The sequence below is a fragment of the Antechinus flavipes genome, chromosome 2 (genome assembly GCF_016432865.1).
Source record: "Antechinus flavipes isolate AdamAnt ecotype Samford, QLD, Australia chromosome 2, AdamAnt_v2, whole genome shotgun sequence".
NCBI classification, from domain to species: domain Eukaryota; kingdom Metazoa; phylum Chordata; class Mammalia; order Dasyuromorphia; family Dasyuridae; genus Antechinus; species Antechinus flavipes.
This window is the reverse complement of record NC_067399.1, coordinates 216782946-217359661: the sequence shown is the minus strand read 5'-3', so window position 1 is coordinate 217359661 and position 576716 is coordinate 216782946. Positions and strand designations below refer to the sequence as shown.

General features: G+C 33.8%; 1 protein-coding gene and 1 non-coding gene across 2 annotated transcripts; one reads left to right on the top strand and one right to left on the bottom strand.

The window, feature by feature from the left end:
- Window positions 1–261533: 261533 nt before the first annotated feature.
- On the bottom strand, window positions 261534–575976 carry LOC127548678 (cadherin-13-like). Its single transcript, XM_051976186.1, has 8 exons — window positions 575721–575976; window positions 415424–415564; window positions 369208–369390; window positions 364123–364376; window positions 302747–302889; window positions 280091–280324; window positions 273879–274097; window positions 261534–263278 (listed from the first exon to the last, which is right to left on the bottom strand). Exons 1-8 carry the CDS (start codon window positions 575952–575954, stop codon window positions 263271–263273), a joined length of 1416 nt encoding a protein of 471 aa, XP_051832146.1. The 5' UTR covers window positions 575955–575976; the 3' UTR covers window positions 261534–263270.
- LOC127552627 (U6 spliceosomal RNA) lies at window positions 562266–562373 on the top strand. Its single transcript, XR_007951485.1, has one exon. It is a non-coding gene; the product is annotated as a U6 spliceosomal RNA (small nuclear RNA).
- Window positions 575977–576716: the final 740 nt, after the last annotated feature.

Genomic DNA, 576716 nt, shown 5'->3' with positions numbered 1-576716 from the left:
GAACAGAATGAAAAGATATCTTAATTTATACTACCATGATTTGCATTCAAATCTTATTTCATGGTGTTAAATTCACTCTGAAGTTGACTCTAGCCTCTTGATTATGCCAGAAGAATTCACACTCTGGAAAGGTTTGAAACAAATAGAGGGAGAGGGAGGAGAGAGGGAGAAGAGAGGGAAGGAGGGAGGGAGAGAAGGAGGAAGACAGACAGACAATACCAGCAGTCTGTGTATCTAGTTAATCTAGATGAAAAATTGTGGCAAATGCAAAGGTAGGAAAATATCACAATGGAGAAATAAAGTACCAAGGCTTCTCTCCACAAATAGAGGTTTATAGAATGTTTTTGATCACCACCAGGAAAGGAGTAAGAAGCCTATTTAGCCAGTTGATGTCTTTTTATATTCTCTCATCCAATTCTAGCTAAACAGCCAAAAATTCATAAAGAACCTTCTTGCTACATGACAAGTGAACAGGAAAGAGGCTTACAATATGTGCTCATGTTCTGAAGTCTAAGTGGGGGAATTCATCAGAAAGAGTCCAGACTGAATGCTCATAAGAATTAGACTTTCATAGGCAATTTCCCTGTTACAGCATTATTTGGGATTTCTTGGAAAATTTAAGAAGAAAAAGAAACCTTGTTTAACATGCTTTTAAATAGTAAACATCAGATAAACTTTAAAACAGAGATATATGTTTCACAAATATATTTACCTATGATGGTGGGGATCTAGTAGAGTCTAGGTTGAAGAAGATTTTTCTATGTGATAAGGTCCCCCAGATGTCCCCATTTGTAAAAAGCATTGCAGTCCTAAGACTGAAGAGCACTGTGAAAGTGATTCTCATTCAAAGAGTTTTAACTGTCCATTCACACAGGAAATCAAGTGGATGAAGAATGGCTTACTCTTTAGATCTTGTCCATTGATATAGATAATTGCAAGGGACAGTACAAAAGGACAATGAGTTGAGTATTCATTGGATAAGAAGGAAAAGAAGGAGCTGAATTCTTTACAGGGATTTGGAAATTACTTTTACTTATCCCAAACTTTCCCCAATGTCAAAAGCTATCTTTTTAATAAACATAGTTTACTGGTCTTGCTCTACAATAGGAAGATCTACAATATCACTTGCTTTGAAGAATTAAAGATGAGCATGTAGAATTAAAGATGAGGTAGTAAAAAAAAAAATATATTGTAGGAAGTCAACAATAAAGGAGAGCATTAGCAAATTGCATGACCAAGAGAAAAGATGATCTAGTTCATGTGATAAGAGGGGGAAAAAATGGCAAGACGTATGTAGGAATATGTCCAAAATGCTCCACTGATACCTTCAATTTGAAGTGAGAAATGGAATTTCTCTAACTCATGATTATGAGTAGCACAGGATGAACTGGTATCGGTGACCTATATCATTAAAAGAAACTATTAATTCAATGCAATCATAGATTTATTTGAAAATGAAATTTAAGGGGGCCATAGCCAAGATGGTGGAGAGTATACATGTTTCTTTCTAAGCACTCTTACTACCCCCACACTAATTATGACATTCAGTCCCTGAAATAGTGTTTGACTGGCAGAATCCCCAAATATTAGGAGTGCAGCAAAATGCCAGCAGAAGATAGTTTTGAAGAATGCCAGAAAAGGTTGCATCAGACATGGGAGGAGGCCAACATAGGCAGGGAGGCAGAGCATGGAAGCCAAGATTGGAGACTAGTGCACCCTGAGCAGACCTGGACTGGATGCAGTCTCTACATGCAGAGAATCTGTAGTGACGACTCTACCACTGTGTTGACTACTCTGTCCTAGTTGCAAGCCACTAGAGTAGCTGGGAAATTATAAAACATCCAACACAAACGTAAAAGGTAAATCGTGAACCCTGAGGAGCTGAGATATCACAGGACCTGGCCACACCCACCCAGCACCAGGACTGAGTCAGCACTGACCCAGCACAGCAGCTGCTGCTTCCTGGTGTCTGTAGAAGAGGTTTGGAGCTTCTTTGACCTAAAAGCAGAGCCCAACTTTAAAAAAAAAAATGAGTAAAGAAGCAAAGCGAATTATAGACAGCTTCTATAATGAAAGAAAACAGATTTCAAACCCTGAGGAAACTAAAAGCAGATTGTCTCCAGATGAAGCCCCAAAGGGTGATATAACCTGGTGCACACCACACAAGGCTCTCCTAGAGGAAATTTAAAAAGGATCCTAAAAGGGAGCTAGAAGAAAAATAATAATAATAAAAAAAGAAAACTCTGCAAGAGAATTTGGAAAAGACATATAACTCATTAAAAGACAGATTGGACAAAGAAAAAACTCCCTAAAAAACAGAATATGTAAAATAAAAAAGGTAATGAAATCCCAGGAAAACAGAATTTGTGAATTGGAAAAGCTAAAATACTCCCAGGAAAACAGTATTTGTGAAGTGGAAAAAGAAAATAACTACTTAAAAATTTTGTGAAATGGAAAAATTTCCATAACAACTCATTTAAAAACTCAATTGGACAAATACAAAAAGAAGCAAAAAAAAAAAAAAAAGAAGAAGAAAGAAAGAAAATGAAGTAAATAATTCATTAAAAATCAGAACTGAACAAATGGAAATGAGTGACTTTATGAGACATCAAGAATCAGTCAATCAAAGCCAAAAAATGAAAAAAAAATAGAAAAAAATTTAAATATCTACTGGAGAAAACAACTGACCTGGAAATTGGGTCTAAGAGAGAGCTCTAAGGAGAGATCTAGGAGAGAAAAATCTAAGGATTATTGGACTCCCTGAAAACCATGATGTAAAAAAGAACCTAGACACTATTTTCCAAGAAACTATCAAAGAGAACTGTCCAGATGTCATAGAATTGGAAAGTAAAATAACCATTGAAAGAATTCACCAAACACCTCCTGAAAGAGACACCAAAATTAAAACTTCAAGGAATATTGTGGCTAAATTTCAGAACTATCAACCCAAGGAAAAAAAAATATTATAAGCAGCCAGAAAAAAAAATAATTCAAATACCAAAGGGTCACAATAAGGATCACTCAGAATCTAGCAGCTTATACATTAAGGAATGAAGGGCCTGCAATCTGATATTCTGAAAGGTAAAGGAACTTGGAATGAAGCCAAGAATAAACTACCCTGCTAAACTGAGCATTTTCTTCCATGGAAGAAGATGGACATTCAATGAAATAGGTGAATTCCATTTATTTCTGATGAAAAAACCAGAGTTAAACAAAAAAAATTCACCTCCAAATCAACTCCCTAAGAAAAAATCTTCAGGAACAGATGGATTAATATGTGAATTCTACCAAACATTTAAAGAACAATTAACTCCAATACTATATAAACTATTTCAAAAAATAGGGAATGAAGGACTCCTATCAAATTCCTCTTATGACACAGTCATGGTATTGATACCTAAACCAGGTAGGATGAAAACAGAGAAAGAAAATTATAGACCAATCTCTTTAATGAATATTGATGCAAAAATCATAAATAAAATCTTAGCAAATAGATTACAGAAAACCATCCCTCTGGATAATACACCATGACCAAGTAGGATTTATACCAGGAATGCAGAGCTGGTTCAATATTAGGAAAACTATTAGCATAATTGACTATATCAGTAACCAAATTAACAAAAACCTTATGATCATCTCAATAAATGCAGAAAAAGAATTTGATAAAATCCAACATCCATTCCTATTAAAACACTAGACAGTATAAGAATAAGTGGATTCTTCATTAAAATAGTCAGTAGCATCTATTTAAAACCATCAGTAAGCATCATATGTAATAGGGATAAACTGACACCATTCCCTATAAGATCAGGAGTGAAACAAGGTTGTCCAGTATCACCATTACTATTCAATATTGAATTAGAAATGCTAGATTTGCCAAAAGAAATGAAAAAGAGATTAAAGGAATTAGAGTAGTTAATGAGGAAACCAAATTATCACTCTTTGCAGATGATATGATAGTATACTTAACCCCAGAGAATCAACTAAAAAGCTATTAGAAATAATCCACAACTTTAGCAAAGTTGCAGGATACAAAATAAATCCACATACATCATTGGCATTTTTTGCATCACTAACAAAATCCAACAGCAAGAGATACAAAGAAAACTTCCATTTAAAATAATTGTTGATAGTATAAAATATTTGGGAATCTATCTACCAAAGGAAAGTCAGGATCCATATGAGCAAAACTTCAAATACTTTCCACACAAATAAAGTCAGATCTAAATAATCGGGAAAATATTAAGTGCTCTTGGATAAGTCAAGCGAATATAATAAAGATCATAATACTATCTAAACTAATCTATTTATTTAGTGCTATACCAATCAAACTCCCAAGAAACTATTTTACTGACCTAGAAAAAGTAACAAAAAAATTCATCCGGAAGAACAAAAAGTCAAGAATTTCAAGGGAACTAATGAAAAAAAAATTGTGAAATGTGAAATGTGAAACTAATGAAAAAAAAAATCAAATGAATGTGGCCTACTTGTACCAGATCTAAAACTATATTATTAAACAGTGGTCATCAAGATCATTTGATACTGGCTAAGAAGTAGACTAATTGATCAGTAGAATAGGTTAGGTTCACAGGACAAAATAGTCAATAACTGTAGCAATCTAGTGTTTGACAAACCCAAAGACTCCAGCTTTGGGGATAAGAATTCACTATTTAACAAAAACTGCTAGGAAAATGGCAGAAATTAGTCATTGACTCATACTTAACACTGTACACCAAGATATCAAAATGGGTTCATGACCTAGGCATAAAGAATGAGATTATAAATAAATTAAAAGAACATAGGATAGTTTGCCTTTCAGATCTGAATTCCTTCAGGAGGAAGGAATTTATGACCAAAGAAGAACTAGAGATCATTATTGATCACAAAATAATTTTGATTATATTAAGTTAAAATTTCTCGTACAAATAAAACTAATTCAGGCAAGATTAGAAGGGAAGCAATAAGCTGGGAAAACATTTTTACATTCAAAAGTTCTGATAAAGGCCTCATTTCCAAAATATATAGAGAATCGACTTAAATTTATAAGAAATCAAGCCATTCTCCAATTGATAAATGGTCAAAGAATATGTACAGACAATTTTCAGATGAAGAAATTGAAACTATTTCTAGTCATATGAAAAGGTGTTCTAAATCACTACCGTGTTTCCCTGATAATAAGACACTGTCTTATTTTTTTGGACAGAAAAACACCAGAGGGCTTATTTTCAGGGGAGGGCTTATTTTAATGAACATTGACAGCAATTTTAATAAACAGGTAAATGTGAACAAAAAAAGTACCTTTATTCAATAATGATCATGTCATCTTCTTCAACAACATCGTCATAAGTGTCCATACCCCGAATTCTGTCCTGGATGTCTTGTGCCTCTATTTCCTTCAGAAGAAGTGGACCCAATCTGTCATGTCCAGCAATATAGCTCTCTTTAAATGAACATGTCTTGTCCAGGTAACCTGCTCGTAGTGCCTCGGCGACACAGCTGTTAGTAATTTTATCCCATGACTTCTTCACCCAAGTCACGACTTCTTGCAGACAGGGCTTCACAAAGTTTCCACACTGATTTCTTTCCATTCTATTTTCAATGTAGTCATTGACTTCCATGCGCAAATGGTCCTTGAATGGCTTGTTTATTGCAATATCAAGGGTGTGGAGATAGGCAGTCATTCCTGCAGGAATCATTACTTGACTCTATTCTTCTCTCTGTAAGGAAGTTCTTCATTTCTTTAGCGTGGTGAGTGCTGTCTGAGTTCTTCTTTTATCTCCATCATGCCCCCTAAGTTCTTCTTTTATCCTCCATCATGCCCCTTTTATCCTCCATCATGCCCCCTCACTCCTGCTTACATACCGGGTTTTTATGTTGTCCTACCTCAGCTCTCCTCTGAGGCACTGCTCTCAATGGCACCTGCAAGCAAATCACTGGGGAAGAACAGGATGACGCGCTTACTGCTGCAGCTCTGATTGGATGCAGCTCGGAGCGCGGCATGCGTTTCACCTGGGGTGGGGAGGAGAGACGGTGCATACAGAGGGTACCGTAATGTAGCATGTAGCACAGGGGATCACCTTCACTATAGTAGCTATCTCAATAGGGCTTATTTTCGGGGGAGGGCTTATTTTAAAGGAATCTTACACAGTAAGGGGAGGGCTTATTTTCGGGATAGGTCTTATTATCGGGGAAACACGGTATTGATCAGAGAAATGCAAATTAAGACAACTCTGAGATATCACTATACACCTGTCAGATTGGTTAAAATGATAGGAAAAGAAAATGAAAAATGTTGCAGGGAATGTGGGAAAATTGGGGCACTAATACATTGTTGGTGGAATTGTGAATGGATCCAACCATTCTGGAGAGCAATTTGGAACTATTCTCAGCAAGTTATCAAACTGTGCATACCCTTTTATCCAGCAGTGCTACTACTGGTCTTGTATCCCAGAGGAATATTAAAGAAGGGAAAGGGACCATATGTATAAAAATGTTTGTGGCAGCCCTGTTTGTAGAGACTAGAAACTGGAAAATGAATGGATGCCCATCAATTGGAGAATGGCTGAGTAAATTGTGGTATATGAATGTTATGGGATATTATTGTTCTGTAAGAAATGACCAGCAGGATGAATACAGAGGCTTGGAGAGACTTACATGAACTGATGCTAAGTGAAATGAGCAGGACTAGATCATTATACACAGCAACAACAAAACTATATGATGATCAATTCTGATGGGCGTGGCTCTTTTCAACAATGAAATGATTCAAATTTGTTCCATTTGTTCAGTAATGAAGAGAATCAGCTACACCCAGAGTGAGAACTATGGGAACTGAGTGTGGACCACAACATAGCATTTCCACTCTTTTTGTTATTGTTTGATTGCATTTTTGTTTTCTTTCTCAGATTATTTTCTTTCTTTGTAGAACCAATTTTTCTTGTGAAGGAAGAGAACTGTATAAATATGTATACATATATTGGATTTAACACATATTTTTAACATATTTAACATGTATTGGACTACCTGCCATCCAGGGGAGGAGGGAGAGGAAAGGAGTGGAAAATTTGGAACAGAATGTTTTGCAAGGGTCAATGTTGAAAAATTACCCATGCATATGTTTTGTAAATAAAAAGCTATAAAAATAATAAGAAGAAAGAAAAGGGAATTTAAATTCCATATTTCTACTGGATCTATTACCTTATTGATGTGAACATTCTGTGGAATAAAACACATTCAGAATGATCCATGAATAATTTATAACTTGTAATAAATTTACAAAAAGTACACTTTTATTTCAAAGAAGGTATCATTGAAAATCATAGGATTGGGGCATCTAGGTGGTGCAGTAGAGTACCAGCCCTGAATCCTGAGTTCAAATCTGGCCTCAGACACTTAACTCTTCATAGTTGTGTGACCCTGGGGAAGTCACTTAACCCCAATTGCCTCAGCAAAAAAAGAAAAAAAATCTTGGGATTATTGATTCAGAGTTAGAAATAAATTTATTGGCCATCTAGTCCAAATCTTCCCAGGGAGATAAGAAATTTGCCTAAGATCACATAGATAGTAAACAGTACAGGCAAGATTTGATCCCAGTTCTTTTGACTGTAAAGCTTACTTTTTCTTCTTTAGCTTGTATAGGAGCAATGGGGCATAGTGAATGAAGTTGTGCAGAATATGACAACAAGAATTGATGGGAGTTATTTCCTTGAGGGAGAAAAGGGGAGAAAGAAAGAGAATATGAGTAGAGGATATATACATACACACATGTATACCTGCATGTATGTATGTATGTGTATATGTATGTGTATATATATATATTCTTCCCATGTATGTGGAGGCATGTATCCATGCATGTATATGTACAAACGCATACATACATAATGCACACATGTGTTATATGTGTATGTAAATGTTTGTGTTTAAAATGTGTTTGCATGTACAAATACCAGAAGTAGCAGTATTCTTAAGGATAATTTATTCATGGCTATCCAGTTCATGAATTCCGTCAGGTTATAAATCTGCAGTCAGTGTGATTGGTCAATATTGTCCCAGCTCATTCTGGAACACATTTACATAACCCCGCAAGTTCCATGGGTGGTAGAGGAAATTGGTTTCAGTGAATTTACATTTCATGGCTAAAGAGGTCTGTTACTGCCTTTTCCCTTGCCTGGTTTTATCTCCTTATCTCCTACCAACCTGCTAATTTAAAATGTTATATTGAATCCATTTTTTATAGTTCCCAAATCCTTAAGGTTTCTCCTAAGTTTAAAGGGCTTCTCTGTCAGGTTTGATATTTGATCTCTGGATGATTAAACCTGATACTTCAGTGAAAAGAGATTAGTACACTGCTGTCAAGTCTGAGGGGACACAGCATGGGAGAATGGGCGATTTTATTCCTTATGAAGTTTCCATATAATAAAAATCCCAAAAAGCTTAAGAGAAATAGTGAGATAGACATAAAAGCAGATAATATAAATTATAAACAGTGTACTTTCTGCACATGGAAAGGTACAATGGCATGGATGATAAAAATATAATAAGAAACTCTAGGTAACAAACACACACATCCTGACTCACTCACAGACACAAACTGAGATGAAGTCTCACTTCTCTGTCACCCACGTAGAAAAGCAGCATGTATTTAATGAGAAGCTAGAGTGCCAAACAAGATAGCAGCTGGGACAAGACTATACCTTCATTTCTAAGGAAAAGCTTCATAATCTCTTCTACAGCCCCTGACAGATGACCATTCAATCTCTACTTGAATACTTTCAAGGCCTGGAATTTCATTACCTCAAAAGGAAGCCCACTCTATTTTAGTATAACTTTAGTTGTTGCAAAGTTCCCTATATGGAGTCCAAATCTATCTCCTTCTAACTTTCTACCACTGATCCTGGTTCTGCCCTTTAAATTCATTGGACCCTTTTACAGCTGAAAAAACTGAGGTCTAAGAGATTTGCTAAAGGTCTCATGGGTAGTAAGAGATGTAACTGGATTTAAATACTGGTCTACTTGCCCCAAATTAAAGATAATTCTACTACATTACATTTCATCAAAATTATTATAAGTTCTTCCACATAATAGCCCTTCAAATATTTGAACAAAAGCTATCATAGTCTTCTCTTCCTCAAGTTTTATTCTCCAAGATATATTTAATTCCCTCAACCCTTTTCTCTCGTGATATTGTTTGAAGTCTTTCTGCCATCTTCATACTCCTTCTCTAGGAATAATTCATATGAACAATAGTTGTTGTTGTTCAGTCATTTCAAAATTGTCTAACTCTTCATGATTCCAATTTTGGGTTTTCCAGGCAAAGATACTCTTCTTTATCTTAATTTAAATCTAACAGGTTTAAATGACCTTACCAGGGCCCAAAGCAAGTAAGTGTTTGAGGTCAGATTTGAACTCACAAAGACAGGTCCTTCTATTTCAGGTATGGCTCTCTATCCACACTGTCATCTACCTGCTCATATAGTCAATAAACCCCTTTTAATGTGTGAACTAGGGACTAAGTCCATAACTTCACACTGTATGTTGAATAATCACAACCTAAGAAGTTATAATGTACCTCATTCACAGGAACACTTTCAGTCACTAATTTTTTTTTCTCTCCATTGAGAATCCATGATCTACTAACCATCCATTCCCCACATTTTCCCCTAAATCTTTTCTCATCCTCATTTAATTATTAAGTGCCTGCCATCCTAACTTTGTTTCATTTATATTTCTCTTGTCTGTATTCAAATTATTAATAAAATGCTGACCAGGGTAGAACCAAGTATTAGCCTAATACTATGCTGTAATAAAAAGGCTTCCTTGCAATTACCCACAATTTAATAATCAGTACTCTAATACAATTGCTAATCATTATTGTTCACAAATATATTCCAAGAGACATCCAATGCCTTACTCAAATAAATACAAACCACAATGAAGGCATTTTCTTCATCAGTCATTCTAGTTACCCCAGCAACAAAGGAAATGAGATCAGTTTTGCATGATTTGTTCTTTGTGAACCTGTGCTGGCTTTTACTGATCAGCACTTTCTTTTCTAATCACTCACAAATCATTGATGAACAATCCATTCTGGAACTTTGCTATGAATCAATAGTAAGTTCATCAAATTGAGAAGCCCAGAAATTACTTTTTTGTTCCCTCCAATAATCAGGAAAACTTCTATTTGTTTTCAAGTTTCTGTTTCCTCTCTCAATGTATGTGTTTCCTCAGAAATTACTAACAATGCATCACATCTGACCTTTTTGTTTTTAGTAAGAAACCATGTGATTATTTGAAACAATCCCACTTCAACTCATTGAAAACTCAATCAAAATGATAGGATTACTCTCTTACGTACCTGGGTACACATTTTCAAATTCAAAAACAATGATCATGATTTACAAAGATATGATGGTATTGTTTTTTCTTTTTTTATCAGTCCCTTGTCCTGTTTCCCTGAAGAAGATAGTGAATGCCTGCTTCCTTTTGTCACTCTACCTCATATCCTTAAAATCATGTTTATTGTCCCTGTTATTTTTTAATAAGTCCCAGCTCATTCTGACATTTTCTCATCCTGATAACATTCTTATAGATTTGGATCTATTTTGTCTTGGTAGTATGTTCATGTCTACATTTATGATATAAATTCATTGAGGAGATATGCATCCATTGTACATTCATTTTATGGTTTATTTAGATAATTTTCTTTTCTTTATTGGAATTATTTTTTTAGTGTTTTGTTAGAATTTCACTTACAGGAATATTGAACTATATGAAATGAGAAAATAGATTGGAAAAATTGCATGAATTGATGGAAAATAAAGTAAGCATAATAGAAGAGCAATGTATACTATAACATCAATATTAAAAAAGAATGCTTTTTAAGCATTTTATAAATTGACAAAAAAAGAAATGAGCAGAAAAATTATGTGAAAGAAACTGTAACTTCAATACTTTAAAGAAAACTTTGAAAACTATAAGAATCATTGTGATAGATATTATATCTATCAGGAAGGGATATATTCAGGGTACAGAATGAGATAAATTTTCAAACATACTCAAGGAGGGAATTTATTTTTCTTGACTAAGAATATTTATTTTATAGAATATGTTTTTATTATTCTTTTACCAATGGAATGCAAAAGTGAGTGGGAGGGAAAGAAAATAATTTCCACAAATTCTTTAAAAAAGTCTTTGGATTGGAATGTGTACGTATACACATACATGCATACATGTATATGAAATATATGCAAGGGATATATTTATGTAGAATACATATGTAACATATATATGCACACACATACACACACATACACACACACACACACACACATATAAAATCAATTGGAGAGTATTCAAGGAGGATAGTCAAGTATTCAAGGAGGAATGACTCTCATCCTTTTAGCACTAATTAAGGAACAAAGAATGTTTATTCCAGATTAAAAATACTGGAATGGGATTGAAAGTATAAATGATGACTGTTATCAAACAATTGAAGGGCTATTTTGTGTGAAGGGAATTACTTGACTTTTTGAATAAAAATGGAGGGTAGAGTGGAATCAATGTGTGTGTGTGGGGGGAAGTTTCAGAGAGGTAAATGTAGCCTTGGTACTAGGAAACTCTTGTGGTCAGAACTATTCAAAAATGAAATGAGTTGCCTCAGGAGTATTATATTGCAACAGTAGTAAAAACAAAGATTGAATGGACATTTATTATGATATAGACATATTTGGGGAGGATATGGGTTAGCCCAGAGAGTTGCTGAGATCTTTCCAACTTTAACATTCTGTAGTTCTTGTCTCAAACTGTTTCATGCAGCTGGATATGTTCTGTTTAAGGACTTTATTATCCTCCAAAATTTATTACTTATCCATTTTTAGCATTTTTTTGTTTTTAAATTCTGAATTCCAACTTCCCTCCCTCCCTTTCTTCCACCCTCCACAATGGAAACAAGCAAAATAGTATTAGTTATACATACAAAACCATGGAAAACACATTTTCATATTAGTCATATTATTTTAGTCAAACAAAATTATATTTCAATTTATACTCCGAGTAAATCAGCTATCTTTCTGGAGATAGATAGTATTTTTTCATCATGATTCCTTTGGAATTTTCTTGGATCATTGTACTGATAAGAGGAACCAAATCTTTTACAATTGATCATTACCACAAGATTGCTATTACTGTGCATAGTGAATTCCCAATTCTTTTCACTTCACTTTGCAACAGTTCATATAGTTCTTCTTGGGCTTTTCTGAAGCTATACTCCTTATCATTTCTTATAGCACAATAGTACTCCATTACAATCATATGTCACAACTTATTCAGCTTTTCCTCAATTTTTGAGCATCCCCCTTGATTTTTAATTTTTTATCACCACAGAAAGAAATGATATAAATATTTTGAAGGTATTTTTTATAAATATAGGTCTTTTTCCTTTAATCTTTTTGGGTTACAGACCTAATAGTGGTATTCTTGAGGAAAGGGGTATTCCCAGTTTTATGTCCTTATGGGTGTAATTCCAAGTTATTCTTCAAAATAGCTGGGCTACTCCACCAAGAGTTTATTAGTTTACTCATTTTCCTTCACTACTTTCATCCTTTGTTATTTCTTATAGGTATAAGGTAGTACTTCAGAGTTGTTTTAATTTAAATTCCAGTAATTAATAATGATTTAGAATTGCCTTCTTTTTTGTATATGACTTTTTTTGTATATGTATATGTATAAATAACTTTGATTTTTTTTCTGAAAACTGGCTTTTCATAACTTTTGACCATTTATCAATTGGAGAATGGCTCTTTAAAAAAACAAAACTCAATTCTCTATATATTTGAGAAATGAAGACTATCAGAGACAAATGCTCTCATTTAAAAATATATATATTTCACTATCTATGTAACAGCAAAATAGTTTTCTTTATTATCTCTTTTAGTTAGATCTATTTTTATTTTTAATTGTCTGAGGTCATGATGTTTATCCCTGCCCTTTTTATTTCCACTGAATCATAACAGATTCTGCTCCAGCACTTTCTTTTAAGTCTGGGTGCTTTCTGTTTCAAGTGTGTCTCTTGTAAACAGAAGATTTTTGGATTGTGGATTCTAATTTATTCTGCTTTTGCTTTATGGATGAACTCATCCTATTCACATTCACAGTTGTGATTACTATGAATTGCCTTCCATCCTATTTTCTTCCGTTTATCCTTCTTTCTCCCTTTTTAATTCTATCCCTCTTCAAAGAACTGTGTGTAGGTGATGGTGGTGTGGGGATGAAAGTGGTATTTTTTTCTCTTCTTTTGAACCAATTCTGATGAGAGTCAGATTCAATCATTGGCTGCCAACACCATCCCAATTTCTGTCTTCATCATAAAAGTTTTACTTTGCGTGACTCTTTTATGTGAGAAAAAACAATTCCCATTCTACATATATCTTCTCCCGTTTTCTAGTACATCCCTCTTTCTTATTCCTTCATTTTTTTTTTTTTTTGGAGATTGTCATCACTTCACACTTATGACCACACTTCATACTTATAAACTTCTTCTAATTGCCCTGCTAATGATAATTTTTTTTAGGAGTTACATGTATTTTCCCAATAGGAGAATGTAAGCAGTTTAACTTTATTGAGTTCCTTATGTTTACCTTTCTATATTTCTCTTGAATCTTGTGTTTTGATATCAAATTTTCTATTTAGTTATAGTCTTTTTATCAGCAATATTTGAATGTCTTCTATTTTCTTAAATGGCTTTTTTGCTGAAAATTATATTTAATTTTGCTGGTTAGATTATTTTTCATTGTAATCCTAACTCCTTTGCCTTTAGGAATATCATATTCCAAGACTTCTAATCCTTAAATGTGGAAAGAGATAAATATTGAATGATTTTGACTATGGTTCTATATTTGAATTGGGGTTTTTTAAAATTGATTTTGCTTACAATATTTTCTTTTTGACCTGAAAACTCTGTAATACTTTTTGGAAATTTTCATTTTGAAATCTCTAAGGAAGTGATCAGTAGATTCTTTCAAATTTTATTTTATCCTTTACATATGAGATATTTGTGTAGTTTCCCTACATAATTTCTTTATAATATCTAAACTTTTTTTTTGATCATGGCTTTTAAAGAGTTCAATATTATTTTTTGAGGTAGTTGAGTTTAAGTAACTTGCCCAGGGTCGCATAGCTAGGAAGTAATAAGTGTGTGAAGCTGGATTTGAACTCTGGTCTTCCTGACTCCAGGGCCAGTGCTCTAATCACTTGCCACCTACCTGTTCCTAATTAACTCTTAAATTGTCTTTCCTTGACATATATGTTTTCAGTCCAGTTGTTCTCCCAATTAGATATTTCCCGTTTTCATTCTATTTTTAAAAATCTTTTTGACTTTATTTTATTGTTTCATGGAGTCAATTCCAATGTTCAATTCCAATTTTTAAGATAATATTTCCTTTTTAATCCTTTTCTACCTCTTTTGATTTGGCCAATTCTGCTTTTTAAGGAGCTTTTTTTTTTCAATGAATTTTTGTGCCTATTTTTATCATTTGGCCAATTTTCTTATTTTAAAGTGTTATTTTCCCAGTAATTCTGTGTCTCTTTAGCCAAACGGTTAATTTTCTTCTCAATATTTTCTTTCATGACTTAATTTTTTTCAATTATTCCTTTGCCACTCATCCCTAAAATAAACAAACAAACAAACAAACAACATCTATTTCAGGAATTCAAGAAAGAGCCCAAACAACATTTTTCTTTGAAGCTTTCTTTGTAGCTGCTTTTCCATTGTTGCTTTCTTTTGAGTTTGTCTTGGTTTTCCTTGACACATATTAGTTTTTTAGGGTGAAATTCTTTTTTGTTGTTTGCTCAGACTCTGGTTATCCGGGGGTTCAAGTACTAATATTCCTTTCTATCTTGGAACTTCAACCAATATCCTTGTTCTTTTTTGACTGACCACAAGAGCTCTTCCCACCCTGTAACTTATGATCAAGAATTGTGTATGGACAATAAAAGTGCCAAACATTGCCTGTTGCAAGCAGTTTCAGCAAAGGGTCATCAGTAAATTTTTCTGACCAGTTGTCTAACCATTTTACTGTCATTTCTTGGCTGAGAGTTCTTGAATAGCTCTGCTATTCCTACTGCCCAGCCACTTCCAAGGCTCACAGTTGGTGCTGGTACTGTCTGCAAACCTGTGCATTGTATTTGCCCTTCAGTGTTACAGACCTCTTGTACTAAACTCCTAAGTTTTCTTAGGCTGGAGACATATCTCACTCTGACCTTTGGTCGACTCTAGCATCCCAAAAATTTACTTGAGGAATTATTTTGAAGTTATTTGGAGGAGGATGTTATAAGAGTTCAGCTGGGTAGCTGCCTGTATTACAATATCTTGATTCCTGTCTTTCTGTTTGTCTGATGAGCTAATCCTGACCGCCCCCCCCTTTTTAAGTGAATTAAAATACTACCACCTGTAATAAACACTCCCTATTCTTCTTTTTGCGATATCTTATTTTCCTTTCAGAACAGAATTTCTTTGTATGTCTTTGTTCCTTTTATCAGATAGGATGCATTACAGTTATTTGTTTTAATTTCTTAGTCTGCTATTAGAACACAGCACTGTGTGCTTTTAAGAATAATGACCATGTCTTATTTAACTTTGTATCTTCTCCAGGACCTAACATTATCCTCTGCGTGCAGCAAGCATTTTATAAATGTTTGTTGTTGTTGCAGGCATTTAATAAGTGTTCAAGGAATTGAGTCATCATCATAATCCACAATAAACATATGGCATCCCCAACTGAACATAGGGCTCCCTGGGCAGGTGGGAGATTAGATAAAGGCAGATTTTCTATCACACATCAGGTTTTTTGTTCTGGGCGGGGGGAAGTGATGATTATTTGATTGTAAGCTATAACTTATTCTCTTGTCTATGAAATAATATAAGATCTTTGTTTTTTCCTCAAAAAATTAACAAAAGAAAGTGATTTTAATTATATGAAAAACATGGAGAACATGAATATTTTTATATATGGGATATGCATGTGCAGAATTCTATAATCTTGTACAGATGGTTTGAGGATAGAAAAAATAGAATTGCACTCATCGCGGCCTCCAGAATTGAGATGCAACAAAGTATGGATTGATTCTCTGCTGCTTGTGCTAATTTTGGCCTAACAATTAACACCAAGAAAACACAGACACTTCATCAGTCAACATCACATCATCAAAATGTGCAGCCATCATTTACTGCAAATGGAAAAGCTTTGAATGCTGTGCATAACTTCACTTATCTTGGCAGTTTACTTTCCAAAGATGTCCACATTAATTGAGGTTGAAACATACATTGTTGGAGCAAGCTCAGTGTTTAAGAGGTCCAAAGGAAAGTGTGAAAGAGGAGACGAAACTGAAGATCAATGGAGGCATTGAACTAACATCATTATTCTATGCTTGTGAAACCTGGACAGTGCACAGGTGCCATGCTAGGAAATTGACTCATTTCCATTTGAATTGTCCAAAATGCTGAAGATCATCTGACAAGATAAGATACTAAACATTAAGGTCCCTTTTTGAACTAAATTGCCAAGTATTCCAACTCTACTGCAGAGAACACAAGTCCATTAAGCCGGCCACATTGTTCAAATGCCAAATGTACACTTGCCAAAAAAGATTATTTTATGGAGAATTCACACAGGGCAAGTGCTCAGTTGTGTTCAAAAAAAGCTATACAAGGACACTCTCAAGGTGTGCTCCTTAAGAGCTTTAGAATTGATTGCATGATATGGGAGACACTGGCATAGGACCACCTAGCACTGAATGCCCTTATCAAAGAATGGACTGTGCTTTATGAGCAAAACGAAATTGAAGTAACTCAGAAGAAACATGAGATGTACAAATCTAGAGAATCCATCCCAAATGACTATGTGTCCAACCTATGGCAGAACATTTTGAGCTCATAATGGTCTGATCAACCATAGTTAGACACACTGCAACTTGACTCTAACATAATGATGTCATTTTTGACCTCTTCAAGAACAAAGGACAACTCACTGGTCATTCTAAATGCATCTATTGGCAAAAAAAATCCTACATTTGTATTTTATGGCTCAAGTCACCACTTCTCCTGTGTGAAATCACTATGGTAAGTAATGAGAACATAAAGATAAAATATGGCATGGGTCCTGTCCTCAAATAACATAATCTAGGATAAGAAATGTTCTAAATGAAGATAAATATAATACAAATTGCAATAGAGAAATGTCAATGAAAAGTCCAAATCAAAGTGTTTAAGACATTTGAGGAGAGAGAATGCACAACTGGAATGATTAAGAAATGATTCAGTCAAGTATTTATTAAACACTTTCAATGTGCCAGTCATTATGATGTTCTAATACAAGAAAGACAAAAACATGGTTCTTCTCTCAGGGGGATTAAATTTGAAAAGGGAAGACAGGAAGAAAGAAAAGGAAATTTGAAAATGAAAACAGCTAAATACATACAATTAAATGGAAATGAATCTTTAAGAAAAAGGCATTAATAATGAGGGTACAGGAAAACATTTCAGAAATTATATATTTTGGACTATGAAGAACAGGAAATAGTCATTGCAACTGGCTCATAGAATTAAGAGAATAGAGTAAAATTCAGAAAATGAGAAAGATGGAGAATATCTAATCTCTACCCAGCTAGGTTGTAAAATATTTTAAATGTTAAATAGATGATTCTATATATAATCCTGGAAATAATAGGGATGAGAGATAACAGATGATGCTTTGAAGGAGGGGAAAATTATTAAGAGCAAACCACTCCAGATGTGTAGAATAGCATTATTCAAATCACAAAGATGAAAGAGGGGAGAATAATATCAGAGAATAGTAAATATTCTAGTTTACCTGAGAATAATGTAAAGGGTAGGGATGTATGTGTAATGCTGCAATATGAGGAGAAAAGCAGCTTTACTCAGGATTGTGAAGGGTGTTACATATAGTACTTTGTGTTTGTTGATTTAGAGTGTGGACTCCCTTCAATGTCTGGTAAAAGAATTGTTATTTTGTCATGAAAAAAAGAAATCAGTGAAGGTTTTGATTACAAGAATGATATTGTCAGAAATGTGCTTTGATCTTTTATAAAAAGTCAGAAGGATGAATTTAGATAAATCTTCCAAAGAATTTGGAAAGAGTTCTCTACTGTACTGTCTAGAAACCTTGAGAGTCCTTCTTAGATTTTTTTAACTAGATGAAAGAAGCCATTCTCTGCCTTTTTTCTTTCCTAACTTTAGTCACTGATTAGGTATTGCCTCAGTCAACTAGTCAATTCAGTAACTGAGACCAAGGTCTCCCAATTGCATCTAGGGCTATCTCTAGTCATCCTAATCAATATCTTGCCTCTGGATCCAGATGACTCCAGAGGAGAAAGTGAGGCTGCTGAATTTGCACAGTTATCCCTCACTTAAATTCAATTAATTTACTTAGAGTGACATCACCTCTCTGATGTCATGGTGCTCTTTGAGAATAAAGAACCAATTACAACATTCTCTCTATTCAAAGGGAAGGTGGGCCTTTAAGGGCAAGGGGTTCTGAGGATGTGTAAGTTTCAGAAAGCTGTGATCTTTAAGGAAGATGAGATTCTGAAGTCCATCAAGTCTCCCATCACATATCACCTCCTACAAACACTTTTCTTGATTTCCCTAATTGTACTTTCATCCTCTTCACATAAGCATATAGATTACTTGTTTGATTGTTGTATTCCTCTAGCAGGAAAGAAACTCCTTGAAGACAGAGGCTCTTTTCTTTTTGCCTACATATTCAGTGTTGGATATAGTGTCACAAACATAGAAGATCTTCTATAAATTATTTTTAGATTGTGTTAGATTACATAAAGGAGGGGGGTTCTTTTTTTTTCTATTTGTTTTTTTTTTTAATAGCTTTTTATTTACAAGTTATATGCATGGGTAATTTTACAGCATTGACAATTGCCAAACCTTTTGTTCCAATTTTTCCCTTTCTTCCCCCCCACCCCCTCCCCTAGATGGCAGGATAACCAATACATATTAAATATATTAAAGTATAAATTAAATACAAAATAAGTATATATGTCCAAACCATTATTTTGCTGTACAAAAAGAATCGGACTCTGAGATATTGTACAATTAGCCTGTGAAGGAAATTTTAAAAAATGCAGGCAGATAAAAATATAGGGATTGGGAATTAAATGTAATGGTTCTTAGTCATCTCCCAGAGTTCTTTCGCTGGGGGTAGCTGGTTCAGTTCATTACTGCTCTATTGGAACTGATTTGGTTCATCTCATTGCTGAAGATGGCCAGGTCCATCAGAGTTGATCATCATATAGTATTGTTGTTGAAGTATATAATGATCTCCTGGTCCTGCTCATTTCACTCAGCATGAGTTCGTGTAAGTCTCTAAAGGAGGAGATTCTTAAGAGCAGTGAAAAAAATCAATATATTCCAGAAATAGAGAATGGCTAACAGAGAATGTACTGAGCCAGGAGATAGTACGTAATGTTTGAGAACAACTAGTAGAACAAGTTTTCAGGAAAAAAAAACAATTTGATATTTTGAAGGACTCCCATGGACAGCATTCTTTCAAAGTTCTATACCATGATTACCATTCATACATTTACTATTACCAGCCAACCAATGAACACACACACGGATATGCAATTTAAATAGCACAGCAGGACAAGTGTAAAGAGAGTTTCATGCTTCCCTAAGTATGCACAATCCTTCCCAAAGATATAGTATTTTGTCCTCCATATTCTTCAACCAATGAGAAAAAAAAAACATGTATATGTATAAAATGAATATGAGAATACAGAGAATATAAATGGAGGGTACACATTTAAGTAGGTGTTCTGCAATTTGGCCAGGGCATATATATGAAGATAATACATATAAGTATATGAGTGGCCAGGGCAATTCCCATGGCAATGTTAAAGGATGGTTAATATTCTTTTGTGATACTATTGTGTTATTCTCTGTTACTGTCTGTAAGTTGATACATTAAATGATGTCTCTCTACTCTCTTCTGGGTATCATCTTAACTCAACTATTTATACGAGACACCGTAGGTTGGATTTCAGTTATTTAGTCTTTTCAGGTATATCATTAATTATTACCATATGCTGGGGACAGCTACATGTCACAGTGGATAGAGCAATGGACTTAGAAGAAGATTCATCTTCTTGAATTCAAATCTGGCTTTAAATATTTACTAGGTTTGTGACCCTAGGCAACTCACTTAATCTTGTTTCTTTCAGTTTCCTCACATGTAAAATGAACTAGAGAAGAAAATGGCAAAACACTCCAATATCTTTCCTTAAAAAATCCCAAATGGGTCATGAAGAATTAAACATGATTGAAAATTATTGAACAATAATAATAACATGTTGGGAAGGAGTGATTAGTAAACTCCCAGGAAAGTGAGTTCTAAAGTAACTTTTAGTACACATATTATAATCTAGAACTATACAGCACTAAACACATCCAGGCAGATTAAAAATGTTGTTCCAAACCACAGGTTTATTTCTTTTGAATCCCTCTGCCCCATTTCCTGGTTTTATCTTAAAGTCCCTGATGTTAAATAAGTAATAGAGTTGTGGTAAGGAGAATTTTTGATTGCCAGTCTATGTTCATAAAACCCACTTCCAAGATAATCATACAAAAATTCTTTAAAAAAGGATTTTGTTTAATATTTTTCTGCATCAATTGATATGATCATGATTTCTGTTAGTGTAGTTATTTATAAGATCAATGGTGCTGATAGTTTTCCTAATATATTCCTGATATTAATCCCTTTGGTCACAGTGTATTATCCAAGTGATAAATTATTATAATCTCTATGCTAAAGTTTTATTGAAGATTTTTGCATAATATTAATTTCTTTCTGTTTTGGCTCTTCCTGGTTTAGGTATCAGTACTGTATGTATATCATAAAAGGAATTTGATAGGTCTCCTTCCCCTATTTTTCCAAATAATTTATATTGAATTGTAATGAAGTTTTGTTTGACTGTTTGGCAGAATTCTCTTGGCCAGAATTCTGGCCCTGGAAATTTTTTTCTTAGGGAGTTCATTAATGACTTGTTCAATTTTTTTTTCTAAAATGGGATTGTTTAAGTTTTTTATTTTTTAATCTGTTCATCTGGGCAATCTATATTTTTAAGCATTCATCCATTTCATTTATATTCTCAGATTTATTGGCATATAATTAGGCAAGATAGCTCATAACTATCATTATAGTTTATTCTTCGGTGGTAATAAATTCACTCTTCACTTTTGATACTGATAATTTGATTTTCTTCTTTCCTTTTTCTAATCAAATTAATTAAAGATTTTTCTATTTTGTTGATTTTTTTCATAAAACCAACTCTTGGTTTTGTTTATTAGTTCAATAATTTTCTTATTTTCAATTTTATTATTATTATCCCCCTTAATTTTTAAAATTTCTAATTCAATATTTAATTGGAGGTTTTTAATTTGTTCTTTTTGTAGCATTTTTAGTTGCATGCCCAATTCATTGATCTTTTCTTTCTTTATTTTATTTATGCAAGCATTATTTATGCTCCATCCAGACTTACATGAACTTATGCAAGGTGAAATGAGTAGAACCAAGAGAACATTGTATCCAGTAACAGCAATATTATATGATGATATAATAACTTAGCTGTTTTCAGCAATTCAATGCTCTAAGACCACTCTGAAAGTTTTATAGTGAAAAATGTTATACTTCCTGAGAGAAAAACCTGATGTACTCTGAATACAGATAAAAGCATACATTTTCCCCATTTTATTTTCTTGTTTTTTGGGGGTAGTGATTTTTATTTTTATTTTTTTTAACAACATGATGTAAAAGTTTTGTATGACTACACATGTTAACCTATATCCAATTACTTGCCTTCTCAATGAGGGATGGGAGAATTTGGAATATATTATTTAAAAACAAATGTTAAAAATTGTTTTTACATGTTACAGAAAAATAAAATACTAATAAATAACTTAAAATTTTAAAAAGAGCAGCCCTCAGGTTTAATAATTTAAGTAAGATGTAAGAGTAATTTCTACAGATTATTGTTGATAAAAGTCACATTACAAGAGACTGAGAAATGAATAAATCATAAGGGAATGGATATAATGAATATATCTAATACTTTCTTGGAGATTAGCAGTGAAAGGGAAGAGAGAGATAGGGTCAAAGTTATTTTATTTCCCCCCAGTTCTTTTCTTAAGCATTTTTCTCCCTCAACAAAAGATCCCAAATTTATTCAACTTATATGTTTTGGATTTTCAGAATCTTCACTATTCTAGTCACTTGTTAATCCTCTTAACTCTCTCCTTCAGTTTTCAATCATTCATAATCATTTCAATCTCAAAATACAAGTGATTGTCAAATTTTTATTTTCAACCTTGTAATCTCACTGTAATATAATGTCAAACCTGGTGGACATTATTAATTTAATTATGCATTGGTATAAGACAGATATGTCTTTTCCTCCCTCCCCAAATATAGTTATACCTATTTTTTTCCAATTTTTTGGAGATTCCAGCATCCTTCTCATCATTGTAGATCAAATATTTGAATTTTCCTTTGGCTTTTTCTTCTTTATATCCATTCATTACTACATGCTGCTAATTCTCTCTCTGATATCTCAACAATCTATCCCCTTTCTCTGCTCACATAACTTCCACTGAAGCCTAGATACTTGGTTCCTTTTTTCTGAACCATTCTAATTGCTTTCATCTCTTCTTATTTCACATCTCTCTCCTATCCAATCCATTCTTCACACATCTGCCAAAGCAACTTCTTTAAATGTATAGGTCTTATGCCCCATTACTTGACTGCTCAAAAATCTCCAGAAGTTTCTTGTTAAACATAGAATAAAATACAAACTTCTTTGCCTTGTAATTAACCCCTTCCTCCATCTAGTCTCACTTTATTTTCTAGGCTTTTCTCCCCCCAAAATAGTAATTAACTTCATAAGATCTACATACCATTCAAAGTGGACTTCTAGTTGTTCTATAGATGTTTAACATGCCTTAGTGAAAATATAAATGGGGGAAATATTCTAAAATTAAATATTTTGTTATATAAGACCAGGAAGTATACTTCAAGATTAAGTGGCAATTTTAATGTTTGTTTTCAATCTTATACCTCTCCTATCTTTCACAACCAAACATCTACAAAAAAGAAATGTGTCCCTTTCTCCTCTCTCCACATTCCTTCCCTTGGTAACCTTACCAGCTTCCATGGGAACAAGTGTTTGATCTATTCTCACTAATTTATTGATTGACAGATGACACCAGAATTATTATATCTAGTCTTTGTGTCTCATCTGAGTGACAGTCTTGCATCAACAATGGACTATTGTATGTTTCTCACTGGATGTGTTGTAAATATTTCCAACTCAACAGAGTAAAATGAAAACTGATTATTTATTCCCTCCCCCATCCTCAACCCACCTCTTTCTAATCTTTTCTACTTTTTTTTAAAAGAATACCACTTTCTAGTCATTCAGGGTCACAACTTTGAACTTGACCTCAATTCCTCATTCTCCCTCTTCACCCCAGTTGTTGAGTCTCTCTCCATAAAACCTCTTCAATCTATTTCTATTCCCTGTATATGACAATCCATTTCCTATCTCTATGTTGTTGTTGTCCTTTCTTACTTAACACCTTTTAGAATCCCTCACTCCCTTCAGACCTCAGCTCTATTATCAGATCCTGGATGAAGCTATTCCTAATGCCATGCAACAAAATGGTACAGTGGGTAGAATATGAATTTGAAGTCAGGAAATCCTAAATTTGAATTCTGCCTTATTCAGTATCTAGGATTTAAGCAATCTTTTTACCTTTTTCAGCATAAATTTCCTTTGTGGGAAAATGGAAATAGTAAGAACACCTATTGGACAGGATTGTTGGGAGGATCAAATAAAATAGCAGATACAATATGCTTTTGAATCTTTAAGTTCTATGTAAAAATGCACTATTATTATTAATGATGTGAAAATATGGGTGAACTTCTGAACTCAGATAATATGGAGAAGACAGGTGGCCTGGTGACACAAAGAAGTATAGTGTGTATGTATGTATGTATAGATATTGTGCTTACCTAGGCGATCTTCTTAGAAATCAAAGGGTATCACCAAAAACCAGTTTTGTTCATTTGTTAAAATGAAACTTCCTCTATGGAATCTTTAAAAGGAAAAGCAAATCCTTTTAAGAGGGTGCTGAGAGACCAGTAATGTAAAGTTATTATTTTTTGTTTGTTTGTTTTTTTCCCCCCAAGATGCCAAGCCAGGCTTAGACCCAAGGTCGAACTGTGGGTCACAAGTTTCCACTGTGCTAGTGAGCTACAACCTTGGTCTCATTTGCATTTTGCTTTAAACACCTGGGCTAATTCGGTAAATACATGTAGTTTGAGGTTGCAAGCTGACAGATCTGCTATCCTGATTACACTGCTGCCAATTACTCTAAATTCTCCTTGGAAAAGAGGGAATATTAAGTGTTACCAGATAAGGAGACTAAACTATTTAACTTGTCAGATTGGCCTATTAAATCTTCTCTATGCTCTATCAGTAATTTTGATATGCTAATTATCATATATTTAGTAAAGAGAGTGATAAGGTTTACAGAAGAGAAATGTGATAAGCAATTTGGGGAAAGGAGGGGCATGGTGAGAGCCTTCTTTAAAGCTCCTCTGATTACCAAATGGAGAGTCCTGATAAGGCGTCTAACCAATCAACTGTGAACTTTGCTATTTCTCAACTGCAAATACCAACATGCAGCCCTAACTAGAGAAAATGGGTCTCACATAAATTCATTGGACCTAATTCCCAAGAACCACATTGCCCTGAAAGGCCTAGGGGTCTGTCTGCCTTTTCAAGAGGGAGTGGAGAGGTAAGGCCTGTACTGAAGTCTTCTATTTCTCCCCACATTTAAGGGGTCCATGTTAATGCATTATTATTATTATTTTTTAACCCTTTTTATCAGGTAGATTGTTCTAGTGATATTGTAGCCAGGACTCCCAAATGAACCTCGCAGCAGTTCTCTCTCCTATTTCCCTTTCTCACATGCTCCTTTTCTTTTGGAAAAACACAAGAGAATAAATCATTAGGTACAGAGAGATAAAAGAAGATGCAAAATATTCTTCCCTCTTCATTCCACACCTTTCTGACATTAAAGAAGGATGCATGTTTCATTAACTCTTCTAACATTTATAACTTTGGACTTGACCTCAATTCCTCATTCTCATGAGGAATTTTATTTTGAACATAACAATCATCCAAACCCACAAACATTTCAATATTCAAAGAAGAGCAAAGGAAGGTTCAATCTCTTATGAAATTACTTAAGTAAAAAAGACACTTCTTTCTCCATTCACACATACATACTTATACATATATGCATATATATAATCTTATATATATAGACATACATATGTGGGACAGCTAGGGAGCACATTCTTAGAGCACCAGACCTGAACTCATGAAGACCTGAGTGCAGTTTGCCTTTAGACCATTACTATGTGACCTGGACAAATTAACTCTGATAACTTCAGTTTCCTCATTTACAAAAATTATTTGGAGAAGGAAATGGCAAAGTACTCCATTATCTACTAAAAAAAAACCCCTTAAGGTTCATGAAAAATCATACATGACTGAAAATGAATGAATAAAAAAGTATATGTGCACATACCCTATGTATTATGTATATATATATATATATTATTTGCATCAAACGTGAATATACATAGATCCCTGTAGACCTTTTATTGACTTAAAGAATTACAAATTAACACTGTATTTTATTTTATTATTATTTATTTTTTAAACATTTTCTAATTATATTTCAACTGGTTCTGGTAGTAGAATATTTTTTAGGCTGTAAGCCTGTAAACTAGTGGCTCCAAGTACTTTTGACTTAGAAATATTATATATTGTATACACATACATGGCAAAAAAAATGTGGTGAATTCAAAAAACAAGAGAAAATATTAGACCCATCAGTATTCCTGGGTAAGGAAGTGGCTATTTTGCAGGGAATGAGGGGATGGTGTAATACTGAGAGATGTTTAGAGAGGATTAAATTACAGACACCTGATTTTATCTCATCCTTTTAGGTAAGTAGCACACAGATCAAATGAGATAATGTGTAAAAAGCTCTTTGTAAACTTAAAAAATTTGTTATCTTATCAGCTCTGATGATGGTGATGGTGATTTTGATATAGGATGAGAGAGAGAAAAATGTGTTTTCTATATTTCTGTTCATTTTCCATCAACGTGTTAAAAGTGTGATGGGAAACCTTTAGAAAAGTGATTCAATTTGTGAGAAAGAAGGTAAAGAAGAGAGGGTGAGATTATGAGTGGGCTCAGACCTCTGAAGATCCCAGGAGTGTTAGGGTAAGCTCTTGGAATGGACAGATAAAAGCACTGTTGTTTTTTATAAAGAACTTAACTGAGAAATAACCTCAAACTTCCTGCTATTAGTGAAAAGTGAGAAAGGATGATAATTCATTTTCAAAGGGAAAAAAAAAAGATTTTACTCAATGTTCAAATGAATTTATTTGAACAAGTCAGCTAAAGTCAGTTTATACACACCCCATATGAAAAGAAGCCTTAGTCAACCACAGCAGTTTCTGTCTGTCTTTTTTGTTTGTTTTATTGTTGCCTTTTGGTTTTTACTCCATAGCTCCAGTCATTTCAAGTTCTATACACTTTCTATGTACTCTACTCCCATTTGAACTAAAAAGAGAGAAGACAGTTATTCTAAACCTACAAAATAAGCATGTCTGAGAATATCTAAAGCATTCTATATATGATATAAATTATTAGGTTGGGGAAGGGAGAAAAAACACTTATCAAGTTATCTATCATGGTCATGGCATTTTGCCATTATTATTATTTTTGTTCAGTTATTTCAATCATATCCAACCTTCATGACCCCATTGATGGTATTCTTGGCAAAGATACTATAGTGATTTATAATTTTTTCCCCCTCTGGCTCATTTTATAGATGAGGAAACTGAGACAGAGAGAGCTAAGTGACTTGCTCAGGGATCACAGTTACTAAGTGACAGAGGCCATATTTGAATATAGGAAGATGATCATAGGACTGAAACTTTATATTTTATCCAAGGCTTCTTAACCCTTTTTCACTTGCAATCCCTTTTTGTCTGGAAAAAAAAATTTTGTGACTCCATCTATATAGATTTATGAAACAGATATACACATCAAAATCCACTGATAATAAATCATAATTTCATAACCTCCCACATTCAGTTACAAGACCCTAGTTGGGACCCATAGTTTAAGAAACTGGAATCTACATTACCTAGCTACCTTGACATTGGGAAAAAGGTTAGTAGTATTGAGAAAGATAGGGGAAGACTTGCAAAATATAAGATTTTAGCCAAGATTTGAAGGAAGACAGGAGATAGAGATGAGACTTAGCACACTAGGCATGGGAGACAGCTAGTGAAAATGTGTAGAACTGGGGCAGCTAGGTGGCGCAGTGGATAGAGCACCAGCCCTGAAGTCAAGAGGACCTGAGTTCAAATCTGGTCTCAGACACTGTCTAGCTGTGTGACCCTGGGCAAGTCACTTAACCCCAATTGCCTAAAAAAAAAAGAAAAAGAAAAAGAAAATGTGTAGAACTGGGAGCTGGAGAGTCTTTTTTTAAAAAGCTTTTTATTTTCAAAACACATGCATGGATAAATTTTCAACATTAACCCTTGCAAATCCTTGTGTTCAAAATTCCCCCATTCCCCCACTCCCTCCCCTAGATGGCAAGTAATCCAATATATGTTAAGCATGGTAGAAATATATGTTAAATCCAATATATGCATACATATTTATACAATTATTTTGCTGCACAAGAAAAATCAAATCAAACAGGGAAAAAAATGAGCAAAAAAAACAACAACAAAAAAGCAAGCAAACAGCCATTACAGAAGTGAAAATGCTGTGTTGTGATCCACATTCAGTTCCCACAGTCCTCTCTCTGGGTGTAGATGGTTCTTTTCATCACAAGATCTTTGGAACTCTTCTGAATCATCTCATTGTTGATAAGAGCCATGTCCATCAGAAATGATCATCATATAATCTTCTTGTTGCTGTGTATAATGATCTAGTTCTGTTCATTTCACTCAGCATGAGTTCGTGTAAGTCTCTCCAGGCCTCTCTGAAATCATCCTGCTGGTCATTATTACAGAACAATAATATTCCATAATATTCATATGCCACAATTTATTCAGCCATTCTCCAATTGATGGGCATCCACTCAGTTTCCAGCTTCTAGCCACTACAAACAGGGCTGCCACAAACATTTTGGCACATACAGGTCCCTTTCCCTTCTTTATTATCTCTTTGGGATATAGGCCCAGTCAGAAACACTACTGGAGCAAAGGGTATGTACAGTTTGATAATTCTGTGGACATGGTTCCAAATGAGCTGGAGTGTCTTATGTGAGAATGGCAATGAAGCCTGGGTCACTGGATGGTAAAATTCTTGGAAGAGAGTAATGTATAAGAAAATTGAAAAAATGTTGAAAAAATGTAGTAGAAGATACTAGGCTCTGAAAAGCCTTAAAATCAAACAGGGGATTTTGAATTTGATCTTGGGGAGAAATAAGGGTTCACAAGTGTTTATTGAATGGGGGGAGGGTGACTAAGTCAGACTTGTACCTTAGGAAAATCTATTTAAACGCTGAGTGGATGAGGGTTTAGAGTGAGGAGAAGTTTAGGAGTGAGGGAGATCAACTGGAAAACTGGTGCACTTTACAAATATATCTCATTTGATTCTTATAATAATTTTGGGAGAGGTAATTGCTATTATTATCCTTATTTTACAGTTGAAGCAACTGAGGCAGACAGAGAAAAAATGACTAGTATCTCAAGCTGTATTTGAACTCCTATCTTCCTGATTCCAGATATAACACTTTATCCACTCTACTACATAGCTGCTGTTAGATGAAAGATAGATGCATAGATAGATAGGGAATAGGTTACATAGTGTTTTCAGTATTCTGGAAAATTATTTGGAATTATATAAGAAAAGTCACTAAATTGTTCATCTTTAAAAACAAAACAAAAGGAAACAACCTGAATCTAAACACCAACAAGCACTTTCACACACACACACACACACACACACACACACACAGGATTGTGCATGAATCTGGATCTCTTGATCCATAATAAAGCTTTCCTTAACTATTGATATGGCAGGTAATTTCTTACATGTTCCACTAATTTATTTATGATAACACCCTCTGTATCTAAGTCAGATATCTATTTCCAGCTTACCTCCTTATGTGACATGAAATGTGAAGGTCCCAGCACATCAAATTTATATCATTCATTTCCTATTTTCCCAATAATTTTGTCAATAATGATTTGTTGCCCCCAAACCTGGGACTTAACTTTACATCTTTTTTTCCTGGTTTCTTTGAAATTCCTGGTCTTTTGTTTCTCCAAATCCTTTTATTTTTGTTGTAGTAATTTAATTGTGATGACATTGAATAAACAGATTAGTTAGATAAATTTGTTATTTAAAAATTACATTGACTTTACTCATGAACAATAAATATTGCTTCAATTATTTGGACTTGAGTTTGTATAAAAAGTGTTTTGTGTTTATGTTCATATAATTCCTGTGTCTGTTTTGGCAAATATATATTGATCTATTTATACTATTTGTAAATAGTCTAAAACAAAAGTGAATAATATTGCTAACATATAGTACAATTTCTGTACGTTATTGCTCCAGTTATTTAGATCTAGCTTTATTTGTTTGAAAAGTGTTTTGGAATATGATTGATTTTGTACTGTGGGGAGAAGATCCTGAGAAGATGGCAGAGAAAAACTTTTGATTATCTAAATTTCCTTTAAAACAAAAACAAAAACAAAAAAACAAAAAAACAAAAAAAAAACCCCAAACCACAGCAAAACATTGCCTCAAAGCCTCAGAAATAATCAAGGATTAAGCTGTCATTCTCCTAAAACAAACTGAGAAGATCCCTGGGAAGACCCTACCTTCTAGGGCAGCAGTTAGGCTTGAGTGATGTACAAATACCTCCAGGTTAACTCTGTGGAATTCAACAAACCACAAGCCCTGGGGGCACCTGGATTTTGTGAGTCAGCCTGGCCTTAGAAACTTTCATTTTCCATACAGTGTGGGGGTATGATGTCTTGCATAAAAATTGAAGAAGTGTCCTTTGTTTAAAAAAATAATAATAAAGTAAAAAATTCATGGCAGAGAGCAAAAGAAAACCAATAAGGAAGCAAAGAAAAAGCTGGATAGTTTTGAAAACAATACATAGTATTTATTATGTAGGATTTCTTGAATTGGAAATTTGTTTTATATTGAATCCTCTCTTCTGGTCTGTTGTGTACTTGGCAATGTTGTTGCTGTCGATTTGTATTTAAGTTTAAAGCAAAAATATTTTTTTTAAATTAAAATTTTTGTGTTTGTATTACTATGTGTATATTCGGAAACAGACTCCCAACAAAGTCTAAAAGCAGAAAAAATTTTGCTTTTAAATAGAATTTTTATATCTATCTCTTTCTGCTGTGTGTTTCTTTTGATATAGTAATGATGATAAAGAATATAAAAGTACTTATAATTTGTGTGTGTATTTTATATCCTGCAAATTTCATGAACATTTCATGAAATGTTCATTTCATGATTTGTTTTAACTAGTTCCCACTCTAGGGTTCTTTATGTAAACCAACACATTATCTTCCTTGGTTGTGAATTCACTATTTTTTATACTTGTATTTTAGTTTTGTTTTTTAAAAAATCAAAATAATTAATGGTATATTTACTTTATTGTTTTTTCGTAAAATTAACTGAATGTATTGGCTAATTTAATTTTTACTGTCAAATTTATTGATATCTCCTTTAGTTTTCAATTTTTCTATTTTGGTGTTTAATTGCCATATAGGTTTGATTGCTCTTCCAATTTTTTTAGTTGCATGATTAATTCATTTTTCTTTTTTTTAAACCTCTTTTATTAATACAAGCCTTTAGAGATAAGAGATTTATTCCTAAATACTACTTTTACTTCATTCTAGAAATGTTATATATTGTCAACATATTTAATGAAATTATTGATTTTCTCCATGATTTGTTCTGTGACTCATTCATTAGTTTTATTTTAAATTTTCAATTGATTCTAAACAGTGCTTCAAAGGCTATTAGTTGAATGTATTTTTATTGTATTATGATCATCAGTTATGATCACAAATAATGCATTTTCTTCTTCCTAGTCTATTTTATTTATCTTTTTTCTTTTTACCTTGTGCCTTCTTCAAGAGTACATTTCGTGCACTCTTGCAACTTTAATTTTCCCTCTCTTCCCCCTCCTCATTCTCCTTACTCTGTTCTCTTTTTATTTTTGTGATGGGCAAGATTAATCTATGTGCCCAATTTTATGCATCTATATTCTTCCTTTCTTGAACTAGTTCAAATATCTTTCCATAAAGAAATGTAAACCATTTACCCTTTATTAATCCCTTGATTTTTCACTCATGTTTACCATTTTATGTTTACTTTGAGTCCTCTGTTTGAATGTCACATTTTCTATTCAGTTTTGGCCTTTTTTTCAGGGGCACTTAAAAGTCTTCTATTTCAGGAAATGTATTTTTTTTCTCCTAGCTCTTTTGCCTTTAGGTACATCATATTCTAAACCTCTTCTTTAATTGTAATAGCTGCTAAATCATCTGTGATCCTAGCTATAGGATATTTCTTTTTTCTTTGATTTCTTTGAAATACAGAGTTAGTAAGGATATTTCTAGGTCAGAGAATATGCAGGTTTATATCTATTTAGACACAGTTCCAAATTGCTTTTCAGAATGGTTGGATCAGTTCACAATTCTACCAAAAGTACATGAGTCCTATTTTTTCACTTCCTTTTTAATACTTGTCATTCTTTTCTTTCATGTTAGCCAATCTGATAGGAATGAGGGATTATCTCAGAGTAGTTTCAGTTTGGATTTCTCTAATCAATAATGACTTAGATTATTTTTATGTGACTCCAATTACTGATTTATTTTTTCTGACTGCCTATTTCTGCCCTTTGAACATTAATTGTGGAATGGCTGTTATTCTTATAAAGACAACTTAGTTTCCTCTATATATTTGAGAAATGGGATCTTTTACCACAGAAATCTGATGTAAAATGTTCTTTAGTTTCCCACTTTCTTTCTAATTTTGACTCCACTATTGCATTTGATCTCAAATAATGCATTTAATATTTCTCCTTATCTGAATTTGGTTGTGTAGTTTTTATGCCCTAATATATGATCGATTATTGTATAGTTGCCATGAATTACTGAGAAGAAAGCATATTCCTTCCTATTCCTCTTCTTTTTTTTCTCCAAAGATCCAGCATATCTAAGTTTTCTAAAATTCTTTTCATCTCCTTAACTTCTTTTTTTTAATGTATAGATTTGTGTAGTTCTTATTAAGGAAAACCAAAGTCCCCCCACTAGTATAGCTTTATTGAGTATTTCCCCATAAGCCATTTAACTTTTCCTTTAAGAATTTGGATGATATGCCATTTGGCCTATATATGTTTACTAAGTGACATCATTTTATTGTCTATGTTCCTTTTAACAAGATACAGTTTTCTGGCTATTGTCTCCCCCCCACCTCCCCTCCCCCAATATGAGGCAATTGGGATTAAGTGATTTGCCCAGAGTCACACAGTTATTGCTAAATGCCTGAGGCCTATTGGATTTGAACTCTGTCCTCTTGACTTTAGCGCCTGTGTTGTATCCACTGAGACATCTAGCTAATCCTGCTAATCTCTGTTATAATTAGGTGCATTTTTACTTTTGTTTTGAACATGGTTGTTTTCTCTATTTTTAAATTTCAGTTGAAGCATAATGGTTTCTGCTCTAGTTCCTTATTTTACCTCTGTATGTTTCTCTTTCAAGTATGTTTCTGGTAAACAACATGCTATTGGATTCTAATTTCTTTGCATTTTGCATTCTGCTTCCACTTACTCACAACTGGTATTGTTGTCATACAGGCCCATTCCAGTGATACTGAGCTCTCCTTCCAATCTCTTAAGATTTCTTGACCTGGAAAAAATGTCTCATCTTGACTTGTTGTTGACTCTGCAATTCTAAAATTTGATCTTAAATCTTATTTTAAAGTGACTTGGAGGGGAAAATTGGGAGAGGTTGGCTATTTCCTTTATTTTTCCATTTTAGCTTTCTGCCTTTCTTAAAATCCAAATAAATTATACCCACAGAATTATTTCCCCCTATTAGTATAATCTCTCAAAGAAGAAAATTAGCTTAGACTAACACAGTCTGCTCCTGATATTCCCATATTATTTCTTTGCAATTGTAGCTTTCTCTTCTAGATATTTACTATTTCTTTTTTTTCTAAAACTTTTTTTCCTTCCAGAAATCCCAAGTAACTATCCATTATTCATCAGTAGTTTAGGTTGGTTTCAACTCCATGGAATAACATGCATTCCTGACGATATCCCTCAAGATCATCTGAAATCATCACACAGATTGATTCACTTTTTGATACTTCACATCTTCTCAGTGCCTCCTAACTCTAGAACTGGTGCTCTTATCACTGAGCCACTTAAATGAACTCCTTTAATTGATTTTTTCCCTTTGATTTGGAGCCTGGAGGGAGTAGCAATAAACTCCCTAATTGTTCCTAGCTCTGAACTTTCATAACATTCCAAGTAACTTCATTAATAGCTCAGTTGGGTTTCGACTCTAGGGAATACCATACCTTAATGTTCCACTTTTCAGCTACCTTTCTTAGGTTCCCTCCTACCCCAAACTCCCACTCTCCATCCCCATAAGATAGCACCTTCAAGAGAGAGACTGTTTTTCTCTTTTTAATTTTTTTCAATACTTATCACAGAACTGGTAACCTGGCACATAATAAGCACTTAACAAATATGTATTGAATTGATTTGAAAATCCCATTAGCTTATAGATTACAACCTCTATTGTGTTTCCTTTTTTGAAGACTGGGACAAATTTTTTTTTTTTTTTTTACAATCCTATAGTACCTCTCTGGTTTTCCTTGCTCTTCCAAATGTCATTGATAGTAAATTAATATCATATTTGTCTTTTCATTGATTTATTTACTTATCTCCCTATATATTTAAATATTTATTTTAAGATCCAATGTTGTTCACTAGAAACACATAACTTGAAATTTTCAATGGAAGATATTTACTTCTGCATATTTATTATGGATATTAGTTCTTTGTTTTCATTTTCATGCTATTATTTCCAATATAAAGTTTGAAATGATGAACATAAAATTCTAATCCATAGAAGGGAAACTTAATTTATCATATAGTTTCTTGGAACAAGATGGATTATTGCAATTAAATTGAGTTTGGCTGCCTTTCAAAGTTGTCACTTTTCATGTACTATATGCTTGTCTTTGCTTATGTTACTATGCATTTCTTCACAAAATTTTATATTTGTTATATTTTGTGGCAAAATAATATTCATTAAAATCATACATCAAAATTAATTCACCTCTTCCTTACTTGATTGGCACTTATTTTGTTCATATATTTTTGCTACCATAAAAAAAAGAAAAAAAAACGCTTCTGTGGATATTTTAATGTTTATAGGACCCTTCTTTCTGAACCATCTTGAATGAATTTGAATTTGTTTGCTCTAATCTGAAACAATTTGAAGTGTCTGGATGACGTTGAGCCAGTTTTAATAAGCTTCAATTTTTTTTAACCATTTTGGAAAAACCTTTTCCTGGTTTGCATTTGTCTAACATAGTGTGAACTTGTTTGAAATTGTCTAAGATAGCTATAGATTTTTTTGAAGGACCTATTTTGAACTGGCTTGAATCACTGTGAACTGATTTGTATTCGTATGAACTATTTGAAGTTGTAGACACTGTTTTAAACTTATGTGATGTGGTATGACCATATTCAAACTATTTATTGTTTTTGATTTGACCTCTTTTAAATTGTTTCTTAATTAGTTTAATCCAGTTTGATTTACTTTGTACTTGTTGATCTCATTTAGAATGATCAAGATAATTATATGATACAGAGCGGTTTCCTAAATTTATTGGAAGACTAAACTAAATAATCTTTTAAGACATTTCCAATTCTCAGATTCTAAATTTCTCATTTCTCCCCAACTAAGTCTGAGAATCTGAGATTAGGATCTATGAAAACAGACATTAGGAACATGATGTCCTCTGAGAAAAGTTAATTTTTTATTTAATATGGAAAAAAGGACAAGGAAAGGTTTGAGGAGAAAAGAAAGTTTGCCCCCTCCATAGAATAGAAGTTATGCATTTAACTTAATATCATTGTGGTATTAAGAATTTGAATTTCATTCCAAACTTAAAAAGGATTGTCAGTGTATGGACAGCTTTTCTTTCTTTCTTTTTTAAATTCTGCCTCCCAATTTAAATACTCTTGGTCACATCAAACAACTTAAGATCACATTACCTAATTAGTCCTAAATTAGATATTATGATATATCTTATCTTTATTCCCCCAAATTGTACTAATATTATTAGTAATAGCTGCTATTGATATAGTTCTATAAATTCTGTAAAATATTTTATGTGTATTATCTGGTTTGTTATAACTGGAATATTTAGAAATCCATGAGACAAATGGTCCTTCAAACAAGTAATTTTGTTTCTTCAAACTGATAAATAAACCTTGTAGAAACAAGCTTATTCTCCTTACAAAGCTGAAAGCAGTCATGTCTATTCTTCAAAATGACAAGACTAGCTGAGTTATACTTTACTATTGGAAAGAAAAAAAGGCCAGGGGATCTTTCAGTAGTTAATTTGTGTCTGTGCTGGTCTTAGATGAGATTTTCTTTGAAGATATTTCCACTTGAGCCATCTCAAAGATGGTGTCATTTGACTTTCATGCTTTCTGGAACAGGTCTGGGAATATTTTCTTTAATGTGTCCCAGGGCTTTATAAATGGCAAGGTCATATCTTCATAAGATTTCTGACTAAGATGAAAGGCACCTCAGAGTCTCTTTCCTAGAACTAAATCCAACATAAACTTTAGGTTTAAAACAAACAAACAAACAAACAAAACCAAACAAACAAAAAAATCTTCCAAGTTGAATGATGTGGAATCTAAGAAAGATTTCGTCCCCTACCCCATTCATCAAAAAAACATTTACTAAGTGCTTACTGTGTACAAGTCCCTGTGCTGGAATGCTGTCAGAAATACAGCAATAAATAAGACATAGTGTTTGCTCTCATGTAGCTTATAGGAGACAATGTTAGGCAAAAAGTGGTAAATGTTATATGAGAGATATATAGTCTATGGGAATGATAGGAAGAAGAAATCCAATCTGATTGCCAAATGGGGACAGGGGAATCAGGAAAGACTTGAAGAAATGACATACCTTGAGGTATAAATGGAATTTTGAGAAGTGGAGAAAAAAGAGAAAATATTTCAGATATAGCATTTGTTCTTTTCAATTTTCACATATTAATTCTAGTTTTTCCTTCTGACACCAAGTAATCCAACTATAACTCATCTGCCATGGAACATCTTTTCAAATAGTTGAATGTAGCTATCATAATATCATGTCCCCTCTAAGTCTTCTCTTCTATTTTCTAAACAATCACAGTTTTTAAAGTTAATTCTTACATAGCATAATTAAGACTTACTCACTATCTTGATTATAACTCTGGGGATACTCTGCAGTTTATTAATGACCTTCTAAAATATGATTCTCATAAATGACAATAATTGTACTGCTAAAATATGACTAATCAATAATACATTAGGTAAAACATTACCTTAGTTGTGTATACCACTATTTCTCTTAATGTATACCCCCAAAATATATTAATGTTTTCTGGACCATATAATAGTGATGACCCAAAATAAGTTTTTTTTCTTTTTTTATTAGGTAATTAAAAAAAAAATTATAATAACTTTTTATTGACAGAACCCATGCCAGGGTAATTTTTTACAACATTATCCCTTGCACTCATTTCTGTTCTGATTTTTCCCCTACCTCCCTCCACCCCCTCCTCTAGATGGCAAGCAGTCCTATATATGTTAAATATGTTGCAGTATATCCTAGATACAATATGTTTGCAGAACCCAACAGTTCTCTTGTTACACAGGGAGAATTAGACTCAGAAGGTAAAAATAACCTGGGAAGAAAAACAGAAATGCAAATAGTTTACATTCATTTCCCAGTGTTCTTTCTTTGGGTGTAGCTGCTTCTGTCCATCATTAATCAATTGAAACTGAGTTAGGTCTCTTTGTTAAAGAAATCCACTTCCATCAGAATACATCCTCATACAGTATCGCAAAATAAGTTTTAAGAATTAAAACTTCCAGGTTCTTTTCTATGCCACTCTAATCTTGTGAATTCAAATCCAACTTTTTTTTTTCAAATGTAAACTTAAGACTTTGAATTTATCCTTCTTAACTTTAATTATTTATATGAACCAACCATATAGAACCTTTTTGAAATCAAATTTTATCATCCAGTATATAAATTATACCACCCAGTTTTGTGTCACATGAAATTTGAATAAGCTTTTCATTTTTTATTTAGGTCATGTTAATGTTATGAAAATGTTAAATGGCACAAACCCAAGTGTACATGTCTGGAGACCTATTCCAAGCTAACCAATGTTGGCTATTGATTATACTAGAGTTTGAATTTATTAAATCATTTCTAATTTTACCCAACTATCATCATCTATTCCACATATCTCTATCTTTTAAAAGAATAACATTCTCTTTTCTTTTCTTGTTTTGTCTTTTCTTCTTTCTTCTCTCCCCTTTTATTTCTGTCTTTCTCTCTGTGAGTTCCTCTGTCTCTATTTTCTCTCTTTCTATCGTCTGTCTGTCTCTCTGTGAATATATGTGTCTCTATTCTCTCTGTGTTTCTGTGTCTGTCTTTCCAAAATCAGAAAACTGACTTTTTTAATTACTATGGCAGCTCTTCATTCTCCAAGATCTATCAATAATCATTGACAGTGACTCATTAATCACAGATGCCAATTCTTTGGTATTCTAGCTTGCCATTCGCCCAGGGTTTGGTGACTTGAGATCATACAGGTCACCTAGTTCTGTAACTTTCTCCCAATTTCATCTTGTTTATTAAATCTCTGTTAATCATCTCTGTAATTTCATATTATCAAGATTTTTCTCCCTGACAGGAGAGAGATAAAGACAAAGATGGAGAGACAGAGAAACAGAGACCAACAGGCAAACAGAGGGAAAAGGAGAGGGAAATGGAGGGAGGAAGAGAAAGAATGAGAAACTGCTTTCTTTCCATCATCAATTGTCATCCCATCCATCTTTTGAGGAATGATTCCTACTTCTTTAAAACTCTCATTTAACTCTTCTTCACTATTATTAGTGGTAAAGTAAACAAGTCCCTTGTTCTTCAAAATATCCTTAATTTCAATTTAAACATAGTCTTTTTCTTTGTTGATGGTAATCAGTTCCAGAGTCACTTCTTTAAAAACATTTTTATTTAAAGTGTTAATTTCCAAATTCTAGCTTCCCTTCTTTCCTCTTCTTCCCTCCTCCCTGAGACATTAAGCAATTAGATATGGGTTATACGTGTGCAATTATGTAAAACTTTCTACATTAGTCATTTTGTATAAGAATTTTCAAATAAAAGGAAAAAAGTATAGAAAATAAAATGAAAATAGCATGCTTCTGTTTGTATTGTTCAAAATCAGTTCTTTCTCTGAGGGGATAGTGTGCTTCATCTTTAGTCCTTTGGGAGTATCTTGGATCATTGTATTGCTGAGAATAGTTGTGATTCACAGGATTTTTTGTTTGTTTTTTGTTTGTTTGATTTTGTGTGTGAGAGGCAACGGGGGATAAACGACTTGTCTAGGGTCACACAGATAGTGCTAAGTGTCTGAAGCCACACTTGGATTGAGGTCCTCCAGACTCCAGGGCCTATTATCTGTACCATCTAGGTTCCCTTCATTTACAATTCTTCATCAAACAATATTGCTATTAAGATGTACAGGGATTTCCTGGTTCTATTTACTTCATGATGTATCAGTTAATATAATTATTTTTCAAATTTTTAAAATTCATTCATTTTTAAAATCAATTTAAAATCATTCATTAAAATCATTAAAATCATTTTAAAATCATTAAAATCATAAAATCCATCATTGACATTTATTATAGCACAATAATATCTCATTACAATCATTTGCCATAGTTTGTTTAGCCTTTCTCTGTTTGATAGGCATGTGCTTGATTTCCAATACTTAGCCACCACAGATTGATTCCTTTAAATTTTTAAGGCATTACAATCTAGGCAAGCTGCAGAATTATTTGATTCTTTGCTTTGTTTAATAAGATTGCAATATATGTCCAGATATCTGACGACCCCTGCTACTACATGGTGCCTCTATGATAGATTTCTTTTTTCTTTTTCTTTTTTGTTAATGCTTTTTATTTACAAAACATATGCATGGTTAATTTTTCAAAATTAATCTTTGCAAAACTTTCTGTTCCAAATTTTTCCCTCTTTCCTCCCACCCCTCCCAGATGGCAGATAGTCCAATACATGTTAAATATATTGGATTTAACATATATTTTAACATGTATACATGTTTATATAATTATCTTGCTGCACAAGAAAAATCAGATCCAGAAAAAAAAAAAAACTAATAAGGAAAAAAAAAATACAAGCAAACATCAACAGAAAGTGTGAAAATGCTGTTTTGGTCCATATTCAGTTGCCACAGCCTCTCTCTGGGTACATATGGCTTTCTTCATCAGTGAACAATTGGAACTGGTTTGAATCATCTCATTGTTGAAGAAAGCTATGTCCATCAGAATTGATCATTGTGTAGTCTTGTTGCTGTGTATAATGATCTCCTGATTTTGCTCATTTCACTTAGCATCACTTAGCATTAATATATTAATATAATAATATATTAAATATATATTATATACCATAATTTATTCAACCATTCTCCAATTGATGGACATCTATTCAGTTTCTAGTTTTTAGCTACTACAAAAAAAATAGTTGCCACAAACATTTTTGCACATGTGGGTCCCTTTCCCTCTTTTAAAACTCTTTGGGATATAAGCCCAGTAGAAACACTGCTGGGTCAAAGAGTATGCACAATTTAATAACTTTTTGAGTATAGTTCCAAATTGCTATCCAGAATAATTGGTTCAGTTCACAATTCCATCAATAATGTATCGGTGTTCCAGTTTTTCCACATCCTCTCCAACATTCCTCATTATCTTTTCCTGTCTTCTTAGACAATCTGAAAGAGGTGAAGTGATATCTCAGAGTTATTTTAATTTGCATTTCTCGGATCAATAGTGATTTGGAGCACTTTTTCACATGACTACAAATAATTTTAATTTCTTCAGCTGAAAATTGTTCATAACCTTTATCAATTGGATAATAGATTGAATTGTTTTAAATTTGAGTTAATTTTCAATATATTTTAGAAATGAGACCTTTATCAGAACTTTTGAAAGTAAAATGTTTTCCCAGTTTATTGCTTTCCTTCTAATTTTGTCTGCATTAGTTTTGTTTGTATAAAACTTTTTAACTAAATATAGTCAAAATTGTCAATTTTGTAATCAATAATGATATCTAGTTGTTTTCTGGTTACAAATTCCTTCCTCCACAGATCTGAGAGTCAAACTATTCTAAATTCTTCTAATTTGTTTATGTCATTCTTTATGTCTACATCATGAACCCGTTTTGACCTTATTTTGGTATATCGTGGTAGCTGTGGGTCAGTGTCTAGTTTCTGCCATACTAGTTTTCAATTTTCTCAGCAGTTTTTATCAAATAGTGAATTCTTATCCCCAAAGCTGGGGTCTTTGGTTTTGTCAAACACTAGATTACTATGATCATTGACTATTTTGTCCTGTGAACCTAACCAATTCCACTGATCAACTACTCTGTTTCTTAGCCAGTACCAAATGGTTTTGATGACCACTGTTTTAATTTTAGATCTGGTACAGTTAGGCCATCTTCATTTGCTTTTTTTTAAAATTATTAATTTTTTCATTAATTCCCTTGACTTTTTGCTCTTCCAGATGAATTTTGTTGTTATTTTTTCTAGGTCAGTAAAATAGTTTCTTGGGAGTTTGATTGGTATAGCACTAAATAAATAGATTAGTTTAGGTAATATTGTCATCTTTATTATATTTACTCAACCTATTCAAGAGCACTTGATATTTTTTCAGTCATTTACATCTGAATTTATTTGTGTGGAAAGTGTTTTGAAATTTTGCTCATATAGTTCCTGACATTCCCTTGGCAGATAGATTCCCAAATATTTTATACTCTGAGTTATTTAAATGGAATTTCTCTTTGTATCTCTTGCTGTTGGATTTTGTTTGTGATATATAAAAATGCTGATGATTTATGTGAATTTATTTTATATCCTGCAACTTTGCTAAAGTTGTACATAATTTCTAATAGCTTTTTAGTAAATTCTCTGGGGTTCTCTAAGAATATCATCTGTAAAGAGTGATAATTTGATTTCCTCATTAATTCCCTTAATCTCTTTTTCATCTCTTATTGCCAAAGCTAACATTTCTAATACAATATTGAATAATAATGGTGATAATGGGCAACTTTGTTTCACCCCTGGTCTTATTGTGAATGGTTCCAGTTTATCACCATTAAATATGATGCTAGCTGATGGTTTTGAATAGATGATACTATTTTGAGGAAAAGTTTGTTCATTCCTATATTCTCTAATGTTTTTAATAGGAATGAATGTCAGATTTTATCAAATGCTTTTTCTGCATCTATTGATATAATCATATGGTTCTTGTTAATTTAGTTATTTGTATAGTCAATTATGCTAATAGTTTTCCTAATATTGAACCATCCCTGCATTCCTGGTATAAATCCTACTTTGTCATGATATGTTATGCTGGGGATGATTTTCTGTAATCTCTTTGCTAATATTTTATTGAAGATTTTTGCATTAATATTCATTAGGGAGATTGGCCTATAATTTTCTTTCTCTCTTTTCATCCTACCTGGTTTAGGTATCAGTACCATATCTGTGTCATAAAAGAAATTTGGTAGGAGTCCTTCATTCCCTATTTTTTCAAATAATTCAGTTAATTATTCTTTAAATGTTTGGTAAATTCACATGTAAATCCATTTGTTCCTGGGGATTTTTTTCTTAGGGTGTTGATTAATTGCTTGTTCTATTTCTTTTATTAAAATGAGACTATTTAAGTAATTTATTTCCTCCTGTTAATTTGGGCAATCTATATTTTTGTAGATATTTCTCCATTTCACTTAGGTTGTCATATTTATTGGTATAAAGTTGGGCACAGTAATTCCTAATTATTGCCCTAATTTCCTTTTCGTTGGTGGAAAGTTTTCCCTTTTTATTTTTTAGACTAACAATTTGATTCTCCTTTTTACTTTTTCTAATCAAATTAAGTAATGGTATATCTATTTTTTTTTTTTTTTTATAAAACAAACTTTTAGTTTTATTTATTATTTCAAATTTTTTACTTTCAATTTTTATTACTCTTCTTATATTTTTAGAATTCCAAGTTTGATATTTGGGGTTTTTTAATTTGTTCTTTTGTTAATTTGTTCTTTTTCTAGTTCTTTTAGTTGCAAGTCCAACTTCTTGCCCTGGTCTCCCTATGCTGTGGTCTGGGCTCGGCAGACTGTCCCCCTGCCCAATTGAAACAGACCTGTTCTGAAGTTCTTCCAAGGTATTGTCTTCTAGAAATGTGATGAACTCCAAATATTTGTGGGATTCTTTGACTTCAAAACCAGTTTAGAGGCTTAATCTGCTGTTGGTTTGAGAAAACGTTAGACGAGGTTACAGAGTCTTGTCTGCACTCTGCCATCTTGGCTCTGCCTCCGGAAATTGACAGATTTCTTTTGCTCTACTTTCTTAATTTTTTAATCTATATCATCTTTTTGTCCAGATGATCTGAAATATATTCTGATAACAATGTCATTTCTGTTTTTTTCTTTCTTGATTCTAATCTAAGTAGTGCTTTTCCATCATGTTTCTTCCCTTAAGGCTTTGGATTTCCATACATATATGGATAGATAGATTGATAAACAGATATATAGATATAGATACATACATATATAGATATATGCATTTACACAGACACACACACACAGACACACACACACACACACACACACACACATATATATATGATTTCATTTTGGGCATTTTTAATCTTCAACTAAAATTATATAATATGTTCATTAATATGTTTAATAGTAACATGGAAGTTAGTGGAGAGCAGGGACATAGGAGAAAAGAAAGTAAGTTTGAGTTTGGACATACTGAGTTCAAGAAGTCTGTTGTATATATAGTTCAAAATAACTGAAAGACAGAATTGTGAGATTGGAAGTTAAAAGGAAGATTAAGACAGAATAGGTTAAAAGCAGAAGCTGATTCTATAATAAGAATTAAGTATTTGACAAAAATTTCTGGGAAAATTGGAAAATAATGTCAGAAACTTGGCACAGACCTACATCTCACACCCCATACCAAAATAAGGTCAAAATATATACATCATTTGGACATAAGGGATGATATAAACAAAAAAATGAAAATTAAAAATGACTAAATACCCATCAATTGGGGAATGGCTAAATAAGCTATGGTATGTGAAGGTAAGGGGATTTAATGTTTTTTTTTTTTTTAAATAATGAGCAAGCTGATTTTTAGAAAGGCCTAGAAGGATTTACACAAACTGATATTGAGCAAAACAGGCAGAACCAAGAAGACATTGTACACAATAAATTAAGAATGTATAATAATCAACTGTGAAATATTCGTTCTTCTCAGTAGTTCAGTGATCCAAAGCAATCCCAATAAAACTTGATCAGAAAATGCTATCTGCATCCAGAAAAAAATCTATGAAAATTAAATGTAAATCAATACATGCTATGTTCACTTCTTTTTTTCTCTTCCATGTTTTTTTTTTTTTTTTTTTGGCTTTTGTTCTGATTTTTCTCTCCCAACATGATTCATAAAGCAATGTACATTAAAAATAAATTACTTAATTTTTAAAAAATAAAGGTCTTCACACACTGAAAAAAACAAACAACAAACAAACAAAACCTCAGAAGCTAATAATAGTTGTTAGGTCTAATAAGTTTGGGAAGTTCTTTGCCCTGTGCTCATATTGGTATCCAGGGAAAATTGAAGATCTTTCTATTGTTAATGTCAGTTCAATAAATCCACAATTCAGTATCCCTCATTTGGATTACTTTTCTTTTTTCTGGTCCTATTGATCTATGTGATCATTTTTTGGAGGATAAGCTTCTGTTTCATCTTCAGAAGATATCTCTTCTGTTTTTGAGCTAGAAGAAAGAATTAAGGTTGGTCAGCCCAGAGAATCTAATGAAGAGAAATAAAAAGATACGTTTCATTTTTAAAGGTATTTAATTTAACTTTCAATTAGGCATTTACTTTTCCTTTCTCATCTCCTCCCTCAATGATTTTTTAAAAGAAAAAAAGTAAAATTTTTTTTAGTAAATATAGTCAAAACCAATTCCCATGTTATTTATATCCAAAAATGTACGTCTCACTTTGCTTCTTGAATCTATGCTATGAATTCTCTATCAGGAGAAGGATAGCAAACTTCATCAAAGCTTTTCTGGAATTGTAGTTGATATTTTCATTGTTCAGAATTCTCATCTTTTTCTGAGGTATTTCCTTTATACTATTTTTACTGTATACATTATTCCAAAAATGTTCCTTTCAGTCTAAATCAGTTCATACAAATCTTCTCAACTTTCTCTGAAACTGTCATTTCCTATGTAGTATTCCATTATATTCATTACACATAATGTTCAACTGTTTCTCAATAAATAGACAGCACCTTATTTTCCAATTCTTTCCCACCATAAACAGAGCTGCTATAAATATTTTTGCATGTGTTGGTATTTTTCCTATTTTTTTATATTTTTAGCTTATCATCTTAATAGTGATATTTTGTGTTCAAAACTATACAGTTTGGGAATTTTTCAGGCATATGTTCAAACTATTTTCCTGAATGGTTTGACTAAGCCATAATTCCTCAAGTATCTTAAACTTTCTGTAAATTTCATCCTAATATATAAATGGAGTGAATTATTCTAAGCATATATGCTGGTTTTCTTTCTTTTTTGATCTCTGTCACATTCTTTTGTCCCTGTAATCCTTTGTTTTAAAAGCAAAAAGACTTCAATAATTTTGTTTCTTAAATAACCTTCATTCTTTATGAAGCCTGAGGAATATAGAAGTATTTTGTAATCTTCTTTCCCTTTTCTTCTAGTGGACAGATATACCTACACTTTAAGCATATGTAATATCTACTTGACCATTACAGAAACATTATATATTCTATGTAGGTCACTACAAAATTATTCTTTTCTTCCATACTTGCTAGAAATGATAACCTTTATCGTCCTTGCTAATAGCTGTCCAATGATGTGCTTTGGCAAACTAAGAAGCTTTTCAATTCCCTTGCAGCTCTGAATACTTTGAAATCCTCCAAATAATATAGTTTTTTCCCAGCATAAGTCCCCCACTCAAAAAGCTTCTTATTCCTCTTATTTATACTCAACTGTATAATTTCACAATTTGTATACAATTCTTTACAGAGTGTGAATGAATAAGAAATAAGTTGGGTAGGAAAAATTTATCACTAATGTTCACTAAAAGTAGATTTCAGTGATGATTTGCAATGGGTAGCTTCTGGCTTTAAAAGTTCCATTATAGATATGCTTAGGTCCCACTATATAGAAAGTACAGTCATCCTGTCGGAATGGTCATGAGATGTTCTTGAGTTCAATCCCTATCTGTGTTTGGCACTGAGTGGTAAATAAACTACTGTCTTGGTCTCAAGGAATGTAAAGTTTAACAGGGTTGTTCTAGGGAGGGTAAGAAAGTGATTTTTCAGTCATGTCCAATTCTTCATGATCTCATTTAGGGTTTTCTTGACAAGGATACTGGAATGCTTTTTCATTTCCTTCTCCAGCTCATTTATAAATAAAGAAACTGAGGTAAATGGGATCAAATGATTTGTTCAGGGTCACACAACTAGTAAATGCATGAGGCCAGATTTACAATGAGGAAGATGAATCTTGTTGACTCTAGGCCTAGAATTTTATCCACTGTGTCACCTGGCTCCGTGTGTGTGTGTGTGTGTGTGTGTGTGTGTGTGTGTGTATGCATGTGTGCGTGTGTATTTGTGTGTGTGTGTGATATGAAGTTAAAAATAATTACAGTCAAAATCAGCACATGAAAGGAAAGGAAAGTGGAACAAATCAAGTGTTAAAGGAGTTTAGAATGGGAGGGAAGAATTTAAATCTTGTCAATATGAAAACCACTATTCTGGAAACTGCAATATGTTTTGGAAAGCAAATATGCTGGCAGGCTAAATTCTTTTCTTATATGATACTAGAGTATGATATTTGAAAGGAAAGTCAAAGAGAATTTAGTCCAAATGTACTTGAACAGAAATCACAGTTGAAATGCCACTTGGCAAATGGATATCCAACTTTTGTCATAGGATCTTCTTCCTGAGTCATTCTCCTCTACTTCAATTATCTTTAATTGGAAGATTTTCCTTACAGAAATCTGAAATCTATTTCTCTGCCCTCTTTAATAGCCTCAATAGGATTATTAGTCTCAACTTCAATAAGCATTCCCCATAGATAGGAGAAGTTCCAGTAAGAGGGCAAAAATTGACCCAGAAATGGAGAAATAGGGTACATTAGCACATTTTTATATTACTTTTTAGTTATAATAAACAAACTAGAAAACAGCAAATAAGAATAATAATAATACTCACTCAATTTTTTATATCACTTCAAATTGCTTTTCTCACGTCAGTAGTAACCATGTTATTTTCTTTCTTTCATAAGATAAAGATACTGAAACTTGAAATGTTCCATTGCCTTGCCTAATATCATACAGCTATAGTTCAATGTCAGAGCTGGAATTTGAAATCCTGTCTCTCCTAACTTTAATTATCATATTTTATAAACTGTACCACACTGCTTTTTCAAACAAGTAAGTAAATAAATGTTGCTCAGTTTGCTGCTAGCCACATACATTATATCCATTTCATCTTTCCCTCTCTCTCTCTTTCTCCCTCTTCCTCTCCCTCTCTCTCTGTTTCTCTTTCTCAAATACTTACTTAATTTACATAAATCACGAATGGCTTTGAATGCCAAAGAGAAGAATTTGTATTTGATCCTGGAGTTAATCAGGAGCACAAGAATTTACTGAATTGTTTCTGTTGTTGTCATTCAGTCATTTCAGTCATATCCAATGCTTTATAAACCCTTTTGAGGTTTTATTGGTGAAGATACTGGAGGGATTTGCCAGTTCCTTCTCCAAATCATTTTTTCTGATGAGAAAAATGAGACAAATAGGGCTGTGCCTTGTCCAGGGTTACATAGCTAGTCTTAAACTAAATTTGAACTCAGGAAGAAGAGCCTTCTGGACTCCAGTCCAGCACTCTGTGCCTTCTAGATTTTATTGAATATGGAGAATAATATTTTCAGACATGTATTTAGAAAGATCAATCTTACAGATTAGTTGGATATACAATAGTAAGAGCCATGAGGCAGGATGTTATAACCTCAGACCTTTTCGATAGTGAAGGAATGAAGTGATGAGGGTCTTCATCAGGATGGCATCAAGTATCAGTGCCAGAGGAGGGAAGGGGACATGTAGAGAAAATTATATAAAGATAGAAAAGACAGGACTTAGCAATTGAATGGATAGGGTGAAGGGGAGAGACAGGCTGAAAAATGATAGGAGTCAAGGATAAAATCTAGGTTGCAATCTAAGGATATATTTATTAAAAATTGTATATTATAGGGGAGAAGGCACAGCAGGAAGCACATAATGACATTGTCAGAAAACATTAATTGCCCTGCATTATTAAAATCATAACTTGTCATGCCCCATGTGTAATCTAGCCATATATAGACCCTTCGTGTGTACTTCCTATGTTTAAGGCATGCATGTGTATTTTTCCTATGTCTGCACTCCTCACATGTGCTTTGAGTGCCTTCCATCAACATGCTCCTTATATGCACTCTCCATATGTGTCTTCAGGTGTGTCTATTTCAAATCTGTGATATCTTTAACCTACATGTAAGGAGAATCTGTCAAGGGAGAGGGGAGGAGGGAAAGGGAGACAGAGAGACAGAGGGAAAATTATCAAATTATCATCTGGGGAATGATCCAGGCATTTGGGTAGTTGGTCTGTTAATGATGTAATCCATTGAGTGTGATAATTCAATTCAATTCTTTTATTTCAAGAAACATTATTAAATGGCTACTATAATCAAAGTGATCTGTGCAGTGTAGTGGACAGAGTGCTGGCCCTAAAGTCGGGAGGATGAATTCAAATCTGCCCTGAGACATTTACTGGTTGTGACAAGTCACTTCACCCTTTTGCCTCAGGTTCCTCATCTGTAAAATGAGCTGGAGAAGGAAATTGAAAACCACTCCAATATCTTTGCCAAGGAAATCGCAAATGGAGTCATGAAAATTCAGTTATGACAGATATTGACCCAATATATGCCTCTCTTTCTTCAGACCATATCACAAGGGCCAATTGATATGAGACCTTTCCTGATCTTTCCCAGTCATTTTTAGTGTATATTATTTTGTATACATTTATATATACTTTTAGTATATTTATTTATTTATTATTTAGTTATTTATAGTTATTTTAGTTATTTTGATATTTATTTAGTTATTATTATACATGCTGTAACTGACCAAGAAAGCATAAGCTCCTACTGGGAGGTAACACTTTATTTTTCTCTTGTCATTTTTAGAAAAACAAGGCAACATGATATAATGGATAGAAAGCTGGTTTCAGAACCTAGAATACTTGGGGTCATGTCCCTTTCCTGAGAAATAGTGGGCAGTGTGATCTTGAGAAAGTCACTTAGATTCAATGCCCTAGGAAACCTTAAGAATTCGGCAAGAAATATGCTGACCTATATTAGTAGAAGGAATTTTCTTATCCAGAAATTCCCTGTATCAATGAAATCATTAATCTAGCACATAGCCCAATAGTTATTGCTAAGGAAGCATTTTCTTAAATCACTCTACATGCATAGAAAACTACGTACAGATACTCAGGGCCACTTTAGTTCTATTTGGAAGGTAGCAGTGCAGTGAAGCAGACAGACCCCTCACTCTGGAATCAGAGGATTTAACTTCAAAGGCAACCTCTGATACTACTTGTGCAAATGTCCAAATGCTTTGGACAAACTGTTTTCCTTGCCAGGGCCTCAGTTTCCTTTTCTGCAAAATGAGGGGATCTCTAAGATCACACAATTAAACCCTGATGTGCAAATACTATTGTAGTTTTCATGAAGCAGAAATGAAATGTTTCACTCAACATGTGCAATCTAAGTGCTTGAAGGGAGTCAGCCCTGAAAATATGGCAACCTCCTGATCACTGCTAATCTGGAAAAGATGAAATTGTTTCCTCCACAGGGTTGCCATTGAAACACAGTCCTATGATCCTTTCTACCATTCACAGTAAGGTACTTAGAAAAATCTACATCGAAATCTGTTTTCTGATGCCAAAACAAGGAATCTTTCCTTGATGCTAAAGTATTTCCATTGATTTATTCAATAGCTTCATGTACTGTCACAATAATTGTAGGATTCACACCTTACTATAAATATCACTTAATTGTACTTAAAATTCATCTTAAATACACATGATATAGTAATTTTATTCTGAGAATATCATTGTCCCTTTAAATATTTGATGTTGTAGTAGCAAAGATGCTTTGGTTCACACTCCCAGAGTCTTTTTTTCTCTACTGTCATCAATTTAAGCCCCACCAGTTGTAGTTTCCCATAGGTGGGTCCAGTTATCAGAATCACAGTTGCATCACCATTCAACATCAATTAACTTTTCCCAAAATAATATTTATTTTGATAATAGTAAGAATAAAGTATAAATATTTTTGATTAATGTCCCAGGTCACTTTCCCCTATATCTCTGTCTTTGGAGAATGGTTCAAAATTCAATTAATTTCTTTCTTTGTATTAATACCACAATGTTCATAAGCAAATATATAATGAATATTAAATAATCCCTCATTGTCACTTCAACTAGCCTCAGTCCAAAAAGTTAAATATATATAATTATATGGTATTCAGGAAAATTTAGCATCTCTGGGATGAGAACTTCTCAAGCTTTGCTCAGGGCTGCTCATCCACCTGACTTAGCACTGGTTCCAAGAAGTAGTAACATGTGCACTGCTCACACCTATGTCAGACAGGTTAATCTAAGTTGATGTTATTATCACCATTTTACAGTTAGGGAAATTGAAAGCAAACAGACATTTTCCAGGGTCACAGAACTAGAAAGTGATTGAGGGCAGATTCGAAATCAAATCTTCTTGACTCTTCCTGACTATATCCATTTCATTAGGAAAAATAATGCCTTATAAGAATTAAGAACTCACTATCACTTGAGGGAGAAGATCCCAAAGTTTTTCTTTTTATAATATTGTCAATCATCAAGGTTATACCATTAGAGTTATAGCTGAATATCATGATTTTGTAGAGAGAATGCCAGAGGCTACTTGTGGCCTTTTGAATGTCTTTTGAAAAATTATGAAAAAGCCTCTCCTTCACCACTTAGCAGACTAGAGCCAGCTAATGAATGAGAGTATTTCCAAGAGAGTTATTTCCCTCACACACTATCCTGGAATTTATTTCCTCCCCTTCTTCACTTGGGGAATTCATATCAAGCAAGCAAAGTAACATACTCTGCACATGTGCTAGACTCCCATGACCCACTCTCTCTATGTTATACTGTAGAAAGACCATTTGTAGATACATAGATATATAAAGTCCTGTAAATACCATCCAAATCAAAACCATAAATTCATAGATTTAGTGCTTCCAGAGGCAATAGAGTGTATCTAGACCAACATCACATTTTACAGTGAAGGAGCCTATCATCCATGATCTCCTTTGTCCATGATCTTCTAATTAATTAGCTACAAAAGCTGTATCTGCAGCTGAGCCTTTTGACTCCAGATAGTGTTGGTTCTATTCCATCTCCTTGACCTCTCAAATGAGGAGTGCAAGTCTGCCAGAGAGATGAACGAGCAGGCTTAGAGCCACTTACTTGGTTGGTCAAAGAAAGATTAGAACATAGATTTTCTGCCTCTTCCCATTTTGCAGCATTGCATCCATAGCTATGGCCTGTGGAGTCTAAAGCTCAGAAGAAAAAGGATTCCTATTTTGAATGCATTTTGTTTAGCCATTTGCATCATATCCTACTCTTCTTAAGCTACTTAGGGCTTTTCTTGGAAAAGATATTGGAGTGATTTGTCATTTCCTTCTCTAGCTGATTTTACAGATAAGGAAACTGAGACAAACAGGGATAAGTATCTAGTAATATCTGAGCTTAGATTAGAACTCAGCAAGTTTTCCTTATTTCAGACCTGGTGCTCTAGGCACTATGGCACTACTAGCAGTGATGCTATTCTCAAGAACTTGAGAAGTTAAAGAATTTTTCTTGTGGAAACTACTTCTATACATGGAGTGGTGATTATTGGATAAGGATGAATGGATACTTTGAACCAAAGTAGTTTCTCCTGTAGAAATTCACCCAAATTACAGATAACTAATCTTAGAGAACTTTCTTTAAAAAAATACTTCATCTGGACTTAAATTTTATCTCCATAAGCAAGGTGAACAGTGAAATAGAAATAATTATAATATCTATATATTTCAGGCTCCACACTTCTCCCACTGTCCTAGTTGATAGCTGAGGGTTACCTGTGGTGAGCCTGGGGTGAGATTCTGAGTGTAGAGGAAAATTTTTAAAGTTTTATCTTTTTTCCTGCCTTGAGCATGTCTCCTCAGTAATATTTTTCTCCTGCCACGAGGTGGGGATATGAGCTTACCCTGCCCACCCTTCAATGAAGAGATCCCCTGGGGAGCTGTGCTTTAACATAGCAAAAAAAAAAAAAAAAAATTCTGTTTTCCTCACATGATAAAAACTTTAATATTAAATAAAACTAAATAAAAAGTATTAAATAAGAATATACTATAATATAAGAATAGACAACAGAAAGTGAAAACCTACCAAAAGCTCTAGTTGAGCCAAGAATTTTTTTTCCCCTTCTCTTTTTAAGGTTTGTGATTTTTTTCCCATACTCATTCTAGGTAGAAGTCATGTCCTCTTTATTTCTGAGGGTACTTTTTAAATCTATGAAACACATAAGAATTTACTCATCCATTTAAGTGATATTAATGCAGCATCTATACTTCAAGGAAGGGCAAGAGTTGCTCCTTCTTTGAAGGGAGATTATAGACAATGTATTCTGATCCTATCCATTAATAACTTATTCTACATATGTTAACTCTTCATAAATGCTATACATTCAATTTGAGTTTAATTCAACAAAAGTTTCTTGAGTATAAAGCCTATAGTATACAAGTCCCTATTCTATATCCTACAAAACTCCAAAATATCTGAGATATCATCATTGCTTGTCCATCTTTAGGTAATGAAGTCCTGAGCAAGAGGTAGGGACAGGAGGATGAAAGAAATATTAGGGAGATAGAATTGATAGGATTTGGAGTGTGATGAAGAGCAAAGAGATAAAGGGAATTTCTAAGTTTTCAACTATTCAAGATTGTATAGATGCTGTTATTATTAATAGAAACAGAAAAAGTAGAAAGGAGAGATGGTTCCTGTAAATGAAAGTAAGCAATTTTGAGGGACAGGTTGATGCATGGAGAATATCCTATTTCATTTGTGTGTGTGTGTGTGTGTGTGTGTGTATACATATATATATATATATATATAAATTTGTAGCTAAAAATATGGATTTGGAGCTGAAGAGTTATAGTTATAAAACTGCCAACTAATAGCATAGCTAGTTGATGACTGCAAGTTTGGGAGTGGATGAAATCATCAAAGGGGAGAATATAGATAGAGCTAAAGGAGGAGAGGAGAAGAAGAAAGGGAAGAAGAAGAAAGTTAAGAAAGGAATCTCAAGAAATCAGATATAAAGGAGGAAGTGTTAATGAAGACTAAAGATTTTAAAATAGAGAATAAACCAGCAAAATTAAAGGCGGATGAGGACAAAAAAAAGGAGGGGGTTGGACTAGATTTTTAAAGTCCTTAAGTTCCTCCCAACTCATAACTGTCTATGAGTCTTTTATAACCTTGATATTTTAAACTTCCCATTTCTCTAAAACCTTGAGTTTGATTCATTATCTATTTTGACCCTCCCCCAATCATAAATCCACTATCATTTGTCCAGTCAATTTTTTTGTGTAGTCATTCTTCATTTTTTTCAGCCCAGCTTAGCATGCACATTTTTTATGTCTAAAATCCTGTTCACATTATGATTGTTCCTGCCAGACAGAGCCATACATAAATGCATACAAGTCTATACATATTTGGAGAGGAAACTATGAATTCTATCAGATGCCCTTTTCTTTCTCCCACCTCCTAAAAGAAAACACATGTACAAATCCCAACTTAGTTTCTATAAATGGAGAAAAAATTTTGGATCAGATTATCAATATTATTTTATTGACCCTCCCTCCCAAAATAAATATCACCACATTTTTTCTTAGTCTCACTTTTTTTTGCCTACAAAATGGGAATGATGATACTAGTTTACATGTCTTTTTACTACATAGCAGTGCTATGAAGTGAGTCTGGAAGTTTTATAGAGCTGGTATAAATAAATATGCGGTGTTATTAGAGCCGTTATTAATAGTCACAAGATAATTGCCATTCTTAGAATTTCCATTATGTGATAACATCTTTGCAGACTTGCAGACAATTTTGAATTGTCAGCATAAATTATACATTTTAATAATTCATTTACATCATGACACAGAAATCCCCTTCTCTCCTCCCAGCATTTTTTCCCCTAGTCCTTCTGTTTGACAGAGCTTGGAAACCATATTCCATTGTTAAGGCAAAATGCAACTGCTAAGAGACATATGCCAATCTTATTTTGGGTGTATTGATACTTATGTGACAACACTTCCCCTCTCTCTATCCCCTACCCCAATTAGAGGATTCTGTTCAGAGATGAGTTTAGGAAGGCTATCACCAATTCAAAGCCAACTTCTCTACAGATGAGTTTAATGAGTTTATTCTTAAAACAACTTGAATCTTGTTCTGTTTAAATCTACATATTTCAGCTGATAAAATGTAAGCTCTTTGAAGTCAGGTACTTTTTCCCTTTTGTATTTCTATCCCCAGCACTTAAGTATAGCTTGAAAAGTGTTTAATAATTACTTTTTGATTGTCTGTCTGAAAAAGTGAGTGACTTAAATGGGGTTTATAGAGAGCCTCCCCACAGAACCTCCTGACTTCTCATAGTAACTAAGTAGTATAGTGGATAGAGTATTGGGCCTACAGTAAAGAAGACCTCCTGAGTTCAAATCCAACTTTGAACTATCATTAGTTGTGGGACTATTAATTAGTAAATTAATCTTTCCTGTTTCATTTTTCACAACTCTAAAATGGAAAAAAATAATAGTACTTACCTTACAAGCTTGTTGTGAGATTCAAATGAGATAATATTTTTAAGTGATTAGCATAATGTACAACCTATATCAAATCGGCTATCATTTTAGGAAAAGGAGAGGAGGGAGAGGGAGAGAAAAAATCTGGAAGGCAAAATCTTGTAAAAATAAATGCCAAACATTGTCTTAACATGTAATTAGGGGAAAATACTATAAAAATTATAAAACTTAAAGTGCTTAGCAAAATGCCCAGCCCATATTGATGCTTAATAAATATTAGTTCTGCTTTCTTCTAGATCCAGAATGCAGGCTTTTAGTGCTCATCATGAAAAGCCTTTTGTATATGCGAAAACCTATCCTAAACTACTTTGCGGGAAGACAAAGGAAATATTTTTAAAAATCCATACCTTCTAGGTGACTTATTTACATTGGAATTTCATTGATATATAGGGAAGGGATCTCAGAGGGCTCATGGTTCAATTTTCTCATTTTATTTTTTTCTCTTTTTACTGTCTTTCAATTAATAGAAATCTAATATTTCTCCCTTCCTGTTAAGACCAGGAATTTAAATGACTTAGCCAAGATCATACAAGTACTAAGTATGGTACCATTAATAACCAACATTCTGTGAAGAATTCATAAAGAAGTTGCTAATGTGCATTGCACTTGATAATAAGAATATGCTAAGATGGGGAATGAAGTCCCTAGTGGGGAAATTCTTGTTGGGAGGAAGGAGCCCCAAAATATAGGATTTACTGCTTCCTGATGAGACAGATCATTATTTGACATTATATTTAAAATGATAATTTTATCCTTTCAAAGCAGTACACAATACCTGTACAGATTTTAACATGCCATTTCTCTCTCCCCCTCCTTTTTTTTTTTTTTAACCCCATGCAGGAGTCCAATTCCTCTTTGGGGCTAACGCAAACTCAGTTGTAGGGCTAGACAAAGATCTTCCTGTGCAAGTGTTTAAATTACAATGATCCAAATCAAAGAAGGATAAAACAAGACTTGGATATTGTTGTCTACAGGAGGACAAACTATCCACATGAAAAGTGTAGATAAAGGATCATGATATTTTGAAGATCTATGAGATTGATCTCTTTCCTGGTGATGGGTGTCTTTTAGAGACTGCCAGAACACAGTCTCTTAAGTATGTGAGGAAATAATAGACAGCTGATTTCCCTCTCTATAGAAGAAAGAAGACTAGTCACTGAGCTTAATCTAGGGATTGTGAGTGAAAGAGAGAAAAGAATTTCCAGATAATAAGAGACTATCTCTAAAAGAAAAATAATGTGTCAATCAATCAATATCATTTGTTAAGTGCCTTCTATGTGCCAGGTACATAATAATATAAGTTTTTCATCTCTGGAGATCTTTAAATAACTTATCAATTATTCATTGAGCATTGGTAATATATATATAGGACTATATGCTAAGTCTTATTCAGGAGGCTAAAAGGTAGAAGGCATGATTCCTGTCCTTGGGAAACTTAAAACATATCCAGAAATATAAAATTCATACATCTGTTTTTGCATTAAATATATTAATCCTTTGTGATATTAAATGTTAAGATTAAGTAATCAGCCTTAGTAAAGTTACAAAAACACCAAATATAGAGCCAGATCAATTCTGATTCTAAAGCAAATTTCAAGTTCTATGTGACCTTTGGCAAGCCATTGTCACTATCTGGACCTCAGAATGTAAATAAAATGAATGTCAATAGAAAAATAAACATTATATAATTATAATGATCCATATTGGTTTTGACAAAAACATGAAGATCTGAATTTCCTTCCTTTTCTAAGACAAGGGCTACTCTTGGCATAGAATGTTGCATATACTGACAGATACAATTGTTAAGGCAAGTTTGCTTAGTTTCCCTCTTCAATACAAGGCAAAGTTTAATGGGCAGGGGAAGAGGAGTGAGCATATCTATAAATAACTGTGATGTAAAACTTTTTTAAAAATTTGTTCTTAGTCTTGGCTCTTTCTTTGCTGCTTGGTATTCGAAATTGTGCGTAAGCTACTGTCTCCAAGAGGAAGATAGTTTTTGAGACTTCTCTTAGCTAGAATCAGCATGAATCCGATTATATGGCCCTGCTATTGCAAATGTCTGAGTTATGTCCCTTGTTTCCTGCTTTTGTCCAGAAACTAGAATTTGTTGTTTTTGTTGAGTTGTTTCAGTCATATCTGATTCAAAATATATCCCAGGATTTATCTGAAATCAGAAATTAAAGTAAAACATCTCCAGTGACCTGCTTTAGGAGGCTATCAGTAGTGGAGATGTGAATCATACATCTATCATCTTCCCTGAATTTGATATTGAACTTGATGGAATGAGTGCTCTATAGGAATTGCAATAAGTCTGATCCCACTTTCCCCAAGGACCAAGTTGGTATAGGAACTCAGCTCTTTGGGGATTGTGATTGTGACTTCTGTTTTTTGCCTTATCTTTTCAGTGTCCCTCAGGAAAACTATTATTACTTTTATCTATTTTGTTTACTCATTTATTTTTTCATTTATCTTTTTTACTTTTTCATTCATTTATTTATTGGCTAGCTAGCTATTCATTCATTATTTATTTGTTTGTTTATCTGTTTATTTTATTGAGGGAGAAGGATTTGTTAATCCTTTAGTCTATTCCCCCTGTAACTTCTATGCTGTTTTTTAAGAGTCCCTTTTTCTCTAACATTTGAAGATTATATCCAACAGCTCAATGCCCTTTGGCAAACAAAATTTAAGTACATGAATTTCTGATTAAATACAAGTTGAGAAAGTTTATTACATTTCTCAGCAAATGCATTCCCATTTAGGTATCCAATCACCTCAGCACTGACACCTGTCTGTCTGCCTGTCTGCACCACAGGCTTACTAGGCCATTTCTTTCTTTTAAAATAGTCCTCTGAAATGTGACAGGTGCAGTGAAATATGGGGAAGTAAATAAGATACACTGGCTTCCCAAGTCAACAGCTGTGACAGAAAATGTATCAAAATGTTTTGAGTGTGTGTATGTGTGTGTGTGTGTGTGTGTATGTGTGTGAAAAGCCCATCATTTTCTGTAAAGATTCCTATTTTTCTCAATTCAGACATAGAGAAAACAGTTTATGGTGAACTTGGAAGATAGAGAACTTTCTTTAGTAAAACAAGAATTATAGTTTTGAATTGTCCTGAACAAGGGGCTGCCATTAATTCAACAGGTCAAGATTTTATGCTCAGGAATGAGTTCCCTAGTGTAGACTTGGGGCAGCATATTGAGCTACGAGGTGAGAGTATTTCCAGAGGATTAGAAATGAGACAAAGAAAATTTTTGTTTTATTTCTCATGAGTGTTGACTGTGTTGGTGGGACCCACCTAAATAGGGAATGTCTAACCAAAGTCAATCTCAACCTCTTCTCTTGACTCCTAAAGGTAGCAATGTCTTAGAGACTGACATTTGTATGAGTTGTTCTTTGCTTCCTGGTAAAGGATAAATAAATAGGAATGAGTATTCATATATATATATGAAATATATATGTGTGTATATGGAGAGATAATATAATATAATATGTATGGGTGTAGATGGGAGAGAGAGAGAGGATGAAGAGAGTTTCCTTTTAGGGAGATGGAAAATGGAGGCATCCTGGAATACAACCACATAATCAGGAAGATTTCAATCAACTTCTGTATGAACACTGGATCTCCTGCATTGCAAATCTCTACTAGGTTTGAATCAGCACTAGGGATTATGTTGATTCTATTGTTGTCTGCCTGTGAAACCTCGACAGTCTGTCAGAGCCATGCCATAAAATTAAACTATTTCCATTTCACTCATCTTAGGAAGAGTCTGAAGATCGCTTGATAGGATAAGCAGACACTAAGGTTCTTCCTCAAACTGAACTGCCAAGCATTCCAAGTCTATTGCAGAGAGCACGATTCCAATGGGCTGGCCATGTTGTTTAAATATCAAATGTATGTTTACAGACAAATCATACAAGACTAGTAATCACAGAAGTCAGAAGAAGCAGTACAAGTTCACTCTAGGTCTTTCTGACAAACTCTGGAATTGGTTATGAGACATGCTGACACAGGACCATCCAGCATAGCATGTTTGCTTCAGAGAAGACACTATGTTCTACGAACAATGCAGAATTGCAACAGAACAAAGGAAGTGTGAGATGCACAAACCCAGAGACATCTCCATCCCAAATGTTCAGATGGATTATTTGTAACCAATCTGTGGTAGAATCTTCTGAATTCATATTGGTCTGATCAGTCACATTTGAATACAATGTACCTTGACCCCAACATGTTGATATCATTGGTCCTCTTCAAGTATGAAAGCTGAATAACAGAATTTGTGGCATTCTCTTCTTTTTTTATAAAATATAATGGTTCTCTCTGGGAGCAGGTTTCTTGGGGAGGTTTCTGGAGACAGCCTTAGTTTTGGTTCAAAGTAATAATCACTTCAAATGCAGTCAGGAGTTAAAATCTAGTCCTTTATTGTGTCCTTCAAAGTCTTGAGTTTCAGCCCCTAGCTCCCTCCAAATGTCTCTAGCCAGCACAAAGGTGGAATATGGAACGAATCTGTCTCTGCCTCTGAGAGTGGGCTTCTGTTCCTGGCCCTGAGTGCTTCTTCCTTATATGCTGTACACTGGGTACACACCAATCATTATATCACTGGGAAACCATTATTTGTTGTAGGATTAAATCAATTCTAAACTAGATTTAAACATTGTCTCCTCAATTGCACTTAGTACCTTGTTTCAAGTTCTAGCCCATAACATCTTGTAGGATCAGATCAATCATACTGAACCATGCTAAATTAGATAACTATTGTCTCTATCAATTCTAATGACTTAACACTTTATAAGGATTCCAACAAGAATAAATATGTATAATGTTTTTTTAGGTGTTGGTTGAACAGCTTAGGTTTGTTTCCTATGTTTCAAAAAGTCAAAGATGAGGAGTTAAGCCAAAAAATTAGGGAAAAAAAGCACAGATTTCCAGGAAGGTAGGTGTGTGTGTGTGTGTGTGTGTGTGTGTGTGTGTATAGATGTAAGTGAGGGACAGGGAAAAAGAGAATATAAAATGAGTCTACAGATGTTAATTGTTGTAGAGTAGTGTCTTGAGAAAATCTGAACCAAAAATATGATCTTGTATCATTAGAGGGCATTTGATAGGCTTTTCAATTAGAATATTTTTATATTATATGGTTATTATTATTATTTTATATTTATAGGTTTCTTAAGCATGCTGTGAATCTGGGAACAATGAAGAATCTCACAAAGTATACAGTCTCTGCTGATATAGTGGTAAAAAAATTTCTCGTTTCTTTTAATGCTGTGTGTACCCAGACTGAAGGAAGCTATGCAGTACAACCATGTACATGACAAATTCAGAGGAATTGTCACAGGGCTGATTGTATATGCAAAGAGAAAGAAATATAGGAATTATAGACACCAGTCTCTCAACCCCCCAGGGGGTGGATACTGCCTTTGGTTTCATTAATATCATCCGGTCTATCTAGAAAGGATGTAATTTCTGCCTGTGGTGGTAAAAGTGCAACTGGACTTTTTGAGCTTTTGGCAGCAATACTGGTGAGCACCACATGGTGGCAATGCTATAAAAGTAGATGACCCTTTGATTACAAAGCCAGCTGTGGAGCTCCCCATTGTATAAGCAGAACGCTAAGGTTTTGCTGTAGTTAGGATGACTAAAGAGGATATTTCAAGAACATCTTTGTTCCCAAAATTTATATTAGAATTAAAATGTTTTTTTTAACAAGTTCTGCAACGTTTACCTATTTTTAAAGTTTAGTGGATTGTGTGTTTTTCCCTCTTAAAAATAAGTAGGATCTTTACCACTTATGGCCTTAGTAAATGCTGATATTGCATCTTCATGTATCAACTTTTGAGTTTTCATCATCACAAGGTGAACTTCCAGAAAGTTAAATGATCTTATTATTGTTGTTTCAAACCCATGATTTTATTGGTAAAGATAATTCCCAATTAAAAAAAAATCTCCTATTTATATGTATTTGTGACTGTTCTATGGCCAGTGGTCACAGAGAATTTCCTAGAGAAAGGACTTTCATAAGGAGTCATAAAATCAATAAGTGACTTATTCCACACTTGAACCCAGGTCTTTCAAATTCTGAGGAAAGTTTTCTATACATTGTCATACAATATCTACAAGCTAAATGATAAAGTATTTTGGGTAAAAGTTGCTGTACTTAAGATTATGATATATTTGTATAAATAGATAGATAAATGAACTATTAAACTAGCTGAAAGCAACTTTGCATTGTAAAAGTACTCAGATTGGTTTATGAAAATTGGTCAGATTATAGAATAAAATAAAAAGTTGTTTCTAATGGATAAAGGCTCAGAGTTGAACTAGTTTATGGCCATTAGGGAAAAGGAGAGATGTTTATGTAAAGAAATTACTTGGGAGGTGATAAAGGAGGGTAAAAAGAAAGCATCTCATTTTCTTCTCTCTTCCTCCATTGGTTAGAAGTAGGTCTTACTTTGGAGGAGTTCCTATATTCCAGTTGGGATCTTGGCAATATCCTTGGAACAGCTGAAGGAAGTGGTTGAATTGGAAGCTAAGGACAGACTGGGTACATATTCACAGCTCTACAAAGGGCCCCAGAAATAGTTCTACTATAACAAATGAGAATATCTTAAATACTCCACCAAAAGAATTTTGAGGAGCTGTGAGTTATATTATTTCTACATATGCTTTCTAAGATTGAGCCCACTTTTCTTCCATATTTTAAATATATTGGTGGGAAAATGTGTCAAAAACAGTAGGAAGGATATTTTGCCCCAACTGTTGTTACTATACTACACTAGTAAAATATGCCTATCTATAGGCACATTAATTTTGACTAATTGATAACCAACTTATAACTGTGGTATGGCTTGAGAGAGTTATATAATATTAGGAAGATAATCCTCAGTATCTCAGGGTTAAACCCAAGAATATTCCTTATCCTGGTTATCTGACTCATCTGTACAATCTGTAGTTAGGATAGTAACTTAGAAAATAAAAAAGTGACTAAATATAAGAGAAATGACAGTGTATTTACATCTATTTGAAACAGACAATTGGATTTGGTAGAATTTGAGATATTATTTGATACGGGGCAGCTAAGTGATGCAGTGGTTAAAGCACCAGCCCTGAAGTCAGGAGGATCTATGTTCAAATCTGACCTTAGACACTTACTTCCTAGCTGGTGACCTTGAATAAGTCAGTTAACCCCAATTGCCTCAGCAAAAAAAAAAAAAATAGATTTGATTATGATGCATGGTGTGGAAATAGTGACCTGCTCTTAGAATAGAAAGACTTGCAATCAAGAAAGAATTATCAAGTTGAATAAAAACTCTACATACGAAGTTGGTAGAGTTAGAAAGACGTGGATTAAAGAACTGTTTTCAAAACATACTGGCTTTATGACTCATTGCAAGTCACTTAACCTCTTAGAGTTCTGTGCTATAAGGAGTTCTTTAAAACTACAAAGAAAGTGCCAAGCTGCATTGGTAGAGTGATTGCCTCATCTCAGAGTTCCTTATATCAGAAAAAAAAAAACTGATTATACATTCAAGCTGGAACAGGAGGAGATGAGGAGGATACTCATGCAAAACAACTGGTGAAAAAAATGGCTGGATAAAGTATGGTTCTATGTTTCTCAGAGTGGTACATGTAAAGAAAATACCAAAAAGATAATGGGTAAACCAGAATGCTGGAATTGAAAATATTAAGTCTTCCTGTGCACACTCTCTGGTCTGAAATTAAAAAAAAAAACTGGCAATAAGATGGTTGAAGAAGAAAAAGAAAAAGAAAAATTATTCCCTCCCCACTCCATTCCCCAATAAACCATTACAATAGCAGTAAATAGTTGGATATTGGCTAAGAAATAGAGTGGTAATTCATTGGAATATATTAGGAACACAATACATAGTAATACATGACCACAGTGATCTAGTATTTGATAAACTTTGAAAACTTTTGAAACAAGAACTCATCACTTGACAAAACCTGCTGGGAAAACTGGAAAATAGTTAAGGCGAAACAAGGTATAGACCACCAACATCTAATACCATATAAAAGAAAAGGTCCATAAAGCTACGTGATTTAGACATAAAAAAGTGATATAACCAAATTAGGAGAGTTTGGAAAATTTTATCTGTTAGAATTATGTATAAAAGAACAGTTTGTCAAATAAAAAAATAGAGAAAATAATGGAAAGTAATATTTTAATTATATTAAATTAAAAAGATTTTGTAGGAACAAAAACAATGCTGCCAAAATTATAAGAAAAGCAGGAAATGGAAATGTGTGTATGTGTACAGAATGATAAAAACAGCATATAGTGAGACTATATCTCACATTTTGAATGTCAGACTTTTCTATATGCAGCTTAAAATGGTGTTTGGTACTGTATATATCCTTTGATCCAATAGTACTTCTACTTAACCTGTATCCCAAAGAGATCATAAAAAGAGAAAAGAACCCATATGTGCAAAAATATTGTAGCAGTCATTTTTATAGTGGCAAAGAACTTAATGGATGCCCATTGTTTGGGGAGTGGCTGAATAAATTATGGTATATGAAAGTAACACAATATTATTGTTCTATAAGAAATTATCAGCAGGATGATTTCAAAAAAGGCCTGAAGAAACTTACATGAATTGATGTTAAGTGAAGTGAGTAGAAGCAGGAGAACATTGTACATGGCAACAATAGAATTATGTAATGATCAATTCTGATGGACCTAGCTCTTTTCAACAATGAGATGATTCAGGCCATTTCTAATGGTCTTGTGATGGAGAGAGCCTCTGCCCCCAGAGAGCTGACTGAGTGTGGATCACAACATAGTATCTTCACTATTTTTGGTGTTGTTTGCTTGTGTTTTGTTTTTTTTCTCATTTTTTTTCTCTTTTTGATCTGATTTTTCTTATGCAGCATATGTGGAAATGTATATAGAAGAATTGTACATGTTTAACATATTAGGATTACTTGCTGTCTTGGGGAGGGGTAAGGGAAGGGAGGGAGAAAAATTTAAAACACAAGGTTTTGCAAAGATGAATATTAAAAAATATCTTTGCATATATTTTGAAAATTTAAAAAATATTATTTGAAAACATAAGAAAAAGATACTATTTGATTTCTTGCCATCCATGTCATTCTATACATTCATGCTAAGTGTGAACATCTTTCAGACAGGAATTTCTGCTTCCCCTTTCCCCCTTCCACTGACTTACTATCATTATGAACTGATTTTTGGACACAGATGAAAGACTTTACATGAACATTATGAAATTTTACCTTACTATATTTAACTAACTATAAGATAATTATGAATAAAGTACTTGATATAGAATGTGTTAGCTATTACTTCTAATTTTTATCATCTGAAAGTTTGATGAATGATATTTTGATGAGTTTCATAAACTGATAAAGTTTTATAAATGATATTTTGATAAATAAACCCATGTCTTTATAGAAGTTATTGGCAAAAATGTTGAATGACATGGATCCAAGCACAAATTTCAGGTCATTCATTATAATCCAATTCAAAAAATATTTATTAAGTGCCTATTATATGACAAGCACTGTACTTAGCCATTAATAATATAGAAAGCCATGCCTGGCCTTCAGGAAGCATACAGTCTAATGAGAAGAGAGATCATACCAAAAAAAAAAAAAAAAAAAGCAGAAAATCCAAGGGAGGATAGTTCAGGGAGGGATCAGACTGTGGGTAGAATAGGAGATGCAGAGTGTAGCACAGTTAAAACTCCAGTTTCTGTCCTCTATAAAGAAAAACATTGGAAAGAGTTTGATATTTCATCCTCTAGCCTTCTAAACAGAGAGGAAAGGAAGCTCAAAGGGGGTTATCAGTCAAAACAGGTAATAAGTTTAACTTGAAAGTTTAACTCATGAAATTGCAACTTCCTTTAACCTTGACATTTACCTATCAATGGCTGTCTACTCATTGAATCAAGTCATTTAACTGTTCAAAATCTAACTGCTTAGTCTTTAAGCTTACATAGTTGTATTACATTCAGAAAGCTATCATTTGTGAATTTGTCTTTCCTCTCACCTAAGTATCAGAGGACACAAAGTTGTGTTTTTTCCCCTTTTCAGCTAATTTTGTAGGAGTCTATAAGATTTAAGAGAGTTCAGAAGAGTCAAGAGCTTACATAATTGTGAAAAAGAAAGGCTTGAAATTATTGATCTTGGGCAACCTCAGAATAGAGAGTAAGATTTGAGAGTGCTAGTGCTGTTCCTTACTTTCTTTACAACAGGACAAGTGCCAAATACTAAGTTTTAACTGGCCAATGAAAAGAGGATTCCCAACTGAAAAAAGTCAGTCTTAGGTGAGTGCATAATAATCATTGAAAAGTGAATAATTCTTTTCTCTAACTTAAATATTAAATTTTCTATTAAAAAAAATTCAAAAGAATGGCTTTCAAACAGGGCCCCATAATCAGATTTCTGTGATGGACTATGTCTTGTTCCTACTGTGCACCTGACATCTGTTTGACAGTGCTGCTCACAGTCCCTTGCAGGGAGCAAGCACTTAATAAATATTTGCTGAACTGAATTAAGTTTTCCGTATTTGAAAAGGCACTTGCAATAGCACTCTAAGTTATTAGGTTGCTAAACTAAATTGTTCTGTTTTACAGTCTTATTCATCATGTTTAATTTAATTGGAGTCTGAGGATGGCTAATTGGGTATGTGTGCAAGCCTTGTGCAGAAATACCCCTAAGGTAAATTAAACCTAATCAATGGTCGAGCAAAAAGGACGCTCAGGGAGTTAACATTTCAATTAATACTCATGGTGGATACATTCATGTAAAAGAAGTTGTTCATTAAATTTTATACTTTCTGGGTAGGGGGGAAGGCAAATATGTTTGTTCCCATAAATACTCTAGAATGAATTTGATTTCAAAACTAATAAAATGTCTTAATGAAAATGTAAATGAACTTTCTAGGATTTTCTATGTGAAAATGAATGAAGTTGACCTCTCCTCTAACAGTTTTCCTCTTCATACCTCTATTCTGGGCCCAGGGTCATATTTCCCTGTGATTTATAGGCAAGGACTCCTATAAATTACTCTCTTGGAGTTGATGCCCTAGAGGCATGTGTAGAAATGATTTCTTCACTATCTCCCTGACTAGTCACTGACTACTCCTGGGACTTCTCAATGAAGAGTGTATCAATCACTACCTTGAATTATACCCTAGTGAAAGCACTAAGCCAACCAGACAGAGAAAACAGAGCTGTTGGTGCCCCAAGGTTATGTTTGGCAGGCTGCAACAGAATCAAATGTGATTGGATGGCATGGCCAAAGCAATTTATCAAGGTGGAGCTGGTTAGTGGAGTTTTCAATTTGTCATCAAAACTTATAATTTCTAATCTTCACAATTTTTTACCTTCTAATTTTAACCTTCTAATTGGTCTCCCTGACTTATATCTCTAAGTACTACAATGTATGGTTGTTGTTCAGTTATTTTACTTTTGTCCAATTCTTTTTGATCCCATTTGGGGTTTTCTTAGGAAAGATACTGAAGTGGTTTGTTATTTCCTTTTCCAGATCATTTTACAGATGAGGAAACTGAGGCAAACAGGGTTGAGTGACTTGCCCAGGCTCATACAGTAAGTATATGAGATCATATATGAAATTAGGAGAAGAGTCTTCCTGACTTTAGTACTGGTTCTGTAATTCCATTCCAATCCATACTCCAGTCATGTATCCCAAAATATATGACAAATCCAAAGCAATCCCAATAGACTTTAAACAAAAAATGTCATTTGCAACCAGAAAAAGAACTATGAAGATTAAATGTAAATCAACACATCCCATGTTTGCTTTTTTTTTTCCTAAAGCAATTGGAGTTAAGTGACTTGCCCAGGGAAATATAACTAGGAAGTGTTAAATGTCTGAGTCACATTTGAACTCGGGTCCTCCTGACTTCAGGGCTATTGATCTATCTACTACACAACCTAGTTGCCCCTCAATTCATTTTTTGTTTCCCCCCCATGGTTTTTCCCTTCTGCTCTGATTTTTTTCTCCTAACATGATTCATAAAGCAATGTGTATTAAAAATAAATAAATAAAACAAAGTATATGGCATGCACTAAGTGTAAGTTTAAGTATTTAAGGATACATGGCATCCCCCTGCTAAATGTACTCTAATGATTCCTTATTACTGCCAGGATAAAAAAAATCCTTTATTTGACATTTAATGTCATGGCCCTTCCATCCCTCCAAGTCTTTTTTAATTCTTTATTGCCCTCTACATACTCTATAATTCAACTCCACTAGTTAACATGGGATACTTTTACACATAGCTTTCCATCTTCTCATTTCTTTTTATTAATTGTCTCTCATTCTTGGAATACCTTCTTTCCTCTTCTACATCTTTTTTACTGTTTTACTTCAAGATTTCAAGAAATCTCATTTTGTGGGAGTCCTTTTCCAAACCTCATCCCTTCAAGTCCCTTCCCTCTCTTTCCTTACAGTTGTTCTAATTCTGTATGTGCGTATGTATGTATATACATTATATTTATTCACAATATACATATATACATATTGTACATTCAGCTGTATCTACAACTTCATCATCTTGTATATACATAGTTAAGCTCTTTGACAGAAGGGAATTGATTTCTCCTTCTCCTTGAATAACAGAGCTTGATGAGCAGGTACCAGGATGTTTGACTCATCCAATTACCCAGGAGACTGGAGGTCTTCTACTTCTGCAAAGTCAGTAACATGTATTCCTTTAGAGAAATCTGGGGCATTAATAGATAGATAATAGGTAATTGATTCTTGTTGTCTAGCTGCATGTTGTAGAAAAGCCTCTTTGATTGAATTTATGCTTGGAACTAGAGGCATTCAAAGTTCCTCATCCACCAGAATTGATTATTATGTGGTCTGATTTCTTCAATACTTTTTATTTCTTTGAAGAAATATGGAACACTAATAGATAGATAATAAATAATTGATTCCAAATGAGTGACTATGGGCTTTACTCCTTCCAATTCTGAAGCCAAAATATGACCTAGAAATATGGGTCTCTGCTCTTTGACTCTTAACAATTATTTTTCTTGTTTTAGTGAAAGGAATAAGGAAGCTACAATCTCATGGCTTTGAAAAGTGTCAGGAGAGCAATCTACCAGAAGGTCTGGTAATTTTCTTCATCCAGAGTTCTTCTGTATTCAGTCAGTGCCAAAGAGCCAGGAACAACCTTGAAGTCCATCCCAATAATAACTATGATTAGGATTGACTGGACAAGAGTGTCACATTTGGAATTGAATTAGGTTGTTCCAATACTAGAAACTGGTAGGTATGAGTCTACTTTCTAAGAGACGAAGGTAGAATAGGGAGAGAAGATGCCCTCATTGAAGCAGAAAAATGTTGGTATTTTTTCTTACTTTAGCTATGGTTCAGGTTGGAACATGTCGTGAAATAAATATCCTTCTCTAAAAACTTATCAACAGTAATTGGCTAAATGGAACTAAGATAATAGGGCCTGATGGCTAACTGAATTAGAGAGTATACAAGAATGTGTACTTGAATTAATAGTTTTAGAGACAGATACTCCTTCACCTTCAGGAAAATAGCAAGGTGATGTAATGGAAAGAGTTTTGGACGTGGAGTCAGACTCATTTTCCAGAATTCAAATCTGGCCTCAGACACTAATTGTGTGACTTTGGGCAAGTCATTTAATCCTGTTTGCATCAGTTTCTTCATCTATGAAATGAGCTGGAGAGCTAATGATGAACTATACTACCTGCCTCCAAAGAAAATTTTGTACAAAATTACTTAGAAGAAAACATCTTACATAATTGCACATGTACAACCTCTCTGCCTGATTGCTGACTATCTCATTGAAGAAGGAAGGGGGGAGGGAGTAAGAAGTAGAATTTGAACGCAAAACCTGAAATGAAAACGTTAATTTTTTTAATGAGTTGGAGAAGGAAATAGCTAACAAGTCCAGCATCTTTTTCAAGAAAACCCCAAATGGGATTACAAAGCATCAGACATAATTGAATAACAACTACCTTTAGAACCTAAGATAGAGACATATTTGGTCTCAATCGGAATCATCAGTGATTATTATGGTGTCTAGAATTTAATAAATGTTTTTTGATTGACTAATTGATTACCCCTGGCTTACTTACACTGTGACTTTATCCAATTATTCAATCTTCCAAAGCTTCATTTTCTCTATCTGAAATATAAGAAAGATAAAGTCTCCCATGCCTCATTCAAAGGTTGTTATGAGGATCAAGTGAGATCATGATTGTAAAAGTTCTCTAAAAAGGAATAAGTGATATGTTGATAGGAAAGAATTTTGTTATTTCAGTGACCTCAGTAATATTATTACCCTGCTGTTCTTTGAGTCTGGGATTTTAGCAGAACAAGATACATATCGGTGGATCTGTAACTAGTATGTATTTTCTTCCTGTAAACACTCATTATTTTTAAATATCAACAGCTGGCACTGTTTTCAAAATAGTTCAGCACATTTGGAGTCTTAATTACTTACTTTGTTGCCTTTTATATAGCAAATAACTTTTTAAAAAATCTTCAATTGTATTTGAATTGGATTTAAAGAATATTTTAGTATAAGTTTACAGTTATATCTTTAAAACATCAATTAAGTTGACAATATATGATCAAACAAAGGTAAAGACAGATATTTTCAAGAAGATTGTTTTCAATCAAACTGATAAATTTTAAAGAGAACAATAACCATGAACTAACTGTGAGCAAGCATACTTACCTCAATAACTGTCCCACTTCAGTGATCATATGTAGTCCAGTGAAGCTCCAATAGTTTTTCTTTCTTTCTTCAAATATAAGTTGTCACGATACCACAATTTTGAGATTTTTGAAAAAAGAATTATAAATTCTTTATGAATTATGAAAAGGCTTAGAGTCATTTAATCCTTGTTATTACTCTATACAAGCATTCCTTCAACTATTCCCTTAGCAATTTAACTTTTGTTTGGGCAACTTCAGTAATAAAGAACTTGCCAATCCACAAGACAATTTTATTTGATTTAATTATTAAAAACTTTTAAAACTGTCTTTTTAGAGAATAGTTCTAAGCACTGGAGCTAAAAAAAAAGACAAAAAAAGAACAAAAAGTCCCTGCCCTAAAGAAGTTTCCAGTCTATTGAGTAGCTAATTGTATTGCTGATGAGTTCCAATTCCTCCTAAATTATTCTGTTTATAGTAGGCATGTAGGAAGCTATAAGAAGATCATTGTATTAGCTCCTCTCTTTCTGGCTATATAATTGAAAGGAGGAGCTGATTTTTTTCAAAATGATCTATTTTCTCATAATGTTATGGTTAAAGGTATATGCATGAAGCAAAAAGGAAATCATTTAATATGCATTTAAGTTTCTACTCTATATAGGCACAGGGAATTTCAGGACTTCTAGAAGTGACATATAATTTCTGAAGAAGAGAAGAAAGAAGAAAACATGGTTTCTAAGAGATGATGGAAATAACTAGATTACTCAAATAATTGTAGGCTTCAGTTTGAGGATAAGAAATTAGATTTGTCTGAAGCCAAAAGATCTAAACTAGAAAGCTGTAGTCTGCTCTGTGAGTGTCAAAATTGAAGATGGGACTGGGAACCAAAGAAAGGCTTAGGAGCAATATTTGATACTGGATAGAAAGCAGTGAGTAGAATAATGGGATTTAGAACCTCTCCATGCCATGACATTCATCCAGCAATGTGCCTACATCATTGATACTTTTTCTCTTGGTCTATTGGTGCTATAACCAAAGTTTATCTGTTTGATTATTTTCCACAATGGACAAAGACTGAAATTGAGAAAAAAGAGTAAGGGACAACCCTTACTAAAATTGGAGTACGTAAATATGCTCTTGATAAAGTTGCTGAGATATTGCATAGTAGCTCTTTCTTCATCTGTTCTGAATAAATTATTCTAAGCTTAAACTATAACTAGAGTTTTTGACTGATAGAAAGAACGGGAATACCCTTAGAAAAGAGCAAACAATGAAATTAATCTAATGTTCCCAAAGGAAAATAATTAGGGGTAAAATTTTTAAGAGATTTCCAAAGTAGACATTTTATTTCATGTGAGTCCAGAACTATTTTAGACTGGAAGAGTTCCTCAGAATTTGGTTTTGGTTGTTGTTGTTCTGAAATGTCTTATCTACATTAGTATCCTCACAACAGTAGGCTGCTGTACTACAGCTTTTACATGGGTAATATCCACAATACGCTGGCATTTCCCCAGATACTTAAAGAGATAACTGCAATAGTGGATACTCAGGTATTTTTTGTTCCACTTTCTGTTTTTTTGGTCTGGATTTGCTTCAAAAGTTGAGGTTCCTGGCAGAAAAAGGTTGATGAACAATTAGAAAGTTAAGTGCTCTTCTCTTCTTTAGAAAGTGACCCAAGTGCAACAAAAGTATGAATTTAGGATATTTTTACAATTACATCCACAAAGAACTAAAATTGTAGTGGATAGAGCACAATCTCTGCTCTTTTACCTTCCTCCCACTTTGTATTTTTCAGGCTTCTTTATATTTGTCCCACATAAGCTCTGAATAATCCTTATTCCTACATGGAATGGGAAGAAATAAGTTCACAAAGCTCAAATAGTTACATCTCCCCTTGAAAGTTCTAAGATGCTCATAAGGGGCAATGATTCTATTATGCCATTGACACATGCTCCCACTGTTTAGTTGTTTGCCTGCTAGGGTTGTTACTGGAGACTCACTTATTCAACAGGTCTTAAATAGGCTTTTTATTGATTAAATTTGTACAGTATATACAATTAGAACAAAACATCTACTTCTAAATTTGTACACATGTAAGATCTCATGGAAAGTAGGTTTACATTTAATGATGACACATGACAAGGTGGAGTAACTTCCTATTCCTTATCATTTGAGGTTCCTTTCTCTCCTTTGTGGAATGTTCAAGAAGTTCCCTTTTCCCATGATAAATCTAATTATTTAGCTTTGAGTTCCTAATGTAGTTGATTCAATATAACATTTAGAATGCCAGTGGGATGTGGAAAATCCAACCTCTTTTGGCTGTTTCAAAGTTGAAAGATCTATCTTCAGTCAAATAGGGGAAAGGAAACTAAGACTAGCTGAGGCTTCTTTTAACTAATGTTGTTCCTCCTCATGGATGTGTTTAAAAGCCACAGGCTTCAATTTCTAGAATCCTTCTCTTTTCTCAGTGTTATTTATAATCCTGGAGGTATGGCTAAATTTCTCAGCTTAATAGAACATATTTCCTGTATGGTGTCAAGTCACTCCATCTAAGGGCTCCTAAAGACTTTTCACACTTACTCTAAGGTGTTTTTGTTGGTTGACATTGTCTTCATCTAGTTAAGGTTTTAGAGTTAAAATGGATTGGATTGGTTTCAAACTCCCCTTTGATAGGGTAGGCCTAGGGGCAGGTAACATCGTCAGAAAAATGTGTTGGGCTTTGTTGAGGTTGTTGTTATTATAATTAAATTTTCTTTTTTAAATGATCGGGTTTTTTCCTCTCCCCCTCTAAACCTTCTTCCTAAACTTGGAAAAAGAAAGGAAACAACTGGTAATTGAAATGATAAAAATACTTAAGCTTTTCAAAACTGTTTTTTTAACTAAACAAATTTGAATGTTGATATAAGACAATTTTATTATGACATAAAAATAATAGTGACACTTTATAAGAAATCTGAGAAAACTTGTTTGAAGTGATTGAGGCTGAAGTGAGCAGAATCAGGAAAAGCATTTGTATAATAGTACCAACCTTGTAAAATTAATAAATCAGATCAATTCAATGACCAATTGTAATTTCAAGGGCTATTGATGCTACTTACCTCCTGCCAGAATAGTGGAATCTCTGAGTAGAAGTGTATATAAGCTTAGTATGTTTTTTTGTTGGTTTTGTTTTTTTGGTATACAATTAGATCCTGATTAGTGCAGATTATTAACATGATGAAATGGTAGTGTAATTCAAATATCCAAATCTTCTCTGCAAACTTCCATAGGACTTGAACTAATCACCATGCCTGTACATAATTTCCACTTCAAATTGTGCGAATGTAAATGCATGAGATCACTTCAAAGTATTTATTACTTAAACTACTCAAAACCTAGCAACAATTCCAAATAACTTTTCAGAATGGCTGAATCAATTCACATCTCCATCAACAGCATATAAAAGTGCCACTAGAAATATTTTCCCAAGTACAAACTGCTTTAAAAGGATTTCCTTTAATTCCTGATGGGGAATCTTTATGGTTTTTATTCTTTTATTTTATATTTTAAGTTTCAATTATTAAAGTACTTTTAATTGGATTTTTTTGTGTTCATGACTGCCTATTGCATTTTAAATAAGTAAAGAAGGAAAATCTTTGAACCTTGTGGACCAAGCCAAATTTAAACTTAGTTAAGTATGTATGGAAGATTACTGATTATGTCAAGGGTGTATTCCCATATGCCTGAACAGGGAAGATTTGGGTCTTATTCATAATGTGCTATAGTTATAATGCAGGAGTAGCCAGGCAGGGATGCAAAGCAATTCTGAAAAATATGGGGGAGTGTGTCTTTTGATTTTGAATGAACAGTAAAAATGGAACATTCAGGAATACCAGTGCTTAAATGCTTTCAGGTGCTAAATAGTCAATTTTGTGGCACTGAGAGAACAAGATTCTTCTTGGAAATTTGAAACTTACTCCTCCAAACTGGAGGTTTCCTGATTTGTGCTACATTTGCAGAGAATATTACAAAAAAGGGTGATCATAGAAACAAAGTAAAGGATATTATCAATGAAATATCTATATCGATATAATTAATATATATTACATATATGTTATATATAATGAAATATATATGTAATAAAATGCAGATTGGCTTGCTATATGATGAAGACAAGTGATAATAACTTATAGGAAATTTCTAAACGTAAGTAAAAGCCTAGAGATGTCAAGAGAACTCAAGAAAAGACTCCCAACATGTTTTTTGCTTTCCCTTACTGTGAGGACTGATAAATTGTTTTTGGATATAATGATTCTGAGGTCATTAGTGACTTTTGAGAAAGCACTTTCAATAGGATAATGGAAAGTAGTTTATTAAGAGCTAAAAAGAGAATGGGCAATTGAGTAAATGGAGGCATCAAATGTATAGAACATTTTCCCCCCAAGTAATTTAGTAAGGAAGGGGAAGGTAGAGATTGAAAGGTTCAGTGCATCTTTGCCATTTCCACCTGAGAAAAATCTTAAACCAAAAGAGATTTTACTTGCCAACGCTGCTTTATAATTTTTTAGAAAAAGGTTTTAATAAACAATGGAAAAATGTCAAGAATGTTATAACATTCTGTACTTTTTATGTTTTCATTCCAGTTCTGGGATATCTATGTTTTACATTCTGAAATATTTTGCTTCATAACCAGCATTGTAATTTGATAACAGTATGAGGGTCATATGGATTTTAATTCCCAAGGGTGGACCAAAATGGAGTGAGTCTTCCTCTTCTTCTTTACTTACTAGCAGCTCTTTTTAGGATTTCCATATCGAGTAGGCTCAATGCTGCTTTTTGTTATCCATTTCTTTCAATATATGCAAGGCTCATTAAACCCTTTACTATATTGAAGTTGGAAAGCAAACCAAACAAACCTCCTTTCTTATGTATGCTCCTTGCTGAATTGCCTACTTGGTATAATTTCTGAAGAGGTAACCTGTATATTATTTTTATATGCATTTCAACTTTTGAATTTCTTGATCCATGGAATCTTTTAGAAATATTTCTCTTCCTTTTATTCCCTTTCTTATTTTTTCTTCATCCCTCACCTAGTGCTTTTTTCTTACAACTAATATAATGGTGGTTACTATGGACATCCTACCCTCCTCTGCCTCAAGTAATCCCAGAACTGATAGGGGATTGCTGGGTGAAGGAAGACAGACCCACCTCTACTGCTTCACTCTACTCTCTATGCCTATTCCTTCCTGTTTTAACATAATCTAGGTCTCCCAGATCCCATTTAGAACTTCAGAAAGTAAGATAGCAGGAAGACTTATCAGTGCTATGTAGCATTCTAACTTTTTCCTTTCCCCTTTAGCCAAGGTTTTTTAATTTCTTATAGAGATTGGAGTCAACAACTCTATTCCTTTCCGTCAAGCCTTACTACCTGCTTTATGTATTGCTGTTATCTTTCTTGCTTTATCATCAGACTTATCTCTATGCCTTGCATAACCCAAAATTATCATTGGATCAATTTATTTTTTTTAATTTTTATTTAATAATTACTTTATATTGACACTTGTTTCTGTTCCGATTTTTTTTCCCTCCCTCCCTCCACCCCCTCCCCTAGATGGCAAGCAGTCCTTTATATGTTGGATATGTTGCAGTATATCCTAGATACAATATATGTTTGCAGAACCGAATAGTTCTCTTGTTGCATAGGGAGAATTGGATTCAGAAGGTATAAATAACCCGGGAAGAAAAACAAAAATGCAGATAGTTCACATTCATTTCCCAGTGTTCTTTCTTTGGGTGTAGCTGCTTTTGTCTGTCATTTATCAATTGAAACTCAGGTCTCTTTGTCAAAGAAATCCACTTCCATCAAAATATGTCCTCATACAATATCGTTGTCGAAGTGTATAATGATCTCCTGGTTCTGCTCATTTCACTTAGCATCAGTTCATGTAAGTCTCGCCAGTCCTCTCTGTATTCATCCTGCTGGTCATTTCTTACAGAACAATAATATTCCATAACATTCATATACCACAATTTACCCAGCCATTCTCCAATTGATGGGCATCCATTCATTTTCCAGTTTCTAGCCACTACAAATAGGGCTGCTACAAACATTTTGGCACATACAGGTCCCTTTCCCTTCTTTAGTATTTCTTTGGGATATAAGCCCAATAGAAACACTGCTGGATCAAAGGGTATGCACAATTTGATAATTTTTTGGGCATAATCATTGGATCAATTTAAATAACTTAATGGGAATTGTGCATCTTTTCCATTGCTTCACTTAGAACTTCTGAAGCCTTCCCATCCTCATTTAAGCTAAATCTCCTCTTAGAAACTGTCTCCTGTAATTAGAGTGTGTGCTTTTTGAGATCAGAAACTGTCTTGAGTTTTGTGTTTGTAGTCCTACTACTTAGTCTAGAGCTTGGTACTTAATATACATTTATGACATATTCGTTCATTCATGTTAACCAGTGTCATTATTAGACAAATGCAGAATGTTTGTGGCTATTAATCTTAATTTGTGATTTTTTCCAGTCACTCTTTACTTGAATAGTATTTTATTTTCCCCAAACATATGCAAAAATAGTTTCCAACATTCAACATTTGCAAAACCTTGTGTTCCAAAAATTTTCCCCCTCCTCCCTTTCCTCTTCCCCAAATAACAAGCAATTCCATTTAGGTTAAACATGTGCAATTCTTGTAAACATATTTTCATATTTATCATGCTATGCAAAAAAAAAATCAGATCAAAAGGGGAAAAACCCAAGAAAGGAAAAAAAAGCAACCAATCAATAACAACAACATCCAGAAGATGAAATTATTATGCTTTGATTAATATTTAGTCTCCATTGTTCTCTCTTTGGATGTGGATGGCCCTTTCCATCACAAATTAGAATTGCCTTTAATCACCTCATTATTGTCTATTGTCTATCACAACTGATCATCATATAATCTTGTTATTGTGTACAATGTTCTCTTGCTTCTTCTCACTTTATTTAACATCAGTTCATGTAAGTCTTTCCAGACCTTTCTGAAACCAGCCTGTTCATCATTTCTCATAGAAACATCATTTTGTTTGCCTATCTATAGATATAGGCAGCTATTTGTGCCATAGCTGTGAATGGCACAGTGAATAGAATGCTGAGTCTAAAGTAAAGAGTACTTAGCTGCTTGGATTCGAATCTGGCCTTAGACATTTACTAACTGTGTACTCTTGGGTAAATCACTTTGCCCTATTTACCTCATCTGTTAAATGAGGTGGAAAAGGATATGACAAACTATTCCAGTATCTTTGCCAAAACCTCAAATGGGGTCATAAGAAGTCATACAAAATTAAAGTAGCAGAAAACAACTTATCGATTATCTATCTATCCATCTGTAAATCTATCTATACATATTATCTAGCTGGATTGTAAACTCTTGAAAGTCAGAAACAGTTTCACTTTTTTTCTTAACACTTGTTTTTGGCAATTGGCACTTAACACAATTCTTGGCACATGGAGGTAATTAATAATAGTTTACTGATTGGTTAATTGGCTTTTTCATCATTTAAAGTATTACACATTTTGAACTCTGGTCATTCAAAGTCCTTTGATGACTAATTTTTCCATCATTCAATAAGCATTTAAATACCTACCATGTGCTCTCTATGAGATGCTGAGGAAAATCTGAGAGAGATTAATTATATCAGAAGAAACAACACATACACATATGAAGAGAAACAAAATATATTTAAATCAAATATAATAAATGGATGAATACATGAATACAAAATTCAACACTTTAATGCAGATATGGGGACAAGTAAAGGAAGTTTCAGCTATTAATCATCTTTGTGATCTTTCCTGTGCAGGGACAGTGATGATAATTCCTTTCTTCGCCTCCTTCTTCTTTCTTCTTTGTCTTTTTCTACTCCTCTATTTCATTTTCTTTTGTTCTTTTGTTATGCCACAGTTCTCTTTAACTGTCCTGACTCAGTTTCCTTGTACTAAGTTTCCCTTGTCTCAGTCTCCCTAATTACTTCCCTAAGCTGTAAATCTCCCTCTGGTCCATGAAGGCTGAGGACCAATTACTCTAAGGTTATAAATTGTTAGCCCAAGCAAGATAAACAAGAGAGTATACCTCCTGATTATCTTCTGTCCTCAAGAATTTACAACATCCCTCTAAAATATTCCAAGATATCTCTGGGTATTCAGACATCCTGTCTCTGGGTTTTTTGGTTTATGACCTTGATAGGGGCTTTCCCACTCTTTCCCTCTTCTTTGTCTCCAAAGGTATTTAAGAAGTTGGGGTTCCTCCATTCATTTGCTGGAGAATGGTGGCTGGCTGTATGCTGGATGCTGGATTCTTTGAGAAGAAAGTCTCCTCCATACCTGGGACCAACATGGATTCCTTGGTCCTAGTATATCTTTATCTCTATCTGACTGGATAATTTGAGACGAGAGTCCTGTCCAGTCAATCTTACTCTCCCATTAATATAATATTAAAAACTCTCTAATCTCTCTCCTGCCTCAGTTTTTCCGGCATTATACTTTTTAAATTTATTTAGCATTTTCCCCTATTTACATTTAATTAAAACAAATTTTAACATGTTTTTAAAACTTTGAGTTCCAAACTCTCTCCCTTCCTTCCTCCCTGACCCTCTTCATTGAGAAGGCAAGCAGTTAGATAAAGATTATACATGTGTCATACATTGCAAAACTTCAATAGTCTTTTGGTGAAAGTAAACATAGACTGCTTCCTCTTAAAAAGCTCTGAAGAAAAATAAAGTGAAAAGATATGCTTCAATCTGTATTCAGTTTCTTTCTCTGGGAACAAATAGCATTTTTCATCATAAGTCTTTCAGAGCTGTCTTGGATCATTGTATTAATGAGAATAAGTCATTCACAGCTAATCATCAAACAATATTCCTGTTACTTTGTACAAAGTAAATTTCCATTTTTAGCAACTTATGAAAGTAGTTCCAGTTGTTGTTGTTTTTCTGAGAGCACACAGCTCATCATTTCTTGTAACTCAATAGTATTCTATCACAATCACAAAAAACAAGCCATTCCTCAATTGATGGGCATTCCAATTTTTTGCCACCAGAAAAGAGTTGATATAAATATTTTTGTATATATAGGTTTTTTTGTTCTATATCATTTGGAATGTGGAACTAATAGCATTATTGCTAAGTCAAAAAAGTATGAATAGCTTTATAGCCCTTTGGGCATAGTTCCAAATTGCTCTGAAGAATGGTGTAATCAGTTCACACTCTACCAACAGTGCATTAATATCTCATTTCCCCCACATCCTTTCTACCATTTGTTATTTTCCTTTTCTGTCCTATTAGCCAATATAATAGGCATGAGGTAGTACCTCAGAATTATTTTAATTTGCATTTCTCCAATCAATAGTAAATAAAAGCAATTTTTATATGGCTATAAATGGCTTTAATTAGTTCATCTAAAAATTGTTCCTATCTTTTGATCATTTATCAATTGGAGAATGACTCTCATTTTTTAAAAAATTTGACTCACTTCTGTATATGTTTGAGAAATGAGGTCTATATCAGATAAACTTGCTTCAAATTTTTTTCCCACAATTACTATTGTTAACTGTATCCCTGGCTCCCCATTTATTCTATTTTCTCTCTCCTTTCACCCTGTCCCTCCTCAAAAGTATTTTGCTTCTCACTACCCCATCCTCCAAACTGCCCTCCCTTCTGTCATTTCCCTTCTTTTAATTTTCTTTCTCCCTCCTTTTTTAGGATAAAATAGCTTTTTATACCCAAATGAATGTGAATATCATTCCCTTTTTGAGCCAGTTCTGTTGAGAGTAAAGTTCACTCATCCCCTCTCACTTTCCCTTTTTCCCTTCTATTGAAAAAGCTTTTGTTTTCCTCTTTTATGTGAAATACTTTACTCCATTCTATCTCTTTTTTTCTTTTCTCCAGTATATTCCTCTCTCACCCCTTAATTTTTTAAAAGATATTATCCTTTAATAGTCAACTCACAGCTTTGTTCTTTGTCTATGTATACCCTCTTTCTAATTGCTCTTAAAATGAGAAAGTTCTTAAGAATTCCAAGTATTATCTTCTCCATGTAGGATTGTCAATTGTTTAATCTTAAGTCCCTTATAATTTCCTTTTTCTATTTAGCTTTTCATTTTATGTCTTGTATTTGAAAGTCAAATTTTCTATTCAGTTCTTCTCTTTTCATCAAAAGTGTGTGCAAGACCTGTCAGATTAGCTAGAATGACAGGGAAAGATAGTATGGAATGTTGGAGGGGATGTGGGAAAACAAGGACACTAATACATTGCTGGTGGAATTGTGAACACATCCATCCATTCGGGAGAGCTATTTGAAACTATGCTCAAAAAGTTATCAAACTGTGCATACCCTTTGATCCAGCAGTGTTTCTACTGAGCTTATAAAGAAGATCTTAAAGAAGATCTTAAAGAGATCTTAAAGAAGGGAAGGGGACCGTATGTGCATGAATGTTTGGCAGGTCTCTGTAGTGGCCAGAAACTGGAAACTGAATGGATGCCCATGAATTGGAGAATGGCTGAATAAATTGTGGTATATGAATATTATGGAAAATTATTATTCAGTAAGAAATGACCAGCAGGAAGATTTCAGAAAGGCCTGGAGAGATTTACATGAACTGATGCTGAGTGAAATGAGCAGGACCAGGAGATCATTATATACTTCAACAATACTATATGATGATCAATTCTGATGGACCTGGCCATCTCCAGCAATAAGATGAACCAAATCAGTTCCAATGGAGCAGTAATGAACTAAACCAGCTACGCCCAGTGAAAGAACTCTGGGAGATGACTATGAACCACTACATAGAATTCCCAATCCTTATATTTTTGTCTGCCTGCATTTTGATTTCCTTCATAGGCTAATAGTATACTATTTCAAACTCCGATTGTTTTTGTACAGCAAAATAACTGTTAGGACATATATGCTTTAACATACTTAACATGTATTGGTCAACCTGCCATCTAGGGGAGGGGATGGGGGAAAGGAGGAGAAAAATTGGAACAAAAGGTCTGGCAATTGTCAATGTTGTAAAATTACCTATGCATATAACTTGTAAATAAAAAACTATAATAAAAAAATTTTAAAAAGTGTGTGTAAGTCAGTCCTTTATTCATTGAATACTACTTTTTACCCTGGAGGATTACACTCACTTTTGTTGGTATAGTGATTCTTGAGTGTTATTTTGTTCATTATTTTTTGGGGGGTCTTCTTTTCCAAGTTATTGATTCATTTTTCATTGCATCATTCTCATTTGAATTCCTAATTTTTCCTCTGCCTTTCTTACTTGACTTTGGAAACTTTTGGAATTCTTTTATGGCCTGAAGCAATTCATATTTTTCTTGGAAGGTTTTGATTTTTCTGAGTGTGTGTGTTTTGAGCTTCTTTATCACCATGGTAGCTTTCTACTATAAAATTTTTTTCTGTTGTTTGCTTATTTTCCCAGCCTATTACTAGCCTTCTAACTGTTAAAGTAGATCTATGCTTCTAGAATGGAGGATGTACTCTCCCAAGCTTCAGGAGTTTGGGCAGCAAAACATGCAATATTTTTAAGTGATTTGTAAGTTTTGATCTAAGGAAATATATATTACTTCTTTTCTGGCCTGTGATCTGATCTGTGAATGACCACAAGCCCTGGAACTATGAAGATGATTCTCACTCCACTGTGGCTACAAGCTCTGATATGCTATACTCCTCCTTATCCTGGGACTGACACTTAGGGCTGTGACCTAAATACAAGTATGAATAAAGCAACAGTCTTGCCTCAGTGCTAACAAAAGATCCCTGTCTTTCTGATCAGTTTTTTTGACACTGTTACTATCTGGGCTGAGCACTCTGGAAATAGCTGCTGCCACTATTGAATCATTCACTCCCAGTATCTGCTCAGTTTTCTGGAGATTGGCACTTTGCTGGCCAGACCTGTGCTTTAATGTGCTTTATTCTCACATAGGTGTGAGTAAAGTTTTTGCTAACCTTCTAAATTGTTAATTAAGTCTGGAAATGGATACTGCTGCTACTGATACAGTTGCCCCAATGCATGTTTTTTTTTTTTTTCCTCGAGTCTGGTTTGCACCAGTGTGACCTGAACTGGATTGTATTCCTCTCTCACCATTGTGTGCCATATGTTCCCTGACAACCTTCTAAATTGTCTTAGGTTGGAAAATTGCTTTTTTTTGTCTTGTTATGGGTTTTGCTGCTCTAGAATTTGCTTAGAATCATTATTTCAAAGTATTTCTAGGGTTTTGGGGAGAGCTCAGGGGAGTCCCTCCCTTTACCCTGCCATCTAGACTATGACTTTATAATGCATCTTCTTTGATTTCAATGAACAAAATAAAATCTGTGGAACCATTCAATAATTTCAAGGGCTTTGGTGGTTAGAATGTGATGTCTAAATTTTCAATTAAACTGACTGTGGGATGGTAGAGACTGTAGCAGTAAAGGCAATTGCCCAGTCACATCTCCACAAGAGTTACTTTCCTAGATGATGGCTACAAGAGGGACAGATTGGGCACAAGGTCTACTATGTAAAGAGTTTTGCTTTTTCCAGGTCTCTTCAAAGTCATTTGTTGGTAGTTCATGTTGATGGTATCTGGAATGGTAATTTACTAGATAATTTCAGGTACTGGGGAGACAAGTAACAGTCTGAAGAAATCCACAATCTCCTACAGGGGATGATGCTTTCTTGTGTTGGAGATGCTCACTAACACCAACTAAAGTCATCTAACCATATCCAGCTTTATTAACGATGGAAAACAGAGTTGCCCCATGTCCTGCACTTATTTCAATGTAATAAGTTTCTAATATCGTAAATGCAATCTAACTGTGCTTTAAAAATATATTCATGAACAATTTTTTTTAAATTCATAAGAATTCCCCCCCCACCATGTGTATATCTAAGAATCATGTTGTTACATTATCTTCAAATGAAGATGGAAATGGAGATATCTTTTCCAGGTGAACATTTGGCTTCTGTATGTCTAGTGAAGGATGTTAAAACATTAAATTACTAACACCCATCTGATTTCTAGCATTAGATGACATCTCAAGAATTATCACTAGCTCTACATCTCTGAAATGATGATTTGGCAATGAATTTTCCCCCCATAGATGAGACTTCACAAATAGAAAAGTGAATTATATACTATAACTTCTCAATTAGTGAAAATCAGCTTCCTGTTAAGCCTGAGTATTTTATTTCCACCTATCCCTGGGAAGAAGGAGGAGTGAGAGAAGGGAGGAAAGTGGAAAAGAAAAGCAGCATTAATGTACTGGAGTTATTTGGTATGACAGAGCTAGAGCATAATGTTGAGGGGCATGTATGTAAGGTTTTATACAATTAAACATTTCTCATGTGAGATCATCTTTTTGGCATCATACTTGGGCATTTGAGCTATAATGTAGACTTACTATCAAACCAGATTTTGATTTGGAATTATATTCATAATTCTTTAAAAAAGTAACCAGTGGGGGAGTTATGTAAATACCATACAATATTAGCTTTTCAACAATTTCAAATATACTCAATTGAGGTCAGGCAATTGGTATTTGTTTCATTCTTGTAAGTTGTTGCTAGCAGTGCATCATCTCAGTGAGGTAATCTGTTTTCATATAGCATTTGCAGGGCTCAGCCCAAGTCAAAGCTTTCTGAGACTTTTTAATTTAATTTGAAGATCAAAGGTGGCAAATGATGATATTGGAGATAATAGGAAGACTAAAGCTTACTCTGTGGCAATAGAGATGCCTTCATCTTTGTATATGTAGGAAAAAAAAAACACAATTCCAGAATTAAATTATTGTGTTGATCATTTTGAAAAATCAGATGAGATTTGGACAGCCCTCTCACCTCCTACCGGATCCTGGAATACTTTTTCATAAGATTGTGAGATAGAAGGTTCCTTACTGATCAACTAGTTCTTCTTCAACTCAATTTTACAGATTGGTAAACTGAATCTCAAAGAGATTGTGAGACACTCAAAGTCAAATGAATAGAAACTAACAGAGCTAGAATTTCAACCCGGGTCCTCTGACTTCAAATATAATCTTTCATTTTTCATGCACTTTCTTGTCTTGGGCAACCTAAGTTTTGTTTGCTTGTTTGCTTTTATTTTTTAAGGAAATATTCATACCTCTTGAAAAGAGTAAGAAATGGTAGTTACCACATATATTGTGATTATTGATTAGCAGTCAGCATAATTTAATAGACAGGACTTGGGAATAGCTAACAGAGCTTCCCTCTTTCTGGTGGCTTGTTAGTAGTCCAGTAGCCAGCAGCTCAGCATTATAGGACACTATGCTCATTAACAAATATAATAGTGGGGATGCACTGAAACAATTATGCAATCCCTCAATTACATCACTTTACTTAAAGTAACTAATAAGAGGCTAAATACTTTAAGCAGATGAGAACATTTAGTGAAAAAATTTAAACTAAGTTAAAATGCTTTTTCAACTTAGAAGTCTTTCAAAATGAATAAAAAGGAGTGATGTGCAAGTAGTATTTTAAATAAGGGTTAGGGTTTCATGTTGAACTTGGTATAAAACCAGCAAGCTCATTTGGAATTTAATATTCCAATATATGGCAATAGAGAAGAGAAAACTGTTTCATCAAAACTCCTAAGATTGAGTAGTTTTAGATGGAGGAAGACAAGAGAGATAGTCTCCTTTCCTCAATCTATTAACTAGAAAATTTTGTGAACCTAAAAGGGTCAGCGAATTTTTAATTTTTCAATGAAGTCTTTGACACATTCCTAGAATAGTAGTGGTATTATGGTATTATATTCACTATTTGCAGTAGGAGTTGACACCAAACTAATGAGGAAAGGCAGCTTCAAGATTCTAGAAGGAAATTAATACAAAAACTACTCTATACCTAAGGAAAATTGGATGAGAATCCTAAGAGGAAGAGTAAAGGACTTCCAACAAGGAGTGCCTCCTGTGAGTGTCTTCCCCTCTGCCCCAATCATGAGATGACTTCCCCCAAACTCTGTATGGATGTGAGAGTATGTCACAAATTTCTTGTGGAGATTGTAAATAATTCCTGTCAAGAAGCTAAATAAGTGTGGATGACTAATTGTAATCAACTTATAATTTTGGAGATAATTACACCAGCAAGGTCTCATTAGGTTGCTATTGTTTAGTCATTCAGTTTTGTCCAATTCTGTGCGATCCCATGGTCTTTTTCCATTGGATTTTCTTAGCAAATATACTAGAGTGCTTTGCCATTTCCCTCAGAAATGGCCTCTATTTTACAGATGAAGGACTGAAACAAATAGGTGTTAAGTGATGTGACCAGGATCACATACTTACTAAGTGGGTGAAACCAAATTTGAACTCAGATCTGCCTGACTCTAGTCCCAGTGCTCTATCCACTACATTACGTAACTGCCTATTAAATGTACCAGTAAAACAAACAGATAAACAAATAACCACCCTCAGCACCTCAGAACTGCCTTTAGAGTCCCAAGAGGAAAAGACATAGCTGATCTCTGTGGACTTGTCCTTCTAAAGCAAGTGGGGAGTTGGGAGAGTAGCTCCAGAGCTCCATAAATGATATGTTAGTCTCTGAACAGGAAGAAAAAGAGAACTGGGTCCTGTCTAGAAATTCTAGTACATAATGCAAGTTTAGGGGATGGAAGCACAGGGAGAAATTCAGACGAGGCCCCAAGGTCATTGCTGGGATGGAACAGGACTGGCACACCAGACCATCTTTGATGTTTATCATCCCATGAGCAACTTTCTTATGAGCTACGTATATTTATGACCAATCTATTATTTCAAACAACCTGAATCTAGGTAGTATAGCCTCTGTTCCTCATTCCTAAAGGAACCAAGTAAATGAGGGAGTAAATTTAGGGAGTATTTAGTGGATGAAAATTTCCAGAAGATTGTTTCCTTATACTGGGATCAGTTAGATGGTGGGCTGATAGGTACAAGGAGATGGAGATTCCATTTTTAGAGGTGATATCCCAATGCTGAAGGAACAGAGGAAAAAAGAGCATATTGTGAATATAGATACAATGGTGCAGAGATGAAGAGACCAAAGACTGCTACAGAAAGAAAAATCTTTTTTAATTGCAGCACCCAAGAGCAAAGTATCCATTTCCCTCCCTCAGTACAACTTCAATTATTCATCTATGCCTTCCTTGGTTGGATCATTACTCAGATTAGTACTTAATAAATATTTCTTGTTTTTAATTGTTAATTGGTACTTATTAGAGGCTTTGTTGTAGAGTGAAATGTGCTAAATCAAAGGTTGGTAAATAGTTCTCTGAGTTTTATTGCAAATACCATTGAAATGAAGAACATTTTGCTGATGTATGTAGGCTCAGTCATTCTTAACTTCTCATTCTGATTCATCCAGAATATCACCCAATTGTTAAATTTTGTTATTTCTAGCTGGGATGACAAAACGTACCATTGCTTCTAGAGCCCCCACACTGAGGTGATTAAAATATACCTTCTTAGTGGAGAAGTGATGACACGACTCCTGAGGATGATGGAAAAATGGAGTCCATTTATTACGAGATCTTTTCCTCTTTTATACCCTCATACTTTTAAGTAACAAAAACATTGGGCATACACAAGTACATGTGGAGCCACATAAACAATTTGCTATTGTATGTAGTTTGCCACCTGGTTTCACTGTTTCACCTGATATCACTCTGCTTCAATTACAACACAGATTGCCACTACCCCCTGACTTCGTAGAAAGGCTGAAAGCCCTTAGCGGAGATGGGGAGCTGAACTCGACATTGTTAGCAGGTTCCCTCTGGGCTGAAGGGTCTTTTACCTCGCCTACATTTTCCCCACTGTCTGTGATCCTCTATACCTAGTTCCTGTACCCTTTTGTCAGTCTAATGAAATTAATGGACATATTCTCCTCTTCCTGACTGCAAATCCATCTCTCTAACCCCCAGAAACCTACTAGTTGCTGTAGGCTTCCTGGTCTGAAGATTTTCTACAGTTAGGCGGAAAGGTCTATCCTGATCCTGGTAGGGTTAGTTCCTTTATCATTAAAGGAGGAATTGTTAGAGCTAATGATTATATCAACTGTTTGCTGGTTAGAGAAGAATGATGAATCTGTTCTCTGTCTCTCTCTGTGTCTCTCTCTTTTTCTTTCTCTGTCTCCTTCCCTCCTTCCCTTTCCCTTTGTCTCTCTCTCTCCTTCTTTCCCTTCCTCCCTTCTCTCCTCTTCTCTTCTCTCTCTCCCTCTCCCTTTGTCTTGGTGGGGATGGGGGTGTATGTGTTCTTTTGTTTTTTCAGGTTGAATATTAAATATGTAAAATAAGCACATTAGATTAAAAAGGTAATAATTCAAAAAAAATCAGATTAAAACTGAATAGAGTCTCAAAACATTAAAAAGCAATTAGAAATATAAAAGCTGTAAGAGCAAAATTTTAGAACATAGTTAAAGTAACTAAATGGCATCTATGAGCACAATGGTCCAATTGGATTAACATCAAAGAACTAGGAACAACAGCTCATATATAATTTTTTATAATTTGAACCTTAAAAAGCAATGTCAAAATTAGAGGATCTTAGGGATGAAAGGATCTGGAAGTTCATTTGCTCCAACTGCTTTGTTTCGCTTCTCTTAGGTGAGGGAAACCTAGGCTTAAAGAGGTTAAATTGTGAATCTCAAATTGGTAATATTGGTAAAGCACATTAGACAATGACTGGCATATACTATGTGCTATATGAATTCTATTTATTATTGTTGCTGTTTACTACCTTGCCTAAAGTTATACGATGATTTGGCCATTTGGTCCCCAAATCAGCATATTTCCTTTTGGCACCATATATCCCTCTGGGAGGGAAGTATTATTGTAGTGCTGATAATGAGATTATAGGAACTGGCTAGTGTGGCTCTTAGCCAAGATAATTAAGCCCCCCCTGAATCTTAATTTCTTTATCTATAAATGAGATCAGTAGTGATACAACCAACTTCTCAGTGCTATTTAGGAAAAAATATTGCATAAAATTTAAATTGTTTATAAAATTGTTATTATTGGAGCTAATGTTTGACCCCTTTGGAAGCATTACCAGTGGAATCTTCAAAAAATGTGACTTTATAACAGCTTTCATCAAAGGCTGAGTGGTCCAAGCTGAGAGTCATGGAGAAGAGGTCCTTAGGTTAATGCCACAAGCAGTAATACCTGGAATGGCTAAGATCATATAAGATAGGACAGAGACAACAAGAATAATAGCTTTATTCCCAACACTGCACAGTAAGGTGTAGTCATTTCTCTTTTTGTCCTAGTAAGCAGAGCTGCTTGACAAAGAAATGTAATTTCTTGACTGGTAGTGAGTTCCTTATCACAGGGAATATTTAAGAAGAAACTGGATAACTACTTGCAAAAAATGTCATAAGAGGGATATCTAAACTGGGAAAGATATTGGAATCCTAGTGGTTCATTCCAGTATTTAATCTGTCAACTGGAATGAAAATATTTCTCTGTGTTGATATTCATGATTTCTATAAATTTTATTGACTTAATGTTAATCTATTATGTATTCTGTTGGCTAATTTATGAAGTTTAACAACTAAAACTGATTTTAAAAATGAGGTTACTTTTCTGTTACTTAATCTTTTTTCTCAATATGTTCTAAATTAACATATAAATCTCTAATAAATGTTAAAGTTTCCTTCTAGATGCCCTTTCATATATTATATTTGGCATATCCATTCTTTTCTCTTATATATCACTGATATGTCTATTCTGCCTGAGATGGTAAAAACCTCCAGGAACATCAGTCTCGAGCATTTAATGTCCTTTTTGGTTTATGTCACTGTAATTTTTAAAGTTTCAAAAAAATAACAGAACTCACAAAGATTTTAAGGTACATAGCCATTTCCTAATGAAAGATAATCCAAGCCTTTATCCCAGCATGCTCTTATCTTAGATGCACTGTGGACTAGCTACGTGCCCAAGATATAGCTTATTTAGGTGGCCTGGTGAGCAGAGAGCTGATGTCTCAGTTGGATTCTCACTAGGGATTCAAGTAGATGGAAACCAGCAAATTGAACCAACCAACTCTCCTTCTCACTGTTCTTTCTGCCCTCCTGCAGATGTGACACATAATTTGAAGGACCTGACCATTAAGCATGTAGAAGATTGCAATGATGTGAATTATCGAATAACTAAACGAATAAACAGTCATTCTGTGTCTGCTAAGTGGCTTCCTGCCTAGACTGGGAAACTCACACCAAAAAATAGTGATGGTCCCCTACAGGTTCCCAGAAAGGGAGAGCCTTTCAGAGCACTTTGACTTCAATTCTTCTCTATCTTGTCAATAAGTTACAAATCAAGAGTAACTGGGAAAAATTCATCTAAAATCCATTTTGATTACATTTAGGGTACATAAAAGAAAGACACATGTTTCAAACAATGTACAAAACACAAAATACCATTTTGTGGAGCATATAAGAGCTAAAATGTATAAAGCACTTTAAGATTCACAAAATATTTCACACATATCTTATTTTGAACATGTTATTGTAATCTTCACAACAAGCCTATTAGGAAGGTATTGTTACTATTTTCCAGATGAGAAACTGAGATTGAAAAGTTGAATTATTTATCCAGAGTCACATAACTGGTAAGCTCTGAGGTAAGATTCAAAGTAATCATATTACAAATCACATTAAAATACTGGTCCTTTGTCCACTATATTATTTAGTGTGGCTTCTATGTGAAGAAAGTAGATCTACTCGAGGGCATCATTTATGTCAGCTTTTGACTTGACACTTCTCTACTTGTGTGTATGAAATGAAATTAAAAAATTCCTAAAATGTATTACTTAGTCCTACTTCAGTGTCTCCACCTGGAAATCTAAGGGAACTAATCTGCTACTTTTACTCTTGATGTGCTGTGGAATAGAATGAAAAAATAATAATTTAATTATTCCAATTGGGTCTCCTACATAAACATGTTACATGATCTCAAGTAGTTCTTACCGTAGCAAGACAATCTTTTACTCTTCCTTCATTCTAATTTACTCCTCCACTCACCAGGCAACTTTTAATTTTTTTTTCTGTTTTCAAGCTTTTCCACAGAAAAGCTGTGTTCAAGCTTTTCCTCTCCTCAGCTACTTTTTCCAGGTCAAGGCCTTCCCTCCTATTTCATCGAAATAACATTTAAGTATTTCACAAAGTGTTCCCTATTTCCTATTCTTTTTATCCCATATTCTGTGTTTTTCTTTATAGTCTTCTTTTTCAAACCTGTCAAATATAAAGAAGTGATCCTTCTGCTTGAAAAAAGTAAATCCCTTCTATCTGCAATATTGATTCCATTTCTTCCCAAAATGAAGGATTTGACATTATTTATCTGTAATTCCTATTAGATGCTCTCTTCTATCTAGGCTTTTGTGATTTTGCTTTCTACAATTTTCCCCATATATGTCTGAACACTTTCTAAATATCTTTTATTGGTTCTTCTTCATGCCATACTTTCTAACTGTGGTTAGTAAAGTTCTATCTTATAGATATCATCTCCCTCCTCATTGCACAGTAGACAGAGTATTAGACAAAAATCAGGAATTTCCCATCCTCAGAAATTTATTAGCTGTGTATCTTTATAAAAAATAACTTTATTCTTTATGCTTAATATATAGCAATTCAAATGTCAATCTCATTATCAATGTGGACTTCCCTAGAAAGTATGCTACCAAGGTGAGTGAACTTATCCACAGCAATCAAAAATCGTTTACTGTAACTGATGATTCCACATATGGATGGTGTGGTGCTGGCTGATGAAGGACCTGTGTTTTCTTAGTGTTGATTGGTCGGCCAAAATTAACAAGTAGCAGAGAATTTTGGAGGCTGCACTGAGTGCAAATTATCTGCAAACAAAAAATCATGCACCAGTACTCTTTCCACTTTGGTTTTGGCTTGTAGGCTTTTCAAGTTCAAGAATTTACTATCAATGTGGTAGCTTACTTGATTCGATCTTTCAAATTAATTTTCCAAAAGTTCAGATGTGATCATATCAACACCTCCCCCCAAAAAGCTTGTGTTCCTTTACTTCAACTAATTTCAAATATAAAGTTCTGCATTTGGCATATAGATTTCTGTAAAACAAAAGGCAAAAAAAATAAATCTAAGTAGACCAAAATAAAAATAATGTTCAATCCCTAAAGCACTGAACTTATCTGGCAGCAAGGAAAAGTCTTACACAGTCAACATAGGGAAACAGTTTATATGGGATTGCCTCAGGATGTTTCAAAGACCTTTAATTTCACTGTTAAAAATTTATTCCTATGAGTAGAATCAAGAGAACACTGGACAAAGCAACAACAGGATTATCAATTCTGATGGATTTGGCTCTTTTCAGGAATTAAATGATTCAGGCTAATTTCAATAGATTTGTGATAGGGAGAGCTATCTGCACCCAGAGAATGAAATCTGAAAGTGAATCACAACATAGTATTTTCACCTTTTTGTTGCTGTTTTCTTGCTTTATTTTTCTTTCTCATTTTTCCCTTTTTAATTTGATTTTTTTGTGTGGAATGTGAAAATATGTTTAGAATTATACATCTTTAATCTCTATTGGATTACTTGCTATCTATGAGAGAGGGATAGAGGAAGGGAGAGAGGAAAAAAATGGAGCATAAGGTTTTGCAAGGGTGTATATTGAAAACTATCTTTGCAAGTATTTTCAAAATTAAAAGTTATTATTAAGAAATTAGTTTCTGTACAATATGGCTCCCATTCTACCTTCCTAATTTTTTATGCTTTACTCCCTTCTACCTATCTAGGCACAGTAGCTTTTTAAAAATTCTGTTCAAGTCCTTCAGATTTTTCTTATTAATTTTTTATTTAGATTTGTCTCATTAATAAAGGGGAACAATTAGAGACACCTTTATTATTATGGTTTTACTATTTCTCCCAATAACCTGTTTATCTTTTCCTTCAATATTTAGATGCTATTTCTTTGGTGCTTGTATGTTAAGTAACCATCCAAGTTACCTTTCAGCAAAAAAAGTTAGTTTCCTCTTTTCTCTTTTAATTGTATATTTTCACTGTTACTTTCTCTGAAATCATGATTGCTAGTGCTACTTTTTTCAATTTAGCTAAAGTATAACACATTGCTCCATTCCTTTATATTATATCTTTTCAATTCTGTATTTTTCAAATGTGTTTGATATATGTATGCATGTACATATACACACATCTATATGTATGTAGATGCATACATATACATACCTAGATGAAAATGCAAACACACACATATACACAGACAGAAAGGCAGGCAGCAGAGATTCAGAGATTTGGATTTTGAATGCTAATAATTTTGATATCCTCTTCCATTTTATGGGTGAATTTATAACATTAATAATTATTACTATTAATTGTGTATTTTCCAATAAAATATAATATTGGTTGGGTCATGGCCCATATATCAACATATGACACATATACATAATAGATACATTTAAAATTGCAAATGGTTCCACAACAGAAGACTGAACCTGATTTATACAGCTGAAGTAGCAAATGAAACCATTAGCTTACTTATATATGGTACAATGCTTAATCTCTAGGTCCATAGGCCAGCTTATTAATTTTTCTGTTGTCTGAATTCTTTTTGGTTTACCTTCATGTGTTTAAGATGCATACAGCCTTGGATCATGCGCCAGCAAGTCAAGAGGACCTGAGTTCAAATGTAATCTCAGACACTTAACACTTCCTAGCTGTGTGACCCTGGACAAGTCACTTAACCGTAATTGCCACAAGAAAAACAAAAGAAACACATAACCAATGAAAATGTGGGGATTTCCATTGATTTGGTAAAAAGTAGTCTTTAGACATCAGATATACTGTAAACATGGCAAGATTTGTATGACTATAAGTCAGAACAGTAACAAAAGACTAAGAAATTTATTTTCAGGAATTAGTTAAAAACAATTGAAAAGATATATGAAGGAAAATTTTTCCTTACTCCTCTGCATCACCAAGCAGCATCCGGGACTGTACACTGTACAGCACTTAACCTATGTCAGAGTACTTGGGCCTTGTGGCTTGTTATTTAAAAAATAATGCTTTTTCTATGTCCTGAATATTGTTATTGAGGACATTCTCTAATAGGATCATGACATGTGGTGGGAGATGCCATGACATGCACATTAATTGGACTTAAGTGAGGGAGGGATGTAGGGGGTCCCCTGACTCACTCTCCCCTCTAGAGCCATCTGGGTCCAGTGACCAGATATAGAACCAGCTGACTGGAGATGACCCTGGATGCAATGGGAGAACTTGGCCTTTTTAAGCTAAGGTTTTTAACAGATCTTAGTTTGACTGAGGCCACAACTATTCAGTGATTAAGGCTACGTAGCAATTGAGAAAAAACATTTCTTCTTTCATCTAGTCCAAAAAAAAAAATCTAAGTAAATTAATGAATGAATCTGGAAGAGGAAGACCATCATGATTTTATACCAAAGCAGAAATGGCCGTTACATTCAATTTGAATCAATCAGGACTCAAACAATGACCAAATGGGGGTTGGCTGAGGACCTATTGATGGTCAAATAGAATCACATTGGTTTTGGTTTAAGGCATGGTCCTTAAGAAATAAATCTAGCCAGAAAATCCCAAGATATTTTGGAAGGGTTCAAAGGTACAGGAGAGAGAAAAAATGCTTTTAAGAACATCTGTACAAAGGTATGATACCCTATGTAGACATAGAGAGTCAAGAAGCAAAGTAGGGAAGGAAGGAAAAAAAGGAAGAAGGGAGGAAGGAAGGAAGAGAGGGAAAGAGATAAAGAGGAAAGGAAGGAGGAAAGGTCTTTTAATTGACTGATTCCAGGCCAGATTGTTGTTGGTCCTTCATTCTCTTTTTTTTTTAATATTTTATTTTATTTTATAATAAATTTACATTGACAGAATCCATGCCAGGGTAATTTTTTTACAACATTATCCCTTGCACTCGCTTCTGTTCCAATTTTTCCCCTCCTTCCCTCCATCCCCTCCCCTAGATGGCAAGCAATCTGTTTGCAGAACCGAACAGTTCTCTTGTTGCTCAGGGAGAATTGGATTCAGAAGGTAAAAATAACCCGGGAAGAAAAACAAAAATGCAAATAGTTCACATTCGTTTCCCAGTGTTCTTTCTTTGGGTGTAGCTGCTTCTGTCCATCATTTATCAATTGAAACTGAGTCTTTGTCAAAGAAATCCACTTCCATCAGAATACATCCTCATACAGTATCGTTGTCGAAGTGTAAAGTGATCTCCTGGTTCTGCTCATTTCACTTAGCATCAGTTCATGTAGGTCTCTCCAAGCCTCTCTGTATTCATCCTGCTGGTCATTTCTTGTTGGTGAGCTTTTTCTTCTCAAAACGCAGCCAGTTGATCAAAGTTCAGATCTTTTAATATCTCCAATATAGCCCGGTTAGCTTAGAGGCCTATCTCTCTGCTTGGTTCCAAGAGCTCTCTCCGAATGTCATTAAATCCAAAGGTCTGGTCCTTCAGCCTCTGCCTCTGCTTTCTTCAGCCTCCAGCCAGCTCCAGTCTTCATGTCATTCCGCTGAAATCTCGACTTGTAGCGTCTTCCTCTCCCGAACTCTCCAACTGGCCCATTGGCCTATTTATGCTCCTTCCAGAGAGAGGGATTATGGGTAGTTCTACTTAGTACCTTGTTTCAGGTTCTGCCCAAAACATCTTCTTGTAAGATTAGATCAACTCTAATTACTTAGCAGTTAGTAAGGATTCCAACATCTCCCCCTTTCTTTTGTTTTAAAACATAGGGGGTTTCTGAGGGGGTACACATAAATCCATCAATATGGGCCAGAACTTTGTAACAGATATACATGGTATACATAAATCCATCAATATGGGAGGCATTATACATAATTTACAAAAGCACACAGCAATATAACACAGGCTAGTGGTAATGTAACAAATAACATGAATCAACATGAAAATTTAACTACTGCAAAAGTCTCATAGTAGTAATGTAACAACATGAATCAACCTGAAGATTTACACATGTCCATAAGTCCTAGAAATAGTCCATAAGCAATTCATTGTCCATTAGTTCATGTGCCAGGAATCTAATAATTCCTGTAAGCTCTGAAGTACTGCAAAAAGTCTCATCAACAATTTTTCATCTCAGGGAACCCAATGATTCTTGCTGGTTTTTCAAGAACTAAAACAGTTTCATCCTTGTCAGCTATTTGATTCTTTCTCCATCTGTGGAAATATAAGCAGATCCTCTTCTATTTACCAAATTTGGGATTTGGTAATCCTCATTACCTCATCATCTGGTAATTACATTGGAGTTGTTTGCATTGGATATTGTCTTGTTGTCTTAAAAGGCCTGTATTCTTCCCAATTGTAATCCTGATTGCTTTTCTGTTGGTTGATGACATCAGAGTTCTGAATTTCTAAAGTCTCTCTGGGTGTAACCTCAGCTGCTATCATGCCCCACCTATCCTTTGATTGATACTTTAGAGCTGGGCCCTGCCTCTCATTCCTCTGGGTCAATATACATTTAGAGGCCCAGTGAAAGCCTCGGTTACATTTTGGACATGGGGTTTTGGGTTTTCTCTCACCCTGTCTTCTCACTCTATCTCCATATCTACAATGAGCTCTCAAATGTCCAATTTTTCCGCACTGAAAACATCGACGAGTTTCTCTAGAATTCCTCTGCCAAGAAGGACCTTGTCTTTCCATGTTCATCATAGTTTGGGCATAATAAGCATTTATGTCCACTGTGGCACAGCGTCTTATGATTTCTTCTAAAGGAGCATTTTTGTCTAGCCCCCATATAATTCTCTTGCAAATCTCATTGGCATTTTCCTTAGCCAAATGTCTAGTCATTATTTCTGTTGCTGCATTGTCTCCAATGGTTCTTATTACAGCTGTTTGTAAACGTCCCACAAAATCTGCAAAAGGTTCATTGGGACCTTGCTCTATTTTTGTGAAAGCATTATTTCCATCTTTCTGTCCAGGGAGAGAATTCCAAGCTTTTATTGCAGCCTTAGAAATTTGCTCATATACTGTTATGGGATAATAAATCTGTTCTGAGCTCTCTGCATACTGACCTTCACCAGCTAGTTGGTCAAAAGCAACTTGTACAATAGCTCCTGTTTGCCTATTGTGTTGGGCTTGAATCCTACATAATTCATGAAACTCCGAAAGCCACAATAAATTTTGTCCCGGTTCTAGACAAGTTTCCACTATGGATTTCCAGTCATTCGGGGTTAGGATTTCATAAGACAAATTATCCAGTAACATCTTCACATAAGATGATGTAGCCCCATAAAGAGTGCAACCCTTTTTCAAATCTTTAATTTTTCCCAAATTAAAAGGAGTGTATTTTCTCTCTTTTTGACCTGAGGAGTTGAGCTCTTCAATCACAGGATCTCCTTCATTTTTTGCTTTAATTAATGCTTTTTCTAATCTTGTTAAATTCTGCTTTACAGGAGAAGCTGACTGTGTTTCTCTCTCTCTCCCTCCTCCTTGTTCCACCCATGAAGGGTTAATTGTGGGGGGAGGGTCATGAGATGTGGAATCACCTAATTCCTCCTGCTGTGAAGTATCATACTCAGAATTGTAATTAACTCCATTCTCATCTGATTTGTCCTCCTTTTCACCTAGTAAAGTTGGCACTCCTTCCTCCTGTACTTTCCTTTTCATCATTCTATCACTTAAATAACTTCTTATAGCCAATTGTATTACATTATATGTATTAATTATTGAGTTAGGCCCATTTTTATCATAGAATTGACAAAGATCCTCTCCAACCAATTTCCATTCATTTAAATCTAATTCCTTATCAAGAGAGAAACAAGGACATATGTCCTTTACAGTTTGTAAAAGTTCAGTGATTTGCTGTAAACTTATAATTAAACCTTGGCTTTCCATAACTTTGACAATGCTCTCTAAACATTTTCCTTGAACAGAAACAGGCTGTTTTCTAAATATCTGTCCCATCTTAGATGAAATTCTACTTTAACTCTTTTAACAAAATTTCTTTGTTGTACTCACTCTAATTTTTGGGTCAAGAAGACTTTTCCACTGGATCAGGATCAGAGGCTTTTCCACTTGAATCAGGATCGGAGCTTTTCCACTTGAATCAGGATCAGAGCTTTTCTACTGAAATCCACTGAGGGGTCTGTTTGTCCCACGTTCAGGGCGCCAAAATGTTGGTGAGCTTTTTCTTCTCAAAACGCAGCCAGTTGATCAAAGTTCAGATCTTTTAATGTCTCCAATATAGCCCAGTTAGCTTAGAGGCCTATCTCTCTGCTTGGTTCCAAGAGCTCTCTCCGAATGTCATTAAATCCAAAGGTCTGGTCCTTCAGCCTCTGCCTCTGCTTTCTTCAGCCTCCAGCCAGCTCCAACTCTTCATGTCATTCCGCTGAAATCTCGACTTGTAGCGTCTTCCTCTCCCGAACTCTCCAACTGGCCCATTGGCCTATTTATGCTCCTTCCAGAGAGAGGGATTATGGGTAGTTCTACTTAGTACCTTGTTTCAGGTTCTGCCCAAAACATCTTCTTGTAAGATTAGATCAACTCTAATTACTTAGCAGTTAGTAAGGATTCCAACACTTTCTTACAGAAAAATAATATTCCATAACATTCATACACCACAATTTACCCAGCCATTCTCCAATTGATGGGCATCCATTCAATTTCCAGTTTCTAGCCACTATGATCCTTCATTCTCAAAGAGAACTATGACACCAGGGAGGTGATGCCATGACACACAAGTGAATATATGTCTGAATGGTGATATGGCTTAGCATCGGTGCTATGATATGAGGAGAGGAGAAAAGTACTAATTAATTTCTAAGCTGTTTTGCTATCATCTTGAAGCTGAACATTAATCAATTACCTGCATAAAATGGATTAGACTGTAGGGTATAGGCTAGCTCCCTGGTGGGGCTTAGGGTCAGCCAGAGTCAGGATAAATTAAAGTCCTTGGTCTTTAGGGGGAGAAGTGAAAGAAGCAGCCAAGCAAAATCCTGGATTTGGGAGTCCGGAGTCACCAACTTCTCTCCTCCTTGTCCTGACACCAAGTGCCTCTCTGGCCCCTCTCCCTCTGCCCTCTAATCCTTGCCTCTGATTATCTTAACACCAAACATTTAGCAAGCACCAATGGGGAGAAGAGCCATTTATCCAAACATATGCTAATAGAGTCATTGTCTCACATCAAATAAATAATTAGCCTTAAGTGCTTCGTTGTCTGATTCAAGCATGCCTTTTTTGGAGTTTCAGCCCTCTATATTAGAGCATGAGCCTCTGTGACTACATGAAAGACTTGGTCTTATTTTAGAGCTTTGTTAATATTTCTGGAGAGAAGTATGTATTCTATGTATAAGATGTACTAAAGTAAAAAGCTCTTTTGCTACCCTGTTAGACTAGATGGAGCATGATAGAATAGTAGTCAAAGAAATCTGGGTTCAATTCCTGACTCTGCCATTTAAAAGGCTGTGTGACCATGAACAAGTCACTAGCTGAGATTCCTAATCTTTAAAAATGAAAAGAATTCAATTTCAACTTCCTACTTCACAGACTTATAGTGTGAAATATTTAAAATATAATAAAATATAATCAAAAATATAAAATCACTGCAATGGGGATTATGGGATATACAAGCTCCTGTCATTTCTGCTACCATATTCTTTTATGATATTAGGGAAGTTCCTTCTATCCTCTGGTTCTCATATGTATGTGTGTGTGTGTGTGTGTGTGTGTGTGTGTGTATGTGTGTGTACATATATATATATATATACATATATATATATATATATATTTTTTTAAACTGACATTTTATGATTCTCTTAGAATTAATTTTTAAAGGCTCTTTGAAACCCTATTCTCTCATATGTCAAATAGGCATAATACTGGTGTTATATAGATCACAGGATTAATGCAAAGTACTTTCTAAACTATAACATAGAAAGATAAGATAAAAAGATATCAATTATCAAATTTAAGAATATTTCACTTAAATATTTTTAATTTAAAAATATTTAAGTGAAATATTCTTAAATTTGATAATTGATATATATATATATTGAAATCAACAAAACTAAACAAGTACATTTGATTATACATACAATTTTTCAAATCTATAATCTCCTATCTTTTCAATGGAAATTGGGAGAGAGTTATGCTGCTGGAACTTCAGTTTATCAACTTTTCTCTAGTGATAAGCTACATCATTATACTTACATTGTTTTTTCCATGTCTTTTTTTTGTTTGTTTGTTGTTGTTCTTTCTATTTATATTATTGCAATAGTAGTAGTATATATTGATTTCCTGGTTCTGCCTTCTTCAGACTGCATAAATGCATGCTTCTCTAAATTCTCATTTTTTTTTTGTTTCTCATGTAACAGTATTATTTCAGTGAATTAAAACACCATAATTTGTTCTATCATTCTCAAGCAGATGAAACAAACATAGTTTGTTTCTTTTTTTGCTATCATTAAAACGTTCTATGAGAAAAATGTAGCATGTGTAGAAATTTTCATGTTTTCTACTCAGTCAAAGTTCTTATTATTGCAATCTGGACCATTGACCATGTACATTTTAGTCATGTGTTCTACATAATTAAAAAATATTTTCATAAATCTCATAGATTCAATTAGCATCTTTATCTTGATGATTCTTAGATCTATTTATTCAATTCCAACTTATATCCTTCCTTTCAGTCTCACATCTACAAGTGCTTTTTGAACATCTAGAACTGGATGCCTTAAGGAGAATAGCAATGTCTCCATATTGCCTCCAAGATCAAATATAAAATCTTCTGGCTTTCAATGCCTTATAATAAAGGCCCTTCTTTCCTTTCCAGTCTTTTTTATACCTTACACTCCACCTCCCCAAATACATATTTTGTAACTCCTTGCTATTATTTACACATGACACCCCACACCCTTAACCCTCTCCAGGCACATTGACTGTCACAGGTCTGAAACTATTTACCTCTTTTGAAGCTTCCTGGATTCTTTTATGTTTGAGTAAAAGTTAAAAGCAAAAAACAAAACAAAACAAAACAAAACAAAACAAAACAAAACAAAACAAAAAAAAACTTTGTCAGACTACTTCCCCCACCCCCACTACTGACTTCTCTCTATTGATTACCTCTAATGTGTACCCTGTCTGTATCTTGTTTGTACAGAATTGTGTTCATTTTGCCTTCATTGTTGGACAGTGTACTCTTTGAGAACATGGATCTTTTTTTTTTTTTTTTGCTTTCTTTGTACCCCCATCACTTAGTATAGTGGTTGACACATAATAGGTGCTTAATAAAGACTAGTTGACTGGATTGATTAGGCATGCTTTGCAAATAATGAGAAATTGCATTCCAAAGGGGCCATAGTTCTTGCCAATAATTATACTTGTCTCCACAATTATACCTGTCTAAATGTCTCAAAAATTTAATATGCTTATCTTTTCTTATGTTTGGCAATTTTCTGAGCACTAGAACAAGTATCAGATTTGTTTTGATTTCAATTCTTAGTGATTTAGGGCTATGAACAAATGAAAAAAGAGAGCATATTAAATGTGTCAGGCATTGAGATAAATACTAGTGATATAGAGAACAAAGGGAAATAGATTATGTTCTATAGTTCGTTCATCTTTAGTAAGGACAAATAACATATATGGAATGTTTCAACTGTAGACCAGAAGAAAAAAACCAGTGGTCCTTTGGGTTCAAGAACTAGTAAGACATCTTTATAGTCTCATTTTTTTTGGTAAATATCAAATTTCAGATAGTTGAACGATGGTTGTTCATATTATCTGATCCTCCTTTGGGCAGCTGTTCAATCCCATTCTTTGAGTAAAATTATTTGGTTCAATTTATTCTTTGGAGAATTAAAAAAAATCTTAAGTATTTGTCTTATCTTATATATTGCCATATATTCCACTTGTCAATTTGCTTTTAGACCCCAATCAAAATACTTGATGAAAAGTTTCCCCTCTTCTCCCAATTGAAAGGTTCCATCATTAACTTTTTATTTTTTTTCTAAAAAATCTTTTAAATTTCATGTAATTGAAGTGATTTTTTTCTTTTGTTATTTCCACTAATCCTTGTTAAGAATTTTCCCTCAGCCATAATTTTAAAAGATAATTCTCTTTAAATCCTTCTATTAAAAATAAATCTTCTAGTTTGATATAAAGTGTAATTTTATTAAAAATAAAATTACACTTTATATCAAACTAGAAGATTTATTTGAAACTTATTCTTGCATATGACATGATGTTAGTTCTTAACAAAACACTTTGTTTATTTGTTTGTTTTCTTGTGTTTTCCAAATTGCTCTCCAGGCATTCTTTTTAAATGGAAAATTCTTCCTTATTATGTTCTTATAGTTCTTCCCTATTATGTTCTTAGATTTAATAAACCTAACTTTGGGTTATTGAGTTCAATTGTTTCTGATTCTTATTGATTTACTTTTCAAATTTTTACCTACTAACTAATGATTTTCATGCTTAACTGTTTTATAACACAACTTAAAATTGGAAATAATATTCTTCTGGAGAGCAATATGGAACTATGCCCAAAGGGCTTTCAAAATGTTCATACCTATGGAATCTTCTTGTTCTGTAAGAAATGATCAGCAGGATGATTTCAGAAAGGCTTGGAGAGACTTACATGAATTGATGCTGAGTGAAATGAGTAGGACCAAGAGATCATTATATACCTCAACAACAATACAATATGATGATCAATTCTGGTGGACGTGGCCTACTTCAACAGTGATATGAACTAAATCAATTCCAATAGAGCAGTAATGAATTGAACCAGCTATACCCAGAGAAAGAACTCTGGGAAATGACTATGAACCATTACATAGAATTCCCAATCCCTCTATTTTTATCTGCCTGCATTTTTGATTTCTTTCACAGGCTAATTGTACACTGTTTCAAAGTCCAATTCTTTTTGTACAGCAAAATAACTGTTTGGACATGTATACATATATTGTATTTAACATATACTTTAATATATTTAACATGTATTGGTCAGCCTGCCATCTGGGGTAAGGAGTGGGGGGAAGGAGGGGAAAAATTGGAACAAAAGATCTTGCAATTGTCAATGTTGAAAAATTACCCATGCATATATCTTGTAAATAAAAAGCTATAATAATAAAAAAAAGAAAGCAAAAAAAAGTGTATACTCTGATCCAGCAGTGGGCCTGTATCCCAAGGAGATAATAAAATGGGAGAAAAGACTCACATGTAAAAAAAATGTAACAGTCCTTTTTGTAGTGGCAAAGTGGAGATTGAGTAGATGCCCATCAGTTGGCGTATGGTTGAATAACTTATGGTATATTAATGTTATAGAATATTATTGTTCTATAGCACACAATCAAAAGGATGATTTCAGAAAGGCCTTGGAGGAGACTTAACATCCTAAGTGAAGTAAGTAGAACCAAGAAAACATTACACATGGTAACAACAAGATTATATGATGATCAAAGCTGATAGACTTGGCTCTTTTCAACAGTGAAGTGATTCAGGCCAGTTCCAATGGTCTTGTCATGGAGAGAGCCATTTACACTCAGAGAAAGGACTGTAGGAACTGAATATGGATCACAACATAGTATTTTCATTTTTGTTGTTGTTTGCTTGCTTGTTTTTTTCTCATTTTTTTCTTTTTGATCTGATTTTTCTTGTGCAGCATGATAGTTGTGGAAATATATAGAAGGAAAAATTTGGTACACAAGCTTGCAAGGTGAATGTTGAAAATTGTTATGCACATATTTTGAAAATAAAAATCTTGAAAATTAAAAAAAGAAAAACTATTCTTCCATTCTGTTTTATTATTATTATTATTTATACTTCATTTCAGGTTCTAGAAATTATCTCCTTCTAAATAAATCTTTAGTTTTATAAAGTTACATCGTGGTAGTTTGGTTGGTATAGCAACAAACCATAAACTAATTTAGACAATTGTTAAATTGATTTGGCTCCATCATAAGTGATGATTTGTTATTTAATTAATTAATTAAATATTTAATAAATCTTTAAAAACTGTTTTTTAATTACATTGACATCTAAATATACACCTATATATCTTAATAATAGCTAATAGTATAGTAAAACTTTGGCGATTCATATATATTTTAACTAATTTAAGAGGAATTTCTTTTTCTGTTATATCTTCTGGGATTTTCTTATATAGAAATGCTGAATTTTTGTGACTTTTTATACCAATACTTTATCAGTAAATTCATTAACTTAATTAGGTTATTTCTTGATTCTTTGGAATTTTCTAAGCTAACTATCATGTAATCTACAAGTAGGAATACTTGTTTCTATTCTTTGACAATATTTATGTCTTTAATTTCTTTCTTTTGTCATTGCTAACAGTACATATCACATCAATATATGTTACTTCATAAGATTCCTCCCATCCAACATGTTAATAAAGTTCTTTTGGGAAATTAGGGAGGTTAGGGTTTGTAAGTTTTAAAAGAAGAGGTTTGTTTTTAATGTTGTAATAAATTATGGTACCTGAGGACTAAAGTTAAAATAAACTATTCATTTTATGAGGTGAAATCAAAGTAAAAACTAAATCATTCATCTTTGCACATTATTTATTGTTGAAGGAATTTCTTTCCCTTACCTACATATATTTTTATGAACATTTCCTCTTCTTTCTTTCATTTTTTCCTCCCTGCCTTTTTCCTTCCCTCCCTTCTTCCCTCTTTCCTCTTCTTCCTCTGACCCCCCTTCAATCCTCCCTCTTTTCCTTCCTTCCTCTTCCTTCCTTCCTTCCTTCCTTCCTCCTTCTTTCCTTCCTTCCTTCCTTCCCTCCTTCCTTCCTTCCTTCCTTCCTTCCTTCTTTCCTTCCTTCCTTCCTTCCTTCCTTCCTTCCTTCCCTCCTTCCTTCCTTCCTTCCCTCCTTCCTTCCTTCCTTCCTTCCTTCCCTCCTTCTTTCCTTCCTTCCTTCCTTCCTTCCTTCCTTCCTTCCCTCCTTCCTTCCTTCCTTCCTTCCTCCCTCCTTCCTTCCTTCCTTCCTTCCTTCCTTCCTTCCTTCCTTCCTTCCTTCCCTCCTTCTTTCCTTCCTTCCTTCCTTCCTTCCCTCCTTCCCTCCTTCCTTCTTTCCTTCCTTCCTTCCTTCCTTCCCTCCTTCCTTCCTCCTTCCTTCCCTCCTTCCTTCTTTCCTTCTTTCCTTCCTTCCTTCCTTCCTTCCTTCTTTCCTTCCTTCCTTCCTTCTTCCTTCCTCCTTCTTCCTTCCTTCCTTCCTTCTTTCCTTCCTTCCTTCCTTCCTTCCTTCCTTCCTTCCCTCCTTCTTTCCTTCCTTCCTTCCTTCCTTCCTTCCTTCCTTCCTTCCTTCCCTCCTTCTTTCCTTCCTTCCTTCCTTCCTTCTTTCCTTCCTTCCTTCCTTCCCTCCTTCTTTCTTTTCTTCCTTCCTTCCTTCCTTCCCTCCTTCCTTCCTTCCTTCCTTCCCTCCTTCCTTCCTTCCTTCCTTCCTTCCTTCCTTCCCTCCTTCTTTCTTTTCTTCCTTCCTTCCTTCCTTCTTTCCTTCCTTCTTTCCTTCCTTCCTTCCTTCCCTCCTTCTTTCTTTTCTTCCTTCCTTCCTTCCTCCTTCCTCCTTCCTTCCCTCCTTCTTTCCTTCCCTCCTTCCTTCCTTCCTTCCTTCCTTCCTTCCTTCCCTCCTTCCTTCCCTCCTTCTTTCTTTCCCTCCTTCCTTCCTTCCTTCCTTCTTTCCTTCCTTCCTTCCTTCCTTCCTTCCTTCCCTCCTTCCTTCCTTCCTCCTTCCTTCCCTCCTTCCTTCCTTCCTTCCTTCCTTCCTTCCTTCCTTCCTTCCTCCTTCCTTCCTTCCTTCCTTCCTTCCTTCCTTCCTTCCCTTTCTTCCTTCCTTCCTTCCCTTTCTTCCTTCTTCCTTTTTTCCCCTTTTTTTCTTCCTTTTCTTCCTTTTCCTTTCATTCTTCTGTTGGAGAAAAGAAAAAGTGAAACAATAAAATCTTGTTAATTGAAAACAGTTAAACAAATACTTCTTGTATCCCATATCCTTCAAATAATTGAAATAAAAGGGGAAAGGACCAATATGTACAAAAATTATTAATAGAATTTCTTTCTGGAGACAACTTGAAACTAAAATGGATGGTGACCAATTGGGGAATAATTGACAAATTGTAATGTATAAATGCAATCACATTGAAGTAAAATAAATGTTAAAGAAGAATCTTTCCAGAAAAAAACTCTGGAAACTTGTGTAAACTTAAAATGTAGTGTGTGGGAAAACAATTTATATGACGATATTAATTCTGTAAAAATATGCTATTTGGGAAAACAATTAGCAACACTGATTAATACAAAAACAAATAATAATTTAAAAGGACTTATAATGAATGATCATAACAAATATGTGATGGATGCAGAGTATAGAGTGAGGTATTTATTTTTTTTGCATAAACCAATGACTTATTTCATTTGACGATCCATATTTATTAGTAAAGTTTCTTTCTTTTTTAAAAAGTTATTTACAAGGTGCAAGAGGAAGAGAATCTAGATTTTTAAAATTCAAAAAAATAAAATAACCCTTTCTATAAGTCCCCCAAATTTTAATTTATCAAGTCACTAATTTCTTTTAACTGATTTCTCCTTTCATTGATCATCTGAATAAAGCAGCACATTTTTGTGACCAAAACTTGTCATGGAAGCGAACATCTTTGACTTCTTGAGATCTGGGAAGTTTCTTCTCATTGTATTTTTCCTTATTCTGTCTCTTAAGCTGGGGATAAAAACAATAGCCAAACAACCAATAGTTTGATTTCAGAAATCTGTGTATAACTGAAAATGCTTGTGACTTGGGGAATCCATTCAAACGTATTTGTATGAAGCCATTAAAGACTGCAGTTTGACTATGTTTACACCACAGTCCCACTGTTTGCATGCATTTCTCTAGCTGTATGCACAAAGTAGTAATATCAAATGCACAGCAAGCTAGACCTAATGTTTAGGGATTTATATATCAGTGTTAGCCACATTTACCATTCTACCAAAATCAACAGTGATATTAGCCTTTCAAATCTCAGCAGTGGGGCATGTGCCCCTTTCTGAATAAGTCCAGCATTTCATAGCTGCCAAAGATCCTAGCTGTGGTTTTAAAGGTTGTTTTAATCATGCACTTATTGTAGTTCATTAGATGGGGTTGGGTCTGTACTTATTTCACATACCACTTATTGATAGTAAAGAAAAAAATGCGTCCCCTATACACACATACACACATACACACACATAACACTCTCTCTTGCCTGACACATTCTTGGCTTTGAAACTATAAATATCCTTAGAGCTGTCAAAGGTGCATGGCATTATGGCCATGTCAATCCAGATAACACTTTACAATGGAAATCTTGTTCCTTGGGCATCTGGCATATCTGGGGCCTGAAGAGTATATTGAATGTTTTACATTTAAGTTAGTTTGAGTCCTTTACCCAGAAATCTAGAAGAAAATCTCTAATGTGTAGAGTGTCAAAAACTGACATTCATTTTCCTCTTTGCCATAATTACATAATTTATTAATGGAAAATCTTATTGAAAATAAAAAAATGCTCTGTGAATGGATGTTTAGACATAGACTACTGAGAGCTAGTCTCACTGTCAGAAAGATCCAAATTCAAGTTCTGTTGAATCCATATTGATTGTGTGACTCTAGGAAAATCACTTAATCTATCACTCATCCAAGAAAGAATTAGTAATAGAAATTTGTTCCCTGAAAGTTTCCCTTACTAATAAAATCATATATCTAGTACAAACCTTATCTCCTCCTTCAAAAAAAAAAGCATAAGAATGCATTACGACATAGAGCTTTAATCCATGTTCCCTCATGATGATATTTTTCAGTATCATTAATAGTCCCAAATATATGAGTGAATGGCCTATATTCTGCAACTTTCTACTGCTCCTACTTGGTGACTTCTCTGTATTGTTTATTTTATTGCCCTTCCATGTTATCTAATCCACATTGTCAATTTAATATGTGATTTCTCAATCATAGAGATTAATAGGGTCACAATTATTCATAAACCAGGAGTGGGATTATGTTTTTAATGATGAATTAGACAAATCAGTTTCCCCCTATATTCAAACTTAGATTTTGTAGAAAATCCAGAACTCTGTGTCCACTGGAGGTCCTTCCAATGTTGTTTTATGTCAGTATTTTGATATTTTCTATTTTGTTATTTATACAATTTGTTGGCTTTGCAAGCTAATGAACTTTTGTTTGCAAAATTTAATATGCAACTCATCCTACAGAGAATGAATATCCTCATTGACAACTTGTTAAAAGGGAAAAAAAAATCTTCCATTAGATTTTTAGTGTTTTGGGGGGATATTTGAGGGGATACCCTGTCTCTTTTGGCAGGAGTCATTTGCTTTTGACATTCTGCTAAAAATATGCTGATAGATATACTTACTTCCTTTTTCATCTTAAAAAAAATCCTTTCTGCTTTTTTCCCCATGGTGCAACAGTAGGCAGTGCTGATGGAATGATTTGAAGAAGTTATTCCTTACCTATGTGCTAGTATCAGTTCATCACATGTGAGGAACACGGTAATCTGTCCTTTATCAGGTCTATATAGCATACAAAGAGAGTTCCTCAGCCCCACAGACTGAATATCCGAATGTAAGCTAAGAAACTCAGCCCCAGATATGGAGAAGCCAGGAGAGTGGTGCAATATTATAAATTCTTGTAGAAGTACATGGCAAAAACAGATATGTATTTGTCTATGTAGATCAAGAATCATGAAAAATGTTCCAGACAATCTATGTATGGATAAGGGAAGAGCTAAATTTTCTGGAAATTGTGATCCTGGAATTAAGCTGCCTGACAGAAGAAAAAAAGGATTTAGCAGAGCTATCCTTGATTATCTTAAGAGTAACTCCAACATCAAGAGTACAGAGATAATATTTTCTGGAGTGAGAAGGAAGGTTTTTGAAACTCTTATACCTGGAAAGTTCTAAAATACTAAAGCTAAAAAATGAAGGAGCAAAACACTAATATTTAGCCCCTTTCTTACAACTCTAGCAAGACAGTATGATCACAACAATCCTAGGAATTGACATTTTTCACATCTTGAAAAGAGAGTAAACTAAACTAAAGTAGCAAGTGTTAGTTTACTATTTTGGTTTATTTTAGTCAGTACTGGAGAGTAGGAGTTTTAAAATTTTTTGAAGAAAGAGGAGAGAAAAAATACAAAGCATTATAAGATAGCAGTGTGATTGGGCCCATTCATGGTCTCATCTATAATTCTTTTCTTCCAGGCAATGAGAGGTGATTCCTAAATGGAAAAGTTGAGAGATGTATACCTGTGTTTTATTGTGGACATTCATTCTAATGACAAAAATGCAGAGACAAAATCAGACACAATAAATATCTAGTTCTCACCCCACCCCAATTTACTTCTATTTAATTGTTTTCATAAAAATTCTGTTAAATAATACATTTGACAAATTTAATATGATTTCTGGAAATGGAAACAGCAAACTACTTCCATATGTTTGCCAAGAAAACACAAAACAGAATCACAAAGAGTTAGACATGCCTGAAATGACTGACCAATAAAAAATCTAATTTCTCAAAAACACCTCTGGTTGATGTTATTCTTATGTATACTTTCTGTATATAACATGAAGATCTCATTCCGATTCCATTGCAAGAGAGTTTTTTTCCTTTCTGGATGGGGATGTAAACCAAGGTACTTTTATAACTATATTCCAAGAACATATTTACTACAAACTAGGATAATTTTAAAATAAATCTCCTTCACAGACAGGATCCTTATAGTAACAGAGTTATACTAGTACAGTGAGTGATTTGGATAGCTGAGGTCACATTCAAAAGATTTGACTGTTCTCTATTGTCTAGAGTGCTGGGATGTTGCCCATTTGGAAACTTTTAATTTTCCTCCTAAGAAGAGCTTATGCTTACTACCTTTTAAATTTTTTCTCTGTTATGGAATTCTGTGAAGCCTCTGTATTTTTTCATTTTCTATGGGTTTTTTCCTAACTAAAATGGATTTGTTTGTTACCTTTGTACAAAAGATGGATACCCACTTACCTGAGTTCCTGACTCCCTCAATACAAGAATACTTTTATATTTCTCAAAATTAACTCTGATTGGTAATGTAAGAATAAATAAAAAAGGAAAGTTATCCTTTTGGGTGAGTGTTATGACACAGTTCTTTTTTATCATCCTGACTCAGTTTCCCTAATTATCCTTACCCAGTCCTGACTCAGTTTCTCTAAGTGTTCTGCTTCAGTTTATAATTGTTTGCTCAATCATGCAAAACCTCCCCTCCCTCTTTATCAGAATAATTGATAAGGATAAAAGATCTTATGTTTTAGAATATCAGAATGCCTCTCCCCATCCCAGCTATTGGAATGTCAGAATGTCAGATACCATCTTATCAAGATACCTCTCCCCATCTCTGGGATTCCTCCCTCCATTAGGTCACCCCATCTCCTATGTCATCCCATCTCCGGTGACTCACCCCACCCTGTCAGAGTCCCATTCCCGCTCTCAGCACCCTGACTCCACCCCTAACTCAGTCTACCCCCTGTATCTTAGCCATGTGTATATAGGTCATTGAGAACTCACATTGTTGGCTGGATTCTTAGAGATGATAGTCTCATTCAGCCCTGGGACCAAACCATGGATCCATTTGGTCCCAGTAAATCTCTCACTTTCAAATAAATTATTAAATATTCTCTAATCTCTATCTTGCCTCAGTTTCTCCAGCATTACATGAGCTCTTATGACTGGATAGAACATGTGTGATGGGAAGGAAAGTTTGCCCAGTCTAGTCATGCTCCTTATCCCCTGTAAATCTTGATTATGTCTTTTAATTCTTCTTTTGAATAAGTTCTACTCAACATCCTAGAGATTTTTTTAATAATTTTTAAAAGCATAACAATGTCTCCAAGTGAAGCTCTCAGATTGCTCATTCATTATCCTTTCTTCTTAACACATCATTTTTATTCATAATCCTCTATAATGGTATCATTTACACTACTCCTTGTATTGCTTAGTTGGTATTGTGTTTAATTCTGTATATATAGAATTTGTGGCTATGCAATGCAATGCCTTTTGGAGAATTGCGACCATACAATATCAACATAAGAAAAAGGAGACTTTTCCCCCAGGGGAGAACCATGGAGTTATTTAAAATGTGAAATTTTCCATAAGCACCCAGTCATGTTTTTCTTGTCAATCTTGGACTTAGTTTGTCTTTCTGAAAAAAAAAAAAGACAAACTCTAAGGAAATGGCTTGATGAGTTGTCCATCCAATAGCTTTTTATGATTTAGATTTTGCATTCTTTTGCTTGCTCTCTCTCTCTCTCCCCTCCCATCTCAATATTTAGGTCAAATTCTTTTCATATAGCATGGATCTAATTTTAAGGTAGTGTTCCATGGCTTGATAAAATTAAAACAAAGTCATAAGCAAACAGGAATATCCAGGGAACTTGCATTTGCAGTTTGCTCTGGATATCTTCCAATACATTTGGTAAACACATGTTTCTCTATGGGTGAAGCAAGGATGGAAAAGTAAGACAGAACTTAGTCTGAACTCTCCCAAATTCACCTCCAAACAAATATAAATAACTTAAAACAAAATCTGTATCAGCAGAACTAAGAAAAAGATGAGGTGAAAAATTTTTTCTAGCCCAAGACAATTTAAAAGTCAGTGGTAAAGATCTGTCACACTGATGGAATAAAAGGAGAGAGGTCCAGTACACACAGCTTACTGCCAAGCCAGAAACAGGCTCCACTCCAGAAAGCCAGCAGCCATATCCTGAGCTCTAAGACACACAAGCAGTGAGGCTCCCATAATCCTTTTTGAAGACTGGCAGGAAGATCATGCAGTCCCAGACATGGGCCGGTAGGGAAGCCCTGTAAACTCTGGGCCCCAGAACAATTTAGCAATAGTATTCCAAAGAATTTGGCCCACAGCCTTGTTTTCAAGCTATGTGGCTCACAACCCCTGATAAAGGACAGTGGTGTAACCTTCTGGCCCATGGTGAAGCACAACCATGGAGCTTGCAACCTCCATAGCAGCCAGGATTGGAAATCCTGAAAATCAAAGTAAGACAACAATTGAACTAGTGAATGAAAATAGTTAGGTAGTATAAAAATAAAAGAGGTCAAAAATGCTCAATTTGACTTTTTAAAAAAAAAAAGAAACACAAATTACCAGTATCAAAAATAAAAATGATGAATTCGACACTAATGAAAATGAAATTGAATAAATCTTTCAATCTAAGAAAAATGAAATATATATATATGTGTGTGTGTGTATATATATATATGTGTGTGTATATATATATGTGTGTGTGTGTGTGTGTGTGTGTGTGTGTGTGTATTCCCCAGATCACTGAAAGAAGAAATAGAGAAATTGAATACTTAAATAAGCCTGTGCTAAAAAAAAAAAAAAATCAAACAAACCATAAATGATTATCTAAGAAAAAAATCCCCATACCAGATGCATTCATGAGTGAATTCTACCAATCATTTAAAGAACAAGTACTTCCAATACTATGTAAACTATTTGGAAAAATAGTCAAGGAAAGAATACTACTAGATTTCTTTTTCTGAGCAAAAATACGGTGCTGATACCTGAACCAGGAAAGTGAAAACAGAGTATGAAAACTATAGACCGATTTTCCTAATGTTCACCAATGCAAAATTTTTCAGAGATTATTGCAATATGTTATCTAAAAGAAAAAAAAAAACATATGCTGTATCCAAATGGAATTTAAACCAGCAATGCAAAGCTGGTTATTATTGTTTGGATGTTATAATTATCCATATCAATAACAAAATCAACAAAAATTCTACAATTAGCTCAATAGATGCTCCAAAGGTTTTTTGACAAAATAAAATATTCATTCCTGTTAAAAACACTGGAGAGTATGGTAATGAATGGAACTGTCCTTAAAATGGTAAGTGACAGCTATTTAAAGCCACTAGAAAGCATCAACAATAATGGGGATAACCTAGAAACTTTCCTATTAAGATTGGGGATAAAGCAAGAACATCTATTGTCACGGCTATTATTCAATTATTTTTATTAGAAATGATAAAAGAGATGATAAAGAAATTAAAGGAAGTAGAATAAACAAAAAGAAATTAGACTATCCCTCTTTGGAAGATGGCATGGTTGTATTTTTAGAGAATTCTAGAGAATCAACTAAAAAAACTGACTTGAAATAATTAAGAACATTAGCAAAATTGCAGGATATAAAATAAATCCATATGTATTATTAATACTTTTACAAGTGTTACCAAGAAATTCCAATAGGAAGATATAGTAGGAGAAATTTCATTTAAAATAATTGTAGATATTATAAAATATTTGAGAATCTGCCTATTAAAACAAACCCAAGAAAAATAAAAACACAGGTTTTTTTCTGTGCTATTTTTAAATGGAGCTTTTTATTTTCAAAACACATGCATACCAAAAAGTTATCCAACTGTGCATATCCTTTGATCCAGCAGTGTTACTACTGAGCTTATATCCCAAAGAGATCCCAAAGAAAGGAAAAGGTATCTGTATGTGCCAAAATGTTTGTACATTTCTCTGATTAGTAGTGATTTAGAGCACTTTTTCATATAACTAGAAATGGTTTTAATTTCTTCATCTGAAAATTGTTCATACCTTTTGACCATTTGTCAACTGATAAAGAATGGAGAATGGCTTGAATTCTTATAAATTTGAGTCAATTCTTTATATAGTACAGAAATGAGGCCTTTATCAGAACCCTTAAATGTAAATATATATATATATTTTCCCAATTTGTTCCTTCCCTTCTATTATTGTCTGTATTAGTTTTGTTTATACAATATAATCAAAAGCATCTACTGGGTGTTCAATAATGAGTTCAAATTCCTCTTTGGTGACAAATTCCTTCCTTCTCCACAGATCTGAGAGATATATTATCTTATGTTCTTCCAATTTGCTTAAAATATTACTCTTTATGTCTAAATCATGAGCCTATTTCAAACTTATCTTGGTATATGGTGTTAGGTGTGAGTCAATGCTGACTTTCTGCCATAGTAATTTCCAATTTTCCCACTAGTTTTTGTCAAACAGTGAGTTCTTACCTCAGAAGCTGAGATCTTTGGGTTTGTCAAATACTAGATTGCTATCTAGTCTATAGTTATAGACTATTTTGTCCTGTGAACCTAACCTATTCCACAGATTGACTACTCTATTTATTAGCCAGTACTATATGGTTTTGATGACAGCTGCTTTATTATATAGTTCTAGGTCTGGCACAGATAGGCCAACTTCATTGGCATTTTTTTTTTTACTAATTCCCTTGAAATTCTTGACTGTTTGTACTTCCACATGAATTTTGTTATTATTTTTTCTAAACATGTAAAATAAATTCTTGGAAATTTAATTGGTATGACACTAAATAAGTAGATTGATTTAGGTAATATTGTCATTTTTATTATATTTGTTCATCCTCTTCATGAGCACTTGAAATTTTCCTGTTGGAATCCTTACAAAGTGATAGGTCAGTTACCTAATTTAGCATGGTACTTAGCAAATTCTCTAACTCACTAATGTATTTAAATACTCATTAGAGTTCACAAGTATGGGAGATTCACAAAGTTAACTTTGTAATTTTGTGACTTCACACCTCCCTTAATCCCTCCCTCAGAGGAGGAGTCAATCTTTGGGAGATCACATACCAACTGTTGAGCTAGAGGCAAAAGACTAGCAACGAGAGCTCTCAGAACCAAGGAAAGCTGAGGCCTCTAAGAAAGCTAACCGGGCCCAAAGAAGGAGAAAATAATGTTTGGATTTTATCAGCTGGCTGCATTTGGAGTGATTATTACTCTGAACTGAAATTAAAGCTACCTCCAGAAAACCTCCCCAAGAAACCTGCTCCCAGAGAGAACTATTATATTATATTAAAGAAGAGAACACCACATTTTCCAATTGATTAGATCTGACTTTATTTGTGTAGAAAGTGTTTTGTACTTGTGTTCATATAGTTACTGATTTTTCCTTGACAGATAGATTGCCAAATATTTGATACTATCAATAGTTATTTTGAATGGAATTTCTCTTTGTATCACTTGCTATTGGATTTTATTAGTGATGTATAAAAATGTTGATGATTTATGTGGATTTATTTTGTATCCTGCAACTGTACTAAAGTTTTGAATTGTTTCTAGTAATTTTCTAATTGATTCTCTAAGAATATCATCATATCATCTGCAAGGAGTGATAATTTAGTTTCCTCATTAGCTACTCTAATTCATTTAATCTCTTTCTTATTGCCAAAGCTAACACTTCTAGAACAATATTGAATAGTAATGATGATAGTGGGCAACCTTGTCTCACCCTTGATCTTACTGGGAATGGTTCTAGTTTGTCCCCATTACAGCTGATGCTTGCTTATAGTTTTAAAAAGATGTTACTGATCATATTAAGAAAAATTCCTTCTATTCATATACTTTCTAGTGTTTTTAATGGAACGGATGTTGGATTTTATCAAATGCTTTTTCTGCAACTATTGATATAATCATATGACTGTTGTTAGTTTGTTTATTGATATTGACGATTATGCTAATAGTTTTCTAATATTGAACAAGCCCTGCATTCCTGGTATAAATCCTACTTAGTCATAGTGTATTATCCTGGGGATGACTTTCTGTAATCTCATTGCTAATATTTTATTTAAAATTTTTGCATCAATATTCATTAGGGAAATTGGTCTACAATTTTCTTTTTCTATTTTCACCCTACCTGTTTTAGCTACCAGCACCATATCTGTGTCATAAAAAGAATTTCGTAGGACTCCTTTTTCTATTTTTTCAATACTTTATATAGTATTAGAATGAATTATTATTAAAATTTTTGGTAGAATTCACATGTAAATCCATCTGGCCCTGAAGATTTTTTTCTTCAGGAGCTGATTAATAGCTTGTTCTGTTTCTTTTTTTTTTAATGGGACTATTTTAATAATTTATTTCCTCTTCTGTTAACTTGGGCAATCTATATTTTTGTAGATATCTTTCCATTTCATTTAGATTATCAAATTTATTGGCATATAGTTGAGCAAAATAACTCCTAATTATTGCTCTAATTTCCTCTTCCTTGTTGGAAAGTTCTTCCTTTTCATTTTTGAAACTAACAATTTGATTTCTTTCCTTTTTCTAATCAAATTAACTAAAGATTTACCTATTGTGTTAATTTTTTCATAAAACCAACTCAGCTTTATTTATTAATTCATTAGTTTTCTTGCTTTCAATTTTATTAATCTCCCCTTTTTTTTTCAAAATTTCAAATTAAGTATTTAATTAAAGGTTTTTTCCTGGCTTTTTTTTTATCTATAAGCCCAGTTCACAGATCTTCTCTTTTTCTATTTTTTATAACTAAGCATCTAGAGATGTAAAATTTTATCTAATAACTGCTTTGGCTGCATCCCACAAATTTTGGTATGTTTTCTCATTCATTTTCTTGGATGAAGTTATTGATTGTTTCTATCATTTGTTGTTTCACCCATTCATTCTTTAGGACTAGATTATGTAGTTTCCAATTAATTTTTGATCTATTTTCCCCTGGCCTTTTATTGTATGTGATTTTTATTGCATTGTGACTTGAAAAAAAATACATTTACTATTTCTGACTTTCTTCATTTGATTTTGAGGTTTTATTCTTTTATACATGGTCAATTTTGTTTAGGTTCCTTGAACTGCTGAGAAAAAAGTATACTCCATTCTTTCTCCATTCAATTTTCTCTGAAGATCTATCATACCCAACTTTTCTAAAATTCTGTTCCCCTCTTTAACTTCTTTCTTATTTATTCTGTAGTTCTGTTTATTTAGTTTTGAGAGAGTAGGGTTAAGATACCCCAATAGTATAATTTTGCTGTTTATTTCTTGTTGTAGTTCTCTTAATTTTTCTAGGAATTTGGATGCTATTATCACTTGGTGTGCGTGTGTGTGTGTGTGTGTGTGTGTGTGTGTGTATAGATATAGATATAGATATTGCTTCATTATTTGTGGTACCCTTCACAAGATATAGTTTCCTTCTTTATCTCTTTTAATTAGATCTATTTTTTGCTTTTGCTTTATCTGAGATTAGGATCACTACCACTGATTTTTTTTTTACTTCACCTGAAATGTAATAAATTCTGTTCCAGTCTTTTACTTGTACTCTGCTTTACCTGTACCTATACTCTGTATATATCACCTTGCTCTAAATGTGTTTCTTGTAAACAACATAATAATAGGATTCTGTCTTTTAATCCAGTCTACTATCCACTGACATTTTATAGGGGAATTCATCCCATTCACATTTACAGTTAAAATAACTAATTCTGTATTTCCTGCCATCTTATTTACCCCAAGTCATGCTTTTCTCCTCCCTTCCCCTTTTCTGCCTCTCCAGTATTTTGCTCCTAACCACCACTTCCCTCAAAGAGCCGTCCTCCTTTCTTACACTTTCCATACTACTTCTGTTTATCTTTCTATTACCCTTCCCTTTTTCCTCCATTTTTCTCCCATTTCTTTATAAGGAGGGACAAGTTTTCTGTGAAACCAAATATGTCTGATATTCTCTCTTTGAGCCAAATGAGATGAGAGTAAGATTTACACAATGTTCATCCCCCTCCCTTCTTTCCCTCAATTATAATAGGTCTTCTTTGCCTCTTCATGAGATGGAATTTCCCTCATTTTTCTTCCATTTTCCCCTTTTCCCAGTACAATCCCCTTTCTACTTCTAGTTTCTTTTTCATAGTATCATAATAAAATTAAATTATACTCATGCTCTCTAAGTATACCCATCACAGAAATATAGTTCTCAAGAGTTCTTTCCTTTTTCCTTTACTACTTTACTTCTCTTGAATTCTGTATTTGCAGATCATTTTTTTTTTTTTTGATCAGCCCTGGTCTTTTCATCAGAAATAAATGAAATTCCCCTGTATTGTTGAATTTCTATCTTCTTCCCTGAAAGATAATGCTCACTTTAGCTGGATAGGTTATTCTTGCCTGTAATCCAAGTTCCTTTGCCTTTCAAAATATCATATTCTAGGCCCTTTGATTTTTTAAGGTGGAAGCTACTAGATCATGGGTTATCCTAATTGAGGCTCCTCAGTATTTGAATTTTTTCCTTCTGGCTGCTTGCTATATTTTTTTCCTTGGTCCAGTAGTTTTGAAATTTAGTCACAATATTCCTTGGAATTTTCTTTTTTGTGTTTTCTTTTAGGAGATGATTGATGAATTCTTTCAATGTCTACTTTACCTTCTTATTCTAGGACATCAGGGCAGTTTTCTTTTGTGACTTTTTATAAGGTAATGTCTAGATTTTTTTTTTCATTATGGCTTTCAGGAAGTCCAGTAACCCTTAGAATGTCTCTTCTAGATTTATTTTGCAGGTCAGTTGTTTTTTTCCTAGGAGGCATTTCATATTTTCTTCTATTTTTTTCCATTTTTTTGTTTTGTTTGACTGATTATTGAAGTCTTAATGATTCATTCACTTCCATTTGTTGAATTCTAATTTTTAGGGTATTATTTTCTTCAGTTATCTTTTTTAGCTCCTTTTGTATTTGGCCAAATTAATTGTTTTGTTTATTACATTGTTTTTTCCATTCCACAAATTCTATTTTTCAATGAATTGGTATCTTTTTCATATCTATTTTATAAGGAGTTATATGTTTTCCCCATTTCATCAAATCTTTTTTAAGGAGATTTTTCAGATAATTTCTGTTTTTCCTTTTCCATAACCTCTTGCAAATATTTCCTTTCCTTTCACACTTTTCTTCTAATTCTCTTTTTAGATCCTTTTTGAAATCTTTGACAAAAACCTTGAAAAATGGGGACCCAGCTAATATATTTTTTGGAACTTCATCTGGAGTTGATTGGCCTTTAGGAACCTCAGGATTTGACATCTGTTCCCTCTTTCCATAAAAGTTGTCTATGGTCAGAATTCTTTTTGCATTTTTGTTCATTTTTAAGGGTTGGGGGGTTGAGAACTGCTCTTAAGGCAAAGGGGTGACAGCTGGTTTAGTTTGTCCTAGGGCAGTGTTTCTGACTGACTTCCAATGCTGGGTATTCACAGCCAGGTGCCAAGTTCTTCCAGGTCTCAATGGTTTACAATTTGCCTGGAGAGCAATTTGGAACTATGCTCAAAAAGTTATCAAACTAGCAGCAAATTTGCTGAACCACTGGCTTGCATCCAGGACAGAATAGTCTAAGATATTCACAGAAGTTTCCTGATAGATGCTGAAAAACTCTGATTTTTTACCCCAGTTCCTTGCCCTGGCTCCCTATTCTGAGGTTTGGCCTTGGTACACTGTCCCCCTGCCTATTTGAAACAGATCTGTTCTGAAGTTGTTCCAAGGTATGTTCTTCTTGGGATTTGTCGTACTTCATATATTTGTGGGCTCTGTCACTCCAAAACCAGTTTAGAGGCTTAATTTACTGTTAATTTGAAAGAAGGTTGAAAAATGTCACAGAAAGCCATGTCTGTTCTCTGCCATCTTGGCTTCATTCCCCCTTTCATCCAGAAATCCATCAAATCTATTTTAAAGGAGTTGTCTTTATACAATTTCTGTTTTTCCTTTTCCATACTCTCTTGCAAAGATCTCATTTACTTCCTTCATTTTTCTTCTAACTCTCTTTTAAGATCCTTTTTGAAATCTTTCCAGAAAGCATTGTGAAATGGGAAGCAGCTCATTTCTCCTACTGGGGCTTCATCTGGAGTTGATTTGCCTTTAGGAACCTCAGGATTTGAGGACTGTTCTCTCTCTCTGTAAAAGTTGTCTATGGTCAGAGTTCTTTTTGCTTTTTTTGCTCATTTTTTAAGGATTGAAGTCTACTCTTAAAGTTAAGCAGTGACAGCTGATTTAATTTGCCTTGGGGCTGATATTTCTGACTGATTCCTGGATAATAGCAGCCAGATCCTGACTTCTTCCAAGGGCTCTGTGACTTACAATTTGCCTTTTGTGTTGCTAAACCAATCACTTGCAACCAGAACAGAGTAGCCTAAGATATTTAAAGAAGATTCTCCAGTGTAAAGGGACTACAACTCTCTGGCTCCCCAACCCAAGTCCTTGCCCTGAGCTCTCTACACTTTGGTCTGGGCTCTGCCTGATTGAAACAGAGTTGTTCTGAAGTTCTTCCAAAGTATCTTCTTATGGAAATGTGTTGCACTCTAAATATTTGTAGGTTCTATTACTCCAAAATCAGTTCACATGCTTAATCTACTATTGGTTTGAGAGAAGGTCAGAGGAGGTCACAGAAAGTCATGTCTATTCTCCACCATCTTAGCTCTGCCAATTTTAAATAGCATTTGCCTTTATATCTCTTGATCTGCACTTTGTTGGCAGCATATAGAAATGCTGATCATTTCTGTGGATTTACTTTGTATTCTGTAACACTTAAAGTTGTGAAATGTTTTGGATGGGCTTTTAGTTGATTCTCTACTATTCTCTAAGTATAAGCAAAAAATCATAATCTGATTTCCTCATTACCTACTTTAATTTCTTTTCCCTTATAGCTAAAGCTAATATTTCTTTTTTTTTTAATTTTTTATTTAATAATTACTTTATATTGACACTCATTTCTGTTCCGATTTTTTTTTCCCCTCCCTCCCTCCACCCCCTCCCCTAGATGGCAAGCAGTCCTTTATATGTTGGATATGTTGCAGTATATCCTAGATACAATATATGTTTGCAGAACTGAATAGTTCTCTTGTTGCATAGGGAGAATTGGATTCAGAAGGTATAAATAACCCGGGAAGAAAAACAAAAATGCAGATAGTTCACATTCGTTTCCCAGTGTTCTTTCTTTGGGTGTAGCTGCTTTTGTCCGTCATTTATCAATTGAAACTCAGGTCTCTTTGTCAAAGAAATCCACTTCCATCAAAATATGTCCTCATACAATATTGTTGTCGAAGTGTATAATGATCTCCTGGTTCTGCTCATTTCACTTAGCATCAGTTCATGTAAGTCTCGCCAGTCCTCTCTGTATTCATCCTGCTGGTCATTTCTTACAGAACAATAATATTCCATAACATTCATATACCACAATTTACCCAGCCATTCTCCAATTGATGGGCATCTATTCATTTTCCAGTTTCTGGCCACTACAAAGAGGGCTGCTACAAACATTTTGGCACATACAGGTCCCTTTCCCTTCTTTAGTATTTCTTTGGGATATAAGCCCAATAGAAACACTGCTGGATCAAAGGGTATGCACAATTTGATAATTTTTTGGGCATAATTCCAGATTGCTCTCCAGAATGGTTGGATTCGTTCACAACTCCACCAACAATGCATTAGTGTCCCAGTTTTCCCGCATCCCCTCCAACATTCATCATTATTTTTTCCTGTCATCTTGGCCAATCTGACAGGTGTGTAGTGGTATCTCAGAGTTGTCTTAATTTGCATTTCTCTGATCAATAATGATTTGGAACATTCTTTCATATGAGTGGTAATAGTTTCAATTTCATCCTCTGAAAATTGTCTGTTCATATCTAAAGCTAATATTTCTAATAAAATATTGAATAGTAATTGTGACAGTGGGCAACCTTGTTTCAGTACTGATCTTATTGGGAATAGTTGTAGTTTATTCCCATTACATATAATGCTTGCTGATGGTTTTATATAGATACCATTAATTATTTTAAGTAAAACTCCATTTATTCCTATATTCTCCAGTGTTTTTAATTTAAATAGATGCTGGATTTTGTCAAATGCTTTTTCTGCATTTATTGAGATAACTATATAATTTCTGTCCATTTGCTTATTGATAAAGACAATTATGCTAATAGTTTTCCTAATATTGAAACAGCCCTGAATTCCTGGTATAAATCTTATTTGGTCTTGCTATATTATCCTGGTGATAACTTGCTGTATTCTCTTTGCTAATATTTTATTTAAGATTTTTGCATCAATATCTATTAGGGAAATTTGTCTGTAATTTTCTTTCTCTGTTTTGATCCTACCGAGTTACAGAACAATAATATTCCATAACATTCATATACCACAATTTACCCAGCCATTCTCCAATTGATGGGCATCCATTCATTTTCCAGTTTCTGGCCACTACAAAGAGGGCTGTTACAAACATTTTGGCACATACAGGTCCCTTTCCCTTCTTTAGTATTTCTCTGTTTTGATCCTACCGAGTTAAGGTATCAGTCCCATGTTTATGTCATATAAGGAATTTGGTGGGACTTATTCTTTCCCTAATTTTCCAAATAGTTTGCATAGTATTGGAATTAGTTGTTCTAAGGGAAGCAATAAACTGGGAAAACATTTTTACGGTCAAAGATTCTGATAAAGGCCTTACTTCCAAAATATATGGAGAATTGACTTTAATTTATAAGAAATCAATCCATTCTCCAATTGATAAATGGTCAAAGGATATGAACAGACAATTCTCAGATGAAGAAATTGAAACTATTTCTAGCCATATGAAAAGATGCTCCAAGTCATTAATCAGAGAAATGCGAATTAAGACAACTCTGAGATACCACTACACACCTGTCAGATTGGCTAGAATGACAGGGAAAGACAATGCGAAATGCTAGAGGGGATGTGGGAAAACTTGAACACTGATACATTGTTGGTGGAACTGTGAATACAATCAGCCATTCTGGAGAACGATTTGGAACTAGGCTCAAAAAGTTATTAAACTATGCATACCTTTTGATCCAGCAGTGTTACTACTGGGCTTATATTCCAAAGAGGTCTTTGGGTACAAAAATGTTTGTGGCAGCCCTCTTTGTAGTGGCCAGAAACTAAAAACTGAGTGGATGCCCATCAATTGGAGAATGGCTGAATAAATTGTGGTATATGAATATTATGAAATATTATTGTTCTGTAAGAAATGACCAGCAGGATGATTTCAGAAAGGCCTGGAGAGACTTACATGAACTGATGCTGAGTGAAATGAGCAGGACCAGGAGATCATTATATATTTCAACAACAATACTATATGATGATCAATTCTGATGGATGTGGCCCTCTTCAACAATGACATGAACCAAATCAGTTCCAACAGAGCAGTAATGAATTGAACCAGCTACACCCAGCGAAAGAACTCTGGGAGATGAGTATGAACCACTACATAGAATTCCCAAATCCATCTATTTTTGTCTGCCTGCATTTTTGATCTCCTTCACAGGCTAATTGTACACTATTTCAAAGTCCAATTCTTTTTGTACAGCAAAATAATTGTATGGACATGTATACATATATTGTATTTAACTTACACTTTAACATTTTTAACATGTATTGGTCAACCTGCCATCTGGTGGAGGGGGTGAGGGGAAGGAAGGGAAATTTGGAACAAAAAGGTTTTGCAATTGTCAATGCTGAAAAATTACCCATGCATATATCTTATAAATAAAATGCTATAATAATAATAGTAATAATAAAAGGAATTAGTTGTTCTTTAACATTTGGTAAATTTCACATATAAATCCATTGGACTCTACAGATTTTTTTCTTAGGTACTTGAATAATAGCTTGTTCAATTTCTTTTTCTAAAATGGGATCATTTAAGTAATTTATTTTCTCTTCTATTAATCTGGGCAATCTATATTTTTGTAAATTGAGCAAAATAGCTCCTAATTATTGCTGTAAATTCCTCTCCATTGGTCTAAAGTTCACCCTTTTCACTTTTGATGGTAACAATTTGATTTTCTTCTTTTCTTTTTATAATCAAAATTAGTTAAATGTTTATTTTGCTGTTTGTTATCATTCATAAAATTACTTTTTAGTTTTTGTTAGTTCAATTATTTTATTAACAATTAATTACTATTTATTTATTGTTGGTACTTATTAATTATTTATTAGTTCAATAATTTTCAATTTTGTTAATCTCCCCTTTTTTTCAAAATTTCAAATCTGCTATTTAATTGGAGATTTTTAATTTGTTCTTCTAGCTTTTTTAGTCTGCATATCCAATTAATTAATCTTATCTTTCTGTTTTATGAGAAATTTATTTATATCTCTAGATATAAAACTTTCCCTAAGAACTGATTTGGCTACATCACATAAATTTTGGTATGTTGTCTCATTAATGTCATTTTCTTGGATGAAATTATTGCTTGTGTCTATGATTTGTTGTTTTATCCACTCATTCTTTAGGATTAGATTATTTTGTTTCCAATTAGTATTTGATCTATTTTCCCTGACCCTTTATTGCAGGTAATTTTTTTTTATTGCATCATGATCTGAAAAAGATCCATTTAATATTTCTGCTTTTCTGCATTTAACTTTGAGGTTTTTTTGACCTAACACGTGGTCAATTTTTGCGTAGGTTTCATATACCACTGAGAAAAAAAGTATATCCCTTTCTGTTTCCATTACATTTTCTCCAAAGGTCTGTCATACCTAACTTTTCTAAAATTCTATTTACCTCCTTAATTTTTTTCTTATTTATTTTGTAGTTTGATTCATCTAGTTTTATCTAGTTATCTTGATCAAGGTTGAGATCCCCTACTAGTATAGTTTTGCTATTTCTTCTTGAAGTTCTCTTAATTTTTCTTTTAGGAACTTGGATGCTATACCACTTGGTGCTTATATATTTAGAACTGATATTGTTTCATTATCTATGGTACCCATTAGCACTGTATAGTTTTCTTCCTTATCTCTTTTAATTAGATCTATTTTTTCTTTTATTAAACCTGAGATCAGGATTGCTACGCCTGCTTTTTTTTTTTTTTAACTTCAGTTGAAGTATAATAGCTTCTGCTCCAGCCTTTTACCTTTACTCTATGTGTGTCACTCTGTTTTAAATCTGTTTATTGTAAACAACATATTGCAGGAGTCTGGCTTTTAATACAGTCTGCTATCTGCTTCTGTTTTATGAGAGAGTTCATCTCATTCACATTCACAGTTAAAATTACTAACTATATTTCTTACCATCTTATTTTCCCCAAGTTATACTTTTCTCTTTTTCTCTTTCTCTCCTCACCAGTATTTTGCTTCTGACCACCACCTCCTTCAATCTGCCTTCCTCTTTTACAATCCCACCCCCTTTCTTGTTCTTTTCCCATTCTACTTTTATTCTCCCTTTTATTATCTCTCCCTTTACTTTCCCTTTTCTCCTTCTACTTACTTATAGGATGAAAAGTTTCTATATTAAACTAAACAAAAATTTTAAAATTCTCTTATATTCTCTCTTTGAGCCAAATCAAATGAAGTTAAGATTCACACAATCCTCATCCCACTTCCTTCCTTCCCTCTATTGTAATAGGGCTTTTTTTGCCTCTTCATGTGATGCAATTTACTCCATTGTACCTCCCTTTCCCCTTATCCAGGATAATCCCCTTTACAGTAGTTTCTTTTTTGTATCATCACCGAGAAATAAAATTAAACCTAAACCCTCTAAGTATACCCCTAACAAATGTGCATTTTTCAAGAGATAAACATGTCATCTTCCCATATATGACTGTAAACATTTTAATTTTTAAAAACTGTTGTTTCTTGTCTTTTTATCTTTTTATAATTTTCTTGAGTTCTGTATTTGAAGATCAAATTTTCTGTTTAGTTCTGGTCTTATCATGAAAAATAAAAAAAAAATCTTCTATTTCATTGAATATCTATATTTCCTCCTGAAAGATAATATTTAATTTTGCTGAATACTTGATTCTTGATTGCAGTACAAGTTCCTTTGCCCTCCACAATGTCAGATCCCAGGCCCTTAGATCCTTTAAAGTGGAAACTGCTAGGTTCTGGGTAATCCTGATTGTGGCTTCTTGATATTTAAATTGTTTCTTTCTGGCTGCTTGCAGTATTTTCTCCTTGATCTAATAATTCTGGAATTTAGCTACATTATTTGTAGGAATTTTTATATTCAGGTCTCTTTCAGGAGGTGATTGGTGGATTCTTTCAATGGCTATTTTATGCTCTGGTTGTAAGATGTTAGGACAGTTTTCCTTGATAATTTCTTTAAAATTGTTGCCTAGGTTTTTTTCCATACTGGTTTTCAGTATTCAGTAAATCTTAGATTGTTTCTTCTGGATCTATTTTCCAGCTGAGTTGTTTTCTAATGAGACATTTTACATTTTCTTCTAGTTTTTTCATTTTTTTTGGTTTTGTTATTCTTGATGTCTCAGAGTCATTTGCTTCCATTTGTTCAATTCGATTTTTTTGTGAATTATTTTCTTCAGTTACCTTTTTTTTTAATCTTTTTCATTTGGCCAATTGAACCTTTTACCATTCAAGTTTTCTATTTTCAAAACATATGTATCGATAATTTTTTCAACAGTGTCCCTTGCAAAATCTTGTGTTTCAAATTTCCTGCCTTTTCCCCCCTCCCCCTTCCCCTGGATGACAAGTAATCCAATATATACTAAACAAAATAAAATATATGTTAAATTCAATATATGCATATATAGTTATACAACTATTTTGCTATACAAGAAAAATAAGATCCTAAAGGAAAAACAATGAGAAAGAAAATAAAATACAAGTTAACAACAATAAAAAGAGTGAAAATGCTATATTGTGATCCACAAGAGAGTTCCTAGAGTCCTCTCTCCATGTATGGATGACTTTCTTCATCACAAAATCTTTGAAACTAGCCTGAATCATCTCACTGTTGAAAAGAGTCACATCAATTCTGATGGAAGTGGATCTCTTTGATAAAGAGTGCTAATTCAGTTTTAATTGATCAAGGATGGACAGAAGCAGCTACACCCAAAGAAAGAACACTGGGTAATAAATATAAACTGCTTGCATTTTTGTTTTTTCTTCCCCGGTTATTTATACCTTCTGAATCCAATTCTCCCTGTACAACAAGAGAACTGTTCGGTTCTGCACACATATATGGTATCTAGGATATACTGTAACCTATTTAACATGTAAAGGACTGCTTGCAATCTGAGGGAGGAGGTGGAGGAAGGGAGGGGAAAAATCGGAACAGAAGTGAGTGCAAGGGATAATGCTATTAAAAATTACCCTGGCATGGGTTCTGTCAATAAAAAGTTATTTAAAAAAAAAGAGAGAGAGTCACATCCATCAGAATTGATCATTGTATAATCTTGTGACATTGCACAATGATCTCCTGGTTCTGCTCATTTCCCTTTGCATCAGTTCATGTAAGTCTCTCCAGGCCTCTGTGAAATCATCCTGCTGATTGTTTCTTATAGAAAAATAATATTCCATAACATTTATATACCATAACCTATTCAGCCATTCTCCAATTGATGAACATCCACTCAATTTCCAGTTTCTTATCACTACAAAGAGGACTGCCACAAACATTTTTGCACATGTGGGTCTCTTTCCCTCCTTTAAGATTTCTTTGGGATATAAGCCTAGTAGAAACACAGCTGGATCAAATGACCTGCACATTTTGATAGCCCTTTGAGTATTGTTTCAAATTGCTCTCCAGAATGGTAAGAACTGTTCACAACTTCACCAAGAATATATTAATGTCCGACTTTTCCCACATCCCCTCCAACATTTGTCATTATCTTTTCTTGTCATCTTAGCCAATCTGACAGGTGTGTAGTGGTATTTCAGAGTTGTCTTAATTTGCATTTCTCTGATCAATAGTGATTTAGAGCACTTTTTCATATGACTAGAAATGGTTTCAATTTATTTATCTGAAATTTGTTCATAACCTTTGACCTAATCACCAATTGAACATTTAAATGAGTTGTTTGTTCACTGGATTTTTTTTTCCATTTCATAAATTCTGTTTTTCAAGGAGTTGTTTTCTTTATCCATTTCACCAAAACTATTCTATAAGGAATGATTTTATATTCTGCAGTCAATTTCTGTGTTTTATTTTCTAGAGCTTTTATTTACTTTCCCCATTTTTTCTAATTCTCTTTTGAGATGCTTCTTGAATTCTTCCAAAAAGTACTTATGAGTTGGAGACCAATTTTTATCATTCATTGAGGCTTCATCTGGAGATGATTTGCCTTTAATGTCCTCAGCATTTGAGGTCTATTCTTTGACAGTGGCTTCAAGTGGTCCTAGTGCTTTTACTTCTGCTTCATATGCTGGTTTGATGTGGCCAAGTCTCACATTATGCTGAGGTTCAGGGGCTCACTATGTGCCTTCTGTAGTTGTGTTGGAGGTCTCACAACTACTTCTCTGATCCACTGGCTTCCTAACCAGGACAAAATAGAAAATGCTGCTACATTTTGGCTAAAAGCCTATTACTAGATTCTCCCAGCCTATGGAAACCTCTCCATCCTGGGTATTCTTGCACTGCACTACAATGCTCTGTGCCTGTGCTGGCCTCCAAGCCTTCCATCTCCCCACTTCCTATTTAAAATAGACCTTTCTTGAAGTTCTTCCAAAATATTTTCTGCTGGAAATTTGTTACACTCTAAAAATGTATGGGTTCTGTCACTTCAAAACTCATTCAGAAATGATGTAGTGCTAAGCTGAGAGAAGCCAAGAAGAGCTCAGACAAAGCCCTGTCTACTCTCTACCATCTTGGCTCCATGCACCCTTAATGTGTTTTTTTTTTAATTACAAAAAATACTTTTGAAAAATAGAAGCATTGCTTAACCAACAGAATTAACCAAATAAAAAAAATTAATTACAAAAATTTACTGAAGAAAATAATTTCTTAAAAGGTAGAATTGGCCAAATAGAAAAGAAGGCTAAAAGATCACTAAAGAAAATAATTCCTAAAAACAAAACAAAACAAAACAAAGCAAAAAAAAAAAAAAACTAGAATTGGGAAAATGGAAGCCAACATCAGGAAATTAGATTCCTCTAAGGATCCTTAAGACATTCTTTTTTTTAAAAAATAATTATAACTTTTTATTGACAGAACCCATGCCTGGGTAATTTTTTACAACATTATCCCTTGCACTCACTTCTGTTCTGACTTTTCCCCTCCTTCCCTCCACCCCCTCCCCCAGATGGCAAGCAGTCCTATACATGTTAAATATGTCACAACATATCCTAGATACAATATATGTGTGCAGAACTGAATAGTTCTCTTGTTGCACAGGAAGAATTAGATCCAGAAGGTAAAAATAACCCAGGAAGAAAAACAAAAATGCAAACAGTTTACATTCATTTCCCAGTGTTCTTTCTTTGGATGTAACTGCTTCTGTCCATCATTGGTCTATTGAAACTGAGTTAGATCTTCTCTTTGTTGAAGAAATCCACTTCCTTCAGAGTACATGCTCATACAGTATCTTTGTTGAAGTGTATAATGATCTCCTGGTTCTGATCATTTCACTTAGCATTAGTTCATGTAAGTCTCACCAGTCCTCTTTGTATTCATCCTGCTGGTCATTTCCTACAGAACAATAATATTCCATACCATTCATATACTACAATTTACCCAACCATTCTCCAATTGATGGGCATCCATTCATTTTCCAGTTTCTAGCCACTACAAACAGGGCTGCCACAAACATTTTCGCACATACAGGTCCCTTTCCCTACTTTAGTATCTCTTTGGGGTATAAACCCCAGTAGTAGCACTGCTGGATCAAAGGGTATGCACAGTTTGATAACTTTTTGGGCATAATTCCATATTGCTCTCCAGAATGGTAGGATTTGTTCACAACTCCATCAACAATGCATCCCCTAACAACATTCGTCATTATTTTTTCCTGTCACCTTAGCCAATCTGACAGGTGTATAGTGGCATCTCAGAGTAAGACATTCTTTTCTTTATTAGATTTTGTCCCTCTTTTATTAATTAGTCTATTCTCACTCTTTTTCAAAGGTGTTATCTTTACTAAATTGTTGACTCTCTTTTTATCTTTTTTTTATATCACTCTGACTTCTTTTTCCAGCTTTGCCTTTACCTTTTTTATTTGATTTTAAAAATCCTTTTGGAGTTCTTCCAGGAATTAGTTTTGGTGGCTTGAGATTAATTCACAATATTTTTAATGTTTTGTATGTAGTAGTATTGACATTTTATCTTCTTCTGTGTTTGTGTTTTGAACTTTACAATAGTAAATTTCTAAGGTCAAGATGTTTTATTTGTTCATTTTTCTATCCTACTTTTTGATTTTAACTCTGTGAAAGATGTCCTTTGCTTCTGGAATAGAGGCTACACTGTCCCAAATTTCATGTTTTTGTGCAACTGTTTTCAGATGTAATTTTGGAGATCTGTAAGTTTTTGCTTCTTCAAGGGTAGTATGATTTAGGAGAGATATGTTTACTTCTTTTTTAGCCTGTGTTCTGTCTCTGAATGACATCAAGCATTCCCTTCACCCTTGAAACTATGATTAAGATTTCTGATTCAGAGATCTCAATTTTGCTAATGTTCCTCTTCTCATCGGACTGTGACCTGGATCCAAGGATGGGTAATGTCATAGATGACTGCCCTCAATGTCAGCAAATGGACCTTCCTGATCATTTTTCTAACCCCTTTACCAACTGTGGACTGAGTGCTCCAGAAGCTGTCACAACTACTTCACCAAGGACTGCTCCTGGTTTTCTGGAGTCCTACCTGCTGAACTGTGTTCCACTATGGTCCAAGTGCAACAGATCTTTCATGCTGAGCTTCTAAGCTGTTTTAGGCTAGAAAATTTTTTTCATCCCACTTTTTTGTAGCTTATGTCACTCTGGACTTAATTAAGGATTACTTGAAGCAGTTTCTAGAGGTATTTGAGAGAATTTAGACATGTCCCTGCTTTCTCTCTGATATCTTGGTTCTGTTCCACAAGTTATGGTTTCCAAGAAACTATTCATATCCCCTCAGTTGGTAATTCTTTTTAGTGACCAGAATTCTGTGGATGGGGCAGAGAAACTTTACTCCAAGGGTAAGGATACGAAATATTTGATCATTGACTTTCTAAAGTACAATATATTTTAAAGTGTAATCTGCACTATTAACATTTTCTTCATTACTTTTTAAAGTCTAGACTATCAATAAAGATAAAGAATCTAGTCCTGATTTGTAGAATTTGCCGCTTTTTAAGGTACATGTGCTCATATTATAAATTTAACAATGATTTCTCTTGGTAAGAGGTAATTCCACTTGGTAACTTGGTAAGGACAACTCCTGCTTTAAGCATTCTTTAAATAGGCAGCAGATGGAATGATTACTATAAATATAAACTCAATGGAAAATGTTAGAATTTTGAACATCTTCTATTCTACTCAGAATTTTGCTTACCCCAGGAGAGGCCATACATACATATGAGAGTATGTATGTGTGTGTATAATATACATATATACACAAATTTATATACACACATACATATATGTGCATATACATACATATATGCATAGATACATAGATGGAAGACATGTCAATATCATGGACAACTTAAAAGTTGTGACTTTTTTGTTTGAAGCACATAAGTAAAATGTGAGAATCTCCAAAATTTCTGAATCCTACCCACCAATATCCACTTTTGAAGATTCTAATAGGAAGATATTATACTTACTAAATAAAAACTGAAAGTGTCTTTGGTTATTACAAAGTGTGATCAATGGGGTTATCCTTAAGTGCACTAGTAGAATGTTCATCACTTCTGTCTACCATTAGGGTTAGGAGATAAGAGGATAAAATAGAGGTGACCCGAATGAATTCTCTCAACATTCCTTTTCAAAAAACTTTAAAGTAATGCCTCAAATCAAAATTTGAAGTGACAAAACTAACATTTTTGGTCTAATTTGGCAGGGAAAATTTGTAATAATATGATAGAGACATGTCTGCAACCCATACATGTTGTAGCAACAATAGTGACTGCCATAGGAGCAGCAGCTTCAGGAGCTTTTAGTCCAGATATAGTAAGAGGGTTAGACAAATTGTCAAAAAGAGAATACAGGTGACTTCTGAGGGTGGAGCCAATATGGCAGAGTAAAATGAGGAACCTGCTCCAGCTCTCCTAGTTTCTCTGGGAAACCCCATGAAACCAAACATCTGAACAGAGTATAACAAAATGAAACCACTCTCCAGATCAAGCTATATTGGGAAAACATCAAGAAAGGTCAGGCTCACTGAGGTGAAAAGGGGGTTTAGCCCAGCTGAGATAAGACTGGTAGGAAAGCTGGTGAGAGGGTCTTAGTCACAGAAAATCAACTGTCTTCAGTCCTGGCTCAATAGAGGAGCAAATCAGTGGGGCAGCTTCCAGTCCTAGCTTAGAAGGTAAACTCTGGGAAATCAGGCTATTTCCTGAAAATATCATGCAAAGCTACCCCCTCCAAATACAAGGAACCCTGTACTCAAAGACAAGGCTAAGAGCTGCACAGGAAGCTTGGGCACTACTCCCTTTAGCTGAGGAGCAGAGCTCAATTGTAAAAGTAAAAAAAAAAAAAAAAAAAAAAAAAAAGATGAAATACCAAAAGAAAAGGAAATAAAATGAGCAAGAAATACAAAAGAACCTTGACTTTAGAAAGCTACTATGGTACAGGGCAGAGCAAAACACCAATTTAGATGAGGACAAAGTGTCCACAGAAGAAATCTCAAAGAGTTATAGGAATTGGTCTCAAGCTGAAAGAGGCTTCTTGGCAGTGCTTATAAGTCTTTAAAAGATGAATAAGGTAGGTAAAATAAAAATGATGAAGGAAATGAGAGATATGGATGAGAGAATCAGCAACTTGGAAAAGGAAGGAAAAATTGCCTAAAAAAAAACTCCTGAAAAAGTAGAACCAATCAAATGGAAAAAGAGATGCAGAAACTAACTGAAGAAAACCACTAGAACACTAGACCAGGACAAATGGAAGCTTATGACTGTGTGACAAGAATCAGCCAAACTAAAAAAGCATGAAAGAATGGAAGAAAATATTAAATACCTCATTGGAAATACAGTCAAGCTGGAACATACATCCAGAACATTGTTGCAAAACTGCAGTACTACAATCTCAAGGAAAAAGTACTACAAGCTGCCAGAAAAAATTCAAATATAAAGGAGCAATAGTCAGAATTACCCAGGATCTGGCAGCTTCTACAATAAAGGATCGGAGGGCCTGGAATACCATATTGTAGAAGGGAAAGAATTTAGGGTTATAAATGAATTAACTACTCAGTGAGACAGCATCATTTTTCAGGGGAGGCAATGGATTTTCAATGAAATAAGAGACTTTCAATCATTTCTATTAAAAAAATCAGAACTAAACAGAAAATTTAATCTACAAACACAAGACTCAAGAGAAGCATAGAAAGGTAAATAGCAGGGGAAATATATATTATTTAATGATTACAGTTTACATCTCTAGATGGGAAAAATGATATCTGTAACTCTTGAGAACTGTATTTATCACTGGGGCAGACAGAGGGGGATATCACATGGACTGAGGATGTGGTTGTGAGTGATCTCTAATGAGACATTAAGGGATAGTAAGAGGAATCTGCTGGAAAAAGAGGAAAGGAGAGATATAATGGGACAAAGAATTCACATGAAGAAGTGCAAAAGACATTACAATCAAGGGAAAGAAGGGAGGAGGATGAGCATTGTCTGAAGCTTGTTCTCATCAGTTTTGGCTCTAAGAAAGAAAGACTTAATCATTTAGTTCAGTATTTATCAGAAATTTATCTAAAACTATAAAGAAGTAGGGGGAGAAAGAGGAAAGAAAAGGGAGGAAAGAAAATAGGGCAGAAACACTAGGGAAAAAAGATAAGAGAAGTGGGGAAGGATTAGAAGATAAAGTAATTGGTGGAGTGGCTCAAAAAAAAACTACAAAGAAAAGAAAGAGGGGTGATTGGGGATAAGGTAATGGGTGAGTGGGTAAATAAAAAACAGAACTAAGGACAGAGTGGAAAGAGAGAACAAAATTATGTACAGGGGAGAAAAAAAAAGAATGGAGGAAAATATAGAGTTGGTAATCATAACTGAATGAGAATGGGATGAACTCTTTCATAAAATATAACGAATAGCAGATTGGATTAAAAATAGAATCTTACAATTTGTTGTTTACAAGAAACACATCTGACATAGAAAGACACATAAAAGTAAAAGACTGGAATACAATTTATTATGCTTCTGCTGAAGTTATTAAAAGAAAAGGGAGAGTAGCAATTCTGATCTCAGATAAAGCAAAAGTAAAACTAGATCTTGATAAAAGAGATAAGGAAGGAAATGCATCTTGATAAAAGGGTATTGTAAACAATGAAGTTGTAAGGATACTAAATGTATATGCATAAGTGCATTCCTAGTGAAGATTTTACACCATACCAATCAAACAGCCAAATTATTTTATAGAATCAGAAAAAAATAATAAAATTAATTCATCTGGAAGAACAAAACATCAAGAATATCAAAGGAATTAATGGGAAAAAATACAAAGGATATTGGTTTAGCAGTACCAAACCTGGAAAGCAGTAGCCATCAAAACCATTTAGTACTGGCTAAGAAATAGATTAGATACACACAACACAATGAAGGTAACAGAACATTATTGTTCTATAAAAAATGATGAACAAGTTGATTTTAGAAAGTCCTGGAAAGATTAGTTTCAGGAACTAATGCTGAATGAAACAAGCAGAACCACTCATACATTGTACACAGCAAAACTGTGTAATGATCAGCTATGAAAGAAGTCAATAACAAACCTTTCCCCATATCACACATTCATAGAAACATCAAGTGTGATGACCGCGTATTTAAAATTAGCCGGAGTCAGGAATTTAGGTTAAGGGGAAAATCTTCAATCTTTATTCTCAGTAGAGGTGAAGAAAGCAATATGGGCAGCTGCGACAGGAAGCCACCTAGCAGAGGGGGATCAGAGGTGAAAAGGGGTTCAGAGATGAAGGGCAGTCATGATAGCAATGTGAGCAGCTGTGTCAAGATGCCAGCCAGCAGTCTCTCTTTCCCCTTCCCTTTCCACTCTCCTTTTCATTCCCCTGCCTCCACCCACCAAAAATGTCATTTCCTATACAACACATCAGGACTTGCACAAAGAGTGGGAGGGGGCCATTCTTTCTCCAAGTATATATATTAATAGAGTATGGTCCAATTACTATTTAGCCTCACGTGCTTGGGACCTCAGTGCATCAACTCAAGCCTCAGCCCATTACAATCAAGTACAAGTTGCTCAGGAAAGAAGCCTGAACCTTGGGATAGTGACTCCCAACCTTCAAGTAAGCAGAGGACAGCTTAAACCGATAAATAAGTAAATAAAAAAAGAAACAAAAAAATAAATAAAACTCAAAAACCACAATAAGCTAGAAAACTAAAATTTGTATAACCAGATCCAAAATTAAATGAGTAGAACCAGGAAAACATTGTATACAGAATCAGCTATATAGAATGATAATCAAACAGGAATGACTTAGCTCTTTTTTAGCAACAAATTATCCAAGTATCAAGAATTTATGAGCAAAATGCTTTCCAGAACCAGATAAAGAACAGGTGGATTCTGAATGCAAATCAAAACTTTTTTTCACTTATTTTATTTTATTTTTTGTGTTTTTCTTTTGATCTGTTTCTTCTTTAAGAAGTATAACTAAGGTGGAAATATTTTTATATGATAGCACCTGTAATAACCTTCATCAAATTGATTGCTATTTTTGGAAGAAGAAAGGGAAGAGAGGGAAAACCATTTGAAACCCAAAATCCTGTAAAAAATTAACTCAAAAATTGACTTTATATGTAATTGGAGGAAAATTTTAAAATATTGGAAAAAAGAAATTTTCAATTATCACCAATATTTTACTTTCAGAAAGTAAAATAGAAATCCTAATCATACATCAATGAGATCCTGAAAGAATTATTCAAATAAAAACTTTCAGATATATATTGTTGCCAAATTCTAGAGCTTCTAGGTCAAGGAAAAATTATTGCAAGCAGCCAGAAAGAAACAATTCAATCATGGAGCCATAGTCATGATCAACAATATTTAACAGTTTACATGTTAATGAATTAAGGGCTTGGCAAATGGTATTCTGGAAGGCAGGGGACCTAGAATTTTTACCAAAAAGAACCTGATCAGAAAAATTCAGTCCTTCAAGGGAAAAAAGAAATATTGAGTAAAACAAAAGATGTTACGTATTCTTGATAAAGGGACCTGAGCACAATAGAATATTTAACATTCAAACAAAAGGTTCAAGAAACATGAAACATAAATAAACATGCAAGACTAATCTTAGGAAGAAGATGCTTGCAATTCCCCAAACATTTTTTGTTATTAGGACAGTTTAAAGCAATTTATAAAGAAAGGGGGGATGGATGTGAGTTGATGATGTTGGAATGGTTTTGCTGGAATTAAAAGAAAAAAGGGAAAGAATTCCAGAAAGATGATGGAGTAAGTTAGTAAATTTTAAACTCTCCTGATTTCCTCCACAAAGGGAACAAATTTGTGCCTCATGGCAACATAAAAATAATCAAAAAGATTTGGGATAGGACAGGGGTCCTGTTGATACAACCTAAGAAGATCTGAAGAAACATTAGGTCAGGATTAACCTGTCTGAGGTACAAGAACCTCAGGGGTTAGGTCTGCAGAAACATCAAGTGAGCTTCCCTCAGGCTATCTGGTTATGACTGGTGCCTCAGCAGGAATTATAGAGATTTTCACTTCCTGTACTGTTTGTTAAAATGGGACTTTGAGTCCAGGAAGACTGAGTGAACTTCAGCTGATTGGAAAAGCTAGACCCAGCTGTGCTGCTGAGACACAGCCCTGGGCAAGAAGAAACCAGCAACTGGTGAGTGCAGAAGGAGGGCAGCTGAATACTGCTGGCTGTGAGCACTTGCAGGAGGGTGGAGCTCTTGGTTTGGGATTCCTCATAAGAATGGAGAGCTGCAGGGAAGCTTGAAACACTATTCTTCTACTCTCAGATAAGAAGTACTTATACTAATACTTTTTATTTTATAAAAGTGAAATGGTAAAGAAGAAAGAACTTCATCATTGAAATATATTATGGGAACAGAGAAGACCAGGATTCATTTTCAGAGGAGCACACTTTAGTTAAAAAAAAAACAAAACAAAACAAAAAAACTTTCTATCCCAAAGAGTAATGTGAAATAGAGGAACTCAAAAAAGAATTCAAAAATCAAGAAAAATATTAAAAACATCCAAGAAAAGCAGGAAGATTACGGGGAAAGTTAACCAATTAAAAAAGAAGGTACAGAGTGTCAAAGATGAGAAAAACTCTGAAAATTAGAAAAGGTTAAGGAGACTATGAGAGACCAAGGAATAACAAAATCGATTATAAAGAATGAGAAAATAGAACAGAATGTAAAAATATCTTGTAAGAAAAGCAACGATCTGGAGAAGAGATCATGAAGAAAAAATTAAAAAAAATAATTGAACTGCCAGAAAGTCGTGATCAAAAAGAGAACCTTGATACAATAATGCAGGAAATAATCCTAAAAAATTGTACTGGAGGGGGCAGGGCCAAGATTTGGCTAAAAGAGAAAATTTTATACATATATGGTTTACAAAGAAACTTCTCTAACCTTATTGAAAAATGAAAAGGTGAAAAGGGAAAGATAGACTAAATAGAAGACAAAACAGAAATAGTAGGGGGAAAGTATAAGAAAGGGGAGGGAATCTAAAGAGAGAGGGATTCTAAAAGGGGAGAGCTGCTTGAGGCACTTGGTGCTCATAACTTAAATACTAGGGAGGAGGGAAAAGGGAAAAGGAAAGAGAAAAGTACAATAACGATAAGATGGCAGAAAGTACAGAATTAGTAGTTTTAACTGTAAATATGAATGGGGTGAACTATCCCATAAAGCAGAAGTGGATAGCAGACTGGATTAAAAGCCAGAATCCTACAATATATTATTCACAAGAAACACACTTAAAGCAGAGTGATACATGCAGAGTAAAGATAAAAGACTGGAGTAGAATGTATTATGCTTCAGGTGAAGTAAACAAAAGCAGGGATAGCCATCCTGATTTCAGATCAAGCAAAAGCAAAAATTGTTCTAATTAAAAGAGATAAGGAAGAAAACTATATCTAGCTAATGGGTATCATAGATAATGAAGCAATATCAAACATATATATACACTAAATGGTATACCATGGAAATTCCTAAAGGAGCAGTTAAGAGAGTTGCAAGAAGAAATATAGTGGACTTCCGGTTAAGATGGCGGAGAGGAGGCTCACAGTTGCATAAGCTCCGCGCTTTCTCTCACTATCCACTTCATTACAAGCCTCTGAATCAATGCTTGACTGAAAAAAACCCACAAATAGTTACCAAGAGAAGCCATCCTTGAGATCCGCCAAGAAAGGTCTGTCTTTACTGGAGGGCTGGGGCGGTTTTAGATCGGGCGCAGGCGGCGGGCAGCGGCAGTGAGAGCACGGGAGCAGACTGGAGAGGGGTTGGGGAGTGATCGCAGCTGTCTCTGCGGGGAGAGCTTCGCTACAGGTTTGGAACCTGCAGCAAGTCAACAGCCCAGCAGAGAAGCTAAAAACACCGGGGCTGAAGAACACAACCGCAAACAGCTGGAGTCTCTCAGGACCTGGCCGCCCCCCCCTTCCCCCCCCTCAGTGACTCAGCACGCTTTGGGATCTCAGAGCGCAGGCGCAGCACAGTCCTGCTAGTGCCTCACTGCTGCCACCTGCAGTCTGTAGAGGAAGCTCGATAACACACCCAGCCCCCCCCCAAAGAAAGACTCCAGTTTTTTCTGTTTTTCTTTGGTAGTTTGTCTCTGATTAATAGACAGAATGAGCAAGAAGCTGAAGAGGACTTTAACCCTAGACAGCTTCTACACAGATAGAGAGCAGACTCTAAATCCTGAGGAGACTAAAAACAGGCAGTCCCCAGGTGATTCCCCAAAGGAGGAAATCATCTGTTCCTCAGCACAGATGAACCTCATAGAAGTGATTAAAAAGGCTCTCACAAGGGAGCTAGAAGAAAAATGGGGAAAGCAGAGTGAGGCTTGGCAAAAGGAGAAGGAAGCTTGGGAAAAGGAGAGGGAGGCTTGGCAAAAGAGCCTGGAGAAGTCAGTTAAAGAGAGAGTGGATAAAGAAGTAAAATCCTTGAAAAATAGGATTAGTGAACTGGAAAACAAAATTGGCGAAATGGAAAAAAATTCCACAGAACAAAAGAACTCAATTGGACAATTAGAGAAAGATTTTAAAAAAGTGAGTGAAGAGAATACTTCGCTGAAAATCAGAATTGAACAAGTGGAATTGAATGACTCGAGGAGACAAGAAGAATCAGTCAAGCAAATCCAAAAAAATCAAACAATGGAGAAAAATGTGAAATACCTTCTGGGGAAGACAACAGACCTGGAAAACAGATCCAGGAGAGACAATCTGAGAATCATTGGACTCCCAGAAAAACATGATGAAAAAAAGAGCCTGGACACTGTCTTCCAGGAAATTATCAAAGAGAACTGCCCAGAAGTCATAGGAACAGAGGAAAAAATAAACATTGAAAGGATTCATCGATCACCCACTGAAAGGGATCCTAAAATCAAAACACCAAGGAATATAGTGGCCAAATGCCAGAACCCTCAGATGAAAGAAAAAATATTGCAAGCGGCTAGAAAAACCCAATTCAAGTATCAAGGAGCCACAATAAGGATCACCCAGGATCTGGCAGCATCCACATTAAAAGATCGAAGGGCCTGGAATATGATATTCCGAAAGGCTAAGGAACTTGGTATGCAACCAAAAATAACTTACCCAGCGAGAATGAGCATCTTTTTCCAGGGAAGAAGATGGACATTCAACGAAGTAAGCGAATTTCATCTATTTCTGATGAAAAAACCAGAACTTAACAAAAAGTTTGATCTACAAATATAGAACTCAAGAGAAATCTAAAAAGGTAAAGATTAATCTTGGGAACTATATTTTGACTATATAGATGCATAAAGAATACATGTATACCTTGTTCTAGAAATTGATGTGGAAAGGACATTGTACCAGAAAAAGGGTAAAGTGGGGGTAGTACATCTCATGAAGAGGCATAGGAAACCTATTATATCTGAGAGAAAGAATGGAGGGGGATGAATATAGTGGGTATCTTACTGCCTTCAGAATTGGCTTTAAGTGAAAAATCTTAAGACATATTCAATCTATGGTGAAACTTCTCCCATCTCATTGAAAAGTGAGAAGGGAAAAGTGAAAGGGAAGGAATAAGCTAAGCGGAAGGGAATACGGGAACTGGGAGGGAAAGGGGTAAGATAGGGGGAGGAACTCTAAGGCGGGGGGAGGGACACTAAAAAGGGAGGGCTGTGAGAAGCAAGGGGTGCTCACAAGCTTAATACTTGGAAGGGGGGGAAAGGGGAAAGAAGGGAGGAAAGCATAAACCGGGGTTAACAAGATGGCAAGTAATACAGAATTGGTCATTCTAACCATAAATGTGAACGGGGTAAACTCCCCCATAAAGAGGAAGCGGTTAGCAGAATGGATTAAAAGCCAGAATCCTACAATATGTTGTTTACAGGAAACACACCTGAAGCGGGGAGATACATGCAGGTTAAAGGTAAAAGGTTGGAGCAAAATCTACTATGCTTCAGGTGAAGTCAAAAAAGCAGGGGTAGCCATCCTGATCTCAGATCAAGCTAAAGCAAAAATTGACCTAATTAAAAGAGATAAGGAAGGACACTATATCTTGCTAAAGGGTAGCATGGATAATGAAGCACTATCTATATTAAACATATATGCACCAAGTGGGGTAGCATCTAAATTCTTAAAAGAGAAACTAAGAGAGCTGCAAGAAGAAATAGACAGTAAAACTATAATAGTGGGAGATCTTAACCTTGCACTCTCAGAATTAGATAAATCAAACCAGAAAATAAATAAGAAAGAAGTTAAAGAGGTAAACAGAATACTAGAAAAGCTAGATATGATAGATCTCTGGAGAAAATGTAATGGAGACAGAAAGGAATACACTTTCTTTTCAGCAGTTCATGGAACCTATACAAAAATTGACCATATATTAGGACATAAAAACCTCAAACTCAAATGTAGTAAGGCAGAAATAGTAAATGCATCCTTTTCAGACCACGATGCAATGAAAATTACATTCAACAAAAAAGCAGGGGGAAGTAGACCAAAAAATAATTGGAAACTAAATAATCTCATACTAAAGAATGATTGGGTAAAACAGCAAATCATAGACATAATTAATAACTTCACCCAAGAAAACGATAATAATGAGACATCATACCAAAATGTATGGGATGCAGCCAAAGCGGTAATAAGGGGAAATTTCATATCTCTAGAGGCCTATTTGTATAAAATAGAGAAAGAGAAGGTCAATGAATTGGGTTTGCAATTAAAAATGCTAGAAAAGGAACAAATTAAAAACCCCCAGTCAAACACTAAACTTGAAATTCTAAAAGTAAAAGGTGAGATCAATAAAATTGAAAGTAAAAAAACTATTGAACTGATTAATAAAACTAAGAGTTGGTTCTATGAAAAAACCAACAAAATAGACAAACCCTTAGTAAATCTGATTAAAAAAAGGAAAGAGGAAAATCAAATTGTTAGTCTTAAAAATGAAAAGGGAGAACTCACCACTAACGAAGAGGAAATTAGAGCAATAATTAGGAGTTACTTTGCCCAACTTTATGCCAATAAATTCGACAACTTAAATGAAATAGAAAAATACCTCCAAAAATACAGCTTGCCCAAACTAACAGAGGAAGAAGTAAATATCCTAAACAGTCCCATCTCAGAAAAAGAAATAGAACAAACTATCAATCAACTCCCTAAGAAAAAATCCCCAGGACCAGATGGATTTACATGTGAATTCTACCAAACATTTAAAGAACAATTAACTCCAATGTTATATAAACTATTTGAAAAAATAGGGATTGAAGGAGTCCTACCAAACTCCTTTTATGACACAGATATGGTACTGATACCTAAACCAGGTAGGCTGAAAACAGAGAAAGAAAATTATAGACCAATCTCCCTAATGAATATTGATGCTAAAATCTTAAATAAAATATTAGCAAAAAGATTACAGAAAATTGTCACCAGGATAATACACTATGACCAAGTAGGATTTATACCAGGAATGCAGGGCTGGTTCAATATTAGGAAAACTATTAGCATAATTGACTATATCAATAACCAAACAAACAAAAACCACATGATCATCTCAATAGATGCAGAAAAAGCATTTGATAAAATCCAACATCCATTCCTAATAAAAACACTTGAGAGCATAGGAATAAATGGACTTTTCCTTAAAATAGTCAGGAGCATATATTTAAAACCATCAGTAAGCATCATATGCAATGGGGAAAAACTGGAACCTTTCCCAGTAAGATCTGGAGTGAAGCAAGGTTGCCCACTATCACCATTATTATTTAATATCGTATCAGAAACACTAGCCTCGGCAATAAGAGTCGAGAAAGATATAAAAGGAATTAGAGTAGGCAATGAGGAAACCAAACTATCACTCTTTGCAGATGATATGATGGTATACCTAGAGAACCCCAGAGATTCTACCAAAAAGCTATTGGAAATAATTCATAATTTTAGCAAAGTAGCTGGCTACAAAATAAATCCCCATAAATCCTCAGCATTTTTATACATCACCAACAAAACCCAACAGCAAGAGATACAAAGAGAAATTCCATTCAGAATAACTGTTGATACCATAAAATATTTGGGAATCTATCTACCAAAGGAAAGTCAGGAATTATATGAGCAAAATTATAAAAAAGTCTCCACACAAATAAAGTCAGACTTAAATAATTGGAAAAATATTAAGTGCTCTTGGATTGGCCGAGCGAACATAATAAAGATGACAATACTCCCTAAACTAATCTATTTATTTAGTGCTATACCAATCAGACTTCCAAGAAAATATTTTATTGATCTAGAAAAAATAACAACAAAATTCATATGGAACAATAAAAAGTCGAGAATCTCAAGGGAACTAATGAAAAAAAAATCAAATGAAGGTGGCCTAGCTGTACCTGATCTAAAATTATATTATAAAGCAGCAGTCACCAAAACCATTTGGTATTGGCTAAGAAATAGATTAGCGGATCAGTGGAAAAGGCTAGGCTCACAAGACAGAATAGTCAATTATAGCAATCTAGTGTTTGACAAACCCATAGCCCCTAACTTCTGGGAAAAGAATTCAATATTTGATAAAAACTGCTGGGATAATTGGAAATTAGTATGGCAGAAATTAGGCATGGACCCACACTTAACACCATATACCAAGATAAGATCAAAATGGGTCTATGACCTAGGCATAAAGAACGAGACTATAAATAAATTAGAGGAACATAGAATAGTTTATCTCTCAGACTTGTGGAGGAGAAAGAAATTTGTGACCAAAGATGAACTAGAGACCATTACTGATCACAGAATAGAAAATTTCGATTACATCAAATTAAAAAGCCTTTGTACAAATAAAACTAATGCAAACAAGATTAGAAGGGAAGCAACAAACTGGGAAAACATTTTCACAGTTAAAGGTTCTGATAAAGGCCTCATTTCCAAAATATATAGAGAACTGACTCAAATTTATAAGAAATCAAGCCATTCTCCAATTGATAAATGGTCAAAGGATATGAACAGACAATTTTCAGAGGATGAGATTGAAACTATTACCACTCATATGAAAGAGTGTTCCAAATCATTATTGATCAGAGAAATGCAAATTAAGACAACTCTGAGATACCACTACACACCTGTCAGATTGGCTAAGATGACAGGAAAAAATAATGATGAATGTTGGAGGGGATGCGGGAAAACTGGGACACTAATGCATTGTTGGTGGAGTTGTGAACGAATCCAACCATTCTGGAGAGCAATCTGGAATTATGCCCAAAAAATTATCAAAATGTGCATATCCTTTGATCCAGCAGTGTTTCTATTGGGCTTATATCCCAAAGAAATACTAAAGAAGGGAAAGGGACCTGTATGTGCCAAAATGTTTGTAGCAGCCCTGTTTGTAGTGGCTAGAAACTGGAAAATGAATGGATGCCCATCAATTGGAGAATGGCTGGGTAAATTGTGGTATATGAATGTTATGGAATATTATTGTTCTGTAAGAAATGACCAGCAGGATGAATACAGAGAGGCTTGGAGAGACCTTCATGAACTGATGCTAAGTGAAATGAGCAGAACCAGGAGATCATTATACACTTCGACAACGATATTGTATGAGGACATATTTTGATGGAAGTGGATTTCCTTGACAAAGAGACCTGAGTTTCAATTGATAAATGACGGACAAAAGCAGCTACACCCAAAGAAAGAACACTGGGAAATGAATGTGAACTATCTGCATTTTTGTTTTTCTTCCCGGATTATTTATACCTTCTGAATCCAATTCTCCCTACGCAACAAGAGAACTGTTCGGTTCTGCAAACATATATTGTATCTAGGATATACTGCAACATATCCAACATATAAAGGACTGCTTGCCATCTAGGGGAGGGGGTGGAGGGAGGGAGGGGAAAAAAATCGGAACAGAAATGAGTGTCAATATAATGTAATTATTAAATAAAAAAACTTAAAAAAAAAAAAAAAAAAGAAATATAGTTGAAAAACTATAATTTGGGAGATCTCAACCTCGCTCTCTCAGAATTAGATAAATCAAACCACAAAATAAATAAGAAAGAAGTTAAAGAGGTGAAATAGAATACTAGAAAAGTAGGTATGATAGATCTTTGGAGAAAATTGAATGAAGACAGAAAAGAGTACATTTTCTTCTTGGCAGTTTATGGAACCAATACAAAAATTGACCATATATTAGGACATAAATACCTCAAAATCAAATCCAGAGAGGCAGAAATAGTAAGTGCATTTTTTTTTCAGATCATGAGGTAATAAAAGTTACATTCAATAAAAAGCCAGGGGAAAATAGACCAAAATTAATTGAAAACTAAACAAACATATCCTAAGGAATGAATAGGTGAAACAACAAATCATAGACACAATTAATAATTTCATCCAAGAGAATGACAATGAGACAACATACCAAAATTTGTGGGATGCAGCCAAAGTGGTCATAAGGGGAAACTTTATATCTCTATATGCTTACTTGCATAAAATGAGGAAGAGAAGATCAATGAATTGGGCTTGCAACTAAAAAGCTAGAAAAAGAGTAAATTAAAAACTACCAAACCTGAAATTCTAAAAATAAAAGCAGAGGTTAATAAAAGTGAAAGTAAAAAAAAAAAACTATTGAATTAATAAATAAAACTGAGTTGGTTTTATGAAAAAAGCCAACAAAATAGATAAACCTTTAGTAAATTTGATTAGGAAAAGGAAAGAGGAAAATCAAATTGTTAGTCTTAAAAATGAAAAGGAAGAACTTTCCATCAATGAAGAGGTAATTAGAGCAATAATTAGGAGTTACTTTGCCCAACTTTATGCCAATAAATTTGATAACTTAAATGAAATGGATGAATACCTTCAAAAATATAGGTTGTCCTGATTAACAGAGGAATAAGTAAATTGGTTAAACAGTCCCATTTTAGAAAAAGAAATAAAACAAGCTATTAATCAACTCCCTAAGAAAAAATCCACAGGACCAGATGGATTTACATGTGAATTCTACCAAACATTTAAAGAACAATTAACTCCAATCCTACATAAATTATTTGGAAAATAGGGATTGAAGGAGTCCTACCAATTTTTTTTTATGAGACAGACATGATAATGACACTTAAACCAGGTAGATTGAAAACAGAGAAAGGTAATTATAGACCAATCTCCCTAATGAATATTGATGCAAAAATCTTAAATAAAATATTAGCAAAGAGATTACAGAAAATCATCTCCAGGGTAATACATCATGACCAAATAGGATTTATACCAGGAATGCAGGGCTGGTTCAATATTAGGAAAACTTTTATCATAATTGACTATATCAATAACCAAATTAACAAAAGCATATGATCATCTCAATAGATGCAAAAAAAGAATTTGATAAAATCCAATACTTATTCCTATTAAAAACACTAGAAAGTAGAGGAATAAATGGACTTTTCCTTAAAATAGTCAGTAGCATCTATTTAAAACCGTCACTAAGCAGCATAGTAATGGATAAATCGGAACCATTCCCAATAAGATCAGAAGTGAAACAAGCTTGCCCACTATCACCATTACAATTCAATATTGTATTACAAATGCTAACTTTGGTAATAAGAGATGAAAAAGAGATTAAAAGAATTAGAATAGGTAATGAGGAAACCAATTAGAGAACCCCAGACAATGAACTAAAAAGCTATTAGAAATAATCCACAACTTTAGCAAAATTGCAGGATAAAAAATTAATACACATAAATCATCAGCATTTTTATGCATCACTAATAAAATCCAACAGCAAGAGATACAAGGAGAAATTCCATTTAAAATAATCAATGATAATATAAACTATTTGGGAATCTATCTGCCAACGGAAAGTCGGGAACTATATGAACAAAAGTACAAAACACTTTGCACACAAAGTCATATTTAAATAATTGAAAAATATTATTCTTGGATAGACAGAACAAATATAATAAAGATGACAATACTACCTAAAATGATCTATTTAGTGTTATACCAATCAAACTCCCAAGAAACAATTTTACTAACCTAGAAAAAATATCAACAAAATTCATATGGAAGAACAAAAGGTCAAGAATTTCAAGGGAACTAATGAAAAAAAAAATCAAATGAAGGTGACGTAGCTGTATCAGATTTACAATTATGTTATAAAGCAGCAATCAACAAAACCATTTGTTACTGGCTAAGAAATAGACTAATTGATCAGTGGAATAGGTTAGGTTCACAGGAAAAAATAGTCAATAACTATAGCAATCTAGTGTTTGACAGACCCAAAGACCCCAGCTTTTGGGATAAGAATTCACTATTTGACAAAAACTGCTGGGAAAATTGGAAACTAGTATGGCAGAAACTAGACATTGACCCACACTTAACACCATATAGCAAGATAAGGTCAAAATGGGTTCATGATTTAAGCTAAAGAATGATATTATAAATAAATTAGAAGAACATAGGATAGTTTACTTCTCAGACCCATGGAGGAAGAAGGAATTTCTGATCAAAGAAGAAGAGAGATAATTTTTGATCACAAAATAGATTTTATTATATTAAAAAGTTTTTGTACAAACAAAACTAATGCACACAAGATTAGAAGAGAAGCAATAAACTAGAATAATATTTTTCCAATCAAAAGTTCTGATAAAGACTTCATTTCCAAAATATATACAATATTGACTCAAATTTATAAGAAATCATTCCATTCTCTAATTGATAAATGGTCAAAGGATATGAACAGAAATTTTCAGATGAAAAAATTGAAACTATTTCTATTCCTATGAAAAGGTGTTCCAAATCACTATTGATCAGAGAAATGCAAATTAAGACAACTCTGAGATACCATTACATACCTCTCAGATTGTCTAAGATGACAGTAAAAGATAATGTTGAATGTTGGAGGAGATGTGGGAAAACTAGGGATACATACATTATTGTTGGAACTATGAACAAATCTAACTCTTCTGGAGAGCAATTTGGAACTATGCTCAAAAAGTTATCAAACTGTGCAAACCCTTTGACCCAGCAGTATTACTACTGGGCTTATATTCCAAAGAGATCTGAAAGGAGAGAAAGGGACTCACATGTGCAAAAATGTTTGTGGCAGCCCTTTTCGTAGTGGATAGAAACTAGAAATTTTGGATGAGAAAAAAAATGGACATTTAACAAACTTGCAGATTTTCAGGACTTTCTATTAACCAAACCCTAACTTTACAGAAAATTTAACATATAAGAGCCAATATCAAAGAACAATTTTAAGGAATTCAACATGGACAAACTATTGAAACATGGATAAATTATATATTTTTTGTTTAAGATTTACATTAAAAATAGGGTAGGCTGAAAAAAAAGATCGTCAGAAAAGATAAAAATAGTAATATTTTTTCATTTCAATTATAAATAAATATATTAATAATTATTATTATATTCATATATTAATACATTAATAAATAGTAACAAAAATAGTAATCACACAAGTGAGATGTAGAGGAAGAATAGACACAGAGCCATTAGAAGGGATAGGAAGGATCTTAGTACTGAAATCCTACTAACTTTGGGAGCCCATTGGCAATTGTTTCAAGGAAGCTCTGGATTTAGGGAGAAACCTTGATTTTTTTAAGCTAAAAATCTTCAATAAGTCTAAATTTAACTGAGAAAGCACCCATTCAATGATTAAGGCTGGATAACAATTTAGGCAAACAATCTCCTCTTTCATCTAGTCCAAAAAAAAAAATCTAAATAAATAAATGAATGAACCTGGGAAGAGAAGACCTTCAGTGTTTTTAGCCAAAGCAAAGATGACTGCTATTTACATTCAATGTGAGCTAATCAGGTTCCAAACAATGATCAAATGAGGCTTTGCCTGGACCTGTTGATGGCCAATTTGAATCTGATTGATTTTTGGTTAGCCTTAATTGTTAAGAGGTATGCTCTGATAAATGGGGAAAGGGAAATGTAGAATGAGGATTTTTTTTTCTAAAAAAGGAATATGTAAGGAATAGCTTTTACAATGGAATAGAAAATGGGGATAGTAGACAATACTTGAAATTCAGAATCATCACAATAATTTCAAAGAAAGAAGAATGTATAGACACAGTTGTGTACAGGAATGTTATTTAATAGATAAATAGAAGGGGAATGAAACAAAAGAAAAGGGGAGGGTGGATAATAAAATAAAAGAGAATATTGGAGGCAGTGGTTAGAAGTAAAATAGACTTTTCAGTAGGGACAGGATTAAAAAAAAAGAAGAAAAAGAAAAAAGAAAATAGAGTGGAGGAGAAACCAGTAAAAATCACTGTGACTATGAATGGAATGGCATATCCATAAAATAGAAGTAGATAGCAGAATATATTAGAAACTAGAATCAACCAATTTATTGTTTATAATAGACATAATTGAAACACAAAGACACTTGCAAGGTTAAAATTAAAGTACTGGAGCAGGATATAATATGCTTCAGTTAAATTTTTTAAAAAGGTAAGACTAGCAATTATAATCTTAAACAAAGCAAAAATAAAAATAGACCTAATTAGAAGGAATAATAAAGAAATCACATATACCTAAAAGGTGGCATAGACAATGAAATAATATCAAAAACTTTATAGCAAGTTTCTCTGATAAAGACCTATTTTTTTCAAATATATGCTGAGTGTATAATGGATTCAAATTTATAAAAACAAAGTCCATTATTCAATTAATAAATGGTCAAAGTGAAGTGGGTTGTGGTCCCACTTTTTTAAGAAACTGTATTTCCTATTAATTTGTGATTCCTTTCAGATTCCCAGCCCTTCCTGCATTTTCAGTCCAGGGTGTCAGGGTCTTTAATTCACAAATCCTGGTCAAAAAGTATCCCTTTGAATTCCAGTAGGAGATCCCAGCTTGTCCCAGCCCCAATGGGATCTGAACCAACTTGAGCTCTTCCAGCCCCCTTGAGTTCTGATCTGCTCTGATTGTCCCAGCCCCCATTCTGATGATCTGGTTGGATTTCCCCAACCCTCACCGAGACAACCAATATAATGAGCTTCCATCAGCTAAGGTCTTTGCAGATGGACCTTGGCAGTTCTCTTCACTGACAGGACCTTCTGTCCACTGAGAACTGCATTCTCAGTATAAAATACCACTTTCCATAGATCTGCCCACTGGAATAATACTCTTTTCCAGTGCCATCCTCTCTTTACTCTCACCTATTTCCCTAACCAGACTTTATGCTTCCAAGCCCCATAATAAACCTTTTATCAATCTAGGTTTTTGGGTCTGTAAATTTCTTTACAGAGAATCTTGCACTGCCAGAAGGGAGTCCCCAAAACTCCCTATCCTTGTGCCAAATCCCAAGGGACTGCAGGGGAGCCAAATCTACCCTGAACCCCGAACCTGCCACTAGACCTTATTTAATTCCCTGACCACCAGAAACCCTAATTTCATTTTGGTTTCCTAAATCTAAACTTCATCAAAAGGATATACACAGATGGTTTTTAGAAGCTGCCAAAGTTATATATGACCATATGAAAAGAGTTCTAATTCAATATTGATTAGAAGAAATCAAATTAAAATAACTCTGAGGTACCACCTAATATCTACTAGAAATGAAAAATATTGGAAGAGATGAGGGGAAAATAGGTACACGTATGAATTGATAGTATAGTGAACTGATCCAACCATTCTGGAGAATAATTAACAACTAGGCTTAAAGATTGGATTATATAATAATTATAATAATGATTACTCCTTCTAATTTTGGGATTATATCCCAAAGAGATCTTAAAGGAGGGAAAGGGACCCACATGTTTGTGGTGGTCCTTTTGTAGTGGCAAGCAACTGGAAACTAAGTGGATGCCCATCAGTTGGAGAATGGCTGAATAAGTTATGGTATATGAATGCTATGTAATATTATTGTTCTGTGAGAAATGACCAACAGGATGATTTCAGAGAGGCTGGAGACTTACATGAACTGAAGCTAAGTGAAATGAGCAGAACCAACAGATCATTATACATGGGAACAACAAGACTATATGACAACCAATTCTCATGAATGTGACTTTCTTCAACAATGAGATGATTCAAACGAGTTCTAACTGTTCAGTCATGAAGAGAGCCATCTATTCCCAAAGAGAACTGTGGGAACAGAGTGTGGAACACATAACATTCTCTCTCTCTCTGCTGTTATTTGCTTGCATTTTGTATTCTTCCTCAGTTTTTCTTTTTCTTCTTTGTTGATCTGATTTTTCTTCTGCAGCAAGGTAACTGTATAAATATGTATACGTATATTGGACTTAACATGTGTTTCAACATATTTAACATGTATTGGATTACTGCCATCTAGGGGAGAAGGTGGGGTAAAGGAGGGGAAAATTTGGAACAGAAGGTTTTGCAAGTGTCAATGTTGAGAAAATTACCCATGCATGGGTTTTGTGAATAAAAAGCTTTAATAAAAAAATGATGATAAAACTGCTCATACCCATTGATGCAGAAATGGCACTACTTGGTTTATATCCCAAAGTTATCAAAAAAAAAGAGATAAAAGACCTATTTTTACAAAAACTGTTTATAACAGTTCTTTTGTCATGGTAAAGAATTTGAAATTTAAGAGATACTTATCAACTGGGTAATGACTTAATAAGTTTTGGCATATGGTTATGATGCAATGATATTGCTCTGTGGGAAATGACTTCACATCAAGTAGTCTTATCAACAAAAAGTTGACCATGATTTCAGAGGGCCAATGATGTATACTCCTGACTTCCTGACGCAGGAGTGGAAGGCTAAATATGTAGAATGAAACAAACATGTTAGGATATTGATAGTAAGAATATTTTTCCTTGGAAAAATATATTATTTTTAAGGGGGTTATTTTTATTTTCCTCTTTCCCCACTGGTAAACTGAACTGTTACAAAGTGAAGTGAGAAGAATCAGGAGATCATTGTCTACAATATTGTAATGATAATCAATTGTGCAAGACTTAACTATTCTTTTTATTTTCCAATCTGAAAATATGTAGCCATTATATCCTTTTTTTTAAAATAACTTTTTATTGATAGAACCCATGCCAGGGTAATTTTTTACAGCATTATCCCTTGCATTCACTTCTGTTCTGATTTTTCCCCTCCCTCCTTCCACTCCCTCCCTCAGATGACAAGCAGTCCTTTACATATTGAATAGGTTACAGTATATCCTAGATACAATATATGTGTGCAGAACCGAACAGTTTTCTTGTTGCACAGGGAGAATTGAATTCAGAAGGTATAAATAATCCGGGAAGAAAAACAAAAGTGCAAGCAGTTTATATTCATTTCCCAGTGTTCTTTCTTTGGGTGTAGCTGCTTCTGTCCATCTTTGATCAATTAAAGCTCTCTTTATCGAAGAGATCCACTTCCATCAGAATACATCCTCATACAGTATCGTTGTTGAGGTATATAATGATCTCCTGGTTCTGCTCATTTCATTTAGCATCAGTTCATGTAAGTCTCACCAGTCCTCTCTGTATTCATCCTGCTGGTCATTCCTTACAGAACAATAATATTCCATAACATTCATATACCACAATTTACTCAACCATTCTCCAATTGATGGGCATCCATTCATTTTCCAGCTTCTAGCCACTACAAACAGGGCTGCCACAAACATTTTGGCACATACAGGTCCCTTTCCTTTCTTTAGTATCTCTTTGGGATATAAACCCAGTAGAAACACTGCTGGATCAAAGGGTATGCACAGTTTGATAACTTTTTGAGCATAGTTCCAAATTGCTCTCCAGAATGGCTGGATGTGTTCACAATTCCACCAACAAGACTTAACTATTCTAATTAACAATTCTGAAAGACTCATAATGAAAAAATTCTATCCACATCCAGAGAGAGAAGTGATGGACTCTGAGTACAAATTGAAATATAATTTTCTCATGTTCTTTATTTTCCCTGATTTTTTAAAATATGTATGGAAATACATATTGCCTGATATTACATGTATAATGCATTTAGGTATTCCAGAAAAAAAAGCAGTAGGAAATACTTACATGAACTGATGTAAAGTGAGTAGAACCAGGAGAATATTGTACATAGTAATAGCAATATTCTAAGCAAAATCAATTAAAAGACTTAGCTACTTTGATCAAGAAAATGATCCAAGACAATTTTAATGCACTCATGATAAAAACAACAACAACAACAAAAACAACTATCCTCTTCCAGAAAAAGAACTGATGAAATCTGAATGCACAGGGAAGCATACTTTTAAAACATTATTTTGGCAAATAGTGGGATTTTATGCTTTCTTTTGTAACATGGATATTAAGAAATATGTTTTGCATGACTTCACTTGATTAATTGAAATCATATTTATTAGAGCAATTAAGTGTTGTAGTAAATAGAGAACTGGTTATGGTGTTAGGAGAATCTGAGTCCTAATCTAGCCTCAGACACTTGACACTTAATAATTTGGGTTAACCCCAAGTAGTGGGGGAAAGGCAGGGAGAAAGGAGAATATTTGGAACTTGAGGTCTGAAATAGTGAATGTGAAATTTTCCCATATAATTGAGAAATATTTAATAAAATAAATAAAATGTGTCTTTCTTTAAGACACATATAGGAAAATGTTTGGAAGGGAGAATTTTGGTTTGCTTATTGGTTTTTACCAATGATCTATTTTTCCATTAATTTTTTTTCCCATTATCAAACATTTTTTCCTCTCCCATTTTATAATTATGGAGAAACTGAGGCAAGATAGAGATTGGAGAGTTTTTAATATATTATTTGAAATGGAGAGATTGTGCTGGGGGCATGGTGCCCCCAGGGCTGATGTCCAAAGCATCCAGCAGCTAATGTGTGCTTCCCAGGAAGTATATACACACGTGGCTTAGCTACAGGGGTACACTGAGATCAGGAACGGACTATTAATCTGGTTCTGACAGAGTGGAGGAAGGCACCGGACATTCTGATAAATTGGGATGGGGAGAGGCCCCAGATGTTCTGTTGATGTCTAAGATAGAAGGTCTTTCTCCTTATCTGGATCATCATGATTAGGAGGGAGAGGTGGTATTGCAGGATTGAGCAGAACAATTAGGAACTGAGGCAGAACAATTCAGGGAAATCAAGGCAGGACAATTAGGGAAACTGAGTCAGCATAATAAAAGGGAATGGTGGTACAACATTCCACACTCTCTTCTAAATATTCAAATCATTGAATTTCCTTCCTCTGGATACTTGGAAGGTTTTAGCACCATAATTTGACCAACCCTATGTGAAGCAAAAAAACAAAATAAAACTAGAAAAAAATTCATGGACTTATGGAAAGGACAGGTTTTTCCCTGATAACCCCAGAGTTAACAGCAGTACAAAGGCTTCCTGTTGCTAGCATGTCAGGTCCTCTGCAGTTCCGGAACACCTCAGCCAGAGAATCCAGTTTGCAATGGACAATTCACTGTGAGTTAGGTCTATGGTCATTTGTGCACTTAACTGAGCCTCTGCTTATAGAGCAGCAGGGCTCAAGGACCATTCAGAGGGGCAACCCTCTCCAGGAGAGAAGGGTGAGGCTTGAAGTAGCTCCACTTGTCCCTGCCCAGAGGAACAGACAGGGCTGCAGAAAGGATCAGGTTTTTGAGTAGAGTGTCAGAGTATGCACAGTTAGACCAAGGCAGGCAACCCCAAACTCTTAGAGGCCTTATACTAAACTGCAAGGTTCTTTGAGATTGCTGAAATACTAATTAAAGAACTGGGGTTACAGGACTGAAGAAACAGATCAGAGAGACTGCCAGTCCCAAGACAGGTGTCTGATTTCTGGTTGTTTCTAAAAAATAATCCCCAAAACCGAGTCTGGCAGGGCAATCCCAACAGAATAAGGGATTTCAAAGTTAAAACATAACCAGCAAATCAGAGTCCAGTAAGTTTAATCAAGCAGTAAAAACAAAAAGAACTGTTTAAAGGACTTCCAATTCAATCTGAACTAGTGAGATAGGGGGTGGGGCAGAAGTGCCTAAGGCAAAGTGAATAAGAACTAGGGGTTCTTCTTCTTTCAGGTATTTTGGGAAAAATACACGTTTTCCCAATTTCCTCTCTTTCTTCCCTTTTTTTCTCATGGAAAGGAATTATCAAATAACTATTTCATATATAAATCCCAAGAGTGAATCAAAATTCCTATACATAACAGACTAGTACAATAGGGTTTCCTAAAAATCCCTCAGACATAACAGTAATAGTTATATAGTTTCAACAAATTCCATCCCAAATCTGAAACACACAGTAACAGCTGACTCAGTCAGGATTAACAGTCATTCATCAACTATTCCCAAATTCCCCATATCAGTCCAAAGTAGGACTGGGCAGGGGCAATGGTCTCTCATTTAAAACTGCTTCATGTTGAGGATGGATGGAGATGATCAGTCGGGAGGGAGATGGGTGTGGTGTGCTGACAATAAAAGTTGATCTAGGTCTCAGAAGAAAGACAATTATCTGTAATTTGACCAAAATCGAGAACAACAACAACAACAACAAAAAACACACACACACACAAATCTAACAAATAAAGGTTAGAACAGACTGACACAAAATGTGAAGAGGCCAGTATGGCCAACAGTTTCCCATTTAAAGAGACATGCTTGTTTTACCCGACCGGCAAATGGCTGTCAGCTGTAGTCCCAATAAATAAAACAGCAGTTAGGTTTCATAGACCACTGTTAATTGTCTGTTGAAAACACTTGAATATCATAGATACAATATCTGGTAACAGATAGATGACCAGGCTAAATACTTATTTGCTTAAGTATTTTAGGATATAATGATTTCATATATCCAGATTGGAAACAGCAGGTATGACATAATTGAATTGCATTAATAGTTTTTTACTAACTATTGCTCTGATCATTGGAATCAGTCACAAGAGGAAAAAATGCAGGGATATGGCTATAACAATATAAACAATCAAAACTGATCCCTAAGCTCATACAGGATAAATAACCACTTTAACCCAGTTTTACTCCAGATAATTGTCCCAATGGAGCTTTAAAACTCCCAAATAATATTAACTATAAGCCCAAGAAATTTTATCTCCAATAACAAATCCCATTAATGAAAGTTTCAGATTAATCCTAAGCAGGTCTTTACCATGACCTTATATTGAGAATAGTAAGAAATTTGTCCCAGTAAGTTCACACTTTTCATACCCAAATAGATATATAGGTTGAATATTAGACAAATCATTTTGCTTTAAAAATACCCAATACATAGAAAAAAATTCCAAATTGAATATTGTTTATAACAGAAACATTTTCAAAAAGACAAAGGAAAAAAACCTTGTTTTCAGAACCCCTTTAAATAACCTCAGAATGACCCAATACAATCAATTAAAACTTATACGTAATATGCTAATACCAGATAAGAGAATCTGAAAGATTTTTAAAAATATAATTAAACTTTTTAGAAATGACTCTACCAAATTATAGATCACATTTATGACCATATTCCTTAACTAAGGAAACCATTATGTATCAAAAGAAACAAATATTCAGTTAATTAACTTAAAAGTGGGCCTATCTCTTAAAATCACTTGCCAAAGCGAAGTCTCTGCAGAAAGTGGCTGGAACACACTTAGTGGGGGGTAAGGAGCATCCCACAGAAAGGCCACCCTTCTATATCAGGCTTAATTGGGGGAAGGGGATTTCACACAGCCTCCCTTCTGTCCTTCCCCTATTCCACATGGCATTTCTCCTAACTCCACCATGCTTACTGACCCTCTACTCAACTTTCCTTTCCCTCTTGCTACATACTTTAAACAAATTCTAACAACCTTCCTAGCTAGAGGCTCCATTGCTAAAGTAGCAGAGAGTGGGAGTGGGGAGGTGGAAAGGGAGAGTTTAATCTTCACCTTTGAAGACAAAAGATCTTGTTTTTCCCTACCCCACCCAACTTCTTTTCCACATGCAAATTTTCCTTCTTGTCTCTCCTAAATTGCCTTCAAAACTATTAAGATGTACAATACAGTAGATAGCTAAACATTCCATAAAACCCATATGTCCAGCAGAGCTGGATTTAAAGCATTACTTATAATGTTAGTAAACCCAATGTATTTCAGAAAGTAACATACTTTACCTAATTAGAGGCATGTGACCCCTTTCAGGCAAGTTAACAGAAATTCTCTTTAACAAGTCACTGTTCTTAAGATCTTATACTCAAGATAACCAAACCTAGCCTGCATACACAACAGGGAAATTATTTCCCACATTTTAAAACTGCCCAAACTAATACGTTTAAAAGTTTTTGTTTGTTTGTTTGCTTGTTTGTTTTTCATTTAGGTTTAAACTAGTTCTCCAAAACCTTTCCCCAAGTTTCAAAGCAATTAAGATAAACTCCTTTTACTTACAAATTAATACAACAGGTTAAGGAGTTAGAAATCACAAACAATTTTTATACTAAGCACAATTGCAACATTGAAATAACCTAATTCTTAATCATTCATTAATCATTAATCTTAATTCTTAACCTTAATCTTAATCTTAAACCTTTAGCAGAGCTCTTTAATAGACAGACAAGCCACACAGAACACAAATCACACAGACACAAACTGCACAATTATAACATTAAACAGAACATTTAACTCATATAACCAGAGAGTGTCCAAAAAGGTGCTCAGAGTCAGATCAGAACAGATGTGTCTTAGAAGACACCCAAACCAGAGGGGATCATCCAGCATCCTGGAATATTCCCCTTCTCAGTATTTAATGCCTGTTGGCATTCTATTGTTCTGAGAATCTGATGCTAGCATAGAGAGACAGGTAAACAGATCAGATTATGTCCTAAGTCATCCAAAATTACTCTCCAGCAGCCAAAATGGAGTGTCCATCATCGGGCTAAACTGCTGTCTTTTCCAGAGACTCTGGAGAAATCTAGAGAGCCAGCCTCTCCAGACCAAGAACCCATATCTCCAGTCACCCTGAGGCCCAAGGAGGAGAACTCATTTTCTAATATCTCAGTGGGACCTCCAAAATGCAATGCCTAAGAAACTGAGGCAAGACAGAGATTGGAGAGTTTTTAATGTTTTATTTGAAAGGGAAAGATTGTTCTGGGGGCATGATGGTGGAGTCAGAGCGCTGAGAGCAGGAAGGGACTATTAATCTGGTTCTGACAGGGTGGAGGGAGGCACTGGACATTCTGATAAATTGGGATGGGAGAGGCACCAGACGTTCTGATGATGTCCAGGATAGAAGGTCTTTCTCCTTATCTGGACCATCATGATTAGGAGGGAGAGGTGGTGTTGTAGGACTGAACAGAACAATTAGGAACTGAGGCAGAACAATTCAGGGAAATCAAGGTAGGACAATTAGGGAAATTGAGTCAGGGCAATAAAAGAGAACTGTGGCACAACAATTTCCCCTCCCCAATGGGGAAAGAGAAAAACAAAAATAAACTACTTATAAGATTTTTTAAATAAGAAATTATTTTTATTGTTAATATCCAAACACAATTGTTTCATTCTATATATTAGAATACATCATCATTAGGCCTTGGGAATCTTGGTTGACCATTTTATTTATAAGAATATTTGAGACTTTCAAATCTAATTGTTTGGTTTTTTGTTTTTTTGTTTTTGGCAATATTATTGAATAAAGTGTACCCTTAGATCTGCTCACTCCTATCAGCATCGGTTCATAAATCCATTCCCAGGTTCTTCTGAACCTATTTTTCAAAAAAAATATAATACGATAGTATTCCATCACCTTCATATACCATAATTTGCTCAACCATTTTCAATTGCTTTGTACCGCTTTTATTTCCAGTATTTAGCCACTATTAAAAAAAAAAAAAGGCCCACTAAAACTATTTATGCACACATAAAATGTTCCCTCTTTATCTTCTTAGGATAGAGCTTTTAATTAAGGTAAAGCTGAATCACAGTTTAGTATATGTATGCAGTTTAGTAGTTTGGTGAGGGGCTAAGAATGGGGAATAGTTCAAAATTAAATGGATTAGTTCATAGCTACAGCAGTTGTCCATCAATGTTATGCTTTCTTGAAGCCCCTCTCTACATAATTTTCCTTTTTTTGTCAACTTTGCTAATATAATGCCTATTAAATGGAATTTCAGACTTAATTTAATTTAATTTGGATAATTATTAATTATTTGGATAATTTTTATATGGTTATAGATAGCTGGTTTTTTAAATTCTTATTTATTCAAAACAGTTCCTCATATGACACTGATAAGAAACCTTCAGCAAACTTGCTGCAAAGTTTTTTTTTTTTTTCTTTCCTAGTTACATATTTCTTTTCTAATTTTAGTTGCACTCCATGGCCTTTTTTGTTATTTATTTATTTTTTTTTTACAAAATGTGATTTTATGTAGTTGAAATTGTGTATCACTTGAGTTCTCTGTCCCTTATTTTCTCATTAGAATTTTCCCTCTGAAAAATAACTTCCTTCTTAATCCTCTGATTCTTTTGATTATGTGAACCTTTATATCTAAGTTATTTGTAATCCATTTAAATCTTTTAACGATAGATGATGTGAGTACAGAGAAGTGGTTTGTTATTATTAATTTAATTAATGATTATTAGATTATTATAAGAAATTTTAAACACATATTTTGTTTATAAGGGAGAGGAAAAACCTTCCCAGATGTTGATACCACAAACAGTATTTAATCAAAACATGAGAAGAAGAATAACAGAGAAAAGATAAATTACTATTATGGAGTCTCTGTAGAGGACATTTTTAAATTCTAATGAATGGGAAAGATATTGAAGAAATGGAGATAACCTGATTTCCCTTGATTTTCAAAAAAAGGAGAAAAATGATGCTAAATTCTGTAGATATTGGTCGACAAAATTGAATATGATAACTGAAAAAAAGCCTAGAATATATAAGGGATGGCTTATACACATTGAAAAGGGAGGATATGATCACAAAGAGACAGAATTTCAGCAAATTAAATATCACAAACTAACCTCATTTTCCTTCTTAACGTTTATCTCCTTTTGTCATGATGCCTTCCAGACCCTCTCTGAGAAGCTGTGAGGGATCCAGAGGATATAAGAGCTGGGAATAATGAAATGTAAAAGAGAGATGATTTTATTTCACCCATTTCTTAGTTTTCATTGTCTTTATTTAATAAAGACATTTAAAAATATTAAATAAACTTTATTTAAGTTTATATATTGAATTGTTTTCCTTTCCCTATTATTGCAGCTCTTGATGTTCTAAAAATCTTTCTTGTTAGAAGATTATGTGCCAGAGGTGGAGGGCAGTTCAATCGTATATGTCTAGTCTTATTTTGTGTTTCCTGTTTCCAAAATAAATGGGTTTTTGGTCATGTATATGGACAGTTAGATTAATTGGGTGGGAATGTCTCCCTCAAAGACTGAGAGATCACTGAACTTTAACTGATATTTAGATTGATTTCCTAATTCAACTGCACTGGCTGTGATCACTAACATAATTTTTGTTCTGACTTCAATATGTATCCTGTGGTTTTTGCATTAGGTGTTTAGAATGTAAAAAGACAAAAAAACTAGCGTGCCTTATATTTCTATTATATAATTAAGGAGTCTCTTCAATACATAATATAAGGAGTTGTTTTTTTTTTTTTTTTCCTTTTAGACTTGGAGATTCTTTTAAGGTTATGCCTCAGTAGAACTTCTCACAGGTAATGAAGGATCATTTGTATTAAGACACCTTTGAAGACTCAAGTAGAGGGGAGAAAAGGTTTTTTTTTTTTTTTTTCATGCCAAGGAGCTGTAATTTCATAGCAGACAGCACTCTTCTGTACATCCCTTCAAGGATTCTTCTAAAAACGCTTTGATATTTTCTTCTGATCCTAGACATCTCCTCCTCCTTTCAGAGATTGCTGAATTTGACTTTTATAATCAAGCCTTTTCCCCTTTTCATATGAAATACTTCTTTTAAAAATGCATGAGAAATAAATTCCAAAAGACAGAACATCTTATTCTAACTTATTCCAACTTGCAAAAAGAGAACGAATTAACAGCTTTAACATTTTGTGCTGAAAGGGATGATGATATTTTAAAGTAATTTTAGGATTCTATTTGTAAATACTTCAACAAATTATTTTTCAAATGCATAGTGGTATGAAAGTGACCAAAGACTTGAAGATTATAGAAATCAAATCCAATTTATGGCAGATCTTATCCAGGTTGAAAAATTCTGAGTACAGGGCCAGAGATGGGATTTCATATATATTATTTCTCTGGATCTATACACCTATGTTTGAAAAGCATCTTGACCAGATTAATGACAGGGTGATAATTTTTCAGATGGAAGAGGTCTTAAAAACAATTTATCTGTTCAGATGTGAAGGAATTTGGATCTGTGTTGCCACAAGTAGCTATACATTTGAAAACATCAATCTTTGAAACATTGAAGGGAATAGGAACCATATTTCTGAGAGAATGGACTTAATACCATGGTTATTTTATTGCTCATTTAATAGTCTCATTTGCTTAAACTAAAATATCTATATTTAATGAAGCCAGACAAATTAATATCTGATTATATGTCATTTTGGATCCTCTTGGTTAATGACATAGACTTTCTGTAATATTGAGAAGTTCAGAAAAATAGACCTGGGAATACTGTTATTAGTATATGGTTCTCTGCTTCTAGTAGGACAAAGGAATGAAGGGCATTCATACATGATAATTCACAATCATGTGCATTTATTTGATCTGCTCAGTTACAAACACATAGATACTCAAAATTAAATGAGACTCATAGGCCATCTTGATGAGATTCAGCACAGGACAGGAAGTTGTGGGCATCCTCTTCTGGTTGGCACAAGTCCTTTGTAAATGAATTTATGAACCCAAAAAAGTTAAGCTGGCAACTTCCTTAGTGACAAGGTCCCAACAGAGAAGTAAAGATCTAGAAGAGAAATCCCGACAGAGAGGTAAAGAGGAGTAGGGTCCTGTTAGGGAAAGAGGTGAGAGAGACAAAGAGGGAGTAAAGCTGAAAAGCTGCAAGGAGTTGAGCTTAAGGAAGCTTGTTATATGGGTAGCTCTTGGGGGTGGAGGGGAGCTGGGAGCAGTTTGAGTTGAGAAAATCTTCAAATTGAATAAGTGTCCCTGGACTAATCTCTAACTCAATAAAGTTAGATAGAAGTCTCTAGCTCCAGCTTAGATTAAGTAGAAGTAGTCCTGAACTCAACTAGTCCCACCCAGATAACAGAATGAAACCACTTTATCTTGATTCCCTGGGGAGGGTCTCTGAGGAGAGAGCTTCTCTGAGGGAGTTTCTCAAGTTTTCCCCCTAAAGTCCAAGATAGAGAATGAGAGAGAGTTTCGTGGTTCCCTTCCTCAATCAATTCCAATTGATGCCTGAAAGAACAGTATAAATGCCAGTTTATTTATTTTGTTTTTGTTTTTTTGTTTTTTCCTTGAAATCCCAAGATTCCCAAATCAGTTCTTTCCATTTTTGTTTAACTCTAATTGGTAAAAGATTTTCCTCATCATTCAGGTTTTAACTTATTTTAACTATTCTTTAAAGGAGAAGTCTGGCTACATTTTATTCCCCTTCAGTGACATGATTACTAAAGGGGTTTTAGGAGTTCATTTCCTCTGTCATTAGCTCAAACCCTCACACCTATTGTGTTTTCTCTATTTTTGAGACCCAATAAAATTTTCAATCCTACTTTAATTTAAGTACTTAACTTCTGATTAGCTTTGAGAAAAAGATATTTGCTTCATAGATAAAGCAGGAACAAATATTCAAACATTTCTCCTAACTCTTTGAGAGTATAAACCTCTTATAATATTTCAGTTTGTGGAGAGCAGATGGATACGTTCACATCCACATAGTTCACATATACATGGAATTAGTCTCATTAAAATCAAGTCTAAAAGCCACTGGATTCCCAAAACTTTCTGAACTGGCTGCAACAGTGGCCTATATTCCCATATTTTTTGATTCCCATGTTAATTCAAAGCATTATTATCAGAATCTACATACCCTATATCTAGAAAAGGAAAGAAAAAAAGGAAAATACTCATTTCTTGTAACCTCATAATTTAGGAGGGAAGAGGGAGGCAGTCCTTGGGCTTTTTCCACTAAGACATAAAACCTTATTCCTTGCAAATGAAGGGAATCCTCATTCTCAGGCATGAATACAGGGAAAAACCCTGCTGGTATTATGTTAGGCCTTTAAGCAACAAAAACAAAAAACAAACAAACAAACAAAAAACCCATCAACAACTTGAGGTGATTTGAGAGTAAGAGGAAATGAATTTTCATTTGAAAAAAATTAAAAGCGAAGAAACAAATAAATAAGTTGAAATCATTCTGAGTGTATAGTCAATGCAAAAAGGCTGTTCCCACTATTTGATGGACAAACTTTGAAGATTGACCCTTGCTCTAGTCCTCTAACTTCCAAAAGCATGTCTCTTAGCATTTTCTACATACATTACTTCATCTGAGATGGCTTATCATGGGTCAACTGATCATTACACTTACCTCAAATTCCAATTTACCTCTCTGCATATCTCACATTCTGCTACTAATTCTGTCTTCTGAGGATTGATGAAAACAATTCCAATAAAATCTCCATCAACCTGTCAAAAAATAGTCTATTATATACCAAGCACTGTGTTAGACTTCTACTTAAAAGGGACTTACATTTAAACAGGAATATGACAAGGACATACCTACACATGTACAAAATAAAAATAAAATAAATAAATACAAATTAATGAAAATACTTAATTATGGTAGGGTTTGAGTGGGAAAGTACTAGAAACAGTAGGATCAAAAAATTCATGTAGAGATTTTTCAATTGCATCTTGAAGAAGAAGTAGACTTTTATGAGAATGTGAAGTGGGATTGTAGGCAAGAGGAATGATTAGTACAAAAGCATAGAAATGTTCATATAGCTAGATTGTTGTATATTAGGGACTATTGTATCTATCCTATAGAGAGGGACAATTTGGCTGGAATGAAGTGTGGGAGGAGAGTAATAGCCAACAGGGTTGGAAAGATAGGTTGTGACAACATTGTGGACACACTTTAAATGGTACAGGGAAGAATTAATATTTTATCCTAGAGACAATAAAAAGTCCCTGGAATTGATTGGGCAAAAGATTCACATGGCTAGTTCTGAGTTTAAGGGAAATTGCTTTAACATAATGTTGTGAGATAGATTAGAGTGGTGAAATATTTGAAGCAAGGAGGCCAGTTAGGAAGCTGTTTCAGTAAACTATATGAGGAGTAATGAAGGGTTTGAACTAAAGGTGATAGCTATATAAGCAAAGAGAAGGTATCATGTCAGATAAAAGAGACAAAGTAGAAATAAGATTTGACAAATGATTTGATATGTTGGATGAAAGAGAAGGACTTATGCCGGAGGCTATGGACCAGAGGTACTGGGAGGATGAAGATGCTTTAATAGAAATAGGGGAATATAAAAGATAAGACAGTTTTGAAGAAAAGATAATAAGTTTAGGTTTGGACAAGAAAAATTTGAAAGGCAAAGCCAAGATGGTAGAGAATAGCAAGAAGAAAATTTTTGTAACTCCAGGTAACATAGAAAAACTTCAGGAAAAATCTGTCTTCCTTGGGCAAAAGGGCAATGTATCCCAGTACAGATGGTATCCAGCAAGCAAGCAGGTTCTTACCTACAGAACAAATAAGCAATCAAAGTTTTTCCATTCTGGCTCAGCAGGTTAGTGGCACAACAGACCAGATGTGAGGCCTCCAGCAATAAAGACTTCAAAACTCTGGTAGAACAAGTGTAACAAAACTAGGCTGTCCATTGCAGCAGACAAGCGACTAGCATCTGAGGCCCTTTTGCAGAAAGCTAGTGACTAAAACCCTGCCCTCCAATAAAAGCTTGGGATAATGTTCCCTGTACTAATACTAAACGTCATGAAATAGACTAAAAATGAGTTTAAAAAAGAGCTCTGAGTACAAAAATCTACAATGGTAACAGTGAAGATCAAAACAAACTCAGAAGAGGACAAAAATATCAAAATGCCTACATGTGAAATCTCAAAGCAGAATATGTAGTCTCAAATCCAAAAGTCTTCTTGGAAGAACTCAAAAAGAATTTTAAAAATCAAATCAGACAGAAGAAAAAAATGGGAAAAGAATAACATACTTAGAAATTTTTGTCAGCAAATTCCTTGGAAGTATTAAATGGTTCAACAGTAGAAATTGTTAGGAAAAAACATTGCCATCTGTATTAAAACTGCACTATAAATACATGCGACATGAAATTCTGAATTGCATCTCAAATATTCTCTACATGTTGCCCTATCTCCTGCAATTAGAATATGACTTCTTTAAAAGCTGTAATGACAGTGCTTTGTATGTAATAACCAATTAATAAATGATTCATGATATTTTCATGTGTGAGTATATATACATTTATGTATATGTGCTCATACAATTACATACACATATGTGTGTATACAAAACTTGTGAGTCATTTGTGTAGAGATGATAATTGATAATTAAAAATGAGATCTCTTAAGTTTATTGTAAGAGAATAAAAAGTAAGATAGGAATCTAGAACAGAATCTTGGGAGCATAATATCGATGATGAACCACTGAAAGTAGAAGATAGACAAACAAAGAATTAAGGGACTGCAGTGTCACAAAAAGAGAAGCAAAAGTATTCAATGTCAGTGCATAAGAAAAGAAAAAAAAAGAGAAGTTAGCAAATATAAAATCTGTCAATTAAAAAACCATGGTTAAATTAGAGAGCAGATTACATTGAGTGATGGAACTCAAAAGGAAGACTGCAAAATATTGAGGAAGGAATGAGAAAATAGGAGATGGAATGAATTTGTGAAGCTTTTTAAAGATTTGTTAAGAAAGAGAAGAAAAATAGTGGATAACTTAAAGGAATAGTAGATTTCGGGAAAGGTTTTTTTTAAAGGAAAGAAGACATTTATAGATAGGTTTGTAGATAGCACTGAAGAAATCAATACAAAGGAAGAGGTTAAATGTTTGAAAGGATGAATAATTGAGGTTTCAATCTGCTGAAGATGACATAAGATGGGCTTAAGTACACATTTAAAAAAGGTTTCTTTGGCAAATAGAAGGGTCACCTGTTTGTCAATATCCATGTCAAAGACTTTCAAATCCCTGAAAACAGTTTGTATGTCACTTCAAGTCTTATGCTTTCCAGACCAAACATTACTGATAATGGTAGAATGAGAGTAAAACTATTCATTTGCGTGTTATGAGTACATCCAAGAATGGCTACTATGATTATACAAATACTTAACAATGGGAATTATAAATGATCTATGTTGGGAACTGAGCACACATTTGTACTTTAAGAATGACTATTTTTTGAGTCACATTCTTCTCTTTATATTGTGACAGTGTCATCTCCAGTAACATTAGCAAACATGTTGATGATCCAGTAGTTTTCAAGTCACAATTTCTTGCCCTGTTACTACTATATTCCTAGTTCAGACACACATTGGAAACTCATTATCATTCAATACTTTTCCTTCTTTTAATATTCTTTTTCTCCCCTTAACACAAGCTTCTTCAATAGAATTTTTCTTATTATCAGATTATCTAAATATCAGAACCAAATCCTTGACCACGTCATCTAATTCATTAAATTTCCTTCTTAGCCACAAGAAAAAATATTATTAGCATTATAATATTGATTATATTACTGATGAATCAGTTTCAAGATGTTAATAGACTCATAAGTAATGAAGAGAGAAAAAAGGTTTGTGAAAATGGAGGCATTTGATGATTTTTTCAGAATATAATGAAGCACAGTAGAGAGATAGGTCAAGTGTTTTATAGATCATTCAGTTCAAGGTAAAACTTTCTTAAATATGAGAAGTCCTGCATACATTTAAAATTGCAGCTAAGGTGGAGAAAGGGGGAAAGAAAAAAGGGAGAGGGAATGAATAAAACATGAGAAACAGAGAGAGAAAAAAGGATGGAGGAGGGAGAAGGAGAGGGAGGTAGGGAGGAAGAAAGAGGGAGAGAGTAAGGGAAAGAGGGAGAGAAGTGCCAAAGCATGAGGGAATAATCAGTCAAGATAGAATAAGCATGTATTAAGCATCTATATATTATTGGAAATGTACTAAGAACTGGACATGCACACAATTAAAACATTTCTGTCTTCAAGGAGTTCACATTGTAATAGGGCAGACAACAACTTTCAAACAGCTATGTAATATAAGATGTACATAACGAATGTAGGGTAGATGTAAGTTATTCAAAACTGATATCTTCATTAAGAAAAGTGAATGTGTTGAACTAAAATTTACAAAGTCTCTTCTTGTTCAAAATATAATATCTTATGATATCACTCTGTGACTATTTACTTTTTGTCCTTGATCCTACCTTCCCTTATTGAATCCCAAAGGAATTACTACTACTTTCTCTGACATTTTTTAGTAAAAAATAATACATAATAGTGTATATTGATTTTATGATGTAATAATATAATATAATATAATAATATAATGCAATGGATTGGAAGAAGCCTCAGAAACCATATAATTCAGCACATATGTGAATATAATTTTTCTTCACAGAACCCCCATAAATGGTCTTTCTGCCTTTGCTTGAAGAACTCTAACAAGGAGACCCATTATTTCTCAAAGCAATGCATTCATTGCAGTTTGAGACATCTCTAGTTGTTAGAAAAATTGTTCCTGTTGTTAATTGTTTCCTTTACAATTCTCTTTGTTCTGCTTTCTTAGCTTAAATACAACAAAGATAATCCCTATTCTGCATGCCATTCCTTCCAACATTTGAAGGCAATGATTGTGACCCATTACATTTTCTTCTCTGCAGGCTAAATATACTAAGATCCTCAACTGATAGTCATATATGATAAAATCTAGCCCCTTCACCATCCTAGCTACTTTCCCTTTGACACTTTGCATTTTATCAATAGGCTTCTAAAAATATGATATCCAGGACTGATCCAAATAATTCATATGCAGTCTTATAAGGACACAATCAAACTTATATATATTGAAGTTGCAGTCCATTTAAAGGATCATTTTTTTTCTTTTAATATGAACTGTTATATAGGTATATCTCCCTAAACTTGTACTTCTGAAGTTAATTTGTTTTTTCCTAACTCTTCCTGACTTCCCTCAGATCAACACCAGCTAAGCTTCTGAATTGGTTTTGGAGTGTCGAAATCCACAAATATTTGGAGTTTAGCAAATCATATTCCAGTAGAAAATATTTTGAAAGAACTTAAGAAAATGTCTGTTTCAATCAGACAAGGGCTGGAGGAGAGAGTCAGTGAGTTCATGCAGCACAGGGACCTAGGACAGTGTGGCTTTATATCCTGGAGAAATCCATGTGGAGACAGACAAAATACTGCAGTGTTGTCTACTCTATTATGATTCTGAAGCCAGTGGATCAGCAGATTAGTTGTGAGACATCCACTATAAATACAAAAGTCAAATCATAAAACTCTGAAAACCAGAATAATGTGGGACATGACCACACCCAACCAGCACAAAAAGGAAGTCAGCAACACAGGCCTAGCCTCACGCCATCACCTTTAGAGGAAGTGTGGGACAATCTTCCCTTTCCCCTAAGAGCAAACATCAAACTTTTACAAATGAGCAAAAAACTCAAAAAGAACTCTGACCATAGTTACCTGTTACCAAGTCAGAGAAGAACAGACTACAAACCCTGAAAATACTAAAAGCAAATCATCTCCAGATGAAGCCCCAAAGGGTGATATAAGTTGTTCCCCATTTCATAAGATTCTCTTGGAAGAGTTAAAAAAAAAGATCTTAAAAGAGAATTAGAAAAAAAATAAGCAAAGGAAATGAGAACATTTTTGGAGAGTTTGAAAAAGAAAACATAAATTATCCAAAAAAACACTCCTAAAATAGATTTAATGAAATTAAAAAATCATATAACTTCCTACAAAATAGATTTGAAAAAGAAACCAATTCAGAATTCATAAAATAGAAAAAATATGTAATGAATAGAACAACTAATTTCAAAGTTTAATTGGCCACATGCAAAAGGAGATAAAATATCTAATTGAAGAAATTAATTCACTAAAAATTAGTATTGAACACATGGGAGTGACTCAATGTGATATCAAGAATTAGTGAAATAAAACCAAGAAAATGAAAAAAATAGAAAAAATCTAAAATGCCTCATTGTCAAAACAACTGATCTTCACAATACATCCAATAGAATCTAAAAATTATTGGACTACATGAAAAGCATGATGAAAAAAAGAACATAGACATCACCTTTCAGTAAATCATCAAGGAAAACAACTCTGATGTCCTAGAACCAGAGGGTAAAATAGCCATTGAAAGAATTCATTGATCATCACCTGAAAGAGTCCACAAAAGAAAAACTCCAAGGAGTATTGTAGACAAATTTCAGAATTATCAGATCAAGAAGAAAATATTGTATACAGCCAGAAAGAAACAATTATGAGGAAACCATAATGAGTATTACCCAGGGCTTAGAAAATTCTCCTTTAAAAGATTCAAAAGGCCTGGAATTTGATATTCTAAGAGACAAAGGAATTGGGTTTGCAGCAAAGAATCAATTATCCAGCAAAATTAAGCATTCTTTCAGGGGAAAAGATGAACATCCAATGAAACAAGTGAATTTCATTTATTTCTGATGAAAAGACCAGAGCTGAACAGAAAATTTGAACTTCAAATACAGAATTCAAGAGAAGCATAAAAAGGTAAAAAAAAAAAAAAAAAAACTCTTTGTTTTAAAAGTTAAAAAGTTTACATCTCTATATAGGAAAGTGATATATTTAACTCCTGAGAAATGTATCTCTGTTATGGGTATACATAGAGAGTACAATCTAATTTTATTTTGATGATGAAAGAAAGAAACTAGAGGTGGAAAGGGAATTGTAATGGAAGAAAAAGAAAATTAAGGCAAAATGAGGTAAATTACATCTCATGAAAGGGCAAAAAAGACATTACAATTGAGGAAAAGAAGTGAGGATGTGCAAATCTTATTCTCATAAGATTTGACTTAGTGAGAGAATATCAGATATATTTAGCTTCAGAGAGAAACTTGTCTCACCCTCTAGGAAACTAGGAGGGGAAAAGGGAAAGGGAAAAAAGGAAGATAAGAAGGCAGAAAGGCAGAAAAGAAGTAGAAGAAAAAATGTATAAAAAAGGGGAAGGGCTGTAAAAGGGGAGGCCTGTTTGAGAGAAGGAATGGTTAGAAGGAAAATACTTGAGAGGAGAAATAGGAGCAAAGGAAAGAGAAAAGTATATCATGAAAAAAAATAAGATGGTGGGAAATACAGAGTTAATAGTTTTAACTGTAAATATGAATAAGGTGAACTCATAAAATGAAAATGAAAAGTAGATGGGATTTAAAGGCAGAATCCTATAATATGTTGTTTATAAGAAACACATTTAAAGCAGAATGATACAGAGTAAAGTTAAAAGGCTGGAGCAGAATCAATTATGCTTCGCCTGAAGCAAAAACAAAAGTAGGGCTAGGGATCCTGATCTCAGATCAACCAAAAGTAAAAATCGAGCTAATTAAAAGAGATAAAGAAGGAAACTATATCTTGCTAAAAGATACCAAAGGTCCAAAGATAATGAAGTAATATCAATAATAAACATACATACCCCAAGTGGTATAGCATCTAAATTCCTAGAGGAGAAGTTGAGAGTTACAAGAAGAAATAAACATTAAAATTATATGAGTTGGGGCTCTCAATCTTGCTCTTTCAGAACTAGATGAATTGAACCACAAAATAAATAAGAAAGAAGTTAAGAAGGTAAATAATATTTAGAAAAGTTAGGTATAATAGATCTTTGGAGAAAATTGAAAGGAAGCAGAAAGGAGGACACTATTTCCTCAGCAGGACTTGGAACCCACATAAAAACTGATCATGTGTTAGGGCATAAAAACTTCAAAATCAAATGCAGAAAGGTAGAAATGGTAAATGCATTTTTTTTAGATCATGTTGCAATAAAAATTACATGAAATAAAAGGCCAGAGGAAAATAAACCCAAATTAATTGGAAATTAAATAATCTAATCCTAAAGAATGAACTGGTGAAACAAGAAATCATAAGACATAATTGATCATTTAATCCAAGAGAATAACAATAATGAAACAATATACTAAAATTTATGGAATGCAGCCAAAGCAATTATTAGGGAAAGTTTCATATCTCTAGATGCTTATTTGCATAAAATAGAGAAAGATAAGATCAATGAATTGGGGTTGCAACTAAAAAAAGGTAAAAAGAATTAAATCCCCCTTATTAAATAACAAATTTGATACACTGAAAATAAAATGGGAGATTAATAAATTGAAAGTAAGAAAATCTTAAATAAAATGTTAGCAAAAAGATTACAGAAAATTATCTATAGGATAAGAAACTATGACCTAGTAGGAGTTATAATAGAAATGCAGTGCTGGATCAATATTAGGAAAACTATTAGCTTAATTGACTATATTAATAACCAACTAACAAAAATCATATGATTATCTTAATAGATGCAGAAAAAGCATTTGACAGAATGCAACAACCATTCCTATTAAATTTATTCACCCTATATGAATAAATAGAATTTTCCTTAAAATGGTCAATAGCATCTATTTAAAACCTCAGCAAGCATCATAGATAATAAGGATGAACTAGAACCATTTCCTTTAAGATCAGGGGTGAAACAAGGTGGTCCACTATCATGATTACTATTAACATTTTATTAAAAATGTTAGCTTTGCAGGACCAGGAGATCGTTATATACTTCAACAACAATACTATACGATCATCAATTCTGATGGATGTGGCCCTCTCTAGCAATGAGATGAACCAAATTAGTTCTAATAGAGCAGTAATGAATTGAACCAGCTATACCCAGTGAAAGAACTCTGAAAGAGGACTATGAACCACAATATAGAATTCCCAATTCCTCTATTTTTGTCCACCTGCATTTTTTTATTTCCTTCACAGCCTAATTGTACATTATTTCAAAGTCTGATTCTTTTTGTTCAGCAAGATAATTTTATGGACATGTATACATATATTGTAATTAACTTATACTTTAACATATTTAACATGTATTGGTCAACCTGCCATCTGGGGGAAGGGGTGAGGAGAAAGAGAGGAAAAGTTGGAACAAAAGGTTTTGAAATTGTCAATGCTGAAAAATTACCTGTGCATGTATCTTGTAAATAAAAAGCTATAATAATAATAATAATGGCAATAAGAGAATAAAAACAAATTCACAGCATTAGAGTAGGTAAGGAGGAAACTATATTATCATTCTTTGCAGATGATATGATAGTATACTTAGAGAACCTTAGAGAAGAGACTAAAAAACTTCTAGAAACAATTTACAACTTTAGCAAAGTTGCAGGATACAAAATAAATCCACATAAATCATGACCAATTTATATGTTACCAACAAAGTTCAGCAGCAAGAGATACAAAGAGAAATTCCATTTAAAATAACTGTAGATAATATAAAATATTTGGGAGTCTAAATGCCAAGGCAAAGTCAGGAATTATATAGACACAATTACACAAAACTTTCCACACAAATAAAGTCATAGCTAATTAAATGCAAAAATATCAAGCACACATGGGTAGGCTGAGTGAATATAATAAAAATGACAATATTACCTAAATTAATCAACTTTTGCAGTGCCATACTAATCAAACTCCCAAGAAATTATTTTACAGAGTTAGAAAAAAATAATAACAGAGTACATCTGGAAGAAGAAAAGATCAAAAATTTCAAGAGAATTATTGAAAAAATGCAAATGAAGGTGGCCTAGCTGTATCAGATCCAAAGCTATATTATGAAGCAGCAGTCATCAAAACCATTTGCTACTGGCTAAAATATAGAGTGGTTGATCAGTGGAATAGGTTACATTCACAAGACACAATAATCAATGACTATAGTCATCTAGTGTTTGATAAATACAATAAGCCCAACTCCTGGGAGAAGAAATCAGTATTTGATGAAAGTTATTGGGAAAATTAAAAATCAGTATTGCAGTTACTAGGCATTGACCCACACTTAACACCCTATAACAAGATAAGGTTAAAATGGGTTCATGATTTAGACATAAATAGTGATACCATAAGTAACTAAGATGAAAAAAAAGATAATCTACTTCTCAAAAAAGATAATCTGTGGAAAAGGAATAAATTTATGGCCAAGATAGAACTAGAGTACACTATGGAATGCAAAATGGATAATTTTGATTATATTAATTTAAAAAGGTTTTATACAAAACATAGGCAGACAAAATTAAAAGGGAAACAATAATCTGGGAAAAGTTCTTTTACATTCAAGGGTACTGATAAATGCCTCATTTGTAAAATATAGAGAGAATTGACTCAAATGTATAAGAATTCAAGCTATTCTCCAATTGATAAATTTTCAAAGGATATGAATACATAATTTTCAGATGAAGAAATTGAAAACATTTCAGTCATATGAATAGATACTCTAATTCTCTATTGATCAGAATAATACAAATAAGGACAACTCTGAAAGACTTCTATACACCTCTCAATTTGGCTAATATAAGAGGAAAAGATAATGATGAATTTTGGAGAAGATGTGGGAAAACGGGGACACTAATACATTGTTAGTGGAGTTGTGAACTGATTCAATCATTCTGGAGAGCAATTTGGAACAATGGAACAATTTGGAGCAATGATCTAACAAATTGTTCATGCCTTTTGATTCAGCAGTGTCACTACTAGGCCTGCATTCCAGAGATCATAAAAAAGGGAAAGGATCCCCATCTGCAAAAATATTTGTGACAGTTCTTTTTATATGGCAAGAAACTGAAAACTGAGTGGATGCCTATTACTTAGAGAATTGTTGAATAATTTATGATATATGAATGTTATGACATATTATTGTTCTTTAAAAACAACAAGCAGGATTATTTAAAAGAGGCCTGAAAAGACATACATGAAGTGATGTTAAGCGAAGTGAGCAGAACCATGAGACAATGCAATAGCAAGATTATACAATGATCAGTTCTAATGGCCATAGCTCTTTTCAACAATGAGATGATTCAATCCAATTCCAATAATCTTGTGATGAAGAGAACCATCTATACCCAGAGAGAGGACTGTGAGGACTGAGTGTAGATCACATTGTATTCATCTCTTTTTGTTGTTTGTTTACTTTTTATTTTTTTCTCATTTTTTTCCTTTTTGATTTGACTTTTCTTATGCAACATAATTATGAAAATATGTATAAAAGAATTATACATGTTAAACATATATTGAATTACTTGACATCTAGGGAAGGGGAGGGGAGAAAGAGAGAAAAAAATTGGAATATAAGATTTTGCAAGAGTGAATGTTGAATATTATCTATGCATATGTTTTGAAAATTAAAAAAAAAGCTTTAATAAAAATAAAGAAAAAATGATCTAAGTAATTATGTAAAATGCTTTGCCCCAAACTATACAAACTATAGTAACATCATTTAAAAAATTTACTTATTTTAATCACTATTTTTAAAAAAGGGAAATGAAATTATGCATAATGAATTCTTGTCAAGACAACTAGGTGGTGTGATAAGAGTATTGGACTTGGACCTAGGAAACCCTAACTTTTTTGATCTTCAGAATAGCTATAAAGTCACTTAACTCTTTTTGTCTCAGTTTACTCATCTTAAAAAAACAGCTAGAGAAATAAATGATCAATATCTTTTCCAAGAAAACCTCAAAGGAATTATAAAGAGTTAGACATGACTGGAAATGGTTCAACATATAAATTCCTCAAATAGCCTTGTTGGCTTTTTGTGAATACTGCTTTCTTTTTCATATTCATAACTATTCTTTTAATCATGTTTTGCCAGAACTTCAAGTTATTTCTATTTTGGACAGTTTTTGTCCCCATTCATTTCTGAGTCACTTTTCCTATTCTCAACAACCTTGTAAAGATCCTTATCATTAGACAATAATATCATAAAAGCATGAATTTCAGTGAGCCTGTAATATGAACTCTTCTAGTTAATAAGCATTTATCAAATTTTTATTATGTGCAAGGTAATGTATTAAGTACTAAATATACAAAGAAATGACAACAACAACAAAATAGTCTTTACTCTTGCAATGCTCATCTCTTCTTACTTTCTTACCTCCTTACCTTCAATTGTAATGTTTTTGTTTTTGTTTTTGTTTTTTGCTTCTTTATTAGATGTAATTAACTTCATTTTACCTCCCCTTTCCTCTTTGTCCAGAATAATCCCTTTTCTACCTCTAGTTTCTTTTTTATATTATCACAATAAAATCAAATTATGCCTACCCTGTCTAAGTGTATCCTTAACAGAGATACAGTTGTGAAGAGTGAAACATATTGGGTGGAGTTAAGACGGCAGAGAGCAGACATCTTTATCTGAGCTCTCCCCATGTCCCTCAAATTAACAGAAAATCTAGCCTCTTAACTGGTTTTGGAGTGACAGGACCCACAAATACTTGAAGTGTAACAAATTTCCAGGACAAGATAAATTTGGAAGATCTCCAGAAAAAGTCTGTTTCAATAAGGCAAAGAAGGAGGTGGGTCAATCAGAGGCTGCTTAGTGCAGGCCCTAGAGTACAGACAGTGCAGAGACCCAGCATTTTATGTGGTCTGCATGCCAGTGAACCTACCAGGAGGAATCTATAAAAGTGGTTGGCTATTGTTCTGGTTGCAAACCAGTAGATTAGCATATTGTTGTAAGACATACAAAACAAATTCAAAAAAGCAAACAGTGAGCTCCTAAACCCCAGAATGTCAGGACTTGGCCATGCCTACCCAACACTAGAAGTTAGTCAGCACTGGCCCAGCATAGCACTATTGCCTGTAGAGGAAATTTGGGACAATTTTCCCTTTCCCCTAAGAGCAGACATCAAGCTTTCAAAAATGAGCCAAAAAAGCAAAAAGAACTCTGAACATGGATAGCTTTTATGAAGACAGAGAAGAACAGATCACAAACCCTGAGAACACTAAAGGCAAATCATCTCCAGATAAAACCCCAAAGGGTGATATGAATTGGTCCACATCTTACAGGGTTTTCTTAGAAGAATTTAAAAAGAATCTAAAAGAGAGTTAGAAGAAAAAAAAAGGAAAGAAAATGAGAACTCTGCAAGAGGGTTTGGAAAAGAAAACAAAAAAAAATTATCTGAAGAAAACTCCTTACAAAATATATTTAGTGAAATAAAAAAGGCATATAACCTCTTACAAAATAAATTTGACAAAATGGAAAAAAGAAAACAACTCCTTGAAAAATGGAATTTGTGAAACGGAAAATAGAAGAAACCAACTTTTTTAAAAATTGAATTGACCAAATATAAAAGGAACTATAAAAGTTAACTGAAGAAAAAAAATCACTAAAAAGTAGAACTGAACAAATGGAAATAAATGACTCAATGAGATATCAAGAATCAATCAAGCAAAGCCAAAAAAAATGAAAAAAAAATAGAAGAAAATGTAAAATATTTCATTGGAAAAACAATTGACTGACATAATAAATCTGTGAGAGGCAATTTAATGATTATAAGGCTTCCTGAAAACCATGATGCCAAAAAGAGCCTAGACATCATCTTTCAGAAAATCACCAAGGAAAACTGCCCTGATATTCTAGAATCAGAAGGTAAAATAGCAATTAAAAGAATTCACCTCCTGAAAGAGACTCAAAATTAAATCTTCAAGGAATATCATAGCTAAATTTCAGAACTATCTGCCAAGTTAAAAATATTACAAGCAGCCAGAAAGAAACAATTCAAATACCGAGAAGCCACAATCAGGATTACCCAGGATCTAGCAGCTTCCAACTTAAAAGAATCACAGGACCTGGAGTCTAATATTCTGAAAGGCAAAGGAACTTAGAATGCAGTCAAGAATAAACTATCCAGCTAATCTGAGTAGTTTCTTTCAGGAAAGAAGATGGACATTCAATGATACAGGGGTATTTCATTTATTTCTGAAGAAAAGATGAGAATTGAACAAAACAAGTTGACCTCTAAAATACAGAACTCAAGAGAAGCATAAAAAGATAAAAAGGAAAGGACAGAGAACTATATCTCTGTTATGGGTATACTTCGAGACTGCAGGTATAATTTCATTTTACTATGATAATCTAAAAAAGAAACTATAGATGGTAAGGGGATTGTACCAGAAAAAGAAGAAAATGGAGAAAAAATGGGGAAAATTACATCTCACAAAGAGGCAAAAAAAAGGCCTATTTTAATTGAGGGAAAGAAGGCACAGGGATGGACACTGTGTGTCCAGTGGATTCACTGTGTGAATCATACTTTCATCAGTTTTGGCTTAAAAACAGAATATTAGACATATTCGATTTCACAGGGAAACTTATCTCACCTTATAGGGATGTGGGAAGGGAAAAGTGAAAGGAAAGAGAAAAACATAATTTGAGGTAAATAAAATGGCAAAAAATACAGATTTAGTCATTTTAACTGTGAATGTGAATGGGATAAACTCTCTCATAAAAAAGAAGCAGATAGCAGACTGGATTAAAAGTCAGAATCCTTTGATATGTTGTTTACAAGAAACACATTTAAAGCAGAGTGCTACAGATTGAATAAAGGTAAAAGATTGGAGAAGAATCTATTGTGCTTCAGGTGAAATAAAAAAAACAAACAAACAAACAAACAAAAATAATAGGGGTGGTGCTCTCAGACCAAACAAAAGCAAAAATTGAAGTGATGAAAGTAATAAAATTGATAAGGAAAGAAATATATATTTTGCTAAAGGATAACAGATAATAAAGTAATAATAACAACACAAAACACATATGCTCCAAGTGGTATAGCATCTAAATTGCTTAAGAAGAAGCTTAGAGCTGCAAGAAGAAATAGACAGCAAAACTATAGTAGTGAAGGATCTCAACCTTGCTCTCTCAGAACTAGATAAATCAAACAAAAAAAGAAGTTAAGGAGGTAAATATAATTTTTTTAAAATTAGGTATAATAGATCTTTCAAGATAATTGAATGGAGACAGAAAGGAACACACTTTTTTCTTGGCAGTTCATGGAACCTATCCAAAATTTCACCATATATTATTCACCATGTATTCACTATACAAAGATCTCAAAATCAAATGTAGAAAGACAGAAATCGTAAATGCAATTTTTCAAATCATGACACAATAAAAATCACATGCAATAAAAGGCCAAGGGATAATAGACCCAAAATTAATTGGAAGCTAAAAAATCTAATCCTAAAGAATGAATGAGAGAAACAACAAATCATAGACACAATCAATAATTTCATTCAGGAGAATGACAATAATGTCACAACAAACCAAAATTTGTGGGATGCAGCCAAAGAGATTATTAGGGAAAATGTTATATCTCTACATGTTTATTTGCATAAAATAGAGAAAGAGAAGGTCAGTAAATTGCACTTGCAACTAAAAAAGCTAGAAAAAGAGCATGCATTAAATAAAAGAAGAAATCAATAAAATTCAAAGTAAGAATACAGTTGAATTAATAAATAAAATTAAGAGTTTATTTTATGGAAAAAAAAACAAAATAGATAAACCTTTAGTTATTCTGATTAGAAAAAAGAAAGAAAGAAATTAAAAATGAAAAGGGAAAATTTTCCAACAATGAAGAAGAAATTAGAGCAATAATTAGGAGTTATTTTGCTCAACAATATGTGAATAAATTTGATCATCTAAGTGAAATGAAGGAATACTCACAAAAATATAAATTGCCCAGATAAACAGAAGAGGAAATATATTATTTAAATAATCCCATTTTAGAAAAAGAAATAAAACAAGCTACATTAATCAATTCCCTAAGAAAAAATCTCTAGGGCCAGATGGATTTAACATCCATTTAAACATTTAAACATTTAAAGAACAATTAATTCCAATACAATGCTAACTATTTGAAAAAAAAATAGGAAAAACAGGAATCCTACCAAATTCCTTTTATGACACAAGTATGATGCTGATATCTAAACCAGGTAGGGATAAAAACACAGAAAGAAAATCATAGACCACTTTCCAGAATAAATATTGATGCAAATATCTCAAATAAAATATTGCCAAAGAGATTGCAGAAAGTCATCCCCAGGACAATACATCAAGATCAATTAGGATTTATATCAGGAATGCAGCACTGGTTCAATATTAGAAAACCATTAGCATAATTGACTACATCAATAACCAACTAACAAAAAGTATATGATTATGTAAATAGATGCAGAAAAAGCATTTGACCAAATGTAACACCCATTCTTAGTAAAAACACAAGGATTATAAGAACACAAGGATCATATGTAATGGGGACAAACTAGAACCATTCCCAGGAAAATCAGGGATGAAACAAGGTTGTCCACTATCACTATTGCTATTCAATGTTGTATTAGACATGTAAGTTTTGGCAATAAGAAAAGCAAAAGAGATTAAAGGAATTAGAGTAGATAATGAGGAAACCAAATTATCATCACTCTTTGCAGATGATCTGATGGTATCCTTAGAGAACCCTATAGAATCAATTGAAAAACTACTTGAAGCAATTCACTACTTTAGTAAAGTTGCAGGATGTGAAATAAATATACATAACTCATCATTATTTTTATGTATTATCAACACAGTTCAGCAGCAAGAGAAACAAGGGAAATTCCAATTAAAATAACTGTAGATAGTATAAAATATTTGGAAATCTATGTACCAAGGGAAAGTCAGGAACTATATGAACATAACTACAAAACACTTTCCACAAAAAAATAGTCAGATTTAATCAGTTGGAAAAAATATCAAGTGCTCATGGGTAGACTGAGCAAATATAATAAAAATTACAAAACTAACTAATTTAATCTACTTATTTAGTGCCACACCAATCAAATTCCCAAGAAATTATTTTACAGATCTAGAAGTTCATTTTGAAGAATGAAAGGTCAAGAATTTCAAGGGAATCAATGGAAAACAATCCCTATGAATGTGGCCTAATTACACCCAACCTAAAACTATATTATAAAGCAGCAGTCATCAAAATCATTTGGTACTGGCTAAGAAATAGAGTGGTCAATTATTGGAATAGGTTAGGTTTACAGGACATAACAGTTGATGACTCTAGCAATCTAGTGTTTGACAAACCCAAAGACCTCAGTTTTTGGGATAAAAATTCACTATTTGACAAAAACTGCTAGGAAAATTAGAAGCCAGTATGATAAAAACTAGACATTGACCCACACCTAATATCATATACCAAGATAAGGTCAAAATGGGCTCATGCTTTTGACATAAAGAGTAATATTATAAGCAAATTAGAATAACAAGGGATAGTTTACCACTTATATCTGTGAAGAAGACAGGAATTTGTGACCAAGGAAGAACTTGAGCTCATTATTGAACACCAAATAGATAATTCTGATTACATTTAGTTAAAAAGTTTTTGTACAAACAAAAAAAATTCAGACAAGATTAGAAGGGAAGCAATAAACTGGGGTAACATTTTTACATTTATGGATTCTGATAAAGGCCTCATTTCTAAAATATATAGAGAATTAACTCTAATTTATAAGAACTCAGGCCATTTTTCAATTGGTAAATCATTAAAGGATATGAACAGATAATTTTCAGATGAAGAAATTGAAACCATTTCTAGACATATGTGCTCTAAATGACCATTGATCAAAGAAATTAATACAACTCTGAGATACACTAAACCCTTCTTGGATTAGTAAAGATGACAGGAAAAGATAATGATGAATTTTGCAGGGAATGTAGGAAAACTGGGACACTAATAACATTTTTGGTGAACAGATCCAACTAGTCTGGAGAGCAATTTGGAACTACACCCAAAGAGTTATCAAACTGTACCTAGTCTTTGATCCAGCAATGTTTCTACTGGCCTTATATCCCAAAGAGGAGAGAAAGGGACCTACATGTGCAAAAGTGTTTATGGCAGCCCTTTTTGTAGTAGCAAGAAACTGGGAACTGAATGGATTCTCATCAGTTAGAGAATGGCTGAATAAGTTATGTTATATGAATGTTATGGAATATTATTGTTCTGTAAGAAATGATCAGGAAAATGATTTTAAAGAGACCTGGAGAGGCTTAAATGAACTGATGCTAAATGACACGAGCAGAAAAGTTTTCTTTTACATCTTTTGCATTTGTTCAATTGAACATTTTGTTTTGTTTGTTATTTGGGTTTTTTTAATTATATTTTTTCTCCATTTTGCAAATTTTGGTTTCAAGGAGTTGTTTTCTTTTTCGTCATTTCTATTTTGTATATAGAGTATGTATAATCTATTTACATTTCATCAAATCTATTTTGTAAGGAGTTATGTGCTTTTTCCATTTTGTTATTCTTTACCAAAATCTATTCATTCAGGAGTTTTATTTAGGTAATTTGTGTTTCCTTTTCTAAACACTCCTGCAAAGTTCTCATTTCCTTTCCCATTTTTCTTCTCACTTTCTTTTAAGATCCTTTTTAAATTCTTTCAAGAAAGCCTTGTGAGATGGAGACCAGCTCATGTAAACTTTGAGGCTTCATCTGGAAACATTAACTTTAATGTCCTCAAGATTTGAGATATGTTCTTCCCTATCTCCATAAAAGCTATCTATGGTCAGAGCTCTTTAAAAAAATTTGTTTTGCTAATTTTTAAAGATTGTGGTCTGCTCTTAGAGCAAAAAGGAAATTGTCCCAAGTTTCCTCTACAGTTTTTTGCAGCTTCCAGATTGCCCAAAGCCAGCTGCTGGCTTCCTTCTTGTATTGAGTGAGTATTGCCAAGTTCCACATTATTCTTGAGTTTGGGGGCTCACTATTTGTCTTTTGTATTTGCTGTGATGTCTTGCAGTTAGTCTACTGATCCACTGGTTTCTAAACCAGTACAGAGATTCCTATGCTACTGAAGTTTGATTAAGAGCTTCCCAGTAGAATGGTGAATGGAGTTCATTCCATCACTGGGTTCCTGCACTGTGCCTATGCCTGTCAGCCTATCCCTCCCATTTCTCCCTTCCTCTGATTGAAACAGACCTTTTCTGAAGTTCTTACAAAATATATTCTGCTAGAAATTTGTTATACTCCAAATATTTGGAGCCTTGGTCACTCCAAAACCAGTTCAGAGCCTTGATCTGGTGTTGATCTGAGGGAAGCCAGGAAGAACTCATACAAAAATCAATCTACTCTCAGCCATCTTGACTCTACCCTCATAGCCTTTATTCTCAAGGAATGGAAATTCAAATGAAGCAGACAATATGTTGATAAATGTTTAAATATATTCATATTTAAGAAGACTTAATTTCTCTATATTTTCTCAAAGCTGAACTCTTTCTTTCTTTCTTTCTTTTCTTTTCTTTTCTTTTTTTTTTTTTTGAGTTCTATCCTTCTGGGCTAGCAATTATTTTCCATAAGAAAGACTTCAATAAAAAATTAGAAAATGTTGCTTTCTTAATTGCCTGTTTTATTCACATGGAACACAAGTTCTATTCCTATTTTGATCCTTCTCTTTCCCATTTAGAGTAGAAACAATAAGTTTTGTGTCTTTAGATTTTTTAAACCAGTTTATCTAATTCTAGTCTTAAGTATTCCTGACACTTATTCTTGTCACATCATGTTTGGCTTTATTTCCATCCTTTGTTGTTGTGTTGATAGGAAAAAGCTCTTCTTTACATGTCTTTTAAAGGTCTAAATTGTCTGATGAATTCTCATTCATCCATGTTTTGGTGAGTATAAAAATCTCCAATTTCCTTGTCTATAGAATAATTTCATATTTTATTTTCAAAATTTAATCCATGAGAGCCTCCCATCATCTTTGTGTTGACTTCCTCTACAGAATTTAGTTTACTGGATCAAATCTTTTCTTTATATTCTTTAAAATCTGCTCTTGTAAACTCTATAAACTATCTCACACTTTGTCTAGGTTTAGTCTTTTTTTTTTATCTCAAATAAAATGAGGTAATTACTTTCCCTCCTTCCCTCTAAGGTTCTTATCATTCTCATCTAGACATCCATTTCTTTATTTTTGGCCCAAATTAGAACCAGAAAAGAATCACTTATCTTTCTTTTTCAATTGTTTAATTATTATTAAGGTAAGTCAGTCTTTTAATCAGCAAATGTTGATTAAATGACTGCTATTTGCCAGGCACTTTAATGAAATTATTATTTGTTTTGCTTTGGAGAAAGAAGTTCAGTGATTGTCCATGTAACTGAAGTCTCCTGCCATGACTATATTCTGCCTCTGTAGCAGATTTCTTATGTGCTTCCTAAACTTTTCACTTATTTTCTTTCTCTGTCTTCCTCAAATTTTTCCACTGGGATCTTAGGTTATCAGTGAGTGTGACTGTATTCTGGAGGAATGGCTGACATCTTATTAATCTGGCACAGCAGGTTATTGCTGATATTCCCCAACAGGCTGACAGGTTAGTGGAAAAGGCAGGATGGAAGTAGAGCAATATAGCAGCTACAATACTCAGGAGCACCTATCACCAAGAGGAAATAAGGACAGGAAGAGAGAAAGGGAATTTCCAGTGGCAATCTATAGAGAAAGTTTCCAGGCAAATTTGAAAGAATTGTAATTCGTATTTAGCCAGAAGTATGAACAAGGAAAGCTTTCCTAGGAACAGTGATTCTGGATGTTACAAATACAAGTTGACCTTTCTGTTAGAGGAGAAAGTAAATGGAGTTTGGATTATGCCATTCTATGCTTTAGCTTAGATGAAATAATGAAAACCACTTAGATAATCTTGAAAAGGACCCATGGTATTAGGGCAGTGTAGTACAATGGATGAGGTACTATATTTTTACAGTATATTTCAGTTTAAATAATTATGCATGTTTAATTAATTTTGGTTCATGTTTAACATATCTCTATTTTTATAACTAAATCTATCTAATTAGCTATGTAGCTAGGTATCATCTAGCTATCCATCTTTCTATCATTCTTTTTTTTTAATTTTTATTTAATAATTACTTTATATTGACAGAATCCATGCCAGGGTAATTTTTTTTTTTTTTACAACATTATCCCTTGCACTCGTTTCTGTTCCGATTTTTTTCCCCTCGCTCCCTCCACCCCCTCCCCTAGATGGCAAGCAGTCCTTTATATGTTGGATATGTTGCAGTATATCCTAGATACAATATATGTTTGCAGAACCAAATAGTTCTCTTGTTACATAGGGAGAATTGGATTCAGAAGGTATAAATAACCCAGGAAGAAAAACTAAAATGCAGATAGTTCACATTCGTTTCCCAGTGTTCTTTCTTTGGGTGTAGCGGCTTTTGTCCGTCATTTATCAATTGAAACTCAGTTAGGTCTCTTTGTCAAAGAAATCCACTTCCATCAAAATATGTCCTCATACAATATCGTTGTCAAAGTGTATAATGATCTCCTGGTTCTGCTCATTTCACTTAGCATCAGTTCATGTGAGTCTCACCAGTCCTCTCTGTATTCATCCTGCTGGTCATTTCTTACAGAACAATAATATTCCATAACATTCATATACCACATTTTACCCAGCCATTCTCCAATTGATGGGCATCCATTCATTTTCCAGTTTCTAGCCACTACAAATAGGGCTGCTACAAACATTTTGGCACATACAGGTCCCTTTCCCTTCTTTAGTATTTCTTTGGGATATAAGCCCAATAGAAACACTGCTGGATCAAAGGGTATGCACAACTTGATAATTTTTGGGCAGAATGGTTGGATTCGTTCACAACTCCACCAACAATGCATTAGTGTCCCAGTTTTCCTGCATCCCCTCCAACATTCATCATTATTTTTTCCTGTCATCTTAGCCAATCTGACAGGTGTGTAGTGGTATCTCAGAGTTGTCTTAATTTGCATTTCTCTGATCAATAATGACTTGGAACACTCTTTCATATGAGTGGTAATAGTTTCAATTTCATCCTCTGAAAATTGTCTGTTCATATGCTTTGACCATTTGGAGAATGGCTTGATTTCTTATAAATTTGAGTCAGTTCTCTATATATTTTAGAAATGAGGCCTTTATCAGAACCTTTAACTGTGAAGATGTTTTCCCAGTTTGTTGCTTCCCTTCTAATCTTGTTTGCATTAGTTTTGTTTGTACAAAGGCTTTTTAATTTGATGTAATCAAAATTTTCTATTTTGTGATCAGTAATGGTCTCTAGTTCATCTTTGGTCACAAATTTCTTTCTCCTCCACAAGTCTGAGAGATAAACTATTCTATGTTCCTCTAATTTATTTATAATCTCGTTCTTTATGCCTAGGTCATGGACCCATTTTGATCTTATCTTGGTATATGGTGTTAAGTGTGGGTCCATGCCTAATTTCTGCCATACTAATTTCCAATTATCCCAGCAGTTTTTTATCAAATAATGAATTCTTTTCCCAGAAGTTAGGGGCTTTGAGTTTGTCAAACACTAGATTGCTATAGTTGACTATTCTGTCTTGTGAACCTAACCTTTTCCACTGATCCACTAATCTATTTCTTAGCCAATACCAAATGGTTTTGGTAACTGCTGCTTTATAATATAATTTTAGATCAGGTACAGCTAGGCCACCTTCATTTGATTCTTTTTTCATTAATTCCCTTGAGATTCTCGACTTTTTATTGTTCCATATGAATTTTGTTGTTATTTTTTCTAGATCATTAAAATATTTTCTTGGAAGTCTGATTGGTATAGCACTAAATAAATAGATTAGTTTAGGGAGTATTGCCATCTTTATTATGTTAGCTCGGCCGATCCAAGAGCACTTAATATTTTTCCAATTATTTAAGTCTGACTTTATTTGTGTGGAGACTTTTTTATAATTTTGCTCATATAATTCCTGACTTTCCTTTGGTAGATAGATTCCCAAATATTTTATGGTATCAACAGTTATTCTGAATGGAATTTCTCTTTGTATCTCTTGCTGTTGGGTTTTGTTGGTGATGTATAAAAATGCTGAGGATTTATGGGGATTTATTTTATAGCCAGCTACTTTGCTAAAATTATGAATTATTTCTAATAGCTTTTTAGTAGAATCTCTGGGGTTCTCTAGGTATACCATCATATCATCTGCAAAGAGTGATAGTTTGGTTTCCTCATTGCCTACTCTAATTCCTTTAATATCTTTCTCAACTCTTATTGCCGAGGCTAGTGTTTCTAATACGATATTAAATAATAATGGTGATCGTGGGCAACCTTGCTTCACTCCAGATCTGACTGGGAAAGGTTCCAGTTTTTCCCCATTGCATATGATGCTTACTGATGGTTTTAAATATATGCTCCTGACTATTTTAAGGAAAAGTCCATTTATTCCTATGCTCTCAAGTGTTTTTATTAGGAATGGATGTTGGATTTTATCAAATGCTTTTTCTGCATCTATTGAGATGATCATATGGTTTTTGTTTGTTTGGTTATTGATATAGTCAATTATGCTAATAGTTTTCCTAATATTGAACCAGCCCTGCATTCTTGGTATAAATCCTACTTGGTCATAGTGTATTATCCTGGTGACGATTTTCTGTAATCTTTTTGCTAATATTTTATTTAAGATTTTAGCATCAATATTCATTAGGGAGATTGGTCTATAATTTTCTTTCTCTGTTTTCAGCCTACCTGGTTTAGGTATCAGTACCATGTCTGTGTCATAAAAGGAGTTTGGTAGGACTCCTTCAATCCCTATTTTTTCAAATAGTTTATTTAGCATTGGAGTTAATTGTTCTTTAAATGTTTGGTAGAATTCACATGTAAATCCATCTGGTCCTGGGGATTTTTTCTTAGGGAGTTGATTGATAGTTTGTTCTATTTCTTTTTCTGAGATGGGACTGTTTAGGATATTTACTTCTTCCTCTGTTAGTTTGGGCAAGCTATATTTTTGGAGGTATTTTTCTATTTCATTTAAGTTGTCGAATTTATTGGCATAAAGTTGGGCAAAGTAACTCCTAATTATTGCTTTAATTTCCTCTTCGTTACTGGTGAGTTCTCCCTTTTCATTTTTAAGACTAACAATTTGATTTTCCTCTTTCCTTTTTTTAATCAGATTTACTAAGGGTTTGTCTATTTTGTTGGTTTTTTCATAGAACCAACTCTTAGTTTTATTAATCATTTCAATAGTTTTTTTACTTTCAATTTTATTGATCTCTCCATTTATTTTTAGAATTTCAAGTTTAGTGTTTGACTGGGGGTTTTTAATTTGTTCCTTTTCTAGCATTTTTAGTTGCAAACCCAATTCATTAACCTTCTCTTTCTCTATTTTATACAAATAGGCCTCTAGAGATATGAAATTTCCCCTTATTACCGCTTTGGCTGCATCCCATATATTTTGGTATGATGTCTCATTATTATCGTTTTCTTGGGTGAAGTTATTAATTATGTCTATGATTTGCTGTTTCACCCAATCATTCTTTAGTATGAGATTATTTAGTTTCCAATTATTTTTTGGTCTACTTCCCCCTGTTTTTTTGTTGAATGTAATTTTCATTGCATCATGGTCTGAAAAGGATGCATTTACTATTTCTGCCTTACTGCATTTGAGTTTGAGGTTTTTATGTCCTAATATATAGTCAATTTTTGTATAGGTTCCATGAACTGCTGAAAAGAAAGTGTATTCCTTTCTGTCTCCATTACATTTTCTCCAGAGATCTATCTATTTCTAGTATTCTATTTACCTCTTTGACTTCTTTCTTATTTATTTTGTGGTTTGATTTATCTAATTCTGAGAGTGCAAGATTAAGATCTCCCACTATTATAGTTTTACTGTCTGTTTCTTCTTGCAGCTCTCTTAATTTCTCTTTTAAGAATTTAGATGCTACCCCACTTGGTGCATATATGTTTAATATAGATAGTGCTTCATTATCCATGCTACCCTTTAGCAAGATATAGTGCCCTTCCTTATCTCTTTTAATTAGATCAATTTTTGCTTTAGCTTCATCTGAGATCAGGATGGCTACCCCTGCTTTTTTGACTTCACCTGAAGCATAATAGATTTTGCTCCAACCTTTTACCTTTAGCCTGCATGTATCTCCCCGCTTCAGGTGTGTTTCCTGTAAACAACATATTGTAGGATTCTGGCTTTTAATCCATTCTGCTAACTGCTTCCTCTTTATGTGGGAGTTTACCCCGTTCACATTTATGGTTAGAATGACCAATTCTGTATTACTTGACATCTTGTTAACTCCGGTTTATGCTTTTCTCCCTTCTTTCCCCTTTCCCCCCTTCCCAGTATTAAGCTTGTGAGCACCACTTGCTTCTTACAGCCCTCCCTTTTTAGTATCCCTCTCCCCAGCCTTAGAGTTCCTCCTCCTATCTTACCCCTTTCCCTCCTAGTTTCCGTATTCCCTTCCGCTTAGTTTATTCCTTCCCTTTTCACTTTTCCCTTCTCACTTTTCAATGAGGTGGGAGAAGTTTCACCATAGATTGAATATGTCTTAAGATTTTTCACTTAAAGCCAATTCTGAAGGCAGTTAAGATACCCACTATATTCATCCCCCTCCATTCTTTCTTTCGGATATAATAGGTTTCCTATGCCTCTTCATGAGATGTACTACCCCCACTTTACCCTTTTTCTGGTACAATGTCCTTTCCACATCAATTTCTAGAACAAGGTATACATGTATTTTTTATACATCTATATAGACGAAATATAGTTCCTAAGATTAATCTTTACCTTTTTAGATTTCTCTTGAGTTCTATATTTGTAGATCAAACTTTTTGTTAAGTTCTGGCTTTTTCATCAGAAATAGATGAAATTCGCTTACTTCGTTGAATGTCCATCTTCTTCCCTGGAAAAAGATGCTCATTCTCGCTGGGTAAGTTATTTTTGGTTGCATACCAAGTTCCTTAGCCTTTCGGAATATCATATTCCAGGCCCTTCGATCTTTTAATGTGGATGCTGCCAGATCCTGGGTGATCCTTATTGTGGCTCCTTGATACTTGAATTGGGTTTTTCTAGCCGCTTGCAATATTTTTTCCTTTGTCTGAGGGTTCTGGCATTTGGCCACTATATTCCTTGGTGTTTTGATTTTAGGATCCCTTTCAGTGGGTGATCAATGAATCCTTTCAATGTTTATTTTTTCTCTGTTCCTATGACTTCTGGGCAGTTCTCTTTGATAATTTCCTGGAAAATAGTGTCCAGGCTCTTTTTTTCATCATGCTTTTCTGGAAGTCCGATGATTCTCAGATTATCTCTCCTGGATCTGTTTTCCAGGTCTGTTGTCTTCCCCAGAAGGTATTTCACATTCTTTTCCATTGTTTGATTTTTTTGGATTTGCTTGACTGATTCTTCTTGTCTCCTCGAGTCATTCAATTCCAATTGTTCAATTCTGATTTTCAGTGAAGTATTTTCTTTTTTTTTCTTTTTTTTTTATATTTAATTTTATTTAATAATAACTTTGTATTGACAGAATCTATGCCAGGGTAATTTTTTACAACATTATCCCTTGCACTCACTTATGTTTCATTTTTTTCCCCTCCCTCCCTCCACCCCCCCCAAGATGGCAAGCAGTCCTATATATGTTAAATATGTTGCAGTATATCCTAGATACAATACATATTTGCAGAACCGAACAGTTCTCCTGTTGCACAGGGAGAATTGGATTCAGAAGGTAAAAATAACTCGGGAAGAAAATCAAAAATGCAAATAGTTCATTTCCCAGTGTTCCTTCTTTGGGTGTAGCTGTTTCTGTCCATCATTTATCCATTGAAACTCAGTTAGGTCTCTTTGTCATAGAAATCCACTTCCATCAGAATACATCCTCATACAATATCGTTGTCAAGGTATATAATGATCTCCTGGTTCTGCTCATCTCATTTAGCATCAGTCCATGTAGGTCTCTCCAAGCCTCTCTGTATTCATCCTGCTGGTCATTCCTTACAGAGCAATAATATTCCATAACATTCATATACCACAATTTACCCAGCCATTCTCCAATTGATGGGCATCCATTCATTTTCCAGTTTCTAGCCACTACAAACAGGGCTGCTACAAACATTTTGGCACATACAGGTCCCTTTCCCTTTTTTAGTATCTCTTTGGGGTATAAGCCCAATAGAAACACTGCTGGATCAAAGGGTATGCACAGTTTGATAACTTTTTGGGCATAATTCCAGATTGCTCTCCAGAATGGTTGGATTTGTTCACAACTCCACCAACAATGCATCAGTGTCCCCGTTTTCAGTGAAGTATTTTCTTCACTCACTTTTTTAAAGTCTTTTTCTAATTGTCCCATTGAGTTCTTTTGTTCTGTGGAATTTTTTTCCATTCTGCCAATTTTGTTTTTAGAGAGCTGTTTTCTGTTTCCAGTTCACCAATCCTATTTTTCAAGGATTTTACTTCTTTATCCACTCTCTCTTTAACTGACTTCTCCAGGCTCTTTTGCCAAGCCTCCCTCTCCTTTTGCCAAGCCTCACTCTGCTTTTCCCATTTTTCTTCTAGCTCCCTTGTGAGAGCCTTTTTAATTACTTCTATGAGGTTCATCTGTGCTGAGGAACAGATGATCTCCTCCTTTGGGGATTCACCTGGAGACAGTCTGTTTTTAGTCTCCTCAGGATTTAGAGTCTGCTCTCTATCTGTATAGAAGCTGTCAAGGGTTAAAGTCCTCTTCAGTTTCTTGCTCATTCTGTCTAATAATCAAAGACAAACTAGCAAAGAAAAACAGAAAAAACTGGAGTCTTTCTTTGGGGGAGGGGCTGGGTGGTGTTACTGAGCTTCCTCTACAGACTGCGGGGGGCAGCAGTGAGGCACTAGCCTTACTGTGCTGCGCCTGCGCTCTGAGATCCCTGAGCGTGCTGAGTCACTGGGGGGGGGGGGGAATAATGGGGAGGGTGGGGCGGCCAGGTCCCGAGAGACTCCAGCTGTTTGGGGGTGTATTCTTCACCCCCGGTGTTTTTAGCTTCTCTGCTGGGCTGCTGACTTGCTGCCGGAGCAAAGTATCCAGTCCTGTAGTGAAGTTCTCCCCGCAGAGACGGCTACGATCACTCCCCACCCCCTCTCCAGTCTGCTTCCGTGCTCTCACTGCCTCTGCCCGCCACCTGCGCTCGATCTAAAACCGCCCCAGCCCTCCAGTAAAAACAGACACCTTTCTTGGTGAATCTCAAGGATGGCTTCTCTTGGTAACTATTTGTGGGTTTTTTTCAGTCAAGCATTAATTCGGAGGCTTGTAATGAAATGGATAGTGAGAGAAAGCGTGGAGCTACACAGCTGTGTGCCTCCTCTCCACCATCTTAACTGGAAGTCCTCTATCTATCATTCTTACAAGGTCACTTAAGTCTATGGACCTCATTATTTCATTTGATCAATGAGGAGGTTGGATTAAATGACTTCTAAAATGGCTTCAGACTTTAAATCTATGATTCTATGATCAAAACTAATCACAGAAGGTAGAAAAGATTCTGAAGTAAAGGAGGAATAAAAATCAGAATTAAGAGGAATGGGAATAAAAGAACATGACACAAATAAAGGGGGAATACCTTTTTGACCTTCAGTATTAGGTAACAGTCATTAGTTTTAGACTATGTGAATGATGGCTTCTAAAGAAGCTAAGATATCCTAATGTAACACTCATGGGTATTCTGAAATAGGATGGACTTTCTTAGCAACATCAGAAGAACTGGAAGTGATTTGAGATGTAATCAAGTCCAACTTCCTCTGAAAGGGACAGAGAAATTGAAGACAAGAAGAGGTTCAATGGCCTACCCCAGATTACACATATAGTAAATATCAAAGGTTATATTTGAGCCAGATCTTTAAAATCCAGAATTAATAATCTTGTCACTATGGACACTGCCTCCATAACAGAATATTGTATTAGTAAGTTGGTGAGGAGGAGCATAAAAATATCTGTAAGTAAACTTTTCATGGTGCATGTGAAATATATCTTTATTCAAAAGAATATACGTGAGACATAGTAGAGAGCCTGAAAAGACATAGATTTCTTACATATTTTCCTGACACTTAAGGGAACAAAGAAAACTAGAAGATAAAATCTAAAACACCTTTAGTAAGTAATAACATAAGCAACCAAAAGATTTCTCAAAGAATTTTAGAGGCTTCATCAGGCATTTCTCATGTGCCTACAATGTGACAGATACTAAGCAATGAGCAAAAGAATAAAAAACAAAATAAAACAAAATAGTCTCTGCTGTCAAGGAACTTATCATCTAGTGGAGGAGATAACATGCAACCAATTATATACACAGAAGATACATATGGGGAAAAAAATGGAGATAGCCAACAGAGGGAAGGCAGAAGAATTAAAGAGCATTAGGAAAGACTTTGGAGAAAGTGGGATTTTCACTGGACCTGAAGGAAGCCAGGAAAGTTGAGACAAAAATAAAGAGGGAATTAATTCCAAATATGCGGTAGTACCATTGTAAATTCACATAGATATGAAATGGGGTGCCTAGTGTGAACAAAAACAAGGAGGCCATTGTAAGTAGATATTAATACAGAGAAAGTCATAAGATAAAAGAAATATGGATGAGGTAGCAAGGTTCTAGGTTATGGATGCATTGAAAAATGAAACAGAATTTTATATTTGATCCTAAAGTTAATAGAAAATCACTGGCTTTTTTAAAAAGAAGATACCACAGTAGGCCTTCATTTTAGAATAATCAGTATGCGAGTGGTGGATGGACATTAGTGGAGATAGTCAAAGTGAAAGATTAATCAGAAGCTTACTGCAGCAACCCAGGTATGAGGTGATGTTGGTATACACCAGGGTGGTGGTCCTACACCAGAGGAGAAGAGAAGGAGATGTGTACTAAAAAGGGAAGGCTGGAGAGAAGCAGAGAGAGAATGAGAGTGAAAGTAAGAGCAAGAGAGCACACTAATTTGAGGATGAAACTAAGGTTGTAGGTTTGTATCACTTGTAGAATAGTGATGTTCTCAATAATAATAGGAAATTTCAGAAAGAGAAGTTGGAAAAAAGATAATGAAGTGCAATTCACATTAGGAGGCCATTCGGCACAATGCTGTACAAAGATCAACTGTGAATGACTTAGATAATAAATAGTAGTACAATGCAATGTAAATAATGTCAAGTTGTGGTGTTCAAAATTTTGTGATTAATAAGGATTTGTTTCTATTTGAGTTTGACACCACTATGGTAGAGTTCCTCAAATTATGTATAGTTCTCTACTTAACTAAGAAATCATGTAATACACCTAATGATTAGGCCATTAGATTAATAGCTGTAATGACCCAATTAAAAGTAAAGAAGTATTTTTTCACTGAAAAGGAGTGACAAAGAATTGAATGATTTCAGGGGAAAAAAAAACAAAACTAGAAACTAGATACATATCTTTTGAAATGTGTACATTGGACAGGCTCCAGATTTCTTTCTTTTTTTTTCTGAGGAAATTGGGATTAAGTGACCTGCCCAGGGTCACACAGCTAGGAAGTGTTAAGTGTTTGAGGCCAGATTTGAACTCAGGTCCTCCTGACTTCAGGGCTGGTGCTCTACACACTGTGCCACCTAGCTGCCCCTGGCTCCAGATTTCTTTATGCTATCCCACATCTATGGAGTGAATAGGTCTTCAGAAAATGTGGGTTCAGATAATTAGTCCAACACTTCAAGGAACCAATAACTTATACACAGGAGTTTTCATTAGTTATAGAGGGAGGAAGGACTTGCCTCATTGGGTCTCAAACCACGAGGGTTCTTCCCTGGAGGCAGTGTAGGAGCGTGGAAGGGAAGGCAAGCTGTATAGATTTTTACTATGCTCCTAGCTTCTTCTTTTGTAATCCCAAATTGTAAACGCAAAGCTCGAGCAGCCTGATAGTATTTAGAATGGGATTCCTGGGCCTCCTGAAATAAAGGCGTACTGGCCAACATAGTTAAAAGTCTATCTGCCTTTGAATTTCCATCAAAAATAGGACCTGGAAGTCCACTATGTGAGTGGACATGCAGGATATAAATCTTTCCTGGATGCTTTCTCACTTGCTCTTGAAGTTCCTTAAAGAGCTGATATATATTAGAAGCTGCAAATTTTATTTGGGCTGTGGCAATTCTTTGTACCACACCTACTGAATAGGCTGAATCAGATATTATATTTATGTCGCCTGGGTAATAAGTGAGAGTTAGCATGATCGCATATAATTCATTCTGCTAAGTGGACTGAAAAGGAGTTCTGACTATTCTTTTTACGGTTAAATCATGAGAGTATACAGCACAAATATTTTGTTTGGCTGCGTCTATAAAAATAATTGGTCCTTTAAAAGGAACCTTAGAAACCTTCTCCTCAAAAATCCATTGTGAATTATGCAGTAGTCTGGTTATCTTTAATGGAGATCCATGTGCAAAATTCGGAGCCATGGCCAATAAAATTTGCCACTCTGCCAGTCTTCACACTCCCCATGATCTTAAGATCTGGGTGAAAATAAACCTTCTACTCTGAGACTTCTGAAAAAGTTAAATTTATCACTGACCACACCATTCTCCACTATTATTCTTCCTCATGCCCTTTCTAATCCTTCCTATCTCTCATGCTCCATTCAACTACACTCATTTCATAACCACTAGGCTTTTTCACAATGGCATCAATGTATCAGGCATCATTACCTCCGTATTGACTGAGGTCTCTAGAGCAAGAATAAAAAGTGAATTTCTCTAGGACAGAGAGATAGGTGATTACTGATTATGAGTGTTTTTTCTTTGGTTTATTTCGTTTGGGGTCATTTCCTTACATTCTTCCCAATCCCTTCCTTTGAGCTATAGAATGTGAAAAAGCTTGCCTTCACTCTAATGATTTAATTTAGGCAACAGTTTTTTTTTTCCTGTTTAAATAATTCTTTTGATGTTACTGGGACATTTCAGGGATTGTTTTATTACTTTCTCTCAATTTGAGTCTAAGATATATAAATATAAATATAAATTAGGGATCATTTGCCTCAGCTTGGCCCTAAAACTTGAATCCTATATATGCAAAACAGAATAATTCCTGATCATACATATTTTCATATCTTTTTTATTTCAAATATACTTTAAACACAAAATTCCTTCAGAAGGTTTTCACTTGCAATTACTTCCTCCTCTTCTCTATTAATTTTATAAACAGATAAGGACTTAAGAAAATAAGTAAAGCAATTTCTGTGACTTTGAATGTTCTAGTTGTGATAGATGCTACATATGAATGACAATAATAATGACAATATTAACATCTAGCATTTGTGTAGTGTCTTAAGATTTTAAAAATGTTTGCATATATAGTCATGCTTGATTTTTCCAATAACCCTGAAAGATAGGTGCTATTATTTAAATTTTGCAGATGAAGAAACTGAGACTAGTTTATTTTCCCAGGATCACAAAGCTGATAAATCTCTGAGGAAGAATTTGGACTCATTTCTTACTGACTTAAATCTAGTGTTCTAGCCACTACACTAGAGCAGGGAATCCATGGACCACATACAGCCATAACACTCCTAAACTGGGCTTGAAACAGATGAAAACTTAGCTTCTATCTGAATTAATGAGTTGAAACATTGATAAAAACATGCAACTATGTGTAGTTTTCTAAGGCAATATGCAACCTACAAAAATTTATATGTATGTTGATCTTTTCTTCTGTATCTATTCCTGACCCTTGGAATTCTCACATTAGTATTCTGCATATATCTCCCAAATTTATCTACAAGCAAAATTTTATCCTACTGTATTTCTCAACTTGAATTTACAAATGGCATCCCAAAATTTACATTTCTTAAACTGAACTTATCTTTCCCCCTAAACCTATGTAACCTTTAAATGTCCTATTCTATTTGTCATATTTCCATCCTCCCAATCACCAACACTTGAAAGCTCAGAATAAGCTTTGATTATCTTTTCCACTTCACCTACTACATACAAACAACTATTAATTCATATCTATTCTTATTACTTTGCTTCAAATCTGCATATATACTTTGTTAACTACTGAAGATCACAAACTTTTCTCATTTTGTCTAATTCTTGTTCATGATTTTTAAAAATCCTTATTAGAAAACCCTCTTAATTCACTGAAAGTCTTTTCTAAATTAAAAAAAAAAAATCACAGCCTTAAAGGATCATAAATTGAGAGTTAAGGGAAAGGGTTTAGTTAGATATAGGATCATGAGTTCCAGCCCATTCATTCTACAGATGCTGAAACTGAGATCTGGAGAGGCTCATTTTTTTGGTCATACAAATAGCAAATATCAAAGAAAGGATTCAAAATCAGGCTTTATTGATATCAGGCATAGTGCAATATTTGATATATGATACTCTTCTGAGTATTTTATGGATAGCAGTAAATCACTAGATTGTCTATATGCTATTTGCTATTCTTGCTCTACATGGCTAGCCTTAAGTAGAGGAAAATTGACTTACAGTCAAAGAGTTAGATTCAAATCCCATCTCTGATTCAAAATTTTTCTGTATCCTTGGAAAGGTCACTTAATGTATGAGGTCATTTTTCATATCTATCAAGTGACAGAGTTACACTATTTGGTTTTTAAGGATCCCTTTAGCTTTAGCTTTATGATTTCTAGGCTCATCTTTTCTAGACATACATGCTATTATTGATGTTTTATACTGTATATAGTTCCAAAATATATTGAAGCCTGCTTCCTCTCACTTAGCACTTTTCCATTGACCTTTGGGTCTACAACCACTTTGATTCTTCTGGCATCAAGACATTGATTCCAGCAACATAGAATCTCTTACAGTTCTCCCTTTCTGTTTACTTATGCATCTTCTACATTAGTTCACGCCATCAATTCCTCCCACTTAGACTATTACAATATGTTTCTAATTAATGTTTTTCTTCCTACTTTTTTCCCTTTCAAATTCTATCCCATTTATCTTTTATCTGCTAAATTGATATTCCCAGAGCATAGATTTAACCATAGCACTCCTTTCCTCAAAAATTTTCAGTAATTCCCTATTGTCTTTGCAATAATATATGATATCTTTAACTTGATATCTGAATCTTCTACAATATGGCTTCCATGTAATTCTCCAGTTTTATTTCATATTATTATCCTTCATATATTATACATTCCAATCAAATGATTTTATTATCTATTCTTGAAGCATAATATTTTATTTCCTTTCTTTGTGATTTACTATACTTGGTATTTATTCTTTTCTCACCTCTACCTCAAAGGATCACCAAGTTTGCTTCACAACAGATTAAATGCCACATCCTATATAAAAATCTTTCTTGATTTTTCAGGTGTTAGAGATTTCTTCTACTTCAAAATATTTTGTATAACTTCATGTATGTATACAAAATACTATATGAATCTATCTGTATATATTTTTCTGTGTACATATTGTATTTCTCCATTAGAATGTGTAAGAACCTTTAGAATAAAGAACATTTATTTTTAAATTTCCATTGTCTAATTCAATGCCTCACTAAAAGTGTTTGATGTTTGTTGAATTGCAATTGAATTCCATGACTTTTACCTGAATAGTATAATTATATCAATGATCTGTGATTTTGTAGTTTTATGAAATCTTGGAGGAGTGTTCAGATAATAAAATCATGCCTTATATATAAATTAGTTGTAATAAGATGTAATGTAAATAAATGATGTAGTAAGAATTGGCGTATCACTCAAGCCATATAGTATTATGGATTTGTTGATGGATTAATATGGAAAATCTTGTTCTTAAATGATTGACTTTTGGTCACAACAAGTGACTTGTGACAATTAAAAACACTATGGAATTAACCAACATGATCCAGCTAGGCTCTCACATTCTATTTAATTATGGATCCAACTAATTGCTTATTTATTACTGTACTTAAGATATTCACAAACAAATGACATATTAATGAATGACCTCAATCAGCTTCCCATTCATCATCCATAATTCTAATTCATAATATCATAGAACTAAAGCTAGAAGAGTTCTCAGAAGCTATCAACACCCATTGTAGTTGAAGAAATTGAAGGCCAAGCAGGTTTAATGCTCTCCCCAAAATTATACACATAGAAAACAGAGATGGTATTTGAACCTCTAACTGCAATGCAATTTTTTTTTCCTCTTTACCATACTGCATCCCTACTAAATAGCTTTTTCATGTTTCCTCCTTTCCTGTCACATCACCACCCTCCAATTACATATTTTCTTTACTTGTCACCATACTCTATTGTAATAAGCTCCAAATTATTCTTAACACCTCTTTCCCTCTCATCCCCAACTCATTCTCCACATTACTAGCCAATAATCTTCAAATTGATTTGTCACTCCTTTGCTTAGAAATCTTCTGTTGCCTCCAAGCAATAGAAATGCAAATTCTCCAGCCTGGTATTTAAGAGCCCCTATATTTTGTTTTTAACAGATCTTTGTCTTTTTTTCTGAAGTGAACACCCTTCCCAGGCTGTGCATGCAAGCTGATACTTGTTCCACATTGTTCCTGTTTACACTGTACTTTCTTTTCTATCTCCTTTATTAAAGTGTTTTATTTTTCAAAACATATGCATGGACAATTCTTCACCATTAGTCCCTGCAAAACCTTGTATTCCAATTTCCCCTTCCTTCCCCCATACCCTCCCCTAGATGACAAGTAGTCCAATATATGCTAAACATGGTAGAAATGTATGTTAAATCCAAAATATGTATACATATTTATACAGTTATCGTGCCACACAAGAAAAATCCAATCAAACCAAGAGAGACAGAGAGACAGACAGAGAGAGAGACAGAGAGACAGAGAGACAGAAACAAAATAAAATGCAAGCTAACAACAACAAAAAGAGTGAAAATATTACATTATGATCCATATTCAGTCCCCACAGTCCTTTGTCTGGGTGCAGATGGCTCTCTTCTTCACAAGACCATTGGAACTGGACTGAATAATCTCATTATTGAAAAGAGCCATGTCCATCAGAATTGATCACCTTATAATCTTGTTGTCGCTGTGTATGATGATCTCCTGGTTCTGCTCATTTCACTTAGCATTAGTTCATGTAAGTCACTCCACTTCTCTCTGAAATCATCCTACTGATTGTTTCTTACAGAAAAAATAATATTCCATAATATTAATAAACTATAACTTATTCAGCCATTCTCCAATTGATGGGCATCCACTCAGTTTCCAGTTTCTTGCCACCACAAAAAGGACTGCCACAAATATTTTTGCACATATGGGTCCCTTTCCTTTCTTTAAGATCTCTTTGGGATATAAGCCCAGTAGAAAAACTGCTGGATCAAAGTGGATGCACAGTTTGATAACTTTTTGAGCATAGTTCCAAATTGCTCTCCGGAATGGTTTGATGCATTCACAGTTCCACCAACAATGTATCAATGTCCCAGTTTTCCCACATCCCCTTCAACATTTATCATTTTTTTTCTGTCATCTTAGCCAATCTGAGAGGACCCTAAATTTTAAAGCAACATCTGATTAGCTATTCTCTGATTTGAGTCTGTACTCTCCTTCCTTCCTAGCATATTAAATGTTTTGAATACACTCAACCTTCATCATGCCAATCTTTTTATTTCAAGACCCACCTTCTCTATGAAACCTTTTCTGATTTCTTCACTCCTGTTTGCTGAAGTTGCTCTATCCCTCCTGATATTCCATATCATCATTTTTTCATTATGTGCCCTTTTCACTTATTATACTCTACTTTGATTCATACTTCTCTGTATACTGGGTGTAAAAGACTATGTTACATGACTCATATGAAAATATGTATTACATGATTGCACATATATAATCTATATCAAATTGTTTACCATTTTAGGAAGGTGAGAGAGGAGGGAATGAGAAGAAGAGTAAGGGAGAAAAATTTTAAAATTAAAAAAAACCTGAAATATGAAAAAATTAAAAATATTTACATGTAATTAGAAAAAATCAATTATTATTTAAAAATAAGATATTGTACTATGGTGGCAGAAACTAGGAAGGCTTGATATAGTTTATTTTGTAGATTAAAGTAGTGTTTATTCTTTGTCAGAAAGAATGGATTTACAAGATATGTCTGCTGATGTATAATTATAGTTTGCTTAAGGGGACTTCAGCATGTCTCAAACTGCTTGTGATTTATAATATGTTAAGCTAATATTAATACTGCATTGTTTGTTAAGCTAAAGTAAGTATATACTGCATTATGTTAATATTATATTTTTGCTATACTGAATTCAGCTATTGTATATATTGAATGGGAGATAATTGGTAAATATCTCTTTCCATGGAAAGCAAAATCAAACACAAGAACTGAAACATTTCAATCAAATACCTGAATCAGACACAAGAATTTCAGTTGAATGTGTAGGGGAGTGGGAAGTGAGAAGTCAGTGTGAAAACTTCATCTAGCTACTTTTCAGACCACCTTCCATTGAATAAATAATGGGATTTTTGTCATATGCAGACACTTAAACACAAGTCAGATGCAACAATTAAGAACTTCTGGTTGTGATAAAGGAAAGATTTGTAAGAGAAGGATTTAGAAAGACATATCTTTTACTCATGAAGAGATGGCAAAAAATTTTACAAGAAACTGACTAAGAAAATGGATTTAACAGATTGTATAATCTAATTCCCTCAGTTTATTCTAAGTTTGGCAATAAAGTGCCTCGAGAGACTCAATAAAAGATCACAGTGTTTACATTACTTTTCTACTGTCTATAGCAAGCATGAATGGAAGCAATGACTGGAACACAAGATTATAGGAGGTACTATTTTTATGTCTTGAGTCCTCTATGGGATTATGTCCTCTGCACCTTGAAATTCCCAAAGTTTAACTGGAAACCTTGTAGTTAGTAAATATTTAAGAAATGATTATTGAATCTAATTAATTAAAGTAAAAAAAAAACCTTACAAAAGGAAAGGGCTAATTCAATTCAAGTCAATAAGTATTTATTATATATCTCTTTTGCTCCCAGAATTGATTTAGACTCTAAGAATATAAAGACCTCACTGACTTTATATTCTATAGTTTAGGAGTGAAACAAAATGGTAACATAGTAAATATCACATATTTCTCCTGAGTTTATCTAGCCCATTAATATTCATTGTTTGTATGACCATGCTGAATAATTTTATCTTTCATATTATAGATAATTTTCTAAGACTCTAAGTTGGAAAGGAAGTGGTCACTTGAATTGGTGAGGAAACTTACTTCCCTGGAAGTTCTTTATAGATATGAAACTGCATTAAAGACTCAGTGTTTTGTGTTTTTCAATTTCATTTATGTTTTTGTATTAGAACAGTGCCTGGCACAGAATAAGTGTTTAATAAAATGTTTTCTGATTGACCACTACATCCATCTAATAAATGTGAATTATTTTTATGTATATTTTCTAGTCTTTTGGGGGAAATAAATTGGCATTTATTCATGCCTTCTCCATTTCGTACTTGAAAAATACATTTTTCTCATGAGCATATCATCTCTAATATTCCGTTTAACTTGACCATTCCATAATTCTATGAATCTCTATTCCCTGGAGCAATATCTTTACTAGACAACACTCTCCAGAAAGAATTTATACAACCTTTGTCCAAACCAAATGAAACCAAACCAAAGAAACATCTTGATGTTTCTATGATGATTTTCAACTTAAACATGTTGCCTTCAAGACAAGAAGCAACATAAATTCTCAGAATATTAACTCTGAAAGAGAGCTTATATGCCATCAAGCCACCTGTCTCATTATTAAATGGAAAAAATAGAGATTACCACAGAATGGCAGAGTTCAAAAGACTCAAAGAAGGGTGATGGTATGTCCAAGGTCACATAGCAAGTCAACAGCATTACCAATTCTAGAACTCAGATCTCCTGATAATCAATCCAGGGTTTTCTAAAGTTTTTGTTGCATTTTTCTAAAAAGTCTTGTTTATTTGGAACAATAAAATTAGCAATAGGGGATGAGGAGTTAAATATTCCCTTCTCTTTTATTTGTGACTATAAATTTATTCATGAATATTTTCTGCAAACCTTTATAATGAAGGCAAGGTTAAAATTTGACACAGAAAATGCATTCCTTCTTGAAAGAAGGAACATATTGTCAGAAAGCTAACGTTTTGAAAATCAATTATGATGGATTTGCCTCTTTACAACATTGAGGTGATTCAGGCCAGTTCCAATGATCTTGTGATGAACAGAGCCATCTGCACCCAGAGAGAGGACTATGGGAATTAAGTGTGGATCACAACATATTATTTTCATTTTTTTGTTGTTTGCTTGCAGATTTTTTCTTTCTCATTTTTTTGCTTTTTGACCTGATTTTTCTTGTGCAGCATGATAATTATGGAAATATGTATAGAAGAATTGCATGTTTAACATAAATTGGATTACTTGCTTCTAGGGCAGAAAGTAGGGGATAAGAAGGAAGAAAAAAATTGGAACACAAGGTTTTGCAAGAGTAAATGTTGAAAAATATTTATTCATATTTTTTGGAAAAATCTTTAATAAAAAAGAAAGCTAATGCATTATGTCTTCTTACCTCCATTATGTAGAAAAAATATTGAAACATTCATTAGAAAAGCTATATAGGGCCTTGGATGTTAAGTAATATAATTTCTTATATAATGGAATAGAAAAGTGAGGCCAGAGTTCTTACCTCCATCCTCTAGAATGCCAGGAATTCTAATAAACCAAATAATCAGCACAAACAAATTAAAATTCTTTATATTTTTTCTGTTTTAAAGTTGCAAGAGACATTTCCCTTTTCTTGGTATCCCTGGCACTGAGCGCTGTATCTGACATATTATGTGTACTTATTAAATGTTTGGTGATTGATTGATGAAAAGTACTTTTCCCACAACTCTAAGAAGAAAGCAGTGGCAGCATTATCACTTCCACTTTCATTTTGGGAAACTGAGTTGGACCAGAGTTAAAATTAATCTTTTATAATTGTGCAATTGGTAAGTGTTAGAACTTAGGTTTGAACCCCAATGATTACATGTCCAAAGTTTTTTTTTTTCCATTGCATTGACTTTATCTAGTATTAAAAAAAAAAAATTCTATGAATTTTCTTTTCAAACCATGCGTATCTGACTAATTTTACTTCCCCTATTCTCAAGATGAAAGTAATATTGCTTTCAAAAGGCATAATTTCTGGATATATTTTCCCCCAAGAGATTCCTACTTTCTATTATAGGTATCTTAGAAAGGGAATTGGTGTATCTGCCTTTCTTCTTTGCATGTTCACATCACCACAAGCTGTGCACAGCATGCTTTCAATTAATTTAAACTAACTTTCCATCTGTTCCAACAAATGTAGACTTTGAAGGAAAGACAGTGTGATGGAGTGACATGAAATATGCTGATAGCGAGTAGTAATGTGAAAGGCAGCCTTCTGTGGAAAATGGAATAACACCGTAAGTACAGGCTTTCTATTCCATATTAAATGCTCACATTGGTGAAAAATTATTATTGTTCTCAATATTTTTCTAATCAACACCACAGTCTAAGGGCTTTCTGAAGGAAATAAAGATGTAAATTTTAGTCATGTAGTAATTTTAAGAAGGAGACATGTCAGATCAATTCCATTTTAATTTAATTGCCACTTTAATCAAGCTTTATGTTATGGAATTATTTCATCAGTTTTTGGCAGTAAAAATTAAAAACATACACATGCACACAAACACAGGTCTCTGATTAGAGCAAGGAAGCTCAAATCTTGTTATTCCTGGATTAGAATGCTCCATTATTTCCTAAGTGCATTATTCTTCCATTATTAAAAAAAAATCTCTAAGTAAATTCCCACTGATTAGTGAAGGTATGAATGGTTCTGCTATTATAAATGCAGTCGGGGCAGGAACTAGATTCCTGGAAAGGACCATTCTCTTACTACACTGCCCCATTGTAAGTTTGTCCCTTCTATTGGGTGTCAAACAAAAGCAAATTGTTTATTACCTTTACATTATTTCCTATTTTCTTTTTGCCAGTACTTTCTTCTCCTTGCCAGATTCCCTAGAAACTTTTATTTGACAGAAGTCTTCCCTGCCCCATCTGTAACCCCATACTTTCTTGAATGTCCATCTGCCAATGAGACTAGAGAGAGTGCACATAAAGTGTCTGCACATACTTTCTCACTATAACTGACCCTCCTCAAGGGCCCTTTTCATCTCTCTGGTGTGGAGAAAACAAATCAATCAGCCATTCAGGAGCATTCTCTAGGATTATCTTCCCTCTGACATGTTCATAAACAGTAAACAGATTGATTGGCTGGATGAAACATATTTCAGGCTCAGGACATGAATCAAAATATTTCATAGATTGAATCCTAAAAATTGAAAATGGCCTCAGAGAATCGATGAGTTTAACATTTTAAATTTGTATTTGTATAGTCGTTTCACTTGTGTCCAACTCTTTTTGATTCTATTTGGGGCTTTTCTGGCAAAGATATTGTGATAGTTTGTCATTTCTTTCTCTGGCTCATTTTACAGATGAAGAAACTAAGGCAAACAGGGTGAAATGACACTGAGGGTCACAGTGCTCATCAATGTCTGAGGCCAGATTTGAACTCAGGTCTCCATGACTCTAGACCTGATATGATTATCCTTGGCCTTGATAGATGAAGTAACTTGCTTTTTGAGACCCAGTTAGTATGTTTCCTTAGACCACATTTTACCTGTAAATAAAATTAAGTGCTATGAAAAGCAGCACTTTTTTTATTAAAACTTTTTTACTTTTCAAAACATATGTGTAGAAAATTCTTTAACATTAGCCCTTGCAAAACTTTGTATTTCAATTTTCCCCCTTCTCCCACATCCTCTCCTAGATGGCAAGCAGTCCCATACATGTTAAATATAGTAGAAATCATGTTAAATCCAATATATGCATGTATATATATATATAAATATATATATATGATTAGTGTACACACAAGAAAACTCCAATCAAACCAATTTTAAAAAGAAGGAAAACAAAAATGCAAGCAAACAATAACAGAAAGAGTGAGGATGCTATGTTGTGATCCACACTCAGTTCCCATAGTCCTCTCTCTCTCGGTGTATATGGCTCTCTTCATGACTGAACAAGTGGAACTGGTTTGAATCATCTCATTGTTGAAGAGAGCCATGTCCATCAGAATTGATCATTGTATAACCTTCTTGTTGCCATGTATAATGATTTCCTGATTCTGTTCATTTCACTTAGCATCAGTTCATATAAGTCTCTCTAGGCTTCTCTGAAATCATCCTGCAGGTTGTTTCTTACAGAACAATAATATTCCATAACATTAATGTAACACAATAGATAATATAATATAATAATATATATTAATATATATAATATAGTGAAATATTATTCAGCCATTCTCCAATTGGTGGGCATCCATTCCATTTCCAGTTTCTTGCTGCTAAAAAAAAAAAAAAGAGCTGCCACAAACACTTTTGTACATATCTCTTTCCCTCCTTTAAGATCTCCTTGGGATATAAGCCTGTAGAAACCCTGCTGGATCAAAGCATACACAGTTTGATAACTTTTTGAGCATAGTTCCAAATTGATCTTCCAGAATGGTTGGGTCCATTCACAGTTCTACCAATAATGTATTAGTGTCCCAGTTTTCCCATATCCCCTCCAACATTTGTTATTATCTTGCCTATCAAGAGGTATCTCAAAGTTTTCTAAATTTGCATTTCTCTAATCAATCTAATCAATAGTGATTTAGAGCACCTTTTTATATGACTAGAAATAGTTTCAGTTTCTTCATCTGAAAATTGTTTGTTCATATGCTTTGACCATTCATCAACTGAAGAATGGCTTGAATTCTTATAAGTTTGAGTCAATTCTCTATACATTTTAGAAATGAGGCTTTTATCAGAGCCTTTAAATGTAAAAAAAATGTTATCCCAGTTTATTACTTCCCTTTTAATCTTGTCTGCATTTATTTTTTTGTTTGTACATTTTTTTGGTTTGTTTAACTTAATATAAGCAAAATTATCTATTTTGTGATCAATATGTACTACATGCTTTGGTATTCTCATTAGCTGGGAGATGAAATTGTGAAATAAGAAGATTATATTTAGATCCATTTCTTCTGCTTCTCTTATATTGAAAGATCATAATACTAGTTTTTCCTCCTTGGTCCATCTCCTTCATGAGGCAACAGAGTGACACAATGGAAAGATTACTGAACTTGAGTGAGAACCCAGTTCAAACTCAACCTCACTTTCCTCATTTATAAAATAGGTATTGTGAGAATAAGATGAGATAATTTTGAAATACTTTGCAAATCTTAAAGTAGTATACAAATGTTATTATTCTATTACTCCTCCAGTTTATTCATCCATCAATGCCATTCTATTCCTATATTAATTGCTTTAACTAGCAAATCACTTGGAAAATTTCTCTTTCAGAGAAGCTTGAAATATCTCCCATGACAAGCTGTTCTTGATCTCTTCTTCATATAAATAAGGTATAATTATTCTCATTTGTAACTAGCTAATTTTTCAGGATTGTTAAAGCTTGAAATAAACTGATACTAGGAATATAGGCTAAGGTGAAAGTCTTACATTATGGTCACAAGAAAATTTTTAAAGGAATAGATCTATTGCTCAAAATCTATAAAATGACATTTTAAATTGATGAAAGAAAAGGAAAATCAACTCAACTCTTATTTTTCTTCCCTTTTCTGTCTTCAGGCAAATTATCTTCCAAGTGGAAATAATGGAGATATGTAATATGCAGTAGAAAGATAAGTTACGAATTTTTTAAAATCCCTTATTTTCCTCAGGATTTTTAATTTTTCATATATATATATATTTTACAATTAAAACATGTTTTCTGTCCTACCTTGTTTCTTCTAAATAAATAATAAAAGAGAAAGCCTGCATAACAAATACACATAGTCAAGTGAAGAAAATTCCTTGATGAGCCATGTCCAAAATTATGAGCATTTTGAGTTCATAAACTCTTTATCACAAATTGTACATTGTGTATAATTTTTGGTCTTCTGAAATTATGATTTGCATTGCAGTTATCAGCTTTAAAATCCTTCAAATTGGTTTTTCTTTTTGTTTTTGTCATTATATAAATTTTTCTTCAATTTTTGCTTACTCTAGTATCTATCAAAGAACTGATAAACATTTATTAACTGCTGCTATGTGTCAATCACTGTGCTAAGTACTAGAGATATAAAGAGGCAAAAGAGAGTCTCTACCTATGAACAAATCAAGTTATGTTTTGGATAAATAAGAAGTATATTAATAGAGGGAAGGCACTAAAATTCAAAAAGTTAGAAAAGTCTCCCATTAAAAGAATTCTAGTCAAGAGTTTAAAGGAAGGTGGGAAGACCAATAGTTGGAGATAAAAAGAGAGTGTTCCATACCTAAGGGTGGGGCAGGTAAAGAAAATGCCTGAAGGTGAAAAATGGAGAGTCTTGTTTGTGGAATAACCACTGTCACTGGATGGAAGAATATGTGTCAAAGGGTAAGTTGTAAGAAAAATTGGGAAATAGAACAAGACTAGATTATAAAGGGTTTCAAATGTCAGAGTATCTTATGTTTGATCCTGATGGAAATATGAAGACACTGGAGTTTGTTTAGTAGGTAAGTGAAATGACCAAGTTTATGCTTTAAAATAATAACTTTATTGGTTTAAGGGAGGGTTGATTAGAGTATGGAGAAACTTGAGGGAGGCAGACCCAAGAGTGGAGAAGTATAATATTCCATGTGTGAAATTATAAATTCTACATCATAGTGGTGGTAGTATCAAACAAGAGAAAGGAGATATATCTGAGAAAACTTCAAAGGTAAAATAGACAGATGTTGGCAACCACGATGATTCTTAGGTTGAGAGAGACTGGAAAATGAAGTTGTCTACAGTGATAAGGAAAATAGGAAAAAGGGAAAGTTGAAAAGGGGGAAGAAGAAGGAAAGGTTTAGGGAAAAAAGGTAATGAGATCTACTTTGAACATGTGGAATTTAACTGGCTATTAAACTTCCATTTCAAAATGTCTGAAAAACAGCTACTTTACAGGTCTACAGAGAGTTTGGAGTAGGATAAGTAGGACTTGAAAGTCTTTAACACAAAAATGGTAATTAAATCCCTTGAAGTAATGAAAAATTCTTCCTAACTTCCTTCAAAACTATATATATTTCATCATTTTTATGGTGAAAATATATATTATGCTTATACACCACAATTTATTTAGCCAATCTTTAATAGATGGATATCTTTTTAGTTTTCAGTGATTTCTGTTTTTGCTACTAGGAAAATAACTGCTGTAGCTATAACTATATCTACATATTTTTGTATCTTATATGTGTATATAACTATAGATAGATATACACATCTTTGATCTTTTTTAGATTATATGTCGAATAGCAGTATTTCTGGGCCAAAGGGAACTATTTAATTTTAGTAATTGTAAATTATTTGACCCAGTTTAACTACTATGTATTTCATGTATAATGTGGCATATTGACCTCTGTGGACTAATCTTGGATCTTATATGTGAATATGATTTGCATTGGCATGTTTCTTGTCCAAAGTGACAACATGGAAATTTAGGTGATGGTAGAGGAAGGGACAGACAACTTTATAATTGGATATTTGCGGGGGGGTTAGATTGAAGGGGATCAGAATAAGTGATTTATCAATGGGAATGAGAGATTAAATAATAAACAAGTTAGTATTCAGAATCACTGGGAAGGAGAGGGTTTTGAAAAAAGAGTTTATCATTGTCCATAGCATTCAGCCTCAGGGTTGTAGTTTTCCCAGAGAGTAAGACATCTGTGTGTAATTGGAATGGAAAGTGTATACATAGACTAAACTTAGATTTTAAAAAATTACAAAAGTGAAGAATGAGAAAATTCACTGGTTGAATTAATATGAAAAGTATCTAAGGATTTCAGTAAACTTAGAGCTCAAGCAAGTAAAGAGTGGAACAGCATTGTCAAATAGTATAACCAACATGTGTTTATTAGTAATATGTTATATGAGATTAGATTTCTGTCTGACAGAGTTACTGGAATGATAAAAGAGGGGGATGCTTAAGATGATTCTTCATTTCTAATGGTGTTCAAATCACTACATTGAAAGGCAGCCCATTCTGTTTTGGAGTGGTTCTCATTATTATCAAACTCTTCCTCTTAATGAACTACAATCTGCTTTCCTGTGGCTCTAACTCACTGGTCTTAATTCTTGCCTATGAGGGTAGACTTAATGGGCCAAGTACCTATTTTTTATTATATATATTCTGATATCTTAAAGCATTATTCTTATTAGTTCCAGGAAATCATAGAGTGTGTTTTAAAGGAAGGACTGAGTATATCATTGAATATTCATAAACAGAAAAGGCAAATAATTTCCTTGTTGGCTTCCATTTTCATGTTGAATTTGCTGTCACAGATGCAATGAGACAAACCTAATTATGAAACCCCACGACAAAACATATGTTGTGAAGCTTCAGGGATCTGCCTGGCTAAGAATTTCAAAGGATGTGGCATGTCCTTCCATTGAACTATATTCTTGGGTAATATATACATTTCTCTAGTTTTAATCACAATATTCTGAAGTGGGAACATGTCATGCATGAGTATAATATGAAATCAATTTATAGTGAATTTAGCTAAAGAATTTACACAGTGAGGAAAGGAAAATGGAATACACCATATGCCTTAATAGAATCCAATTCAATTCCACAAATGTGTTTAAGCAATTAATGTATGCTAAGGTCTGTGCTTAGGTCTGAAGGGAGGAAATTGTGAAAGTCATTTATAATAAAGATAATTAAAAGAACAACAGAGAATGCTTACATTCAATTTGTTTCAATATACCTTCATATCTAGTAATGGTTCATTGGACTTAGTATAACCTTAAGTATATCATTTCTGTGTTAGTTATCAACAAGGCTTAAACTTGAGAAAGGAGAGTGAAGGATGAAGAATACGTTTTATTATGCTAGATACAGTACTAAGTGTTTTACCAATGCTATTTCATTTGATACTTACAGCAATCTTGTGAGGTTAGTACTATTATTATCCCCATTTTACAGGTGGGAAAACCCATGCAGAAAGATGTTGAATATCTTGTCCAGGGCCACATGGTTAGAAAATTTCATAGGTAATATTCAAACTCAAGTCTTCCTGTTTGAAGACTTAACGCTCTGTCCACTCTGCCATCTATAGTTTTGAGGGAAGAAGGAGAGGATCAGAGGACAGAGAGATAAGAGAAGAATCAAAAGGTTAAAAAATATCCCAAGTAGAGGGCAAGAGAGAAAAAAAGGAAGATGGAAAAAATAAGAGGAAGGAATATGAATTAGTAGAAAGGATCAAAAACGTTTTAGAGTTCTCAGGGCTCCATGAAAGATTAATTCTTTCTTTGCTTCCCAATAATGACTCTTCATTCTTACTGTCAGGTTCTTTTTTCTGGTTTGATGGTACTGTGTTGCAAAAATTATTGTCTCTCGGTTCCTGCCAAGATGGCGGAGAGGAAATACACTGTTGTGTAACCTCCGTGTTTTTCTCTCACTATTCATTTCATTTCATGCCTCTGAATTAATGCTCGACTGAAAAAAAACCATACAATTACTTACCAAGAGAAACCATCCTTGAGACTCATCAAGAAAGGTCTGTTTTTGCGCGAGGGCGGGGACGGTATTTGGAAGCAGTCTGCGGGCAGCAGCTGCAGTGAGAGCACAGATAGCAGCTCAGAACCGGGTAGAGCGGAGAGGGGGTGGGGTGCGATCGCAGCCGTCTCTGCGGGGAGAGCTTTGCTACAGGATTAGATAATTTGCTCCGGCAGCGAGTCAGCAGCCCAGCAGAGAAGCTAAAAACACCGGGGGTGAAGAATACAACCCCAAACAGCTGGAGTCTCTCGGGACCTGGCCACCCCTCCCCCACAGTGTCTCAGCCCGCTCGGATCTCAGAGCGCTCGGATCTCAGCGCGCAGGCGCCATAGCACAGTAGGACCCGTGCCTCATGAATACCCTGCCCCTCCCCCAAAGAAAGCAGCCTCCATTCAAGGGGTTTTTTTCCTTCTGTTTCTTTGATAGTTTGTCTTTGATAAATAGACAGAATGAGCAAGAAACTGAAAAAGAATTTAACCCTGGACAGCTTCTATACAGATAAAGAGCAGACTCCAAATCCTGAGGAGACTAAAAACAAACAGTCCCCAGGTGAATCCCCAAAGGAGGAGATCATATGTTCCTCAGCACAGATGAATCTCATGGAGGAAATTAAAAAGGCTCTCACAAGGGAGCTAGAAGAAAAATGGGAAAAGGAGAGGGAGGCTCTGCAAAAGGGGAAGGAGGCTTGGCAAAAGGAGAAGGAGGCTCTGCAAAAGGAGAGGGAGGCTTGGCAAAAGAGCCTGGAGAAGTCAGTGAAAGAGAGAGTGGATAAAGAAACCAAATCCTTGAAAAATAGGATTGGTGAACTGGAAAACAAAATTGGCGAAATGGAAAAAAATTCCACAGAACAAAAGAACTCAATTGGACAATTGGAAAAAGATCTTAAAAAAGTGAGTGAAGAAAATACCTCACTGAAAATCAGGGTCGAACAATTGGAATTGAATGACTTGAGGAGACAAGAAGAATCAGTCAAGCAAATCCAAAAAAATCAAACAATGGAAAAGAATGTGAAATACCTTCTGGGGAAGACAACAGACCTGGAAAACAGATCCAGGAGAGACAACCTGAGAATCATCGGACTTCCAGAAAAGTATGATGAAAAAAAGAGCCTGGACACTATTTTCCAGGAAATTATCAAAGAGAACTGCCCAGAAGTCATAGAAACAGAAGGTAAAATAGACATTGAAAGAATTCATCGATCCCCTACTGAAAGGGATCCTAAAATCAAAACACCAAGGAATATAGTGGCCAAATGCCAGAACCCTCAGGCAAAGGAAAAAATACTGCAAGCGGCTAGAAAAACCCAATTCAAGTATCAAGGAGCCACAATAAGGATCACCCAGGATCTGGCAGCATCCACATTAAAGGATCGAAGGGCCTGGAATATGATATTCCGAAAGGCTAAGGAACTTGGTATGCAACCAAAAATAACTTACCCGGCGAGATTGAGCATCTTTTTCCAGGGAAGAAGATGGACATTCAACGAAATAAGCGAATTTCATCTATTTCTGATGAAAAAGCCAGAACTTAACAAAAAATTTGATCTACAAGCACAGAACTCAAGAGAAATCTAAAAAGGTAAAGATTAATCTTGGGAACTATATTTCGGCTATAAAGATGTATAAAGAATACATGTATACCTTGTTCTAGAAACTAGATGTGGAAAGCACAATGTACCAGAAAAAAGGGAAAGTGGGGGTACTACATTTCATGAAGAGGCAAAGAAAACCTAGTATATCTGAGAGAAAAAAATTGGAGAGGGATGAATATAGTGAGTATTTTACTGCTTTCAGAATTGGCATTAAGAGAAGAATTTTAGACATATTCAATCTATGGTGAAATTTCTCCCACCTCATTGAAAAGTGAGAAGGGAAAAGTGAAAAAGGAAGGAATAAGCTAAGTGGAAGGGAATACGGTAACTGGGAGGGAAAGGGGCAAGTTGGGGGGGGAACTCTAAGAGGGGGGAGGGATACTAAAAAAGGGAGGGCTGTGAGAAGCAAGTGGTGCTCACAAGCTTAATACTGGGAAGGGGGGTAAGGGAGTAAGAAGGGAGAAAAGCATAAACTGGGGTTAACAAGATGGCAAGTAATACAGAATTGGTCATTTTAACCATAAATGTGAACGGGGTAAACTCCTCTATAAAGAGGAAGCGGTTAGCAGAATGGATTAAAAGCCAGAATCCTACAATATGTTGTATACAGGAAACACACCTGAAGCGGGGTGATACATGCAGGTTAAAGGTAAAAGGTTGGAGCAAAACCTACTATGCTTCAGGTGAAGCCAAAAAAGCAGGGGTAGCCATCCTGATCTCAGATCAAGCTAAAGCAAAAATTGATCTAATCAAAAGAGATAAGGAAGGGCACTATATCTTGCTAAAGGGTAGAATGAATAATGAAGAAGTATCTATATTAAACATATATGCACCAAGTAGTGTAGCATCTAAATTCTTAAAAGAGAAATTAAGAGAGCTGCAAGAAGAAATAGACAGTAAAACTATAATAGTGGGAGATCTCAACCTTGCACTCTCAGAATTAGATAAATCAAACCACAAAATAAATAAGAAAGAAGTCAAAGAGATAAATAGAATACTAGAAAAATTAGATATGATAGATCTCTGTAGAAAATGTAATGGGGACAGAAAGGAGTATACCTTCTTTTCAGCAGTTCATGGAACTTATACAAAAATTGACCATATATTAGGACATAAAAACCTCAAACTCAAATGCAGTAAGGCAGAAATAGTGAATGCATCCTTTTCAGACCATGATGCATTGAAAATTACATTCAATAAAAAGCCACAGGAAAGTAGACCAAAAAATAATTGGAAACTAAATAATCTCATACTAAAGAATGATTGGGTGAAACAGCAAATTATAGACATAATTAATAACTTCATCCAAGAAAATGATAATAATGAGACATCATACCAAAATGTATGGGATGCAGCCAAAGCGGTAATAAGAGGAAATCTCATATCTCTAGAGGCCTATTTGTATAAAATAGAGAAAGAGAAGGTCAATGAATTGGGCTTGCAACTAAAAATGCTAGAAAAGGAACAAATTAAAAACCCCCAGTCAAACACTAAACTTGAAATTCAAAAAATAAAAGGAGAGATCAATAAAATTGAAAGTAAAAAAACTATTGAATTAATTAATAAAACTAAGAGTTGGTTCTATGAAAAAACCAACAAAATAGACAAACCCTTAGTAAATCTGATTAAAAAAAGGAAAGAGGAAAATCAAATTGTTAGTCTTAAAAATGAAAAGGGAGAACTCACCACTAACGAAGAGGAAATTAGAGCAATAATTAGGAGTTACTTTGCCCAACTTTATGCCAATAAATTCGACAACTTAAATGAAATAGAAGAATACCTCCAAAAATATAGCTTGCCTAAACTAACAGAGGAAGAAGTAAATATCCTAAACACTCCTATCTCAGAAAAAGAAATAGAACAAACTATCAATCAACTCCCTAAGAAAAAAACCCCAGGACCAGATGGATTTACATCTGAATTCTATCAAACATTTAAAGATCAATTAACTCCAATGCTAAATAAACTATTTGAAGAAGTAGGGATTGAAGGAGTCCTACCAAACTCCTTTTATGACACAGATATGGTACTGATACCTAAACCAGGTAGGCTGAAAACAGAGAAAGAAAATTATAGACCAATCTCCCTAATGAATATTGATGCTAAAATCTTAAATAAAATATTAGCAAAAAGATTACAGAAAATCATCCCCAGGATAATACACTATGACCAAGTAGGATTTATACCAGGAATGCAGGGCTGGTTCAATATTAGGAAAACTATTAACATAATTGACTATATCAACAACCAACCAAACAAAAACCATATGATCATCTCAATAGATGCAGAAAAAGCATTTGATAAAATCCAACAGCCATTCCTAATAAAAACACTTGAGAGCATAGGAATAAAAGGACTTTTCCTTAAAATAGTTAGGAGCATATATTTTAAACCTTCAGTAAGCATCATATGCAATGGGGAAAAACTGGAACCTTTCCCGGTAAGATCTGGAGTGAAACAAGGTTGCCCACTATCACCATTATTATTCAATATTGTATTAGAAACACTGGCCTCTGCAATAAGAGTCGAGAAAGAGATTAAAGGAATTAGAGTAGGCAATGAGGAAACCAAACTATCACTCTTTGCAGATGATATGATGGTATACCTAGAAAACCCCAGAGATTCTACTAAAAAGCTATTAGAAATAATTCATAATTTTAGCAAAGTAGCAGGATACAAAATAAATCCCCATAAATCCTCAGCATTCTTATACACCACCAACAAAATCCAAGAGCAAGAGATACAAAGAGAAATTCCATTCAAAATAACTGTTGATAGCATAAAATATTTGGGAATCTACCTACCAAAGGAAAGTCAGGAATTATATGAGCAAAATTACAAAAAAGTTTTCATACAAATAAAGTCAGACTTAAATAATTGGAAAAATATTAAGTGCTCTTGGATAGGCCGAGCGAATATAATAAAGATGACAATACTCCCTAAACTAATCTATTTATTTAGTGCTATACCAATCAGACTTCCAAGAAAATATTTTAATGATTTAGAAAAAATAACAACAAAATTCATATGGAACAATAAAAAGTCGAGAATCTCAAGGGAATTAATGAAAAAAAAATCAAATGAAGGTGGTCTAGCTGTACCTGATCTAAAATTATATTATAAAGCAGCAGTCACCAAAACCATTTGGTATTGGCTTAGAAATAGATTAGTTGATCAGTGGAAAAGGTTAGGTTCACAAGACAGAATAGTCAACTATAGCAATCTAGTGTTTGACAAACCCAAAGATTCTAAATTTTGGGATAAGATTTCATTATTTGATAAAAACTGCTGGGATAACTGGAAATTAGTATGGCAGAAATTAGGCAAGGACCCACACTTAACACCACATACCAAGATAAGATCAAAATGGGTCCATGACCTAGGCATAAAGAATGAGATTATAAATAAATTAGAGGAACATAGGATAGTTTATCTCTCAGACTTGTGGAGGAGAAAGAAATTTGTGACCAAGATGAACTAGAGACCATTACCAATCACAAAATAGAAAATTTTGATTATATCAAATTAAAAAGCCTTTGTACAAACAGAACGAATGCAAACAAGATTAGTAGGGAAGTAACAAACTGGGAAAACATCTTTACAATTAAAGGTTCTGATAAAGGCCTCATTTCCAAAATATATAGAGAACTGACTCAAATTTATAAAAAATCAAGCCATTCTCCAATTGATAAATGGTCAAAGGATATGAACAGACAATTTTCAGATGAAGAAATTGAAACTATTACCACTCACATGAAAGAGTGTTCCAAATCACTATTGATCAGAGAAATGCAAATTAAGACAACTCTGAGATATCACTACACACCTGTCAGATTGGCTAAGATGACAGGAAAAAATAATGATGAATGTTGGAGGGGATGCGGGAAAACGGGGACACTGATGCATTGTTGGTGGAGTTGTGAACGAATCCAGCCATTCTGGAGAGCGATCTGGAATTATGCCCAAAAAGTTATCAAACTGTGCATACCCTTTGATCCAGCAGTGTTTCTATTGGGCTTATACCCCAAAGAGATACTAAAAAAGGGAAGGGGACCTGTATGTGCCAAAATGTTTGTAGCAGCCCTGTTTGTAGTGGCTAGAAACTGGAAAATGAATGGATGCCCATCAATTGGAGAATGGCTGGGTAAATTGTGGTATATGAATGTTATGGAATATTATTGCTCTGTAAGGAATGACCAGCAGGATGAATACAGAGAGGCTTGGAGAGACCTACATGGACTGATGCTAAGTGAGATGAGCAGAACCAGGAGATCATTATACACTTCGACAACGATATTGTATGAGGATGTATTCTGACGGAAGTGGATTTCTCTGACAAAGAGACTTAACTGAGTTTTATTGGAGAAATGATGGACAGAAACAGCTACACCCAAAGAAGGAATACTGGGAAATGAATGTGAACTATTTGCATTTTTGATTTTCTTCCCGAGTTATTTTTACCTTCTGAATCCAATTCTCCCTGTGCAGCGGGAGAACTGTTCGGTTCTGCAATTATGTATTGTATCTAGGATATACTGCAACATATTTAACATATATAGGACTGCTTGCCATCTTGGGGGGGGGGGGAGGAGGGAGGGGAAAAAAACAAAACATAAGTGATTGCAAGGGATAATGTCGTGTAAAAATTATCCTGGCATGGATTCTGTCAATACAAAGTTATTATTAAATAAAATAAAATTAAAAAAAAAATTATTGTCTCTCAAAACAGCAGTAGCATTTAAAAACTCTGTGATGTTGTGATCTCCTCCTTAATCACAGACTTATCATGGAAGGTCTTACTTAACTCAATGAAATCATGAGGTGTACTGTCCAAGGTTATTCAAGATGGATAGATCATGGTGGGAAGTTCAGACAAAAGATGATTCACAGGAGAAAGTAATGGGAAACTATACCAGTTTTGCAAAGAAAACCCATTTTAGTCAGTACTAAAATGATAAAAGATGTTACATCAGAAGATAAGCACCTCAAATCAGAAGGTGTCCAATGTGCTATTGGGGAAGAGTGGAGGACAGCTGCAAGTAATTCCAGAATTAATGAAGTGACTTGGTAAAAGAAAGCTCAGGTGTGGATTATTTCTGGTTAAAAAAAAAAACAGAAAAGAAAATCCAGTACATTAAAAATCAACTTTGCATTTTACATCTGGAATGTAAGATCAATAAATCAAAATGAACTGGAAATGGCCAAAAAGAATATGGAAAGATTAAACACTGACATCTTTTGGTATGAGGAGTGAAGATGGGCAAGAACTTCCCTGAACTCTCCATAGTTACCCTCAAAAACATTAAATCACAGTTTTAAATGGATTCTGGAGTAATAGCATCTATAAAAAGACAATAAAACAATGTTTCAGGCCAAGATAACTTAGAATGAATTCAGGAAAGATCTGTCTTGCTTGGGTAAAAGGGGAGTGAAACAGTGCAAACTGTGTCTCAGTAAACTAATAGAAGGTTCTAAGCCAAAGTATAAATAAGCAACTGAGGCCCCTCCATCCTACCTCAACAGGATAATGGCACAATATACCAGCTGTGAGATCTCCAGATCCAGTCCAGCATGCAAATTGCCTGTCTTGGACTCCAGACAACAATGGGTAAACTGGGCCATCCCAACACAGCAAGCCAGTCACCAGCATTTGAGGATACAGAACACGAATCTAGTGACTAGAGTCCTGGTTTCCAGCATAAGCAGTTGGAGACACTGCCCTGTGTGCCTCAGGAGCAGAGCTCAACTTGAAAAGCTTCCATTTGGTCCAAAAAGTGAGTAAAAAACAACAAAACTACCATAGTGACAGAGAAAATCAAAGCATAAATTCAAAAAGAAGATGTCAGTGTCAAAACGCCTACATAGTAAACTTCAAAGGGAAGATGAATTAGTCTCAACAACCCAAAACCTTTTTGGTAGAGCTCAAAAAGGATTTTAAAAGCCAAATAAGAAATGTAGGAAAAATGTCAAAAGAAATGAGAGATATGTAAGAGAGAATCAACGGCTTGGAAGAGGAAGTACAAAGATTGACTGAAGAAAACAATTCCTTCAAATTTAGAATTGGGCAATGGAAACTAATGACTTTATGAGATATCAAGAATTAGTCAAACAAAAACAAAAGAATGAAAAAAATAGGAGAAAATGTAAAAAACCTCCTTGGAAAAACAACTGAATTGGAAAATAGATCCAGGTGAGATAATTTAAGAAGTACTGGACTACCTGAAAATCACAATAAAAAAGAACCTGAGCAACATCATTTTTAGAACTTCATTTAGCAGTTTATTTTCTCCCAGTCTCATGTAAAAACAATTTTTACATTCATTTTTAAAAACTTTGATTTCTAGAATCTTTTTTTCCTCCCTCTCCATACCTCCTCATTGAGAAGGCAAGCAATATAATATAGATTATATATGTGTAGTCATGCAAAACATTTCCATAAGAACCATGCTGTGAAAGAAAACAAAGACCAAACAGACAACAAAAACTCTCAAGAAAAATAAATAAAAATAAGTAAGCTTCAAGTGCTTTCAGAATCATTAATTCTTTCTCTGAGGATGCATAGTATTTTTCATCATAAATATTTCAAAATTATTTTAAATTATTGTATTGTTGATAATATTCATTTATAGCTGATCATCTTAAAATAAAAATATTGCTATTTCTTTGTACACAGTACATTTCACTTCATATAATCACATGGATGTCTTTCCCAGGTTTTTCTGAGAGCATCCTGCTCATCATTTCCTACAGCATAATAGTATTCCATCATAAGCACATACAGAAATTATTCAGTGATTCTCCAATTGATAAGCATCCCCTCAGTCTACAATCTTTGCCACTAGAACATAGCTGCTATAAATATTTTTCCACATATAAGTCCTTTTCTTTTTTTTTTTTTTAATATTTTGATGATACAGGCTTTGGGGTAGTAGTTCAAGATCAAAAGTTTTGAGTGGTTTTACAGCCCTTTAGGCATAGTTCCAAATTGCTCTAAAGAATAGTTGCATCAGAAGAGGGTGGAGAGGACACATGAGTTTTTCTGAGATATCCTTTACCCTCAAGCTATTTTTATGAAACTCAGCTTCGGAATTGGTGCTTGACTGTCAAAACCCACTAAGATTGGGAGTGCAACACATTACCAACAGAAGAAAATCTCAAAATTTTCCAGAAAAGAACTGTTTTTGCTCATGTGTGTGGACAGAATGGGGCTAGGCCAGGCACAGACTCAGGCAGATAGGCTCACACTGAGCAAAGCAGAGCTGGGCAGAGTGTGGTCTTCACCAGCTGAAAATCTGCGGGGAGAATCTTACCACAGTGTGAGCTACTTTTCTCTGGAAGCAAGCCAGTAGATCAGCACAGAAGCTATAAACACAGGGGATAAAGATTATAATCTCACAATGCTGGAATCCCAGCACTGGAAGGAACTCAGCAGGATCTCAGCATACAAACATTGACACTGACCGCAGGAAAACCATTGCTGTCCCTGCTGCTTCACTGCTACTTCCTGTGGTCTGTTAAAGAAGTTTGGTAACCCCACATTGCCCCAAAAGCATATTGCAGCTTTTTTGTTTGTTTGTTTGTTTGTTTTTGTTTTTGTTAAAATGAGTAAAAAGGCAAAGTGGGCTATAAATATACATAGCTTCTATACTGAAAGAGAGCAGATTTCAAACCCTAAGGAGACTAAAACCAGTTTGTCTCTAGATCCAAAGATGGATTTGATCTGGTCCTCATCACATAAGTCTCTCCTAGAAGAAATTTAAAAGGCACTTAAAAGAGAGTTAGAAGAAAAATGGAGAAAGGAATGGGCAGCTTTCCAAGAGAGTCTGGACAAGACATGTAACTCATTAAAAGATAGAGTGGGAAAAGATAATAACTCCCTGAAAAACAGAATTAGTGAATTGGAAAAAGAAAATAACTCCTTAAAAAACAAAATTGGTGAAATGGGAAAAAAAATCCATAGAACAAAACAACTCATTAAAAACTCAATTGCACAGTCACAAAAAGAAATAAAAAAGCAAATGAAGAAAATAATTCATTAAAAATGAGAATTGAACAAAAGGAAATGAATGACTCGAGGAGACATCAAGAATAAGTCAAGTAAAATTTTAAAAAAATGAAAAAATAGAAAAAATATTAAATGCCTACTTGGGAAAACAACAGACCTGCAAAATACATTTAGGAGAGATAATCTATAGATTATTGGACTCCCTGGAAATCATGATAAAAAAAAAAGAGCCTAGACACTATTTTTCAGGAAATCATCAAAGAGAACTGCCCAGATGTCATAGAATCAGAAGGTAAAATAGCCATAGAAAGAATTCATTGATCACCTACTAAAAGATATCCCCAAATCAAAACTTCAAGAAATACTGTGGCTAAATTCCAGAACTATCAGACTGAGGAAAAGATACTACAAGACGCCAGAAAAAAAACAATTCAAATAGAGAGGCGCCACAATAAGGATTACTCAGGATCTAGCAGTGTCCACATTAAAAGAGCAAAGATCCTGGAATCCAATATTATGAAAGGCAAAGGAACTGGTATGCAGCCAAGAATAACTTACCCAGCCAAAATGAGCATTTTCTTCCAGTGAAGAAGATGGACATTCAATGAAATAGGTGTTTATTTCTGAAGAAAAAAACAGAGCTGAACAAAAAGTTTGACCTCAAAATATAGGACACAAGAGAATCATAAAAAGATAAAACGAACTCTTGAGAACTGTACTTCTGTTATGAGTATACATAAAAATTGTATTTCTGTTACGAGTATACATATGTATGCATGCATAAAGGTACATGTATAATTTGGTTTTACTGTTTTAATATAAAAAGGATTTAGAGATGGAAAGGAAATTGTACCAGAAAAAAAGGAAAAGTGAAGGTACTGCATCTCATGAAGTGGCAAAGGAAACCTATTATATCTGAGGTAAAGAAGGAAAGAGGATGAATATAGTGTGAATCTTACTCTCATCAGAATTGCCTCAAAGAGAAAATATTAGACATATTTGGTTTACAGAGAAACTTCTCCCACCTCATTAAAAGTGGGAGGGGAAAAGCCAAAAGTGAAAAAGTAAACTAAATAGAAGGGAATACAGAAATTGTAAGGGAAAGGTTCAAGAAAAGGGGAGGGATTTTAAGGGGGGAAGGGATCCTAAAGAGGGAGGGCTGGGTGGGACAAGTGGTGCTTATAAGTTTAATACTGGGGAGAGGGGTAAGGGAGAAAATAAAGAGAAAAGCATAATCTGGGGTTAAAAGATGGCAGGAAATATAGAATTAGTAATTTTAACCAAAAATGTGAATGAGGTGAACTCCCCCATAAAGCAGAAGAAGATAGCAGACTAGATTAAAAGCCAGAATCCTACAATATATTGTTTAGAAGAAACACACTTGAAGCAATGATACATATAAAATAAAGTAAAAGGCTGGAACAGAATCTACTATAAGTCACAAAAGCAGGGGTAGCTGTCCTGATCTCAGATCAAGCAAAAGCAAAAATTAATCTAAATAAAAGAGATAAGGAAGGGCACTATATCTTGCTAAAGGGTAGCATAGATAACGAAGCAATATCAATATAAAACCTACATGCACCAAGTGGTGTAGCATCTAAATTGTTAAAGGAGAAGTTAAGAGAGCTGTAAGAAGAAACAGACAGCAAAACTATAATAGTGAGAGATCTCAACCTTGTACTCTCTGAACTAGATAAATCAAACCACAAAATAAATAAGAAAGAAGTTAAAGAGGTACATAGAACACTAGAAAAGTTAGGTATAATAGACCTTTGGAGAAAACTAAATGGAGACAGAAAGGAGTATACTTTCTTCTTGGCAGTTCATGGAACAGATACAAAAATTGACCTTATATTAGGACACAAAAACCTCAAATTCAAATGCAGAAAGGCAGAAATTGTAAATGCATCCCTTTCAGATCACGATGAAAAAAAATACATTCAATAAAAAGCCAGGGGAAAAATAAGCCAAAAAGTAATTGGAAACTAAATAATTTCATCCTAAAGAGTGATTGGGTAAAACAGCAAATCATAGACACAATAATTTCACCCAAGATAGTGACAATAATGAGATGACATAAGAAAATGTGTGGAATGCAGCCAAAGTGGTAATAAGGGGAAATTTTATCTCTCTAGAAGCCTACTTGCATAAAATAGAGAAAGAGAAAATCAATCAATTAAGCTTGCAACTAAAAAAGCTAGAAAAAGAGCACATTAAAAATCCCCAGTCAAATACTAAACTTGAAATTCTAAAAATAAAAGGAAAGATTAATAAAAATGAAAATAAAAAACAATATTGGATTAATAAATAAAACTAAGAGTTGGTTCTATGAAAAAACCAACACAATATATAAACCCTTGGTAAATTTGATTAGAAAAAGGAAAGAGGAAAATCAAATTGTTAGTCTTAAAAATGAAAAGGGAGAACTCACCACTAACGAAGAGGAAATTAGAGCAATAATTAGGAGTTACTTTGCCCAACTTTATGCCAATAAATTTGATAACTTAAATGAAATGGATGAATTTCTTCAAAAATATAAATTGTCCAGATTAACAGAGGAAGAAGTAAATTGGTAAAATAGTCCCATTTTAGAAAAAAAATAGAACAAGCTATTAATTCACTCCCAAAGAAAAATTCCCAGGACCAGATGGATTTACATGTGAATTCTACCAAACATTTAAAGAACAATTAGCTACAATGCTATATCAACTATCTGAAAAATTAGGGATTGAAGGAGTCCTACCAAATTCCTTTTGTGACATAGACATGGTACTCATACCTAAACCAGATAGGATGAAAGTAGAGAAAGAAAATTATAGACTAATCTCCCTAATCAACCTTAATGCAAAAATCTTAAATAAAATATTGGTAAAAAGATTAGAGAACATCATTCTCAGGAAAATACAATATGACCAAGCAGATTTTATACCAGGAATGCAGAGCTGGTTCAATATTAGCAAAAATTATTAACATAATTGATTATATCAATAACCAAAATTAACAAAAAAAAATGATAATCTCAATAAATGCAGAAAAATCATTTGATAAAATCCAACACCTATTCCTATAAAAACATTAGAGAGTATAGGAATAAATGGACTTTTCCTTTAAATAGTCAGTAGCATCTATTTAAAACCATTAGTAAGGAACATATGTAATGGTGATAAACTGGAACTGTTCTCAATAAAATCAGGAGAGAAACAAGGTTGTCCACTATCATTATTATTCAATATTGTATTAGAATGCTAACTTTGGCAATAAGAGAAGAAAAAGAGATTAAAGGAATTAGAGTAGGTAATGAGCAAACCAAATTATGATTCTTTGCAGATGACATGATGGTATACTTAGAGAATCTCCAAATAATCAACTAAATACTTTAACATGTTTAACATGTATGGGACTGCCTGCCATCTAGGGGAGGGAGTGAAGGGAAGGAGGGGAAAAATTGGAATAGAAGTTTTTGCAAGGGTCAATGTTGAAAAATTACTCATGCATATGTTTTATCAATAAAAAGCTATAATAAAAAAATAGTTGAATCAGTTCACAACTTTACCAATGCCTTAATGTTTAATTTCTCCCAGATTTCCTCCAACATTTGTCATTTTTATTTCCTGACCTATTAACTAATCTAATAGGCATGTGGCTTTATTTCAGATTTGTTTTAATCTGCATTTCTCCAAACAACAATGAGTTTTTAAAAATGGATATAGATAACTATATTTATTATTTGCTATAATTACTTCATTTGACAACTGTTCTTATCTTTTGATCATTTATCAATTGGGGAATGGCTCTTATTTTCATGAATATAATTCAGTTCTCTATCTGTTTGGTAAATAAAAAATTTATCAGAGAAATTTCATGTGCCTCCTCAAAAGTGTTTTGCTTTTTCTAGTAGTTTCTAGCACTACTCCCCAAAACAAATTCTCCTCCCCCTTTAATCTTGTAGAATAAAATATATTTCTTTTTCTTGAAACTTTTTATTTTCGAAACATATGTATTGATAATTTTCAATATTCACCCTTGCAAAACCTTGTGTTCAATTTTTCTTCCTTTCTCACCACCCCCTCCTCCAGACAGCAAGTAATCCAATATATGTTAAAACATGTGTAATTCTTCTGTGCATATTTCCACAAATATCACAGTGCACAAGAAAAATGAGATAAAAAGGAAGAAAAATGAGAAATAAAACAAAATTCAAGCAAACAACTACAAAAAAGAGTGAAAAATACTACATAGTGATCCACATTTAGTCCTCACAGCCCTCTCTCTGGGTGCAGATGGCTGTCTTCTTCACAAAATCATTGGAACTGGACTTAATAATCTCACTGCTTAATAGGGCCATAGCCATCAGAATCGATCATCTTATAATTTTGCTGTTGCCATATAAAATGATCTTTTGGGTCTACTCACCTCACTTAGCATCAGTTCATGTAAGTCTCTCCAGGCCACTCTGAAATCCTCCTGCTGATTTTTTCCTATAGAAAAATAATATCCCATAACATTCAAATATCATAACTTACTCAGCTGATGGGTATCCACTAAGTTTCCAGTTTCTTGCCAATACAAAAAGAGGTGCCACAATCATTTTTGCACACATGGGTCCCTTTCCTCCTTTATGATCTCTTTGGGATAAAAGTCCAGTAGAGACACTGCTGGATCAAAGAATATACACAATGTTAACTCTTTGGGCATAGTTCCAAATTGCTCTCCAAAATTGTTGGATCCATTCACAGTTCCACCAACAATGTATTAGTCCCAGTTTTCCTACATCTCCTCCAACATTCATAATTAATAAGATATTTCTATTTGTGATTGAGTGGTATGTTATTCCCTCTTTGAGTCAGTTTTAATGAGTGTAAGATTCACTCACTTCCCCTTATCTCCTCCCTTTACCTCTTTACTGTAAAAGTTTTTTCTTGCTACTTTTACGTGTGATAATCTACCCCATTCTACCCTTCCCTTTCCATTCCTCTATCAGCCTTTAATATATTTTTGTATATCCTCCCTTCAATCCCTTTAGATATCATTCCCTTCCTCAATTCACACCTTATATTCCTATGTAATGAGAAAATTCTTAAAAGTTTTAAGTATCATTTTCCCATATAGGAATATACAAAATTTAACCTTACTAAGTGATTTCCTTTTCCTTTTTACATTTTTATGCTTCTCCAGAGTCTTGTATTGAAAGTTAAATTTTCTATTCTGCTCTGGTCTTTTCATCACATTTGAATATCCATTTTTCACTTGAATAATTATTCTCAGATTTCCTGAGTAGGCATTCTTGATTGTAATCCTAGCTCTATTGCTCTCTGCAATATCATATTTCAAGCCCTCTGATGCTTTCACACAGAAGCTGCTAAATCTTGAGTTATCCTGATTGTGGCTCCACTATACTTGAATTGATTCTTTCTGCTTGCTTTCAATATTTTCTCCTTGATTTGGAAGCTCTAGAATTTGTAGAATTTTCATTTTTGTATCTCTTTCAGGAAATAATTAGTGGATTCTTTCAATTTCACCTTCTGTTTATAGAATATCAGGGCAGTTGTCTTTGCTAGTTTCCTGAAAGTTGCTATCTATATCTTCTCTTTGGTCATGGATTTCAGGTAGCAATAATTTTAAAATGATCTCACTTGTATCTATTTTCCAGATCAGTTTTTTTCAGTGAGCTATTTCACCTTTTTATTCAAATTTCTAAGAGAAAAGATCCACTAAAGAAAGCAACTTTTTAAAAAGTAGAATTAGACAAATGGAAAAGGATTTCCAAAAGCTTATTGAAGACATTAACTCCATAACAATTAGAATTGAGCAAATGGAAGCTAATGACTTTATGGGAAATCATGAAACAATAAGCAAAACCAAAGGAGAATGAAATAGGTCAATATTAAGGAAAAATGTCAGCATAATTACCATATCAATAATAAAACCAACAGAAATAATACAATATTCTCTATAGATGCAGAAAAAAACTTTTGACAAAATACATCACCCATTTTTGTTAAAACAAAGCAAAACAAAACAAAACTAGAGAACATAGGAATAAATGTAGCTTGTCTTAAAAGGTAAGTAATACTGTACCAGATCTAAAATTATATTATAAAGCAGCAATTACTAAAACCATCTGGTATTGGCTAAGAAATAGATTAGTTGCTCAATGGAATAGGTTAGGTTCAAAGGACAAAATAGCCAATAACTTTAATAATATAGTGTTTGACAAACCTAAAGACCCCAGTTTTTGGGATAAGAATGCACTATTTGACAAAAATTGCTGGGAAAATTGGAAATCAATATGGCAGAAACTAGGCATTGACCCACACTTAACACCATACACGAAGATAAGATGAAAATGGGTTCATGACCTAGGCATAAAGAATGAGAATACAAATAAATTGGAAGAGCATAGGACAGTTTACCTCTCAGACCTGTGGAAGAGGGAGGAATTTATGACCAAAGAAGAACTAGAGATCACTATTGACCACAAAATAGAAAACTTTGATTATATCAAACTGAAAAGTTTTTGTACAAACAAAACAAATGCAAACAAGATTAGAAGGGAAACAATAAACTGGGAAAACATTTTTACAGTCAAAGGTTCTGATAAAGGCTTCATTTCCAAAATATATAGAGAATTGACTCTAATTTATAAGAAATCAAACCATTCTCCAATTGATAAATGGTCAAAGGATATGAACAGACAATTCTCAGATGAAGAAATTGAAACTATTTATAGACATATGAAAATATGCTCCAAATCATTATTAATCAGAGAAACGCAAATTAAGACAACTCTGAGATACCACTACATACCTGTCAGATTGGCTAGCGTGACAGGGAAAGATAATGTGGAATGTTGGAGGGGATGTGGGAAAACAGGGACACTGATACATTGTTGGTGGAATTGTGAAAACATCCAGCCATTCTGGAGAGCAATTTGGAACTATGTCAAAAAGTTATCACACTGCACATATCCTTTGATCCAGCAATGTTTCTACTGGGTTTATACTCCAAAGAGATACTAAACAAGGGAAAGGGACCTGTATGTGCCAAAATGTTTATGGCAGCCCTGTTTGTAGTGGCTAGAAGCTGGAAAATGAATGGATGCCCATCAATTGGAGAATGGTTGAGTAAATTGTAGTATATGAACATTATGGAATATTATTGTTCTGTAAGGAATGACCAGCAGGATGAATAGAGAGAGGACTGGTGAGATTTACATGAACTGATGCTAAGTGAACTGAGCAGAACCAGGAGATCATTATATACCTCAACAACGATACTGTTTGAGGATGTATTCTAATGGAAGTGGATCTCTTCGATAAAGAGAGCTAATTCAGTTTCAATTGATCAAGGATGGACAGAAGCAGCTATCCCAAAGAAAGAACACTGGGAAATGAATATAAACTGCTTGCATTTTTGTTTTTCTTCCCGGGTTATTTATACCTTCTGAATCCAATTCTCCCTGTGCAACAAGAAAACTATTCAGTTCTGCACACATATATTGTATCTAGGATATGCTGTAACCTATTCAACATGTAAAGGACTGCTTGCCATCTGGGGGAAGGGGTGGAGAGAGGGAGGGGAAAAATCGGAACAGAAGTGCATGCAAGGGATAATGCTATAAAAAATTACCCTGGCATGGGTTCTGTCAATAAAAAGTTATTTAAAGAATAATAATAAAAATAGATAAGTAATATCTGTCTAAAGTTACCAGGAAACATTGGAGATAATTTGGAAGCGTTCCCATAAAATCAGAGTGAAAAAAAATGTCCATTATCACTAGTATTATTCAATGTTGTATTAGAAATTTTATCTTTGGCAATAAGAGAAGAAAAAGAAACTAAAAGAGGCAAGGAGAAAAACCAAAGCTATCACTCTTTGATATGATGGTGTACCTAGAGAATCCTAAAAAAATAAAAATAATAAAAAACACTGGAAATTCCTTGAAACAGTGAACAATTTTAGCAAAGTTGCGAGATATAAAATAAACCCATATAAATCATTAACATTTCCACATATTACTTACAAACCTCATGATCAAGAGATAGAAAAAGAAAATCTATTTAAAATAACTGTAGACAATATAAAATATTTGAGATTCTATCTGCTAAGATAAAACCAGGAAATATATAATCACAATTACAAAACACCTTTTCACACAAATAAAATCAGATCAAAATACTTGGGGGAAATATTAATTGTTATGAGTAGGCAAAAGAAATATAATAAAGATGCTGATTTTATCTAATTTAATTTACTTATTCACTGCCATACCAATCAAAGTATTAAAATTATTTTATGGAGCTAGACAAAAAGCACAACAAAATTCATTTAGGAGAACAAAAAGTCAAGAATACAAAAAAAAAAAATTCAAAGGAAGATGACCTAGCTGTACCCAATTTAAAATTTAATTATAAAACAGTAATCATCAAAACTATTTGGGTCTGGCTAAGAAATAGAGTGATGGATCAGGGGAATGAATTAAGTACACAATATACCATAGTAAATGAACACAATAAACTTGTCTTTGTTGACACCCTAGACTCAAGCTCTTAGGAAAATAATTTAGTACTTGACAAATAAAATAAATAAACCTGCTTAAAAAAAAAAAAAAAAACCTGGAAAACAGTATGGCAGTTTGTGCCATACTTTAGGCCAACATTCTATACTGTGTCCAAAGATAAGATCAAAATGATTACACAATTTACACACAAAAGGTATCACAATAAGCAAACTAGAAGAGTAAAGAATAGTTTATCTATCAGATATGTGAGAGAAGAAGAATTTATGATCAAACTAGGGATATAGAACATTATGAAATACAAAATGATTAATTTTGATTATATTAAATTTAAAAGGTTTTGCACAAACAAAACAAATGCAGCCAAGATAAAGAGGAAAGCACAAATCTAGGAAATAATTTTACAGCAACTTTTTTTGATAAAGGCCTCATTTCTCAAATATATGGAGTGCTGAGTCAAATTTATAAGAAGACATTTCTTTATCTGATTGATAAATCAAAGAATTTGAACCCGAAGTTTGCCTATGAAGAGATTAAAATTATTTATACTTATATGACAAAAAGTTCTAAATCATTATTGTTTAGATAAAGTACAAATTAAAATCACTCTAAGGTTCTACCTCACAGATGGTTTATATGATAGTTTAATGAATGCATTTTCAGAGATAGCTCAGTGTTTATAAGGCTATGAAAGAAAGTGTGGAGAAAATATACCTGTGAAACCTGAAGAACATATTAATGAAATGCCAGGAAACTGAATCACTTTCATTCGAATTGTTTTTGGAAGATTTTGAAAATCATCTGCCAAGGAAACATACTACACATTGAGTACCTTTTCAAGCTAAATTTCCAAAGATACAAATTTTGTCTTTTTCAGAAAAAATGACTCTCCACATTTTCTTTTTTTTTTTTTTTGTATGTATAACTAATTTTTTTTCTTTTTTTTTTATTTAATAATAACTTTGTATGGACAGAATCCATGCCAGGATAATTTTTACACAGCATTATCCCTTGCAATCACTTATGTTTCGTTTTTTCCCCTTCCTCCCTCCTCCCCCCCCCCCAAGATGGCAAGCAGTCCTATATATGTTAAATATGTAGCAGTATATCCTAGATACAATACATATTTGCAGAACCGAACAGTTCTCCCACTCCACAGAGAGAGTTGAATTCAGAAGGTAAAAATAACTCGGGAAGAAAATCAAAAATCAAATAGTTCACATTCATTTCCCAGTATTCCTTCTTTGGGTGTAGCTGTTTCTGTCCATCATTTATCCAATGAAACTCAGTTAAGTCTCTTTGTCAGAGAAATCCACTTCCATCAGAATACATCCTCATACAATATCGTTGTCGAGGTGTATAATGATCTCCTGGTTCTGCTCATCTCACTTAGCATCAGTCCATGTAGGTCTCTCCAAGCCTCTCTGTATTCATCCTGCTGGTCATTCCTTACAGAGCAATAATATTCCATAACATTCATATACCACAATTTACCCAGCCATTCTCTAATTGATGGGCATCCATTCATTTTCCAGTTTCTAGCCACTACAAACAGGGCTGCTACAAACATTTTGGCACATACCGGTCCCTTTCCCTTTTTTAGTATCTCTTTGGGGTATAAGCCCAATAGAAACACTGCTGGATCAAAGGGTATGCACAGTTTGATAACTTTTTGGGCATAATTCCAGATCGCTCTCCAGAATGGCTGGATTCGTTCACAACTCCACCAACAATGCATCAGTGTCCCTGTTTTCCCGCATCCCCTCCAACATTCATCATTATTTTTTCCTGTCATCTTAGCCAATCTGACAGGTGTGTAGTGATATCTCAGAGTTGTCTTAATTTGCATTTCTCTGATCAATAGTGATTTGGAACACACTTTCATGTGAGTGGTAATAGTTTCAATTTCTTCATCTGAAAATTGTCTGTTCATATCCTTTGACCATTTATCAATTGGAGAATGGCTTGATTTTTTATAAATTTGAGTCAGTTCTCTATATATTTTGGAAATGAGGCCTTTATCAGAACCTTTAATTGTAAAGATGTTTTCCCAGTTTGTTGCTTCCCTACTAATCTTGTTTGCATTTGTTCTGTTTGTACAAAGGCTTTTTAATTTAATATAATCAAAATTTTCTATTTTGTGATTGGTAATGGTCTCTAGTTCATCTTTGGTCACAAATTTCTTTCTCCTCCACAAGTCTGAGAGATAAACTATCCTATGTTCCTCTAATTTATTTATAATCTCGTTCTTTATGCCTAGGTCATGGACCCATTTTGATCTTATCTTGGTATGTGGTGTTAAGTGTGGGTCCTTGCCTAATTTCTGCCATACTAATTTCCAGTTATCCCAGCAGTTTTTATCAAATAATGAAATCTTATCCCAAAATTTAGAATCTTTGGGTTTGTCAAACACTAGATTGCTATAGTTGACTATTCTGTCTTGTGAACCTAACCTTTTCCACTGATCAACTAATCTATTTCTAAGCCAATACCAAATGGTTTTGGTGACTGCTGCTTTATAATATAATTTTAGATCAGGTACAGCTAGACCACCTTCATTTGATTTTTTTTTCATTAATTCCCTTGAGATTCTCGACTTTTTATTGTTCCATATGAATTTTGTTGTTATTTTTTCTAAATCATTAAAATATTTTCTTGGAAGTCTGATTGGTATAGCACTAAATAAATAGATTAGTTTAGGGAGTATTGTCATCTTTATTATATTCGCTCGGCCTATCCAAGAGCACTTAATATTTTTCCAATTATTTAAGTCTGACTTTATTTGTGTGAAAACTTTTTTGTAATTTTGCTCATATAATTCCTGACTTTCCTTTGGTAGGTAGATTCCCAAATATTTTATGCTATCAACAGTTATTTTGAATGGAATTTCTCTTTGTATCTCTTGCTCTTGGATTTTGTTGGTGGTGTATAAGAATGCTGAGGATTTATGGGGATTTATTTTGTATCCTGCTACTTTGCTAAAATTATGAATTATTTCTAATAGCTTTTTAGTAGAATCTCTGGGGTTTTCTAGGTATACCATCATATCATCTGCAAAGAGTGATAGTTTGGTTTCCTCATTGCCTACTCTAATTCCTTTAATCTCTTTCTCGACTCTTATTGCAGAGGCCAGTGTTTCTAATACAATATTGAATAATAATGGTGATAGTGGGCAACCTTGTTTCACTCCAGATCTTACCGGGAAAGGTTCCAGTTTTTCCCCATTGCATATGATGCTTACTGAAGGTTTAAAATATATGCTCCTAACTATTTTAAGGAAAAGTCCTTTTATTCCTATGCTCTCAAGTGTTTTTATTAGGAATGGCTGTTGGATTTTATCAAATGCTTTTTCTGCATCTATTGAGATGATCATATGGTTTTTGTTTGGTTGGTTGTTGATATAGTCAATTATGTTAATAGTTTTCCTAATATTGAACCAGCCCTGCATTCCTGGTATAAATCCTACTTGGTCATAGTGTATTATCCTGGGGATGATTTTCTGTAATCTTTTTGCTAATATTTTATTTAAGATTTTAGCATCAATATTCATTAGGGAGATTGGTCTATAATTTTCTTTCTCTGTTTTCAGCCTACCTGGTTTAGGTATCAGTACCATATCTGTGTCATAAAAGGAGTTTGGTAGGACTCCTTCAATCCCTACTTCTTCAAATAGTTTATTTAGCATTGGAGTTAATGGATCTTTAAATGTTTGATAGAATTCAGATGTAAATCCATCTGGTCCTGGGGTTTTTTTCTTAGGGAGTTGATTGATAGTTTGTTCTATTTCTTTTTCTGAGATAGGAGTGTTTAGGATATTTACTTCTTCCTCTGTTAGTTTAGGCAAGTTATATTTTTGGAGGTATTCTTCTATTTCATTTAAGTTGTCGAATTTATTGGCGTAAAGTTGGGCAAAGTAATTCCTAATTATTGCTCTAATTTCCTCTTCGTTAGTGGTGAGTTCTCCCTTTTCATTTTTAAGACTAACAATTTGATTTTCCTCTTTCCTTTTTTTAATCAGATTTACTAAGGGTTTGTCTATTTTGTTGGTTTTTTCATAGAACCAACTCTTAGTTTTATTAATTAATTCAATAGTTTTTTTACTTTCAATTTTATTGATCTCTCCTTTTATTTTTTGAATTTCAAGTTTAGTGTTTGATTGGGGGTTTTTAATTTGTTCCTTTTCTAGCATTTTTAGTTGCAAGCCCAATTCATTGACCTTCTCTTTCTCTATTTTATAAAAATAGGCCTCTAGAGATATGAGATTTCCCCTTATTACCGCTTTGGCTGCATCCCATACATTTTGGTATGATGTCTCATTATTATCGTTTTCTTGGATGAAGTTATTAATTATGTCTATAATTTGCTGTTTCACCCAATCATTTTTTAGTATGAGATTATTTAGTTTCCAATTATTTTTTGGTCTACTTTCCCGTGGCTTTTTATTGAATGTAATTTTCAATGCATCATGGTCTGAAAAGGATGCATTCACTATTTCTGCCTTACTGCATTTGAGTTTGAGGTTTTTATGTCCTAATATATGGTCAATTTTTGTATAAGTTCCATGAACTGCTGAAAAGAAAGTGTACTCCTTTCTGTCCCCATTACATTTTCTCCAGAGATCTATCATATCTAATTTTTCTAGTATTCTATTTATCTCTTTGACTTCTTTCTTATTTATTTTGTGGTTTGATTTATCTAATTCTGAGAGTGCAAGGTTGAGATCTCCCACTATTATAGTTTTACTGTCTATTTCTTCTTGCAGCTCTCTTAATTTCTCTTTTAAGAATTTAGATGCTACACTACTTGGTGCATATATGTTTAAAATAGATACTTCTTCATTATTCATTCTACCCTTTAGCAAGATATAGTGCCCTTCCTTATCTCTTTTGATTAGATCAATTTTTGCTTTAGCTTGATCTGAGATCAGGATGGCTACCCCTGCTTTTTTGGCTTCACCTGAAGCATAGTAGGTTTTGCTCCAACCTTTTACCTTTAACCTGCATGTATCACCCCGCTTCAGGTGTGTTTCCTATAAACAACATATTGTAGGATTCTGGCTTTTAATCCATTCTGCTAACCGCTTCCTCTTTATAGAGGAGTTTACCCCATTCACATTTATGGTTAAAATGACCAATTCTGTATTACTTGCCATCTTGTTAACCCCGGTTTATGCTTTTCTCCCTTCTTACTCCCTTACCCCCCTTCCCAGTATTAAGCTTGTGAGCACCACTTGCTTCTCACAGCCCTCCCTTTTTTAGTATCCCTTCCCCCTCTTAGAGTTCCCCCCCCCAACTTGCCCCTTTCCCTCCCAGTTACCGTATTCCCTTCCACTTAGCTTATTCCTTCCTTTTTCACTTTTCCCTTCTCACTTTTCAATGAGGTGGGAGAAGTTTCACCATAGATTGAATATGTCTAAAATTCTTCTCTTAATGCCAATTCTGAAAGCAGTAAAATACTCACTATATTCATCCCTCTCCAATTTTTTTCTCTCAGATATACTAGGTTTTCTTTGCCTCTTCATGAAATGTAGTACCCCCACTTTCCCTTTTTTCTGGTACATTGTGCTTTCCACATCTAGTTTTTAGAACAAGGTATACATGTATTCTTTATACATCTTTATAGCCGAAATATAGTTCCCAAGATTAATCTTTACCTTTTTAGATTTCTCTTGAGTTCTGTGCTTGTAGATCAAATTTTTTGTTAAGTTCTGGCTTTTTCATCAGAAATAGATGAAATTCGCTTATTTCGTTGAATGTCCATCTTCTTCCCTGGAAAAAGATGCTCAATCTCGCCGGGTAAGTTATTTTTGGTTGCATACCAAGTTCCTTAGCCTTTCGGAATATCATATTCCAGGCCCTTCGATCCTTTAATGTGGATGCTGCCAGATCCTGGGTGATCCTTATTGTGGCTCCTTGATACTTGAATTGGGTTTTTCTAGCCGCTTGCAGTATTTTTTCCTTTGCCTGAGGGTTCTGGCATTTGGCCACTATATTCCTTGGTGTTTTGATTTTAGGATCCCTTTCAGTAGGGGATCGATGAATTCTTTCAATGTCTATTTTACCTTCTGTTTCTATGACTTCTGGGCAGTTCTCTTTGATAATTTCCTGGAAAATAGTGTCCAGGCTCTTTTTTTCATCATACTTTTCTGGAAGTCCGATGATTCTCAAGTTGTCTCTCCTGGATCTGTTTTCCAGGTCTGTTGTCTTCCCCAGAAGGTATTTCACATTCTTTTCCATTGTTTGATTTTTTTGGATTTGCTTGACTGATTCTTCTTGTCTCCTCGAGTCATTCAATTCCAATTGTTCGACCCTGATTTTTAGTGAGGTATTTTCTTCACTCACTTTTTTAAGATCTTTTTCCAATTGTCCAATTGAGTTCTTTTGTTCTGTGGAATTTTTTTCCATTTCGCCAATTTTGTTTTCCAGTTCATCAATCCTATTTTTCAAGGATTTGGTTTCTTTATCCACTCTCTCTTTAACTGACTTCTCCAGGCTCTTTTGCCAAGCCTCCCTCTCCTTTTGCAGAGCCTCCTTCTCCTTTTGCCAAGCCTCCTTCCCCTTTTGCAGAGCCTCCCTCTCCTTTTCCCATTTTTCTTCTAGCTCCCTTGTGAGAGCCTTTTTAATTTCCTCCATGAGATTCATCTGTGCTGAGGAACATATGATCTCCTCCTTTGGGGATTCACCTGGGGACTGTTTGTTTTTAGTCTCCTCAGGATTTGGAGTCTGCTCTTTATCTTTATAGAAGCTGTCAAGGGTTAAATTCTTTTTCAGCTTCTTGCTCATTCTGTCTATTTATCAAAGACAAACTATCAAAGAAACAGAAGGAAAAAACCCTTGAATGGAGGCTGCTTTCTTTGGGGGAGGGGGAGGATATTCGTGAGGCACGGGTCCTACTGTGCTATGGCGCCTGCACACTGAGATCCGAGCGCTCTGAGATCCGAGCGGGCTGAGACACTGTTGGGGGAGGAGTGGCCAGGTCCCGAGAGATTCCAGCTGTTTGAGGCTGTATTCTTCACCCCCGGTGTTTTTAGTTTCTCTGCTGCCGGAGCAAAGTATCTAATCCTGTAGCAAAGCTCTCCCCGCAGAGACGGCTGCAATCACACCCCACCCCCTCTCCGCTCTACTCGGCTCTGAGCTGCTATCTGTGCTCTCGCTGCAGCTGCTGGCCACAGACTGCTTCAGATTTAAGTACCGTCCCCGCCCTCGCGCAAAAACAGACCTTTCTTGATGAGTCTCAAGGATGGTTTCTCTTGGTAAGTAAATGTATGTTTTTTTTTTCAGTCGAGCATTAATTCAGAGGCATGAAATGAAATGGATAGTGAGAGAAAAACACGGAGGTTACACAGGAGTGTATTTCCTCTCCGCCATCTTGGCCGGAAGTCCGACTCTCCACATTTTCAAAAGTAAAAAAGTTCTTTTGATTAAAAGACTATTTTATGGGTAACCCACACATGGCAAGCACTCACAAAGAGTTTAGAATAAGAAATAAAAAGATACTCTGAAAGTCTTTACAAAAGAATGCTGAAATTGATTTTGTGACATGGGAGACACTAGCAAAGGAATACCCATCATGAAATACCTACATACAAGACAATTCTGCTTTATGAACAAAGTAGGATTTCAGTAGCTCAAAACAAATGTAAGATATACAAATTTAAAGACATTTCCTTTTTCCTTCCTTTCCTCCTTCCTTCCTTTCCCCCTTTTCCTTTCCTTTCTCCTTTCCTCCCTTTCTCCTTTCCTCCCTCCCTCCCTTCTTCTTTCCTCCCTTTCCCTCCTTTCCTCTCTCCTTTCTTCCTTTCTTTCAATTGTGCCTTTTGGAGTCAGAGATCATACTCAATACTGCTCCAGTCTTTCTTTAAAGCTACCTAATTACTGGTGTCAATCTTAAATATATGGTTTACATTTCTATGCAAAAAACATAAACAATTTGTCCTCTCAAGTCTCCAGAAATCTTTGATATTGGCCCTTATATTTTAAATGTTTTATTAAATTTGTATTTTGTTGAAAAAAAGTCCTAAAATTTAGCAAGTTCATTGAATTTTCAATTTTTTTGTTCAATATTATGGTTAGTTTTAATGGATATGATACTTTTGGCTGCATTCATAGTTCTTTTCATTGTCATCCATTCAATTTCCAGTTTCTAGCCACTACAAAAAGGGTTGCCACAAACATTTTTGCACATATGCATGCCTTTCCCTTCTTTAAAATTAGTTTGGAATATAAGCCCAGTAGTAACACTACTGGATCAAAGGCTATGTACAGTTTGATAAGTTTTTTAGCATTGTTCCAAATTGCTCTCCAGAATGGCTGGATGCATTCACAATTCCACCAACAATGTATCAGTGTCCCAGTTTTCCCACATCCCCTCCAACAGTTGTCACTATCTTTTCCTGTCATCCTAGCCAATCTGAGAGGTGGGTAGCAGTATCTCAGAGTTGTCTTAACTTGAATTTCTCTGATTAATAATGATTTGGAGCATTTTTTCATATCTCTAGAAATAATTTCCATTTCTTCATCCAAAAGTTGTCTGTTCATAATAGTATTTTTCACCATATGTTCTTTATTTTCTTGAGTCTTCAGAATTCTATGAGTTAAAGTATTATTATAGTCCTTATGTAACAGAGGTAGAAACTATAACTGAGGGAAGTAAAATGAGTTTCCAAAGGCTATACAGTGAGAAAACATCTAAGCCAAACTCATACTTAGGTCTTGACTCCAAGCTTAATGCCCATCATCTAGCTAAAGCATTTTAGTAATGACAACTTGTATGGTAGAGGTAGCATCAAAATCAATATAGAGGGTATGTAGATGTTCTCTAGTCCAAGTCTCTCATGTAAAGATTTATCTAAGGTAACATCAGTAAATGGAAAAATCAGGTATGTTCATCATTGTTTCTACTTCATTTATGTTACATCATTGAAACTCAGGAAATAGTATTTATATGGAAGACCTCCCCATATGTGATTTGTGATCTGTGATCTGTGTCAGTAGAAGTATCCACCATTATGTCAGTCTGTGAAATATCCAATTCATCTTTCAAAGACATCATTTAGGAGGATTTAAAAGGAGAGAAATGCAATATGATCATTTAAAGGATGAGATAGTTATGATGATAATATTTTGGACTGTATAATACTGGCTATGAAGTAGAGATGAAAGAATGGAATTGAATAATAAAGGCATGGGTGATTCATTGACTCAGAGAAAATATAGGAGATGAGAAGCAAAGAAGGAAAGGAATTGAAAATAACCCCAGAGTTTTAAGGAATTGTTGATAACAAGAGAAAAAGAAGAAACAGAGTGAATAAACTATGAGTATAGACTTCCATTTCAATAGACTTGGTTAAGGAGACCTGAGAAAGGGAGTACTTTGTCACATCAGAGACATACTATATATGATCAGGGAATATGCATACAATGGTACACATGGAAAATAGGTGTGGCCAGGAAATACATAAGGAATACATAGAAATAAATATGTGACTAGGGAATGGGTGTGTTCATACCTCTGATATTATCTATGTCCTCTAGTAATGTTATCCCTCTATTCATTTTTGGTCTCTTTTAGTCATTTCTATTTAGCTGATGCTGCTGTCTGCTTCCATTTCCATTTAAACTTAAATTAATAAAAAAAAATTTGTCTGGGTAGAGACCCTAAATGCTTTGAAAATCTTTGAATAAGTATGTTTATCAATGTTATAACAGCAGAAAGGGTGGGAAAGGTGGAAGTGAAATAGAGACCATAGAAATGGATTGGAATAAAAGAGAACAAGAAAAAAAATGAACTTCCAATCACTCAGCATCTAAGAAGTAACTACTGACTGCAGTCAAGCTGCAATAAATTCTTAGACTGAGATTTCTTTGGAGTAGAAAATTTAACATCATCCTGAAATCTAAGAAAGAAAGTGCCACACATTCTGATGTATCACATTAAATTAATAGCCTACTTGGAAAGTGAACTGGCTTATGATTAAGGTCTAATCTTTTCTAAGTCTCAATTTCTAATTTGTGAAGTTGATTTCTAATCTAAGTTCAATTTCCTTTATTCTTATTTTTGTATGATTTCATGAAGTATCCAGTGGGACATTGAGGTGGCTATAGCTATCCCCAAGCGTTCAGTCCAACCTTTAAAGTGCCTCAAGGCCAAACAATGGTATCTTCTCTGAACTTTGAGTTTTTTCATGCCTGTAATTTCTGAATGAGTCTATTTCTTTCTCTTTTACCAGTGATCACAAAAATATGACCTGACCTTGAACTTGGCAGAGCTCAACCTTTTGATTTAAATGGACCTGGAGAGGAGTTCCAGATGGAGCCAAAGTAATAATGTTCTTGCTGATTAAGCTTATTATACCTGGAGGCCTGGAGTGATATCTGGTACTTGTTTCTGAAGCTGAGAATCAGAAATATATGCTGAGACTAAAAAAGATTAATCAGGCCAATTAAAGATCAAAACTAGGAGGGTGGTAAGCAAAATTGTTTTCTTCAGTTTCAATAACAATGCCCTTTACCTGTTTGAAAACAAGTTTAAGGAAGAAGTCAAGATTTTCCTGCCAAAATCTCTCCACATTCTGCTCCCAGAAACATTAAAATAAGACTTCAAATCAAACTTTGGAGCAGCAAAGCCAATAAAAGACCAGAATGAAGCATTTTTCAAGTCTAAGACACATAAGGTGATAGGTAGCAAAGGCCTATTACACTAGGGAAGAGGCCAGTCTGGAGATCGTGAAGAAAATAACAGAGATGGATACAAAATTTGACATTGAAATATAAGATTCAAGAAAAGCATTTTTAAAAAGAAAATGAAAAAGAAATCATAAGGAACTGAATATATTTAAGCTGTTTATATACCTGTATTAGAAGATGATACTTGTAAAACTTAAAAACTTTATCATTATTACTATAATTAGAAATAGTATATAAACAGAGAGCATGAGTATGACTTGATTATATTTCCATAACCCCTAATGAAACAACAAAACAACAATAATAACAAAAAACAAACAAAAACAAAAAACAACAAAGGAGTGAAAAAGAAGGAAGTAGTGGGGAAAGGATGAAAGCAAGTGGGCAAATTTTTCTCACATAAAAGAGAAATACAAAGAACTTTTATAATGGAGAGGAAAATAAAATGGTGGAAGGCATCTGACTCTTCTGGAAACTAGTTCAAAGAGGAAAGAATATGTATTCAGTTATGTATAGATATCTAACTCAGCAGAGAGATAGAAGAGGAAAAGCATTTAAAAAAGATGGTAGATTAAGGGAGACAACGACCAGATGCAAAAACAGACTTTTGAGGAAGGAAATACACAGTTAACGAACATAAATGTGAATGTTAATGGCATGAACTCACTCATAAAATAGAAGCAGATAGTAGGATGATTAGAAAAATCTAACAAAATGTTGTTTACAAAAGACACACTTAAAACAGAAACACACACAGTTAACATAAAGGACTGGAGCAGAATGTATTATGATTCAGTTGAAGTAAAGAAAGGCAGGGTTAATAAATGTAATGTTCGACAAAGCAAAAGCAAAAATGAAAAGAAGTGATCAGAAAAAAAAAACTACATTTTGCTAAAAGATATGATAGATAATAAAGTAATGTCAAAACCAAAATTAAGACATGAATAAACTGTTGTTGGAGTTAGGAATAAGTTTAATAATTCTGGAGAACAATTTGAAACTAGGCCCAAAGGGCTATAAAATTGTATATCCTTTGACCAACATGAGGTCTATATACTAAGGAGAGTAAAATAAAGTGAAAAGATACAAATATTAAAAATATTTTATAGCAGCTCTTTTCTAAATTATAAATTGCAATTTTTTTGTAAATTGTAAATTGAGATGGTGCTCATCAATTGAGGAGTGACTGAAGAAGTCATGTCATATGATTGGGATAGAATACTTTTATGGTATAATAAATTATGAGAGAAGAGGTTTCCAAAAAACAAAAATAAAAGAGAACTGAAGTGATAAGAACCATGAAATAATTGTTCATAGTAATAATAATGTTGTGAAGATGTGATCATCTGTAAAAAACCTAGCTACTCTGATTAAGACAATGATCTAAACTATATAAATATGTATACACATATTGGATCTAACATGTATTTCAACACATTTAATATGTATTGGAGTATCTGCCAGATAGGGGAGGGAGTGGGAGGAAGAAGGGAAAAAATTGCAACAAAAAGTTATGCAAGGGTCAATGTTGGAAAAATTACCCATGAATATGCTTTGTAAAAAAAAAAAAAAAAAAAAAAAAAGAGCTTTAATTTAAAAAAAGAGAAAGTTTTCAGGTAATCCAATTGTTCTTATATTTTCTCTTCTTGATCTGTTGACCAGATCTGTTGTCTTTCTTATAAGATCTTTCACATTGCATTCTATTTTTTTTCCATTTTTTTCTATTTATTCTGTTATTTCTTGGTTTCTTACAGCTTCACTGGTTTTCCCTTGCCCAATTCTAATTTTCAATGAATTATTTTCACAATCTTCTTGTTTTTCTTGGATGCTTCTTACTTTATTTATTACTTTTTCCTCAATCCCTCTCATTTTATTTTTGAAGTCTTTTTTTAGTTTTTCTATAAATTATTTATAGGCAGGAAGCCATTTAATGTTACTCTTTGAGGTAGAAGAGGCTTTTTTTTTTACTTCATTCTCCTCCTCTGAATGTGAAACATAGTCTTCTTTATGGCTAGGTTCTTCTTTGCCTGCATATATATATATACATATATGCATAATATGCATAATATGTGTGTGTATATATATATATATATATATATATACACACACACACACACACATACTCTCTTTATAGCTATTGCTATATAAATATATCCATACACATACACACATTTGTGTAAGTACCTGTAATTCTGGAGTTGTGGTAGATGGTGCCTCTAGCTCTCCCCTCTGGCTAGAATCCTAACTGTTCCACCGATCTTCAAGTGCCCACAGCCAGCAACATCCCTGCCCCATTGCTTTTGTGCTCACTAGGGGTATACTTAGCTCTTTCTTTCCCAGGGCTGTTTCTCTGTAGCATAGCTGGACCTGGTGCTCCTAATCAGCTATATTTCCTTTAGTCTTCCCTGACTCAAATTCCTGACTCTTCAGGTTGTCTGAAAGATAAAAGTTTCTGTTGCAGTTGAGGTTGCCACTAAAGAAAGCTAATCCTGGGGTTCTCTACTTACTGTTTCTGTAGAGGTAGCCTGGAGGTATTTATACTTCACACAAGTTAAACTCTGGTCCAGTGGTCTTTCTTTGGGGTGTTTTGAGTTGTTCCAGGAGAATCCCAGTTATGTAAATATTCATTCATTTTAATTAGATTGTCATATTGATTGTCTTGCAGTTGGGCAAAATAGCTCCTAATTTTTGCTTTAATTTCCTCTTGATTGTTGATATGTCCACCCATTTCATTTTTGATACTGGTAATTTAGTTTCTTCTTCAATTTTTCTAATTAAACAAAGACATCTATTTTACCATTTTTAAATGGCATCAACTCTTTTTTTTTCTTTTTAAAATTTTTTATTTTCAAAACATATGCTTGGATAATTTTTGAACCTTGCATAATCTTGTGTTTCAGATTTTCCCCTCTTTTCTCCCACCCCTCTCCTAGATGGCAAGCAATATAACATATGTTATACATGATAAATATATGTTAAATCCAATATGTGTAAACATATTTACACAATTCTTTTGCTGCACAAGAAAAATCAAATCAAAAAGGAAAGCAAATGAATAAGAAAACAAAATGCAAGCAAACAAAAACAAAAAGAGTGTGAATGTTATGTTGTGATCCATATTCAGTTCCCACAGTCCTCTCTCTGGGTGTAGATAGCCCTCTTCATCACAAGAATTGGGCCCTGGCATCAGTCATCTCACTATTGGAAAGAGTCATGTTCATCAGAATTGATCATCATATAATATTGATGTTGCTGTATACAATGCTCTCCTGGTCCTATAACATTAACTCAATTTTATTTATTAGCTCAATAGTATTCTTACTTTCCACTTTATTAATCTCTCATTTGATTTTTCAGAATTTCTAGTTTGGTATTTACTTGGGAGTTTTTAATTTTTTCTAGCTTTGTAAGTTGCATGTGTAATCACTGATCACCTTTTTCTCTATTTTATTCATGTAATCATCTAGAGATATAAAAGTTCCCCTAAGTTTTGTATGTTGTCTCATTATTGTCATTCTCTTGGATGAAATTTTTGATTATTTCTATTTGTTATTTGACCTACTCATTCTTTTGGATTATATTGTTTGGTTTCTATTTAGTTTGGGTCTAGTTTTCCATGGCCCCTTACTATATGCAATTTTTATTGCATTATGGTTTGAAAAGGAATATTTTTTTTCTGGTTTTCTGCATTTGATTGTGAGATTTATATGCCCTAATTCATGGACAACTTTTGAGTAAATGTCATATATCACTGAGAAAAAGATAGATTACTTTCTATTTTCATTCAAATTTCTCCAAAGTTCTATCATATCTAACTTTTCTGAAATTCTATTCACCTCCATAACTTTCTTCTTTTCACTACTATATCTGCCCTTCCTTCTATCAACCTCTTTTCTTTTCTTCCATAGTGAGTAAGATAAATTTCTATGTCCAACTAGGTGTGTATATTATTCTTTCTTTGAGCCAAATCTTATGAGATTAAAGTTCAAATCTTAAATTTTTCTTTCACTGTAATAGATCTTTTGTGTCTCTTCATTGTAAAGTTCAAGTTAGCTCCCCATTGACCTTAAGATCAGCCAGAGTCAGGATCAGCAAAAGTCCTTGGTCTTTAGGGGGAGAAGTAAAGGAGATAGATGAAACTCTATGAGGCTTGTCACCCACCTCTTCTCTCCTCCTTGTCCTCCTGCAAAGTGACCCTGGCTTGTCTTACTTCACCCCCTAATCCCATCTACAATTGTCTATGTACACCAAAAGATTGAGCCAGCCAGCACAGAATAGTGAGAAGGGCCATTTTCCAAGCATATGCTAATAATTAGCCTTAAATGCTCGGTTGTCTGATTCCTGGGCATCTATTCAGAGTTTCTGCCCTTTACACTTCATGTGATGGGTTTTTAGCTCATTTTACTACCCCTTCTTCTTCTTCTTCTTCTTCTTCTTCTTCTTCTTCTTCTACAATCTTTTTTCTATTCCATTAACATACCTTTTTTATCATCACACAAAAGTCAACTTACACCTCACCCTCTATCTACATGTACCTCTTCTAACTGTCCTAACAAAGATATGGTTCTTAAGAGTTAGAAGAATCATCTTCCCATGGGGATGAAAACACTTTAACCTTTAAATGATGTTTTTTTTTCCTTTTCTGTTTATCTTTTTGCATTTCTTTTGAGTCTTGCATTTGAAGATTGAATTGTCTCTTCAGATTTGGTCTTCTTACCAGAAATGATTGAAAATCCCCTATTTCATTGAATATTCATTTTTCCTCTGAAAGATTATGCTCAGTTTTTCTGGGTAGCTAATCCTTGGTTGTAGTCCAAGCTCCTTTCTCTGCCTAAATATCATATTACAGGCCCTCCAATCCTTTAATGTATAAATTACTAAATCCAAGGGATATTCTGGCTGTAGTTCCTCAATATTTAAATTGTACCATTCCAGAATTATAACTTAAGGAGAAAATATTGAAAGCAGGCAGAAAGAATATTCTCCTTGACCTTATAATCCTGCAATTTAGCTACAATATTTCTTGGAGTTTTCATTTGGGGATTTTTTCCAGGAGGTGATTGGCAAATTCTTTCAATAACTGTTTTACACTCTGGTTCTAGTATGTCAAGGAAATTTTCCCTTGATGACTTCTTGAAAGATGTTATCCAGGTTTGTTTGGCCTTTTCATTTTGTTTTGATCATGATTTTCAGGTAGTTCAATAATTCTGAAGTTATCTCTCTTAGATCTATTTTCTAGGTCAGTTGTTTTTCCAATGAGTTATTTCACTTTTTTTCTATTTTTTTTCATTAAAAATTGTTTAATTATCTTGATGTCTTATTGAATCATTCATTTGCACTTATCTAATTCTAATTTTAATGAATTATTTTTTCAATTAGCTTTTTGCCTCCTTTTCCATTTTGCCAATTCTATTTTTAAAGCAATTGTTTTCTTTAGTGTATTTTTTCCATTTCACTGAATCTATTTTCTTCAGGCAATTTTCATTCCTCCTTTTCCCAAGCTATTGACTTTTTTCATAATGTTTTACAGAGCTCTTTTTTTTTCTTTTACCTCTTTTATTTGATTTTTATAATCCTTTTTGAACTGTATGAAGAAAACTTTTTGAGATTGGGATTAATTAAAATTCTCCCTTGAGGATTAACATATTTTTACCACAGTTTTTTCCATAGTTATTTTACCATAGTTATTCTCTTCTGTGTTTGTGTTCTGATTCTTCCAATTGTCACTGTAGTTTTTAATGGTCAGAGCACTTTTTGAATGTTTGCTTATTTTTTCTTAAGTTGAGCTCTGCTCCTAGGGCACAGAGGACACTGTTCTAAGCTTCTCTTATAAAAAAAAAAAGGAGGACAGAGGCATATTTATTGACTTTTCACAGTGGAACTAGAGGTACTGCTCACTTTCCATTGCAGATTCAAGTTTTTCTTTTTTTCTTTATTTTTGTTAAAAACGACATAAATTCTGTTCCCACAGTTTTCATTTCTCTTTTAAAACACAAGAACAGTTTTGTGTGTGTGTGTGTGTGTGTGTGTGTGTGTGTGTGTGTGTGTGTGATTTTATATTCTCTTCAACTTCCTCAGGGTCTTCTGTATCATCAAGCATTGTAGCATTTATTCCTAGATGACTGAAATACTTTATTATATCTCAACACGGTATTTCCTTCTATTACTTTTTTCCCCTGTTGTTCTATTGTTTCTGTTCAAGGTCTTTCTGGAGTCTTTGATACTTTCAGTCTTTTTTTTTTTCACCTTGTTTTCCTTATTGCTTACTTCTGACTCCGTTTCTTCTGATTGTGGTTTTCTTGAGGGTTAGATCTCAAAGTAGTTCAGCTTCGCCCATCATTGGTAATCATCCTAGTTCATCAGCCTAGTTTTTTTTCCCTTAACTGACTTGTGAGTGATAAGACCTGGTCTCTTTAAATTCTGTATTCTTTCAAGTTTCATGGAATACTCCACACTTTCGTACAAGCCAAGTGGCCTGCCCTTGTTTAGTGTCTAAGGCTAAATTTGAACTCAGGTTCTAGTGATTCTGGGGCTAATGCTCTATCCATTGCACCATCTAGCTGACCTAGATTTTTGTTAAACTTGCTTTCTTTTATATTTTTGTATTATACACCATGGAAACAGTCAATGTTGCTTTATATTTGAGATGTTGCAAGGACCAATAAAAAAAAATCTAGTCTACCATTTTATTGCTAGTATGACGTAGAAGATGCTTTTTTAAAAAAATATTATTACTCAAAAAAATTACAGTATCATAGCTTTATACCTGGAGGGGGAATTAACTTTATAGAGTTCAAGCCCCTCATTTGAGGAAGAAGAAACTTAAGCACAAAGAGCACATTGACTTGTCTAAGATCACATGGGTTACAATAAATGGCAGAATGATAAATGTGGAAATATGAAGAAAGGAACTGCACAATTTGATTGTTTGTTGTCTAAGGGAAGAGGTGGGGAAAGGAGGGAGAAAAATTTGGAATACAAGATTTTACAAAGGCGAATGTTGAAAACTATCTTTGCATATATTTTGAAAATAAAAAGCTATTGCCAAAAAAAAAAGAAGAAAAAAAAAAGTAACCATCAGAATTCAAGCCAAATTTTCTGACTTTAGTTCCTTTGTCTCTGTTTTTCAAGCATATTGTTGAGGGAATCCCAAAAATTCCTGAAGGGATACATCCACCTTTCAAACATATATTGACAGGAAGAATTGGAAATTTTAATAGCTGAGAAAACAGGAACAGTCATGGAGAGAAAAACCTTCTCTATTCGTAACTTAACTAGCTTATTTTGGAACTAAGTAATAAAAAAGAAAAAGACTGAAAGGAAAGACTGAAAGAAGAAAGTAAAAGAAGAGCTGAGAGAAAATATGGAGGAAGGCTTTTAAGCCCCTATAGACTTCATCAAGATGAAGATTTAGGCTGAACATGCTACTTGTACTTATGCATGAAGGAAATTGAAAAGTTAGCTATACCCAACTTCCTTTCCCTTAGACTGTCCAGTAAGACACTATAATTTATACTGGTCAATCCTCTTGCCTAAATATTAAACATTTCAAGTGCTTACTTCAAATATGAAGAAGACAGAAGTTAGCTAGAGCCAAACAAAAATTTAAGTTAGGGTAAAGAGTTGAACCATCAAACTTTCCCAATTGGAGACTCTACTATTGTGATTATATTAAGAGCTTTCTTCTAATATGAACTTTATAAAATAGAGAAATGAATCTTAATGTCCATTATTATACCCATATGCTAAAAATAAGTTAGTTGTGATTTTTTTGTGGTTGATTAAAACTCCAATAAGAAAGGGGGAAGGGATGAGAGGTTAGCAATGAGAGATCATACTCTAAACCCAAACTTCTCAAATTGCAAGTTGTAAGCCCATTTTGATTTTTGTAATTGAATATGTGTATTGAAAAATTATAATTTGTTATCAGTAAATGTTTGACTTGTGTATCAATTTCATATGCCTTTATATCTGGGGTCACATAAAAGTCTCTCAGAGAAAAGGAGTTGTGAGTAGAAAAAGTTTAAGAAATTCTAGTTTAGATTAACCACTCCCAAAGAAAAAAATAGGAAAGGCTTAGAAAGGAAAGAATAGTATCTTATTCAGTAAGCATTGCTCTTACTTAGTAAAGAATCAAGAGTATATAATATGCTCAACTATGCTCAGAGAGCTTCCAACTACAATAAAGAATGATTTTTTAAAAAAGAAACAAAAAATTCAATTCAACAAAACAAACCAACCAACATATATATTCACAGTTTCTTCCTAAAGTCTGCTGCCTTTGAAAAGAAAGGAGAGAGATAGATTTCTCATCTCTTCATTTGAGTCAATATTGATCATCACAATTGTACAATTTCATTTCTAGAATGGACTTTTAATGGGGCAATATGCTAACATTGAAAAAAGTTTATATATAGGAATATATATAGGAGTAATATGAGCTCATTAAGAACAAGTCTTATCAAACTAATTTGATTTCCTGTTTTACAGGATTATTAGAGTGATAAATCAAAGGAATATTTCAGCAAAATATTTAACAATATTCCTTACAATATTTTTTGAGGAAAATATAAAAACATAAATATTAGCTTACAGAAGGTAAATTTATAAGGCCTAGAACTATACCCTAAGGAAATAATATTTAGATTGCTATCAAACTGTGTAATGGGCTGAGGCTTGAGTTGATGCACTGAGGTCCCAAGCACATGAGGCTAAATAGTAATTGGACCATACTCTATTAATATATAAGCTTGGAGAAAGAATGGTCCCCACCCACTCTTTGTGCAAGTCCTGATGTGTTGTATAGGAAATGACGATTTTGGTGGGTGGAGGCAGGGGAATGGAAAAGGAAGGGGAGGAGAGGCTTTTGGGATTGCCGTTGCCACGGTTGGCTCGGCTGGCATCTCTCTCTCAGCTGGCTTCCTGTCGCAGCTGCCCATATTTGCTATCGCAATCTTTATTCACCTCTTCACTTCAATAAATATTGAAGATTTTTCCCTTAACCTGAATTCCTGACTCCGGCTGATTTTAAATACGCGGTCATTACAAAACTCAATAGTTGTCTATAAGAATGGGTTAGAGCTTGTTGTTGACCTGGGACCCCGTACTTTTCTTTTTTGCTCTATGCCTTCTCTTTCAGTGATTTTTTTTTTTCAGATCCCATGAGTCTAGTTATCATCTCTATGTGGATGACTGCCAGATATATTTCAGTATCACATCATCAGTTGCCTAATGCATCTTCTCAACTAGACATATCATGTACATATCAAACTCTACATGTCAAAAATAGAACATATTATCTTTTCCCCAACTCATCTTTCTTATTAAGTTATCACTACTATAGAAAGTACTACAATGTTTTCATCAGTATTCCCAACATCATAAATAACCTTGACTTTTCACTCTACCCATTTATTTCTAATGTTTCCTCAGTTTGTCTAGTTTAACTTTACAATGTTTCTTGAATTTAAATCCTTTTCCTTTTAGTTACTAACTTAATATTGTAACTCATCATTTCTTGTCTAGACTATTGCAATAACCTCAAAGAGTAATTGGCATTCCTGCTTCCAATCTCCATAAAGCTGCCAAAATAAGCTTCTTAAAGTCACAGTGCATCTTGAATTGTCTCTGTCTCAGAAAGTTTCCATGATTCCCATGTATATTTAGTATTAATTACAAATTCACATGCTTTTCTTTTAAACACTTTCATAATATGGTTTCAGTTTAACTTCCTAAATAAATTGAACAATATTATATTCATTATATTCTATTGTTCAGTTCAGCAAAGTTGTCTTATTTGTCTCTTAAATTATTTTTCTAAATCCATAGACTAAATCTTAGTCTATGCTGTCTTCCATGACTGAATTTACTCCTTCCTAATCTTCAACTCTTAAAATTCTTCAATTTCTTTAAGGCTTAACTCAAATGTCACTATTTATAATACTGATCTACTGAGGTAATGTTTCTGTTCATTACATTATTTTTTATGTTTGTCAAATACACACACACACACAGAGGCATATATCTATAGCTATATCTATATATGTATGTGTATATATATATTTATATTCATAGATATATGCCTGTGTATATTAGACTGTATGTGTAGGTGTGTGTAAGTATATATACACATAAAATTATGTATTATATGTATATATGTAAATTGTGTATTTATATATTCACATCCATATTCATGTATACATATACATATGTGTGTGTTTGTAATCTGCTATATATATGTACATTATATATGTTATGTATATTATATATATGAATTGAATAATGATCAGAAGAATATAAGACAGAAAAAAGAACTGAGACTTTTTCTCTACCATCTTCATGCCCACTAGTTAGAAACTGTGCATTCATGGAAGCCCCACTAATTTCAGGAAAGAAGTTTGAGCAACGATGTCATAAGTTGCATCTTAGTGATGTCTGCCTCTCCTAAGTGTGATGCTTTAGGAGGATGCAGAGAACTTCTCAGCTGAAGTTTTTTTTATGTGATGCTAGAAGGTATTTTATACAAATAATTCATTTTCTTGATGAGGATGAAAAACTATCTCAGAGAGTTAGACTTGGATCATTAATCTGAAGCTATTTTACCTCATCCTTGAAATTTTTTGATCTGATAATGACTTACTTCCAATGTTGAACACCTTTAATCTCTCCTCACAATCCTATATTTTAATTTTTTGCATCCTAATTAGAAGTCCTGTCCCCTGGCCAGGCCTAATTATTATTTTTAATCCATCCCAAATAGTCAGTCCCATGGTTCCAAAGACATAATTTTCAGAGTTAGGATTTGAGAGATTTTTCTCCTATTCTGAACTGCCAGATTCTTGCATTTACCATCATACCTAGCCTAAAATTGAAGTTCTGATAGGCTAAAACAATAGAAATCTCAAAGTTTAAAAGTTATCTTTGTTTTCATTACTCATTACAAGAATCCCTCTATAATATCTCTGATAGATGATTATATAGACTTTTTGTGACCAATTTCATTTGATATTTATTGCAATCCAAGGCAGTTCTTTCTTTTGATGAAAAGCTGCATTTTGAGCCAAAAATCTACTTTTCCATAACTTCTTTCCATTACTTCTAATTCTTCCCCCTGAAGCAATACAGTTAAAGTACAAAAGAGAGTTCTTCAAATATTTGAAGGCAGTGTCATGTATTCCCTCAAAATTTAATAGTTTCATTTTCTTAATCCATAAATCATATGGGTTTTTTTCCAGATATCTAACCTCTTTGCTATCCTTTGGACATATTTCTCAACATATCTTTTAAAATGTGGTTCCCAGAACAGAACTTAGAATTTTTATGACTAATGGTAGGAATAGTACTTTCAGTTTGGGGAAAAGGTGGAAAAAGAAACTTTTGGATGCTGGCTTGAAGAGTGCTATGTGAAGAGCTTCCTTCTGCAGATCATCTGATTGTTTCTAATTCATTCCAGTATAATATGCACTTATTAAGTACATATTACTACCAAAGAAATATACTGGACACCAGAACTATAAAGATTTTTTTTAATTCCCTGATCTTGGGAGCTTAGATTCTATTAAAATGATATAAGAAAGATAGTTATTGGAAAAGGGAAAGAGTTAGGAATCATGGCTTTGGGGCTTAATGTAGACTTCCAGTGATTTCAGGAAATGGTACTTGAGCTCATCCTTGAACAAAACTAAACCTTATAAAAGATTGAGGTATAAAGAGGAAGCATATTCAAGACATAGTGGGGAGAAGATGGATTATTGTACATAGGAAGACCATGAGGGTAAATATGGATAAAAGATAGAGTATAGGAAGGGGTGAAAAAGGGAAATGAGTCTGGTAGTTAAAACTGGAGCCAGTTCATGAAGAACTAAAAGATGGCAAGTTGAAAAGTTTCTATCTTAACCAAAAGTTATTAGGGAGCTACTGCTTCGAGGTTCTAGGGTCTAATTCTGATTGTCAGGGTTAGAAGGTGATCAAGATCTCTTGCTAATTCCCCAACATTTAGTAATTATTAGTACTTTCTAATTGAAATGTTGTTATGGTAAACTTTATCTCCAAAACACAACTCACATCAACTCATATTTTGTTTAATAAGATTAATTGAAGGAAATGAGTTACTGAAGAGATGAATTATAGTTTGTTCAATCTTATATGGATAGCAAGTATGAATGCTTCCAATTTTACCTTTCCAAATGAAGGAAAAACTCCTTTTGACCAATCAAGTTTCTATGATCCCTTTTTCATACTTATTCCAGTACCAATTTCCACATGAGGATCACCAATGAATCTGCAGAATCAATGAGATTTAAGATCCAATTACTCCAGTTTATATAGAAAATAAAACCACTAACACTAATTCTTATCAGTCAACTACTACTTTCAATCCTTCTTTTCTAAATGTTCTTGAAGAATACTAATTTTTTAGACAGTGAATGCTTGGGTTTATAGAAAGAAAGCCTTCAAGATTCAGGAGCCTATCTCATAGACAATCTTTTCAACATTCATGTTTGATTGTTGAAGCAACATTTCAAAATTATCTGTTGCTGGAAGTTGAAGTGTGATGATCAAGATGTTCTGATGGGTTGGCTCTTGTAATTTTCCAAAAAAGGATATACATTTGGTGATGTTGGCAGATAGAGTTATATCAGATTGGACAGTCTTCTGATCTACTAAGAAAATTTTCATAAGAATGATTGCATACAAAGCATTCTTTTCTTAGAATAGAAGGCAAAACATGTTTTTGTAAATATTAAAAGAAAAGAAAGGAGAAAAACTTTGTTAAACTTTTGTACATATATATTTTCAAGCTACATAGCAAAGACAATGATTGCAAAGAAAAGGATTATGATAAGCCATGATTTACACAAAAGTTTCTTCTATTCAAGTAGGATGTCTGTGCACAATATATGATAGTAACAGTAACAACAAGAAGGACAATAACAATGACTGGATTGATATATAGTGTGTTTGGCTGTGACTGATTAATCTAATATGGGTTTCATATGAAAGAATGTTCCAAATGACTATTGATCAGAGAAATGCAAATTAAGATAACTCTGAGATACCACTACACACCTATCAGATTGGCTAAGATGACAGGAAAAGATAATGATGAATGTTGGAGGGAATGCAGGAAAACTCGGACACTGATGCATTGTTGGTGGAGTTGTGAATGAATCCAACCATTCTGGAGAGCAATCTGGAATTATGCCCCAAAAGTTATCAAACTGTGTATACCCTTTGATCCAGCAGTGTTTCTATTGGGCTTATATCCCAAAGAGATACTAAAGAAGGGAAAGGGACCTATAGGTGCCAAAATGTTTGTGGCAGCCCTGTTTGTAGTGGCTAGAAACTGGAAAATGAACGGATACCCATCAATGGGAGAATGGCTGAATAAATTGTGGTATATGAATGTTATGGAATATTATTGTTCTGTAAGAAATGACCAGCAGGATGATTTCAGAAAGGCCTGGAGAGACTTATACCAACTGATGCTGAGTTAAATGAGCAGGACCAGAAGATCATTATATACTTCAACAACAATACTATATGATGATCAATTCTGATGGACCCAGCCCTTTTCAACAATGACATGAACCAAATCAGCTCTAATGGAGCAGTAATGAACTGAACCAGCTATGCCCAGCAAAAGGACTCCAGGAGATGACTAAAACCATTACATTGAATTCCCAATCCCTATATTTTTGGCTGTCTGCATTTTTTGGTTTCCTTCACAAGCTAATTGTACAATATTTCAGAGTTTGATTCTTTTTGTACAGCAAAATAACAGTTTGGACATGTATACTTATTTTGTATTTAATTTATACTTTAATATATTTAACATATATTGGTCATCCTGTCATCTAGGGGAGGGGGTGGGGGGAAAGAGGAGAAAAATTGAAACAAAAGGTTGACAATTGTCAATGCTGTAAAATTACCCATACATATAACTTGTAAATAAAAAGCTATTAAAATTAAAAAAAAAAAAGAAATGACCAGCAGGATGAATACAGAGAGGCTTGGAGAGACTTACATGAACTGATGCTAAGTAAAATGAGCAGAACCACGAGATCATTATATACTCCAACAATGATACTGTATGAGGATGTATTCTGAAGGAAGTGGATTTCTTTGACAAAGAGAAGATCTACAGTTTCAATTGACCAATGATGGACAGAAGCAGCTACACCCAAAGAAAGAACACTAGGAAATGAATGTAAACTATTTGCATTTTTGTTTTTCTTCCCGGGTTATTTTTACCTTCTTCCTGTGCAACAAGAGAACTGTTTGGTACTGCATATATAGATTGTATCTAGATGTACTGTGACATATTTAACATATATAGGACTGCTTGCCATCTAGGGGAGGGAGTGGAGGGAGGGAGAGGAAAAGTCAGAACAGAAGTGAGTGCAAGAGATAATGTTGTAAAAAATTACCCCTACATGGATTCTGTCAACCAAAAGTTATAATTATTTTAAAAATTTTTTAAAGATCTAATATGAGTTTGAAAGGTTCTAATACTTTTTGAGCACATATAATCTTCAAGTTACCCACTTCATACCTTATGGAAATTTAAAGGTAGGGAAGCAAAAACTATTTGTTGCCTTCTCAAGTTTTCCACCAAAATGTTGTCCAGATCACTCCTTTGGATCCCTTACATCATACTTTAAACTTGTAAAATAGTGGATGACATATTGAATTGCCCTTGAATTGGATTTAAGTGAGCCAGAACTGCACAAAGTCAAAAGTATCACTCTCTTTCAGGGTGATTGAATTTGGCATTTTCAGTTTCTGCTGGATCCTAAGTGCTTCATAGTGACTGTTTCAGTCACATTCATGGGATGTTGGAAAAAAAAAAAACTGTCCTCATCCACCCATTATGCTGTGAAAAAGTCTTTATATTCTTAGGGTAGATTTCCCCTAAATCATTGACAGATTTGGGGCTTGCTTGTGGTCCTCAACCTCATTTAACTTGTCTGCCAAGACAGTTTTACTGGGACATGGCTGCTGGACATGCTACAAATGAGAGTTGAGCACCCTTTTACTTTAGATACTTCCCGTTGAGACCCCTCAGGAAGGATTGGGTAGGAGGAAGAAAAGTATTTTTTCCCCACACACATGCCTTTTGTCTTCTTCCCTACCATTCCCAGCTATAAGCAAACAGGACTGTTGGCATGGACCTCATATCTCTTATATTGGGTTGATAAATTAACCATGTCAAAGGCATGAACAAAGGCAGAAGTATAGGAAACATTCAGTGATTTTCTCAGATCCAGAAGCTTTGAGTGCAAGCAAACTTTCCCTCACCTCTGTGTGGAGGGATGGCAGTTGATGTCTGTTGCTTTTTCCATGCTGAGAAGATGCCACCTTCCAATAGGCACCTCTCTCATTACTCATTGATGGTTAAGCCTTATTCCTCCCTTTCTTAGTAACAAGGCATTTTTCTTCAAGTTACCCACTTTATACCTTCTGTAAGTTTAAAGGTGGGGAACTGCCCACTATAGTCATCCCCTTCTCAAGTTTTCCACCAAAATGTTGTCCAGATCATTTCTTTGGATCCATTACACCATACTTCATATTTTACTTAACTGTATACATGATAACTAGAATCAGAAAAAAAGAAATCAAACTTTTTATGTATCATGAATCCCTTTGGCAGTTTGGTGAAGCCTGTGAATTTCATTCTCAGAATAATTTAATAATAATAATCCCAAGCATAAAGGTTGACAAAAAATATATAGAAATATGTTAAGGACCATGCCTAGGTGAAGGAGTAGTTCAATTCTCTGAGAGCCTCCACAGCTATGAATCATATGAATCTGAAGGAGTTGCAAAGTAGACTTTGCTGATGTTCCTTGTGGACTGGGAATGAAATAAATTGGAGGCAAAGGGAAGAGGAGGGAAGTCAGAGAATATAACTCTCGGTCTTGTATCACCATCATCCTCTCACATGAAGAGATCCATTATACAGTCTGAACTAGACCTCCAGCAGCCACTGGCAGGTGGCTCCCATGTCATAACATATGGAACCTGAATGTGGAACATAAGAAGCACAAGAATTACGAGAAGTAGCAGCAATGTTCAAGAGCTGTTTGTGATTAGGATCCTCTCCGAGTTCCTTCAGTAATCTGCAGGGAAAGAAAGGGAGAAGAGACCTGGTACTTTTTAGTTGGGGTAATTAAATGGGTCAATACATCAAAAAGCCACCCAGGAGACTGAGAAACTTAAATGCCTGTTCTGACTACAATCCTCTTCTCCATTTGAGTTGCCTCCATGACATCTCACAAGATCAACACCTGCTATAGCATTTCATCCTTCAACCCTCCAGAGGTGATAGTGCTGCTTGCATTCCTCAGTGTATGGACTCAGATAACAGCAAATACACAAACTTACTGACCATGCTGTGGGGGGAAAATATCCACAAAACAAAAAACGGGGAATTGTTAAGGACCATGTCTAGGTGAATTCTCCAAGTCAATTCTTCAAGAGCCTCCACAGCTGTGGATCATAGTATCTGAAGGAGTTGCAAAGCAGCCTTTACTGACACAGGTATTGCTTGTGGATGGAGAATGAAATAAATTGGAGACAGAGGGAAAAATAGAGAGGTCAGAAAATGCAACTGCTTCTCAGTCTCCTTGTATTATCATTTTCCTCTCATATGAAGAGCTACAAGTCTGAGTTAGACCTCCAGCAGCCACTGGCAGGTGGCTCCCATATCACAATATATATATAACCTTATTTTATACTCATGGTAACTCTTGGAGGTAGATATCACAATTATCTTCATTTTATAGATAAGAAAGTTGAAGCAAGAAGCAGTTATATGACTTGTCTCATGTCACAAGGCAAGTGATTGTCAGGGGAAGAATCTGCATTCACCTCTTCTTGATTCCAGAATTAGCATTCTATCTGATACCCCACCTAAATACTTCGTATACATATAAATGCATAAAATTTTAAATACATAAATCATGCAGTTATCACACTATTAAAAATCAAGTACCTTTGGTTAAGAACTCTTGTTTTAGCATTAAAATATTTTGAAATCAGATATATATATATATATCTAGCTCCTGTATAAGTCACTTAACCCAGTTGCCTTGCAAAAATAAATAAACAAAATGTAAACTGCTTCCCCAGACATTACCATATTAACTTGTTACAAGCATTAATACCATTTCTTCAAGTCCCCAGGTTGGCACTGAAGCAACTTCCTCTTTGGATAAAAGTTCAAATCAAAATGATCTTTTTATATCTCATATTTGATACTTCATCCCTTCAGTTCATGCCTTTGAACAGGCTGCTTTCTCCCCAATCTGAAATGTTCTCTCTTCTCAATTCCACCTCTTTCAATCCTGTGTTAAAATTGCTTCTTGTTTTGGTTGTATTTTATTCTTGTCCTCCTGACTACTCTTCTTACTTTTCTAGTTATTATGGTAAATAAGTTTATAAGTAGCAAGTATAAAAAATAACAAAGTAGGAAGTAAGATTACAAAGAGGAAAATAGAAGTCACTTATAGACTGTCTCAAAATAGAGCAAAATTTGCAAACTGTATACTATATTAACCCAAAATTACATCCTGAGCTGATGTGCTAAATCAGAAGAAGCATTGTTGTTAGAGCATTTTAGTTCTATGATACATAAATTTCAGAGAAGTTTCACTCATTCACTGAAAGACCAGCAGAACACTGAAGGATGCTTGTAAATTTGAGATGATATGGATTTGATGATGAACCAATCTTAAATTGTAGCTGATGATTTTGAGGTGATTTGGATATGTTAATAAACTATCCCACAAGTGACATGGATAAAAGTTACTCTGTTCTGTCTCTCTCCAAACCCTATGAAACCCCAAATCTCTGTCCCCTAGCCCAATTCCTTCTCCATTGTGTCCATGTTGCTACATGCTCCCAACTTTGATCTGTAGTTACATTAATTACTTTCTGTGCTTCTGCCCCTCTCTTATTTCCTCCCCATACTTACTGCCGCCTTCTACACCCCATTCCCAGCCTCAAGTTTCCTGCCTCTACACCCCTCTATTCTTTATGCCGTTTTTTCTGTTCTTTCTGTGGTGTTTCCCCCTGAACAGAGAGTGCCCTATTAAAATGTGATTAAAACATTACTCCCCCACTGCCATCACGATCTATTCTGTAAGAATGGGGTATACCTGTCCCAACTAAATAAATCCTTAAATTAATTAGCAACTCAAATCCCTTTCTCAGGTCAGAGCACCAGCTCCTAAGTGAAGCTGTTCCCGATCCCTCTGTTTACATCTTCCCTCACCCCAAAGTACCTTGTATTTATCTAGCATGCTTTGATTGCATACTTCTTTGTGTCTTGTGACTCTTTTAGTGGTGGGTTATGCTCTTGAAGGACAATAACTATTATATATTTATCTTTGTATCACCAGTACATGGTACAGCATGCACATGGTAAATCCCTTATCTAAATAAGCAAACAAACAAAATTCTTGCTTTTTGAGTTCCTTCCTTGTAAATATTTTGTAAACACTTATTTTCTTGATATGTGGTGCTAGGGATCAATGGCAGGTACAGATGATATTGACTATAAATTACCTGGAAAAGGGAAGGATGCCTTTGGGAATTCTTCTGCCTGCATATTGCATTATCTTGAATAAATTTATTATATTACCTAGTGGTGTGCTGGAGAGATCCAAAGTTAGGAAATGTTTCTTCATCATAATAGGCCTGAATTTTCAATGAATTAATGTTATTAGCATCACGATAATGACGATGTCTGGGTATTTAGCTGGCAGCATGAGAGCACTGGGCCAAGAAAGATAACAGTAGATTTCTAGGGAGAGAATAGATTAAATATTGAGGGGAAAGATAAGGTAAATAGTAAAGTTGTGAAAGAATGGAATTGAAGGGAAGGAACTAAAAAAACTTCTTTATCTAGACGTCATTTTTACCTAAGGTTGGTTGTTCTTGGCAAGGAGCTAGGGACAAAGATTTTTGAATCAGAAAATGAGAAACCCATGCCTCATATATCCCACCTAGAAGAGTAATCATATTAATACTACAGCAAATTTAATTATCCAGTAGGATTGGTGAGAGAGAACGAAACCTCTAAGCCTCTGTATTAATGAAGTCAGTATATTTGCCAATTATTTAGCTATTTTTGTTAAGTAGTAGATTGAGAAATAGCATGGTATAACACAGAGAGGACCAGACTTGGAGCTGGAAACATTTGCGTTCAAGTCCTGTGACTGATAACATCCTCATATTAAGACAAACCTCTCAAACTTTCAGTCTCCCAGGCGACTCTCTAAGTTTATATTACAGAGAAGTTGCTGATCTGTATCAATGGTGGGCATTTCCATACCAGAAGATTTCTACATGGATGAACACAGGTTTGGATCCATCCCCAAACACTGTTCATTAAAACTTCTTTTATATTCAATGTGATTTTTCTCCCTTTGCATCAGTTTTACTGATACAGAAGATTTTTGAAATTCTTTTGACTCCCATTAGGAACTTTCCAGTGGTTGCATAGTAGAGATATTATTAGTTGTTTAGGAGCCCACCTTTTTTTCTTTTTTTGCTTTTGAGAATGCTAGACTAATGGTAAGTGGACAGGCCGGTAGTCAGGAAGCAGCATCAGGCCCTTCATTTCTTGTGCTAAGGGAATACTGACTGAGAAAGGCCCAAGACAGAGTATGCAAGTAAACCCCAAGTGGTCTTTACTAGAGCATTTCACAAATAAATCACAAGTTTATTTGCAACCACATCATAAATCAAGATGTTTATTTACACCTCAGAAACTGTAAGCAATTCAGCAACTAGGGCCCAAAGGAGCTGCATCAGCATCAGAATTATATATTTTAAGACAACAAATTTTACTCTGTTTTGAGCATTTGTGAAAAGGACATTTTTACAAATATGATCATTTTTGAGAAGAGTTTACTGTTAAGGGGAAAAAGAGGGAAGAACTGCTCATTGACATTCACGTTCATAGAAATGTCAATCTTCACACTAGAGCCTGTTTTTGTTTCTTCCAACACAGTTTCTCTCCCTCATAATTACTTTACAAACTGAATTCCAATATACAGAAACACACACATACACACACACACACACACACACACACACACACAGAGAGAGAGAGAGAGAGAGAGAGAGAGAGAGAGAGAGAGAGAGAGAGAATGGAACACATATTATTTTAAAACAAATCAAACTATATTACAAGTTTGAAGATGTCATTAGTCTCCAAAATAGAGAACATTTTTTTCCTAGTAAAAAGCAGAGGGAGAAGAGAACTTATAGGCCATGTTTAGAGCACATTTATAAGCTACATTCCCACAGTGAAATTATAATGATATTTCCTTAAGATACACTTTATTTTCTGATTTCTCTTTGCTAATTAGATGGACTTTGGAAACTTTGAACAAAATGACTCCCAAGCTGGCCAGGTTTCCAATATTCTGATGTCAAAGTTAATCAAAATCAAGGTAGCTATGGAAGAAGCCAAACACTCCAAAAATGAATTGTTCGTATTTTAGTGGCTGCTTTGGATCAGAATTACATTCAATACATTACATTACATTTGGATCAGAATGTAATTCCTACCTCTGCTTCAGTAAGGAGCTAGTAATCTCCTATTAATTCATATTATTATAATTATCCAGGAATTATGACAGGCTTTTGTTCCTGTAATTTATTTCTATAATTTTGGCTACATGTGATCCTAAAGAGAGCAACTCTCAGCTGATGGATATCTGAGATCCTTCTCTCAAACATTTATAGTTTTTTTAGCTAGACTAATAAATGAAAAATTGGAATGGTAATAATAGTACCAATTTTATATAATAATGGTATTACACTTTCCTTCCACTGGTTCTAATGACTTATTAAAAATAATTTAATGACTGAATAATAATGAATCTATTGGACAGTCTAGGAGATAAGCAATGCTACTAGGGAGTGATGACTTGTGGTAAAATGCCTCCAAATTTAAGAGTTTATGCTCAAAAGGAAAGAAATCCTTCCCTCTTGTAGATGAACATAGTTTGGGAAATTGATTATATTCTTTATGCTGTATTTATATAATTAGAAATTATCCATAAACTTGTTGTGGCCCAACACATTCAATGCATTTTAGATGTTGTCCTTTCCAACAACTATTTATGTCCCAAATAAGCCCAATCACTTGGCACTCTAGCAGTTGAGGAAGCTTCAAGGTCATCATTTCTCATCCTCCTAAATCCACATCTTCAAACTAGCCTTTAGGTCATAGAACTAAATGTGATCAGTTTGAGTAATTACATTCAGTAATTGAGGGCCCAAAGTGTATTTTTTATTGTGAGTGATCAAGAATGCCTCTGTATTCTGACTATATTCAGAAGAAAAGAGACAATTTATTCTCTCATTTGTGGAACATGGGTAAGGAGCCTCATAAGCCAGATTTTGTTATTTATTTTGATCCACAACATAGTTGGGGGTGTGTGTGTGACAGTGTATATTAGAACAGTATCCTCAGATTCACTTTGATACAGTAAAATAAATCACACTACAAGCCACAGCATCAATCTTAGCTTTCTCTGGTGATTTTCAGGTATTATTATTGAAATTTACAACACATTTTATTTCATTTGAATAGAATGAAAACTTTTTTCTCTCCTTTGTGGAAGATGTTTATTAAATGATAGCTTAGAGTGTAAGTGATGTTTTTGAGAGTTGATATCAAAAATCTCAAAAATCCATGTTTCTTGAATTGTTCCTTTAAGCATAGATAGTACACTTATCAAATTCAAAATGGCATGAAGCTTGAAGGGATAGTGGACACAGCAAAAAAGCAAGATATACAGAGGCTAAATTGTTTCTGTAAGTTAGAATAGTGGGTACACTCTAAATAGATGAAATATAATAGACATAATTGCAAAGTTCCTACAATTAGATTTTAAAATAAGCAAATATAGGATTTGAAGGGAACAATTCATCTGAAAATGATCTGGAAACTTTAATCTGGTAGCTACAAATTCAATATAAATTGTGTAACACAGAAGCCAAAGAGTAAATGCAACCTTTAGCTCCACTAACAGAACCATAGTTTCCTGAACAAAGTAGGTGTTATTTTCATTGTACTTTGTCCTCGTTGAACAATATCTGGAATGTTATTTTCAGTTTCTGATCCCCTCTTTTAGAAAGGAAATTGATAAATCAGAGTACATATAAATGTGTTTTTTTAAGTGAGCACCAATTGAAGGAATCAAGAATATTCTTATTTATTCCAGAGAAGAGATATTTTCTGGTGTTGGAGATATGGGGAATGTAAGAACTATTTTCAAGTATTTGCAGGGTTGTAAAACTGAAAAGTAATTATAATCATTTTGCCTGTTTCCAGAGGACAGAACTAGAAGGAATGGATGATTGTTGCAAAGATCACACTGGATAGTATGTTGATTTGTTGAAAAGCAAAATATGTTGCCCTGGGAAGTAGTGATTTCTCTCATCAATGTGAACTATTAAATGGAGACTAGATGATCACTTTTTGGAGAGTCTAAAAAAGGGAATGCATTATGCTAGATGATGTCTTAAGAATCCTATAGAATTTTGACTTTTTTTGTTTATGAATCTGAGCCTTCTTGGATAACTATGAGACAAGTATTGTGACATAATTCTCTTTAAATTTTCAGACTGGTAATTCCTTAATCATCTCCATAATATTAATATCCTTTGGAAGAGCATGGACATGTTTGTCAAAAATGCAAATAATTTTGTACATGTTTTATAAAAATGTTTCTGATCAAAACTATATAATTTTTGTAGGTTATATCATAAAAACGATTGGAAAATTTTCATGATTATGTCAGTGAAGTACAATCTGTGATAAAAATTTCCAATTTGGGAAGGCTTCAAATGATCAACTGTATTTGTTGAGTGAGGATAAGACTATCTAAAAGTCTGGAAAACTACCACCAATGAACTGACTAATTGATGGTGAATGTTCTCCCCACACACACACACACGTACACACACAGATAAGTAGAACATGAGCAAAAAACACCTTTTAAGAATTGGGAAGTGGGAGCAAAAGATTGCAATTGTGTTGATGGTGGCAATGTTCATGCTAATGAAAATATAGACTGTATAAAATATTCAATTATGAATGTTTTTAGTAATAAGCTTTAAATAACCGGTCACTCTTTATAATAAATATGGGGTGAATAAAACTAAGCTTTGTTAACTTTATTATTTGCCTTACTAAAGTGCAGTAGAAAAACCTTAATTATTTGGACAATTCAGGTAAAAGTTCCACTCTTTTTCTTTGTAATTTAGATATTTTAGAAAGTAATTCCTCCAAATTTTAGGTACAAGCATTTTGGAGTCTCCTCCTATTTCAGTATAAACCTGAAATAATAATTTTTAAAGACTCAATTTTGGAGCTTTTTAAGAAAAATTTTCTTTGAATAATATGCATATCCTTTAAAATGTCTAAAATTTCTGAAATTTAAGACATGAGTTTAACCTTTCTATTCCCAGAAGTTTTCTTTAAATGATGAGAGAAGTAAAATCTTAGAGAGACTCATATGCTGCTAGTAAAAATCATCAGCATGTGGGTGGGTGTCTGAGAGGGACTAAGTGGCAAGTTTCTGAAGGTGAAAGTATAGACCTTTGGGATCTTCAGTAAGATGGAACGCCATGGCTTAATAATAATACCCTTCACTCACCCTTATTAAGAAAGCACTCATTAATTCTATCCTTTGTTGTAATATGTTTCACTATGCCAAGCTATACATTGTCTCTGAGAAATTTTTAAGGGGACCATAAGTTGAAAAGGAAAGAATAACTATAAACCATGTGATAAAAAGTGAAGAATTTGAAGGAGAGACAAAAATATAGTTCAAATGACTTCCTCTATAAAGATACTTGCAGTCAACAGTGCCAGCTCATTTAAGTTTGAAGGAACTGTAAGGTTTATGGTACAATAGAATGGCCTTTGGGTTGGAAACCTGGGTTCAAATTCTAATACTGGAACTTATTGTTTGTGTATTTCTCAAATTCACTTTCCTTTTGTCTGTACTTTTTTCTTGCTGGGCAGGGAGGGATTTTGGAGGAGTGATACCTGTATTACAGAATTATTGTAAGTAAGGGATTTTGCAAACTCTAAAGCTTTATATAAATATTATATGGCTGGAGTGGTGAAGACAACAGATGTTTGAAGCATGTTATTTCTAAATGTGGTCAGCATAAGACTCTCACTAAAAAATGGAAGTCAGGCTGTCAAACCTGACTCAAACTTCTTCAGGTTTGGGGGGTGTGTGTGTGTGTGTGTGAATAATGGGAAATTTTCTTCCAGGATCTCCAGGAACTTTGCAGACCCAGGTGAGTCTATGAACTCAGGAAGCTGGCAGAATAAAGAGACATGGGATCTTGCTGTTATTAATGTGAAATTCCATCCCCTGCCCAAAGGAGACAGTCATACTTTCTGGTGTTTGGAGCATGTACTCAAGGCAGACCACCAGTGGGGACCATCACATTCTGTATGATTCTGTCATCTCCCTTCTTAGTTAAAAGAGTAACAATAAAAGTTCGTCGTTTGGATAGTCAAAAGTAGTTGCGGGACCTTGCCGTTTGTGACTTTTCAGACCAAACTAATGCTTCCTCCATAAAACTGCTCCACTCATGAGCATGATTCACAGCATCAATGGTATTGAGGGGTCCATAAAAAGATTTATGACAAAATAAAGCTTAGCATGAATATTATTGTATCAGCAAAGAGGCAAAGCATCTTAAAAGAGTAACAATACCAGAAAATAGAAAAAAACTATTATTCAGCACTTTTAACCACCAATACCCATTTATTTCAGTGGAGGAAAAAAAAACGCTTTGTATTATGTATGCGTCCAAAAGATTTACTATTGAAACAAATACAGTGTATGGAGCACTAGCTTTATAACTTCAGGCAAGAAAGACAATATGTGACCCCTAATCACTAGAAAAGTCTGACTAATGGATGCAGATGCCAACACCTATTGCATAAGAAAGCATTTTTTTTTGTTTTGTTTTGTTTTCTGTGGTTAAACCCTTAGTAAGCAACTGCAGTAAAATAAGCTAAGACACTTTTCTTACCCTAGTTACTGGCAAGCCCTAAGAAAAGCTACAGTCTGTCACTACTTTTGTTTTCATATAAAAATTTGGTGTGAGCTTTGATGGTTCATGTACAGTTTTTATTCACAAGATGGAGGTCTCGGGGCAAGCAATAGCTGCCTTATAACCTTTACATGCTCACAGAATGAAAATCAATTCCTCTTCATACATGATGAACACCCTTTTGTCATCAGGTTTGCAAATAGTGGTGGTTGATTCACCAGAAGGAAAAAAAAATTACTTACAAAGACTTCTTGTATTGTATACGTATATGTATTTGTATAGTTAAAACAAACGTGTGCGTATGTATATATGTATATGTATGTTTCTAGATTTATAAAATACAGTGCTGCTTGTCCTCCTCAGAAATGCACCATCTCACCTCTTACTTATGGTGGATTTACCACATACTGAGGAGAAACAATAGCATCTCTTGGATGATCCATTTCCCTGAAAACTCCAGTGACACCTAGATATTCAAGGTGCATGAACATTCTGGGTTGATACCCATGCAAGAACATTTCAGCCCTTTGCTTAGTACAGGGATGCTGTTTCCCCTGCTCTGTTCCTTCCAACATCCTCAGGCTGATGGAAGATGACACCAGTGGAAATTGGTCTGGAGAGTTCTGAAACCCCCTGAGGTTTAGGAGAAGGAATTCCTAACTTGGTAGAACTTTCGGTTGCGTACAGACCAGCCTGGTACTTTATCCCCAGGACTTCTGCCTCCAGGGCCAGAGCCAAGCTGGAGGAGAAACATCAGGTTACGAAAGCCAGCTCTGTAGCAACGGGGTCTTGGCGCCCCAGTCAAGTGTGGAGCACCTCGGTGCCTTAGTGTGCATCTGGAAGTTGAGCACCCCAAGGTGTTAGCAGCTGCTTTAGCTCAGACTTCACCCTCAACAGCTGGGCTACTCTGTCACTACATCATTTAACCTGTCAGCATGAACAACATAGCAAAACTAACCTATGGTGTATAGTCTCTCTATATAAATACAGTGTGTATATATATACATACGTATACTCATACATATACAAATACCAACCCACAGACAAAGCATTTTGAACAGCTGAATAGCAATATGTCAACAGATATCAAAAACAAGTAGTCATTCTTGAATTTTCTTTTTCTTCCATTCCCAGAAAGTCAAGTGAGATGTCATGATCCTTCAGTACTCAGGGTAACTACACGGCCATAACAACTTGCAAAAGGACTCCATCAATTACAAAGGAAGGCAGGAGCTGTCAGACACTGGAGCAGAGTTTGAGAAACGTAAGTGAAGTTGCAGACAAAACTGAAATCTGGAGCAATCGAGGCCTAGTTGAGAAGTACAGTGACCATAAACTGCAGTCTTCAGATCTGATTTTTTTTTCTTTTTCTTTTTTCCTGTTGCTATAGCAACTTGGTAGGCGAGCTTCAAATGTCAGGAGTTCTTACAGCCCTGGATGATGGAAAATATGCAGAGTTAAGCCAAGGAGATCATAATACGATTCCCAATGTTTTAGCTACACATTTGATATGTTTGTAATCAACCACAATAAACACGTTAATAAAAAGAGAGTGCTCTAGTGAAATCCCCATTTGTGAATGGAGTTTTTACAAAGAGAAAGTCATCCCACTAGAGAGAGAGAGAGGGAGGCAAAATCGACTACTGGCATTTTGGAAAATGTCAGTAAGGAACTCTTCACTTTACACATACAGCTACGATTATCAGTGCAGCTCCTGGTGCTCAAACTTGTATAATGATATTATGTTTTGCCATTGGATGGCTGGAATAAAGAATTGTCATTAATGTTTTGATATTACATTGGAAGAAGGACCCCAGGGCTGTGTGAACCCCAGGGTTTTGTACTGGCTTCTGTGCTAATTAATGCTTATGGCAAAAAGAGGAAGTGGTAGTGTGCTCTTCAATGTTACATTTGATACTAAAATGAGAAGAAATAAGCTAAGCTAAGACATTGCATAATGCAGGCAATGCTTATTGACTAGAATGTGGTAAGAACAAAACTAAGAAGATGGCATTTCATGGAGTTAAATATAAAATCTTATACCTGATTTTCCACAATTCAACTTTAAAAATACAGAATTCACATGGCTAGATATTTTAAAAATAATCTGGGGTAGAGAGATTGGGTTAATAGACTGAAAGTTCAGTAATAAAAATATTTATAGCTGTATTTTTTTTATACACACATCTTTGATTTTCACAATAAATCTGTGTTGTAAGTGCTATTATTCCCATTTTACAGATCAGGAAATTGAGATTGAGAAATGGTGATTTGCTTTGGGCCATAACATTAATAAATTTTAAGACAGGATTCAAACTCAGGTCTTTCTGATTCCATGTTCTGATTCTATCCACTCTACTACACTACTGAACTTTTCCAATATGAATATTAATAATAACAATAATGGCATTTATTTATACAGCATTATGTGCCAGATACTGTACTGCTTTCAAATGTTATTTCATTTGATCTTCATAATAACCCTGGGGGATAGGCACTATTATTGTCCTCATTGTACTTGAAATAAGGCAAGCAAAGATTAAGTGATTTTTCCTCAGCTAAAAAAGTATCTAAAAATGGATTTGAAGTGAGCTCTTCCTGATTTCTAGCCCAGATTGGTTAGCTCTGGGCATTATATCTTAGGTAGTGAATTAATAAACTTAAAGGAAACCTGGATGGCAAATAATTAGTTTTATGATGTTTTACTTTAAAAGAAAATATGTTGAAGGAATTGAATATCTTTAGCCCATGAAAGAGAAAATAAGAAATGAAGACATATAATAAATGTTTTTAAGTAATCATAGTTCTAAAATGTTTATAAGGCTTTAAGCTTTTTCTTCTTAGCTTCTTAGGGAACAGAACTTGTAGGCAAAAAATGGGATTTCAAAGACACAGATTTAAGCTTTCAGGTAAAAAACAAAACAAAACAAAAAAAAAAAAACACCTACTTAATAATAAGCACACAAAACTGGAATAAGCTACATTGAGAGCTTCTCTCTTACTGGAAAGGTCTTCAAAAAAATATCAGATGATCACTTATTGGTCATATTATAGAGGTAATTTTTCTGGGATAGGTAGACTATATTACCCCTGATTTCTCTCATAACTCTAAAATTCTGTGACTCTGTGATATTGTAGCAATCAGATTTTTGATTATATGTGTTCCATTAATAGCCCAAATCTTTTGTTACATAAATTCCTACCAAGCCAAACCTGTAAATGTACCATTGTTTATCTAAACCTAGGCAAAGGACTTTGCATTAATCTTTTTTTAAAATTTTACCTTAAGGATTTCATTCAATCAATAAACTTAAATATTCAAAAGCTTCTTGGATCCCTATTCTCTCTCTGAATGCTAAAATTATCTCCCTTGATTCTTTGTCACTGGCAAATTTGACAATTGTGCCATTTATTCTTCCATCTAAGTCATCAATAAAAATCTTGAACAGAAGAGCCCTCAGAAAGAGCCCAACAGCTTCCTGTTTGACTCATTCTCAAGGGTAATGCTGAACCAATAATAATCTAAGCTTTGTCATGAGACTGTTACAACAGTTATGAATCCACCCAACTTGTGTTATAATTCAGCCCACATTCTATCATATTTTCCACAAAGCTATTATATTAGATTTTGTCAAACACTTTTTTGAAATCAAAATATATAATGTCTATATTATTATCTTGATCTAATTGTCTAATCATTATCAAAAATGGAAATGAGGTTAGTCTCATATCACTTATTCTTAGTGAACATGATAAAGGTGTTATGGTGCCATTTTATAAATGACAAAACTAAGGTTCAATGAAGCCAAATGGCTTTTTCTAAGTTAGACAGGTAGTTATTGAAAATAAAAATATAGTTCACATTTAGGTATTGCTTAAAGATTTGCAACACCACTTGAATCATCTCATTTGGTTCTCAATATTATGGAAAATTCTTTTTTCTTCCTCAATGATAAACTAAAGATTCAAACAGGTTAAGTGATTTTGCTCAGAATAGCATAGCTTGCAAATATCATGTATGAGATTCAAAACAAAGTTTTCCTGACTCTAGGTTCAGTAATATTATATTACAAGCTTTGATAGCTTAAAATTGCACTAGGACTTTTGGGACACTCTATAGGCTAAAACCAAGACTAAAGTTTTAGGTCTCATGACTTCCAGTCCAATTCTTTTTTATATTCATTTGGTTTGAGAATCTGAAAAAATGATGGCTTTAAAATGTGGTCCTAATTCCACAACACAGAAGGAGAATTAAGCTGAATTTTGCCACACAAACACATTTTATCATGATGCAAGTGAACTTAGTTTTTCCTTTTCAGTTTTGTGTGAACAGATAAGCTCTTTGTGCAAAACTGTCAACCATAGCAGTGGTGCATGTCTGTGGTTAATGCACTGTAACATCCATTGCTCTAGTAAACATTTTAAAACTTCTTAAAAAATCATCTTGGCTCTTGAATCAATTTCAGTAAAAGTGCAGCACAAGTTAGCAGAAACAATCTTAGCAAAATAATAGGGATGTTGTTTAGGCATCAGTACAAATGTAAAGTTATCAAGGAAAATGTGATTTGAAAATATTTAAGAAAACTTATAGTTATTATTGCTCATCTTCCAGAGAAACTTCTTGTGGAAGAAAGAAAGGAAAGAAGGACAGAGAGACAGAGAGAGAGAGACAGAGAGAGAGAGAGAGAGAAGAGAGAGAGAGAGAGAGAGAGAGAGAGAGAGAGAGAGAGAGAGAGAGAGAGAGAGGAGAGAGAGAGAGGAGAGAAAGAGAGAGAAGAGAGAGAGAGAGAAGAAGAAGGAAGAGGAGGAGGAGGAGGAGGAGGAGGAGAAGGAGGAGGGAAGGAAGGTAGAAAGAAAGAAAACTAGTTAAAGGTAAGTTATGGATTCATGAACTTTTTTCAGTGATACTAGGGAGAAAATGTAGTGTCATCAAAATTATTAAAATCAAAACGTCATAATAAACAAATGAACAGAAAGCTTGTTTTAAAGTCAAGAAGGTCTGGTTCAAATATTTTCTCTGACACTGACACTACGATCTCCTGCTAGTCAGTGTTCTTGGCCCCAGGCTACTCCCAGCATTTAAATTATAGAGGTTTAATAGACCTGCATTGACAAGATGTTTCTTCTGGAGAGTTTCCCATACCAATAAAATTACAAATTGATCATAAACAAAACAGACCCATAGGCAAACAAACAAAAAAAAACTAAAAAAGGGGAACCCTGACTTTGGAATCTGGGGACCTGACGTTATTCTACTTAGTATGTGAACCTAGATAAGTTACTTCTATTTTCTAAATCTCTACTCTGTGTAATATGGGAAAGACAGATTATATGATTTCCAAGGTCCCTTTTAACTTTCATTTTGAGAGTCTATGATTCTGCAGGTATTTCGTGACCACTAAGAATACTGCAGATAATTGTGAGAACTTGTATGAATTAATTCGGAAAGTGAGTAGGAAGAGAAGAGTAATTTGTACAACAATAACATTGTAAAGACAAAAGACTTGAAAGCTCATTAGTATACTGATGAACTATAATTCCAGAGGACCAATGAAGTATGCTGCCCATTTCCTGACTAAGAAGTAATGGACTGAAGATGCAGAATGAGACATATAATTTTGGATATGAACAATGAAAGAATTTGCTTTGCTTAACTATCCATACTTGTTACAAGTCCTACTCTGGTCTGATATCACCTTTCCCCAGTTGGAAAGAAGAAAAAGAAGGACTAATAAAGAAAAGAAATTCTTGTTAATTGAAAAAAAAATAGCATTGGTATTCCTTTAAAAAAAAAAAAGCTGTGAGAGTGGGCATTCCACAGTTATGCTTCCAATCATGCCTACTTTGCCCAAGAGCACTATAATTTAGCAGTGTTTATGAGTAGGATTGCCTCCATATGGTACTATTTTTTGGCTATCAGATCTTTCTACAACAAGGAATTATCTTCAGACCATATTCTGGAATTATTATATGTAGTCCTATGAAGACAAAAAAAAATCAAGAAATTCTGTCTTTGACTGTATTTGACTTTTTTCTCATTCACTGGAAAACAGCTAGTTAGATAGCATTTTAGTTTTAAAAAGGCTAGATTCAGAATCAATGTTAATACAGTTAGCAAATGTACTCCTGAAAGGATACACTTACAGTTAATTCTGATGTGTCTAAGTTATACTGTAATCATGATGATATCCTAACACTCAGTCCATATACACCATGAGAACATGGGAAACACCTTCCTGGCATGTTATTTATGCTCAGATTAAAATAGGCATTAGCACCTTTTATGTAAAGACCTAAATGGTTTTATGTCCTTTTTTGGCATTAGTTGGATTTACAACAAAATTATGGCCAAATCTGTGATTGCATCAGATAAGTCTGAGTCACTATAGGTAAATAAGCATTACAGCCATTGTAGACTATAAATTCCTAAACAGGCTCTGCACAGCATAAGGCAATGACATTGACTTCAATTCCTGGAAAAATTATTGACCAATAAAGGAATTGTTGATGGATTTCTAAAAGATGAAACAATAATTACAAAGAGCCATGATGATTGCAACAAGTTATTTCAGAATAAGCTTATTTCATTTTTCAACCGGATTAATAAGCTAGTATATAAGGGGAACACTGAGGATATAATCTATTAATTTTTTGCAAAGATTTTTATATTGGGGATAATGAAGATTTTAGATTAAATTATAATATAAATATTTGCCAGACTCAAAGGATAGTTGCTAATGGTTTCATGTCCAGGTGACAGGAATTCTCCAAAGAAGTTTCCTGGGGATCTGTGTTTAACCAAGTTCTCATTTATATTTTTACAAATGGAGTTTTATCAAATTTACAGGTGCCAAAAAACAGGGCAAGAGTGGCTACAATACAATGATAGAGTCAGGGTCTAAAAGAATCTTGACAGACTGAAGTATTGTAATGAATTTAAGATTAAATGCTTTGGGGTAAAACAAAAACAACTTCCTCAGAATAACACGAGGGCGGTATTTTTAGACAATAACTATTCTGACAGTGATGTGGAAGTTACACAAATTTGACATTAGTCAGCTATGTAAATACCACATCTAAAAACATTAATGTGATCTTGGAGTTGGTACAGTAAGAGAGGCATAGGGAAGCTTCAGCCCTAGTGTACTCTATCTTCATCATACTTTATTGACAATTTTGTGTTTAGTTCTGGACACCATACTATAAAAAAGAACATTAATAAAATGGAGAAAGTTCAAAGAAAGAAAATCAGCCTAGTGGCTTTTTTTGGGGGGGAGGGGGGGCTGAAGCAATTGGGGTTGAGTGACTTGCCCAGAGTCACACAGCTAGGACCTGATCATATTTGAACTGCTCAGGTCCTCCTGACTCTTGGAGATGTACTTTATCCACTTCATCACCTAGCTTGCCCTCTAGTGACATAGCTTGAGTCTATGTCTTATGTGGATTCATTTAAGGAATTGGAAATGTTTAGAATGAAAAAGATTTGAAGATTTGAAATGAGATAAGGAGGAAGGATCAGGGCAGTATAGATGTTAAGCATTTCAAGAGTTGTCATGTGGAGGAAGAATCAGATTTTTTTTTTTTCTCTTTACCCAGGAAGTAGAACTAGGAGAAAAAAAAGGATGCAAGTACAGAGGAAATTTAGATTCAAGGTCAGGAAAACTTCCTAACATTTGGAGGTCCTGTTGTACTCCCAGACTTTGGAGACTATTTTGAGAGTTAGTGAATTACTCTTCCTTGGCAGTTTTCAAGGCAAATCAGGATGACTACTCACCACAGCATATTCTAGTAGGGATTCACTCTTTCTTGAGTTGAATTAGATTTTCTCTGAGATCCCTTTCAACTTTCAACTCATTTTTGCCTGTAATTTTTCAAATGGATCTAGCTAGTGTCAAATATCATAAATAGTTGAATACTGGTCTTCCTAACACTAAGATCACCAGTCTCTTCTGTACACCAAACTGTTTCTTTGTTCAATTTGTTCAGAAAAATAAATCATTTTAGGATAGAAAGTAAAGGCAGATTTAAATGATAACATTATGGGTATGTAGTTTTTAGATTCAGAAAAGCAAATGGAGACTTTGGTCAGGTTCCCTTTGTTGCTTACTTATCAGATACCTCACAGCTAATCAATTGTCAATCTACTATTGAATGAATGACAAATGATTTAAATAATTATTCAACTTTTTTTTTGTTTGAACAATGAATGATCTGGATGACTATTCAAATAGTTCAATCATCTTAAAACTACATAAAAGAAATAAGGTCTGGATAGCTCTTTGGCTATTTAGAGCATTTCAAATAGTTATTCTTTTGACATATAAAATGTCTTCTTTTCCTGATCTGAATTTATGAAATCAAATGTCAAATTATGAAAGAGAATTCTCTTTATTATTTTATTTTCATTAAGAATCTTTAAATGACCTTTCAAATCTGAAATTATAAAGGTATAACACAAAACTCATTAAGTCAATGTCCATCATAAGGTATCTATCAAAAGTTCTTGTGATCTGTTCACTACTGAAATGTCCTTCATACCTCCCATCCCCTCCCCCAAATTGAAATCATTCAGACAAGAAAGAATCAATTAGGTCAAAACATTGATATTTATTTCTCTTCTTTTTTCTTCTTTTTATTTTTTTTGAAAGAGATTAGAGATCAGAATACTGAAGTAAAAACTGGCTTCCCAAGTTTAGCTTTCATATAGCCTAAGACATTTCATGTGGCATAAGACAGCCATCCTAGATCTTTCAAAGAACAAAGCTAAAGTAATTCAGTAATTTTTATATGTTAAAAAGACTTTCCTTCAAGTACAGTTATTAAATGAGAAAAATACCTATAAAGGTCTTTAAAAATTTCATAACCTAGTTATTCCTTTTAGTAAGAGGGAAACAGAATTTGGTGGGAAAATAAACTTTTTTTTAAAAAATGAACTTGAAATTTTATGGCCAAAAGCAAATACAATTTTCAAATACAATTTGGAGAACAATAGAATATTTCAGAGCATAGAAAAAGCATGCTACATTTTATCCTATGTCCAATGTCCCAGTGAATATGAAGATTTATTAAGTAAATTAATCTAAAGCCTATAGAATCTTCATTGGTCTCAAATCCCATCTGCCTATGTCATATTTTTTGTGAAGGTCAATTTTCTTTTCTTTTCCTCCTTTCTTTAAAAAAAAAACCCTAAATTATGTTTTCATTGTATAGTATTGATTCAGCATTACTTATGGCTTTTCAAGTATTCCTAGAGGTTATCCTATATACTTATGTTATGCCTAGACTGTGTAGAGTGGGAAAAGAATATATTCCCTAGGTTTCAGATAATAGTAAGTCAATTAGTATTTGTGAAATACCTATATGTCCCAGGCACTATAAATGCTGGGGCAGGGGGGAGGGGGAGGCAGGGAGAGGAAGATCACACAAGAAAATTCTTGCTCTAGAGGAACTCACATTTTAATGAGGGAGAAATAAAGCTTCCCCAATTCTGTTTTAGAATTCTGTGTTCTATAGAGGCAATTACTATGTTTCGCTATCATCACATCACTATTGTGGCCATCATCATAATTTATATTTGTATGACCAAAACAAACCTTTTGCCCCGCTCCCATCTCACCACCAAAATCCACTTTCCTATATGTCAAATATGTATTATTTGAACATAGTGGATGCATAATAACTACTTCCTAAATGAATTCTGATTGCCTGATAATCAAAATTCAAATAATGAAATTTAAAGTCCAACAACCTGGACCTTCCATTTATCCCATGTGATCTTGTCAATCCCTACACCTCTTAGTTCCACCTATGATGATGCAGCCAAGCCTGTGTGCTTTACTTTTGTGAATTGTTGAAAATGCCAATTTACTTTTAAACACCAAATTGGCTTGCTTCCCTGGTTTGGAATCTGTTCTTTGCAGTACCACATTTATAAAATGTTAAGGGAAAATAAAATAGGCAGGGTGATGGGGGTTGGGGAGGGGAGTGTTGCACTACTTTCCAAAGAGCGAGCCAGGGAAATGACTATGGGTTAATGCCTAGGCTGAAGCCTGTTTGCATCACAGGGCACATCTTTGTTCCCCCACACCTGAGTCTCTTCACACTCAGTTTGACAAATTAATTCCACTGCAGTCAGGAATCATTGAATTCAGGTAATTTCTTCCCACCCACTGCATTTCTCATTTCCTGTACAATCATAGCTCTGACTGCCACTGCCCAAACCCTTTAGTGAACTGGTTTAAAGCAAATATAGGCCTAGAGGGTCACTGTGACCCAAAACAAAGACTATAAACCACATTTGCTGCTTGAACTAAAAGCTTTTTCCAATGCAGGACCAAAGGCAAATTTAAATAATAATTACAATCAGTATTCGGACAATTTAGGGGGAAGACAGGCTATGTTTATGGAATGAAAACATTAGATTGGGGGAGAAAAAAGGAACAACAAGACTCTAGTATTCTCAGATGTTTTCATGGTCAATTTAGATCACTGTAGACATGAGTTAAATAATTACTACATTTAGAGTGGCTGAGATGCCCTGAGTCCCTTGGAAACTGGTGCTTCCAAAGTTGGAAAAAACTCACAGCTTACAGGACTCTGAGATCTGTTAACAAATTCTCCCATTCAGGTAGTATTACTCCCCTTGTTCTTTTACTCCTAGGGAAATAACTGGAAATCACAAGTACTTATCCTCATTCCTGGTACTATTTGTAGTCACCTGGCCTCCCAAGCCTTTTTTCTCTAGAACAAAACTTCTTAAACTGTGGATTGTGACCCCATATGGGGTCATACAACTGAATGTGGGTGTTTGAAATTATGATTTATTTTTAATAAATGTTTGGTTTGTATACCTATTTTATATAATTTTATGCCTAGGGTTCTGTAAAAATTTCCTGGGTAGTAGAAAAAGTTTAAGAAGCTCTGCTCTAGAGTTGCTAATTTTAGCCAAAGGCAACAGCTAATTCCCAATTATTAGCTAGGTTTCTAGGGTAAGTTAGGCCTGTTGCCCCTTATTACAACTATGAAGTGGACATAGGGGATAGAGGGCCTAATTATGAAATGGATAAGTTAAGAGCAATTCAGTATATACCCATACTTTTACTTAAAACCTACTAGTGCTGAGGCTATACCATTCTTTGACATGGGCTTTCAAGTGCAGATTCAATTTATCATAGGTATCATTATCTTCTTCTAGGTATTCTCTCATTCATCTTCTTTGGTCTTGCTAGAATCCTAACTAGAATTCTCCCATAATAATTCTCTATCTTCTCTTCCCAAGCCTTCTCTGCTCCATTCTATAATACTTAAGTCTTTTCTTTTATGTGTCCCTTGTGATCTTTCTTCATCATCATAGACTCCTTAAGATTTTTTTTCTACTATACATCAATCCCATCTCAAACCTTTTCTCATCCATTAGGTACTCTCAATTTTTATTTTTTTATTTTTTTCTGCACAGAATCATAAACTAGAGGTAGAAAGGTCTTTAGGGTACATATGATCCGATTTCTTCTTCTTAGCAGCTGAGAACAGGCTGATACTAATAAAGAAAAGGAGGTTTGATTAGCTAAGTTAGTTGCAGGTCCTCTGACCATTTGTCTCTCCTCTTGTCACTCATATTTTCTAACCACATATTATCACTGCTAAATCTTCATTTCCCCATGTCTTCTCTTCTCTGGCACATCTTCCTAAGTCTGCTCCTGTCTTTTCTTCTCTCTGTTATCTTCACACATTCTTTTCTATTTTATTCCTTCTATATCTTCTTTATTATTTTTCCTATAAGTGTCTTTTCCTTGCCTGAGATTGCTCTCATCTCTACTAGCTCAATTCCTGACTGACTTTTACACCATGGATATAATGACTTGCAATCATCTCTTGGAGAATGGCCTCCAACCTCAAACTAAGTGTTTTCTCACAGACATATTGATTCTTCTTAAGAAATAACTCATCAAAAATATATTCTTGGAAAATATGTGAAAAATTACTTCCATGAACCTATAAAAATGACATTTTCCCCAATGTTTAGGCTTAACTTACATACTAAGCTGAAGAATGAAAGAAGCAGGACTAAGGTGGTTCTGATGTGCAGGATCCCAGCTGAGCTGCAGTCCATTTTAGATTTCTTACAGGAACAAACTTGCACTTTGAGTTCTGTGGTGTTGGACAAAGGTGGTGTGCCTGAGTCCGTCACCATGATAGGTAGGTTGTAGTTTGCTTTCTTCAGGTTTTGAAGAAGGCTTAACTGGGCATGAGTGTCTGGAAGGAAAGAGACATATATAAGAAGATTGTCAGAGACTTTCTAAAATTGAAGAACACAAATAATCTATTCCTTATAGAATATGTAGAATACTTGTTTTTGACATGAGATAGTTTTTTCTCAATAGTATTTTATTTATCCAAATAAATATAAATATAGTTTTCAATGTTTTTGGTAAGGCTTTGGGTTTCAATTTTTTTCTCCTTCCCTCCCTTACCTCTCCCCTCTCCCAAAGAGTAAGCAATCTGATACAGGTTAAAAATATGCAGTTCTTTTAAACATATTTTCATATTTGTCATGTTATACAAGAAAAATCAGACCACAAGGAAAGAATCATGAAAAAGAAAAAAACAAACAAACAAAAGATTAAAATACTATCCACATGTTTGTGGATCCATGTTCAGGCTCCATAGTTCTTTCTCTTCATGTCAATGACATTTTCCATCCCAAGGTTATTGGAATTGTCTTGGATCAGTGAATTCTTAAAAAGATCCCAGTTCATCATAGTGGATTATCACATATTTTTGCTGTTATTGTATACAATGTTCTCTGAGTTTTGCTCACTTTACTCAGCATCAGTTTTTGGAAATCTTTTCAGACTCATCTGAGATCAGCTTCCTCATTATTTCTTATAGAATAATAATATTTCATTATATTCATATGCCACAATTTATTCAGTCATTCCCTCATTGATGGGCATCTACTCAACTTTCAGTTCCTTGTCACTACAAAAACAGCTGCTACAAACATTTTTGCACATGTGGATCATTTTCTCTCTTTTATGATCTCTTTGAGATATAGACCCAATAGTGTTTGTCATGAAATATGAAATTAGGTTGAAACAACCTCCAAATATTTATTAACCATCTATTATGTGCCAAGCACAAGGGATACGGGACTAAAAGTAACTGCATCTGGCCTGCATTTAAACCATTAAGTCACACTTTACTTCTTTGCATTATGGATTTTTCCCAGGTTGGCTTCAGTTCTACTTTGTATTGAACTTATTTAAGAAATCCAAATAGTCATTACAAGTTATAGTTGAAAAAATAACTAAAGGCTTTTTTCTGCCTTTGAGTCATATTGATCATATCATTTTTCCTCTCTTAGAATTCTCTCAAGTTCTCTTCCAGTAAACCAAATTTTACTCTTCCTTCCAACAGAGGTCCAATTATACTCTCCCTGAATATACTAGCTCCGACTTTTAAGAAGAAAACTTGAATTGTCCTGAAGACACTTTCAATGAGTCTGCCGAAGATGAGCTTACATTATGATGTGTATTTTTAATAAAAAAAAACCAAGTTTTTTTTTAAATCTTCCTGTACAATAAACTGATAAATGCTAAGTTCAAAAGAATAAAAATAGGATAATGACTTCTAAGGTATTTTTTTTCTGAACTCTAAGAATAACATGGAATAGGATGAGCATTAAAATAAGAAATAATAACAAATTTATACAGCACTTCAATTTTTACCAATTATTTTGATCACAGCAAGCCTTTGAATTAAGTAGATACGTATTGCCATCCCTGTTGTAACACTGTAGAAACTCAGACTTAGAGAGTCTAAGTTACTCATCCATGATCTCACAGCTAAGAAATATATGACAAAGGATTAAATTCAGTTACACTGACTCTAAGACCTGATATTATATATGATCCTTTACTACACTGCCACTTTCTTCTCCTCATTCTCTCTGAGCACTTGGGATCTGAATTCCATAATTTATCCTATTATTTTGCTTCCAGAATAAGTATCCTATTTTCTCATCAGATATAAATCACTTGAAAGCATAAACTGTTTTATACTATTCGACAGCTAACAAAAAATAAATCAATTCAATTAAAATGATTATGTGCCTATTGTAAACAATTAAGATTTCCTTATAAATGGTGTTTTAGTCTGTGGGTGATATTGTGATGGCTGGCCCAATACATGGTATCCATAGCCACCAAAAATTATTTGGCCTAGCCATACATACAATAAAAAAAAAAAAAAACTCAATGAAGAATATCTATTATACAGATTACAGTGTTAAATGGATAATTCTTAGGGTTGTCCATTTATCTATGAATATGTATATGTATCTGTAATTTTAAGAGGAATTAAAATTGAATAGAAATTTGAATCCACAATTAAACAGGTAGAAATGAAAATAGACTGAATTGTTCATTAGGACCTAGAGAAAGTTTTTAGTGATTTAGTACTTTTCTCTAAATTTAATACCAATATTACATTATTATCATGAAAGTGAGAGAACACTAATCAACTAGGTAGTCTAGTAGGTAGATCTAGTGAGTAGATAACGATGATGATGATGAGGATGAAGATAGCTAACATTCATTTAGTGCTTATAGTTCCTGCACTGTGATAAACACTTTACAATTACTATCTCATTTGATCCTTACTATAATCCAGGGAGGTAAGTTTTATTATTATTTTCTTTTTACAAACAGAGTTTAAGTGTCTGAGGCAGGTTTTGAACTTGGGTTTTTCTGATTCCAGACCCAGTTCTCTATTCAATGTTCTATTTAACTGAGTAGACAGCAACTGGAAGATATGAGTTCAAAGTGTGCTTCAAACTTTTATTTGCAGTGTTATCTTAAGTGAGTCTCTTTATCTCTCTTAGCTTAGCTTCCTATTTGGAAAATGGAAACAATATTAATATATATTTCATAAGTATGTTATGATAATCAAATGAGAAAATTTGTAAACATTAAAGTACTTTATAAATGTCAGTAATAGTTTATGAAAATTAATAATAATTATCATTCAGGATAATAGCAACAAATGTTTTGGGGGTACTCAGGCTTAACATACCTTACATATTATGAAGAAGAACCACCCTAATAAATGGTGTACTACTGGAAAAGAAGTGGGGCTTATCATGTGGTAAGATGGAGGAATATTTGTTGAAAGGCCCAAATGCTTTACTCATATTCTTGAAATGTCAGGAAAATGAAAGTCCAGTTGGGTTTGAGTAGACTCCATTTAGCCAATTTATGGCAAGGTAAGGGGAAGACTCTTATCTATGTATGGATTACTATCAGTATCACTCAATGGAAATACAAAACAGAGATATTTGGGTTAAACAAAGTACTAAAACATTTCTTGTTAACAGAATGAATAAAATTAAATTCAATACTGAAACTCAATATCAAACCATAGAGTCTCTCCCTCTCTGTGCCTATTTCCCACATCCCCAACTCTCAGATCACTGCAATACATTCATGAGGATTCTCATTACCAGTAAAGTCTCATTTATCAAGTAAGAGGGAAATGGCATATATTGACATATCCGGTCTGTGGTTATTTGAATTTTTTCTTGCATTTTTGTTCATTTTTATCACAAGAACAACACAACAGAATATAGAGTTGGAAGACTGTGAAGTCAGCAAATATATATTCTGGCATCTATTACATGTATACATATTTTATGCATTAATTTCAGGAAGTTTGGAACCAGCATTTACTGGCTCATGAAAAGTAATTATTAAAATTTCAGTGCAAGCATTTATACCTGGCAACTTGTCAAATACTACAAATCAGAACTTCATTTATTGTTTTGTTGATTGTCTATGCTTTAAAAAGTGATGGAAAAATTTAATAATATACAGTCAACTTAATAAAGAATCATTTTACCTTTTTGAGAGCCAATTGTTAAACATTTGTCATCACATCCCCAATGCTTGTAATATATATACATACACACACACACACATACACACATAGTGTATATACATACACTATATATATATATATATATACTATATATGTATATATAGTACATATATGTATACATACTATATATTTATATACACACGATATATATATATATACATTATATATATACACACTATATATATGTATATACACTATATATTTATATAGAAGAGACTAAACTGACACAGATATTAAAATTTATATCCAAGATTTATGTGCCAGTTAGTGTCTGAGGCAAAACATAAACCTAAATTACAAATTCAGTTCTTCCTATCTCTCCAGTATTATCACACATTACTCCTCTCTTCTCCCATTTTTCTATCCATCTAATAGCAGCCTACTTGTTGTTTTACACAAATGCCTTCCATTTTTCATCTCTGCTTCTTGGTTTGTCTATGTTGTATTCCTTCATCATTTCTGCCCCTTGAAATCTGTTTTCCTTCAAGATTGAGCTCAATCATCATCTCACACATGAAGGTTTTCTGATTACCTCAAGTGTAGCCCCTTTTTACAATTCCCTTGTCTTCTTTTTGCATAAACTTTATACATACACATGTATCTGTGTATGAATGTATATACACATATAGTTATATTTACATATATTTAATATACTTAGATATGTACATCTTGTCCCTATTTATCAAGAACTAAACATGTAGAAAGTACTAAATTTGTGTTTGCCATTTGGTAGGTTAATGTGTCATTAAAATCAAACTAAAGGGGGGCTTTAGTTTAGCACATGACTTTTTGTTTCTTAAGGGAGAGAAAAGGTTATGGCTGGGAGAGAGGGCAGCCAGCAGCTGGCTAGAAATGAAACTCAAAATCTGACTAAGGGTGATTCAGAGTAAGTAGCAATGTTTTATGTGTATAGGGCAAGGACCTTAAAGATTCCTTTAAAAATAAATTGTAGGCAGCTTTTGTATGGGAGAAGTTTAGCCTTTGTAAACTATTCTATATTGTATTACAGTATAAAGGAGGCTTGCTCAACTGAGCTCTTTCAAGGACCCAGAAGAGTTGGGATGACCTACACTGAGAATATAGTAATGAAGAAAGTAGGATAAAGAATAAAGATCAAAAACTCAGGAAGATAGAGAGTGAAAGACAAGGAATTATCAAAGAAAGCTCCTTACCTATAAAGAAAAAAGTAACAGAAGTAAGGATGAAAATATTAAAACACTTGATTCTGTAAAATAGCTAGTATGGAATTTTTAACTTAGAAAAGTTCAGGCAAAATAAGTGTTCTGCAGTTGTTATCTTGGGAACATTAAGCCATTTCTGTGGGCTTCAATTTTCTCATCTTTAAAATTGAAAGGTTAGACTGAAGCAAGGGTTCTTAAACTGTCATAAACCCTATCCATCTGGTGATCTGATGAAGCCTATGGAAATTTTCTTAGGAAAATTTTAAATATATAATATGAAACACAGAAAAATATAAAGCAAATCAAGTTTGGGGAAAGTAAAGATCTCGCTGTGTTATATAAAGTTATATTAGACATCCTTAAATATATATGCTTAAACATATACTAATATATATTTTATGTATATGCATAACACACAAATATTCCTTTGAATTTCATCCATGAATCCTTTTGACTGTAGAGCATAGGTATGTTATATAACCAGCTGCTGGTTGAAATTAATCTAAGATTTGTAGAGAAGGGTCATGAAACATACCCACTTTCAGCTCATTAAAATAAAGAAGAATATAGTGGGAAGAAGGGAAGAAGGAACTAAGTAATACTTAGTCTCTGAACAAACCATACAGGGAGACTTTTCAAACAAATTATAAAAGGTAATAGGGAACAGAAGAGTAAGCAAAATAAGTTATACCAAAATTTTATGAAGGCATGTGAAAAGAAAAAAAAGTGGGGCAAAGAAAGAATAAAGAATCACAATCTAGATCATACAATCTCCCTAACAAAAATAGATATTTTAAAGACAAAGTATATGTAAAATAAATAAAACAAAAAGGTAAAGCATGAAACAGAAAATATTGAGGTTAAAATTCAAGACCTTGAATGGTATAATAAAAATGCACACTGTTATCCCAGAATGTGTATTTGTAGTATTTGAGCTTACATAGTTGGTTTGTTTGGGGGAGGGCAAAATCCTAAGTATAGCAATGAGTATAATATGGAAATATCAATTATGATAAAGTAGTATTGTAAGGATGAGATCACAATAGGGAAAGAACCCAGAATTCTTTGGGATAAAAGCTTACATGAGGCCAAAAATCTAATAATAATAAAATGATTATTTATTGTACTTACCATTGATCTTAGAAATTTTCCAGAATTTATCAGAACCTGTTTGTTTATTAAGTTCAAATTTGAATGGATCGGTGTTTGGATGGAGATCCTTATCTAATGCTCCCAAAATAACCACATTGAGATCTTTGGCATCATCACAGACTTTGGCAAGTGTTGGGTAAATGAGAGGAGCATTGTCATTCACATCTTCCAGTCTTATTTGTAGAGTCCCAGTACCAGTTGCAGGAGGATCACCTAAAGAAATGGGGAAAAAAAGATGTATATAATTTTAGATTTGGTCTTTGTTTTCTTCTAGAAGATGCAGTATATACTACCATATTTGCAGATTCCTTTTTTACAAAATACAAAAGATATCTTTTATTTTCATCAATCATTTCCAAAATGGAGGTCAAATCACACTAGAAGAGAAAATTCAACAAGCAAATCAAGCTTTCTTTAAACACCTACTTAAAACAAGATCCTGCATTATACAGTGTAAATACAAAACAAATTCAAAATAATGCTTTCTCTTTGGGAATTAGTCTCCTGAAAGGGAAAAAAAATATTTGAAAGCCAAGTAAATTCAAAGGATACACAAAGTAAATATACAAGTTCAGGGGAGAAATTGGGAGAGGATCAAGAAAGGCTTTGGGTAAAAAGTGATAACCAACTTCTACTTTGAAGGAAATTAGGAATTCCAGGGGACAAAGGGAAGGAAAGAGTAGTACTAGCTTTCAGAATAGAAATATGGACTGGATATAAAGGTTCAGGGAACCATGTGATGATTGAATCCATTTGTATTAAAAGATGACTAAGAGATGGTATAAAGGTTAGGATTCTCTGAAATCAATATTTTACCTTTAAAACTATAAATCTTTTATTAAAAGTCAATGTCAATATGTGTTAGGTGAATTGGGAAAGGATACAATCATACAGTTGAATTAGGATGCTAATCTGTAAAGACAATGCCCTTGAAATAAAACAAAACAAATAAAAACTTTAAGCAAACAAAAATTGCTTTAATACAGAAAACAAGCCTATAAAATAATGGCATAATGATAAGATTTCTCTCTTTCACTTGTTTTTCTATAGTAATAGCTAATATTTATCTTGTCCTTTAAGATTTGTAAATTGTTCCATATATTTTTTCTCATTTGATCCTCATAAATATCCTGGTAGGTAAATGTTATTATTATCATCATCATCATCTATATGAAGAAAATAGGGCTGAATGTCCATTAACAGGTTTGCTTCAGGTTATTAAGTTAGTATTTGAGGCACAATTTGAATCCAGATCTTGATTCCAAGTCTAGTGCTCTGGCTACTGTACTACCTATATATCCCTTTTCTTTCTCTATGCTTTGTCTATAGAGTGAAATCAGATTTAATGACACTGAGGTAACAAATTAATTCAATATACAAGGAAATTAGGCAAGAAGAGAAAAGATTTTGGTCAGAAAGCTGTGTCATGAGAGCAAAAAGTCTCTCCACATACTAATTTCCAGGAAATGCTTTCAGACTGCCTTAGAAGCCTGTCGTACAATGTCATTTAGAAATCAAAACTGATTTTACACATTTCTGTGGGAGAAATTTTTGACTTGTAATCACCTGTTGTACATGTTGGGGAAGGGTGGTGGTGGTGGAGAGTTTGGATTGCCCCTGTGGAGTGATGACTGATGAATGATGTGGTTCATCATTCCAAATGTCTCAGACTACAGATAGGAATTAGTTAAATTTTGGGAGAAAAAATCATAATAGAGTTATTTTGTTCATAATAAAGACAGCTAGAATGAACTCCTAAAATGTCTGGCTCTGTGAGGTTAACTGGGAAGCCAAATCAGCACTGAAGAGGAGCTAATCCAGAAACCTGGGAAAGGAAGTAGTCTGCTCATAAACTCACAGCTAATTAATGTCTGTATTGACATTTGAACCTAGACTGCCTGAATAAAACTTAGGTTTGCTTCGTACTTTGCTACAATAGTATTTTAGGAACCAATTATTGTTCCCCTTATTCCTATTCCCCTGTCTTATAGGCTCCTCACTTTCCCCATATGCAATTTGGAGTGGGAAGTAGACTGGGGACAGCTAAAACCCCTTTCAGCTCCATGCCCTTTGATCTTTGAAAAGAAAGCTCAGAATGTGTGTTCGGCCTTTTCCAGTTCTCTTTTAGCACTTTCCTGAAAGAGTTTGAACCCTTTGGCTAATGATTCCATTATCCAATGGGGGATTATCCTCCCCTACTTCTCCATCCTACTTCCCACAACCACTGCTAGAACCTTTCCTTTGATATTATCTTCCATCTCTGTAGATATCTTTTATGTATATAGTGGTTTGAAAGTAGTCTTCCTCATTAGAATTCAAGATTCTTGAGATCAGGATTATTTTTCTGTTTCTGTGTATTCCTAATGGCTGACACATAGTGAGTGCCCAATAAATGCTTATTGACTTAATGATTGACTACTTAGACACTGCCAGATCAGAATTCCTCCTCCAATAGGAGGAAGCCCTTCACTCCATTCTAGACTCCATTCCTGAAAATGATCTCAGAACTCTTCATCCTTTGATTACAAAGCAAAACCCATGTTTTTTATGCTAGGTATAAGGATGAGAATTGTGAGCCAAGGAAGATACATTTCTTTCAGAATTTTTGGTGACTGAGCCTCAGTATTGGCTCAATTAAAATCATGTCTGTAAAATCTGTAACCACTATGAATATGAATTTATATTTGTAATTCTAAAGCATAAAAAGAAATAACAAATCCAAATTTTTTAGATTGTTTAAGTTGAGTACTTAGATTAATTAAGAGGTCCTCAAATTTATTGAACTCTTAGTTTTTAATGAGTATTTCTTGGTTGTGTGGTAGGGGAAGGGAGCAATAAGATCAAACTAGACAATGATTGCCTGCAGTTTCACTTTGAAAGTGTATTCTGCTATTTCTGAAGTTCATTGAATACTATATATCTCATTTGACATATTATGCAGACTTTCTGCATCATACACACAGAGACTGGACCTATACTGTCCTTGCTTTAGGGAGCTTCTAAATAAGGAAATTCCCTCTATCAATGAAGGTTATCACCTTCTTTTTAAGTGACAATTCTAGAATGGTACTCATAGCTCTGAGGTAGGTGAAAAATCAGTATGTTTCTTAGGAATTTAGGTCTTAAGCCAGATTTCTCTTTCTTATGCCATGCTGCTTCTCTGTATGTATGGATGTATGTGTATATAAGCATATCATATGTATACATATTTATATGTGTTAATATTTGTGTGTGTATATATATATGTATTAGCTGTAGGATACTGGGCAAGTCATTTTAATTCTGTTTGCTTCAGTTTCCTCATTTGTAAAATTGAGATAATAATATTTCCTACTTACTAGGATCAAACAAAATAATAATTGTAAGTGCCTGGTACTTAGTTGGTACCTTTGGTACCTAAACCATTGGAGGAGTACCTAAACCATTAAAATTATAAAGTCAGATCCCCAAAATGTTATACAAATACATGCATATACAGGAGAAGCAATATGGTACAATGGAAAGCACAAAGACTTTGCACTCAGGGAAACTTAGTTCAAAACCTGATTCTAATACTACCAGAAAAAGTTTGAGCAAATCATTCTACTTCCCTGGGCTTGAGTTTGCATATTTGTAAAATGAGGAAGTTGATCCAGATAGCCAGACTATCTCTGATGTTCCTTAATGCTCAAAATGTAAGAACTTGTAAAATATAAGCAAACATTTGAATATAGGAAGAATCTGTGAATTCATAAGTGTGCAGAACTATCTTATAATCTCAGTCCAAAAAGTTACAAGGAGTTACCTGAGGACTATAGAGGTTATATGATTTATATAGGATCTCATAGTTAATAAATGTCAGAATTTGCAATTGAACTTAACTTACAACTCCTAGCTCAAAATTCAGCCCTCTCTTTCAAGTAATCTTTATGAATAGGTAAAAAGAAAACAAGAGAAAGAACCTGAGGCTTTTGCTTTCCTTAGATTGTAAATGCTTTGCCAAACAACTCATAGTAATACAGCTTGATTAGACTTCAGAAGAACCTCAAGCCTATTATTTATGATTATATATGTGGAAGTGGTCTTGCATCGTCTGAAGAAAGGATGATACATGGCTTTCATGAGCTAACTATGCTCCAAAATTCAAAGGGGTATTATGTGGAAAATATATTCATATTGCTTTGCTTCATCTCAGAATTACATGGTACAATTATAGATGAGGGTCTCAAGGAGGCACATTTACGTGAGTTTCCCATCACCAGTGATCTTCAAGCAAGGGCTGAATGATCACTCGGTGTGTATGTTGGAGTGGGCATTCTTTTTCAGGTAAGAGTAGGAATGAAAGATTGCTCAAGTACCTTATGTTTCTAAAAATCTGTGATTCTGTGAACACATGGTTGAATGGTGACACCTCATCTATTTAGTCATATTAAGAAAATAAAAGAACTGCATGGTGGCTGCTGGTAGCATTTCCCTCAGCATGAGCATTTGGATTGAATTCCCTTTAATGAAAAATAAATTATTTTCACTTTTTACTGAACTAATTGAATTTTCAGTAAGAATCTAATACATTTTTCATTTTCAATATATTAAAATAAATTCATTCAGCAGAAGAGATGAAAAGCATTTGCCCATCTGAAATATGAATGTAAGTTAGCCTTTCCTGAACTTAATTAAATGACCATCTTTAATTTTCATAGGATCATAAAAGTTGGAGGTAAAATGGACTTTTGTGATCATCTTGTTCAATTCTCATTTCAATAGAGGAAGAAATTGAGCCCCACAAAGGGGATATGACTTGCCTGTCATAATACGAGTGGTAAATAGAAGAACCAGCTTTAAACCTGTTTTTCATAACTCCAATTTCAATATTCTTTACATGACAATACATTATGACCCCGATAAGCTAATGTTTTATAACCCATAATTCACTTAAGATCTAGTGGCAACAGTTTGAATTCTCATTTCTCTTCCCCTATTTAATAGCATGGTTTGTTTGCATATATAAAACAGCAAGGAGAAATAAGAAAGAAAATATCCAATTATTATCTATGAAACATAAGGGGTGAGGAAATCAGAATAAGAAAAATTCTTGATAGGCTAGAACAAAGGACAAAATCTAAGAGAGATGAATACGAGATATGTTTTAAAAATCAACTTAACAAGGAGAAGATAGAGGAGACCCAAATGGAAGTTCACATAAAATAGTTCTGGTAGTTTTAATTAATTTTAATTAATTATAATTTTTAATTGTAATTGTATTTTTTTTGCCACTCAGTGTGATTTGGTATTCAGAAAGTCAATATATTAATTATATTAATTTAGTCATAACGTCCAGAATGAGGAAGGCAACATAGTCATTATCCTTAGGCCAAAAAGAGCATTTCTAAAACATTGTGTTTACTTCAGTGGGCCCTATATTAGGAAGGAAAAGGAATAAGCATTTATATCAAGGTTACTATATGTCAAGCACTGGGCTAAATACTTTATATATTTATATATGTATGTGTGTATGTATGTAAATAATGTGTTTCTCTATACATAAATATATTCCTATACTTATATAAACATACATATATACACATACTTATATGTACATGTATATATTTGTGCTTGTGTGTGTGTATACAGAAAAGACGTCTTTTAAAAGCTAGCATTCAAGGTGAGTATTGAAGCAAGCCAGAGAAGTATAATAGTTACTTAATAGATGACTGTTTAATTCAATTCAAGTAAAGATTCCACTTTTTTCTACATATATATTCTCTTACAAGAATATAGATGATGTGCAATATAGTAATGTTAGAAGGAAATTCAGTAGAAAATTGTATACATATAGTTATATATACACATATACATGTATATATATATAGATACACATAGATATATGTTATAAAGAAGGAATAAAAATAAATATCCAAGGAAATGAAAAATGTATATCTAGTTTCATGAATCATTTTCATTTTCTGACTTTATTTTGAAAGACTTTCATGAGCCTTCATAGAATTGTATGTCTTGAGTGCAAATGTCAGTAAAGAGAAGTGTTTATCGCACCTCAATGTCTGCAGAACAGGTGTTAAATACTGATATACCAGTAAGATTTAAATATACCATTGAAATAGAAAATGTAAAGATAAACAGAAACTTAATTAATTTGCTAATTGGTCTTCCTTGGCCCCATGTGTAGTCTAGACATATATTTTAGAGAAAGCAGTTTCTGTGATGAAATCTGTGTGATGATAGACAATAATGACAATAATAAGTTTAGTAAAAGACAATCAACATTCCTTTCATTTACATGTCAAGTTAATGTGTACCATTTGTAAAGAAAAAGAGCAGATAAAAAGAATTTGCTGCTTCTAACAAATTCTAAGGAGAAAGTTTCTCCAAAGAAACGTACCACCTACTCCTCACTTCCCATACAGCATGGACATTCACATAATTGTCACAAAAATGCTTTGAGGAAAATAAAAATAAAACAAATGAAAGTTGTGTACCATCAGTACATTGATAATAACTGGTTCACAATTCACCCAGGAAATTATATATGTTCTTTAAAATTTAAGCTCCATTGAAAAGAAATAGCATGATTAATCTACTTATCTGTTTTTTTTTATTTTCTTTGTTCTATTGTAAAACAAATAATTCTGTTCTAATTGGCATCAGAGACTGAGAAAAAGAAAACTGATTAGTAGAGTGATACATAGGTGAACAACAGGGAACAAACTCTCCAAAGCATTTTTGATGAGAATATTTCAACATGTATATGTGTATACATACATATAGAGAAAGAGAGAGAGAGAGAGAGAGAGAGAGAGAGAGAGAGAGAGAGAGAGTTTTGATTTATAGATCTTGCTTGAAATATACTGAATGATGACTATCTTGATAATAAAAACATGGATCCATAGATTCTCAACTTTGCAAAGGTTGTATCTGACATTTTACTTATTTCCATTGCTTTTTTCATCGAATTTTCTTTTTTTCATGACATCTAATCACTCTTTATTAACCTTTACAATCTATGTCAAAGACATTTTTCTTTCTACTTTTGGTCCTGACTATTGATAATGGTACTTCTAGGATATCCCATTCAGATATAATGCTGCTTCTCTTCTGAATCCTGAAGCCAATTCTACACAAGGAAAGTTTTTCCTATGTGTCATTCCATGCTCTAAAGTAAGTGTAAAATGAAGTAGAAAAATGAAACTAGTGAATGAGATCCAATGACAATACATTTGCCCAGAGAGAAACCTAAGCTAATGAGTTTTTCTTTCTCCTATAGCTTTCCTCAATTTAAAGTCACCTCATGCTGCTGACCACTCAGTAACAGAATCACCCAGATTTCCTATAGTCATGAAAAACTGAATGGGATGTTAAATGGCAAGTTGCCAAGATGTTTAGTGGCATATAAACACATCAAGACACAATTTCAAATGAGAAATGAAAGTTTACAGTGAGGGTGTTGGAAAGCAACATATATTCAAAACTTTCTGCTTGGGAGAGGTAATAGAAAATTCTGCCTGCATCTCAGTTTTCTCCAGCAAAATTCTCTACTGGTAGTAAAAAAAAAAAAATCTCATCTAATACTTAATACAGAATATTCCCGCATCTGAATCAAAAAGGGCCTAGCAAAAACAATAACATCTGTCCTCTTACAGAATCCTACATTCTCATGCTTCAGTGGGATTTAATAGGCCATTTAATCTGAATACTTCCTAAACAGGAATCTTCTCTACCACATTTCTAAGAAGGAATTATTCAGCTTCTACATAATGCTAATGCTAGAAACCTTATCCTAAGTATTGTCTCCTAAAGCAATCCATTCACATTTGGAGCATTTTAGTTATTAGAAACATTTTTCCCCTGATAAAAAGCTGACATGATCTTCCATCAACTGTACATAACTTGTTTGTGTATACTTATTTGTATCTTTTCTAACCCATTAGAATGTGAACTCCTTGAGGGTAGAGATTATTTTTTGTCTTTCTTTTTAGCAATTGACATACATAGTTCTGTACAATATAATAAGCACTTATTATTAACAAATGTTTGCCTGCCTGACTCCTTGTGATTTCCACACAGTCTTATTTTTACTTTCTTGTACCAAGATAACTTATATTCACTTTCAACACAAATATCCTTCAAATGATTGATAAACTGTCCTCCCATAATTTTTCTCTTCTGCTGGCTAAACACTCCTACTTTTTTTCAACTAATTCTTATACTGCATTATTTCAAATCAAGTACTTTTGAAAATGTCTTGCTTTTATTTATGCTTTTTTCCCAAAAAATTTGATTTTCTCAAGAATTTCAGAGAAAAATGGAAAACAGAATGGCAAGAAAAAATAGATGTAAATTAAGTTCAAAATTGTTTTGTGATCTGAATATCAAAAGAGAGAATGAGATCAGATAAGCATTACTTATGTCTTCCCATGAATAGCCAGAAGATAAATCCATAACCAAATAAGATAAAGAAGTAATAACAAAAGATAAAGCATGGTTTTGCTTACATCATGATTTACATGGAGGGAAAAATATAATTGTAAGAAAAAAATAATATGAATTAGGATAAAAAGAGAAGTGATTCATTGAGGGAAAAATTGTAACAAATATCTATGATAAGTTCCTGATATTCAAGACATGTAAGCAACAAATAAAAATTTATATCTATAACATACACATATTTAACAAATACACCATATACATATATGTATCCATATATAGATCTCCTTATCAAAGAGAGAGACAGAGGGGAAAAGTAATTTACTAATAGTTGAAAGACTATGAAAAAGTTTTCAAAAATTGTTAACTATTGACAATCATGCAAAGGATTTTTTCTAAAATTCTAAAAAGAGAGATAAAAATTAAGATAACGTTGACATTTTACCTTATAGTCAACAAATTTGCAAAAATAAAAGATCAGAACAGTCATTATAAGATAGATTGTGAAAAGATGGGCACATTTATACTGTTGGGGGAGTTATAGATTGGTTCAGCAATTTCAAATTCTTTTTAAAACATGAGAAAATTTTCCATAATCTTTAACCTAAAATATAAACTTCTAGTCAGTTCAAAGAAATAAAAGTCATAAATCTTTTGGAATATATATTTGCAGAACTTCTTAAAGTAACAAAGATAAATAAAAGTGGATGCCCACAAATTGGGGAATGTAAAGCAAGTTTGAATATATAAATATATTGAAATGGTATTAAATTATAAGAAATAATAAACATGATGAACACAAAGAAATATGAAAAGATTTAATAAATTGTTGCAAAGTAAAATAAGCAGAGCCAGGAAAAAAATATTTACAATGATTATATAATGTGAATCATTGAAACTTGCAAAAAATAGTAACAAAACAAAAACAAAATTGAAACTGAAAATTATAAAATTTATAATGACCAGCAGAGCCCAAAGAAGAGACATTAAAATAACTTTCCTCCCTTTTTATAAAGTTAAAGACTATGAATGTGGGAAATGGAAGGCAATAAGAATTTATTAAATGCCTAGAATATGCTAAGCATCTGAAGTGCATTACAAATATGAACTCATTTGATCTTGATAACAACCCTTTGAGAAAGATGATTATTATTCTATTTTTACATCTGAGGAAACAGATGTTAAATGACATGTCCAGTGTTATATTTCTAGTAAGTTTCTACAACTGAATTGGACTGCAGCTATTTCTAACTCCTAGCCTGCAATCCTCTATGTCAGTTATCTGCCTCTATCAGGAATCCTTATTAAAAAAAGAAAAATAATAATAACCTTTATTTAGAGAATAACTCTTGGGAAGAGAAAAAGCAAAAGAAGCAAAAGAAGCAAAAGAAGCAAAAGAAAGAAAGAAAGAAAAAGAAAGAAAGAAAGAAAGAAAGAAAGAAAGAAGAAAGAAAGAAGAAAGAAAGAAAGAAAGAAAGAAAGAAAGAAAGAAAGAAAGAAAGAAAGAAAGAAAAAAGAAAGAAAGAAAGAAAGAAAGAAAGAAAGAAAGAAAGAAAGGAAGGAAGGAAGGAAGGAAGGAAGGAAGGAAGGAGGAAGGAAGGAAGGAAGGAAGAAAGAAAGAAAGGAAGGAAGGAAGGAAGGAAGGAAGGAAGGAAGGAAGGAAGGAAGGAAGGAAGGAAGGAAGGAAGGAAGGAAGGAAGGAAGGAAGGAAGGGAGGGAGGGAGGGAAGGAGAAGGAGAAGAAAAAGAAGTAGCAGCAGGAGAAGGAGGAAGAGGAGCAGAAGGAGGAAGAGAGGAAGCGGAGCAGGAAAAGGAAGAGGAAGAAGAAGAAGAAAAAGAAGAAGGAGGAGGAGGAGAGGAAGAAGAATTCGATGAAGAAGATGAAGAAGACACTACTTCCATTGAGATCTGAGCAGGACAAATTATTGCAGAAGCATAACTTCTATTGATTCAGATGTTTCGATTCCATTAATAAATCCGAAGTTTTAGCACCCATTTCAGGAGCATATCATATTATGATCTAATGACCACTTCTGTACTGGGTGAGGGAAGGAAATATTCCATTTTTGCTATTTCTATGTCCAATGTCTGTCATATAGTAGAAGTTCAATAAATGTTGCTTGATTTTGTTGATTGCTCTCAATGCTTTCTCTTTTGATGTTTCTCATCTAATTATGCTTGTGCTGTTTATCATGCTACTTCCTCTTTGGATCCATTATGTAACTTTCCATTATCATTATGTTTACCTATAATTCTAATGTTGAAAAGTTGTGTTATATGATTCATTGACGTATATCATAATATTATGATAACAATAACACAACACATATTCATATAGTAATTTATTTATAAGTTACTACAAATAGTAAACTTTTTACAAATAGTAATTGTCTATAAATCAATTTTCCATAAAATATTGGTATTATGAAGTATATTTTTGTACTGGTGATTGTGAAAAGAAATGGCCAATTTCATAACAATGATCCAATAAGATTTATCATTTCTGCTCAGTTTTGGAATTAGGCTACAATGCTTTTGTAGTTTTTTTCCAATTGTTGACCTATCTATCTATCATTTATCATTTATCTATTGTCTATCTAGCCCTCACCTATTGCTCTATAATCTGCCATCTAGCTATCTATCATCTATCTATTCATCAATCTATCCATTCATCTATCACTCTCTAATCTAATCATCCATCTATTTCTCTATAATGTTTTTAGTTATATATCATTCTTTATATAATCTTTTTAGTTGATCAACTACCTCAATAGGCAGCTTTTCCAGTTGTCTTTTACATATACTTTGCTTTTTTGCTATGTGGGAAGTTAGATAACTTTCTTTTGCATTTTGGTGACTCAAGTAAGAAAACTTTGTAATATTCCAGTACTATATGTGATTAGCACCATCTCATTCATGAATGGAATTGGATAAGTTGAACATGCATAGAGAATTCTTCATGTGTTTGAACTTTGTTCAGGATATCCTCTATAGCATGACTTTAGCTAAATATATTGTCTTTTATTGTTGAATAAAATTCATCCATTAATTCATAATTAAGTGGGCTCATAATCAGGATTCATGTGAGAAGTAAAGGATTGGGATTACAAGTCTTTAAAGACCAGTACACTGTGACCTTCTCTAAGAAGCCCTCCCAATCTCCCTAGTTTGCAATATTTGCACAGTACTAGAAACAAAGACATTTAGAGAGGAAAGATAGACAGTCATCATAGTCCCCAAAATAATCTTTCCTGGAGTGGTGTACCATTAGACAAGGATATGATGTTTTTGAAGGTGTGGGGAGAGGAGAGATGTAAGAGATATACATGGCAGTAGGATCCAAGGAAGGAACACTGTTTACAGGACGAACAGGATCATCATTATAGGGCAAAGTTCTATTCACCCTATGGAAGTTATAGAGAGTTTTGCAAGCTTATTGCTAATAAACATTATGTAACAATACAATATACTATATTATAATTATATGTATATTTGTTCCTTTCTAATAAATTATAAATTCAATGACAGAAAAGACTAATTCTTGTTAATATATGTGTCTCCCACAGTTCCAAAGAGCACAGAGCACTTTGTGTTAATGTTTGTTGCTGTGAATTTAATTGAATTGATTTCTTTCATCTTGTCATCTGTGAAATTCCTCAATTGATCTTCCAGTGCATTAAAAAAAAAATCAGAAGTGGCATTTCATTGATATAGGGAACTTATGGTTAGGAATTAATTGTCTCTAGTACTGCATATCAATGCCTTCACAGGAGCTTATCATTTAAGTGTTTTCTGGGACACTAACAAGTTAAATGACTTGCTGAATCAAATATAAACAATATTTAACAGAGACTGAACTTACATCCAGGTCACCTAGCAAAAAGTATGAGAAAAGATGTCACTATCTCCACTTATTTCTAGGACTGTTTATTATATCTTCCTTATTAGAATAGAAATTCTCTATGGGTAGTAGTATGTACTTTCCCTTCCCCCCACTATTTGGGGTTGATTTTTGTTTGTATGTGGGAGTGTGTGGTATGGGTGATTTATCAGTTTCTAGAACATACACATGAGTGATCAAATGACTGATCTCTACTAATTCCTAATAAGGAATACTCCTCTTCTTAGTTTTATCTCATCATTTTATTGTCATGAGTGTTGTCAAAAAATGAAAGATGTAAGTCATTTATCAATGCTTTTGCTGTATGTTGCCTAGTTGGAGAACAATTGTTTAGAATTCAATAGCATGTTTTGAGGAAGGTAGGAGGTAAGTGATGGACATGACTGCCATACCAATTCTTTTTCTTACAAAGCTGATGAATTTGAAGTCAAAATAATTCTAAGTGGTTGAGACTGACAAAGAATCTCGCTGAAAGAGAGGCCAAAAGATTAGCGCTAAGAATCTGTATTTAAAGTCTGGGGTTGGATATAGATAATTGACATGCTCATGTTCCAAAAATGCTTTCAGAATACCCAAATGTATCTGAAAATGAAAGAACAGGTTCTGTTTTTTTTATTTTTTTTTAACAGAATTGGTTTGCTTACCCTTGCATTTCATGCTTTGGTTAGAAATATAACCTTATCATAAAGAACTAACCAAAGGGTTTAAAAATGGACACTATTTCTTTTCTAAGCCAGGCAGCTCTCCATAAAAGCTATGGAGAAGCTAAGAAGCATATTTGGGAAGTTTTCATTTCTGTTTGTAATACCTACAATTGTGGGAGAGAAAATGATCCAATTTTCTAGAATCAAATCCACACAACAACAACACTAATAACTAACATTCAAGTTTGCAGAGTATTTTAAAGATGCTATTTTATTTTCCCAATAATATGGGGAATTAGTTTCAATAACTATCCTCATTTTATAAATGAAAAATATTGAGATAGTTTATTTTACTTGTTTTGAGACATACAACTAGTAAGTGTCTAAGACAGCATTCAAATTCAGGTCTCCTTGATATTAAATTTAGACCTTTATTTATTATTACATCTAAAGTGACTGTATTTCAAGATGAAGAATTGAATTGTCCCTCTTGCATAAGAGAGCTAAAAGGCATTCTGGCTAGCTGACTCAAATACAGTCTCAAATAGTAACTAGTTATATGACCAAGCATAATCATTGAACCTCTATTTTCCTCAGTTTTTCTCAACTGAAAACTTGGCATTATAATAAAAACCACATTGCAGTGCTGTTGTGAGGATCAAATGAGATAATAATTTTAAAGATCTTAATATAGTACGTGGAACATTGGTACCATCAGCATATAGTAGGTACTGTATAAACACTTATCTTCTATTTCTTTTAATCTAATCTGATAGTACCTGACTATGAAATCTCATGGAAATCATTTCTCCTTTCTTCATCTGAATTTCTCTATCTAAACTTTATCTAATCATAGATATTAAATTCCATGACTTCATTTATTTGTTTGTTTATTTATTTATGCATTCATTTATTTTACAAGGCAATAGGGATTAGAGTGACTTGGTCACTTTAACTAAGTGTGACACAACTAGTAAATGTCTAGTCTCTGAGACAAGATTTGAATCTAGGTTCTCCTGACTCCAGGCCAGCGCTCTCTCTACTGTACTACTTAGCTGCTCCACATTCCATAGCCTTGGTTTTTGTACTTTTCCACCTGAGAATACTTGAGATGAATTCCAGTAAGAGGTAGCAGGCAGAAACAAAAAATTGCCAGCGATGAAAGGGATTTTAGAGCACATCTCTCCCAATCCATATCTGAATAGAATATCTTTCTCCTACTTGATAAGTATTGATATGGTCTTTCCTTGAAAATATCAGATGAATGGTAAATAAATACTTTTGTGAAGGACAGGCTATTCCATATTTCCAGTTCTAATTGTTAACAGATTTTCCCTTACTTTAATTATAACTCTCTAACTTTTACTCCTGGTTTCCAGTTTTGCCATTTGGAGAAAAAACAAAATAAAACAAACAATAGCAACAACAACAAAAATTTAAAAAAAAAATAAAAACAAAGAACTAGTCTAAGTCTTCTTTCACATAAAAGTTCTTCAAATACTTTAAATTGCTTTAATACCAGTCCCAAGTCTTTTCTTTTCTAAGTTAAACATTACTAATTTTTTAGCTATTCATCTGTGATATAAACTTGAAGCCTATTACTCTCATGGTTCCCATCTCTGGACAGCCTATAAAAGTTAGTGTCTGTAATTGAACATTATACTCTAGATTCTGTTTGAGTACAGCAGGATACAGCAAGATTAGCATATCTCTTTCTTACCCCAAGGAAATGCAGGCTAACTTTTCCTTAGCATTCTTATCAGTCAGACCATACTTCTTCTTTACATGGAGGCACTTCCATCCAAGCCAGTTCAATGGGCATTCACGATACTAATAATTTAGTATCAGGTTTATAGAAATGGAAGGTCTGCACAAAAAGTTACCTTGATAGTCACTCAGTCCAATTCATATTTTAATTGAGAAGGACTAGCTTTTTTCATATTCAGAGAAAATTACTCTAATGTAATGTAAAATTACATTAGAAAATGACAATACTAAGGTCATATGTAATGAGTAGAACTGGGACATAAAACCAGCTTGTCAGTTTTTTACCCTATACTAGGATACATACTGTAATTAAACAACGTTTTTCCTCCCCTTTACTTGGAGCTAAAATGATTTTATCTTTTCACCCCTTTTTCTACATAAGACTCAAGGTTCACAGAAGTACATCCAAGATGTTTGATATGATAAATATCTGACTGGAACTTGAAACAGTACAAAATGATTGATGCAGCTTCAATTTATTTTTCATTCTTAATTAATATAGGAACTGGAATAGGGGATGTTAACTGGCCTAATTGGGTTGCCATAGTAACTAAGTGCCTGACTTGTTTCATAACAACATGTTTTAGGGAGAATCGTTCTGTGGTAATTTGATCACATGCTCCATGAAGCCTGGAGACAGGTTAAGAACCATGAGAAGAAATGCACATCACATATTCTTTGCTATTCAAATTTGACATTTTTTTCTTTGTGGCTATTTGGTTGTCTATTGCATATGGAACTAAATAATTTCATTTGTTTTCACTTACAATGAATTGAAATTTTAAACCTTACATGCTGTTTCCATTTTAAATAACCTGGGAATAGCATAACCATGCTAGTTTGTGTAAGAAGACTAGGATAAAACAGATTAGTGTGCGACAGTTATACAGTAAGAATAACAGAGGAACAATCTGAGATTTGTATTGGTACATATAAAATATTAAAAGACCTAGAGGAAAACATCTTCAATTCATTGGACAGATTTCCTATAGAGTAGTTATATAAGCACAAAAAAATGAGAAGGCTCTGGTGGATTACAAACTGCACTAGTACTTTTGCCAAACCTAACAAGAACATGTATTCATCATAATATATTAAACCATTCCTACAATATATATCTCATGTGCTACCATGGATTAAAACCATGTCTACATAAATGGGTTCTAAATCTATATAATAAATATCTATTTATTTCTTTTATCTATATTCTATGTCTATTTTATATCTATCAATTGTCAGTTGGCCATCTCTTCCTAAATAGCCTATAGGTATCTTAAGTTCAACATGTTCAAAATAGAATTCATTGTATCTTAAATTCAACATGTCCAAAATAGAGTTCATTGTCTTTTCCCCTTATCTAGCACTAAACTAATGCTTCATTTTTTTATGTATTTTGAAGACACCACAATATTTTGAATCATTCAAGGTGATCATATGTATCTTTGCACATGCCATCCCCTTTATCTAAAATTAATTTCCTTCTCTTTGACACCATCCCAAATCCTTGTATTTTTGAATCTCACCTCAGTTTGAACTTCTTTCTTGAAGCTTTCTCTTATTACTCCATATATTAGCATTTTCTTCTTCCCTTATTTTCCTTGTACATCACTTATCCTTAAACTTTTTTTGTACTTTCAATGGTATGTAAGCTTCTTGAGATCAAGAGCTATTTTATTTTAGCCTCTTTTTATGAAGCATCTAGTTCAGTGCCTGACATATAATAGGCATTTAAAATATATTTGTTGAATTTACTAGAATTGAGAAATTATTGTGGCTCATGATCATAGTATTTTGTGTGCTGCAAAGCAGCAGGATGGAATGATTTATATAATAGTAAATGATTAATGTGGTAAAGAAAGGTCTTAATGTTCTTATTTATTTGTATTGCTTTGAGACAAGTTGCCTGACAAAAAGGAAAGGATTCTACTAAAAAGAAACAAATCCTGGGCAGCAGCTGAGTAGAATGTCATTCTCAATAACCATTATATCTATGAAATTGAACAAATCTTCCATCCAAATCCCATCTATGAAATAGTTCTTTGTCAGCCACAACCAAGAGTTAGATGTCTGCCTACTTTCTGAGATTCACATGTTGAAAGGCTTTCACTATCTTTAAGAAAAGGGAGCAAAGTTTTTTAAATTAATAGCAATATTCTATGCTCCTGATAAGTTTTGGGGCTTGTAGAGTTGCCATGACAAGATCTCTCACTGCCTCTGAGATACATAATTGAAATATTTAGTGAATTTGTGAGATTATTGAGAGAACACTTCTTACTGACAGATGGTCTGCTGAGTTTGCTCAGGGACTGAACCTTCACAAATGGTACCAACAGTCTGGTGAAGGCATTATTGTTTATAATGTAGAGTTATATCACCTCTCTCTAGATTCATTTGTAGATTAATAAATGATAGGTTGGCTCCAGAAGAGGAAGTTGACGGCTGAAGATACTTTTTTCAAAGTGACTCAAAGTGCTTTTATTTCTCTCAAAAATTATAATAACCCCAGCCTTGCATATAAAATACAATTTTCAATCCCCATCATTCCTGACAGAGTTTAAATTTAGTTCAGGTTTGAGGAATTTATGTGTAGGAAATCTGAGCTGTCACCATGTTTCCAACTATCCTCAATGGGAAAAAAATTATGTAATTATGCTCTAAAATATATTAGAGATTTTGCTAAACTGGAAAATCCTTGAGACTAGACACCGTTTTTCACCTATTTTCACCTATATCTCAAGTAACAGCAATGACTCCTAGAACTAGGCTAATTAACTGACAAATAAATTGTTTTACTTTTACTAGCACTTCATATATTTCTCCACATTCAACAACAGTTATTGTAAATTGTAAATAACCAATGGGGAGAATTTCTATTTCCATTCAGACTTAGAGGCATATTATTTATGTTTATATATTATGTACTTTTTCTTCATTCATTTTTTATTTTTAATTATATTTTATGTTTATATGCAAAGATAGTTTTTAGCATTAATCTTTGGAAAAACTTTTGTTCCAAATTTTTGTTCCTCTTTCCTCCCCTCACCAAGAGCAAGCAATCCAATATGGGTTAAACATGTACAATTCTAAATATATTTCCATATTCATTATGCTGTGCAAGAAAAACCAAATCAAAAGGAAAAAAAGAGAGAGAAAACAAACAAAAACAACAAAAAGGTGAAAATATCATGCTTTAATCCACATTTAATTTTCATAGTTCTCTCTCTCTCTGAATTAGATTGCACTTTCCATCAGAAGTCTATTGAATTTGACTTGAATCATTGTAGAAAAAAGCTAAGTCCAACACAGTTGGTCACAACATAATCTTATTCTGTACAAGTTCTTTTGTTTCTGCTGACTTCACTTAGCATCAGTTCATCCTCATTCATTTTTAAAACAAATATTTATCTTTTCTTGGAATTGTGTAACTAGTCCAAGGAATTTTCCTGTCCTTACAATTAAAATCTCATACAAGATCCTTGGTATTGATGGGCTAGTGCAGGATATAATTATATTAATATTATTAATACATTATAATTAATACCATGACATCCTTACAATGGTGACTTAATAGCAAAAGAATCATTAAAATTGCTTCCTCTAATGATTCACATATTGACATCCTATGGATTCACTAGAGTCACAAGACAAAGATCTTTATACATCTGAAGTCACTGCACCTGTTTAAATGCAGTCACAGTATATTTATACAACCACTGTCATGTTTCAGAGACAAACTTGCCAAGGATTTTCTCCTTGCTGATTGAAAAACTGTTGCTTAACAGGGGAGTGGTGTTAACAATAAACAAAAAGAGATTTTGTATTTAAATTTCTCTATGCTAGTAAGTGACTATTTGGTGGGCTGTTAGCCCCAACTCTTAGCTTTTTTGATACTACTTAACACAATTCTCTTACTCCATTCCATGTAAATCCTGCCTTTGGAAAGCTGAATTCTACAACTACACATTTATTATAATGAGACCATATACAAACAAACACATATAGATACATATATATGCATATATACAGATGGATAGATAGAAAGGTTTAGAGAGAGAGATTGAGTCTTGTTTAACTCATGGAAAACATTTGGTTTTATTTAGAAGAGTTTGACTTATTTCTAAACTATCAGTTCTTCTTGGCACAATTCTTTTCATAAACAGTTTGAAAGGAAAGCAGATGGGGAATATGCATCAAATTCAATGGAATCATGGTAAAGTGAACAATTCATCATGGGCTCTGGAGATGGTATACACTTCATGGGGTCAAACGCATTCTGCTGCCCTGGGCTTTTAAAATAACTAGCATTGGAAGCTATTTTTCCTACTACAGTAAACAGCCTGGGCAGCAAAAATTCCAGAAACAAGATATATTGGAAGTTGAATGTATATTCATTTATTTGTTCCTAGATTTATAGCTAAGATATTCCCTGAAGATCTCAAAACTTGGTTTAAGGACCTTAATCAAGAACCAGCTAGCATCAGAAAACTTCAAACTAGGGAAGCAAGAGAGAACTATATTAAAAAAAAATCATCAATTAAGAAGCAAAAAAAAAGTCAAATACAAATCCAAGTGTTAAGAGTACCCTCTCTGGTATCTGTTGACAATTTTGGGGTGTGTTTCTGACTTCTTTGAAGAACAATTGACCTTAGAAGTATAATTTCATAAATTTATGTGAAATCTCCACTGAAAGTTCCTAAATCACATGGGACATTAGATTGACACCTGACCTTTTTGGATGGTTAAATGAGCAGAGACGATAATCCCATCAGGATTTAGTAACCACTAATAGCCATAGCATTACCCTTCTCTCAGCATATTCCTAAAGGGTCTCCATTCTTATTACACTCTCAAATATTTTTTCCATCTTGCTGTTTTCTTTAACACTGTCTATTTTTTTACCCAGAAAACCAATTTCTATCCATAGAAACCCTTTAATAAAGAATGTCTATGCTCTAGAGATCTCTTCTTAACCTTTTCAAAAAATCAGAACTATATAAGTTAAATTATGGTATTCATCTCCAAAGATAAAAGAATAAAAACTTGCCAATGTAAAAGGCCAAACTTTATTCATCCCAGAGAAAATAGTTCACTGATAAAGTCATTTAACTAGAGTGCTATTTTAGCAAAATATATGGGTTTTATTTACATGGAAACCAAACAATTTTATGTTAAATTTATTTTTAATTTAAGGAAATTGAGGAAGTTAAATAACATTATGCTATACATATATCATCCTCTAATTTCAGATTGATACTCTAACAAAATTAATATATTTTAGGTATTATCATGATCTTCCATTAGTTATGTTGAAATAAGATTACAGTATCATTCAATAATATTCTGTAATCTGGAATTGCTATAATTTTGAAGTTCCAAAGTCACAAAAAGATCCTATATGCCCTTCTAACTGCATCTCCGATTTTTTCATCTTTTCCTTTGCTCTTTAAATCAGGGTGTTATCTCACACTAAAAACAATAGGAAATTTGGAAACAATAGGAAAAAAAAACATAGGAAATAAAGTCTCCTGTGTTTAGAATCTCACTTGATCACCATTAATCTTAAAAAATTTCATGTATGTAATAGCCATATGACTTTATTAATTACTGATAAGCCAAATAATGTTTGGAGCAAGTAGAATAGCATGTAAAGTAAAAGCTGGGAAAATAATAGACTTTTTAAAAAAATTTTTTTCTTATCCATGAAAATGTAAGTATACCCTTTATTCTTCATTTTCTTGACACTTCTGATGACCTTCACCAGATCTCTCACTTCTATGATATAGCTCCACTCTCCTTTCAGCAACTCCTTTCTAGTCTTTATTGCTCATGTGCCACTGATATTTTCTAGGTTAACTTGTTAAATCCTGATAAGAACTGTGGGTATTCTCTCCATGCTTTTTTCTTTCTTGTAGTCCTTTTTGTTTTTTACAATTCTGAGATGAGACTCGTTTCCCTTTGGACTCAATGATTGCAATAGTTCAAAACACTCAAAGGAATGCTTGACCTAAAATAATTTACAACTTAATGATAAGTTGAAGAGTAACAAGAAAGAGGGAAGAGTCAAATTTGTGTTACTTTTATAAGACTATATAAATTTATATAACTTCCTAACTTGGATATTATAATTGTTTCAACAAAATAGCAAAGTTTGGAGGAGCAGGACTTAACTTATACACATATCTCTTAGTTTTCCTATTATGGGAACACAAGAGGTAGGGAGAAATAAAATAAGCCTCAGGCAAGGGGCAAGCTAGGTTATAGTAATAGATTGTAAAGAAAAGATTTAAATTATCAGATTGAGGCAGCAGTATAGTGAGTAAACAATAGAAGGTAAAACAAAACACTGGATTTGGTGACAGAGTACAAGATACTTGGGATTGAATAACTAGGTGACAAATCATTTTACCTTTCTATGCCTCAGTCTTCACATCTTTTTTTAAAAGGGGTGTGTGTGTGTGTGTGTGTGTGTGTGTGTGTGTATGTGAATGAGATTAACTCAGTAGTCTTTGTCTTTCACATCTCTAATTCTATTCAATTCATTTATTTATTTTGTTTCCATTTTCCCCCAGCAAGATGAATGGACTTAAATTTGGAAAACACAGAATTTAATTCCACATTCATTTTTTAAATCTCTAAAATGTACAAGCACTATGCTAGGCACTCAGTATATAAAGACAAAAATAAAATATGTCCTGCCATCAAGCAACTTATATTCTATTGGGGGAATTTCTGATGAGGGAATTGTGGACTAAGATATGTAATGTAATTGTAAAATCTATTGGACTACTCTAAATCAGTTCTAACATCTTAGAATGTGATCACAGTTATCTTGTTTTAATGTTGTCATCATCTTTAAGCCTTATTGACTTAAGAATTCCTCCCGAGGCACAGACTTTACGCATTCTATATTTGACTTTTGTATTGTCTTGTGTTGTCTTGTGTTGTCTTCTTTTCTCTTCTCCTCCATCCCACCCTTTCCCTTCTCTTCATCTGTGTGTGTGTGTGTGTGTGCACGCACGTGTGTGTGTCTGTCTCTAAAACTCTTTCTGTGTGTCTCTATGTCTCTGTCTCTCTCATTGTCAATGCTTTAACATTCATATTTCCTGTGCGGTTTTACTATATTATGACATATATTATAAAATCCCGACTGAAACTAAAATTCTAACAAATATAGAAAGGGTTGCACCAAATATTGCATTTCTGTCAGAGAATGACATCACTAATTAGCAGAACCAGGAGATCATTTTACATGGCAACATCAATATTATATGATGATCAATTCTGATGAATGTGACTCTTTCCAACAATGAGATGATTGATGCTAATTCCAAAGATCTTGTGATGAAGAGAGCCATTTACACCCAGAGAGAAGACTGTGGGAACTAAAGATAGATCAAAACATAATATTCTCACTCTTTTGTTGTTGTTTGCTTGCATTTTGTTTTCTTGCTCTTTTGCTTTTCTTTTTTTTTTTTTTTTGATCTGATTTTTCTAGCTTAGCAAGAGAATTGGATAAATATGTTTATAGATATTGGATTTAACATATATTTTAACATATTTAACATATATTGGATTGTTTGCCATCTAGGGGAAGGGGTGAGGGGAAGGAGGAGAAAATCTGAAACACAAGGCTATGCAAGGGTCAATATTGTCAAATTATCCATGCATATGTTTTGAAAATAAAAAGCTTTATTAAAAAAAAAAAGAATCACTCTTCAATGATGATCTTTGAGAGTAAGGATATATATATAAATTTTTGTGTCGTATACCCAATGTCTAGTATAATAAATGGGCAAATGACAAATGCCTATACAGGACATATTTCTCTCAGAAGTTAAAGAGAAAAAGAAAATCTAAATGTTAAATATTACTAAGTAAAGAAATTTTAAAAGGTTTTAATACTTACCACTATCTATTGCCAAGAAAAGTGCAGTATAAATATTATTGTGGACAAATGGAGATTCACGGTCTAAGACAGCAGCTGTATCAATTGTCCCATTTATTGGATTAATATTTAGCCATCCTGCTGGGTCTTTATAAACAGAATACCTAAAACAAATAGACAGATATTTCACATTAAATCCCTAGAAACTGATTACTCTTTGAATATAGAAAGGACCATATAGTTATAATATGAAATGATATAACAGAATTATAATGTGGAATTATTTGCAACATGGAATTCATTGAAGGGATATTATGTCTTAATTCTTTCATAATTAAAAAAACAAACAAAACAAAATTTGATCAAACTTCACTTAACTATCAGATCAGATCGAATTCATCTATTTCAGTGGTGGGGTTGAAACAGATGCCTAAAATAATGGTTTGCTTACTGTTACCTTTGAGAGCATTCTGGTTTAATAGTAATATATTTCATAGACCTACTGACTGGCCTGTGTTTATGTTACTTTTACAGATCACAGGTAGTGGTAATTTTCACTGAAACCTAAAATTAAAAGTCATTGGATGACAAATAGGTAACCAAATCAATCTTTTTTTTTCTTTTCAGAACAGTAAAATAGCAAGCTAAAAAGCAAATATTACACTGACATTGTACCAAGCTTCTCATTTATCCCAAGAAGATTAAAGCATAGAGACTCATCCTTATAATACCTTATGCTTCTCACTGTACAACATTTATCTTATACCATCCTATCATATATGGGATAAATTGTGGAACCTTAACTAGATCACTGTCTTTGGCACTCAATATTTCTTGTTTTCACACCACCTTTTGTATTCTTTTGTGGGGTAGGGGTTGGGATGGTAGAGAATAAAATATCACTTGAAATTTTTATCACAAATACTTTTAATTTAATTATATTATTATGCATCAGGTCTAGTAGGAAAACTGAATGGCTTAGATATTAGAACAAGTTGTAGAGAAACTTCAGTGGAGCCTCATGATTTCTATTTTTTCCACTGAATGGGCAACTGTCACTGACACTGGGTAGACAGAAAAGATATTAGTAAGACTGACTACCTTATTACCATTATCTTCCTTTATATTGTTTCAAGCACATCATAACCTTACAGATGAGTTTCTAACTCCATATTTCCATTCTAGAAATATTTATCCCAAGACAGATGGGAAATGTGCCTTCTCATTGGTCTAATAAAGGTGACAGAATCTGCCACTTGTTACTGGCGGCATTTCCACCTTCACCTCAAGTTTCATTAATAAAGTGACAGTCTGGATTAACAAACAGGAGTGAGATCTTGAAATAAAACACTTGATTTTCTATCATAGTCTCATTTTGCTCAGAAGAAGAGGGATATTTCTGACTGTAAAGTCAATGAAAATAATATGAGGATGGAGAGCCAATCTCAACAAATTTTTAAAGATTCAGAAAGCAGAAAGTGACCCTTTTAAAAAATCTAAATATGAAGCAACATTTTTTACATTTGTAATTATGATACCAGCATAACAGGGTGGGAGAAATATACCTTAAGGTATTATACAATTATTTTCCATTTTGAATGAACTTTGATTCATATTTGTATACACAGAATAACTTTGGAACATATTACCAGGTCAAGAGAGAAAGGCCCAGATTTCTCATGAATTCTCTTTGACTGCTGAATGCTCTTCTCACAGTCATTTAATTCAAAAGCAACTATTAAGTGACTATTAACGCATAATGTCAGGCACTGTCCTATTTACTATTGTACTATATACAAAGGAGAAAAAATGTAACAATAAATTTAGCCTCAATAAGATGATATTTGTTCAGAGGAGCAAATGTTTTCAAAGACAAAAATTTACAAAATAAATGCCAAATAATTATTTATATTATTATTTTTTCTGAGGGTCACTAACAGTTAAGTTGATCATGGCAGTAATTATTTGGGAGATGACACGATATGAATTTTGAAATAAACTAGAGATTGTAAGATGTTGAGCCAAGGAGAAAGAAAATTTCAGGCATAAATGTAGTAAAGCAAATAAAAAATGCATAGAGAACAAAGTTTAAATATTAAATGGGAGGAGACAAAAGAGCCAGTTTGCCTGAAATGAAGAGTATTTGAAGAGAAATACTTTATACTAATGATGGAAAAAGTAGGGTGGGATCAAGATATGAATGATTTTAAATACTCAAAAGAGGAGTTTCTTGATTTAGAAGTAACAAGCATTTCTTGAAGCTGAATGAGCAGAGGAATGACAGACCTGTATTACAGGAATATAATTTTTTTTCAGCTCTTTGGAGGTTGGATTGGTGAAGGGAAGAAACTTAATTAGGTGGTTGTTGAAATGGTACATATATAAGATAAGAAAGACCTGGGATAGAGTGAATGGAAAGAAGGAGGAAGATATGAGAGATGTTATTAAGTTTGAATCCAAAAGTTTGAGCTTGTGCAATGAAGGAAAGAGAGAACTAGAAGATGACTGAGGCCCAACTTTTTATAATAAAATGAATTTTGAGTTCCAACAATTAACTCTTTAAACTTTCATAACTTGAGGTTTCATAAAAAAAAATCTTAACAAAAACAGACAACTTATTTATATCTTACTACTAAACATTTTATTTATCACAGATTAATAAGAAAAAAATCAAACTGAAACACTGTATTGGTTGCCCTTTGTTCATTTTAGTGTCATATTTTCACTAATTTAAGGTATTACTTATATATTAAAAAATTCTGCCTGTAGAATGGAAGTTAAGTAATGGATCAGAGCATTGTTATAATTGTTGTTGTTGCTCCTGATAGTAGTAATATTATTAATAGTAGTGATAGTGGTGGAAGTTGTAATAATAGTAATAGTAGTAATAGTGATAGAAATGGTAGGAGCTACAGTAATAATATTATTTTCTTTTGCTTGTTGCTGAGGCAGTTTGGGTTAGGTGACTTGCCCAGGATCACACAGTAAGGAAGTATTAAGTATCTGAGGCCAGATTTGAACTCAGGTCCTTCTGACTTCAGGGCTGGTGCTCTATCCACTGAGCTACCTAGCTGTCCCTAGTAATAATATTATAGTATTACTGAACTTTACTTAGCTCAGGGATTAGTTCAGATCATTAATGTAGTTCTCTTTTTTGCCTTAGTAGAAAAGCCATATTTAGATCTAAGTTCCTTTCTGAGACATCTTACTATGAATTGACTTTGAAAAATACCACTAACACCACTACTACTATTGCTAATATTGCTACTATTACGAAGACTACGACTATGATTACTACTACTACTACTTACCTCTACTACTACTAATATTAATAATTTTATACCAAAACTCCAAGAGCTACTTCCATTTGGGATACTAATTTCTTGTGTATAAGTAATGTCTACATTAAGTATGTTTAATTGCAATCCTTTTTGATTGCATATTAATAATTTTATTTGAATAATAGCTACTTGTAGCTTTATAAATTTGCATTCCTAAATTCAAGATTTCTTCCTCTTCTAACTTCTGCAAGATGCTTTATCTTTCTCTACTCCAAGACTCTAAGATAACATTAGCTTTGGGGAAGATTATTTCCAAGATCTTTATTAGGATCTGACCTGAAAAGACCACACATCCCTAGATAACCACTACTTCCAAATGGTATAGAATATATGTCATCCTATGCTTAACTACAAAATCACCCATGACAGGTGCATACATCCAAAGCTACTGAGTCCTTGTGTTTCTACTCTGAATTTACCCAAGGAGAAGAAGAGAAAAAAAAATTCAGAATAGACATATGCTCCCCTCATTAATTAGTACTTATAAATCTTGAAGAATATTTCAGTAGCTTTACTGATAAGGACTAATAGAAGAATATAAACTTCATTTCTACCTTCATATGAATTCTGTTGCTTATATAAATGTAGAGTAGGTTGGAAAGAAGGCGAGTATCCAAACCTGGAGGATCTCAGCTGGATCCAACTACAAATCACGATCTTGGCAGTATTTGTACTTCCTATGTTGCAATTTATTTGAAATTCAGCCAAACATATCTCATACTTTGTAATAATTAATTCTTCAACAAACTCAACTGGAATATATGTGAATTATATTTTATATTTGCTTTCAAATTTTATTAATCTGAAGATAACACCTACAACAAAATTATTCAGAGAGCAATTGCTGCTAAATGTCTGAGAATAGGCAAGAAACTTTGATCACTTGTCCAACTATAAAGTACAGGCTAGCCTCAGGTTCATCCAGAGTCAGGATAAATCAAAGTCTTTGGTCTTTAGGGGGAGAAGTAAAGGAGGCAGGCAAGCTGCCACACGGCTTGCCAAATTTGTATCCTGGATTCTGGGAGTCTGAAGTTGGAGCCTCTCTTATCCTGCTGCCAAGTGTTTCTCACTTCTCCCCCTGCCCTCCAATCCTTGCCCAAGATTATCTTACTACCAAACATTCAGCAAGCACCAATGGTGAGGAGAGCCATCATCCAAATATATACTAATAGAGTCATTGTCTCACATCGAATAGATAGCCTTAAGTGCTCTCTTGTATGATTCAGAGTTTCAGTCCTCTATATCCAACACCTGAAACTCTCCCATAAGCCAGTCAAAAGATTTGAATTTGAAACCTAATGCTTGAATTTCATTGTTTCCACATGTGCAAAACAGGAAAAAAATTAATTGCTTTGCCTAACTTACAGAGCTTTTACAAATATTATATAAGGTGTGAGATAATATACAATTGGAAGGAGTTTTCCCATTCCCACAAAAAAGTTAGTTCATTTGTGAACATATATACCAAATACACATGAAAAAGCATTTGTTAATACTGTTGAGACAGCTGAATAAGTTAAGGACCTGCTGAAATATTATAACCACAGTCCCATAAACATTTTAGTGGATAAGATATTTAAAGTCTTCTATAACCAAAGATTGTCAAGAAATACACTGGGGTGACTAGATTACCAAAACTATAGTGTGAACTATAGATACACACAATCTGAGCATTGTAAGTAATCTCAGTGGCTATCTTATCCATCTGATATTCACAAAGAATATTCTTCATAATATATTCAACGAGTGGATGTGCACCCTTTAGTTTGAATATATGCAAGTAAAGGGAACTCCCCACTTCTTGAGTCCATTCAATCCACTTTAAGATATTTCTAATTATTGGAAAAGTTTTTTGTTTGTTTGTTTGTTTTTTCCTTAACATAAAAAAACTTATTTGTTCCATTTCTTGCTTTTGATTTTGCTCTCTGAGGCCAAAAAAAAAAAATGTTTTATGCTTTCTCCAGGTCATTGAATGTGATCCTCTAAGTCTTCCTTGGACTATACATACTCAGTTGTTTTAAAAGATTCTAATGGATATGGAGACAGTTTATTATCCTACTTTCTCTTAAATAGGATACTCTCCTATTTAATATAATCCTTCTTTAACCATCAGGCTAAGAACTCAACACAAGGCTCCAAGTAAGATCTGATCAGGGTAAAGTACAAATGGCCCTATCATTTCTTTGTTATCAGTGAGTATTTCATTCTCAACTCAGTCTACAAACTGAATTCTATTTTGTGACAACTTTATCATTTTACAAACATTTTGAACTTCAACTCCTCTAAAGCATTCACATTTTTTTAGAACAACAGATATATAGCTATTTTACACTAATGAAGTTGATTTGTGTTTAATTTCTTTTATTTAAGATTTATTTCTAGTTAATTTCATCTTATTTGATTCAACTTCATACTTTAGTCACTTATAATCCTTCCACATTGTAAGCTGTCCATCCTATTTTATGACATCTGCAAAATTGATAAATGCACTATACGTAACATTTCCAAGCCATTGAAAGAGCTAAACATCATCAATTCAAATTTACATCCTTGAGGTACTACACTAGAGAACTCCTGTTGTGTTGAACCATTACCATTTCAACTATTCCAGTTGTCTGGTTGCCATATAATTCTTCTATTTTTGCCACAAAAATAGAATGCAATCTCTCTACCACTTTCTCTCCCCCTCTACCCTCTTCTCTCTCCTGAAAATCTAGGTGAATTTTACTCCCAGCATTTCATTCATACTTTAGCTAGTTAGGATTGCTTTAGTATATCTGTCCAAAATTGGAAGTAGTAGAATTAATCTGGAAAGACTTGTTTTTGATGAAGTCATGTTATCTGTGATAACCACTTCTTTCCCTTTGATAGTTTTCAATTATCTTTTTAATACATTCTAAATTTTTTTCTGAGAATGGAGATTGATTCAATAATCTATAGTTTTCAGACTATTACCTTCTTTTTTATATTGGTAAAACTTTTGTCCTCCAATCTCGTGATTCCTTACCCATTTTTATGATATTTCAAATATCACTGACTGTGGCTCATCGACCCCCTCCTAAATAACTCAAAAATATTAATAATCTGGGGCAGATAACTAAGATTTAGCAATCATAGTTGAGAACTCCCTTACTTATATTAGATGTAAATTGAATATCATTTCTTAAATTTCAGTTCCTGCACAACATTGGTCAGTCTCTTGGTAGTTTAAAAAGTTTATTGCTGGAAAGAATTGAGACTTTTGTAAGTCATAACATAGTTAACAGAAGACAGTTTATTTTCTATACCTGCCTTATGCTAAAATACTTCAGAAAGTAAGTTGAATCTATTCATGTCCTTTTTGTATTAAGACAAAAAGAAAGCTGTATCAATGATCTGAGCTGGTTCCTCAGTTAATCTTCTCAACCAAAGAGAGCTTCAATAACTCTAAAGGAGAAGAATTAGCCTAACCTCCATAAGGCAGGACTTTAGAAAAAACTAGGTCAACTCACATAGCAGAACCCTAAGAAATATTCCTATCACAAAAGGTCATTCTCTGTGGTGGAAAAAGCAGGAAAAAAATAATAATTGCCGTCTCTCTAGTCTTTTAGTTGTCAATTATCCCATCCTCACCAATCAAAGGGCTTGTCCTCAAGAATTAAAAAAAAAATTTTTTATTCTTAACTTCCTTTACTAGACTCAGCTTATTCTTAGCTTTAGCACTGCTATGGTTATTTAATTGTTTTCAGTTATTTCCAGCTTTTTGTGACCATTTTGGGGACTTTCGTGGCAAAAATACTAAAGTTTTTTGTCATTTCCTTATCCAACTTATTTTATAGATGAAGAACCAAAGCAAAAATGATTTGCCCGGGTTCACATAGCTAGTAAGTATCTGAGCTTTAGTATTACCAAATCTAGTTTAATGGGCCTTCAAAGTCATCATTAAATACTTGATGCATGTGGAACATAACTTTTCAAGGACAATATACCTTCTTTTGGAACTGATATTCAGTTTCCTCCTTTGTTATATAAAAGCAGGCTCTGTAACTCCTAGCATGAATTGAAAGGAAAGAGATATTGTGGGAAAAATCCTGAGTATGGATCCACATATCTGGATTGGATTTGGCTTTATTTTTTATTACCTGTATGATCTAGAGCATGTTATTTTCTGAAGCTGGACCTTAATTTCCTTAGCTGTAAAATAAGTAATTTGATCCATGACATTCTATGATTTTACATGTAATTTGAACATACTGACAAGTCCTGCTCCAATGTAAGGAAAAAAATGTTCTCTCTCTTCCTCTTTCTTTCCCTTTTCCTCTCTTACTTCCTCTATACTTTCCTCACTTCTCTTTCTTTCTCCTTTCCTCCTGCCTTTTCTTCTGTTCCCTCCTCTCCTCTTCCCTCCCTCTTTTCTCTCTATTGCACATGTATGCACATGTACATACAGATACACACACACAAAGAGTGCATGCCCAGTTGAACTACACAAAGCAGATAGAGAATGTGACCAGAGCACAATACTAACTTCCCAAGAGAAGTAGATAAGATAGTGCTAAAGAAATGCTAAGCACAATTCAAATTGTCTTCTCAAAAGTACATCCTTCCAATATGTTTTCCAGTTTTTTTTTAATAATCCCTGCTATTTCACTATTATTGTTGATATTTACACATTGTCTCTGAATATCCCTTGATTGAGATGTGAGCCTGCTAAGTGCTGCTTCAGTAAGCAACCTGTCTTTATTCTTACTCTATTTCTATTTCCAGATCTTTCACAGGCCTAGGGATATGAAAATTTCCAAATACTCTTATGTTCCACATTATGAAACATGTCCTTAAATATTTTAACAACATATCATTATTTCATGACAAAAAGAGAGAGAATTCACTTAATGGCTTTGTGATCTTGATGATTACCTCTTTACTTTCTGGGGCTCCGTTTCTTCATATGCAAAGAGGGAGAGGATTAAATTTGGTCCTTTCTAATGCGTATTTTAGACCTGAGATTTTATAGCTGATTAGTAGGAGTTGTGAAATCTTTAATTTCAAAATACCCTCATTCTCCAGTGTGTTTTGTGCCTTCTCCCTTAGAATATAAGCTTAGTGAGGGCAGAGACTATCTTAACTTTTTTTGAATTTGTACACACAGAATTTGGTACAGTGTTTGATACATACTATTTGCTTACTGAATATTTTTTATTCATCCATGCGTTTGCCCCACTTCTGATTGTAAAATATACTTACAAGAACTTTCAGTTTTAGTCATAATTTAACTAGTTTAGAGGGAAAAAAAAGAAGAGAAATTTTATTGTCCATGAAAATGAGCTGCTAAAACAATAATGTTGTTAATTGATTCATTTCTGTGGGAATTCACTGTTTACTTTACTTTAAATTTCTGGAATAAATGTAGAGGTATAAGTCAGCCAAAAGTGGTATTTCATTCTTGGCTTAATATAACACAAGTTTGCAATTAACCCTAGGCTAATTTTAAATTCTGAAACATATTTAAGTTAGTGATGATTTTTATTGGGCTATGTTACTAGTGCCTTATTATATTCTAAGGAATAACTCGGAACCGAAAGAAAAATTGAATTATAGAATCCATATTTTGAAACATGATACAAGCAACACTCTGTTTTGATTATGTCATTGTGTCCGTGGATTCCTACATGGGAGGGAGATTCTATCATAGTACTTCTTCTGTTCTTTGTAGTTCAGTATACAGGATTATAGGATCATAGATTTAAAGTTGGAAAGGGCCTCAGAGGCAATATCATCCAGTGCCCTTATTTTGTATGTTAGAAAACAAAATTTAAAAAAAAAAAACAACTTTGTGACTTGTTGACCATATAGGTAGGAAGAAATAGATATAGAATTGTCACTCTAGAGATTATATGTGTGTGTGTGTATATCTCAATATTGCAACAGTTCTAACCATTAGAACCATTTCTAGGACTAGGCAATCAAATCTTTGTCCCAGGCTCCTTATTTAGATGTTGTCACTTATTTACTAGTAAAGAAACAAATTCACATAGCACATAGTTAGCAATAATTATATTTTCTTTACTAGCGATGCCAAAGCACGTACCCACACCCTGGATAAATACCTCTGCCCTCAAACCCACTTTCAAGCTTTTCCTCAATAAACAGTTCTAGGGCTTTCAGGGGTCCTCAAACTTTTTAAATAGGGGGCCAGTTCACTGTCTCTCAGACTATTGGAGGGTCGGACTATAGTAAAAACAAAAACTTTGTTTTGTGGGCCTTTAAATAAAGAAACTTCATAGTCCTGGGTGAGGGGGATAATCGTCCTCACCTGCTGCATCTGGCCCATGGGCATAATTTGAGGACCCCTGGATTGTTCTAGGGACTTTGGCAACAGGTGTACAAATTTATTTTATCTGTTCTTACAAAGAGCCTTCTTTTCTGCCTTTCAAATTTTCTGCTTCCCTTGCTAAATAGATTTCAATCTCAAAACATTGATTTGAAGATAGCATGCTGTTTACCCTATGTGACAAAATAACTACTTTTGGTTCTGTTAAGCATTAATCCCTGGAAGCAGTAAATAGGGTGAAAGCCTTTAAAAACAAGGGAGGAGGGATTAAGCTAAAGAACCTAAATAAAAATGTGGACAGAAGATTTGAGGCACATTTTACCCTGAAGAAGAGAAGACTCAGGATAGATCTGAGTTATCACATTTGCATTGCACTAAATTTCTGTAGTAGTTTCTTCCAATTCTAAAATTCTTTGGTTGTGAGAAGAACAATAAAAAAAAAAAACTTCAGGAGATATACCATCCTCCTTTTGTGGAAACCTAAGTATAAACTGATTGGAGATAAGTGTTTCTTTTTCCTATCCTTTTTATTAAAAGCAAATACTTTATGTACACAATTATCCTACTAGAAATGAGTGAATTGTTCCAGCCTCTTACAATACCATAATTAACAGGTGATACTTTCTATCTATTGCTCTCTGTCAGTATAGGAATGCTCTAGAATGAATCATCAATTGAGGAAATGACTTCCTTTCATTGACAAAATAGGACTTTCTTGAATCAATACTGAAAGCCCGAAGGAAGGGGATGGATGGTATTTACTTATCAGGGAATCTATTTTTTTCCTTCCAAATGACCCTTCACAAGAGCTGCCAGTGTGAAAATTTAGAATGACTCCATTGTTTGTAAGTTTCCAATATGAAAGGCAGAACAGAAAAGATATATGACTGAATCATGGAACTTTAACTAGAAGTAAAGAAAGATCTTCTGGAGTTGTTTCTATTGAATTTTTTTTTTCCTGTTGCTCTCTTGCCAGTGGGTTACAAAAGGAATAAGAGATAATTGTTTCTTCTACCACTTGCCTGAGAGAAGGAGTGAAGATGATCTGCTCCTTTAATTTCTCAGTTGCCTCATAGCTGTAAATTAAATAATGTTCCTAATTCTATTTTTCTTCCCTTTTCTTCTGGTTGTCTTGAAGAATTCTAAGCCAACCTCTTGATTTTGTTTATTATCTGAGGTCTGACATTATCTAGAGTTAAGTTGAATAATACAGGCCTGTCTTTGTACCTCTCTCCTCCCCTTTCCTGTCCTAAAAAGTTTTATAAAAATGCATGCCCAGAAATACTCATCTGGACCTACTGGGGGTAATTCAAAGTAATTCTCTTTACAGGAATAATCATATACTTTGTATTGCTAGGATTATAATAGAGGCTTATATTCTTATTATATAAAAGTCAGCATTGATAAATAGATATGGTGTTTAAATAAGGATTGTGCTAATGATTCATGTGCTTTGTCTTTAAATTATACTCAAAAAGTATACTTACTTCTGAACTAAGAATTCTCTTATACTTTTAATTTTTATAACCCGCATTAAAACATCTCTATCTCTCAGACTCTCTCTTCCTTTCTTATTATTTTGTGGTCTCAATGTTGCTTTCTGTGCAATAGTATTAAAGGCAAAAAAATAAATCTGGATCCTTGATCTCTGTAGTATTTGTATAGGTATTTGTATAATAATATAAATTGGTAGAAATTGGGCTTCTTAGGCTCATTAATACATTATTTAATCATCTTTACTCTCTACGAAAGGTGACATTTCATAACCTGACATATGTACAAATGCATATATATGTATGTATATATGTACACACACACATACAATATACAAATGCATATATATGTATGTATATATGTACACACACATACAATATAAACACATTCATATCCATTCATAAAACATGCATGTATCTTTAGATACATATGTACATATATAACCATGTACATATACACATATTTTCCCCTTTGGGGACCCATCTGATACTTATTCTCCTAGCTATGGTATTTCCCCTGAGAATCCAGGTGAGAAGAAGAAATATGGTAAACATAGATTTGTTATGTCTTCTTCCTATCTATTAGAGAGGACAATGTGGATTGATGAAATGACTAAGGCTTCCACTCATCCAGGAGGAGAATGTGGATGAAAGATTTCTTCCTAACTTTTAACTCCCATCCCCATGGAAGATAGAATTTAGCAGCAGACATAATCTCTTCCTTCCCCCACACATTCTCCACTGAAAAGAGAACAGCCTACAAGGCTGCCCTTTTGCTTCTGTGCTGATAAACATTATCATAAAATCAGTCTTTTTACCACTTGGTCCCTGTAGCTTATTTAAATTTTTGACATTTTCTAAATTGTCTCTTTTGTAAACCTTTTTGTACAAAAAAAATCAAAGTATAGGATGCCTTTGGAACTCTCGGAACTAAAAATGCTTCTGCCTTATTACAATGGGATTTCAAGGCCATTTATCTATAAAGTGACTTTTGCATATTACAGGAGAAAAATCAAATTTAAAATTTCACTGATTTCTATCAGTTTCATGGATTCTGTGGAATATTTGACAGACCACTGGACATCAGAATACTGGAGTAGAGATCTGGGTCTGAGTAGAACAGTATTAACTTGAAGGGCCTTATAGAAAAGATTAGGGAGCTTAATCAGAGCTGTGGTCTTGCACTAGCCATAGCAAACAGACCTGCTTCTAATTGAGGTTCTGCACTTGATTTTGAATAGTAGCTGCCAACAGCTAAGCAATTTAGTGAACAGATTGCTAGATCTAGAAACAGGAAAACCTGAGTTCAAATTCTTCCTCAGATACTTAGTTTCAGTGTGACTTAGAATAAGAAATTTAACCTATCTCAGCCTGTTTCACCATCTGTAAAATAAGGATAATAATAGCACCAAATTCACTGGGTTGTTGGGAAGACCAAGTAAGATTACAAAAGTTAAAAATTTTGTAAACCTTAAACTATATAAGTTTAGATTACTATTAGTATTTCTATTCAGGTCCTGATGATATTGATGTTATGACATTATCTACATTTTTCAATTATTGACTCTTATTCTGCTCACTTGGACCAAAGAGAAAAGTCTAATTGGAGTTCTATTTTCCCTAATATCTAAGGGGAAAAAAGTATATGAAAGAAAAAATTCCATCCATATCTCTCAATAATTCCCAATCAGGAGGAAGGATTTCTCTATCAGACAAAGTGCTATGGTGAATTATCCAGTTTATTCACAAGAGGAATCTAAAATGACACAGTTTTTATATGGAGAAGCATAGACGGCTCTAACAAGTTTCCTATGGTGAGGGGTGGGGAGACAGACAGAGAATGAGAATAAGAATATAGAGTGGTCAACAGAGCCATATATTCATAAATTTATAATTAGTTTAGAAGAGTATCATCCTCTTTGACTTTTCTCTTCCCTTACAGATATTTCCTTCCCTTACAAATTCCTTTTGTGGGAAGAGAAAAGGATAGTATACCTCTCTGGTTTACTGTATTGTGAAAAATATTTCTAAAATGACCCTATTGAAATAGATGAATTTCTCAGGTTTTATATATATATATATATATTATTGTCACATGTGTGTGAATACATAGTAGCTTGTCATTACTCAGGTATGAATATCTAAAAGAAGGAAGTACAAAGTACATACTCAATGAAGGGTGTGTACTATGTACCAGCTTCTTTTAGATTTACTCTTCATTGTTGAAATAAGTTTCACTTTTTTCCATGAACAGAAGCTACTCCTAAATAGACATCTCAAAGATATTGTCTCTTAGAAAATGACAAAGGATGCAGAATAGCATCATTAGAAAACAAGCTAGGAGACATTGAATCTGAATTTTCCATTCTCTTCTGTTGAGGGCAAACCATACTTCATTAACTATTCTAATTAATTATTCTCTATCTCTTTGTCTTCATTTTTGAAAACCTACAGACATTGGCTTAATACCTTTGGAAGACTTTTTAGTTTCTGGTAGAAGGGCATGCATTTTATCTGGAAGAAAGGTTTAAATATTTTTTAATTTGATAATTTTAACGTACATATAAATTGCTATGATGTTGAAAAAGAATATATGCTTCCAGAGCAATTTTTGTGGCTTCTGAGTCATTTTAGTTGGGTCTACCTTTCTGTCACCCTATTTGGGTTTCTCTTGGAAAGATACAGGAATGTTTTCCCATTCCATTCTCCAACTCATTTTACAGAAATGGAAACTGAGGTAAGTGGGGTTAAGTGATTTGCTCAAGGTCACATAGTTACTAAGTGACTGGGACCAGATTTGAACCTATGAAGGGTCTTCCTGGCTACAGACCCAGTAGTTTAGTTACTGTACTTTCCAGTAATAATTATATTAAATATATTAAGTTAATACATCTATAAGTTAATAAAACAATACCAATGTCTTGTTGAATTTAACAAAATGCAGTTTTATTTATTATATCAAGTGATATTTCAGAAGCCTGATGTTTGATACTGTTTGACAGTTCTGGATAGTGGCCATTTCTTCTTCAGTAATTTTTTTTTCTTAATATTGAGAGACCTTTTAAGATACCAATGTATATTTGTGTTCAACCTGTTTCCTTATATTGATAGGCTATACTAAGTGAAAGCATAAGCCAGGAAGACTCTTCTGGGAAAGTGAATCTATAAGTTTCATGTATTTATTGAACTTATTTTTATTTGTGTACCCTGTGCTCTTTGCTCATTCAAATCACCTAATAGGATTATTAGTTCCTTGAGGAATATTAAGCCAAGCACAGTTTTAGTGACATTGAGAACATTGGATAAGGCTTGGTATTCATAAACCTGAATAAATATTATCACTTGTGCCCAGGGTTTTTCATGAAGATGACCACTTTTGAGTAGTCTTCTTTGAGATGAGAGATTAAGCCAAGTTACAAAGATTCACATTTATGCAAGCAAATTTATGCCTCCAAGGGACTATTGTGAGTGCCAACACCAAGCTTTGGCACACCAATGAGTGGGCAAAACCTTTTTAAAGACAGGGATTCTTGGAAGAACAAACTATTTTGTAAGGAAATAAAAGTCAAACACATGAACATGCAGAGATGCCTGGAACAGCTTTGTGACTGAAACAAGAAAAGGGGGAAGGGAGGTAGAGAAAAGTCTGAAAATTATTTGGGAAGTAAGAAAATCAAGATTTTTTTTCCTGTTATGTAATGTCAGGGAAAAAAAAAACTTATTCACCTGCTCTCTGGGTAAAATGGTTTGGTAAGGACAAATTCTGGTTTCCAGCAATATCTATTTTGATTCCCAAATAGGCTAGTTAGTATCTCTATTCCACCATCTCAGTTTGGCACAGAGGTTGTGATCCACATTAGTGCCAGAATGTTCATGACCACCAGAAAAGATATATTGTAGAACACTTTAATTAAACCTGCCTATTCTCTTTATTGTATTACAGACATTTAGACATGGAAGGGACCTTCATGGTCCTTTAATACAACACAGACTTGAAAAGATTTCCCTCCTCAAGAGCTCCTCATGTATGCAATTAGTAGTTAGCCTCTGCTTTAAAACTTTGAGGTAAGAGGGAAACCAGTACTTTTTGAGGTAGCCTATTACATTTTGAAAGAGTTATAATTTTTAGGACGTTTGCTTCTCATATTGAGTTTAGGATTACTTCTTTGTACCTTCTTCCAGTTGTATCTAGTTATCCCTCATGCAGTCAAGATGTGCCTTTCCTAAGAGAAAGCCCTTCAAATTCTTGAAAACTATTATCAATATCACCTATCCAAATTTTCTTTTTTTTCTGGTTGTTTCATTCATTTTGGACTGTTTTTTTTTTTTACTTTCTTTTTATGTATTGTGCAGAATGGATATCACATAATGGTATTAATAAATTCTTACTGGCTGTTGAACAACTCCTTTTTTGCCTTTTTATCACCAAGCACAGAATCTGACATGGAGTAAATTTTTAGTAAGTGCTTAATGATTAAATGCGTAAGTCTCCATATTAACATCCTTTCATTCAGTTATTTCCCTCCTTGCATGCACATGAGATTCTTACCTATCCTATCTGTCCTCCTTGGTTTGTTCTCCTAAAATGTGTCATCCATAGAAGAACCCAATATTCCAGGTGTGCTCTGACTAGACTATAGTGCAGCAGTGTTAGATCACTTTACAATTGATTTTTGCATTTCCATAAAGATTTTATAGAGATGAGGAAACCGACATATAAACTGAAAGTTGCTACTATCTTCTGATGGTTTCCCTCTTTTTTCCCCATACAATAAAAGCATTAAGGTCAAGTGTGATGTCACAGGCCTCTAATTAATCCTTACCTTTAGGGAAACCGAAACTAATAGATCTCTTGAATTCAAGAGTTCTAACATATTTGTTACTGAATTAATTTCAGCATTAATTTGGTGAGTCCCTAGAAATAGGTGTTTATCAGGTCACAGAAGGAACAGAAAAACAGGTCAACTTGTTAAATGGAGAAGGTTTTGTTCATTGGATTCAGTTCAGACTTGTTCATAGCTTTCAAACTACCGTCCTGGATGGGATGGGGGAATATCATTATCATAATTTGTTTTTAGTATTATTTTTAAACTTTTCTTTCTTTGAGACAAATCAAGAATTAATCAATGAGCAGCTTTAAAATTGATTCATATACAAAAAAGTGAGACACATACAACAAAGTAGGATCATAAGATTTTTAGTTTTGAGGAAATTTATAAAGATCATCTGGTCCCTAGCTTCTTAAATTGTGGTTTGCGATCCCATATGGGGTCTCATAATTGAATTTGGAGTAGGTTGTGAAATTATTATTTATTATCAATATATGTTTAATCTATAAATCCATTTTATATATTTATATAACCAGAGTTATGTAAAAGTTTCTTGAGAGAAAAAGGGTCACGAGTGGAAAAAGTTTAAGAAGCCCTGAGTAGTCCAACCTGTTCAGTTTACAGATGAGAAAAGTGAGTTTCAGAGAGTTTAAGTATCTTATGCAAGATTTTACCAGTATTAGATAGTAGATTGAGCATCTGAACCCACGTTTTCCAACTCCAGCTTTTGTTTTTAGTGCTAACACTGTAATAGCTAAAAACTATCTCTCAACAAACAGTACAGGTTCCCTAGATAATAATTTCTTTAGATTTAAAATACTTTGTGGGTGTTACTCTTAAAACTATAGCCAAAAGACACAATTAACTTAAGGAGAGAAATGTGTAATATAAGCATACTATAAAATTAAATATTTTAGAGTAAGAAAAGTAGCAACAAAACATCCCCCTCAATTTTTGGAGTTTAGGAAACCACAAGTACATCCCAAAGTAGGTCCTTGTAGAGGACACAAATAGAGACGTATTCTCCCCATGAACATATGTGGCCAGGATGCTTATGAGGAAGGACAGATAGAGGGAACTTGTCTGTTATCGGCTTGTATAAGGAAGAAAAACCAACACTGATACTATAGGGTTGAAGGAATGTGGATGATTTTAAAGAGCTTCTGATGGCTCTGTTTGCCATCCATTGACTGATCAAGGCCTAGTTACTATTGCTCCAGTGGCCACTGCCAGACAGAAGCTTGATTGAGTTTCCAGCACTTTTGGCTTTTTTGAAATTTCTGCTTTCCTTGGGCTCCAAGTAGGATCCTGCACAGGAATGATGTACACTTACTACTTCCTTCAACAAAATGGTATGCCTTAGGGAATTCTCTTCTCTAGATTAGAGTCAGAACCTGTAGTTTCTGAACTACATGGAAATTACCCATGGATATCCACTGGTGTGGGGATGGGGTAAGGAGAGAAATCGTTGATCTTCTTTAATGCACTCTCTAGGAAGTAGAAAGGAAAGCGTGAATAGTGAGTCCTCAATAACTCAGAGCTTTCCTAAAACCTTAGCTCTTCTTCTGGAGCTATCTCTCATGCTTACTGCCTCAATTTAAACTCTCTTAATGATCCACATAATAGAATAGGTAAATCAAAAGCATGTGAGGTCACCCTTTTTCATAGTATTCATGTCTCAGTCTCTTGCCTGATCCTTTCAAGTCAAAATGTGGTCAATCAAACCTTTTTCTTTTGTCCAGAGGATTGGTAGAACTTAGCAATCACCCAAAATACCACACTTCTGTAAACATTTAGTTAGATCTACATACTCTTCCTGACTTTATCTTAAGTGTTCTTGCTACCTCCTCATATCATCATTTTCATCATCATTAAGCATCATCATCTTAACAATGATAACTATCCTGTATATAGAATGTTTAGGTCTGTGAAATACTTTACAAATAATATCCCACTTGATCTTCACAACAATCATGGGATTGTTATCACTGCTTTATATAAGGGAAAAATTGAATCAGACAAAGGTTAAAGGACTGGCTCACTTAGGTTACATGTCTGAAGTCAGATTTAAATTCAGTTCTTCCTTATTGCAGGTAGATTATACCATCTATATTAAATACTAAAGTAGGGGAATTCTTCATTACTGGCTTGCTTTCCCTCCTAATCTCCATTAATTTCTAGTTTCCTTTATAACTCAGCTCAGTTTCTATGTTCTACATTGACACTTTTCTGATTCTCCCAACTTCTAGTGCTTCTCACTCTGGAAACTACTTTTTATTTATTTTATGATATGTATATTGTTTTCCCTTGGATATAAACGTCTTTAAGGCAAGTTGGCCTCGGTGTCCGTAGTATATTGTACAACACCAGCAGATAGTGAAGATACTTTAATAAATGTTTGTTGATTGATTGATTAATAAAGATCTCTATTAAAATGCTAGTGGGTCACCTCCTTTTATGTCTGCTTATTATTATTGATACAGAAGGAAACATGACCTTCATCATCTAATTGTCACTATAATTTATGTCTGCCATGAATCATTGTTCAAGAGAAAATTAGAAGATCGATTGGTCAGTTCTCTTAACGTTTGTTCAATTACCCATTTTTGTATGAACATTGTGAGGGGCAGTGGGGAAATATTAAGTAAGAGAATGACCCAGTTCTTGAGGAATCTAAAGGAAGAAAATAACTACAACAAAAAACTACTCAAACTGAAATACAGCAACAACAACAACAAAATAGCCTCTTTAATTCAGAACAGCAAAACACAAGAACTGGAGGTGATGCTTAGGTTAACAGATGCCCAAGAGCCATAAGACAGCAGATGATAGAAGGAAGCCTCAGGCAGAAAGTTTTAGAATTCAAGATACCTGAGAATGACCACTGGACTTGGAGATTCAAGACCTCTACATCCCAAGTGACCTTTCTTTCCACAATTTTTCTTTGAAGACTGAGCTCTATGAGAGAGAAAATGAAGAAGGAAAGAATCCTAGAAGCCTGGGGCTCCACTAAGGGAAATATATAGTAAAATGACAGCATTTATATATTTTTCAGATTTAAGGGCTGTTCAATGCTTTGATGCCCATCCTTGATCATTACACTCAGTTTCATACCCAAACAGACCTTGGTGCCTAGGGATGTGGAACAGTGGCAATTTTTCAGTTATATTTTCTAACAACATGTGTCATGCAATATAAAAAGAAAATTGCTTGGCATTATGAGACAAATTTCAACAGTTCCTTCTTTCCTCTTAAAAAACCACATAAGTCAAAATTTGTGATTTCAGAAAAATAAAGAATATCAAGTCTACTAAAAGCCATAGCTCCTTGGGAAAAAAAAAAGCTTGATAATATGGTCTTTCATATATATGTGTGTGAATATATTCATGTATGTTTATAGATACATATATTTATATATTCACATGTATACATGTACATAGCAGAGAACAGAAAAAGGAAGCAAAGATGAGCAGTTCTGAAAATAATAGTATTTATTACATAAGTTTTCTTAAAATGGACATTTATTTTATTATATGGAATCCTCTTTTATGGTCTGCTTCATACTTATCAATTTTTTTCTCATTTTTAATTTAAATTTAAAATTTTTTTAAATACCAAAAATAAAAGGAGAAAGAAAAAAATAGCTTAACTAGCAGGGTAAATGGTCAAAGCACGGAGCACTATCCAACTGCACTGGTACCTCTGCACTTGTCTGCTTTTAAACTCATTAAATTTTGACAAAGAAAAAAAATATTTCAGCACTTGACACCCACTTGGCGCTTATCTCACTTGATTGTTGTCTAGGTTGAGCAACAGGGATGTGAGATTGTCTAGTTTTGCTGCCCGTCCCCCCACTGCTGCTGCTATTGCCCTTGGATGTGGGGTAGCTCCTCCCCAGAAAAGTGACAGGTGGGTGGGACTCTCAGGTAAACCCACAATGCTGGGGTTGTGTGGGTGAATGGGCAGGTCCTGGGCAGGTACTGCTGGAAGGTGTAGTTGTAACTGGAAGGGGCATGGAAGGGCTCAATGGAGAAGCAGCAGGAGCAGGAACAGGAAAAATGGTACTGGCAAGAGCAGCAGCAGGCACAAGCCAAGGAGTCCAACCAGGACTCCTGCAAGCTCTGAACCCCTGACTTGCCAGAGCCCAGGGCAGCAGAAGACATAGCATTATAGTTTCTGCTTTTACATCCATCCCCCTTTACCCTTCTTCCCCTCTATCTGCCACCCATCAAGGAAGCTTGGTTGAATGAAGTGGGGGAAGAATATTAAGGTCACAGTTCTTTTCAGAAAGTAAATTGGGTCAAGAAGGAAGAAGGCTGGCTGGACAGGGCTGGGCTGGTGTGCTTCTCTGCAGCTGGAAGTCCCACTTATCTTTTTCAGGGAATTGGATGGGAAAGAATAGTTAGGCTACAAATTGGAGGTGTACTCATCATGGGAAAATTTCATTTAGTACTCACTGTTTTTGCCACTTGTGCCTTCTGGAAACAATTAACGAGTACTAAATTACCACTGTAATTTCAGACTTGTTTGGTGCTCATAAAAAATCAAGGGAGGCCATTGGTTTTGAGGCAACAAGAAATCCATTAAGTAGAATAAGTCCATCCAAATGTATGGATTTGTAGGTCGTAAATCCAATATGGAATTCTCTATGAATTTTTCCCCTCTTCCACAATTCTCACTTTTTGGGGGTATTACAGTTTTCCAGAATTTCAAGCCATGAATTGCAATTCATGGGTCACCAACTAGATTTCGTATTATGAGAAGAACTGGAAAAACCTACCTTAACAATGCCTCTGCATGTATGTGCTTGCATCTATACAGGAAGTTGGAAGTGCTTTTAGTTTGGTGTTTTATTTTTTCTTCTAGAGTTGTAAGTTAGCTATCTCATTTGCTGGTGGTGCATGGGGATAGGGGTGGTACATTACCTCCAGAATTTGTCCCAGTGTTAGGGATATGTTCTAGATACTGACTTTGAAAATGCAGAAGGAAAAGTGAAATTGGGAACATATGGTGCTGCTGAATTCCCTGAACTGCAAAAGTGTAGGAGCTTTTGAGCAATTCACCTTCCAAATGAAAGAAGAGCTCTGGATACAGACAACTACGTCAGCCCTTAGAGGGGAAAGAAGGCAGATGAGCAAGGAAAGGAAGAGAGGGAATGAGTAAAGGTATAATAACTGCCCACAGTAGCACAGAAATTACCCATTGCCTTTCATTGATCTAGTATGGGCAGGTTTTAACAGAAATGTCTGACTCTTTTTTCCTGTTTCGTCATTCCAATTGTAGCAATTGCCCAGTGGACCAGCAAAAATCCCTTTTGTCAATTAATCCTAGGAGCCTAAATTTTTTAGGGTTTTGCTTGGGTAATAGTGTGCAACTGAAGTGAAGAGTCAATCAGTTATGGCCTGGGAAGTCTGTAGTGGATGTTTCAATATTATTTAAAGTTCCTATTAATAATAATTTGTTTTCAAAAATTATTACATAATAGATCGGTGATACAACATAAAAAGATGGAAAAGAAGTGGTAAGTAGATGGAAACAAACTGAATGATTTACTTAATTGAAATACAAGCCCAGCAGCATCATTATCATAGTTAGCATTTATCTAGAATTTCAAGGTTTATAAAATGATATTTTGAAGCAATCTTACATGATCACTTATTATGCTTTTAATAATCCTTTGAGGTAGGCTCCATTATCTCCATTTTTCAGTGAGGCAGAAGATCAGTGAGGTTTAAGGATTTGGCTAAGTCATACTGCTCGTAAATGTCTGAGGCAAAAATTTTAACTCACTTCTTCCTGTCTCGAAGCTCAAGACTCCATCCATAACACAACCTAGTATCTCCTAGGGAGAAAGATAACCCATTCCAAGACAGGAAAAAGAGTGAATTAAAACTAGATTGTGAGGTCTTAGACAGGTTGGTTGCTATATACTACGCTTCTCTGTTGAATGGGAGTCACTATAGGGACAGATAAAAATGAGCAGTATGATATTGTAGAAAGAGAAAAATTGAGAGTCTATAAATGTGGCTTTAAATGCTGTTTCTACTACATTTACTGTTTTGATGAAGTCCTTTCTTGGAAATCCCCTCTATGAATCTGTTATTCCAAGATTTCAGAAAATCAGATCTGCAAAGAGGTTAAGAGAATATAAGCTTTGTGTCTTTGTGTGGTGCTACAGTACTTGAAGGGTACTATGTTTATGTGTCTATAGCCTCAGTAACAAAAGTCAAAGGACTTATCCATAGAAAGCTTATTCAAAATTACAATAGTCTCAGCATCCCAGTGGAAATCCAGTTACCAACAGGATCATTATTCTTTGATGTGCAACAAAATTAAACACTTCCTGCTGTGCAGATCCTGCAGATACAGGCTGGGAACTCACTGATATTCTTCTTCTATGTCAAGCATAATGTTTTATGATGTCGGGCAGGGCCAGAAAAGTGAAAAGAAAAAATCATTAAAGAAGAGAAAAATAAATAGCCATGAGAGAGAGCATGTATAAATTGCCCATTCTGACTTCAGGGGGACAATTTTTAAAAGTGATATCATATGAAGCAGATTTATGTCTCTAGAGTCAATGCAAATGTAGGATTTATACAATATCCATTTATCAGCCACCAAAGGGTTGATTTATGGTACTAAAATCATACTTTGTATTCTAACTGCCTCAGAAAGTTCACTGACAGCACAGTCAGAGAGAAATACCCTCGATCTCATTGGGTATGACTATGCTTGTGAATTAACACTGCCTGACAAGGAAGGGTCTTGAGGTTCTCATTAGAGAATTGGCCATTAATGCTTCTGGCAAACTTGGCTCTTTGGTCAAAGTTTCATCATTATTTCAGTCATATAACTTCTATATTCTGTTGGGTCAGTGATCCTTTTGCCTGCATTTTATAATGATGGATTATGCAAAGCTTTGAAACAATTCAGTTCAAATGAACTCATGACACTTGCCATGGGACCTTAACATCACGGCATATGTTGCAATGACAGCATACATGCATATGAACTGATAAAACAGGAGATAATTCAATGAAAGCAAAATATGAGTTGTGAATCAGCTTTTCAAAAAAAGATATTTAATATGTACTTACATGAGTAAGGTCCTGTATTTGAATGCCATAAATAACACAAGCATGAGACCTATTCTCAACACTCAGCGTATATTTAGGAGAAAATATATCTCTTATCTTCTGACTGATTAATGTCTTCAGCCCATTGGAAGTATTACTTGTTATATTTTCTCTTTTCTTTAGCAAAATATCTATTTAAGCTGATTACCAGAAATCTGTTCATTGTGCTGTTTAACTAAATCTTGGATATACTGAACTTTTTTACAACTCTCTTGCTCTCCTTTCCCTCTTCCATCTCTCTGATTGGAGAGCTGAAGGATACAGCTCTCAATTCTGTCCTATGTATACCTGGTACATAGTAGACAATTAACACATATTTATCGCATTGACTAAATTGGATATCTTTTGCTTTTACATTGCCTTAATTTCCAACTATATTTCTATGTCATCCTCTCCTCAGAAAGGCATCCTTTATAACCAAGTATAAAGAGGGAAACAACAGTCGTTTTGCAAAATTAAGCCACAAATCATATGAATGTTAGGATATATACAATATTTCATACCTATAGTATGCCTTCTCTGCAAAGAAAAGATACATTTTTCTCATTTCTATGGGTTCAAGCTTGATCATTAAAATTAGATAAGATCTTTTCATTTCAATTTTAATCATTAAGAGTCTTCCCATGTTTATCAATACAGTCACTATGTAAATTGTTTTCTTTCTTCCACTAGCTTTACTTTTCATTAACTCAAAAATATTTTCTAATGCTTCTCATTATTCTTCATGGTCATTATTTCTTATGGCATAGTAATATTTCTTTATATATATATTGTATGATATATATATGTATATGTATATGTATATATATATATATATATATCCCCCCCACACACACACACACATGCACCTGTTTGGGGAGGACATTTAGTTAATGGATATCTACTTTTCATCCCATTATTTGTTACTACAAAAGTGCTACTGTAATTATTTTGGTATCTCTGAGACTTTCTTTTCTAACTCTGATCTTTTTGAGGGGTGATATTTCCCTATCAGTAACATCTCTGGGTGAAAGGAAATGGAAAAAAAATTGGGCAAGATTACAATAAACTATATGATTTAACAAGTAGTTGAATAATAACATCTATGCTGTAGTGATAAATGGTTTAACAGTAACCTAGAGATGTGTCATAGCTAGAGTGTTAAAAGCAAGGCTTGTTTTGCCCTGGCTCTATTCTGACATGCATGCGTGCATGTGTATATGTGTCTGTGTGTATGAGAGAGAGAGAGAGAGAGAGAGAGAGAGAGAGAGAAGAGAGAGAGAAGAGAGACAGACACACACACACTGAGACAGAGATTTGATGAAAAGATAGATGTCATGCTTATAATATTTTTTTATTTTGTTCAGTCATTTTTCAGTCATGTTAATTTTTTATCTCTTTTGGGGTTTTCTTGGCAAAGATATTGGAAAGGTTTGCTATTTCCTTCTCCAGATCATTTTATGTGAAAAGTGAAGCAAACAGGGTTAAGTGATTGCTTAAGCTCACAGAGCTAGTAAGTATTTGAGGCAAGATTTCAACTCATAAAGATGACTATTCCTGACTCCAGGCCTAGCACTCTTCCCATTCATTGTGCCTCTAAGTTGCCCCCCAAAATTATTGATAGCACAATGCAATACAGTCAAATGTTTTAAATATCTGCAATAAGCCAGTTAAACATGGAAATAGAAATAAGAAAAGAAAACCCTTGTCCTCAAGAAGCTTATAATATACACTATACAAAAGAAAGATGAAAAATAGAAAAGACTGAAGTGATGAAAGGCCTGATATGGGTTGAAATGAATCCAAGAGAGTCAGGGAGATAGAAAATAAAGAATAGACTATCATTATGAGGTATCTTCCATTGGGGTTTTCTTTTTTACACTTCTCTCATGCCTTCCAGTTGGGAGGAGTTTTTCTCTTCTCTCCAATATTACAATCAGAAACCTCTATTTTAAAAAAATAAATCTTGAATATACATAATAGTCCAGAGGTGGTGAGTGGAAGAAAATGTTGATGACAAAAATACATGACAAATGATTAATATTTGTGAAAAGAGTATTGGAATCCCCAAATATCTTAACACACAAGAAAAAATAGTCAAATAAGATAAAATTTAATAGATCCATATTTAAGAGTAAGAAGTTCAACCTTATAAGTACAAAATTGGGGAAGAATTGAGAGACAAGAGTTTATGTAAAAAGTTTCTGATTCGCAATGTCAACATGATACATAACAATGTGATATAGTGACCACAAAAAGCTAACAACATTTTTAGACTATGATGAAAAAATCCAGTGTATCCAAAATATCAATGATAATTATCCTACTGTACTTGGCCTTCATTGGACCATATCTAGAATGTTGTGTTCACTCCTGGGCACTATATTTAAAGGAGATTCACAAAATGTACTGCTTTCATAGCAAGGTAACCAAGATGATAAGTCATTTAACTTTCATATCATGAGATGTTTGACTAAAGAAAGTGAGAAGTGAGAATGTCCAACATTAAGAAGAGACTTGGAAAATAAGCACAAGTGTCCCCAATGAATAAATGATGTGTCATGTGGAAGGAAATTTATCTTGCTCTACTTTGCACTATAGAAAAGAACTGGGAGCTATAAAGGAAATTCCAATTTAAGATAGTCCAAAAATAATGACACATACAATAACAATGCAAAACATCAACAATGAAACAACAGTACTAACAACAACCACCACACATGTTTTCTTATAATTAGAATTGTTCATAACTGAAATGGGATACTTCTAGAGGCAATGAGGTCTATAATTAGAAGCTGGGTGATGACTTTCTAGAAATATTGTAGTGGGATTTTCTTTGGTATGTTGTTTGAATTATATTGTCCCTGAGGTCCCTTCCAAATTTCCAATTCTACAGTGGATGAATATTGTTAAAAGGCTGATTTCATCTTGGTATAGGAAAGATTGTCCTATTGGCTTTATTAACAGATCATATGTAAAAGATCTGATATTTTTAGTCAAAACTCACTCAAAATGAACAAACATAATGTCATGGTAGCCAAAAAAATCAGTTAATGGATGTTTAGAATAATGATAGAATAGTCATAAGAATAAAATAGTCCTTTCTGATCTGCTCAGTATGTCATTTGACCAAGGCCCTTGACAAAGTGATACACAATTGAAGTAGGGCACTCTTAGTCTCACTTTCCTTCCCTTTACAATAAAATGAGTTGGGTTAGAGGAACTCCAATGTCCCTTCCATCCCTAAGTATATAATTCTCTGACATAAGAATTAGTTAAAGGAACTGAAGTCTTAAAAAGAGACAATTTAGGAGTCTTCTAGTGTTCAAAGAGCTCTCATGTGGAAGAGAAATCAGAATGGTTATGTTTGGTCTTAAAAGGTTAAATGCATAGCAGAGGGTAGGGGTTTCAGAAAGGCACTATAGATTTCAGCTTTCGATAAGGACAATCTTGCTAATATTTGCATTTGCACATCTGTGCAACAGTGCACAAAGTTTGTACATTCCATTGTAATTTAATAGGCTGCCTTGGAAGGTGCTTAAGTTCTAATTCTCTAAATAAGCTATCTCATAGTAATATCACTACATGAACATTAGTAATATACTGAAATTAAAAAAAAAATCAAACAAGTAAGTTTTCCTGGCTCTGGCACTTATGATTTTTCCCCCACTTCTGTGCTATTCATTGTGCTTACTTCATTATAAGTAATGTGTGGTAGTTGTTTTGTTGCTATGAGACAAGAAGGTCACAGCTAAACAGTGGTTTTATATGTGGTCCTTGTCAAGCTGGTGATTTAGGGCCTTGGCCTTCCTTTATAGAAGGATGTCAATGGAGGAAAATCTAGTCAAGGTCCATTTCTTTGTCACTGAATAAAAGATGAGACAACAGTAAATTAATAAACTCTTGTATTAACATCTAAACCTGGAATTCAAGGTCTTCCATGCTTTGACCCCAACTTATAATTCTAAACTAGTTTTGTACTCTTGCACTTCACAAAACCTACAATGCAACAAAATTTTAGATCCTTCACCTTTTGATCCTAAGTTCTTTCACAAATCTCACCACTCATTGTTTTTATAGATGATTCTGATACTCTAGTCAGATTGTTTTCTTCATTATTTCTTCAATCCCATCCTTATACCGGCTAATTATCACCTCTAGGCTTCTGGTTCTTTCTGGAATTTTTCTCATATCCCAAATAGTACTTAACTTTCATCCACTGACTGAAACTGTGATTTCCTTATTACAAGGAACTCTCTTAATACAAATTGGTATCTGCTCTAGAACTTGAAGCCTTAAGGGTTGCCTAGAATACTGGAAGTATAAGTGATCTTCCAAAAGTTACACTGCCATTAGGTATCAGAGGTAGTACTTGAATTAGGTGTTCCTTATCCTTCAAATCATCCATTTTCTGAGAAATAAATGGAGTAGTTGAAAAAAACTTAAATTAAGAAATTTAACTCATTGTGAGACCTGAGTGCTGCCATATACTACTTGTGGGACAAAAGGTTAGTCATCCAATCTCTGCAGGGATCAGTTTGCTCATTTATGACCTATATAGTCCTTTTTAGTTCTGGATCTATAATCTGTTAATTTTATGCCTTCCCTGATGATTCCATACATGAATAAACTCGCTTGCTGTGAACTTTTATAGGGCTGACAATCTATCCCAATCATTAAGCTCTTGACAGATACTGTTTTAAATTATTTCTAATCATTTCCTCTACACATACAAGCACTATCTTGCCAATTAAATTGTAAGCTCCTTACTATGTTTTATAAATCTCAGTCTTCCCCACAGCTCTGAGCAATGAATGCTTTTTGATGGAAAAATAGCTAACCTGTCTACCATAGAATGATTTGATAGGAAAGAAAAAAGGATTTTCATGGCCATTTCAGACAATGTTTCTCTTATTGGATTAAAAAGCAAACACTATTTTTACATTTTATACTGTGAAATCTCATTATCAAATATACATGCCAACCTTCTACCCCATCATTAAGCCCCCAGAAGGATTTCAACTGCTACTAGAAAGGGCATTTGAATGACACAAGAGTGTCCACCATGAGGTGGGAAGGGAAACCAATATCTACATTAATGATGGAGCCAGAGGCAGCTCTGTTGCCTACCCTGCAAAAATAGCCCTGAGACAGTTACACTGACAAAGCCCAAACACAGAAATGGTGAAACAACATAACTGGAGAGAGAAAAAATAACGCTTATTATATTTTTTTCAAAGCATTTAATTCATCCCAGGCAACCATGTGACCCTACGGAAAATTTCATTCAAAGATAGACAGATAAATAGATAGATAGATAGACAGACAGATAGATGTTAAAATAGAATTCTGTTCAAGGAACAGAATTTTTCCTTGGAAGAGTATGGTAAAAGCAAATGAAAACATTCATCTGGGAGACCAGAGTCCTACATTCAAGTTGTCCATCAGCCATTATACTTTTAACTTGTCTTAAGAAAGACGTGTTCCATATCTGGATCTTAGTTTTTTCCTCTGGAAAATGAAGAGGATGGATTAAATGTTCTCCACTGAACTATTTCTTAACTTTCTGTATGTTTCTAAATGACTATGAACTAGGAAAAATCAGATTTCCCTCATCAATACGTACAGAGTTACATTATGAGAATACTCATGGATGTAAATGTAAGCATAATGAACAGCAAGCATGTTGAGTGGAGAAAATATTCACCATTACTACTACTATTGACAGTATCTCCACCATTACCAACATCATTTGTATAGCTACAGTCAGAGTCATCAAAATCCTGACCACAGGATTAGAGGATTTAGAACTGCAAAAGATGTCATGGATTTTATTTAACTATTTTAGAGTGTTTTAGAGTTACTGAGAATTTTATGAGCATTGTATCACTGGATCAGACTAATTGGTTCTACAGTAGTTAATCAGTACTCTCCTATTTTATGCCTCTTTAAATGATAAAAATGATTGGAAAAATTCAAATTATGATTTGTAGTTACCTTCTATACCATTAATAGGTATGCTTAGCTGTAACATTTTGATTTTGAATCTTTTAGATTATAGCAGAGTCTCTAAGCACCATACAATCTCCAGAAACATCCTGAAGAGCAAATGAACATGTGATTAAAGAATAATAGAATAATTCACAGCAAAAAAGAGGATTCAGATTATGCACGGGAAAAGACTGAGGTTTACAAGAGATGTCAAGTAGAGATCTGGTATTATTGTAAAGCTATCTTCAGGATTCCTTCTTATGCTTAGCTTGATTATAAAATGGAGACTGCATAGGCTACCCAGAACTCTAGGGGGCAATTTAGTTCTCGTGGAATGATAACAAATTCAAAAAAAATAATAATAATTATCTACCATGGACAAAACTTGTTCTTTAGCATTAAAAGAGAAACAGTTGATAAGGCATTCTCTACCCTCATGCAGTCCACAATTTCATCAGGGGAATAAGACAACAATACACATAACTAAGTAAATAAATTACAATTGTAAAATAAAGTGCTAAGAGGAGAAAGGGAACTCATAAAAGGCTTCTTTAAATAAGTAGAATTTTAAATAGGTGCTTAAAGATGGTTGAAATATAACAGATGAAGAAAAGGAGGTATGACATTTTATTTGTAGGGAAAAGCAAAAACAAAGACATGGAGTAAAAATAATAGCATGAGGTATATTCTGGAGTCAGAGTTCTCTAACTGATTAACTTTAAAAAACATATTGAGAGAGGAATAATCTGAGATAAAACTGAAAAGGTAGGATAGGATCATATTGTAAAGTGCTTTATTGTCAAAGTCTGAATTTGCCTCAGAAAACAATAAAGAATAGAAAAGTTTTAGCAGAAATTAAAATATGCAAACATATGCATATACATGGTCAGATATAAGTATAAGTATGATTATTCTGATAAAGTTCTGAAAACTAAACTGGAGTGAGGAAAGAGTAGAGTTGTGAAGCTCTCCTGGGAGATCATATAAGGAAGATACTTAGGATGTAAAAAATAATAGTAATAGTGGCTATAGGGAATAAAAGGATGGACGTGAGAGACTGCTGTTAAAATCAGCTTGATGCTAAACAACATACTCCATCTCTCAGCTTTGAGAATTCTCTCTTTTTCTCCATGCCTAAAATATTCTCTCTCCTCTATCCTGATTACTGATTTTCTAGTTTCTTTTAAATCCAATTAAAATCCTATTTACTATAGGAAACCTTCCCTAACTCCCCTTAATTCCAGTATTTACCTTACTCTTATTATTTTCTATTTATACTGTGTATAGCTTGTTTTGTATACATCTGTTTACATGTTGTCTCTCCCACCTTTAGGTGGTAAGGTCCTTGAGGGCAAAATGTGTCTTATTGAATCCCAGGCTTAATATAGTAGCTGTGACATATTAGCTATTTAATGAAAGTTTATTAATTAACTGTAGCTTACTGAAAAAGAGAGTTGGGACAGTGATAATTCAAAGATAAATTCAATAACTCAAAGGTGGATTAATGAGAGTCTTAGGGACAGAAATAAGAAATAATAAAGGAAAAGCAGAAAGGAAAAACAAATTTGAATGGAGACATGTAATTGCATTTGGGATACACTGAGTTTTAAAATACTGGCAGCATGTTCATTAGGTGACTAGACAAACTGAAGGGTATTTGGGGGAGAAAGACATATAGTTTCATGCTATCAAAGATAATAGAGAAAGTTCAGATCTATAAATGAAAACAGAATAAGACAGAATTTTAAAAGATTGAAATGAAAAGGAGCTAGTAAAGGAGAGAAAGAAGCACTAGTAAGAAAAATATGTAGGAAGAGAAACCATAAGCATTTGCATCCTGAAAACTAAAAAAGAAGATATTCAGAAACAAAGAAAATGGGGGGAAAGTGTCAGATTGAGTGAGGAAGTCAAGGTGGCTGAAAAAAGAAAAAGCATTGAATCTAGTGATAGGGAATTTTATAATGACGTGGAAGAACGTTATTAGTAGACTATTATGACTAAAATAAGATTTCAAAAGATTAAGATGTAAATGTATACAAAGACACCTACAAGTGTCAAACACAAATGATCTTTCTGAGAAGTTCAAAAGTGAAGAGATAGAGGAAGATGAGATCATATTTGTGGGAGTGTTGGAAAAATGAATTTTGTTTTATAGAACCAATGTGCATATCTGGGACTGGCAGGTACTAGGTTCAGGAAGACATATTATCACTCAATGTAAGGAAAAATACCTTAATCATTTGCATTGCACAGTCATAAAATTCATTGTTTTGCAAAGAAAGGAGAACCCCATCACAGGGAATTTTTGAGCAGAGACTACTTCTTAGAGATATTACAAAAGAAAAAACAATTGAAGTATTCTCTATTGCCTTTCATTTCAAAATTCTATTATTTTTCATGGATATATTATTTAATTTGGTTTCCTTCCTCTATAAAACTATTACCACAATTGGAACTTACCAACTAAGATTGTGAAAAGTTATCAAAAGAGAGGTAGACAAATAAAAATTAAAAAGTCAATAGAAAAATAAATGGTTTGGTCTTAAAAATGTCAGCTTATAAGAATAAAGCCCCAAATGAGCTAAAGTTCATTCCATGGAAATTAATGCTAAGGTCATTTTTTGAAAAGGGTATAGTTAGCCTAATGGAGACATGTTATAAAAGGAGAGAACTATAAGAGCAAAAAACATTATTACTTGGGGTTTCTGGGACAATGATAGACATGAATAAATAAAGAACACTCACTCTTGGTTCCCTGTAACTAAGGACAAAATAAAATAGTTATTTGAGAAATTAAAGCAGTAACTGTTGCCTATTAAACATTAAAAAAAAAACAAAAGAAAACCCTGCCATCATGTTTGTATAAAATAGATAGTAAGGATATTATTAAAAGGATATCTTTTAGATGTGATTGTTTTGGAGAAAAAAAAATGTTGCTATAGAAATAGTGGTGGATAGATATGTTCTCACTTTTCACAAAACTTTCTCTTCTTCCCTCTAAAATTATCACTTTGTGCTTCACAGAAAAAAAAATAATAAAGCCACTGTCTAAGAGCTCTTTCTTCCCTTCTTCTCACACTACTTAAATAGTTCTCCCCATCATCTCCCTCTTCACTCGTACATCTGATAAAGAAGTAGTCTTTCTTCTGGTCAAATCTAATCCCCATAAAGCACTTTTCATTCCACCTTCTCCAGTATGTTGCTCCCATACTCATACCCACTCTTTAATGTTTAGTATCTCACATCCACTGGCTCCTTCCATATTGCATACAAGCACGACTATCTCTTTTCCACCCTTAAAAATCCATTAGTTGGAGAGAGGCATCTTTATCCAGAATGAGGACTAATGGGATAGAAGGTGAATCACATAGTATTTTCTCCTTTTTGTTGTTGTCTGGTTCTTTTTGTTTTGTTGCTCTTTTTTTACCTTTTGGATCTCATTTTTATTGTGCAGCATGATAATTGTGGAAATATGTACATAAGAACTGCACTGTTTTACATATATATTGGATTACTTGCTGTCTAAGGGAAGGAGTAGGGGAGAAAGGAGAGAGGAAAAAAATTAGAACACAAGGTCTTGCAAGAATGAAAATTAAAAATATAATGTTTTGTTATATTCTTCTCTAAAATATAATGTTCTCTGGGAGCAGGTTTCTTGGGGGGCTTTGGAGAGCAGCCTTCGTTTCAGTTCAGTATAACCACCCAAATGCAGCCAGCTGTTAAAGTACAATTCCTTTATTGTCTCTTTCTAAGTCTTGTCTCTTTTCCTGGGACCCTGTTAGCTTTAATAGAGGCCTATCTCTCACCTTGGTTCTGAGAGCTTAAGCTGCCTTCTCTGGCTTGTGAATCTCCTTGACTGAATCCTGGCTGAGGCTCAGAGCTTCTAATGGGCTTCTGTTTTCTAGTGGGCTTGTCCTAGAGTGGGCTTGTCCTCATTGGCCCTGACAACTCCTCCTTATATATGCTCTCTTAAAGGTGTGAATTTTGTGGAATTATAGTAAGAACTAAGTACATGTAAATTAGAGAATCATTATCTCATCAATTCCACTGACTTAGCACCTTGTAAGAATGCTAACATTATGTTTGGAATAAAAAAGCTAAAGAAATTTAAAAATCCATCACTTGATTCATCAATTCCCAAGAGATATCATCTAATATTTCTCCTCCCCTTTTTATCTAGAGTCCCCAAATAAATTTATTCTTGATACTTCCTCTCCTTACCTCTTCACTTTTTCTCACATCTTATTTAAGCCCTATACAATCTTTTGTTGATATCATCATTCAACTGAAATTCCCCTTTCCAAAATCACCATTTTGGGCTTATTAAATCTAAAGGACTTTTCTCAGTCCTCATCCTTCTTATCCTCTTCATAAACTTTGACAACATTGATTACCATTTTCTTCTGAATACTATTATCATTTCTAAATTTTTATGACACTTTTCTTCCTTGGTTCTTCTCTTTGTCTGACTGCTCCTTCTAATTCCCTTTTGATGAATCTTTACCTCTTTCTCTTTCACTCACTCTGGATTTCCCTCAAAACTTTGTTCTGGGATTTCTCTTCTTCCTTTGTAATATTTCACTTTGTGATCTTATTAGTTCCAATTATTATAATTATAAGCTCTCTGCAGATATTTCTCAGATCAAGATATCTAGCACTAACTTCTCATCACTAATTCATTAACTGCCTTCTCTGAATTTGCACTAGCTACTTCCCATTCTTGGAATTCTCTCTCTAACTTCTGATTCATAGATCACCTGATTTTCTTTAGTACCAAATGAAAATTCCTTTTTCTCAAGAAAGTCCTTTTCCAAGTTCTCATATTTCACTCTAACTCAATTAGTCTCCTTCTCTCTAAGATTATCTTAAGTTTATATACTGTATATATCTTTTTATGTTCATAGTCATTTTTCATGTCTTCTTTTATTCAGATTCAAGTGACCTTTTGGAGATCAGGAAATGTGATTTTTTTGTTTGTTTGCTTTTGTTTTTACCACTTTTGTATACCTAGCACTTAGCAGAAAGTCTAGAACATACCAATTATTTGATGAGTGATGATGAAAAGGGAAATCAAAACCTGCAGAATACTGAGCTTGATGAGATTCAGGGAACAATTCTAAACATCATTATTAATAATAGTGATAAAGTCAGGGATGTGATTATGCTTGGCCCCCATCACACTAAAAATAGATGGAAAAAGAACAGAAGTAAACTTAAGTCTATTCACATCCAGCTGTTTGTGTAGTACTTCCAAAGGTAAGATGAAGGAATGATAATAGAAAATGTCTTTCTTCCTGCTTAACTTGGAGGCCAGTTATGATTACTGTGTATTTAAGACTATATCTTTTGCAGAGTGGAAAGGTAACCTTTCAATACCTGATTTATCTGCCCTGGAAATCTATGGTCTTATAGAATCAAACTAGTTCAATCCATAAAGGAAATAATTCACACTATAATTACCTGACAATTATCATCTAGCTTCTGCCTAAATATATGTATAGCCTAACTACATGTTTAGTCTTCCATTATATCACTATTAGCTTTGAAACTAGTAGGTATAATAATATGGACAATTATGAAAATTGTCTTGATTATCATTTAGTGCTGTATACTACTTCTTCCTCCCCACAACATACTTTTCTGTTATTCATACTTGATGAAGTCAAAAGAAAAAAGAAAGGGATCTATGTTAATTTTGGAGGTAAAATAAATTTTTGATAAATATCTCAATTTTATACATTGTTACTATCATGCTGTCAAAGCATCAAGATTATAACACATTCATCATAGATTTCATTCCAGGATTTTTATCAGTATAGGATTAAATGATATATTCAACAACTCTGATAGTATATTACTATGTTTCTTTTTTTCCCTTATCTTCATAATGCAAGGCACTTTTAAAAAGGAGAAAAATTTTCCAACTATGGCTTTGTAATGATTTCTATTAAATACCTCAAAACATGGTAGGAAATAATTTAAGGAAAGCTTGTTAATCGGACTGATTATATTTAGATAAAAATCCCAGCAACTCATCCATTCTTATTCAGCCATACACTGCTGACAATAATTTTTGTCTCTTGTTTCCAAGGATTATTTTCAGAAAGAAAACCACTCACTGCATATTTACTTGGTACAGATGGGAGTAGGGTTCTCAAAGGTAAATATCTCTACAGAACCAAACTATGAAATCTTAGAATTAAAAAAGACCTTAGAGACTATCTCCTCTGACTTCCTACTGGATACAGGCATTCTTGTTACCACCTCCTTGACTACCTCTGTTTTAATATCTACCAGAATGGGCACCTCATTAGCTTATATGAACTCCTTCCCGTTGTTTTTAAAAAGTTCTGTTTTAGGACATTTTCTCTTGAACTGATTTAATATCTGTAACTAATATTTTCCTCTCTGTCCTGGTCAGAATTCTGCCCTCAGGGGCTATACAATTTAATTTCCCTTTATAAGACAGCCATTCAAATTCTACAGTTATCACATCTTCTCTAATTATTTTTTAAGGTTCTTTAATAAATTCTCATATAATAAAATGTCTAGACATAAATCACCTTTTTCACTTCTCTAGCTTGTAATTGTTAATCTTAATTAAACTATAGTTTCAGAACCAAATATTATATTTCAAATGAGGTTTGATACAGTCAAAACAAAGCAATATCAGATTAATATCCTTCCTATTCTGGGCACTATGGATTTATTAACACAACCTAAGAAAATAGCAGCTTTTTATCATTTTATTATTCTTTCTAATTTATGCTGAGCTTATTTTACTCATAACAATAGTTAATATTCATATAGTACTTTGAACTTTGTAACCATGCTTTCTAAATATCATCTCATTTGAGCCTCACAATAACCTTAGGAAGTAGATGCAATTATCATCAACATTTTACAGACGAAAACACTGAGACAGACAACTTATCCAGGAAGACACAGCTAGCAACTAAGGTCTTCCTGATTTCAGGTTCAATGCCATATCGAGTATATCAAATATCTGTTCTGGGCCAATTATTGTTCTAAATTCTAGGGCTATAAAAGAAGGCAAAAACAAACAAACAAACAGGAAAAATGAACAAACAAAAACAATCTGTAGCTGTCAGGATATTGGACTCTTCCTATCAGTTTTTGCAAGTTGTTTTCACATATGAAATTACTCAACTTATTATGAAGTAGATTCTCTGATCCTACAGGATTTTACATTTATCCATACTGTTTTATCTCTACTCTCCCTTTTTCAAGCTGTTATTCCAATCTGTTGAGATCTTTTCAAATCCTGATTATACCCTCCGAAAGGACATTCCATTTCCAGTGTCTAGAGAAGTTCAAAACCCTGGCAGAAACGATGATGGATTTATCTTACTCTCTATGCACTTTCTAAGAAAGCCAAATGAGAGCAGAAAAAAGAAATGCTAAGCTTAGTGTTGGAAAGACAGAATGAACAGAAGAAGAGGTGAGGTTAGAAAGTTAAAAAAAATAAAAGAATATCCTTATTTCAGGCTTAACCATCATAAATAAAATAGAAAGTTACAGCAGGACTCTATCACAGTAGATGATAAAGCCCTTGAACAAAGCACTTATTTCCTTCTAACAAAAAGAAAATTATTCACCTAATTTTTTCACCGTCATGCCTGCCTGCATCTGGACAAATATAAATCCATCATGAGGCTACTGCATGGGAGAAACTCACTCCTGATGGGAATGGAAAGCCAATCGAATCAATTCATTCTCATTTCTTTCATCTGATGCTGGAATTTATCCCTATGCAGTGAAGAAAGGGCTTGCACTCACCAAGCAGCTCAGGCTTTGATGGAGATGGAGATGATGGGACTAGAAAAGGATAACCTTGCTGTCTAGTTACAGTTAAACTGTTTCTTTGGATCTGCAATAATTCTTTCTTACTTTGAATTTTTATCCAAACACTAATTTTAGTGGTTGCAAAACTTTGAAGGAAAAAGATGGGTAAGTTTGACATTGGAATATGCACAGACTGTCATTCATAGGGATTCCCTTTCTCAGACAAGGAGGGCTTTATCTCCTCTGTGATTCTGAATACCAATGTTTATTTCCTTGTTTTGATTCCTGTGCTCTTCCCATCCCCCTTGTCACTGCCTGCTCTCATGTTCTGCTTGGGTGATCCCAGTCTTAAGAGATTCACAGAGAAAAAAAAAAGTGCTATTCCTTCCTTGGAGACAAGGTTGTCTATTCATATGTTCAAAGCTGAAAATATGAAACATCTTGGAAAATTCTGAAAATCCAATTGGAAAGCTTGGGGGAAGGGTAATAAGGGAAAGAAAAATTAACAAATGACTAAACCAATGCATTCTCTCCCCTGCTGGGGAAGATGGGGATTCAGCCTGGAGAACAAGTGAGTATCAAACACCAGTCAGTGAACCTTGTGATTTTAATTGGTCAGGGAAGCATCTTTCTCTTTGGATGGCTAGAGAGAAGCAAAAATACTAAAAGAATAATTTCTTCCTTGCAGGTGAATCTAAGCAGCTTACTTCTGAAGGTGGAATGAGGAATATTGTAAAATGCAGTATATTTTATATGCACTCTCCCAATCTGTTTCTGCTTTTATCTCTCTGTTTCTGAGTCTTTATCCCTCTGTAGAATATGCAACAATCTTCATGATGATTTTGAGTCATTATTTTTTACAAAAGCTGTTGGTTACATTCAAAGAATAAATTTTGAAAATACTTCTAGAAAATATTATTTAAATAAACAAGTGATTACCATTTGAAGGGTTATGTTTCAGTTATTTGGAAAATTAATGTTTAACTCATCCATCTTTAGTGATGTCACACAGATACATCAGTGTATAGATTATAATATATAGTTTTTAGTTTACTCACCTTTCATACCCACATCTTCTACTCTCAAATAACCTATAAATAAACATCCCTACATGGGTAATTTGCCCTTTAGCTATCTATGGGAAAGTAGATACACTGCTATATAACAAAGTTCATAATTTTGCTTTCATTCATAGTTTTGTTGAAAATTTGACCTTATAACTAACTTAATAAAAAGAAAGTTACAATCGAACTTTGGTAGATTTTTTTTTCTATGAGAGTAATGTTGCTATGTCCAATTTAGTGAAAAATGAGCCTTGAAGATTTTACCAATTTCTGAATAGAGCTCAAATTCAATTCTAAGAATAGTGCCTATGTAATTGGCAAGGAAGGAACATTTAATTTCTAGAATTGTACAGGTTGGGAAATGATAGTTTCACAGTAAAAGAACTTATGATGTACATTGCTGCAGGAAACCTTGATTTGGGAATGATTTCCCCAGTGTAGGCTTGAATCATAGAATCATAGCCCTTCTGTCCTGGAAAAAACTGAAAAGATCATCTAGGATAGCCTGTCATTTTATTAAGGAGGAATCAGACCCAGAGTTTGAGAGGGAGAAATTTGCCCAAGGTCACACAACTAGCAAGTAACAAACATGAAAAGACTGAGACTTTTTAATTCATGCCAGATATACCCTATTTCCTTTGTAAGGACAAGCATTGCCAGGTTAAGCTTTCTGTCAAGTATCAGTTAAAAGAAGTCTTTTGTGCTTTCGTGCACAATGCTCCAGAGAATGTATCAGGTCAATACTTTTAGGAGCATTGTTTTTATTTGTTTGGTTGTTCATTTTTTAATCGTTTTTTTTTTGTTTGTTTGTTTGTTTGTTTGTTTTATTTTGTTTTGGTGAGGGCAATTATTATTGAGTCAACAACCATGATAAACTGATAACATCAGATCTTATCAACCTCTTGTGCCATAAATTGCTCAACTAAACTACGGATACAATTTTACTCTGAAGGCAGAGTAGGAAATGCAATATCAGGTGGAGAGGAAAAACATTTAAAAATATATCCTTGTAAAAGCTATAACTGATAATTAGTCCAGTCTGATTTAATATTGGGGCAAAGGGTTTGTATTATTCTTTTTATACTGGTAAGCATATGTCCAGAGGATAAGAGATTAAAGCTTGAAAGGATGTGAGAGGCAATCAGTGCCCTCCCATGTTCTATAATGAGGAAACTGAGTCCCAAAGATATTAAATGATTTGGCCAAACAGGTAGGGGAGCTTTCAGTGAAGGTATCATGACTCCAGAGTTAATGTTAATATTCTTTTCCTACTGTACATATTTGAATTGAATAGATTTCTAGTTACATAAATTTCCACATAACTTTGCTTCAGGATAAGATTCCTTTCCTCTAGTTTAAAAAATACTGTATACACGGGCATTTGCCTAAGATATGAAAGAGATATTTTATAAATACATACGTAGACATAAAGTGAAGAGGGATATTAATTGAGACTGCCACTTGATATCTAAGGGACACTGACTATGAAGCAGTGAGTGTCATATTCATAGATTTGTCTTTCAATAAGTAGGATTAATCTTCTTGGAATTAAAAACAAACTATTTTGCCACCCTTTTATATACAGATGTATATGCACTTGCCAGCAGACCTGACAATGAGAATCTGGTGGAGTGCTTGTGTAATATTGGGCAACAAGATCATAAGATAGAAAGATGTAGAACTGGAAAAAATTTCAAATATCATTTGGTAGAATGTTCTCATTTGTTCAGAGAAGGAACAGAGTGTCCAAGAGCTTATTGACTTTCCTGATGTCAGATAATAGGTTCAAGAATCTAAATCCAAAGCTCTTTTCCACACTTATGAAAAGGCTGCTCTGAGCAAATCTTCGTCTCAAGATATTAAGGTTAGAAGGTGTTGATAGTAGTTCTGGGAACTATTATCCCTAATAGGGAAAACATAAAAATTTTCCACTTAGATAACAAAAATAATTAGTTAAGACAGAGATACATCAGATGGAAGACTTAAAGAACAACTCTCTGTTCCCCTCATAGGGGATCTTATGCTGGTATCTCTGGGTTTTGATCTCCCCACCTTGAGCAACTCAGGATGTGATGTCTTCTGCTTATCCTTTGTACTAAAATGCTTAGTTAAGAGCTCTATTCTTGCTATGAAATTAGGTTCCACAAAGACCTCCTCAGCAACTTGAAATTCCATTAACAACTGGTTCTTCTCCTTCTCTGGATATATGCGCCTTATGTAACCTTGTAATCATTCTCCTTTCCCAGATACACTGGTTGAAGAAAAACAGATTGAGATTTCCAGGGGTTTTACTATTCTCCTCTGCACCTGGTTGCAAGATGGAGAAAGAATAAATGAAGCAATGATAATGAGGTCTTCCCATTGAGAGAAGGGTGACAATTATGTATGAAAGTATGGTGCAATAGAAAAGAAACATTGGATAAGAAGTCAGAATAGTACACTTGGGACTCCAGCTCTGCTATGAATTATCTGTGTGATTTTAAGCATTACCAAACTTCTCTGAGACTCAATACTTTCCCGCTTTTTAAAAAAAAAAAGTTGAATTAAACTTTTTTAAAATTTCAATAGTATTTTATTTTTCCAATTATGTGTAAAGATTGTAAGATTTGGGGATTCATTTTTTTCTCTTTCCCTCATTTACCTCTCTTTTCCCCAAGACAGCAAGCAATCTGATATAGTTTATCCATGTATGATCCTTTTAAATATATTTCCATATTATTCAAGTTATGAAAGAAAAATCTAAACAATAAAGGAAAAAATGAGAAAAAAAGAAAACAACAAGAAATATGAAAATAGTATGCTTCAATTTGTATTCAGACACCATAATTTCCTCTCTGGCTGTGAATGGCATTTTTCATGCAAGTCTGTTGGAATTATCTGAGATCACTATATTGCTGAGAAGTGCTATCATTGTTGATCACCACATAAAACTGCTGGTATTGTGTACAATGTTTTCTTGGTTCTACTTAATTCATTTATCATCAGTTCATGTATTTCTCCAGACCTTTCTGAAATCAGCCTGTTGATTTTTCCTTATAGAAAAATAATATTCTATTCCATCCATATGCCATAGCTTATTCAGCCATTCCCAAACTGATTGGCATCTACTCAAGTACCAGTTCCTTGCAAACACAAAAATAGTTGCTACAAACATTTTTGCTTATGTAGATCCTTTTTCCCTCTTTTATGCTTTTCTTGGACTACAGACCCAGTAGTGACATGCTGTAACAAAGAGTATGCACAGTTTTATAGCCCTTTGGTCATATGAGCTAGATTTTCTTTAAATCTAGCTCTATGTCTTGTATTGTTATCAATCAGTCAATCAAAAAATTGACTATATGCTAGCGACATTCCTAAATACTACAGATAAAATAAAACTCAGACAACAGGAAAAACTAGGAATGTCAGCTTTGTTTTCAATAAAAAATGCTGTGGCACTAATTTTTCAAAGCAGTGCTGTAAACACCCAGGCACAATAATGATTGAATAATTCCAGTATTACTATTATAAAGATCTTGGAAAGAACCATATATTTTTGTGACAAATAACAATTTTTTTAAAATATCATAATACTCAGCAATCTGATTTAATATAGTATCATAGCATATTGGGATAATTACTAGGAGTGGAATCAGAGGAACTGGATTAAAATCCTGGCTTTACCATTTATTCTTTGTGTCACCTTGGCCAAATTTCTTTATATCTTTCTAGGCATTAGTTTCCTTATCTATAAAATGAAGACACTGGACAAGATACTTTCCTGAAATCCATTTTAACTCTAAATCTGTGATTCTGAAATACCATGAATCTAGTGAACTCATCATGAAACATCACTATAATTTTTATTTCAATGATCAACAAGCTTATCAATGATCTCTCAACTTATACAGGTAATATCTTCTATGTCTTAGTTGTTTGTTTCAGGAACTATTATGTATAAAACCTTTTATTTCTTGTGAGACAAACTTGATATAATAAGCCTCTACAGATTTAGTTTGGTCTTTGGAAAATAGATGCACCGTCTGTTTCTGGGTATATATTTCAAGCCACAATAGAGTCTGTCTTACCTCATGCTCCACTGGCACAGCCCTTGAGACATAAGGATTACATCCAACAAGACATCCATCAGAGAAGGACATGAGGGCAAGTAATCCTTAATATCTCCCCAAAATGAGTTACTCTTCACTTCTAGAGACTTCTATATTCTGCATGCATAATTGTAATTATCATAGAATTAAGTAATGACAAAGTGACAAAGTATTATTAGGTTCCTGCTTTGACTGTGTATATAACCTGCAGATGATATACCTCATTCTTATATTTCTTGCAATATTGTCTAGTTAGTGACATGAAAAATGTGCCTAGTAATTCCACAGTTCAGAGCCATTCATTCTCAATGCCATGATGATTTCAAGCATTATGTGGAATAATGTTGTTTTGTTGGGCAGAGGCACGGATATAACTCAATTCCTTTTAAATGCTACATTCTTCTTTGTTAATCAAATATTAGTAGGTTTAAAAAAATTTGCAGGACATTTATATTGATTTCTATGGTCTATTCAATTACATAAAACTAAACATATTTCTAAGCCTCTTATCAGTAGTACTAGTAACAAAGAAGATTAAATATTGCTAAATGTTAATTTTGTAAAATAGAATATGTTTTTAACAAAAAACATGAAATAGTAATACAATTGTAATTATTTTAACAGCTGACAAAATTTCAGCCTATGATTTTAATGTTGATAGCAGAAGTTATGAGTGATGTGTTAGCATTGGTGAGAAAACATTGTTCCATTTAGAATATTTTATAACATCTTTATTTTATTTTTCACTTTTAGAAAAATACTAAGTTATACTCCAGAAAATTCCTGCAATAAAAAATACAATTTAAATTTCTCATAATAATATTAGATTATAACTCATAGTATTATGTTACAGGATTTGACAAAATTCCTGTATTATTCCTCTTCTTAGGGATAGTTCACTAGTATAAGAGTGGCAAGATAAGCCAACATGGATATGATGAATGTTGTCCCCATAATTATGTGCAACTGGGTTTCAAAGGTGTGAACTGTTGACTCCAACAGTGAATCTATTCCTACTTTTCACAGGGGATTGTGGAGGAGTATGTGGGAACATTGAGTTTTCTCCAAATTGATTCAGGGTCAGCTAAACTAGCATATCTCTAATATAGACCATAAGATGAAGTGCAGATAGGACAAGATTTTGAATCAGAGGAAGTGGACTTGAATCCTTGGGCTTCTATTTAACCTTTGTCAATCAATCAACAAACATTTAAAATTAAAAATTCCTAATATAGTCAAGAACATTAAAAAAATACCTATTATGTTAAGTATTACAGAAACATTAAAAATGACACATTCGCTGTCATTAAGGTACCTACTTCTGTAGACCTCAGTTTTCTCATTTGTAAAATGAATGCTTTAGATGAGATATTTTCTAAGCTTCCTTCCAGCTCTAAATCTATGCCCTAATATTTAAGGATGTCTGACCTTTTGGGGTACTAACATTTCTTTTTAGCCAGCTGTGCAGGGGACCTGAATTCAGTAGTTGTCCAATTTGGTTAGATTGTGTCACTTTTCTTTAGAGACAGTCACAAGCGGGGGAAGGAGGAGGAATAACTAATTATGTAGCACCACAGTGTGTCAGTCACTGTATTAAATACTTTACCAATATGATCTTATTTGATCCATACAATAACCCTATAAGATAGATGCTGATATTAACCTTATTTTATAGTTGAAGAAACTAAAAGGCCATTTAACTTGCCCACACAATTACTTTCTGATATTATATTTGAACACCGATCTTTCTAATGTCAGACCCAGAACTATATCCATTTTATCTTTTAGCTATTTCATATTAGTCACCAGGATTATGAGGGACATCTGGGTAGTTGCTGGAATTAGCATATATCTAAACCAAAATCAAAAAAAGAATCAGGGAGCAGGACATAAAATTTCTCCTCTAACACATTCCAAAAAAAAAAAAAAAAAATCTTTTTATCTCACTCAAAGTTGAAGAAAAACCTTGAATAGAATATTTTGAGAAAGTGATATAATGGTTAATTATTGAATATTAATTTGTACTTTATATTAAAAGGAAGACCTTAATAGAAACCCCAAGTGATTGCTTAGTTATGATTAGAATCTTTTTTATAGTATTTTATTTTTTCAAATACATGCAATGATAGTTTTCAACATTCACCTTTGTAAAACCCTGTGTTCCAAATTTTGCTTCCTGCTTCCCCCTACCCCTTTTTATCCTCAAGTCAGCAAACAATCCAATAGAAGTTTAATATGTACATTTCTTCTATATACATTTCCATACTTGTCATGTTGCACAAGAAAAATCAGATCAAATCAGATCAAAAGTGGAAAAAATGAGAAAGAAAATCAAATAAACAACAACAACAAGAGTGAAAATAGTATATTTTGACTCACATTCAGTCTCCATAGTTCTCTCTCTAGATTTGGATGGCACTTTCCATCACAATCTACTGGAATTATCTTAAATAAACTCATTGATGAAAAAGTCAGGTCCATCACAGTAGATCATCATATAATCTTGTTACTGTGTACAGTGCTTTTTTGGTTCTGCTCATTTTACTTAACATCACTTAATGTAAGTCTTTCTAGGCTTTACATAAATTCTTTTAGAACAAATATAGTCAGTTACCCTCATATGCCATAACTTAATTAACCATTCCCTACCTGATAGGCATCCACTTCTGTCATCTAATCACTGGGGATATGCTGATATCTTCAGTGGGTTATCTTCTGATAAACTTATGGAATGGAGTTATAGAATTCAGAAGGTTCATCAGAAGGATATGTGTATGTTGGGCATGAGAGAAGGGGTGGGAGCAGCACAGGGACAATCAGGATCTGTTAACTAATTAAGTTTAGCAAGGGTTTATACTAGACAGTGACTAAATAATTTCTCCAAATGAACAAGTTAACAGAGTTAACTAAGTGTCCATTTGGAAAGGGCCAGAAGTAAAGCAGAATGGAGTATGAAGTCCAAAGGCATTGTAAGAGTTTGCAAGGAAAATATTAACAAGAGACAATCTCAAAAGGAAGAATCAAAGCCAAGATAGTTAAGGCAAGATCAAGGCCAGTGGAGAGTAGAGGAATGGAAGACAGGGGTCTTCTAAAGTGGAGGGGAAAAGCCATTGAGTTTGGAATCAGAGATCCTGTGTTTAAACCATGTCTTTGCTGCTTACTGCCAGTGTGATCATGAACAAGTCTCTCAATCTCTTGAACTTGGTTTTTCCTTATTTGTCAGATAAGAGGCATTTGACTAGATCTCTAATCATTTCATAGAGGTGGAGTCGAGGCAAAATGCATTGTGGCTAACAATTACTAAAGAAAATAGTTCATTCTTTTCCCATCTCATTTGGATTCCTTACCCATAATCCTATGTATAATATTGATGATTTGACAATTCTATATTTTTTACAAAATTATTTCTGTCACCAAAGTTCTTATAGGCCTGGAGGTGTACCTGGGATTTTCAAAGTTATACCTATAAATAGTGAGTATAAGAACTACTTGAGGGTAATTATATTTCCAGTGATGAAATGTACCTATGTTCCAAGGACTAGTCTTTTGATAATTAATCTCTCTTTACTAAGCATGGCTAACCTGGATGACAGAAGAAGTCTCTTTACTTAAATGATACTTGATAGGAATCTTAAGAAAATGAAGGTTCTAAAACGTGGAAATGAGGAGGTAAATTATAGAGATTATAGACTCTGAAAAGTCACAGAATCACAGGAGATGGAATGTCAGAAATGGGAAGCAAGGAGAGAAAATGTGGATAAAACATGCTCTGAAACTTTGGAAGTAATATCCACATTAATGTAATTAGAGATCCATTAAATGTTAAAATTATGTTTTAATGTTACTTCCCTAAAATAGGAATTAAAAGTGGCATAGATATCCCCTGACTTGCTATTAGAAGACTGTTCCATTCCCATTCATTGAAAGGAATACGGAGACTACAAACATTATTGTAGAATATTGGTTGTCACTCTCTGGAAAGTATCCCCTTCTTTTGCTCAACTAGTAGAATTCTCCAAATTCTCAATATCTTTCTCAGCTTAAATGACACTTTCTACTCAAGGTGTCATTGCTTATTCAAGACACATTCTAGTTTCATACCACTTATTTGTAAAGGGCAGGCACTTTGGAGAAATATGCTTAAGGCTCAGTATGATTGATTTAAACAAGGTGTTAAACTCAGTGGAATTGATAAGACAATGGTTATCTAGTTTAGCATGTGAGTTCTCTAGTTCAGTATAATTGATTTAATCTTACAAGGAATAATGGTTCACTAGTGATATAATGATTGGTTTATACTCAGTATACTGTAATGATGAAATTGTAATAGAGTATATAAATGGGGACAAACTCAGCCAAAGAGATACTTCAAGACAGAGGCCTTCTTGGTGACTCTCTTGCCTCCTCCACTGAAACTAAGACCCATTCTGGAAGGCCCTTCAGAAAGCTAGACAAGCCCAGGTGAAGGAGACAGACTATGAAGGAGATAATAAGGAATTTGGACTTTACCAAATTTTGGCATATTAAAAGTAAAGTATTTTGGTATCTGTACCCCTGGGTCATTGTAGCTGATCTAATATTCTGCATACCCAAACTCTACTAGATACAACATCATTACTGCAAGATATTTTTTATTTTTCATCTATATTATTTTAAGGGCCCAATTTCAAAATAGACTAGTAAAACACTCTTCACAAGACTATTGAAATACTAAAATGTGATTTAATTAATTCATGACTTTTCTTTAGTGAAAAATGTCTCAATCCCTCCATGTTTGCTCATATTTTATGATTTTTGTCCATATTTTCCATTCTTTATAATGAACCCATCCCACAGCTAGTTGGCTGTCTAACTTTCCCTTAGTATTATGAGAGTAATAGTGGAACATTTTACTTGCCCTCATTCTTGCCTTATAACATCTTGAAATTCTTTTCCTATAAATATAATCCTAACATTTATTAAATGGCCATTACATGTAAAATGTTATGCTCAGACTATGAGATAATCAAAATTTATATATTAGTTAACATTTTATAGTACTTAAAGCTTTGCAAAACAGTACACACACTATCACATATGATATATTCCAACAACCCCTTAGAAATGCATGCTGTTATTAGCATTCTCCTTAACAGGTAAGGAAAATGAGTCTGAATGAAATTAAGAGATTTAGCCAAAGTCCCATAGCTACTATTCATGGAGTGATTCAGTTCAGCTTTTCTTGACTCCAAGTCCAATGTTCTACCTGCTATGTCAAGGTGTTTCTCAAAAAAGATTAAGTCTTATTCCCAGGAAGCACCCAAACAGTAGGGAAGGATTAGGGAAATCTTCACAGAAGTGATATTTCAATTAAAACAATGTAAATTGGAAGAACCGTAAAGGCCAACCAGTTTATCAGACATCTATTATAATCTGAGAAAAAAAATTTATCCAACATAACAGAAACATTACAAGATCATGAAAAAATATCTATGTGCTATTGATCTTCTATGCCTAATTACAGAAGTCAATCAATCACTCAATAAACATTTATTAAGCATATTTTATATGTCAGGTACAGCACTAAGCACATCTCACCTTAATATATTTATTCCTTAAAAGTTGTTTCCATTTTTCTTTCAAGCTATGTTGCCATTGGAAATTTCTGTTTAAGAAAAAATAATCTGGAGCCTGACCTTGAGAAATTCTGAAATAACACATTTCAAGAGAATCAGTCTATAAAGGAGGAATCATCTCTTTAAAATTTTTTATTGCATTTTAAGGTATCAAGTTCTCAGATTGATATTTGGAAAGCAAACCAGCAACAGACTATGAAATACATTTCCTGAATTAGTTACATGATTCTTGGCCTGTGATTTCATTATCCATGGTTAGTGCTTAGTATAGTGATATGCACCCAGGGAGAACATAGAATATTTGTTGACAGCCTGGGATTGGTGATTGACAGGTCTAAGAGAGGGTAATAAAAGTAATCTGAACTTTCTTTATTTCACTGCATTATTTCTAGGCTCTGACATGTTTGGAATTGAATACAGAATGTTGATACTATAAATGTGCATTATGTTGATATCTTCCTCTCAATAAAATCATCTCTCATCTTTTTTTTTTTTTTTGTAAAAAGTCTTAAGCAGATAGACCAAATATAGGAGTTGCTGGCTAAAGGACAACCACATTAGCATTTATCATGTGTTTCTATATTGTGTTCTGGGACCATGTGTGCTCTTGAGTAACTAGATGACTTTTCATAATTAAACTTTGAAATACAGGACAGTAAAAATTATGCCTCCAATATTCAAACTCAACAAAACTTAGAACAATTCATTTCAAAATAGATGACTTAGAAAAAAGCCACATCAGCTGTTAAAAAATATGCTTTTGACTTTCTATTCAAAGGTCAGCTATCTGGCTTTAGCCAAATCGAAGGCACCTCATCGCATGGGATAATTAAATGTTTCCACATTCTGAGCAGTATTGAAGCCTGAATTCCATTTTTAGCTACCTCAGATGTAAAGCCTTTTAAAATTTAGTTATTTAATTAATTAGATATTTCCCCCAATGGCGTTTTCACAGCATAGAGTCTGACCACTTACAAAGAGTGAGCTGTAATAACAACTTTACATAAATAATTGAAATCCCAACAGCACAGGAGGTAATAAAAACGTACTGGAGCCATAAAATATACAAATAGAAGGACGTCCCTTTAATTAAAAATTGCAAGGGCATCATTGTAAACAATGCATTACTATCTCATACCCCTTCATCCCAGACTCGTTGAGTTAAGAAAAAAATAAATAAATAAAAACTAAATTGATCTCAAGATGAAGAAGGAAAAAAAAAGATTATTGAGGTCAGTAACTATTTTTAATTAAGATCAACTGTTAATAATGGAATTCAAGAGAATATGGCTTTTCTTTTAATTTCCCCAGGTAGAAAAGTTATTAAATTTGGCTTTTAACTCTTTCCTGGATACAGAGACTTAACTTCTGATTAAAATGTAAATGGTGGTTAGGAAAAAAAAAATTCCATATCAAAACACTTAAATCTTCCCAAGATGTAGTAAATTTGTGATAATTAAATCCACATTTGGAAATGATTATTCATTTAAAAATAAATAAAAAATTAAAAAGAATTTTGGAAGAACATTTTTGGACAAATGGAAAAGTATTTTAGCATTTTTTTTTGCCTTTAAATGATTAAAGATTTGTGGTGAACACATCTGTATTCTTAATTGAATGGTTTTTACTGGCTATTCCCAGTGATCTTAGAACACATGGAACTGACAGTTTATAAGAACATTAGCATCTGGTTTCTGCCAAATCTCTTATCATTCTAGTACTTCTTTTTGGATGAGTTTCAATTATTACATTAATCCTGGAGTTTTAAAAAGTACTTCATTCATCGGGGGTAGATTGAGAAAAATTTCCATCAGAATTTTATTACACCTTTGGAATTAAATTTTCTTTATGTTCTAATGCATTTCCTAGCTACTTTGAACTTAACAAATGGATTATAACATCAAACTGAGAAAGATACAAATTTAAAGAACGAGCAGGAAAACTACTTGAAAAATACAGATCCCATAAGAAATCAGGATAAGGCATTTTTGCATTCATTTTAACTTTTAAGAGATGAATAATTAATTTAAATCTGCTTCAGACATTCAGGGTTCAGCAAATAGGTTCAATTTGAACTTGGGTTGCACAAGAACTAGTTATCACAAAAGATCCTTTAATGTTTCATTGATGGATTCCTTTGTTTTTCTTTTTCTTTTCAACAAAGTCTATTTGTGCTTTCTACATAGTACCCACCTCACTTCCAATATGTGAATTTTAAAAAATTCTGATTTCTTATCTCTTCCTTTAACTCATTCTGGTTCGCCATCCTACTTAGTTTCTGTATTTGCCCTCCTTGGTTAAAACCACTGTGCAGTGAATGTCACTGTTCTGTCTGATGTTCAATGGATAGTTTTATTGAGAGAGAAAGAGTGAGATAAAGAGAAAGAGAAAGAGAGAGAAAGAGTAAGAGAGAAAGAGAGAGAGAGAGAGAGAGAGAGAGAGAGAGAGAGAGAGAGAGAGAGAACAACAAACCAAATATCCAAGGATTTGTATTCTATTAATGTAAAGAAACAATAAAGGCATAAAAATGTTTCAGAGAAATTCAGAGATTTGTTGACAAATATGTGGTGGGTTGGGATGCCACCAAATCAATTAGGTATTTTTGCTTCTTGTCTCTTTCTCCCCAGGATGAGTACCATCATTTCTTTATTTTACTGAACTAATAGTTTAAAACTCTGTGGCTTTCTTCTCTGTGCTGTCTTATACTTTGGCTGCCACTATTATTTATATGAATGTTAATATGTTGGGGATGTTATTGTTGCTGCAGCATTCACTATTATAGTCATGCATTCTTTTTCGCAAAATTCATATGTGTTTTACATTTTAAAATTTGAAACCTATCTTTTATATATTTATTTTCAGGAATTTTATTTATCAGAATTTTCTATTCCTTGCTTTTACATTCAGGTTTAAGGCAGAGAGAAGAATGGTTACTACTGTGAGGTTGAGAGGGAGGTGGGAGAGGCAGATAGGATATTAGAAAAGAAACATTTAAGGTGTTTCAGAGAGAGAGGTTGGGTGGAACAAGGAGCAGGCAGGTAGGTAGGAATGGGAGGAGGATTTATTAAGAGAATTGCTGAGATTGCAGAAAATGGAACAAAGAAAAAGAATGGCCAAGGATTGTTAGGAAGTTTGGATTAGAGGTACGTATCTTTCTCTACCTGTAATGTTCCTGGTTATTTACGAAGTCTAGAAAACTCTTTCCATCTCACAACTCCAACAGTTAAGAAATTAATAAACTACCTGTCCATATGGTTCTGATTCTGTGTCTTTTAACTATAGCAACTCTAATTCATAGATGGGAGTGAGGATGGAATATTAATAATCCCAGGGTTCTGTCTATAGTGCTCTTTACAGAGCATTGAATAAAATATGAGCTCCTGAAAGGCAAGGGATTGTTTACTTGTTTATTTTATTTTGTTTTCCTAGGGCCAAGCACAATGTCTTTCATATAGAAATAATAAACATTATTTAATTGAGCTCATCCTGTTCATCCTTCTGCTTTTGTGCAAAAAAAGACTGAGGCTTTATAATGGGCTCTGGCCAGTCTTTGATATGGCTTTAGTGTGTGTGTGTGTGTGTGTGTGTGTGTGTGTGTATCAGTAAATGTGACAGATTTTGGAACTATTCTCCAAACATCCACTAAAATCAGCAGAGTTCATTGCTACTTCGCCCCTCATGCTTCTGTGAGTAGCTTTAATGAGTTGGGTGCTAGTTTTCTAATGTTATAATTCATGAGTCTCCAGCAGTGTAGTTCCATGCACAATTATCTATTAATATCAATTAATCAGACAGATACAATTAGATTTTAGAAGGGGCATTTATTGTGGTAGTATAGTTGTTCAACTGGCCCAAAGCATCCCTTAAAAGTCTGTGAAATACTTCCTTACTAGACTGGTCAAAGTGCATGAGGAGCAGGCTGATGCTGAGACAATATCAATAAAAGGGCTAGAACAATTCTTGGAAGTTATTTTGCTACAGTCCCCAAGGCATCCCCTTTAAGACATTGTCTCTTCTGAGCTTGTTGAGTCTTAAAGCTGATTGGGTATGTTGAGGGGTTTTTGCTTTGTTTTTTCCCTCTGAGGCTCCCAACATAGACATTCTTCTGAATATCTCAGGGACACAATTAATATTATGACATTTATGATAAACCCAAAATTCCCTGATCTCTAAATTTCAAACTTTCCTCTTTCCTCTGACCCAGACTGCAAAATAGTAGTGCAGATTTTGAGATGGCTTCATCTTTGCTTGGTCCCCTTCCTCTTCCTCTTTCTTCTATCTGATCTTCAACTCTATGCTCCACCCTTGAGCCCACAGCAGCCCTCAACATATGCAGCCCAGCCTAGAGGCAACTTTTATGGGATTTCAAAAAACTGTCAAAAGAATCTGCTGCAGGGTCAATAACAGAAGTTCTTTAAAGAACAATATTAGGATGAGAATGGTATATTTGGGGGGCTCAATGGGACTCTTCAAGGATGATGCATTAAAACTTTCAATGGAATTTTCAGAAAAATACACAAATGAGCTACCTATAACAAGATGTGTCTTTAAAACATTTCATCCAAATATCTAAGCACATAGTGGTATATGCCTGGATATACTTCAAAATCATTGCAGTCTATCCTATGATGTCTTCACCATTTTGACAACCACAAAATATTTATTGGATGAAAGTAATCCCAATAGTCCATTTCAGCTTTCAGGATTGTTGACTCAGAATGGTACAAATAGTCTGGTAATAAGGAAAAATTCTACCTTTCTTTGTCTTTTGTTTGTCTCTTTGAATTATTAAATTTATTTTATTGAAAACATAATAGCTGTCATGCTGTTGCCAACTTTCATTGCTATAGCTGCCTTTCCTTACTCCCCTTCTGACATCAAAATATACCTACCAAAAATAAACATAGATAGATAGATAACAAAATTAAAAAGACCTTCTGGCAAAGGAGCCAGAGACATTTAATATATGAAACTTAAAAATACAATATTTATTCTCAGCTCCTATTGTAGACATTAAACTAGCCATTTTCAGGAACATTGTTAGGAGTAATAGAAGACCAAAGAGAGGTTTTTATACTTAAATCCTTTGCAAATCACAAGGTCCTTATAGTGAAATTTAGATGGAAAGAAGGAAACTGAGAACCAGGCTGCATTGAGACTTCCACCATTGGATCATTAAATATTCAAATTTGTGAAGTTCAAACTGTATTAGTATTTTACAGAAAACTCCTAAGACTTAACAACTTTTCTCAAACAAACTAAACAAACTTATTGTGCAGTGTCATTATACTTTTTCCCATTCTTTTCAAGGACATCTAAATTGACCAAGGAATTTTTCCACATGTATTTGAAAACCTATTCTTAATAATTGAATTGAGAATGTTTTCACCTGGTTAAAGTATCTGGGCATATCATCTTGCTCTTTTTGTTAGGTATTTTAAGTAGGAGGGGGGAACATTAATTGGTTGACTCATAAACCCATACTTAAATTCTTTTTGGAATGAGGAAATGACCTCTAGGGATGGTGGATAGAATAAAAATTTGCCTAAGAGCAAGGAAACTAGGCAGAAAGATGGAAAATTTGGAAAACCAAGATTATAACCTGGGGAGTGGAGGGTGGGGTATTCAGACCCATGCAGATTCAAATAATACATACCCTATTTTTGACAAAGCATAAAATAGTCTGTGGATAATAGCAACTGCAGGGAGAAGCATCATTGACTTTTCTAACCTGAAAAGACTCTCATCATTCATATGGAGGTGATGTTATCTAGATTTAGAAGTTTTTTGGTGCATTACAAGGCAGAGGCGAGGAAAATACCATACACTATTGGGTCTTTTTTTTTTTTTCATTTTGTATCTTTTGATGATATGAATGAAAGTACAGTTAGCACTATTTTAATTGGAAAGAGTTTATTTCGGGCTGAACCTGAAGCCTTAGGATCTTCAGGGTTAATTGAAGTACCACTGGGCTTAATGATTTCCCTAAAATATGAGAAATGAAAGGACTAGTTTTTAAACCTACATGTTCCTCTTTCAAATCCAGAGCCCTTTCCACTGCATTACTCTAACTCTTAGTTCCTTTGAGTTATAGTAAAATTTAAGCACTGCTAAGCCATGAATGTAGAACTCAAGCCACTAAAAATTAAAATGATAAGCTGAGCTAGATCATAATAAATGCTTTTTGAAAGTATGATTACAAACAAACAAGAAGATTTTAGTGATCTAATTAGTCACCTCTAATCTTTCTGCTGCATTAGGATTTGTCCACTCTGGCAAATTTATTATCATACAGAAATACAGCCTAATGAGAAATTTCAAAGAAAACTTTTATTCTATGTGTGATTCTACCAGACAAGAGATACCTACTATATGATAAATTTCTCATCCATAGAGTCCTTACAATTGAAAACTTAGACCTTATTGGATTTGGCTAAGTAGTATAAAAATGATTTTATCTATAATTTTCATCTGACAGAGATTTAGTCCAAGTCAGAATAATAGGCTTTTTGTTCAAAGAATCTACAGAAATGAAATTGAAACTTCTTTGTTCATGATTTGGAAATTATATTTTTATATATGTAATTTCTGATCTCTTTTTCTATTTTTAGCACAGTGCCTAGAATCTAATAAGTGATAACAAATGCATGTTTACTTAACGTGTCTTGAATATTTATTTTGAATATAAACCTGTGGGTAAAAGTTAAAATAGCAAAAGACTAATCAAAAAAAGCAAAGTGAGAGAGATTATCAGGCACTGGAGATTAAACAATTCTGATAGGGAGACATTATTTAGCTCTCTGTTTGCTGATTGCTAATACAAAAAAGTAAATTCCTTTGGGTTACAGAGTATTTATTGACTGACACAAGAACATGTAATGATAATAATAATTTTGTAATATATTAATAGTAATAAAACCCAAAGGAATTTACCTTTTTGCTTTAGCAACTAGGAAACTAAAAGTTAAACGGTGTCCACAAGTTCTTTAATTTCCAAGGCCTGATAATATCTATTGCTTTTAGCTTTCTGGTTAGTTTTGTACTTCTTTTACTTTTACTTATGGCAAATACTACTTTATAGAAACACACATATACTTATGTTATGTATTCTAAACAAATAGTCAAGTTAATATGTATTTTTGAACACCTATTATGTGTCAGATACTGAACAAAATAATGATAAAAATTAACCATTTCTGTAGGGTTTTAAGTTAACAAGTGCTCTTTTCTTAATAAGCTCACATGTTAAATAGCATAAATAAAAAGCATTTTATGGACATTTATAAGAGGAGTATACTGAGGTGCAGAGAAATGTGAGTTGCCCAAAATATTATAGCTGGTAATTTTTAGAAGTAAGCTTGGTCACAGATCTCCTGGCTTCAAACACAGCATTCTTTGTAGTATGCTAATAAGAAGATAAGTCCATCATAATAGACAAAATGGACCCTGCAAATTAATATGCCAGGAATTATCAAAGAATCTTTATACAAAGACCATAGTAAAGCTAATGTCTTTGAATATATAATGAAAGACATAAAATCTTCTTATAAAAGTTGTAAGCAAAACATCAAACTTTAATTCAGTGAAGGCATTTTGTGTGGACAACTAAGATTGCTAGTCTCATTTCATTTTTTTTTTCATTTTCATGCTTTTTCCATTCAGGAGAATTCAAGACCATTTGTTGTTCCCCATATATGTCATTCCATCTCTTTTCTCTATAGTTTTTCTCAAATATTGCCCCTTATCTGGAATGAACTTTTTTTTTCTGATACTATGTCTAAACCAAAGTACATCTCAAGTGTTATTTCTTATATTAGGTTTTGCCTGATCCCATCTCCATCTTCCCTTTCCATCACACAATTATGACCATTTTCTCTCTTTAAATTACTTTTTCTTTTGTTTGTAATTACTGTATAGTCTACACGACATATTTCCCAAGTAGAACTCCTTAAGGATAGAGAATATTTAATTTTGCTTCTTGTGTCTCCAGTGCCTAGGACAGAATTATGAATATGGTGGTGTTGTTCAGTCACTTCAGTTGTATCTGACCACATTTTTTAACTAAAAATACTAACGTGATTTCCCATTTTTCTCTCTAGCTCATTTTTCATATAAGGAAATGAATGCAAACAGAATTAACTGACTTGCCCAGGGTCACACAACTACTAGGTGTCTTAGATTGGATTTGAATTCAGGAAGATGAATCAATCTGTCCACTGTATCACATAGTACCCATTATTGTCAATTTATGCCCCACCTCTCTTGAACTTAGTAGGATTGAAATGTTTGTTTAAAATATTTAAAGAGGGAAAAGTAGAGGAAAGGAAAGTAATATTTAGTATATCCAGTTAGGCTTCCTGGCAGGTTGTTGCTCAAGAGTTTTGACAATCATTAGATGATAGTTGAATAGCAAAAGATTTTTCTAATAGACTCTGTCATGCTGACATTCTGTCTTGTTTAAAAAAGAAATACCCTTAGGCTTTACATCCTATTCATGAAGAAGATCAAGTTCATATAGTGATGGTGGTCTAAAAATGTAGTTTGCATTCAAGCTCATGAGGTTAAAAGGTGAGGGTGATTTCTATCCAAAGTTGCACCACTGTGATCCAGCAGATAGGGTTAATATTTTCCTCAAAGAAAAAATTTTGAATCTGCTTGAATTAACACAGTTGGTTGAGAGCCATCTTTTCTATGGCACTTAATACAGAATTTTTGGTCTGACCACTTTGGCCATACTAGGAAAAACAGTATGGTTTCTGTAGACTCTCTTATGCTTGATGGGCTTACAAGCATAAACAGCTGTAAAACACACCCATCTACAGAATGAATTCACATATTAGGTAGAGTAAGGGTAATGTAGGAGTATATCTGCCAAACACAATCATTTCAGTTACAGTATCACTGTTGGCAAGCCACTCTGAGAACAATTAGCCAAAAACTTCAGATGCTATTGAAGTCCACTCCTAGCTCAATATAACAAAATACTGTTATTATCACAGATAAGAGTGTTTATCTTTTGATTTGCAAAAGCAAAAAGGAATGTGCCCAATTCATTAAAGAGTTGTACCCATGTTCCTTAAATACAAATTTAAAAAGAAAAGGACCAGGTGTAGCTGTTTTCCATCACAAAATTATAATTTTATTTGTTGTAAAATGCTTTCTGCTACTGCTTAACAATAAATTGTTTTTAACAATAATATCATAGAATACATTTTGAAGAGGATTCATAGTCAAAGAGCTATGTGAATAAAGATTATGTCATTTGATCCTCAGATGGTACCTGCTTATGGAGGTAATGATTGAGAAATGATCAATGAATGTCCCAAATAAGCTCAAATTAGTCTGTATCATTATTATCACAGCTAATATGTATATAGCACATTAAGGTTTGCAAAGTACATACATAAACTCACTCAATGATCCAAAGGCATTCTTTGTTCTTGCTTTGGGTGAAGGCACTCTGAGATTATTGTTGTTCAGTCATTTTACTCCATTTGAGGTTTTCTTGGCAAAAGTACTGCAGCGGTTTGTCATTTCTTCTTAGCTCATTTTACAGAAAATAAAACTAAGGAAAATAGGATTAAGTGACTTGTCTAGGCTCACATGACTAGTAAGTATCTGAGAAAGTATTTGATGTAAGGCCTTCTCTTAGCACCCACTTGACCTTCTAAGAGACATAGAAGTTTTCATATTTAAAGATAAAGTCAACTATGTGCTTTGATTCTATGAGGAAAATTTACCTGTTGAGTGTATAATTTGATAGGAATCATTGACCTTCATCCAAAACAAGAACAAATACAGTACAAGTGCCACCTTCTACTTAAGATCTTTACTGATGTTCCCAACTTATTATTATTTACTTTTGTTAACCTATAACCAGTACTCTCTTCCTCTTCTTTCCATTACTTTGCAAATTAAAAACACAGCCTAGTGGTTGGAGAGACTCCCCATCTTAGACTCAAACTGAGTTAGGTTCAAGTCCAATCTCTAATATATATTGCAGCATGCTTCTGGGCAAATCACACAGCTTCTCAGTGCCACCAAAAACTCTCAAAGACTGAGGATATTACAAGTCTATATCATTAATAATGATTTACCTAAGACAGAGATTCTCAAATTATGGTCTTGCTACTCCTAAAGATCCCTGAAACATTTTCATTGAGTCTATAAAGTCAAACAACTATTTTCATCATCATCATCATCATCAGATATTTGAATTTTGAATATAATAAATTTCAGTGAGTCAGCTAGATTATATAATAGATACAGTACTCATTTTGGAATCAGGAAGATTCATCTTCATGAGTTTCCATCTTTCCTCAGAAACTTATGAGCTATGTGACCCTAGGCAAGTCACTTAATCCTATTTCCCTTAGTTTCTTCATCTATAAAATGAGCTAAAGAAGGAAACAGCAAACTGCTGCAGTATCTCTGCCAAGAAAACCTCAAAAGTCACAGAGAATCTCCCATGATTGAAACAACTGAATAACAAAAAAAAAAATTTCAAAAGCTGCAACCCACAAAGTAAGCTCTTTACAGGAGTCCAAAGTATTTTTTAAAATGTAAAGGAGTTCTGAAATGAAAAAAAAAGCAGATAAACAAAAAAAAAAAACCTTTAATAATCACTGCCCTAGACTTGCAAAATCATAAATCTAGTGGGAAAAAGGATATGTATTTTGAAAATTTACTTATCTGTGTATATATATTTTTTCATCCTTTCAACAGAATATAAGTTTCAAAGAGGCAAGCACTGTCTTGTTTTCTTTGTATCCAGAACTTTGTACCTAATAGGATCTAAAAACACATCTGTTGAAATGAAATGAGTTTTTCTGCTGGGATGTTTCTGGTAAATAAAATATTTTATAATTATTAAATTCCTAGTTATCAGTTATGGATAGTTCCAGAACCTGCAGAGATTATTGTAGAATGAATTAAGTTGTCTTTTTCTAGGCCGGAAGGTTCTTTAGGAAAAGGAGTCTAAGAAACATTTTAATTGGCTTTTAATTATTGGAATAGTGAGCTCCACTTAAGAAACAAATTAGCCTTCTCAGTGATCTTTCTCTAAAATCTATTATGCACCATGTGTTTTCCCAATAGAATATTGTAGGGGCTTTTTTCATAGAATATCTCAAGGTAATTGATTCTAATTGTATTTCTATATAAGGATCAACATCATGATTGTAAATTTTCTCTCTCTGCTCCCAAGACTTCTCATGTTCAGTCTCTGATCTCATGAGATACTACTTCTCATTTTGCAAGATCAAAGGTCATACAATAATTGAACCTTTTTTCCAGAAAATTGTTATCTGAAACCCAGCACAATCTATCAATAGTATAGTCTGGCTTTTATTGAACTTCTACCAACTACCAGAGAGTAAGGGTACTTTGATGAGTTCTCGGTTGAGTGCATTGGACCCAAAAGCCCCCATTTCTATGCAGACTTATGCCACAAGTTCCTAATGTTTACCCATTGCTCAACAAACATAAGTGACAGTAATGGATTAATGTGTTTCTCTAAGGAAGTAAGTCAAAAAGCATACTGACTTTCTGTTTTTTATTTAAGAAATTGATCTACAAGAAGATATACCTGGCAAAGATGAAAGACTAAATAGCAGAGCTCTTAGATATTCCATCTGCAGAAAAGCAAACTGTTTCTAGCACTTCAACTGGATTTTCTAATGCAAAAATGTTAAATCTGTACATTCAGAAATGTGAGGCTATTTCACTTTTTAATGCCTCTATATCATACTCCAACTTTCATCTGTCCGCTAAACCAAAGACATTCTTTTCCACACAAGTTACTTAGCATATCAACGAAATCTTACTCCATTTTATGCTTCCTGAAGAAGAGCCACCTATTTCAACCCTTACTTTAGCAGCACAAAATTACATTTAAACTTCCCTGAAGATATTTGAAAATTGTAGACTAGCTGATGTTCCTTTGAGCTAGAGGTCTCTTCTCAGAGATACTTAAGTAAAGCATTGTTGCTGATATTTAAATGCTTTATTTTCTTTACCAGATTCTGTGTAAAAGAAGATTACTATTTCAGATTCACATTTTTAGAGGACTTAGGCATTCTTTTCTAACATAATACCATTGATCAAAACTTCAGAAAGTTTTGTTGTAAAATAGATTTATTTGGTGGGATTGGAAAATAGGTTTCTCTTTTTCATATCTATTTTCTTCCATGTGAAGAAAAGAGAAGCATAAAATTATGTTTCTTTGGACATACTATATTCTCAGAAATTTTGAACTATATATCTGTACATGTATTATATGTATAAATATATAGATTATATAGATATAGGTATGTATACATATTTATCTACATATAGGTGCACACATATGTACACATACATTTGTACTTATTTATGTATATCTAAAATATAAATATGTTTAGATAATTATTTATTGAACAAAATAGTTGAGGATGGAAGAGTGAATTAGCTAGCATTTATTAAATATATACTATGTGCTAAATGCTAGGAATACAAAGAAAAGGAAAAAACAGTCCTTGTTCAAGAGATGGCGAATCTCGTGTAAAGAGTCCCAAGGACTCTAGGTCACTGGGGTTAAGTTATGGAGGATTATAAAACCAATTGATAGATTTTTTTTAAACATATGATCCTAATTGATACCATAAAGATACACATCTTTTGAAAGCAAGTTAGGATTTTGTTCATACATTTATACACATGACCTTCATGTGGATGGAATTTTGTTATTAACTAACAAAAAAACAAGAGAGTCAACTGAGTACATAGTGACTGTAGAGGTCTGGCTTTAGAGACAGGAAGCTTGAATTTCAAGTCCTACCTCTCTCTAATACAGGGATTACGTGACCATGACCAAGTGACTTCACCTCTCTGTGTCTCAGTTTTCCAATCTATAAAATGCAGCAATATAGAATTGATGGCCTCTGAACTCCCTCTCAACTCTAAATCATGATTCTATGAAACTTTCAAAATTCTTACAATCATTGATCCACATCAACAGAAGGAGTTTCTTCATCAGGTTGTTTCTTACACTAGTAAAGTCACAGATTCACATATATCCACCTGTAGAGAGACATTTGCAGATGCACAAGCACCTATATCTCCTAAAGAACATTACTCATTTTGCAGCTTCAAATATGAAGCATTAGTTAATCATAGTTTGCTTAATACTAATCTGACAATAACCATTTTTGAATATTGTATATAATCTAAGAAATGGGGCCAGAAATCTGAATTCTCTGTCTCTCACCCCTTTCCCACTCCCCTGCACTTTTATCCATATATAATATAACTCTTAATGCAACTTCTCTGTGGGTAATTACCAATCCTACAAATGCATCACAAAAATTAGTCTTGGGGTTGAAAGGACCTTGGGATAATCCAGTCCAAGCCCTACCTGGACGGTCATCTTTGACATCATTCCACAGTATCCAAGGCAACATTTTACTTATCACTTGACAATTCTACATTGAACTACAACTTCACCTTGTCTCTCTGGCTTCTTACATTCCAGGCTTGCCTTATTGCTCAGTCTCATGAGAAACAGAGCTGTTATCTCTCAGCTAACTAATAGAGTTCTTAGCTCCATCACCTCAAAACTTTTTTCATTATGACAAATTCCTGTGCCTTCTCCAGGTCTCTAACAAGTTTAATTTAATGGTATGTTGCACCTGGCAACCAATTTCTACAGACAGAGCAGACATTTACACTTCCTTTTCCAGGCTTAGATTGGATAATAATATACTCACCTAATGGTCTGATGCTGCAAGGAATCAGGATCTGTGGCATTTACTGTCAACAGCATGCTGCCAATAGAGATGTTCTCACGCTTGGTCACTGTCATGGGGTCTGGGTGGAAAACCGGGCCTTCATTTACATCTGAGACAGTTATCTGCACTGTGGCTGTAGAGCTGGGGCCATATGCTACATCAGGAACCAATGGATCTTCATTTTCTACTTTGATCAGTAGTGTGTGAAATGCTGAAATTTCATAATCCAAAGGCTGAAAAACATGCAGAGAATTATCTCAGGATAAAATATATACATATGTATGGGAAGATGTGGGCATTTAGGGGGGAGGTACAACAATTCAAAAGTGTACAAACTTTTTATTCCCTATTAAAGGTAAAGCTTATCACTCACATCCCAACTGTGGCACCATTAAAACTAAATATTGGGAGCATTTCTAAATCAAAGTGATGATAAAACCAATAATTCATTTTTAAAGCTGTCCATTCATCTTACTAGAAATATAAGAATCCAAAGTGTTGCTTTAGTTTAAAGCTAATAGCTACCATAAAGTGTTCGCTACTAAAGACAATGGATTCTCCAAAATTATATCCTTCATGTTACTACTACATCAATCATGTCAACCTTCAAATTGTCTAACAGCTAGAGGAGCATTACTCCCAGGTGCTGCTAAAAACAAGCACTGTCAGGGAAAGTTAGTTTCAAAAGGGCAAAGCAAATGATTATCAATGAATCATAATGTTATTCTTGAAAGCTGTTTCCAAGGTGCATAAGTCATGAAAAGTCCTTTGGAAACCAGAAGGGCTTTAAGCCAGGCCTAGTGACATACTTTCTGCATATCATGTGGGGACTAGCCTTTTTAAGTTTAGGAGTACTTATAACCATGTTATCTCCATTTTATGAGAATATTGACCTTAGCAGCTCCCTAAGACCATGTGAATAACTGCAATCTGTATTAGCAGAATGCATATCCACACTGATGAAATTATGGATCCTTGAAGTTAAATCAAATAAACCATTAAGTGCAAACCAGTAATTGGCTAACAAGTTCAGAAGAGGCATAGCACATGGAAAAGTCAATAACAATGTAATATTGATGATATGTCCTTTCATTTAACATCTCTTCACCCAAACATGGGAAGTTGACAAACACATGTTGAAAAAATATGAATTGCCAATGTTTCCCCTTTTAAATTCTCAATTGGATTAATTGTTCAAGTCATTCTATATCTGGTAAACACAAAGCTACAGACAAAAAAGTGCTCCCACCCTCTGCCATGGTTCACTGGCCAATATTCCTTTTGATCAATATGGCAAACCAGACATCAGAGATCTCCCTTACTGCAATAATTGTTTTTTTAAAAAAACTTCTGAGTTTAGGGCAGCCTTTAATCATTTTAAAGAACCAAATATATGCTATAGAAAGTAAGATAGAAAGGCGAGAGGGAATATCTGTCTCAAATATTGAATAACTTATGTGAAAAAGGAATTTGCTTCTTTAATTGGAAGTCTTCAAATGCAGAATGGAGATCATTTGTTACTAGAGTAGTAGAAGTAATTTCTATTCAGGAATAAGTTAAACTAAATTGATTCTAAAATTCTTTTTTGAATTTGAGATTTTGTGATTCCATGATGAGTTTTTTCACTCTCAGTTCTGGAATTTCAACTTTGTAGGAAATCACAAAGATATAAAGAACAATTACTAATAGTTTGAGTCAGAGTTGGGTGATAAATTCAGTAATAAATATGTATTCTTCACAAAGAGATCATAAAAAGTGAAAAGGACTTGAATGTACAAAAAATATTTATGGCAGTTCTTTTTTTTGTGGTGATAAAAAATTGGAAATTGAGAGAATGTCCATCAATTGAAAAGTTGTGATACATGAATGTAATGGAATAATATTATTCTGTAAGAAATGATGAATACACTGATGTCAGCAAAAACCTGGAAAGCCCTACATGAACTGTTGCCAAGTAAAGTGACAAAACCAGGAGAACATTGTCCATAGTAACAGCAACATTGGATGGTGATCAATTATGATTGATTTATCTCCAAGACAACTCCAAAAGATTTATAACAGAAAAAAAAAACTATTCACATCTAGATTTAGAGTCTGAATGATATGGAAACATACTATCTTCACTTTTTAAAAAGTTCTTCTTCATGACATTTCCCTTTTCTTCTGTTTAACAGGATTATATATGTACAACCTATAAGAGTAATTAGTATCCTGCCTTAATTGGCCTTAGTTATGATACAGCAATATTGTCTTTGGCTATTTGGGAATGGAGGAAGTGGGAGGGAGAAAGAAAAAATTGGAAGTCAAAATTAAAAACAAATGAATGTTGAAAACTTTATGTGTAAGTGGAAAAAATTAATATACTATTTACTGAATACAATAAATAAATAAACAAACAAACATTCTATTAGAGAATCTAACTATTCTGATATTAATATTTGGCCATTGGGATGTAACATTTTTCAGTGGAAGTGGGAAGTAATATTTAGAACTATTTCCGGAGAGTGGGTTTTTGGGGTGAATGTAGTAGGTATTGGTTCTGTATGAGAATGTATATATTCTGTGAGGAAGAGTGATATAAAGGATAAAGAGCTGGCTCAATGTCAAAAAGACTTAATGTAATCATAGGTCCATAAACTTATTTAAAAATAGGTAAAAATTGGTAAAAATATTTAAAAATATAAAAATGGGTATCCCCAAAATCTTAGGGTACTTTTAAGTTTTAAAGGTTAGAAAACTTAGAAAAGCTTAGAAAAGCACTAAGACTTTTGAACCATTGGAAAATACATACCCTCTAATGGTTAAATGCAAACATTAAAATAGTTTTTTTTAAGCTTTAGTAGTTTAAATATGGTCTAAGACTTTTGAGACACCTTGTATGTTTAGCAGATTTTATTTTCAAGATTCTTAGTCAACCTAATAAATACTTAGGTTTAGGAATTTCCCCAGCTGCTGGTGTCTCGTCTTGAGCCCAGGTTATTTGATTCTTAAGCCATCGATCTTTCCATTATACCACACTGCTGCCTTGAGATAAACAAACTAAATACACTTCAATCGGTGTTTAGAATAGTTTAAAAAACAAAGAATCAGATAAACCTCTGCTGTAGTTTCAGAATAATCTGCCAAAGGAGGTTATAGATCTCGTTTCCAAGGATTTAAGAAAACCGAGATCTGTCTATCATCTGGTATTTACTAAGAGTCTATTGCATGCCAAGCATTTGTTAAACACTGCAAATACCAAAAAAAAAAAAAAAAAAAAAAGACAGCCCCTGATTTCAAGCTGCTTACACTCTTAAGGGGACTGAGGTGGGGACAAAGGATGACATGAAAACCACCACGTACGAACAACATATGTATGAGCTAAATTGGAGGTGATTTCAGAAGGAAGACTCTATGATTGTTGATGAAGGTGAATCCTAGCCAATGCTTGGAGGAAGAAAGGGAAGCTAGAATGTGTGTGTGTGTGTGTGTGTGTGTGTGTGTGTGTGTGTGTGAGAGAGAGAGAGAGAGAGAGAGAGAGAGAGAGAGAGAGAGAGAGAGAGAGAGAAGGAAGGAAGGAGGGAGGGGCAGAGAGACACACACACAGAGACAGAAAAACAGGGACAGAGACAGAGACAGAAAGAGGGAGGAAAGATAGCCCTTGAAATCTCTCAGGTTGAGGAAATGGTGGTGTGTGCAGGAAGGGAAAGGAATGGACCAGTGTCTCTAGATAGGATAATGTATGGAGGAGAGTAAGAAGACGAAAATTAGGATGGACCAGATTACAAAAGACTTTCAAAGTCAGCCAGAGGATTTTATAAGTGATCTTGAGGGTGGTATGGAAACACTGTGGTATTTTTTGAAAGGCAGGGATAATGATACAGTCAAATCTGTCAGGCTTTAGAAAGATCAATTTGACATTTGAGGGAAGAATAAACTGGAGCTGGGAGGGATTTGAGGTAGAAAGACTATTGTAATAGTTTAGGCATGAGGAGATAAAGACCTCTACCCGGGTGTTTTCAATGTCAAAGAAAAGAATGTCTTACCACTAAGCTACTCTCTTACATATTCTATACAACTTCCCTAAGAGGAATTATTTTGCTAATTTATCTTATAACCTCCATTTCATTGACATCTAGAGCTACCCTGGCTTACTTGCCCTTTTTAGAAAATAGTTTAAGGGAAGGTTAGTGAAAACTGATCTGTTGACAATTCACAATATGCTCATGTTTTTCCATAAGATTTGGTAAGGGTTGAGGAGAGTAGAATTCATGTAAAAGATTGCTGTCAATTGTTGAAAGAAATAATATTCAAGTGAATTAAGTGCAAAGAAAGGCAGCCTGGGATTAAACTAAATCTACAGGAGAAATATAATTCCTTTTTCTGGATGAAAAATAGGTTTCCAGTTGATGATGTGAAAGATGGTATTTAGTCTTCTAGGCAAACTATAGGCATACAACCTTTACAACTCAAAAGGGGGAAAGAGGAAGGTTTATTGCTGATGGCACTCATATATATTATTCCATTCCATATACTCTATTTCTGACTGCTTTCAAAATCATTGCAGGTTTTAATAAGCATGTTTTATCAGGATTAGATTCAAATTTGAATCTGCATACCATGGTATAATAGATCTCTTCATTTTACATACTAAGACAATGAGCTTTAGAGAAGTCAATTAAACTAAGTGCACAAGATTATTATTGTTGTTCAGTCATTCAGTCACATTTGACTCTGTGATTCTATGGACCACTTTGCCCAAGGGGTTTTGTTGGCAAAATATTGGAATGGTATACTGTTTTCTTTTTCAGGAGATTGAAGCAAATAAAAGTAGATTTATTTCCCCAGTCACAAACCTGGTAGGTATCTGAGGCTAGATTTGAACTTGGGTAATCATCTACTAAGCCACTTAGCAACTGTCTGTCTAAAATTATAGAAGTAGTGAGGCAGAACAAAGATATAAACCCAGACATTCTACCTCTGAATTTTTTACTCTTTCTTCTAAACCACAATACTTTTCTAATATATTTTGGGTATTCTTCAACTCTTCCTAATGAAGAAAAAGACAAGAAGAATTGTTCTTACTTTGACAACAGAAAGCATTCCCTCGTTGGTTTGAGGATTTGTATGTATTTCAAAACTCTGCCCTGGATTTCCATTGATGATAGTATAGACAGCTCTCCAGGCTGCAGTAGTGGGGTCATCCTTGTCTTCCACTGTTAAGTTGACAATCACTCCCACAACTCCTTCATTGACAGTGGCGTGAAACTAAAACAAAGCAGAATGTAACTGTTACCATATTGACTGAGCAGACTTGCCCAATGACATGTTTATTATTTTGAAAGGAAAGATATAGTTTTAGGAAACTTGAATTTTGCAGACCATAATTAGCATCATTTTTATTGTTCTATTTTTATTACTTAGGAGCATAAAATATTGTTTTAGTACTTACCCTTGACATATTATAGGTGAATGGTAATGTGTTTGCAAATATTTCATAAACAGGTTATACCAATAAGCTTGGAAGAATAAAAAATAGCTGGGAATTTCAATTAACATGAAAGTGAATCTAGGGACGCTATGGAGATGTCAAAAAGACTGTTTGTTGAAAGAGAAGTAATTTGAGAAATGAGGTTTAAAAAGCCACGGTTGATTAATTGACTTGCAAATCATTAATCATAAACCTTAATCTTGATGCCTTGAGATGGAAAAGGGGAAAACTAATTTGTCTATCACTTCTCAGAGGAATCTGTGTAATTTGTTTCTTTTTTCATAAAGAATGTGTCAAAAAAAATTCTTAGCATGTGTCTTCAAGATGGGAGACAAGGTAGAAGAAAAATGAAAAGAAAACCATTGGTTCAAGCATTGTGTCTTTGGGACATAATTTCATAAGTGGTTTTTTTTCATTCATCTGATTAATATGTTGAGACACATTCTGTTCATTTCACAACTTCCTTGATTCCCTTGGCTGTTACCAGGTAACCTTGAAACTTGCTTCAATTATTATGCAGGTCTTTGTCCACCAGACCTGTTCTTGTTGTACTCACAGGATTGCCTGCCAGTCTCCTGTCAACTCCAGATACTACCAGTCACCACCAACCTTGCCTTCCTTAGTTCACCATCTCAGCTATAGTCCTCAATGTTTAAACATAAATTCAAATTCAATAATTCAAATAAAATATGATTATCTCATTTAAAAAGTTAGATATGTATTAGGTATCCAATAGGGAAATATTGTAAGAAGAGAAAACTTAGGGGAGATATGATGGCAGCTTTCAAGTAATTGAAGGGCTGTCATTTGGAAGAGGGATTTGATGTGTTCTGCTTTGCCCCAGAGAAAACACTATTAGCAATAGGTAGAAGTTGAAGAAAAGCATATTTTAACTTATGGAAAAATGAAAACAAAAACAAAATCTTTTTTAACCATGAAAAGTATCTAACCATTTGAATGAAGTTCCTCAAAAGAGAGCAGATTCCTTCTTAGTACAAGTCCTCAAGGAAAGTTAGGATGACCATGGATCAGAAAAGGAAAAGGGGGGATTACCTTTTAATTTTACATTGCACTATATTGTTTTTAAGGTTTCTTCCAAATATGAGCTTCTATAATGAATAAATATTTTATCTATTCAAATGTATGATTTAGGGACAACCAAGCAGGCATATGTCTGATCAAAGAGAGCAGGTTGGTATGACCCCTGACAGGAAGAAATAAGTAGAAGAGATAGAACAAACAAATGATAACAATGGAACAAAAACTCCAAAGAGAGTCAGATCTAGGTACATCATTGTGGAGTTGTGAACTGATCCAACAATTTTGAATAACAATATGGATCTATGTCCAGAGAACTATCAAACTATGCATACTTTTTGATTCAGCAGTGTCTCTACTGGGTCTGTATCCCAAAGAGATCATAAAGGAAAAGGACTCACATGTGCAAAAATGATTGCAGTAGCCCTTTTTGTAGTGACAAGAACCTGGAAACTGAATGGATGCCCATCAATTGGGGAATGGTTGAATAAATTATGATATAAGAATGTTATGGAATATTATTGTTCTATAAGAAATGATTAACAGGATGATTTCAGAGAGGCCTGGAGAGACTTGCATGAACTGATGCTATAGAATGAACAGAATCAGGAGATCAATTTACACTGCAACAACAATACTATATGGTGATCAATTCTGGTCGGCATAGCTCTCTTCAACAATGAGATGATTCAAACCAGTTCCAATAGACTTGTGATGGAGAGAACCATCTGCACTCAGAAGACAGGAGTGTGAGGACTGAGAGTGAATCAACATAGTGTTTCCACTTTTTTGTTCTAGTTTGCTTGCTTTTTCTTTTCTTATTTTTTTTTCCTTTTTGATCTGATTTTTCTGGTGCAGCATGAAAATTGGAAATATGCATAGAACAAATGCTCGTGTTTAACTTGTATTACTTGCAATCTGGAGGAGAGGATAGGGGAAAAGGAGAGAGAAAAATTTGCAACAGAAAGTTTTGCAAGGGTGAATGTTGAAAACTATCTATGCATATATTGTGAAAATAAAAAGCTTTAAAAAATAATCTCCTCATTGCCAAATCTAATGAACTTTTCTCAATCTTTACCTTTTTTTGCCCCCTTCCATGACTTTGTTAGTTCAAATATTATCTCTGGGTTTATATGATATTGCTCTCTTCTCACCTATCTGACTGCTCCTCAGTTTCTTTTGCTGGATAATTATCCAGGTCATAACTGCTAAATATGGGTACTTCACAGAACTCTCTTCTGGGCTCTTTTTTTCTTCTATATTTTTTCATTTTGTGATCTCATCAGTTTCCATGTATTCAATAATCATCTCTGTTCTAATGATTAACAAATTTACTTGTCCATCTCTAACCACCCTGCTGACCTTCAACTTTTCATCTCTAAATGCCCAGGACCCACATCTTTTGATCCCCTTTCTACGACTTCAATCTGAATTACTATAAATATACAATTGATGCACAATCTCAGAACAGAGTCACTTAAACATATATACATACATGGACACACAGAGTGAGACACACACAGAGAGAAAAAACTCATCTCTAAAAACTAATTGACTAATAAGATTGAGTAGACATCTTAAGTAATATTAACATAAATTAAGTCATGTTAAAATAATAAAAATAAAAATAAATTAATATATTCAAAACAAAACTCATTTCCCCCCAAATCCTTTCCTATTCTAAATTTCTCTATGATTGTTGAGAGTACTATACTCTTTCCGATCACCCAGTCATCTGAGAGCTGTCATGCTAAACTCCTTAATCTCCCTCACTCCTCTCCAATCTGTTACTTAGTCCTGTGAATTCTACTGTCATAAGTTTTCTTTTATATATTTCAATCAACTGCTATACCATCACTAATGTTGGTGCGCACCCTCTTCTCATGAATGAACTTTTGCAGTAGTTTTATGTCTTGGGTCCCTGACATCTTCTTCTTCTACTTAGTTCATCTTCTACTTAGTTCATCTTCTACTTAGTTATTAGTAAACTTCCTGAAGCATAAGTCTGATCGTGTTACTCTCCTTTTTCATAAACTCCAGTGATTCCTTATTTCCTATGGATTCCTAATTAATTCCCTATTAATCAAACAACCCTATTTGGCTTTTAAAGTCCTTTAGAATATTCCTACCATTTTAGTCTTTTTAAACCATACTCATTTCCATCTACCTAGGATTCAGTGACATGGATTTTTTTCTGTTCTTCACAAAAGACATTCCACATCCTGACTTAGTACATTTTCCTTGCCTATCTTCTATTTGTAAAACTGTCTACTTCCTTATCTTTGCCTTCTGGCTTCTTTGGATTCCTGTAAGTATTAGTTAGATTTCTAAAAGAAGCCCTTTCTACCTTATTTAATGCTAATCTTATCCACTAAAGATAAATATCTGAAATATTTATCTCATAATTGTATCTCAAATTCGCCTTGTTTTTATACAGTGGTTTATATGTTATCTCACTAATTAGACTGTAAGTTCCTTGGAACAGGATATAGATATGCTTTTTGCTTTTTTGTTTGTTTTTGTTGTGGTGGTGGTGGTTGTTTGTAATCTCAACTCAGCATAATGCTTGGCCCATAAAGGCTTGAATTGGACAATCTTTTCTAATTATATTTTGATCAATGACAAAAACAACAAGATATGACATATTCATTCAGTCACTAAAATAGGACAATCATTGGCTGGGTGTCATACCTTCATTTTGTGAAAGAGGAACTGCATTTTATATACCCAGGAAATGTTTCTTCACTAAGATAAAACTTAGAAGTTTTATATTAGCTGTCTCTAGAAATCTAATTGGAATAAATATGTATTCTCTTTCTATTTCTACCAATGCAATAAACTTAAGAATGTTGTGATCATGCATATACCTTCACCTTTAACCAAGTCATTTCCATTCAGTGGAACTCAGTTTCTACTATGAACAAAGCATTGAGCTATAATAACTTATTTTTTCTTAAAGATCTTAAACTCTAGAAGGGGATGAAGAAATGACATTACATAAAAAAAAATTATAACAACAGAAAGAATGCAAGAATATGAGAGGCAAAGATAATAGATTTTTTCTGAACTGAATTGAGTTTCTATTCCCTTGACATCAGTATAAGTATTTATGTATATGTTCATGTATATGTGTATCTACATACGCATATATCCTAAGGGAGATGTAGAAGTAGTGCCAAGGAGTCTCTAGGATAAACCTTGGACAAACTCTTTAGAATCAGTCAAACTAAAATTCCTCATCTGTGAAATAGGTATGAAAATAATATCTATCTCATTGAATTAATATAAGAATCAAATGAGATTTATAGTATACATATAAATACACACATATGCCTCAGACACTTGGTAGTTATATGAACCTGTGCAATGTACTTAATTCCAATCTGCCTCAGTTTCCTCAACTCTAAAATGGGGATAATAGCACTTACCTCTCAATGTTGTTGTGAGGATCAAATGAAATAATATTTGTTAAATTCTCAGGATAGAATTTTTCACATAATAGACATTTTAATCCTTTTCTTCCTTCCTTGCTTATTTCCTTTCTTCCTTCCTTTTCTCCCTCCCTCCCTCTTTCCTTCCCTCCTTCTCTCTTCCTTTCTTACTTCTTTCCTTCCTTTCTTTCTTCTTTCCTTTCTTCCTTCTTGCTTTCCTTTCTCTGATAACAAATATAATATTAATCATAAGAGAAGAAGATTGAAAACAAAATGCCTAGTTAAAATGCTGTAGTTAAATGAGATATCATGAAGGACTTAAATATAAGTAAGTAAGAGATGGGAAAAATAGGGTTATTATGAGGGTTGAATTGGTAGAACTTGGTAACTAAATACATTTTAATTAAATTCATGTTAAAAGAGAAAGAAGAGGCAAAAATGATGAAGGGATTTCTAGTCTTGGTGGTCAGGAGGCTTTTGGTGTGTATCCTCCCAGAAGGAAGAAGAGGATTTGGAATATGCTGACTGTGGAGCTCCAACATGACATCCAGTTTAGATATGCAACAGTCACAGAAAAGGGTTGCTGTTTAGTTTTGTTTTAGAGATAGGGAAGATCTGTACTTTTTTTTTGTTTGTTTGTTTTGAGACAACAAAGGAAAACAGTAGAAAATAAGAGAGAGAATAAGAATGATGCTAGGATAGGGAAGGGAGCTTTATAGTGGAAAAAGAGAATAATAATCAGGAATAATATAACAATTTTGTAACATGGATATATTTCAGAAATGATAAGTTTATACAAAATAATTGTCTCTACCTTCTATTTTTGATATTTCAATGGATCTGTGATAATAATGAAATGAAAACTCCTTCCAACAGTTCAGGTAATAATCACCATGCCTTTTCATTTTGTAAAACTCTTGTCCATGTCATCCTGTAAATCATGGACATAAAGGCCACCCTATGTGCCAACAACCTTCCTCTAGAATTCTTGGCATGTGGGTATCAAGAAAGCACGTAGGCTGCCCATCAGTTATCTTTTGTTTATAGCTCATTCCACAAAATGATTATAGTCTTTGTTAGGACCATTATCTGATTCATGCATACGCTACAAAGCCTGTTTCTTGCTTGTTATCCATTTAGAGACTTACTGTTGTTTAATTAAACTCACTTATTATATTGTTTCAATCCAACACTTTAACTTGACTATGCAATTCAAAAATGAAAGAAACTAAAATAACGTTAGATTAAGAATAAATGACAACACTTCACATTTCTATGGTAACATCTACTCCATAATTTGAAAACACTGGATAAACAGTTACCATACAACCACTTAAGGAAACATTTGCTCTAATTTACTTTTTCCAATTGGCAAAAATCAAGTTATAAAAAGTGTTTTTTCTTCCTACCATTATGTTTGACAGTTCAAATGCTAGCCACAAAAAGAAAATTCATTGCCTAACTGTTCTGTGTTCATTCTGAGGACACTTTATGGGTTCCCTCCATTTCTGACCATTCTCAATAGTTCCATTCACCCCACTTTAATAATGTGGATGAATAACTATCTTGGCCAATAATAAAGATGAGGAGGTATAGATCTTTTAGTTAGTTTAATCACATATAGGAGATTCTACAAAAATGTATATTCAGCATCTATACATTTGTTCTCAGGTATGGGGTTCATGCTAAGCGCAGGCAAAAATAAAAGTGATCAGGCCAGGAAGGAGCAACATCAGGGCCAAAGAACAGAAGACTAACACAAGATAATTTATATAGGTCAGACTGATAAAGGATTTATTCAGTTTTGATAATCTACATGTCAGAGATACTTAAGAAAGGCATTTCAGAGCCATAGCATCCATTTTTCGTGAATCTATAAAAGATGGGGAAGAAATTGGAATTTAATCAATAATGAATGTGACATCTGAATGTAAATTTTTGTAAATGGAAAAAGAGAATCTTATAATCCTCAATTCTCCTCATAAAAAAAGATGCTGGGGAAAGCATAAGTAAATTAATTTGCAAATATCTTCAAAAAAGCATGGTTTCATGAAGAACACATCTTATCAGGGAGAAATGTAGTCTTTTTCCATGACAAGATAATAAGCCTAATAGATCAAGGGGGAAATGATGGGTGTAATCTCCATTGGGCTTTTATTCTCTGCCATGCAAAATTCTCATCTATAATTTTAAAAAATACAGTATAGATTAGGACAAGATGATTAATAGACTGTAAATTAAGATGTGAGAAAATACTGAAAGTTTAAATTATTTTATCTAGGAAATAAATAGCTGAAAAATTACTTAATAATTGTGCATATATGAGACGTTAACACAAGAAAGGCTATACTCTGTGATCATGGAGGACAGATAAACAGGACAAATCTATAATCTGAGTAAAACAGAGTCTAGACAGGGCACCATTATACCATGAAGCAAGCTTTTAAAAAATGGGTGACTTCCTATCACATTCAGATTGCCAATTTCAAGATTTGTTGAAGTTACTTGGCATATGTGATCTATCACAACTTTTGTTAGTGCTATGGTTATTCTATTCAGTAAGAAAGAACTGGTAGGACATTGGAAATTGCCTTTTGAAAGAAAACCTGCTAGTTAATATTTTCTTGTTTTATCAGATTTTGCCCAGGTAGGTTTGTTTCAATCTGTTCACCTTCATTAAGACTATTCTGAAGTAGGGCAGACAGTGGAATGAAAACACAGAAACAACCAGAGTTAAAACAGCTCAAGGAATAGCAAATCAACATGAGAAAACGTGCCCAATTGATAATTGCATTCTAAGATTCATTAAAATTCTGTACAAGATGATTCCCCATCAAGAGAAACCAATTATACTCCAGATCAGTTTTTATTAATCAGAGAAGCATTTGGATTGAAGGTATTACATGTTTTTGCAGTCCTATTTGTTTTCTCTTTTAGATTCTGTGGGAATAAAAGCTGATGAAATGAACAAGTTCACAGGAATCTCTGTCATGTCTATAAGTAAATGAGAAAAATAATATACATTATGTAGTCAGTGAATCAAAAATCATCATATAACTCTGCTCTGTTCATTCTCAACTCTTTTTTTTAGCACAATGAACTTTATTTTTTGGGAGCAGATACTTAAAAGGTACTAAATAATTATTTTTAGGAAAATATTCAACCAATATCAGCTCTTCTGCTTCTATAGAAGAAAACTATACATTCCAAAATTCACAAAAGGTAAGGATATTTTCCTTTTCTTTGTTACTTGGGGAAAAGACTGTTAACCTACATAGACCTAAAAAAGACATCCTTATTCTATGGTGGCCAGTAACATGTATTAACTTTGATATACTCTTCTAGGTATGGGAACTCTTCATGAGAACTATCTGCTTTCATCTTATTATCTGGAAAATATTTTGCTCTTGATGAAGTCAGCAGCTAAATATCTATCATCCAAATGTCAAACTTGTGTAGTTACAGTTGAACCTGATTATTTAGAATAGAAAATAAGTACATTAAAAATCTCTTCCTCTTCTTTTCATTATAACTTTTGAGGATGGAAAAATAATAGAATCTGAGTCTGAAAACATTTAAGAAGCCATATAATCCAATCTATTTCTGAATAGGTTTCCTTTCTGCAACATCTGTGACAAATAGCCAGTCTATGTATTAATGAACCTCCCAAAAAATTTTTTTAAAGTATAAGCACAGAAAAAAGTGATATGTAGGCAATTGTAGTAATGATGTAAAAGCATATTGTCTAATCTATGCTCACTAGAAAGTCCCCTTCTTCCTGGGTTTAAGCCATCTCTTCCCAGCCTTTCTTTGATGTAAGATCAGCATCTATATTCTATCCTCTAATCGGTAATACCACAGCTCTAACTTAGGTCCTCCTCTTTTTTGTCTCCAGATGATTGCTTCAATACTCACAGTTTCAATTATCAATCTTACAGAGATAACATTGATATTTATATACTCAGTGCATCCATCTCTCCCAAAATCCAGTTCTGTACCACTAACTGTCCATTGGACTGTGTTTCATAGGCTTCTCAAATTTAAAATATCCCAAAAGAAATCACTATCTTCTAAAACCCACTCACCATATGATGTTTCTTCTCAAAACACCACGGCATTTGCAGTCCTCTAGGAATATTCTCCCTCAGCCTCCATGTCTAACCCTTTGCCTGTCAATTCTTTTCCATTCTACATTCTCAATATTTATGGTGAAATGTCCTTCTCTCTTCTCTCAACACAAAAATCATAACTGAGGGTCTGTTTATTTCTCCCTGAAAGTATTGCAGTAACCTCCTAATTAGTTGCCCTGGCATGCACCTGTTTCTGTAAAGTGCAGTTTTGTTCTATTGAGTGCAAGTTTTTGTAATCAGTACACACTGAGAATAGTGGGGGTCTCAACAAACAAGCTCTTACTATCTTCCAGGCACTTGATAATTGATTTATTCTCTAACTCATATTTTGAGTATACATATAGAGATGTTACAAGGGATGGTTTGCTGTGGTTACTTGTTGCAATGATATAAATTGCAACTCCTTTGTAAATTATTAAGACATTCTTCATGTCAACCTGAGGCCAAATTGGTGATAAGACCTTCTGATGAACTAAGCTGATTTTTTGATGAGAAAGAAATCCATGGCTGAACTCATAGTCTTAAATATGTAAGTTTAAAAGAAGGAGTAAAGGATAATTTCTTTTTTTTTTTTCTTTACTTTACTTTCTCCTTAAAATTTCCTAGCCTCTGGCTTTGTGAAGCAGACAATGTCTATATATGCAGAACTATATAAGACACAACCAAGATGTATACCAATTTCATCAGTCATCATGGTCTAAAATATTTCCTGACAGATGATGATCTGGGGGTATTAGCACTGCCCATTACTTAGAAAACTATCTTAATGGGCCTTGGAGAAATGGGGTAAGTCAATCTTCTTGACCTGATTAATTGTATTGAATGCAGAAGTTGAATCACATTTAACAATAAAAGACTAAAGCCTATAATAGATGATTAAATGTTATTGGAAAGAATACTGACTTCAGGGAGAAGCTCAGAATGAGATAGAATAAATTCATTTCCAATCAAGGAAGAAAATGTTCTTAGAAGAAACTAATGTTGTAGAACTATAATTACAATGTAAAGGACTCAGTCCAAAAACATTACTATATGACATTGAAATTTTTTATAATATCTATATGCTTTCTAGGTATTACATAAATAATAAGTATCATTCATATCTCATGATTTCCTTAAATATTTCTGTACCTTTACTCTCAAGTGGCATTTTTATTAGAATATAGGAATACAATATAGCAATTTCCAGCACCATCACAGCCATTGAAGGATATATTCTAGATACCACCCACCTTCACTGAGAAGATCTTTGAAAATTGGCTTCTAAAGAGAAAGGGGAAAAAGCAAATCCCTTTTAAATGCACTTTGAAATGGTTGAGAAGTGTACAGCCTAATGCATCATTTTATGTATTATAAATTATATCTGAAGATAGTGCCTTACATATAATGATTTTAGTTTACATTTCTACAATGACTTAAGATTTACAAGTGCTTTTACCACAACAACTCAGGGAGCTATGTAGTGTAAATAGTATAACTTCCATTTTTATCAGTATTAAGGAGTAAAATCTAAATCCAGAGAGCTAAAAGTTATTTACTCAAGATTACATATCTGGTGAGTGGCAAGACAGGCTCTTCTGCTGAATTAGATTTTTTTTTTTTGTTTTACTATATCACAATGTCTTTTATATAGTGCTTGCTCAATAAATTGATGTTGTTAAATTGTTTGGATCATTTCCTACTCTTCGTATCCTCATTTGGGATTTTTTTGGCAAAGATTTTGGAGTGGTTTGCCATTTCCTTCTCTAGCTCATTTTACAGATAAGGGACTAAGGCAAAATAAATAATAATAATAATAATAATAATAATAATAAGGGACTTGTCCATGGTCATATAGCTAATAAGTGTCTGAGGGAAGATTTGAACTCAAGTCTTTTTGATTCCAGTGTCAATATTCTATCCATTACACCAGTTAGCTGCCCTACTTAATAAATACTTACATGATATTTCTTAAATGTAATTTTGTATACATTGCTATATCTGGGACTTTTAGGAAATGTGAACAAAGAGTTGGGATCATAATTCCCCAAATTGCCTTTGGAAAAATACAAAGCTTTTCTTATAATCGAAAGGTCACCATGAAAAATCCATTTTTGATAACAATATACTAATAGTATGTATGGAAGCAAGGCATGAAAGACAGAATTAAACTACAAAATAAACAAAGAATTAAAAATATTTTATACTATTGGGATGGTACATAGTAGGTGTGAGTAAGATGCAATATTTAAATAATGAAGAATCCTGAAAACGAATATTAAGTTAAAGACATCAAGACAGAATGATATAATAATAAGAAAAGATGGTCTGGCCACTCAGGAAGGATAAGAGATAAGTGTATAGCAAGAGTATTATAGGCATTGATATACTTGTGCTGGCAGAAAGAAAGGAAAAAGGCCTTTCGCAAGATGGCCCTGTGGCCATCATATGGGTAACTATGGACAAAAGTTGCACAAGATGGGTAGACCTGGATGGATCAGGATCTGTTCCATCAAGGGCAACTTGCAAATCAATTCTATTTGAATTTTTGAGGATAAATTAATAAGTATTGTTTGCTAAATATAAGTGAAAATAACTCATTTTAGAGAGAAGATTCAAAAACTAATTACATATGAATTACTATTTATTATAATTGAAATTAAAATAAACCTTATTTTATAATATCCATATCTTCTGTTTGATGCTAATATGACAATACAAGGGAAGAATCAGGGAATTCTGTTAGTATGTCAAGACAGTTGGCAGAGGAAGAGAAAAAATAGATAATAGGAACTACTTCCAGGAAGTCCTTCAGAAAAAAAGAAAAGATTCAAGAAAGAATTTAAATAAGTTTGTTCCCAATTCACTAGGAGACAAAAATGATTTTTCTCTTCCCCCCTACCTCTGATAGGAGAAGCAGCCTTGTAACACCTGGAAGCTATTGGAACTCTTAGATTCCGCAATCAGCAGGGGTGAGGTAGGGGGAGGAGATGACAAAGGTTGGGTGCAGTGTAAAAATAATATTTTCCTGAGAATTAATTTACCAAAAGGACATAGTAACTCCTCAAGTGTTTAGCTCTAGAATGAATCTGGAGGGTGTCCTGCTACTGATATAGCTCATATCATTAATACTGAAAACTTATAGTAAATTAGTAAAGATGAAGGCATATATTTTTTCTTAATTAAGTGCAATATAAAATAGATATGACTTTCATGAAGCAATAAAAAAACAGAATTACTTTTTTTTTTTTTAGTAATTCATAGCTAAGGAGATTTTCAACTTAATTCTTTCTGCCTATGCATAGAAAGGTAAAGGAGTTTCTTCCAACCTGTTCTGACATTCTTATCACATATAACCCTTGACTATATTTTCCATAAGAATCATTCGTCCAGAGCCAAAAGCTACTTGACAAGTGTTCCCAACACTTTCATGGTTTAGATCAAAGCAATGGCCCAAGGCATGAATCAGGGTTACATAAATCATGTTCAGGGTTACAGTAGGGAGGGACTATTCTTCTACTGTCCACTGTGAAGTCTTCCTGCTTAGTAATGTCAACCTTTTGAGCTGGATGCTGTTATTATCCTGCATTTTACACATGGAGTAGCTGAGAATTCCAGAGGTTAAATGACTTTTCTCAGGGTCACAGAAAAAAGAAAAACAGCTATTTGAGCCAGTATTCATACTCAGATCTCTCTGATGTCAAATCTAGTACTCTATATATACCCTACTTCAGGTTTTTAAAAATTATTTTATTTTATTTCACCTTAAAATTTTGTTTATATATTGATTGTTTATGAGCCCTTGAAAAACCCAAGTTCTAGATATGGCTACTATAGGTTTTTGTTTTGTTTTATTTTAAATTTAGAGCATGAAAAAATATTGGACTGACAATAGAAATTAACTTAATTTTCAAAGGTCTTTGGGGGTGTATTCCTAAGAAAAGAAATGTTTCTCTTTTTTCCTTCTTCTGCTTCCTATTTTTTCTCCTGTGGGAGAGGAGGAAACTTAGTCACAATCTCAGAAGTATGCTAAAGGAAACAGAGAAACAAGGTTCTTTCCTGAGTAACAAGAGAATAGCCTAAAAAAAAAAAAAAAAAAAAAACATGAAGCTTGATACAGTGTTCCTGTGCTATGGACACAGTACCCAACTTTAACATGAAATTAAAAGTTAAGAATAGTTTGGAAAAATGAGGAAACAACAAAAAACTTTTTGATCATTAAAAAAAAAAATTACTATGGTGATAAGGAAGAACAAGATACAATCCTCAAAGAAGACATTTAAGTCAGAAAAGTTACCAGCAAAACCTGAGAGGGGAAAAATGTGAGCTGTATTCAATATGAAAAATAATTCTGGAAGAGTTCAAAATGTATTCTAAAAATAAAAAAAAACAGAAGTGAAGAACAAATTAGATGAAAGAAATGAGAAAAATACAAGAAAATTACAAAAAGAAACTCAATGGTTTCATTTAAAAAAAAAACTTAAGGATTACAAAGATTAGGAAACATTAAAGAAAAATTATTACATTACCATATAAACTATACCAAAGAAAGAAGTTTTACTAAATTCCTATTGTGACACAAATATGATATTCATATCTAAATCAGGAAGAGCAAAAGTAGAAAGAAAATTATAGACCAATTTCCCTAATTGATATTGATGCAAATTTTAAAAATAAAATGTTAGCAAGGAGATTACAGCAATCTATCACAAAGATAATACAATATGGACAGGTGGGATTTGTACCAGGAATGCAATGTTATTAGGATATTAGGAATTTTCTATTAATCCATAATGATTAGAAATTATTTTTATATTCTGAGATATTAGGAGAATTAATTTACCAAAAGGACATAGTAACAATATATGCTCCTTAAGTATTTAGCTCTACAATGAATCTGGAGAGTGTCCTGCTACTGATATAGCTCATATCATTAATACTGAAAATTGAAAAATATCTATCGATATTAGGAAAACTCTGAGCTTAAATGACCATATCAACAAAACAATCACAAATCATATGATTACCTCCATCAATGAAAGAAAAAAACTTTTGACAAATTATGACTATCTCACCTAATAAAAACATCAGGAAGTATTAGAATAAATGGAGCTTTCCTTAAAATGATAATTAATATCTATCTAAAACCACCAGCAAGCATTATTTGTAATACGAATAAAGTAGAAGACATTTCAGTAATATTAGGAGTGAAGCAAAGATGCCCATTATCACCAATATTATTCAATATAGTATTAGAAATCCTAGCTATAGCAATAAAAGAAGAAAAAGAAAGGGAAGCAATTAAAATAGGAAACACAAAATCAAAATTTAACTCTACACAAGATATGATGCTATACTTGGAGAATGTCAATAATCAAGAAAAAAACTAGTTAAAATAATAATAACTTCAGGAAATGTGCAGGTTTTTCTCATCAGGTTTTTTCTATATATTACCAACAATGTCCAGAAACAAGATACAGAAAGCTTATTTAATGTAATGGTAGATAATAGAAAATACTTAAGATTATATCTGCCATAATTAATCCAGGAACTATATAAACACAATTAAAAATACGTTTTCACACAAATAAAGACAGATCTTAATAATTAGTGAAATATTAATTGCTTATTCATAAACCGGGATTATACAAGAAAAATGACAATCCTACCTAAATTAACTTACTTATTCAGTATCACATCAACCAACCATAAATTACTAAATTGAAAAAGAACTAAACTAAAACCAGAACTAAAAAAAAAATAACAAATTCATCTGAAAAAACAAAGGGTCAAGAATATTGAAGAAATTTTTGGGGAGGGAGAAATGTAAAGAAAGGTGACCTGTCAGTATTAGTTCATCATCACAAAGTATTAATCATCAAAATAACTAGGCTCTGGCTAAGAAACAAAATTATGAATCAGTCAAATAAATTATGTAGATAATATAGAGTAATAAATGCCTATAGTAACCTAGTGTTTGATAAACCCAAAGATTTGTGTTTTTGAGACAAAAATTCACTATTTGACAAAAATGCTGGAAAAATTAAAAAAGGAATTTGACAGAAACTAAGTATATCCCAATATCTTACAATATATACCATAGTAAGGTCAAAACAGGTATATGATTTAAACATAAAGGATGATATCATAAGCAAATTAGAGAAGTAAGGGAAATTTTACCTGTCAGATATATTGATAAGGGAAAAATTTGGGACCAAATAAAAAATAAAAATCTTTATGGGATGCAAAATGGGTAATTTTGATTACATAACCAAAATAAGAGGTTTGTACAAACAAAATCAATTCAACCTATACTAGAGGGAAAGGAGGAAATAGGAGGAAACTTACATTAAGTTTCTCTGATATGGATTACATTTCTCAAATATGTAAATATAAGTAAATATAGATATAATTAAAATGAGTAACATTTGTAAGACTATGATTAATTTTCTCAGCTGATAAGTGGTCAAATAATATTAATAAGCAGTTTTCAGAAGAAGAAATCAAAATTATCTGTAGTCATATTAAAAAATGTTCCATATGACTATTGATTATAGCAATGTAAATTAAAATAACTCTGAGATCCAGTCTCATACTATTAGATTGGCTAATAAGATAAGGGGGGAAAAGTCAAATGTTAGAGGTAATTCAAGGAAACTGAGACACTAATGAATTGTTGATGGAGTTGTGAACTGATCCAACCATTCTGTAGAACATTTCAAAATTATATCCAAAAATCTTTTAGTAGAGGAGATGGAGTTTCAATGAAGTAAGAGATTTCAATTATTTCTACTAAAAAAAAAAACAGAACTAAACAGAAAATTTAATCTAAAATCATAGGAGAATATCATAGAAAGGTAAACTGGGGAAAATATATAGTATTTAAAGCTTAAAATGTTTACAAACCTAGATGGGAAATTAATATGTATAAGTCTTAAGAATTGTATGTGTCACTGGGGCAGACAGAGCTGGGCATCACATGATCTGAGAATATAGTTGTAAATGGTCCCTGATGTGATGAAATCAAAGAAAAAGACATTAAGGGGTGGGAAAAGGTCTTTACTGGAAAAAAAAAAGAAAGGAATAGTATAATGGGAAAATTAATTCACATTAAGAGATACAAAAGACCTATTACAATCAAGGAAAAGAAGGGAGGGGATGAGCATTGTCTGAAGCTTGATCTCATCAGTTTGGGCTCTACGAGAAAATAACAATCATTCATTTGGATATAGAAATTTATCTAAAGAAGTAGGAAGAAAAAGAGGTAAGAAAAGGGAGAGACAGGATAGAAGCAAGGTCAGAAAAACTATGATGAAAAGGTAAGAAAAGGGTTGATAGAAGATAAGGTAGTGAGCGGGATGGGTTTAAAAAAAAAAACACAAAACTGAGGACAGGATGGAAAGAGAGAACAAACATATATATAGGGGAGAAAATAGAATGAAGCGAAATACAAAACTGATCATCATAATTGTAAATGTGAATAAAATGGAAGCAAATATCAAGTGAATTAAAAAACCTATAAAAAATATTGTTTATATTGTTTATAAGAAACACATTTGACAAAGGAAGAATCATTAACATAAAGTAAACATAAACAAAAAAGTAAAAATAAAAGGCTGGAACAGAACTCATTATGCTTCAGCTGAAGTAAAAATAGCAGGGGTAATAATTCTGAGCTCAGATATATCTTGATAAAGGGTACCACAAATGATGAAGTAGTAATGATTCTAAATATGTATGCACCAAGTGGTAAATCAGGCAAATTCCTAGAGTAGATTTTAAGGCAATTATTAGAAGAAAATAATAACAAAACTATTCGAGTGGGGGACTTCAAACTTCCCCTCTCGGGATCAAACAAATCGAAGCAAAAAATAAACAAGAAAGAAAATAGGGAGGTAAATAGGATCCTAGAAAACCTAGATATGATAGACCTCTAGAGAAAACTGAATAGGTACAGAAAGGAATCTACCTTCTTTTTTTTTTTTCCTGGCAGTCCATAGTTCTTACACATATATTAGTACACATATTACAATCAAATGCAGAAAGGCAGAAATAGTAAATGCTTCCTTTTCAGACCACAATGCATCAAAAGTATATTCAGTAAAGGGCCAGGGAAAGATGGATGAAAAACCAATTGGAAATTAAATAATTTAATTCTAAAGAATGGTTGGATCAAAAAAAAAAATCACAGAACCAATCCATAATTCCATTCAAGAGAATGACAATGAGATAACATATGAAAACCTATGGTATGCAGCCAGATAAGTCTTTAGGGGAATTTTTATGTCTCTAAATAGCTACATGAATAAAATAGAGAAAGTGAAGATCATTGAATTAGGTATCCAAATAAAAGAAAATCTAGAAAAAGAACAAATTAAGATCCCACAATTAAATACCAAATTAGAAATTCTGAAACAAAAGGAGAGATTAATAAAATAGAAAAAAGAAAAAATTTGAACTAATAAAACTAAAAGTTGGTTTTATAAAAAAAAAAAACCAACAAAATAGATAAAATTTGCTTAATTTGATGAGAAAAAGGAAAGGAAAAAAAAAACCAAATCAATAACACGGAAAAAAAGACATGAACTTACCACCAATGGGAAAAAAATAAAGCAATAATTAGGAGCTATTTTGCCCAATTGTATGGCAGCAAGTCTGACAATCTAACTGAAATGGATAAATATTTACAAAAATATAAATTGCCCAGATTAATTGAACAAGAATTACATTACTTAAATAGTTTCATTTTAGAAAAAGAAATTGAACAAGTCATTAATGAACTCCTTAAGAAAAAATTTCCAGGGTCAGTTGGATTCACAAGTGAATTCTACCAAACATTTAAAGAACAATGAATTCCAATACTATGTAAAAATTGGGTAAATTTTTTTATTGTATTGACAAATTCCTTCTATGACACAAATATCGTACTGATACTAGCCTAAATCAGGAAGATACAAAACAAAGAAAGAAAATTATAGACTAACCTCCCTAATGAATATTGATGCAAAAATTTAAATAAAATATTAGTAAAGAGATTACCATAACTTATGAACAGGGTAATACAGTATGACCAAGTAAGATTTATATCAGGAATGCAGGGCTGATTCAATATCAGGAAAACTATTATCATCATCAACCACATCAATAACAAAATAAACAGAAATCATATAATAATCTCAATAGATGTAGAAAAAGATTTTGACAAAATAGAGTACCCATTCCTATTAAAAACACTAGAGAGCATAGAAATGAAGGGAGCTTTCCTCAAAATAATAAACATTATCTATCTAAAAACCTACAGCAAGAATTATTCACAGTTTTAGCACAGTTGAAGGATATAAAACAAACCCGTACAAACCACCAGCATTTCTATATATTACTGACAAAGCCCAGCAGCAAGAGATAGATAAATTCCACTTAAAATTACAGTAGATAGAATAAAATGATTGGGGGGGTCCATATGCCAAGACAAAACCAAGAACCACATGGGCAGAGTTACAAAAAATTTCTCACACAAATAAAGTCATATCTAAACAATTAGAAAAATATCAATTGTTCATGACTAAACTAATATAATACAAATCACAATTATGCCTAAATTGGTCTACATTCTCAGTGCAAAACGAATCAAACTTCCAAAACATTATTTTATAGAACTAGAAAAAATAATAACAAAATTCATATGGAAGAAGAAAAGATAAAGAATAATAAGGGTAATAATGAAAAATATACAAAGGATGGTGGGTTTAACAGTACCAAACCTAATAATATATTATAAAGCAGCAATCATCAAAACCATTTGGTACTGACTAAAAGAAATAGAGTAAATTAGTGGAATAGATTCGATGCACATAACACAATAATCAAGGCCCATAGCAAAATAATATTTGATAAACCCCAGAAAGACCTAGAAAGATTTACATGACCTAATGCTGAGCAAAACAAGCAGAGCCAGCGATACACTGTACACAATATCAGCAGGAAAGTGTGATAATCAACTAAGAAAAACTTGATTCAGAGATTCAAAGCAATCCCAATAGACTTGGGACAGAAAATGCCATCTGCATGGAGAAAAAGAACTAAGGAGACTGAATGTAAATCAACACATGCTATGTTCACTTTTTTGTTGTTTTTTTATATCTTCCATAGTTTTTTCCTTTTGCTCTGATTTTTCTTTCCCAACAAGATTGAGAAAGCAATGTGTTAGATAAACAAATAAATTTTAAAAAAATAAATTGACTTTACTATTCTTTCAGCACCTTTTTTTAAATTTTGTCTATTATTAGGCCCATGTTCTCTGTGGGCAGGCTAATAATTCATTTGTACACAAGTAAATTTCTACATTTAGGAGTTAATGTCACATACATTCAAGTAGTACCACAGTAAGAATTTCACTTGGTCACTCACATCGATCCCATTTCGACCCAGACAAAGAGAATAAAGCTATATGTTTTCCTTTCTTTTTGTTTGAAGTAGAAAATACTGTAATCAGAAGATTCCTTACCCTACACCCATACTATCCTCATATATCCCTTGGAAAACCGTCAAGGCTATATAAGTAGATTGGGAAAATATCATATTCTCTTCACAGGCACATAAAGACAGAGATAAAATACAAAGAAGTGATTTCTTTGTGGAAAAAATAGTCCCCAAAAGGAATACAATCTAACATAGAATTAAGTCTTTTCTAATATGTGTAATGTTGGTCCAGCACTGAGGAGACAGCTAATCAGTCTATTTATTTCAGAGCAGTGAGGCTTTCAAAGCACTGATGAGTGGCTAACAGTCACAAGACATGATTTTTAGATGTTCACCTCAGGAGCACAGATGAAGATATATAATTTTGAGCACATTAACCAGCAGTATCCATCTTGAGCCGGTCGAGATTTCTAATGAAACTGTGCTGACACACTAGTTAATATTAGGGTTGACTCCAGGAGCTGAACAGCATTTGGAAAATCAGTGGGGCTAAAATCAGGTCTTGTAATTGGTTCATGACTTAGCTAAGTAGTAGAACTGCAACCCACAAATCTCTGGTTAATTCAATCACTTAGTTCAAGAAGTAGTTAGAAAAGTATTCTAATTGCTTGCTCCCTATATTGAGAAGTTCAGAGTTCTGCTATTCTTTATGAAGTGGCTGTTTTGAAAGGAAATTCTATGTGATGCCTCTTACACTAGTGTTTTCAAGGTCTGGATATTGTTGTTAAGGCATTTCTGGAAGGGGAAACAATAGAGTTTCAATGGTAAGGGAAAATCCAGGGAGAAGCCATGGCACATGTAAAAAAGATTTGGCTTCTGAGTCAGAGCACTTGTGTTTCAATCTTGACTTACTGCCTATGACATCTTGATCTCTCTAGATCTTACTCTTTTCTGTAAAATGAAGGTCCCTTAATGCGATATCTTGTAAGGCCCCTTACAGCTCAAAAACTATGATTCTATGAAATGAGCCCACATGACATATAGACAGCAAGGAAAGTATTTCCAAACAAACATGTAAAGGAAAAGGAGTAGCTGTAAGGATTCTGCTTCACTCCCAAGTAAAGTTTCTGAGAAAATCCATTCGTTTATAATCATTCTTTATCTTGAGTATTTCAGAATCATAATTCAAATCATTTGACAGCGTCTCTTCTTTATCTCTATCCCAATATTCTTTTCTAACTTTGTTTTCGCTTTTTTTTTTTTTACCTAGAATCCAGAAGACTGGTGAAATTGTTTTCCCCCAGACCCATAACCTACTCATATTCCCAATATACTCTTGTAAAGGTCAAGTAGATTATTTAAACCAGTGGATTGTTGACACAATGCAGAAATATAGCACAGTAATGGCCCATCATTTGCTCTGAATGCTATTTTATCATGTGGATGCTATTAAAGTATACTGTAATAGCAACTTTGGTGCCTTACTGACAAACTGTAGTAAAGGGACTTTTCTGCTTTCTTACTTCCCAATGAGCTTAGTATTCCTTGGGGAATTAGTCACAAAATGTTGTCATTGTCTATGAGCTGAGACCTCTCTGTTTTATGCTTATCATCCAAAGATCAAAAAGCTTCTCTAAAAATTACTTTTGAGAAACAAAACAAGCTATGTTTTAAATTATAGGAGTGTCCCACATCACTAAAAACAAAAATAAAACAAGCAAAAAAGTTCAGATGACTTTTTGGGGAAGCGACTCTTACTTAATGCCAGAAGTGGGAAAATGTATGCTGACTGGAAGTTTCCCTGCCAATCTGGGTACTGGAAATGTGTTTTTGCTGCCTGGATATAGTATAGAACTCAACACACTATGAGACAACCTAAGAGGTTTATTCAATATTTATCTCTAGTTACCCTTATTGACTACATCCAATAAGGGCAGAATCTATACAGACACTTTCCATTGTCTTTAAAACATGGTTTTGTGTTAGAAAAATATCATTTTGGTTCCCAAGACTGGCTAAACATAGGTAAGAAATTGTGGAACATCTTAAGGACAGGACAAACGATATGGCATGGAGTTATCATGGTAGATCAGAAGGAACACGATTTGTAGAAGTTCTTTTTAATTCCAGTCAAGTATTTACTATCTCTGTGATTTTGGACAAGTCTTAGGTTCTTCATATATAAAATTGTATTTTTTGAGACAGTTTTGAATAACTTCTAATTTTAGATTGTGATTCTCAACTATGAAAAGGGTTCCATAGAGAGGCAAAAAGTAATATATGGCATTTCTGTTAACAGAGAATTGACATGAAGATAGGTTTCATCCAGCTACTCTATGACATTGCTGTAGAGAATATTTGCTTGTCACCACAGTGTCCCAACAGATCTAGTGATATTCTTTGCTCTATTTCCTCTCTGGGTTCGTGTGACTTAACTTGCTGCTTTTGCCCACTGATGGCTGGGGAGTTTTCCATTTGGATCCTGGGTGTTCCAGGGCCTTGCCTTCACTGAATAGCCTTGAAGAGATGGGGTTTAAATTGTGTCGGGATATTAGTCTAAAGTGAATGAAGTGGAGAGTATACTTCTCATTTATATCCCCAGAGTGATAAATGTGAAAGTGTAATTTTTTTTCTAAGGCAAAGAAAATGGGAAACCAACGTGGATTTCAGACACATGAGAAATAGCTTATGAATTTAGATGATAGCTCGGCAGAAATAAATTGTACAGATGTTCATTCATTTTAATAAAGTGGAGAAATGACATGCTGCTACAGTCCTTTGAGAACACTGGTATTTTTAAATTATGATCCTATAATAGTAGCATTAAAATTTGTAATGCAGCCAGTAGCTTCTGAATTGGAGGAAAAAAATTCATTTATAAAATAAAAGTTCAGACTTTGGAATGTAAATTGGAACACTCATTGCTCCTTGGTCAGATATGAATTAGCCCTAAGAGGACCCTACAACATTTTGACCATAAAATGTTAAAAAATATCTTCCAAGGAACTTTTTGGATGGTTGACAAAACTCTTGTTACTCTGTTCAGGTTGATAATGCATGTGTGAAAAATGCAGCTAACCAGTTTCTTTGGTTCTTCCTAGAGGTGTGGGAACAAAAACAGGTGATGAGTTTTCAATTTATGACTAATAAACTTTGCTTGATTATAGGCATGTAAAGGAGAGGATCCTAAAATGATCGACAAAACACAATTATTTTCATCTCTAATAAGAAAGGAACCTTCAACAAAAGCTTCCACTGAAATCTCATTATGGTATGGAAATGACTTAAGTTTTCAAAGATTGTGCTTATGAAGCAAAATTTCTATCTGATCTACTATGAGGGAATAACTTCATGAACAAGTCTAGTCATCTCCTGTGCTATATACATTCCGCAAGAAGTGCAAACTTGCTAAGTTGGAGAAGCTTCATCACTAGAAAGCTGACTGAAAAGGAACAGAATTTGGGGATACAAAAAACAATGAAATGGACAAAAGAAAAAACTGTCCTTCATTTTCATCCACCTCATGGATAGCTTGCTGGTACTCTTTAGGGGAGTAATGATAGATTAGATAGTTAGATACATACATACATACATACATAGATGATAGATAAAATTAAATTAAATTAAAACAAATAAATATGATATTAATAAACCAAATATTGATATGCTGGCAATAATTTGCAAATTAAAAATATATATTCTTAAAACACAGTTTAACAGAGAACTTCCACAAGGCAAGTGCTCACCTGGAAATCATAAGGAAGTGATACAAGGATATTCTCAATGTCATGCTGAAGAAAGAACTTTGGAATAGATTGGAAGGCAGAGGAGATACTGGCACAGGACTGCCCAGCATAACATGCTCCTATTAAAGAAGACATTGTGTTCTATGAACAAAGAAGAATTACAGTAGCCTAAAAGCAGTGTGAGATGCATAATTTTAAAGAGATTTCCACTCTTATAAAGGACTGAAACTCTTTAAAGATGTGCTTGAATCAGACAGCCCAGCACTTAAGACTAATTACCTATTGGACAATGACTCTATTAGCATATATTTGGAATTTCTCTTCTCACAGTTGATGCTGGCTCAATGCTTGGGGTTAAGAGAATTGTAAGTAAGGATTAGGGGGTGGAGTGAGAGAGGCAAGAGAACTTCACTTGGCCTCAGGATGAGGAGGAGAAAAGTGTGGAGATTCATGGAGATTCTGGACTCTAGAATCAAGGAAGGATACTTGGCAAAACTTTTATCCAACCTTCTGAGCTTATTTTGGTCTAATCAGTCATGATCAGACACACTGTATCTTGACTTCAAAATAATGGTGTCATTTTGGTCCTCTTTGAACATGAAGAGTGATCATCAAGATAGATTAGATAGAATTATAGGAAGATAGATATACAGATAAAAAGATAGAACTCTGAATCAATGTTATGTGTCTCAAAGCACCAAAAAAGCATTGTGAAAGACACTTGGTCATCTTATCTTGAAATACTCATGATGGCCATAAACTAAAAGATTTACATAATGAAAATTAGATAATATGCATCTATAAAAACAGTAATACGAAGAACAAGAGAAATTCTAGAAATAACTTGAAGAGACTCTTTAAACAATGGAATTAATATTCACGGACTTCAGTGCTAAAGAGAAAATAATCTAGTCCTGAAATCTGTATGCAAATATTATTTAGATTCAACAAATTTCAGAGACTGGTGGCTTAAGAAACCTCCCAAATAGTACTTCATTAAAACTTCTTTTTTTAGAAGAAAATAAAAGATAATTGATATAAAACCACTAAAATACGTTATGTAAAATGAAACTGATCAAATATCACCTAACAAGAAGCCTCCAGTTATGTTCTTTTCAGTATCAAGTGTCACTATGTAATCAGATTACTGATTGTTTAAAGCAAAGTCAAATGAAACATCAAACTAGAGAGGGAAAGAAAAGGGAAAGATCTGATTATCAACTGTAGAGAGCTGGAACTCTGAAGAAGTATACTTCAAACAAGCTGTTAACTCAGAGGAATTGATGAGATAATGGTTTTCTAGTTCACATATATCTAGCATTATATAATGATATAATCACTCTAAATTGGCTTATACTCAGTATACTGTAATGATGTAATTGTAATAAGGTATTTAAACTGGGGACAAAGTCAGACTCAGAGAGAGAGGGAGACTGGTTAAGACTGGCAAAATGTTAGACTGCTGGAGGAGACTGGGTCAGACTGAGACTGGGTCAGACTATAACAGACACAGACTATGAAGGAGACAATAAAGACTTTGGACTCTATTCTTGTCCATTCTCATGGTGTCTATCCTGCTGAAACCAAGGCCCTTCCAGAGGATTTCCAGAAAGCTAGCCTAAACATTACATGAACAGTATAGATGTAAGATGAACTGCTGAAATAAATTGTTAACTCCAAAAAACAAGAAATGAATAAAATTAGGATCACAGTAATTGGCTGTTATTTTTTTAATAATAATTAGAAGCTATTTTTCCCAGTTGTATGCCAATAAATCTGACAATCCAAGTGAAATACATGAATATTTACTAAAATATAAAGTGACTAATATATTATAAACAGATTAACAGAAAAGAAAAGAAAATATTTAAATAACTCCATTAAAAAGATGAACAAGTTATCAGTAAACTCCCTAAAGAAAACATCTTCAGAAACAGAGGTATTTACAAGTGAATTCTATCAAATCTTTAAAGAACAATTAATTCCAGTATTATATACACTATTTGAAGAGGTATTTTTACAACTCAAACATAATGCTGATACCTAAACCAGAAACAACCAAAACAGAGAAAAAAATTAGAGCAATGTCCCTAATGAATATTGAGGCAAAATGCTATATGAAATATCAGTAAAGAGATAAAAGCAATATAGCCCTAGTATAATACAGTCTTTATAACAAGAACAGAGGACAGATTCAATATTAGGAAATTTTTCAGCATAATTAACCATATCAATAGCAAAACTGAGAGACATCATCATATGATTATCTCAATAAATGTAGAAAAATGCTTTTGACAAAATAGAGCAATCATTCTTATTAAAACAATTGAGAGCATTGTAATGAATAGAATTTTCCTTAAAATGGTATGCAGAAGCTATTTAAAACCATCAGCAAGCATATATGAGCATAAACTAAATGCCTTCCCAATAAAATCACAGCAATCAATGATTACACTAATCTATAGTTGGATAAACCCAAAGACTCCAGATTCTAGGAATCTACAAAAATTGCTAGGAAAATTGGAAAACCAGAAAACCATCAAATTGCACATACCCTTTGAACCCACAACATCACTACTAGGTATATATCCCAAAGAGGGGAAAAACACTTGTTTATAGCAGTTCTTTCTATGGTGAAAATAGCAGGATGCTTATCAATTGGGCAATGGCTGAACAAATTGTGGTATATATGTAATGGAATTCTATCATTCTATAAGAAATGATGGACAGGCATATTTCAGGGAAAAAAATGTGGAAAGCTTTCTATTAACTGAGGCTGAGTGAAGTGAGCAGAATCAGAATTACATTGTACACAGTAACAGCAGCATTGTTTGATGATGAACTTTGATAGCTCTTCTCAGCAATAACAATGATCTAAGACAATTCCAAAAGACATAATAATAAGTTCTATTTTACATCAAAAGAAAAATAAAACTATGTAGACTAAATGAGTTTTTTTCTTTCTCATCTTTTCCCCCTTTTGTTATAATTCTTCTTTCACATCATGACCAATGTAAAAATTTGTTTAATATGATTGTACGTGAATAGGCAATACCAGATTGCTTGTCATCTTGAAGAAGGAGAAAAACTGCAAATAAAAATCTTACAAAAGTAGTTGTTGAAAGCTAAAAAAAAATAAATATTTAAAAAGAATTTTAATAGAAGTTTCCTTCAATACTTTGATAGATCAGTGATATTATCAACGTGGGTAGTCTCTATAACAGTTCACATCACAGTCTATCAATTCCTTTTCATCTTATGGAACTTGTGCAGGTCCTCTTATAAATATTCCAGTAGTAGTCCACTCAGTGTGACAGCAACCATCCTCTATAACTATTAACATTACGTGACTATACATGCAACAAACAGGATGTGGGCTGTATGTACAGCCTTTAACCCTGGTTTTATCTATGTTCAAATCCTTTCATTTTCAAACTTAGGCAAGTCATGTGACTATTCTGAGCTTTAGTTGTTTCAGTTGTTTACTTTTCACTCACAGGTGTATTTTCAGGATCAAATGCTATAATGAATATAAAACACTTGGTAAATTGTAATATACTAGAAATCATCCAGCCTTTATTAAATACCCACTATTTTCCAAGTGTGGAGCCAAAGCCCAACTTAGATGTGTTGTGAAGAAGATATAATTTTTGCAGAGGATATCGTTACTCTCAAATCTAACAAAGTATCCCTGGGTGTTTATATTCCCTCTATTCCCCATTCCCATCAAAAAAGAAGCTATGTATTAAAGGACATGACTAGAAAAACCATCTATCATAGATATTTTGATTTGTCTTTACATTTTGACGGTATCATAATTTAATTTCTCAGTTCAGCATTAAACATAATATATTATTTTGCCTTTGTTTCACCATTGATATAACAGAACTGTCAAGTGGGAAAAGAAAAATATACAATAAAATAAACCCATAGAATTTTCTTCCAAGGCAGAGATAATTTAAGCAAAATATATTTTTTTGTTTTCAGGCTGTGTTCAGTACATTGTCTCATGCCTCCAGATACAATAAATGAATCTGAATGAAGTATTTTGAGAGTCAGTCACATATAAAAACAACAACAATAAAAACAAGGTTTCACAAGACTGAATTTGATCTTAGCAGAGCAATGAAGTGTCCTTCCCTTACCCTCCTTCTCCTCCATTCTTGTCCCTGTAACATTTACTTCTCATTTAACCACTGGATCTTCCACACTTAGACAGCAGGAGACCCTGTGCAGAGACCATATCTCTGAGTGTATTGACTCAGATAGAATGTAAATAGCAGTCATTTCTGATACATATAAAAATATAACTTCAATATTTGGCATTTGTAGAAATGGAAACATTTTTTTAAGAAGCAGGGTAACATAGCAGAATGCATGCTAGACCTAGAATTAGGTGATACCTTAGCCTGAATCCCACTGCTTACATTCAGTAATTATATGATCATGGGTGAGAACTGAACCTCTATGTGCATGTGCCACAGATGTCTTTTGATTTCTAGATCATCACATTTTGTTATCATCATCATAATGGGTATTCATTTTCATAGATATGATTTAATTCTGGATTTTACTTTTAAAAGTATAATTGTTTAATTTTTCTCTTGTAGGTTACCACTTTTAAAATATCCTGCTTTAGGGAAAAAAATGGAAACTAAGAGGATGCCTATCAAATGGAGAATGTCTAATTAAATTTTGGCATGTGATTATGATGGAATATTATTGTTATGTGGAAAATGATGAGCAGGATGCTCTCAGAAAAATCAGGCAAATCCTCCATGGACTCAGGCAAAATAAAATGTACTATGTACAGAGTAAGAGCAATGTTCTGGTATGATTTTTCTATTCTCAGCAGTACAATGATCTATGAATACTCTAAGGGACTTATAAGGAAAAATCCTTTCTATACCCAGAAAAAAAATTGATTGTGTCTGAATACAGATTGAAGTATTTTCTGTCTTTTTTAAACTTTATTTTTCTTAAAGTTTTTTTTGGGGGAAGAAGGGGTTTTTGGGAGATCTCTGTTTTGTTTTACAACATGACTTTTATGGGAATGTTTTACATAAAATCACATGTGTTTTCTTAATAGAAGTGAAAGTGGGGATAAGAAAGAGATTCTGGAACTCAAAGTTTTAAAAACAAGTAAAAAAACTGTTTTTAATGTAACTTGGGAAAAATAAAAAATAGGAAATAAAGAAAACAGCCTGCTTTGCTATGCACAGTTCAAATGAGAGTCCTTAATTAATATTTTTGGGGACTTTTAAAATTTCTTTTACTTATTTTTAATACTTCCCTTTTGGATTGTTTACTGTTCCAACCCTATCAGTCTAAGTAAGTGCTGAATGACAGTCCTTGATCAAGACTATATACCTTAAGGAATTTCATAGGAGAAATGATTTGTAGGATCTCATAAAAGAAATGATCAAGTAGGAAAAAAATATGATCCAGTAATACAGAGAAATGAAGGAAAGCAAATCAACAGATATTATATTCCATTAGTATCCATGTAATATCAAAATAATTTTCAGAAGGCATCTAACCAGCTAGCCCCATTGTGGCAATTTTATTTGATAACATAGATGAGAACTGGCACAAAGATGGGTTAGCATGGGTAGGTTGTGATTTATACTTTTGGACAGATTACTAATAGCAATCAGGTTAGAGATCCATTGGAATGTTAAAAAATGTTCTGTAGGCCTAATCCGTAAGTAATAAATTCAAGGACCTAAAGAATGAACAAGATATTTCTATGGCTCACATGACTAGTTATCACACACTAAAAGGAGCATCATAACCTCTTGAAGTTTTCAAAAGCATAGCAAAGGAAAATATAGGTTAAAAAGTATTTGTGAAAATAGTAAAATTATAAGGAAATGACAAGCAAGTAAATAAAAGCTAGGAGAAAAGCTTGACTTGAAATATGTAGGAACTCTAATAGCCAGATATAAAATGAATCAATCTTGCGAAACATAAGACGACAATAAATTGCCTTCAAAGAATATTTTTCTAGAAACATTACACCATGACTTCTCTATTTGGTCTAAAATACTATTTAAAAATCAGAAAATAGAATCTATTTGAATATTTTGATGAATGTTTAAGAGTAATACATTATCTTCTAAATGAAGTGTTTCAAATTTTAAGCAAATACTAAAAGTTTGTTTTCTTGAATTCACATTGGTATTAATTTTACTCAATAAATTTTAACCATTTACAATTTTGCTTTTTTCTCTATCTACCTATAACTATAGATAATAGAGTTTTTATGATATGTCTATATATAGATATCTAGATAAATGAGGAAATAAGAAATTGATGAGAAAAGGAGAATTGAAAAAAAAGTGATGAGAGAGAAAGATAGGGCAAGAGAAAATATGAATTTGGTGCTGACCTTTGATTTTATCATCTAGTATGTAACTGTTATCTATCCATTCAGAAATTAACCAATCAATAAATACTTATTAAGTATCTACTATGTGCTAACCATAGCATTAATTGCTACACATACAAAAGTCAGTCCCTACATTTAAGGAGTTTACAATCTTATGGAGGAAACAATATGCAAACAAATATACACAAAGCTAACTAGAAGAGGGTAAAGAGGGGAAGAAAATAATTAAAGAAAGCCAGGAAAATAAGAGAGGTTAGGGAAACTATCCTATAGAAGTTAATGAGTAAGTCATATGAAACTCAAAAACATCAATCTATAGGGTTCTAAAAGGGATTTCATAAGTCATAGCATCCAACAACTTCATTTTCATATGATGAAACTGAGATCTAAAGGGAATTGCCTTGCCCAAGATCACACTTGGTTGGTGACAGAGATTGAACTTTATCCCTTATAGTATTTTCATTTCCAATTATAATTTCTCAGTGATTGAAGCAAATAGATACTGGCCATTTCTATAGAACAGTGGCCAACATGCTCAATTCAGTTTTCTGGACTTTAAGGTATTATGTAGTGACAGAGAAAAAACAGCTGACTCAGCTCCCTACTGTTCTATATGCATACTGAATCAGCTAAATGACCTCCTCAAATTAGATGATTTCTAATTTCTAAAATTCAAAGTACTTTATAATCTTTAAAGAACAGCATAGGATACTGATGATAGTCTGAAGCTGACATAGATTTACTAATTTATAGAAAAGACAACAAGGTAAATAAGGAAGAACAATTGGGAGCCTAGCTCCAAGGCAATGAAATTTGGAGTTAAAAAAAACATTTAGCCTCTTAGTGTATTAATAGAAATAAGTAATTTTTTATCCTAAATGGCCATATTCCTAGTGAGCTCTTCAATGACATAGTATTGCCTTCCTCCTAAACCTAAGTACTATTCTCCACTATCAATAACCTGATAGTATCCAATTCTCTTCATCTTCCTTCCTCCATCTTCAACTGAACTGGATATTGTCTGAATAAAACACATATGCACATACACACACACATATATCACAGTAGTTTAAAATGAACTATTCTTTGTTCTTGACATAAAGATTGAACTAGTGTCAAATCTATAACAAGGAAGCTGTTAATAAGTTCACTAATTCTTATTTGTAGCTTTTTTAGTGAAGGAAAATAATTTATCTTAACTCAGATTCTCACAAATACTGAGAGCTCTTTTCCAGTGAAAAAGCTTTGAAGCTCAAGAAGCACAAGAAAGTAAAATTCACAATGAGCACTGCAACACAATTTCATTACTAAAGGAGCAATAAAGCAGAGATATAAAGAAAGACATATTTTTTCAGTTATCTAGCTGAAAATACAGTAATAACTGTGATTGAGTCTGATAGTATATATTCATTCATTTATTTTAGTCGAAAAATATCCTAAGCCCTACTTTCATGCAAGTAATATTAGCTTTTTATTTTGTTTTGCTCCTCCTTCAGAAAAGCAGCTATTCAAACAATCCTTCAGACTTGATTGGTTTAGGGAACTGAAAACTATTTAATTTACTTCTTGGCTATATGAATACAAAAAAGTACCCAAAATCTCTAGGTATGCTCTCTGATGCTAGTGGACCATGATAAGTATACTCAGCTGAATCCTTTTGGAGAGTCCTCAAAGCATGTCCTTGTTGAAAAATTCTTCTCTTGCAATAGATAAGTAAATCTATTTTTGTTAACTCTTTAAGTGACTTGCAAGTGTCTCGTGTTCCAATATTGAACATAAAGGAGTAGGGCACTGTTGAATCAGGTTCATCCAAGAAAAACAAAAGTCCAGCCCAATGTAATTCAATTTCAAAATTTTGTTTTTCTTTCTCAGACATTAGGGAAAACAGATTCTTTGAGTAAACAGGATTGAGAGGTTGTTTGTCATAGTAAAACAAATAAAAATTATTAACATGTACATACTCATATGTACACAATATCATGTATTGATAGTCACTGGTCTTTGGTTTAAAGTTGCTTCTTCTATTTATTACTTGTATGAGTTCTTGAAAGTCATTATCATTTACTCTTAGCTTACCACTCTCTAAAATGTATATTTTTGGTTACATTACTTAGCTCTAAATCCTTTGATCTATGAGCACTGTGTTCAATCTATGAAGATGCCTACTGGTATCAGTGATTTACTAAATCCATATATTTATATTTTAGACATGTAACTTAGATGGTCAATAACTCGGGCCTAGAGCTAGGAAGAGAAAAGAGAGGAGAATGCATTACATTTTGAAAATAGTATCGCCTTTTCAAGGACTCCTTGATACTTCATGCTGCTAAAACTAATATGTATATTTATATAGTTACATTTCTCTGTATATATTTATATATGTATGTACATATATATGCATATATTTATATCATCAATATTCTTTCAAAAATGCTATATAGTTATGAATTTTGAAATACCATGTTATCCAAGAATAAAAATTACTGCTATCCTTAAGATAAATGGATGAAAGGCTTATTGCTGAGGCTTATTGCCAATGTTGACTTGTGTTCATAGAGGAAAAGATTTTCCATGTCATTGTTAAGAAAAGGAGATAGTCTGGTCAGAAAGACTATTTTTTATAAAATAGTAAAAGAACCAATGGGGGGGGTCTGTAACACATTCGATAGATTTTCCATGGAGTATTTTATGACAGGATGTGGATAACAATCATACAGCATGGAAAAATGTCAATTAAGTTGCTTTTTTTTCCTGGTCGAGCAATCAGTTACAGCATTTGAAATCCTGAAGTAATTTTTGTTACAATTGATGTCCAATGACTCTTATGAAGAACTATACTTTTTATATTAGAACTAATGAACTAATGATGGTGTAAGGTTGACAGGGGAAGGCTTAGGCCATTTGAGACAGTGAAAGACGGGGAATTTTATCATCAACTTCAAGAACTGAACATTTGGAGCTCGCAGTACTGATTTTACAGAATATTTGGAAAGCATGTTTGTAAGGAAGAGTTGTATTGATGACTCCGAATGTCTTTATGAAACAATGACCAATCTTTTCAAGATCAATATTCTATTAGTGTTATATGGATATGAGTCATGGAACGCTATAGTTTTCAAAGAATTTAAAGTATTGCCTAGAGGGCAATGATGAGATGCTTGTTGTATGTGAGTAAATTGCAATACATTGTAGATAAAAAATTATGAAGGTCTTCAGAGTTGTAGAAGAGAAAAAAGAGGGTATCAGCAAATATTATAATGCAGGTAGGCTGGGGAGATACCCAAATACCATTTTTTCATTTAGTACTGACACTGTGATTCACCCAAGTCCAAAATTCTAGTTGTATCCCAAATTAAATAAATAATATACTTAAATAAGCAATACACCCTTAGTCTTAAGGTCCTCAAACTGATCGAATTCCATGAAGTTCTAGAAGTGGAGGCTCTTAACTTGAATGTTAAGAATTTTTAAGATATTCTGACATCTGTATTTCAATATAATTGATTCCTTTTTGTAATCTATGCATTTTGATTTTTTACATTCACAAACATTATTCTGAGAAGGGTTCCACAGAGTTCAACAGATTATCCTAGTATGAAATTTTACACACACACACCCACACACACACACACACACACACACACACAACAAACACAAAAGTAAGGGAAAGGAATAAGCATTATTTGATACCTACTACATTCTAGGCACACAGTCAAACACTTTTAAAAATATCTTATTTCATCTTCACAACGACTCCCAGAGGAAGATGCTATTGTTATCAATGTATAACCACAAAACCATATTCCTGTATAACCTTATAACTCTATAATTTTATACTTGAAGGAAACTGAGGCAAACAGAAGTTATGTGATTGGTTCAGGTCTATTTATACATCTAGGGAGTGTTTGAGGCTGGATTTATGCTTAAATTTTCCTGGTTTTAGGTCCAGCTCCCTATCCATTGTATCATTAGCTGACAATAAAAGATTAAAAGCTCTTGGTTTAAGATCACTAGCATCACAGGCCAATGCATTATTTAGTCAACTTAAATAGTCTCTCAATCCTGCCTCACAAACAGATTGATTTTGTTTTTCTACACCAATAAATTTATTTTCATTAAATTGAGTATATTTGGGGCAATTTGAATGTCAAGTTCTTTTTTTGCTGTTGTTGTTTTTCTGTCCCCAGTGGCAAATAGAAAGAATTCAGCTTGTTCACTTTATTTTTAATAGTATTTTATTTTTCCAAATACATATAAAGATATTCTTCAACATTCATTTTTGTAAAATTTATCTTCCATTTTTTTCTCCCTCCCTCCCTTACTTCATCCTTCTCTGATATAGCAAGCAATCTGATATAGATTAAATCTGTGCAATTCTTTTAAACATATTTATATATTTGTCATGTTGTGCAAGAAAAATCAGGTCAAAAGAGGGCAAATAACAAGGGAAATAAAAGAAAAAAACAAGCAACCAATTATATTTTTTTAAATTGAATTGAATGAACACAAGCAGTTTGGGGTATTGTGTTTGTATGGAAGTTCTTTTATAACAGCTTTGAACACAACTAACCAAAGAGAGGCTGTTATTAGTAATGTTTGCTTAAGGAAACCTGGGCCTAGTTTCTTCAAACTGCTTTAATAATGTCCCTCTCTGAAAAAGAAATAAAGATTTGGAATCTAGATCATATCCATAAGTCTAGTGATCAGAAGTTATTTTGAAACTTTATGCAGCTACATATGAACCCTACTACCATTCTCCTATTTTATAAAACAAGATCTAAACAGTGACAATTTATTTTATTTTTTTGCTGAGGCAATTGGGGTTAAGTGACTTGCCCAGGGTCACACAGCTAGAAAGTGTTAAGTGTCTGAGGTCAGAATTGAACTCAGGTCCACCTGACTTCGGGGCTGGTGCTCTATCCACTGCACCATCTAGCTGCCCCAATTTAAATTTAACAGTTGAAAATTTCAAATCATTACACACACACACACACACACACACACACACACATACACACACACATATATGCATAAATATATGTGTGTATGTGTGTATACCTATGTGTATAAGATGATTTTAAAATTTTCAACTGTTAAATTTAAATCATCCGTATGTGTGTATAAAACAATTTTTAAAGATTGTCAAAAGCAATCAGTGCTTTGAGATGACATAATGATGCCCTTGTGTGTAGCATGTACATATTCTAGAAGCATACTTGTGTAAAGCACAGAAAACTTGGATTTAAATTACAGTTATGTATGTCACTTATTTGCTGAATGAACTTTGGCAAGTCATTCTTCTCTCTTTAGGTTTCAGTTTCCTCACCTATAAAATGAAGGGATCTGGCCAAATGTTCTCTAAGATTTTAGCCAGTTATCATATTCTATCACTCTAGTATATTAAACATTCTCCCAAATGTTTTCATCTAGTTAGCAACTTATACATGGTATGTGCTTGATATAAGTTGTGAAAATGAATCAGGATATTAATAAATATAAATATGGACAGCAGTTGATTGCATTGGTACAGATATTAGACTAGAATAAACTGAACATATTATATTCAATATGGTATAATCTTAATACTTAGAAGTACCATATATAGATTTTTACAGCATATCAGAAATGAGGTTGTGAAGGTGTACAGATCATATAATTGTTTACACTTTGCTTTTACTATTTCCTTCAATTTAATTTAAAATTGCAGTGTGTCATGTTATTAAGGGAAATCATAGATATTTTAACAATTTCAGCAAAAGCAGTAAATTTTCTTAAAATAATATATTGTTTCATGGATCTGTTCAATAACTCATCTTATTCCCCTTTTTCAAGGAATCATATGATATAGTTTTAGGAAAAACTGGCCTGGAAATCAGGAGCAAGGCTATAAGTAAAGCCCGGCTACTGGGACTTTGCCCAAGAATGCTCAAATTTAGAGAAACCTAATAGCACTTAGTATGATAGGATTACAGATCTATATCTAGAAGGGACTTCAGTGACCATCAGTCTTACCCTCTCATTTTACAGAGGGAGATATAGATATATAGATATACACAAACACCTATACAATACACCTGTATATACACATGTACACACATACACAGACTTATATACTATTTCAAACAAGATGCTATATATTATAAATACATACAAAAATTAACAAAACATAGTTAACATAACAAAAGTTAAAATATCCTTGCTCTCAAGCTGTTTACATTCTAATAAGTTAGAGAAAATATGAAAAGAAGTGGTGGCCAGTGGGGAATATTTTAATTTAGAGAGTTACAGAGATGATGAAAGGAGCCATAGTGAGAGATTGTACCCTTTATAGCAGCAGTGGCAGTACTGATTTGATTATGGTTCCCAAACTGGAAAGCAGGAATAGAAGAGTACCGTGGATAGGAGAGCCAAAGAGAAGATGGTGATAGAGTACAGTGAAGGATAGCTGGAGTGGGATATCTATATTCCAAAGACTAAGGGTCAAGTTCCGACTAACATTTACTGGCTGCGTGATTCTAGCAGATTAGTCACTTAACATTCAGTACCTTGATTTACTCATTTGCAAAATGGAGATAATAATGACTGCAATATCTAATTTGCAGTGTAATTATAAGACCTAGATTAAAAAAAAAAAAAACCACGGTATTTAAAATGATGTGTAAATTGACAATGCTATCTAAATGCTACCTGTTATTGAGATTATTCTCATTGTTTTGTATGTGAACCGCTCTTACGTGGTAAGCAGTTGTGTTTTTTTTAAATAAAGTTTAATTCAGTTTTTAATTATACCCTATGTATATATAAGGATGATTTCCCATTAGTCAGCTATATTAACTACATAATTCTACAAAACTACATAACACATAACTCTTCAACTTCACTTGGCTTTGCTTGTTCTAAAACATGTTCATGAAGAAATAGTTTCAATGTCAAGTCAAGTCAACATGTTCCATCTGGAATACAGTGAGATGCCCAGATTTTATATCTCCTTTTATAGGAGACCTGGTGTGGCCCCTTCTCCAAAATTGAGGTTCTCAAAAAGAACTCACCAGTGGAGAAGGTGACTACAGGAAGGGAGGGTTTTGAAAGGGGCAGTGTCCAGAATGAAGCATGGTTACTTCTGTGCAATTTTGTTTTATTGATTTATTTTAAAAGTCAATATCTCAGCTGCTCTTTCTTTCTTAATTGTAGATTTATTTCTGTTTTGTTGACATCACACCAGAAGCATAACATCCTGTAGTTCTTAGGAAAAAGAAAAGGCCTGGATATTTTGTGGTTTCAGGGTAGTTGTTCTTGGTTTGGAATGTTTTATTTTAATAAAAGCAGGCAGAAGAAGCCTTGGTAACATATCGTGCCCTGGAGTAGTTCAGAAGTGAAAAAAAAAATCACCAGTTCTAGTAAAAATTGCTTTTCCTACCACAGAATGGCTGCTGACCTTCTAAGTATAACCAAAGGGATAGGAGAGGAATCACATTTGCATAAAGATTCGCACAGGGACTGCGTGGATCACTCATCATGAATAATTATGAAAAAAGTGATCGACACGATCAATCATGTGGATGTGTGGGCTGCCAAAGCTGGGATGCCTGCCATAGAATAGAAGAAAAAAATCCAAATGACTGACTAAATGTATGGTGCTCCTATTCAGATATTTGGCATATCATAGACAGATTGCCAACAGTCTAAGAATTTTCAAGTACGATGTCCTGATATATTGTTATAAATTCCAGCGTAGTGTCCTCCTGTGCAGAGGCAACAGATATGGTAGAAAGAGGATTAGATTCAGAATCAGGAACCTTCAGTTCAAATCCTCAGACTCTTACTTGCTGTATAACCATGGAGAAATCATTTCAACTTTCTAAGCCCCATTTTGCTCAGCTGTAAAATAGAGATAATGGTCAATGTATACTGGAAAAGCTACCCATTTTTATTCTTCATAGCCTCAATGGGTTGTTATTGAAGTAAGATTTTTGTGAAACTTTAAAATAATGTGGGAGAGAGAGGCTGTTGTTCTTTATTCTTAAAGAGGACCAAAATGGTATCATTATATGGAATTAAGGTACAATTATAAGTGATCCCACCCACATAATCTGAGATGCTCTATAACAATTTATACAGAAATACTCCACACAGACATATGGGGTAGAAGAAGAGAAAAGGAAAGGGATGTGCATTTATAGAACATTTACTATTGCCAGGTACACTGCTAATTACTTTTAAAAAACATTATCTTATTTGATTCTCACAACAACCTTGCAAAGTAGGTATTATTATTAATCCTCACCACTACCACTGTTATTGCAGTGAAGGAAACTGAAACAGAGACTAAATGGCTTTTCTGAGCCACAAAGCTAAGTGTCTGCTTCCAAATCTGAACTCAAAGTCTTCTTAATTCCATTATTTATTTTGCTACCTAGATTCCTAGAAATGTGAATTATTAGTATAATAGCATTTAAAGGTAAAGGGGACATTCAAGATCTTTTAGTTTCCCCCTCTAATATTTCAGATTAATGACCATTCTACAATGTTTAGTATTGACTTGCCCAGGAGCATATAGTCAAGATATATGAGAAGCAGAAGTCTCTCTCTGCGTCTGTGTCTGTGTCTGTGTCTGTCTCTGTCTGTTTATCAGTCTGACTCTCTCTCTCTCTCTCTCTCTCTCTCTCTCTCTCTCTCTCTCTCCTCTCTCTCTCTCTCTCTCTCCTTCCCTCCCTCCCTCCCTCCCTTCTTCCCTCCCTCCCTCCCTCCCTCTTTTCCTCCCCCCCTCCCTCCCTCTTTATTTTTTCCCTCTTTCTATTGTTCAGTGATTTCAGTCACTTTTCTTCTCCCAAAATGAATAAGGAGGGGCTGCTAGGTGGCACAGTGGATAGAACACCTGTCCTGAAGTCAGGAGGACCTGAGTTCAAATCTGGCTTCAGACACTTAACACTTCCTAGCTCTGTGACCCAGGGCAAGTCACTTAACCCCAATTGCCTCAGCAAATTATATATAGCTAGTATATTGCACAGCCAGGATCAGAAACAGGGCATTTGACTTTAAATCTAGGGTTTTCATCTTGCCACCAATATTACATTTAAATGTATTAAAATACAGGAAAACCTTCAATTAAAAGAATGGGAATAAGCAGTCTTTAGAAGAGGAAATCACAGATATCTAAAGTCATTTTAAAATCCTCTAAATCAGTACTAATTGGAGAAATGAGAATTAAAACAGCTCTGAGGTAATCGACCAGAATGACTAATATGACAAAAAAGATAAATGATAAATTCTAGAGGAGTTGTAAAAAAATAAAGACACTAATATACTATTGTAAAGCTGTGGTTGTGTACAACCATTTTAAAGGACTTGGAACTTTGTTACAATACTGGCCATACTCCTTGACCCAACAATGCCACTAATAGGTATGTATCCCAAAACGTCAATCATCAAAACATCAAATTAAAAGGCAAAAGGACCTATACCAATGAAAATGTCATAGTAGCACTTTTTGTGGTGTCAAAGAATAGGAAATTAAAGGAATTCCTCAATTTAGGAATGGTTGAACAACATGTGGTACATAATTGTAATGGAATATTATTCTATTATAAGAAATAACAAATATGTCTGGGAAGATATATTAACTAATATAGAGTGAAGTGAATAAAATCAGCAGAATATTGTATATAGTAATAACAATATTGTGATGATGATCAACTATGGAAAAACTTAACTAGAATGATTAATATAATGATCCAAGACAGTTCCAAAAGACTCAGGATGAAAAATGCTATCCATCACTAAAGAGAGAACTAATGAACCCAAGTGTAAATTCAAACATTGTTTTCCAAATTTTTTTTCTTTTGTTGCTTTATGGCTTACATACATATATTTTAATGTCTTCACATGTATGAGTATCCTATAGCAGGCCTTCTCAGTGAATGGGGGAGGGCTAAGAAGAGAGAGAATTAGAAAAAAAGTTTTTTAAAGAATAAACATTATTATTCCTTCTATGTATTCACAAAACATGCCTTGAATAATGTTTTGCAATTTTTGCCATGAATCAAAGTTAAGCTTATTAACTTATTGTTTGTAAACTGGTTTTAGAACTGAAAGACTAGAGTTCAAATTTCATCTCTGATCTGTACTAGCTAGGAGAACTTTATAAATCATTTAATTTTCCTGATCCATAATGTCTTTATCTGAAAAATAGAATTAAAATATCTAGCTTCTGAGGTCCCTTTAAAATACTAATCTACATCCCTATCCTCTTATGATTTTTTTTGTTGTTATTGTTAGTTTTTTGGGGGGAGGGAGAGGATTGTCCTAATCAAATGTATCAGTTTTCCTTTTCCAGTTTTACAGCTTTTCCCCTATTATCTTGATCATCTGAAAGGTCTTCTATTTTGGCACAAAATTTCTAGTAATGAGGTTTTTTTTTCAGCTTCCTGAGATGTAGTTTACATGGGCCTGCTGTCTTGAAATGACTACAGACACTTAGGTGCTCTTTGACCATTTTCTCACATATGTTGATTTTAAGCTTTCTATTAATCATTCTTGTTCTGCCCTTCTAAATTCCAAAATGATTTTCATTTGAAGAGGAAAAATAGAGCAAATAATGGTCTGCTTTTTTGCTGTCATACATCATCACCCTCCCATTTACTCCAATTGATAGTATTGCCTTTTTGATTTTATTCATTCCTCCAAAACAGCTGAATAATCCCTTTTGCTTCTTAGCTCAGTATGGCCTTTGACTCACTAACATAATTCTAACAGAATTCTCACTCTTCTGTATTCATTTTTTGTCTCTATCTTCTAAGTCTGCCTTTTAAAATATGGTTTCAAGAGTCATCTTTTTTTCTCATTGGACCATTACATCCTTTCCTCATCATTAAAATAATTTTTGTTCTTTGTGATTTCAGAATTTCATTCTTGAGAGACTGTCAGCCTTCTGGGGATGACTTCCCATGGATAATTTTAAATCATAATATATTCCTCGTACTTTTTCTGAACTTTCTGAAATCTATTCTCAAAAATATTTAGGGCATGGGTTAAATTTTACTCAGATTTTATTTCTTCCATCACAAATGTTTAGGCCGGCATAGTTTCTAGTCCCTACTATATGAAGGGTACATCTTTTCCTTATTCATAAAACTTAATTACAAAAGAATAGCTTGCCTTCATTTTTTTTATAAATCTTAATGAATTAAATCATCATTGAAGTAAGTTGTTTATTTTCCTTCATTGCTCTGACTTTAAGACATCTGACTAATTGAAGTTCTTTTTTATTAAAATATGATACTTCTTTTCCTAGTTCATTATCCATTCTGTGAATTCATTCAATTTAACCTTCTGTCCCAGTGGTCTGTACTATATTCAAACAAAAATACAATTTTTTTCTTAGTTGATAATTAAACAAATATTTTATATCACATTCTCTTCCCTCCCTTGGATTTATAATTTGTTTTCCTCAGATGTGTGCATCTTTCCAAAACATAATACTTTCTCATATATTCTATCCAGTTGTGTGTCCAGATAACTAAATCTGACATACATGCATATAGATAGACAGACAGTTAGATAGATAGATAAATGTGCCTGTGTTATACAGGATAAAATATGCATACAGAACAAAAATGGTTAATAGCTGAAAACCAACATAGGGAAGAAAATGTATGGAGAGGCTTATTGTTCACATGTATATATGTGTGTGTGTGTATATTATATTTATATATACATATATATAAAGAATCACAATGCAATAAATACGTATATAAATATATAAAATACATATGTGTTTCTCTGTGGGTAAATGTGTGTATATGTATATGGGTGTGCTTAAGTTAGTCACCTTGATTCAGGAATTTTAATTTACCATGTTTATTATACATAATTTGCATATTTTTATATGAATCTCTAAAGTCATAGATTGCATTGTCACGTCTTAATATGAATATTGTCTCCTATGAACTATTATTTTCCTTTAGTATCCAGACAAATAGACATCCAAATATGCAATTGTGCATGGATGTGTATACATACATATACTCATACATATTTCTCTGTGTGCGTGTGTGTGTGTGTGTGTGTGTGTGTGTGTGTGTGTGTATTTTTTCTCTCCTCTTTTCAATGTCAATAGGCAGGTAAGTTATGCATTCGCCAGAATGCAGTTGGTGTTTTTTGTTTGTTCTATCATTGTTGCTGGTGGTTACACATAATTAAGGAAGAGATTTGGACCAGAATAATGGAAAATAAATAATCTGTCTTTTTTTTTTTTTTTGCTTAATTTTTTTCAAGTTCTTGTGTAAGTCAAATATAAAATCCCTCAAATTAAAGTTAAATTCTTTATTCTGGCATTTCCACAGATCCCTTGTGGTTTATTTTCTCCCTGTGAGAGTCCAAGAAATACGAGATTCCCATCAAGGGTTAATTAAAGTTTTGAGAAGCTTCCAAATTCACCAATCCAAGTTTTTCATTTTAGAGATGAGATTACAGGTTCAGAAAAAATCAATGTTTTCCCAAATATCATATTATGATAAGTAGAGGGACTGAAGGTCATAGTCAGAAAGAGCTTGAGGGAAATAAGGAATAGTCTTTTATTGCATCCATTTTACATATGAATGAAATAATGTGTGAAGGAGCTAAATAACTTAACTAAGTTCATCTGCCTAGAAAGTTCTGGTAACAGAACAAAGACAAGAATGTCTGCATTGAATCCAATGTCTTTCTCATTATACCATACACACTACTATGCATATTAAAGTAAGCAAGTATTTTAATAGATGTAATCATACTTTGAACAACCAGAGAAATGGTGGTTGTAGTGAGGAGGTTAATTCTGTTTTTAAAAAAATTAAAAAGAAAAACAAAATGTGATAATGCCTTAACCCAAGCCATTGGTATTTTGAGTGATTCTATGGTCAAAGACCTTAAAGAATGAGACTTTCCAATGACTGTTGTCACTGAGAGGCAAGCATGAAAATTAGGCTAATTAAACCCAGCCCTGTGATTTTTGTAGGCAGCAATTAAAAAAAAATCAGGGTTTGATTGCACTTGATGAAATACAGTAATGATTTAGTACAAGCAGAAAGTGATGGCAAATTTTTCAACTTAATTCAACACTCATAAGAAGTGTCTAGATTAGCAAATCTTTTAACAGCATGCTCTTTACAGGAAGGATAACATGACCATCAAGCACAGAATTTAAAAATGTGCCTATTCTTTCTTGAGTGTGAGAAGAATAACTGTGGCTCCTTTATGTCAGTTGCAGTTGCCTGTTGTCTGAGATAAGGCTTGATCACAGAAATCAGAGCCTGGGCAAGGAGACCGATGATTTCTTCCTGGCTTATACGCCCTGGACTGGTTGAAAATCAGGATCGCACTTTGACTAGCTTACATTTCTTTCTCCTCATTCACGTAGTGAGGATCTAAAAGGAAAATATGAAGACTTTCTGATCTGACCACATCTTCCCATTCAGTGCTTAGTTTTTGACAGTTGTCCTTTTAGAAATTCTTCTTCCTGGCACTTGGCTTGTCTCTTCTCTCCTATAGCAGGGAGCATCTCTGCTTTAATATATACAATACTTTGCAATGCTGTGCTATTAATACTTTTTTTTGCTTGATAATTATTTTATCTCTGACTTTTTAAAACTGCATTTCATATTATTTCTTTTATTTTTTCACCATTCTTTTCATCTTAAATGAGGGACTAGAAGTATCAGCATGAAAACAGCAAACAGAATAGGAAGCATCAGCACAGAGTAACTGGGGAATGTTATGGAGCCTAAAAAAAAGGAATAAAAAAGCAATGGCCTATCCTCTCATAAGCTCTATATAGCTCTAAAGTTGATAGGCAACCAGCCTATCCCTCAGCCTGGAAAGCAGAAGGACCCTGGGACTCAAGCAAAGACATCTAAGGAAAATTAAATTGCTTCAGGTGCACATCTTGTGCTACTGAGGTGAGGGGTACTAAAAATGTCTTTGAAAAATAGCCTTCCCAGGAAAAATGTAATCATCATATTCATTGTCATTATGACTTTATATAAATATCAATATAGCTGTAATTTATGTAACAATTGCTTTTTAAATTAAAGCATTTTTCAATTACTTTCTTATTTAGTCCTTCCAACAACCCTGAGAGGCAGGTGCTATTGCTATTTCTATTTTTATAGATGAAGAAACTAGTTAAGTGACTTATCCAAGGTCACACAGTTTGAAGTCATATTTGAATTCAAATCTTCCTGACTCAAGGGCACAAACTCTATTCACTGCTCCACCTATATACCAGTAATTTTTTAACATCTGAGATAACTCAGTCTTTGTATGGGGACACAATCATATAAAAATCTGTACCACTTTATAATGTTTATCAGTTCCTTTACTAGAATAAGAAAAAAATATAAAGGGGCAATCTCAATGGAGGTGTGGTTGGGTGGGACAAGGGCAAGATCTCCACAAATTTCCCTTTTTGGAAAAAAAATCTTCTATCTAAACTTTGTGAAGGATGATATAAGAAAGGAGCATTCACTAAATAAGTCCCAGATTAAATCAATCAACAAATAAGTATTTCTTAATACGTATTAAGAAAGCATAGTGTCTGAAGTAAGGAAGACCTGAGTTCAGATTCAGTTACTTAACTGTGTGACCCTGGCCAATCATTTAACTCTGTTTTCTTATCTGAAAACTGAACTGGTGAAAGAAATAGCAAATCACTCCAGAATCTTTGCGAAGAAAATTCCAAATGGGGTCACAAAAAGTTGGATACAACTGAAATGACTGGACAAAATTTATTAAGGACGAGTGATATTACAATGTATGTATATATAGAATATGATGTGTGAATATAATGGAATATCATTGTGCTGTTAAAAAAAAAAACAAGCATGATGAATGCAGGTAAATATGGCAAGGCTTACATAAATTGATGCAGGACCAGGAAAAAAAATGCAAAGAATGATTCCATCAACTGGAAAGGACTACCACAAAATATCAAACTGAATGTTGTGAAATTGCAAAGAACAAGAAATCCAAAGAAGGGATTTAGGGAGGGAAAGCTTCCTCTTACTTATTTCAACACTTTAAGATGCATCTATATGGAACAGTGCATATAGCATAAGCTTTCTTTGAAGTATGAAGTAATTCTAATGATTTTTCTCTTCCTCTTTAGAAAAAAAAATCTTTGTTATGGGGTATTACTCCAGGATAGAGTAGAGAAGGATTAGAAGGAGAAAACTAAGTGATATAAAAAACAAAAAATCAATTATATATTACACACATACACACAGATACACATGCAGTCCCACCATATACTACTTTACTCAGACTTCACTAGGAATTTCAACTTCAGTCCTGAGTGCCATAGTTGAAAAGAAAATTTAAGTTTAAGGAAACAATCTACCCAATGTCCAGAGAAAGGCAAATATGAGATGACTCAAAGGTAAGGGTCAGGTTTTGAAGTGTTTTAAATGCCAGAGGCCTTTTTATTTTATCCTGGAGGCAGTGAAGTTTATTGAGCTGGGATTTGACAAGGTCAGATCTGCACTTCAGGAAAATCACTGGCAGCTGAGTAGTCCCTTCTCTCAAGGAGAATGTATTGCATTGGGGAAACATTTGAAATACAGAGATCAACCAAAAACCTATTCCAATATTTAGTTGAGAAATGATAAAAGCCTGAACTAGACTGAGTATAGAGAAGAGAGGAGCAGGAGAGATATGATAATAGAAATGAGATTTGGCAACGAACTGGCTATATGGGACAAGTGAAAATGAGGAGTTAAGAATGATATTAAGGCTTCAAGCTGTAGTGATTGGGAAGACAGTTCAGCATTAGAGAGTTAGAGGCAAGTTTGGAAGAGAAGAAAATTAATTAGTTCAGTTTTAGACTCATTCTGTATGAGGTGTCCACAGAACATAAAGTTCAAGATGTCTAAAAGACATTTGGTGAAGTGAGAATGGATTTCAGGAAACAGACTAGAATTAAATATCTAGAACTGGGGATAATGTGCATAAAGGAAATAATTAAAATCACAGGAACTGTAGGTTCATCAATGAGTGAATGATGAAACCACTTGCAATAGAATCCCAGGTTCATAGATTTAAATCTGGATAGAACCTTAAACATCAGCTAGTTCCATCCCCTCATTTAAAAAAAAAATGAAATCGAGGACCAAAGATGGGAAGGGATTATTTCAAAGTCAAACAGGCATTAAACCTCAGAGGTAGGATTCAAAAGCAGATCTTCCGACTATAAGTGTAGTGTTCTACTGTACTATGCTGATAATTTTGTTGTACCATATTATATGTATAACATGCATTATATTACATATAACATAATAATGACATATAATATATAACTCAATATATATAGCATAATGGCAAGTAATATACCATAATACTGACAAATAACTCCAGCAAGATGAAAAAAAATGTTACTTTTATATTAAACTATTTTTAAGTTAATGACAAATCCAGGAAATATTTAGCTTCCTCCTGAATTTCATGCAATTCTATAAATACTTTCCAACTATATATACAACTTTCTTATAATATACTGTAAAACTTATTACAACTTATTACAATCTTTGTGGTTGGACAAGATGTCTTTTAACCTTCCTTTCAACTCTGAGATTTTATGAATGAGTTTTAACTACTGGTACCATTACAACCATTACAACTAGTAACAAGAATGTTTAGGTGCTTACCTCCTTCTTGGTGAATTTTGGGGAGTGGTCGTTTTTGTCATCAATGAGGATAGTAGCCGTTGCTGTGCCAGTTAAGCCAACATCCAAACCAGCCATATCCTGGGCTTCAATGATCAGTTCATATTTAGGATTTTCCAGAGTCTTAAAAAAAGAGACAAAAGTATTTGTTTTAGCTATGGATGACTCTTTAGCGTGAATGAGACAGATTGATTTATGAAGTATCGTGAAAAGTCAATTGTTCAGCCAAAAAGTATTTGTTAGGTACCCACTATTGGTCAGGTGTAGAGCTAGATAATGAGGATACAAACAAAAAGATAAAGAAGTTGCTGCTCTCAAGGAGATTATGTCTATTGGAGGAAAAACATGATATCTCTAAATAAATACAATAGTATATGTGTGTGAATATGTGTATAAGATATATATGTATATTTACACATATACATATATACACATATATATTATATATACATACACACATTCAAAGCCATTTTTTTTTCACTCGGGGGATAGAGCACCAACCCTGAAGTCAGGAAGACTTCAAATCTGGCCTCAGACATTTAACACTTCCTGGGCAAGTCACTTAACCCCAATTGCCTCAGAAGAAAAAAAATTACAATTCACTAATAAAACTTCTATTCTCATTACACGTGATCACACATTTAGTATCTCATTTTGCTACAGACTTTTCAGAATCAAATATGTTTAAAAATACATACTCTATACTTACTAGTTACAAGTTATACTAGTTACAATAGGCTATAAAGATAAATGCACATTCTTTATAACAGTTATGACATAAGAAGCATTAACATTTACCCAATACTTTACAAATATCTTATTATCCTCGTAACTCTGAGTGATAGATATTACTATTTATTCTCATTTTATAGTTGAGAAAACTAAGGCAGACAAACTAAGTGACTTGTTCAGGATTGCACAACCAGGTAAGTATCTGAATTTAGATTTGAATTGAGATCTTCTTGCTTTTAGGCCCAGTGCTCTATGTCCTGAATCACCTAACTGACCTTTATCTTCCATAAGTTTATATTTTAGTAGACAGATAAGATATGATATATTCCCAAATAATGATAAAGTAAACCAGACACTAAAAATGCATAAGAGAGGAGCAAAATGACAAGTAACCAGCAAAGGTATAATGTAGAAAATAATATATGAGTTGGATTCCTCCAAGGATGGACATCATTTTAGTTTACAGGGAAATGCATTACATTTATTGCAAGCTAGGTGAATAAAATATTCAGGGTAAAGGGAGTAAAGAAGCTGGAGTAGGATCTCCTTCATTGAGGACTATTAAACAAAGGCAGCTGACTGATGAGATCTCTTATTAGTCTGAAATTCTGTGAATCTCTTTGAATCTAGTATAGGGTCGTACAGGAAAGTGTAAAGAGTGAGACTATAAAGACTAGTGTTAGAATGAGGAGGGTGTTGAATTGTAGGATAAATAACTCAGACTTCATCCTATAGTCAACAGAGTACTATGAAAGGTTTTTGAGTGAATAGAATAACCTATGTATTAGAAAGAGTTTTCAGAATACAGATCTGACTTTGAAAAGAATGAGAGGAGCTGAGATATAACTAGGACAGTGTATAGAGTTTTGTTCCAAGGCATTGAAATTCAGATCACCATATAAACAATGTAGAAAAAACTGAACTTAGTACTTATTTCATAAAAATAATTTGTTAAAATAGGAAGCTAGAAATTGACTTACTTTTTGGATTTTCTCTCCCGTGGTTAACTACTTTCCATCTCTTTTTGCTAGTTTCCCCCACACCACTCCTATGGACTCGAACACAGGCAATCCCAGTCCCACTCCCAACTCCCATAATTTCTTTATAAAGAGCTTTGAGATATCTAATGTTCTGTAATCTATGTCTCTTTCTCATGGGATGATATCCTGGGGACTCTCTCCTTGAAACTAAACAGAAATCAAAGAACCTCACATAATTTGCCCATATGAAGTTGATTTGAAGCCAGATTTTATGCATCTTTTGCAGGGTACATTTCCTGAATCATGCCCTAGGCGCCAAATTGCTAATTATGGCTCTGGAGAGCAATATCTAGGAAAAAAAAAAAGCACTATAAAGTAACAGATTCTGTTCCACACAAGTCTCCATATCATGTTTATAGCTCCCTGAGTAAATGTTCCAAAAATGATCCACCTTCCTCCAGCCCAAACCTTACTTTCTGGCTTTCTCATACTCAGCAGATAACCTCTCTTCTAATTTGTGACATTAATCATTTGGAGTAAATTTCTTCAACTTATTTCTTTTCTACCTTATTTTTCCACTTCCTCTTCCTTTACTCCTTCCTTTTTCCTAATTTCATAAATAGTAAGGGGCCTACTTTTTGCCAATTCTAGACCCTCTCCCTAAATCCTATGTGGTACACTCAGAAGAGACTTCTGAGCTCTTGTTCCATCCATCCTCCTCTATTCTCCTGAATCACCTTATTAAAATAATACTCTGTATCTGCCATATTTTTAAAATTACCATATCTAAAGTATTATTACATAAATAACAGACCACAATGTTTTCAAATTGATGCCATCTATATCATTTCTCAGATAGCCACAATTATTTTTATACAATCCTCCATCTCGTGCAAAGAGAGAGTTCTCTGGTGCTATCACAATTGCCAAATTGCCCTCATTTTTTATTACTCCTCACATCTTAGATAGTCTTTTTAATACAGCCCCAAATCATTTGCAATTCAGATTATTTTTCCTTCAACTTCTTTTTGTTTCTATCAGATATTTTATTTTGCTAAAAGTATTTTGTACCAGAATTGTTTTTACTCTTTTGGCAGAAATTATACCTTGGTGCATTTTAATTGATAAATAATAAAAAGCAAACTAGTTAATTTTTCTTTTCCTAGAGTAAACACAGCTGCTTTGGACTTCCTCAAGAAAGTGACTAAGGAACTGAACAGAAAGACCGGCAGAACTTAATTGCGATAGAATAATACCATTTTAATATAGAGAATGAGGTATTTTTGATAACAATTTTAATTTTCTGGTTAACTGAAGGTTTCAAACATTTTAATAGGAATCATTGATTTTATTTTTAAGTGGAATTTTTTAAAATTTCATAAAATAATAAATTCTTCACATCTTAAAATATTTGAATAGAGGTCATAAGAACACATTCAAATGATGAAGTTTGCAGAAAAGATTGACTTCTAGATTTCTGGCTGGGTGGAGCAAATTCTAGGCTACCTCCAGCTCTGAGACAGAATCTGTGAATGCATGACACATTTCCCTATCTTTGTAAGAAAACTTTAGTATGTGAAACATAGTTGGACCTTTCCTTGATGAAACAAAACCATTTTAAAAGAAATATCTGGGTTATATTACAGGTGGAATCAGTTGGGGATATAAGTTAAAACACAGCCTAGAACAGTACTTAACCCAAAATTATTATTTAATAAGTTTAATGTATTCTTGACTGAATCTTTCTTTTCTTTTTTTTCTTTCTTTCTTTTTTTTGGTGAGGCAATTGGGTTTAAGTGACTTGCTCAGGGTCACATAGCTAGTGTGTTAAGTGGACAGTATTACATACCTATTTTGAACCTAAATGAATTATGAATTAAAGCTGAGACAGATATTTTTTAATTAATATTCAAGGGTCTTCTTCACTAAAGAGAAGTATTTTTCGTTGTCTTTTGACAATACTCAAAATATATCTTTATTTCTATATCAAATAGTCATAGTATTATAAGGGGGGAGAGGAGAGATGAGACGAGACTTGGAATTTCATTAGCATCATGAATTTCTGACAAGAAAATTCACAAATTCAGAGTAGTATCTGTTTTGCAAATTATTGCCTTATACAGATTTATGGAACTACTTAGGGTTCAAATCTCAGGTAAAAGGAATCCTAACTATAACAAGTATCATAAATGATGATCTGGTCATCGTTTAAAGACTTCCAGTGATAGAAAATCCATCATCAATGGATGTAAGCCAATCCACTTATAGATAGATCTAACTTTTAGGATTTTACCTTTACATTAAACCTATTTTGGTCTCCACTAATGACAGAATATATCATCATCATCAATTAAAAAATTATGATATTATGAATATTATATAACTTTTCCTATAATTCCATTAAGTAATGGAGTCATTACATACACACATATAATTTATTTGACCTACATATATATTCATACACATAAATTTATATATTTATATATATTCTATGTGTATACATAGGCTACATATAGAAAGCTATAACATTTCTATCATTTATCAGTCTCTTGTGTTTACCTAGTTGTGTGCATGTTTTCTCCCCAATTAGAAAGTAATATCCTTGAGAGGACTTTTTTTTAACTTTATTTTCAACCACAGTGTAATATAGTACTTGACATATAATAAACTCTTAATAAACACGTTTACTATTAATTGTTTCTATCAGGAGAAACTCCTTCAAAACTCATAAAGTGTAACAAAGAGAAACAACAGGACAGGGACATATTCTTAGAGGAATGCTGAGAAATTGCTAGCATCACTAGTGTTGGTGATACTATCTCTGTGGCCTTGAGCAAGTAATTTATTCTCCCCATTTTCAGATATTATCTATATGTGGCCACAGAACTGATCATTTTTAAGTCAAATGGATTTTTATGTCTTTTTGCTATCTTAATGACTGATATGGGCCTGGCAGGAAAATCAGATTGGCCACACACTTCTCTTCAATTTTAGAATTATCTGAATTATTTAATCAACTATTGTCTAACCCTGAGATTTTTAGAAACAATCTTTTTTCCATTTGTCAAGTAGAAAGACTAGTGGATGTGTTAAATCATTTATATGATAAAACCGAAACAAAAAAGTAATGGTATGGACAAGTCCCAAAGAAGCAATCAAGTACTTGTAAGGAGCTACAGTGTTGAGAAAATTTTTCCAAGTACTATCAAATCAACAAGCATCTGTGTATCTACCAATGCAAGGAACTGTCAAAATTACCTTGAAATTTTGTTGTTTTCTAATGAGGAAAATTACATGATAAACTTTGCTGTATATTTAAAAGGAATAGCAAATTGTACATAGTAGATTTAGAGGTTCATGTGCAAATATTTTTATACTGTTGTGGAAATGCATGTTTTAATCTATATATTAAAAACGAACAAACAAAAACAACCACAACTTGGAGTAAAATGAAGCAGACTTGACCCTCTGAGAATGCTGTAAATACTAATTAGTGCTCCCTAACATATAAGCTTCCTAAATTAACAGCAACCAGCTACCTTTTCACCCATTCCTGATTAGCATCATGGTGAATGTCAACAGGAGCTAAAACTTAACAGAAATCTCAATCTAAGTCTTTGAGTTTGCTTTAATATGATTTGGGACAGCTAGAAAGAGCAGTGAATAGAGCACTGGCCCTGAAATCAGGAGGATCTGCCTTCAAACTTGGCCTCAGACATGTAATACTTCCTAGCTGTGTGACCCTGATCAAGTCACTTAACCCCGATTTCTTTAAGGGGAAAAAAAAAGATGTATGTTCTTTGAAATCAGCTCTTCTATTTTTTTTTGTTGTTTTTTGTCAGTCCCTAGTACTCTCATGTACTCTGTAAATATTTAAATGTTTGATGAACTGAATTGAGTTAATGTGAGTTTACAAAGGCAATCAGAAGAGATTAGTAATCAATCAATTGATAAATATTTATTAAGCACCTACTACTGTTTAGATATGGTTTTAGATACTGAGGATACACAAAGAAAGGGATAATTCCAACTTAAAAGGATTTTATATTTTAATGTCATTATAGGGGAACAGGTCCAAAGAAAGTTTTGCCCAAATTGAGAAATTATTTCCTATTTGTAAGTGAAAGTGAAGAGGCCTAAAAACATGAATCTTCTATAAAAAGGGTGATCATGCAATTTCTTATATGTGCACTTTCCTAGGTATTTTGTCAAGAAGCTACAAGATGCACAATCTACTCAATATTGAAATGAAATGAAAACAAAGAAAAATTGATTCATTCTATGATACTGTGTTCATTCCTATTAATGGTGACATGGTTTTCATTTTTACAACTTGCAAAATTTCTTGAGTACACGTTTGATCATTGTTTTTAACTTAAATTTTGTGTGTGGTAACTTTGATAATTTGTATAGGGGAAATATCTTTTAAATACAGAATAAAATTTTAAAATTTACTCCTTCTTGCTGTATTTGTTGATTAGAAGAGCTCACCGTAACTGAAATGGTAATATTTGAAGTAGCATCCTTTTCCAAGCCTGAATGCTTTTCCAATGGCTGAATAGGGAACTAAATTTGCGATAACACCCATTTCTAATCACAAAATTCCTTATCTCTCTTTCTCTCTCAATAATCTATAAAGTGTATTGATGTAATTCTTGAATTTTCTGAGCAAGGTGTAAAGGGAACAGCTTTGTAATCCTCACTTGAAGGAGTAATCAATCAGTAAACATTTATTAAACACTATTTACTATGAATTATGTTAGGTATTAAGGAATTAAAGACTTTTTTTCCCGAGTCTCTACCTTCAAGGGACTTGAATTTTATTAAGGAAAACAACATGTATGTATATAAGGACATACAAAATAAGGTTGAAAGAGAAATCCTAGTCACTAGATGAGGGTAGATTAGAAAAGATTTATGTAGGAAGTAATTAAGTGAAACTTTCATAAAACTAGGCATTCTGAGAGATGGTGAGGAGTACATTCTAAGTGTGAGGGATGGCCTGTACAAAAGTATGGAGATAAAAGGTAAATGTAACAACTTTGTGTTCATCTTTTCCAAATCATCTACATACACAAAATTTGTGTATTTGCTATTCTGTTGATTTTCTAGGCTGAGGGAAGTGATAGGATTTTTGATTTTTCTTCTATTTCACAGTGCTTTGGAATTGGAAAACTTTAGAGTTCATAAACAAGGACTCATAATTCTAGTAACTCAGCACTGGAGTTATATATGTGTGAACGTGTTTTGGGATGATAATTGGGTCTGTTGAATTTTGTGCTATATAATGTTTGGTGTTTTCTTCTTCATCATCATCATCATCATCATTGCTGATATTGATATAACACCTACTATGTGCCAGGTATTATGCTTTACATATATGATGTTATTTGATCCACACCACATCCTTGTGAGGTAGATGCCACTTTTATTCTGATTTTACACATGAGGAAAATGAGACAAACAGAGGTTAAGTGGCTTGTCCAGGGTTATATAACTAGTGAGTGTCTTTGTGACTCCAGATCCAATGATCTATCCACTATGTCACCTAGATCCCCACTTGAAACTATAAATGCATCTACTTTAATTAAACTGATTTGATTGCACTATCACATAAAGTTTAACTAAATTGTAATGTCAGGATCTAGATAGGAGAGATTTTTGGTAGGTGAAGAGTAAGATGAAGTAGAGAATATTGAATCCAATAACTCAAAAGACTTTTAGGAAGTTGTGAGAAAATTGTCTATACCCACACTCATTGTTGGACATACATATGGCAATCTATAGATCTGCAGCCTGGACTTTGCACTGTGAAAATATAAGTATTGAAAAGTTGTACTGTCCATTTATTGTTATAGGCTCATTTCCATTTACTAGTCTCCCTGTATGAAGTGGGGTGCAGTATAAAGCACATATTTCTTGGCTCCTATATTTGAAAGAGACAGTGAGATATTCAAAATATTTCATTTAAACTTGACACCTTAGGCAGGCTGGTACACTTCTGAAGATCTTATATATCTATGAGAATCATAGGTATATATTCACAAGATCTTGGGATAAGTCATATAAGACAAGCCCATTTACTTGCATAATTCCAACTATTAATTTTATGTGAAAGTATCTTCTAAAATGTATGTTTAAGTCTTTTGCCTCTTTTAAATTCCTATCCTGAGTCAATTTTACCCAGTATCAATAAGTTGGATTAATATCTTTCTGGAGAAGCTATTTGGGATAGTAGATAGAATATAGAACATAGAGGGGTGAATATATGAGTTCAATTCTGACCATAAACAAATATTAGCTGTATGATGCTGGGCAAGTCATTTAAACTCTGCTTACCTCAATTTCCTCATCTCTGAAATAAGAGTAATAACAACATTTACTTCCCATGATTGTTTTGAGGATCAAATGAAATAATAATTATAAAGTACTTAGCACATTATCTGGCACATACAAAATGCTATATTAATGTTGGCTATTATAGCTCCTTTATCCTCACAATTATTTGGTTTTTGCCAAATCCTTCCCTTTGTGTATCCTTCACATCACCCCTCCTTTTTTTATCATATTTCAATCATCTTAATAATCCTAAACCACTTCTTATTTAGACTATAATATTAGCCTCCCAACCAGTTTCTGCACCTCTAGTATTTTCCCCTGTAAGCTACCAATTAAACTCTTATTTTTCTTTCATGATTCTCTTAGTTTGTTAATGATGTGCATTCAGAGATCCCTTCCAGTGGTGGGATGCAGTCAGCTCTACCGATTGTTAATTTTTCTGTGTGAAATTTCCTGGAAATTAGAACATTACAAATCATAGATTTATTTTCTATTTTGTTGATTTTCTTCTCTTAAGGAAGTGATGGAGAAAACAAAATTTAATGCAAATTAAATGTTAAAATGTCATGAATGCATTTGTGTGCATGTGTGTGAGTATGTGTATAAATATAGCATATATTCATATGTGTACTAGTAAATATTTAATATTTTTCTCTTGATAGAGACAGATCACAATTCTAGCACCTATCCCAAATTGCTTTCTATATAATTCAGTCTCTGCTACATTTAGTTACTTGTATTAATCATTTTTATTTATATATCTTGTCTATCCATCTGACCAGAATTTGGGCTCCTTAAAAGCAGGAGCTATGCCAAGTATTTCTATGTGTCCCCAGTGCCAAGAAAAGTATCTTAAAAGAATAAACACTCAATAAATGTTTGCTGCTATTGATGATACATGACTGTTTCTCAAAACTAAATTGTGCCTTCAGGACTGAAAGGGTCAAGATCATTTCCAGATGTGTACAATTTATTCTGGCTGAGTAGTTTACACAGAGTGAGAATTAGACCCAAATAGACAATGTTTCATTTTGATCAGGAAATCTATCTTTCTCCAAATTGGAAAATTAAAACTGGGGTCTTTGATTTAATATGATGACATCTGACCCCTAGGGCACTCTAGTCAAAAATCAGGTTCTAAATTTGGTGTGAATTCTCCAGTCATGAACCACTATCAATTTCCTTATTTCCCATAGGTGCCCACTCACTAACAGATGATGTATATACCTAGGAAAAAAAAGGGGAAATGCATCTGCAAAGAATTGGGTGTATTTTTGCAAGCCCCAGCAAGGTTCACTGACTACACTGATTTGAAAAGCAAACATTTCATCTTGAAAATAGAAGCAAAACGTGTCATTAAATATTTGTCACACAATCAATCACCACACATTTGATGTTTATTATAACAAAAGTTATTTCCACACAAGTGTACATTTAACGGAACATTTATTATTAATAACAAGTATAATGGTTATATAACAGAAAAGCAGCTATAAAGTTCCTTACAAACAAAACTTTTCAGTTAACCCATAAACTTACTCATGTTTCTGAGCTATTTTCCCTACCAGCCCTGCTATCCTTAAAGACTTATGGTTCAATAACTGTTTATAATAGTTTTGATTGAAACTTAAAAAAAGACTTCTAAGCTCATGTCCTCTTTTGTTCTCTTCTAGGATATCACTAACCTTCACAGACATAAAGAAAACATAGTAATGAAGTATTTGTTCTTTAGCTTTAAAAATTGTTGCTACAAAATCACCTAGCAGCATCCTGGCAGCCGATGTTCCTCAAAGTTGGCATGGGATAGGCAAACAAGGCTAGGGGTAGAATCAGATAAGCCCAGTAAACAAAGTTAAAAAGGGAGAATTGTGACTCAAAAGCCAGGAATGGCCATAAAATCAACTGTCAAGTGGAAATGTTCTTTGGTACTGATGAGAGTTCCTGAAACTTTCATGGGTCTGTATTACTATTATGTTGTTTAGTCATTTCAGTCATAGCCAACTCTCTGTGACCCCATTTGGGGACTTTTTGGCAAATATACTGGAGTAGTTTGCCATTTCCTTCTCCAACTTATTTTATAGATGAGGAAATTAAGGCAAGTGGGATTCAGCAATTTGTCTAAAGTCACAGTAAGTCTCTAAGTCAGAGTTAAACTCTGAAAGATTAGTTTTTCTAACCCCTAGGTTCAGCATTCTATCCATTGTACTACATAGCTGTCCCTACAGTATTACAGTATATTTACTACAGGAAATTTACATTTGTTGAATTTTTTAATATAGAAGACAAGGAACACTTAAAGTCAAACATTCCTAACCTGAATTGATCCAGAGGTCAATTTCAATATTATTTTTCCCATGAGACCAAAAGTCAGTTAACTGTATCCCAAAAATCCCTTCCCAGAAATTTAGTTTCAAATATATAATCTCTATGTATAAAGTTTATTTTTTGTTGTTTTTTTGTTTTGTTTTGTTTTCTGGTATGGTTGGTGACATCACTATATCACACATTTAGAAAGCATTTTCTGGTAAATGATAAGGATTGCAAATAGGGTAGATTGATCACCTCTTCTACACACATCAAACTCTTCCAAAACTTTAAGGTTAAAGATTTTCAATCAGGTTTTCTGAGTTCAAGGACATAGCTCCTTCCTAGAGACCCCCCCACCCTCCAGTGTATCTCATTTGTTAATATTGCAATTATATTAACATTTATAAAATAAGAGATGATACCTAGAATTCAAATAAGAGGGATGTATTTATCCTCATACATACAGAAGCCTAAGAAACATTGTTTTATTTGTTTGTTTATTTTTCTTTTATAACTTTTTGAGCCTCCCAAGAGCTCTGGCCATAATAATGCACCAGTAGTCTTTAGATTTGACAGGAAATGTGATTACAGCCAGATCCTGACACTGCCTAGTAAGGGTAGGGGACAAGGTTAGCACTGTATAAAAAGGGCTGACTACTCAGCCATGGTTGCCCCTGCCATGTTTTCTCTGACAGAAAACTCTAACATGAAGAATCATATACCAAATACACCTGGTACAAATAAAAATGACAAATGATACAAAAACAGAAATAAACATAAATTGATCCCACTTCTCCCAGCCTAGGGAGACTTGTTCTTTCCGGCGCACAGACACATTGGAAGAGGTTGTTCATTGCCTCTATGCCATCCTAGAGGAACCATAATTCCCCCTCCCCAGTCAGATAACTCTGAAATCATATTCTCTTTCTTCCAGGGAGTAGTATGGATAATTTAGAGCCTTGTGATGGAGGTGCCTTCTATTTACACTACACTCACACACCCATATACTATTAATGCACATATTATATTTATACATATATACAACATATATTACATATGATATATTTATGTAATATAATACATATGTATAATGCAAGTATATATAAATGTGTACATATATATTACATACATATAATTATTTGCACATTGCCTTCTCAATGAATGTGAGGTCGTTGAAAACAGAGCATTTTTTTTTTGGTATCCCTAATATTTAGTGAGAATCTGACACATAATAAGTTCTTTATAAATAATTGTTAATTGATTGACAGAAGACAGTTTGGATCTCATAAATGCATAGCATGGAACATAGGATAGAGTTGCTTCCATGATTAAAGATAACAAATGCTCTTAGAGATTCTGAGTCACTTGCCAGCATTCATATCATGGACTGAGAAGAAAGCCATATTCCTTGTAGAACTAACTTGAAATGTTTCAGTTCCAGGGAGGTAGGTTAAGGAAAACTTTTATTTATATTGGCTGTGCAAGTAACTTCTAAATAGAGCTCTAAGTTGGACCGTGTCTAAGTATAATAATGGAAGCATAGGGAATATTCTCTTTATTAGGGAGAAAGAAAAAAGGAGGTTATTATGAGAAAGCATGATTATGATTCTCACAGTAAAGTATAAGAGTGAAACAAGAAGTTTACTCTTCTTCCAGCCTCTCTTTTTCTTTTGTCTTTCCTCTTTCTTGGTTAATATCATTTTGAAATACTCAGTTTTTCATTCACCAGCTTTAATGGAAAGTCCTTTTGTCTTTAAACACAAGGTGTCAAAGTACTTTCTCTTTTTTCTCCAAGAAGGCAATGCTGCTCCCTTCCTCTAGGTTTCAAAACAATATTGAGAATCAGAAATATGGCTATATTCAAGATCTCTTTTTCTGAACAGGTTTGGACTCTCTCCATCCTATCCCTCAGGTCTTTATTAATCTCCTTTCTTTCAGGGAATACAAAGAACTCACTTTCCTTATTTGCCCAATTTTTGATTAATTAAAAGGGAGAATTATCCTCATTAGTCCTCTGTCTGAGGACTAAGGTATAGAATACAAATTGAAGGACTCTCCTTGGAAATTTCACAGTTAGACAGAAACTGTACTTATGTGCAACCAAAAATCAACTAAATTTGACTGAGTAAGGCCCAATATACAACAGATAAGCTGGGCCAGAGGTGCAACAGTATGATTGAGTGAATTGTTATCTTCTCAGATCAAGTCTAGTGCTTGAAATCAAACTAAAAATATTAAATATCTTCCGATAATTGTTTTCCCTAAACTGTAATTTTAATTATAATAATAACCCTTTGTTATATAACAATTTAGTTTATAAAGTGATTCACAAAATTTTTATCATCAACCATGTGAAAATATATGCTATTCACCCCATGTTAAAATGAAATTGCCTACCATCATATACTTAGTACATATCAGAGCCAGGATACAAATCAAGGGCTCCATAATTTGTTTATATACTAAAAAATAATTACTTTAAAGCAATTACTTGACTTTTATTAAATCAATGGTTCAAGTATCATTTGAAGGGGAAAAATTAGTTTGACACAGTAGTACAGTGCAAAGATTATGGTGTCATATCTTGTGATTTAGAAAGACCTTTGAGGTCATCTGGTCCAACCATTCATTACATATGTAGGAAGTAAGACCAAGAGAATTTAAATGATTTAACCAGTCATTCAAGAAGTAAGGAGAAGAGCAGGAATTTGAATGCAGGTTCTTTGAGGCTATAAACCCAGAATTTTTTCCATTATATCCTCTGTCACTAGAATGAACTTTTTAGAGTAAGAGTGAATAAGAAGACTTGGATTTTTTTTTAACCCTGACTCAAACTCTTACTACCTGGGTGTCTGTGGACAAATGACTTACTCCTTAGAGGTTCTATCAGTGAAATAATACAATGACAACTTTGAATCATATTTTCCTCAATGGGTCCTTCCACTTCCAAATGAGTTATTTCATTATATGAATACCAAAAAAGGAGGGGAAAGTGGGAAATTAAAAGGATCAGTTGAATTGGATTAGGAGGTCTCTAAGCTTTCTGGAGTTCTTTGATATTGTGATTTTATGAGAGGATGAAAAGCCTACTCTATAAATTCTGCTGGTAGGACAAAATGGGATATGAATCAAAGGAAGTTATTAGATTTAATGGACACACACTGAGTCACTGTCTCCCTGGAATGTTATCTATCACCTATGCCTCTGGGTTCAGAAACATAATAGAGAGAGTTTGCATAATTATAGCCTCCAAATACAATTCTTTCCCATAAATCCTACCTTGCTCATTTAAATCCCTATGACTCTCACTGGCCCAGGTTAGTCCTGTTTTTTTGTACAGAATTTAGAATTATGCTTGCCTTGCATTTGTTTTTTAAATTGTCCAATGATCCTCTTGATCACATTAAATTTCTTGCCACATTGCTGCTGCCTTCTCTGCTCTTGCTCCCAACTCTGTGCTGGCACAGAAAGGAGGCTGAGAGTTCATTTTGATAGACTGCAGACAAAGTCAATGAGGTTTGATAGCAACAGAGGGATTGAGTTTCCACTGAGAAGGCCTTAAGTAGTAGGCTTTAGGTTATTGTGAGAAAGCATGATTATGATTCTCTACCTTAAGCTTACCTCATTACAGAAAAAACAACAATGGCCATAAATAACCTCATGGACATGAACCGCTCTCCAGCATTGCTGCTTTGGCCAGCATAGTCTCACAGATTCATAGGATCTCAGGACTGAAAGGATCCATCCAAACCTGTTTGGAATCCCTCTAAAATTTCAGCAAATGACTCTCCCACCTTTTCTTGAACAACTCCACTAAAGGGGAGTCCACTACTTCCTAAGGCAGTCCACTCTATTTGTGAACAGTGCCAATGGTAGGAAAGGTTTTTCTTATGTCAAGATTTTTGTAATGTTTTGCTAAGTACTAGTACCAAGCAATGTGCAAAGCAAGAAAACATATGCTCACCTATGATATCTATCAGTGTCATGTAAGATGTGCAAACAAAATAATTCCTTTCTGGTATTAAGATCCTTCAAATATTCTTAATTACAGATGGCTCTCTATTAACTGCATCAAGTTCTGGAACACTACAGTCTCCCCAGTGAAAATCACAGCAATAAGAAAGATATTTTGCTAGCTATAATAGAAAATCAAAGTGGAAGTTACCTGGATCAATATATGAAGTTAGATTAGAAAACTATTAAATTGGTGCACTGGCATGTACATATACATATGCATGCACATATTCACACACATACATATATAAGTGTGTGTGTGTGTGTGTGTGTATACACATGAAAATGAGAAATTAAGAATCTTGCCCATAGTTACAAAGCACACAGGTGTCAAAGGAAGAACTTGAACAGAGGCCTTCCTTTTACCACAATTCAAGTTCTTCTTCTGATGTCTACGTTATATATAATTATGTGCAAGATACTTAATTTACTGCCCCATGCTATTCTCAGAGATTATAAATGACAAATAAATTGTCAATCTCTATAAGTGTAGGGATCAATGGGAATTCACTACAACAATAAAACTGAATGAATAGACAAACATTCATACAAAAAATCCCTAAATTTGTTTTAGGAGATCCCCATTTCTATGATTTCACTTCTCTGGGACATTCTGTAGTAAAAAGTCTTGGGGGTATATACAGATTAAGATACTCTGGAATGAATCACATGAACTTTTGTTGTATACTGAGCTGGACTCAGGAGTGGATAGGAGGAATGTATCACATTTTGGGAAATTATGCAGCACTTTCAATTGTTCCCAAACTACCATAAAAGCATTTCTCTTAAATACGAGTATCCTCTTGATGATAATATAAGGCTATGCACCATGAAATATCACAAGCTCAAAAACCAACGTACAAATAAAGTGAAGAATTCTGAAAATATGAATGACAACATAAGTAAACTGCAGCTCCTACATTTATCAACTATGTGACTAAGCAAATGAGTTTTCTTATCTGTAAAATGGAATAATATACTGCCACCCTTAGTGTGTGTGTTTTAATATACTTTTTAAATCTTAAAGTGTTAAGTAAATGCAAGCTTGTGGTTATTAATTGAATATGTGTAAAATCACAAATGAAAGTGAACTGGTCATGTAATGAGAAATAAAGAATGCAAATGGAAGGCTCATTTGGTACACTGCTCTCCCCATCCAATAAAATCATGTAGGGGAAAAAGTTTCTAGTATACTACACAGCTTCTCTTGGAGGTCTAATCCAAAGATAGATAAAAGTCAAACAAGAAGGTTTATGACTTGAGTTGTTAGAGAAGTACCCACTCCAAGGATATCATGGATCAAAGTGTCATTAAAGTTAAGAGTGCATAAAGAGTACCTAAGTATCCTTTTTTACTTGAGACTATGCAGTTCTCCATAATTTCTTTCTTTCCAGTACAATGTACTATCTTCAAAAAAGTATACATGATCACATCGATTACTATATTTAATGTAATAGCTGGCTTCTTCTCTACAATTTTAGATTGCTTTTAGCTTCCATTACTTCTGCATGTCTACAGCTGGCTCTTCTGAAAGTCTATTGTTATTTCCTAAAGATAATTCAGACTGCCTACTATTCCATTCCCACCAGGCTAACTGTCTTACCCTTTTTGTTCTATCACATCTTACCTCTGTACATTGATCATAACAGAATTGATTTCTTCTTTCTTCATTTCCCTTTGGAAGATATGTAGGAATCTTTTAAAATAAATGTCCTATCTCCTATGAAGCTTCCTCCCATCAAAGGAAATAAATTTTATTTATGTGCAATGCTTTTAAGTTAAAGTTTCACATGCCCAATGAGTAACTCATGTATAGGGATCCCCATTAAAGAGGAAAGTAGAAAATGATCAACAAAAGCTTTGCATTCATGAGAAACTATAATAATCAAGGGTGCTGGATTCACAGGCAGATTTAATGAGTAACTATGTAGTAGGTTGTAGTTCTTCATGTAGCTATAAATGAGTTCTACTTCAAGGATTGTTTTAGAAAATGCTTCTCAATAGTCAATAATGCTAAATTCTACACCTAATTATGCTTGGAACTAGTATTGGATTTACCAAATCTGAATAAATCACAATCCAGAAGACTGGGTTCATATGGGCCTAAGATTTCTGAAAATTTTAATTTAAGATCAGGGAAATGAAAATGACTATTTCAGAGTTAATGGTTTGAAGACTAGAGTCTAAGAGAAGTTTGTTAAACAAATGTGATAAAACAAACTAAACATTGTGATGCTATAGCAAATGTGATGAAACAAACCACCTACAAATAGCTACCTCCAAAGATTCATGTGGGTTGAATGATGATCCCATCTTAGTTAAAATCAATGTAATAGATCAATCAATAAGCACTAATTAAGCACCTACTATGCTCTTAAGGAATTTATGTACAATAAAGGGGACTCTTTCTCTCTCTCTCTGTAATATGTATGTATAAAGTGCCTTAGTGTAGTTTTAAACTTTAAAAATCTTGAAAGTATAAATGCTACAAACTTTTTTAAAAACCAACATTTAAAATGTTAATTATTTCCATTTTTGAATAGTGGCATTTCATATTAAGATTCAACAAAACCATGTTTGTGTTCTACATCATTCTACCTGATTTTCTAACTTTGCATAAATTTTCATCTGCTGCTGCTCATGGATGAAAGGAATTGCCTTTGTAATTGTACATTTAGGATCATCCAGAGAATAAGGTGTTTATGAAAATCCAGCAGTTTTTACACACACCCACAAGAAAAAGTCTAGTGGAGACAGATCAGATGACCAAGTTGGCCAATAAGGAGGACCTCCTCTACAGGTCTGAGTAAGAGTTAAACAGAAACTGTCACACACTCAGTGCATAATGATCGAGTGCTATAGCATATTAAAATTAAAAATCTTTTATTCAAAATTCACAAAATTAAATATGTATAAAATTTTAAACAATTCTACTTTAAAATGATTTTTGTCATTTTTAGCTCTTATACTTTTGAAGTTATTAAAACACAAAACTGCATTAAGACTTGCAGGATACACTGAATGAATAATAGAGCATAAATACAAAATAGACATAAAATTGTCAATTATAAGGTGAAAAAATGTATTTGTGAGATTTCAAGAAGCTGTTTTGTAATGGAAAGAATAGGATGTGAGAATTGCTTTAAGACTTCTGAAATGCTCAGATGTACCTCTCAGGCCCATCTTATTGAGTCCTTGGTAAAAGGGATAACCTTGGAGGATGAAGAAGCTTTTTTACAAGGGAAAAGAGAGCTATAGAAGATAGAAAGGAATTAATTTATGGTTTGAAGAGCAGGATTAGTATAGAGGAACTGGACTGGATTCTTTGTAGCCAAAAATAAGAGAGAACAAACTAGTCCAGGGAATTTCTGGGGGCAAGGCCCAAGAATGTTGTCAACTTGGGATTTAAATGGTTATGTGGAGAGCAATTCTACCTGAGACAATAGTTGGACTATGAGGGAGGGTTTTTTTTGTTTGTTTGTGTTCCTCTTTTCCTCCCCCCGAGTTAAAGCATACAGCAATAAGACAGTTGGCCTCAAAATGGATGGAAATGAGGATGAGCTAAAAAGGGAAAACAAAGCAAAATTAGAAGATTAGCATGGAACAAGCTAAGATGATAGTGATGAACCAGGGAAGATCTGGAAGAGAACAATCAATATTATTTGCTGAGTTGCATTAAAGCAGGGCTTCTTGAATTTTTTTCATTCATACTTCTTTTATATCCAAGAAATTTTTATATGATTTTGATTAATATAGGTATATAAAATAAATCTACAAATAAAATATTTATTGATAATAAATCATAATTTATTATCAATACAATAATCACATTTAATTATAAGATCCCAGGTATCTAGATATATAAAATAGGTATATAAATCAAACACTTAGTGATAATAAATAATTTTGTGACCTTCTTATTTAGTTGCATGATTCTACATAGGGTCATTACCCACAATTTACAAAGGTGGGCATGTAAGTACCATAAGTATCTGCGACAATTTACTTTCATAGGGTTTTTAATACATGATTTATGATAATTTAAAAGGACTGATTGAGTAGATTGGATCATGTAGTAGAGGATAGAGTGCTGGGCTTGGTGTCAAGAAGGCCTGAGTCCAAATCTAGTTTCAGGCACTTAACTAGCTGTGTGATCTTGGGCAAGTCACTTAATCCTGTTTGCCTCTGTTTTCTCATCTTAAAATGGCCTGGGGAAGTAAATTGCAAGTCACTGATATATTTGCAAAACAAACAAACTCCAAAAGAATTCACAAAAAGTCAGGCACAACTGAAAATAACAAAACAACAAATGACAGAACAACAAAGGAAAAGAAAGGGGAAGAAGCTTTCATCTCAGAAGTGGAGCATTTGGAAAAATATATATATATGTAAATGTTGTACATCTAGGAATATAGCTTTAGAGATAGAAGAACCACTATCTCAGATATAATCTAGCCCATCTGCTTACTTCATAAATTAAAAAAAAAAAAATGTTACCACCACCACCACCACATTGTGAATTGCCAGTCATATAGGTAGTAATTGAGAGAAGCAGAATTTGAATCCATATCCTCTGATTCTATAACAAATTCTTTCACTAATTCATGGTAGATCCTCTTCATTTCCCTGACAGCAGAAAATTACCTACAACTTTAGAGGAGGAACCTTTTATTAAAAAGAGTATGTCCTAGCTAGCACTGGAAATTTGACATCCTTCCAGTTCTCAGGTCAACCTCAGAAAAAGTGGTGTTTTCATTTATTATCTTCCAAAATGACATTCTGTTAGGACAATAAAAGATGATATGCTTTGATGGCTCCCTCATGGAAAATTTTAGAGAAGCAATTATTCAGTGGGGATCTATGTCGATGTAAATGAATCTTCCCGGGTTAGTAGGAAACAGCCTTTTAAAGGAAAACTAAGTACACTTAGGGCAATACCCTCTCTGCATGTTCTCTAATCCCAAAGAACAAAGGTTGGAATCAAAGCTGTATTCTGCTGTGTAGTTTGCTTTGCAGGAGGCTCAATAGCAGATGTTCCACTGCACAGCAAAGAGAGCAGAGTTTCTTTCTAAAATTAGACTTTCAACATATACAACATATTCTGGGATTTGAACCCAAGTTCTTTGCTTATTGCTGGAATTGTTACATGTTAATGTGATGTCCCCATTCATTTCAGCATTATGTGGTTCTCCTATTAAAATGGCTTGATTTAAGTGGAAATTCAAAGACTCATTCATTTTACATCCATTTGAACCTGATCCCATTCCAATGTGATCTTCTAATCAAAGCTGCCATTAAATGCTACTTTTAATCAGAACTATACTTTTTTTCTCTTAAGTTAAATATATATTTTATGCCAATCTTATATTGGATAAGATTGCTATTGCCAGGAAGAATTTCAGGTAACTTTAGAAAGAAACCTTCCTGCTGAGAGTGTAATGAATCAGCAAATGATACCCACTTTGTCCCCGGACACAAAACAATTTGAGACACAGCATTTATGTTGTCATTGAGCTATACTCTTCGAATTTAAATTGACCTAATTTAAAAATCATCTGAAAAAGAATCATGTGAAATGGATTTCAATTACACCATTGCTGTTTTAGAGAAATCCTCCTTATTCACTAGGAGAAAAAATAAAAGGCAGTTCTTTCAAGGCAATAAAATACTGACAATATATTTATGCTGATTTAAACCCCAATCTAGATGGTAACTTCAGATTAATTTTAAAGTTATGTTTTTTGTTTGCTTATTTGTTTGTTTGTTTGTTTTTTGTATTGGAAAGATGGCTGAGTTTGGAGCCAGAAATTCAGGGTTTAAGTAAAGGTTTTGATAGTCTCTGATACCAGACAAGTAGTTTAATTGTTCTAGCTCCTTGATTTCTCACCTATGAAATAAGATCATGGATTAGATAACTAATAAAAATCCTTGAACTTGAAGAAGAAACTTAGTTGAAGTTATTCATTCCTCAACCCTTTGCTACACTAAATTGAGCATAGTCTGGGGACTCCACTTCCTTAATCAACAAGTATTACACTAGAATGCAGGCTCCTTCCAAACAGGAGGCGGGTTTCTACCTTACCTTCAATCATTAGTGCCAAGCAGACATTAATGTTAGCAGACAGCAAGCAATTAGTAAATAAATACTCATTTTATGACTGGCAATTAGGTGTCATAGTGATATAGGACCAGGCCTAGAGTCAGGAAAACCTTGGTGGAAATCCAGTCTCAGATACTGATTAACTCTATGATCTTGGGCAAACTTAGACTTCTTTGGCTTAATTTCCTTATCTGTAAAATGATCAGGAGAAAGAAACTCCAGTAGGTTTACCAAGAAAATTCTAAATAGGGGCACAGGTGGACATGACTGAAATTGACTACAACAACAACATCAACTAGACTATTCTAAGAACTTTCAATATTTATATATTTCCATTGTACATCCTTATTCCCTTCATCCTTAGTCAAAATAATTTTCCTTATTTACATATTTAGTCATAGTACAGTCCGCTTAAAAAGAAAAAAAAACTTTTAATGGCTTCCTATTATCAAGAGAATAGAATTCAAACTCTTTTTTTGTTCTTCAAACTCTATTATAACTTGGCGCAACATCACCTATCCTAACTTGTCTCTTATAATACTCCCTCCATGTAACACTCTCCCTCTAGGCTCCAACTTTAAAATGACTTACTTCTGATTGTCTTCCCCAAAAAATTTGCCTCACTCTCTCCCACCACAAACTATTTCAGTTCCCTGCTCCTGGTATATCCTCACTTCCTATCTATGCTTTTTAAATTCCTACCAACCAACCTCATCCACATGCCATCTCTTTCAAGAAACTTTTCTGATCTACCTGTTCAATAATGATCAATAGATCAATATGTATGTTTTAGGTATTACTATATAGCAATCAGTACACTAAATTCTAGATATATAAAGATTTTCTATCCATTTATATCTCTAAATTTTAGCATATATGTATGCATATTGTATGAATATACACATATGTGTGTGTATATGTGTATATATATATATATATATAGCTCTTAAAGCTTAAAACAAGACAAAAAGCTTAGAATGTATACATTTCTATGTTTACATAAATACATGCATGGAATCATGTGTACATAAACATATGTACATATGAGGTTGCAAGCATGCGCTTAATATCTGGAACCTCATATACATTTTTGTTCTTTTAAAAAACTTATTATATAATTGTTATGCCTTATTTATTCTTCTGCCAGGCTGATTTTTACAAATTTTGAGAACAAGTCTTAAATAACTCTGTATCGCTAGCAAAGTGAACACTGAGAACAATAGTTACAAATAAAAAAATGAATGTCTTCTTTTTGTGTGCTAACCCTCTAGAATTCTATTGGCCTCCCTGAGACTAGACATGTACTCGTCTTTCTGGGCTATTATTTATTTTGCTCTGAAATCTGTTTTTGCTTTGCTATTAAGGGCTGATCCTTTAACCACTTATGCAGTGAACTGAAATCCAAGAAGTTAAATGTTGTGACACCATCTCATCCAGCAGATGGCCCTTGCCCTTCAGCAGTCCAGTCTGGCAGACAGTAGGCTGGGGGCAGCATGTATGTCCTTACAAAAACAAAAAACAAAAATCACAAAGCATCCTTGGCAATTAATTAAAAAATAAAAAAGATAGCTCTCTGCCTCCCCCGGCCCTGTCTATAGTACTTCCTCTGATGTAAATGAAAATAGAGCTCAGTAACTACATAAGGTAATCTTATCATTTCTTTTGCACATCCCTCAGAGAAAATGTCTGGCCTGTGAATGGAACTCACCTCCAAATTTCCTGCTCCCTTATGTTACTATCATTGACTGTCTCTCAGTCTGGTTGCTTGTCCTGCCCAAAGCTCCAATGAGCTGTCCTGTAATGACTGACTTCCTTGAAAGGGGCTTCTTGCCTTCCTTCTACATGTCCTCAGGTAGGTCTTTTTGTCAAATACACTCCTGATCCTCTCCCTTAAAGACTATCCATTCCCCTTGCCTCTTAGACATAATGGGATATGGTGGGATAGATGTCCACAGCACTACTTTTCCTTAGTTTGAAATTCTGACTTGAATTTCATTTGCCAGCCTGGAATCTCAAGGTCACAGATCACACATTTAAAAATCAAAGGAACTTGAAATGTCATATAGTCCAATTGTTCATTTACAAATGAAGAAAAAAAAAAGGCAATCAAGGTGACAGTGACTTTCTCAATGTCTAACATAGTCTCCTATGACCATCTTTGTGCTACTCCCTTTTCCATCTCCAGGTATCAATGAGTGAAAGGATTAGTTGGGATTTTTTATATGTGGATAAAGATGATGCCCATATAGTAGGTGCTGAATAAAGTTTTCCATACAGTGCAAAGTGAAATATTGAGGGACCAACGGTTTGGTTTGGGGTCTCTGAGAGATTCCAGTTGTTATTAGGCATTGACAGGGGGAGAGTTGCATTCAGTCATTATATTCAAAGTTCTCTGGGAACTTTGTGTCTGCAGCATAACCAAGTATAGCACTAGGAAGGAAGAGGTATGGTCCCATCAATTCTAAATGCAGGCAAACAGGGACATTTGTGATTCTGACGTTACAAAGAAGTGGCATACTAGAGAGCTACACCAGTATGAACATTAGCTGACACAAAAGCTATCTCTCAAAATGTATGCATCCAGAGAATGAAATAATATTTATTTTTTAATCTAGCATCATAAAATAATTCTCTAGCTCTCTTCTCTGTATATTCTCTCCCCCATGCTGACCTCATCCAGTAAATTTAATTAAATTCAATTCAACAAACATTTGTCAAGGATACAAAGACAACAAAGACAAAAAATACACTCTCTGCTCTAATTATATTTGGCTTTCTTGACTTGGAGGAATATCATCTCAATTTATGTGATTCTCAAATGTACCTCCCTAGCTTCATTCTAAACTGCAAGATAGCTCTAACTTTCTATTACTAATTGCTTGTACAATAACTTCAAAGTGAGAGAACCTGGGTTCTAATCATGCCCTTGTCACCTGTGTAGCAGTATTCCTCCAAAGGTTCAGTTTTGTAACTATAAAATGAGACGGTTGGATGATAGAAAGGACAGACCTTTCTTTCTTACCTTCTCCTAAAACACTTAAACTAATTAGCAAATCCAGCCTCTGAATTAGCTCTGGACCAGCAGAATCCATGAATATCAGGAGTACAACAAATTACCAGCAGAAGACAATTTTGAAGATCAACAGAAAAGGTCTGTTTCAATTGGAAATGGAAGAGAGGCAGTCAAGCACAAGCAGGCTGAGCATAGACATCAGTTCAAACAGCTGAGAGTCCCGGGGTAGTTTGGACTTCATAGGGAGGTACAGACTCCATGTGACAGAGAATCTATGGGAGTAATCAACAGCAGGGGTGCCTACCCTGCCCTCATTGCAAGCCAGTAGATCAGCAGAGAAGTTATAAAACATCCAACACAAACAAAAAAGATAGAGTGAACCCCAAAATGCCAGAGCCTCACAGGACCTGGCCATGACTACCCAGCACTGGGAGTGAGTCAGCACTGACCCAGCACAGTGACAGCTGCTTACAGAGACAGCCACTGCTTGTAGAAGAAACTTGGAAAATTTCCCCTGTGCTAAAAGCAGACCTTAACATTAAAAAAAAAAATGAGTAAAAAAATAATAAAGAGAACTCTGACTATAGACAACTTTTATGGTAAAAGAGAAGAATAGATTTCAAACCCTGAGGAGATTAAAAGCAGATCATCTCCACGTGAAGCCCCAAAAGGTCATATAACCTGGTCCACATCACACAAGGCTCTCCTAGAAGAAATTTTAAAAGATCTTAAAAGAGAGCTAGAAGAAAAATGTGGAAAAGAAATGAAAAATTTGCAAGAGGGTTTGGAAAAGGCATATAACTCATTAAAAGATAGATTTGATAAAATGGAAAAAGAAAGCAACTCCCAGAAAAACAGAATTTGTGAAACAGAAAAAGAAAACAACTCTTTAAAAACAGAACTTGGGAAATGGAAAAAGAAAATAATTGCTTAAAAACAAAATTTGTGAAATGGAAAAAAATTCATAGAACAAAATAACTCATTTAAAAATTCAATTGGAAAATACAAAAAGAAGTAAAAAAAAAGTAAATGAAAAAATAATTCACTAAAATTTAGAATTGACCAAATGGAAATGAATGATTCAATGAGATAACAAGAATCAGTCAAGTAAAACCAAAAACATGAAAAAAATAGGAAAAAAATGTAAAATATCTAATTGGGAAAACAACTGACCTGGAAAATAGATCAACAAGAGACCATCTAAGGATTATTGGACTCCCTGAAAACCATAATGAAAAAAGAGTCTAGACACTATTTTTCCAGAAATCATCAAAGAAAACTGCCTGAATGTCACAGAATCAGAAAGTAAAATAGGCATTTAAAGAATTCCTGAATGAAACTCCAAAGTTAAAACTTCAAGGAATATGATGGCTAAATTTCAGAACTATTGGGCCAAGGAAAAAATTGCAAGCAGCCAGTAAGAAACAATTCAAATACCAAGGAGCCACAATAAGGATTACTCAGCTTCTAGCAACTTCTACTTTAAAGGATTTGAAGAGCCTGGAATCTGATCTTCTGAAAGGCAAAAAAAACTTGGAATGCAGCCAAGAATAAATTATCAGGCTAAACTGAGAATTTTCTTTAAAGAAGAAGACGGACATTCAATGAGACTGGAGAATTCCATTTATTTTTGAAGAAAAGACCAGAGCTAAACAAAAAAATTGACCTCCAAATATAGAACTCAAGAGAAGCATAAAAAGGTAAAAAGAAAAACAAAACTCTTGAAAACTGTATTTCTATTATGAATATACATAGAGAGTACATGTATAATCTGATTTTACTGTTATAATATAAAAAAGAAACTTGAGGTGGAAATGGGTTTGTATCAGAGAAAAAGGGGAAAGTGAAGGTAAAATGAGGGAAATTACATCTCAGAAAGAGCCAAAGAAAATCTATTACACTTGAAGGAAAGAAGGGGAGGTGATGAATGTTGTGTGAATATTAATCTCATCAGATGTGCCTCAAAAAAAGAATATTAGCTATATCTGGTTTCACCGAGAAACTTCTCTCACCTTATAGAAAAGCAGGAGGGAAAAGGGGGAAAAGGAAGGGGTAGGCTAAATAGAAGGAAAAACAAATAGTAGGGGAAAAGTATAAGAAAGGGTGAGGGTCTCTAAAGTGGGGGAGGGAATGCTTGAGGCAGGTAGTGCTCAAAAGTAAATGTCAAAATGGGTTCATGACGTAGACATAAAGAATGATATTCTAAGTAAATTAGAAGAACATAAGATAGTTTACCTCTCAGATCTGTGAAGGAGGAAGGAATTTTTGACAAAAAAAAAAGAACTAGTGATCATTATTAATCACAATATAATTTTGATTATGTTAAGTTAAAAAGTTTTTGTACAAAAGAAACTAATGCAGACAAGATTAGAAGGAAAGCAATAAACTGGGAAGACATTTTTATATTCAAAAATTCTGATAAAGTCCTCATTTCTAAATTATATAGAGAATTGACTAAAATTTATAATAGTTCAAGCCATTCTCCAATTGATAAATACTCAAAGGTTCTGAACAATTTTCAGATGAAGAAATTGAAGCTATTTGTAGTCACATGAAAAGATGCTCCAAATCACTACTGATCAGAGAAATGCAAATTAAGACAACTCTGAGATACCACTACACACTTGTAAAATTGGCTAAGATGACAGGAAAGGATAATGACTAATCTTGGAGGAGATGTGGGAAAAGTGAGACACTGATACACTGTTGGTGGAACTGTGAATGGATCTAACCATTCTGGAGAGCACTTTGGAATTATGCTCAAAAAGTTATCAAACTGTGCGTACCCTTTGATCCAGCAGTGTTTCTGCTGGAGTTATATCCCAAAGAGATTTTAAAGGAGAGAAAGGGACCCATATGTGCAAAAATGTTTGTGGCAGTCCTCTTTGTAGTGGCAAGAAACTTGGAAACTGATGCTAAGTAAAATGAGCAGAACTAGGAGATAATTGCACACGGCAATAAGATGACTATACAATGATCAATTCTGATGGACGTGGCTCTCTTCAACAATGTGATGATTCAAACCAGTTCCAAATGTTCAATGATGAAGAGAGCCATCTACACCCAGAGAGAGAACCCTGGAAACTGAATGTGAACCACAACATAGCATTCTCACTCTCTCTATTGTGATTTGCTTGCATTTTTTTTTCATTTTTTCTTTTTTTCCTTAATTTGATTTTTCTTGTGCAGCAAGATAAATCCAATATATAATACATACACACATACACACACACACACACACACAGAGTTAACATGTATTTTAATATATTTAACATGTATTAGACTACCTGCCAGCCAGGGGTGGCAGTGTGGAGAAGGAGGAGAAAATTTGGGAAAGGTTTTGTAAAGGTCAATGTTGAAAAAATTACCCAAACATATATTTTGTAAATAAAAAGCTTAATAAAATAAAATGAGGTGGCTAGACTAGATGATCTCTAAGGATCCTTCGTCCAGTTCTAAGATTGATCTTATTTCTATCTTTAATCAGCAACTCATGTCCAACTCCATTGCTGACTCAATCCCACTCATTCTTCTGAAACACTTCTTCCTATCAATGGAAATACTAGGCTAAATCACATAGGCTTAGAAGTTCTGAATTAGCTCAGACATTTTCCTCTCTATCTCTTCCTACAATTCATTCAGTAGTCAAGTTCTAGAAATTATTTCTTTGGAATATCTAGGATAATAAATAATTTATTATATGCTGAGACAGCTAAATGGTCCAGTGTATAGAGCATAGAGCTTGGAGACAGAAAGATCAGAGTTCAAATACAACCTTAGAGACTTATTATGAGGATCAAAGGAGATAATATTGGTAAAGCCTTGATGCACTGTATAAATACTATTGATTTTTTATCCAATCAGTTATTCAAAATAAATAAGGAAGTGACTGATCAAAGAATAGCTATATAGAGTCTCGGGACTGCTAAATATTTTTTACTACTTACTCACTTTTTTTAGCAGGAGAAAAGAAAATCAATTGTCCTTGATAAGTCACAGATAAACAGTATCTACATCTTGTGCCTTTTCTAGAAAACTTTAGTAGATTCTTTCTTCCTTGTTGCTTTTTCTTGCTCTCCCCACCTCCTATCCAACCTAATCACTACTCCTACTAAAGTATATCTATGGTCCCAACAAAAATAATTTTCCTGCTCAAGAATGATTTTGGCCCTCCATCATATACAGAATAATATGCTTAAACTTTTGCACGGTTCCCTAAAATTTGATCCAGTGCATTTTTTGCAAATTCATCTTTTTTTTTTTCTTTCTCATGTTAGTCTCCTTTTGACCTAATTTTTTATCAACCAAATGTTTGGTTCCTAAAAACAAAGTCAGGTAGTTGATGGAAGAAAAAGAGACAACAGTAAGGGAGGAGGATGAGGTTTCAAAATAAGAAGTCTGATTGTCACCATCCAGCTTGCCTGAGCAAAGAAACTTCTGACTAATGATAAAAGCTTTATAGAGAAATGTTTGCTTTCTGAGAACTTGCAAGATGTTTACTCATTTAAGCCATTGTGGTTTTTCCTTAAAAGACAGAAGGAATATTGTTTTAAATAGAAACAAAGAAAAGCAATGAAACTGCCCCTAAGCTTTAGAAGTCTCATTTCAGATAGCTCTTACACTATACAAAAACATTAATTTCAGAGCCAATATCAGGTTTATGTAGGAGGGACAATGAGGGTGTAATGAAGTTCTTTATCATGGAGAATTGAATAGTAAAGGGACTAAAAATGGCAATTTTTGAAGAAAGAAAAAAATCTTGGACATTGAAAACAAATTAATGGAAAATTAAAAAGGCAAAAAATTCCCCTAAACTCTAGCTAAAAAAAAATCTGGACTAATTTGATTATAGATCTTGAAATAAAACCACACATTTAAAAAGCAGAATTTTTATAAGAGCCAAAAATAAATAGCATCTTCTAATGAGACTTGACTATTTTATCAATATTAACTCAGGAAAATGAAGACATGTAATCACAAAGACAATTGAAGCCTATTCCCTATGCTCAATTAACTCAAACCTTAAGAACTATGGTTAAGAAACAATTGGATCCCTAAATATTAATTCCCCATCATTCTGTTACAAAGAGAAAACACAGAATTTGCTGATGGGGCAGAAATGGAATGAATAAACAATAGATTCTTAAAAATTCAGGCTGACAGGAAAAAAAATCTCTTGCTTCATCTCGAGGACAGAATCACTGACATCAAGACTGAGGCTTGCTCAACTGCTGAAAGTAGCACCTCCTTTATTTCCACAATGGCAACTCAAATTCAACATTTCCTGAATTGGGTTTATTATCTACCTTGTCCATCCACCTCTAACAAAAGTGATCCTTTTTCTTTTTTGATTTTTTTTAATTTATGGAATTAAACAATCAATTCTATAATAGTTTAATAATAGTATATTATAATAGTATAATAATAATGAACATGAAATCACAAATCTATTATGTACAACCTGATATGTGTGTGTGTGTGTGTGTGTGTGTGTGTGTGTAGGTATAGATGTATAAATAATGGAGTTCCAGGGTGAAGCCAAGATGGCAGAATAAAGTTAAGAAGCTGCCAAGATTTGCCAGTATTCCTTGAAAACCACATGAAACAAAGCCTTTGAATAGAGAATGAAACCACTCTCCAGCTCAAGACAGGCTGAAAAAATGTCAAGAAAGGTCAGTCCCACTGGAATGAAAAGGGTGTTTAACTCAGGTAAGATAGACTCTGAAAAAGTTGGTTAGAGGGTCTTAAAAACAGCAAATCAGCAACTAAGACCCTCAGTTCTGGCTCAGGAGAGGAGCAAATCATGGGGGTAGTCTCCAGTCCTACCTCAGGAGGCAAACTTGAAGAAAACAGACTATTTTCTGAACAGAGCAAGCAAAGCTATCCACTCCACTCCACTACAAATACAAAAGGTTCTTGTGCTCAAAGCCAAGGCTCAGAGATGCACAGGAAGTTTGGGACAGTGATAGCTTTACCACAGGAGCAGAGGTCTAGGTTAAAAATTAAAAAAAAAAAAAAAAGGAGGAAATACCAAAACAAAAGGAAAGAAAATGCACACGAAACAGAAAAGAACCTTGACCATAGATAGAAAGCTACCATAGGGACAAAACAGACCAAAACACAAATTCAGATGAGAAAAGAATGTCCACAGAAGAAATCTCAAAGATTAAGATAAATTGGTCTCAAGTCCAAAGAGGCTTCTTTGAAATGCTCATAAAAGACTTAAGGTTAATAAGTGGGGGTAGAAGAAAAAATGGCTTAAGAAATGAGAGAGTCAACAGTTTAGAAAAGGAAGGAAAAATTATTTGAAGAAAACACTACTTAAATAGTAGAAGAAACTAAATGGAAAAAAATATAAAAGAAAATTAAAGAAAATGATATATTAAAAATTAGACCAAGGCAAATGGAAACTAATGATTGTGAGACAGTAAGAATCAAACAAACTAAAATGAAAGAAAATGTGAAATACCTCATTGCCAAAACAACAGACATAAAAAAATAAGTCCAGATGAGACAACTTAAAAATTATTAGCATACCTGAAGGCAAAAACAATCACAGAAACAATCCCTAATTTCCATCCAAGAAAATGACAATAATGATACAACATACCAAAACATAAGGAATGCAGTCAAAGCAGTTCTTGGGGGAAATTTTATATCTGTAAATATCTACATAAATAAAAGAGAGAAAGAGGAGATCAATAAATTTCAAATGCAACTAAAAAGGTAGAGAAAGAACAAATTAAAAACTGTCAATTAAATACCAAATTAGAAATTTTGAAATTCAAAGGAGATATTAATGAAATAGAGACTAAGAAAACTATTGAACTAATAAACAAAAACTAAGTTTCATGAAAAAAACCTAACAAAATAGATAAACCTTTGCTCAATTTGATCAGAAAAAGGAAAGAAAAAATCAAATCACTAGCATCAAAAATGAAAGGAGTGAACTCATCACTAATGAAAAATAAATTAAAACAATAATTAGAAGCTATTTTGCTCAACTCTACAGCATCAAGTCTGTCAATTAAACTAAAATAGATGAATATTTACAGAAATACAAATTGCATTGGTTAACAGAATAGAAAATAAAATATTTAAATAATCCCATTTTAGAAAAGGAAATTGAAAAATCATTAATGAACTCCCTAAGAAAAAATCTCCAGGGCCAGATGAACTCACAAATGAATTGTATCAAATATGTAAAGAACAATTAATTCCAATACTAAATAAACTATTTAAAAAAATGAGTAAAGAAGGAGCACTGCCAAGTTCCTCCTATGACACAAAGATATTATTGATACCTAAATCAGGAAGGGACAAAATAGAGAAAGAAAATTACAGACCAATCTATCTAATGCATATTGATGCAAAAAAATTAAATAGAATATTAGCAAAAAGATTACAATAATTTATCAGCAGATTAATATACCATGACCAAGTAGGATTTAGGTCAAGAATGCAGGGCTGGTTTAAATTCAGGAAAACTATTACCATAATCAACCATATCAACAACAAAACCAACAGAAATCATATTATAATTTCAATAGATGTAGAAAAGCTTTTGACAAGATATAGCTCCCATTCCTATTAAAAACACTAGAGAGCATAGGGATAAAAGGAGCTTTCCTGAAAATAATAAACAGTATCTATCTAAAAACTTACAGTAAGAATTATTTGTAATGGAAAAAAGCTGGATGCATTCCCAATAAAATCAGGGATGAAAAAAGATGCCCATTATCACCACTATTATTCAACATTGTACCGGAAGTGATGGCTTTAGCAATAAGAAAAGAAAAAAAATTAAAACATTATAATAGTCAATAAGGAAATAAAACTATCTATCACTTTTGCAGTGGAAACAATTATGGCTTTAGCAAAGTTGCAGGATATAAAATAAATCATCTTCATTTCTATATATTACTGACAAAGTCCATCAGCTGGTGATAGAACTAGAAATTTCATTTAAAATATTGTAGCCCACCCAGCGAAAGAACACTGGGAAATGAGTGTGGACTACAACATAGTATTTGCACTCTTTCTGATATTGTTTACTCGAATTTTTGTTTTTCTCCCCAGGTTATTTTTACCTTCTTTCTAAATCCGATTTGCTTTATAGATTCAGTACTTAACTTCTCTCACCTCATTAAAAAGTGGGAGAGGAAAGGGGAAAAGGAAAAGAGTAATAAGGGAAAGGTATAAAAAAGGGGAAGGGATTCAAAGAGGGTAGGAGGGATTCTAAAGAGGGAGAGCTGCATGAGGCAAGTGGTGCCCATAAGTTTAATACTGGGGAGGAGAGTAAGGAGAGAAAGAAAAAGAAAAGCATAATCTGGGATAATAAGATGTCAGGAAATACAGAATTGGTCATTTTAACCATAAATGTGAATGGAATGAACTCTCCCATAAAATGAAAGTGAATAGCAAACTTGGTCAAAAGCTAGAACCCTACAATATGTTGTTTACAGGAAAACACATTTAAAGCAGGGAGACACATACAGAGTAAAGGTAAAAGGCTAAAGGTAAAGGGGGAGATAATCTGAAAATTATACAATATAATTTGAAAATTGCAAAATAAATACAATGTAAATTGGAGATAATATCAGATGGAAGATATGGGCTTCTTGCTGAAGTTAAAATTTTAGCTGATACTTAAAGGATATCAGGGAAGCTGATCGATTTATCTTGCAAGGTTCTATTCAAATTCACTCCTCCATTTGCAGATAATGTGTCCTACCTGAGTAGCTAAGATAGAAGTGGTAAGAATTGATTTTTGCTTCTGAATTTCTCTACCCATTATTGTCTATTCCATTATTTATTTGTATCTTATTCATGTACATTTATATCATGGCTCTTTCATCCTTGTCTTAAACTATAATGTGAAATGTATAGGATCAAAAGCCATGGTTGTTCAGGTTTCTCATACTTATTCTCCAGGATATGTATGAATTTATATTGTTATTTCTGGGCCCTGGAACATTGAGAGCCCTGTTTTGGTAAGACTCAGTCAGTTGGTGATATCATTCAATTAATTCCATTTTTGCTGTGGGCATAAGTAACAAGACATTGTGGTGCTCCTTGATTCATGTGACATCTGTCAGACTGCCTGGAAAAGGGTTTGTGAAACATAATAGATAAAGTTCTCTCTTCTTCTCTTTCTCCCTCTTCTTCTCTCCCTTTTTTGGTGAATATTTTCATCATTGTAATGGAAAGGAATTCTCCCAGTCTACCAAACAGGGTTATAATTAGCACAGAGCAAAAGTATCTTTTAGCTCGGGATACTGGCAACTTGGTATAACCTGGGACCTAACCTTGTGGACCCCTATTCATAAATCTTTCCAACTTCCTATTAACTTTATAATTAAGTTCAGTACTTAAAATATTCAGTATTTAAAATACTTCCCAACCTTCCTTTCTTTTAAAGTTAATTCTTTTCTATGTATTCTATAATTCAATTGCATCATATACAATCCTTCATCTCAGTTCTCCAAGTATTTGCATTGGACATACCTCATCATTGGAATGCTCCCCATCCTTAATAACATTTGTTGACTTCTGATTCAATCTTCTGCAGAAGATTCATCTTACACTCATCCTCATCTACCCAAGTTCATTTTAAGATTATTTCAATAGTTGGAAATATAGACATATGTCCATAGGTTGACTGATTATTGAATGAAGCCTGCCTTTATACCCCATCCCCATATAGGCTAAAGCTGGAATCCCTAATGAATAATTCATGTAGATTCAGCTAGGATCTCATCTCAAGTCTCTTGGAGCAACTATAATCAAACTATCCTCTCTGTTATATTGACATTACCTCCTCCTGCCCCACAAAAGAATTTGCACCACATGGAAGAATTTCTACTTAAGGATCTGGCACTAAAAACAGTTACCTATGATATTTTACAATGCTGAGACTTAAGCCAAAAGGGAAAAAAAATCCAGCTTTAGGGTGCTTTGATGTGTTTTGGGGATTCTGGCTGATTGTGGAAGGGAATGGCAATGTTTCAATGATACTCAGCTCTTAATGCTGTTCAAGCCTCAGGCACTTCTCCTATCTTCCCATCATCCCCAGGCTCAAATGGAAGCCCCCCAGATAGAGGTTTAGAAAAGTGTGCAACTATTTTCTCCACATCTGAAGTGATAATGATCATTTATTCCTCTAACAGTACACTTTGGATTGGAAGGAATGTGCTAAATAATAACAGCATCCCCTTGTTGGGCTTTAAATGTCATTTTATGAGATGGCACAGTCACATTTCCACTTTATCTGCCTTCATCTCACTGAGCACTCACAGAGGTTACTGCAGCCTGGGGAGCATACAAAGACTCCTATTAAAAGTTCAATGGGGCAGTGGTATGACAGAAGGCCCAAAAGGCTTCTTTTGCTGGCAACTTGCTTTTCCCTTACCTTCAAAAGAATCATCAATAAAACATCAATGGCTTGTTTAGTGGATACGTAAAGAAAACCAGAATTTCATTTAAAACTATATTATTTCAAGAAATCATTTTTTTTGTATGTACTATATCCCTTTTAGTTGACCTTGCCCAATGTGAAACATTGGGGTAAGGGGCTTATTAGTTGATCTTTGAGGTATCTCATAGAATCTGTAATTAGCATAAAAATGTGTTGTGTTGTGCTTTGTTTTTTCTAATAATTATCCAGTTTTTTTTTTTAATATAGTCAAGTACTTGAGCTTTAAATTGCATCCAAAAAATTTTAAAAAGAGTTTTAAGGGGAAAAAAAGAATTTTAAGGGACCTCAGCCTTTGTAAAATATCCCCAATAATTAATACACACACAAAAACATTAATTAGCATGTATTATATCCCAGGCATGATACTCAAATATTATAAAGCTGGAGATACAAAGACAGAAATGAATCAGTCTCTGCTCTCAAGTTTACATTCTCTTATTTCACTGGATATATAATTTCATTGATCATCAAATCATGTTCTCATCAAAGAATTCTCTCTCCCAAAGAAAATAAGCATTTAACTCTGCAACTCATAATTTTAAAAAGTCTGGGTTACTAGAAAGGTTAAATGACTTATCCGTGGTCTGAATCTCAGGAGAAAGGCCAGGCTTTTGTTTTTTAAGGTTTTAAAATTAACATTGTACTAAGACTTATGGGACACTCTATTTTTATCTGGGAGTTATCTTCTTTGAGATAATTAAACCCAAAGATGATGGTGAAATGTCATCCACTCTTTGACTATAAACCCCTTCTGAAAAAGAACCTGCTACATTTAGAAGCACTCTATATCTAATTCTAAGTACCTTATTTCTTGCATTTAAATTAAAAACAGTCACACAGCTTTCAAATCTATGGTACTCTAGGGATAAAAGAACAAATATAAATCATTTCCATATGACTTCTCTTAAAATACGAGAAAATTTCATGTCCCTTTTATTCTGTTTCTTTAGGATCAAACATCCTTGGCTCTTTAAAACACTTGGCATACTTAATGGTCTTAAGGTCCCTTACAATCTGATCCCATGTTCTTTGAATGATCTCTAATGGTATTATCCTTCAAGATTTAACAAAATAGTCCAGAAGACATATAAACTGTCACCTACTATGTTCTGGGAATTAGGGTTTCTTTTAATGAAAGCTAAGACTCATAGTAAACCTGCAGTCCACTAAGATATCTAGATTATATTAACAGCCACAATTATTTATTCATCTCTTACTTTTCATGTTGAATTTTCTTCTTTCAACATCAAAGTATGGGAGTTTATATTCATCTTCATTAAATGATATCTTATTAGATTTGGCCTACTTTGCCTGCTTCTGTAGATATTTCAAGATCCTGACCCTATCATACAATATATTGGCTTCCCTATAAGTTTCATCACAACTGAAAATTTATTAAGATGGCCCTTGTGTGCTCATTCATGACATTGATAGAAATATTAAGTAACATAGTATGAAGGCTATTTTTCCAGGTCCCTCCAATAGAAATCATGCTCTCTGAGGTGAGGAAGATATTAGTGACCACACTTGGACTCTAGTCATGCAAGAAGTGCTCTTGAAATCATCTCAGTTCTTAATGATCACTAGTAAGTATTCAGAATGCATCTCTTTAATAAGGCAATGTAGATTTTTTTTTTCATTACAGGGAACTTATAACTCTTCTCTCTTCCCATTTTTTTTTTCAAAACTGGAATCATTTTTGTCATAGAACTCCTCCCTTACTAGTGGCCAATAACAGAGTTTGAATTATAGTAATAGTTCCCAGAGACTACCATAGGCCCCTTTAAATATCAAATTACTGTTTTGTGCTATCTGGGATAGTTGCTTTCCTTACAGAAAACATCTAGAAATCTGCTATTTCAGATTTAGCTACTTCAGCTAACCATGTTTGCTTCTTATCCGTTATCTTCCCCAAGTCTTCCCCACTCCTTCCCACAAAACTGGAGATATACTATGCAAAGTAAGTACATAAAAATGCTGTAACTTGATAAAATCTTGGATTCAAAGTCAGCAAATTTTCATTGAAATGTCATTTAGTACTTGTGGGAGATTTTAGCAAGTTACTTAGCCTTCAAGGATCACAATTTTTTCATCTAAAAAAATGAACCCTTTTGACTTAAAGATATCTAACAGCTCTGCTGACTATAAATGTGATCCTTCCAAACTAGGAACTTTGAAAAATTCTGGTAAAGTTACTTTTGTCAGCAGAGAGTGATTTTTTTAGATCCCTCAAAATTTTCTTTGACTATATCACAATTGACCAGTATTCTCCTAAGAAAATGTATCTCTATTGTTTCCATGGCTCTGAGGTTCAGATTTGGAAGGCCTGGGCCATCAGAGAAAAATTCCAATATTCTTCAAAAATTTGGGAACTTTCACCTTATAAATTATTATAAATTAAAATAGCTTTTCTCTATCTTATCAAGGACCATGGAAGCCACCTGTGTCCTATATCATAAAGCTTATGAAGACTCTTCATTTCCATAATCTTCAGCCAATTACTCTTACATCCTGAAATTCTAAGTCTGTTTCGCTTTTTTTTTTTTTTTTGGTTTGTTTTTTCATTGGCATAGTTATCATTTCCTTTTGAACCAAGCCTGAGGTTGTGATTTTTTTTTCCAAATCCCTCTTTGGGGGAAGAGTCTAAGTTTTATAACTTATCTTATAACTTATAGTTATATATATAACTTATACATAAGTTATATATATATAACTTAACTTATAACTAAGTCTTATAGTTTCCCAAAAGATTCTATCATTATTATCCTAGTGATTCTGCAAAAGATAACATTTAACTCTGAGCCCCAGAAAATTCTTCCTCCATTGGTTTGATTTCCATTCTATAAAGGCTATTCTTAGCTTTGTCTTCTGAAAATGAGGGACAAAAATCAATCAATATCTAGGCCAGAAAGAAATGTACCCATTTTTCCTAAGACGCTTGCTGAAGACCTCAGTAGAAGTGTTGTTCCCTACACTTGAGAAATCCATGGGAAAATTTAATTTAAGTGATCTCTGATTTCAAGACTGCTTTTCCCAATTTCTCAGAAATAACCCTTCTGACTACCTTATCAACCCTAAACATGCAGAACTCAATACTATCTGCCTCCACAATATCCTTATTAAATCAAGAACAAGAAATATCTTCAAAACTTATTCAGTATCTATGGCAATATAAAAATATTCTAAGTCACTATTGGCTAGAAAAAATGAAAATTAAAACAACTCTGAGTATCACTTCATACCTATCAGGTTACTAAAATGACAGGAAAAGACGAAAAGATAATGACAAATGTTGGACGAGAAGTGGGAAAACTGGGATACTAATGCATTGTTGGTGGAGTTGTGAACTGATCTACCCATTCTGAAGAGCACTTTGGAACCATTCCCAAAGGGTTATAAAACTGTCCATGCTTCTTTGTCTAGAAGTGCCACTAAGTCTATATCCCAAAGAGGTCATAATAAAGGGAGAAAGGAACATCTATGCTAAAAATGTTTGTAGCAGCTTTTTTGTGGTGGCAAGGAATTAGAAATTGAGTGAATATCTATCATTTGGGGAATGACTGAATAAGTTATAACATGAATATAAAAGAAATGATGAGCAGGCTGATTTCAGAAAAGCCTGGAAAGACTTACATGAATTGATGTTGAGTGAAGTGAGCAGAACCAGTATAACATTGTACACAGTAACAGCAACATTGTGTGAATATAAACTATGTCAGACTTGGCTCTTCTCAGAAAAAAAGTTAACCAAGAAGTTCCAATAGGATTGAATAGAAAATGCCATTCCATATAGAAAAAGAAATAGGCTAAAAGAGATCTAGTACAGATCAAAGAATATTACCTTCACTTTTGTTTTGTTTTGTTTTGTTTTTCCTTTCTTGTGGTTTTTCCCTTTTATTTTGATTTTTATTTCACAACATAAATAATGCAGAAATGTTTAAAATGATTGTGCATGTATAAACTATATCGAATTATTTGTCCTCTTGGGGAGGAGGTAAGAAAGAAATAGAGGGAGAAAAAAATTGGAACTCAAAATCTTACAAAAGTGAACATTTAAAACTATATATGTAATTGTAAAAAAAAAATACTATTAGGTGAAAAAAAAGGATTGTATTCAGACCTTCCAGAATTGCATTCAGCTATTTTGTGTAGATATGAAAGTATCATCTCAGCAGGGAGTTCATGACAAAACATATTTCTGATGGTTAAAAGACCAAAAGCCCTGGAGCTGTAAAGAAAGGTAAAAGACAATCCCTGCTTTCAAGGAGCTCACAATCTAATGAGTTTACAAATGTAATTCATTTTACATTGATTGATTCATGTATTTGTTTATACACTCACCACATTTATTCATTTAGCCAGTAATTCAATGAATGTTTAGAAATAGCACCATTAAATAGAAAGAACACTAAATTTGGAGCCTAAAGGCTGAGGTTCACATGCTTCCCTCTTATTTATTACCTATACAAAGCTGATCACATCACCTAACTTCTCACTTACTCCACTTCTTCATCTATAAAATGAGGAATTTGTATTAGATCATCTCCAATACTCTTTCCATCTTTAAATTTATAATCTTGTGGTTTAAATGATTTAATATAGCTTAATAAGTATATATTAGGTATATTCCATGTATTATTTTTAATACTAGTGGTGATGTATTTATTATTTATTTGTTCAATTTATTGATCTATTAATTCATTTATTATTATTTTTTTTATTCTAAGACTGGCACACAATGTTTTATTCAGGCTGGAACCACAGCAGCCATCCACAGGCCCAATACCAATAGTAATGGGCATGGAATCTTTAACCAGCTGGGTCAATTTAGTTTTCCTTAAGAATCTTAGCCACTTATATACCAAAGAAATCTTAAAGAAGGGAAAGGAACCTGTATGTGCACGGATGTTTGTGACAATTCTCTTTGTAGTGGCCAGAAACTGGAAACTGAGTGGATGCCCATCAATTGGAGAATGGCTGAATAAATTGTGGTATATGAATATTATGAAATATTATTGTTCAGTAAGAAATGACAAGCAGGAGGATTTCAGAAAGGCCTGGAGAGACTTGCATGAACTGATGCTGAGTGAAATGAGCAGGACCAGGAGATCATTATACACTTCAACAACAATACTATATGATGATAAATTCTGATGGACATTGCCCTCTTCAACAATGAGATGAACCAAAGCAGCTCTAATAGAGCAGTAATGAATTGAACCAGCTACACCCAGGGAAAGAACTCTGGGAGATAACCATGAATCATTGCATAGAATTCCCAATCCCTATATTTTTGTCTGCCTGCATTTTTGGTTTCCTTCACAGGCTAGTAGTATACTATTTCAAAGTCTGATTCTTTTTGTACAGCAAAATAACTGTTAGAACATGTATGCTTATATTGTACTTCATTTATACTTTAACATACTTAACATGTATTGGTCAACCTGCCATCGGGGGAGGTGATGGGGGAAAGGAAAGGAAAAATTGGAACAAAAGAATTTGCAATTGTCAATGCTGTAAAATTACCTATGCGTAGGTAAATAAAAAAGCCATAATGATAAAAAAAGAGAAAGAAAAAATATTTTAAAAAAGGAATCTTAGCCACCCTTTGCTTCTCTGGAGACCTCACCTAGACTTCATGTAGACATCTGAAAGGCATTACTACATCTCCCAAGCTCAAGCAACTTCCTAGCCTCAGCCTCTCCCAGTTGCAAGTATTATAGGCTCCAGGCTTCATGAGATATGATATTTAGATGAATCATGACTCCAGTCCTCATGAAACTCAGAATTTAGAAAGGAGATAAGATGCAAACACAACTAACTATAAAAAGTGAAATCTATACATAGGTTTATTAAAATTAAAGCTGCAGTAAGACTTTTGATAGTCCTAATAAAATACCTTAAGGTGTGCAAAATACTTCAGATTTTGTCTCCTTTTATCCTCAAAACAACCCTTAGTGGAAAGTACTTTTACTATCTCCATTTTGTAGAAAAAGCAACCAAGGCAGACAGATTAAATTATTGTCTAAGAATCTACAGCTTGTAAATCACAAAGATTGGATTTGAACTTAAATTCTCCAGATGCTAGGTCCAATGTACTATTCACTGCACTGGGTACTCACCATACCAGCTGCCTAAAACTACATGGCAAATGCATAGGAAAATTATAAACATACACATAACTACATGAGGTCTGAGAGGAGAGATAATAAACTCCATGTGGAATCAATAAAAAGTTTTTGCTTCTTGCCCTAAATATTGTATTAAAATAATCAAGCCATAACTGTTGTTCTCTGAAGAAATAGTCTCACAGTGGAAGGGCCAGGTTTAGATCTTTTATGCCTGTGGTTTCCCTAAAGGTATCAGTTTCTACCTCTACATTTTTTAAAGGATGGTGTGAATAATACAGTATTCTCTTCCTATGTTTATTCTCACAAAAGCATCCAGAATTCAAATCTGTACCTGAATGCTTCCAAGTCGGATACAGGAGTGGCAATGGTGTTTTTCTTTGTATCAGAGATGCTCCAGAGACACTTATATTGTGGATTCCAAGAGAAGTGAGATATCCATGAATCCAAGACCCAAGAAATGTTTTTAGCCCTGTTGAGTAAACCTGTCCTTCATTTTATATTCAGTTTGACAGGCTCTTAACAGTTAGAAGCTTGTAGAAACAAATTTTGGGAAAAGCTCATATTATCAAATATTGTTTGGGGTTTAAATGGTTCTTAAGGATATAAAATAAAATCTTTCTCCTTATTTGAAAAAGTGATGGAGATGGACCAATGTCTTGACCCTGTACTACTTACAAAGTAGCTAGTCAAGAAGCTCTAAAGTTTTAGGAACCTATTGTGAGACTTTGGAAAGACATTGAGAGATTTAAAAAACTTATTTTAGAAAAAAATTCTAAATCATGACCTATACTCAAAGAAATCTTCAAAATCTACCTCACAAAACACAATGATTTATAGTTCTTTGGATATCTATTTTTTTAATTTTTCAGAATTAGGTCATGTCACTATGTAGTGAAGTCAGAAAAATTATATTATTATTACCTGAAGTAAGGCTGTACTCCTATATTTCTTTCACAAATATTGTGTATATCAGAATATCCCAAGTCTAAGATGAAAATGCCATTATTCACATGCTTGTGAATATTGCCTACATTTCAGTTGTTGTGCAAAAAACTTAATGAGTTTATATTATCTGCCTCATTGATCATAGTACTCAGTAATAAAGTAATGTGAAAACTTGGGACTTTTCTACACTTAAACTTCAAATAAATCAAAGTACATTTTTGGTTTTCAATTCTAAATTTTCCCAAAGTAGAAATTTCTTGATTGTCATAGTTCACAGAATATGAAAAAGATCTCTGAGGAAACCTCATCCAATGGCTAACAACCTCATAACAATGGCTAAACTGATTCTTCCACTACAATATTTTTCTCATCTTATTTCACCTTTTCATTCACATGATAATCAGTCCACCCTTTAGCTGTTATCACTTCTAATCTTCTAACCTATTCCCCTGCCTCGAATATCTTCATAATAGCTAGCAAAGATATTACTAAAGAACAGTTTGGTCCACAGCATTAGCCTGCTCAAAAAGATCCAGAGACTAAAATTGTCTCTTTGTCCTTCATAATTTCACTCCTATTTTCCCAAACTTATTGCACATTAGTCACTCTAATACATTCTGTGTTCCAAACAAATTGGCCTAGCTATCCCTTACATATAAAAACCCACCTCCATTCTCTAAGACTTTTCATAGACATCTCTCATGCTTAAAATGTTCCTCCTCCTCACCACTATCTCTTATAGTACTTAGCTCTCTACATGCCTCGGTTCAAGTGCCATGTCCTACATAATATCCATTTTGATCTACTCTAGTTGCTGATATTCTTCTAAATCAAAATTAGTTTTTTATTTATTTTGTAGATAATTTAGCACATAATGATTTGTGTTTGCAAAGTTTACCAATTATATACATATTGGTGGATTATATCTGTGTCAATAGATAGAGAGATAAATAGTAGAAAGATAGATGATAGAAAGATAAATGTTTTTGAGAGCAGGAAAAAATATTTTAATTTTGTCTTTTTATCCTCAGTGTCTGGGGAATATGTGATACCTGTTTATAAATAGTTATTAAATCTTTACTAAATGAATGAATAAATAGGAATTCCCTCTTCAAAATCCCACATGAGCAATTAATCTCTAATTGAACAGTTCCAAAAAAGGAGAACTCATTTCTTCCTGAGACTTCTTATTCCTCATTGAGAATATATTTAATCTGAGATCTCTTATTACAGACAGCCCTAGATATTGATCATTTGTTGTCTGCTGGCTCCGGGGTCAGAAGCAGGAAACAAAAGCATATCCAGGCAGAGGATTGGGATTGGCCTATATAAGAAATATTTTAAGACTAAAAGATTATTTTTTAAATATTCTTCCTCTAAAAATACCCACCACCACCACCAATAAAATGAACTCTAATGCCATGCAAAAACTGTCAATTCAACTGCCTCTGTTTTTCAATATTTTTCCTGTCCTTCACCCTCTCTCTCTGACTATATAAGTTGCTGAAGTCACATTTTTTCCTTCTCAATGTTGCCAAGCAGGTAGGGAATTCAGAATATTTGCTATGGTAACAAAGCAAGAGAGGAAATCCAAATGTAACAAATTATATTACAATTTGCATTGGAAATTGCTCCCAAATATTTTGGTAATTTTTAAATTAAAGAAAATAAAATGCTAAAGATATTTGAAGAATGAGTCCAATGTTAGAAGAGTTTGGACAAGAATGGGGCTTCTTGAACTATTCAGGACAGAGGTTTTCTCTCTTGATATACTCTATGCAATTCTCTCAATTTTAGGTAAGAGCAAAGCTAAGGTAAAGCTAAGAAGGAGAGTTCTACTGAAATTCACATGTCAAGAGAGAATTTGCCACCTCCTTCAATCAGATTGCTCAGGAGCTGTTTCCCACAGAATTACAGTTTTTTTTTTTTTGAAAAATACCCATGTTATTGATGTTATAACTAGTTAAAAATGGAAGGGGAAAGGAAGAAAAGAAAGGAAAGAAGGAAAAATGCAAGCCAAGGGAAGGAAAATTAAGGAAAAGAAAAAGGAAAGGCAAGGAAAGGAAAAGGGAACAGAGGGAAGAAGGAAGGAAAGAAAAAAGGTCTTGTAAAATAACTTTTAACTGAAATCACAGTGTTATTCTCCAGTTTAACTTGCAGGTTTTTATTGTCATTCATTTGTTTGGCAATTATTCCTTATGTGATCTTCCTTTCATCAGTGAGACTAGTTGATGTTACAGGTAATAACTCAAAGCTCTCATCTACTATCAAAATTAAAATTAGTACTTGGTTTGGTCTCCACAGGAAATATTAGAGAGAAGTTAAAAGAAAAAAGAAAAAAAAGATCTTACAAATAGAAAAGCCCAGACAGAGCTTAGTGTCTGGAACCACTGACTTGGTGATAAGAAAGGGAAATTTTTCAAGGATTTATTATGATGAGAAGCCCTATGAATGAATTTTGAGTGTAGGCTCATCAGCTTTAAGGCTGCCAAGCAAGTGACATTCAGGATCGAGGAAGAATGATGGAGATTTGGCCTGGCTTGTTCCTCCTAGAAGATAAGGTAGATTTTCCCATGGCTCTCTAGTTCATCTTTACAATGAATTAATATTTTTAAAGGCCAAACTTGTGGCTTCATTTTTCATTTTGACAGCTCTGAAGATGCAGATAGATTTTACATTGGATAGTCTTTTTTTTTTCTTTCCCTTTTGTTTTGGATTCAGTTTCATTTCATTCCATTCCGACAGCACTTGCTTGCAATCTAATAAAAAGCTTTTTTTTTTAAGGCTGTATCAAGAAGAAAGGTTTTTATTACAATGGGAAGCTTTGCTAAGAGGCCAGTCAATGAGCATGCTGGCGACAGGAGCTGCCTTCATACACAAGCAGTATTTGCATGGTCATTAATTATTTATCTCATAGTGGACTGTCTCTTTCTCACACAAACCCCTGGAATTGGCTGCTGTTTTGGCTGCATCTGAAACCAACAGAATTTTCATAGTGAATAATTCTTTCAGGATATCATCCCCCTTCCCTCCTTCCATACTCTCCCTCTCCTTAAAAAAAGAGACTTTTCTTGAAAATTCTAACAAATCTTTGCCAACTAAGCATTTTTTTTTTTTTGCAGTTGAAATGAAAACTTTAAATTTCCAGCTTTTATGGGAGTGGACTAAGGTGATCCTGAAGGTGGAGAATCAGTAGCTGCTGTGTGAATAAAGAACTGGAATGGAATGAGTTGTAGAGAGCGTATCAGCACTGACTTAAGCTCTCAGGCCTGGACTGAGACAGACACCAACAATAGAGAAAGAGTAAACCAATCTCATTCATGCTAAATGAGGGAGGTATTTATATCTTTTGGAAGTTGTTTATTCTTTTATAAGACTTGGTACAATGAAGGCAAAAAGAAAGTCTCTTTTTATTTGCCTGAGACTGTAGACACAGTGGGAAAATTTCAAAAGAAGAAGTGTGTGACAGAGTAGAAAAGACACTGATTCTGTAGACAAAGGACCTAGGTTTAAATGCCACATGCCAGCTTTAGTTCTATAATGCTATGACTAATGTGAGTCTCAGTTTCTTTCTATATAAAAATTAGGGAGTTAGACTAAATATCCTCTAAGAATGCTGCTAGGTAGTGGATAGAGCACTGAGTCTGGAGTCAGAAAGACAGAATTCAAATCTAACTTCAGACACTTAATCCTTACTAGCTATGTAATTCTGGACAAGTCACTGGCTTAATCTGCCTTAGTTTTATCTACTATTAAAAAGGGAATAATCATGGCACTTACTTCCCAAGATTTTTATTGATAGTCAAATAATATCTGTTAATCATTTAGCATGGTGCCTAGTCATAGTAGATATGTAATAAATATCTCTTTCTTTCCTTTCTTCCTTCTTTTTTCCTTTTCTTTTCTTTTTTCTCTTTCCTAACTTTTTTCCTGCCTTCTTCCATCTCCAGATCAATGATCCTAAAGTGCTATGATACAGGAAAAAAAGAAAACATTCCAGGATTTTAAAAAGTCAGAAAGAGAATAAATTGAGTGCTTTGTTTCACCTTTACAGCTATAAATCTACTGCATTTCTCAAAAGATCTTTCTTTCCCTCATCTTCCTTCTCATGGGAATCCTCATGTGAAGAGTGAAAGAGAGGATGAATTAAATGTCATCAAAAGTCTTAAAAGACAAGAAGTTTTAGTCACAGTGAATAAAGAAAAAAGTGAAAGAAAAAAGTGGATTTTTTTAGAAGTACATTTCTTTTTGAATCTCTGTTGACAACAAATGTTTATCTAAGGAAAACCATAATCTCAAAGCAGAGAATGAATTAGCAAAGCAAAATGTAATATTAAAGGGAAAACTCTCCATTAGCAGCACTGGAAACTCTATCTGTCCCTAAACATTGAAGAGGATCAGGGCATAAGTACATTATTGAGACAAGATTTGTGAAGAAATAGAAGAGACCAGCTCATGAATCCCATAGTGAGTAGCCTGAGTATGCTTTGCATGCGTATGAGAAACTCCCTATTGCTGTGAAGGTCAAAATGCAGAACTTGAAGGGAAATAAGGAGGCATAGATACAATTTTCTTAATTTCAAAATTTCAAAAGGAGGCCACTGTGATGCTCCTGATCCCCTAAGTTGCTATTATCCTTTCCCCAGAAATGCTTTGTACAGATTTTGTTTCTCTCCAATACAACATAAGTTTCTTGAGGGCAGGAAGTGTTTCTTTCTTGTTTTGATATCTTCATGGACTAACAGTACCTGACACATAGTAGATACATTGTATAAGTACTTGTTGATCAAAATTAATTGAGTCGCTGAAGGCCAAATAATACAGAGCATTTACAAATCACAAACAGCTGCTGTGCATTGTTTGAGTTGTTCCCCCCTTATTGAATTCTTTCTTTTTTACCCTATTCAAAGAATTCTCCCTCTCAAACGTGTTTACAGAATTCCTACATAATAAGAGACCTTAAAGGTCCTGTAGACTGACAAGTATCTGGAGTGGAAGGCCCTTTACAACACTTCTGACAAGTGCTAGTTCAGTCTCCATTTGAAAATCATCAATAAAAGGGAACCCAACACAATCCATTCCACTTTGAGATAACAATATTTTTTTTAATAAAAGCAGGGATGTACTGAAGCCAGATACAAATCAAGTTTTGATTTGCTTTTGTTGATTTCTAGATTTAAGAAAGTGATGGAGAAAATGCTAATAATGTATATGGAACTTAATATATATCTCATGTACATTTTGTATGTAGTTGTTAAACAACTGGGGGCCGGTTTTAAAAATTTAACAGTAAGCAAGTAAGCAAGAATGCTAATTTGCTTTCTTAAACCTATATCCACTGCCTATGGGTTTGCTGTCTTCCTTAAGGTAGGCTTTCAAATAGTTGGAGAAAGCTATTATTTCCCACCCAGTCTCCTCTTCTCCAGATAAATATTGCTATTTCCTTCAACCTGTTCTCATAGGGCACAATCTGCAGTCCTCTCAGCAAACTAGACACACTTCTCTGGATGCCTCTGAGTTTATTAATGTCCTTCTTAAATTATGGTGTCTGGAACTGAACACAATTTTAATCGCTATGCTAGTAATTCAATTCTTCCTCATGCTATCAGTCATTAGCAATCAAGAATGTTAACTGGAGTCTATAAATAACATGAGTGAATATTGGAGGATGTGGGGCCCTGTATGTTACTATTCTGCTCTTGAGGGTGTGCCTGAGTGTTTGGTTGTGCACGTGAAGGATATAGGAACAATCAAGTTTACTGAATTTTACATCCTGTCCTCAGCTGTTGTCCTTGTCTACATAGGATTTCTTTATGATGCATATTCATTCCATGGTAATAAGAATGAAGAGCTGGGGCAAAGGAGATAGCTTCTGAAGAGGGCTCACAAGGTTGTATTTCTCCTGCCACAGGTGTCCCATATCTTTTTCAACATATTTGGTTGTTTATATGGAATTAGTAAGATATTAAGGATGGGCTATCAGGGATCCTCAAACTTTTAAAATAGGGGGCCAGTTCACTGTCCCTCAGATTGTTGGAGGGCCGGACTCTAGTAAAAACAAAAACTTTGTTTTGTGGGCCTTTAAATAAAGAAACTTCATAGTCCTGGGTGAGGGGGATAATCATTCTCAGCATCTAGCCCATATGCCGTAGTTTGAGGACCTCTGGATCATTATCACCAACAACTAAGGTACTGAACAGTTATAGATTTAGAGTGAGAAAATATGGCTTCAAACCACAGCCCTGATAATAAGTTATAGACCTATGTACATAGCTTTCATTTTTCTGATTCATAGTATCCACATATGTAAAATGGGCATAATATTTGCTGTACCTACTTTATGAGGTTATTCACTATGCATAAGAAAAGCCATTTGTATGCTTGAAAATTCTATATGAATATAAACAATATAAACAATTCTATATGAATATAAACAAAATTCTCATGAATTGCAGGAGTCCTATCAGAATAAACAAATGATTTATTAATATCATTGTTGACAGAATTAGGCAGAAATTACATCAGTATCCCTGAAGTATCTTTTTTTTTCTTCCTACATACTTATGAATTGAAACTAGTTAATATACAGGACAAGCAGATGCCCAGTAAGAGTCCTAGACCTGGAATTAGAAAGAGCTGAATTCAAACTAGGCCTCAGGTGTATAATCCTAGGCAAGTAACTTAACCCTATTTGTCTCAGTTTCCTCACCCATAAAGTGAACTGGACAAGAAAATAGCAACAAAAGTGGAGTCATAAAGAGTCAGGTACAATTGAACAGCAACATGAATTATGGTTAAGCAGATATTTCTTACCCACAATATTCAATAAATGTCCCATGGATATCAAAAGAGCATTGGATTTGGAGTCAAATTAGGTATTTGTAACTTTTAAATGGAAAGGATTTCAGATCCCATCTAGTTCAGTTCTCTTATTTTAAAATGAGAAACAGCAAGATAAAACTCCAAACTTATAAAGGTAATAAACAACTGATTTAGGATTTAAACATAGATCTTCAGACTTCAGATACCAAATCCCATTGTATACCAAATCCCAATTCTGCCACCTATTATCTGTGGACAAAGCACCTCAATCCTTTTCCTTATTTGTAAATTAGGTGGCTATAGGATATAACTTCTAAGGACTTTATCAGTTGTTATTCTAATATTCTATGAATGTCTCCAACAACTAAGCCTAGAAATCAAAGAGTAAATAGAAGTCTACTTTGTTTTTATTTTCTATTTTTTGGCTAAACAAACTATTTTAGAACTCTGGGCATCTCTGTCCCTACACTAATCAGGAGTTTCAATAATGTCCTATAAAAGAAGAAGGGAGGCTGGAGCCAAGCTGGCAAAGAGTAGATAGGTATTTGAGTTCTTCATAGTTTCCCTCAAATCAACACCAGATCAAACCTCTAAACTGATTTTGGAGTGACAGAATACACAAATATTTGGAGTCTAACAAATTTCTAGTAGAAGAATTTTGAAAGAACTTCAGAAATGATCTTTTTGAAATGGGTAGGGGGAGAGAGTGAGGGTGAGGGAAGAGAAGGAGTAGATGTGCAAGGGCAATGCAGAGACCCAGGGTGCTGTGGCATCTGCTCACTGGGGGAATCTACCAGGAGGCTCTTAGCCAAAATACAGCAGTATTGGCTCTCTGACCTAGTTCAGAAGCCCATGGATCAACAGACTAGCTGCGAGGCCTCCAATACAACTACAAAAGGCAAATAATGAGCTACTAAACCCCAGAATAACATGGAATTTGGCCACCCTCACCCAGCACAAAAGGAATCCAGCAACACCAGCCCCAGGGCAGCATGAAGCCACTATTATTTTTAGAGGAAGCTTGGACCATTCCAAGATGCAAAAATTCTGGAGATCATTATTGATCACAAAATAGATAATATTTATTATATTAACTTAAAAAGCTTTTGTGCAAACAACACTAATGCATACAAGATTTAGAAGGGAAACAATAAACTAGGGGGAAAAATTTACATTCAAGGTTCTGATAAAGGCCTCATTTCTAAAATGTATTGAGAATTGGCTCAAATTTATAAGAATTTAAGCCATTCTCCAATTGATAAATGGTCAAAAGATATGAATAGTAAATTTTCAAATGAAGAAATTAAAACAATTTATAGTCATATGAAAAATGCTCTAAATAATTTTTATCGGAGAAATACAAATTTAAAAAAAAAATTTAGTTTCTATTACACCCCTCTAAGACTAGCTAAGATGACAGAAAAAAATAATGATGAATGTTGGAGAGGATGTGGGAAAACAGGGACACTAATGCATTATTGGTGGAGTTATGAACTGATCCAACCATTTTGGAGAGCAATTTGGAATTATACCCAAAGGGCTGTCAAACTGTGCATACCCTTTGGTCCAGTAGTGTCTCCACTGGGTCTGTATCCCAAAGAGATCATAAAAAAGGGAAAAGGACCTCTATGTGCAAAAATGTTGTAACAGCCCTTTTGTGGTGGCAAGTAAGTAGAAACTGAATGAATGCCCATCAGTTGGAGAATGGCTAAATAAATTACATGAATGTAATAGAATATTATTGTTCTATAAGAAATGATCAGCAGGATGATTTTAGAGTGACATACATGAACTAATGCTAAAGGAATCGAGGAGAACCAGGAGAACATTGTACATAGTAACAAGATTATATGATGGACATGGCTCTTTTCAACAGCAAGGTGATTCAGGCCAGCTCTAAAGGTCTCATTGTGAAGAGAGCCATCTACACCCAGAGAGAGGACTGTGGGAACTGAGTATGGATCCCAAAATAGCATTTTTACTCTTTTTGTTATTTGATTGCATTTTGTTTTCTTTTTCATTTTTTCTCTGTTTTGATCTGAGTTTTTCTTGTGTAGTATGATAATTATGGAAATAATGTGGAAAATTAGTGGTTCATCAATTGGAAAATGGCTGAACAAGCTGTGCTACATGAAAGTAATGGAATATTATTTTTCTATAAAAATGATGAACAAGCTGATTATAGAAAGGCCTGGAAAGATTTACATGAACTGATGTTGAGTAGAACAAGCAGAGTCAGGAATACATTAAACACAATAATGGCAAAAATGTGGGATGATCAACTATGAAAGGTTTGGTTCTTCTCAGCAATTCAGTGATCTGAAGCAATCCCAATAGACCATGGACAGAAAATGCCATATGCATCTAGAAACAGATTTGAGGATATTGAATGGAAATCAGCACATGCTATGTTCATTTCTTTTTTCTGTTTTTTTTTTCATCTCTCCCATGGTTTTTCCCTTTAACTCTGAATTTTCTCTCCCAAGATGATTCATAAAGCAATGTGTACTGAAAATAAATAAGCTTACTACAATTAAAATAATAAAAAAGAAAAGACAAGGCTTTAATAAAAAATAATAGAAGAGGAAGAAGAAAGAGGAGGAGGACAAGAAGGAGAAGGAATATGAGGAGAAGGAGGAGGAGAAGGAGGAGAAAAAAGAGGATGAGAAGGAGGAGGAGGAGGAGAAGGAAGAGGAAAAAGAAGAAGGAGGAGGAGGAGGAGGAAGAAGAGAAGGACAAGAGCATAAAAAGTAGAACCAAAATAAAATCTAAAAAATTAATTCACCCAGAAATTATAAAAAGAAATAATGTATTCAGGAAGATAAAATACTTTTAAAGGTTATGAAATTTCCATTTGGAAATTTCTCTTCCACTGTTAACCAATACCATTGTGCCCAGAAGAGTTCATTTAGATAACTTACTTTCAATTATTTTTTGCTACTCATTTCATAGGATTGCTGCCGGATTAGGGTCTATATTAAATGGGAAGAATGTGATCATGTCCTTTGGCAATATGAATATAAAATTATTATACAGTTAATTAAGTTGCAATTCTTTTTCCTCTCACTCACTAATTCATCTGACCATCCTGTAGCAGGCCTTTTCCCAAACTATGCTGCACACACTGCTGTACCATGGGGTCTAGAACTTATAAAAAAAAGTAAAAATAAAATCTTGCCTAGATGGAACCATAATTCATGAAATTTAAATCTAGGATACATCTTAGAAATTATTTAGTGCTATTCCCTTATTTCACAAATGGGGAAAATTAGTCCAAAAAGGTTTGATTTGTTCATGATCACCTGGTATCATAGCTAAAATTCTAACAGAATTCCTTTGACTTCAAGGTGAACATTCTTCCTACTATATCACAGAAACTTCCTTGAAGTCATAAGGGGATAGGAAGGACCAGTTACAGACTTTGACTTTTCCCAATATTCCTTTCCCTATCCCTACCTAGCCAGCTTTACTGAGCCAATGGTTGAATGAGAGGGCACAGGCTATATATTAACTTTATTATAAAAGAAACAATGACTCCAAGAAGATTCTATCATATAAGAATACTTTTCTGGTATATTTTCTTATTTGATTTCCACCATAATTCTGACAATAATAAAGGTTGGAGGATATCACATAATCTTAAGGGCAGTGAAATTGATTGTTGAACTTGGATTCAGAAAGAACTGTGATATTTCTTAGTTGGATAAGTGTGGACAATTTTTTAAAATCTTCTATCAGACTTTGTTTCCTTACCTCTTTAATATAGTGGTGATGCTATCTTTAGAACTTACTTTACAAGACTATTTTGAAGACCAAATAAAAGAATGCCTGTAAAACACTTTATAAACCTTAAATCACTGAAATATTAATTGTTTGAGTTTTTTTTAAATTAAAGATCCACATAGAAATTGAGCTCACAGAAATTAATGGCCACGAAGTCATATAAGTAAGAGAATAAATAGTTAATCTGGGATTAGAACTCAATTATTTCTGACTCCAGCTCTATCCATAGCAACTAATTTGGATTTAGGGGTACAACTAGGGATTGCTCTTCAGCTGGTATTAATGCATAAGCAGAGGAAATGAGCATCCCTTTTAAAAGACAATATAGATCACCTGATATCCTCTAACTACTAGACTTCCAGGAAAAGACACATTTATTTGAATTAATTTCTCTCTCTCTCTCTCTCTCTCTCTCTCTCTCTCTCTCTCTCTCTCTCTCTCTCTCTCTCTCTCTCTCTCTCTATGTCTCTTTGTCTCTGTCTCTCACACATATACACACACACACACACACACACACACATACACACACCCTGAGGGAGTAAAGGAGAGGGGAATGATAGCAAATTCACTATCACATTAATGTACCCTATATTATAAGAATTGAGAAGACCCTTAAAAAATACTCAGAATTGGAAGGAGCTTTAGAATGGAGAACATATATTTCAGAGAGAGGCCTCTGTGATGAATCAAGAAATCTAGGAGCCAGAGATATAGTGTTTAGTAACTTTATGTCCTAAGGAGGAGGTCGAGAGAAAAAAATGGAAAAAAAAAGCCACATGCCTCAGAGAAAATCTTTTCCTATTATATTTGATTTCATGTAGTCTTACCACTTTATCATACAGTTATTATATCAGCAATAACATCATTTATATAGTACTTTTAAATAGTATTCTATTATGACAAAACTAATATAGCCAGCATCCTCTGATTCACATTAAGCTGCAAAACACTTTACAAATTTTCTCTCTTTTATTCATAACAACTCTGGTGAAGGAAGTGCCATTACTATCCCCATTTTATAGATAAGAAAACTGAGGTAGACAGAAACTAAGTATCTTATCCAATAGTATAAAATATAAAAAATAGTATAAAATTGAATGTAATAATTTGAACTCATTTCTTCCTAAATCCAGATATAATGCACTGTCAATGTCACATATAGGTGTCAACATTCTATAAGGTAGGTGCTATTATTATCCCTTTTTGTAAATAAGAAAGTTCAGGGAGAAAAAGATTAGTGATGTTTGTATTTGACATTACACATTAGTAATTTTCTGAGGCAGTATTCAAATTTAGTTCTTCCTGACTCCAATCCAGTAATCAATCCATTCTATAACTAGTTGTCTAAAGATGAAAAACTGAGGACCAGGAAGGATAAGTGATGTATGTTATTTTCATAATGTCCCATAAATGATAAGTAACAGAACTGGGATTTGAACCCAAGTCCAATGCCTATTGTTCTTTCCTCTGTGGTGCTATAATTGAATAGCTATACTATAGTTGGTGAAGGAGAAATAATGGAAGAAAAATGGAAGAAAAGCCACAAGAAAGGAAAGAGAACAACATCAGATGAGGCAGGACTTTAAAGGGAGAGATGAGCACAAAAGAGAGAGGCAATACTAAATAAGGGGGGGGGAGACAAGAAACTGAAGCAAGCAGGAAAAGGAGCTCAGAAAATTTGAAAGAGGGGAAGAAGAGATGGATCTCAAACATTTCAAATAAAAGGTACATTCCTGAAAAATCTGGCACTGAATCTCTAAATCCTCAGGCTTCCTTAAATAGCTGTGATTTGTTTTCTCAGCACAAGGCAGGTAAAATAGGATGGGGGTCACAGCAGGAGGATGCAGCCCAGCAGCAAGGCTTGCATTTGTTGTCATGCCCATGTTCCAGAGTGATGGATGAACCAGTTCCAGACTTGACCATTATTTAATCATGACAGCATGCACTGTTTTAAACAAAGAAGCATAAAAATTGAGTTTTGTAATATAGTGCCAGATGAGTAACCTGCACATTCCTAGAGAGGGGTTGGGGAAGAAAGGGATGAGATTGATGTTCTTTCCCCTCTGTATGTCCAAGACCTAACACAGTGCTCTAACGAAAATCAGTTCTCAATGAATGTTCTATGATTGTCAGAGTAAATCATGCCTCTGAACAGCCTCCAACAAAATGAAACCATTCCCATTAGCCAAACATAGCCTGAAGTACTCTCACGCCAGCCAAACTTGTTTTCTTGCTCTTCTCCACAATTACACTTCATTTCTCAATTCTATACCTTTGTACTCATTGTCCCTCATGGTGGGAATGCACTCCCATCTCTACATTGACTTTTTGTATTCCTAGTTTCCTTTAGAACTTAGCTCACGCTTTACCATTTTTGCTTGAGGCCTTTACTGAACACCAACTGCTACTGGTACTGTACTAAAATTACCTTGTATAGACTTTTCTCTGTACACATTGATTTCCCCAATTGAATAAAGCTCTTTGAAAAGAAGGAGTTGTTTCATTTTTCTCCTGAATCCTTAGTATAGTGCCTTGAAACCCTTTTAATCTTCTTATGCTTTGCTCTTCACCATATACTCTTTGATCTAGTGATACTGGTCTTCTTACCGCTTCACAAACAAGACATTCCATATCCAGAATCCAGGCGTTTTCTCTAGGCATCTCCCATCCTGAAATGCTCTCACTTTTTATCTCAATCATCTGACTTTTCTGACTTCTTGTAAATACCCAAATCCCATCTTCTATAAGAAGCAAAAGTTAGTGCCAGCTCTCAAGAAGCTCATAATTTAATGGAAGAAACAACAAAAACACACACACACATATATGCACAAATTATATACAAGATAATTAATTTATAATTATACAATATAATTAACATAATTATATGCAAAATTATTGATATATTATGTAATATGATATATAGTATAATTAATATAATTTAATTAATTAGGTACAAGATAATTAACAGAGGGAAGATGCTGTAATTTGCTTCTTTTCTATATCTTCAGCACATAGCACAGTGCCTAGAATATAAAAGGCTCTTAATAAATACTTAGTGATTGATTGATTGGCATAAAGTTGTTTTAGTTGTTGCTCAGTCGTGTCCTATTCTTGGTGACCCCATTTAGGATTTTCTTCACAACAATACTGAAGTGATTTATTATTTCCTTTTCCAGCTCATTTTACAGATAAGGAAACTGAGGTCAACAAGGTTACATGACTTGCTCAGCATAACACAGCTAATAAATGTGTGAGGTCAAATTTGGATTCAGATATGACTGGTTCCAAGTCTGATGCTCTATCACTAGCTGCCTGCTAGCATATAGTAGGAATTCAGTAAATTCTTGCTGACTGACCAAGTGAAATAAAATCATATTGACATCTGACCAGATTTGATATACGTTATCCTTTCTCTTCATTTTCTTTCTTTTTTCTTTTGTGTTTACCAGTCAAATGCATAATACTTATTGATATCTTTCATTTGTAAAAAATAAAATACAATCCAACTCTAGGAATCAAGGGAAATTAAATTAAAAGACGCTTTAAGGAATGCAAATGTGCATACCATATCTTGTAAGGTCTGTTGGTGATCAATTGTAAAGTAGACCTCCTGACTTGTTAGCTAAAGAGATCTATAGAAGCCAGAAAAAAGGATAAGCATTTATATAGTGCTTATTATAAGCCAAGCATTGTGCTAAGAACTTTACAAATATTATCTTTAATTTGATCTTCACACCAACCCTATGAGGTTGATGCTGTAGATCCTCAAATTTACAATTGAGGAAGTGAGGCAAACAGAATATAAACAACTACCAGAGTCACAAAGTTACTAAATGTTTAAGGTTAAGTTTGAGCTCAGGTGTTCTTGACTATAAATTAAGTACCCTAGTCCCTGGACCATCTAGTTGCTTAGAGCTCATTGAGATCAAAATGGAAAATATTTATAAGTAAATTGATCACTGCCAATCTATCTATTATGTATTTTATATCTTTAAGATACAAAAGGATGACAAAAAAATCATTCTTTGTACTCATACACATGGCAAGTACCATAACACAGTGCCTGATATATATTAAGTATGAGTATTGACTGATTGATTATTTCTCTAGTCATCATTCCAGTTAAGCTCTGGGATAGTACTTAAATGCATTTTATTACATTCTATCTGATTGAAAATATCAATTCTTTATTTTTGGCTTTGTTGGTGGTTTGGTTCCATAGTTGATCTGTAATTTCATGCATATAGGTAAATCCTGCAATGAGGCAAATTGTTGTTTTTTTTTTTTCCCATGTTCTCTCTTCTTATATTATTCTTGTTCACACTTATATAGTGTGATTTACCCAATGTGTTATGGGTTTCTTCTTGTAGTTCTCTGGGTAAAACAGGAAACCAAAGAAATACCTACTAGTAGAGATAGTAACTCTATTTTAATAAGGATATGTTTAATCAGAATCACATTCTTCCAGATTAGAAGAGAATTTATAGTATTAAAATATATGTGTTACATAAAGTTGATGCAATTGACATAATGCTACTATTATTGTTGTATTTTTTCCAGTAGTATTGATGGGTTTGCACTGATCTAGTAACATATAAAAACACACTAATACATAAAGGATCTATGTTTTCAACAGTAAATAGAATGCCTTCCAACAATGCAAATTGAAACTTGTCTATACTTTCATAGGAAATTCGAAAAAAAAAAAAAGAAAGAAAGAAAGAAAATTCCTATTTCTTTACCTATTACTTTACCATCTTCATGGGAGTTAGGGACAGGAATTAGATATTTGATTTTATTGGTATAAATTCTTTCAATTTGAAAAAAAAAACTTTCTCTACCAATGCAAATCATCACTTTCTCTGCAGTTTATAATCATAGAGAGTTGCCTAGACAACTGAGAGGTTTAGTGACTTGCCCAGTGTCAGAAGCAGGTCTTGAACCCATGCTTTCTAGTTACAAATCTAGATCCCTATCCAATAAGTTATGTTGTCCATTATCAACATTACTTATATTACATTGTGGTTTAATGCTGCAGAGTACTATGCTATTTGGTCTTTCATTTAGATACCAGAAAAATGATCATACTTATTTTACCAGTGAAATGGCTAAAAGTCAGATAATTAGCTATTTGCCAAGGATATCATGCAGTTAATAGTGGCAGAGACAAGATTGAATCCCAAGGCTCCTTGACTTCCATGTCTAGTAATCTATGATTTCTATCCCCTAAGCCAAGCTGTCTCATAGGTCAAAGTGGGTGGATGAGGCTTGGAGGGAAGATTATGACCATATAACAAAGAGAAATGAAATGACTGACCTACAGATTAGTGATACAATTAAGACCCCAAATTTATTTAATATCTTTTTTCCCCTAAGGCAATTGGGGTTAAGTGACTTGCCCAGGGTCACACAGGTAGGAAGTGTTAAGTGTCTGAGGTTAGATTTGAACTCAGATCCTCCTGACTTCAGGTCTAGTACTCTACCCACTGTGCCATCTAGCTGCACACTATCTAATATTTTTAAATGAGAAAGCATTCAGCAAATTCATAAAGGCCCTGTTTATGATTTTACTTACAAATCAACTTTCACTATAACAATGCTTATAGCTTTGTATATATTGAAGAAAAGGAATTGAACTATGAATACACTGAAGCAAAAGAATTGAATTATAATGAAGTCATAGAAATGCTAAGACTTATTTTTTATGTTCCTCTGTGTATTTATGTCCCCAACAATTAGTATAGTGGCTTGTTTGTAGAAAGTACTTAATAAAAGTTTGTTGATTGATAGGTGGATGGATGGATGGACTTTGATCTAGATTACATGATTACAAGGTTTAAGGGCTGTTAATGCTGATACTGTGAAGTAAATTGGAGATTTTAGTGGAAAGGAAAAAAGAGAGTTAAGAATGTGCTAATCAAGAGAGAAAAGCATTATGAGCAAGATAAAAAAAGGTCAAAAGGTAGGAAGTTATTTGAATGCTAGAAGTTTGTTTTAGGATTGCTAAGAAGGGTGGTTGCTGTCTGCTCAGAACTGACAGACTAATTCAATGAATGTATGTAAGCAGATTACAGGAGACCCTGCAATGTCAGAGGAGAACTGACTAAACCTGAAACTCTGATAGAAAATCACCCTGATTCTCCAGGGACCAATAAAGCTGAGGAAAATAATTCAAACTGGAAGAAGTCAGGGAAGCAATATCAACCTAAAAAAGGAGGAGACAAAGAAAAGTGACAATATGGAGAATCTGGAAGAAACCAATGAATTCTCTAAATATGTTATAAGTAACATGGGATTCAGGTCTGCAGTTTAGCTATTTTATATATTGTTTGTGCCTTGAGATTCCTTGACATTGGAATAATTTGGGTTTTTTTCCTGTTATTATTTGAAAAAAAGGGTATGAGTGCTTTGAATATGTGGTGTGACTATATAGAGCTAAGGGACATGAGGGATAAACAACAAAAAGAAAAAACTGTCAATATGAGGGATATGGTCTCTGGAAAGAAAAATATTCCTTCATCCTCTAGGTGGTGACAGAGTGATATTGTCCAGAGAAAGGGGGTGGGTGGTGGTGATAGAAAGGAGACTTGTGCACTTTTGGGTAGGGAGGAAGAATTCTATCATGGAAAAAGAAAAACATTTCTTTGCTGATGTCAGAATTTGTGCCTTCCTAAAAATTGACATTCTGGGAAAATACTGATTGAAGGTTACCCCCTGCCAAGAAAGATACCTACAATTCTCAGGTACTTATTGAATTCAAAGCCATTATCTCCTACTGAGACATAGAGATGATTGCACTAAACTAAGGAAGTCGTAAATGTAAATAAATAGATAAATGTGGTTGCCAAAGAAAATGTAAGCATTCAGCTAATTAATAAATCCATTATTATTTATGAACAGTATTGAAAGTTCATTCTTCTAACATGGAGGATGAAAGACTTATAAAACTCACATGTGATCATTTTGAAGTAATTTCCATATAGTTAACAAATTGCTGGATTTACAAATTAGTTCACTGTGGTTCTCTGAACACCAAACTCCAGTAAGGACATTGAATAAACTTAATAATGTTCAATGAAAATCAGCAAGACTGCAGGCAATCAGAGTTTGATAATTCTGCTCTTTCCTGGTGACATTTTTGTTGCAAAGGAAGAAATGGATACCATGATCCTGTCTACTTTCTGTAATAACTGAGTCATTCTTGGAAAATGGTGAGACTATTTGTGAAATTCCATCTCCCAGAAAGCAATAGCTAACATTTTTATGTTGGTTTGTCTCAACCGGAAGGAAAGTAGGAAGGAGGGAAGATTTAAAAAAAAGATTACTCCTGCATTCCTGTTAGAATAAGATGATCTGGTGAGAAGGAAACAAACAAACAAAAAAGATATAATGTAACACAATTCAAAAAATATGTATTAAATACCTGTTATATGTAAAGAAAGCTTTCTGATAAGCATTAGAGAGAGGAAAAAGCTAGGAGAGGGTTAGGAGAAGAAAAATTTCATTATCAACCAAGAGCATATAGTTTACTTATTATGACTAAGGATTTCTGGATTTTGATGATTTTTCTTTGTTGGACTGAAATAGAGGTTGACTTGCCCAGAAATCCATGTTCAAATTCAAGTCCCAGGCTATTTCCATAGTATCACATACCACACAACAACTGCTGCTAGATTAAGTAATTCAATATTATTCTTATGGAAAATGGAGATTATGAACTAATATTCCTTTTGCCTTTCTTTTTGTACTTCTCAGTTTGGAGCTAGGGGAAGGAAAAAGTAATTGTTGCTCTCACCTTCTCCTATCAGACTTTACCTGCCCTTTGGAGCTTTACTCTCTCTCTAGATTGGATCATAAAAAAGAGTTACTTTATGTTAGAACCAATACCCTGGGTAATCCTGACAATATTTACTTATTCTTCAAAAAAGATTTTCAAGTTATTCGCTGTCTAATTCTACTTTCATGTCCTGCCTCTCTCAAACTCAACTTGTCCAAAACTGAATTGATCTCTAGTAAATTTACCATTCTTCCAATATTCTATTTTATTGAAAGCAGAACCATTATTTTGGACACAAAAGGTTAAAATTCCACTGTCATCTTTGATGCTTTTTACTTCCTAGGTTCCTATATTAATGTCTTATTGATTCTATGACTAAAAGACCTATTTTTTTTCTGTTGACTTTACTGTCACCAAGTTTGGGACTGCCTTTCCTCTTAGCCAGACTATTATAATTGTTTTCTTTGGTGTCTTGACCTATAGTCATTTTAATCTTCAAAACATTATTCATTATTAACAAAATTATCTTTCCAAATTATATAACTGATCATTGCATAACCTCTTGCTCCAAAAACTTCAGTATATTCTTACTTTCTTTAGGTTAAAATACTATCTTCTTGGTCCAGCATTTAAGGTCCTCCATAACATTGATGTGTCCTAACTTTCCAATCACCATTCTCATTGTTCCCATTTATAACCTTTTTAAATAAAAATGCCCCTTATTTTCTAAGTACTAACATGATCATTATCATCATCATTATCCTTACAAATTTCACTATTATTATATTTATGAGCATTATCCAGTCTTTTCATCTTTTTTATAGGGCTTGGCCTGATAAAGTCCAAAGAGAAATGACTCAATTGCTGCTTTTTTTTTTTTGCATTTAATATTCTCCCAATTACTTCACCAAGATAAAAAGCCTACTTTTTAGTAATTGAATAAAAGTATCAGGATGTAAACTTATTTCCTACAGACTCACTGATAGTATCTTTGTATCACTGCAATACCAGATAAGGTAACAGAAATAACAAGTATATTTTCCTGTTTTAATGTGGTCTAATTTCTTTCTCTTGATCTCTATATTTTGAAAGCTTTTTTATCTCCTGTATTTTGGAGATTGTGAGTTTTCAGGTTGGTGAAATTTATTTAAAATAATGGTCCCAATTTTTTTTTTTGAATCAGTGTTAGATCTGACCAGTTGGTGGCATTACAATTCTGTAAGACAGAATGTTTTGCAGAATAAACTATTGGACAGCAAATTATCATAACACAAACACAAACCTGCATATGTCACAGGATCATAGCTCTTAGATCTATCCCCAGTTTATATAATTGAAATAATCTTGTCCATTTATACCCTAAGATATTTTGAGGTTTGTATTTGTGGAAAGAGAATATTTATCCCCCAGTTTTTAAAAGATAGTAAGTTTCTAATATATGATTCTAGTTGGCTTATTGTATCCTTCTAGAAATGGAGTAAATGCCAAATAGTGATATAATATACAATTTTTCCTATAAAATTTCATAATCTGCATTAATTAATGTCTGGACTTTTAATGACCAACCTTTTTATAAATTCTGGTGGCAATGATCTGGTTTTCAAATGATAATAAACATTTCTATTTCTAAAAACAAATTTGTGTGACATTGTTTGACATTTCATTGACAATATAGTTAGTTGAGTTTATAACATCTATTGGAATAGATTTTTTACTTTATTCTTGGATATTCATGATTTCACAGGTTCTATCCAAAGGCAATATGTCTAGCAGGGTGTACTTTTGGTTAATCTTTATTCCTTCCTGCTTGGTGAAGTGAAGGCTGTTTGTACCAAAATAATTTCTGTAAATTTTGACCTATAATTTCCATAAATTTCAAATGATTTTGATCATTTTATTAACAAAAATGGTAATGATTCACTCCCCTATGGTAGCTGCATTCATTTATTCATCTTTAAATTTTTCAGGACCCTTTATTTGCAAATATTGCTTGGAAGGATTGTGCCTTAAATCTTGGCTAACATTTCAGTTTTCAGATTACATTCTAGTAAAATATATTGATAACTTGTAAAGGTTTGAAACTCTGAGTTGATGCACTGAGGTCGGACAATCAAGCACTTAAGGCTAATTACCAATTGAACAATATTCTATTATCATATGCTTGGAAAATGGCCCTTCCCACTATTCTGTGCTGATTCAATCTTTTGGTGTATACAGAGAATTGTGGGAAGGATTAGAGGGTGAAGTAAGACAAGCCAGAGTCACTTTCCCAGTAGACGAAGACAAGGAAAGTCATGGAAATCCTGAGTCCATTTTCAACCTCTAAAAACCAAGAATAAAGACCAAGGACTTTTGCTTATCCTGACTCTGGCTGATTCTAAGGCATTTAGGGTGTGAACTCGGTCTTCACAATAACTAATAAACAAACTTATGGAAAATATCATTACAATATGCATGCGAGTTTTTCTAGTGTCATTAGTTCCTCAGATGTCCAGCAGGAATTGGTCTACATTATAAACTTTAAGTAACATTGTTTTTAAAATTGCAAATCCAGTTTGATAAATGAAGATATAAAGACACAGGCAACTGGCCAAGTACATTGTATGGTACATACCTATGGAATCAGTCTTCTTCCCAAGCTTGTACTGTGTAATTATCACTAAATTAGTATTCCCTATAATACTCTTGATAGGATGTAAAATCCTTGAAATCAGAGACCATTGCACCTTTATCTTTGTATGTACAGGACCTAGTATAGTACATGACACACATTAGGTGCTTTAAAAATGCTTATTGATTGATTGATGTCCAGGTGTGCTAGGATTATGTTCTGAGAAGAATGAATCTTGGTGATGAAAAGGAATAATGAGTTGGGAAGGAATGTAAAGAAGATGATTCCAAGGCTAAAGGTATGGAGATCACTTCCTGTTGTATCTTCATCAACTCAGTGATTTCATAGTTTCCAATGTCCTTTCCTAATCTTGTCACTATATAGTGTTAATAATCTGTTAGTACAATGTCTTGAGTCACAGTATATTTTTCAATCAGTTAACCTTCACAATCACATAGAGGGAGAGAAAAGGGAGGAGGGAGAAGGGAGAGAGGAGAGAAGAAGGGCCCAAAATATTTATTTAAATAAATAAATAGCCCATGGTCTGATAATATCCAAAAGTTTTCTTACTCCAGATCTTTCATCAAACTTCTATTATTTCACAATTTTGTCCAGAACAATAGGTATCTCTCCCCAGAATATATCCAGCCTTAGAAGTCTGTACTTGTGATTTCATCAGTTTGCATTTTCCTTCCACCAATGAAGTTTAACATCCTATCTGTAAACTTAAAGGGCCTAAGACAGCAGTCTTAGGTCCTTAGTATTTAACTGATCTGACTTTGTTCACATACCTAGTATATGTCAGAAAATGGATTTTAATCCATGATATCTCCCCTTGATGTCCATCACAACTTAACTGTAGCACTGTTCAAATTAACTTCACTCTGGAAATATTTTGAAACTTGAAATACATCAAAAGAGCTCCAAAATGTTATCTTGTAAAGACTGGAGTCCTGGTATCAAGACAATTCTTTTGAAATAAAGAGGTAGCATAGAAAATTTGGAGCAAAACAGGTAGGAGGTGAGGGTAATAAAGAAGTTATGGAATATGATTATTTTTGATCCAAGCATATTCAATTTTTTAAGTACCACTAGCTTTGAATACTTTCCAGGGCACAGAATGGATCAATTTGGAAAATGTTTTATTGAATCAAAAAACATGCACCTCTTTCCAGTACTGAAATAAATCCAGTTAGAGATTAATTTTCCAAGATGTTCTATCATGCAGATATAAAGTCAGTTGTGACATTAACATAGTCTGGTTATATTGAATAAAATTTTATGGAAAATCTACTAGCTCTTGCGTTGATTTTTATTCTCTATTTGGAGAACATAAGATCAAAGATTTAGAGTGAGAGGGATCTTTGAAGACTACTAAATTTAAACTCTTTCTTCTTATAATTGAGCAATTTGAAATTAAGGAAGGGGTGTAGTAGGGAAATCTTGTCCAAGGTTGCATAGTTACTTAGTGCAAGAACTAGAATTAGATCAAAGCCAAAGTATTCATTCATTCAAGATGCATTTATAAAGTGTGTAACAAATGTTACCTATAATGCATATAAAAAGCATAAATGAAATAATCATTCACTTAAAAATCTTATAACTACTGGGACAATTAACATGAATGTGTATGGCTAAATAGTAATATCTGTACCATGTATTTCTATATTCATATCTATCTCATCTATATATGCATCTGTCTATATATCAATTCATATATACATATGTATATATAAAGACATTTTGGGAATGAGGAAGGATCTTGTAATAAGTAGTTCTGCATAGGCCTCATGTAAGAGATAGCATTTGAGCTAAATCTTGTAGGAGGTTAGGGATTTTATGAATTGAGGATAAATAAGTATTTGGGGGGAAACTTGTACAAAAGCATAGAGGTAGTAAATGAAAGGCTAAAAATTTTATGGGGAAAATACAATGGGCCAGTTTGGCTGGAACATAGATTTCACAAAGGAAAATAATGTGTAATAAGCTTAGAAAGTTAGTCTAGAGCCAGATTTTATTAACTATAGTATTAAAATTCTTGCCAGATGAATTTTTTTGTCTTACAGTCTTTTAAACAGGGGAATGATATGGTCATATCTGTGCTAAGGAAAATTCCTTTGGCAGTTTTTTTTTTTTGAAAATGGGCTAGAGGGATATGAGCCTGGCAGCAGAAACACAAATTAGGACACTATTTCAATAGTCCAAGAGAGAAGTGATGAGGACTTCACCTGGTAAAGTTGACACATAAATGGAGACAAAGGGATAAATACAAGAGATTTTATGGAGATAGGAGAAATAAGGCTTAGCAACTGATTACCTAAGGGTAATTGTGACTTCTGAGAAAGTAGTTTCATTTGTTTAGAAGCCATATTGTAGCATGTTTGGAAGTGAGACTAAAAATGAAGAAGTGAGTGCAAAGTTTTGTTCTAGGAATTTTGCTGAGATTGATTAGTCTGATCAATCTTTCTCCCACACAGTATTTTGACCTAAATTTTCTCTTCTTCCAAATATCCCTATAAGTGTTGAGGGTAGGCAATGCATAATTATTGTCTCCCAAACCTCACAACTCAGTGTCATTCCTCTCTCAAACTCACCCTATATATCTGATTTGTTGCCAAATCCTGTCCTTTATATTGTCATAATATATTCCTTTTGTTCCCTTTTTTCCACTTGATAAGCTGCCATGTCAATCCAATATTTCATCATCTCATATCTGACCTATTGCAATAGACTGCCCTCTATCTCTTCAATCCATTCTCTCCAGATGGCAAAGTTGGTTTTCTCAAGCATGGGTCTGCGCATGTCATTTTTTATCCAATGAACTCCAGTAATTCATTATGACCTCCAAGATCAATTATAAACTTCTCTGTTCAGCTTTCCAAACCTTTCACAACTTCTTCCTACCCTTTCAGCCTTCATGGACTTTATTGTCTGTTTTGTAGTCTGTGATGCAGCCACCCTTACATTTTTTCCTGCTCCTTGTAAATGACATTTCTTCCCCCTATTCCATGTGTTTTTCCTGGCTAACTCCCTTGCCTAGAATATTTTTTTTTCTTCTTTCTGTCTTGGCGCTCTCACTTCCTTTTGGACTCAGCTCCAATTCCCACCCACCCCCCTTTTTTTGAGGTCTTCAGCATTACTTTGTCCCCATTACTTTGAAACAGTGGATAGAGTTCTGGGTCTAGATTGCAGAGGACCCTAATTCATATTAAATCTCAGATAATTATTAGCTGGACACCCCAATACAAGCTAATTGACCCTGTTTGCTTCAGTTTCCTCACATTTAACTTGAGCTAGAGAAAGAAATCACAAATCACTCCACTGTGTATTTGTCAAGAAAACCCCAAATAAGTTATAAAAGGGTTGGCCATGACTGAAACTACTAAACATTGGCAATGTTAATGCATTCACACTAAGATTAATTCCACTTATATCTTCTATATCTTCTATGGATCTTTTTCATCTATTTGCTTTCTTCTCCCTCATCCCTCACCCCAACATTAGAACATAAGCCCTTTGAGAGTAGGAATCATGTTTTTGCTGTATTAAAAAAATCCCAAGAATTTAGCACATTGCCTGCCAGAAATTAAGCATTTAGCAAATATATTTTCCACTTATGTTTTAAGATATCATCTTAAGTTCTAGCTCATCTTCTAAATCTTTGTGTGACCTTGAAATCTCTGTGTAATCTCAGTTTCTTTTTCTGTAAAAATAGAGGATGTATGATAAAATGATTGCTAAAATTCCTTCAAGCTATATTTTATATTTTGAATGTCCCTCTGAAAAGCTTTTCATAGTGCTATATGAAATTCAATCAAGACAAAAAAAATCTATTTGACTTATCTGTTCTTTGCCTATAATTTTATATTTGCAAAGATAAACATGTAACTTCTTTCCTTCCTTCTTTTTTCTTTTTCTTTCATTCTTTTTTACAAATAAATACATGCATGTTCATAGAGCTAATGTTTTTTTCTTAAAGATAAACCAAAAAGAAGCATGATGAAAATATAATTTTTATGTTATATGCAAATATGTGTATGCATATATATGTATACTCATATTGCATGATAAGCCTATGTATCTCTACGTACACATACATAGTGTTACATTTACCTGTTTCTATACCCATGTATATGTATGTGTGTATAATATATTTACATATGAATGTGTGTGTGTGTGTGTATGAACCTGTCTAATAGTGGTCCTGTGAGAAAGAACTAAATTTGTTTCTGAGAACCCCAGTAACTAAAACTATAAGCTAAAGCCACAATGATGTGACTTTCCCTAAACCTGATGGAAATTTAAATCACTTCCAGAATTAAAGGACAGACTATTTTTCCACAAATCTCAATATCTCCAAAAGAACCATTTAATGAAGCCCAGAAATATCATACTCATCCAAGCCTGCCTTTAGAGAAATACTAAATTATAGAAAAGAATAAAACTGTTTTAAAACTATAATATAAAAGTTCATAGTCTCCCTATTTTGTGGTGAGGCAATATCCAGTACCCAAATTTTGTCTGTATTACTAATCCAGTTTATTTAAACCACTCGAAGTACCAACAATCATATATTGACATGGTTATCCTGTATCTCAAATCTTTGTAAATCTCTCTTGCTAGTATCTTTGTTCTCTCATTTCTAGACATACTGGGATTGGCTTCTGATATTGAACATCCTATATTTTGTCTATGATCCTTTGACATTCTGGATTCTTAGTTAGAGGATCGACCTACAACCAGGTTAGCTGGAAACAGTTTAAGGATCCATTCACTACCTAGTGAAATTTGTTAGGATATTAGTCATGGATACCTAACCCCAACAATAAAAAGAATTATATTAGAGCAGAAATTCCATTATTTTTTTCTGCCTGGTAGTTGGAGAATGGAAGAATAAAGTTGTAGAAATATTCCAGGGGATGGGAAGATCAGGAACTTTGGCTGAGGGGTTTTAGCTGGACTGAGGAGGAAAGGTTGGATAAATTTTATAGCGATAATACGATGGTTAATTTAAAGAGGATTATAAACTTAAATGATAATTCAACTTGAATTATATAAATCCAATGCAATATAAATAAGTGGATATAAGCCAAAACTCTAAGACCTCATATTCTTGGAGTGACATATTCAAATTAATTCTGTGGTCATGAGAAAGTCCCATAACTTCTCTCAATCTCACTCTCCTAACCTATAAAATGACAATAATAATAGTATTTCCCTTATAGGGATGTTGGGAAGAATAAATGAAATAACCTAGGAAAAAGTGCTTTGAAAGCCTTAAAACACTATATTAAAGTTATTATTATCATTAACAATCTATTTAGGTACTAGAGAAGAAAATGCAAAGTTTCTGGAAGCTCTGTTAGTCGAAAACTTAAGAACAATTAAAGAGGACAAAATATTTTGCCTAATAAAAAGCAAATGGTGGTATGTATTCATTGTTTGAAATTTCCTATGATTATAGGATAAGATTTAGCTCCAAATAATAGAACTAGGACCACTGAATATTTATCAAAATGAGATAAATTTTAGCTCAATTGAAGGAAGAATTTTCTATTAGTAAGAGGTATGAAGCATTAGAACCAGTTGCATTTTTAAAAAGTAGAATTCCTGATTTTTTTTATTGGGTCATTGAAGAAATAATGTCTTTAATGGAAACAAAGGTAAGGAAAGGTGATCTAGAAAACCTCCAAAGGTCCTTATGAATCCAAAATGCAATAATTATATAAGGGTAACAAATAGTATGTAAAAGAAAGTGATTCCACTGCTTTAATGCTGGGCAGTTCACAATAAACATTTACTAGCTGTGAAAAACTCCTTATTTTATTCTCTCTTAATTTCTTAAAAAAAAAAAAAACACAAAACAAAACAAAACAAAACAAAACAAAACATAGTTTTAAGCAATCCCATTATTGTTTTAAGCTAATGACTAAATTGCTTAGTGTTTTTTAAAGAACAAATTCAGGGATTCCTGCCATCAACACCCCGCTCTATTTACCCTTTTTCTCTTACCCTATGCATTTACCACAAATAGAATATAAGCTTGAATTTTAAGAGTTTTTCTCATATTTTTTAAAGGGTTCTTTTCTTTCCTCTCTTTCCCTACCCTACCCCAAAGGCCCCCTATTTGTAGCTCAGTGTTCTCACAATGATTTATTTATGAGACTCTAGCACCATATGGGCTCTAAGAGAATTCTCTATAATGAGGTTGGACACTGCCCTATTTGTCTGCACCATCACTGAAGATACTGAGGACATGATGTGACTGCCAACACTTGACATCCTAGGTGCCAACACATAAAAAGGTACCTTAAAAGAAAAAAAAAAAGGCAGTTTTCTCATCAAGTGAGTAATTATCTAAAGGTATAACTTTTTCCATAGTGATTTATTTTGCTCCTGTTAAATCATAATAGGAACATACATTGCTCTCTGAAAGCATTAGAAATTTCAGAAAAATCAGATGCTGCCAACTAGCCCTATGCTGACACAAACACTTGAAAAAAAGTAATTTAGCTTCAGAAAAATATATTTCACTTTCTTTCATAAATGTTGCATGGGGGCTGAGATTACTCTCTGACTAGATATAGATTAAAAATGTAAATTATTGAAAAGCCAAAAGACCTGAAGTTCACATTCCAAGTCCCATATGAAAATATTCAGCATACATTGATTCAATTCAATTTAACAAACATTTCTTAAGTACCTACTGTGCTCAAGTCCTTGGCCTAGGTACCAGTGGTAGGGAAAACAAGAAGAAAATGTCTCATATAAAATAGCACATCATCTAAAAAGTAAAATCAATAAATTGATGTGGAAGATAATGGTATTTCCAGATAGCTGACCCTGGTAAAAAGTTTACATTTTAATTATTTTCTAAAAATCAAAAAAAGAAAATATTTTTCAAACATATGTTCTTATCTTAAAATTTTGAAAGTAAGGCTTAGTTGGAGGAATACTGTCTGATAAAAGATTATATATCACAGATTTTGAGCTTAAAATTCTTGTAGACCAAATTTCTTATTTTCAAAACCAGGAAAGAAGTAGTTAGAGAGGCTAAGCAACTTGCCCTTCATAAAGGTGGGAAGTGGAAGAATTAAGACTTGAATATAGATTCTTGATACCCAAAGGGCTCAGATTCAATTTTCATTCCTTTGTCAGCAGTGTAACTTTGTTAAAATAACTCTGCTTCTTTCAGTTTCAATACCCACATTTGTTAAATAAGAATGTTTATATCAGATCAAATCTTAGATCTTATTGTTATTAAAAAGATTATAATTTAATGTTAAAGGTCAGTTAAAATGAATGAAAATAAAGATTTTTTTTTGCTCATACAAGTTCATGGACCTTCCAAAATCTGTCCATGCAACCTATATTAAGAACTACTTGATGGACTCTCAAGGCTCTTCTAGCTCTAAATTTTATGATCCTATGAACATAAGTAATTTTTTTGTGCTATAGATTCAACTGATGGCATAAATGTTGATACAAATTAAATTGTTTTCTGCCACAAATTTTAGCAGCCATCATTCCCAGTAGTATCCCTAGAACTTGTACTTTTAAAAAATTGTCCATAATATAAACTCTTTCTCATAAAAATGGTTTGAAGATCATAAAGCTAAATTTCCTAAAATTACTGCCTCTAAAGTCAAAGCAGCCTTTTTTCAAATTGTTTTCTCACAATCCACAGTCACCATCATTCTACCTAAACATGTTTTGAATATTTAGTAACATTCAGAATGTCATCTATAATTTCTTTAATTTTAATTAATAAAGTAATTTCTTATCCCTTATTTTTTTCTCACTCTTATTGCTTATTGGTGTGAAGAGCATCTATTATCATTTCAATAATTTGTAGTAAGATATTCTAGTGGTATTATATTTTTGAACTACCAATTATTCATTTTGAGAGGAATTCAGTGCTTCTTCTGGTATCACACTAGTTCACAGTTTTCTCCAAGTCTTCTTCATGTTTTTTTTGGGCCATGACAGAAAGAAAAATAAAGCACAATTTATGAAAGCAAAATTTCATGATTCTATAATTTCTAACAAAATAATAGCTTCACTACGAAAATAGAAAAATAGCTCCCTAGGTGTTGAAATTATTTTCCCTGAGGATCCTTTTTTTAAATGAACCAATAAAAAAGTCTATCCATCCACCAATGCACCTTGATGTTTATATATGAGTAGCACATTGAAAGCTGTGGGATATTACCATGTTCAATCCTCAAAGGTTTTGTAATAGTTTTAGCATCCTATTAATATTTGAAACCCCTATTATGTGCTATAATCAATCTCCACTTACTCAGATACTCAGAATACTATTGGAGGAAGTAATATGGAAATTTACAGAGGTAAAATTGGGAAGAGTTACTGGACCACACCAAATACATATATGATAAATCAGTGATGACACAATTTTAAGTGGTCTTAGTAGTCAATTTTCAAGATACTTCAAAGAAAGAAATTTTTAATGAAAAATGTCAATATATGATACTTTTCCTTCTCCTTCCCAGAAAAAAAGTTGATTGACAAGACATCAACAATTAAAGATTCATATGCCAACTTTTCTTTTCTCCGTTTTTGTGTGTGAGAATATTCTTTGTATATATTAAAGGTATGCTTGACGAACAAATGAATGGAAACAGAGAGAAGCAAGATAAGATTTTCACAGATTTATTTCCCGGAATGGATTATCTAGACAGGAACACAATTGATTAAGAGATATATAGTATATAAAAACCACGATGGTCTATTATTGTTCATTTTTTAAAAGCATACAAATTGGTAGGAAAAAATGAAAACTTTAAAATTCCTCAAGTTTTCTACATCTATAAGTATCATTAAAAAACTTTTATAGGAAGATTCTGGGAAGATGGCAGAGTAGATTGGTAGTTTCAAACTCTCCAGATTTCCCCCACAAATAGAATAAATTTGTGCCTCAGAACGAACAGCCACTGGTGAAAAATCAAGAGGACTTTGGACAGAACTGGGGTCCTCCTACTACAAGCCAGAAAGATCTGAAGGAAGACCCCTATCCCTGCATTAACCCTAGTGAAGTGCAAATACCTCCAGAATGGCTCCACAGAAACTTCAAGTGAGTCCTGAGGCTACTTGGGTGTGGCTGGAGCCTCAGCAGGAACCATAGAAACTTTTACCTTCCAGACAGCTTGAGGAGTCTGGATCTGATTCTGGGAAGACAGAGTGAACTTCAGCTGATTAGGAATTCCTGGTCCAGCTATGCTGCAGAGACCTAAATCTGGACAAGAAGGAACCAGCACCTAGTGAGTGCAGAAGTAAGAAGCAGGGACACTGTGGGCTGCTGGTACGTGGAGGATGGAGGAGCTTTAGATATGGAGATCTAGATTAGAGGGGAGAGCTGAAGGGAAGCTTGAGACATCATTCCCTTATCCCATAATTAGAGGTGCCATCACACACACACACACACACACACACACACACACACACATATATACACACACACATACACACACGCACACACACACACACACACACACACACACACACACACACACACACACAAATGAACCAGCAAAGAAGAAAGAACCCAATATACAAATTTATTACGGAAACAGGAAAGATCTGGGTTCATCTTCAGAGGAGGACAACGAAGTGAAAAAATAAGAGTTTCTATCCCAAAGGAGTAACATGAAATGACTCCCTGCTCAGAGAGAATTTATAGAAGAATTCAAAAAAGAATTTAAAAATCAAATGAGACATTGAGAAAAAAACTAAAATAAAATAAAATAAAAACCATCCAAGAAAAATAAGAAAATTATGGGAAAAAACGTTAACTAACTAGAAAAAGAGATGCAGAATCTCAATGATGAAACTAATTCTTTGAAAATTAGAATTGGTCTCCCTGTGCAGCGGGAGAACTGTTCGGTTCTGCAAATATGTATTGTATCTAGGATATACTGCAACATATTTAACATATATAGGACTGCTTGCCATCTTGGGGGGGGTGGAGGGAGGGAGGGGAAAAAATGAAACATAAGCAAGTGCAAGGGATAATGTTGTAAAAAAATTATCCTGGCATGGATTCTGTCAATACAAAGTTATTATTAAATAAAATAAAATTTAAAAATAAATAAATAAAAAAAGAAAAAAAAAAGAAAATTAGAATTGGTCAAGGGAAAGCCAGTGAAGTTATGAGAGACCAAGAAATACTAAAACAGATTATAAAAAATAACAAAACAGAACAGAATGTGAAATATTTTATGAGAAAAAAAAACAAATTTGGAGAACAGATTAGGAAGAGAAAAGATGAGATTAATTGGACTACTTGAAAGTTGTGAACAAAAAAAGAACCTTGACACCATAATGCAAGAAACAATTTAAAGAAAACTGTCCTAGAGTGAAAGAACATGAGGGAAAAGTAGAAATAGGAAAAAATCACTGATCATATATTATTGCAACAAACATTTGTTTATTGCAGCCCTTTTTGTAGTAACAAGAAACTGGGAACTGAGTGGATGCCTATCACTTGGAGAATGGCTGAATAAGTTATGGTATATGAATGTAATAGGATATTATTGTTTTATTAGAAATGATCAGCAGAATAATTTCAAAGAGGTCTAGAGAGACTTTCATGAAGTGATACTAAGTGAAGTGAATAGAACCAAGAAAATATTATACACAGCAATAGCAAGATTATACAATGATCAATTCTGACTGATGTGGCTCTTTTCAACAATGAGGTGATTCAGGCCAGTTACAATGGTATTGGTGATGAAGAGAGCCATCTGCATCCAGAGAGAGGATATAGGGACTGAGTGTGGATCACAACATAGTATTTGTACCTTTTTGTTGTTGTTTGCTTGCTTTTTGTTTTCTTTTTCATTTTTTTTTCTTTTTTGATCTGATTTTTCTTGTGCAGCAAGATAATTGTGGAAATATGTATAGAAGAATTGCACATGTTTAATATATATTGATTACTTATTGTCTACGGAAGAGAGTGGAAAGAAGAGAGGGAAAAAATTTGGAACACAAGATTTTTCAGGAATGAATAGTGAAAATTATCTATGCATATGTTTTAACAATAGAAAAACTTTAACTTTAAAAAAGATTTTTAAAAATTTTTTAAAGAATATTATTGCCAAATTTAGAAACTCCCTGATCAAAATTATGAAAGAAACAAGAAAAAAAAATCAAATACTTGAAGTTACAATTAGAATTGTACAGGACTTATCAGCAGTCACAAAAAAAGAATCCTAGAATCACATCTACCAACAATCAAAAGAAATAGGCCTATGGCCAAAAATATCATATTCAGTAAAATTATCTATAATATTGAATGAGAAAAATGGACATTTAACAAATTTGTAGATTTTCAGAACTGCCTTCACATCGGATTAATGTGAAGAAAATTTAACATATAAGAGCCAATATTAAAGATCAATTTCAAGGAACTCAATAGGAATAAATTGCTTTTTTTTTTTTACATGGGAAATGTATACCATATGTTTAAGATCTATGTCAACCAATAGGATAGCTACAAGAATAGACACAGAGATATTAGAGTGGGAAGGAGACTTTGTAATTCTGAAAACCTGCTCACATCAGGAATGAGTTAAATATATATATATATATATACACACATATATATGTATATGTATATATATGTATACATACACACACATACACACACACATACACACACACATATGCCATGAAGGATATAGCACCCTCCAAAATCTATAAAGAAATAACTAGGGGCTGCTAATTGGTGTAGTAGATAGAACACTAGTCCTGAAGTCAGGAGGACCTGAATTCAAATCTAGCCTCAGACACTTGCCACTCCCTGGCTGTATGACTCTGAGCAAGTCACTTAACCCTAATTGCCTCAGAAAATAAAGAAAGAAAGAAAAGAAATGAGGGGAGGGATGAGGATATGGGGAAGCAAAAGATGAGGGAAGAAGACAAGGGAGAGATCTCATGAGTGGGGGAGGTTAAATAATATTTAGATAAATTAAGGAGCAGAAGTAAAGAGTCAGTAGGGACAGGAAAAATATGTGTATGTGTATGTGTATATCTACATATCAATATATAAATATATCTTTTCTTAACTATAGCTTGCTTGAGGTGATGGATGAAAGGGGAAAAAAAGAATTATATTAAAAAGAGACGCACCATAAAACAAACAAAAAAAATTACAAGGAAGTAAAGACAGACATTCATGAATATAATTTCTTGTACTCAAATATATATACACTTTCTTCAAATGATAATTTGTTATGTATTTTGAATCTTCCCTTATGTTCTGCTGAGTACATGGCAATGTTCTCTTTTAAAAGAAACTAAATATATTATATATATATCCCTTAAAATTAAAAAATCTCTTTGATAAATATGACCATTCATATGACTATATATGTATATATAAATACACATGCACATGAAGACAGAACTAAGAGATAATGGAAAATTACAATCCACAAAGTGGAAGACTTACTGGAAAAAATACTATAGTAATTTCAAGGTTTAATGGTAGAGAGAGAACGACTATTTCATGATACCTATATTAGAGATATTAACAAAGAGTTTAGCTTAGAATTATCTAGGAAATTGTATTACAACAGAGAATTGTGAAATGCTGTTGCTTTTTATTCTTCATTTTTGAAGAGGACCAATGGTATCACAGGTTGATTTCTTGACTTACTTATGAATTAGATTTGTGAACCAGTATTGCACAAAGTTATTAGCCTTCCTCGCTCTTCCAAAGTCATCAAAATCTAGTGACAAAATAAAAGTCAAGATGACTGGTACCCCAGGATGCAGGGGATGATTTTGGCATTTTAAGTATCTAACTAACCTGTAAGTGCTCTGAAGCACCTGTTTCAGCCACCTGTGATCCTCTGGCATTTACCCACAATGTTTTTACCGGTCCTATTTTACTTCCTGTTGTTAAAAATAAACACATGTATTTTTTAATATCAATTTTCTCCTTGTAATATTCTTTGGTAGTGACTCTTGGAATACCATGATAGCTGAAGAATTTAAGCTATAAATGATCAAAAGAAAATAGAGAGATGCATGATAGGTGTGAAAAGGATCTGTCATATAAATAATGATGACTTATGCATACAATGTGTTCTAAAAGACTCGTAGCTAGAAAGATAGGGGGACTAACCACATAGCAGAAAAGGGGAAGGAAAAACTGAGTGCCATGCTGATAATCATGAAATACTAAAAGAATGACAGTGAAGATTCCAGAATATTTGTTGATCTTCTCTAGAGGGCTTAAGGAAAGAAATGCACAGAAAGAACATTGTAAAATCACAGCATTTTAGAGGTGAAAGGGACATAAGAAGCAACTTATTGCGATTCATATCTGAATAAGACTCCTCTGTAAAATATACCAAACAAATCATGACTCAGATTTTTTAAAAATACCTCCAGTCAGTGAGAACCTATCTTCCAAGGCAACCTATTCCATTTTGGGGTATTTTATTTGTTGAAATTGTTCCCTTAATTTAAGCCTGATTGATCTTTGAAACATTCACTTATTATTCCTAGGTATTCTGTCTTAGAATATGGTAAAATCAATTTAGCTTTTTCTTTACATTTCAGGATTGTTATTGAAAACATCAGTTATTAGATTTTGCTATAGTGCAATGAGATCTTCAGACCCTATGTTATGTGTCATTTGCTTTGATTCTATAATATATAGCCTTTAGATAGCTGCAGAAGGGTTAACTATGAAAGTTAGAAAATCTGGGCCAAAGTTTCATAGGCTATTCCAATGAAGGTCTCTGTTCAAATTAATATTGAACTATTAATGACCTTTTTTTATTTTTGCAATAAATTTCCAACCAGTTCTATATTTACTTAAATGTCCTATCATCTTACTTATATCTTCATCTTTTTCAATAACAACATCAATAACAAGTAATTATATAGTGTTTTAGAGTTTGAAAAACAAATATTATCTCATTTGATCTTCACAACAACACTATGAGTTAAGTACTACCATAAGCATTCCCATTTTACAGATAAGGAAACTGGAAGCATAGCAAGGCATGAGGCTTTCCCAAGATCATAATGCACAAGGCTATATCTGAATTCAGAAATTCCTGACTCCCCCTAAAATCTGAGCAAATTCATTCTCAGAGTAGAGAAGAGATTAAATATATTTCTTAGATATCATGAATATAATTTAATGACGACTAATGGAAGGAGTTCCTATACTGATGAGATCAATAATCCATTGAAGAATCACAGTATAATAAAATTGATTCTATGATACAATTAGTCCAGTATAGCTATTGTATGCTGAATTTCCTCTCTCCCCAGAAAGGCTACCTGTCTTTCTTTGTCTTTGTGATTTAATAATATCTTTAGGGACTTTCTTTATCCTTTTCCCATATTACTTTCTTCATACCTCCAGCTTTTAACACTGGTTGTCTTCTTAAATATTATCAAAATATAGCTAGTTCATACCTTGCATCCCAACACCACTTTTGTGTATTTGGGGCACTTTCTTCCTGACTTCTATCTCATCTGTCTTTTTCTTTTCCTGACTTTTTTTTCCGGTTTCTCAGCTTATACACTAATGACTATGGCTTACAGAGCCAGAATAAGCTAAAGATCATTTTCCCTTTAGTTTAAGAACCAACTATTCACATTCACTTAAGAATCATTTTTATGAATTAACCCTTTTGTTCAACACAAATCTTTTCTTTACTGATATTTCCAACCCTCTTCAAGTCTCTTTTTTTCATGTCATAATTGTGTGTGTGTGTGTGTGTGTGTGTGTGTGTGTGTATTTAGGATACAATGATGTTTTCATCCCCATTCTTGGTTGACTAAGTTCTTCCTGCAATGTCTACAATATCTTATTCAATTACAACCATCCTGGAGTTTTGTAGATACTCCCAAATATTTCTGCAGTTTATAAGTTTTAGCAGTTCTACACAGTTGAAAAGCTTCTTCTTATAAATCCAGTTATACATGTTTTGTCTGTTTTTTTAAAGAACTAATCTAAATAAATATGGAACTCTTTGCATTATTGCAAAGTTGATCACAAAAAGATCATTCTTTTAGATACAAATTGTAAAGACTGTCCATTAAAATATGGAACCACTTGTGATCTTACATCACAGATCCTCAAAGTCTTTAAATGGTTCTTGTTTCAGCATCATTCTATAGTATAAACCAGTCCCAGGTTGAGGGTTCCAGGAGGCTGATTCCCTGAATGATCTCACTATCATTATATTTAACAACTTCAGCTAGAAATATGCTTATGTTTTTTCTCTTGATTTAAGCAATGCACACAACTACATCACATATAACTTTACACTTATAAAATACCTTAACTGGTCAGAACCCACTTATTGTAAGTCATTTATTTAGAACTGCAAGAGACTCTAGGAATAATCTAATTCAATGTCTTCATCTTTTAGATGAAGGAGAAGAGTAATGAAATGATTTTTTTCAAGATCAAAGTGAAAAATAATAGAGTCAAGACTTAAATCAAGGTTGTAGGTCTTTAAATCCTTTTTCCTCTCAACACAATTCTTCCTCCACCCTCTGACTACAAGGTAATTAGCAAATCCAAACCTCAATACTGTATTGTAGTAAGTGTTGCTTCTACAGAAAACTCTCTAAATCCTGCAGTCTTGTATTTGTATGGAACAGGAGACAATGTCAAATCTTTCATAAGTGGTAAAACTGTCTTGGTCATATTCATTTACTAGTAATGAATTCATTTCAAATGTTCAACTTGCTAGCAAACTAGCTCCACTATTTTTGGGATAATTGTAGATGATTAGTCCACTAATTAGAATATAGTCACTTCTTCCTCATTGGAAAACAGTAATTTGTTCTTTCTGGGATGCTCTTTTCTGCCACTACATTCCTTAGCAAAATCTTATCTCTGTTTTGCCTATTAGCTAAAACTAACTAAGGGAATTGGAAGATAAAATTAAAATGATGGCTTAAGAACTGAGTTGTTGCCCATCAATTGGAGAATGGCTGAATAAATTGTGGTATATGAATATTATTGTTCAGTAAGAAATGACCAGCAGGATGATTTCAGAAAGTCCTGGAGAGACTTACATGAACTGATGCTGAGTGAAACGAGCAGGACCAGGAGATCATTATATACTTCAACAACAATATTATATGATGATCAATTCTGATGGACGTGGCCATCTCCAGCAATGAGATGAACCAAATCAGTTCCAATAGAGCAGTAATAAATTGAACCAGCTACACCCAGTGAAAGAATTCTGGGAGATGACTATGAACCACTACATAGAATTCCCAATCCCTATATTTTTGTCTGCCTGCATTTTTTATTTCCTCCACAGGCTAATTGTACAATATTTCAAAGTCCAATTCTTTTTGTACAGCAAAATAACTATTAGGACATGTATACTTATATTATATTTGATTTTATACTTTAACATTTTTAACATGTATTGGTCAACCTGCCATCTGGGAGAAGGGGTAAGGAGAAGGAGGGGAAAAATTGGAATAAAAGGTTTGGCAATTGTCAATACTATAAAATTACTCATGCTTATAACTTGTAAATAAAAAAAACTATAATTAATAAACAAATAAATAAATAAATAAATAAGAACTGAATTGTTTTATGTGCTTGAACAAAAAAAGTATAAAAAGAAGAGCTTGCTGCTGCAACTGTTCCAATCTCCAATTTACTGTTTTTCCCTTGATAAGAATCTATCATTTCTAGGTAAAGATACAGCTGAGGATAAACATGATAAAGATATAGCTGAGGAAAGCAGATAAACATAATAAAAACCCACATAGGCCTCAAGTTTCATATAGCTCTTTACTCACAACAGTCCCATAAAGTAAATAGTGAATGTATTATTTTTCTAATTGAATCCAATAAACATTTATTAAACACTTATTATGTGATAAGCAGTGTGCTAGCCACTAGGGATTATTAAAATGGGCTCTGTAATAGCTATACCATTCATTAGAACTTCCTTTGTCCACAGGAGAGCAGGACAATGGAGTTAGACAACTATCAGACAATTAGAAGGATCTCTGATCCTTTTAGACTTTAACCATATTTGGAAATGTTCATGAAATCATGGAACCAGTTTTGATCATCCCAAGGCAATTTTGAGCAGAAGCTTGCAACTGAAGGCCCATTTAAGACCTTTCTAAACATTTTGTTCATCAAGTTGTTTGTATTCAGTCTTGGACTCACTGCATCATTTTGTGTATTTGAATATACACCAGGAAATCAGTGCTTTGTTCCTGGAATTCTTCAACATTCAAACCTGGAACTCTCCATCTATAACAAACCTCCTTACTTTCCCTGATCAGCCATTTCCCATATCTGTTTGTCTGAAAAAAATAAAAACTTCCATGCTTTCCCCAAACTGAGCTGTTGATCTTTAGGATCTCCCTTCTACATGATCATATTTGTGCCTGCTTAATAAAGACTATTCTCTATTTTTATAGGCATGGTCTCCTTCTGTCATTTTTTTTCCCTTTGGAAAATAGAGATCCAAATCCCATAGCACTTATATATTAGTTTGTAGGACACAAGGACAAAGGGAAAAAATCTTTACAAAGAGCTTTTATTATATGAGCAGGTACAAATATAAAGAAATTATTACTCACATACAATCATCTGAGGAAGGAGTGATCACAAAACCCTCAAACAAAAAAATTGGAAGAGGAATATCAAAAAAGATTTCTTGTAGAAAGATGTATATAAGCTCAGTATTAAAGGAAACTAGAGATTCTAAAGGGGAGTAAATTCCAAAGCATAGGACAGCCCCACAGAGATGAGAAATGAGATGCTGAATTTAGGTAAAATATTAAAAAATAAAGATTGGGTAATATGAAATAATCCAAGAAAGGTAATCTAGAGTCAGATTTATAATGACTTTTATTTTTCAAACTGAATAGTAGTCTTTTATTTAGCCTTGTGAAAAATTGATATTGAGGATTTTTTTGAGGTTAACATTGTTGAACTGCTGCTTTTGAAAATTACCTTCCTATTTTATCATATTATCCTCATCAAGATTCTTCAGTTATTTGTCTTTTGAAGATACTTTTAAAAAGTACTAATTCAATCATGTATATTCTCCTTCTCAAGAAGCTCCAATTTTGTCATTGGTAGTTATGTAGAGGCTGGATCAAAGAGGAGAGAGACTAGAAGCAGAAGCTGGAAGACCCTTCAATAATACAAGCAAGAGTTGCTAAGGGCAAATACTATCTACTGAAGCACAGAGAAGGAGATGTGTGCAAGGCATGTTAAAGTTTTTTTTTTTAATTTTAAATGATAATGTGCTTTCATCATCAATATCATCTAACCTGCTAGATATCTTATTTTTTTAACAAAATATTAATAGCATTTTGGAGTCTTCCTTTTCATTCTCACAGTCTCCCCAATAATTCCAACAAAGCTTTAGAAAACATAGAAGGTTCTAAATTTGACTTTCAAAGATGGTTAGGAAAAGGAATAAACATTTCAATAAGCACTTACTATTTTCCAATCACTGTGCCAAGAAATTTAAATATATCTCATTTTATTCTCACAACTTTGTGAGGTAGGTAATAGTATTATTACCATCTTAAATTGAGAAAACTGAGACAGGATCATACAATCAGGAGGAGTCTGACACTGGATTTGAACTTAGTTCTTCCTGACCCATAATTCTCTCCTCAGTGCCAATAACTACCTCAAAAGAACATAGTGGCCTTCATAAAAGAGGGAAAAAGACTCACATGTGCAAAAAATTTTATAACAGCTCTTTCAATCATGGCAAGGAACTGGAAAACAAATGGATGCCCCTCAGTTGTGAAATGGCTGAACAAGATGCAATATATGAATATAATGGAATATTATTTTTCTTTAAGAAATGATAGACTGATTTCAGAAAATCCTGGAAATACTTACCTAAACTGATGCTGAGTAAAGTAAGAAGAACTAGGAGAGCATTATATACAGCAACAAGAAGATTACGTTATATAAGATCAATTGAGATGGACTTGGTTCTTTTCCATAATAAGGAGATTTAAGGTAGTTCCAATAGACTTGTGATAAAAAGTACCATCTGCATCCAGGGAGGAAACTATTAAGACTTAATGTGGATCAAAACTTAATATTTTCACACTTGCTTCTGTTGTTTGTTTGTTTGTTTTTTCTCAAGTTTTTTCCCCTTCGATCTGATTTTATGGAAATATGTTTAGAAAATCTGCACATGTTTACCCTATATTAGATTGCTTGCTGCCTAGGGAAGTGGGAAGGGAGAAAGAATGAGAGAAAAATTTGAAACACAATGTATTGCAAAGGATAATGCTGAAAACTATCCTTGCATGTATTTGGAAAAAAATAAAAATCAATTATTTTTAAAAGAATTATGAAAGAAACAAGAGACCAAGGTAAGAAGGTGAGGATAAAGTGAATCCCAGGCACGAAGAACAGTCATTTTAAAGGCAGGGAGATGAGAGATAGAGCATCTTAATGTTAGCTCAAGCAAGGAGGCCGATTTGCCTAAAACTTAAGTGAATAGGAAGGGAAGTAATGTATTGGCCAAGATTTTTAAATGAGATAATATATGTAAAGCAGTTTGGAAACCTTAAGACCCTATGTAACTGCCAGCTATCATAATCCTCATCATTATTCAAACTCACCGATTGCTTATTGGTTACAGAATTGTGCTTCATGTAAAGTCTACATTTCTTCTTTTTTATAAATATAATTAAGATATCATACTTATGAAGACTATGCCAAGAACATGGCTAACTTCCAATTACCATATGTAGAGAAGAATATTTCTTCAATTCTTTATGGTATCTCTGGCACACAGAAGTCCAAGACCAATTTCCTGCTGGAAACCAGTTCTCTCAATGCGGCCAAACATATTTGTAACTGTCAAATATTTCTTCAATTGAGGAATCACCCACAGTTGAGAGCCTATGAAGCTTAGCATGGCTGCTATTTCAGGAAGCCCTTTATTTCCTGTAAACCAGTCACATCAGTCACATTACCTAATGCTGTGATTTCTGAGCATGGGGAGGATGGGAGCTGACCTAGGTGCTATAAACAAGCACTTGCCCAAGGCACCTTCTGTCCTCTGGCAGCTGGTGGTAAGGTGACTAGCAGCCATTCCCTGATCTGTGGTTTCTGCTGGGGTCAGCTAAATGCTGTGAATTCTATTTAACTTCCAGAATGAGAGTTACAGATAAAATCAAGTCTTTTAGAAAATAAATAGGAAACATAAAAATAAAGAAATGTTGGTTCTAGAAAAAAAAAGAAAAACAAGGAAATGAACTTTTCTTCCTTTGTAGAGATGGGAAACTATTGGCATAGAATCTTACATATGATATTAGACAATACTCTATTATTTGATTTTGCTTAATTGTTTTTCTCTGTTACAAGAAAGAACATATTTAGTGCGGAGGAGGTTGTATTAAATAGGATATTAAGACAAAACAAAAAAAATCAATATTTTTAAAAGGCAATAAAGACAAACAAGTTTCATTTTTTTTCTTGTCTTAGTTATTACAATATGCCTTCATGTTATTAGATACTTATCTTCTCTTAAGGCTTAGTCCCCAGTTGTCTAATTTTCTTTCTCTTTGCTCTGCCTTGTTAACTTAATATGCTCCTGTGACTTTAAATAACACTATTATACAAATGAATCACAAATCTACATACAAAGTCCCAAACTTCCCCATCTCAATTCCTACATTGTTACATTCCATTAGGAAATAGTGCCTGGACTATGGTAAAATTTTCTGAACTCATATTGATCTGATCAGCCACAGTTGGACACACTGAAACTTGACTCTAACATAGTGATGTCATTTGATTCTCTTTGAGAATGGAGAACAACAAAATAGTCAACCGAGTGTTTCACCTGCACTTCATACCCAGTACATCCCAAACGAAACCAGAGAGTGTCTTGAATCAGACTCACCATTTCTTATTTTTGTTGATGGCGTCATAATTGTCCTATCTATCACTCAGGTTCCACATTCTATTATGTAGATTTTGTTCATCTTTCCTCTCCATGGACCATAAACATTCACTTACTGTACGCTGTACATCAAATCATCCTCCACAATATCATTTCCATTTGTCCCTTCTTTTCCTCTCACACTACTATTCATTTCTTTTCTGCCTATTTAAACATCCTCTTAATTGGTATTTCTTCTTCCCCTTTATCTTCTCATCAATTTATCCTCTATCTTCATGCCTTAGTCATCTTATAACAAACTAGTATGATCAGATTACTTCCTTATCCAGAAACTTGCAGTTGCAACTAAATTTTTTACCAAAAAAAATTAAAACTCCTGAACCTTGGAATTCAAATTTTAAGCTATAATTCTAGTCTTAGTATTAAGTTCTGATCACAAGCTGCCCCCCACAAACAAATATAAACACACAGTCCATCATTTTCAAACTAAACAAATTCCTCATATGAGATCCAATAGGCAAATGGGTAACATAGCTCACTTGGCACTAGTGGTGTTATGCCCTGAATCACTATGACCTGAATAAAATTATTATAGCATCCCTCACCTTATTCCTTGACATTAGGGCTGGGAGAACTGAGTCAGGAAAACCTCTGGCCACTTTACATTACACTATGTCAAAAAATTCAGGTGCTAGCATAATTCCCCCTCTGTTTGAGTATTGCCCCTTGCCTCGCTGTCTCCTGTCCTTGGACCTTCTTATCTTGACTTTTATCCTGTCAGAACTAAGTTATGATCCTTTCTTTGAATTATGGCTTTTCTGCTCACTCAGTATCCTTGCCCCTCTCTTATCTGCCTTTGTTTCCCTATAAGATTGATTATCCTAGTTAGTTATAAAAGTTCCCTGCTTCAGTTGCTCAATACCGGAATGATTTTTGGATATGAATCCCATGCCAGTTGGCTAGCCTAAACTCTCCACTATTAAAAAAAAATCTCTGTCTTGCCTCAGTTTCTCTGGAATTACAGTGGGAGATGGCACTTAGGCTTTCCCCATCATTTAACATTATGCATTAGGGGCCAAATTCTCCATTTGTCCAGATGATATAAAGTTTTTCTTAATATCAATCCATCAATAAACATTTATACTAATGCTAAACTCTGAGAATAAAAAAAATGCAAAATACAATTTGTGCTCTCAAGAAGCTTACTATCTAATGGGGGGAAGGATGTAAACATATTTATATAAAGCAAACTATATATCCGGTAAATAGGAAATAATTAACAGAGGGAAGCAATAGAATTGAGGCATTTGAGAAGTATTTTTGTAAAAGATATTTTAGTTGTACTTAAAGGAAACTAGGGTGTTCATTAGGCAGAGCACAGGACAGAGAATATTAAAGGCAAAGGAGACAGCCAAAGAAAATGTTCAGAGCTGAGCTTCTTTGTGGAATAGCCAGGAGGCTACAGTCAATGTTTTAAGGAGTATGTGAGTAAGGTGAAAGGAGATTATGAAAGTGAACTGATGCTGAATGAAGTGAATAGAACCAGGAGAACATTGTACACAGCAACAGCAAGATTATATGATGATTAATTCTCATGGACATGATTCTTGCCAACAATGAGGTGATTCAGGCCAGTTCTAATGGTCTTATGATGAAGAGAGCCGTCAGCACCCAGAGAGAACATAGTATTTCACTTTTTTGTTGTTGTTTGCTTGCATTTTGTTTTCTTTCTTATTTTTTTCCCTTTTTAATCTGATTTTTCTTGTACATCAAGATAATTGTGTAAATATGTAAAAGAATTGCACAAGTTTAACATATATTGGATTACTTGCTGTCTGGGGGAGAGGGAGGAGAATAAGAAGGGAGAGAAAAATTAGAACACAAGGTTTTGCAAGGGTGAATGTTGAAAATTATGCATATGTTTTGAAAATGCTATTAGTTTAAAAAAGAAAGATTATGAAAATAGAAGGGGACTAAGTTAGGAAAGGCTTTAAATGTCAAATAAAGCAACAGGGAGTTTATTGAATGTGTGTATGTGTATGTGTTTTGGGAAGTTGTATGACATATTATGACTTGTACTTTAAGAAAATCACTTTTGTGACTAAATGGAAGATGGATTGGAATGGGCAGAGATGAAAAGCAAGGAGACTCAGCACTAGGCTATTATAGTAATCCAGGCATGAGAAGATGAGTGGTGGCAATATCAGAAGAGAAAAGGGAACATATACAAGACATGTTGAAAAGGTGAAGATGAAGCTTGGATATGGGATGATGTGATGATGATGTGTGGAATAGAGAGAGATAAGATGAAGAATTTACAGAATATATGAATTCTTTTTCTGTATTTTATTTTCATTATTTCTGTGTTTCACGTCCTGTATAATGTGTGCAGGCTCATATTTACTTGAGCCTTGGCCAGCTAGAAACATATTTACTTAACCCGAGCTGATGACATTTATCAGTATTTGATATTTATTGATATTTAGTCTATTAGCTGGACCACTATCTGCTTGATTAAGCCTGAAGGCCTGATTTTCTGTTTCTTAGAAATCAGGGGACTTTGGGGAAACAGAAACCTTCCATTCTAATCTCTCCAAATAGTAATGATCAATTAGATGCCTCCCCCTTCCCTTCTCAATGCTTGCTTACTTGTGATGTAATCTCTTGTATCTTTGCTACTTCTTTATCCCTCCTATCACGAGCTTTCTCTTTCTTATCTCCTAATGGGACAGCTCATCTTCTGGAGGTTTTTAATAAACAACTTTTCTGCTTTCTACTGAGTGATCTCTGAGTAATCATTTTGTGTAAGGGTCTTCTACATACCTCACAATGAGAGATAGTGAGGAATCCAGGATAACTCCCTGATTGTGAGTCTGAGGAATTAGGAAAATAGTGTTGTCCAATATTCTAAGATAGGAGGTGGGGAGAATTTAGGGAACTTTGGAGAAGTATACTTGAAACAAGGTTTTAACTCAGTGGAATTAAGGAGATAATTGTTGTCTAGTTCACATATATAATTAGTATGGTGATGTAATGGTTTCCTAGTTCACACATACTCAGTATATTGTAATGACATAATTGTAATAGGATGTTTAAACTGGGGACAAAATCAGATATTGTTAGTGGGTTTCCGGGCTGAAATTGAAAGGGGTATACAAAAATCCATCAGCATGGGAGGTATTATAGTTGTGGAAGTTCTAAAATAATCACTCTGATTAACAAGTTCCTATGTAATAGAATCACTCTGATAAACAAGTTCCTATATAATAGAATATACTTTATTTCAACTGCTTCCTGGGATGTTTTTATCTTAGTTTTATCATTGGCCATAGCAGAAGCTGATTTGACTGAGAAGTACAGAGAAGCCTTCTTACTTATAAACCTAATTGATAGGCAATTATGGCCTATGAAAATGCCTTTCAGGATCTATGTTTTTGAAATTTATTATGTATGTCTTGTTCTGCATTCCAGCAGTTTAATAAAGGTCTAAATAAAACATCAACTTCTACCTTAAATATATATATAAATATACATATATATATATATATATATGCATATACATATACATATATATATATATATATATATATATATATATATATATATATATATATATATATATATATTTGTAAATTTTCCCTTTCCCCAGTAGAAAATAAGTTCCTTGAGAGTAGTTATCATCTTTTTTTTTTCCTTTTGTTGTAGTGGTACCAGAGCCTAACACAGTTTATCCACTGAGAGAAAAAGGAAGATTTAGGAGGTAGGAGGAAGAGAGAAAAAGACAGGTTCCCCACTTGGGTGAAGTGGGGAATGATGGGAGACCTCACAGAATATGGGGATAGGAGAAGAAAAATAAGGATGCCTACAAGCAGAGAACAGTATGGTACGGAGGAGGAGTGGAGAAGCAAAGAGAACAGCCCCACTAGAATTATAGTCTACCCAGAAAATCAAATGGAGGCAATTTTAGCCTACAATCCAGAAGTCCCAGGGGTCAAGGAGTGAGGAAGTGATTGCCAATGAGAGAAATAATAGAAGTTCATTAACCTTAGGAGGACAAGTATTGATCCTGATGTCAATTCCCTAGAACCAAGCCTAGACTTATAGTTATAATTCTGCTTCCTCCCATATCTTATTTCTAGGTTCATTTCTTAAATATTTTAAGGTTATTTTCGTTCTTCAGTGTGTTTAAAAATAAATAGCCAACATTTACATAGAGCCTACTAAGTAGGCTAAGTGCCAGACACTATGCAAGCTTTTTATAATTATTAGCACATTTGATCCTCATAACAATCCTGGAAGATATTATTCCCATTTTCAGATGAGAAAACTGAGGCAGTCAGTGGTTAAGTGACTTGCCTAGAATCACACAGATAGTCAGTGGCTGAAGCAGGATTTGAACTACCTTCCTGATAACAGACACAGTATTCTATAAGCTTTTACGCTTTTAGAGAGAAGGCAGATTACACTTTCTTTACACTTTATGGATGATTTTTGAAAGTTTTGTATCTGAAAAATTAATCAACTATATAGCTCATCCATCAAGCTGAATAATTTTAGACTTTAAAAAAACCTTAAAGATCTAGCCTCTTATTTCCTCAATTGAAGGAACTGATAAGCAAAGAGAAAAAGACACCTTTCCAATATTATACAGCTAGTCAGAACTGTATGAGCTACAGCAAAGCTAAAACTAGAAACCATAAGTATCTTGTCCAGTTTCAGGGTACTTTTCATTTTCCAATCCGAAAACATAGGATATCATTTAAAATTAGCATTTTGTAGACTATTCAGCCTATTAAGAAAAGTTGTAAGAAAAATCAGGCAAAACATGTCTAGATACCCCTGTCAGACTTATGCAGAGTTCACCCTCTGGGAAGTAGTCTAGTTATCAGAACTGGCTGGTGATGGTGCATCCCTACATGCACTACCATACTGCTGCACAGGAACAGTTCTGATCACATAAGATGTATAAACAGATGGCCCCAGTAAGAATTAAAGTTCTTCTTCTCCAGAAAGCTACGACAGGTTCCTAATATTGTTCCAATTGCAAAAATCATTCTAGCAACTAGAATCAAGCAAATCAAGAAAATAAGCAAAATTATAAATTTTGGATTATATGTCCCCTGAACAGAAACCTTTAGGTCACAGTCTTCCATCATCCTCCATTTATGAGGAAATATCCTGATTTATAGTGTATACTCAGTCTCAGCCCATGATCTCAGAGAAATAGTCCAGAACAGGATAGAGTTAAGAGAAAATAAACCAGTAACTTAAGGTTATTATGACCTTAGCAGGAGGAAAACTGGATAGTTGTCAAGCTAACATAATTTGCAGTATTCCTTTTATTTAGCTCCCAGCAGTTGGCAATTCTTAGACTTACTTCAATGGGAATTAACAGACAGGTTTCTTTGCTCAGAGCCTTGGAACTTGGCTAGAGAGCCATAGCTGAATCCAATGACCTTTGACTTCAGGAAATGTTGCATAACCTGAGATATGGCATGCTATTTGAATAGTGTTGAATGTATTATATAAGTATACACCAAATTTCTTTCAGAATCTCTTGGCTCTGGGGAGAAAAGTCAATAGTTTGTTTTTTTGTTTGTTTTGCTTTATTTTTTGCCTCTGTTTTGATTTTCTTCTGGCATGAAGATATATTAGAGTAGCCAAGGAATACAAGATGAGATGAATGTAGCTCAAGTCACATTATATACCAGGAAGAGAAGGAAAGCACCTATTTAGGAACCTCTTAAGTCATATACTCTATTTTCCTCCCAAAGAACTGGAAACTTTCTGTAGATGTAATCTATTTCTGCATTGCCTGTAACATTTGTTCTGTTTTGACCTCAAATCCATAAATGTTTACTATAATTTGGGACCCAAGCATTTTATAACCTCAGAATTGGAAGTTATGTTAGAGACCATATAGCCTAACCTATATCTGAACAAGAATTTCCTCTATATCACTCTTGAAAACTGATAAGTCAAATGTCTAGTAATATGAAATCCTTGCCTCCTAAAGCAGCTCTTTTTGCTTTTGAATGTTTTAAATGTTTGGAAATGATTATATTTATATTGAGTTAATATAAGTTGATATTAATAATAATTGAGTTGCCTCTCTGTAACTTTTCCGATTTCTTGCTCCTCATTCTCATCTCAGAGATCTAATCTGATCCCTTGCACATTATAGCTCTTCAGATATTTAAGGACAGGTACCTTGTTCCTTCTCAATGTTTTCCTCCATGCTAACCTTATATCAACTAACCAATAAGCAGTTATTAAGTTTTTTAAGATTTCAGACTCAGAATGAGATTTTTAGAAAGATAAAATGAAATAGTTCCTGTCCTCAAAGACCTTATATTCTAATCTGAATGATAGCCTCCAAACACATATATAAACATTAAACATTCATAAAGTAAATCCATGGTATTGAGGATCAGAAAGACTAATCTATAGAATGGAATTGAGGGGAAGGATTGAAAAATTAGGAAAAGCCTTGAGTAAGAGGTAATATAATATTAGCTGAGTTTTGAAAGAAGCTGGGGTTATGAATTTGAGGCTTTTCAATATCCTACTCAGTCACTTCTTGGCACTTTCAAACTCATCAATTCATTCCTAAAATGTAAAATGTAGTCTATTACTGACAACTTCAAAATAACATTGAGGTTATTTCCACCCCTTTTCAGGTCAGGACCCTATTGATTTAAATTTAATCAGATCCGTAGAAATGACCAGATTCAGTATTGAGATCATTATAAATCTCACTGACTTGACTCTGTGTGTGTGATTTATATGTCTTACACAATGCAATTAGACTCTCTCTACCTAGATTTCTCCATGAATAAAATAAAGGGGTTGAACTCCATCTCTAAATTCCCTTTCGATTCTAGCTATGATTCCATGATCATTATCTTACCTATTACTGAAATATTTAATAGTATAAATTATCTCATTTGTGTCTTCCCCAACAGACCTGTGACATCAATGCTATTAATATTCCCATTTTACAAATAAACTTAAAGAGGTTAATGACCAATCCAGGGCTTCACGGTTAGTAAAGGGTCAAAACATTCAAAGACACAAAACTGATTTATTTCTGACTCCAAATCCAGCAAATTATCTCTGTTACACTTTTCTTGCCTCGAAGGTCTTACTGTCAGACCCTAGACAGAAGTGTCCTACATGATGTCCATAAATTCACAGGTAATCCTCTTCACAGTGGGAAAGGCAAGCAGCACCAAAGGCAATTTTCAGGCAGAGCTTCTAAGACAGTTAGGAATCACCTTGAGTTCATCTAAAGTTGGAGGAAACACGGAAACCACAGGAACTGTGGCTATGACCCAAATGCCATGCCCGGTGTGTCTCTTACTACTTCAGGTAATCAGCACTTATTTGACTATCCAAACAATGAGTCCTTTCAACCAGCAAAGTTAAAGAAACAGAAAAGGCTTAGAGAATAAACATATCTGTATTTGGGTTGATTAGCAAGGACTGAGAGTTTTGAATTAGCTGAAGGAAAAGAACTGAAAAAGAAGAAGGCAAGAAAGTTCTAATAAGTAATGGAAAAATGGAGGGTGGAAATGGAAGGGGAAAAAGAGAAATAATTGTTGAGGAGGTATGAAGACAGGGAGTCAAATATCAAAGATAAGAAGAGGGTCTACAGGACAAGAGTAACACAAAGGAAGCTCTTTGCATGATCTAAGCACTAAAAAAAAAAAAAAAAAAAAAAAAAAAGCAAATATCCACTCAGGGGAGACTAAACCAAGAAATATGGCTATCAGTCCTAGAAGAAAGAGACATCCTTCAGTGGAAGAGGCTTAGCAGTATTACATGTGAAAAACTTGGGTGTTTCACCAAAAGTCCAACATGAGGCTATGAGAATGAAAGCAATTCACAATTACACGGAATCTGTTCTTCATACATCACATTGTACATATTAGCTCATCTAATTTGGATAATACCATGAAATGAATGAAATAATATATCAATTTTACAATTAATTTCAGCTGCCAAACAAGTTATCATAACTTTAGACTATCTCAATAGCAGTAGAAGACATCAATTAATCAATCAATCATTTAATCCATCATCCACCACTTATTTTTTGTCCTCCATGTCTCAGGTACCATGTTGAGATCTAGTTCTGAGACAGATAAAATATTCTTTGAGACAGAGTATAATAATTAAAGGGTATCTTTAAATTTTAATTTGGTTAGTGTAAGAGAGGCAGAATTTTAATTGAATGAAAAAGACTAGGGAGGTAAGTGGAGTAGCCACTCTTCTTAGGCCTCTCTACCCATCCAGTTTCTCAAAAATTCCTACAGTATTCAATCATACCATTACCAGACCAAAGGGAACTTTCAGAGCAGAAGTTCTCAAACTTTTGGGCCTCAGGACCCTTTTACACTCTTGAATATTATTGGAGATTCCTCCCAGCTTTTGTTTATGTGGATGGTATCTATTAATATTTACCATGTTAAAAAGCAATTTTTTTTATCAAAAATTATAATGAAAATAGTTCTGACCTCATAGATCCCCTGAAAGAGACTCAGGTTCTCCCAGGGATCCACAGAATGTCCTTTAAGAATCTTTATAAAACAAGGCTGAGAGAATTTTTTTTCTCTGCTAAAAATCATTAACCCAATGAGCACCAAATCAAATCAGATCAATTAAGGAACTAGTACAAAAGATTTTAGCTTCTTTTTATGCCTTTTTGGAGAAAGAAATGGAAAATAACTTTATAGTTTTGCAATAAATATACAAATAAAAAAATGCTTCAGGTTCATAGTGTGTTTCTGAGATAAATTGTGGAATTAAGACAGAAGTAGAAAGCAAAAAAGGGAAGAAAGAGGAAAATGAATAGGAAATATGTGTAGAGACAGACACAAACAGAAATAATAAGAAAGGAAAAGTGGATAATGATGAGTGTAAATAAGGAAGAAAAAAATGAAACTAAAAAGTAAAAGAGAGTGCCTAGAGACAAAGACCCACTAAAGTACAAAGAAGACTAGCGAGAGATATTGCTAAATAATGAGGCTAAACCTTTTTGAGGTGAATATTCATAAAAGGCCAAACTTGAGCAGTAGGCTACCCCACTTTACTTGTTAGCAATTGTCCTTTAAAATGTTGATTATCCATTTAACTACTATTCACAGCTCATCAACTGATCACTTACTTAAAATGTGTCTTCTACTTTGGATGGAAAACCCAAAATTATTCACTAATCTAAAATTATTTAATAAAGTCTGACAGTAATTCACAAGATATCAATACAGCTCCTAAGGAATTAAGCCTTGACTGGATTTGACTAGGAAGTTCCCTCCTGTATTAAAGCAATGATATCCAGTTGTTAATGTTGTTGTTGTTTATCTAAATTTATAAGTTTAAAAAAAAAAAGCATACATCCTCAGTATAATTACTAATTGAAAAATATATGCCTGTACCACTATACTAATAATTGTGTACACTATTAAGATTAGCACAAACATACAATCAAAAAGAATGAGATAAAGATCAACTAATATTTGATCCTACAGTCAATAGGGAACTACAGGACATTAATGAGAAGCTGGTAACACAGACAAACATACTTTAGGAAAATAACTTCAGATGGAATAAAAAAAGGAAGAGACTTAAAATCAAGGAGACTAATTAAATGATTAAATCAATAGTGTTGATAGAAGTTCAGCAGGGGTGGGGTGGGATAATTGTGTGGGTAAAGGAAAGGGTGAAAAAAGATGTGTAGGGAGAAGCAGAATTGGTAACTGCTTGAATAAGTAGGACAAAGGATGAATGACAAGAAAGAGATAATAATATTGATAATCTGGTTTGAAGGAAGCTCAGAAGAAGAGTGGTTTTGACAAAAATATAATGCAAAGAATCTACTAAGTAAATCCCCAAACATCAGTGTTTAATAATCTGGTGCAACTCATTGGGTCTCACCCCAAATAAATGGAGATACAGTTGAACTGATTACAGTTAGACCTTTTCAGGGATTCCAGTTTGCAATCCATAAAGGGATGTCTTGAGAGAAGCTTATGGGAGGAAGAAGAGAGGTTTAGTAAACAGTAGGAAAAGGCAGAATGGGAAAATGTTAGAAAATAAAGGTAGTAGTAATTTTGTTGGGATTAAGTCCTTGGGAGTGGTTGGTGACACACCCCTTGGGATCCTGTATTAAACAATTTTGGAGACCATTGCCTTAAGATCACTTAAGAATATCTCAGACAAATTTTTTTTAATTTCCCAGATATTAAAAAAAAAATTGTCTAGAGTCCATACACAACCTCCTTCCTTGTATCATCCATTCCTAATACACAGTAGAAGATACCAAGACTACCAGCAAGAGATTCCTATTTTAAGGGTGGGGACTATATTTCTGTGGAAGGGGGCAAGGAAGTGGGGGGAAGGAAAATATTTAGTTGTTCTAGAGATGTTAACTGTTTTCTCATAAACTGAGTGGGATCCATGTTTGTCTAAGCTGATGGTGTATTAACTCAAATTGGGCAGACAGAGATCCAAATCTATTATCTCTTGAAAACAAAATTACCTACCACCTGAGGTTTTGTTCTTCAGAGTTCCTAGGCAGAGCAGAAATAAACAAGCATTCTCTAAAATGTTTTGCATAGTGTCATCCAGAGAGAAAATTACTGTGCAATCTTCTCTCTGCCATTTTACTTCCTGTGACTTTTGTCGTCACAAACACTCTGGACTACAATGTTCTCCTTTGTGAAATGAAGGTGATGGACTGGACAACCTCCACAGTTGCTTCCAGTCTAAATCTATCAAACTATAATTGAGTAGCATTTTTAAAACAAGAAAGAATCGTAGGAATAATCATTTCTAAACTAGACATTTGACAAATGAGGAAACTGAGGGTGAGAGTTGTGATTTGCTATCATATAATCAGTCAGTCAGAAAACATTTAGTAAGTACTAAGTATGTGTGAGCAACTGTGCTAAACTGAAGAACACAAAGTAATGAAAAAGACAAATCTGTCCCTGGGAGAATTCTAAATCTAAGGGGGTAAGGAGAGAAGGGCAAATTGTAAATAAATAATAAATAGCATGGTACTATTGATAGAGCACTAAATCAGGTGTTAGGAAAACCTGGATTCAAATCCAGTCTCAGATACTTACTAATTATGTGACCCTATGTGACTTAACTCTGCCTCAGTTTGCCTTAGTTTCCTTATCTGTAAAATGAACTAGAGAAGGAAATGGAAAACCACTCTGGTATCTTTGCCAAGAAAATGTCAAAATGTTATGAAGAGCTGTACACACCTGAAAGATGTCAGAACTTAAATGCTATGCTGCCTTGCCTTTTTTATCTCTTTTATTTGTCTCAATGCAATAAAGCCTTCAAGACCCAAATCAAATTTTATTTCCTGAATAATGTCTTTCCTGATTCATCTAAGTTTTTTGTTTTTTGTTTTTGTTTTTATTTTTACTTTTCAATGAACTCCTATGACAAGTTAAAAATATCCTTAGATTAGGGGATGTTTTAACATGGTTTTAATGGTTTTGAACATGGAAGACTGGATGAGTGACTAAGGAATAAAAATAATCATTTTGAACATATTCAGTTTGATATGCTAGTGGGCTATTAAGTTAAAGTCCTTGAGCCCATTGGGAATGGGACTCCAACATTATTTCTTTGTATTCCAAATAATCAGCAATTCTCTTGCATAAAATAACATTAAATAAATACCTATTTGAATGAGTCATGTAATGAGCCTAGACTAATCATTCAATAAGGCTTGCATGGTATCTCAAGTTCATTATCTCAAGTCTTAATGCATTTTAAGGTCTGGTAGCTTAAAACTGCATTGAGGCTTGGAACACTCTACATAGGATATAGATAGACAAAGTCTATTTATCTGTTTTCTATAAAGTTGTGTATTTCTATACATATACTTGAAAAAAAAACTTTTAGCAGAAACTAGATATTTTATTCTAATATCTCTGTATATACTTCATATATTCCTAGAATTAGAGATGGAAGAAATCTTACAGATCATTTAGCCTAATCCTACCATTTTACAGGTAAGAAAAATGAATCCCAAGTTAGTTGGATGATTTTGTCCAAAGTCACATAGGTAAGATATGACAGAACTGCAATTTAAACTCAGGATTTCTGACTCCAAAAATCATTCCCTTTCAACTGTATCATGTTGCTTCTCTAGTTTACCAGCTGGCGAGTCACAGGTCAGCCTGTATAGATCTGAGAAGGCAGCATAATATTAATACAAAATTTCAAATATATTAATTCAATTAATGAAAATAATTATACATATATTATTAAAATATATAAATGGCAAATAACTACATATATCAGATGTTAATCAGATGGTACATAATTAATACTTGATAATATAATTTAAAATATAAGAAAATTTAAAAATACTAGATTTTATGTTAAAAGATATGTTTGCATCTTGGTTCCAACAATTTCTTGCTTTATAATTATTGGCATGTCACTAAACTAACCCTTTTAAGCTTTACTTTTTTCATTAGCCAAATGAGGCCAGGGATATTTGGACCACTCACTTATGGGGAGAAAAATTCTTCTTAAATCATTGTAAAGCATATTGCTTTTGTGGTTATTACTGCCTACCTACTTACTAGTTGCCATAGTTAGATACATCCCTCCTTGTTCCAGCTTCCTAAAATAAGAAATGTCTTGTACCTTCTCAAGATTTCAGTAATCATGTGTCTGCAAAAATATTTTTTTACCACTAGGTGGGAATCTTGTATCTCCTTAGCTGCTCAGGCTCAAAGTTCCATGTTTTCCAACCAATACAACGAAATAAGAATGAGCTGAATTCCTTTCTCTAGGTAAATAAATAATTGATTTCTATTTATTTCTTAATGTAACTCCTGACAGAAGCACTACCCAAGTAAACCAACAGCAAAAGCATCCAAGCAGGATTTCTAAACTCCAAGATGTACAGATTTCTTTGGCTCAGATGTGGCTGGCCCCACTCTTGCTCCTGATTGACCACCTAGATGGAGCATCCATCATATCCCTGGAGCCAACTGTGTAAGGCATAAGCCTAAATTTCCTTTTTACTGAACTAGCAAGCTTTTCAGTTTCATTAAAAAGTCTGTCCTAATTACAACAGGTGTTAATAGAGTAATATGTTGCCTTTTTAAGTCCCTCAATCAAACTCTAACTGAAAACAAAACAAACAAAATATTCACATCAAGAACCTAAATCTCCCCTCACTGCCTTAATACCCTTGCCCTTTTAGCTTCTATTAATTTTCTTTTGAAGTAAAGGGAATCTGAAGAGAAAAACTGAAAACACTGGCTGGTTTGTGTGCAGATTTCTCAGCTGCTCTTCAAGTTCCTCTGCCTGCCTAATGATTCCTTTTCCCTTACAATGGGAAAGTTAATTGCTAACTTCTTGCTGTCAGACAAGTTTGCTGACTATTAGTGAAACTGACTTTCTACTGACAGAAAGCTTTTTTCACTTGTTCCTCATAACCAAAATATACTATAAACTACATACACATTTTGAACAGTTAAGAGAACAGTTTTCGCTACACTACCTCTTAACTTATCAAATGCCGTCACTGACAGATAATCATCCAGGCTCTTTTGGAAAATATGCAGGAAAAATAGCACTCACTACCTGTTCCACAACAGAATTTCTAAATATTAAAACATGCATTCTTATCTGGAACTTATATCTGCTTCCTTTTCACTTACTGATCATACTTTTCTGGTCTATAGTGCTACCTAGATTAAAGTAAATCCTGATTCCACATGACAGCTTTTTAAATATTTAAAATAACTTATGCTTTCTCCCTCCTTATATTTGTCATTAGTCTATAGATCCCCTGACTTCCTTCACCCTCTCCCTCTTCCTCTCCTTCCTTCCTTTCCTTCTTTCTCTCCTTCTCCCTTTCCCTTTTCCTCTCTCTCTCTCTCTCTCTCTCTCTCTCTGTCTTTCTGTGTCTCTCTCCCTTCTCCACCCCACCCCCGTGGCTGTCTGTCTCTGTATGTCTGTCTGTCTCTCTCTCCCCAAGATTATTAAACTGAGCCTTTTCAGCCTGTACTCTTTTCCCTCCCATCCCCCCCCCCAAAAAAAAAAGAGAGAGAGAGAGACAGAGAGGGAAGCTGTTGTTGATCTTTACCATGGACCAGATGTACTGCTTTAAAAATTATATTCTAGATGTACCTGCTATTCACATAGAATGCAGTGAGATAGTCACCATCTTTGTTCTGGACTTTATATTAATTCAACCAAAGACTAAATTAGCTTCTCTGGTAGTCATATTATAATATTTACCTTGAAGTCAACTAAACCTTCAAGTCATTTTCATACAAATTTCTGTTAAGCCAGGTAGTTCCTAACTAAAGTTGTAAAGTTTAAAATTTTTTGAATCCTCATATAATGATGTTTCAATTTATTTACTTCATCTTACTGTTCAAATGTGTACAGTTCTTATTTGATCCCAGTTCTGACATACTCAATTTCCTTCCAAGAGGCTAAAATCTAAAATCAAGTTATTGAATTTAAAAGTCCTAATATATATATATATGTGTGTGTGTGTGTGTGTGTATACACATACATATTTATAACATATATATGTGTGTGTATATGTAAGTAGATATTATATATATACATATAAGGGGGTATATACTTCATAGCACTTGAGATTACTTCATATTACTTCATATCTCCATTATGAGAAATTGAAAGAATACATTAAAAAGTGGTAGACATGAAATTAGCAAAAGTCAACAAATATCTATTGAATGAATGAGTATGGAAAAGCCAGGTTAAGGATAGAACCTCATACTATTAGAAATTTCCCTCAAATATGAGATAGTTCCATTTACCAAAAGCCTCTGGTCATTTCTGACCAACCAACTATAAATTCTACTAATTAGAGCAGCCTAGCCCCTAGTTCACCATCATATTTACAAAGATACCTTTAAACATTATCTCTTTTCATCATTCTGTTAATCATTTACTCCAACCTCACCTTCTGAACATAATTCTGTTGAGGTCATCAAGTTCTTTCTCTGTTTCTCTCTTCTTTCTCTCTCTTTCTTTCTCTCTCTCTCCTCTATAAATTTTGATAGCTTGTCAAAATAACACTTCAGGACAATGCTTATTACAGTTAAAACCTTGGAGAAAATGGAGTTTAGTGAGCTAAAAAGCAATAACAATATACTAACACATTATTTGGAACAGGATGAGATCCAAAAGAATGCTCATATGGAAAAGCTAAATGAACATTTCTCAATATCAAGAAAAAAATCATTTGATGTAAAATGGATCTGTCACTAGAATTATCATTTTACTATTCCAATTGATAGTACTATAGTGCTCCCAGACTTGAATCCTCATTGCAGTTCTTGACTCTTATCTTTGCCTTTACTTACTCTCACCATCCATAAGTTGCCATATCAACAGCCCTTAGAATGTCTTGCATGGAGTAGGCACTTAGGAATTGTTTATCAACTTGAAAATGACCATAATTGGGAGTTAGGGCCATGAAATAATTCTAGGAAGAGAAAATAAATTCATTCATAACAATCCAAAGTATTCTTTAGCTCACTCAGATTTTCAGGAAGCCAAGGCAACAGTCTCCTTTGCATAACTGATTTTCTCTGAGCAGTTTGGCACATCTCCATTATGGACTTTTGAATATGTAAAGACATAGCAGGTAATTTAAGGCTGTTGCAAATGCCTTTGACAGAATGTGTAGTATATATTCAACTTGTTTAGGAAATATCTTAATGACAAGTCAAATAATTTATACGGGATACAAGTTTATATTTATATAACATAGTAACGGCCACATCATTATCTTAGTTATAACTAGGAAAGAGAAAAAGGCCACACTTACTGAGACCATAGAATTAAATTCCTCCAAAGGAAGCACAGAAATTAGTCTAGTCTACACTGTAGTTATTATTATATAAAATAACACTCTCTAATAATCATGTCAGGAAATATACTGGAGACTAGGATAATGGGCAAATCAGATAATGCACAAGAAACAGCCCTGTAACATAAACATTTTTGATTGGATTAGATTCAATATTATCAAGTCCTTGGTAACTTGTCTGGCATAAAGATATTTTCAGCCATTGAATGCCCTGTCACACACACACACACACACACACACACACACACACACACACATATAAATAGATCCCTCTAAATATACATAACTACATACATGTAAATTTCTTTTTCAATCACTCTTTCTTGGTGAGGTGATAAGACTTCAGAAATATGTTAGGCAAAGATTCTAGGTACCCACTCGACATAAAACCATTTTCTTTCAGAGATGAAATAGTCAATCACCATCTTCTAATCCAACCCACACTTAAATATAAATCTCCACTATCTAATTCCTAACAAATACTTTTTCAACTTCCACTTGAAGACTTCCATTGATTGGAAAATTGCAATCCTAATGAAACAACTTATTCCTTTTTTGAACCCTCTTGATAATTAAGATACTTCCTGATATGATCCCTAAAATCTGTCTTTCCAAAATTCCCATTCAGTACTCTTGATTCTTTTCTTTAGTGCTAAAAATAACACAGCCATCCATTTTTATATAAGCTAAACATGTCAGTCATGTAATCTTATGATAACTTATGATTATCTATTAGATTAACCATATGATCAGTCAATTCAATTGTATTTGGTCATTAAAACATTTCAAGACAGCAAATTAAATATATTTTTCCTTTGTTCAAAGAAAATTGGGTTTTCTGTGTGCATGACTGTATTTTATGTGTGTGTGTAGTTAGCTGCCCAGTGCCTATCCCATAATGGGTATTAAATAAATGCTTCTTCCTTTTCTTTCCTGTCCCCCTTCATCAGATATTCAGCTTCCTTCTTTCCCTCTATTTTAGCCCCTAAGACTGCAAAAAGTTAAAGGTATTGCATCCCTAAAATGTAGAAAATTCTCCAATCTTTGTATACTGATCTAGACATAACCCTAAGATATAGTTCTCACCATGGTAATGTGGTTTGAACTTTCTCCTTCAAACACTGAGAAACTAGGAAACTGAAGCTATTGTGGTGATCAAACTGAAATTTAAGTTACAACAAAAAATAAAAACAGCAACAGGGCCAAGTGAATTGTCAATCTAGGATCAACCATTTGTGAGCTCTTTTATATGTGGTTTTCTTCACTTTGTTCCCATAAACCTTATATATCTATTAGAGCATGCAATATCATTGGCAGAAACTAGAGCTAGGAAGACTTGGTTTTAATTCTTATTTATAAGGATTAGTTGTGGGACCCTTCTTGAGACATTTAGCATTTTGGTGTCCCTACTTAGTTCTCTAAATTAAAGATGAGTAAGTGATTCACATTAGTGGAGGGAATTTGTATTCTTGGATTTCTCTGGTTCTAGAACATCAAGAAAGTTTTCCTTGATAATTTCTTGAAAAAGTTTTTCTAGACTCTTTTTTTTTTTCATCATGGTTTTCAGATAGTCCTATAATTCTTGAATTTTCTCTCCAGGATCTCTTTTCCAGGTCAGTTGTTTTTCCACTTAGGTATTTTATATTTTCTATTATTTAAAAAAAAATTGGGGTTTTGGTTGAATCTTGATGTCTCATTGAGTTATTCATTTCCATTTGCTCAATTCTAATTATTAGGAAATATTTTCTTCGGTTACTTTTTTATCTCCTTTTGAATCTGGTCAATTGAACTTTAAGTGAGCTGTTTTGTTCATTGGATTACAGTAAGTTTTTCTGAGAAAGACACATTTCTCAATTATATTTGAAACTGAACCAAAGGTATAAATGAAAGCCATTCCTCAACTGATAGATGGTCAAATGATATTAACAGGCAGATTTCAGAAGAAGAAATCAAAGCTATCATCATATTAAAAATTTTGTTAGAAAAATCAAAATTAAAATAACTCTGAGGTAACATTTCATATCTATCCGATTGGCTAACATGACAGAGAAGTTTAAAAAAAAATTTCTGGAGAAGATGTAGGGGGAAAAATATATATATATGCTAATGCATTTTTGGTGAGCTATGAATTGGTTAAACCAGTCTGAAAACAACTTAGAAGTATACTCTAAGGGCTATAAAATTGTGCATACCCTTTGACACAGCAATGCCACCCCTAGGTCTTTATCCCAAAAAGAAAAAAGAAAAAGGAAAGAAACTTATATATACAAAAGATATTTAGGGAGATTTTGTGTGTTTGTGATTGCAAAGATTTGGAAATCTAGGAGATGTCTATCAGTTGGGGAATGGCTGAATGAATTGTGATATATAATTGTGATAGGATGGTACTGTGCTATAAGAAATGACGAGGCCAAAGTTTCAGGAAAAAGAAACAAAGTAGGAAGACATATGAACTGATGCAAAACAAAGTGAATACAACTAGAATAACACTGTATATAGTAAAAACCGTTATTGTAATGATGATAAACTGAAAGACTTAGCTACTCTAATTGACACAGTGATCTAAGACCATTCCAAAGGACTCATGCTGAAAAATGATATCTTCCTGCAGAAAGAAAACTGGTTATCTCAACACAGACTGGAACATTTTTTTAACCTTAGCAACATGGCTAATATGAAAATATGTTTTGTGTAAGTTCACCTGTATAAGGAACATTGTATTTCTTGCTTTCTTAATAATAGCTGAGGGAAGGGCTGGAAGGAGAAAAAAAATTGCAATTCAAAATTTTTTAAATGAATGCAAAACAAATAAAAATTAACATTAAAAAAAAAAAAAAACGACAGAAGTCATTTGATCCTATTGGAACATGGAACTACTCCTTTCTATGGAGCATGTCTGTTAGAATCCTAGTGTTAACTCTATGGAATTGATACAATGCTTATTGGTTCACACATTAGAGTGAATCCTTACAAGGTGTTAAGTCACTAGTATTGATAGAAACAATGCTTAAGTTAACATCTTTGAGAGTTCACAGATTAGCTCACATATTAGTTCACACTTTTGGGAGATTTCAGGGTTCAGTAGGAGATATACAAATTCACACCTCCATAATCCCACTTTCAGAGGAGGAGTCAACCTTTGAGTTTACACCTCTAAAAGAGCATAAAAACAGCTGAGCTCAGTCTGGAGAGTTCAGTTGAAAAGATTGAGAAGGGAGCATCAACTGGAGATTGAAAAGCCACGAGTCGGAGTTGAGCTAGAGGAAGGAACTGGAAGAGCTCTTGGAACCAAGGAGGGAGACAGGCCTCTAAGAAAGCTTTCCAGGCCCAAGGAAAGAAAGACTTGGAAGGAGAAAATAAATGTTCGGATTTTATGTGCTGGCTGCATTTGGGGTGATTATTACTCTGAACTGAAACTAAGGCTGCCTCCAGAAAACTTTCCCAAGAAACCTGCTTCCCAGAGAGAATGATCATATATTATAAAAAAGAAGAGAACACCACACATGTCTTTACCAAGTGGTAGTAGAAACAAAATAATAATATGCAAGGGGCAAAAGTTTCAGGTTATAGGCAACAAACTTGTACCCAAATGCCAATAGATCTTTTTCTCCTATTTAGCATTCATTTGTGTACTAGTAAATTTCTAAAAGTTTGACACTGGAACACCAAGAAAATTTTTTAAAAGAGGGTCACTATATATGTATGTGTATATTTAAATTTGATGTGCTTATTAACTTTTTCTCAATCATTTTTAAAATCTAAACGATCAACAATACAATAACACATCCTAATTTGGATCATTTGCATATTTTCAAGATATAAATGCTCATACTGAAAATTTTATCCTTGGTTTGCAAGCCAGGTCAAATTAGTTATAGCATACCAAGGTTTGTAGTAAACCCTTTATTTAATTAAACCATTTAAATCCCCTACTAGTACATAATAAATCATGGGTCACAACAGTATCTCAACAGATGGAACCAATTTACCCAATCATTGAGAAGCAGTGACCTGGCTTCCTCTGAGCATTTTCTTTTATTTGTCCCTGGTCATTTAGTTACCAGCTGTTTTGAACACAAACATGTCCTGATGGGACTTCTTCCTATTTGAGGAGACTGCTAAGGTCATTTTGCACAGGGGCCAGAACCTGCTGATGATTATTCCCTTCAGCTAGATCTAATCTTTTGATACTTTAATTCTTATTCTTGTTCAGAAGCATTCAGAGCAGGATATAGACGCTTTCAAAGAGTTCTTATTTCCATTAATGACAGTGATATTGTGAGACTTATCTGTAGTATTTACTGCCCTATTTAATAGCTACTTATCCTACATTTGAAAAGTATAGTTCTTCCTGTTAAAAAGACCTAGATAAATCATTTCACCAAATGTACTACTACACAGGATATCAACAGAGGCTAAACTTTAACTGGTCAATTATTTGCCACTGAGTTCCTCAAGAAGATCTATCAGCTACATACAGCGTTATCCTCAGATCAGGTACTTTTCTCAAATGCACACCCTTCTGGTGACATTTATCAAGAATCTCCCTGGATAAATGAGGGAAGAAATCTTTAACTTACTCATCAGTGACAAATACCATGCTTGTATCTTCCAGGCAGAAAGTTATACTTTTCATGTTTTATTAAAAACTAAGCTTTCTGACCTCTGCCTGTGTACTCTCTACAATGGAATGAATATACTAACCCTTGGTTGATGGATTTCTTCCCTTCTAATTCCACAGAGATCCATAACACAATAACTGAAAGTTCTTTCTCTGTCTATCACCTCTACATTAGAAGGAACCTGAAGGAGGCCATATTCCCTCTGCAAAAAGCAATACCACTTCTGCCTCTGGTCCAAAGCCAGAGAAAATGGGTTAAAGTAAACTGGAGCTATATCTCTAGCGTTGTAAATTTGTTTCAGCTTTGGTATTCTAACTTTTGATTTTAATTGTCCTTTCTTCCTTCTTTAAAAGTCATCTAAATCCTTTCATTCTCCCATCCTATCATTCACCCATACTATCTTAATAGCCGCCTGATTAATTTGATTCTAAAAAGTCTGAACACTCTCCTCTATCTGATCCATCACTCACAGAGCTGTCAATTTCTAAAACACAGATCTGAGCAGTTGTCTCATAAAGTCCAATGATTTTCTGTTAATCTAGACTAAAATACAAATTACTCTTTTTGGAGTATAAAGTCCTTTCCTCTCTAACCTCCAACTTATTTTTCCAGATTTATTGTTGTTGTATAGCCATTTTTCAATCATGTCCAACTCTTCATGACCTCATTTAAGGTTTTCTTGGCAAGGATAGTAAAGTGATTTGCCATTTCCTTCTCCAGCTCATTTTACTGATGAAGAAACTGAGACAAACAGGGTTAAGTGACTTGCCAGGGTCACATAGCTCCAGGCCCAGTACTTTATCCTCAGCAGCACCATAACAGTTTTTTTTTTTTTCCATCTGACTCCAACTTACCTTTCCAGCTTTATAATATATTAATTACCCTCTTTCATGATCTCTTCAAGTCAAGCCACACTGACCCTCTTTTCCTCAAAAGTGATACTTCATCTACCATTTTGTTTGTTGCTGTTTGTCACCCAAATCTGGAATAGACTGCTTTCTCATCTCCATCTTTGGAATTCCTAGATCCTTTCAAAATTCAACTCAAGCACCATCTTCTATGGTAGGCCTTTTTCGAGGTTTTTAATTGTCACTGTCTTCTCTTTTATTCAGAAATTATATTGTGTATAGACACATTTACATTTCTTTTGAATATATTTGTATGTACCTCCTTTGATAGGAAATCACATCTGGAGGACAAAGACTTTCATTTTTGTCTTTATTCTCACTATGGACCATGGGCCCTGATATATAGTAGATGCATACTATCTGTGCTTTTTATTATTATTATTATTGATTGCTTAATAAACTATATTACTTTGGACAAATCAGTTAAATTCTAAGTTAAACTTTAGTTTCATCATCTACAAAATAGATGTTAACACTACTTACATTACTTCCCTTGATGAATCTTTTAAGTTTTAAAATTCTGTTCACTTCATAGAAGCAAAGATATGAAGTTGGAAGGACCTCAGGGGACTACTATTTTCATTTTACAAATTAGGAAACTAAGACACAGAATTTAATTCAGTTTCATAAACAGTTATTAAATATACTCTGTGCTAGACATTGTGCTAAGCACTGGGTATATAAAAAGATGAACAAGAAGAGATGAGTCAAAGCATTAATAATCCAATGGGGGAGACAACATAAAATCAAATATATACAAAGCAAGCTACAAAACAGCAATGGTTCTTTACGTGTAGCCCAAAGAATCCTTGGGGTCTCTGAAACTCTTTCAGAAGGTCTAAAAATTCAAAATTAGTTTTTATTTCTAGCTTGGTAAATAAATATAAATATAATCCACATAAACAAAAACTCTTTGGACAGATCCTCAATGATTTTTGATAATATGAAAGTACTGAGAACAGAAGTTTGAAAATCACTGATACACCAGATAAATAGGAAAAAATCAACAGACAAAAGATATTGGAATTACAAAGGGTTAAGAAAGACTTCTGCAGGACTCAAGATTTTTAATTGAAACTTAAAAGAATTGGGGAGGGATCAGTAGTTAGAGTTGGGGAGGGAGAGCATCAAATTTGCAATTTGGCCAGCAGCTACTGAGAGAGGAACTATCTTATTCATGAAATGGCTGGAAAGTCAGCCTAATTGGATGGAAGAATATGTATTGGGGAATAAGATTTTAAAAGACCAGTAAGGTAGGTGGAGGTTTGTAGAGGGCCAGTATTAAGTCCATGAACAGTAAGAGTCCAGGTTAGGTTATGAAGAACTTTGAATATCATAGAAAACAAGGGTGTTATGCCACAGTTTTCAGTTTCCATAATTAGCCTGACCCAGTCCTGACTCAAGTTTCTCTGCTTCAGCTCAAAGCTCAGTCCTGCAAAACCTCCTCTCTTTTTTTATCAGAATATTTGATAAGGATAAACGATCTTATGTTTTAGAATATCAGAATGCCTCTCCACATCCCAAGCAACAGAAATGTCAGATACCGTCTTACCAAGATGCCTCTTCCCATCTTTGGGGTTCCTCCCCTCGTGCCTCCCCTCACCCTATCAGAAATGGATTGTCAGAGTCCCATTCAGCTCTCAGCACCCTGACTTCACCCCTGCATCGGTGTACCCCCTGAGTCTGAGCCATGTGTATATAGGCCATTGAGAACTCTAGTTGTTTGCTGGATTCTTGGAGACTCTAGTCTCATTCACCCCTGGGACCAAACCATGGATCCATTTGGTCCTAGTAAATCTCTCCCTTTTAATAAATTAATAAATACTCTCTAATCTCTATCTTCAGTTTCTCTGGCATTATAGGAGAGGGGGAAATTAGTTGGTGAAATGGATAGAGCATTAGCTCTAAAGTCAGGAGGACCTGAGTTCAAATGTGGCCTCAGACACTTAACATGTCTTAGCTGTGTGACCCTGGGCAAGTCACTTAATCCCAATTGCGGAAGGAAGGAAGGAAGGAAGGAAGGAAGGAAGGAAGGAAGGAAGGAAGGAAGGAAGGAAGGAAGGAAGGAAGGAAGGAAGGAAGGAAGGAAGGAAGGAAGGAAGGAGGGAGGGAGGGAGGAGGGAGGGAAGGAAGGAGAGAAGGAGGGAAGGAGGGAAGGAGGGAAGGAAGGAGGGAAGGAAGGAAGGAAGGAGGGAGGGAAGGAAGGAAGGAGGGAAGGAAGGAAGGAAGGAGGGAAGGAAGGAAGGAGGGAAGGAAGGAGGGAGGGAAGGAAGGAAGGAAGGAGGGAAGGAAGGAAGGAGGGAAGGAAGGAGGGAGGGAAGGAAGGAAGAAGGAAGGAAGGAAACAAGGGAAAGTCTTATGATCAATGCTGTAATTATCATAGTGATTTTGTTGTTTTTATGGTAACCTTTTTATACCTCAGTTTCCACACCTAGAATATGAACACATTAATCTGAATGATCGCTAAAGTATCTTCTGGCTATCAAATAGTTATCACATTTTAACAATGAAATTCTCACTGATGTAAACAACTCTGGAATGAGTCTGGAGATAACTGTGGGAAGAATAAATGTATATTCATTTTCTAGGACTCACTTTACAATGCAAACTGGTCACAGGCTCTCTATGGTAATCTCTGTGCTCCAGGGGAATCCTCACTTATACATTGTCAAATGAAATAATGTAAGTAAAGTACTTTGTAAGCTTTAAATTGCTATACAAATGGAAGTTTACAGTTGTCCAGAGTGCTGACACAAATTGGCAGAATCTCCTCCCCCTCCACTTTTCCTTCCTAGAGGATCAAAGATGATATACGAGAACCTCACCTTGTGACAATTAAGCTCTTGGCTATAATTTTACAGGGTTTGTATCAGGTCTTGGTTTGCAATGCTGGAACAGTAGGAGGGAAAATTTTGTCTGCCCCATCCCTGTTAAGATATAATTGTAGAGTAAGTAAGCTGATTTTCAGGTGTGACTTTTGGAAATAGTTCTCATTAACCTGCAGTCAACCATATACCCTAACACTTGAAGAGGGAAAGATTCCTTTCTTTGTGATTCCCAACCCCCCCTAGTTAATGTAATTACCCTTTAACTCACAAATCCTGGTCCCTTTGTATTCCAATAGAAGATCCAGACCTGTCCCAGCCCCTATCCGGATCTGAGCCAACTTTGGGGCTACACCCACAGGCCTCTCTAGCTAAATCTCCCATTATAAAAGGGACATGCTGGGATCCCCTCTTTGCAGAGGTCCCAAACATTTCCATGTCAGGACCCTCTGTCCAGTGCCCTCCTTATCTCTCTACCTTCACCTGTTTCCTTAACTATGCTTTAACCTTGCTTCCAAAACCAATAATAAACCTCTTTTATCAATCTAGCTTTCGGGCTGATAAATGCCTTTATTGGGGACTCATGCCGCACTACTAGACCTCATTTACCTCCATATCCTTGCACCGAACCCAAGGGGGTTGCAGGAGGGGCTCTATTTGACCCCCTGTACCCCAAACCTTCCACTAGACCTCAACTAACCCCTACTTTCATTTAGGTACCCCAAATGCAGACCTCATCGCACTGATTTCACATTTATAGCCTGCCTAGTTCTGAAAGAACTTTACTTTCACAAAAGTATGTTTAGCTATTAAATATCAGATAGAAACTTGATGATTGTTTTGCAACTTAATTTTTGAAAAAGACGGATGACATCACAGAGTAATGTCTGGACTTCCCTGTGAATTGGATTTAAGGGAGGCAGAGTTGTACAAAGTTGCCAGCCTTGCTCTCTTCCAGTAATTGAATTCCAGTGACAAGACAAAAAGCAGGACAATGACAATGGCCCAGTGTCTGATCAAGTAGTCAGTGTACCACAGCACCTGTTCCAGTAACTTCATGGAACAAATTGTTCTTATTTGCAGTGGGAAATTTGCTGTGGGAAGTCTTCACATTCTAGGAATATCCATCCCCTTAACTCATTCCAGATTAGTTGGTCACTTGGACCTGATTTATCCTGTCTGCCTATTTGTTTTTACCAGGCTGTGGTCACCATGAATACTACAGCTTTCTGGAGCCACAAGTGAGAATTGAGAAATAGATGAACACCAAAGGTAGGTGAGCAAGTCCTACGCCCAGAGGTGCTAGGCTTCCCTGAATACTCTGTGATTAGAAGAATTATGTAAGCACAGAATTGGAAGTCAGTCAGGAAACATGAGTTCTGACACTTGATAGCTAATTAATTCAGCTAAATCTTATTCTTTCCATGAACTTCCCTCAATCCCCCTGAAATTTGATCCTGATCATTTTAAGTTATTTCCAATCCAAATACCCTATAAATCTAGAAGATAAAGCAAATAGATGCAAAGGGAGATATGTTAAAGATAAAATTGATGGGCACTGAATAAGAACTCAGGTGATAGGAAGTTTGCAACAGAAGAGAGCCAGAATTTTATTGCCTGAGCTGGTCCCAGAGGCAAGCAGGGAGGAGCACTGGTAGAATTACCTTGACTTTAAGTGGGGTTTTTGTTTTTAAGTAAACCTTTTGTTCTTTGTTAAATATCATGGATTGGTAATCATTATTAATTCCACAGTTTCTATATCCAATCAGAAAGCAAAGATATGAAATTACTCCCTCCCCCACTTCCCAAGATAATAAACAAACAACAACAAAAAAAAAAAAAACCACAACTATTTGTACCTCTCTAACTTCCTTTTGGAGTTAATTCATCAATCAGTGGGGTAACCCTCACTTGTCATTCCTCAAGGCATGTTTTTGCTGATTATGGCTAACTCGTTTTTTTAGAGTTAGACCACTTACTAAATATCCCAATGGCTAAATCCCTAAATTCTTTTTAAAGTTAGTTCACTTTATAGATTCAAGGATTCCTTAGGAAACTGCCTTAATGGGATCTTTCTCCTGTTTAATTGTGAATTCTCTAGAGAACTTAGTTCCAGTCTTTCCCCTTGTTAATTGCTAAAACCCCTTTTTATTTTGCTAAAAATCCTTATGGATTTAGTCCATTCTTAGTGTAATAAAATTTTTGTCTCTTGATTTGGAGAAAGCCTACAAAGAGAACGTGTATAAATTCTTTTGAGACACTTCATGATACCTGCCCATTGTTGTGCCACAGTTCTCTTTTAATGTCCTGACCCAGTTTCCCTAATTGTCCTATTCAGTTACTCTGCCTCAGGTTATAATCATTCCCTCTTAATGTTAGGATAAAGGTCTTATATCTTAGACCTTAGGCTATAATCATTCCCTCATAATGTTTGATGGGATAAAGGACTTTATCCATTTTAGACATCATTAGAGTATCAGGAGCCTCTCCAGTACCTCCCATTATATCATCCTAGGTGCCTCCTCCCATTAAGTCATGCCCCTTCAAGAGCCTCCCCCATTATGTCATTGTTCTTGTTATCCTATAAAAGAATCTTGCTGTCTGACATTCACTGTTGCATTCTTGGAGACAATAGTCTCATTCAGCCCTGGGACCAAACCATGGATCCATTTGGTCCCAGTAAATCTCTCCATTAAATAAATTATTAAATTGTTCTCTAATCGCTATCTTGCTCAGTTTCTCCAGCATTACACCATAATCCCAATATACTTTTGGGGTGAAACCCCATATGCCAACATTTGGTGGCCTAATTCCATCATTTAGTGGTCTTGTATAAGGAGAGTCTAACTGTACCTTCTACCCCATTAAAATGAATAGAGAAAAAAAAAAAAACAAGAAAAGGAAACCAAAGATGAATCCTAGCCATTCACATACTTCTAAGCATACTTCATACTTCTAAGCAGCATGGAGGAAACAGTGCTTACAAGGGGAAAGAACACTGGAAGCAGAATCAAGAGACCTTTGTAAAAATCTCACCTTTGTCTCCGGCTATTATATGAACTAGAGGAAGCCATTTCATGGATATAGACCTCCATTTCCTTACCAGGAAAATGAAAGGATTGGAATATAGGAAAACTTTCTAAATTTCCCTTAATTCTAGTGGTTTCCTTCTTGTTGCTTATCTCCAGTTTATCCCATGTATAGATTGTTTGTATATTGTTATTTTCATTATTTGCCATGAGATCATGTACTTTCCTTGAAAGTAAAACCTTTCTTTTGCTTTTTTGAATCTCCAATGCTTATTGCCATAAATGACTCATAGTAAGTTCTTAATATATATATATATCTGACTTTCATATTTCATATTAAATAACTGACAATCACATTGCAACTCTCAATCTATCTTTGTATGAATAAAGGCTCCCTTCATTTAAGGGGATCTTGGATACAGAACAATACATTTTGTCCATATAAGCATTAGCATCACAATCCATTAATTTAATTGTTGTGCCACAGTTTCCTTTTATTGTTCTGCCTCAGTTTCCCTTAATTGTTCTACCTCAATCCCCCTGGTTGCAACCTTCCTTTCCTGTTCATTAGGACTGAGATAATTGGTTTGGGAGATCTAGCCACTCTGCCATTCCAAAAGAATCATAAAACTCTAGATGTCCTCTCTCAGATAGCTAATTGGCATCCTCTACCTCTAACTCTCCAGACTTCCTGTCTCTAGCTGAATACCTCCTTTACTCCCAATTCATCAGAATTTATTCTCCTCACCCCCCAACCTGTCAGAACCAGATTTATGGTCCATTCCTAAAAATTCCTGCTCAGTAGTGCTCGGACTTCACCCTTGCTTCTGTCTCCCCTGATCAGTAGAGCCCTATAAAAATCATTGAATCTCACATTTGAGGCTGAATTCTTTGAGATTGGAGTCCCAATCAGTCTGCTGGGGTCAACATGGCTCCTGTTTTGTCCCCAGACAATCTCTTTCTCTCAGAAATTCAAATATAATATTAAAAACTCTCTAATCTCTATCTTGCCTCAGTTTCTTCTTAATCACTACTGAATTTCAGAATATAGACTGGTTTTGTTTCTATGAAGATAAGAAAACTTTTGATCGATTGCTGGGCTATAAGTGAGGATACATACTAAGAACTTACCTGGATGATATGTTTTTTTCACTTTGGCTGCCTTGGAATAAAGAGCATAAATTTCTAGAGCCTGTATTCTTCATATCACTAAACTAACTACCACTATGCAGCTTGTGAGCCCATGGCCTTGTTTTTGCTTCTCTTCCTAGTCTAGTGTTTCCTAATCTTAAGTGAAAAAAATGCTAAAATAAAAATGCTTTGGCACTTTAAAATCCTAAGGGTGAGGGGATCAAACCACAATCTGGGAGCTGGGGCACAAGTCAAACTTTGAAGACAACTGAGTCAGATGAGGAGGAAAGTTTTGAGATCTGCTCCACCCAGGATAAATATGATTAAAGGCATCCAAGACAGTACTATAGTATTTCATACATCAACATTTAGAAGTCAATTTGGACAAAGGTTATGTAGAAATTGCTTTTTGAATTTGCTCTGCCCAGGAAAGAGTTGGCAAAGAAGTGAATGTGCCCTTAGTGTTGGAAGAAATGTTTATATTTTGTTTTTCTATATTCTTAGTAAATATCCTTTTATGAATGCTAATTGATATTAATCGGTTAAAGTATGCTAGGGTACAGTTATGTCCAGGACAGACAGAACACACCAAATAGAGAGGGGCTCAAACCTTTAGCATTTGAAAAGAATCATCTGACTCCTCCAAGTTTTCTCTGGAACCTTGCTGGGGAGATGGAGCTTTGTTTAGGGACTTAGTTCATCAATAAATGTTGTAAAAAAGATCTTCTGGTCTTACCTGGCTTAAAAAATATAGTAGAAGGAAGATTTGGTTCTATTTTGTTTCTGTTCTTTCAACACTAGTTTCTGGCATAGTATTTTGTAACATAATAGGCTCTCAGTATATGTTTATTTGTTTGTTTTTTAAATCCTAATTTTTCAGATGAGAAAATTAAAAGTTAAAGAGATTTAAGTGGTAATATATCTAGGGAGTATTAGAAGTTAAGAGTTTAAACAATGTACCTTTTTATGACATCTACCTACCTTTCTAAAGACATTCAGATACCTAAACATTTAGATGGTATTTCCAGGTGAACACTTTAAGCAGAGGCTGAACCCCCAAACATTTGATAAGGAGATTTTGAAAGAGAAATTTCTGTATTGAGTGGAAACTTTACTACAATGCCCTCCAAGGTCATTACTAATGGTGTGATTTAATGGAAATTACATATGTGGTTATGGTTTCCATAATCACATAATTAGGTTTCAGTGGAAATTTTTCTTATGAGGAAGGCTCACAATTCTGTGCCATCATTGGTTTTGACTTTCTGAAAAAATCAAATAATCTTGTCTTCTACAATATATAAGAAATTTTGTATTTTGTGTTAATGCAAAGAAAAGAAAAAATATAAATACTTTTGTTTAATATGGTTTTAACATACCTAACATATGTAGTGAGGTAAGAATTTTTTGTTGTTAAGTTGTTTCAATCATTTCTGGCTCTTGGTGATCCCCATTGACTTTTTCTTGCAAAGAAACTGGAGTGATTTGCCTTGTCCTTCTCTATCCACATTTATCTACAAATAAATAACTGAAGCAAATAGGATTAAGTGACTTACTCAGAGTCAGCAACTAGTAAGTATCTGTGACAGGATTTGAACTCATAAGATGAATCTTCTTGATTCCAAGCCTAGTACTTTATATATACTGTACTACCTAGCTGTCCATGATAAGAACAGTACATAAAAAAATAAATAAATGTGAGGATCACTATCTTCTCCATTAATCTCAAATATATTAGACCTTGAATTCACAAAGGATTAAACAAAATGACTGCTCAGACTGAAATTCTTCTGGCTCTCCCATTGTATTGCTATCTTAAACAATCAGTGTGCTATGAATCTTTATGGCAAATAACATTGTACTAGTAGACTAAAAACAATGAAGACCACTAAATTAGGAGTTAGGGATAATTAGATAATGATTAGTATCTACCACAAAAGATTAGCAAGAGGGTCAAATGAGATAATGTACTCAAGATACTTTGCAAGATATAAGACTCAATATAAATGTCAATTATTATCATTACTATTTAAGAAGCAAAAAACCTAACACATATAAGTTCATCTGGAGAAAAGAAATAAAATTTTAGAGAAGAAAACCTTTGGAGGCAAACTTAACAATCTATTCCATTACTGACATTTCTCAACTGAGACCTTCACTGTCTTAAGTTTTAATTAGAGTATTTGACCTACTACAAATTATAATGAGTGGCAGGGAGTTGAATATCCCCAAAATGTTCATTTCAAATATATGGGCCATTATAACTGCAAATAGGAAAAAGGGCAAAGACCTAGATCCTATGGTTTAGTGATGATGTTCCTCAATGGACATTATATATGCCATGCTTTAAACTTATAACAAATATCCCTCAACAGCCCCATTTAATACCTGGAGGTCAAAAGTACTAAGTACTATTCCCCATACTATTCCCCATTCTATTCTATTTATGTCATAATTAGGCATTTCTCCTGTGAATTTTCAGATGGTTTACCAATTTAAATTTTCATTTATAAATATATTTTATTATTGACAGATTTCAAAACATTGAAACATTAATGTTGCTTTTAAATTCCCTGTGGAAATTTTATTGACAAAGATTGGATCCATTAGTCAACTAAACTGGTAGTAATATAAGTAGACCAATAGACATTTCATCTATTTACAAGGATCAAATAAAAGAAGTGTAAAAGATTTTTAAAAATAACTGAAGTGGAGACTTTTTGTTTAAAATATAGATCAGTCTAAGATATGAATTTGTGATAGTCTGCTATGAAACAGTCCTACCAAGCACCTCAAACTCAACCTGTTTCAATATGAATTCATTATATTTCCTTACTAAATCTGTTCTTTGTCTCAATTTCCTTATGTTTGAGGGAACCGTCAATCTTCCAGGCATTTGGGATATCAAACTAAGGTTCATCTGTCTACTGTATTCCCTAAACTCCTCAGTCTCCTTTGCTGGATTGTGATTCAGGTCACACTCACTAACCATGATTATTTCCCAAGAGCCTGTTTTCCCTCCCTCCTCATCTTTTCATTTCTTCTTCATTTTTGTTATTTTACTATCTCATATAATCAGTTCCTGTGGGTTCAATTATAATCCCTATGTAGATGATTTCCACATTTGTTTATTTAGTTCTAGCTTTTCTTCTGAATTCTACTTTCTCATCACCAGTTTCCTCTTTGGACATCTCAAACTAAAAGTCCCACAAGAATATTATATTCAACATGCAGAAAACAGAATTCATTAATTTTCCCTCAGGATGCTCCTTTCTTCTCTTTTCTTTGCTATTATTGAGAGCCCCACCATTCTTTCAGTAGCCTGTATTTACAACTTCAACAACATCCTAGACTATTTTTTTTGAACTCACTCCATATATCTACTCTCTTGGCAGGTCTTGTTTCTACCATACCATGTGTCCCCTTCTCTTTCCTCACATAAAACTCAAGCATGGTTTCTGTATCACAGAGATCCTTTAATAAATGTTTTTTCACTGACTGGTTTATTGATTCTAATGGCATAGTATCTATCTCTCCCATCTATACCCATTACTCTACTCACACAGACTTCAATATAGTTCATACCCTTGCCACTAATTACCTAGATTATAATTACAACCTTTAAACTAGTCCTTCAACTTCTATTCTCTCTCATCTCTACTCTTCTCTGAGTATTCTAAACAAAAACTTTCAATGACTTCTTCAGCACTTAGAAGAATGGAAAATAAATTCTTAATCCTGCACCTAAAAGCTCTTTTTATTCTGGCTCTAATTTACCTTTCCATTCTTATTCTATCATTCATATATGTATGTCTGTACACATGCATTTATGTATATATGTATATAGACATAAATATCTACATATGTATATGTGTGTATGGAGGTATATGCAGAACTACTAATGACTCCAAAATCTTACTCCATGCTATACTCCATAAGGACAAAAGACTTTTTATTCCCCATCCCCCATGTCTCCTTATTAAACTTTCTCCCTTCAAATTCCTTTACCTTCATGAAGTTTCTTTGAACCTTTGAGTTTACAATGATCTCTTTCTCCTAAAACTTCTTGTAACAGTTTAAACTTCATGTTTCCTTTTATTAAATTCTACTTTTCAAAATAATTGTATGCAAGTTCCTTCAGGACTGTTTTGAACTGTTAAGTTATAGGATGAAGTATCATTCTTCTTCTAAATTCAGATAAATATTTTTGTGTTTCCTGTTGTAGAACATTCATCCTTCATTAAAAAAAAAAAAAAATCAGCAATAGTGACTCTACCAATCATCTACAGATACAGAGTATCTGAATTACAACTAGACCCTAAACAAAGTGTCTAGTGGTATCCTTGGAGTAAGAGAGGGAAAAAAACAAACCAAAATGAGCTGCATGATAGAATGAGATCAGAAATAAACAGCCATAGGTTCAATACTGGTTGAATGATCAGATCCAAAGAGTACTAATTAGTGAATGTTTGTCAAACTGAGAAGAGGTTTCCAGTGGTATGTCATAGGGCTTTGACTTTGATCCTCTTCTGTAGAAGACATTTATCAACAACTTTGATGAAAAATAAAAGGATATTTGCTGATGGGATCTTATTGCAGGATTAAAAGACCAAAGATGAGGGCTATAAGAAACTATAGGTGCTATCTAGTAAAATGCCTTTACTTTATAGAAAGGGAATCAAGATCCAGACATGTTGAGTGATTGTCAAATCAGTGTTAGTAAGCCTTGTGACTCCAAATCTACGCCTATCTCTACAGTAATATTATCATCATAAGCGCAAAGGGAAATGGGCAATCAGCATTCAGAATGATATCTATGGACTTGAATATTGCTCTTTAACAAACAAGAGGGATATAGATATAGATATAAATAGATAGATAGATAGATAGATAGACAGATAGATGTTTTTGCTGAGGCATTTGGGGTTAAGTGATTTGCCCAGGGTCACACAGCTAGGAAGTGTTAAGTATCTAAGACCAGTTTTGAACTCAGGTTCTGATTTCAGGGCTACCTAGCTGCCCCCAACAAAAGAGATTTTAACAAAAGAAAAATAAAATATGTTTTCAAGCACATGAAAGAAGATACCCATCTTGACAGAAGTTTACACAAAAAAAGACTGCAATCTTAATTATAATTCAAAACTTAATTCTGGTCAATGGTATGAAACATCTACTACAAAAGCTAATAAAATCTTAGATATAGTGAGTGAAGTCTTTTTTCAATGTGGGAGATGATAAGTCAAATTGTTACTGTGCATTGATCTGAAAATATCTGGTCTTGTTCAATAATTTTAAGAGAGGCATTAGCAAATTATAGACATTCAGACAATGGTACCCAGAATGAATCAGGACATTAGAACAATACGGTCACAGACAAACAAATAAACAAATTAACAAGCATTAACAATTAACAAAGAAATGTTCCTCTAATCAACTGCATTTCATGATTATAAAATAATTCAAGAAATAATTAAGAAAAATTCATTTGAATAGAAGACAAGATCTTGTAACATTGGCCATATACAAAAAGATGTTATAACATTGCCTGACAATGACAGACCCAAGAAATTGGATCAATAGCCTCCATAGGACATGTGGATAGAATAAAAAAAATCATCTTCATTGCATAAATTCTGGGGTACATCCGCCTCACAGGAAAAGACAACTCAGTGTACTCTGTAGGAGGAACAAAGGCTTTAAGAAACTGCTTTTTATGGTAGAGGAAAATTCTGGGACATTGTCATTCAATCAATGGTAGGTTATTACAAAGGTGTTATCTCTTTGTAAAGGGTATACAGAGACAAAAAAATAGCACTGAACAGTGCATAGACTTCTAGATTTGGAAGCATAGTACCTGGATTTGAAATCTGCTTCTGCTACTTAATACCTGTGAGACCATAGGAAAGTCATTCAACCATTTTGAGGATGATTGAATGAGGAAACTTGCAAAGATATCTTCTGTGGTCCCACTCTGCTTTGTGATGTTATGATTTCATGAGACTGTGAAGTCACAGTTTAACAGATTACTTTAGGGGATGGATGAGCAAAGTGAGCTTAGAAAAGAGGAAAAATTAATTCAGGTGTATGGCAACTTAAGGAGAAGTTATGTGCCACTGGGCAAGGTTCCTAGTTGAACAATATATTCTTGGTGACTTGATAATAAAGTTAATTATTTCTACTATGTTAAAAAAATGAAAGTGCTATTAGAATATAAATGTAACACATTTTTAAATTATAATATTTTAAAATTATGATTTTAAAAGTGCATGTACTCTGAATTCTGCTATCTGAGTCATCTTCTTTAGAAGATGTCATGTCATGTAGGGATTGTTTAAAGGAATAAATGAATGGATCAATGAGTAAGTGAATAAATGGATGAATAGCTAGATGAATGAGAAAGGTTTTATCAAGTTCTTACTTGGCAGTTAGGATGTACAGTGGATATAATGCTAAACTTAGAGTCAGGAGGATCTGGATTCAAAAATGACTCAAAGATTTACTGATTGTGTGACACTGGGGAAGTCAATTAACCTTGTTTGCCTCAATTTCCTCATATGTAAATTTAGCTAGAAAATGAATGGCAAACCATCCAGACTGAAAAGTGATTGAATACAACCAAAATTCTTACAATGTGCAAAGCACTAAGCTAAGGACTTGAAAGACACTTATTTTGAAGATAATGAATAGGAAACATTTGATATCAAGTATTTGTAAGACTGCTTTATGGAAGGAATAAATTGATCCAGAAATAAGTAAGCTCCAGAAATACAAAAGTAAGATTAGTAGGTAATAGTTATAAAAAAGTAAATTTTATTTCAATATACAAAATAACTTACTTGATAACAATATGAGCCCAGGATTCTATAATAATAACATTTTTATTATTTAAAGTGTTCAAAAAAATTATGAACAATCAACTGAAAGAAGCTCAGAAAATGGTTCCTATCTTGGAAAGGATCCCGAACTAGATGAATTCCAATATTTCCTTTGACCATAAGATTCTTTGTTTCTCAGATACTATTAGATTTTTTTTTAATTTCTAAATCACTATTGAATAGACAAATGCATATTAAAACAACTCTGAGGTGCTTGCCCAGAAGCAAGTTCTAGAATGGAACTCAAGTCTTCCTGATCACATGCTCAGTGTTCTATCTACTATCTATCTACTAAGTTCTATCCATATGACCTCTACAGTGTCTTCTAATCCTAAATCCTTTGATTCCATGGTAATTATAATAGATTTATGATCTTATGGTTGGCTCAAACCATATATATGATGTTTCTTCAATCACACACACAAAAAATTAAGAATCAAATAAACTTTGAGAAATTCATATTAAAGGAAACAGATGGCTGAAGGGAAAATAATTGTTTAAAAATAAGAATGTGAGTATACAAGCTAAAAAGAATAGTAATACCTTCTATGGGCATATTGCTTTTAACTGTTTAAAGCATTATCAAATAGTATCTGCATTTACAAGTTGTGAAATCCATGTGCATGAAAATGTATCTCTTGCATTTATAGTAATCACTGGTTTTTCAGATATATTTTATGCAACATGCTTAGATAAAAAAGATGAAACAAAGGAACTTTTCTTGAAAAGCCCATTAGCAACTATCAATGCTTTGGTATTTAAATAGATACACATGGGATCAAGAGGTTTAATCACCATAAAACAAATGAAGAGTCAAGGGCTCCATGCAAATCCTTACTGTCAAGCAGAAAGAAACATTTCCCATAGGTCTGGCTCTTCATGGCACATATAATTTCATTTTCTAGCTCTAACTCCTGCTATTTAAAATCTCCATAAATACATGTTTCCTTTAAAACATTATTAAACCATTTGCTGCATGTTTATTAATGCAAATAGCCACTTATAGTATTCCTTTCAGAATACCACCAGAAACATTACTTAGATTTAAAGAGGGGGAAAGTGTGCATAGGAAATGTTATTATTAAAATTAACTGTGTTTAGTTAGCACAACTTACTTCAATTATTCAAGGAATCATGATTTCATTAGTGTGGCTGTTATCCTTTACTGATGCATATAACAGTCCTTTCACACCTTAGTAAGAAGTTGAATGTATTTTCATATCCAAAAAAAAAAAAAAATTAATGGTGGTTAACACTCTTATGATGAACTCTTGTTATAGATGAAACCTCAAACTGCAAACAGAATGACCAGCCTGTTGCCAGGCTAACCTTTTAAAGTCTTTCCAGTTTGATAGATTTTGCTCTAACTTGTCCTTCACTGAGACAGGCTGAGGCCCTTTCCAAAGGTAACAAAGAACAACTATAGAGAAAAGCTAGTGGGAGACTTATCAAGTGACATACTTAAGTTTGTACTGTGCAGTGACCTCTAGATTGAGCTAACTGGCTAATCATATATGCAAAGAATAATCTATTAAATGCATTATATGAGTTCATATACTTGTGTGATTTTAAGGAAAATTTGAGGAACAGCTATGTAAATAAATATCTCTAACAATCAATCAAAAAGCATAGTGCCAGATACTATACTAGGCTTTGAGGATATAAAGACAAAAAAAGAAAAATACCTCTATTCTCAAGGAGCTTTCGTTCCAGAATAGGGGTTTTTAACTGAGATTTTGTGAAATTTAAATATTTGAATGGCTGGGCAGATATAATATAAAATACATATATAGATCTATATTTAAAGAAAACAAAAATGAAGAGATTTAACTAGAAGGAAAAATAATAAACATTTATACAGTGCCTGCTATGTGCCAGGCACTGTGCTAAATACATTTATAAATATCTTCTCTTTTGACCCCCCCAAAATCAAAGTATTATAAAGAAAACCAATTACATTGAATACAGTTCACAAATATGCACATACACGCGCATGTGCATATAACAACCTCATGGATTACAGGTAAAAAACTTCTACATTAGAGTTTCTTAGATCATTAGGAACAGTAAAGTCAATATTTTCAGTTCAATGTTTTTCTCAATGGCCTGGATTTAGACATAGAAGGCATATTAGTAAGATGATATGAAACAGGGAACCAATATGATGGATGACGAAATTAAGATTATAAATGATCTATAAAGAGTAGAGCACTGTGACAAAAAAAGAATATTGAACATGAAAGGAATAAATGTATATTAAAATTAAAAAACTCAACCATATAAGTTAAAAATGTAAGAGGCATGACTACAAAATAGTATATCTTCATTCCTCAAAGCTCTAGAGAATATGCATATGTATATATGAATTGTTTATATATAAATATATTTATACCTATTATACATATATCCCTATAGATATATGTATGTGCTTATTATTTATACTTGTACACATGTGTATATGCATATGAAGTTGTTATATTATTGATTTATATAGACTTTATGATCTATATCTGTATCACTCAAAAATATAGCATAGAAATATAAGTAGCCTTTGCAAAAGGCTACAAGCTATTGTGACTTTAATAAATAATAAAAAGCAATAATAAATAAATCAGTGTATAATATAAGGAATACCAAAGATGATAATCCTACTCTAGCTGTCCCAATTAGTATACTGATTCAGTTCTGGCCACCTTAATTTGAAAGGACCTTAACAAGATGATATGTTTGAAAACAGGTAATCAGCATCGTGATCTGGAAAATGAGTTTAAGTTATTTAAGTTTTTAAATTTTTGAAGGGCAGTCAAATTGAAGCATAGGTAAAATGTTGTTTTTTCCCCTTCAGTATGTATAGGAGAGAATTTATTTCGCCTGTCAACACTAACAACAATAGTATGATGATCATAATGCTTGAATGCTTCATTTTCACTTTTGTCTTGCCACTGGATTTTGACAACTCTAGAGAAGAGTTAGACTAAAGGCTGTGTCCAGTTCTGTCTCGTTTAAATCCAATTCATAAGCATGTCGAGACATCACCCATGATGGCAATTACAAATCCTGGCAAGCTATGCAAACTATACTATTCTGGATATCAACAGTACAATGACAATCACCTACATGTCTATAGTAATTTATAGTTTATGAAGTACTTTTCATTTTAATCTATTTATCAATCAACTAGTACATATGCCTATGAACTTAGGCCACAAGAAAGCTAAGAGAACAAACTTTTCTCTTGTTCTATGTGAAATTGAGGTTTGAAGAGGTCAGAGGTTTGCCCAGTGTTTCTTTGCCAGTTAGTGGAAAAATGTTGGACATGAACTCAGGAATCCTGGTTCATCAGCCAGTGCTACTATCCACTATTTCAGGTGGATCCTCAAGAAGTAAGATTTGTCATTCTCCGATTGATAAATGGTCAAAGGATATGAACAGACAATTCTCAGACGAAGAAATTGAAACTATTTATAGACATATGAAAATATGCTCCAAATCATTATTAATCAGAGAAATGCAAATTAAGACAACCCTGAGATACCACTACACACCTGTCAGATTGGCTAGAATGACAGGGAAAGATAATGGGGAATGTTGGAGGGGATGTGGGAAAACAGGGACACTGATACATTGTTGGTGGAACTGTGAACACATCCAGATATTCTGGAGAACAATCTGGAAGTATGCTCAAAAAGTTATCAAACTGTGCATACCCTTTGATCCAGCAGTGTTTCTACTGGGCTTATACCCCAAAGAGATACTAAAGAAAGGAAAGGGACCTGTATGTGCCAAAATGTTTGTGGCAGCCCTGTTTGTAGTGGCTAGAAGCTGGAAAATGAAAGGATGTCCATCCATTGGAGAATGGTTGAGTAAATTGTGGTATATGAACATTATGGAATATTATTGTTCTGTAAGGAATGACCAGCAGGATGAATACAGAGAGGACTGGCGAGACTTACATGAACTGATGCTGAGTGAAATGAGCAGAACCAGGAGATCATTATATACCTCAACAACGATACTGTTTGAGGATGTATTCTGATGGAAGTGGACCTCTTCGATAAAGAGAGCCTTAATTGATCAAAGATGGACAGAAGCAGCTACACCCAGAGAAAGAACACTGGAAATGAATATAAACTGCTTGCATTTTTGTTTTTCTTCCCAGGTTATTTATACCTTCTGAATTCAATTCTCCCTGTGCAACAAGAAAACTGTTCAGTTCTACATATATATATATATTGTATCTAGGATATACTGCAACCCATTCAACATGTAAAGAACTCTTGCCATCTGGGGGAAGGGGTGGAGGGAGGGAGGGGAAAAATCGGAACAGAAGTGAATGCAAGAGATAATGCTGTAAAAAATTACGCTGGCATGCGTTCTATCAATAAAAAGTTATTTTAAAATTAAAAAAAAAAAGAAGTAAGGTTTGTCTAACTAATCTTTTTTTTTTTTTTTTTGACATGAGACTTACTGTGGCCTTTCTTTTTCATCTAATAAACCTTTCTATTTGTGCAACTTACATAGTTGTAATGTAGTCCTGACATGCTAAGTGTTCACACAACTTAGAAAATACCTTTATCAGGAAAGTTGGTATGATTGTATTATTAATATATTTTATATGCTAATTTATTTATCAATAGAGATAGTAATCGTTTACCTTGCCATTGCACAATTTTCTATGAATATCAAATCATTAAATTTTAAGACCATGCCCCCTCTCATATGTTAAACTTTTGTAAGTCTGTCTTCATCAGTTCCCCTATCCTGCTTCTCCAAACACACACACATACACACACACATACATACACACACTTTTTACCAAAGCAGAGCAGTAATTAACTCTCTCTGATTTTTAGACTTTCCTTCAAACTTAACTGTGAATTTAAGTGACTTGTTGGGATCACAAAGTACACATGTATATGAGTTGAATCTTGAATGTGTGTCAAATTGTGAGGTTGTTGAGTCTTCAAATTACATCTTGAAGGAAAAAAAAAACTTTTCTCTCTATCACTGTTTGTCCTATTTCTTTTTTCCTACTCTCTCTGTTTCTGTTTTCTCTTTCACTTTTTATTTCTCTGTCTCTTTTTTCTCTGTGTCTCTATTTCTCTTTCTGTCTTTCATTCTGCTCTTTCTGACTCTCTGTCTTTCAAAGACATGCTATAAAAATGAATTGATTGAAACAGATGTTGTAGGACAATTTAGTGAAGGATACTGTAATAACGCAGATTATGAATATAGTTTAATGACCTAAGAAGCATACCTTATTCAGCAGGAGTAGGGAGCTTTTGCTGACCTAGAGACTCTGAATAGATGTTCTTGTCTTCTCTGCATTACACATAGATTTGCATAGTGATGGGTTGGAAGGTGAGGTAATCACATACTCTACCTTCTCTTCCCACAATTCCCTAATCATGGTCTATGTTCACTCCTCAGGACACAGAGGCTTACTGCTGATTGCTGACTACCAAGTTGGGAAGGAAAACGTTTCCACAGGTGTGCAAAGCACAATGTGCTCAGTTAGTTGCCTTTGCCTTTTTTATTATTATTTTTCATTTATAGAACTGAATAAAAAACTAGACATTTATTGGCTACAGACCTTTTTCTGTTCTCTGTAATTCAAAAATGGTTGCATTTTTTAAAATGAAATATCACCAGCTTCAAGTTTATAATGCAGACTAGGCCCTGATGGGCACCTGCTGAATTATTAACATTAGAAAAGCCTCTGTGCATATTGCAGTTGTAACTTTTTTCCCCCCAAGATTGTTTATTACGTAAACTCATCTTAACTTCTGACAGTTTGTAACAGGAATTGACATAAGATAGACGTGTGTACTCCATCAGGTAAATAATCCATGCCTTTAAAAGTGTCAGGACGCATTTTTACATGATAGATTATAATGGAACTGAAGGAACTATTATAGGCTCTCAGTACAGAGTCGATAAAAATATGGAGACTGCCATGGAGTGAACCTTCTGCAGCAGTTTGCAGAGAACACAGAGTGAGACAAAATTTGCTTCTCCCTAGAGCATATTCAATAATATGAGTTTTGGGGGGAAATAGTTTGCAGGTAGCGAAAAGAGCAGTTCTCAAGTACACAAGAGAATGACTTGAATGGGGAGACAAACTTTTGATTTAAGGAACTCTTGTTATTAATCCTCATTTAATCTTAAACATTGCCAAATCATCTATATAACTTCAGAGATTTGTTTGGGATACTGAGAGCTCAGGTGAGATGCCAAAGTTCATAAAGCTACAATGTATCTCAGCCAAAATGTGAATCCAGCTAGAATTTCCTGATTTCCCAGATAGCCCATTTTCTATTATGCCATATTGTTACTGTATTTAGATTGATATGAGGGCAGGTGGGGGACAGAATAGTAGGTTTTCACTCATAATTTCTATAGAAAATAAGCAGAACATTTGAACACAGTTATTGACCAATCATGAATATTTAATCAGCACTTATTATGTGGTACTGTTGGGTGACAAGGTAGATAGTATTAGGCTCGGAGTCAGGAAGAGTTATCTTTATGAGTGCAAATCTGGCCTCAGATTTTTACTAGCTATGTGACCCTGTATAAATTATTTAACCCTGTTTGCCTCGGTTTCCTCATCTGTAAAATGAGCTGGAGAAGGAAATAGCAAACCACTCCAGTCTCTTTGCCAAGAAAATATCAAATGGCATCATGAAGACTTGTATACAAATGAAAAAGTGATCACAAATTATATGAAAATATAATTTCTGAGGCAGCACTACAAAATGCTACTTCATTACAGTTCCTTCTAGCTCCAAAGCTATGACATATCAATAAGCATTCTACAGTATATTTTCAGCATTGTACTGGGTAAATAAGGAACAAAATGAGCTGACCTCTATACTCATGTATCTTACATTTTATATGTCTGGGTTTCTTAATCTTCAGCCCCAAAATATTTTAAAATATATTATAGCAATTATTAAAATAATTGCTTTCATCTGTAATCCTATTCATTTTATTTTATATGTTTATAAACATTATTCTAATTATGGGTAAAGAGATCCCTAACACAAACAAAATTAAGAACTCTTGATAACAGAGGAAGACAAGATACTGGTGTTTGTATATGTAAAAAAGCACATACAAAATGAATACACGTGGGTTTTTTTTCCCTCTTTGGGGAGTGAAAGTGGGGGCATTAATAGTTAGGAGGTTCAAGAAAGGCCCTATGTAGAAGATGTTTTAACTAATGAGTCTCTGTACTAAATGCATGTTCACAGACTAAAGGGTAGTGGGGGAGAAAAACAACTTAGATAACTTGTCTCATTTATTTTATTTTTAATTTATAGAAATAATTTATGACTGCAGTAGCTTGAAAGATTTCTCTAATAGCTACCAGTTTGAGATATAGGAAACCTCCCTAAAGATAATTTTTTTTAAAACCTGAGGTGACATTGAAGTCTTACTTAGAGACTCCATTATTTAAAATTTAGAATCACAGAAGATTAGAATCATAATCACCACCATTAAAATTTATAAAGGATTTTGAAGTTTGCAAAGTGCTTTACAAATATTATTTCATTTAATTTTTGCAACAACAATGTGAGATAGTTGTTATTATAATCCCCATTTTACAGATGAGGAATTTGATTCTGGGTTTAAGTGAGTTATACAGGATCATATTAACTTATAAGGGTCAAGTATGGAATCTGAATTTGTCTTTCTGATTTGAAATCCAGGACTCTATTCATTGCACCTCTCATCTTTTAATCTTTTCCATGATGTCCTTAAAAAGCAGTAATTAACCTTTATTTAAATACATCTAGTGACAAGTCAATGTTATGAAAGCAGTTTATTTCATTTTTAGACTTTAATTATTTTAAGGCTTATGTTGAACTGAAATCTACCTCGCTGTAATTTCAAATTACATGTGAAGGGAACCTCATCCAGAAGTGATGACACTGTATTAGAGTTAATGATAATTATTCTGGGGGGTGAAAAGTAGACTGTCATACATATCTATGACTAAAATGATCATTGCAAAATCTGATCCACCAAGATGGGAGATTTGAGAAAGAAACTCACAAAATCTTAGATTTAGATTGAACAATCCAGTCTATACTTGGCCAAATCATTTCTATAATTCTAAAAACACAAATTATTCTGATTATGAAGAAAAAGTGAGAAGTTTTTTTAAACATTTCAATATAGATACACAAAGAATTCATACATCAGTTTGCTCCTCAAGGACAGGGATGCTATTTAACTTTCTTTTTTTTCTCTCTCTCTTTTTTTATTTTTTCCTTTCCCTCCCTCCCTCTCTTCCTTCCTTCTTTCCTTCTTTCTTTCCTTCCTTCCTTCTTTCCTTCCTTCCTCCCTTTCTTTCTTACTTTCTCTGTCTTCCTTATCTAGAGCTTAGCAAAGTATTTTGAACATAGCATGTGCCTCAAAAAAACTTTTGTTGAATTGATTGAAAAGATCAAAATTATGGCTGTTTAAAGGAGGAATTCAATAACATCCAAGTTGAAGACCAGAATAAATAAGACTGGAAATTAAGATTATACACAAGGATAGTTTTAGTAACTATGTTGGGGGGAAGGTATGCAGAGGACCGAAGAAGAGATAGGCCCACTTCTATGAGTAGAAAGAAAAAAAGTGAGGAAACAGAGAAGCTACTATTTTCCTTTACCAAAGAGAACAATCTTCACTGATTTAAAATTTTAAAAGCTTCATCACGGGGAAGACAGAAGAGCCTTGTTTTGTGTTGCTCCAAAACAAAGACTAATCAATGAAAATTTCAAGAAACAGGGAACCATTCTTCCCTCTAGGTATTTATACAGAGGCTAGAAGACTCCCTCCCCCCAGGACACAACTAAGTCTGAGATTTTATGACTCTAGTTCTGAGAGAAGCAACTCTGTCTCTCAAGGGAAAGAACTTAATTCGTGTTTTTCAGTTAAAGTGATACTTTCTACAGAATGATGAACAAGTTCCAATTTATCTATTTGAGTTCTGTTTTCATTAAGTCCTCAGTGATTGCATATCTCTATGGGGAATTTATTGATTGTGTTTTCCAATAACATTCTATTGATTGAAATGCTACTTGAGAAATTGGCAATCATGGGGTGAGCCTGTGTTCTTCTGCACATCAGAGCTTGCTATAATCCTACATGCTATAATGTTAAACTCTGGTTTATGCTTTTGGATTGACATGCGGGTTGCCTTATAACAAAGTTGTCTATCACTAAGTCTTTACATTTTCTTGAGTGACAAAATCAGAGATTCCCAGAGGCCAACAAGGCTATCTTGGGCCTGAAGAGAAGCCTCTTTGAAATGATCCTTAGCAAGTGGTTCAGATTCAAATCCTTATAGCAAAATATTGTCTATGCTGTGTTTGTCTCTGCTTTAAAAAAAAAAAAAAGAGAGAGAGAGAGAGAGAGATATTTGATTCATTGAAAATTCAGAATTAGATACAAATTACCAACTCATTGCCTTTTGATGCTGTTATAGTAGAAAGAGTGCTAAAGTGGAACATGTTTTTGTTGTTTCTATTTCTATAGCATCTCATCTCCAATATCTCAGGGAGGGTGAAAATAGACAAGTGTTTCCCCAGCTCTGGTGTCTCCACTTAAGAGAAAGTATCCTAGTCAATGGAAGTATGCTTGAAGCGGGAAAGATTCCTTTCTAGATTCCCATCCTCTCCTAGTTAATAATGTAAATTGCCCTTTAACTCACAAATCCTGGTCCCTTTGAATTCCAATAGAAGATCTGACCTGTTCACAGCCCCACCGGGATATGAGCCAACTTTGGGGCTACACCCAAAAGCCCCTCGAGCTACATCTCCTATTATAAAAAGGCCATGCTGGGAACCCCTCTTTGCAGAGATTCCAAACATGGCTATCATGTGAGGACCCTCTGTCCAGTGCCCTCCTTATCTCTACCTTCGCCTATACTTTAACTTTGCTTATCTAATAATAAACCTCTTTTGTCAATCTAGTTCTCCAGGCCAATAAATGCTTTTATTGGGAACTCGCACCGCTATTAGACCCCCTTGCGCCGAATCTCTACCCCAAACCTGCCACTTGACCTTAACCCTAATTTCATTTAGGTACCCAAAGCTAGACCTCAACATGCTGAGTGTGCAGCTCACTGATGACACCAACAAGCCATTCTAAGTGCTTGGGGGTGTCCCAGCTATAGGATAGAGGGAGAAAAGAATGGGGGCTTATCTTGACAAGGAGAGGGTGAAGAGAGCAGAAACAAGCATCTCCTCATATAGGCTGCCAAATGTTGAAATTCAAGGGGATCCCAAAATGTCTGGTTTCCAGACCAGTGTTACAAATTGTCTCAAAGGAATTTGCAGGTTCAGATTCATTTCCAAGTCAATGGACAGTTATTGTTCATTAGTCTCAGAAACTATTATCACTGACCAATAAGCTGTTATCTGACAGTCTAATAATATTTGTGGCCTTAGCATCCAGGTCATATAGAATAAATTGGGACAAGACGAAATACATCATTTCCAACTACATAACTCCCAAAGCCAAGTGGCCTTAAGGTTACTACTAATCCTACCTAAGGGCTGAACCACATCAACTTTGCTTCTCCTATCCTCAGTTTTCAACTCCATAAACTCAGGATAATAATAGCAATTACTTTAAGGGATAATTTTGAGGATCAAATGAGATAAAACATGTAAAGCATTATGGAAACGTTAGAGCCAAATAAAAACTAGTGATCATTATATTGCTGAATTGATCTGGGAATGAAATGAGGCAAGGCATTGTATTAATCATGACTTTGTGATTAATCAAATTATATTAACTATATATTATATTACTATACTATAACATTAAGAATAATATCAATATGTAAAACAATATATTAATATTAATTTTATTAATATTGAAACTGTCTAGACATCACCTATATTTTGACTATGACATACTGACCTTTCTCCAAAATAACCCATTTAATAAACACTTGTTGACTAAATGATTACTGGATTTGTCTAGAACTTCATGGGACAAATTATTTAATTTTTACTGGGACAAATTATTTTCCCCAAGGACCGAGATTGTTCATTAGGTTTTGTTAATTTACTTGAATTCAACTTTTCACCAAGCAATATCACTTTTTTTTTCCTTTTAAGAAGTAACCTTAATAATTACTTTGCAATTGTTAATGCTGCCAATAATTATTTTATAGCAAAAAATACAGTTTTACAATATTTCTGGAGTTAATTTATTATAAAATGTTCAGCTCCTTATTATAATTTAGGTTATTTTTCTCTTAATTTTTTTTTCTCTAGTAACGTTTGGAAAACATCTTTGTATCAGTATCTAGCACTATAGTATATAACTTCATCCATTCTGATCATTTCCCTGCAATCCCTGTTAGAATTTTAACATTCATGCTGAGTTCTTTGCCTTTTGCTATTTCCAAAACACATCCTTTTACCAACAACTGCTTTTTTTAAGTGTTACTATTTCAGTAGGGTGAATATATAGTGCTTTATTGTATTTTACCCGACTTCAGCAAAATGAAATAAATATTACTACAAGTGGGTGGGAAAATGAATATACATGAAAATATGATTTTTCTATTTCATGTTACTCTCAGCTTTAAAGATATTTTCTGATAATGTTTCAAGAAATGGAAGCTCTTGAAAATTTTCTTTTTTTCATACTATTTTGTGTCAAATGTTTAATATTCTATTAGATACAGTATATTTATCTATATGATTTTAAATTATGCTATATAGTGCACATGCCCTGAACAGATTTTTTTGAAAGCAAGGTGAAGGCCATATATGGAATATTGTACTTATCAGCTTCCTCAAAATGTCATCTAAATTCATAATTTATATGTGAAAATCTGTGCTGGCTTACTATCTCTATCTCATGAAACAAAAAATTACATACGTCTGTCTATCATTTCTGATATGAATAAGCAAGATATTATCCATTTTATCTATTGGAAACCAATATCCCTCAAGCAATTTAAATTCCATCTTTTCAAGCCTTTTCAGACAGAGTAACTGACCAAAGAGCCTAAAGAGAAAACAATCAGACACATTATTGACCTTCTTATGCAAGGTTGCAATGTGCAGGGTCAAAAAATTCAATCGCAATTTCCCCTTTGTACAGTCAAAAAAAACAAAAAAAAAGTCCATTAAAATGAACTGAATGGCCAAGAGAAAAGCATATCCTCAACTCTCACATACCCTCTGTCATAGATATCTGTCATGTATCCTGTCATTTGGCAGATGTTTGCAACATGGAAGGCTTTTTCTAAATCCATTCTCCTGTTTGTCTTAGAGTCACTAGGCTTTTTTGCTCTGGGGAGGCATATGCCTGATTGCCCCTGAAACCAGGCTGCCTTGCCTAAAAGAAAAGTTCATTTATGGGCTCTGTTTATTCTGTGCTGAGGATGGCTGAGAAAGAACTACAAGAATGAGAGAGGAATACTGATCCCAGTTCTCCTGGGGGCAAGCAGACTGTGTAGGACCTCTCATCAGTTAAATCTTAGAAGGCTATTAAAATCAGTGCCACTTGTTCTCAATTGAGCTCCTTTAAACAAGCATTTTCTGGGAATCCAAAGAGGGATAGGACTGGAGGCAGGTTGATGTTCTCTCAATCACTAAGTGTCTCAATCCTGGCTCTGAAACCCAGTAAAATTGGAAAATAATGACCAGAAATCTCTGATGCATCAAAGTCAAATTTGGATGCAGCAGCAGCAGTAGCAGCAAGAGTACTAGCAATAGTGGTAGTAGTAATTGTAATAGTAGTAGTAGTAGTAGTAATAGTGGTGATAGTGATGTAGTGGTGGTAGTGGTATAGTAATAGTATAGTAGCAACAGCAGCCTAGAGTACACATATAGAGAGAGAGACTTTACTTTTAATCAGAAGATTCCTTGTAGGAACATTCCTAATAGGTCAACACATCCTATCTGCTTTTGTCCTCACAACAAGCAGTCTGGAGAAAAACTCAAGGAAATGAGCCCCAGTGAGAGAAATGCAGTACTGGTACACTATCTGAATTGGGCTATGTGACAGCACAGCCCTTTTTGGAGGGTCTCGGCCCCAGCTAAAATCTTCCTCCCTTCCTCATTGGTCTTGGTAATTACAATGTGTTAAGAGGATACTAAACCCTAATCCTTAACCCTTAAGGTTCTGCAGTCACTCTGTTACAGAGTCTAGCATGCAGAAGTAACTAGCTGTGTAGTGTACTAGACAGCATTGTACTTGGAGTCCAAAAGAACTGGATTTGAATTCTACATCAGACACTTAGTAGCTATGTGATCTTGGGAAGTCACTTAATGTCTTTCACATTTGATTCCCATGTCTCTAAAATAAGATAATCAGAGCATCTACCTCACAGGATTGTTGTGAAAATCAAATGAGAAAACAGGTAAATGATAGTTTGTAAATAATGCAAATACATCAAATTATATATTATGAATTATAGATAATAGATTTGAGAATCAAATGAGATAAGAGATATAAAATACACCGCATACTTTGAAATACTAGGTAAAAGCTAGCTATTAATGTTAAATGTTATCATCATCTTCCTTTTATCATCATTTTATTATGAAGTATTTCATTCAGAGTAATGATCCCTTTTTGTATGCTCAGGAAGTTGTGTCAAGGAGACAGAAAAGTTAGGCAGCATTTTTCTGTGTAATTATCTCATTATTAGTTTATAAGTTTCTTCTTAGCACAGGGCACTAACTACATAAATTAGGCATTTAATGATTGTTTGTTGAGTGAATAAGTGTTTGAGGAGGCATCATGGTGTGAAGGAATAAAGGTTGGATTTGGAATCATAGTAAACGAGATAAGGTGAGATCTTTCAAGACAGTTATGAAATCAAGTAAGGCTACATCTATTTCAAAGTTTGAGTAGGCCTGAAGGACTTTAAACATTAAGTCAAGGGCATACTTAAAGTCTCCTCCCTGCTATCCTCTTAAAGGCATACTTAAAGTCTCCTCCCTGTTATCCCCCTAAGGGCATACTTAAACTCCCTTGTTATCCTCCCTATTTCAGCCAAATAAGGGCAACTATGTACTTATTGGTCAAGTTCAATTTCTTGGATAGTTCCTGAGTTTAGAATGTAAGATCCTCAGCCAATAAGGATGAAGGTCAGTGGTGGGAGGGGAATTTGCGTTAGGGATTAAAAGCTTCGACCCTGATCCCTACGGTGCTTCCTCCCTTCAATTGTCTCCTTGATGGGTGGGACACCTGATTCTTGCAAGAACACATAATAAACTTGGCTTGGATTCTAGAGATCTCTCCAGTCTTTTTTAAAAATGGTTTCTGACCCACACAATACCTAGTTTTGAATCTTAGTTCTGAAACTATGCAACCCTTGGCAAATCATTTTACTGGCAATCACTATCCTCAGCTATAAAGAATATTTACCATCTTTACCTCATAATGAAGTTAGGAGAAATGTGATTTGTTAGAGCTATAAAAATATGAACTTCTACTTTTATTATTTTCTAACTTCCTAAGCATTTAGATAGCTAACATGTCATTAGCATCTGAGCAGCCACTATAGTATAATGTCCAACTACATATGTCACTAGATGATCTAGTGACAGCCAGGGATAACAGTGGTAAAATGAGCCAGTGGCTTTGTCTACATTTGAACAATGACTCACAACAATATACAGATTTCTTTAATATAAATATCTGTGTTCTTACAACAAATAATTCCTCTGGATGAATGAAAGGCATCCAAACATAGATAAATTGCTACCATTCGCTGTCATCTTCTCAATAATTGATTTATTTTGACAAATATCTCCTAAGTTCCTAGTTGTATAAAGCACTGGGTTAGTAGGAACTAATAAGCTGAAATGAGATATACAATAGGAAGGAGTATGTAGAGAAGTCATTGACCAATGACAAACTTCCCTCCTGTTAACATGCCCCACTATATCGTCACTGAGTCTTGGGAGAGATGAGCAGAGACTGTGCTGGTGATGCTGGCAAAGGGACTGATGCCTGTGATCATTTGGTTCCCTGGATCAGCCATGGAAAGAAAGAACCATAATGCTATTTCTCCTTGTTCCTATCACAGTATAGATTAAGTGATAAAATCAGGGCCTTAAGGGGTTCTGGCTTAAAAGGGATGAGATCTGGGAGCTTTAGCAGACTATAATCTCAAAATGAGCCAAATACGTGACATAGAAGCCAAAAACAAAAAAACAAAAACAAAAAACAAACAAAAAAAAACACTGCATGAATTTAAGCCTTGTGTCCAGAACACAGAAGTGATCAATAGACCCACTCTTTTCTGTCCTTGTCTGATTGAACCTGGGACATCACAGTCAGTCTAAGAAATCTGTACTATAAAAGACACAAATAAAAAGCTAGAGATTTGTATGTCCACTTGCATACACAAATATATGGAAGAAAATAGCACACACATGTACATACATACATGTGTACATACATGTATGTGTGTGATATATATGGATTGTATTTGGAAGGAAAGTGCCTATATATACATTATATTTTGAAATAAAACAGCACACACAAACCTCTAAGCATGTATCTTTATATGGAAAGAAACAAAATATGTATGTATATGTATTTATGTACACATGCACACAAACACATGTGTGTATATATGTATGGGTATGAAAAAAGGCATATTATCCCCTCCTCTAACTTCAGCATATTTAGCCACCATTCAGAGAAAACTAGAGGGATATATAGGGGCCAGTTTCTAAAAATGTATAGAAAGGTTTTTTTTTTGTTTGTTTGTTTGTTTTTGCTTTTTTTTTTTTTTTTTTTTTTTTTTTTTTTTGGAAATAGGTTTTAAGCAGAGGATTTCAAGTACTTAGAAACTTTCAGAGGCAAAGGTAAGTAAGGAGAACATTCCTGGTATGGAAGACAATCTATGCAAAGGGATGGTGATAGAATGACAAGTAGTATTGAAGAAGGGTGAATATGGAGCCAAAGAGAGCAATTCAGTGTCTCTTGTTTCAGGGGAAATGTGATAAGGCCTTGACATAGTGTGGTAACTTTGTGAGTAGAGAAAGGGGACAGGTACAGGTGATTCTATAGAGATCGAATCTGTAAGAATCAGGGATTTAGAGCACATGAGAGGTGAGGGAGGAGGACTTGGTAAATGGAAGAATGTTTTTTTGTTGTTGTTGTTAATAGAAATGGAAGAATTAGGAAGAAAGTTGGGTGTGAGAATAAAGATAATCAGAATTATTTTGTACATATTAAATTCGAGATACCTGTGGGATAACCAAGTAGAATTATCTACCAGAAAGATGGTGTAACAATATGAGGTCCAAAAATGGGATCCCTTAGAGAGGTAGTGAGTCCCCTGTCATTAGAAGGCTACAAAAGGAGACTATATAAGCACCAGTTTGGTACTTTTCAGTTCTGAGGTTTTATGATTCTTATAAATTTATGATTCTGTGATCGTGTGTGTGTGTGTGTATGTGTATATGTGTAATATGTAGGGGAAACAGGTCTTATTTTTGTTTTCATCTTTATCTTTTTTCCTTTCTCCTTTTTCTTTTCCTGGCCATGATCTAGTGGCCCTTGGGGATTAGCTACTATAATTCTCTATATTTAAAGAATCCATCTAGTCTACAGGACCTGAAATAAGAAGCAGAACATACTTCTATTTTTCTTATCCTTTACTCTTTCACTCTGACCTTCAAATTATCCATCTTATTTTGGTCTAAAACTTAAAAAAAAAAAAAAGCTTACTTCCTGCCTAATATTCGCTCTTACCTCAACTGCAGCTTATTTTTTTCATTTTCCTAAACATCACTAGACTGTTGCTAGATTTTCCTGTAAAGGTCACAGGCTGATAGAAATTCAATTATCCCTGAGAAATCTCAGAAATCCCACCTTTAGTAATAATGGGTTAGGCCCCTGCTGGTATTGATCAGTTGCCACACTGTGGTAAGGACCCTATTAGAAGTGGTTTCCTTGATTTGCATTGGTTTTCCAAGGAGTGAAATACTTCTCCATCTCAGTGTCATTCAGCTGCAAGAAAAAAATATCAGGTGTGTCAATCAGAATTCATTAGTCTCTAAGCAAATGGAAAATATGAAGGTTGTTAGTATTCTTTCCTAGGAAAATGCATATTTGCTTTCCCTAAATGTGTCCAAATGGGGATGTTATAGACAATTCAATGACCATGCCAATCTAATGAAAAGATATTATTGTCTAAATAAAGCTTACTTATCAATAAATAAATGAACACAAATTTCAGATTGATTGAAGCCCAATGTCTGTTTTAATGAGCAAAAATAACTCATATTCAAGCCAGAAGATTATTTCTATGGCTCAATGTCTCACTGAACAAATATTTCTCTTTTGTATAAATTGCTAGTGTCTAGTCCTCTGTCTCTGGTGAAACTTATATTAAGATGATTTTTTTAGTGTTATGATGCAGGTTGGGGCTGACAGAATTAGACCTTGACTAGTGAAATAGAGGGTTAGGTCTAGGAAGGAGAGCTTAAAAAGACTTCATAAAAGTCCTATTTATCCTAGCATTTCATAGAAAAGGAAATTGAAGCTCAGAAAAATCAAGTAGTCTGTGGGTAGTATAGTTATACTGGGGAAATAATTAAGTGGAGAAGTTAGCAAACAATTAACAATCTGTGGACCACTATTATGATATTTAGCCTCACTTTCCATTAGGAGCAGTTGAGGTTGCCCAAACCTTATCTCTAGGAAATATATCAGGGTCAAATTCGTGCAGGTAGTTAATTTCAGAGGTGGGATTTGAACCCAGTTCTTCTAAATCCATAGATTTCTTTTCTTTTGTTCTAATAAGTGTGAGCTTTGGGAGTTTAGTACCATTCTTATGAGCTGAAAGCAAATGGCCACATCCTTGCCTTTAATTATTTGATTAAATTTATGCCAAATTATAAACTAAGCTGAAAAATAGAAAAACTTATATAGACACCTGTTATTGAATCTAACTCATGATTAGCTGTCAAATCATTTTAGATAATGACAATAAAGAAAGTCTAAATTATCCTTGTCCCACTTTAGAAAGAGATCTGTGCCTTAATTTTAAATATCCCAGCTTGTTAAATCAGCACCAGGACAGAATCTAATTCATACACAGATAGAAAATCCCCCAGAGTGGGGAATTGGTACAAATATAATTCAGAATGTGAAGCAGTTGCAGGAAATGTAGGGGCAATTTTCAAGAAGAAAGGGAAAAAGGAACGAGAGATGCCCAGATTGCTAAAAATAGATAAACTAGTTGGTATTCCCAGGGGAAGCTTCTCAGGACCATCAGTCATTTCTCTTCCTGTGGACAAGCCCTGGGCCCTGCTTACACATACGTGTTCCTCTACACAATCTTGAGCACTTTATGAAGGGAAATCACTTCAGCCCTCTTCTCCATAAAGATGAAAGAAATCCCAGTAGACTGTGCAACATATATATGTTTAAAGAATTGACATCTATTCAACTCAACCCTGACATCTTTCATCCTAACCTGGCTTTGAAGGTAATACCATCCAAAATACTCTGCCTTTTTTATTACCTCTAATCGTATCATGCCTTTTAATAGCTAAGCCTACTGGAGCAAGTTTTTGGTCTGAATTTACCATTCAATCCAAACAATCCAACCTGAACACCACTGCAACTGTTTTTTCATTGAATCAACAATCTAATTAAATCTTTCAAAACAATTAGTTGCCTTGATGTCATGTCTAGTAACATATACATACATATATATGTGTATAATATATATATATATAATAGAAAATCCAAACAAAATTGTATTTATATATGTATATATAATACCCATAATATAATACATATACATTTAGATCTACATATATATATATATATATATATATATATATATATGTGTATATATATATATATATATAATTTTGGTTTAACTTTTTTTTTTATACAAGTTCAGAATCTCATAATGGAACAGTGTAACCCTGGGAATTTGGAAGAGGCTTCCTCATCTTTTAAATATGGAAACTCAAGTCTTATTTTATAGTCATGCCATGTTACCAGCTGCTTCTTAGTGTAGTTATGTTATTTGCCATTTGGGGAAACATCAAAGCTTAAATGGAGAAGAGAAGTTGGCAAACAAACAAGTGACAAGCTGTAGACCACTGTTATCATATTTACCCTCACTTTCCATCAAGGCCCCCAGTTCAGGTTGCCCAGGCCTTATCTCTAAGCAATACATCAGTGTCAAAGCCTTCCCATGCTGCTCAGTCAGGCTTGTGGACTCAGTCAGGTGTGCTCCCAAACAGGTGCTATGCTTCCCAAATACATGGGAATGACAGGTGCCATGGATACAAACAAAGCCCAGTCTCCACCAGACATGCAAAGAAGAAGTTGACAAATTGGTTGGTCTCAGGTGTATCTTGGTGGTGATAAATGCTTGCGGAAAAAAAAAAAAAATTGTGAAAGTAGGGCTTTGTTAGTCGTCTTTTGTCTGCAAAGCCCATCTATAAAATCTTTTTCATCTCTTTCTGTGATACTTTCATAGACATTATAAATTGTGCATAGACATTTGTTGGATAATATCACAGTGACTAATATTTCTTCAATAACATTACTAATACCATTTAACTAAACAGCCTTATAAATACTACTATAAATAATAATAATAAAAAAAAATACTTGTGAAATGCCGATGCTATGGTTAGGAGATTCTGAGAAACAGTATTTAGGACAATCAGATTTTGTCATAGAATAAAATCCCCAACCCATCTGAAAGAAATGAGAAAGTTCAGAACTTCAAGATGTGATGATTTGTCCACACTTAATTCTTTTTTATCTTTAACTTGCTCCCCACCCCCCCCCAAAAAAAAAAAAAAGTCTTGGTTCCAATGGAATTAACTGCCTTCCTGTTACAATGTTTTACTTGAGGGGACTAAGCTCTTGCTATGCCTCAGTTTCCAGATTTGTAAAATAAGGATCTTGGACTCTCGAAAATTCCTTCCAATTCTAGGATTCTGTGATCCTTTCAGTCTGCATTTTTTTTTTTAAAGTAAGGTATACTTGAATGATTCTTAAGAGTAGATACTCTTATCTTGTTGCTAGATATAACAAGTAAACTAAGCCTCATCTACATGTTAGCCACTAGATGGTACTTGTGAGTCAAAGTAGTCTATCAGAAATATAAATAAATTTTGTCCATGACATGGCACTTATTCTCAACCTGGTAAGTCAAATATAGCTTAAGAAATATGGAATTTTTCTTGCTATTATGAAAAATACTTAACAATTAGATATTATGTTCTCCTTTGGATGAGCTATTTTCCTTTCACCCCTTTGACCTTGGGTTCACTTTGGACATTCGAAAAACATTGATTGTCTCTTCAGCAATACTCTCCATACTAGCATAAGTATATATATGGACCATGGACTTTATGAGATTTCTTGAATGCTAGGATGAGTCTGTATTATATTCATACTTCATAGATACAGAGTTGAAAGAGATCCCAGAAGTCTGATATTGATGGAGTTTAAGTAATTTGCCCAAAGTCATACAAGTTTCAACAGAGATAAGATTCAAATTCAGACCTTTTTGGAATGAGCCATTTCATCTAAATTTCCTAAACTTCAATGAAATGAATGAAATAAATTAGGAGATTCTGAGAAACAGTATTTAGGACAATCAGATTTTGTCATAGAATAAAATCCCCAACCCATCTGAAAGAAATGAGAAAGTTCAGAACTTCAAGATGTGATGATTTGTCCACACTTAGTTCTTTTTATCTTTAACTTGCTCGCCCCCCCCCCCCAAAAAAAAATATATCTTAACTACTAAAAGAGGAATGTTTTGGCTAAGGTCACTTATACATGTAAACTAACTCCATCCTCCACACAATCACATTTCCAATCTCTCATCTTACAAGAATACTCATTTACAATTTTGGCAAGAAATAAAATAAAATGTGGATGATGAAATGTCTAAGTGCATATGCCATTTGGTGTTATCAATTCAATGATAATTTATTAAGCTCTATGTGCCATGTACTGTACTCAGTAACAGAGACTGAAAATGAGTCAAGAAACATTTTCTGATCTCAAAGAGTTCTCACTTTAATGATGAGAGACAACATACAAACAAATTATGTGCAAAGATGATATATAGAAAATCATATGATATATTGATTTTTATCTAACTTGGCTACCTGAATGGAGGCAGTCAGCCCAAATCTCCCACACTGACTCCTACAAAAACATAAAAATAACTTCAGATGAAACTATGATCAAAAATGAAAAACTAGAATAAATGACTTCATTCTCCCAGAATTATACAAAAAGTCAGTTAGTATTCTGAAGGCAATGCAGAAGAATGCTGACCAGAAAAGGTAGGGCCAGAACAAACAAACAAGAGGGTACAGCTTCCTACAATAGACAGATGAGCCAGAAACACTCTGAAAGATAGTATAACCCAAGGCTGCTAGAATTGAGGGGTCCCATAAAAAGTAATAAGAGTGGTCTACATTCCATTCCATGGAACTCAAATGTGTCAGGCAGTGGACATAAAAGAACAGAAGCAACCAATCTTACCATGGGATAAAACTGATTTAGAGAATCAGAGACACCATAGAAAGTAGAAAGTACTGAAAATCCAGTGCTCTAAACTTCAGCAATGGTGTGGGGAGGAGAGAACAGCTAAAACATATCAGGGCTTATAAAGTAAACATAGTCCAGGAGGTAGAGGTCAGCACAGGAACCCCAGCATCCACGTTAAAACCAGCAAGGGCTAACCATCCTACCTGGATGGAGGCAGTCAGCCCAAATCTCCCACACTGACTCCTATAAAAACATAAAAATAACTTCAGATGAAACTATGATCAAAAATGAAAAAGTAGAATAAATGACTTCATTCTCCCAGAATTACACAAAAAGTCAGTTAGTATTGCAGCAGGGAGCAAAGTCTGCCCAATTCACAAATATTCATTTCAGGAATTAAGACTGAAGTGATAAGTAAATAGAAAACGAGATTGACTATTATAAAGAATTATTATATTTGATCCAGCAGTGTTACTACTGGGCTTACATTCCAAAGAGATCATAAAGAAGGGAAAGGGACCTGTATGTGCATGAATGTTTGTGGCAGCCCTCTTTGTAGTGGCCAGAAACTGGAAACTGAATAGATGCCCATCAATTGAAGAATGGCTGAATAAATTGTGGTATATGAATATTATGGAATATTATTGTTCGGTAAGAAATGACCAACAGGATGATTTCAGAAAGGCCTGGAGAGACTTACACGAACTGATGCTGAGTGAAACGAGCAGGGCTAGGAGATCATTATATACTTCAACAACAATACTATATGATGATCAATTCTTTTTTTTTTTTTTAAATAACTTTTTATTGATAGAACTCATGCCAGGGTAATTTTTTACATTATCCCTTGCATTCACTTCTGTTCCGATTTTTCCCCTCCTTCCCTCCACCCCCTCCCCCAGATGGCAAGCAATCCTACATGTTGAATAGGTTACAGTATATCCTGGATACAATATACGTGTGCAGAACCAAACAGTTTTCTTGTTGCACAGGGAGAATTGAATTCAGAAGGTATAAATAATCTGGGAAGAAAAACAAAAATGCAAGCAGTTTATATTCATCTCCCAGTGTTCTTTCTTTGGGTGTAGTTGCTTCTGCCTATATGATGATCAATTCTGATGGACTTGGCTATCTTCAGCAATGAGATAAACCAAATCAATTCCAATGGAGCAGCAATGAACTGAACCAGTTATGTCCAGTGAAAGAACTCTGGGAGATGACTAAGAACCATTACATTGAATTCCCAATCCCTATATTTTTGCCTGCCTGCGTTTTGGATTTCCTTCACAGGCTAATTGTATAATATTTCAGAGTCTGATTCTTTTTGTACAGCAAAATAACGGTTTGGTCATGTATACTTATTGTGTATCTAATTTATACTTTAATATATTTAACATCTACTGGTCATCCTGCCATCTAGGGGAGGGGGTGGCAGGAAGGAGGGGAAAAATGAACAAAAGGTTTGGCAATTGTCAATGCTGTAAAATTACCCATACATATAACTTGTAAATAAAAAGCTATGGGAAAAAAAAAAAAAGATAATGGGTTCTCTGTTTCATTAAAACTGAATGTCTTAAAAAAAATTATAGATCCAAAAATATCCATAAATCTAATCAATAAGAAGAGAATAACTCTAAAACAATTTCAAAGATTGAAAGAATAAAAAGGAAATTATATTCAAATTCTCCATAAATACTTAAATAAATGAACCAAAGGATTTTTTAAAAAAATGAAATAAAGGCTATGGAGTAAGAATTGGAATGAAAATAAATAGCTTAGAAGAGATAAATGCTAAACCTCACCCAAATAATAGATTCCTTGAAAATTATAATAGAATAATATTAAGTTACTCACTGACTCGAAGAAACAAAAATGACATTAAAACAAAAATAAAAGATTTAAAAAATAGGAGGGAAGATGTATGGTAATTGAAATCAAGACAATTGACCTTGAATACAGGTAAAGAAGAGGGAATTTAAAAATCATTAGATTCCTGAAAACTATGACCCAAACCAAAAAAAAAGTTTTTATAGATTATGATTTCTAAAAATTACAAATAAAAATTATGGGTCCATTAAAAATAGAGGGTAAAAAGCAAATAGAAAGAAACAATTGAGTACTTCAACAACCCCTAAAAAAACCCAAAAAGGCTAAGTACCAGGAATGTTCTTACCAAAATTTATAATATTTAAATACATATACATTAACACACTCATCTACATATTATATATATACATATATATTTACATATTTTCATATGCATATATACAAACACAAGGATTTCTGCATATATATACTATATATATGTTTATAATATTGATATATAAATGGGACAAATAAGCTCACATTCCAACTGGGGAGAATAATATACAGTATAGAAGATCTTTTATATGCAAGTCAGGTGGAAAGGCTCCTTGGTTCTTAGAGTGGCAAAATTGATGGCAACGCATTTTAAAGTAATTTTCATTGATAAGGAAATAGATATAAATGAAAATGACATATATTTACATATCTCATGTAGCCAGAAAGAAAGAGTTCAAGTACTAAAGAACTATTGTGAGAAATCACACTGGATCTAGCAGCTTCTACTGAAAGTAAGAGGAAATCTTGGGTTATAATATTTCAAAAGGCAAAAGAAATATGCTTACAGACATGTATAACTTATTTTGCAAAGTTATGTATAATCATAGAAGGGAAAATGTTCCTTTCATGAAACACTATACTTTCAAGCATTCCTGATGAAAAGATAAGAGCTAAGTAGGAATTGTGGAATGTAAACATGAGTCAGAGGCACCAAGAATGGTAAATTTATGAAAGCAATTGGAAGAGTCTATACAATGTTGAAATGCAAGCATTTAGAATGCTGAAGAGAAAAGAAATGATGCTTCTCCAGAAACAAAATATCTTCAAGTACATTGAAGGAGATAAATAGAGAGTTTGGGAGTGGATTGATTCTGTTCTAAAGTTTTTAAGAGAGGGAAACTAGAAAAGGATAAAATGAATACACTATGATATTAAGAGTATTATTCATAATTCAGATTATAAGAAGAGAAAGAAAGAATTGTAGTGTATTGGAAGCTGGATGAACCTCATTCTTATCTGAACCCAATTTTGCATATATGGAAAGGTTTTGGTATAGAGCTATATCAAACTCAATGAGAAATTAGAAAGAAATAAGCAGAGGAGGCTTAAAAGGGAAGCTAATATAAGGCAGAGATGATTCATAAGCAAAACAAACTTTAGTTTCAGTGAGTGATTCCTAGAGGAGTATGTGTGGGGGGATTAAAAAGTTCAAAGGATTTTAGGATTTTATTTTAAAGAAATAAAAGTTAAGCACTAATTCTGAGATCTGAGCAAGGAGAAAAGAAGAGGGACAATATAAAATTGAAAGTTACAAACTCCTGGTATTAATTGCATGGCTTGCTTTTTACTGTCTTAGGAAATTGGGTTGCAGAGAAGAGAATGGAAATGGAAATAAATAGGAAAATATCTAAAGTAATTCTGTATGACAAAATTTAGACAGATGGATAGACAGATAGATAAATAGAAGGAAAGTTGAGAAAGAATGACTAGAGGAAGGAAAAAAGGGAGGAAGGAAGGAAAAAAGGAAGAAAGGAAGAAAGAAAATGGCCATCCATTTTTATGCTTGAAACGTTCATTGACTCCTTATTACTCAAGAGCTTGCACTGTAGTAAGGTAGAATATTTCAAAAACAAAACCTGAAAGATGTATTTGTGTGTGTGTGTGTGTGTCTGTCTCTGTGTCTGTCTATGCAGGGCAGGAGGAAACTCTGAGGGGAGGGGCTAGGTAATAGATGAGATATCCCTTGGCCATGAGAAAGGTCTAGAGTGCATCCTGGAGAGCAATGAAGGCACTGTGGCTAGGACTACCTCTTTAAATGGAGGTTCTAGAGGGAGCTATCCAATAAGAAAGAGGTTCTTCTACTGTGTGGATTCCAAGGCTGGAATGAACTTCCAGGATAATGAAATTTCTGACAGAATATATAGAGAGAAGTCTGTGACTCTCTTCTAAATTGATTTTAGAAGTTTAGGAGAGAAGGTTGGGTGGTTGTATATGTTTGATAAAATCTATTCCTTTCTTCAACATCAAAGTAATCTTTTTTTTTTTTTAACTTATTTTGTTTGGACTTGTTCTTTTCTCTGTCAAATGCTAACTTTTGCGGTTCTTTGCCCTCTAACTCTTCTATTAAGAGTGAAAATACCTGAGTTCAAGAACTATATTATTTTTCTCTTGCATCTGGCTTATAATTAAGGCTAGATTAAATCAAATGCATTCTCCTGAGTCTCTAAGAGAATTCTCAGAATCATTGCTAGACTTTGAGTTCAGTGCAATGAAGGGGAATTTTGTATTCTATTTTTCTACCTCTCATTCCCCAGCTAGTTTATTTGTTTAACACAAATACAACCTGGGACTCTGGGTCAGAGGACCATGTGGATAAATTTGACATTTCGTTGTATTTACTGACCTGAGAGAACAAGTGCTTCACTAAAAATCTAATGCTTTACTGTCAATATTTTGTTGACTGGATAAAGGATTTTTAAAGTCATTCATTTACATCTACTTTTTTTTTTCTAAACTAAGTACAGTCATAGATATGAAAAATGAAGTGAAAATTATCCTAAAATATTTATAAATGAAATATATAATATTTCACAAAAAGGTGCTAATATTATTGTCTAAATAACCCCAGTGAGACTGATGCCCTGAAACAAACAGAGAGGTGTTTTTCTTCACAAGACTGAACCGTATGTGCTTGCAGTCTGGTGCAAACATGATGAGAATGGACAAATGTTAGAACTAGATCAAAATAGCTTAAAAGCATTTCCCCCTCTTTCAGAATACAAATCCCTCAACCTTCCATTTTAAGCACAACTACTTTGTCTGAAGGACATGTTTCTTTCTCTTATTCACTTAATGTTAGTTGCCTCCCACCTAGGATTATAACATCATTTCTTTTGAAAGTGAAAGACAGTGAGAGGAATCTTTACAGAATGAACTTTGGAATCTGAAAGACATGAATTCAAGACCTGCCTCTGAGACTAATTGTGATTCTCGTAAAGTTAGTGCTTCATCATTCTCAAAACCTCTAAATTACAGAGTAGTTACAGTTCCACATTGGTAAAGAGAATTTCCTCAATAAGAATAGCCTAAATCATAAAAGTCAAACAGATGGGCACAATTTCCCTGAATATAATGGGAACCAGATTAAATGAAACTGGGAATTAGCTAGCAAAATAAATAAAAATACCACAAACATAGTTAATGCTACAATAAAGTCTGTTAAGTCACTATGTAGCTGTAGGGAATCTTTTACATTGTATATGGTTTCTATTTGCGTTTAATGTTACTGCTGTATACTTACAAAAAACACAAGACAATTCCAAAATAGATAAATGACTCAGTGAAGATCAGCATACTATCTGTAGTAGATAGAAGGATAGCTTTGACATTTGGAAAGCTTAGGTACTAATGGCACCTCTGACACAAACCATGTGTGGCCATAGATAAATCTCTTAAATTCTCATTAGCATATACAATGCTCAATAATTATATATTATACCTGAGTTTTTAATAAGCTCAATAGATATTCTTTTCACCAATTAAATTATGAGAGAGAGAGAGAGAGAGAGAGAGAGAGAGAGAGAGAGAGAGAGAGAGAGAGAGAGAGAGAGAGAGGGAGGGAGAGAGAGAGGCAGGCAGAAAGGAGAGAGATTCATTGGGACATCTTTATATTTGAGAGCCTTTTGACAACATAGTCAGGCAAAGTTGATCTTTTTGCTCTGAAGCTACATAAAATCCTTTTTCTAACTTTTTTGCATTGAGCATGTCCCCTAAAACATTTTAAGTTTCATTTCTGCCATATCCAAGGATGTTTGAATCTTATAAGAAGAAAATACACATAAATCTTGAATAAGATGTCCTTGCATATGATTTACAATGGAATATAAATGAATGGTCTATCAGTTCACCTGAAACTCTGAGCACCAGATAGTTTTAGAAGTTATCTCAAATATGAAAATGCTGGATATATTATATTCATAAATCTAGTATCTTAAATCAGATAGCACATTTCTTATAGACAGAAAAAGAATCTCCCAAGATTATTCCAAATATAAAATATATTGATACAAAATCAAATTTGCACAATTTTGAATAATGCTTGATACATGAATCACATTAATTATACTGCCAAGATGTTCATTTTAAGTTTGTCTTGTCAATTACATTTGATTTAATTTGATGAACAATTATTTCCCTGCTATGTACAATGAGACTTTCACTAATTGTTTGATGTCTCCATTTTCTTGGGAAATTTCTTCAGAATAATAGTCACTCATCAGCTACAATAAATTGGATAAAATTGGAATTGCATGGCTAACATGGTCAAGTCAATGGGCCAAGATAATCAACTGAATTGTTTTTCTAGCATTTTCTAAATGTTTTATTTGTCTTGGATTTCCATACTAATTCAGAATGGGAGTTCAAGGAAGAAGAGATTTTTTTTTTCCTTCAACAAGAGTGGATAATAGCAATTAGGAGAAACTTATGAAAAGCCACATATATTTGCCCAGAAAGTATAAAGCACGCTGCCCTTGAGTTCCTAGAATTGCCTTTCTATTCCTTTTTTTGAGCATTTGTTGTTCAATCATTTCATTCATATCTGACTTCTTGTAGTCCCATTTGAGGTTTTGTTTTTATTTTTTTTGGCAAAAATACTGGAGTGGCTTGCCGTTTTCTTCTTTAATTCATCTTACAGGGGAGGAAACTAAAGCAAACATGGTCAAATGACTTGTCCAAAGTCACACAGTGTAGGCCAGTGCAGAGTTCCTGAAGATGGACTTTATCTTCCCAAGTAATCAGATAATGGATAAAAATTCCTGCAAAACCATGGTGAAGATTAACATGAAAGTATTCAAGGGCTAAAAGGAGTGATCTTGAGTGGACATATTGTAAGCTTTGGGAATGACTTTGTGTATCATCCCAAGGTCAAGTGTAATTATTAAAATTTCTTAAATGTGCTTGTTCAACACATAGATACTAAAATTGGAGCAGTGCAGAAAAAAAATAGCACAGCTCTTGCACAAGTATGACATGCAAATTCACGAAGCAATATCAATACTAAACATATATGCAACAAGTGGTGTAGCATTCAAATTCCTAGAGGAAAAATTAAGTAAATTACAAGAAGAAGTAGACAGCAAAACTCTACCAGTGGGTGACTCAATTTCCTCTGTCAGAATTAGATAAATCTAACCACAAAATTGAATGGTGATGAAAAGGATACATTTTCCCTCCCCAAATCTCCAGTGATGCATGGAACCCAAAAAAAAAAAAAAAAAAAAAAAAAGAGCATGTGTTAGGGCATAAAAACCTTACAATCAACTCTAAAAAGTCAGGAATATTAAATGTCTCCTTTTCAAATCATGAGGCAATAAAAATTCCTTGGAGTAAAGGACACTGGAAAAATAGACTGAAAGCAAATGAAAACTAAATAATCTAATTCTAAAGAATTCAGTGGGTCAAAAATAAATCACAGAACAATCAATATTTTCATCAAAGAAAATGACAATAATGAAACAACATATAAAATGTATGGACTGTAACTAAAGAAGTTCTTAAGGGAAATTTTATTTCTTCAAATACTTACATAAATAAAATAGAAACAGAAAAGATCAATGAGTTGGGCATGTAACTAAAAAAAAAGCTAGAAAAAGTACAAATTAAAATCCCCAATTAAATACTAAATTAAAAACTGAAAATCTAAGAAGAGATTAATAAAATTTTTAAAAAGATAAGTATTGGAATAATAAAAATAAGAGTTGGTTTTACAAAAAAAGAAAGAAAAAAGGAAGAAATAAAGAAAAGAAAAATAACAAAAGACAATAAAAGGTAAACCTTTGGTCAATTTCTTTTTTTTTTAAAAAAATGAAGAAAACTAAATTAGCATTAAAAATGAAAAGGGTGAATTCACTATCAATGAAAAGAAAATTAAAGTGTAAAGCTGCTTTATCCAGTGGACTTAGGGAGTCCAATAGACTCCCTAAGAACAGTATCTCCAGGATCAGATGGATTTATGAGTGAATTCTACCATCCATTTAAAAGTAATTTCAGTATTATGTATTTGAAAATATTTGGAAAAACTATTTGGAAAGACAGGCAAAGTAGTTTTACCAAATTATTTTTATGACACAAATATGATGCTGATACCTAAACCAGAAAGGGCAAAAACAGAGAAAGGAAATTATAGACCAATTTTCCTAATGAATATTTATGCATCATTTTAAAATAAAATGTTAGCAAAGATATTATAACAATATATCATTAAGATAATACAAGGTAGGGTTCATACCCAAATTGCAGGGATGGTCTAATATTGGCTAAAAAAAAAGTTACCATAATAATTAATCATATCAATAATAAAATGAACAGAAATCATATGATTATCTCAATAGGTAGAGATCTAACCAATTGGAAAACATAAGTTTCTTTGGATTGGTTGGGCTAATGTTAAAAAAAAAATTAACAAATTTGGCCAAATTAATTTAGTTATCCATGGTCATACTAATCAGAATACATGTATACACACACACACACACACACACACACACACACACACAATAGTAGAAGAAAAAGTAATAACAAAATGCACCTGGAAAAATAAGAAGAAAAGAATATCAAGAGAATTAATTTTTTTTAAAGTAGATGGCTTATTAGATCTAAAATTATAGTATAAGTTGGCAATCATCAAAACTATTTGATACCAGTTAAAAAGTGGAGTAGTAAATCAATGGAATAGGCTTAGTACATAAGACATGGTAGTAAATGACTAGAATAATTTAATGCTTGATAAATTCAAAGATTCTAGCTTCTATGTTAAGAACACACTTTTTGATAAAAACTGCTAGGATAATTGGAAAATACTCTGGCAGAAACATAGACCAACAACTCACACCATATACCAAGTAAATTATGTCTATATAATTTAGACATAAAGAATGATACCAAAAGCAAATATGCAGAGCAAGGAATAGTTTACCTGCATATCTTTGAAGGAAGGCAGACATTAGGGCCAAACAGGAGACAGAGATCATTATGTAATGCAAAATGGATAATTTTGATTACATCAAATTAAAAGAGTTTTGTTAAACAAAGTGAGTGCAATCAAGATTAGAAGGAAAGCAGAAAGCTGGGAAACATTTTTTTTTTTCCTGACAGTATTTCTGATAAAGCACTTATTTCTAAAATACATAGAGAACTGAACTCAATTTATAAAAATACAATTCATTACTTAACTGATGAATGGTCAGTGGATATGAACAGGCAGTTTTCAGGTGAAGAAATTAAAAATATCTATGGGGGAATTCTGAAACTGTCCTTGACTTTTGAGTCCCACTTTCAGGGCAGTTAAGTGGTTTCATTAATATTGGCCCAGCATTATTTCCCCACTTAGCTCAAACTTAAATGGTGTCATTTAGCTAGAGATCTGGACTTTATATTTCTATTGAGTAGCTGGCTGCACCCTCTATTGAGCTGAAAATTAGTCCAGGACCACTCCTACTTAGTTTGAACTTAAGTGATTTAATTCAATTGAAACTTCAGTCTCAGATTTCCTATTAAAGAGCAATTTAGGGCTCATTTCTTTGCAGAAGGCCTGAAGCAGGAATCATGCCGTGCGAAAGGACCTCTCTCCCCTTGGCACAACTGCCTACCAGGACCCCTGCCAGCTTTGAGAGACATTTTCTTCTCAGTGATAAACCTTTTGTTATCTCTCTGCCAGGATTTTTCTGCTGGGGCCTTTACTCTTTGCCAGGACTTTTGTCACTGGGAAGTCAGTCTTCTTAGAAAAAGCTGATTTCTGTAGGGCCAACAATAAACTTCCTTTTTGCCAGTCTAATATTACGGGTTCATGAATTCTTTCATGTTGGACCTGCACTGATCAAAGAGGAGTTCCCACAACTCTGCACTGCCACTAACCACATTATTTGTTTCCCTGACTGGAAATCAAATCATTTAGTTCCCTAATTGCATCATAGTCATATGAAAAAGGGGTCTAAATCACTACTGATTTGAAAAATGCAAATTAAAACAATTCTGAGGTGTGACCTCATATTTATCAGATTGGCTAATATGCGAGAAAAAATATGATAAATGTTGGGAAAGATTGGGAAAATTGGAAAATTAATGCATTCTTGATAGAGTTGTAAACTGATTCAACCATTCTAAGGAGCACTTTAGAGGGATGCCCAAAAGGCTATAAAATTTAGCATACCCTTTGTTCCTGCCAGACAACTTGGTCTGTATTCTAAAGAGATCATTAAAAAAGAAAAGGACTCATGTGTACAGGAATATTTATAGCAGCTCTTTTTGTGGTGACAAAGAATTGGAAATTGAGGTAATACTCATCAATTAGGGAATGGCTGAAAAAGTTGTGGTACATCAAAATAATGGAATAGTATTATTTTATAAGATATGATAAAGTGACGGCTTAAAAAACCAAATCTGGAAGAACTTACATGAGCTGATGCTGAGTGAAGTAAACAGAAGCAAGAGAACATTGTAGACATAGCAGCAATATCGTATTATGATCAGTTATTTTAGATTTAGCTCTTTTCAACAATACAATGATCCAAGATAATTCTAAAAGACTTATGGAAAATGCTATCCACATGTAGAGAAAGAACTATGGAGTTTGAATGCAGATGAAAGAATACTATTTTTGCTTTTTTGTTTTGTTTTGTTTTGCTTTCTTTCTCATTTTTTCCTTTTGTTCTGACTCTACTTTCACAACATAACTAATGTAGAAATATGTTTAACATGATTGTTAATCTATATCAGGTGACTTGATGTCTTGAGGAGAAGGAGGAAGGAAAGATAGGAGGGAGAAAAATTTGGAATTCAAAACCTTACAAAAATGAATGTTGAAAACTATCTTTACATGTAATTGGAAAGAAATAAAATATTATTAAATATCTAAAAAAAACTTTCCTAAATTAAATTAGAGATTCAAATTTCCTATATTTTATAGTTGGTTACTAGACTATTAAAATCATAAAATTTCCTCAATTTTTTTTTTACCTTTGAGAAGGAAAATGCTTGCCAAAAGTATAAAGCATATGCAGAAGAAGGGTTAAAGTCAATCTATGTGAAGGGTAAAAACCTTGGCCTTGTAATTTTCCATTTTGATAAAGATTCACCATAGGACTATTTTATTATACTGGCCTAATTGCTGTAGTTCATACAAAGCATTCCATAGACCTTATATTTGAACAATTGACCTCTATGTCTAGCATACACATTTTTAAAAATTATCCTTGTCTCTTTGAATCGCTTTACTATTGTTCAATCATTTTCCATGACCTATTTAAATACCTAGATCAGCTCAACTTCATATCTTTCTTGAACTTTGTTACACATTGCATGATGAATCTTGTTGGGAGACAAAAATTCAACAAAATTGAACAAAAGGGAAAAACCAAAAACAGAAAAAAAAAAAAAAAAGTGAACATACGTTATGCTGATTTACATTCAATCTCCATAGTTCTTTTTCTGGAGGAAGATGGCATTTTCTATCCAAAAATTGCTTTGAATCACTGAGAACCAAGTCTTTGTCAAAATCAACCTTATTCAGATAGAGGAATAATTATCTATTGGTCATATTAAGTGGTCTGCAAATCCCATGAAACTCTTGTGAGAAATTCATTATGTAACCTTTATTTCTTTAATATCTAGTTCTTAAATTTCAGTTTTACTTTATCAACAGTCATGTTGAATATGTGGTCACTAATCAATGGATAATTCTGTCCTCTCCATTCAGAGATATTCCTTTCATTGAGATTGTCCCGATGCTGCAAAGATCAGCACTGAACTCTGAAAACCCTAATAGAAAAGTCGGTCTGCTTATTCACTTGCATTGATTTTCCAATTTCCATTAATTTGTGTTTATCTTTGGGCTGTGTAGTATTATGAGTAGAAATGCTAATTTGGCTTCCATAATTATACACTTGTTATAGCTAGAAGAGACCAAAATGAAAAGATTATGAACTTGAAACCTTTAGTACCCAAAATAAGCCCAAGGCATCCAATTATCTAGTATATTAGCACTTAGCTTGGTAAATAGTGACTGTCCAAATATTTTATGTTAGTAAAATAGGACCAGATATATAATTCATCAGGTTTTTCACTTTCCCCTCCCAAACTGAATATAGTACCACCTAAGACCACCAAGACAAATTAGTTATAAGTACATGCTATTACTTATGATTGATGTGATTGAATGATATATTAATGTAATATAATTAATAGTATAAGAAATATATTATTGCTTATGATGTTATTATTAATAATGAAGGCGATTGTGATGATGATGTTGAAATGATGACTAAAAACCTCAAAAAAACATTGTCAGGCTGCAATGAATAGAGGAAAGACAGTAATTATGAATCTTGCTTTTTGACTCCTGTTGGTTATGGGGCACTAGGCATATCATTGCAATTCGTTGGGCCTCTTCATTTCTCAGGAATTATAATTCCTGTATCACATGGCCTATGGGACTGATGTGAAAAGCAAAGAGATAGGGTAATAATATTTGATAGAGAGCTGAATTTGAAGTTAGGAAGTCCTTGGTTTACAGCCTGCCCCAGATGTCAATTAGTTGTATAATCCTGAGAAAGTCACTTCAACTCTCTGCCTCATCACAATAGTTATTTTGAGGATCCAATGAGAATCAGAGATAATATATGTAAAATGCTTTACAAAGCTTAAAGCTTTTATAAATGGGAGCTATTATTAAATAAGATGGTGAGTATAAAATGCTTTATAAAGCTTAAATCACTATAAAAATGTTCCCTATTCTTATTACCTCACAATTTAAAAAAAGATCATTTAGTGTCCTGTAGGTATCTCAACAATGAAAATATGGCAAATCAAAGGGATGTCAGAGGGAATAGAGTAGTGGGAGAATATGAAATAGCCAAGTCAAGAGCAAAGCATTGAGGAAGGAGAATAGGTAAAATTTGGGATATTTTAGGATACAGTTTTCCCAAGGAGAGAAATAGAAAACCTATACCTATGGGGCTTGTGTAAGTTAGGTATGAGGGAAGAAAGAGCAAATATATTTGGCTATCACAGAAATCACATTACAGGGATGCTTCCTTTGCAAAAAGGTAGATATTGACATTCATGTTCCAAGGGCTTCAAGCATCATTCCCATTAAAGAGAAACAGAGGGCTTGAGAGAATAGTATATTTCAGAAAAGAAAATAGAAAACCCTATTTCTAATGTACCCAGTAGAAATTTCCAAGTATCTCAAGCTTTTACCAGAGATAATGGAACAGAGTATGAGGAATAATTTATAACACCCTCAGATGTTATTTCTGTTTACTTTTAGGAAAAACCAGCTTTCTATCTCAGGGGCTCTGATAAAGGTAATTAACAAGGTTGCAAACACTACCCCTTTCAATATAAATAATAGTAAGTACCATCACCGTTACTATTTAATATTGTATTAGAAATGCTAGCTTTGGCAATAAGAGTTGAGAAAGAGATTAAAGGAATAAGAATAGGCACTCTTTGCTGATGATATGATGGTATACTTAGAGAGCCCCAGAGATTCTACTAAAAAGTTATTAGAAACAATCCACACATTTAGCAAAGTTGCAGGATACAAAATAAACCCACATAAGTCATCAGCATTCTTATATATCACTAACAAAACCCAACAGTTAGAGTTACAAAGAGAAATTCCATTTAAAGTAACTACTGATTGCATAAAATATTTAGGAATCTATCTTCCAAGAGGATAGATCAGAAACTTTATGAGCAAAACTACAAAACACTTTCCACACAAATTAAGTCTGATCTAACCAACTGGAAAAATATTAAATGCTTTTGGATTGGACGAGCAAATATAATAAAGATGACAATACTACCTAAAGTAATCTATTTATTTAGCGCTATACCAATCAGACTTCCAAAAAACTATTTTGATGACCTAGAAAAAATAACAACAAAATTTATATGGAAAAACAAAAGGTCAAGAATTTCAAAGGAATTAATGAAAAAAAAAATCAAATGAAGGTGGCCTAGCTGTATCAGATCTAAAATTATATTATAAAGCAGCAATTACTAAAACCATCTGGTATTGGTTAAGAAATAGACTAGTTGATCAGTGGAATAAGTTAGATTCAAAGGATAAAACAGCCAATAACTTTAATAATCTAGTGTTTGAGAAACCCAAAGACCTCAGTTTTGGGGATAAGAACACATTATTTGACAAAAATTGCTGGGAATATTGGAAATTAGTATGGCAGAAACTAGGCATTGACCCACACTTAACACCATACACCAAGATAAGGTCAAAATGGGTTCATAACCTAGACATAAAGAATGAGATGATAAATAAATTGGAAGAGCATAGGATAGTTTACCTCTCAGACCTATGGAAGAGAGAGGAATTTATGACCAAAGAAGAACTAGAGATCACTATTGACTACAAAATAGAAAATTTTGATTATATCAAATTGAAAAGTTTTTGTACAAACAAAACAAATGCAGACAAGATTAGAAGGGAAACAATAAACTGGGAAAACATTTTTACAGTCAAAGTTCTGATAAAGGCCTCATTTCCAAAATATATAGAGAATTGACTCCAATTTATAAGAAATCAAGCCATTCTCCAATTGATAAATGGTCAAAGGATATGAACAGACAATTCTCAGATGAAAAAATTAAAACTATTTCTAGCCATATGAAAATATGCTCCAAATCATTATTAATCAGAGCAATGGAAATTAAGACACTTCTGAAATACCACTACACACCTGTCAGATTGGCTAGAATGACAGGAAAAGATAATGTGGAATGTTGGAGGGGATGTGGGAAAACAGGGACACTGATACATTGTTGGTGGAATTGTGAACACATCCAGCCATTCTGGAGAGTGATTTGGAACTATGCTCAAAAAGTTATCAAACTGTGCATACCCTTTGATCCAGCAGTGCTACTACTGGGCTTATACCCCAAAGAGATACTAAAGAAGGGAAAGGGACCTGTATGTGCCAAAATGTTTGTGACAGCCCTGTTGGTAGTGGCCAGAAACTGGAAACTGAATGAATGCCCATCAATTGGAGAATGGTTGGGTAAATTGTGGTATATGAATGTTATGGAATATTATTGTTCTGTAAAAAATGACCAGCAGGATGAATACAGAGAGGCTTGGAGAGACTTACATGAACTGATGCTGAGTGAAATGAGCAGAACCAGGAGATCATTATATACCTCAACAATGATACTGTTTGAGGATGTATTCTGATGGAAGTGGATCTCTTCGATAAAGAGAGCTAACTCAGTTTCAATTCATCAAGGATGGACAGAAGCTGCTACACCCAAAGAAAGAACAATGGGAAATGAATATAAAATGCTTGCATTTTTGTTTTTCTTCCCAGGTTATTTATACCTTCTGAATCCAATTCTCCCTGTGCAACAAGAGAACTGTTCAGTTCTGCACACATATATTGTATCTAGGATATACTGTAACTTACTTAATATGTAAAGGACTGCTTGACATCTGGGGGAGGGGGTGGAGGGAGGGAGGGGAAAAATCGGAACAGAAGTGAGTGTAAGGGTCACTGCTGTAAAAAATTACCCTGGCATGGGTTCTGTCAATAAAAAGTTATTTAAAAATAAATAAATAAATAAATTTAAAAAAAAAAGAAAAAAAGCAATAGTAAGTACCATAGGTGCAATTTTGCCCTCTCACTTATAGCCTCAGAAGGGAGAAGAAAGGAGATAATAAAAGGGGGACCAACTTGATACTTAATTAATTCAACCAGATTTAAAAAAAAAATACTAACCAGCAATATGCTTTCCTCAATATGCAAACCAACAGAGCTTCTGGCCATGGATCTTAATTTTACAGGTGGATAAAATGAGCCAAACAATGGTTAAATAAGTTCTTAGAATCACAGTTTTGGAATAAAATCCGAGTCTTTGGTTTTAGTTATTGGTTTATGTGTGTGTGCATACACACATATAACTGAATATCTTAACATACATGAAAATATGTGCATAAATTTTCATGTTATCATCTACATATTAAGGAACTTAGAAATGTGGCTATATGAATGCCAGAGGCAATAATGTTGCCTACTTGATTTCTCCATTCCCTTCCACTTCTCTCTCTATGTCTCTTTCTGTCTCTGTCTCTTACCTCTCTGTCTCTGTCTATCTGGGTGTCTGTCTCTTTACCCCGCTCCCCTCTGTTTGTCTCTCTCTTTCTGCCTCTGTCTCTCCTTCATATAAATGCATAGAGTGCTGGTACATAGAGTCAAGAAGACCTAAATTAAAAATTTCTCCTTTGATATTTAGCTCCTTGTGTCCTTTGGTATGTCACTGTGATTCTCCTTCTTTCCATTTCTTCATCCACAAAACAGAAATAATAATAGCACTCTCCCTTCCTCCCCCACAGTTGTTCTGAGGATCAAATGAGATTATAGTTGTAAGGCATTTAGTGCAGTACCTGGTACATAGAAAGCACTCCATAAATGCTAAGTATTATATATATTATGTGTTTATATATGTTTCCTCTCATTAGACATGAGGGCAGAGAGTGCCTTTTTTTCTTCTTAAGTGTGTCCCTAGCCCTTAACACATTGCCTGGCACATCCTGGACACTTAATATTTATTAGAGAGGACTCGATATATAAATGTATATATACATATATGTATATAACTCTTCTCTATATATGTGCATTATGTGCATGAGTTAATATCCATCTTACCATTTACACATGAAGAATGTGGCTAAAAAAATCCTAGAAATGTTGACCTTGCCCACTTGCCTTACTTTGTATCTATACTTTTAGCTCTGCCCACTCATGTACTTCGAAAAACAGTACTATCAGAACTAGTTTTATTTAAAAAAAAAAAAAAAAAAAAAGGAAACTAGGACAGGTGCACAGCCTGAATTCAAGATGACAAGAGTTCAAATCAAGCCTCAGACACTTACTGGTTGAATGAGCCTGGACAAGTCACTTAAAGCTGATTACCTCAAAACAAACAAGCAAACAAATCAAACCAAAACAAAACAAAATAAGCAAACAAAAAATAAAGAAAGAAACAAAAAAACCTAGGGAATTCTAAGGTCCCAGGATGCTGGTAATTAATAGATAAATAGCTGCACCTGTTCTTATAGTTTTGTCTTCCAAAATGAAAATTGTGGGATACATGAATTATTCACCAAAAACTAGCAGCAAGATCTCTGATTAAGAACTAACTGTTTCAGTTCCCAGACTAGGAAGAATACTAAGGGAGAAAAAAAAAATCAAAACACATTAAGTAATTGGGATAAGTGTGTTCTTTGTTTTGAAAAATTTGGTACCTAGGGCTAAAAGACTTCTGTTTAAGCATATGGGTGATTTAAATATAAGGCAAAATAAGAGACTTTCTACTTGTCAAAGAGCAAAAGATTTTCTATTTTTTCTAAAAGAGCTGCTGGTAAAACTATGAATTGGTTCTAGTATTTTGGAAAAAAATTCTATTTACATAAATAGGATCTAAAATGTTCTTACTCTTTGACCCTGAGATTCTATTGCTGGCATGTACTCCAATGAGACCAAGGATAAAAAGAACAATCTCAGATGCACTAAACCATTTATAGCTGTACTTTTTTTTTTGTTGTTATAGCAAAAAACTGAGAGAGGACAAAAGAGTGGAAGTCTATTTAAAAATGGCTAAATAAAGAGTGGCACATAATTTTAATGGAATGTTAGTGCTCTATAGGAAATTATAAATGTATAGAACAGAACTGTCAAATATGAACAGCAGTAACCCCACAAATGACAGAACCAAATTATAATTGGGAATATTTAATAAAATAAATAAAAATACAATAGAAAATAAATAAACTTAATATGTATTTTAATGTCAATATGTCGTTCACAGGTATATTTTTGTATAGTTTAGTAAATTATTTTTTTTATTTTGACTCCAATGACATAGACTAAAGAGTGGGATTGGAAGACCTGTATAAATTAAATCAAAATTAGAAAAAATAGAACCAGGGAAAATATACATAATTATCACAATCATATAAATGAAAAGAATAGGAACAAGAAAAACAAAACTCATCGCCACGAAGTTATAGTGAGCAATGTTTCCATCATAGAGGGGATTAAAAATTTCAGCCCAAACCATCCTTATCAGAGGTGGGAAACTATGGGTATGGAATTTTGTGTATAATGTCAGATTTGGTTCATGTGTTAGTTTGAATTTTTTTTTTTAAACCTGGACTGTCTTTTTTCTTTAAAAAAAAAAAATCATTGTTATAAAGGATAGTTCCATGGGAGAGAGAGGAGAGGAATATTTTGAGAAATGATGGTGCTATAAAAACAAAAATCAATAAAAATTTAATTAAGAATAAAATAAAAGAGCTTACACAAGTATATGAGTTAAGACTTTAAACTAAAATAGCATGGCAGCACTTTAACAATGCATTTTAGCAAAGCCAGAAGGTAGAGTCAGCATAGACTTCAGCCAACCATGGTCTGCAGAGACTCTATTTCCAACAGAACCATTTCTGTCAGCAAGTCAGAAATGCAGTGTCTGAGGGAGACAACAAAGCCCATAGGAAGAAAACTAGTCCAGCTGAGACTAGAAGACTAGTAACATTGTGAATAGTATAAAATATATATAGCATAGAAGCTATCAACAGTCTTACCTATATGACTGTGTGGTTACTTAACCTTTCTATGCTTCAGGTTCTCATTTGTAAAATGAGGAATTTGTCCTAAATGGCCTCAATTTCCCTTACGTCTGGCTGAACATAGTAAGGCTAAAAGGATGAGAGAGGTAAAGTCAATGATACCTTAAATTTTTAAAGCTTGAATACATAAGACATAAGACAGTAATAATGGAAACAGAGTATTCTTGAAGCACAGCTGATTATAATAAAAAAGTGATGGGTCTTATGCTGACCTTGAAGTTTCAGCAGGGAATATTCAGGGCGATATTCCACTATAAGCTAAGGATTCAGTATTAGAGTTCAGGACATGAGATAGAGATCTTAAAATACATTACCCAGCCTATATATATGTCTCCCCCTTTTTTGAAGGCTCAGAATGCTTAGCTCCTTTACTGTGCTTAGAGATAGCTAAGTAGATCAATAGAGTGGTGGTACTGAAATCAGGAAACCTGAGTTAAAATTTGGCCTCAGACTTACTAGTTTGTGTGACTGTGAACAAGTCATTTAACTTTTAATCAGCCTCAATTTCCCCATCTGAAAAAAAAGTAACAATAGTACTTACCTCCCAGGATTTTGTTGTGAATATAAAAATGAAATGATGTTTATAAAGTGCTTGACAAACTTAAGAAAATAAAGACTAGCTATTATAAATGTTAGCTATTCTTTTAACTTCTACTCTTACATATGATAACTTTGAATTATCGTTTCACTGTTCCATATGTGTATATTATTGTTCCACATTGGTCATCTAAATTCCATGAATAATAGAGATATATTTTAAATTCACTTTCCAATTTCCTTAGTGTCATGTGCCATACTTTATACATATTGAATATTCAATAAATATATGTTGAATGAATGAATAGAAATTGTCTTTAAAAAACAATTTGGTATTCCTTGTTACTTACAAATTATTCATGCTGTGCATTATTACACAGAATTCACAGCTTACCCAGTCCCAAAACCATGAGTCTTCAGGCCCAAATGATTAATAATGATCATAGAAATAATAATAATAAGTAATATTTATATAGCTCCAAATATGTGCACAGAAGTGAAATAAATTTTTTTATAAATATTATCTCATTTGATTCTCACAACAAATCTGAGAAGTAAGTACTCTCATTATTCCCATTTTGTCAGCTGAAGATACAGAAGTTGAGTTGTGCAAGGTGATAAAGCCAGTATTTGCCTGAAATAGGATTTGAATTCAGGATTTCTTGACTCCACGCCCACCACTCTATCCATTGCATATTTAGTTACCTATTTCTTACTGGATATGTGAGGGCTTCTACTTTTGCACAGACCCTCTTCAGATAATATAGGACCTATTCAGTTCCATAATTATCAATCCTCTCCACTGACCATAGTTTCTATGTCAGATTGTTTTAGCTGATTATATTCATATCAGGTTCTATAACTCTGGTCACTGAGCTTTTCTTGATCACACTGTGACTCAGCCCCAGCAGCCTATGGCAGAACCTCCAAAGTACAATCTATTTTGCCCTCCTCACTGAGGGCAGGACAATTTGGCTTTAGGGAGTATCATGAGCCTGTCCAAATCTAGCCCCTTCTAACCCAAGGAGGGAAAAAAGAATGCAGGCTATTTAGAAACTTTAGGTTCTGGCATTTATAATGCAGAATATTGTTGAATGGCTTTGAGAATATTCAGTGTTTTGAGAATCTGAGTCTGTTTTTGTTCAGCAGCAAGTCGATGGCTTTGAACTTACCTCTCTGTCCAACAGCGCAGGTGACACTACGGTGACGATGTCTCCTTTTTCAGGATCAATATAGAACATGTTGGGAGATGGCTTGTCAGGAGTCTGCTGCAGGATGTTGTATCGCAGGAGGGCATTGTCTGTGGAAGGGTCATCAGCATCAAAGGCTGTCATACGCATCACGGTGGTTCCTGCAGGGAATAGGATAGGAAGGCAGGAGGTGTTATTATGACTCACAACCAGCATCAAGCAGGCTCTGCTTGCCGCAAATGACACTGTGAAGACTATTTAAAAGTCAGAATGAAAAAGAAAATAGCACTCACTGGATCTTTTACTTATTTTCTCACCAAATTCCATTAACGTATTCAATAAAACAAAGAAAAGACATATAAGGCATTGTTGCAGTTTTTTTGGTTAGCTGTCTTTTTTAATACTCTTTTGGCCCCTTTTGATATTTTCTTGGCAAAGACACTCAAATGCTTTGCCATTTCCTTCTCCAACTCATTTTATAGATGAGGAACCCAAGGCAAGCATGGCTAAGTCACTTGCCTAGGATGACACAACTAGTGTCTGAGGACACATTTAAACCAAGTGCTCCAGGCTCTGGGCTCTATGTACTGTCACTTAGTTGCCAGATATTAAAGCTGAAGTGAGCTTTCCAGTTGGTTCTGGTCATGTTAGGAGTTTCTGTTAGACATCTATCAGCAGTAGACAGATAACTCCTATGAAGCATGGTGGAAGGCTCAGACTAAGATGTCCACATCATACCTGGCAATCTGGCCAATTTGAGGTCCAGTAAGAGGAGCTATGGGCAACTGAAGCAACCATATTCTCTATTTGTGACATTCTGCTACAGTCATTTAATTATAAAATAGACCTGTGCTTAGGGTTTATGCTGAATGTATCCATGCAACTCAGAGCCTGGATAGGATAACCTATCTCAGAATCATGAAACTAAGAAGGCAAATCTAGCAATCTGGCTTTCTCAGTTATCTCCTTTGAAACGTA

Bases quoted from the DNA above. Each gene is read 5' to 3' on its own strand.
- LOC127548678 (XM_051976186.1), bottom strand. From the start codon at position 575,954: ATGCTGGTTGTGAGTCATAATAACACCTCCTGCCTTCCTATCCTATTC. The intron at 369,391-415,423 runs GTAAGCACCTAA...GCTTTGTTTTAG, and splicing joins CAAAATTCACCAAGAAGGAG to TTTCACGCCACTGTCAATGA. The intron at 364,377-369,207 runs GTAAGAACAATT...CATGTTTTTCAG, and splicing joins GAATGCTTTCTGTTGTCAAA to CCTTTGGATTATGAAATTTC.